General features: G+C 39.2%; 5 protein-coding genes and 1 non-coding gene across 11 annotated transcripts in view; 3 read left to right on the top strand and 3 right to left on the bottom strand.

Moving 5' to 3' along the window:
- TEX35 (testis expressed 35) overlaps window positions 1-3,531 on the bottom strand; it is a 23,845-nt gene extending 20,314 nt beyond the window's left edge. Inside the window, 2 exon segments of the mRNA XM_060295883.1 lie at window positions 1,103-1,208; window positions 1,651-3,531. Coding sequence (XP_060151866.1) covers window positions 1,103-1,208; window positions 1,651-1,742 — 198 coding nt within the window. The 5' untranslated portion in view covers window positions 1,743-3,531.
- Window positions 3,532-9,144: 5,613 nt separating this feature from the next.
- CLEC20A (C-type lectin domain containing 20A) lies at window positions 9,145-22,657 on the top strand. Its single transcript, XM_030875611.2, is given in 10 exon segments — window positions 9,145-9,421; window positions 9,424-9,531; window positions 11,071-11,136; window positions 12,771-13,136; window positions 14,251-14,343; window positions 15,485-16,215; window positions 19,264-19,462; window positions 20,376-20,461; window positions 22,356-22,379; window positions 22,381-22,657. Coding segments are annotated over 10 exon segments (2,010 nt in total). The 3' UTR covers window positions 22,441-22,657.
- A 462-nt stretch (window positions 22,658-23,119) lies between these two features.
- Window positions 23,120-408,487, bottom strand: RASAL2 (RAS protein activator like 2). 6 transcript variants are annotated; one of them, XM_060295897.2, is made up of 21 exons: window positions 408,377-408,487; window positions 407,607-407,869; window positions 218,544-218,671; window positions 200,915-201,041; window positions 114,415-114,521; window positions 82,838-82,947; window positions 64,631-64,784; window positions 62,607-62,705; window positions 61,158-61,712; window positions 58,532-58,676; window positions 52,037-52,181; window positions 51,152-51,388; window positions 48,987-49,188; window positions 46,519-46,697; window positions 44,882-45,743; window positions 37,804-37,938; window positions 35,541-35,743; window positions 34,189-34,276; window positions 31,229-31,259; window positions 28,816-28,899; window positions 23,120-28,195 (listed from the first exon to the last, which is right to left on the bottom strand). In XM_060295897.2, the coding sequence occupies exons 2-21, from the start codon at window positions 407,806-407,808 to the stop codon at window positions 28,044-28,046; spliced, it is 3,945 nt and encodes a 1,314-aa protein (XP_060151880.1). In that variant the 5' UTR covers window positions 407,809-407,869; window positions 408,377-408,487; the 3' UTR covers window positions 23,120-28,043. The 6 variants fall into 6 exon arrangements, with proteins under 6 accessions (XP_060151880.1, XP_060151872.1, XP_060151891.1 ...); XM_060295889.2 differs by having other exon boundaries at window positions 407,607-408,441; XM_060295908.2 differs by lacking the exon at window positions 37,804-37,938 and having other exon boundaries at window positions 407,607-408,441.
- TRNAE-UUC (transfer RNA glutamic acid (anticodon UUC)) lies at window positions 399,250-399,322 on the bottom strand. The gene has a single exon. It is a non-coding gene; the product is annotated as a tRNA-Glu (tRNA).
- A 42,688-nt stretch (window positions 408,488-451,175) lies between the features above and the next one.
- LOC115863114 (quinone oxidoreductase-like protein 2) lies at window positions 451,176-469,002 on the top strand. The gene is given in 11 exon segments (XM_060285078.1): window positions 451,176-451,206; window positions 454,745-454,915; window positions 454,918-454,999; window positions 455,083-455,197; window positions 457,286-457,382; window positions 459,054-459,112; window positions 459,892-459,957; window positions 460,957-461,066; window positions 461,942-462,035; window positions 466,380-466,540; window positions 468,759-469,002. Coding segments are annotated over 11 exon segments (1,230 nt in total).
- Window positions 461,954-556,289, top strand: SEC16B (SEC16 homolog B, endoplasmic reticulum export factor). The gene is made up of 26 exons (XM_060295925.1): window positions 461,954-462,035; window positions 518,667-519,020; window positions 520,326-520,438; window positions 521,521-521,641; window positions 522,401-522,509; window positions 523,728-523,872; window positions 524,528-524,679; window positions 525,098-525,159; window positions 526,574-526,709; window positions 527,199-527,429; window positions 532,685-532,782; window positions 534,926-535,007; window positions 538,990-539,107; window positions 540,325-540,436; window positions 542,051-542,156; window positions 544,063-544,203; window positions 545,392-545,514; window positions 546,302-546,374; window positions 547,917-548,216; window positions 549,052-549,119; window positions 551,587-551,742; window positions 551,913-552,011; window positions 552,371-552,479; window positions 552,613-552,692; window positions 554,268-554,366; window positions 555,015-556,289. The coding sequence occupies exons 2-26, from the start codon at window positions 518,725-518,727 to the stop codon at window positions 555,081-555,083; spliced, it is 3,198 nt and encodes a 1,065-aa protein (XP_060151908.1). The 5' UTR covers window positions 461,954-462,035; window positions 518,667-518,724; the 3' UTR covers window positions 555,084-556,289.
- Window positions 556,290-576,716: the final 20,427 nt, after the last annotated feature.

Genomic DNA, 576,716 nt, shown 5'->3' on the forward strand with positions numbered 1-576,716 from the left:
CCTGCAGGTTCAACACACGTTTACTGAGCCTGACTGTGTGCCAAGCACTCTGCTAGGCACCAGGAGCACAAAGATTCCTGGCGTGGCCCTGGCCCTAGGGACTCATCATTGAGGGGCTGACAGGGCATCATTAGAATCACACTTACAATATGGTAAGTAGGCTCAGGGTGCCGAGAGCCCAGAGGAGGTGCACGACCCAGTTCTCAGAGCTGGCTTTCTGCCATGTTAACCTGGCCTTGTGAGCTTCCCAGTACCCTTCACGTTAGACAATTTTTTCTCTAAACCCAGTGCAGGAGGCGGGGGTGGGGGGTGAGGGGGAATGCTGCCTACCACATGCCAAACTTTCCCATCGCCAGTGCCTGCCTGGGTCTCTGAAGATGACACGCTCCCCCCATATCACTGGGACCATCCCCTCCATGCTGAGCCCTGGACGGTGAGTGTTTACCTGTCTCCCGTGTATCAAATGGGTCTTCCTTCCAGCAGAGAGAGTTGCTAGCCTGTCCCAGCAGGTGTATTACATACCAAATCAGCCTTCTCTATCTGCTCCATCTGGCCCAAGCTCACCTTTACCTGGCCTTGTTACTCTACACAGCAGCTGGAACTGGACTTAGATCTACACATCCTCTAACAACTAGAGCAAGAAGGTGTCCTCCGAGCTGTGAGTGTGTCAGGCTGATACTGCATCACGTCGCAGTGTCTGCAGGTAACACATGCCCGTTCTCAGAGGTCCTGTGGGTTCCTGCCTTGGGAAATAATGGGATATATCCATAAATGTAACAAGACTTGGGTTTTGTACGTGGATCTCCCTCAGCTCCCAGCACTCAGAGAATTGGAAAAATGGAAGCCCCAAAGTCCACACAAAGGAGACTTTGCAGTACCGACCTGGTGTCAGTGAGATTCCTTTTGCTGACGCCACTCAGTAAACTTACCTGGCCTCTGTCCTGCTGCTCCCTGCCAGGCCCCACAGACACTCAACAGGCCTTCTCTTCTGCCTTCCACTTGGTTACTTGTATCAGGGTTCTCCAGAGAAACAGAATCGATAGAATATCTGCCTACCTATCTATCTAACAATCAAGAGATTTATTTTAAGGAAGTGGCTCACATGATTATGGAGGCCAAAAAGCCCCGAAATCTCCCATCTGTAGCTGGAGACCCAGGAGAGCCCATGGTGGAAGTTTCTGTCTGAGTACAGAAGACTGAGGTCCCAGCTGTAAAACAGAGAAAGAATTATTTCTTACTCAGCCTTTTATTCTACCCAGGCCTTCAGCAGATTGGATGGGGCTCACCCACATTAGGGAGGGCAATCTGCTTTACTCAGTCAGCCAATTCAAATGTTAATCTCATCCAAAACACCCTCATAAATATACCCAGAATAATATTTAACCAAATTCAGCTAATCCTTGTGCCCGTGTTTGGATTGCACAGGTCCACTTATACGAGGATTTTTTCAGAAGAAATACTGCAGTCCTACGCTATGCGCAGTTGGTTGAATCTCCAGATGCGGAACCGTGGATACCAAGGCTGACTGTAAAGTAATATGCAAAGTTCTGACTGTCCGGGGGTCGGCACCCCTAACACCCACGTCGTTCAAGGGTCAGCTGTACCCTGTGACCTCGTCAAGCTGATATGTAAAAGTAACTATCATATTACCTGTCTCTGCTGCTTTCGTGACCCATGTCCTCATCTTCTGGAGCACAGCCTGTTTCCTTCCTTGAGTCGTGGCGCGTGAGGCCTGATCTCATGGTAACTGACCTCCGGCTTGGCCTCAGACCCTCGCCCCTGGCTCTTTGGACACCAGATCCCTCCTTCTTCCCTTTGTCCTTTGTTGGAGAGCTTTCTCCCACGCCACTTGCTGTGGCTGGTGGTTTCAGGGCAAAATCTTCCAGGAAGAGGGCTCTCTCTCTCTCTCTCTGCTCAGTGTTATGAATCAGCCCCCCGCCAAGGGGTCACGCCTCCTCCTCTGCTCACTCGTGGTGTTTGTCTCCTGACACCCATCTAGTGGGAGGGTGTTTGTCCGTACCCTCCTGATGCCCTGCTCTGCCAGGAGGGAACACCCTATTTTTCAGATTCCCTTGCCGTCTCGGCCCCTTCTGAGCTCGTTCTCAGCTCGGAGCATGCCCCCAGCCTCTCCAGTCTCCTGCCTCCCTAGCCTGTCACACTGCTTGGTTAATGCCAAACAGGTGCATGGACGTGTGGGGCTACGGCATGATTTCCCTGTGGAAGGGCAGGGTAGCGCAGGTGTGAAGACATTGGCTACCTGTGATTCCTTGTAGTTTTGTTTTGCATTTCCCTAATGATTAGTGATATTACACATCTTTTCATGTTCTTACTGGCCAACACATTTACTTTTTTTTTTTTTTGAGGTACGTGGGCCTCTCACTGTTGTGGCCTCTCCCGCTGTGGAGCACAGCCTCCAACACATTTACTTTTAAAGGAATAAAGCATAATTAAAAAAAAATCAGTTATTAAAACAGCACTTAAACAGAGGGGGGAAAATAAATGAAAACTTTGAGCAGCTGTAGTTTAGAATCCAAGGGTTCATGTTCCCCATGAGGTTCCAGGAAAAATGTTTCTTCAGGATTAAGGAAGCAGGGCTGGCTGCCCAGTACGGTGTGCTGCCTCCTAAGGGGTGCCCAAGAGCAAAGGACCCTGGGTGGCTCTCCCCAAGGGACCCAAGGAAGCGTCCGAGGAAGGCTCCAGTGACCTGCCCCAGGAGCTCCACTGCTTCCCCAGCTGTGTGGGGATCCAGAGAAGCTAGCTGTAACAGAACTTTTCCCTGGAGCAGGAATGGCCCCATGAGGCATAATTGTCTTCAACAGTTCATGTCCACGCTGAGAAAACTATCATGCATTGTTGGTGGGAGTGGAAAATGATATAACCCCCCTGGAAGAGAGTTAGCTGTTTCTTATAAGCATACACTTACCATATGACCCAGCAATCCAATCCCTAGGCATTTACCCAAAAGAAATAAGAACATATGTCCACACAAAGACTTGTTCATGAATATTCACAGCAGCTTCATTCATAATGGCCTCAAACTGGAAAACAACACCACATCTGCCAGCAGGAGAATGAATAAACAACTTGTAGTATTTTCCTACAGTGGAAGACCCTTGGACAATAAAAAGGAGTTAACTACTGATACATAGGACAGGATGGGTAAATCTTACAGATGTTTTACTGAGTGAAATTCCATTCAGATGAAAGGCTAGAAAACAAATCTATAGTGACAGAACGCAGATCAGTGGCTCTCTGAAGCTGGGGTGGGGGAGGGATGGCTGCAAAGAGCAGCAGGGAATATTCTGGGGTGTTGGAAATGTTCTATGACTCGACTGTGGTGGTGGTTCCACTGGTATGTACATTCTGCAAAACCGATCAGACTGTACACTTAAAATAGGTGCATTGTATTGTGCATGCACCTTAAAATTTTTAAGTTGACTTAGAGACAAATAGATGATGCAATGTTTCTTGCACATTGGAATTTGTGCAGTGTATCAAAGCCACTACAAAGATGATTTCATTTAATCCTCATAATAGCATTGTAAAATAGTTATTATTACCCTCATTCCGCAGATAAGGAATTGTTTAGGAAAACCACCCCCCAGCCTTTCCCCTTGTGTTTCTCCTTTGCTCTCACACCATGTCATACCACACCCACCACTTCTGACACCAGACATATGGGGGTTTTCACCTACAAGCAGCGATTCTCTGTGACACCAGCTGGGTGTCCTACAATTTAATTCAGTTCTGACACTACTGGAGCTAGTGTCAGATCCCACAGGTTAAGGGCTCGGTCTTACAAGGCTCTCCACCCCCTACCCGCCCCCCGCTTCAGACGCCAGCCCCAAGTCCAGGTTGTTACCTGTGCTTCTGACCAAGTAGCTATAGATTGGAGACTCCCACGACCCCCTCCTCAGGTTCAATTAATTTGCTAGAGTGGCTCACAGAACTCAGAGAAACATTTTACTCACCAGATTACCAGGAATACCCAGGTGGGACAGAGACACAGGGCGAGGTATGAAGAAAGGGCAGGGAGCTTCCATGCCCTCTCTGAGTGCACCATTCTCCCCATGTCTGCATGTGTTCACCAACCCAGAAGCTCTCTGAACCTCACGCTTTTGGAATTTTGGTGCAGACTACTTCTTCTTCTTCTTCTTCTTCTCCTTCTCCTTCTTCTTCTTTTTGTGTCTGCACCACGTGGCGTGTGGGATCTTAGTTCCCTGACCAGGGATCGAACCCATGCCCTCTGCAGTGGAGGCATGGAGTCTTAACCACTGGACCACCAGGGAAGTCCCTGCGGAGGCTTCATTACGTAGGCCTGAGCAATCATTAACTCTGAAGGACAGGAGGCTGGTGCTGAAAACTCCAAGCTTCTCAACAGAGCTTGGTCTTTCTAGAGACTGGCCCCAATCCAGGCGCCCACCCTGAGTCACTTCATCAGAAAAAAAAGACACTCCTGTCACTCAGGAAACTACAAGGGTTTTAGGAGCTCTGTGCCAGGTACTGGGGGCAGAGACCAATATATATTTTTTCTATTATCTCACAGGCATCAAGGCTTAGAGAAAAACCTCTCGAGTTGTGCTCGGCTGGACATCGCATCCACAATGCACATCTCTAACAAAGAGCCCAGAAAGTCGTTAGCAGCTCACTTTGCGGAAGAAAACCTGTCTGCTCTCAGGGGTGCTGAGAGCGTGTCCGAGTAATACGGCAAGTGTGGGAAATGCAGCTTCCACTCCGAGGATACAGATCTAGTTATCCTGGGAGATTGTGGGAAAGTTTAAGTTGTAGACACGTATGTACCTAAGGGTGTATTGTGTGCAGGTGGAAAAGCATTCCTAATCTGGGGGATGGGAAGAGATGCTACAGGGAGTTTCCACGAACCCCTTTGCCTCCTGTGGCTCACGCAAACCAAGTGTTTGTTCCTGGGTTGCTCATGAAGCCAGCTGCTTCCTTCTCTCTCTTCCCTTTATCCAGCCTGGGTTTCCTCACACAACTTGGGCGAAACTGGTGTCCCGGGCAGCAAGGCTGTGCCCTCTCCCCTCATCACTGGCCCTCCATGTCCAGTGTAAGGCCCCTCATTCATTCGTGTAAGCCAGATCTCCATAGACCAGACAGAGTCTAAGGTAGGAGTGGGACTCCAAAGAGAAGAATAATAGCAATCCCTCCGCATACAAACCATCGCACCTCCTCCTCACTGAGAGCTTTTGCTGTACTTATGGAGTGAGTGCTTTGTGACTATGGCGCAGTCCCAGCTCTCAAGGGGCTCGCGGACTAGTGGGAGAAAAGAGAAATGCACGTGGAATTTCAACCCAGAGTGCCAGGAGCAGCTCTGGGGGAGGTGAGGGTGCGAGGATACTGTGCCTCGCTCCACACTCACTGTGCTTCCCCAGTAGTTCTCTCTGCTCCCAGAGGGAAGCCTAGCAGGGTCCTTATGTCAAGAGACTGAGGACACCTGGGTGAATGGCTGGGGGAGAGGGGCCTGGCAGGGGTGGTGTTTTCCGGGATGGGACTGTCAGGTTCTCTTCCATCCCCAGAGTGTGGCCCTGGCACACACGGGTTCTGCCACTGGGAAGAAGTCATCTGAGGCCATCACTGCACAAGAGAATATTGTGCAGGACATTATTGTTGAGGCATGAAGCATTTTTTCCTCTTTCCCTTTGCCCTTCCCTTCAGGAAAGGTATGAAGGGGTGGAGGGCAGAAAAAAAGAGGCTTCCAGCCTTTGGTTTCCAACAGCTTAGCTCTTAGGGGAATGGAGAGAGTTATGGGCATAAACAGGGTGCTGGGAGGAAGGAAGGAAGAGTGAGAGAGAGAGAGAGAGAGAGATGTTCTTGGTCCCCCAGAGAAAGCGCCGTGGCCTCTGGTCTGTACTTACTTGGGGAGCCAGAGCCTAGCCTGGGATGGGTGGCTTCTGGCCTCACTGAAGCAGGACTAGTTGGGGGCCCATCACCCCCCACCTCATGCTTTGCAGAGATCTGAGCTTGAATTGTTGCCCTGCTACTTCCTACCCTGGAGGTTTTTTTTTTTTTTTTGCGGTATGCGGGCCTCTCACCGCTGCGGCCTCTCCCGTTGCGGAGCACAGGCTCCGGACGCGCAGGCTCAGCGGCCATGGCTCACGGGCCCAGCCGCTCCGCGGCATGTGGGATCTTCCCGGACCGGGGCACGAACCCGTGTCCCCTGCATCGGCAGGCGGACTCTCAACCACTGCGCCACCAGGGAAGCCCTACCCTAGAGTTTTGAGTCAAGTCATTTCCTTCTTGGAGCCACAGCTTTCTCGCCTGTAAAATGGGGATCGTGCTGGCCTCCCCCCGGCACTGTGGTTGTTGAGAGCGTGGGCAGGGAGGCGAGCGCAGCAAGCCTGGCCCACACCTGCCAGCTCCTGTCCCTCCTCGGTCCTCCCTCTTCTCTCCTTCCCCTCGGCCCCTTGTCCCTCTGGGCCTTGAGGGCCCAGGAGTCTCAGCTCTCCTGCTGTCGGTCTGCGGCCCTCCTCCCTTCCCTCCCACGGTAACCAGCCCCGGCTGGGCCACCCCCCCCCGCCCTCCCCCCCCCCCCCCCCCCCCCGTCTGCTCGTTAATTGCCAGGCGCAGCCTCTTCTAGAGGAGGGGAGCCTTTCCACCCGCTGTCTTGTCCTGTGTTGCAGCCATGCCGGCCTCGGGGCTGCGACTGTCCCTCTGCACTGTCCCTCTGCCACCGCCTGGGCAGGAGGGCACCAGGCTCCACGCACGTCCAGGGCACAGACCTGTGGGAAGGGTGCCTCTCCCCGAGGTGCCCAGACTTTGGGGTTGAAGGGGAGACAAAGTGGGAAGCAGTGACTGTTTCTGCATGTCAGCCTGGCTCCCCGCCCCTGCCCTGCCTCCTCTCTCACCCCTTCCCTGCCCCCCGCCTGCCCGCACCCCACCACCAGGGGTCAGAGCCTGGAGTTGGCTGTTTTATGTAGAATTTCACTCATTCATTTCTTCACTGACGCATCTAACCAACACATTAAGTGCTGATGGGTGCCAGTCGGGAATGGTGCCCTACCTTACGGAGCCCACATCCTAGTGGGGGTCAGAGACGTTCGGCAAGAAGACAGTAAACAAGATCATCACAGAATGTGACAAGAGCAATGAAGGAGATGATCAGGGTGACGAGGGACAGTCACAGGGAGATGCATGTCGGGGATTCTTTAGGTCAAGTGGGCGGGAAGGTTTCTCTGAGGAGGGGAGATTTGGGCTGAGCCTAAGGGCTAAAATGAAGGAACCTCGAAGAATAAAGCTAGAGAAAGGTCCCGAGGCCAGGGGTCGAGCCCTGTGGATGAGTAGGGTGTATGCATGAGCACGTGCGGGAGCCTGCGGAGGCTTTTCCTATGACAGCAGGGCCAGGACACACAGGGCTTGGGGACTGTGGTAAGGAGCCCGCCCTGTGGCCCGCGGCAGTGACAAGGGGAGCATGTCAGAAAGGTCCTTCTGCACGCAGAGTGGGGAGGGGACTGTGATAGTGGAGGATAGAAGCAGAGAGCGCCTTTGGGGCTGGTGCTGTCAGTCCCAGGGAGGGGATGGTGACTTGGGCCAGGGTGGCAGTGGGCACGGAAAGAAGTGGAAAGTTCAAGAAGGTCCAAGATGCACACTTGCTGTAGAAGCAATGGGATCTGCCAAGATAGAGACAGAGAGGCACCAACAGTGACTCCTGGGTGGGGCTTGAGGTGCTGGGGGTGAGGGGCGCCATGTGATGAGCTGGGACGACTAGGACGGGCCGATTGGCAGGGTGAACCCATGTGCATGTGAGAAACCGACAGTCGGACACGTACACTGAGCTCCAGGGTGGAGGCTGTGTCTGGGAATTGTCATCTCAAGGTGTTTAAAGCCAGGAGATCAGCTGGGGCAGCAGGGTTTTTCACTGTGGGTTGGGACCCATTATGTCCTAAAGTCAATTTAGTGGACCACAACCAGTGATTTTTAAAAAATAAACAGAATAGGATAAACAAATATCAAAGTGAATCACATATCACAAGAAAGTAATTTCTTTCTATTCCTTTTCTCCTGCCCAGGGATCCTCCAACTTCTCTCAGCGACAGGCAGCATCTTCTTGGCCTCTGGTGGGTGTGAGGAACATCATTCTTTCGGCAGGCACCTCATCAGGCCTTTCCCGTGTCCTCCCCCATTGTGCACATACTTGCCCCTCTGTGTGCCCGGTTTTTCAGTCTTATTTTGCTCTCCTAGGGCTCTGGCTTGAGGCTGGACGCCCCCCTCTCCCACCCCAAGACCCTGAGCAGAGCAGTCCTTAACCAGCCCTCATTTTTGTGGATGGATTAAGGAAGGAAGGAAGTGAACATTGAGTTCCTGGGGTTCGGGTCGGTTCCCGGGAGAAGTCTATGCTCATTCGTTCACTCATTCATTCATTTTCAATACACCCAGCCCCTCTGATGTGCTGGGCACTGGGAATATAATGATGAATAAGGCTGGTTCTTTGTGCCCAAGCTGCCTGGACCTGGTGGTGGAAAAGGTCCTTTTCCCCAGGGACTTTAAACAAATTCTAATGCTAGTCCCAGCAAGAGATTCAGATCCTTGCCGTTGGGCGTCTTGGGCATTGGTGTATTGGAAAAGTTCCCCAGGTGATTCTAATGTGCAGCCGCAGTTATGAGCCTGTGACACCTGCATCAGGGCAAAACCATGCTCTGTCTAAGGGCCTTGCCCACGGTCCCTGGGCCCTGGTTCTACCCCTTTCCACTGAGTGGCCTTGGCTAAGTCACTTAACTCTCAGTGACTTGGTTTTTTAATTTGTAAAACAGTCATGGTGATGTCTATCCTAGGGAGTTAGTTGTTGGAAAGGGTTCAGTGAGCTAATCGCACCTGGTGAGTGCTCAGTAAACACTTTCTACTGTTGCTAAGCATTAACAAAGGTACATTGTGGCTCATAGGAAGGGAGCCTGCCCAGGATGGGGCAGAGGGAAGGGGGAGATGAGAAATGGGAGAATGGGGGATCGAGGGCGCAGGTGAGGATGGCCAGTCTTTCAGGCCAAGAGAGCAGCTTGTGCAGAAGCCTGGAAGCAGAGCTGTGGAGCTGTGCAAGTGGAGGGCGGGAGGTGAGGGGTGGAGTGGGTTAGGGGAGGCTGCCTGTGGTGCGGTTGAACACCCGGGATTTGGGAGTAGGGTAGGGGCAGCCACACGATGACAATCTCTCCCGCCCCAGCCCTGCAGCTGACCAGTGAGAGCAAGACCTTCTGGAGAGTGGAAGAGGAGCTGAGCTGGTCTGAGGCCCTGGAGTGCTGCCGGCAGCACCGCACAGACCTGGCCGACCTGCAGAGCATGAGCGACGGGAGCAACATCAAGACCCTCTATTCCCTTACCAGCAGCACCGCGGCCTGGATCAGCCTCTTCTTCCACGTGCGCCTTGGGGGCCTGAGATGGTCCAGCGGCTCCACCTTCAGCGTGCCAGTGTGGAGCTCGCCGCCGTCTTCGAGGAGGGTCTCTGTGCCACTCTGTATTCAATAGCCATTTTCCCCAGCCTGGGGGCCGCCTCGTGCACTGCTCAGAAGCCCTTCATCTGCGACTACGGTGTGTTCAGAGTCATATTCTGGGCCTGGTCTTCCTCCTAGGGTTTTGCTTCTCAAGAGTAAATGAGAGAGAGAGAGAGTGAGCGAGCCTGGGTTTGGCTCAAGCCTTTCAGAGGATAACTATCAGCTTAACGCTTTTTTGCTACATCCTTCTCTGCCGCCTTAGTTTCTATCTCTTCTGTCCCTCATTCCAAACGCTCCATCAGAGAAGCGGGTGTAAATCAGGGTAGTCAAAAAGTAAAATCTGAAATGTTCCACTATGTCCCCTCCTCCTGCCAATTAAGGATCTGGGGAAAGAGGAAAAAGAAAGGGAGGAAAATGGGAAAGTCAGGTTGGGGATCCATTTGCGTCTGTGCAGAAACCAGAGCAGAGTCCAAGGTCTCTCTCCTCGTTAAAGCGCAGGGTGGCTTTGTCTCGCGGGACTGGGGGAATGTGGAACAGCCACTCTCTGGGAGAACCCCTGCTTTGGGGAGGTATGTGGGTGCCCCTCTGCAGAAAAACCATTTACTCAATGCACCTGGTGCCGGCTGTTGGGGAACAGCCCCCCATCCTTGACCCCTGGCTGGCTCCTCTCTGCCCAGGCAGCCCATGCCACTGACCCTTGTCTTAAAGGTGCTGAGATCACACGGGGGATGGTTATAGACAGCACGTTCCTGATAAAAAGTGCCAATTTCTGCTTTTCTCTCAGGCACACCCCAACTCCTCAAATAGGGGTATGGGGGACCACTCCGACGTGTCCCCAATTCTCTGCACACCATGCCTGTCACGGGGCCTTGAAATGTAGCCCAGGGTAGCCTAGGTTTGATCTGGCAATGCCCAAGCCAGAAAAGAAATTTTTCCAGGAGTGGTGAGTGTGCCGGGGTGGGGATGGGAGCCCCCTTGAAGGAAGGGCTGCGCGTGCGGGGCTCTCCCTACTCCCCCTGGAGTCTTTGGACTCCACCCAGACGCGTCCTAACTGCATCCACTTCTCTCCAGCTCTGCAGGTCCACACACCAGCACAGCCCTCCGTGGCGTCTGCCCGGCCCACTCCCGTCTGTTCTGTACAGAGTGAACTCTTAAAAATGTAAATCAGACCAGTTTGCTTAAACACATTCAGTAGGTTCCCTTAGCACTTAGAATCACTTCCTTTTTGTAGCCAACCCAGCCCTGCTTGAGACCTTTGGCCTCATCTCCTATTTCTCTCCCTGGCCATACTGGCTGCTTTCCACTCCTCAAACACACGTGGCCTCTTCCCACCTTAGCTCTGCCCGGGGTATTCCTTCGTACCTCTTTGCAAGGCTGGCTCCTTCTCATATTCTCTTCAAGAACAAAGATCTTGCTTGTCTTATACCTGCTATTTTTCCAGGGCCTACGATAGTGTCTGTCACACAGCGGGTGCTCAATAGATATATCTATTTATGGACTACACGTAGATAGGAACAAAGGAGCCTCTCTACCCTGGAGCTACGTTTCTCCTGGCTTCAACTTGGCGGTCCCTGGTGCCCACAGAGCACGCTGGGCAGCCGCACTCCCGCCCCATAACATGTGGCCCGTTTCACAGATCCTGCCCTGGAGCCCCACACCCTCCTGGAACCGGCTCTCAGCCTGACCACCTCTCCAAAGCCAGGTACACACCCAGGGCTCCAGGGCTCCGCCTTCCCTTGCACTTGTCCACCTGGACCAGCTGGCTTCCCCCACCCCTGCCTGGCCCAGGGATCCCCTGGCTTTGCGGGCCCCCAGGCTGACACACAAGCAGAGGCTCAATGCTTTTGTTATTCAGCTGGCCCCGGGGGCGGTGGGGTGGGGAGGGGAGGAGCGGGTTGGGGGGGTGGGGGGAAGGTCTCCAACCAGTCCAGGCTGCATCCCAGTCTTCTGGTGCCCCTACCCTTAGCGGCTTGGGGGTGGGGGGCAAGGGTAGCATTTCTCCGCAGTCCAGGCCCATCCACCTGGTGAGGGGGATAGTACTGCCCTGATATTTTACAAAGCGTTGCTTGGTGTCTGGTTAGAGACACTTCAAAGGAAATTCACTCCTCAGCCTGCTTTGTAAAGTTGGTTTTCTGCTCGTTGTGGAACATGGCGCTGTGGAGTGAAGATAGCACAGGCTTCTGGGGAGGGCGGACACGCATTTGAATCTCGTCTTGCCACTTAATAAGGCATGAGTTTGGGCAAGTCATCACCTCCCCGAGTCTCCCTTTTCTCCTCCGTAAATGAGGTTAATAACATCTGCGTCTCAGGATTATAGTGAGGATTTTAAAAGATGACGTGTGCGACATGCAAAGCTCAGGGCTGGCGAGGACTAGGTGCTTGAAAAAGGGTAGCTTTAAAAGACCAATTTAGATAGGGAACATGAGGGAAATAGGCAAATCTTGACGGGGCTTTGGTGAGCAGGCATGTGTCAGAGAGGTTGGGAGGCCCTATTTGAGGATGTGATTCCCAATTTTGCAAACACAGGCGTTTCCTTTAAGGGGCTCTGGAATCAGTCCCTCAGGTGGTGCCAAAGCACCTCCTTTCCAAACTTCCCTTGTTTAGAATCACAGATGCTTGTGTGGACAGATGAGACAGGCCTGACCAGGGGCAGGGCAGGCGGGGGCTGGAGGTAGAGGCTGTGAGAGGCTGAGTCTTGGTCTGAGCTCCACCAGAAGTCAGAGCCACTGACCAGCAGGTGTGCCCCTCGCCAGGCTCACCTCTCGTCCCTGGCTCTCCTGATGGTGTGAGCCTGAGACTATCACACACTCCCTCTATCCTGCCTCAGCCGGGAGCCTCCTGAGAGCCCATGCGGCAGGCACAGGCCCTGGAAACCACAAATGAGGCTGATTCCAGACCAGGATCATCCCATCTCCCTCATCACCTCCCTGCAAAGTTTAACCCTACCATTTAATTGAGTGTTTAATATTTGTATACGTGGTTTCATTTAATCCTTTAAACGAAATACATTTAGGTACTATTATTATCCCTGTTGTACAGATGGAGAAATTGAGGCTTAGACTTGACTTGTAAGGCCATACAGCCAAGAGGAGAGTTCTTAACCCCTGCCTTTCCTAATGAATGGTCTTTCCCCCAGCTGCTGCTATGATAGCTCATTCACCCTCCCAGTCTGGTATTTAGTCTGCCTATAGACTTGTGGGTTTGATCAAACCTAACTCCTGAGGATGGGGAACAAGGGCAGGGCCCAAACCAGGGCTCTGTCCTGGGGGCAATGAGGGCTGAGCAGGCAGAGATCCTGGACCTCAAGCCTGTGGTCTCTACATTCTTTGCCCGCAGCTGAGGTTCAGATTGGCAATCTGAACTTCAAGCAATGTGACCAAGAAAGGAAGTGGCTGGCAGCTGTGAGGTACTGCCGCAGACACCGCACAGACCTGGCTGACCTGCAGACAGTGACTGAGGAGACAGACAAGGAGGCCTTGAAATCCATCACGAGTTAGACTGAGGCCTGGATTGGCCTCTACTTCAGTGCGGCCTCTGGGTCTCTGAGATGCTCCAGTGACGTGGGTGCCAGCGTCCCGACCTGGCTGCAGGTGCCTGAGTTTGGGGCAGGACTATGTGCGGGTCTCCGCAGCTACTGGAGCTTCTCCGCCAGAATTTCTGCAGTGGCCTGCTTTTCCCTGAAACCCTTCATCTGCTTCCATGGTGCGTGACAGTCGTCCCCGCTGCCCCTTGACCCACCAAGGCTAGGCTGGGATGGGAAACGAGTTTTCTTGGCAGCCGGAGGTGGTGAGGATACACCTAAGGAAGTATTTATAGATTCTGAGGGGAGCAAAGTTATTCTGGAACAGGTTTTAATTTAATTTAATGGCTAATTCCATCTAGCCTCAGGGCATTAGCAAGTAGCAACAGCAATTACTTATTGCGCAATAAAGAGGTTAAAAGTGTGGGCTTTGGAATCAGACTTTATCACTTGCTAGAAATAAGATGAGCGGCATCTCTGAGCCTCATTTCCCTCATGTGGAAAAAACAAAATGGTATTGATGACGCACCTCACAAAATGGCTTTGAAGAATGAATGAGAATAAATATAAGGGACCTAGTAAAGACCCTGGCACAGAGTAAGCACCCAAAAGATACTAGCTACTGACACTGTTGTTGTCACCACAGTCACATGGGAACCAGAGGCCCACCTGGTTATTCTGGATCTTGTGTGTGAAACGTCTCCTCAGCAACAGACTTCATCCTGCCTTGTCATTTCCGTCTCTCTTCTCTTTCCTCCCTTCCTTCTTTCCTTCTTGTTTGTATCAGCCTTATTGAGATATAATTCATGTACCTTTAAAATTCACTCTTTTGAGGTGGCCAGTATAGTGAGATTTAGTACATACCCAGGTGGTACAATCATCACTACTATCTAATTTTAAGACATTTGTATCACCCCCAATAAGAGACTCTTTACCCTTTAGCAGTGACCCCCCATTCTCTCACACGCTCAGCCCTGGCAACCACTCATCTACTTTCTGTCTCTGTGGATTTGCCTATTCTTGGCTGTTTTCTTTTTGTATTCTGGATTTGATGAGAATCATGATCCTTATCTGTAAAATAGGAACAATGGTTCCTCCCTTGTTGTGAGGAATAAAGATTGTGAACATACCTGTCCTGTGACAGGGGCCCTCCTGAGTTTGGCTCCTGTGATGGGAGGCTGGTCATCAGTGTCTGGTGGGATCTCTCACAGGCGTGTCAGCTGTGGCAGACCTGGGGGTGCTGTGTCCCCCCTCATCAGCCCTGCCCTCACACTCACCGGTGGTGTTTTCTTGCAGACCCCACCATTGGACACCGGGAGTCAGCAGCCCTCCCTCAGCTCTCCTTCATACCCTCCTCAGAAGTGACCATGGGGACAACGCCCAGGCCAAGTACCCTCCCCTGTTTTCTGCTCTCTATGGGTGCTTTGAGCCTGTTCTTGGCTGGATTCTGGGGTCTCCAGGGCCTAGGAAGTGGAGAGGGTAGCCTGGATGCAGCAGCACAGGGTGGGTCCCATGGGATCCTCCCCAAAGGGCCAGGGAGGGGCCAGGAAAGAGGTGAACCAACGGGGTGGCGACCATGGGCCACTTATGGAGAGGGATTTCCCTGGGTCCCCCCCTCTGCTGGGCCGGCTGGGGTTTGGAGGAGGAGGACTCGGTCACCATCAACCTTATTCCTTGAACTGGACCATTGGACTTGCAGCTCCTGGGCCAGGGGACCCAAGAGAGGTTGTGCAGTCTCTCAGGTGAGGTGATGAGGGCCTGGCCTGGGAGACAGACGGGAAGACGCCCTCACTGCCCAGCTGAGCAGTACTTCTGAGGAAAAATCATCAGAGAGGCCTCTGAGGTTCAGCATCCAGAGAGGGAAGCGCAATAGAGGGCCAAATCCCTTTCAATTTGGGGCTTTTCTGGGAGGAGAGAAGATGAGAGATGAGTTGTGGGGACATGGCTGGGAATGACAGTGACAGTGTTCCTTCAGCATCTTTAAATTCCTGAAACATCTTCACAGCTATTGCCTCCTTTTGCTTCCCATGAGGTCTGAAGCAAACTAGGATAACTGAGGGCAGAAATCACTGTTCTCCTGGCATCTTTACAGATTCCTACATCTGACAATGGTATTACTGCCTTTTTGAGAACACAGAGAAGTTAGGGGGCTTGCTCATAGTTGCACAGAGCTTTATTCATTCCTGGGACACAAGGAAAAGGCAGGGCCTGTTCTGAAGGAGCTGACAGCCAACTGGGAAGAGGGCTCCTGACAGGCAGTGTTGCTTGTGTAGTCACAGGCATGGTGGGGACACAGAGAAGGGGATTGTCCCTGCTCCTGTAATTAAACGAGGATTTCCTGGAGGAGGTGATTTCGAAGTTAACTTGCAGAGGGAGTGGAGGGGGTCGGGGTGTGTAGCGCTGAGCGGGGAGGCCGGGGTCCTGCAGGGGTGGGGTCCCTGTGAGCTGCTAAGGAACGCAGCCCTCCCCCTGGAGGCAACAGATTAGGTTGAGAAGAGGGGGAAGAGCCTGTCTTCTGCTTCACATCGAGGTCTCACCTGGCCCAGGCCGCACCTGGCGGGGTCAGAAGGCCCTCCTTGCTTCGCCCTGTCTGCGATGGGTGTGCAGGGCCGGGCGCGGAAAAACCGCACGCCGCGCACCGCGGTCCCCCCCCACCCACCCCGCATCCCCTCCCCGGCCGCTCGGCGCAGCGGGCCCCACGGAAGCCTTCTCTCTGGCGTAGGGGCCAGCGCCGGCCCCGCGCAGGGTCCGGCTGAGGCGGCGCGGCTCCCGCAGCTAGTCAGCCCGGAGCCCGCCGAGCTCGGCCCCCGCCCCCGCGCCCCCCGGGCCTCCTCCTCCGCGGGCCCTGAGGCTCCAGAGACCCAAGGGACGGCGGCGCCGAGCCCTCCGACCCACCTCGAGATCCCTGGGTACGGCCCTGTCCGCGGCGGTGGGCCCTCGACCCCGCCGGTCACCGCCCAGAATACGTCCTTCGGCCCCGTGCCCCCGGCCTCCGCGCCGACCCCAGCCTCGAGCTCCGCGCTCCTGGGGAGCCCCTCTGTCCCCCAGGAAGTGACCGAGACCCCTCTGGCCTCCGCCTCGAGCCCTGCTCCTGACCCCGCGCCCCCGGAGGACCCCGTGACCCAGGGCGGGCCCGGGACGCCGCGGGGGGCGCAGCGGGCCCCTCGCCCGGCTCCACCCGCGGGGCCTTGGCTCAGCCGGGGATGGCGGCGCCCCCCGGGTCTGCCACGTCCAGCCGGTCCCGCAGCGCCGAGCTTCTGGGTACGGAAGAGAGCACCTCGGAGCCTTCCGGCTCAGGGAGCTCGGCTGGGCCTCAGAGAACAACGGCGCGCCAGGACGCGGTAGCTCCGAGCCAGGCCGCACGCCCGAGACCGCTGGCAGCCGGCCAGAGCCTGAGACAGGTGCCCGCCCACTCGCGTCGCTGGGGGTTGGGGACACAGCCCTGGCGCCTGGGTCTTCCTTTGGGGAGACCAAGCCCTAGTTTCCATTACCCGGCCACAAGTCAGGGAGGTTGAGGGGGTGAGGGTATGTGCTGGGCCACATCTCCCGGCCCCAGGTGCATTCCAGATCACTCCATGGGGGATCCTAGAGCCAGTTCACCCCCTCATCCTCCCCCTACATAATAATTTAGGGTGGGGCGATCTAGGGGAGAAAAACCTATCTTTGGCTAGAGGAGTCTTTCAGTCAAGGGTTGGAATGCTGGGTCTTCTACTTACCGTGTGGTCTTAGGCAAACTTCCTAACCTCTTCGAACTTCATTTTTCTCATTTTTTTTTTTTTCTTTTTTTTTTTAGTGGTGCGCGGGCCTCTCACTGTTGTGGCCTCTCCCGTTGCGGAGCACAAGCTCCGGACGCGCAGGTTCAGCGGCCATGGCTCATGGGCCCAGCCGCTCCGCGGCGTGTGGGATCCTCCCGGATCGGGGCACGAACCCACGTCCCCTGCATCATTTTTCTCATTTTTAAAGTGAAGAGAAACACCAAATGTCAAGAGTTATCTTTCAGTGCCTGGCATCAATGAATGGTAGTTATTACTATTCTAGTCTCAATTCAGTAGTGAAATGTTTAGTAATTCAGTCTCCCATCTGTCCTTACCTTATTCAATAGACAAGGTTGCCCTCAGTCTCATTTTATTAATTACAAATGATTATGAATGATCACAATTATGAATTATTAAGGTTGTGAAATCTCACAGGGCAGGGGCTGTTTTGTTTTATGCCTCTTTATATCTTTCCCAGGCCTAGAATAGTGTTTTGCACACTGGTAGATGATTTAATTCAACAATCATTTCCTGAGTACCTGTTTTGAACAAGGCAGTGGATACCAAGATGAGCAGGACCTGCTTCCTGTCTTTAAAAGAGCTTAGTCTAATAGGGGCTAATAGAGACAACCAGGACAGTTTAATTAGTGCTGCCGCAGAAGGGTGAACCAAGAGGCTTGCCAAGAAAATGACTCATTTATTCTGCCTGGAAAGGTGGTGGTAATTGGACAAAAGGTAATGGAGGATTTCATCAGGCAGCAAAGGCTAGAAGGTTCTTCCTGGCAGAGGGAACAGCATGGGCAAAGATAGGTAGATGTGGAAATGTGTGGTTTGGGAAAGACAAGCAGTCTGATGTGACTGGAGTGTCGGTCACATATTCGGGAAGGAAGCGGCAAGTGATGAGGGGAAAGAGGTAGACTGAGGCCAAATTCTGAAGGACTGGATCCTGCAGTCAGCACAGCCATCAGAGGTTTTTAGCAAGTGAGCAAAATGGTCAGCTCTGTAGTCAATAGAAGCAAGGTGGTTTTAATGACATGGGGCAATGCCTGTATCAGGATGCTAAAGGAAAACATGATTCAACATTATACATATAACACAGTCACAATAATGTTGAAAGGAAACATCAACCTATACTTGGGAAAAGAAGATTGTAAAGAAATGTGTGAAAATGTTAACAATGGTTAAATTCAGGCAAAAAGAATATGAGTGTTTCCCCCTTTCTGTGCTTCTGCATTTTACAAACTTATTTATTTCACTGAAGAAATGTACAATGCTTTGGGTGGAGTAAGAAGAGGGCATTTTGGAGAGAAGACACAGGAAGTGTATGTGTGGGGAAAGACTTGCACGGTCCGGGAGAGTGGAACCGAGGCCAGATCTGGAGCAGTGGAGCAAGGAGGGACATGAGGGAACTGATTTTACATCGTTTGCAAGTGACATTAATTGAAGAAATATAAATACAAACACATTTTAAAAAATGCTCAGCTTTGTTCATTGAATCATAGCAGTGCAAATTAAAAGCAAGATGCATTAAAAAGTTCTTTGTTTTAACTTAGCAGTTTGGCAAAGATCTGGGGTGATAATGCTGATAAGAATGTGAGAAAATCAGCACTGTCAGACACTGGATAGCACAGTAAACTTGTGCTACCATTCTTGCAATGCCTGTTAGTTCCGAAATGTGCATACTCTTTCATACAGAAATTCTGCCCTTGGAAATTTATTAAGGAAATAATAGTACAAGGTGCACATACACATATATACGTGTCCTCCACACACAGGTTGTTTGTTGCAGCATTGTTTATTACAGTGAAAAACTGGAGGCAATCTAATGTCCATTGAAAGCAGATTGATTAAATAAGTTACGGTACATTCAGTGAAATACTATGCAGCCTTTAAAGAGAATAAGGTAGATCTCTACGTATTCAAATTAAAAAATTCAAGTGTGTGAAAGATATTCTATAGCAAACTGTTAATAGTGGTTGTCCCTGGGTCAGGGGAGGGGATACTTCTGCTTAAATATTTTACAGTAATATACCACAAGAACAATATGGTTCAAATATTCCATATTAAAAAAAAAAAAAGACATCTGCAAGGCACTGACAGGACTTTGGTGACTGAACGTGACAGCAAGTGAGAGGGAGTAAGGGAGCAGCTGGAGAGCCTCAGTAGACGGGCACCATAAAGGGGGTGAGAAGGCTGCCGGGGGAGGCTGAGCTTGGTTTTGGAATACGTACTTTGAGTTTGAGGTGCTACCCCTTGATGGAGAGGTTGGGGGTTCCTGGGTGCCATGGTGGGGGCCCTGTGTAGCTAGCAGACTACATAAGGGCACTGGGCCTCTTGGGGTAGGAACTGCTGAAAATAAACACTCACTCCTGAGGAGATATCTTATAATATTGCTAAGCCCCACAAATCCTGGTATCAGAGACACTTTATGAGAGATGATGCTGTAGCTACCGGGTACATGAGCCTATGGAGGTAAGTGAAGGATTGGCAGGGACTGAGCGTCCCACCCCGGATGGTTTCTGCAGGATGGTGGCTGCCCGTGCCTGTCTTCTAGCTCAGGGGCAGTCACCAATCTCAGACCACCTTGCTTCTGGCTGTATTTGCAATAACTCCTTTATTTTCCCCTCTTGTAGCTGTGACCAGTGAAAGGAGTGGCACTGATATAACAGATGCAGCTATTGCCACTCAGGCCCAACATTTGAGCTCATCTAATCACCCAGATTCTAAAGAAAACACTCTAGCATCAAAACCAGGTAACTGCTTCTGGTTACCAAGTTCCCACTCTTAACAACCAGGCAGTTAAATCTGGACAGCCACTCCTTAGCATAGGGTGCTCAAGACCTTTTTGTGAAAGACAGCCTGAAATGGGAAGGGAACAAGGATGAGGATCCTAGAGTTGGTTAGCTCCCTGGCGATTGTGAAAGCTCCGGGGGCATGTTTCCTTCCTTCAGAATCTCCTCTTTCTCATATGCAAAAGGGACGTAGTAAAAACGACCCTGCCTACATCACAGGGTTGTTTCAAGTACCCAATGAGGTAATTATGCAAAGGTACTTTATAAACTATAAAATGCTGTACAGATATAGAGTAGTCCTATTATGAGGCTGTAGTTCCTGTGATTACAGCGTTCATGGCCAAAGGCTGAGCCTGTTTATAGTCTCAGAGAACTTACGAGTTTTCTGTGGTACAGTTGGCCTTTACAAATGTGGGTCCAGGGGAGAGGTGAATATTTCCAGCATGGTGTGGGACATTTACTCAACAGATTTATTAAAAGGAAGAAGCAAGAATTCCCTGGCAGTCCAGGGATCGATCCCTGGTTGGGGAACTAAGATCCTGCAAGCTGCGTGGCATGCCCAAAAAAAAAAAAAAAAAAAAAAAGAAAAGAAAAGGAAGAAGGAAAATACTGAGGAGAAAATAATTGCCTGAGGGTGGCCAGGATATGGGAGGAGAGCAGTGGTTACTCCACTCATGAGACTCTTTCCTGTCAGCCACTAGCTGGTTGTGGCTGAGCATTTTTCTGTCCAGCAGTTTCTTCTTTCTTTTTGAAATCCTAAATCACCATGTAGCATCTATGGTGTCCAGGGGACACTCCCGACTGCCAAGAACTTGAAGTTTTCAAATGGCTACGAGATAATCTCCTCTGAGCCAGGTAGTACTTCCTTTTTCAGGGCAACTCTTTGGAATCCTGAAAGCAGATTTTCTTATCCCAGTTCTGATGCACCCAGAAGACATGAAAGACCAATTCTTGAGTGAGGTGAGACTTCTCTGTCCTCTAATTTTGATCAGTCAGGTGACTTGACAATGCAAAGCGATACTGTCAAAGCCAATACAGGAAGAGAAAAAGCTTTGGAAAATTAGCTCATCTGTTCCCATTGTCACCATCCTGGCTCATGGTGACAGGTTGGTTTATGTGCTCAGATCTTTTCTTACTCTCTCCATTTTTCCTGAGCTCTTAAAAAAATCAATACAGCATAGTCAGAAGGACCTAAGTTTGGGTCTTGGCTTTGAGCTTATTAGTTGTGTGACCTTGAGCAAGTAACTTAATCTTTCTGAGCCTCAGTTTCCTCATGAATTAGGAACAACAGTACCTAACTCATATCGCTGGTATTATGACAAAATGAAATATTCCATAAAAAGTGCTTAGCAAATTGGCACATTGGAAGTGCTCAATATATATTAGCTATTATTATTATCTTATTATTATTCTGAATATACATTTGTTCCAGGCTTTTTTTCCCCTCGTTTTTTTTTTTTTTCCCTCTTGTTTTTTTTTAAAGTATTGTGAGATGAGAGATTGTGAAGAGGAAGAATTATTCCTAAATATTGTGACAAAAGCCTCAAGCTGATTTTTGAATATGACCTAAAGGCACATTTTTCAGTGATATCAGATTATAATCATAAGATGTCAGAGCTAGAGAGTTCCTCATAGCCCATCTAGCCAAAACCATAATTTTACAGACAAGGAAACTGATTGGCGTTAATCTGGTAGCTTACTGCAATTTACTCATAGGCCAAAGAAATAGCACCCAGGCAATTCATTCTAAAATCTCACAAACTGAAGTCTCTAGGAAGAACAGGGTGTGTGTGTGTGTGTGTGTGTGTGTGTGTGTGTGTGTGTGTGTGTGTGTGTGTGTGTGTGTGTGTGTGTGTGTGTGCGCGCCCGTCCGCCCGCATGCATGCACAAATGCCTGCCAGGTAGCGGGGAGGGAACTGGAGAGCTTTCGGTGCATTTTGCTGTTGAAGAGCAGGTGCAAATGATGCAATTTGGCATCTGATAAATTTTTTAGTAAAAGTTCAAGTAATAAGACTGCAGTGCTGAGTATTAAGTCTACAAAAGTCAAGAACCGTTTTTTTTTTGGCAGGGGTGGGTTACCAAACCAGAAACCATCTACCTTTTATTTTAAATTAAAACCAATAATAGGAAAATTGGGGTCAAGATGGGGAGTTCCAGCTTCTGGTCACTTTTGTTGGAATATAGCTATCTCATATTAATGGAGAGGATTTCTACCTCACAGATATAAAGGATGGAATTGGTGGGGACAAGGTAGAGTATATTATCAGCTTTAGTAGCATTTACTGATAAAATTTGAAATAGGAGGCAAACAAAACACCTATAGTCAACTTATCCCAGTTCCATGGATGGGAACAGAGAAAACATTGTAACAGACACTCACACAGTGCTCAGAGAGAGATATGGACTAGTGGGTTGTTAACCCTATCTGAACTTAGAATCCTGTGGGGAAGGTTTAAAAAAAAAAAAAAAAAAAAAAAGCCTGGCCCAATCCTTAGAGAGATACTATTTAATTGTTCAATGGTGGGTCTAAAGGGGCATCTCTACTCTGATTTTTTCAAGATCCCAAGTGATTTTGATGAACAGTCAAGACTGAGAATCCCTGATTGTCATTTGTTTTAGTCTCCTTTGTCATTAAACATTTTTTGTGTGCTGGGGGTGGTGGTGGTGACCTAACAAACTTGATTTCTGTACTTTCCTATTGGTGAAGGTGCTAACGACAAAAGCAGGTAGCTGCAGGGAGGCTAAGAAAAATAAAGGGTATGGCTGGACATAAAGGGTGGACAGTTAAGGGCTAAGATGACTAGGAGGTTACAAGATAGCATCAACAACAGTTTCTCTCTTTTTGATGTTTCAGATCCAAGAAGTCTTAAAGCTTACATTAATTAGGTCATGAGCAATTCAGATTGAAATGGGTTGGCTTTGAAGTAAACAAAAAATAGCACACGTCTACTGTGACCTGGAGTCTCCTCACACAATTTTCTCTGGATTTTGAGTGAATTTTAGTTTTTTAATTCATAGTAAAACAGAAGTAGAAGTCACTAGATATGTGAAGAGGCTAACTGGTGGAATTTCAGACCTATACTTAGCCTGTAAGAAAACTACTTATGGGACCTGCATCCTGGGGTTTTAAAGAATGAAGGAAAGCAGAAGATGGGGGTATTTGGAAATAACCTCGAGAATTACAAGCAAACAAGAACAAAAAACCCCAACTAGACAACAAAAATCCTGAAACAAACCACATTAATCTATTGGGGAATTAAGAGAGGATAGTACTGGTCTGGAGAGCTGAGTGGGGCCATACTTTCAATACAGTGGAGGACATTTTCTTCACCAGTCACAAGCTAGTAAAGAGATTTCCAACTCTCCAGAATGACGAGCTCTCTAAGGGTGTTATTACAATACAGTATGTGTTAATGCTAGCTCTTTGTCCTACAGCTAAATACTTTTACCTGTAAATTGGGAAATTCTAAGATGCATTGTTCTTAATGTTAAAATATACCTTCAGAATAATGTTCCTGCATACATTTTGTTTCTGGTTTTTCTCCAAGTGTCCTAATCACCCAGATAACATGCTAGAAGTCAAACAGTAATATGTCAAATACAGTAGCAACTTTAGTCTGAAATGTTTAAAGTTAAAGTTTATTTGTATTCTTTGTAGGAATATCAATAAAAGACCTCAAACGTATCTATATCTGTACATGTACAAGAACCGTCAAAAATTATTCACAGAACAAAAATAAATCTTCTTTTAGAACAAACCCAGGTAATGAAATGCAGATATGGATCTCACATATGGAACAATCTAAGTGCCACTAGCACAAAAATATGGCTTTAAAAATAAAATAAAATCTTGGGTTTTGTTTTTCTAATGTGTATTTCTCTTTCTTGAAATAAAAAATAAATTATTTAGAGCTATCATTGTAAAATAGTCATGTGTATTAACACACTCTTATTAAGGCCCTGGAGATGAAAAACAAAATCAAATTTAGAAGTTCCTCACAGGTGTGATTCAGGTTAATGGGCTGCTGTCTGCTTTGAGTTAATTTTAATGTAACTAGGAAATGTCTAAGCACCAGTCAAAATTTAACCTGTACTATTTATTTCAAATTTTCTGCAGGATAGTGGTCAATTAGTATTTAACCTTTTGGTGAACAGGGAATTGAATTTTTTCCCTTGGGAGTTTAGAAGTGACATAAATATGATAGTTATTCTTAAATATTTGTAGCCCCACACAGATGATCGAGGCCCCTAAAACACAGCTTCTGTGGAAATCTTTCTACAACAGATATATCTGGTTTTAAATCCCAAACTAAAACATTTCCTAGGGAAAAACAAGGGCACTGAAAAATAAGAACTGAATAGGAAATTAAAATGCATGCTGAAATCTGGACACAAACGACCACTTGGCTTTCCTTGGGTGGCTCATCGCCAAGCCTTGCTGGGTTGGTTCCTCAAACACCTGAGGATTAACTGATCAGGAACCAAAGCTATTTCTTTCTGTATCCTACTGCTGCATCAGTGATATTCAACTTTCTTTCTGTGACTCCCCAAGGTATCAATAATGATATCTAGGGTTCTTGAGACAATGTCAAGCCAAATTTCAAGTCACTTTAACTTATATATACATATAACACATATGGTACATTTTAAAGAGGAAAGAACCACTGTCATAAAATCTAACAAAGGAGAGCATAAAATCTAAAAAATCTCAAGGAAGTTTGGGAATCACTGCTCTATAAGATGGATTAACATTCAGAAAAAGGAAGCCCTAGGAATCGTGTGTTTTGTGTGGGTACCCACATGTTGTCTACAGAAATGGCCTTTCTATATATCTACGTATTTCGAGATTGGGCAAAGGATATAAATCCTCCTGTTGCCTTGAACCATTGGGCTATGGAGAAGGCTGCTGTGCATTAGTCCCCTTTTGGATCATGTATCTTCCTCAGGTTCTTTCACTCCTCATAAGATATTTATTCTGTCTCATGCAAATTTCATCACTTTTGTCCTTCCTAAACTCAAGAGCATTCCTAACTGGGTCATGACAGAATGCTTCTAGAACTAATAACAATCACTCAGACACAAAAAGGGATTCTATTTAAAAATTCAACACCCCAACATATCTTGCTTTTAAACAAACTGGCAAAATAGGTCCCTTCCATTGACATATTGATAAAAACAAAGTATCCCAAATTCTTGGCCCTCAGGTAAGGGGTGGGAAGGCAACCATTTACTGTTGAAGCGAGCAGGAGACTTCACTATCAGACTTGAAAAAGGGAAGGGGAATGGAGAAGAAAGCCCTTTTGGTTTTCCATAATCTGTAGACGGTGACCCCCCCCCCCCCCCCAAGAAAAGGTGAAAACACAGGGAAGGTATGGTGTGGGCTCCAGAGCTGCTGAGTCAGGCCCAGTGACAAGCCTAGTCTGGTGTCAACTCTAGTCAGGGTCACATGGGCCTTAGGTAAATCCCAAGGAGGGTTCCTTCCCCAAGTTCAGTCCCACAACCAGCCTTCTCAGAAACTCCAAACTGGACGTAACTGGAACTAAACCTAGATGGAAGGCAGAACAAATTGTAATCAAACTCACTTGATGGCAACTGTCTTGCTCTGGAGCTTCCAAAAAGGAACTGCTCTCAACCCAGTGTGCCTCTGAGGACAGAGTGAGAAACGAGGGTCGCTAGAGCTACAGATCCATAAATAGACTAAGATCTAAAAAGCTTTACTTTTAAAGTCAAGTTAATTCTCAAGGGCATACAGCAGTCGTAGACAGGAAATCCTACTTTTTCTTTCACTGTGCAACACCATTACAGGGAAAGGGAAAGGTAGAAGCAGACTAGAGAAAGCTAATTCTGACCAACTCAATGCCAAGTGAAAGGGCAAAGTTTTACCCTTTTTTTACCATTTTACCACATTTCCCTTACAACAGACTGCCCTGGACCCCAACAGTATCTTGGTGATAGTGCCTGGATCATAGTAAGTGCTCAAGTGTTTGTCATTGTTACCTAGTTATAATCTCCCCTCCTTCATGGCTTGTATTGCAGAGACTCAGGTAATGTGATGACTTGAAGGAAATGTTACTCCTTTTTGCTGCTTTGGCTCAGAAAGCTTATTGCTCCAGTGAAAATAAAATGGAAATATAAAGCTTTTTTCCTAAATCCTACCAACATTGTCCTTGTTAATGGCCAAATCTGGTTGTCATCTGGACAAGCATTTTGCAAGCACTTCACGGGAATTCCAAATTCCATTCAGCCTTGGTCTATGCTGCACCCCACCATGTGGTGACATGTTGGGTGTCAGAAGGAGTGCAAGACATGCTATCATAATCCACCCACTTCTCTTCAACCATACACCTCCTCCCAGCAAGAGAGGTATGCACTTATCTGGGCTGAAGAAAAGCCAATTAAGCAATACCTCCATAAAAATTATCAGCTGTTGCTGACTTTTTCCATACTAAAAAAAAAAATCTTTCAGAATAAGTTCTATAGACTGCAGCATTCTCTAAAGAAATACTCAGAAAAATATTCGGACAGGAATAGGTTCAAAGGATAATCTAAAATTTAACATCTGGCAACTACACTGAACTCCTAGCTTACCTCTAATTTTATTATTTGTTTACTCTTTTCTCTTCATTCAAGATAACCTGATAATAGAGGGCTGCATAATCTATCCAAACATTTTGGGCATCTAATCTTCCAAAGTAGGCAGCCCTCTAAGAAGCCCCCATAATGCTGACAAGATGTACTGCATCCATCAAAAACATATTTGATTTTGTGTCCTCCAACCCTCCAATATAGTTTATCAGTCCTCTGTCATCCGTAAACACCACCTGAGAGCTTTCAAACCTCCGTGTAAGACATCACCCATGTTACATACTTAAGGCCACTGAAACTGACCATTCTTTTACCAGGTTTTCTGAAGACTTTTATAAAGGATGGCTAGAGCTGAAAATAGCCACAAACAAGAACGGACCTATGTTTACATACCCTCTCCCCAAACACGAAGCACTACTTCAGAATTGGTGATGTTTCTTTCCTATTAAAATAAGTCATTTGGCCACAGTGTGCCCTCAGCTTGGAGGGAAGAGAGAAGAATTTGTAAAATAATGATCACGGGTCAAGAAAATGCACAAGTGCCAATACATGTGGGCATGAAGTCTGCAGATCAGATAAGCACACTGGGCAGCTCCTGATTTAGATCTCTGACTGGCAGAAACAGGAGTGTTACGAAGGGGAAATGTTTTAAAAGGTTGTGGGCTGGGGACCATGGTGAGGTTGCTGAGATGCAAGGCCCAACACAAAGACCCACCTGAGGGCAGTGCTTAAGAGGTCAGAATGCAAGCCTGGGGGTGCGGTGGGAATGGAGGTTTGGTGTCTCTATCGGGGCTTCACCCAAAAGGGGACACAATAAATGTTCTCTCGTCTCCTTATAAGTATTCTGCTATGTGGAAACACTCACTCCAGGTCTATGGCTTCCTCAGGTGTTTTTTTTTTCCCCCTCCTTTCTCCTTTTCCTTCTTAAAAAAAAAATTCCTTAAGGTTTATAATTTCAACTAAACATCATTAACTTACTTGAGAAATGTTGTTGCTTTCTCAATATAAACAATTGCTTAGATCTTGCTTAAAGAGATTCTAACCCCTTTAAACATTATATCCAACAGCATAGAAGGCAGGAACTTTTCCTATTTGTGCAGTTATATGTACATATGTGTGAGTATATGTGTATATATACTTGTAAATATAATATCTGTTTAACTTGTAACATTCCATACTTCTGATAATCAAGGTTGCATTCAAGATGACATTTCACACCTCTGGAAAAAAGGAAGTAACTTAGCTTCCATGACTGTTTCTGTCCTACAATAAATCTGTCCTACAATAAAGCCAACGATGACAGCTAGTGAAACTGGGTTATTATTGCCAAATCTACAAAGAGCATGGGAATAACCGATGGAATGTGCTGTCCTCCCACTTTTAGTATTTTATTTTTCATTAAGAGTAATCATGACTTTTAAGAGAGCAATGCTTCAGATTTGGATTTCTTTTCCAAATTTTACTGAGGGGATTAGAGGAAGAAGCAATTTAAAAGTTAAAGACTGAGATAAAATTACCCTGCCCAGAGATCTGCTAGTACACTGGGTAAAATCTTTATCCCAAACCAAAATTATAACTTACAAATAGAAAAAAATTTTTGATAGGAAATATTCAGAGATTGCTGCCATGGTATGGTATGGTTAGCCCTTTTCTGTATGGAAGAAAGGGTGTTTATTTCGGATGGCTTATGGACAGCATATTTGAATAACCTCTCCAGGGGAGAGTAAACCCTGTTGGTGATGACTGCTCCCACCATGGGGGAGGAAAGGGCAAGTGGGTGTGAAGATGCAGACGGTTTATAGAGACACAAATATTTATAGTTTTGTAAACTCTAAAGAGGAAGAAGAACACCCTTTATTACAGCTGGCGTAAAAAAAAAAAGCCCCCTATCTAAAATGGAAAATTCCCGTCTGCTACAGACAGAAGGAAATAAACAGCAACAGGAGTTCAATAGAAATCACTCCGAAAGTCCAGTTTTGATACAACAGCTCTTATCTGTGTCCTCTGGAACAGTGTATCCCCAAATCAGATAGCTGTCCATCCAGAACCAGTCTTCGTTGCTCAATGGGATAAACTGTTTTGTTTGGATCTCGGTATTTGCATGTTTTCCTAAAGGACAAGGGAACCAGAGTGGGGTTTTTAAACTGGCAGAGGAATCCCTGAAAAACTCATTCTGACAATGTCCTACTGAGGTCTGTGTGCTCTATCAGACAGACACGTGGTCTCTACCAGGTGAGCCGCCAGGCTCATCTCTCATTCACATGTACCTCCTACTTTGCCTCCTCTAACAACTGCAGTGCTTTCAACAAGAGGACAACAATAATAAAAATAGCAATAATTAAAAAGGTAATCTACATTATTAACTTCCTTTGGGTATATTACAGTGGTATTTTCTGTACATGGCCCAGAACTAAGTTCCCTATGTACACAGAGCCGGGGGGGTGGGGAGGAAGCGTCGACCTTGGAAGTCTTAGCCTTATGCCCTGAAAGACAAGGTTCCTTTCTTCATTGGAGAGTTGCTCGCCACCCTGCTGTTCTGAAGTAGCAACATTCTGTAAACCTGGTGGGGCTGGGGAGAGGGCTGGGGACAGGAGAGCGGGGGCATTTCCTTCTGTCTCCTCCCACAGTCTGTCTATTCACAAAGCCCATCAGCAGCTGCTGTTTTTGAATTCACCATTCTCCGTGATGGAAAGCTTGGTGGGGTTGGTGGGGGAGATGCCATTGCGGACCTGCATGCTGTACCGCTCCTTCACTTGGGTCAGCGCGCTCATCAGTCTGGTGTTGGCCGAATCCAGCGACACGATCCGTTTTTCCTACAACACACCAATCATGGCTTTATTCTGGCTCCATGCAGGCAACTACACCATAATATTCTATTGAATGACTGTTCTAATGCTTTCTATCAAACAGCAGTACACATGATGCTTCCCAGACAAATGGAACGTCTCTGCCTCTTTCTGCACCCTAGTCAGGCCAGCTTCCCCTGAGCCCAACGGGTCTGTGTTTATTTTCTCTCTTTTTTCCTTTCAGCATTAGCAGGATTTGTTATTAATCATCCCTTGGGACCCTAGGACATCATGTAAAAATGACACCATGTGTTACGTCAGACTATGAAACAGAGGTGTCAAGCTGCCTTGCTGTATTAAGTACTTTGGGTCAAAACTAAAACATGGGAATTAGGTGGCAAAGAAAGAAGCACCAGAGGTTTCATTTCACAGAGGAGAAGTGCATGTGATCTATGGGTTCTTAGACCCCGAAGGGGCACATCAGTCACATTTGGAAAGAATTCACATGGTGCTCAAAACTGAAACAATACATGGTGGCAGTTTATAGTCACCAACAAAGTGAGGATGCAACAGCAAGAGGGGGAGAAGCAGCCAAAAGCTCAGACCAAGGAGTTATTTGAATATGGGAAGGGAGATGTGGCCAAAGGGGGATGCCAGAAACATAACACATGAAAACAAACAGAGAACACAAGCTCCTAGACTCATTCCAGCTCAGAGGTACTCCAGGAAAGCTACCCAATAAGGAGACTGCTTTCATTTTACTTTTGAATCTTGGGGGGGAAAAAAAAAAGGCTTAGAACAAATATTTTGGAACCAAAGACTGTTGAATACACAAAAAAAAACCAAGAGAAAAAAGAGGGAAAAAATGGCAATCTAGAGAAAAGTAGGCTCATCTAAATTAAACAAAAATAAAAATCATCCCATCAAAATATTATCAGTCTCACAAAGACTAGGAGAGAAATCCTAATCTTAGCTTCACCAGCTAGGTAAATCATCCTAGAACCTTTCCTACATGAAGTTGCCATTTTTTAGAAAACAAGTTAACGCTGAGAAGGACAGTCTTTACCTACATCTATGATATCAAAAAAAAAAGAAAACAAAAGCATGTGAGGAACAATCCTTAAAGCCAAAAAGAGCTTTTCTACCCAGGGAGTGTTTTAATTTACTCAGGGAAAAGCATGGTAAGGATAGTCATGGTCAGGTTCAGAGAGTACATACAAGGGCTGAGGGTTAGATGCTATTCCTTGCTGTTACAGCATAGCTCCACAGGGCCGTGAGCAGTACTGCTCTGCCAGAAATGTGCTGCCCAAGGATGCAGAGTGAAGACCACTGCCCTGGGGGGCAATTTAGGTAAAAGCATATGCAACAACAGCATCAAGTAAGGCTTCCCTTTAATCTCCTGCTTTGGGGGTGGGGCAGGGATCTATATGGCAGCAGGGCTGGTGGTCACAGTTTCAAAAGTATGAAAAAAACTAGCTCACACTTGTTATTATTAACATTTTTTTTTTCCTTTCCTTGATGCAGAACTCAGGTGGTAAGATACAAAAAAATCAGCATTATTAACTAACCCCTAATCTAGCCTAAGATGCTTTTTACTTTGGAAAGGTAACTTGTTTTAAGGATAAGCAAAACTCAAAGAAAGAAAGAACTACAAGGCTTTAAAAAATAATAATTAAAAAAATTACGGCCAGTGGAATTTACTGGGATAACAAGTATAGATCTTTTAAAAGTCAGTAAGTAAGGGTTGGCCAGTGGTTACCAGGAGAAAAGGGGTGGGAGCCAGATATGATGTTTCCCCCTATGGTTAGAAATGATCTCTAAGCAGATAACCTGGTAATATCTAAAAATGATTAAAAAAGAAAAGATATATCAGTATTAGGATAAATTATAATGCCTCAATTCTAAGGAGTGCAGGATTCTCTAGGGTTGATCCAAAGAAATTAGGTATTCATGAAAAATTATTTGATTCTTAAAGGGTCAAAAAAGGCTAAGAATGATTTTCTTTATTTATTTCCTGCAAGAGTAACAGCTGAAGTCAAGCAGCCCTTCTACTAAACAGTTGAAAGTTTCCAAGTGGAGAAACTCCCTTCTGTAACTCCCCCCACTGCCAACCTTTCAAAGTAAAACAAAAATAAAAAAAAAAAAATCAAACAGGGACTTTTGAAAGTCAAGTTCAGTTGGCAAAAGATGGCCTTGACTTCTCCATTCTGCCTGGATTGAACGGCAAAGCAATCTAGTTCCTGCCTGACAGGAAGGATTTCAAGTGTGGGGAGTGCAGGAGCTGGAATGTGTAGGAGGCCAGTGCACCGGGCCAGGGCTGGGAACTGCTCAGCTAGAGAATGGACGGGTTACTTGCCTGTTTGCATAATCTCATCTCCATTTATGACCTGTAATTTAACACAGCGGAGATATCACTTGCAACAGTAACTAGGCAGCTGCTTGCTTCTCCTAGGAGGAAGTTCTCCACCTGAGTCATATAGAGAGATCCGGGGGTGGGGTGAAAGGTGGCACAGGTGGTCCCTGGTCTGATGTTTAAGAAATGGTCCCTTAGTACCATCACCAGGATCTCCATGGTGGTGCTACAAGGCCCAGGACAGGGTCACCAGGGGAGTACTCATCCTCTCCCAGTTCCAATAGAAAGTGGCTGACCCCGGTGGGGCCTTTGGAGCATAAACTGACTCGAGGAGATGGAGAGGCTGAGTTCAGGGACCAGCCTTGTCTGTAGGGGCACAGGGCTGCTGAGAGAGAAGATGGAAACCAGTTTGCTGGGTACCTGACCTGTCCTGTTTTGGGAAATATTGGGCCCATTGCTAGTATAAGGAAAGCAATTCATTTCAGAAATATTTTTTAACTGCCAGTGGCACCAAGGCAGATGCCAGGGACATAAAAGTATGGGTTCCCTCACTGGAAAGCTTTCACCCCCAAACATGTCCTCATTCTATTAAATAATGCCAGAAGGGCTGCTCTGCTCCATCAAACACTTAAGATGTAAGATTTATCCTTTCAAAGGAAAAGTCATTTGTTACAAAAGACACTAAAGGATTTTCATAGTCTTTTGCTAGAATAAGATTTTAATGTATCAGTGAGACAACAGCTGGAATTGGGAAACCTTCCTTTTAAGGAGATTATAATTTTTTAAAAAACTAGTTTTAGTGTTTATCATCTGTGCTGTGCATGGTGCAGTGGTTTTCAAAATGTGGTCTAATGGATTCTCCAAGTGTTCTTTAGGGATCCATAGTGAGCCTCCAGTAGAAAATTTATTATACAGTAATAAATTTCGTTGAGAGAAGCCCTTGTTCTTGAATGGTCAGCAGGAACAGCTGGAAAGCCATCTATGGGAGGCACCTCTGGTTCCGCCAAAACAGTCCACAGAATCAAACCATTTGAAAACCACTGCCTGAAATATGGACCCAAACTGTTATCTAGTTTAGCCAGACCACAAGTCTGACATTGACTGATGCTTTGAGGATAACAGTTCTCCCATTCCTGTATGGTGACGTCCTCGTGTTAACTGAGAGAAGGTTCTTACTTTCCAGAGTTTTTGAGCCCTGATGAACCTGATTCCCTCCCTTGCTTTCACTTTCTATGCCTATGACTCCTGCTCCATACCCAGTCATCTTACTCTAGATGTCAAAATGGGGGCAGGGGTGGGGTAGAAATCTTCAGAAGCTAATGATGAGGTTGTCTTGACAGGCAACCGAGAAGGTGGAAATGCTGTATGCACAGAGCCACGACTACGACACCCCCAAGCTCCCTCTGCTTAAGACTGACTCGGTTTTAGACAAGCTGAAGTTATTAAAACGGTCTGTATGATTTCATTAGAACTAAAATCTATTCGGGTGTAGTTATTAATAGAACTCTCTCTGCTTTACACTGTCACATTGAAGATCCCAAAGTGAACACTTATCAACACTTGTTTCCCTGACTAAATTGCCTTCTTTATCCAGACTGTTTCTCTTAAGCCTCTCAGATGAATTTTTACAGTGTGCCTGTCGAGAAGGCCTTGTCTCTGCTACCCTTCCCTCACCTACCTTGGGGACACCTAGAAAAGTTTAAAAAATGGACCAAGTAAGAACTTTCTTCTGATTCTTAGAAGGTCTAAATATCCAGAAACTGCAGAATTCAAAGGTCTAAAATATTCTGGGAACCGTGCTGACGAGAGAGCATCACAACTCACCCTCGACTGCCGGGTCTCGTGTATGTGAGGGAGTAGGAGGCCCATGACGCACTCTTCCCATGGCTGTGCTTTCAGCCTTACTCCCAATTCCTTTGAAAAATAAACCCCATCCCATTTAGCCCTGTCAGGAAACTAGACTGGGGGTAAAATGCGTGTTTAAGAATACTGGGGGCTCTGCCATAGACTGACTACTGGCTGATAAGGAGAGAAGAAAGTTGGACATAAAGTCCTTGCTCCCATTTTTATTTCAGAGCTGAGGGAAATGATATGGTACTTAAGGGTGAGAAACGCAAACCTGGCTGGGTGGTCTTCAGGGAGGTGATACATTCAGTGGCCAGACCAGCCACATCCAAGCTGCACTGCCGTTTTTTATTTGTTTCACTCTAAGAAATACAACCATGTTTTGCACTGATAAAATGAAAAAGGAATTAGAAACATTTCCTGCCTCCTGGATTTTGCTCTGATCACTGACGTGAACCTGGGAGGGGGTGCTCTTGGCAGTCATCCGTCATGCCATTATTATCACAGGTAGAAGCTGCAGTGAGCAGAGGCCCAGGTTCTGATTTCATCAACCAAAAGAGGCTCTCCAAGCACAGCGCCAACAGAGAAGGGCAGCCAAGCGAATCCCAGGCATCAATGCCAAATCCGGAACCAAAAGAATAACAAGGAAGGGTACCTTTTACAACCCTGTCTTTCCCCTGCAGCTAGACTACTGTTTGGGGCCAGAGGCTGATGGCACAGTGGACGTGACTGACAAGACTGTGAACATCATAGCCAAGCAATGGTCAGTGGAGGTCACAAGCCAGACACATGCAGTGTACTTTTCACAGGTACCCCCTTAGAGAATCCCCTCCTTTCCAGAAGGAAAGAAGTAAACCCCATCATGCACTAGGTTGAGATTTGTCGAGCAACTGCACTAAGCACGCTAAAACTTTGCTAGGTTAACAGACTTGTCACCAGTAAAGGAAAGAAAAGGTCATAGAGGTCACAAAGAAACTCTTTTACTCTTCACAAGGTAATGTTGAGAACTTTCCAGTGACCTATTGTCCATCATGTGCCTTGGCATTTGCAAAGGGTGGGAAGTCAGGAGATAAGTTATTATAAACAAGTGCCTTCCACTAGACTAACAACCTGCTTACCTGTGCATCAATTATTTTTTGCTTTGCATCGATAACTGCTTGCATCTCAGCATGATCCTTCTTCAATTCCTCTTCCACAGCCATTAGCCTAGAATGGGGTAGTAAGGAGAGATCAATATCTTCAAGGAGAGAGCTGGCTAACGTAGAGGACAAGAAACCCACACTCAGGACAGCTCAGTACTGCCACTCCTTCCTAGTACAAGATCTGCAACCACGCTCTATCTTCTCACCCACCTTAGAAGAAGACATCCAAAGTTGATTTCTCTACTGGGACTGGATTTTTACCTCCTCTGGAACAGCATTCCCACAATTATTATCTCCCTCTTTTCTATCAGATCCTTTCCTCAGCACAACTTATTTCATCTTAAAATAGCAAACCAACCCACAAAAACCAAACCCTCTCCTAATCTTGTTACCTTGTAACAGCTGACCTTTCTCTTCCCCTGAACAGCTAAGTTTCCTCAGAGCGTACTCTACACATAGTAGGTCTACTTTCTTTCTCTTCCACCATTCACATCTTAGCCCCCTGATGTTTAAACTCCATGAAAAGCCTCTCAGTAAGACTGCTAAATACTTATGTGCTGCTAAAACAGCAAACCTTCTCTGACTTTAAGTTACTTGACCTGCCTACAGCATTTAACAACACTGAAGCACAGTGGTCATGAGCATGGACTCTGGGGCTTGACTGTGTGGTTTCAAATCCCAGCAGCAACACTAAGTGACCTCGGGCAAGTGACTTAATGAATTTGTTGCCTGTTTCTTTATTTGTAAAATGAGAATAATAATAATGCCTACTTCAGAGGTTGGCATTAATCAAATTATTATTAACAGATTAAACAAATTTTATCTGTAAAGTGCTTAGAAAAGTACCTGGCCCATAGTAAGTGCTACGTAGTGTTTGGTAAAATTGTCCCCTCCCTTAGTCTCCCTTGGACGTCCTTGGCCTTCTCCCTTGATTCTCTGGCCCTGAAGACATCCCATGAAACTCCCTTCCACCTCTCTGGGCTTGCTGTAAAAAACTAAGTTAGGCTTTGACATTGAATATGTACATTTTTAAGATTCAGTTTTCCTCTAAGACCTCTCAAGTGAGTCACTAAGTTTTAATTTTTTCTAATTGTTACAACTAAAGGAAAATAGACTACCTCTATCTTCAAAGGAAGTGCACTAAGGTCTCACATTTAGAAAAGTGTAAGAGATATAGTCAGCCGTCACCTTTGTACCAAGTACCACAGAGGACATGCAGAGTTGCAAATGGCTTCTGCTGCCATTGCTTTAGGATTCTCTGGGTCATCCTCCCACCTCTTTGCAGCCCTAGCTACCTAGCCCACGTCCACCACCAGGTGGCCTCTGACCTGCTGATGATGCTCTTCATCTGGCTATCCTTCTCCTCCTGCTGCCTGCGCAGCCGCTCCTCGCTGTCCTCCAGCCGGGCCTTGTACTCTAGCAGCAGCTTCTGCATCTGCTGCTCCTGCACCAGCAACCGGCGCTCATACTCCTCTAGCCGCCGGCTGGACACTCGCAGGCGCTCCTTCAGTTTAGTAATTTCCTGTTCGTACTAGAGCAGAGGAGAAGAGGCACCACAGACAAGGAGAGAAATACTGGAGTTACGCTGGTTTTAGATGTTAGTGATTTATTTTTTATGATAGAAACCCTAGGCAATGGAGCTGGATGCTGCCTGAACTGCCATTCCACGGGCTGCTGACGTTCTTTAAAATTATCAACAGGCATCACTTAGGAGCTCTGCCCGCCTCCTAAAATTACATTTTTAGCCTTACCTTGGCATTCCAAATCTATATATTTATGTATCACTCTCCACATTAAACTACCAGTTCCTGCAAGCCACATCCAATCTGTGTATCAAATGGGAGCAGGAAAAAAAAAGATCAAGCATTTAGAAGCCTGACAAATGACTTAAAATAAGCCAAAAGCCAGTTGTCTACGTGAGAAAAGATTTCTGTATCATCACCTGTACTGCAGGATCTCTGACATGCCTTCACTCATCAGACTGCCATTCTTTCACCCTACTAGAGCCAGCCCTTTAGAGAGCAAACAGCACTTCTATAATGTTAAGTTACTAAATCAATAAATAGAATTTTATGGCAGAATAGGCTATTGCTGCTTTCTCCCCAGCTATAAAAGTGTAAAACATTCAGGTCACAAGCTCTAAGCAAAAGGCCTACATGTTCTCTGGGGCTGATTAATACTGCCTCTTGGCCCATTTTCACTATATCGTTCATCTGCCCAGTTTGCTACTGCTTGTTGGAACACATGTCTGTTTTCTCACTAAAGCTTTATATAAATTTATATTCACTAAAGCTTTATATAATTCAATTGGTTACGTGGCCCTTTCTTGTACTGAAGCTGCTGTGGGTTGGGGTTTGAGTAACTGGAGTGTCAAATTTCTGGGTGAGGTGAGAAGTATTAAGCTGTCTTGTATATGGCCTATTTAAATTCATTAGTAATTAATGATAAATCCGTATGCTGCTTTGTAAAATGCAATGTATTTTTACATAATATTCCATTTAATTGACAATCAGACAGCTAGCTTCTGCTTATCCAACGTCATGGTCCTACACTATGCTTATTAATCCAGAAGGTCAAAGATGACAGTTCTTATACAGTTTGAAGAGGTAGACTACGTCAATAAGAATAGTTTAGGTTCCTGCTGATAAGTAAGCAGAAGCTACTTGTCTGGCTGTTAATGAGGTAATGCCATACATGGTGTCAATGTTCTTGTTTGATAATCCTTATTCTTCATGTCAGCTTTTCTTAACAAAACAAAACGAAACAAAACTGAAGCAATAGATAATGTCTTTTTTTTTTTTAGTCAGTGTCTTTTAAAAAAACAGCTATAGTGTTACAAGTTCTTTACCCAGAAAAGGTGAAAAGAAAAACAAAAAAAGGGACTTCCCTGGTGGCGCAGTGTTTAAGAATCTGCCTGGCAACGCAGGGGACACGGGTTCGAGCCCTGGTCCAGGAAGATTCCCACATGCCGCGGAGCAACTAAGCCCATGCACCACAACTACTGAGCCTGTGCTCTAGAGCCCACGAGCCACAACTACTGAAGCTCATGTGCCTAGAGCCTGTGCTCTGCAACAAGAGAAGCCACTGCAATGAGAAGCCTGCACATCGCAACAAATAGTAGCCCCTGCTTGTGGCAACTAGAGAAAGCCCTTGCACAGCAATGAAGACCCAACACAGCCAATAAATAAATAAATAAAAAAACAAAGAAAAACAAAAAAAGACAAAATCATTACAAAGATATAGAAAGGAAGTCTAGTCCAAGGGTAATCTTGACTTTGGTTAGTTATACAGAAACACTAAATATTCACCTAAAATGACTAGAAACGAGTAGCAGAGTTTTCTCCAAGTTAAGTCGCCTCATATTAAAAAAAAAAAAAAATTAGAGCTAATCCTCCCACCCCAGCTTGATGGACATTTCCGCATATTTTCAAACACAGACACTACCTGAATTATCATACACAGATACGTATATAAGGGTTAACATAAGAGGTGGAGCTGAAGTTGGGGACCCTGGGGAGATCATCTCCTTGGCTAGACGACCCTTTGGGTGGCCTATCACTGTGTGGGCAATAAAGACAGACTAGGTTCTACCTTCTCAGCATGCTTGGCTTCATCTTGATTTTGCTCGGTTTCTTCTACATCTTCTTCATATTGCCCATTGTTCAGAACCCAGGCTGCTGTCCTCTCTACTGGGGACATTGTGGCAGAGTCCACAGGTGACTGAACCTGCGTCAGAAATACCTATTAGCATCTCCAAAAAGAGCTCATCCACAGTTAGGTTTCACAAAGAGAGCTATTCTTAGAAGACATTATTGTGATCCCTGTTTTCTGTTAAATGTTCCCAGTTCTAAATAATATTTTGTTACTGCAAGGGCTGGTGGTGAGGGAAGAGAATATCCATTTATACAAGGATAAAATCTTCTGAAATGTTGTGAATAGAAATCACATCTAAGAACCTGCCGTTTTTTCCCTCCAAAGAGGGAAAGCCAAGGCCTTAAAATTGTTAAAATTGTTAATTAGTCCAATGGTTTCATTAGGTCATTACCTAATGAAATTACGATGATGACAGAATGAGAGAAGGAAAGCACAAGTTGATGGTTGATTGCTCAGGTGAGGAAACATCTGCCTAACCAGGGATGATCAGGAACCAAGGAATTGATTAATGCTAAACAACTCACAAGGTACCCATTTATATATCAGAATGCCAAATTCTTAATTTTCACATCAACCATTTAGGGAAAGAAAAAAAAAGTGATATTGGTCATTTTTACAGACACTGACTTCTTCATGGGTTAACATCACTCAGAAGTCCATATTTTACCAGAAAGTTTCTTGATGAATACAGGATCAAAACAATGGACATCAACATAGTCTAAGGGATATTTCTATCCAGTTAGGATAGCTAGATAAATTGCCCTTTTCCAATAGATATGCAGAGTGATAAGAATTCTGGCTTTGAGTAGCAATTCTGCTATTTACATTGTCACTTAATCTCTTAAATACTTCTTTCCAAAGCTATTGAATAGGGCTACCACTACCATCACCACCTATCCTGACCATCTCCCAGGGAGTTCTAAGGACTGAACAATATAATGTATGTGAAAGTTCTCTGGAAACTATGGAGTACTATAGAACTTAGATGTTATTACTGTATTTATGCTTAGAAAACTGGCCCTGGATATGACAATTTATATTGGGCTACTGAACATTAGTGCTTTCTCCATAAACAGTGCTAGAAATAGACAACAAATTCTTTTTCTCTGGCTTTCTTGAGAAGAAAGAGAGAGACAGATAGAACAAAGCATTTTTATGTGAGTTAGCCTTTTTATAATTAAAATGAATATCTATTTTGAGGACCAATACTCTATAAATGATTGGAAGGGAATTTTCTCTCCCATGCAGAGCTATGTACCTTAAGAATCTTTATGTCATTTTGGAATAAAACCCGGTTAAACTCTAAATATATAGATATTTTAAAATAAGGGGTATCTTGATGACTTTGAGATTTAGAAAGACTAGATGAAAAAAATTGGTTGCAGAGACAAAAAGGTTCTTTGGGGGAGACTTTAAAAAATATTCATACAAAAGTAGTATGAGGGTATTTCCTAAAGGTTTGAAGAAGAACCTGGTTTGGCTGATTTACAAACAGATTACAGATACATATCGATAAAAAACAGCTTCATGCCTGAGGCACACACAAGCAACGGTGAATGAACTTTTAGAAATTCCTTCTTTAAAGCCATTTTCTCCACTGTGTCAAGAAAAACATAAACATGTCTTAAACTTCAGTACCCTCAGTTCTTAAAAAGTCTACCTTCATCTCCACTATGGTAGGCAGGCTTCTTATACTTCATTCATTTGTGTATCATTCTCATTATTTTTGTCATAACCACGTTGTCACTGATATATTATTTATCATCTCTTTAAAACAACCTTTTTCAGTTAGCTAAGTCCTTATGCTAAGCAATATTATCTGTAAAATCATGAGTTTAATGTTATATATATTATAAATTTATAAATACATTTTATATTAATAGTTAGGTATTTTTCTAATATGTGTTAAAATAATTAAATGATTGATTAAATACCTTGTATATTTAAATAGTTTTGAGTATCACACTTTGGAAACACTGACCTATAGACTATAGTATCATTTATATTAAAAAAGATAATAATTATCTACTTCAAAAGTTATGAGAAACAAATGAGATGGCATGTAAAAGCAGTTTGTAAACTACAAGGTACTTCACACACACACACACACACACACACACACACACACACACACACACACACCCCTAGTTCTCCCCCTACTGGATTTTGAAAGCGGAGCACAATAAATTGCTTTAGTATTTAGAGAAAAATAGTTTAAAAAGGGGTTTAGGTTTTTATTTGATATATGTACACCTGAAAGGCAAAATATTATGGTTCTGAGTCTTTAAAAATTAATAGAAAGTCAATACTTAAAGGAGACAAATGCCTTTTTAATTTTAGAATCTTATCCCTTTACCACATAGGGCACAGGAGAGCTGCTTTTCTGTGAAACCAGGATTTTCTATTCAGCTGCTGCTTGAGATAAAGTAGCCACTAAAATGAATAACTTTAATGTTTGGAATTTGTAACTTCAAGGAAGCTAATTCAGTAGCTTTCTGCTTTATAGTTAACAGTATGTTGTTTGCAAGAACTTTCTTCCCCTGTGATTTGTTACGAGTAACTATTTATTGAATGCCAATAAACTCAGTACAAGCTAATAGTATCCCTAAGAACATACTAAAGAGAGATCTTAGCCCCTAAAAGCATATTAAAAACAACTTCTTAGGTAATCTAGGCATAAAATGTAAAGTGAGAAGCTGTAAAAACAGAGTTGATTCATTTCACTGGTGTTGGTGGTAGCTACCATATCTTCAGAAGGACTAACAATGTCCAGTGAATTATGAGACAGTGTACAATGGGAACTGGGCATTCCAGTCTATTCCTATTTTATTGGTTGAATCTGTTTTTCAACCACTTCCTCATATACCCTAGCACTTTGCATGGCATACGGTAGGTGGTCAATAAGTTTTTTTTTTTTTTTTTTTTTTTTTGCGGTACGCGGGCCTCTCACTGTTGTGGCCTCTCCCGTTGCGGAGCACAGGCTCCGGACGCGCAGGCCGAGCGGCCATGGCTCACGGGCCTAGCTGCTCTGCGGCATGTGGGATCTTCCCAGACCGGGGCATGAACCCACGTCCCCTGCATCGGCAGGCGGACTTTCAACCACTGCGCCACCAGGGAAGCCCGGTCAATAAGTTTTAAAAAAATAAATCAGACTAATATAACTATTCCTTGTATTTATGATAAAACCTTTACATAATTATAAAGAGCAGAAAAGTAATATTGAACAAATCAGAAATAGTTTTATCTACACTGAAGACTATGGAGGTGATTTTTATTTCAAAATTTTTTTCAAAATTATTTTTTATTGTAATATGTTCTTCATATGAAAGAACTATATACTGTCTTTTACATCTACTTGATTGGTCTTCTGAGTGCTGGTCTTATTTCCTGATTAGACTGTCAACCCTTGAAGCATGGCACCATATATCATAGAATTTTTTTTCTTTTGGAATGGTAGTGACTATGTCATTGCACAATTAATGCTCAATAAAATATTATTCATTTATTATTACTTTGGATTCTCTTTAGAATTCATTACCAAAGTACAATTTATTACTAAGAGAAGGATACCCAATGTTTTTCCTCTAATCCTTTGGAAGTACATCAAAGGCTTTTCCTCAGTGATTGTTCTATCTCCTTTATAAGCTGGATAGCTAACAAAATTTATTACCTCTAGTTTATAGTCAAAGAAATTGAGAAAAGAGGTTGGTAAATGTTTCAGATGCCATCTTGCTTAGCTATAGCCTTAAGAAGAGCATTTTCTTCATTGACTTCCAACAGTGGGTCATTAAAGAAAATGAAGGATGAAAAAGACGAAATGAAAAGGAGCACGGATTCCTATTAGGAATATCACCCTTTTGAGATAAAGCTTTTATAGGGTTTCTCTGGGAAAAATAATAACGCTTTAGGGCAAAAGGGCCTGAGAAAGCAGTTTCACTGATCCTACAGTTAGCCTGGCTATGCTGAGGATGACTGAGAACAGGCCGGTTCCCTGTTTATTTACTAGATATAAATAAGACTTGTTGCTTTCAGCTTCTCCATAGTCTGAAATAGTCAGGTTCCCATAAATGAATAACACTATTGCTATCAACACCAAAGAAAGAGCTGACTAAATTAGTAAGTAAACTGAGAATCCTTGAAGAGATTGGTTAGGCGAGGGTTCAACAAATCCAAATGTGAAAACTGTAGCATCATTCTGATAGGTTTGTCAAATACCTATTTAAAAAGTCTCTTCAAATTAGAATTTCTAAGGTTAGGTAACACGCTATAATCTGAACAACTCATATATTGTAAATAGAGTCTATTATGTGCACAGAATACATGATACACAAAAAAACAAGATGGAGAGGAAAATGATTAAAAAGAAATCCAAACAGAGGCCGAAAAGGGTCAAAAAATTCCTTCTCTGTAGAACTAGGATTTTATTTCCTTCCTACTCAGCAAATGGAGAAGACTGAAGCTAGTTACATTGCCAACAATGGCCGCTCCTTTGTGCTAAGATACAAATGGAATTTGCATGGGACAAAACCTCCAATAATTACAAATGCCGGCAGAACAATCCCCACAAAGAAATCCTCCAGTTTTTGGGAGAGAAGAATTCCCCAACACAATTTGCAATTAAAATATGTAAAGGAATTTACGTAAAAAATGTGCTGATTATATAGAACATCAGAGGCTTCATGGGACTGAGATGAGAAAAGCAAGCAAGAATGATAAGGATCAAAAAAAAATAATAACATACATTTGAAAGAATAAAACATCTGCATAGAAAAAGCCAGTGTAGAAAAAACAGAAAATTGAGCAATCAAAATACAGTGATTTATGGTTTAACTGGTATGACAGTGGCAGCACCAGCAAAGGCACAAACAGGGCTGAATATGTAAAGCTGTGCTGTGGCTATGCCTCACTTCATGCCAACATAACATAGACATTCCCAAGCTCATTAATGGCTATGGCTCAAAAGTATTTTAATTGGTTGTCTGAAGACCATATATGCATTTCCTACCTCCCATCTATTCAAACAGCTTTCTATTCACGCACAGAAACACGTAGTGCTTATATGATAGGTGTTATATTTTCCTACAGCACAGATATTATAAATAACAATTCATTTCCGATGATCACACAAAAGGCTATTTAATTTACAATATCTATTAACAGTCAGTCTGAGTCATGGGTCCTGGGAATTGAGGACAACATGATACAGGAGGGAAGGGTAAGCATTCTTCTTTTCTCTCCAGGGCTGGGACTAAATCCACCTTTGAAAAGTAGGCAGAGGGCCCACCCTGTGCCCTGTCTTGCCCCTCTCTGCCAATCTGATATTCTTCTCTACTCCTTATCTCATCCTCAGGGCCTTCAAGCTGCACTAAACCCCCACGTAGACATCTGCCTCCACACAGTACTGCATCTCTGAAGTTACTTATCTTTCTTTTCTCCTCTCAGTCAACAATTTAATTCTCTGAAAGGGGTTGATCTCAACTAGAAGCTAGCATAAAATCAAAGTATGGAAACTAATTCACAATAAGGTGGGAGAGACTGATAGCCTCCTAACGTAAATTAAATGTACATATATGACATATATATAAAAGATATATATATAAAAGCATTTTCATTTAAAGAAAAGGAAAAAATTATATAATATGATCATTATGTAAATTAATAGAGTATAATCTTTTTTCCTTTTCTTTAAATGAAAATGTGTATTAAATCAAATGAATTGGTGAAATTTGGGGAAATATAACAAAATAAAAATGAAAAATTTAAGACTGAAGAAAAGTTTATTTCTCAGGAAAGAACTGACCAACTAGGAGGTTTTGCCCAGGAAGTTGCCTACCAGAATCAGCTTAAGTTTTCATCCCTTCTTCTACTTCTTTATCTAAGGATTCTGTAAATGTTCTAATTTTTTTTTTAAACAATAATTATCAAAGTAGAGGCAAGGGCTCTGACCACAGCAGACTGGTGGCAGAAGCAGCCCAATCAGTAAATGCCTACCTATAAAAACGCAAATATACTAAAGAGATACATTGGGGGTCTCACTGCAGTCTCCTCTGACCAGTGATTCTGCTGACAAAAGGATTTGTCATAGAACTCTTCTAATCACAAAGCTCCCTAATACAAATAAAGTAGGATTAGGTTTCAAAAAAACTTCAACAAAGCTTTTTTTAGGAGAAAAATCTTTTTTAGATGAAAGTAAGATATGTATATATATGCATTCATAAGGTTCTTAGTTTATTTCAAGAGCAAATATGGACTGGTGCCTCAAAATGTAATCTGTAAAGAAGAGATGATAAAATTCTTAAGGAACATTTTTATTTGTGAAGAAAAAAGTTTGATCATCTTATATTAAATTTAGGTGAGACACGAGCTGGGCTTGTCTATGTAAATAGAAATATAAGAGATTTTCATAAATGTTTAGAGAATACTTGTCAACCACCTGTGTTTCTATCTTTTTACCTCTCTTCTTTACCTTGCTTCTATAGGTGCTCAGTTGTTTATTTTTCTAGCCATTTCCAGGAAAGGGCACACGGGGACTTACTACTTCCAGAGGGAGTTGGGGGATGGAGTAGAGAGCAGTTACGTTAAACTCTTGGCTGAAAGTGCAAAACTTTATTCTGGAAACTTAAGAAAAAAAATTAAGGAGGATTAATGTCCAGATTCCCAAAATATATCCTAGTTGATCTGGCCTGCAGATTCACAGCTTAAGTGTCTAATTATTACTCAACATCACAGATTGTTCTCAGTGCTGAGATCACAGCTCTGCTGCTTGAAGAGACAGAAAGGCCCCTGGAGTGGTTGTTACAGTCTCCTAAGAGTAATGAGGCAAGCTACATTCTGCTGCCTCATCTAGCCAGAAGCCTCCCAAACTTTTCATTTCCTCTTCCATTAAAAGGTTGCAAAAAATAGTTTTAAGTGGAAACCCTGCTAAGCAATTGGATTTCTCAATGATTTATATATAAAGAACCGAGGAAACAGTTGGACCAAGTACCTGGCAGCCCCCTCCAGCACTCACCCCTACCTGCTGTGTCTGCTGTCTCTGGATCGCTCTCACTTTGGGAACAGGGCTCTCTCTGGAGGAAGAGGACTGCTGCCGGGACCGGCTCCCATTTTGCACAGGTTCGGCCACCAGAGCTGCAGATGCCAGTGACATGCTCCCGGTACTACGTAGGGAAGCACTGTGTGGCAGGGATGGTGGGGCTTTGGCTCGGGCACCTAGCCCAGCCTGGTCCATTTTTCGGATCTGGGCCTGCCCCGTGCTATTCTGCCGTGGCAGAGCAAGAGGTATGTGTCTGTCCGACACAGTGTGCCGCCTGGAGAAGTCCTCACTCTGAGTGCTACGTTTGGTGAAATCTTCCATGCTGCTATTGCTGGGTCCACTGAGTTTGAAGTCTTCACTGTTACTTTGGCTCCTGGAACTGGCAGTGCTTAGGTTCTCCAAACTGGAATCCACAGAGGCCTTTGGCATTGCTGGAATTGGGTTATTGAGGTGATAGACAGGGTTCTGGAATGACAAGGGCTGGAGGCTGCCTGGCTGGTTCAAGGCTGGGTGCAGGGGCCTTCGCACTTGGGGTGCGCTCTGGGGAGTGCTCTGGGTTTCCCGAAGTTGTTTGATGCTGGCCACCTGGGTTATGGAAAGCTGGCTTCCAGTCAGGCGCATTGGCATGTCAAGCATGACAGACGCATGCTCCACTTGGGCGGCATGAGTGTCCTGAAGGTCCATGAGGGAGATGCTCCGGCCATTAGGAAGGCTATTTTCCTTTTCATCCTTTTCAGAGTAAGTCATGCTCTGGGAGGAGGCTTGCTGAACCAGCAATAACGTTTTCCCTCTGAAATAGCTATCTGTGTTGTCCTGGCTTGGAGATTTTAGTTTATGCAAATCACTGTGGAAAAAGAAAGGATCCTTAATTACTCCTGAGGCAAATTCAACAGAGTTAAGATTCCTCAACTCAAGCACATGAACTCTTCAGAAGGCTCAGAGGTCTGGTGTGGAGACTTACATTGGTTTCTAAACACAGATTTCATCATCACAATTCTTAGGATAAGATCCAACATTTTTAGTTTTTCTTCAAAGGCGGAGAATAACACTGTATAGACCACTCCATCCCTGTCTTAGATTTTTACTAGAATTCCAATCATTTCCTAGTTAGGTTTTACACCTCCCAAGGTATTCCAATTTATAGTTAATTGGTTCTGTCTAAACCTTCGAGAAGCCCTGACTGCACAACCAAAGGGTCCCTACTAAAGACACAAGTCTTGCCAATACAGAAAACAAAGTCTAAGCATCAACACTGTATCTACCTGTTCAACTGACACAGCCAGCTCTAAAATATTTTCCACTGAGGTTCTCAGATTTTTGAGCGCTACAACACCTGAAAATATCAATTTCATAGAGCTCTTAGTCTTCCATTAAGCAGGACATAGGTTCTTTTTATAAGTTTGTTGAATATAACTCTACAATATCATTCTAGAAAATAAGTATCCTAGATCATGTGTATTATTATGACAAACAATTGGATTTATCTCAGAAGATTCTTTCCAACTGCTCATGATTTTAAAGTTGTAAATTCAACAAGTAAGTTAAATAGATTTTTCCCAAATCTCTACATATTATCTCCCTCTGAGATAAGTAGTTCCAATTCTCTCTGAAATTCATACCTGTCAGTAGGGTCTTCAAAAATTTTCTGCAGGCCAGAGGAGAGGCTTCCACTGACATTTGGACTGGAGTTATGCTCAGTGAAGCGTCTCAGTTGCTGTTGTATTGGTGTAGGATTAGTCAGAGATTTGGTAATATCAGCAAGAACACGAGGGAGAGGTCCCAATTTTGCCACGGTCGCCTGTAGGAAGGAATTTTCACCCTAATTGGATAATAAGCATTGCGATATCCACCACAGATTGTTTTTGGGACAACGATGCCCATTGATGGAGGGGTGGAGGTTGGAGGGAAGGGTAGGTGTTTGCATATGGGAGTGGCAGGTTCATAATGCATTGTTATGGAGCAGCAGAACCATGGCGTCGAGATGAATGGAGGAGGCGAAACAAGATGCAGCAGACATTGAGGAAAGAAAGGAAATAGAAATTAGGATTATGCAAATAAAAATTAAAAGACATGCTCAAAACAACCAAACTATTGCCATTCCAACTAAAATAGACATGCAAAGCAAACTAAATCTTTGGGAGGCTGGTAGATCAAGGTGGGGGAGGGTAGGGGAAGAACCAAACACCTTCTAACCAAAAAGAACTTTAAGACCAGAGGATTGGCTAGTGTGATGAAACTTCCAAAGAAAAGGGATCATGTGAGGAAAGAAATGCATGCCGACATACAAGAAGGTGTTGCATTCAGGGGTCCAGAGCACTGCAGGGCACACAGTTGATATTGCCATCCACTAGCCATTTAATCTTGGGAACCCTGACCTACTGCCAGCTGAGTTTGCATCAGCAAGACAATTTTTTAAAAAAAATTTAAACAGCAAAGTTATGACACATCTATGAGATGTGTCTAGATAGATGTACTGCTGGTTCCCAGGACCAAACAGAAATTAAAAAGGAGAACGTGTGTTTACACAGCAAAGCCTGTTAAAAAGACCTTGACCCTGAATAAACCAGGTTGATTTCAGAAGATAACTGTATCTGCATCCCACTGATGCAGTTATTCAGTGAAGAATAACTTTTTATGATTTGCTTTATCCATCTCAATCATTTTTTTCTTTGGGGAATTCTCATTCTCATGGGGTCTTATGGGAACCTTCATCCATGAGGCAGTTTTACATGGCTGCCTCCGGGTTTTCGTTGTCTTCTCAACAGACTCTTCTACCCTGCTCAAATGAGTACAGTGCCATCTGAAGAATGTCTTTACTTGCTTGACTCTCTTGAGCCATGATTCATATCCAAGGAATTTACCCTCGGCATAGCTGCAACTTAAAATCTAGCTAGCATTTCTAAAAGTTAAGAAGGGGTCCTTGAGAATAAGAAACAGGTTATTATTTTACAAATGTTTTGGGCACCAGTGGACACCCTACCATTTATATTTCCTCAGGAAGGTGGTCTTTGTTAATAGGTTTTACTCCCCTCTCCCTCATTTTATTGGTGCAATGTTTTTAAAGATAATTGGGGGTGGTGGTGGTGGTGGGATGAATTGGGAGATTGGGATTGACATATATACACTAACATGTATAAAATAGATAACTAATAAGAATCTGCTGTATTAAAAAATAAAATAAAATTCAAAAAATAAAAAATGTTCTGACTCAAAAAAAATAAAGATAATAGGAAAATGGAGGAAAACAAATAAACAAATTCTTATCACAGAAAAATAACTTTGTTTTTTGAAGTTATTCTAACATACCACCACAGATATTTATAAAGTAGCTGTAGCAAACAAAAACATCAATAAATACTTATTGTGATAAACCTAGCCAGAGTCTGTTAGACTGTTTTCCATAACAAATTCTATTCCTCTTTGCAAAATTCGAGAAGGAAGAAAATGATTGGCATGGTATATATTTAGTTATTAATATGGTATACAAAAAAATTCTTAGCTTATAGTCAGAAAATAAATGATTAAAAATGATAATTGTTTTCTCTATTCTTAATTCACATCTACAGATGAAAAGAAAACATCAGGATTTTCAGATCCCACATAACTCTATAGGTACTAATAGTTATATTAAACCCTCTGACTTGCATGATAAAAATAAATCTCATGGTAAGTTACTTAAACGTGATAGTCTCAGTATTTTTCTAAGTCCACACTTCCGTTAGAAATTACTACATGAAGTTTCTTCTCACTCTACTATACATGAATAAGGCTTCATACAACAATATTTGATATTAGTTTCTAGGCAAATACACAAACATATTTGTTTATAGAAATATATACTCCATTAATTCAGGTAACTACTTAAAAATATATGTTAATAATTTTGTGGCTTATTAGAATTTCCTGGTTTGTAGGGCACATATTTTACTCAGAAATCAAAACTATTTCCTCCCAGACTTCTAGGGCAAAAGGTTGCTTTCAACAAGCAGAAAGCATGAATGTGATTACTCTGTAGATATTCTCCAGAATCCAGGTACATTAGGGTTCTCTACCTCCCATCTCCTGTTACCCTTCCCGCCTACTTTACCTTATCAAGTTGGGAAACTACTTCCCACAGTAAGGAATGCAAAACTGAAAGCTCTCGGCCCAGATCAATGTAACCATCAAAGCCTGGGGTGTTTGAGATGGTGTCCGGATTAGAGATCTCCAAAAGAAAGCGCTTCATTCCACCCCATTCGTGTTCTAAAAAATCATTCATGAATGCCATATATTCCTCTTTGTTACCAAATCTGAAGTAGAGGGAGAGAAAATGAGAAAGAACATATTCAGGAAAAGAGATGTGATCATTTTGAATTGACTTTACACAGACCTATACATTTTTTTTTTAATTTTGGGGAGGTGACTAATTTGTTTATTATCTATAAGTGATAAATACTAAAACATACTTTCTTAATATTATATTAATAGTCAAAAACTTTGAATAGCTTTCTATTCTCTATAGGGTAAAGACAAAATCCTTTTTTCCTGGTATTTAAAGCCATTGTAAACATTCATTATCAGTATAAACCTTCAATATTGCTAGCTTCTTCAAAGTCCCCCAAATACATTATACTCTTTTTCTTCTCCAAGCCTTTGCTCATGCTATTTATTTCTACTAGAGAACTTCCTCTCTTCTTTGCCTATCTAGGTTCTAGCTATCTTCCAGGCCTAGTTTAAGTCCATAAAACATGTTCCAAAATAAACTAGAAACAATTTTTACAAGAATTAGCTCAAATATGGGTAAACATGTATATTTCTGTGTTAGCATGTATATAGAGCACACAAAGTTAAAATAGTGCACTTCTAAAAAGCCACATGCTACAAAACAATGTATCTCATTGAAGTTCTAATCTTTTCCTTCAATACATTGCTACTAGAAACTTGTACTTAAGCTTCAATACTGAGTAAATCTGGGATCGATTTTGCCAGTGTGAATTGCTTCTCAGTGATTTCTTAAAATTGTTTTCTATAAATTATAAAAATTATACAAACTTAAGAAAAAATTGAAAACAATGAAAAGTGGAAGGAAAAAAGGGTAGGTGTACCCATTCCACCACCCAAACATCTGCTATTTACAGTTCAGTGCATTTCTTCTCCAACTGCTTTCTCCTAACTTCTCTTGAAAAAGTTGAAAGCTACAGAAAAGTTCAAAGAATATACAACGTACACCCATATGCCATTCACCTATATTAACCAACTGTTCCCATTTTGCCGTTTGTTTTCACTCTCTTCTCTTTTTTTGATTGAACCATTTTAAACTAAGTTGCAGACATAGCCTCTAAGTACATTAGCACCTATTTCTCCAGAATAAGGAAAACCGCTTACATAAACCAATGCTACTGTCACTAAAACTTTTAAAAGACATTATTTATAAATTATCTCATATGTAGTTCATATTTAAATTTTACCAATTGTCCCCAAAATGATTTTTATAAATGTTTGTTCCAGTTCAGATCCAATTAAGATTCAAGCAATGCATTGTCTCTTTTAATCTAGAACAGTCCTCCCTCCATCTTTTCCATTTTTCATGATATTGACTTTTTGAAGGGGCCAGGCCACTTGTCTTAGATAATGTAACCATAGAATTTTGACTGATTGCTCTTCCCAGTGTTCCTATACTTAGGTTTTTGTGTTTTCATATTGTTGGGATAAAAGTATACGCACCATTTGGTATCCTATCTTTTTTTTTTTGGCTGGAGTTTTTTTTTTTTTTTGCGATACGCGGGTCTCTCACTGTTGTGGCCTCTCCCGTTGCGGAGCACAGGCTCCGGACGCGCAGGCTCAGCGGCCATGGCTCACGGGCCCAGCCACTCCGCGGCATGTGGGATCTTCCCAGACCGGGGCACGAACCCGCGTCCCCCGCATCGGCAGGCGGACTCTCAACCACTGCGCCACCAGGGAAGCCCTTGGCTGGAGTTTTTAATAAAACTTTTCATTTAATATAATTATATCTGTATCATTTTGCATATTATTGGTTCTTTGTAAACACAACTTGCAGTGGCTGCAAATATTCCACTGAATGCACAGACTACTTAACCATTCCTCTATAAAGTGAATATTCAAATTGATTACAATTTTTTTGCTATTTTTAATAATACCACAATAAAAATCATGTAACATGAGTTACGAGGCACCCCACGCTCATCCAAAGGTTAGGCCTCATGTACTTTTTAAATAATGTTGTTAAAAAGTGGTTATGGTAGTGACACCTACTTGGCAAAGTTGGCCAGGTTCTGGATGACCTTGGCAATGAGAGTTAGAGTCCGAGATGTGCGGTCATCAGGATATTCCTGCATGAGGTTGAAGAGACTGGGAGACATGATGGCCGGGCACAGAAAACGGAGAAACAACGAGGCACTGATGAGCCGCTCGCTGATGTCTTGCTTGCTGCGGTTCAGGCACTGCTGCTTCCAGGATGCAAACACTTCTTTCAACTCACGAGGGAAAACACTGGGGAAGGAAGAAGGACCAAATATAAAAGTACTAGAACCCAAGGAAGCACAGGTGATCTCACTCTGGCCCAACAGAGCCAGGCTGTGAGGAGGGCCTAATAGAGAGAGCTTCTGTCTGATTCATGCCTGAGAAGTGGTGGAAAATTCATAGACGTCCAGATGGAGACCAGAAACCCAAAGCTACAAAACTCAGGAATTAGTGTAAACTTAGGTTTGCAAAGTGGGAAAATGGCATGAGGCTCCTGACTAAACCATTTAGTTTACTACAGCTCATCATAATCTCTCTAAAGACTGTTCATCAAAAAGCTTCCAAAATCTCACCAATTGCTGGGGTTAGAATAATGATCAAAAATCATTAACACATTTGTTTGACACTAGTAAATATGTTTAAAAGTCCTCAAAATACTTTTGGTATTCGAGAATGTGGTGCTAATATTCTGGGGAAATATTATATTTATGTGGACAGTTCAGAGCAACTTCTGCTTACAAGAGAGATTTAGATTTTAGACAAAACTGTATTAGGGAAACTTTCAATTTTTCCCATAAGTCCTTCCTTTGGTTGGGAAATAACAGTTAACACTGTGATAACTCATATTGAAAAACTGAAGTTCCAATAGCAGGGAGTGAAGCACCGACAGCAGCTCACCAGTAAGAGTTGATGATCTTGCAGAAAGCCAGCTCACAGCACATTTTCAGGTTGCTCTGATGGTCTATCAGTTCACTAGATGAACATTTGCTGGGATCCACTTCACAGTTTTCATCTGACTCATACAAAGCTTTGATGAACTCCCCTATTTCGAGAGAGAAGATGACGGACAGTATAACTATAAATAGTGTCTTCCTGAAGAGAATAAAAGAATGTAGGATTTCTGTACTAAAATGTGTAATGGGGAATTCGTTCTGATGCCTGACATGGAGGGCACAAAACACTGTTCACGAAGGGTTATTGCTCTGGAACCCAAGAGATACCACCTCCTATACGTCATGTTTATTTTTCTTACTCTGGAAGTGGAAAAACAGCACTCATTAACATCATCATCATGGTATTTACAAAAAGAATAATGAAACTACTTTAAAAAATGCTACAACTTTAAATCTTTTATCTGAAATCACAAATATATTTAAATAGCAGGAAATCATTTTATTATAAAGCCTCTTTACCTTATGAATAATGTTGTTACTATTTTAGAAGAATAAATAACCCAAGTTTGAATGATTAGCTTACCTATGCTTTTAACTGCTAATACTGGTGCAAACACAGATTCAAGTAAGGGTCTCTAGGCTTACCTCTCCTAATGGGGATAGTCATTCAACATAGCACATAGCAGAGCATCTCTTTATATAATTTGGATGTTTTTCCAAATAAATTTAGCTTAGACGCCCTGTTCATATATCTTAGCCTCTATAGAGATATGCCCAGTATTTCCTGAAAGAGCAAATCCTTACCTTACCTGTTTATCACCTGTTTATCCTCCACCATGCACTATACCATGTATTTGTTCTGTTCTATGTTTCACACTGTTTTGTGCTTATTTGTTCACACGCCTGTCTCATCTTTAGGATGAATACCATTGAAGGTCAGGGACTGGGTTCTATTCATGTTCAAATCCCAAGCCTATTAAATAGCTTCCAAAGCATTGCAGGGGCTCAATAAATATTTGTTAGAGATGGTAGTATGTTTTTATTTTTTGTTTTTTATAGGTCTTTATGACAGAGGAGTAGAACTTTCACAGCTCCTTTCAAATCTGCTTATATTAACTGAAGTTCAGGCTAGTTATTAATAGATTTCATGAAAGTGAACAGTAATTCCTATAAAAAATTAAGTGGCAGCAGCAATATCAAAGAGCATTTTCTATCAAAATGGTTAGTACTAGGATAAATGAAAGATTTAAAAAATAGCTGTGATACAGGAATGGGAACTGATTATTTGGAAGAACAATGCTTGGAGAAGAGGAATCTAAGTGATGCACAGAAAAGAAAGTGGTGCAGAGAAAAAGTAAAGGCTTTGGAGTCAGAAAGATCTAGGGTCAAATCCTGGACCCATCACTTAACCAACTGTGGGGCCATGAGAAGTCACTTAACTAGTCTGAGTTTTGGGTGCTTTATTTGGAAAATAGCATTAATCACTCCAACCCTCTAGAGCTATGGTGAGGATCTGAAAATAGTGCATGAAAAGAAAAGTGTCTGATATGGTGCCTGGTACTTAGTAGGGGCTCCATATAATAAGTATTGTTATGTACAAACCTTGTAAATTTAGAATAACTTTTCATAGAGTGAAATAATCAAAACTGGTAAAAGCCTTTTAAAAATGTTTACCAACTCTCACAGGATTTCTATTGAACATGTTCTCAACATCACCTATGCTATGTGCTCCCACAGAATTTACCTCATTTAAAGAGTACCTGAATTTAAAAATAAGTCATCAATGTCAAATACTTCATGTAAAAATCAATCCACCTCTAAATTTATATCATTAATATTCAGCTTATACCTAGGTGAGTTATACCTATTCCAGGAGATAATAACTAATATTAATAAATAACTTGTGAATTTTGAGAGTATTTTTCTTTTATTCTTCAAGAAAAGAACCAAATAAACAACTCAAGGGTCCAGAAGTAAATTAATTGTCTATAAAGTTTTTATTTTTACCTGATTATGATATATTTAAAATCCTCCAAACTTGAGAAAATTCTTTTCACTTTTGAAACTGTAACCTGGGACTTTCCTGGTGGCGCAGTGGCTAAGAATCCACCTGCCAATGCAGGAGACACAGGTTTGAGCCCTGGTCCGGGAAGATCCCACATGCGTGGAGCAACTAAGCCTGTGTGCCACAGCTACTGAGCCTACACTCTAGAGCCTGAAAGCCACAACTACTGAGCCCGTGCGCCTAGAGCCCATGCTTCGCAACAAGAGAAGCCACCACAATGAAAAGCCCGCGTGCCGCAACGAAGAGTAGCCCCCCACCCCCGACTCGCCGCAAGCACAGCAATGAAGACCCAACGCAGCCAAAAATAAATAAATTAAAAAAAAAAAGAACTGTAACCTATGTCTGATAGTGTGGAAAGTACCATATTGAAAGGTGAACTTTTATAGATCTGCACCTAGAAGCTGTTTAGCCGATCACAACTTACTGAGACAGATTTAATGATCCCTTCATGTCTGCTCTCCTGCCTTTAAAAAAAGAGATCAAGGACAAAGAGGATGGGTGTTCAATATGTTGTTTAAATTTGAGTTTGTGCCTAGAATGTTCTATGGTGTGTTTCATTAACTCATTATTATCTAGCATCCAAATTTCACGTATAGAAATAAGCCACTAGGTACGGACATACTATTGCTAAAAGGAAATTTGCCTCTGCCACCAGTGGTGGAAATTAGGCCTTTTTAGAGGCCCTCTAATTAGAGGGCCTCTAATTAGGCCCTCTAATTTAGAGGCCTTCTATATGTCACAGAAGATGGTGTTTCCTGTTGATCAGATGCATCAACATGCAAACTGATTTCAATGAGAAAGGTAAAAGGGGTTAACAGATGAAAGACTTAATTTAAGTCTAACTGAGGCAGAGTCTGTAAATAGTAATGCTTTTAATCAAGATAAACGAAGACTGGCTAAAAGGCAGGTAGATATTGTTTAATATGACTGGCAACTTTTAACTCAATTTTCTCTGAGAATTCTTCAGGTAGTCTGCAAATAACATCTTTTTTTTTTTTTTGCCCAAAGTGTACGAAATACAACAAAACTTTAATTATTCAGAGTGCTCAGCTGTACTTATTAATTTGATTTTTTGGTTCACTGAGACTTCACTGTGAAGCCTTCTAATTTAAAACTTCTGATAGGGACTTCCCTGGTGGTGAAGTGGTTAAGAATCCACCTGCCAATGCAGGGGACATGGGTTTGAGCCCTGGCCCGGGAAGATCCCACATGCCGCGGAGCAACTAAGCCCGTGCGCCACAACTGCTGAGCCTGCGCTCTAGAGTCTCCAAGCCACAACTACTGAGCCCTCATTCCACAACTACTGAAGCCCATGTGCCTAGAGCCCGTGCTCTGCAACAAGAGAAGCCACCGCAATGAGAAGCCCGCGTACCACAACGAAGACCCAGTGCAGCCAAAAATAAATAAATAAAATAAATTTATATATATAAAAAAAAGGCTAACTAGAAATATGGGGAGTTCGATGGGGAGAAGACAGTAGAATCTCTCTCCTGAAGAAGCTTACCAATTAATTTTGTTTGTGCTCTTGGAAGCAGTAGCCATTTTCACCACCCTGGTCCTTGTTTTTGGGTTACAAATATAATAGAGATCTTTGTGGGGTTACTTGAATTTCTTCCCCTGCTCACTGAATCAATTTTCAGGTCTCATTGAGCCAATCAGCTATTTAACTATTAACTGTTCTAGGACAGTTAATAATTAACTGTAATGATTAACAAAGGACTTGTCTCTCCTTTTCACTTCAGGAATTATTTCATTTGGGAAGCCTATTTAGCACACTGATGGTAGAATATGAATATCTGATTTTTAAGAAGTAGATGGTCAACAAATATCTACACCTTTATCTCCCCAGAATAGAGAATACTGTTTGAGATGCATCATCATTGCTTTTTATAAGGCAGTGCAAATCATTAGAGCAAACCACGATATGTAATTTATGATATGACTGTACAAGCTTTTTATGTGAAACTCTGATTCTGTACCTTTCCTAATGTCAATGAAAATCCATTTTCACTAGTCTTCTTTTAAATTCCTATTAGATCTTAAACTAAAGCACATGACTTAGAGAAAAGAAATAAATATGAAGATAGGAAGCAGGAGAAGAAAAAATGTACTTCTCCAAAGTAGGAATTAACTGCTACTACAGTGAGTCCAGCATAGGTAAACACAACGGTCCTGTTTCTTGAGCAGTCATTCACTTTTTAGCCTGTGCAACCTGGCTCCTGTGCTCCTGAGAGCAGTCCCAGCCATCACGAGTCATCAAAATGCAATAGCCATGTTTTCTTTTTAATCTTTACTTTCCTCAATCTCTATTGATACTTTTTTCCTCTTGGTGTCTAAGACACAGTATTTTCCTTCTTTTTTTTGCACGTGTGCATGCATGCTTCCTCTCTCTTTGACCACTTCCCTGATTCCTCTGCTTCCTTCTACACCATAAACCAGGTGCACTGTTAGATCTGTCTTTGGCCCTATCCTCTTCCTGCTCCTGTAATCTTGTAGTTTCATTGATTCCCTCCACATGGGTAACTTAGTCCTAAATTTTCGCCAGCCAGCTAGACAGATGTCTTGGGATTTCCTACCTAGAACCCCTGGGATTTCCTACTTGAACTTCAAGTTGAATACATGTGAAGTGAAAATATCATTTCTCATTCTTTCAAGCCTACTACTTTTATGTTCTCATTCTGTTAAGAATCTCATCATCCTTCTTGTCACTCAGGAAGGCCCCAAATTCACTGTAATATTTGATCTCCTCCTCCACCACGTCCTGCCCCATTCTCACAAACTGAAAAGTTGCCAAGTCCTATTAGCTCAACTTCTTTAATATTTCTTAGATCCAACTTTTCTCTTACTCTTGGCGATTACCTCATTCACAGTCTTGTTATTTCTTGCCTTCCTTATTATAATGGCTTCTTAACTGCTCTCTGCGTTCAGCTGCTTTCTTCACCAACCCATTTAAATCACTCTGTTAAACTGATTCTATTAAAAACACCCTGCTCAAAACTTCCAGTCGTTCACCAGTGATTACTGTAAAATCTACACTCCTCAGCCAGGCAGTCAAGGCCCTCAACTAATTGGTTCTAGTTATTTGTCTAATCATTTTTGTTGTTGTTGACTTGTCTTTTTCACTTTATTTTCCAGCTAATTGGCTATATTCCAAACATGCCTGGTTCTCTGGTACCTCGATACCTTTTTGTTCATGAGGTTCTTTCCCCTATGTTAATCCCTGCCATTTCCCTTGTCCAATCTCTGCTTTTATAAACCTTGCTAAACTTCGAGCTACACACACACATCATAAATGTCACAAGGGAAATTTTATAATTCCATCAGGTATAATCAATTTCTTTAATTATTTGAAAAGGCACAGGATTCTCTTTCTCTTTTTGGTTATAGGGATATCCTTATCTTTCTTATCTATCTATATTGTAAGCTCTCTAAGGGCAAACATTTATCCATTCATTCATACCTTATTGTCTATTCTTGATAGTCTCATGTGACTGCCGAGCACTTGAAATTTGGCTAGTGCAAACTGAACGTGTAATAAATATAAAATGCACACAATTTCAAGAGTTAGGATAAAAAAGTAAAATACTTCATTAATAATTCTTATATTGATAACATATTAAATAATATTTGGATATACTGGGTTAAATAAAATGTTATCAAAATTAAATTTACCTGTTTCTCTTTACCGTTTTTACACTGTGACTGCTAGAAAATTTAAATTACTCACATGTGACTCACATTATGTTTCTTCAGGATGGTGCTGCTCTACATTCTATATGAAGTACTGGGGATATGGGGATAAAAAAAATGACACTGTTCTTCAAGGAACTCATGTCTGCTTTATCAGAATGTATATCAAAGTGTCGAGCACAGTGCCTTACTCCAGTGGTTAACACCTGAATTTCACGACCAAATATGGAGCTGCAAGTGGGTGGCCTAGTCATTAAGAACTACTGATTGGACAAAGATTAGTTGTGAAAAATTCTGTAGGTCTGGAAGGCAGAAATTGGGAGTTATGGGAATTGGAAGGAGTTTCTCCATTTTTGATGCATAATAACAAATGCTAACACTTTCAAGACTTAGGTAATGTATTTATATCATGATATAAATACCCAACACTTTGGGGGAGACAAGTCAACTAGAAATGACATCTCATTACTAACATTACTGTGTATCTCAGAATCTCAGGGACTTGAGGGCATGGGGGTAGCTGCCTATGCTGATGAACTTTCTCTTTCGGTACATAGTGTAAGAAATCAATCTGCTGTTCCTCCCCTGCTGAGTATTGCAGAGACTTCTTACAGCTGAAACTCCAACTTTCACACTTTAATCAGCTAGAACCAGATAACATGCAGAATTTGAGTTCCATTTGGTTGTTTCATGAGGGTCTAAAAATCAAAAGGGAAAGAAAACAGATGTTTTTCTTCTCCATACCCAATGCATCATGAAGATACTGTTGTCCCACCAACTTGAGGTATTCCTCAATGGATTTGGTGGCAATGGTGTTCTCTCTGAAGATCAAGACATCATGCTCTCCACAACGATCCACCTCAGACATCACCAAGTCAGTCAGAAAATCCTGGTAGAATAATGTTCAGTTAGGCAGAAAGCAACTGAATAAATAATATACATTAGGAGAGACTGATGAAATATCAAACATCCTGGGAATGCTGCTTTAAAACTAAAGCTACCAGATTCATTTGAAAGAAAAAAGTCAGTCAGGATAAAATTTTAGGTGTCACCAATCCTAAGTTAAAAATTCCTTCAAAGGTTTTTCATCGCACTTTTGATATAGACTGTAGTTCTGAATGTGGCCTGCAAGTCTCTATATTTTCTGCTTTCTGTCTATCTTCCCAGCCTCATCTCATACCATTTTCTCTGTATTGCTCCAGTCTCAAGGGCCTTTTTTTTTCGGTAGGTCCTTGAATACATCAAGCCCTTTCTAATAACAATGTTGTCTATTCACCACAGAGATTTCTGCAAATGCTGTTCTCAGTTCTGCTTCACTCCCACCCTTGCTCAGCCCTCACTGCTATGGAGTTAATTCCTCAGATCCTTTGGATTTTAGTTTGCACATCTTTCTTCAGTGAAGCCTTCTCTTACCAACACTGCCCCTGAACTCCACTAGTCAGGTCCCCTTAATACACATTCTCACAGCACAATATAACTTTTTAAAAATCTGCACTTTTCGCAGTAATCACACATTTCCGTAATTATTTGATTAACATCTGTTTTCCCCAGAAGACTGAGTCCCATGAGACCAAAGACAGTGTCTATTTTTATTCACCTCTATATTTCCAGCATTTAACTGCTTCTGACACATATTAGGCATTCAATATATAATTGTTACAAATTGGTCTATAGTATCAACATGACATTTCTTGAACTAAACATCTGAACTCATTTTCTAGCCTGATTATATTTGTTTGTATGTATGTATGTATGTATCCCCATCCATCCATCCATCCATCCATCCATCCATCCATCCATCCATCCATCTATCCATCCATCCAACCATCCATAGCGAACGAAGGCATAAGGAGAAATAAAGCCCTTAAGAAACAACTGCTTCATTTCTCATCAGTCTAAGGAACTTGATTTAAAGTTCATTGTTTACTGTTCAATTTGAAAACATCCTGTATTTTGAATGTTATATATTCACTGGATATTTCAAAGTTGTTGATTTACTTTTATTTTAAAATTAAGCATTTTAAACATGAACGGGATTTATTCCAGGGTAGATCAACACTGTAAAAGAGTCGTAGACTTAGGAGTCACTACTAAAACTCTTGTGCTAAGGGTCAGGAAGAAACTTGGGGGTGATGGTAACATTCTGTATCTTGACTGCTGTGGTTTCCACGGGTGCATAATCTGTCAAAACTCACTGAGTTTTTCACTTTAAATGGGTATAGTTTATGATATGTAAATTGTACCTCAATAAAGCTGTTAAAAAATCCTACATATATCCTTGAACCTTGAGCAAATGAAGAACAGAAAGAACATATCCATACAATTTCAAAGATGAGACTCAAAATTTCAATGACACATTTTTAACACCAGAAAGCTCAAAATTATTATTAGTAAATTCAACCACCAAAATGATAATCAGTAGGAAGGCAGTTAAATAAGGGACTAAATATTGAATATTTGATATATTCTGATTTGTATCAAGAAATTTTAAAAACGCTTTATTTTATTGTTCAGTTCTACATAAATTATTCTAGCTGTGAACTCCTCTAGATCTAAAATACAATTTTACCATGACCAATTTGCATATAATATAATGGAGATTTAGCCTAGTTAAGTGAATATGCCTCACAGAGGTGATAATTACCACAGTTCAGGCTGATCAAAGACTCTATCAATTGTTACATCTGAAACTAACACATTGTAAATCAACTATACTCCAATAAAAATTAAAAAAAAGATTCTATCATTTGTTTAGTGTTCTTTATACAATTAGTATATTTCTTTCTTTTATCTTCCTGAACTTTTACTTCTATCCAGCATGAATTGAGATAAGGTTATCATGAGACAGCTAACAATTAAATAACATCCCTTGGTATTTTAATTCCAAATTTAGATGTTAATCTCATGAAGACTCTTGTTAATGACCAGCATGTTTCTGGAATACCTCCTTCTGTGACTAGCTGGGTACAGTCATGAGTTAATCTTAATTTAAAATATAGTGAGGAATAAAACCATCATACAATGCACTCCAGAACTAAAGATAAATAATCTTGAACATATTGTGGGATTATCCACCAATCCTACCATTTATTTTGTCAGACAATAAAGAGCTAGCTGCGGTATCTCTATTTCATGCAAATAAACTTTAAATAAATACTTGTTAGTCTCCATTTTACTTCTTTACTTTTATAATCTCCACTAATAAGTGGATCTAAGAACCACTAATAGGTTTCCTTCCTAATTCTTTTTTTTTTTTGACCAATAGCAAAGCATATATCTCTAATTTGAATCTCCACAGTAAACATGTGTTTTTTCTTCATAAAAGGTAGGGAAGAGATTTTGGGTAACGCAACCCTCCTTTTCCACTTACCTTGGCTCTGCCAGTACTTTGAAGAATGTGCACTAAGGCACAGGCCAACTCTTCTTTATTTCTCACACTAATTACTGGTTCAAGAACAGAACACAACATGGTGTAGTTGCTGGTGACAAATTCTGCAAATTCTTTGTATTGCTCCATAGGCAGAATGGTGATAGTTTGGAAACGTGATTTAATCCGAATAGAAGGTCCTCCTGTCTTTCCTTTGTTGGGTGTAGGTGTACTCACTGGGTACCACTTTTCTACAAATTGGCGACCAGTCACACTGGCAGTAGGGATATTGACTAGCCCTACATAATTATTCTTGTCTTTTTTTTTCTTTTTTTCCACATCTTTATAAATGTGAACTGTGATGCTATGAAGAGGTGGAAGGCTGTAGAACTCAAAATGTTCACCCCAGAAAATATTGTCTGCTTTGGTCTTGCTGGTTGTACGAGCAAAGAGGGTATCATCAAGGCACAGTTCACAGAAATATTTCTTTTTAGGGGCAAGGTCCTTGGCTTCAATAATCCATAAACGGAGAACGTTTTCGGCTCGTCTGCAATTGTCCTATAAAGAAGTAACAAAGTTGTGTTTGAGAGTTGAAATCCCAGAAAGACAACATTTTCCTCTTAAAGTAGGTGATGCTATGTTCTTCATTAAGGGCAGTCAAAAAATAATGAAGGGGATTGCTACCTCATTGTTCAAGATAATAGAAAGCTCTTAGAGAGCCACATACATTTTATTTTACTTGGGTTAAAAAAATATCATCCTGTAAGTTCTCATATAGCCAGTCTTGTGGCAACTGAATTAGCTTTCTGCAAATAAAACAGAGATAAGTAAGTAATTAAGAAACTTGTGTTCTAGTCCCATTTCTGTCTTGTACTAGCCTCTCACTTGGTCAAGTGACCTAACTTCTCTGAGTCCTCTTATCTAGGGGTCCCCAAACCCCAGGCCACGGACTGGTACTGGTCCGTGGCTTGTTAGGAACTGGGCCACACAGCAGGAGGTGAGCCAGTGGGCGAGCGAGCGAAGCTTCCTCTGTATTTACAGCCGCTCCTCATCGCTCACACAACAGCCTGAACTCCGCCTCCTATCAGCATTATGGTGAGTTGTATAATTATTTCACTATATATTACAATGTAATAATAATAGAAATACAGTATACAATAAATGTAATGCACTTTAATCATCCCAAACCACCCCCCGCCCCCCGCCGTCCGTGGAAAAATTGTCTTCCATGAGACTGGTCCCTGGTGCCAAAAAGGTTGGGGACCGCTGCTCTTATCCACACTGGTAAAATCATGATACTATCTGTAAGAAGATTATTTTGAGCATAAAAGGACAAAACGTATATGTGTTTAAAAGTTCTATAAAATTTAAGGTATTATTACTCTATTTACCTTCAATCAACTTACTGCTTATAGAGTTATACATTTTTTGGACATTCAAAGCCACTATTACCTTATTTGGTTGAACTGTCCTGCGAAGGTTTTCCATCCACTTATCTCTCTCTGAAGCAGAGTTACAGCTGAAGCATTTACTTCCACTTAAGTAGGTAACCTTCAACATAAAGATTAGAGATAAGGAAAAGGAAATGCAGGGCTTGGGGTCTCTATCTTCCTATTTGTATCATGAAAGATTTAGAGATATGCTATGAACCCATATTATACTACATGGTAACCAAAATTATATTTGCTGGTTTTATGATATCTATATGTACATCCACATTCACTTTTTGTTTTGTTATCTAGTTAGCATCTACTAGAATGCAGGTATGAAGACAAAGGCCATTGAGAATTCAGCTCAGGAACCTAAAACTGGCCTACAGTTCAGAAAGAACAAAACTAAAAATCTTTAATTAAACTTAAACCTTTAAAATTACCTGCAAATAAATATGCTCAATTCTGAGTTAATAAAAATAACTAAAAAGGGAAGAAGGTCTCTAAAACAGCTTATTTCTTGGGACTGCCTTCATTATGTTACAGAAGGTTACTACGTGAAACTGAAAAGAGTTACCAGTATTGAATTACTTTGGAACCCATTTCTCTTCTACTAGGCAACCAGTCTGATTGCCAATCATCTAATTAGGTTAGCCTGATGATTATTATCAATGTCCTTTAAAAATGAAGCATGTTGTCTCTATGCCTAGAACCTAACACCTGGCTGGGCATACAATCCGTTGAACTGAGTTCTACAAATATGGCAAAGTTCAAGTGACTTTTATACAAAAGAACACCAATAAATGACCTGTCCAAATTGCTAAAGTGGTTCATATATTAACTCAATCTCAGATTATAACCTAGTGAATCAGATCAGATGTTACATTCTGTCTAATATGGTAGCTATTAACCACATGTGGCTAGTGAGCATGTGAAATACTAGTCCAAACTGAGATGTACTGTAAGTGTAAAATATACATCAGGTTTTGAAGATTCAGTTTTTAAAAAAAGAATGTAGAAAGTTTCATTGATAATTTTTAGTTCCATGTTAGAAGTGGTAGGATTTGGGTTTAATAAAATTTAAAATTACACATGTGGCTTGCACTGTATTTCTGTTGGATAGTGCAGGTCCATAAGAAAAGGTATAAAACATCTTTCAACTTCTACAATATCTAACATAGGACTCATCACTAATAACTTTGTAAGTTTGTGCTCATTAATTAAATCATAACACTAACAAGTATATGGATGGTTTTGAAATTAAATTTGCAAATGGCCAATTGGCCATTTACTTTGGGAGGGGGAAATTACCTTATAAAAGGTGATGATGATAATTTTCTGGTGAAGGGCAATTTGTTCACTGAAGAAATTAGGCACCTGCAATGTGCCAGGGACTGGGCTAAGTGCTGGGGATTACAAAGATAGATAAGACATGGTCCCAGATCTTGAACTGCCCATGTTTTAGTTAGAAAAATTATGGTTTTAGTCAATTTCCTCAAAAGGATCATTAAAATTGGGGGGTTTGGCTTTCAGGAGAAAAATAATAACATATTGTGTGATATCTTTATCAATACTAAAAAATTAAAATACTAACAATAAGTTATTATTAATCTTGTGACCTCTACTGAGAATGCACTAAGAACCCATTTATTTATTTATTTATTTTAAATTGGGGTATAGTTGTTTTACAATGTTGTGTTAGTTTCTGCTGTACAGCGAAGTGAATCAGCTATATGTATACATATATCCTCTCTTTTTTTGATTTCCTTCCCATTTAGGTCACCACAGAGCATTGAGTAGAAGAACTCATTTATTTTGAAAGCAGACAAGCCCAAAAGGAATGAGAAGCCATCATTAATAACTTTAATCACCAACATAATCAGATTAGCAGATTTCCAATTTTTCCCCTGTAAGTAGGTAATTTTCAGCAACTGAAAACCAGTTAAGATGATCAAATCATCAATACAGTAATGCGATCATAGGAATACTGGATAGAAAAATCTCTTTGTTGTCTAACTACTCTTCCTTTTTCCTACACTTTTCTACCTCAAAGCAGAAGTCTTGTCCAAGGATGCTGCTATGGAGTGGCTTCACTGATACGGGCTCCCCTCTACCAAGATCCAGACATTCCACTGCACTGCATGGGCTCAGCAGGGATTCATGGGAACGTGACTCTTTTAGTTTAGGCAGCCCACGAGACCTAAAAGTAGAAAGAGATATTTATGGTAGTGTAATTACTTGGCCAACAAGAAAATAAAGGTCAAATGCAATGGAGGCTTAACCAAATGTATAAATGCCTAAGAGGAAAATAAATGAGCAAATTAACAGTTAATCTGTAACAATAATAATAGGACCATATTCATGTGGCACAGATAAGCCACATACATATTTGTGTCTGTGTGTACACACTTACTTTTTTCAACAAAACACAAAAATGTACTATAATTTTACTAGTCTCAAGGGAGCTTGAAGCTCCACCACAGACACTGTTTTTATCCACATTCCTGTGTTGGAGATGGAGAAATATATATCATCTAAGGTTATCTTACACATTTTTTTTATGCAAAGGTGTTATCAAAAGACATATCGTTTCTTTTACTTTTTTTTTTTTTCCATGCTATAGCTTTAACCTCTATTATCAGTGACAAAATAGCAGTGACTGAACCCTCATTCTGTTTCCTTCTGCTTTGGCAGAATAAACATACATACACAAACCCAGAATCAAAGCCAAACTTTTCAGCACAAGACCCTGCTTTTCCAAAGGTCTGATTTCCATCTCTATATGGAATTCTTTTCTGGCAAGCTTTTGGTTCTATCTATGCTTTACTGTACAAATATGAATAAAGAGTAAAATGCCTTGAAGAAATTTCCCACCCTCAAAAGAAATGTTCAAACTAGAAGAACAGACCTTTGTCAACACTGTTCAGGCATTCTGGTTGATTCTGTCCCCTAGTTGTTTAAAAAGGAATGCGGGGAAGCATGACTCTTGTCACTACAGGAGCTAGTACTTCACTGCCTTCCCCTTGGAAGAATCAATGAAGCCAAACAATATAAAACACAATATTCTTGAATCCAGAACTGGGTAGCTATGCAGTTTTACTCAATAATTATAGTATTTATTGACTGAAACACCCAGAGTTAAATACATATATTTCAAGCAGAAGTACCTAGTAATGGGGATAAAAAGAAATGCCTTGTGGAAAGACATTTGTTTTTGTAAAACACATTAAATAAGCAGCTTCATTCATTTCCTTGAAATAACCATGTTAACTTAAAAAGGAACCAAAATACTTAATGCCAGAGTAGCTGTCAGTTAAATTATAAAGTAATGAGATATAGGAGACTAGCACGAAAGGCTGCTCTTTCCCTTCTGTTTCCATTCTAACACTGTTTAATCAAACTCCATACAGTAAAAAACATTTTAAGCAATAGGACCTTAGTCCATTCTTCTTTCCACACACAAAAATGTGTGTTCTAATGTTCAGCAATCTTTTTATGGTCAAAAATTCAATAATTATATTTACCATTGATAATACAAAGGATGCACAAAAGCCACCTAATGTTTTGCACCTAAAAATATAACAATGTAATGGCTCCACATTTATTTCCTTTTGTTCTACTGGATAAGACAATGACATGTTATATACTGTCAACAGAGCATATCAACTATAAATAACTAAATGCAAAAACAAATTTTAATGTAATTACCATACAAACTTTCCCAATATGCTTCATAGGAAGCCTGGTTGAGGCAACAGGATACTGTAATCTTTTCTAAATACATGAAACAACAGTTCCAGCCCGTTTTTCCCAGGAGGAGTTGCTTGTAGGGGAAAAGGCTATCCTGCTCTGGGAGTGAGTCTCTCAACAGGGAAGATGAAGGCATATTTAAAATAGGAGGTACAAAATAAGGCTTACTTTTTTGTTTTAAATTCTTTAGGAAAATATTCTAAAACATAAATTAATTTTATCTCAAACCAAATAAATGTCTACCTACATGAAGCAACTGTACAGCCATCTTGCAGTGCACCCCAAAATCATAGCGGTGCCACATGTCATGGTACAGCAAATCACTTTCTGAACTACATCTCAGAAAACAACTCTGTGTTTAGAAGACAAGAACCAATAGAAGATGGTTTCCCCTGCTGCCTTTAGTTACTGATAACATCTCTGGATAAATGTTTTCCAGGTGTAATTTCAAGTCTTCAGTAGAAGCAGAACAGAAACACATATTACAGAACATGAAGTCATCTTCCAAATAGGCTGCAGGACAGGTAATATTCTTCTCTTCCTCAGGCTGCATCCAGCCCCTCAGGTAACAGAAACAAGGTTCCTGGGCTCTAGGCTGGGCCTGTTGCCATGGTGCTACACCTATAAGGAGATTAGAGCCAAAGGCAGCTGGGAGAAGCTGCAGCTTGAAGGACTCAAGGAGCATGCTCTGCAAATGTAACCATTTTAAGACAGAAAGGAAAGAAAAGCGAGGCTCCACCCATTTCCATGAACAATTTTGGAGTCAAAAGCTGTAGGAAAAAAACTGAGGCAACTCTGGGGGTGGAGGAGAATCTCTTAACTGTGCTAGAGAACGAAGCTGCGAAGCTTTAGATGTTTCCTAGATGATCCCCAGCCCGCTACTAAAAGGTATTTGCCACATCCCACCTTGCAAGTACAATCTTTCTCTCACATCCGTTTTATTTCCTTTGCAGTTCTTATCCTAGTTTAATGTTTCTAGGTACTATTTTCATTAACTTATCTGAGTTACATTTTTTTTCTTTTGGAGAGAGTTGGATAATTTTATTCACTGTATTTCCAGTGCTGAACAAATGTCATTTTGACATTTGTTGATATCTGTTTATGGCTGTATCTGGAAGGTTTAACTTCCAAATACAGCCATAAACAGATATCATAACCAAGCCACCTGGAATTAGAATTCAAAATTCTTCCTGGTTACAGAAATTTCAGCTGTTAATATGTATAGTTCAGGGTCTCCTATTGTTCAGCATTTATGTATGTTTGTGTGTATATACACACCTACGCCCATGAACTGAACACCAAAGTTGCTAATATGTGCAACATTGCTAATGAATAAATAAGCAAGCCCTTCCTGTATTGGGAAGAAAGTGTCTTGGAGAAGACAGAAGTAATTCCCAGAGAAGCAGGATTACAGTAAACAGGAAGATCAAGCAGCCTGGGAGTGGCAGCGGTGGGGAGGCATTATCTGTGCAAATATTTCTATATAATAGCATTAGTAAGCCCAAGTCCCCTCTAAGCATGTTTACCTCCTCCTGTACCTTCCTATGAGTTGATTTTTCTTAGATCTGCTAATTAGAGTTTTAGCAGCTCTGTATGGCACTACAGTTTACTTCTCTAATGGAAAGCGGAATGTGGATTTATTGAGAGAAAAACAGGAGTTTAAAACGACGCTTCCCAGTCCAATCTGACAATGGCCATCAAGGAACCTAACCTCAAAAGTGGACGTTGTGAATCCCTTGACTACTGGTTCTCTTCCCAACCCCTGCACCCCTACTCCCCAACCCCCATCATCCCAAACACCATGGAATAATTCAGGGCTCAATGTGATAGTTAAGGGTTAAAAATCTAATTGCTTTGCTGATGAAGATTACCTGCTGCTTCTGACCTATTTAAGAGAGAAACTACAAGGCAGGAATAGCTTTCTATTACCCACTACAGTGAATTAATATTATATTGCTTTAACCCACATCACTATCTGAAATCAATCTTACAAGACAAAAGTGAAGGGGTTGGGGGTGAGGAGCCAACACACACACCACTGGATTCACTGAAGAAAAAAAGGAGTCAAAGAACTCTGATTAGTGCAATGTTAAGTAAAACAGCTGGATTTTTCCCAGCTCAACCATCCAATTTTTTAAAAAGCATACTTCCCCCAAAGCACCAGTGGTGCTTGGATGTGCTAGCTCAATCTGCCACATCTTTACAGATTCAGTTCCAAATGTGGGAAACTTTTAATTAAAAATATAACTGAAAAAAATGCTTATTGCCACACAAAATCCTGTACTCCAGTGCAGGTGAATTTCTGCTTGGCGTGGCAGTTATGATTCTAGACTGCTTTGCTGAGTTCTTGGAAAGACAGCTCAGCCATAAACTGAGTACAGCAATATACGTTTGTATTCACCAGTATGTGTTCCTAAGGCACTTTACCTTGTTTGAAAATTTCCCAGGTAGAAATTAATAATATTCAGTATCCTAATACTCTACCAATAAACTTACAAAGGGTCTAATCAGTTTTTTAAAAGTTGCATCTGAGCTTTCACTTTGGGAAAAAGGCAGCTTTACTTGCTCCCCAGATTTTATTGTTTTTCAACCTCGTATCTGTGAAACTATCCAACTGATGTTTTCTGTTTGAAAGAGCAGATCCTTTCCTATAGTACTGAATATAAAGCTTTTCCTACCTGGATTAAAAAAAAAAAAGAAAAGAAAGAAATTAGAGCTCATTCATCAGAGTTCTGCTTGTGTGCTAAAAAAAATGTGCCCCCGAGGATCCTGACAGCCCTAGCTGCACTGATTTACCTGCTGCAGTTAAAGCCAGTCCCTACTGCTTATACTACTCACTGGTTTTTATGTTTACTTAAAAAAATACCATACAACCACTCACACAAAAAGCTATTATGGGGCTTCCCTGGTGGCGCAGTGGTTGAGAGTCCGCCTGCCGATGCAGGGGACACGGGTTCGTGTCCCGGTCCAGGAAGATCCCACATGCTGCGGAGCTGCTGGGCCCGTGAGCCATGGCCGCTGAGCCTGCGCGTCCGGAGCCTGTGCTCCGCAACAGGTGAGGCCACAACAGTGAGAGGCCCGCGTACCGCAAAAAAAAAAAAAAAAAAAAAAAAAAAAAAAAAATGCTATTATGAAAACGTAACATGTACTGCTGATCTTCCTTCTCTCTGTTCTCAGCCTCTGTTCTGACAGGATAGTCTAATGAACCCAGCTGCTAATGGTAAAGAAGGATGTTTGTCAGTCTGAGTTTTCACTTAAACTCATGGTAAGGAAATTTATCATCACAGTCAAAAACGACATTCAACCTATTTTTGGTACATATACATGTATACAGACAATTAAGACAAGCACAGGATGAAGACAAGATTATAAATATTAAAACATGTTCTGAAGGGCAGAAAACTCAACCAGCCTCCAATATGACAGGCACTAGGGAACAATCTCCTTACAGAAACTGTACCATATTGTAACACACCTTTTTTTGTTCTTAAATTGCAAATGGAATAAAATCTACTAGTGCCTATTAAACAAATTCAATGTAAACACAACTATACTGAATTAAAAAAAAAACCATGAAACTAAACCAAACCACACTCATAAACCACTCAATTAACATACTTACTAGTGTAAGAGTGAGTGGAAAGATCAGGTTTTTTTTTTTTTTTCTGAATTTAGGCTTTCAGCCTCATCGTTACCATAAAATTAAGTATGGGTGAAAAGAGGGTAAGCAAGTTAGAGGGAATTCCCTGGTGGTCCAGTGGTTAAGACTCTGTGCTTTCACTGCCAAGGGAATGGGTTCAATTCCTCGTCAGGGAACTAAGATCCCACAAGCCGTGCCGCGAGGCCAAAAAAAAAAAAAAAGAAGTTAGACACGGATGAAGTTCAATGACACTTACTTCTAATCATCCCTAAATTCATGACTATTTGCTTTCCCATTAGTTTCAGCCATTATTTGGTTGAATAAATGAATATATGTATGAATCCATCTATCCATTCAATAGTTACTTTGTGTACATTATGTGCCAGGCACTATACTAGATACCGACGCAAGGAAACAAAGGTGAAGAAGAAAGACAAGGTCCTTGTACTCACACACAGTTTATAATCTAGTGAGTTAAAAATCTATTATAATACAATGGGATAAGATCTAGGAAAAAGGATCCAATAGTGGCTCTGTGGGCACTTAGTAGGGGTCCTGGATCTTCAGCTGGGGATTCAAAGAAAGTTTCTTGGAGTTAAAAGTAATGTGAAGTTGTGAACTAAAGGATGGAGTGGAATTAGCTCTATGAGGATGTGGAGGTACTGAGCATTCTAGAGGGAATGGCCAGCATGTGAGAAGGCCTGTAGTGAGAACATACAAATCTGGGGTGTTTGAGGAACTGAAAAGAATTCAGCAGTGTGGCTCTGGTGCAGTGTGGATGTGTGTTGGGGCTGAGAGAAGAGGTATGGGGAATAATGAGGCTTGAGAGATACCATGATGGGACCCGTAGTAACGTGGGTGTTCCAATTTGATCACAAGGCCAGTGGATGGACATAGAAAGGTTGTGGGTGGTGGAAGGTGAATGACATGATCAGATGTGTGCCTTGGCAAGAGTATACTTTGGCTAAAAAGTGGAGAAAGACAGGGGTACACAGAGGAGAGAGAAATAATGAAAGACTTAGAGACTGGTTCATAGGTTATGATAGTAACCTGAGTAAAGATCACAAACTAGATCAGCAGAAATACAGAAGTGGATGGATTTGGGGGTAATTAGGCAGTAAATAGGCCTTAATGACTGCAATGCTGGAGGCATCAGGGAGAGGATAGAGTCAAGGTTGAGCCACTGGGTAGAAAGATGGTAATGTCCTTTACAGAGATGGGAAGTGAGGGGCAATGTTGGTTGAACCAAGGGGGGAAATAAAATCAAGTTTAGTACAAGTTTGAGGTTCCTATGGGAGTAGATGTTTGCCGCAGACTGAATGTCTCACCCCAAAATGTATGTTGAAATGCTAACCTCCAATGTGATTGTATCAGGAAGTGTGACCTTTGGGAGGTGATCAGGTCAGGGGGGTGGAGCCCTCGTGAAGGGGATTAGTGCCTTTATAAAATAGACCCCAAAGAGATCCATCACCCATTCCCCCATCTGAGGACACAGAGAAAAGGAAGCCTTTTGAACCAAGAAGCAGGTTCCTACCACACACTGAATCTGCCAGAACCTTGATCTTGGACTTCCTAGCCTCCAGGACTGTGAGAAATAAATTTCTGTTGATTATAAGCTATCTAGTCTATGATGTTTTATTACTGTAGTCTCAACAGACTAAGACAATGTGAATACTGAAATAGAACATGTAGACTGAGAAATGCTAACATTTAAATCTACAAAACTGACAGCAGAGACTGAAGAATCTGAAAGACAGAAGGAAAACCAGGAGACTCAAGTATCATAAAAGCCCAGGGAAGAGAACTCTTAAAAGGATGGTTGTCCATTACTGTAGAAGATAGAGTGTGTTAAAATATTAACAGTAGCCACTGGGTATATGAACTGAGAGATAATTGGAGATAACTGTAGCAGTTTCAGTGAAATGACGAGGACAAAAATGAGACTCCAGACAGTTGAGAAAATGAATGGGATATGAGAAAGTGGAGACTAACTCATAAAGTCTGATGGTGAAGGGGTGACAACTGGGAAACAGCTACAGGGAGGCATGAGGTTGAAATGGGGTTGAAGGAGGTATTCTCTAATTATTTTTTCCCCTTAAATAATAAAGTAATAAATGCTTTCGGTAATAAATGCCAAGAGCTCAGAAGGACAGAAGGTGAAAAATAAGGGTACCTCCCTCAATCTCCTACGGAAAATACTATTAATGATTTTTGTGACCCCTCCAGAAATTTTTTGTACACAGACAACCAAATATTATACATATACATATATGTGTGTGTATGTGTGTGTGTGTATGTATGTATACACATACAAATGAGATTCTACCATACTTTTTTTCCTTAAGAGTATATTTTGGAATTTTGTCTACACTGGAACATATAGATATAAATTGCCGCTTTTTAATGATCACTCTGAATTCCCTTATATGGGTCTATAGAAGTTTAACCAATCCTTGATGACCATCTAAGTCTCTTTTCTTTTCTCTTTTTTTTTGGTGATCACCACCAACGTTCAAAAAGTATCTTAGTACATATACCTTGAAGCACATGTGCACGTATTCATGCTTTAAATTTCCAGGTGTGAAACTGCTAGATCAAAGGGCACATACATTTAAAGTTTTGATATTGCTAATTTATCCTCCATAATAGATGGCATCAATTTAAAGTCCTACCAATAGTGCATGTTTCTATACACTATCACCAAAATGAGATATGGCTACACTTCAAACATCTTTGCCAGTATAATTGGTAAAAAAGGGTATTTCATTTCTATACTATTGCTTTAGTATGAATTTCTTTAGTTATGAGGTTGAGAACATTTAAACATGTATATTGGCAATCTCAGTTCTCTTTTCTGTGAATTATGAACTGTTATTTCATGTTCTTAAACCATTTTTCTAATTGTTTAACAACTGATATGTATTGATAAATATTACGTAAATTAAGTAAATTAGTACTTTTTCTGTCATATTTGTAATTATTTTCCCTAGTTTATGCTTAGAAAAGGTTCTTCCATTCCAAGAGCATAAGAAATCCAGCTATATTTTCTTTTACTGATTCTATTTTAATTTTTCATCCAAACCACTTGGATTTGGAGGGAAGGGAAGATGATAGGAGCATAGTAGGGAGTTTGCTTTATATTTTACCAAATCGTGAAAATATAATGACCATAAATTGACTCACTGATTATTACTGCATAGTATTCTACTCTTATTAAGAGTTGTTGTTTGGGGCTTCCCTGGTGGCACAGTGGTTGAGAGTCCGCCTGCTGTTGCAGGGGACACGGGTTCGTGCCCCAGTCCGGGAAGATCCCACATGCCGCGGAGTGGCTGGGCCCGTGAGCCATGGCCGCTGAGCCTGTGTGTCCGGAGCCTGTGCTCCGCAATGGGAGAGGCCACAACAGTGAGAGGCCCGCGAACGGGAAAAAAAAAAAAAGTTGTTTGAATATGTTTGTGTGTATATATATGTGTATGCATGACTTTTCCGTTTGATCTTTCCTTCTTTCTCAATCATTTTCTCAGCAGGTTAGGCTTCCTATCAACACATGCAACAAAGAGGATAATGGAAAAGGCAATCAACTTGGACTCAAAAGCCCTACGTATTCATGTCAGCTCAAATCACTCACTAGCCATGTGATGTGGAACAAATAATTTATTCCTTCTAAACCTTAGTTATCTCATTTGTAAAATGTGGATAATGATTTCTGTTCCTATACCTCCCACAGTTATTGTGAAAATCAAACACAATCATCTATGATTTTACAAATATCTCATAAACTACAGTACCATACAAATGGGGCTATCATTGCAAACATAGTTTTTCAAAGTGATATGACAAGCATTAGTTCATTTTATGTAAACTATTAGGTTAGGATAGCTATTCTCAAATATATTCCTTGCTGGAAGAATATGAAGATAGAAGGTATAAATGTATGGAAATAATTTTTTTCTATTAAGATAAAGCATTCTAATGAATTTAAAATGCTATCATGACATAATTAGAAACTTCAATTGTATTTTAGTTCACAAAACTAAGGGCTCCTTAACTGGTCCATATCAGTAAACACTGGTAAGGGAAACTATAATCTAGTTTCAATTAATCAATACAGCTAGGCTGTATTGATTAATTAATGGCCTGGAATCTAATAATTTCTGAGAAGTTGTCATTCTATCCAAGTACACCAGAGTGAAGGAGATTCTTCACCTCTATTATCTGGAATTTGTTTGGATTCTTCCCTTTTGTTTCAGGCCAAGAAATTAAGTTCCTTAATAGGACAGGCAGGTGGTAGGGGGTGGGGATACAAAGATTGTACACTTGTGGAGCTTCCCATCTGCTGCAGTAAGCAGAAACATGAAAAAATAAATTCAATAGAAAGCAGTCAGTCCTATAATAAGGTGTATACAGTTGGCCATGGGTGGGTAGGGTATATGGGGCAGATGCTTAGTCTAGAATGATGCACAGGAAGAACAAGGAAAAGAAGTCAGGGAGCATATGACTCCTGACTTGGGTACTGCTGCATATCAAAGGACACGGTGTAGGAATAGGATATGGTATTTGGGATAGAGAGGGCAGCAAGATTAAAAGTAGAGAAATATGAAACAGTTTAGTAAGTAAATGATGGACTTCTGGTAGGAGTGGTAGGAGACAATGCTGAGAGTTAGGGAATGGACAGAGCCATGTTCCATTTTGTATGTTATGCTCAAGACTGTAGATTAGTAAAAGTATTATATACATATGTGATGAGATATTAAAATTGAAGTTTCAAATTGAGACTCTAAGGTAAAACAGGTGCATGCTGCAGTGAAGTACCAAACTGTAGAATCTACAAAGGAAATGTTTTGGAACCTATTCCATTACCTTGAACCTTTCAGTCAGAGCAGGACTATAAAAAGTGGTGACAGTATGGAGAAGGGAAAGGATTTTGTGAGAGATAATTTTTGGAGAAAGCTGTGAGGCTCATCCCTCCCATCCCCCCCTCCCCCCAACACACACAAGGGATATTGGTAGGGAATGCCTACAAGGTGGAGTTTGATTTTATCTGGGAAATCTAGAGGATGAGAAATGACTAACTGTTGGTAGCACAGCCCAAGTTGATACTTTTGGATTAGGCTGCACTCCTAGAGGTTTGTCAGGGCAAAGGATGTGTGAATATTTCCTGTAGACCAGAGGACTGGAAGGGTGAAGACTAGACAGCAAAAATTCCTTCCTAGAAACTGTGGAAGGAGTTGCAAGTGAACACCTAGAATAGAAATGTACCCAGGAAACTCAAAAGAACCATAGATGAGAGTTCCTCAAAGATGAGACATTTCTGAAGAATTCTTCAAAGTACCTCATGATAGAAGAGTCAGCTTTAAACATCTGCCAGACTCAGAGAGCATTATGGAAGGCTAAGATAGTACTAAAACTTTTCTTATTACCTTTCCCCTCCTTTCTGTCTCTCCCCTTGCCCCAAATCTGGAGGGCACCTAAAACCACGGGTAGTTAAGCTGGATGTGAAGAGTAGATGCGAAGAGAGAAGTAAGTAGTTTATAATACTCCCTTATCCAAAAGCAGACTGTCTGCAATTGGCTTGGTTGGGCTAAGTATGAAGTTTTGATTACTATCTCGAAGTGAACACCAATAGGCTCGGAGTCAACACCTTTGATTTAGAGTAACCATGGATTAGCTACATGGATCATAGACCTAAATATAAAAGCTAAAAATCATAAAACTTCTAAAAGAAAACAGGTGAAAATGTCTTGGGACATACACACACACACACACAAAACCCATAAAGATTGCTGGTGGGAATGTAAAATTGTACAGGTACTCTGGAAAATAGTTTGGCAGTTTCCTCTAAACCTAAACAAGTACTTATCATACAACCCAGCAATTGCACGCTTGCGTATTTACTGCAGAGAAGTGAAAACTTATGTGTACACAACTGTTCACAGCAGTTTATTCCTAATAGCTAAAAATCAGAAACCAGTGTTCTCCAGTAGGTGATTGGTTAACAAATTTTGATACATCCATAAAATGGAATACTACTCAGCAATAACAAGAAACACACTATTGACAGATGCAACAATTTGGAGGGATTTCAAGGGCATTTTACTTAGTGAAAGAAAAAGTCAATCTTAAATGGTTATACACTATATGATTCCATTTATATAACATTCTTGAAATAACAAAACCATAGAGGTAGAAAACAAAAAGTGGTTGCTAGGGGACAGGGATGGGTGTGGGGAGGTGGGTATGACTATAAAGAGTAGCAGAGGGATTCTTTTCTGGTAATGGAATAATTCTGTATCTTGATCGTGGTGGTGGTTACACAAATCTATACATAGGATTAAATTGCATAGAATTATAAACACACACAAATGAGTGCACATAAAAATTGGTGAAAAATAAAATCTGTAGTCTAGTTAACAGTATTGTACCAATGTCAATTACCTGGTTTTGATATTACACTACAGTTATAAGATATCACTATTGGGGGAAGTGCTTGCAAGACTCTACAACTTCTTGTGAGTATACAAATTAAAAAAAAAGAGAGTTAAAAAATTAGTTCTAATTAGGAGAAACTCAAGAAGCTGAGTATATACACCCTACAAATGAACACTACACTTATTCTTAGGTATCCTCCTGACAAAGAATAAGCGGACTACTTTAAAACCATGCTTTGTCAGTGAGCCTCAGAATCGAAGACATTACTGCAAAGGTTTTTACTTGAAGGACGTTTGAAGGAGTTGAGAAAATTCTATTCCATGTGCTTATCTTTACCTCAAGACTTGGTAAATTTAAGTAGCACTTCCAGAGTAAGGTTGGCAACCTGACAGGCATTCGAAATCCTGGAATGCCTGACAATCCTGTATAACCACGGGTTTTCAGTATTTCCTAGTTTTTCAAACTTTTCAAAGTGCATTTCAATATAAGGCAGAAATAAGGCAGAGTCTTCTCCTGTCCCAACACCCTTCCACATGACATGGCTTTAATGTGAAAATGCTGCCAATATTGATTCTAGGAAATCACTTTACTGGCTTTTATCTGATTAGATGGCTTTGGAACAATGATGATTTTGTGACATCCTATTGATTTTGCCTCTAAAATGCTTCTCCTATCTTGTCACTGACTCTTCATTCCCACTGCCAACTACCCTCTTTAGAGTCTTTCTTATTTCCTACAATAGCTTTTTTTTTTTTTTCTAATCAGTCTCCCAAACTTAGTCTCTGTAAACCAAGTCATTTGAAATTCCATTGTTGGATTAATCTATAATTGGCACAATTCTGATTAGGTCACTTCCGTGCTCAAAAATGTTTAAAGACCCCCCATTGCTTATACAATAAAATCCACACTCCTCATCTGACATTCAAGGACTGTCCTGTGTATGGAATACTGCGTTGAAAATAACCTCCACTCAGAATTTTGAAAACACTGCTCCACTGACTTTTGATTTTCAATATTCTATTGAGAATTCCAATGCAATCCTTTCATACCTCCTTTGTATGTAACCTATTTTTTCTTTCTAGAAGCTTTTAAGATTTTTTTTTTAAAGCCTTGGTGGTGTGTTCTTTCATGATGATGTGAATTGGTGTGTGTGTGTGTGTGTGTGTGTGTTGGAAAGTCTTTTGTCATTTTTCATTCACTGTATTGGGAATTTGGTGGCCTTTCCAATCTGGATATTTATATTTTCTTGTTTTGGGAAATTTTCTTGTATTATTTCTTTGACAATTTCCTCTCTAAAGTTTTCTAATAAAACTTTTCTTTTACTAGAACCTTCTGGATTGATTTTCTCATTTTCTGTTCTACTTTCTGGGAGATTGACTTGACTTGAGCTTTTATATTTCAATTTCCAAGCTCTCTTTCTTGTTTCTTTGAGGTTCCTTTTCTTATAGCATCTTATTGTTTCATAGATGCACTATCTTATCTTTTGAAAATATTTATTATGCTTTGAAGTTGTTTTTGGCTCTATGCATTGTCTCTGTTTCTTCCGGGTTCTTTTTTCTCTCTCCTATTTATTTGTTTTTCTCTCTGCCTTTCATGTTGAAGAATTTCCTCAAATATCTGGAGATTCTTGGCCATCTGTTTATATTTAAGATTAAAGCACTAAAGAACTCAATGGAAGCTTTGTGTGCTGGAATAGAGCTTACAGATTAGTGAGTTTCACTGCAGAGTACTTCCTGGCCAGCTGTTGTTTTTTAAAAAAAAATTAACATCTTTATTGAGATATAATTAACATACCATAAAATCTACCCATTTAAAGTGTACCATTTTCAGTATATTCAGAGTTGTACAATTATCACCACAGTCTAAGCTTAAAACATTTCATCACTCCAAAAAGAAACTTCATGTCCATTAGCAGTCATTCTTCATTCATCACTTTCCCCTGCTCTATATCCCCAGCCTCTGGCAACCATTAATCTACTGTCTCCATAGATTTGCCTATTCTGGATGTTTCACATAAATGGAATTGTACATTATATGGTGTTTTGTGATTGGCTTCTTCCACTTTGTATAAAGTTTTCAAGGTTTGTCCATGTTGTAGCATGTATCAGTACTTCATTCCTTTTTATGACTGAATGATACAGCGTTGCATGGATATATCATGTTTTGTATATCCATTCATCAGTTGATGGACATTTGGGTCATTACCACTTTGGGGCTACTATAAACAATGTTTACGAACATTCGTGTTACAAATTTTTGTGGGGACATACGTTTTTCACTTCTCTTGGATATACTTAGGAGTAGAATTACCAGCTGACATTGTAACGTAGGAACATAAATGTTGGTATCTGTAGGTCTTTTTATCTGGTTCAGTTTCTCAAATTTGCTGTGTGATGAATGTACGCCTGGCTGCTGGCCTGCTAGAGCTGGGTGGGAGCTGAATCTTTCCAGAGTTCTGGGGGTGAGTGGGTAAATCAACCTTTTTCTTCTGTTAGAGATGCTAGCTGTCTTCCTAATGCCCATCTTTTCCTCCTTCCTTAATAACAGACTCTTGTGTTATTGGGGGCAACAACGTACCCATGTATAACATTTCCCAGTCTCTCTTGCAGATAAAAGTGACAATGAGAAGCCACTGGGTGAGGTTTCAGGGAAATTGCTCTAAAGGGAGATAACTTGGTTGGAAGACAGGTGTCCTTTTATGGGCCCCTCTTTTCTGGTACCTGAAACATGGATGCTATGGCTGGAGCTCCAGTAGCTAACTTGTGTTCCTAAAGAGATCCTTGAAGACCTTGAGAATGGCAGAGGAAAAAGCCCACAAAGAGCCCTGAACCCTTAGTCCTAGACTGCCCACCCTCAGACTTCTTATAGGTGAAGAAAATATAACTTTACTTTGTTTAAGCCATTACCGTTTTGAGTATCTGTTAATTAGCAACTGATCTGAATCATTAAGCGATAGACTTTTTTTCAGAATTTCCTTCTGCAGGCAACTACGTCTGATCTTCCTCTAATTTTTTTTTTTTTTTGTGGTTCGCGGGCCTCTCACTGTTGTGGCCTCTCCTGTTGCAGAGCACAGGCTCCGGACGCGCAGGCTCAGTGGCTATGGCTCCCGGGCCCAGCCGCTCCGCGGCATGTGGGATCCTCCTGGACTGGGGCACGAACCTGTGTCCCCTGCATCGGCAGGCGGACTCTCAACCACTGTGCCACCAGGGAAGCCCTGATCTTCCTCTAGTTTTAAGTAATCTATCATTCAAATTTATCCTAGTTTCATCAAAGATGGAGTTCATATTTCTGTTTCTTATACTGAGTCATTTTTAAGACAAAAACACACAAAGTTTTTTACCTATCAATGTAAAAATTGGAACTTTACCTTTCCAATCATTTCCTACCTCACTCCTTTATATACCATGAACTACTCAGTATTTCTTTTCAAGCTCTGTAGTTTCCTGTTTTCTTCTTCTGCTCATTATTTCCATTCTGAGGAATGCTCTCTCCATGTGTCTGTTTCTCAGTTCAAATTATACCTGCTTTTTTAAGGTTCAACTCACAGGCCACTGCCCTCTAAGGTCTTTCTTGGTCCACCTAACAAGAAGTAATCTCACCTCCCCTATACCATTTCTTCCTGAGTATTTAGTTCTTCTACTGGACACCTTGAGGTTGGGGCTGTGTCTTTAGTTACTCTATATTCCCTGGTAGCAAATGGCTTTCTAGTCTGTACATAACTGTCACAATTAGATATGTTACTGTGTATCAAGAAATTTGGTTCTTAAAAATATTATTTGGCAAAGTTTTACTCCTTATGCCTATGCCCCACAACTTCACAAAGGAAATTCTGAGTTTAAGCATCATCATAAATTGATCCCCAAAGCAACATTGGTACCAAATTCCATCAGGGCCTTAGAGCAGAGTCTACAACTTGCAGATCACTGGGCTAGACAAACCTGGAGGGTCTTTTTGATCAATTAAGTCTGCATGTTAAAATACCCTATGTTCTTTTGCACAGAAAAGCTTACTTATCATATGTAGTAAACCTTCTTTAGATGAAATTAACTCATTTACAACTGTTTTTCTGCCATCTGAAAGCAGTAACTCAGACCTCATGAGGATAATTTTATCTTTTTAAAATGTAATGAGTGCAGATAAGGTTTGTTGTTATCAAAAAGCCTGAAGAATTCAAAATATCATGATCACTACTTCATTATCCTCCTAATACCCCAGGCAGAATATTTCCTCCTCCTGAAGAAGTAAGATATAGTGATTTGAACAGCATCATAATGAGAAATTTAATGAGAAAGAGATCCCTGGCTTCTTGAGTTCAGTGTTCTGGTCAAATTTGGTCAGGTAAGCCAACAAAGAAAAAGACTGACATGTTGGACCAAATGAAAATCTAAAACTTCTATATAATTCAGAGACATGATTTAAAAACACAAGAAACAGACTGGAAGAAAATTTTAACAACGTGCATAATAGTGGCTTACAATCCCTAGTAATAATAAGCACTACTTCAAAGCATAACAAAAAGGACAAATAGCTCAACAGAAAATGGCAAAGGGATGAATAATCAAGTCATAGAAGAAGAAAACTTGTGAAAAGATGTTTAACTTAGCAGGCATTAGGTAACTACAAATTAAAACAAAGAAATGCTCCCCACCTGCCTTTTTTGTGAGAGGCAATATAGGATAAATTAAAAAATGTAGACTTAAGAGCTAGAATTCTTGGATTGGAACCGCAGTACTGCCATCTTCTAAGCTGTGTGAACTTGTGCAATTTACTAATTTCTCTGTTTCAGTTTTCTCATCTTCAAAATGAGGTCATGACTGTAACCTGGGTTGTTGTGTTGATTAAATGACTTCATTTATGTAAAGTGCTTAGAACAGTGTATGGCACATAGTACATACTGTATATGTGTTTATTATTACTATTCATCCATCATACTGATAAAATGTAAATGGTTGTGTGAATGATAAAAGTAATTTTAAAAAATTGATGTATAGTTGATTTACAATGTGTTAATTTCTGCTGTACAACAAAGTGATTCAGTTATATATATATAGTTCCCTGTGCTATAGAGTAAAATCTAAGGGAAAAATATGAGAATAAAAGATCTTTTTTTAATGATTACCTTAAAACAAAAAGGTACAAAAGACATATTTAACAATACAATTACACTGCAAATTGAACATACTTCCAAATTTCACAGAACACCTCTAACGTGGTTCAAGGATAAGAAGAGCTGATAAAGTAGTAGCCTCTTATCAACTCAGTATGGGGGACAAGTTACTTCACATATAAAACGAGAGTAATTCTCTGCCTGGCAAATCTATAATCTGCCATTATAGAGATTATAATCTATATTTCTGTTTGTTATGCAGATAACTGGAAATAATGGACTTATTACCAAAAGTAAAAAAACAAACAAACATACACCCAAGTATAAATAAGAGTATAATTATGAAAGGCAGACATGAGTTTAAATCAAAGCTCTACTCTTAGCTGTGTGACCATGGGCAAATTTCTCAATCTCTTTTGCCTTAGTTCCTTATCTGTAAAATGAGGATAATAATAGTATCTAGGGCTATATTACAGAAGATACTACATTAAAAATACTTGGCACAGAGTAAGCACTCAATAAATACTGGTGATGGTGGTGACGTGTCAAGAAACAACAAGTACCATTTCCTAAATTTTGAACATTGTAGAGACGTGAAGTATTACAAATGTGTCCTAGCATACATTCAATCATTTTAGAGGGTTGTTATCCTTAGCAAGCCATGCATTTGAGGTTTGCTTAAGCTGGTAGTCCTAATTATTGAAATCCAGGCTTCCTTTTCATACATATCTTCTAGATGTGACTGCAAATTAATGAGGCTGAGTCCATATACTATACACAATGAACAATGCAGCAGTGAAGACCATGGACTCTTAGAGCCAAATTGCTCAAGTTTAAATACCATTTTTGCTATTTACTAAGCAGTATAACCTTGGGCAATATTACTTAACTTCTCTGTTCCTCAGACTTGTCATCTATAAAATGGTGATAATATTAATATTTCTCTTACAGGGTTATTATTAAGATTAAACAAGAAAATGAATATAAAGCACTTAGTACAGTGCTCAAAAAATGTTAGCTATAGCCATTGTCATCCCTTATGGTCATCCTACTAAAGAAAGATACACCTCTGACCACTAGATCTTGATTCGACAGAAACAGCACAACCGATTCTTAAATTAGTTCTTAGGTATCCACACAGTCTCCAATATTGTAAGATTTTTAAACTGGTTGGATATTTAAGCCAATATTTTGTACCTTGCCTCAATATGAGCAAGACAAAAAAGTAAATTTTGTATCGGATCTTTCCAACTATCATTGATGCAAAGTTAATGAAGACCAAAATGCACTGTAAAATTTCTTTCTTTGTTTTAAGCAAGTGAACTCCTACCTGTCATCTGTATTGCGAAGGGAGGGAAGCCGAAAGCTCGTGTTTCGGTCAAGCTTTGATTGGCTTTTGGTCCTCTTGATGGAGCCTTTCAGGCGCTTGCTGAAGAACCCCTAGAATGAAAAGGCAGAAAGTGATGGGAAGAAGAATCAAAAGGGAACCTTGCTGTCTCCTAACTCATCTGCACTGCCTTTGCAAAAGATACTCAGATTCTTATAATGAAGACCAGAAACAGAATTCAGCTTTTAATTTTTTAATTTGTAAAATATAGCTGCTGGAAACTACCTGATAATGTGATAAAAAATTTTTTCTTCTATGATAATTGGGAGAATTAAACTTTTTAAACAATTATTTATTTATTTTTAAACATCTTTATTGAAGTATAATTGCCTTACAGTGTTGTGTTAGTTTCTGCTGTATAACAAAGTGAATCAGCTATATGTATACATATATCCCCATATCCCTTCCCTCTTGTGTCTCCCTCCCACCCTCCCTATCCCACCCCTCTAGGTAGTCACAAAGCACCAAGCTGCTTTCCCTGTGCTATGCAGCTGCTTCCCACTAGCTATCTATTTTACATTTGATGGTGTATATATGTCAAGAATTAAACTTTTTTTTTTTTTTTTTTTTGCGGTACGCAGGCCTCTCACTGCTGTGGCCTCTCCCGCTGCGGAGCAAAGGCTCCAGACGCGCAGGCTCAGCGGCCATGGCTCACGGGCCCAGCCGATCCACGGCATGTGGGATCCTCCCGGACCAGGGCACGAGCCCGAGTCCCCTGCATCGGCAGGCCGACTCTCAACCACTGCGCCACCAGGGAAGCCCAAGAATTAAACTTTTAGATGGCACTTTATTTCTTAAACAGTTTCTATACTAGCTATGGTAAAGAAACTTCTAACTTCTAAGGTAATATGTTGGTGGTCTCAGCAGTGGCAAAATCTGATCTATGTCACCTTGGATATGGTACTTGTGAAGTTAAATTTTAAATGTAGTTTAACTATTTTAAAATGAAACAGGTATGTATCATGTATGAAACCAGTGAAGCACCCAGACTTCAGAAGAACAAAGTGCCTTATAGTTTTTAGCCCTGCTTACCTTCTGCCACTTCCACCAAACTATCTAGAGTGCCTCGAACATCTTCCTAGTCTTAGCACCTGGCAAATAATGGGCATTCAAAAAAGTTTGTTGAATAAAAGAATAAATGCAAGAATGAATTGGCAGTTCTACTGTTGGCAGATGAAAGGACATCTTATAGAAATATATCAAAATGTCTTGACAAAAGACTATAATTCAAAGAAAAGTACTTTGATGTATGGAATTGACTCTAATCACCTTGTAATGAATATTAGCTTATAGAAGCTGTGTATAATAAATATTTCCATAAGGAAGGAAAAAAAAGACTAGGCCAATACCAGCACATCAAATCTGTTGTATTCTTTTAGTTACCATTAAAGCCCACTGTTTTGGGGTGAAGACTATATTAATCATGATAAGCTAGGTTATGCTTATCTAATAACCCCACAATCTTACTGGCACAAAATGTACTATGCGTCTATGAGCAGGTCAAATATGACGGGGACCTGGCACTATGCTGTCCTCACTCAGGGACTTAGGCTAAGGGAGGCTCCATCTTTGTGTTTCTATTAGTTGCTGCCTCAGGATAAAGGAAGTGTGGTAAATTTTGTACTTGCTCTTAAAGCTTCATGTCATTAGTGGTCTCATTTTATTGGACAAAAAAGTCACATGACCACACCTAACATCAACAGGGAAAGAATGTACAATCCTATAATGTATCTAGAAAGAGATATTTGGTGAACAGTAGTGTGGACTACCACAGTGCTTTTCCATGCCAAGTAAACACACAAGCACTGCTAGAGAAAAAATGGAAACAAACTTATTTGAATCAGAAGTAGAGCTATTTAGCTGACTGAAGAAAAATGCTTATGTTATTTCTTGTACTTATAGCCCAAAGAATAAGGGTAAAAACTAGAAAATATCACATAGACATAATTCCTTAAGCTGTTCTTTATTCCCCAGGCTGTTTTTTATTGTAGGTGTATTGAGATTGATTGGAGGGAGAAAAAACAGGGCTATTTTTTAAAGTACTATATTTCTGGGCTTCCCTGGTGGTGCAGTGGTTGAGAGTCCGCCTGCCGATGCAGGGGACACGGGTTCGTGCCCCGGTCCAGGAAGATCCCACATGCCACGGAGCGGCTAGGCCTGTGAGCCATGGCCGCTGAGCCTGCGTGTCTGGAGTCTGTGCTCCGCAACGGGAGAGGCCACAACAGTGACAGGCCCGCGTACCGGAAAAAAAAAAAAAAAAGTACTATATTTCTTAGAGACAGGCATTTGCCTGATCTCCTGTATAATCTTAGCATCATTAGAGAAAGTCACTGTCATCTGTCCTCTAAGGCAAAGGCTTTATTTACTACTTGCTATGATTCAATCAAGATGAGTCACCACATTTCCTTGTAAATGTAGTCAGCAAACCAGACCTAAATTTATAGAATTCTATTAGGATCATTTATAGTTGGTTCAAAAACCACTGGCCTAAGTTGAGATTCAACCTAAGGACCGTACCAAATACCATATATAAATACAGTTCTAACACACTACAGTTAAGCAGTTAATTGAGAATTTACTAGCAGATGTTCACTCATATAGTACTTTACCTTCCTGTGGCACTTACTGTATAATACTTCATATTTTAATCCATTTATTTATTATTTATTTTATGTGTATATGTTATAAAGCATTGTACTAGGTGTTGTAAGGGAAACAAAGATAAAACAAACACAAACTCTGCCCTCAAAGAGCCTGTAGTTTAATATAAGATTAGAAATAAATACAAATATAAATGACACAACATGTATTGGGAAGGTACATGCTCTTAATGCCTGGCATATTTAATCACAAAATAACACTATCATATTTCTTTGAATCTAGGACACCAGTGATTGTAAGTCACACCATTATTTTATGTATACAAAGAAAAAAGCAGCCAATTAAACTATAACACAATGCCTTACCACTTAAAATTTTTATTTTGTATTAAATAAGTTTTTTAAAGACTTACTTTGGCTGGTTTTGTCATATATCACAGTGTACACACAAAAAGAATATATACAAAATCAGTTAAGGTATCCCTAATGCATCTTCATTCTTCTGAACTATATTTTGACTCAGAGTACCTGTTGTTCATGTTTTTCCACAGAATACCATGATATATTCTTTCTTTCAAAAATGTTGATGACAAATGGCATATGATAAAAGAGTAATTTGAGGGACACTGGTTCAAGATGGCGGAGTAGAAGGACATGCTCTCACTCCCTCTTGCGAGAGCACTGGAACCACAGCTAACTGCTGAACAATCATTGACAGGAAGACACTGGAACTGATCAAAAAAGATACCCCACATCCAAAGACAAAGGAGAAGCCACAGTGAGACGGTAGGAGGGGCGGAATAACAATAAAATCAAATCCCATAACTGCTGGGTCAGTGACTCACAAACTAGAGAACACTTATACCAGAAGTCCACCCACTGGAGTGAAGGTTCAGAGTCGCACGTCAGGCTTCCCAACCTGGGGGTCAGGCAACGGGAGGAAGAATTCCTAGAGAATCAGACTTTGAAGGCTAGCGGAATTTGATTGCAGGATTTCAACAGGATTGGGGGAAACAGAGACTCCACTCTTGGAGGGCACACACAAAGTAGTGTGTGCATCGGGAGCCAGGAGAAGGAGCCGTAGGAGACTGAACCAGGCCTACCTGCTGGTGTTGGAGGGTCTCCTGCAGAGGTGGGGGGTGGCTGTGTCTCACTGTGAGGACAAGGACACTGGCAGCAGAAGTTCTGGGAAGTACTCCTTGGCGTGAGGCCTCCCACAGTCTGCCATTAGCCCCACCAAAGAGCCCGGGTAGGTCCCAGTGTTGGTCACCTCAGGCCAAACAACCAACAGGGAGGGAACCCAGCCCCACCATCAGGAGACAAGTGGCTTAAAGTTTTACGGAGCTCTGCCCACCAGAGCAAGAGTCAGCTCTACCCACCACCAGTCCCTCCCATCAGGAAATGTGCATAAGCCCCTTAGATAGCCTAATCCACCAGAAGGCAGACAGCAGAAGCAAGAAGAATGACAATCCTGCAGCCTGTGGAACAAAAACCACATTCACAGAAAGATAGACAAGATGAAAAGGCAGCAGAAAAAGAACTAAATGAAGTGGAGATAGGCACCTTTCCAGAAAAGAATTCAGAATAAAGATAGTGAAGATGATCCAGGACTTCAGAAAAAGAATGGAGGCAAAGATTGAGAAGATGCAAGAAATGTTTAACAAAGAACTAGAAGAATTAAAGAACAAACAAACAGAGATGAACAATACAATAACTGAAATGGAAACTACACTAGAAGGAATCAATAGCAGAATAATGGAGGCAGAAGAACGGATAAGAAAAGAAGACAGCCTAAGAAACCTCTGAGACAACATTAAACACAACAACATTCACATTATAGGGGTCCCAGAAGGAGAAGAGAGAAAGGACCAGAGAAAATATCTGAAGAGATTATAGGTGAAAATGTCCCTAACATGGGAAAGGAAATAGCCACCCAAGTCCAGGAAGCGCAGTGAGTCCCATACAGGATAAACCCAAGGAGAAACATGCCGAGACACATAGTAATCAAACTGGTAAAAATTAAAGACAAAGAAAAATTATTGAAAGCAGCAAGGGAAAAACGACAAATAACATACAAGGGAACTTCCATAAGATTAACAGCTGATTTCTCAGCAGAAACTCTACAAGCCAGAAGGGAGTGGCATGACATGTTTAAAGTGATGAAAGGGAAGAAGAACCTACAACCAAGATTACTCTACCTGGCAAGGATCTCATTCAGATTCAATGGAGAAATCAAAAGCTTTACAGACAAGCAAAAGCTAAGAGAATTCAGCACCACCAAATGGTTTCATTTTCACCAAATGAAAAACGTCATGGAGGTAACAATACACAGGGTATACACTAAGTAGATTTAGTTTGGTGGGTGAATGATTAGTAGTAGTGAAAAATAAGATTGGAAAGGTGATTTGTCCTGCTGTTCATGTATAATTATTGTTCCCTTTGGCCCTTAAACTTTTGAGGAAAGGTATAATGCTATATCTATCTTAACATCGACCACAGAGTCTAAAGCTTAATAAGTGCTCAGTAAATACCTCAGAAGTATATACATAAAATTATGGTTGTTTAAGGAATATAGATAAGGGAAAGTGTAAGACTGCCCTAAGTGGTCAGTGATATTTCATGGAGGTAGAATCTACTACAAAATTCTGTTTTCATTTCCTTGATATAACTGAAACATGGTTTTCACCAGAGAAGACTGTTTAGCTTACAGCCCTATTTGATAGACGTTTTCCATTCTCCCTAACCAATATTCAATGGTACTAGAAAGAGGAGCTGGGGTTTTCCTAGCTTATTACGACTGCTTCCAAACCTTTATTCCATAAAATAATGGTTTGGAGTAAAGCATATTCTTTGAGGTTCATATGACCTTGATTTAATACCCTTTATCACACTCTTTGCCATTCTCATGTATTAATCTCTCTTTCACTTTCCTTTATTCATTAAGGACTTTAGCCCCCAGCCTGCAATATTTCTCTGTCTCTTAGCTCCTAACACCATGCTAGTAAATAACTGCGTAGTGATCCATCTAATATGCTAGCTTCACAATTCCTTAACTCCAATAACGTTTAACCTCCTCTCCAGCCACTCACTCCTAGAAACACGCCCTAGATATTATCATTATTCAGATCCCTCACCTCAGACACCTTAGACAGTCATACTCTTCTTTCTGACTTTTCTTCTGGACCAGGTATGTCTTTCTCCAAATACATCTACTCTCCAACCTCACAGAAACCGCTAGTCTCTTGACCACCCCGTTTTTCCCCGTGACCCTGCTTTTCTCTCTATTCAACCAAGACTCCCGGACCAATTATCTGAAGCTATTTAATCACCAATAACCTCCATTCCCTTAATGATCAGCTATCCAAAATCAAAACTGAATCAATGTTTAAAATCTGGTCCCATGATCAGGCTGTCCAGGAAGATCACATAGCTGAATGGGCTGATGCCACTAAATATTCACTATCTCCAAGCTTGGCTTGGCTTTTACTATGCCTCTGCCTGGACCAACCATGCACTGAGCCTTCCAGCAACATTATTCCCTCTGGGAAGCCTCAGAGTATATGGTATGCCCTCTTTCCCACGGGCCCCTTCTAAGCAATTCCTTACATACAGGTCAGTATGCTCTGTACCATGAAGAGCCCTGGCTATAGCTGAGTGGACCAGGGTAGATACTTGACCTATAGGTACCTAAAAGAGTGGTCCTGGTAAGAGTTCTCCCTGTAGAATACGCTATCATCTGGTAGCTACTAACTTCTCTAGCCGACCCCTGACCATTCCCTGCTTCATGCTTTACACGCCAGCAAACCTAAAAGCCTCCAATTCTCTATAGTCATCATGAATCTATGCTACTGTTCATATTTCCTCTCTTTTTCCTGGTTAAGTTATCCTTTCAGACTCAGCTCAGGCATGATCTCTTCTAAGGTGTCTATTTTGGCATGTCCTGACCCTGCTCTAGATTAGGTGCCCCTCCTACGTGCTTCCAAGAATCTATAAATAGAGCCAGCCTTACATTTAGCACACTGCATTCCCACTGATGTGTCAACAGACTTCCCTGCTAAACTCTGAACTCCACAGGACAGGGACTAAACAATTTTTGCATCCCCAAGGCAGGGCTGATATCTGGCCTTTAGTAGGGGCTCAATATATGTTTGTAGAACTGAAATAAAATAGGCAGTGAAATGAATAAAAGCCATCATGGTGTTTCTGCTACAACTGCCACCACAGAAAGAACAGGGAACTCAATCAGGAAGTGTGGCTTCAAATCCTGGCTCCAATTTCTCCTAGCTGAATGACCTTGGATAAGTCACAGCTTCTAAGTTTCAGATTGCTTATCTGTAAAATGAGGATTAAAAAATCCTCTTCCTAAGGCCATCCCAAAGAATAAGATAACTGAATGCAAAAGTAGTTTTAAAATAATGGAAAAAGGGTACCTATAAGTATTAATTGAATATAAATCTAGGATGAGAGACTACTGAACAGGCTAGGTGAAATCATGAGTCTTTCCTCCTAGAAACTACCACAGCAAAGGAAGGGAAGGAAACTAGAAAAAAATTCCACAATATCTGGGATTTGGGGCTATTTTGTTCTGTGACGTATGCCAGTGCCTATAAATGATACTTGGTATATCCTAAATGTTCAATAAACATTTGTTGGCTGAGTGAATTTACTGAAGGCTTCCTGGCTATCAAGCACTGGCCAGGTGCTTTCCAATATGTGATACCATTTAATCCATTTAACAACTCCACAAAGCAGGTATTCAGTAACTTGCTCGAGGTAACACAGTTAATAGGTGAGCAGTTAGAATTTAAACCCAATATATTGCTAGTACTTAAAAAGTTTCATTTGTGCATATATTTATTTGCCAGATACTTGAGGCACTTGAGATAATCAGTGAACAACCAAAAATCTTTGCTTTCATTATTCTTATATACCAGTGGAAGGAGACAGACGATAAACAAAGAACAAAATAAGTTAGCAAAAGACAAGCACTGTAGAAAAACAGAGCTGTGTAAAGAGGGTTGGGAATACAAAGTGGTCACGGTAGACCTTATGGAGAAGGATTATATTGAGTAAAGAAGAGGAGGTGAGTTAGCCTTGAGTTAGCAGATGCTGGAAGGGAAAAGCATTCTAGGCAACAGGACTAGGCTCAGCAAAGGCTTTAAGGCAAAAGTATGCCTAGTGTGATCAAGAAAGAGCCAAGAAGTCAGTGTGGCTGGAATGGAGAAAGCAGTAAGAAGGGTTGTGGGAAATGAGGTGAGAGAGGTAGCAGGCTGGTGTTGGTCCCGGTACTGGGGTAGGGGGTACAGTGTGCAGATCCTGTAGGCCACAGTAAGGACCTCACCTTTCACTCTGACTTCTAAGGAAATAACAATGAGAGACAAGACCATTCCAAGCAGTTATAAATAAATAAGCATTTGCTTTTCTGAGAGAAATACTTTTTACCTATGAAAATTTAATGTAATTTTGAGCAAGAATGCACAATATATGAAGAGTTCATTTTCTTCATCAACTATATATCAATAGCAGAGATACAGAGAAGCTATCTGACTTTTCCCGAGTCACACAGCTGCTAAGTCGCAAAGTAAAACTTCAAGTTCAGGCAGTCTGACTCTGGAATGCTTGCTTTTTAACCATCATACTGTACTAATTCTCCACATTCTAATTTCTCTTCAAATATTCTAGGCACTATAATATAATGCATTTCCCCCATGTGTACTATACTTAATTTCTATACACATCTTATTATAGAATTATATAGCACAAAGAGGCAAAAATGCAGTATAACATTTCAAAAATATGAGAGAAAAAAGGAAAACAAACCAAAAACCCCACTAATGTGACATGTGACGTAGAAAAATTTGCTCCTAAGGCTCCTATCTCTATAATTAAACTAGAGTAAAATTGAAATCCTTTTGAAATTACTTTTATATGTAACTGATTCTGTGGTCACTGAGAAGAAAAACCCAAATATAAAATTTAAAAATAGATGGATGCCAATTAGGAAAATGTTTCTCTCTCTTTCACAAAAAGTTATGATATCTCTGTCTTATGTTAATTTGAAGGGTAAATGATGCTCCTATAAATGTACCCTAAAAATCCTGTATCATAAATTGAAACAAAGGAGAAGACCACAAATAAACTTGATTTCACCCTTCTGATACCAACCTAATCTGAAAGAACACAAATAAAACCCTCCAAACAAATCCTACTTCATACAATTCTCCTTTGGATTGCTGTTGCTACCATCTACAATTCTTAAAAATAATAAAAAGCGTATCATTTTAAACAACTATATCATCATAGCAATTGATACAACTAAAATGACTTACTTTAAGTAGTTGGTACTCACTATTTTTGGTCAAAATAAGGCTTAAAATTAGCAACTGCCAGTGAAAGATAAAAAGCCAAATGGTGTCTTTCTCTAGAGCTTGGTAAATATTAAGATAATAATAAAAGTTGTTCACCACCTGCAAATTGGAGTAACCCCTGAAGGCTGAACTTGGCTATCAGGGCATGATTGGTAACTGAAATAAGACTGCTGCTATGCAACTGCTCTCAGAAGCCTCAGTGGTGGTAATCAGAGACACTGACTTGCCAGCATCCTAGTGCTGCTGCTGTTCCCTTAAGACATGGAGAAGAGGCAGAGAAACATGTCATCACCTTTCACACAAAAACACAGTGATGTGCAACAGAATCCTGCTTTAATCCTGTTTGAGACTTTTCCATATCAGTGACCACACAAGGGATTAAACAATTTTAGGTGATTAAGTAATTTTAATAGCAGTTCCTTAAAATGTCATATGACTCACATTAAGAAAATGCCACCTTGTCAACTAGAAAGAACCCAGGTGAGAATTGTTTTTATTCTTGCTTTTTAAGTTATAGTTTAATTACTAACTTAACCTGTGTATTTTGCATATTTTAGCAGTTCATATTATTATGGATTGTAATTACCTGAGAAGAAGGGCTGGGCCATATATAAATTATTCCCTCCCTTGTTTTCTTAATATAACTTAGGAACATATAGATGTTTGATAAATGCTAAAATCTAATTGTAGAAAACAAGGAAAAAGGAAAAGGAAGGGTAACTGAAAATGTCAAACTCTACTTTTCAGTTATCATATTTTACCTAGTTTATCTTCCAGTTATTGGAAGTCTAAACAGAAGGGGAAACTCTAGGTAACAAGAATAATAACAAACCCACAAACAGTTACAAAGTGCTTTATACTTAATAAGCAGTTTCAATGTGAGTAATTTCTCCTCTAGTGGGGCTTTTTGATTTTGGATTTTTTGTTTTGTTTATGTTTGTTTGCAAATTTAAGCATCACAGGGGAAAAGAAAAGGTTCTATCATAAATTACAATTGTTTTTCTAGCCCAGGGCTGATGAATCAGACTCTTTGATATGAAGCAGTGATCTCCATTTTTAGAAGCATCCAATGATTTTTTTGTTAAATGAAGTGGAACTTTTATTATGAAACTCTTAAACATACAAAAGCACATAAGTTAATACAGTAAACATACACCCGTTAATCAGATCTAAACAATGCTAACATATTGATATTATGTTATATTAAAATGTAAAAGTAAAATATGTATATTATATGATATAACATATGTTATCTTGTTATATATAACATCATAATATAACTTACTGATATGCTGATTTACTAGGGGACCAAACAGACGATATTAAGCACGCCTCTTCTATCCCTAATGATATTCTTTGTCTTAAAGATTCATTTTCACTTGATAGAACACTGTTATGCCAGATTTCCTTTGATTATTTTCTTGTTAAAATTTTTTAAACTTTTTATTTTCAACTTTTATATATTATGTTTCAAATATATCTTTTCTATTAAAAAATTAGGTTCATTGAAGTATACTTTATAAAAGGAAAAATTCACTATTTTTCCTTTCCTATTTTAGGTGTATAGGTTGATGAGTTTTGACAAACGTATACTACCAGAATTGAGATATAGAACATTTCTATCACTCAAAAAATTTATTCGTTGGGCTTCCCTGGTGGAGCAGTGGTTAAGAAACCACCTGCCAATGCAGGGGACATGGGTTTGAGCCCTGGTCTGGGAAGATCCCACATGCCGCGGAGCAACTAAGCCCATGCACCACAACTACTGAGCCTGTGCTCTAGAGTCCATGAGCCACAACTACTGAGCCTGTGTGCCACAACTATTGAAGCCCACGCACCACAAATACTGAAGCCCATGCGCCTAGAGCCTGTGCTCTGCAACAAGAGAAGCCAACTCAATGAGAAGCCTGCGCACCACAACGAAGAGTAGCCCCTGCTCACCGCAACTAGAGAAAGCCCGTGCACAGCAACGAAGATCCAATGCAGCCATAAATAAATAAATAAATAAATAAATAAATAAAATTTACTCATGCCCCTTTATAGTCAATCCCTTCCTCCTCCCTCAGCCCCTAAAAACCACTAATCTGCTTCCATATAAATGGAATTATGCAGTAGGGAGTCTTCTTTCACTTAGCATACTGTTTTTGAAATTTATCCATGTTGGTGCATGTATCAGTAGTTGGTTCCTTTTTATTCCACTGTATGGATGTACCAAAATTGGTTTATCCGTTCCCAACTGATGGACTTTTGGGATGTTTCCAGTTTGTATCTATTAAGAATAAATCTGCTAAAATTTTTTGTGAACAAGTCTGTACTTTTAACATGAGTTAAAAGCCTAGTTGGAAATTCACAAAGGAATACCAGGAAAGAAATGGCAACTAACATTAAGATGTTAATGAGGTGAGTGGGGGAGACATCTTGAGAAGGGAAGGAATCTCTGATATTTTTTCCTTTATATTTGGAAAAATAGTACAGAGAGTTTTCCTTTGCCCAGCTTTGTCTAACATTAACATCGTATGTAACCATAGTATAATTATGAAAACTAGGAATGAACATAGGTACCATACTTGATACAGGCTGGGACCTGGGACCTGGGACCCTTTGCTGTAGTGCTTGCACCTGGACAAACGTCTCCTCCAGCAACAAAATACAAAGGAACTAAAAATAACTGTGTACATGCGCAGTTGGGGAAAATTATGAACAAGATACAAAAAGACCAAAAACCCAAATGCCACTTCTGAGGAGCTGGGAGCAAAAGTGCCCTGCACACAGCACCACCAAAGGAGTGGGCAGACCACCTAAGCCACACCTCCAGCCTGACCCGACCCCTGTACTCACTCCTACCCTCATCCCATATAAGGAATCAGCTCGCCTCCCCCTAGGGAGCGAGCAAGGGAACCTGTTGTTTGTTTTCGCTCCCTCCTGCTGCAGAAGGGGCCCCCATAAACCACTGCCTGAATTTCTTGTCTGGCCTCTTACCAATTTCTATTAATTAAGGAGGCCAAGAACCCTGGTGGGTAACATACTGACTGAAATTACAGACTTAATTCTAATTTCACCAGTTTTATCACTGGCAGTTTTCTATTGCCACTGTAAAAAATTACCACAAACATGGTGGCTTAAACAGTACAAATTTATTATCTTATAGTTCTGTAGGTCAGAAGTCCAACACAGGTCTCATCTGGCTAAAATCAAGGTGTCAGCAGGGCTGTATTCCTTTCTGAAGGCTCTATGGGATAATGCGTTCTTTGCCTTTCCCAGCTTCTAAAGGCCACTCACATTCCTTGGCTCATGGTTCCTTCCCTTCCTCCATCTTCAAAGCCAGTAATATTGCATCTCTCTGAAAGGTTCTCAATTTCTAAGGTCTCATGTGACTATAATGAACCCACCTGGATAATCTAGGATATTCTTCCCACCTTGAGGTCTTTAGCCTTAATCACATCTGCAACAGTCTCTTTTGCTATGTATGACTACATATTCATAGATTCTGCATATTAGGATGTGTACATCTTTGGTTTGTTTGTTTGTTTTTTTTGCGGTACGCGGGACTCTCACTGTTGTGGCCTCTCCCATTGAGGAGCACAGGCTCCGGACGCGCAAGCTCAGCGGCCATGGCTCACGGGCCCAGCCGCTCCGCGGCATGTGGGATCTTCCCGGACCGGGGCACGAACCCGTGTCCTCTGCATCGGCAGGCGGACTCTCAACCACTGCGCCACCAGGGAAGCCCAGGATGTGTACATCTTTGAAAGGCCATTACTCTACCTTGCATACGTAGTTGATGTAGTTAATTTCTTATGAGTGGGCATTTAGGTTGTTTCCAGTATTTTGCAATTAAAAACAATGCTGCAAGGAATACCTTGTATGTATGTATTTTCATACTGATGGAGGTTGTATTTTGAAGGTAGACAGCTAAAAGTGGGATTGCTGGGTGGAAAGGTAAATGCATGCGTAGCTTTGCCAAAATCCCCTCTAGAAAGGCTGTACCAGTTTGCATTCTTATCAACAATGTATGAGAGTGTCTGTTTCCCATAACCTTGCCAACTTAATTTGTCATAGTCTAGAGTTTTTGCTAGCCTAAAAGGTGAGGTAGTATCTCTATGTTGTTTTAATTTGCATTTCTCTGGTTATAAGTGACTATGAACATTGTTTTTATACGTTCAAAACAATTTTTACAGTTTTTGAGCATTACCTATTCATATCTTTTTTTCAATTTTTCTATTGGGTTTTTGGTCATTTGTCCTTCATTTTTATTTTTTTTAATTTTTAAAAATTTATTTTATTTATTTTTATTTTTGGCTGCTTTGGGCCTTCATTGCTGTGCACGAGCTTTCTCTGGTTGTGGCGAGCGGGGGCTACTCTTCATTGTGGTGCGCAGACTTCTCATTGCAGTGGCTTCTCTTATTGCGGAGCACGGGCTCTAGGGCGTGGGCTTCAGTAGTTGTGGCACGCGGGCTCAGCAGTTGTGGCTTGCGAGCTCTAGAGCACAGGCTCAGTAGTTGTGGTGCACAGGCTTAGTTGCTCCACGGCATGTGGGATCTTCCCAGGCCAGGGCTCGAACCCATGTCCCCTGCACTGGCAGGCAGATTCTTAACCACTGTGCCACCAGGGAAGCCCTGTCCTTCATTTTTAAATAACGCTTTATATGTTACGAATATTTTCTCCCAGTCAGTCGGTCGTTTTCTAATTTAAAAAAAATAATAAATTTATTTATTTATTTATTTATGGCTGCATTGGGTCTTCGTTGTTGGGTCTTCATTGCTGCGCATGGGCTTTCTCTAGTTGTGGCGAGCGGGGGCTACTCTTCGTTTCGGGGTTGTTTTTTAACTTTAAAAAAATATTTATTTACTTATGGCTGCATTGGGTCTTCGCTGCTGCACACAGGCTTTCTCTAGTTGCGGTGAGCGGGGGCTACTCTTCGTTGTAGTGTGTGGGCTTCTCACTGTGGTGGTTTCTCTTGTTGCAGAGCTCAGACTAGCTGCGCAGGCTTCAGTAGTTGTGGCGCATGGGCTTAGTTGCTCCTTGGCATGTGGGATCTTCCCAGACCAGGGCTTGAACCGGTGTCCCCTGCATTGGCAGATTCTCAACCACTGCGCCACCAGGGAAGTCCCTGTTTTTTAACTTTGTTATGATGTTTTTTACCATGCACTTAAAAAAATTTTTTTTTTTTGTCTCTGGCTTTTCAGTAACCATTCATTACAGAAGAATATTTTTTAAGGTTAAAGAGGCATTCCTCTGTTTTCTTCTAGTAGTTGTATCGTTTATTTATTTATTTATTTGTTTGTTTGTTTATTTATTACACTTAGATCCCTAATCCATTTGGAGTTTACGCTTGTGTAAGGTAGCAGATACACCTTACATCTAATTTTATCTTTTTTTCCAAATGGCCACTCAGTTGTCCCTACACTATTTATTTTGAATACCAAATACTATTTAGTTTGAATACCAATGGTTTTGAAAACCATTCTTGATTTCTCTAATAGGAGTTAGTCTCTCACTTCTGATTACGTAAGATGTTTTGTTTATACTACTGTTTCTTTCTGTTTGACCAATAATTAGTTCTATTCCTATTTTATATCCCTTACTGAGTCTTAACTCCTAAAGGCAAACATTACTGAGCTCATCTTTGTATTTCTTCAATGCTTAGCACACAATGGGCTACTTAATATATATTTGCTAAACGCTAATAATGATTAACCGGAATTATTAAGAAAATTCCAATTCACTCAAGAAAGTAGGGAAAATATCTAATACATCTGAAGGAAAAAAAACCCTCAACATTATTAAAATAAAACCGAATCTGGTGTTTAAAGAGGGAAAATTTAGTATCTGAAATACGCACTTCTGTAGACCACCTTAGTTCCTGCTAATGAGGTATATGTTGATTTTCTTATGACTAGAAGAGACTGCTGATCTTACTCAAGTTCACAGAGTATGACTATTAAGGAAGATGGCTTTAAGGGATAAAATAATGAGAAACGAAGGGTCAAACCTAAGAAAGATAACACTCCCCCTAAGTGAGGACTATTAGTCTATTGGATAGTCTCCCAGAGGTTATCATGGAAGCCTGAAAAAGTATCATATAATGTGAAAGACGTTTTTTCATTGTCAGGGGAGATGAACTAGATGAATTTAATTGAAATTTTCTAGCTCTCATTTCTAGGACTCTAAGAATAACAGCATCATAGATGAAGGGGAGCTTTGGAGCCTATTAGTTGTTTAAAAAAATAAAATTCTTCCTGCCGCTGGTGAAACAAAATGCGCCTAAAACCCGTATTATGGAAATGGTGGTGAGCAAAAGGTACAAGTAAAACAACGTAATTACTCTTTACTAATGCCTATCAGGGTAGGCTTTTATTTATTTATTTTTAAAGTATAGAATAAAGTGGGGGAAGGCAGGGAGAAATGCACAATGGAAAAGATTTTACTAGGCATATTTATATAACTTCTAGAGGCTATTTCCTAACTGTACTCTTTTCTAATGCTGCAAAGATTTTTTTCCATTATGAATTCAGGCCCCAAAATATTAACAAATTGGTTCTTAGTACATGATACCTTTTAATCTGCAAACCTGAAAAGATCTTAAAATATTTGTGTGGTATTTCATTATCATAAAAAAGGCACCATAGGCCTTAGAAGAAGTCAAACAATTTGCTCTTGGTCACACAAGGGAGATGCTAGCTGAACATACATTAAAAAATACAGTTCTTACCACTCTTTTCCCTGTTCTATGTCCAAATTCTTAAATGCTTATAATATGAAGTCCTTGTACTGATACTCTGGCATAATTAAAAATGCAGGTAACACTGGCCCTAGATCACATGGACAGAAGAGTGTAAAGCCTTTTTCAACTGCAGGTAGCTGATTTTAATGGAGAAGTTCTCCTGAGTGACAGTGATGGTCTCACTGACTGCATAAGATATGAGCCCACGTAGCCAAGGACAGATCATCAGGTTTTGACCTTCACTTCTGCCAGATGTAGTATCTTTTTTTTTCATTTAACTTTTAAAAGGCTGAGAGAAGACCATATTACTACACCTCCAATTATTCTTTGAGTGAGAAGCAAACTAAGATAGTCCCCATGAGTCATTCTTTCTACCATTAATCTAACAGGGCTTTCAGTGAAAGAAAATTATTTCTTTCTACTCACTGTATTCCACCCTTAATTCTATTTTACTTAACAGATTAATGTAGAATCTTTTTTTAAAAATCCAGTATACAATGTTGATTAATTTAAAACCATCACCTAATGATGAAGATGCTATGGCATAAAAGGTTAATGTCTTTACAATGTGCATACGCTGGGCAATCATGAATGTCACCTATTTATTGAGTTTTCATAAACAGATTAAGAAAAAGAAAATGTCATTGCTGGAGTTGTAAGATGAATAAGATACAGTCTTGATTTTCTAAAAGAGCGGTTTTAAAAAATATTGTCATTTTTTTAAAGTTTTATTTTTATTGAAGTATAGTTAATTTACAATGTTGTGTTAGTTTCAGCAAAGTGATTTAGTTATAGATACATATATATCTATTTTTTTTTCAGATTCTTTCCCCTTATAGGTTATTACAAAATATTGAGTACAGTTCCCAGTGCTATACAGTAAATCCTTGTTGGTTACCTATTTTATATGTAGTAGTGGGTATCTATTAATCCCAAACTCCTATTTTATCCCCCTTCTCCCCTTTCCCCTTTGTCAACCATAAGTTTGTTTTCTATGTCTGTGGATCTATTTCTATTTTGTATATAAGTTCATCTGTATCATTTTTTAAGATTCCACATATAAGTGATATCATATGATATGTCTTTCTCTGTCTTACTTCACTTAGTATGATAATCTCTAGGTCCATCCATGTTGCTGCAAATGGCATTATTTCATTCTTTTTTATGACTACTATTCCATTGTATAAATATACCACATCTTCCTTATGTATTCATCTGTTGATGGACATTTAGGTTGCTTCCATGTCTTGGCTATTGTAAATAGTGCTGCAGTGAACATTGGGGTGCATGTGTCTTTTTGAATTATGGTTTTCTCTGGATATATGCCCAGGAGTGGGACTGAAGGATCAGACGATAGCTCTATTTTCAGTTTTTTAGGAACCTCCATACTGTTCTCCATAGTAGCTGTACTAATTTACATTACCAAAACTACAGTAATCAAAACAGTATGGTACTGGCACAAAAACAGAAACAGAGATAATGGAACAGGACAGAAAGCCCAGAAATAAACACATGCACCTATAGTCAATTAATCTAAGACAAAGGAGGTAAGAATATACAACGGAGAAAAGACAGTCTCTTCAATAAGTGGTGCTGGGAAAACTGAACAGCTACAAGTAAAAGAATGAAATTAGAACACTCTCAAACATCACACACAAAATAAACTCAAAATGGATTAAAGACGTAAATGTAAGACCAGATACTATAAAACTCCTGGAAGAAAACACAGGCAGAACACTTTTTGACATAAATCGCAGCAATATCTTTTTGGATCTATCTCCTAGAGTAATGGAAATAAAACCAAAAATGAACAAATGGCACCTAATTAAACTTAAAAGCTTTTGCACAGCAAAGGAAACCACAAACAAAACGAAAAGAGAACCCTCAGAATGGGAGAAAATATTTGCAAATGATGCAACCAATAAGGGATTAATCTCAAAATATAAAAACGGCTCATACAGCTCAATATCAAAAACCAAACAACCCAATCAAAAAATGGGAAGAAGTCTAAATAGACATTTCTCCAAAGAAGACATACAGATGGCCAAAAGGCACATGAAAATGTGCTCAACATTGCTAATTATTAGAGAAATACAAATCAAAACTATAATGAGGTATCACCTCACACCAGTCAGAATGGCCGTCATCAAAAAGTCTACAAATAGGGCTTCCCTGGTGGTGCAGTAGTTGAGAGTCCACCTGCTGATGCAGGGGACACGGGTTCGTGCCCCGGTCTGGGAAGATCCCACATGCTGCGGAGCGGCTGGGCCCGTGAGCCATGGCCGCTGAGCCTGCACGTCCGGAGCCTGTGCTCCTCAACGGGAGAGGCCACAACAGTGAGAGGCCCGTGTACCGCAAAAAAAAAAAAAAAAAAAAAAGTCTACAAATAATAAATGCTAGAGAGGGTGTGGAGAAAAAGGAACCCTCCTAGAAGAGTAGTTTTTAAATTGTCTGGACTATGCATCAAATGAGTAAAATATTGTTGGTGTGCATTCCTAAAACTGTCTACTTATAAAATATAAGAATGTTCTGATGTATGACTATAAAACAATCAAGAACGTAAAAATTTTAAATAGTGAAATTTAAAAAATCAAACATTTATTATTTTCTTTCTGCAACCCAAATGGATTGTTCTGTGTACCCTCTGAGGTATATACACCCCATTCTGGAGACTACTGACTAGAATATCATAGACCACGGAAGGCGACTATATACATAATGGCCCTACAATACAGTGGTATCAGTATTATAATGGGTAAATGCACATTCCGAAGGAAGGACAGAGGAGGTCAAGGCTAATATTGCCTACAAGAGGCAGGGAGACACTGGAGCTGAGTTTTGAAGGATGAGAATACTTTTAGGGAGTACAGAAGGTGGCCTTACTAGGCAGAAATGTGCAAAGAAACCTGAGAAAACTTGTTTGAGGAACTTAAGTTTGATTAAGATGGAGCACTCTTTAAGTTTGGAGGCTTAAAGAACTGGGGGTAGGGAAGGGGGTACTGGGTATAAAGAAATGAGACTGGAAGGGCAGCAGAAAACTAGATAATGAAAGGCTCTCTGTGCCAAGTTAACTTTGGTTTTGATCACCTAGCAAAATACAAGTTAAACGCAAAAGGTTTCAGCACATAACTGATGCTTTTTGAAGGAAAAGCTAGCTATGTCTGAAGACATTCAAATGAGGGGAAGGAAGAATGGAAAGAGGGAGGAGAGTGGAAAGAACCTACTGTGCAAGCCAAATAAAATGTACAAAATTTGTTCACGTCCATGGGTGTGGGACCATACAGAGCCACTAAAGGACTTTAACCAAGGGAGAGTCAAGTAATGATCAGATTTAAATTTTAAAGAGACCACTCTGGCAGCAGTGTGAAAGCTAAAGTGGGTGAAGGAGGAATCGGAGGCCAGGAGATGAGTCAAAATCCCCACTGTATTAGGGACCAGCTACATATTTTGAGTGGCTCAGTACAAAATATTAGGGCCCTTGTTCAAAAAGCAGGAAAACAGTGCCGTTAAGTACTAAAATAGAAAATGTTTCCCAACGGTCTCTCTCTCCATCTGCTATGGTATTTTTCATTTGCTATTTAATGTCATGTTCCCTCGGGCGCCAAGGCAAGAAGTGCAGACCTTCACAGATGCCTGGGGCCCTAGCCCACAACTCACTGTGTGGGTGACCCACTGGCTATTAGGTTGCCCCTTCCCAGCTACCAAACCCATGTGCCATGCCCTGGCCCAGGGCAGGGAAGTTGAGCCAGGTTTCTTCCCTTCCCATGGCTGCCACTCCAACTCACTAGGTACCTGGAATTGGGGATGAACAGAGTCTTGCCTCAATTGGGTTGTGGTCTCTGGCCACCTGTCAGACACCAGTGAAGAGGACAGGTAAGGGCAAGGACAGCCCTGCCAAGAGTGCACAGCCTAATCCCTACCTTTCTTATGCTTGTGCACAGGCCCCGTTTGGGTGATAGCTGTGGCTGGGTGAGGCAGAGAGAAGAAGGGAGGCTGGTGGGAAAGTGGGAAATGTAGAATCCAGCCCAGAGAGGCAGTGGGAGGTGGTACTGTGCCTTGGTTCCAAGCCCCTGTACGTGCTCCATTACCCCATTGGACTTCACTTACAAAACACAAATCACAAATCCAAAAATGAATCATTAAGAATTTTGAGATGTCAACCACTGAGCATTAACCTCCATACAGAGGACCTTCCTGAGTGCAGGCCCTGTGCATTGCACTGGTCTCATACTCATGAAGCCAAGCCTGACTCTTAGGTTTTTGGCTCTGGGAAGTGAAGAAATTTGTAGTACTACAAAGTTAGAAATTCAGAGGGAAAAGAGTTTTGGGGAAAAACATAAGTGGGTACAGTTTGGAGCAAGCTAAATTTAAATTACTATGGGACACTGGAACTAGGCATTAGGAGAATACTAACAGAAGACTGTTTAGAAGGCTGTCAAAACAATATCACTTTATATTCCCTGATTTGTGGATCATTAATTACATTGCTATAAAAAGTCATAAAAGCATCCCTCTAATATGAAGATCTCAGCACTAATGAAAGCTAAAAGAGTATTCCGTGCAAATGGAAAAGAAAAGAAAGCTGAGGTAGCAATACTTATATCAGGTAAAATAGACTTTAAAAGAAAGATTGTAGCAAGAGACAAAGAAGGACATTACATAACGATAAAGGGATCAATCTAACGAGAAGATATAACAATTGTAAATACATGTGTACCCAACAGAGGAGCACCTACATACATAAAGCAAATATTAACAAACATAACGGGAGAAACTGACAGTAAGGCACTAATAGTAAGTGACCTTAATACCCCACTTACATCAGTGGACAAATTATCCAGACAGAAAATCAGTAAGGAAACACTGGCCTTAAATGAAACATTAGACGAGACGGAATAATAGGTATATAATGAGAACATTTCATCCAAAAACAGCAGAATGCACATTCTTTTCAGGTGCACATGGAACATTCCCCAGGATAGATTACATGCTAGGTCACAGAACAATTCTCAATAAATTTAAGAAGATTAAAATCACATCAAATATCTTTTCTGCGGTATGACACTAGAAATCAAAAACTAGGGGGAAAAAACTCCAAAAACAGCAGGCTAGTAAACAACCAACAGGTCACCGAAGAAATTAGAGGAAATTAAAAAATACCCGGAGAAAAATGATAAATGAAAACACAGTGATCTAAAATCTAAGGGACACAGTAAAAACAGTTCTAAGAGGGAATTTTATAGTGATACAAGTCTACCTCACAAAACAAGAAAAATCTCAAATAAACAGTCTAACCCTACACCTAAAGGAACTTGAAAAAGAAGGACAGACAAAACTGAAAGTTAGGAGAAGTAAAGAAATAATAAAGATCAGAGTGGAAATAAATAAAATAGAGACTAAAAAGACAATTAAAAAGATCAGTGAAACTAAGAGCTGGTTCTTTGAAAAGATAAAAAAAAATTGATAAACTTAACTCTGCAAGAAAAAAAGAGCTAGGGCTCAAATCAATAACATCAGAAGTGAAAAATGAGAAGTTACAACTGACAGCACAGAAAGACAAAGGATCATAAGAGACTAAGAGGAGCAACTATATGCCAATAAAGTGGACAACCTAGAAGAAATGAACAAATTCCTAGAAACGTACAATCTCCAAGACTGAATCAGGAAGAAATAGAAACTATTAACAGACCTATTACCAGTTACTGATCAATTTATTAAATTATTTATTTTTGGCCATGCTGTGTGGCTTGTGGGATATTAGTTCCCCAACCAGAAACTGAACCTGGGCCCATGGCAGTGAAAGTGCTGAGTTCTAACAACTGGACCAGCAGGGAATTCCTTGAATCAGTAATTTAAAAAACTCCCAATAAACAAAAGTCCAGGATTAGATGGCTTCACAGGTGAATTTTACTAAATATTTAAAGAAGAATTAACACCTATCCTTCTCAAACTACTCCAAAAAGTTGAAGAGAAAGGAATGCTTCCAAACTCAGTCTATGAGGCCAGCATCACCCTGATACCAAAACAAGACAAAGATATCAAAAAAAAAAAAAAGAAAAAGAAAAAAAGAAAGAAAGAAAGGAAGAAAGAAAATTACAGTCCAAGATCACTGATAACACAGATTCAAAAATCCTCAACAAAATATTAGCAAACCAAATCCAACAATACATTAAAAAAATCGCATACCACGATCAAGATGGATTTATCCCAGGGACACAAGAATTTTTCAGTATTTGCAAATCAATCAATGTGATACACCACATTAACAAACTGAAGAATAAAAATCACATGATTATCTCAATAGATGCAAAATAAGCTTTTGACAAATTTCAACATCAATTTATGATAAAAATTCTCCAGGAAGTGGGCACAGTGGGAACATATATCTCAACATAACAAAGGTCATATATGATAGGCCCATAGCTTACATCATACTCAACAGTGAAAAGCTGAAATTATTTCCTCTAAGATCAGGAACAAGACAAGGATGCCCACTCTCGCCACTTTAATTCAACATAGCGTTGGACGTCCTAGCCACAGCAATCATACAAGAAAAAGAAATAAAAAGGAATCCAAACTAGAAAGGAAGAAGTAAAACTGTCACTGTTTGTAGATGACATGATACTATACGTAGAAAATCCTAAAGATACCACCAGAAAACTACTAGAGGTCATCAATGAATTCAGTCAAGTTGCAGGATACAAAATTAATATACAGAAATCTGTTGTATTTCTATACACTATCAACAAACTGTCAGAAAGAGAAATTAAGGAAACAATCCCATTTACAACTGCATCAAAAAGAATAAACCTACCTAAGGAGGTAAACGACCTGTACATGGATGGAAAGAATTAATGTTGTTAAAATGACCATACTATCCAAGGCAATCTACAGATTCAATGTAATACCTATCAAAATACTAAGGATATTTTTCACAGAACTAGAACAAATAACTTTAAAATTTGCATGGAAACATAAAAAACCCTGACTAGCCAAAGTAATCTTGAGAAAGAAGAACAGAGCTGGAGGAATCACACTCCCTGACTTCAGACTATACTACTAAACTACAGTAATCAAAACAGTATGGTACTGGTATAAAAACAGACACACAGATCAATGGAACAGAATATAGAGCCCAGAAATAAACCCATGCTTATGTGGTCAATTAACCTATGACAAAGGAGGCAAGAATATACAATAAGGAAAAGACAACCTTTTCAATAAATGGGAAAACTGAAGAGCTATATGCAAGAGAATCAAACTGGATTACGTTCTCACACCATATATAAAAATAAAATCAAGATGGATTAGAGACCCAGATGTAAGACCTGAAGCCATAAAACTCCTAGAAGAAAATATAGGCAGTATGCTCTTTGACATCAGTCCTAGCAATAGTTTTTTGGAGCTGTCTCCTCAGGCAAGGGAAACAAAAGCAAAAATAAACAAGTGGGACTACAACAAACTTAAAAGTTTTCGCACATCAACAAAAAGACAGTCTACTGAATAGAATAAAATATTTGCAAACAATATATCCAATAAGGGGTTAATATCCAAAATATACAAAGAAGTTATACAACTCATCATCAAAAAAACAAACAAGCTGATTAATAAATGGGTGGAGGACCTGAAGAGAGATTTTTTCCAAAGAAGACATACAGATGGCCAACAGACACCTGAAAAGATGCTCAAGATCACTAATCATCAGGGAAACACAAATCAAGACCACAATGAGATAACACCTCACACCTGTCAGAATGGCTATCATCAAAAAGACAACAAATAAGAAGTGGTGACAAAGAAGTAGAGATATGGGAACCTTTATACACTGTTGGTGGGAATGCAAATTGGTACAACCACTATGGAAAACATTATGGAGGTTCCTCAAAAGATTAAAAGTAGAACTACCATAACAGCCACCAATTCCACTTCCGGGTATTTACCTGAAGGAAACAAAAACATTAATTTGAAAAGACATGCACAGCAATGTTCACTGCAGCATTATTTACAATAGTCAAGATATGGAAACAATCTAAGTATCTATTGATAGATAAATAGATGAAGAAGATGTAGTATGTATGTGTGTGTATGTTTGTGTGTAACACACACATACACTAGACTGTCGGCCATTAAAAAAATAAAACAAAATCTTGCCATTTGTGACAACATGGATGGATCTAGAGGGTATTTTGCTAAGTGAAATAAAGTCAGACAGAGAATGACAAATACAGTATGATCTCACTGCTATGTGGAATGTAAAAACAAAACAAACAAATAAAACAAAATGAAAAACAGACTCATAGATACAGAGAACAGATGGTGGTTGCCAGAGAAGAGAGAGTGAATTAGGAAGGGGATTAAGAGGTACAAACCTCCAGTTATAAAATAAACAAGCCATGTGGATGTAATATATAGGATAAGGAATATGGTGAATAATATTGTAATAACTTTGTATGGGGACAGATTATTAGTAGACTTATCATGGGGACCATTTCATTGTATGCAAATGTCAAATCACTATGCAGTACACCTGAAAAGAACATAATATTGTACATCAACTAGTTTTCAGTTAAAAAATAAGTAAATGATAAACTGAAATACATAGATGTTTAATATAAAACAAACAAACCATTTAAAGATCCAGTGGAGTGGTACTGGCATTGATTATAAAATTAAATGGCCTGATGGTAGGAAGGCACCTCAGGGGTATTACTGTTTACCAGTAATGCTTGTACCTTGTTGACTATAGGTACAGCTAAGAAGTACAAAAATACCTTTCTGTACAGCTAACCCTAGCAAATCAAGAATTTGGCAAGGTTTCCTTTGTATATTTCTAACTTCCTAACTTCTTTGGAAGGAGAAAGCATCTGATATCAGTTATACTTAGTGGTTAACTATATGCTCCCCTAAGTGAGTATTAGCCCTTCAAAACGTTTATCTCTGGTTGTGATATGAAAGTAGTTAAGCCTCTACTTCCCCATTAAAACAGAAGAAAAATATCTTGGCTTTGAGGAGATGGCCTTATAGTACACTATCCTTAAGAAAGAACAATATTTGAGTTCATCCTGTCCTCTCCCTCAAACAGCCCTCTTCTCCTGGACAGGATAAGTTGGAATCTCCACTAGTTAGCACTATTGCAAACCTATTTCTAGGAATAACCATAGATTGAGGAGGTTTTCCATCATTCTTTGATTCTTCCAAGTTTAGGATCTTGGCAATATTCCCTGCCATTCCTGCTCTCTTCCTCCAGGTATTTGCTATCTGCTTTCTATCCTCCTTAAGGGGTTGTATCTATCCTTAATCCTTTTTTCTTTTCTCCAAATTTTACATTTCCTAGGGTGTTTATTGTTAAAAGATTTTAAAATTACACCCGTTTTGATTACAAAATGATTTAGAGGTATAGTTAATATTTAATATCTTCAGACTATAATTTTTCTTTTCAGACATCCCTATGTTTATTATATTATTTTTACCTCTGGTAGTAATATTTTGATAGACACATAATATGAATATGTATTCATATATACATGAATACAAATGTTCTCTTTATTGAAAAGGTATCACTGAAGGGTAATCCTACTATTTTAACTCCATGCAGATGGTCAGGAAAGAGAAGAAAGATGAATAAAGAATCTTTAAGCAGCAGAGGAAAGAACTTTAAGTGTCCTGGAATACAACAGCAATGAGAATATAAAAGTTGAAACAGGATTGTAGCTCAGGTGCTATGAATTCAAATTGAATATTTTACTGCTAAAACAGATTCTTAGGCTGGTCAAAGGCCACTCTGCCACAATAAAGCAAGTATTTTGTAAAATTAGACTGGTCCTCTGAACTGACTGTGGTAAACACTCAGAAGGGCAACTAATATACAACACAGCAACTTGTTTGTGAGCGATAGCATGCCACTGAGAAACTATCACTTGCTAGTTTTTTATGGCAGACTTGAAGGTACAAAAGAAGGCACTGATGTCCACAGGGAATACATTGACTAAGTGGGTTCCTAATACTTTAACCACTCATTTAGACAAATAGTTCTCAACCCTGGTTGCATGTTAGAATCATCTGGAAAGGTTTTAAAAAATACAGAAGACTGGGTTCTAGTCCAGAGATTCTGATTTAACTGGTCTGAGGTGGAGCCCAGGCAGCAGTATTTTTTGAAGTTCCTTAGATGATTTTTGTGTACAGCCAGAGTTGAAAACCACTGGTTTAGACAATGAACACTTTCTGGTCTTTATTAAGTGGGCATGAAGCTTTCTGTCTCTTTGTTTACCTTGGAAAAACAAAGATCTTATTGAGGATTCTATTCAAAACAACGGCTAATACCAACTGAGCCCGATTATCTCAATACTTAAGGAAGGTTGTAACGTTACTTTTTTTTTTTTTTCAGAATTTAACTTAGTCTACATTTATTCCTCTAAAGCTTTACTTTCTTCTAAAAACTATGCAAAGGTTCCATCTTTTGACAGTCTTTTGTACCTAGTATGTCTGATTGGGAATGCTCAGGAGTCACTGTGACAAGAACACAAGGAGGGTTACATAGGAATAGTCGGTTACTGCTTTAGTTCAACTTTGCATTCTGGTTGTCTTGGCATGTATTTTAGTGCCTGAATTCTTTCAGAGCCAAGCTCAAGGCTAATATAAATGAAGCAGCTGCGACTGCATTGTGTTACATTCACAGGGAAGGCCAACTCAGACCATTGTGTTATGGAAATGAAAACACTAAGCGAAGCACCTGGCCCAGTACACAGCAGCTTTCTTTCAGCCAAAGCTAAATTGATGGCAACGTCTAAGGAGAAGTGATACAAAAATCATAAATATCAATAGTCACTTTATAAATAGAATATTAAAGAAAGAAGCCTGTCGCAAAAACTCAGGCAATGTGAAACAAATATATACAATTACAAGATGTTAGCATATTCCCTTTCTGAATTAAATTTAAGTACCTGGATAACTTTTCATTAGTTTACTCATTCCTTTCCAGTCACTCTTGTAACATCATTTAAATGTAGTTTTAACAATATATAAAACATACAATGGATATTTTATTTTAAAATATAGTTTTATATATAGTTTTAACAATATATAAAACATACAATGGATATTTTATTTGTGTTTAAAACACAAATATGACAAAGGCAAAAAGTCTAGCAGGATGTTAAAGAAAAAAATGAAAAATAGTATCTTTAAAAAGAGGCAAAAAACTATTCAAATGACTAAAATTGTTCTTGAAGAATGTAATAGTCAAAATTCAAATCTGCAAAAACATTGCCAGCTTATACGTATATCTGACACCTAAATTGTTCAAAGAAATATCCACAGAGATAAATCATTAAATAAAGAATCCTACCTAGTTTCACTTCCCAACCTAAGTAGAAAGAGTATATACTACATACATAAAATACCATAGCCCTGGATTCCAAATATAAATTAAGATCTCTCTTTGTTGAAGAGAAAAAAAAAAGGTAACTATTTTGCGCAGGTGCCCCTCCTTTACTCCAAATGATCTCTTAGTAGTTATTAAATGGTTTAGTAATGCACTTGACTAGAGACATCATCTGTAATACCAAGAGAGTAAGTGTGAAACATAGTCACTTGATTCAGGTTCTTAGATAACTCATTTATATTTTATCCACTCAACAACTACTTGTTGAGTGTTTCCTATATGCAAGGCTCTGTCGTTAGACATTGGGGTAGCTACAAAGATGACTCTACTCAATGCTCTGCGGTGACCTAAATGGGAAGGAAACCCAAAAAAGAGGGGATATATGTATACGTATAGCTGATTCATTTTGCTGTACAGTAGAAACTACCACAACATTGTAAAGCAACTATACTCCAATTTAAAAAAAAAGTTAAGTAGAAGAGATATTTATTGTCTAATGAGGCACACAGACCTACAAACAAATAACTGCAATTGGAATTAAGGTGAAGAGATATGGAATCAGAGTGGAGGAAGAACTGAATAACTACCCTGCAGATTTCTGCTTTTCTTATGCCTATGATTAGCTATAAGTACAAATACATTTAAACATTCCCAAAAGCTGAGACCTTAACTTAACCTATAGGTTCAGTGGCCATGACTTCCTTGTTTCATTTCTTACATTCTTATTTTTAAACTTATTGACTCTGCTGTCTATCTGCATAAAGATGGATTAGACTAAGTAAGGAATATACATGAATATACTACTTACTAGTTATCCATTTTAAGTTTAGAAAATATAAGTTTGGGGGAATAAGGAAGATATACAAAGATATATATCCTTTCTGCCTTATCTAGCAGCAGTCAGCAGGATACAAACAACTCTTATCCATTGGCTTCTGGGGATCTCTCAAAGGCTAACCACTACTCTAGAACTACAAGCAGTGTCAGCTGATAGCCAGGGGTGGGTGCTGGACTGGCCTATTGAATGATAGCCCCTTACCTATCACCCTGAGTTCAGATAGTAATAGCAAGAAGAGTCACTTAGGTTAGAGTCAAGTAATTTACCAGTATGTCCCAGTATTTATATAACTTGGTTTAGCTTTTAAGCCAAGACAAATATTTCAATTAAACCAATCTTTAATGCTTTAGTGGCCAGCAAAATTTAGTTAAGCTTGACAAACAAACCCGCTCACAGTCTTGCCCCAACCTACCTCTCCATCCTCTCTCTAGCCATTTTTGCCTACATGCTTTTCAATTCCTGCCTCGAAAAGCAGGAAATGCTTTCCCATATTCCCTTGAAGCGTGAGTCACCTTATGAAGTGTGTCTTTCCAAAATGCTATTCCCTCAAGATGGAATACTCTCCTTCCCCTCTCAACTATTTTCATTCAGCCTTTGAAACGCAGCTGAAATACTGGCTCCTTGACAAAGCCTTAGCTTACACAGTGCATTGTTAAAAACCAGTGTCACCATGCTCATCTACCTCCTTACGAATCTGGTCATTTTTCTGTCTCTTGCTACTAGACTATAAGTTCTCTTGTATGGAAATTCTGTTGTGTTCATTTCTGTTTCCCCAGTACCAAGTAGAGTGCCAAGAAAGCATCAATAGTCTCATCAATATCAATTGGTGAATCACCAATACTTTGCCCAAAGTAAGCATTCATTAAGTGTGTCACTGTCAAGAATTTCCATCAAGACTTGTTAAAAATCTATTTCATCTGCCCTCAGGAAGCCTGAAAATAGATCTAGGAAGAATAAGGCCCTTTTGGAGAGTCCACAACTAGCTCCTTTTTGGGTCCTCCTGATGGGTAGTGAACCTGCTGTTCACCACAGCAAAGACACCTGAGTCTTTGAACTACAAGTACTTGTGCTTAAATCTCACCCCTGCCCCTTCATAAAGTTAACATGAAAATGATCTTTGAGGTACTATATAAGTAACTAAAAGTTAAGTATCTCAGTTAGGTTCCTTTTTGTACTGCTTTCCCATATTCAGAAAGTCTTTTGTGATATTTATTACAAAAATATTTTGTGTTGATCTGAAACTAGACATACTTCTTCTGGCAATACATTTAAGTGATGTAAGTCACATTAGCTATTGGTATCATATGGAGATTTAAAAAATACAATGTACTTCCACAGACATCCAAGTACTGCAGTGCCTCATTTAGCCAGCATATTTTGGTTTCTCTTAAAAGAATATAAATTATTTATCTAGCATTATCAAGGAGTGAGGAACTTCACAAACTAGATTTTTCGGAATAGCAATTTTTATAAAGCTTCACATATCTTTAAGATTTTAAATATTCTCAATGGATATATATCACACAATATTACACAGTTTCCAGTTTTAAAAAACAGCCTGGTACAAACAATATAATCTCACTTTTCCTTGATGATTCAGGACTATTATTATCAATGTCAATTACTACACTATGCACCATCCATCCTGTAATACGATGGTACCCTTAAGGACTATCAATAAGTATAAGGCTATCTGCCTTTATCCTAAATGAATTCAGATTGTTTTTATGACTCCTTGTTTTTCATTTTCTCTGCCTCCTCCCTCTACTCACTGACATTTTTTTTTTTTGCCATTAAAAAAAAATTGCAGTCAGTGTGTTTGCATGGTTATTTTTCCAAACAATTGTCTAGATGAAGGCTTATGAATGGCTAAATTCTACTAGAGAGCTAAGTGCATGGGCTTTGTGACTGCAATTTGCTAATCAGGAGACCCTTCTTTCCCTCAGTATTTCTAAATCCATGACGTGGCCGAGATTGTAAAAAGAATAACAAATGAGGGAATTCCCTGGCGGTCCAGTGCTTAGGACTCAGCGTTCTCACTGCCGGGACCTGGGTTCGATCCCTGAGTAAGTGGTCTGTGAGTAGTGCTAGTCTTCATGTATATGCACCATTGGTTTATTACTTTTACTCAAAAATAATTAGCCTTATTATTAAGGTAAACCTTAAATTAGCTGTCAATTTATTGGTTAAATATAAATGAAAATTGTTATTTCTAATTAATTCAAATTTTAAAAGGCCAGTCATGAACTTCAGATTCAATATAGGAAGTATTTCAAAGTTACCACATTGCAGAGGAATATTCTTCTTCAGCTACTGATGTTGAAAAAAAAAAAAAATTAAGTATTCACCATTCTATTCTAGCATGACAGTAGTAAAAATTCAAATTCTAACTCAAACCTTTTCACCAAACTCTTTATATAGATAGTTAGTTTCACTATATTTGATTGGTTTCATCAGGAAAATAAGAAGGGGAAGGGAGAGAAAAGATGCTTTTTTCATTCATGAAAACAAATTTTAAATAGATAGTTATGTCTATTAGAATAAAGAAATTTAGTAAAAGGCATGAAATCCAGTATTTTAAAACTCCTGTCACGATTTGGTTAGAATATTAATCCAACACTTGCTTGTGGTCTTTAAAAATGAGAAGATTTGTAAAAATTTGAAAGGTGTCACAATAATAGATATTCACAAACTCTACAAGGCACCTAGATATAACAAGGGGAAATCTTGCTTCTCAGGATTAATGTAAAATAAAACATTCACTTTGGTTAATTTACAAGTGAATGCCAGCTTTATATCTCAAAATACCAGTTCTACTTAAAAGGTCATCCTAACTTTAAAAACTTGTATTGGAATAAAGAACACAACGTATTAACTTGGCTGAATTAAAAGAAAAAAAATCCTTTTTTTCCCAATAGAAAAGGCTATTTCTACTTTATACTGATTTCCAGTGTACCTATAATAATGACTAACTTCACAGATGTAACTCTTTTCAAGTTTAAAAGTAATTAATTTTAATAAAATGATATGAATAGAAAGTAAGTATATTTCTTATTCAATAAACAAAGAAAATGGATGAATTAAAATCTAGGCTACTCCAAGTTATATCAAAGAGGTCCAAATTGCAACTGGTAGTCACCTGACCTGATCACTTACAGACTTTCCATCTCAGCGTTCCTTCATATTTAATATTGATTCTCAGTACTGCCTAGTCAGTTTAAGGAGTATTTTTAACTGGAATATTTCTTCCAGGGTATTTCTTAAGCACTTATATAGTCATCTAAAAGATGGCTTAAGCAAAGCATAGGCCAGGTTTCAGGATTAGAACTAACAACTGTCTAATTTTCTAATCTAATTTTCTGATTTTTCTGCTCTGCAACTTTATGAGTCTCACCATTCTCTGCTTAGGCTCCATCACTAAAAACACTATACGCCGTCCTTTAAAAAAAAAAAATTCCTACCAGCATCTTCATAAAATTGTGATAGGTTTTAGTTAGTAACTTGATAAAGAAATTCTTGAAGAACAAAATGTTTTGATTTCTTAGCAACTGTCTCTAACTCTAAAAAGAAAGGAGAAAAGTAAAGTAATCTTTTAGAGAAAAGAAACACTTACTGGTACTTTGAAGGGTGAGGTATTTGCAGTATCCATAGAGTTGGGTTTCTCTGATGTACTGGTCCCTGAGATACTCCGTCTGCGGGGGGACCTTTCTGCTGGCACCTCTGGAAAAGAAAAAAAGAACATCATAAAAAACCCAAATTTAGGATCTTTCGCTAACCTGTAAAATTATTGATTTTTTTCTCACAAAAAATCAGTCTGCTTTAAAGATACATTACATTCTATCTCTACATAATTTGTTTCTTTATCTCTAAAGAGATATTATTGAGACACTAGGGAGACTTGGTCACTGTTAAGAATCTGCTTTACTGTGACAGCTTATATCTTTATGCACATATAAAAAGTAATTTCCTCTGAGCTATGTTTAATATCTCTAAGTTCACTTAATATTTGCATCTCAGTATATGAATCTACTTCTCTATGTCAGCAATATAGGAGTTAATATAATCCAGTGAAATTTTTTCATATTCTTGTGAACAAATTTTGCCTAGTGAACATGATTTGATGGTGTCTGCACAAAGGTCAAAGTTCAGTTCTGTGCAGATAAGATGATTCACTAGCCTGCAGCCAAAGGTCCATGAGAAGACTAAAAGCTGCTGCTAGGATAAAATAACATATATGCCTATGCTGATATAAAAATAGATCAGCTTCTCCTTGTTCTGGCAATATGACCTCACTAAGATCTTACTCTGGAATCCTAAATCTGTTCAAACTGACCTAACAAGCTTCAGATTTTGCAGATGATGTGGTATTCTCCAATTTAATTACTATACACTATATTAAGGTTACATTAAAAATTTTTATAGAGTGATATACATATATATGCATATATATATGCACATAAACACGCACACACAGATGATAGATATATACATATTATACCTTTATCACAACTGCTTCCCATCTCCACTTCAACTGACAGACATAGGAATCCAGCTTCTCAGATAACATTAGATAATCTCAACATGGACAAGGGAAAAAAAAAACACATCCTAAAAAGAGTATTCTGTGTTATCTTCCAGATCTTAAAAAATAAGGAGTAAATCGTGACTCCGGAGACTGACATTTTGATTCCTGCTGTTCTCCCTTTAAAAGATAGATGCAGTTTAAACTTCCATTTCTGGCCTCCTGGCCCCTGAGATCCGTGCTACTTCCACTTAAGAGAAAGCGTTTTTTCTCGCTCCCTCCCTGTGTCTTGCTCTTCCCCCTCCCTCTCTACAGCTTGCAGAGAGAGCAAGCGAGAAAGCAACACACAGGACTGCAGCTATTCAATCAATTGTTCCGACTGCACATCCTCATTAGTTACTTTCAGGCTATTAGCAGACGCCCAACCACTGCCTCCCCTCAGTTACAGCAAATTTCACAGTATTACACTAATCTGCAGAAGAAAAAACATTTCCTGAAATTTATATTCATCTAGTGCCAAAAGGACACCATTTTACACAGACCCAGTAATACACACAAATCAATCCCTCCTATGAAAATCCAGTTGGGAGTGCTTACCCTATTACTATCTTTGCGTGCTGGACACTGATTTTCTTCCGTGACTAAACATTTCTTCACTGTGACATCCTGACCAGTAAGACATAAGCCAAATCACAACATGCCTAATGACCGAGAGGTTGACAACACAGCATCTTAAATGCATGCAGTACAAGGAAGTTCCATGCTATTACTGTGTTTTAAAATTATGACCAATAACTGCCTCTCAACTTCTCTCTAACCATCTGTGGTTAAATGAGCCTTAATGTACAAAGCCATTTTCAGAATTAGGCACACATGAATTCTACTGCACATTTCTAAAAAATGGTACTATAATTAAAATTCATAGGAATGGCACAAAGCACTGAATTTAAACAAATCAGTTTGTCAGAGCACACTGAACAACAAGACCTTCAGACTCCAGGAAGATGACTTTAAAGGGTGATTATCTAAGTCAGGCAATTCTATATGGGGGGCAGGCAGGTGGGGATAGGGGCTGTTGAAGGTAGAAGGAGATCTCATCTTTCGTCTGATAATTACTGATCATTAGAAGATACATGAGATTGAATATTATAATATAATATATTTTAATCTCTGAATAATTGATGGAGAAACCATATTGGGAGAAAAATAAGTTCCATTAGCAAGGATAAAATGATCTAGTAAACAGTTTTCCTTAATTTGCAATGTTCTGGCTAAGGAAGGAAAAGAAACTTATCTCCTTACTGTCTTCCAAACATCTAATTTTAGTTTTCAGGCATATGAACTCATTACGTAAATATATTTCAGTGCTTTTAGCTATTTGAAATTATTTTGGCTATAATGAGCAACCACATTTCAAACCCTAACAATATGTTCTTTGTTATACTTATCTTTAGATTCTCTTTCTGTATCATGAAAAAAAAAATCACAACTCTGATGTAGCTTAAAGAGTGTCACTGGGGGCTTTCCTGGTGGCGCAGTGGTTGAGAGTCCGCCTGCTGATGCAGGGGACACGGGTTCGTGCTCCGGTCCGGGAAGATCCCACATGCCGCAGAGCGGCTAGGCCCGTAAGCCATGGCCACTGAGCCTGCACGTCTGGAGCCTGTGCTCCGCAACGGGAGAGGTCACAATAGTGAGAGGCCCGTGTACCGCAAAAAAAAAAAAAAAGAATGTCACTGGGTTCAAAAAGAAGAAATTAAATTATTTTTGAAGTTTGAACAACTGCCATTAAAGAGGGAAAAGCAAGGAAACAAAATAAGCTAAATCAACTAATGATAAGAGGAGGAAGTCTACACTTCTTGAGTTTCCCAGCCCTCACATCAGTGCAACTTATCTGCTGATGTCTTTGAATGTTAGGGTTGCTTAGTTTTCAGAAGATTCATAACTATTTGAAAGCTGAGAGAAGAACATATACCCAAAGAACTAATGACCACTTAGAAACAGGGGAGCAGCATCAGGAAGAGCAGAATTAACAACTCGCTGGATTAGTCACAGGCTGGCCTGCATGTTAAACTCGTCCAGCTACCTTTGACTTTAAAGCTTCAAGCAAAAAGGAAAGCTGCTACTATGCTCTTAAAGCTACATTTCTGCTGATTTGGATGGAAAATCTATACCAGTCCCAGTAGACCAAAATTAGGCAGCTTTCTATCCTACCCGGCCCATTCTACATACTACTGCATTATTTTCACTTGCTGTAAAAATTGATATTCTTTTCATAGTCACAGTATTAAATTATAGTCATTTTAAAATATGCTCTCTCTCTAAGACAAGAGGCATATGATATTGTTTCGGTAGATAAAGGTCTAAAACTAATTTGTTCACTTTCTCACCCTCTAAAAATAATATTTTTCATCTTCAGATTGAAAGGCAAAAAAAGTTATAAAAAGTCCAGTTAAGTTTTAAATTTATCTCTTCATTTCCTTTGCCATTGGGTATGAACTGAGATGAGGTGACAACTTATAATAATGAGAGATAACCTCCAATACAGCTCCACATAGGATGATGTATTGAACAAAGAGAACATCTGGGTGCTTTTCTTAGCAGCTCTACCAACTATCTGTGTGATTACGTGTAAGCCATTTCAACCTTTCCTGCTCTGGTCTGCATTAATAAACTGGGTTATTCAGACCAACCAGAGATGAAGACAAGATGAATCAGTTTATATGCTTTGACCCAAAATTAGCTTTTTGGAAGAATGGGGCTCTCTAAATCCAAAATACATTATTACAATGTCATTTCCTCAAAATACACATTTTCTTCTATGTCAGTGTGCTTTGTTTTAAAAGTGTGGCAAAGTAATTGACAACTAGATAATTATAAGGGCAAAGGCACTTTTGGTGGAAGATGTGCCTATCTGACAAACAGAACTCAATTCTGCCTTTCAGACCTAATAGTGTGTTCATGGCCTTTAGTTTATTTATAATGAAGTCAATGTAACAAATGGTGTTTCAGGGAGGGAAAAAGAAGAGGACAGAGAAAGGGAGATGAGTAGGAACAATAATTTCACTACAGTAACTATAGTGAATAGGTAGATAGATGCATTGAGAAGGTGAGTGAGAGCCAATACTTAAGGAAGTGAAGAGGTCAGGCTTGTAGATTTATCAGGGAGGGAGGCTGCAGACAGAGGGAGAACAATACAGAGCTTCTAGGGTAAAGTGCAGCTGGGAGGCCAGTGGGGCTGCTGTCGGTAAGTGGGGACAAATAATAGCAGAAGGCCTAAGAGGAATTAGGGCAGGCGTGCTCAGATCATGTAGGCTTTGTAGGCCTACACATAAGGACTTGGCTTTTTACTCTGAAAGAAAAACCACCTGGTGAAATGCACTTCATCCAAAGGTACAAGTCACAAAGAAATACTATGGAGAGACACTTACTGGCACTTTCTTATTTATTTTTTTTTTTTTTAGGATTTTGAATAATGAATGTGATTGAAATGATTCTAGAATATTATTATGCTTGGAAAGAGAGTAAGGAAAATGCTTATATTAACTGAGGGTTAGGTTCTAAAAGCCTCTACAAATAAATGAGAAAAGTATCTATTATGTAATGTCATTATGATAAAATATCTATAAATATCAACTATATTTACTTTTTGTTCAGTCACATTTAACCAAATTTCATATACTGTCATGTCATACATGCATATACTTAACATAAACAACATAGCTAAAACTGTCATGAATTCTGATAATGTCTATTACTTAGAGTAAGTTACAATGGTTTTTTTTTGAAGTAGAGGAGATGATTCAAAAATACGTTTTTTTTAGGAGAAAAAGATGTACTTCAAAATTATTTAAGTACCTCTTTTGTGAATAATTTGTCTAAGGCAGAAATATTTTTCTATTTTTATGATAATTTGAGTTAATGTTAAATGCTTGTTATGTGCTAACCACTGGGTCTAGTATCTCTTACTTAGTTCTTGTGGTAGCCCCTGAGGTAGTAGCAATTTATTACTCTCTTAGATGAAGGTGGAGGCAAAATCTAAAGAAGAGAATAACCTTACCAATGCGAAAGTAATTTCAGAAAATTCAAAACAAATGATAAACAGACCGAAGAAAGATATTTATAAAGTTTCGATTTGGTAGACAATGATGTAAGGAACCAAAATATCCTCCTTACAGCAAAATTCTCTAGTTATGACAGACCAGAAAAACATTACATGTTCACAGATGCAGTCAGATGGCATATACAGTATGTCTAAATACTTCACATTAACAGCAATCCAAGCCAATTCCTAGTAATTTTGTGTATAGAATTATAAAACATCAATGAATGTGAATGCTCTGTCAATTATAATTATTCACAGGCCCCATTAATATTTTTGACATTATATTTAGGAAACAAGTTCTCTATTGTTATCAAAAGGAAATTCTTTAGTTCACTTCAAAAACCGTTTCAAAAATCAAAAACATTTCAACAAAGCATGATAAAAAATTAAATACACACCAGAATGTTTGGTCACCCATTCAAGTCACTGGAATTTCAATGTGTATAGTGTTGCTGTGAATGAATCCACTTCGCTATCATCTATTTTCCCTTATATTGCAAAAATGATGACAAAATAGGATGTGATAAGTCCATGGCTCAAGTTATTAATGAATGAGTTAATAAGCAAATAACTTATTTCTCCATGCTGTGAATTCTAAATTAGGAGAATGCATCTTCCACAGGAGGCACAGAAGACACTTAAGGAACAGAATAGGAAGGAAGGAATAGTATTAGGAAATGGGTTTGTACCTCTTTATCAAGAGGGCCTTTAATAACAAATGGCAAACATGAAAGAAAAAAAAAGGCTTTATGACGTTTCATACTTTTTGTTGGAGGATCCCTTAAAGGCAATGAGAGCTTAAAGATGAAGGTAGAGAAGAATTTTATAAAGGAAAAGTGACAAGAGCAAAGAGGAGAAAATTACATCCTGCATTTATATAGTTGCTAACAACATAGCACCTGGGTGTTTTATAGACTTCACCACCTGATTTTCAGTAGGACATTTTCTGCTGTATCTCACTTTTATTGCTGTAAAGCTGAGGCACTGACAGTCACTACCATTCAGCTCCTCTGGAGTACAAATCCCCAGAGCCACTTTAATTCATCCAATTTGTATCACTTAGACTGCAGTACTTCACTCAAACAAGCAGTCCTTTCAAGTTTGCATGCCCTAGACACTTTTCAATACATACAAATTGGTGCTAAGTACAGAAATGTGGTGAATTCTCAGAAAGTAAAGGCAGCTAGTCTCCCCCACCTTTTCTTTACTTCAACAAATTTATTCCCTATTATTATTTTTTAAAAATTCTTCTTGTTAATATAGTAGGAGAACAGATTTCTCTCTGGTCAAGCAAGTATTCCATTTCTTCAACTTAGGGTTTCACATGATTATACTGGATGAGATGATAGAGAACACTTTTCACTGTCAACTGGAAAGACACAGTTGATGGATATTTATACGGTTATCTTAATTTTCAAATACAAAGCGTATCTATGGTTCTTAGTGATAACAACCAGGGATCTTAGTAGTAATAATAAAAGTATAACAAGGATAACTGCAACACCAAACTAACATTTTTATTCCTTATTATATGCTAAGTGTTTTATATTAATTTTCTCTTCAATCCTCACAATTCTCTGGAATTGGAATTATCGCCCCCATTTTACAGATGAGGAAGCAAGATGTTCTATTACTCTGCCCATGTTTGCAGGGCTGGTAAAGGGCAGAATCAGAATTAGAACCCATGCAATCTGAATCTAGAGGCTATACTTTTTTTTTTTTTTTTTTTGCGGTACGCGGGCCTCTCACTGTTGTGGCCTCTCCTGTTGTGGAGCACAGGCTCCGGACGCGCAGGCTCAGCGGCCATGGCTCACGGGCCCAGCCGCTCCGCGGCATGTGGGATCTTCCCGGACCGGGGCACGAACCCGTGTCCCCTGCATCGGCAGGCGGACTCTCAACCACTGAGCCACCAGGGAAGCCCTAGAGGCTATACTTTTAATCACCACGCATGCTATCCTGTTCTCCTTGTGTTTTGTATAATGGATTGTAATGAAGAAAAATAAGGTAAACAATCATGGAGACTTCAATTTTCTTACTTCTTCCTAAAAATAACTCAAAGAACTTTAACAAGTGCACATGATTCTTCATATTTTAAAGAGAATTAAATCATACTCTTTGGGGGATAATTTACTGCAAACAAAACCCCATCAAAGAAAACTCTCAATCCTGGAATGCTAATGCTATTAAGAACATTATAATCAAGAAACAAAGAGGGGTGAGGCAATGTGGTAAAGAAGGAGAAAAGTTACTTGCTTAACTTAATGGTGAAAAAATTTGAACAAAATAGGAATTAAGCTATAAAGAATATCTACCACTGATTCCTTGAATTAAAAAGTGACAAAAAACCCTCCAAAAAATAACCCACCCTTAGGAGGAGGGTTGAATAAGCAGAGCACAAAGGTTTTTAGGGCAGTGAAAATATTATGTATGATACTGTAAGGGTGGGTACATGTCATTACACATTTGTCCAAACCCACAAAATATACAACATTAAGAATGAGTCCTACTGTACTATGTACTTGGGGTGATTATGATGTGTTAGTGTAAGTTCATCGACTGTAACAAATGTATTACTCTGGTGGGGGTACTGATAATGGGGGGAGACTATGCATTTGTGGGGACAAGGGTACACAGGAAAATCTCTGTAACTTTCTCTTAATTTTGCTGTGAACCTAAAACTACTCTAAAAGAACAGTCTTAAAAAAAAAAGAAAACCTGCCCTTCTATCCTCATAAAGCAATCTTCAGTACACCTAAGTGGAAAGATAACTACTTAGGCCAATTCTATGAGACAAAAATAGATAAAAAGCATTGGTCAGCATAAAGTTACTGTTTTGAACATTTCAATCTAGTTATTTATGAGATTTTCTTAATCTCATAGCTTCATTTTGGTGAATAATATTTTGTCTTCAACTCTGGAAGACAATAGATCTTCTAATTTACAGAGATGCTCTAAGACCTTTATCTAAACTTTTTCTATAACTGACTTTATTAGTATGTTTCAAATATAATTCTGGGTAAATCTGATTTATTCATACATAATTTCACTGTTCATCTCTAAAATCTTTTTTCAAAAGATCTGATCCTTGATCATGCCAGGGTCTTTTAAGACTAATTTGGGTTTTATTCCAAAACAGACATTAATAGAAAGCACTGAAAGTACTGAAAACATAGAAATATTTAAGCCTCTAATAAAGATGAGAACTTAATCATTTACTGAGGACCAAATATGCATGCGGCGCTGCACAAAAAACAAAAAATCTTTACAGTGGACCTCACTTACTAGTGAAAGTAGCAGAAACGGGAGGAGCCTGTAATGTTGATTGGTACCCCTTTAGCCACCAAACACTGTCAGGTCTCTCTTTGAACGTTGACTTCATTTTGTTATCTTTATTTCCACTACCATATATCACTCTAGTCCAGGATTTTTTATTTTCTCATGTAGATTACGGCAGGACCCTCCTAACTAATCTCACTGACTCCTGTCTCTCTCTGCTTAAAGCTATCCTGCTCACCATTACCAGATTAATCTCCCTCAAACAGTACTTTCTTAATGTAATTACCTTCCCAGAAATCTTAAAGATAGACAATCAGGCATTGAAAAAATATCACCTAGCCCCCACCTTACAGAGTCACTCTTTTCTGCCAACACTTTCCAACAAATTGCCTTAGTCAGATGATCTCTGATCTTAAACGGGCCATATTAATTCCTCTGTGTCTGTCTTTGCTAATGGTTTTCACCTATCTGCCAAATCTTAGGTAACCTTCAATACCAATTTCAATTCATCTGCTTCCCTAAAACCAGGCCTAATTATTCACATTTCTTTGATTTCCAAGTAATATATTTGTATAAGTTCACATTACTTGATTATATGTTCTCTAGTTTTGGATGCCAAACTACGTGAATTCAGGTCTTGCACTGCAAGATTTGAACAGTGGTGATCCTGTCTAAATTTTCAAATAAAATAAATTTTAATAAATAGAATTCTCTGAATTTTAAGTATTTCTCCCACAATGTTTCCATAAACCATTTGCACCCATTCTTGCTTGTCTCGCAGGGAATACTGAAACAGAATAAAAGATAATTGGTAACAAATAAATTTTAACTAAACAACTAAAAAATAGTTCAGCATAGTCTGGTCACCATTTTTTTTCCTTTAATAAACACATGTGATTGTATAGAATTGCCATTTTTTTTTTGTATGTTAAAATGGAAAAATATCAGCAATTTCATATGGTTCAACTTAATTCATAATAAAATTATTAATAAATTTTCTAGTTATTTCTAATTCACATATGGCATTAAAGTGTATCACTAATCAAGTTTAAGAATCACTCATTTTATGTCTATTAAATTGAATCTTCCACTATAATTGAGATTTTGATAAAGAAGTTTCATGGGAGATTAAGTTTTTCCTTCTATGCATCATTCTATTTAAAGATTCACAAATTTTCAGGTTTTATTAAGAAGCACAATTAAACATAAATTAATCAGGTTTATGTCTTGATATTTTCTTATTAACTTCTATTTTCTTGAGATATCTGTTCACCTTGATTTCCTTTAGTTTTTTACTTGCATATCCCTATAAGGACAAATTTTGAAAGAATTTCCTTTTTTTTTTTTTCCTTTTCTAAGGATATCCCCTCAACAAAGGATGTAATACTTAAAAACTCTAAGGTAACTATGACCACCTGTGGGGTTCAATATGAATTGCCATGCTTAGGTTTTAGCATGGTTCTTAGCATTTGTTTTTTCAATTTAGATACCATTTATTCACTTGCAATGAAAAACTGAACTATCACTGAATGTAAATATTAATGCAAGTGTGATCCAGCGTTTATTCTTTTTCAGAAGTCAAGCTATATGAGAAATCAAACCACAATCGGTGGTAGATTTTAAATTATTGATTCAATTTCTTTAATGGTTATAGGTAGCAGCCCTACTTACATTTTTTTAATTCCTACTGTAGCCAATTTTAATAAGTTATATCTTTCTTTAAAATGTCCATTTTCTTCAATTTTCTATTTCTTCAATAGTTTATTGTTTAAGTCTCTGATTTTCTGTAATTGTGTCCTTTTTCCCATTTCTAACATTGTTTATTTGTGGTTTTTCTTCTGTCTTGGTCAAATCTTGACAGTTTTATCTTTTTTTTTTTTTTTTCCCCGGTATGCGGGCCTCTCACTGTGTGGCGTCTCCCATTGCGGAACACAGGCTCTGGACGCACAGGTTCAGCGGCCATGGCTCATGGGCCCAGCCGCTCCGCGGCATGTGGGATCTTCCCGGACCGGGGCACAAACCCGTGTCCCCTGCATCGGCAGGCGGACTCTCAACCACTGTGCCACCAGGGAAGCCCAGTTTTATCTATTTTCATTGGACTTCTTTAAGAAACAACTCTTAGCTTTATTGATACTATTATGTTTAATTTCTGTCTTCTATTTCACTATCATCTGCTGTTATCTTCATTATTTCTTTCCCTAAACTTCCTTTGGTTCTATTCTTTCTTTTTCTGCCTTGTTGAGCTGAATGCTTAATTGGCTCATTTAATTTTATCCTTTTCAATATAAAAGATTAGGGCTGTAAGTTTCACTTAGTAACTATTTTAGCAATATTTTACAAGTTTTTATATGTACTATTTTCAGGATGTTTAGTTCTAAATATTTTATAATTTCCATTGTTATTTTTTTCTTTGACTAAAGAGTTATAATAAGTAACTTTAAAAGTTTCCAGAAAGAAAAATTTTAAGAGTAAATTTTTTGGTACTAATTTCTGACTTAGTTCATTAGATCAAGAGAATATGTTTGGGGGACTTCCCTGGTGGTCCAGTGGCTAAGAATCCACCTTCCAATGCAAGGGACACGGGTTCGATCCCTGGTCAGGGAACTAAGATCCCACATGCCGTGGGGCAACTAAAAATGCCCACCTCAACTACTGCGCCTGTGCACTACAATCAGAGAGCCCACGTGCTCTGGAGCCCCTGCGCCACACCTAGAGAGAAGCCCGTGCACCGAAAAGAAGAGCCTGCGTGCCTCAACGAAAGACCCCGCATGCCACAACTAAGACCTGACACAGCCAAATAAAGGAAGGAAGGAAGAAAGAAAAAAAGAAAGAAAGAAAGATTAAAAAAATAGAGAATACGTTTGTATGATATAAAGAATTTGATTTGTTGAGATTTGTTTATGCCCCAATCCACTGTCCGTTTTCATAAAGATTCCATGTGTACTTGAGAAGACTATATAAGTTGGATTCAGGATTCTATACATGTTCATTAACTCAAGCTAATTTTGTTTTTTATATCTTCTATACCCTTACTAATTTTTATAAATAGGATTGTAGATTTATCAATTTTTCCTTATACTTCTGTCAATTTTTCCTTATAAATTTTAAGGCTCTGTTATTGAGTGCATGTAAGATTGTTATAATTTTCTAGTGATTTTTATATGTTATCATTACATAGGGACCTCCTTTATTTCTAGTAACACTTTCTGACATAAAGATCCATTTGATTTCATTTTCAATGGCTATGGTATAGCTTCCTTTTAATTAGTATTTGCCTGATATATCTTCTCCCAAAACTTTTACTTTTTTTTGGAGGAAATAAATATTTTAAAATTTTATTTATTTTTTTATTGAAGTATAGTTGATTTACAATATCATGTAAGTTTCAGGTGTACAGCACAGTGATTCAGTTATACATACATATATATATTCTTTTTAAAAATTATTTTCCCTTCTAGGTTACTACATAATATTGAGTAGTCCTTGTTGGTTACCTATTTTATACACAGTAGTGTGTATATGTTAATCCCAGCCCCTAATTTATCCCTCTCCTACCACCAAAACTTTTACTTTTAACCCTCTTGGGTCCTTGTGTGTGTCTCTCTTTTTTTGGCCACACCACATGGCATGGGATCTTAGCTCCCCGACCAGGGATGGAACCTGTGCCCCCTGCAGGGGAAGTGCAAAGTCTTAACCACTGGATCATAGGGAAGTCCTGCTTATGTCTCTCTTATTCACAGCATTTTAAAAAATTGAGTCTAACATACTTTACCTTTTTAACATTTTTATATATTGTTTTCTGATATAGTTGGATTTTATTTTTACCATGTGTTTTCTGTTTACTTTATTTCTATGCTTTTTTTTCTGATTTTCTGTCTTTTCTCAGATTGATCAAGTTTTAAAAATTCATTTTCTCCTCTACTGTTTTTGAAATTATGCACTGTATTTTTATTCTTTTAATAGTTGTCCTTAACATTTTTTAACATGTGTACCTAAAGCCTAAAGCTAATCCTGATTTCTATCCTTCTCTTGAATAATTCAGTGATCTTAAAATGCTTCAATTTCAATTACCCCCTTCCTATCTCTGACATATTATTGTTGTCCACTATTTCTGATTTACCTTATCAGAACTGTGGTTATGAATTCTCAGGGGATTTTTATCTTCCTCCCTCCCCCATCAGTCCAGTCTAAGCTAAGTAAGATTTATCAATTTTGTCAGTGAGCAGATTTTAAATTTCCACTTTCACTCTACAAGTAACCCCGTCCTATGGGGAACAATGGGGTGGGGCTTTCGGTTCTAATTCCTCTCTTTGTTTGGTCCCTAAATCTATCTCCTATCTTGTGGCCATTAAACCTTAACTTTTTGGAATTCTGAGACAGGCAAATGTCCCCAGGGCAATTCACTACCTGGATTTTTAATTGTTTTCTTTTGTTCTCTTCCTGGGAATTTCCTTTCCCTCCTGAGAGGAGAGTTCAGCCATTTAGTTTTAAATGTTTCTTTCAAAAGACTCCAGGACACAGAGAACAGACTTATGGTTGCCAAGGGGGAGAGGTTTGGGGGAGTGATGGAGTGGGAGGTTGGGGTTAGCAGATGTAAGCTATTATATACAGAATGGATAAACAACAAGGTCCTACTGTATAGCAAAGAGAACTATATTCAATATCCTGTGATAAACCATAATGGAAAAGAATATTAAAAAATGTATAAATATGTCTAGCTGAATCACTTTGCTGTACAGCAGAAATTAACACAACATTGTAAATCAACTATACTTCAATTAAAAAAATAAAATAAAATTTTCACTAATATGACATTTCTAGTTGTTTCCGTATTATTTTTCAGGATATCTAGTCTGACATATTGCCAGAAATGAGAGTTTTAATTTTTGAATATGCTTTCCACCGATGTTAGGTGTAATTAAAAAAAATCAGATAATAGTTGCTAATGCTAAATTATTAACTATAGTTAGTAGAGTCACTTAGATACTTAAAAATATATTTAGATTTTATAAAAATCATGTTCCTCTTTTATAGAATTATCCTATTACTTGAATGATTTAATGAAATGAATTCATGTATATCAGTTTAGAAAATTTAAAGGAGTACAAAATATTTGTTAAGTATTTTCTTTTTTTCTAGAATTTGGAAAACCAATTTATAATGCGCTGAATAATAATTGCAAACACTACCAATGTACCCTAAATGGTACTTGTAGGTATGAGAATAGAGAATAGTAGTAAAAGGTAGATCTGCCAGAATAATTTAGATAACTGTGAAAATGGCTGAATCTCAAACGTGTGGGTATCTGAACAGCATTCATTCATTCAAAAAAGTACTTATTAAGTAGTATTAATTAAGCACCTATTTACTACTATTCTGGAAAATGCCAAATATTAAGATCCCTACCCTGCAGTAGCAGGGGAGTGCTGGATGGGTACACAAATAACAACATAAATGGATACACAAATAACTAACTACAATGCAAGTCTGGATAAGACAAATGCCATAAGATTAATACAATGGCTATTATCTCCCTCATCTTTCCTACTTTCTATGGCTAAATCTCTGCATGCATCTTTGATTCCTGTATGAGTTTCTCCCTTCTCCCCCTCAAAAGGTTAATTGTGTGCCCTTAATCCCACCCTCACCCTCAAAACCATAAAGGATTTTTGTTCTCTCAGTTATCCTCCTCTCTTGTAAGTTCAATATCTTGTTCTCTCCTCCACCTAAAAATATGCACGTCTCCCCAATTTTAAAAAAAGGTACCTTTTCCTTTCTATCAGTCACAGATTTCTCCAGACCAGAGACCTAACCCGTGGCTCTCACTATCTCACCATCTGCTGTCTTTCTCAATATTATAAAATCTGATTTCTTCTCCCTTAAATCTAATGAATGAAATAGCATCGATACCTTCACAGGTTATTAAAAGTCTCCCAATTGTCTAATTCAGTGTACAATAGTTTCTGACTTCTCTTGGGCTTTTGTAACCAATGACACTATTGACCACACTGTTGACCTTTTCTATCTTTCCATTAGGATTGTTCTGTATCTCTTCTTCCTCTCTACCCCACCCCACCCCTACCTTTTGTGTTCTTCAAGATTCAGCCCCTGTTCTCCACTTTTTCTTGACAGTCTCTCAACAGTAGATAACCTACAAATGCTTCAACAATCTTTCTTCTCTAGATGGCTCCCAGACGCTGCTCTCTACCTGTGACTTCATTTCCAATCATCAGAACTATATTTCTATCCAGATGTGTACTAGTCACCTCAAACTCAATATATCTAAATAGAAATTACCCTCTTCCCTTAAAATCTGGCTCCCTTTCCCAACTTCTCTATTCCTGTTAGTAGTACCATCAGCCTTCTAACTTCAAAAACAGTCTTTGATTCATTTTGTTCCCCATTCCTCTAATCGGTCACCAATTCTGCTGATAGATCCTTTATAATCTCTCCATATTTTCATTTCAGTTATTCATCTGAGCTGTGCAAATATTCATGTGCATCTGGAGTGTACTGGGTGCTGAAAAGACAGAGGATTGAGCCCCTGTTGTGGAGGCATTCACGATCGAGATTAATAATAAATAAACAACTAATTATAATATAGAGGGTTAAATCTTAAAATAGAGGCACTTATTTCATACCTGGACTACTGTAATAGCTTTCAAAGAGGTCTAACCACTTCTAGGCTCTTCCCCTAGTGTGACACTTTCAGATATGTCTTCCTAAAAGACTATTTTGACCATATCTTTTTTTTGCTCAAGAATCTTTAATTCTTCTCAACTGCTTTCAGGATAAAATTGTCACTAATTAGCCTGCCATGAAAGATCCTAAACAGTGAGCCACCAAATATCCTTCAAGTATTATCTCTTATCTTACCACTTCTTTACATGAACTTTCCATTCTTTTCAAATCAGTTTACTCTTCGGACATGAAAATAATTTAATATTCCTCATGACACTCCCTTCATACAGCAAACTCCACCATTTCCATAAAAATATATTCTATCATTTAAGATCCAGGTTAAATTCTATCTCTATAAAGCAACCTTCAGTGTTCCTAATCAAAAATGATGTCTCCCTTCTTTAAATCCTCAAAGAAATTTTTGCCTGGATAAATCATCTCACAATCAGGTCCTGCCTTATTTTATTTTCTCCATTGTTGTCTTGAATTATCATTAATTTTTTCTCACTTAATTGTACATAGTTCATGTTTTCTCCCCAACCAAATTCTATGCTTCTCACAAGCAGCTCTATCTTATACTTCTTTGTATCCAGCCATAGTACCTAGCACAGTATCTTGTTCATGAGCAAGATTTGAAATAGGGGTAGGGTCTTGGAAAGTTCAGTTTGGATGAAGGAACACTGCCGATAGAAGAAACAGCACATGCAAAGGTAGGAAAGGGCAGTGCTTGTCCAAGATAGAGAAAGTTAATGAATTTGGTGGAATGAAGGGTCCTCCCTACCTCTGACCTACCACTGCCGAAAGGAATACTGGAATGTCAGGTGGAAGGGCCAGAATAAGTTCTACAGTAAGGTGTTTTATCTGATAGGTGATGAGGGAGCCATGGAATTTTTAAATAGACTAATGAAGAGGGCACAGTTTCATGAAATTTCATCAAACCAGCAGTGCACTAAATTAATAGGAAGGCCTGAACATCACTTAAGTGGCTATTGTGCAAAGATGAAGTAGTAAAGCCTAACCAGCATTGAGTGCTTTTCTTTCATCTCCTCTCCTAGAAGGATATCTGCCATAAAATTCCTTAGGTAAAGAAAGCACAATTGCATAGGTTATCTGATTCAATGTCCCTTTCAGTTCCACTTATCCTAGATTCACCATAAAGTAGACTGTTTTCTCTTGGCATCTTCCTTGGGAAAAGCACGTTCTCATCAATGGTAACTACATTAGCAAATGACTCACTGCAAGTTATTCCAAGCTATATCAAAGAGAGTTTGCTCCTAGTTCCTCTGGAGTTTAGTAAATTCCTATTTATCCACAGATGGAGGTGTTTGCTACCTGTGCTCAGGACTGAGCTTCAATCCCTAAACTAAGACTTGCTGACATCCAGGGCTCAACCCTGCCACAGCAGAGCACGGGATACATAGCTTCTATTCACTCAGTAACTAACTTCTTGTTACAGCCCTTGAGCAGAATCATGACTCTGACTTACCTGTGTTTTATCTATTATATATTCTCAGGTTTCCTTCCACTAGGTGGATAATTTGTAGGAATTTGCACTTTTCTTCTAAGTATGTCCTAACATCCTTTGTCTTTATTATCCCCATCTGTGGATAAAGGGGAATGCGAGTGGGGGTGGGTGAGAGGGGGCACAAACTGTAGTACTTTTTATTTGCCCATCTCTATTTATTTGATCAAATCCTTTTTAGGCATAGTAGGGAAATAGCCAAAAAAAGAAATGAATTAATCTCGAGGATGGATAATTAAAATTCATAAAAAATATCATGCAAGAGCAAAGGAAAGATCTTTAGTGATGACTACCTTTCTTGCCCACGATGCAGTAGGGTCTAAGTGGTTGGTTTTACTCAGGGATATTGATATTTCTGTATGTGTGTGGGGGAAGGGAATGTGAAGCAAGTAGACTTAGAGCAGCTTCAGAGAAATGAGGAGTTAAGAGGTACATGTATTTCTTAAAGTCACCAAATGCCCAAGATAAGCAAAGCTATGATAAACAAATTAAGAATAGGATTAATATCTAAATATATGTATCTGAGTCTTTATAGAATCAAAAAAAAAAAAAAGAAAACCTGATTAGGATGACTCTTTACATCTAAACTGCATAAAAAAAGAAATCATTTATGGAATGTTAAAATTGAAAACATAATTGAATTAATAAAACAGAAACTTATATGCTAAATATAATAAAAGAGAGTAAAATAAGACAGATATCTTTTGGAATGGCAGAAGACTTTTCATAGGTCATAGAGAATATTTATGAGTAATAAATTAGAACACCATAAATTCTGCCCATTTATAATAAAGGTATATTTAAGGAAATATAGGATAAATCAAATTTATAAAAACGATAAATTTGAAGGCAATTATTAATCTAACAAAAGTATTCACAAGTAAGATTTTTATAAGTATCAAGCTCTCCTATTCACTTAAGATACAATTGAATTTACAACCTAACTTTCCTAGGAATTTGTTTATTATATCAATAATTCCATAACCAATAATTGCTTTACTTAGAAATTTATTAGAAAGCACCTGTAAATGGAAAGTTAAAGTAATAGCTGGTCCATGTGTCCTATTTTATATACTCAGTCAAAATCTTATATATGAACATTCCAAATATTTTAAACCTTGCATAAAAGCTACTTCTCAATCCATATGTTGGCTTTTCTTGCACACAAAGCCTCCTCCCACTCTCACGCGGCAAGCCTCATCATCACTGTATTGAAAGGTATAGTAAAACAATAATACATTTGGGCTAGTAGAAGTTCTCTAAATACCACGAACAGCTGACCAGATGACATGGTAAGGCTTGCATGGAGCTGGCACTCTTTGTTAAAGCCAAGCAAACTGTCTCTTATTTCTCATAGCCAATGTTGATGGCACTATTTCTACAGACATAAAACTTGAAAAGCAAACAACTTAAACATATTCTGTTAATTCCTCTTCCCCCTTTTAAAAATACAGAAGTGGATTTTAGAAAATTCAGGGTCCTACTCCCCAAAGTAAGAGAAGTTCAGACAACAAAGGGTTAAAAGAACAAGCAGAGCCCTACCGTACCCAGAAACGACAGAAGGCTCTTCTCCTCTTCCGTGCTACTATCCAACCACTCGGCCACATCACCGGGGGAAAGGAGACTCATTCTCCAGCCAGAAAACTTTTCCATACAGAGCACAATTACTGAATGATGGAGCGGGAAAAGAAAGATACAGAGACTAAATTCTTGGGGGTCTAATACTAAAATTGCTGGCTAGGCTGTAATAATGAGAGAGAAAATGTGATCCTCCCTCTACTCTGAATTCTGTCTGTGTGACACCAATCTAATACGGGGGGGGGGGGAGGGGGAAGGAAATAGAGAGGGTTAAAAGAGGGTGATAGAAGAGAAGGAAAGAGAGATTCGTCCTTCAGTCTCTTGGTGTTAAGCTTTAGCCTGAAAGAAAAGCCAGGAAAAAACTGAATAATGATTTGTGTTCAATGTCAGGAGACAGCAAAGGAAAATAAAGAATAAAGATACTCAAAGAAAAAGAAACAGGTTCCTACACTGAAGCAGCTTAGATAACCAGACAGCACAATAGCTAATCAGTTAAGTAAATCATATCATCAAACAAAAACAAAGGCAAAAGAACAATTTCAGCATTTTGTTTTGTTCTGAGAAGAAAGGTTTTCAAATTTCCTTTCAGTCAGCCGGAAAGAACTGCAGCCCCCAACCCCTTCCTGCTTTAGCTGTTTCAACAGCATCCCAGCCCCCTTTATGAAGATTTCCTGTGAGCAAAGGCAGGTTGATAAATCTGTGAATAGGAAGCTCTCATCCCTCCTTTCTTCTGCTCCTCCTCCATCCCTCCCCCCACCTCGCATGGCGACTGCATTGATCGACAATAATGGAATCTGTAACTGACTGCCAACAGCAACATTAAGGATATTACAAGTCCACTTCATAAGAATTCGAGCCGGTGGTCGGAACTTGGGGGCAACTCTGGGGTTGTAGTCAATAGCTTTGTCTTTCTTAGCAAGAAAGGAAAGGGTCTGTGTGTGTGTGTGTGTGTGTGTGTGTAAAGGAAAGAAGGCTGAAATCTGAAAGAAGTAAGAGAAGTGAGCTTGTTGGGCTGAAGATTCAAAGACCATTAATGGAGCAAACAACTGTCCTTCAATTCCCGTCACACTTACAATGTCATTGTGAAGGAGTCAGATCCAGATGGATTTTTTAATGTGATTTACATTACGTATTTACATGGTTTGATTTAGGATTATTTCACAGGCTTACACCTTATTAATAGGCAAGGAAAAATCAAACAGAAGAGGTATTTTGAGAGACCTAATATCCCGGTTCTCTGGAGATTGATTGGGTTTGTTACTATGAGGAAAAAAAAAACTCTCTTGAAAAGATAAGAGTTTTCCCCTGCATTAGCAAAAAATTAGCTCTTTTCCCAATATTCTACTCTTTCTTTCTATTCTAGAAATCTGCCTTCAGAGTGAATTCTTACTGCTTAAGAGTTACTATCTCAATATATAGTGAATCCATACCCTCCTCTCCATGTTTACTTCATTATTCTTCTTCTGGACTCTTGTTCACTTTGTAAGTTCCCTGAGGACACAGCTTTGTAACCCTGACGGCGAGAGCAGTGCCTGGGAGTGCACTTAGTATTTACTGAAGTTTTGGTTGGCTGCTCTAAAAGCTTCAACAGCTTCCACATTGGCAGGAGGTCTCAGGTTGGATATTTTACGATCTCTTTTTAAAATCAGTCATTTTGACAGTGACTTAAAAGTCGTTGTAGCAATAGTACCAATTGATTGAGAAAATAGAAAATGTTAAAAAAAAAAAAAAGAAAAGGGTATTAGACCTCGGGGAAGATGGCGGAAGAGTAAGACGCGGAGATCACCTTCCTCCCCACAGATACACCAGAAAGACATCTACACGTGGAACAACTCCTACAGAACACCTACTGAATGCCGGCAGAAGACCTCAGACCTCCCAAAAGGCAAGAAACTCCCCCACGTACCTGGGTAGGGCAAAAGAAAAAAAAAAGAAAAAACAGAGACAAAAGAATAGGGACGGCACCTGCACCAGTGAGAGGGAGCTGTGAAGGAGGAAAGGTTCCCACACACTAGGAAGCCCCTTCGCGGGCGGAGACAGCGGGAGGCGGAGGGGGGGAGCTTCGAAGCCGCGGAGGAGAGCACAGCAACAGGGGTGCGGAGGGCAAAGCGGGGAGATTCCCGCATAGAGGATCGGTGCCGACCGGCACTCACCAACCCGAGAGGCTTGTCTGCTCACCCGCCGGGGCGGGCGGGGCTGCGAGCTGAGGCTCGGGCCTTCGGTCGGAGCCCAGGGAGAGGACTGGGGTTGGTGGCTTGAACACAGCCTGAAGGGGTTAGTGCACCACGGCTAGCCGGGAGGGAGTCCGGGGAAAAGTCTGCACCTGCCGAAGAGACTTTTTCTTCCCTCTTTGTTTCCTGGTGCGCGAGTGGAGGGGATTAAGAGCGCTGCTTAAAGGAACTCCAGAGACGGGCGCGAGCCGCGGCTAAAAGCACAGACCCCAGGGACGGGCGCGAGCCGCGGCTAAAAGCACAGACCCCAGGGACGGGCGCGAGCCGCGGCTAAAAGCGCGGACCCCAGAGATGGGCGTGAGACGTGGCTAAAAGCACGGACCCCAGTGACGGGCGGGAGACACTAAGGCTGCTGCTGCCACCACCAAGGGGCCTGTGTGCGAGCACAGGTCACTATACACACCCCTATTCCGGGGAGCCTGTGCAGCTTGCCACTGCCAGGTTCAGGGGGTCCAGGGACAACTACCCCTAGAGAACTACCCCTGCCAGGTTCAGGGGATCCAGGGACAACTACCCCTGGCAGGCCTCAGGCTGGTGCAACGTCACAATGGCCTCTGCCGCCGCAGGCCCGCCCCGCACGCCGTGCCCCTCCCCCCCACAGGCCTGAGTGCGCCAGATCCCCCGAATCAGCGGCTCCCTTAACCCCGTCCTGTCTGAGCAAAAAACAGATGCCCTCCAGCGACCTACACGCAGAGGCAGAGCCAAATCCAAAGCTGAGCCCCTGTGAGCTGTCAGAACAAAGAGAAAGGGAAATCTCTCCCAGCAGCCTCAAAAACAGCGGAATAAAGCTCCACAATCAACTTGATGTACTCTGCATCTGTGGAATACATGAATAGACAACGAATCATCCCAAATTGAGGAGGTGGGCTTCGAGAGCAAGATCTATGATTTTTTCCCCTTTTCCTCTTTTTGTGAATGTGTATGTGTATGCTTCTGTGTGAGACCTTGTCTGTATAGCTTTGCTTCCACCATTTGTCCTAGCGTTCTATCCGTCCATTTTTTTAAAAAATTTTTTTCTTAATAATTAATTTAATTTTAATAACTTTATTATACTGTACCTTCTTTCTTTCTTCCTTCCTTTCTTCCTTCCTTCCTTCCTTCCCTCCCTTCCTTCCTTCCTTCCTTCCTTCCTTCCCTCCCTCCTTTAGACAACGAATCATCCCAAATTGAGGAGGTGGACTTTGAGAGCAAGATTTATGATTTTTTCCCCTTTACCTCTTTTTGTGAAGGTGTATGTGTATGCTTCTGTGTAAGATTTTGTCTGTATAGCTTTGCTTCCACCATTTGTCCTAAGGTTCTATCCGTCCCTTTTTTTTTTCTAAATATTTTTTAATTCAATAACTCTATTATACTTTATTTTATTTTACAGTATCTTCTTTCTTTCTGTCTTTTTTCTTTCCTTCCCTCCTTCCTTCCTTCCTCCCTCCTTTCCTTCTTGCCTTCTTTCCTTCTTTCTTTCTTTCCTTTCTTTCTTCCTTCCTTCCTTCCCTCCCTCCTTTCTTTCTTTCTTTCTTCCTACTTCTACTAATTCTCTCTACCTTTTCTCCATTTTATTCTGAGCCGTGTGGATGAAACGCTCTTGGTGCTCCAGCCAGGAGTCAGGGCTCTGCCTCTGAGGTGGGAGAGCCAACTTCAGGACACTGGTCAACAAGAGACCTCCCAGCTCCACATAATATCAAATGGCGAAAATCTCCCAGGGATCTCCATCTTAACACCAGCACCCAGCTTCACCCAACGACCAGCAAGCTACAGTGCTGGACAACCTATGCCAAACAACTAGCAAAACAGGAACACAACCCCACCCATTAGCAGAGAGGCTGCCTAAAATCATAATAAGTCCACAGACACCCCAAAACACACCACCAGACGTGGACCTGCCCACTAGAGAGACAAGATCCAACCTCATCCACCAGAACACAGGCACTAGTCCTCTCCACCCGGAAGCCTACACAACCCACTGAACCAACCTTAGCCACTGGAGACAGACATCAAAAACAACGGGAATTACGAACCTGCAGCCTGCAAAAAGGAGACCCCAAACACAGTAAGATAAGCAAAATGAGAAGACAGAAAAACACACAGCAGATGATGGAGCAAGATAAAAACCCACCAGACCTAACAAATGAAGAGGAAATAGGCAGTCTACCTGAAAAAGAATTCAGAATAATGGTAGTAAAGATGATCCAAAATCTTGGAAATAGAATGGACAAAATGCAAGAAACATTTAACAAGGACCTAGAAGAAATAAAGATGAAACAAGCAATGATGAACAACACAATAAATGAAATTAAAAATACTCTAGATGGGATCAATAGCAGAATAACTGAGGCAGAAGAACGGATAAGTGACCTGGAAGATAAAATAGTGGAAATAACTACTGCAGAGCAGAATAAAGAAAAAAGAATGAAAAGAACTGAGGACAGTCTCAGAGACCTCTGGGACAACATTAAATGCACCAACATTCGAATTATAGGGGTTCCAGAAGAAGAAGAGAAAAAGAAAGGGATTGAGAAAATATTTGAAGAGATTATAGTTGAAAACTTCCCTAATATGGGAAAGGAAATAGTTAATCAAGTCCAGGAAGCACAGAGAGTCCCATACAGGATAAATCCAAGGAGAAATACGCCAAGACACATATTAATCAAACTGTCAAAAATTAAATACAAAGAAAGCATATTAAAAGCAGCAAGGGAAAAACAACAAATAACACACAAGGGAATCCCCATAAGGTTAACAGCTGATCTCTCAGCAGAAACTCTGCAAGCCAGAAGGGAGTGGCAGGACATACTGAACGTGATGAAGAAGAAAAACCTGCAACCAAGATTACTCTACCCAGCAAGGATCTCATTCAGATTTGATGGAGAAATTAAAACCTTTACAGACAAGCAAAAGCTGAGAGAGTTCAGCACCACCAAACCAGCTTTACAACAAATGCTAAAGGAACTCTCTAGACAAGAAACACAAGAGAAGGAAAAGACCTATAATAACAAACCCAAAACAATTTAGAAAATGGGAATAGGAACGTACATACCGATAATTACCTTAAATGTAAATGGACTAAATGATCCCACGAAAAGACACAGATTGGCTGAATGGATACAAAAATAAGACCCATATATATGCTGTCTACAAGAGACCCACTTCAGACCTAGAGACGCATACAGACTGAAAGTGAGGGGATGGAAAAAGATATTCCATGCAAATGGAAACCAAAAGAAAGCTGGAGTAGCAATTCTCATATCAGACAAAATAGACTTTAAAATAAAGACTATTAGAAGAGACAAAGAAGGACACTACATAATGATCAAGGAATCGATCCAAGAAGAAGATATAACAATTGTAAATATTTATGCACCCAACATAGGAGCACCTCAATACATAAGGCAAAAACTAACAGCCATAAAAGGGGAAATCGACAGTAACACATTCATAGTAGGGGACTTTAACACCCCACTTTCACCAATGGACAGATCATCCAAAATGAAAATAAATAAGGAAACACAAGCTTCAAATGATACATTAAACAAGATGGACTTAATTGATATTTATAGGACACTCCATCCAAAATCAACAGAATACACATTTTTCTCAAGTGCTCATGGAACATTCTCCAGGATAGATCATATCTTGGGTCACAAATCAAGCCTTGGTAAATTTAAGAAAATTGAAATTGTATCAAGTATCTTCTCCGACCACAACGCCATGAGACTAGGTATCAATTACAGGTAACGATCTGTAAAAAATACAAACACATGGAGGCTAAACAATACACTACTTAATAACGAAGTGATCACTGAAGAAATCAAAGAGGAAATAAAAAAATACGTAGAAACAAATGAAAATGGAGACACAACGACCCAAAACCTATGGGATGCAGCAAAAGCAGTTCTAAGAGGGAAGTTTATAGCAATAGAAGCCCACCTTAAGAAGCAGGAAACATCTCGAATAAACAACCTAACCTTGCACCTCAAGCAATTAGAGAAAGAAGTACAAAAAAACCCCAAAGTTAGCGGAAGGAAAGAAATCATAAAAATCAGATCAGAAATAAATGAAAAAGAAATGAAGGAAACGATAGCTAAGATCAATAAAACTAAAAGCTGGTTCTTTGAGAAGATAAACAAAATTGATAAATCATTAGCCAGACTCATCAAGAAAAAAAGGGAGAAGACTCAAATCAATAGAATTAGAAATGAAAAAGGAAAAGTAACAACTGACACTGCAGAAATACAAAAGATTATGAGAGATTACTACAAGCAACTCTATGCCAATAAAATGGACAATCTGGAAGAAATGGACAAATTCTTAGAAATGCACAACCTGCCAAGACTGAATCAGGAAGAAACAGAAAATATGAACAGACCAATCACAAGCACTGAAATTGAAACTGTGATTAAAAATCTTCCAACAAACAAAAGCCCAGGACCAGATGGCTTCACAAGCGAATTCTATCAAACATTTAGAGAAGAGCTAACACCTATCCTTCTCAAACTCTTCCAAAATATAGCTGAGGGAGGAACACTTCCAAATTCCTTCTACGAGGCCACCATCACCTTGATACCAAAACCAGACAAGGATGTCACAAAGAAAGAAAACTACAGGCCAATATCACTGATGAACATAGATGCAAAAATCCTCAACAAAATACTAGCAAACAGAATCCAACAGCAGATTAAAAAGATCATACACCATGATCAAGTGGGGTTTATTCCAGAAATGCATGGATTCTTCAATATACGCAAATCTATCAGTGTGATAAACCATATTAACAAATTGAAGGAGAAAAACCATATGATCATCTCAATAGATGCAGAGAAAGCTTTTGAGAAAATTCAACACCCATTTATGATAAAAACCCTGCAGGAAGTAGGCATAGAGGGAACTTTCCTCAATATAATACAGGCCATATATGACAAGTCCACAGCCAACATCATCCTCAATGGTGAAAAAGTGAAAGCATTTCCACTAAGATCAGAAACAAGACAAGGTTGCCCACTCTCACCACTCTTATTCAACATAGTTCTGGAAGTTTTAGCCACAGCAATCAGAGAAGAAAAGGAAATAAAAGGAATCCAATTGGAAAAGAAAAAGTAAAGCTGTCACTGTTTGCAGATGACATGATACTATACATAGAAAATCCTGAAGATGCTGCCAGAAAACTACTAGAGCTAATCAATGAATTTGGTAAAGTAGCAGGATACAAAATTAATGCACAGAAATCTCTGGCATTCCTATATACTAATGATGAAAAATCTGAAAGTGAAATCAAGAAAACACTCCCATTTACCACTGCAACAAAAAGAATAAAATATCTAGAAATAAACCTACCAAAGGAGACAAAAGACCTATATGCAGAAAATTATAAGACACTGATGAAAGAAATTAGAGATGATACAAATAGATGGAGAGATATGCCACGTTCTTGGATTGGAAGAATCAACATTGTGAAAATGACTCTACTACCCAAAGCAATCTACAGATTCAATGCAATCCCTATCAAACTACCACTGGCATTTTTCACAGAACTAGAACAAAAAATTTCACAATTTGTATGGAAACACAAAAGACCCCGAATAGCCAAAGCAATCTTGAGAACGAAAAACAGAGCTGGAGGAATCAGGCTCCCTGACTTCAGACTATACTACGAAGCTACAGTAATCAAGACAGTATGGTACTGGCACAAAAACAGAAGAATAGATCAATGGAACAGGATAGAAAGCCCAGAGATAAACCCACACACATATGGTCACCTTATCTTTGATAAAGGAGGCAGGAATGTACAGTGGAGAAAGGACAGCCTCTTCAATAAGTGGTGCTGGGAGAACTGGACAGGTACATGTAAAAGTATGAGATTAGGTCACTCCCTAACACCATACACAAAAATAAGCTCAAAATGGATTAAAGACCTAAATGTAAGGCCAGAAATTATCAAACTCTTAGAGGAAAACATAGGCAGAACACTCTATGACATAAATCACAGCAAGATCCTTTTTGACCCACCTCGAGAAATGGAAATAAAAACAAAAATAAACAAATGGGACCTAATGAAGCTTCAAAGCATTTGCACAGCAAAGGAAACCATAAACAAGACCAAAAGACAACCCTCAGAATGGGAGAAAATATTTGCAAATGAAGCAACTGACAAAGGATTAATTTCCAAAATTTACAAGCAACTGACAAAGGATTAATTTCCAAAATTTACAAGCAGCTCATGCAGCTCAATAAGAAAAAAACGAACAACCCAATCCAAAAATGGGTAGAAGACCTAAATAGACATTTCTCCAAAGAAGATATACAGACTGCCAACAAACACATGAAAGAATGCTCAACATCATTAATCATTAGGGAAATGCAAATCAAAACTACAATGAGATATCATCTCACACCAGTCAGAATGGCCATCATCAAAAAATCTCGAAACAATAAATGCTGGAGAGGGTGTGGAGAAAAGGGAACACTCTTGCACTGCTGGTGGGAATGTGAATTGGTTCAGCCACTATGGAGAACAGCATGGAGGTTCCTTAAAAAACTACAAATAGAACCACCATATGACCCAGCAATCCCACTACTGGGCATATATCCCACTACTGGGCATATAAACCAAAATTCAAAAAGAGTTATGTACCGAAATGTTCATTGCAGCTCTATTTACAATAGCCTGGAGATGGAAACAACCTAAGTGCCCATCATCGGATGAACAGATAAAGAAGATGTGGCACATATATACAATGGAATATTACTCAGCCATAAAAAGAAACGAAATTGAGCTATTTGTAATGAGGTGGATAAGACCTAGAGTCTGTCATACAGAGTGAAATAAGTCAGAAAGAGAAAGACAAATACCGTATGCTAACACATATATGTGGAATTTAAGGGAAAAAAAGTCATGAAGAACCTAGGGGTAAGACAGGAATAAAGACACAGACCTATTGGAAAACGGACTTGAGGATATTGGGAGGGGGAAGGGTGAGCTGTGACAGGGCGAGAGGGAGGCATGGACATATATACACTAACAAACGTAAGGTAGATAGCTAGTGGGAAGCAGCCGCATGGCACAGGGATATCGGCTCGGTGCTTTGTGACCGCCTGGAGGGGTGGGATAGGGAGGGTGGGAGGGAGGGAGACGCAAGAGGGAAGAGATATGGGAACATATGTGTATGTATAACTGATTCACTTTGTTATAAAGCAGAAACTAACACACCATTGTAAAGCAATTATACCCCAATAAAGATGTTAAAAAAAAAGGGTATTATGAACTCATGTTTAAATAAATCTATATTTTATTACTCAAGATAACTATATAAAATTGAAAAGTAGGGATAAATACATATAGAAGACATTTTATTGAAATGTCTTGCTTGTTTAGCATCTAAGCATGGATTGATAATCCCTTTGTAATAACTTTATAATGCATCAGTATCTCTGGAGCTCTCAGGTTGAAATCACTGGCCTAGAGCACTGAGTTCCAACTTTCTGGTGTGATATGGCTCCTGTTTTTTTCTTGGTAGGGGCCCCCAAACTCTCCTTGGCTCAACCCGTTACTGTTTACCTCACTCCCATGCCTTCGCATGTAACACTTAAAGTAATCTACACAAGAGCAGGAAAAATTTACCTGCTTTGTTCATTGGTATTTCTCCAGTACGAGCATTATCTGGCACACAGTAGGTGCTCAAAAATCTTTGTTGATTGATTTTGGTACCTCCTCTGCGAGGTATCATTCAACCATATGTACTTGACAACATCAAACTGATCCAGTGAGGCTCAGCTCAAATATCACCTCTCCAGGTCTTCCCTGACACTTTAATGCGGAGTTAATAGCTTTCTCATCCACACTTGCACGGTTATTGCTCCTAGTACTTTACTGAAATTATTTGTTTAGGTAGTTATTTCCTCCACTTTACATTTAGAAGGCAAAAAGTGTGTTCTACTAATTAAAAAAAAACTTTAATGCCTAGTATATAGTGGATGATTAATAAATGTTAATTGAATGATATATTACTGAAAGTAAGACTGTGATTCTATATGCCAAAGATAGATTAAAACAAAAGAATCCCATACATTCCTGAAAGGAATAGGGATAGGTAATGTTGGAGAGGCTAGAGGGTAGCCAGGGAGGGCATCTCTGAGAGACTGACTTTTGAGTAAAGGGTTGCTAGGTTTTTAGGAAAAGGGAAAAACCAATAAAAAGGCCTAGAAGCAGTAATAGTCAGGAGACCAGGGCAGGTAGATTGATATGACCCTCATCTTCATAAAAATATGTATTAGTCCTCCTTATGTAAAATTTTCCTTACAGATAAAGCAATGAAACTTACCTGACAATGTAACAATTTTTATAGTGGACTGTACATTTTGCTAAAATATGAATCAAAGGCACGAAATACTGTGAGTAGGACTCACAGTTAAGAAACAATGCTTGATTATAATCTTTTCAACAAATGACCAAATCCTGTAGATTTTGGCTGTTTATTGTGTGCCTGAAGTGTAGTAAGGACTTAATCAACATTTGTTGAATTTATTTTATTCATTATTTTCCTAATAATATTGAAAGTACCTGGAAAATGTGATTGAAAGAGTTTCTACTTGAGGGCATTTATGTTTCCGGGTGTGTGCGCGCACATGCGTGCACATGCACACGCCACTTACTGGGCTACAACTTACTGAAGTATTTTCTGGTCACTTCACTAAGTGCTTTACGTATAATATCTCATTTAAAATTCTTAAACAACAATGTAAGGTGGGTATTATTTTCATTTTACAGATGAGGAAACCAAAGATCATAAAACTTAAACTTGTTCAAGGTAACACAGGTAGTCAAAGAAGAGAAATTTGAACTTCTCAATATCTGGCCAAGGTTCCCTACTATAATAATCTATATACTAAAAGGACTAATTTAGGCAGGTGTTAGCTAACTTCTCTCATAGAGGGTCATACAGTAAACATTTTAGGCTTTGTGGCCCATACAGTCTCTTTCACAACTATTTGAACTCTACTATTAGAGCCCAAAAGCAGTCATAGACAATATGTCGATGAATGGGCATGGCTGTATTCCAATATAACTTTATTTACCAAAAAAAAAAAAAAGCTGTGGGGTGTAGTTTACTGACTCCTGATTTAGGCCCACACTGTCAATTCAGTCAATATTTTTTAAGTAATTAATATATGTGTAGATCTCTGCCAGGTCCTTATGATTGTAAAAAAGTAAAAGAATTATTTGCCTGGGTTAAAAATGTTTTATTTTAAGAACTGAATAATTGTCTTTATTATTTTACTCTCAAGACACTAAACACAAGTCATTTCTTTCCTCCCACTTCCTTAGTCTCATGGTCCTATAGGAAACAATTTTTATTTGAATAAAGAGTATAAAACATGTAGCTCTCTCTTCAATTACTTAATATTCCTGATTTTTCTTATAGCTGCCTGTACTTATGCTTTCAGATTCACTTATTTGACAACATTAGTGATTAGTAAGTGCCAAGGACTGTTCTAAGCCCTCGGATTCAGCTGTGAATGAAAGAGGCAAAAAATCTCTGCCCTCATGGAGTTTATATTCTAGGGGGAAGAGATAAACAATACACAAAATTAAAAAGTAAAATATATATTGTGTTAGATGGTGAATAATGCCAAGAAGAAGAGTAAAGCAAGGAACAGGGATAGCTAATATTGGAGAGGTATACAATTTTAGAGGGTAGCCAGGGAGGGCATTTCTGCGAGATTGACTTTTGAGTAAAGGGTTGCAAGGTTTTTAGGAAGAGGGAAAAACCAATAAAAAGGCTTAGAAGCGGCAGTAGTCAGGAGACCAGTGCAGGTAGATTGGAATGACCCTCATCTTCATAAAAGAAGATGAGGTCTGTGAAATAATAGGAAGCCAGATCATGTAAGGTTATAGGGTCTTTGGCCCTTCTCATTATTTAGATGGAACGACTTTGAGGCAGGAGTGATATGTTAGGCCTTTTTTCATATAAGAGCTTTATTGAAATATAATTCACATACCATAAAATTCATTTTTTAAAAGTGGTTTTAAATATGTTCACAAAGTTGTGTAACCATCACTACAACTTAATTCCAGAACATTTCCTCATCTCAAAAAGAAACCTTGCACCCATGAGGAGTTATTCTCCATTCTTCCCAACCTCTAAGCTCCTAGCAACTACTAATCTATGTTTTCCTTTTATGAGTTTTCCTATTGTGGACATTTCATATAAATGAACTCATATAATACGTGACTTTTTGTGCCTGATTTTCATTTAGTTTTTTTCATGGTGCAGCATGTATCACTACTTCATTCTTTTTAATGGCTGAATAGTATTCCACTGACAGACATTTGGATTGTTTCCAGCTTTTAATATTCTAAATAATGCTGCTACGAACGTTCTCATACAAGTCCTCATATGGAACCCTTAATGCTTTAAAAGGATATCCAAATAAGATGTATCATAGAATCTGCTTTTTCTACACCAGAAATTTTAAAATGCTACAGCATAAGAGAGCTATTTTCTAATTTTACAAGTACCAGGTTTTTCTCCTAATTCTTCTAGGATTTCCATCCTTCTTGAAGAAACCAAAACTACTGAATCAGTCTCTTTTCTCCTACTCTACTATTCTTGCACACAGGAAAAGATTAATGCTAGATACTCAGGAATGAACAAAGGCAAGTAATATATGAAAATAGATCTTTTCGTAAATTGATAACTAAAGTTGGCAAAGTTGGTGGAGTTTTCTTGGGGGGGTAGTTTTACATTTTGATATAGTTTAAAACTTACAAAAAGGTACAAGTAGAGTACAAGGAACCCTTATATACCTTTTAGCCAGATTCACCAATTGTTTACATTTTGTTACCTTTGCTTTATCATTCTTCCTGTGTATATTACTATTATATTGATATATATGCATTTTTCTGAAACCATTTGAAAAAGTTGGAGACATTATGCCCTTTACTGCCAATGGCTTCAGTGTGTATTTTCGAAATCAAAGGACATTCTCTTATATAATCCAGAACAATTACCAAAATCAGTACATTTAAAACTGTTGTTGGTTGATATTTTAAGGATAAAATTAAATATGCCTCTATGTGTAAAATCTACTATACAAATTCTATTTCAATATCATACAAAGTCCTTTATTTGAAAAACAAATTGTCTTCAAGCAATGGTGACTGAGAAATCACAGGTACTGACTGCAAGTAATAATTAATTCAAAGTAAGAGTCTATATCTTATTAAAATAATGCCTATTATATTTCTGAAGGATTACTATTGAACTTATTAACATTCAATATACTGTTGTGATAAAGGACTAGAAGTAGAAATAACTAATTTTCAAAAAAGGCAACTAAAGGATAAATAAAGTGATTGCATTTCCATCCTGATATTCTTTTGGACATGTATAAACTTTTACCACTAAAGAGCTTCAAGTGAATGTCAGACCATAACTTTTCCTTATATTTTGGTGAGGAGATATTTTACTGTAATAGGAATAGAGTTGACCTTTACAAAATCTTCAGGGCAATACATTAAATAGTACTATTACCATACACACACACACACACACACACACACACACACACATATACATATATATTTGTCAAACCACTTACATATTATAAGTTATATATCAATGAATGCACTCAACCATTGTTTTCACTTGTCAGAAATGTTATGTTATGACTAGAGCTGAAGAAATAATGAAGCTAAGCTGAATTTTCATCCATTTGGATTTAGAAAGCAGCATTTTTGACATGTGAAGCCACAGAGAAATAAGGATGTTAATATTATGAGAGGCATTCCTATTGTATGATTATTTAAAACATGTAATAGAAGGTGCTTGACATCCTCCAGTGAAAAGTGGTATCAAAATGTAAAGCAGTTTAAAAAAAAATAAAAAGGTAGTAACACTATCATGAAACAGAAGCTTAAAAGTAACGTGTCAAAGATTAATGGCAGATTTTGTTTGAGGAAGTTGATGATTATCTAGAATTAATGATAATCAGATTCCTTAAACACTAAAGCTATTCTTTTAAGGAAAAAATGTAAATAAAGTGACAGCTGTAGTTAATGAACAAATAATTCTTTCTCAAAAAGATCTGGAAAGTGGATAATGTATAATTATTCTTAAATGACTTTTCTTTAAAATAAAAAGTTAAACTTTGCAACTAACTGTACTCAAAGCAATTCTTGGAGTCTTTTATTTAGTATCTAACACAATATCAGGCAAATAGACCCTCAATATTTATTGAGTGAGTGGGTAGATGGATGGATAAACCTACACATCTAAGATTATCACTGCTATGCAAGTAAACTGAAAATATCTTCTTTAATGTCTCTAGAACCAATAATAGTTTGAACATTTGTCGTGAATAATAAAAGATCAAATATATTGTGCACTTACAAGGGTAGTACACGAAGTGCTTTATATGTGCCAACTGAAAATCGGCACTTGCCATCTGCCTCTACAAGAGTTAAGCCACTAGCCACTGCAGCTGGCTGCTGACCTTCAACACACTCTGAAAGGCGTTCAGGGTGGAGATCAGGAATGAGGCACTCTGTGCTCTGGGAAAAACTGGCAGAACAGGCCTTCACATAGTTAGATATTCTCAGGAGAAGATTTTATGAGCCCAAATTCTTTCATCTTCTCATATCTAAAAAAAGCACTAAAATCCTTAACAGAGATATCTGCTCCTCATGACTAGCAGTAACCTTCACAAGACTAGCAGCAGCCTTCTGCAAAAATGTGTGCTTGACTGCATGTATTCCCCTTCACCAAAATCACATATATACTGATCCTCCCCCCACAACCTCTTCAGTGCAGCTCCTCAGAGCTATCTTGAGATGCTGTCTCCCGGGCTATAGTCCTCATTTTGCTCCAAATAAAACAACTCACAACTCTCATATTGTGGGGTTTTTTTTCAGTCAACACATGTTTAATCTCATTTACTCCTCATAACAACCCTGTGTGGTAGTAATATTTTCCTCATTTTATATCTGGGGAAACTAAGGTTTAACTAAGGCTTAGAGAAGTGACAAAGTCATATAGCCAATAAGGGGTTGGAGGTGGGTGGTGCCAGGACTTACACATTCCTATTCCAGAGCTGACCCTCTTTACCACATTCCATATTAGAGGTTCTTTTCCCATAAAATTTTTAGACATTTTGGGAAAAGTTTGAAAGGTGAACAGTCATTAAGTGGGAAGTAAAATTATTTTCATTGCTCAATGATCTGAGATAGTACAACAAGGGTAAATAAATTGTGTAGGAATCTAAAGATCCCAGCAAAATCAGGAAGGCAAATCCCATAGTTCCTAAAGTGAAGGTATGAAAAGATCAACTTGGATTTCATAGAGTACAGACATTTGTTTTATTCCTTTCTACCAATAAGTGATTCTGATAATCTGATTGTTTTTTCACAAGTATCTCTTAACAAAAGGAAAGTTAGTGCAATGCTTGGCCCAGGGTAAGTACTCAATATTTGTTAAGTGAATGAATAACTAAAAATATTTTCCATGCCTGATCAGGATATGTGACATGGTTGTTTGACCCTATAGGCATTTTAATGAGGCTGTTTGATGCTGTGCTTGACAGATTTGTTACCGCTAATTTTACAATGGAAAACATGTCAATTTTTATTCATCATTTTAGTAGTTTTTTCAAGTTAGAGAATGTAACATGCTTGGAGGAAAAAAATATAATGTTTGGTGGATTTAAGAGAAAACCTAACTTTGGACATGTGGTACCTAATAAAAATTAATGGGTACTAAAGATTATGGGTACATAATGATTATTATGACAATGAATGTATATATTATTACAGAAATGTTTTGGCAACTCAAAAAATCAAGTGGTTTCGTACTTCCCTTGTGGCACAGTGGTTAAGAATCTGCCTGCCAATGAAGGGGACACGGGTTCGACCCCTGGTCTGGGGAGATCCCACATGCCACGGAGCAACTAAGCCTGTGCGCCACAACTACCGAACCTGTGCTCTACAGCCTGTGAGCCACAACTACTGAGCCCACACACCGCAACTACTGAGACCGCATGCTGCAGCTACTGAAGCCTGCATGCCTACAGCCTGTGCTCCGCAACAAGAGAAGCCACCACAATGAGAAGCCCGCACACCACAACAAAGAGTAGCTCCCGCTCGCCACAACTAAAGAAAGCCTGCACACAGCAATGAAGGCCCAATGCAGCCAAAAAATTAAAAAAAAAAAAATCAAGTGGTTTCACATCTAGTTTTTTACATTAAAAACAGTAACTATCGGGCTTCCCTGGTGGCGCAGTGGTTGAGAGTCCACCTGCCAATTCAGGGGACACGGGTTCGTGCCCCAGTCTGGGAAGATCCCACATGCTGGGCCCGTGAGCCATGGCCGCTGAGCTTGCGCGCCTGGAGCCTGTGCTCCGCAACAGGAGAGGCCACAACAGTGAGAGGCCCGCGTACCACAAAAAAAAAACAAAAAAAAAAACAAAAAAAAAAACCCCAGTAACTATCAAAAATTTTAATAAGTTTATTTTCACTTGGATTGTTAAATCACCATACATAGACATGCTCAAAAAAACAAACACTGCAGTCACCTATTTATTTTCCTTTTGGTTAATATTTGAATGTGTTGCAAATTGGGCTTTCGTATAAGAATGAATTGGAACAAAACAGTTGCATCAACAGATATGCAAAACATGCTCCATTTGATATTAAATGAGTTTAAAAGGCAGAACTTCTTTACTATTATCTACCCGGGAAGGTTATTCATACAAAAATGGAACACATACAACTCTGGCATCTAAAGATGAATCAGAAAAAGAACTTGTTCTCAAGAAGCTCATGGTCTATACTCCTCTGATGATCTACCCTTACCACCCAGATTTAAAGAGACAAAGTATCCTTAAGGTCTTTCTCATTTAAACTAAGCTGATCCTTAGTGAACAGTACATTAAAAAAAAATAAAAAGGAAAAAAGAAAAAAAAAAAGTACAACCAAAAGAAGGGTAAGGGGATAGTACTTTATTATTTGAAGGAATTTTAGGTTATAATTGCCTGAACAATCCACTCCCTTACTTAGTTTGTGCACAGACTGAAATGATTCTTCCCCTCCCTCTATTCGAAAAAGAACATTGAGTAGGTTATTTCCTATTGCCTCCCACATTTAAAATAAACCCAAAGTGGATTAAGTATCCCTACATTTCAAAGAAAGTGGAAAACAACTGGAGCCAGATACCTCCTCTGGGTTATTGGGAGGTGGCCTCTCTGCTTCCTCAAGTTCTCAGTCTTTACAAGCAGGGCAAAGAGGATTCAAAGATTATCTTCCAAAATGTCAGTGCTGGTCTAGAAAGGAGTACTTTCCCTGCCTATCTATCCCCACCCCACCAACCTAATAAAGAAGCACCAAAAGAATCACTTATAAAGACTGGGTGTATCTGACTAGTAATTCATTCTAGGTTAAAGAGCTGAGGCAGTAGACCTGCTGGAGAAAGGCAGGGGAGGGAGGGGAGAATAAAAAACATGGTATGAATTGTGTCTCCTAAAAATTCATAGACTGAAGTCTTAACTACCAATACTTTAGAACAGGACGTTATTTGGAAATAGGGCCACTGCTGACATACCTGGTTAACATGAGATCATTAGAGTGGACCTTAATCCAATATTGCTGATATCCTTATAAAATTGAGAAATTAGGACACAGAAGCATGCATACAGAGATAACACCATATGAAGATGAAGGCAGAGATCGGGGTAATGCTCCTGCAAGTCAAGGAATGTCAAAGATTGTCAGCAAACTAGGCAAGGAATAACATCTCTCACGGTCCTCAGAAGGAAGCAACCCTGCTGACACCTTAATCTTGGACTTCCAGCCTACAGACTGTGAGACAATACATTTTTGTTGTTTAAGCAACCCAGTTTGTAGTAATTTTTTACAGCAGCCTTAGCAAAACAATACACTGACCAAGATGCAGCAGTGGAGCAGCTTATAGCCTTGTAATTGTATGTTCAGCTAAGTAAAAACTTGTGTCCCTTTTCTTAATCCCCTTTCCCAGCTCCAACATCAGAGGAGTTAGAACCAGAAAAGGAAGGGAGGGGGCGGAAGGACTGAAAGAATCAGCTGGGTATCTCCCACTCAAGATAGGGTGGTGGGAGGGGCATTTTTAATTACTGAAAGTAACCAAAAAACTATTGGTTCCCTACCATATTATTAGAGATCAGCTTTCTAGCACTTACAGTATAGGTGGGGGCTAGGACTGGAGAAAACAACACCCATTCCTGCTCATCTTGGCTTACACACAGAGGCAGACTTAGGGGCTGAGGGGGGCCTGAAGCTTGTACAATTTGTGGGCTATCTGTCAGAAAAATATTACAAAATTATAAACACAAATCTCTCTTTTCTTGTTTTCTCTATTTTATTAAGGTCTCATACTGAAAAGATCTTGAGGTTTGGGGCAGAAGAAACTGAGAGATAAAAGAACTTAGTTCAACAACAGTAACACAGTCAAAGGTTTGTCAAAGTCCTACAGCCATTTATAAGAGAATCATTCACTGTTCACCGAAAGATAACATCATTTGGCTTTGGTGTGGAATCTATGGTAATAAGTCACTGCCTTGCTTTCCTTAAATGTATCCTTATGTTTCAGCAGTGATGTTATTTAGTCAGCATGAAGAAAGATTCCCAGGTTTTTCTGCAGATAATTTAAAAATAACAAAACTTTAAATCTCTTGGGAAATTCATTAGTGATGTTTTATAAAATAAAATTAGATAAGCAGAGTAAAAGGATAAGCACAAGGTCACTATGCTGGATAACAAATACTTAAATATTCTAAGGGGTTTTGAGAATAATAGAAAGGATAATATTTATATTGCCAATGACCTACCAGATTTAGTCTTCCTGGCTTTATATCTGTGACTTGGGAGAAATAAATAAACATTTTAACATATTATTATGATAGATTAAAAGATAAAAACCAAATGATCATATCAAGAGATACTAAAAAGGCAAGTGATAATATCCAGTACCCCTTCTGAAAGTAATCTTAGAATATTTGGAATAGACTGGAACTTTCTTAACTTAAAAAAGGATATAGAAACCAGTAGTTCTATTATATATAAGCTTAAAACATTAAAAACATTTTTTTTAAGGTTAGGATCAACATAAAGATATCCATAATCAGCACTTTTTTAACAGGATGTAGGTTTGCCAGGGTCTATTATATGTTACTGCTAAGAGGTTCTAGCCAATGTGGTTAAGACAAGACAAGCAATAAGGAATATAAATATCAAAAAGAAAGAAACAAATGATAAGTATATGCAGAAAATAAGATGTATCCCTAGGTGAGGATGGCAACAGGGGACAAGACAATCAATTGAAAAACAATAAAAGGATTTAGTAAGATGATTAGAATAAAGATAAATATACAGTAATTGAGAATTTCCTTATACATCAGTAACTGCCAATTAGAAAAATTAAAGAGAGAAAAGATCCCATTCAAAAAATAAAAGAAGGAAACTATAAACTAGGGATAAGCTTAATAAGAAAAATTTAAGACATTTGCAGAAAAATAGGAAACTTTACATATGACAGATAGGGGTGCTGTTAAATCCATGAGGGAAAAGAAAGGCTATTCAATAAATATGGCAGGAAAAAGTTTCAACATGAAAGAAGTGTAAACATATAAAAACCAACTCCTGGTGGAGTAAGGCTTAAATGTCAAGAACAAAAATTTAAAACTCCTAATAAAAAATATCTTGAGGCCTTGGGGAAGGAAATAATTTTGTAAACAAGAAACAAGAAATACTGACTATAAAACATTGAAAGGTTTGTCTTTACAAAGTTATGAACTTTTGTCCATCCAATCACCTTAAAAAAAGAAAGTGAAAGGACTAGCTACAAATTGAGAATATATTCACAATACACAAAACTGTTAAGGGTGACTATCAAGAACATAAAAAGAACTCCTCCATATTAATAGAAAGAGCATAACAACTCAATAGAAAAATGAGCAAGAGAGAAAAATAACCAAAGCATTAACATATATAGCCATAGAATTATGAAAAACTGTTAAGTATCACTGGCAATCAGGTTATGCAAATCAAACACTTAATCTTCATTACAAGACTAAAATTTAAAATTCTGACAATATCAAGTATTAGGCAGAATGTGGATCTCTCAGGAGTTCATATACATTGTTGATGGAAAACAACAAGTGCTGGAGAGGGTGTGAAGAAAAAGGAACCCTCTTGCACTGCTGGTGGGAATGTAAATTGATACAGTCACTATGGAGAACAGTAATGGAGGTTCCTTAAAAACTAAAAATAGAATTACCATATGACCTGACAATCCCATTACTGGACATATACCCAGAGAAAATCATAATTCAAAAAGACACGGCACCCCAGTGTTCACTGCAGCACTATTTACAAAAGCCAGGTCATGGAAGCAAGCTAAATGCCCATCAACAGATGAATGGATCAAGAAGATGTGGTACATATACACAATGGAATATTACTCAGCCATAAAAAGGAATGCAATTGGGTCGTTTGTAGAGACGTGGATGGACCTAGAGACTGTCATACAGAGTAAAGTAAGTCATCAAGAGAAAAACAAATATCCTATATTAACGCATATATGTGGAATCTAGAAAAATGGTATAGATGAATCGGTTTGCAGGGCAGAAATAGAGATACAGATGTAGAGAACAAACGTCTGGACACCAAGGGGGGAAAACAGGGAGTGGTGGGATGAATTGGGAGATTGGGATTGACATATATACACTAATATGTATAAACTAGATAACTGGTTCTTACCTGCTGTATAAAAAAAATAATAAAAATTAAAAAAAAAACAAAAACAGGTGGTTAGGTATGGCTAGGTAACTAAGTTCTAGCCAATGGGATGTGAGCAGTCGTGACTTGCTCCTCTCCTAGGCCTGGCCTGTGAAGACCACCCACGTGCATATCTCCATTTAAATTAAGTTTTAATTTTATGACAGTGATAGATTTGCATACAGTTGGAAGGAATAATACAAAGAGATCTCCCAGGAAAACTGTATCCTTTACTCAGTTTTCCCCAATGATACATCTTGCAAAAGTATAGTAAAATACCACAACCGGGATCAACATTGATACAATACACCATTGTTTGGATGTAAAAGGTACACAAACTCCTGTATCAAGCCATTTAGAAAAAAAAAATTTTTTTAAATAAATAAAGAAAAGAAAAACATAAAAATTAAAAGCTTCAAATAGGAAAGAAAAAGACATCTTGAACAAATTTGCAAGGCTAGTTAACAGTATCTATCAAGTATGAAATGTAAACTACCTTTGATTCTATTTCTAGGAACCAATCCTACAAAAATATCAGCACAAGCAATTGATCATAGATATATGTACAACGTTGTTTAATAAAAAGTTGGTAATGGCAAAAACTAAAAACAATAAGTGTTCCTAAGTAGGGGAATAGATAAATCTACAATGGAATAATATGCAGCCTTTAAGGATCTACAGATGTAAATATAATGAAATGAAAAGATGTCTTCAACATATTATTTTTATTTGAAATATTAAAATAGCGTACAATTTAAGTGTAGAGTTTAATGAATTATCTAATACCACCAAAGCAAAAATCAGAACAGTGCCAGCAACCCGTAAGTCCCCAAATACTCCATGTGATCCCAATTCCCCCTACCCAATGGATAACCACAGTCCTGCCTTCTGTGCTAAACATTCTTTGTGTCTATTTACAGTTTTAGTACCCAAATGTGTATTCTTCAATACACAGTTTTGTTTTCCCCTTTCTTGAATTTTATATAAATGGTATAACACAACGTATGTATTTTTGAATTTGGCTTCTTTTGCTCAAGATTATATTTTTAAGATTCATTAATATTGCTGTGTGTCACTATAGCTTTTTCATTTTCATTGCTGTATTCTACTGCATGACTATAAAACTTTTTAAAAATCCCAATTTACTGATTTTTTTCCAGGTTGTATCCATTTGAGGGCTATTATGGATGTTTTTTATTTTTGTACATGTATCATCATGTACATAAATATGTATTTCTACTGGGTTAGCATTATTTTCAGTTTTACTAGAGACTGCCAAATTGTTTTCTAAAGAAACTGCATGGGCTTCTCTGGTGGCGCAGTGGTTGAGAGTCCGCCTGCCGATCCAGGGGACATGGGTTTGTGCCCCGGTCCGGGAAGATCCCACATGCCGCGGAGCGGTTAGGCCCGTGAGCCATGGCCGCTGAGCCTGCGCGTCCCGAGCCTGTGCTCCGCAACGGGAGAGGCCACAACAGTGAGAGGCCCGTGTACCGCAAAAAAAAAAAAAAAAAAAAAAAATCATTAAGAAACCGCATGAATTTTCACTCATACTAGCAATGCAAGAACTCCCATTGCTCTTAAACTCTTGACAACTTTGGTTTCATCAGATTTTAAATTTCAGCCAACCTAGAGGTTGTACGGTGATATCCTGTAGTTTTAATTTGGGTTTCCTTGATTTTTTATTTTATTTTATTTTTTTTTGCGGTACGCAGGCCTCTCACTGTTGTGGCCCCTCCCATTGTGGAGCACAGGCTCCGGACGCGCAGGCTCAGCGGCCATGGCTCACCGGCCCAGCCACTCCGCGGCATGTGGGATCCTTCCGGATCGGGGCACGAACCCGTGTCCCCTGAATCGGCAGGTGGACTCTCAACCACTGCGCTACCACGGAAGCCCCTCCTTGATTATTAATCAGGCTAAGCACCTCTTCCAATGTGTATGACCATCTGGTTATCTTCTTCTGTGAAGTGCCTATTCAAGTTTTTTGTCCACTTTTCTATTGAGCTTTCTCTTATTAATTTGTAGGAGTGCTTGATATATTCTCGTATTATTTTCTTTGTTGGTTTATGTAGCTTGCCTTTTTGCTCTCTGAGCAGTGTATTTTGATAAAGAGAAGTCCTTAAAATAGTAAAACTGATCACTTTTTCCTTCTTTACAGTTAGTGCTTTTTCTGTCTGATTTAAAAATTATTTCTCTATCCTAAAGCCATAAAGACGTTACGATATAAGCAAGAATATACAATGGAGAAAAGAAAGTCTCTTCAGTAAGTGGTGTTGGGAAAGCTTGACAGCCACATGTAAATCAATGAGGTTAAAACACTCCCTCACACCATACACAAAAATAAACACAAAATGGCTTAAAGACTTAAATATAAGACATGATACTGTAAAACTCCTAGAAGAGAACATAGGCAAAACATTCTCTGACATAAATCGTACCAATGTTTTCTTAGGTCAGTCTCCCAAGGCAAAAGAAATAAAAGCAAAAATAAACAAATGGAACCTAATCAAACTTATAAGCTTTTGCACAGCAAAGGAAACCATAAACAAAATGAAAAGACAACCTATGGACTGGGAGAAAATATTTGCAAACGACATGATCGACAACGGTTTAATTTCCAAAGTATACAATCAGCTCATACTACTCAATAACAAAAAAACCCAACAACTCAATCAAAAATGGGCAGAAGACCTTAATAGATATTTCTCCAAAAAAGACATACAGATAGCCAAGAGGCACATGAAAAGCTGCTCAACATCACTAATTATTAGAGAAATGCAAGTCAAAACTACAATCAGGTATCATCTCACACCAGCCAGAATGACCATCATCAAAAAGTCTACAAATAATAAACCCTGGAGACAGTGTGGAGAAAAGGGAACCTTCCTTACTTTGTTGGTGGGAATGTAATTGGTAAAGCCACTATGGAGAACAGAATGTAGGTTCCTTAAAAAACTAAAAGTAGGGCTTCCCTGGTCGGGCAGTGGTTGAGAGTCCGCCTGCCGATGCAGGGGACGCGGGTTCGTGCCCTGGTCCGGGAGGATCCCACGTGCCGCGAAGCGGCTGGGCCCGTGAGCCATGGCCGCTGGGCCTGCGTGTCCGGAGCCTGTGCTCCGCGGCGGGAGAGGCCACAGCAGTGAGAGGCCCGCGTACCGCAAAAAAAACCAAAAAAACAAAAAACAAAACTAAAAGTAGAGTTACCATATGATCCAGCATTTCCACTCCTGGGCATATGTCTGGAGAAAACTCTATTTGGAAAAGATACAAGCACCCCCAATGTTCACAGCAGCACTATTTACAACAGCCAAGACATGGAAGCAAGCTAAGTGTTCATTGACAGATGAATGGATAAAGAAGATGTGGAATATATACACAATGGAATATTACTCAGCCAATAAAAAAAGAATGAAATAATGCCCTTTGCAGCAACATGGATAGACCTAGACATTATCATACTTAGTGAAGTAAGCCAGACAGAGAAAGACAAATATCATATAATATCACTTACATGCGGAATCTAAAAAAGTGATACAAATGAACTGATTTACAAAACGGAAACAGACTCACTGACACAGAAACCAAATTTATGGTTACCAAAGGGGAAAGGGGGGGTGAGGGATAAATTAGGAGTTTGGGATTAGCAGATATAAACTACTATATAAAATAGATAAACAACAATGTCCTACTGTATAGCACAGAGAACCATATTCAATATCCTGTGATAAACCATGATGGAAAAGAATGTGAAAAAGAATATGCACATACACACACACGAAACTGAATCACCTTGCTGTCCACCAGAAGCTAACACAATATTGTAAATCAATTATACTTCAATTAAAAAATATGATATATTTTATGTTATTAGTCATTTACATTTAGGTCTACAATCCATACGAAATTGATTTTTGTGTAACTAACATGTGAAGAAGGAATCACTTCTTTTTTTTTTCATTCGAATAACTAGTTGAGCCAGTACCATTTATTGAAAAGACCATAATTTCACCACCACTCTGAAGTGTCAATTTTATCATAAATAAAATGTACATATATGTACAGTTCTGTTTTAAGACTCTTTGTTCCACTGGTCTATTTTTAAAACCAATATCACTTTGTCTCAATTACTATAGCTTTATAAAAAGTCTTGATAGCTGATAGAGCAAGTCCTACCAATTTATATTTCTTCTAGAGATTTTGGTTATACTCGGGCCTTTGTATAATTTTATAATCCATATAAATTTTACAACCCATTTGTAAAATTCTTCTATAAAACACTCATGAGATTTTTACTGGGATTGTATTGAATGTATAGAGAAATGTGACAGAAAATTAACATCCTACAAACCAATATTCTGATTCTAGAAATATGGTATAGCCCCTTTTCAATTATTCTTTAATTTCTTTTAATAAAGTTTTATATTTCTGCTGTACAGCAAAGTGAATCAACTATACTTCAATAAAAAATATTTTACTGCTAAAAAAATGCTAACCATCATCTGAGCCTTTAGCAAGTTGTAATCTTTTTGCTGGTGGAGGGTTTGAAATGTTGTGAGAATTACCAAAATGTGACACAGAGACATGAAGTGAGCAAATGCTGTTGGAAGAATGGCACCATAGGGCTTCCCTGGTGGCGCAGTGGTTGGTAGTCCACCTGCCAATGCAGGGGACGCGGGTTCGTGACCCAGTCCGGGAGGATCCCACGTGCCGCGGAGCGGCTGGGCCCGTGAGCCATGGCCGCTGGGCCTGCGCATCCGGAGCCTGTGCCCCGTGGCGGGAGAGGCCACAGCAGTGACAGGCCCGTGTACCGCAAAAAAAAAAAAAAAAAAAAGAATGGCACCATAGACTTGCTTGATTCAGGGTTGCCACAAACCTTCAATCTGTAAAACACTCAGTTATCTGCAAAGTGCAATAAAAAAATGACAAAGTTTATAGTTTTCTAGATGTTTTGTACATCTTTTACTAGATTTATTTCCTAGGTAATTACTTTTTATGTTATTGTAAATAGTTATCTTTTTAAAAAATTCACTTTTAGTTTGTTGTTGATACAGAAATGCAATTGATTTTTGTTTCCAAATGTTGTATCTATCAACCTTGCTAAACTCATTATCTGTAAAGGTTCTTTTTTTTTTAATTTCCTGAACAGACAATTACATCATCAGCAAATTATTAAAATTTTGTATCTTTCCAACCCTTATAATATTTGCTTGCCTTGCTATACTAACTAGGACCTCCAGTATAATGTGAAATAGCAGAAGTAACAGTGGACATCCTAGCCTTGATTCTCATCTGAAAGGGGGGCTTTTAACCATTAAGTATGTTTGTTGAGAGGTTTTTGTAGATACCCTTTATCAGAGTAAGGAAGTTCTTTTCTATTCCTGTTTTGCTAAGAGTTATTATTAATGGTTGTTAAATTTTATCAAACATGCTTTTTGCACAATTGAGATGATTTTAAGTTTTTCTCCTTTAGTCCACTGATAGTGAATTATACTAATTATTAAATATTAAATGAACTTTGCATTGGTATAATAAACCCAATTTTGTTATAATGTGTTATTCTATTTACTAATATTTGTTTAGGATTTTGGCATCTGTGATAATGAATAAGATTGCCCTATAATTGTCCTTTCATGTAATGTTGTTGTCAGGTGGTATAGAAGTGATGCCAGTGTTATAAAATTAGCTAATGTGTACAGTCTCTTTTCTTTTTCAGAAAGAATTTGTGTAATCTGAAATTATATCTTTTTTCAATTTTTTTAATTGAGTGAAACATTCTTTAAATTCTATAGTGCTTTACAATTTTCAAAAGTTTCGCACACACAATTTCATATAGTAAGTCCCCCGCATACAAACAAGTTCCATTCTGAGAGAGTGTTCTTAAGTCCAATTTGTTGTAAGTCCAACAAAGTTAGCCTAGGTACCCAACTAACACAAGCGGGTATACAGTACTGTACCACAATAGGTTATAATACTTTTCACACAAGTAATACATAAAAATAAACAAACACAAAAAATAAACATTTTTAATCTTACAGTACAGTACCTTGAAAAGTACACAGTAGTACAGTACAACAGCTGGCATATAGGGGCTGGCATCGAGTGAACAGGCAAGAAGAGTTACTGACTGTAGGAGGAAGAGGAGGTGGGAGATGGTAGAGCTGAAGGGCTGTCAGCAATAGGAGATGGAGGGCAAGCCGCAATTTCACGCACGTCTGACATTGATGGAATGCACGTTCGCATCCTTGAGAAGTTCGCAACATGAAGGTTCGTATGTAGGGGACTTAACTGTAATCCCATAATAATCCTTTCCCCCCAATCCTATATTGCCCCTCCCCTCTTCCCTCTCCCCACTGGTAACCACTAGTTTGTTCTCTATATCTGCGAGTCTGCTTCTTTTTTGTTATATTCACTAGTTTGTTGTATTTTTTAGATTCCACATATAAGTGCCATCATACAGTATTTGCCTTTCTCTGCCTGACTTACCTCACTTAACATAAGGCCCTACAAGTCCATCCATGTTGCCACAAATGGCAAAATTTCATTCTTTCTTATTGCTGAGTAGTGTTCCATTGTATGAAATTATATCTTTCTTAAATGTTTGCTAGAATACTTAAGCAAAGTCTTCTGGGCTTGGATTTTTATTTGAGGTAAAGCTTTTAATTTCAGATTGAATTTCTTTAACAATATTAGGATCTTCTTCTTGTGTCAGTTTTCAGCAAGTTGTATTTTCCTAAAAGTTTCACTAGTTCATCTAATTTAAAAATTTGTTTCCATAAAATTGTTTATAATATTCTGTAAGTATTTTTTACTGTATGCAGGATTGATAGCAACATACCCTTTTCCATTCCGGATAATAATTATATTTTTCTTGATCAGTCTTGCCAAAGGTTTGTCAATTTTATGTCTTTTCAAATAACTAACTCTTAGCTTTGTTGATTTTCTCCACTGTATGTTTGATTTGTTTAATTAATTCCTATTCTAATCCTTTTTTCTTTTCTTCTATGCTCTTTACTATGGTACTATTTTTCTAACTTCAAGTTCTACTCTAGCTAAATCGTACAAGTTTTGATATATAATATTTTCAGTATCATTTGGTCCTAACTTCTCTTATGATTTCTTCATTGATTTGTGGATTATTTAGAAGTATCTCTTTGATGCTTTTAAGAAGACAGTTTTTTAAAAAAATACATTTATCTCACTTATTTGTTTTCAGGAGGAGGGTTATTCAGAAAACCTAGCCCACCATTACCAAAACAAAGAGCCTATAATATGTTCTTAAGTGAAAAACACAGGTTGAACTACAACATGTATCATTTGATCCTGCTGAAAACACAGAAAAATTGTCTATGTTCATGTGCTATTTACACACATACATATACGCACACACACACATATAGAGAGTCTGGTAGGATAAATACTAATTGTTAATTTTAGTTATATGTGCAGAAAATAATAGAATTCCTGGAGTGTGGGAGAAGGAAGAGCTTTTATACCCGGTCCTGGTTTGAACTGTTAGGAATGTCAGCTATTAATGTTATTTTTTTAATTAAGATTTTATTTAAAATAGATCCACATAATACTTCAATTATTATAATGGATTAGAAAATTATATATAATCAAGGGAGCACGGAACTTGAAACTTTATTCAACTAACTTTTTTGGTTTTCAAGTAGGATTTATTTGACCTCAGGAAAAGTAAGATTTAACTTATGATGTCTCACAAAGAAGAAGATCCTAAGAGTCATAGTTTTAAAGCCCCAAACCTACATACTTTTATTTCACTCAGATTCTACATACTGCCACGTGCTCTTTTTTCTCCTCTTAATGGATAGGGAAAATAGTTTGTGACAATGTTTTCATATATATTTTGGATTACTGTGTTCCTCACACTGAACAACCTTAATGTCTAAGTTTTCTTCAAGATCTTATTTTCTAGCCTTTCCATCACTGAAAACACATCCCAAATTTTTTAGATATGGCACACAGAAGAGAACACAGTACTCTAATAAGGACTACAAATTAAAACGGAAAATAACTTAATATCTCATGTTGTGTTTAAAAACATAATCTAATAAACAAAGCAAAATAAAAATAAATAAATAAAAGTTCAAGGAATAAGAGCGGCACAGGTTACCAAGAATTATGAGGCATTAAAAGATATGCATTTGGAAAGATCTATAATTAGAAGGCAGGATTGAAAATGGGCAGGAAACTGTCATGATGGGCAGGATATACAACATCTTTAGAGGCCTAGGGAGTTCCCTAGAGTTCAGATCATTCTTCAACAGCAAAATAATTTAAGAATGGATAGGTCTGTAACTTTTTAATTCAGAAATTTTTAAAAATTCAGGACTGTCATTCACCAGTTGATGATAAATATGAGGTGGGGTCACATGTTCATCAACAGTTTATTTGGCATCAGAATCTGTTTGGCAATATTTGCATGATTATATTGTGTTTTCCTTTATTTTATTAAAAATGGGTGGCAGATTCAAAATGAAAATGCTGCTATCACAGAAAAGAAGCATAGGCCTCATAAAACTAATATTAATTTAACTGAAATAAAGATGAGATTGTTAACCTGCCAGAACTAGAGAATCATTAATTTCAATGAATAGTCTACATTCGATATGAAAGGGGGGGAAAAGCACAATTAAGAATCGTGCACAAAGGCTTTGGTGTTTATGATGTGGGTATATATGGTACTCACATCTTTGTATAATCCTCTACCCTTGGGTGTAGGTGGGGCCCTGGATCTGTTAATATCATGGGATAGTCACTCCCTTGATTCGGTTGTATTATATGGCAAAGATGATGGTATAGTCATTCTTGTGATTATGTTGCATATTATACCAGACTCCATCATAGTAGACTAGAGTAAGGTTCTCTCACTGGCTTTGAAGAAGTAAGTTGCCATGTTCTGGGAGTGTCACAGGAATGAGACGCAAAGGTGGTCTCTAGGAGCTGAGAATGACTCCCTGCCAATAGCCAGCAAGAAAACAGGATTCTCACTCCTACAACTACAAGAGGACTCTGAGCTCCAGATGAGAATGCAGCCTGCTAATACTTTGGTTTTGACCTTGTGATACGCTGAGCAGGCAACCAGCTACGCTCTGCCTGTACTTTGGTTGTATAGAAACTGTGAAATAATAAATGGGTGTTGTTTTAAGTCATTGAGTGTATGGTTGTTATAACAGCAATAGAAAGCTAATTTAGTATGCTAACATGAAAACACTGAGCTTGAGTAAAGCGTGAAATATGAAGGATCTAGTGGAGAAGACTGCTGTAAATGAATCCATAAAGAGCTAAACACATGCATTTTAATGATTCAGAACTGGAAGGATAAGATGGAGGGGGGAGATTTATGTGAGAAGAGAAGAAAGGCATGCTCAAGAATATATCATGTTTGTATTTTTGCAAAGAAAAATAAGGAAATTAACATTTATTAAGTATCTTCCATTTATTGTGTTGGATACTTCCACATTTCAGTGATGAAAAAGCTCTTTTAGACATTTCTCCAAAGAAGATATACAGATTGCCAAAAAACACATGAAACAATGCTCAACATCATTAATCATTAGAGAAATGCAAATCAAAACTACAATGAGATATCATCTCACACCAGTCAGAATGGCCATCATCAAAAATCTACAAACAGTAAATGCTGGAGAGGGTGTGGAGAAAAGGGAACCCTCATACACTGTTGGTGGGAACGTAAATTGATACAGCCACTATGGAGAACAGTATGGAGGTTCCTTAAAAAACTAAAAACAGAACTATCATATGACCCAGCAATCCCACTACTGGGCATATACCCTGAGAAAACCATAATTCAAAAAGAGTCATGTACCACAATGTTCACTGCAGCTCTGTTTACAATAGCCAGGTATGGAAGCAACCTAAGTGTCCATCGACAGATGAATGGATAAAGAAGATGTGGCACATATATACAATGGAATATTACTCAACCATAAAAAAACGAAATTGAGTTATTTGTAGTGAGGTGGATGGACCTAGAGCCTGTCATACAGAGTGAAGTAAGTCAGAAAAACAAATACCATATGCTAACACATATATATGGAATCTAAAAAAAAAAAAAAAAGTCATGAAGAGCCTAGAGGCAAGACGGAAATAGAGATGCGGACCTACTAGAGAATGGACTTGAGGACACGGGGAGGGTGAAGCATAAGCTAGGACAAAGTGAGAGAGTGGTAGTGTATATATGGACATATATACTCTACCAAATGTAAAATAGATAGCTAGTGGGAAGCAGCTGCATAGCACAGGGAGATCAGCTCGGTGCTTTGTGACCAGCTAGAAGGGTGGGATAGGGAAGGTGGGAGGGAGAGAGACGCAAGAGGGAAGAGATATGGCGATATATGTATATGTATAACTAATTCACTTTGTTATAAAGCAGAAACTAACACACCACTGTAAAGCAATTATACTCCAATAAAAATGTTAAAAAAAGTATTATTTTTCGTCCAATAAAACAAGTAATCACATATCCTTTAAAAGCATAGAAATGTTTTTAAAGCAAAATGATATTAAAGCCAAAGGTACAGAAAACTCGTATTAAATTTGTATCTAGAACTAATTAATAACTATATGTAAAAATTAATGTGTTTGGTATGAGTATATTTATATCTTTATATACACTACAGAAACATATATATAAATTGTTACTATTATAAAATATTTAAGTCATATGAAAATTAGTGTTTTATATGTCTTTGAATGCTTATGAATGGTACTTTGAAAGTTTATGGAAAGCCTGGTAGTTCTATTATTCACATCCTGCAATTTTGTTTTGAAGATGCACTTATAAGCCCAGTCTATCTGAGGCTTTCCCCATCTAACCCTTTAAATGACTCCAAATGTAAAGTCCCTGACTGCACACATAGACCAGGCAAATTTATTTCTTTATTTTTGGCTGCACCACCCAGCTTGCTGCATCTTAGTTCCCCGACCAGGGATTGAACCCATGCCCTCAGCAGTGAAAGTGCTGAGTCCTTACTGCTGGGCTGCCAGGGAATTCCCTAGGCACCTTACAATTTAAGAATAAACATGGGGTCATTCCTCACCCTCTATGTAAACAAAATGGACTTTCAAAGAATATCTTACCACCATCCTGGAAGTTTGCTTACTGTTTTTTGTTTGTTTGTTTGTTTTTGCAGTACGCGGGCCTCCGGACGTGCAGACTCAGCGGCCATGGCTCACGGGCCCAGCCACTCCGTGGCCTGTGGGATCTTCCCGGACCGGGACACGAACCCATGTCCCCTGCATCGGTAGCCGGACTCTCAACCACTGCGCCACCAGGGAAGCCCTTGCTTACTGTTTTTTGTTTCTATTTTGTGGTTTTGTTTTAGCAAAATGGAAAGATTATAAAAATATCTTTTCGCAGACTCTTTACTAAAGGATAACATGCATTCAGAAAAGTGTATAAATAATGAGTGCACAGGTCAATAAAGTTTTTCAAATGGAACTCATCCCAGTAAATAGTACCTAGATTAAACAAAACAGGACAGAACAAAACAAAACAGCATTACCAGCAACCAGAAGCCTCCTTTATACATCCTTTCCAGTCATTACCCCATAATAATCACTATCCTGACTTCTATCACCTCAGATGAATTTGAACTATACAAAAGTGGAATCAAACAATGTATATATTCTTTTGAGACTAACTTTTCATGCTCAGTATACACTTATGAGATTTATCCATTCTGTTGCAGGAAGCAGTAGTTCTTTTCAATGCTGTATAGAATTCCATTGTGTAAGCAAACCACAATTTATCCATTCTACTACTAATGAGCATTTGGGTGGTTTCTAATTTTTAGCTATTACGAACATTTTTTGTACAGGTGCTTTGGTGAACCTATGTATGCATTTCTGTTGGGTACATATATAGGAGTGGAATTGCTGGGTCACAGAGCATTGTTCAGCTTTAGTAGATACTGTCAAATAGTTCTTCAAAGTAGTTGTACAAGTCTATACTTTCATCAGTAGTGTGTGAGAATTCCTTTTGTTCTAGATCTCTGTCAACATTGGGTATTTTCTCTTTTTCTCATTTTAGACATTCTGATGGTTATGCAATTCCATTCTGGTTTAAATTTGCATTTCCCTGATGAATAATGAAACTGAGCACCTTTTCAGATACTGAAGACCCACTTGGATAGGTTCTTTTGTAAAATGGGCATTGAAGTCTTGCCTTTTTCTCATAGGTGTGTAGAAGTTTGTTATATATTATGATTGGATATTAAAATTTAAAAATATTTCTTTTCAGATTGTCAGAGAAAAATGTAACATAAGCAACATCTGGACTAAACCTGGAAAGCCTTAAAAAAAACAGTTTCTATTCTCCTGTAACACAGTTATGACAGGGGAAAAGAGAAACAAAAAGTCTACCTTTAAATATTTAATTCAAGAACTAAGCAAAATAAAAATGGGCTTATAATTTCTGACACTGGAAGAAACCTACTGGGAAGCTGTCATAAATCACAGTATTTTATAGCAATAAAAGAGTCACGTCCTCGAAGCTCACTATTTCTTGTTAATTAAAATTTGATTGTCAAATACATTTTGCAGTTTCTCAGAAGATATGTTTCTGAGAAAAACTGGTAAATAATTGGTTGGATTTTCTTTTTAAAAAAGGACCAGAGGAAAGCCTAGCTTCTGGTTTTAAATACCCTTCCATTCACAAATAAAACAAACAAGTAACTTCTAAACTTTCTAAAAAGACTTCTGCCTTTTATATTGCAATAAATTCCCTTTGAATAGTACACTTTGGTTTTGTTAATAAAAATGTTTCCAAGGGAGACTGGTTTTCATTCTTTGTAATGACAGCAATAACTCCTTGGATTTCTTCCTTACACCATGTTTTTGGTTTTGTTAATAAAGATGGTCAACACTGGTTCCAACTGGGAAAAAAAAATGAAAAAAGCTACTTCTTCGGAAAATTTACCTTTAAAAGTTGATCATCAATCAAGTATTTACTGAGTGCTGTATTTATAAGGAAAGGAAATGAATAAAACCAAAGTTACTAAAAATATAGTTCATAATTTTAGCAATTGTCACTGTGCAAATATTTACAAGTAAAAAATGGTACTCATAAAACAGAGTGACATTTATTGTTTCAGGAAACTACCATGATGTTTCACTGAGTATTAAGTGGAGGCAAAAATGCTTCAAGAAAAATTTCAAGATGTACGTAAGCTAATTGTATGGAAGATAAAATAAAGATCTTAATTCATTAAAAATATCCTTTTATTTCAGCTGTATAATGGAGACTCACAAAAATCAGACCAAATACTGTGATACAGTTTCCTTTACCATATGCAGAAGGTAAATAATCTATTACCCTTTCTTTGAGTGATTTGTTTCCCATACTTTGAGAAAATGCTAATAAGAAATATAATCATACTGAACAAAATCTTAGAAATGAGCTCTTCATAATGAGCTCCTGGTACACAAAAGATGATTATCCTTCCCTGTTCACAGACACATCACATCTTGTCCTGTCCTTTGACTGAGCAAACCCAATTCTTTCAATGTATTCACACAGGCTAGATTTTTTTGTGGCTCTTCTTGCACTACCTTTGACACATCATTCCTTTTTTAAACAAATGAAATAAATTATTTCATTTATTTAACTGATGCTTTACAGTCTAGGTGTTCCTAGAAAAAGGGATTATTGAAGTAGGGACCCAAACATCTTATCTTCTCCTATCTGAATCAACAGACCAGAAATCAAATCAACTACACACAACCCATTTGAAATGTAATTTAGCAAGAAAGTTACAAACCAGAGTGTTAAAAAGTGAAAGAATATCCAGTTTTTCTAGTTTTCATGTTAACTAAAGGTAATATCTATGAATAGTTAACTACACAACAGTGCTGCTAAGTTTTTCCAAAGGTACTCTATAGTCTGTCGAATTAAATGTAATAATCAGAGTAAGCAAATTGTCCAACAGGCTGGCTATCCTAGGTGACACCTGATCCTGAATGACACCGTCTTGATCCTGGCAGCTAAACTGGCTTGCTTACTTACTTTTGAAAGTCTGACAAAGAAGGGCAAGCAGAACCAGGTTATTTTTATTCTTCAAAGAACAGAACTTTATTAACCTGAACTAACTTTACAAGTTGCTGTTTCAGCAATTCACTTATTTATAAAATACCATAAACCTAAGAATGACAGAAATGTGGAGTTTTATAGAGTCTAATTATTGATAAGAACTCACTGGTTCCCTCTCCATGTGTTTAAGTTCAGAGAGCTCCTCATTCAGCAGAATGGTACAGTCTGAGTAGGAGTGAGGAAGGTACCAGAGAAGATAAAGACCTTCATCTGAATTTTAATGATGATTCAGTAAGTTTCTCCTACTTGTCAAGTATGCACAAAGAAAATATTCTCAGTGGCAACGCTTAAGGCTTCCAGACACAAGCAGATATCATACCCATAATTACATGTGAAACTCTGATAGACTGAATCCCCATCAGCGCGCACGTGCGCACACACACACACACACACACATACACACACATACATACAAAGGAAGACAAAAATAAAGAGAAAGAAAAGACAGCTATAAGAGGATTCATATTGCTGAGTCATAACTCATTTTCTTGACTCACTGTTCACTAGGAAACAACAGGACATAATCAATTTTCTTCTCTTTCTGCCCTAAAGAATTAGATATTTTAGAAAGTTCATGCACCTCAAGTGTAAGAATCTGCTGAACCTGATTTCACCAGTCACCTGCTTCACTAAAACTGATAGGGAACTGAAAACAAGAACAACCACCAACAACCACTAGAGAGCGTGAAAGAACAGAAAGAACAAAACCAGCATAACACTTTTCCTCTTTACAGGCTGCTGAGGAAGGTCAAGACCGGAGCAGAAGGGGCAACACAACCATGTGGTCTACATAATAAGACTCCCAGAGTTTTGAGTGGATAATCAGGTAACCTTTATGAGTAAAGAATTAACCTGACAACTCAGAGCATTACAAAACACTGAATTATACCCAAGAAGTAGCAAGAAATTGCAGCGAGAAAGAAGTAACTCCTCTGAATGAGACAAAAGTTTTGATCAACTATAGCCAAACTTTTATCAGAAAAATGTCAATGGCTATGATGCAGAGCTCTTTACCTTCTTTGCTAATTTAATATATAAACTATATGGACATATATTTCATGAAAAAAATTTAGAGAAACTAGTATCAAGGAAAAAAAATCAAGAGCAGTGAAAATGGGCCTGCCTTCAAAATATCAATGGTCAAAAGAAAATTGTTTCACATACATAAGGGAGTTTCTTTCCTGATGTCATTCATTTCACCCTACCCACTCCCTTCCCATTTACAATCTGTCTTTGGTCATAAAATGGGCACCTTATTAGCACACTGCTTTTCTCTAACAGAGAAAGTATAAACCTGCATAATCTGACATCTGTATTCAGGACAGAAAAAGGAGTGTGTTTCCTTCTAATATTTTTCTCTTTCCAATGCATGGTAGTAATTTTATAATTATCAGATTGGTTAATAAATTAGTTTCTTTCAAGTTAGGTCAGTAAAATACCAGCAACAGATTAATGACTTGATTGTTTCTAACATGGGGAAATACACTAAGGCCAAATGTCCATCTTTATCCATCCATCCATCCATCCACCCACCATATACACACATAACATAATATACACACATATATCGTGGCAGTCCTTTCACATACTCCAGAAGGATAAAAGATGAGAGAAAAAAGCTAAGCCCTGGGTAACAGAACATGAACACTGTTAAGTTGGATAGAGCATTATGTCCTCATTCTCACAGCCATCGGTCCTTTTATAAACAGTGTGTTTTAATAATGGATTCGGCAGTAAGACAGTCTCTTGTTTCCTTCTGGGTAGAGAATGTACTTTGTAGTTTGATTTACAATAGCTGAGAGCAGTAGTGAAACTGCTGCTGTGTGTGTTCCTTACAACTTATTGTTCATCCCTCACAAACTTATAAATCACAACTGCATCTACACAGACCTAGTCAAAAACTGGAATAGCAGGTCAAGCTTTAACACAAAAACACTGCATCCCTTCACTGTGCTTATAGCCAAATCAAGCTAACTTGTTCCCAGGAATTGTAAAGAGCCATGACAGATCCTTTTGACAGTGGCTATCCTTACTATTTAGCTCACTAGAATAGTGTGGTCTCTTTCAACCCCACAATGGTCTCCAGAAAAATGGAAAGGGCAGCAACCTTTTTAGGGACTAAATGAAAATGTATGAAGACAGATGTTCACTGTCTGTTGTCACTCTCAAGATCCTCCACTTAAGTTACCCTCTAACACATAATTCATGAGGTGAAGTAACAGAGGATCCTTATAAATGGAGGAAACAGAGCTGGACCTTGGATAAGGAAGCAACTGGTTCAAACAGTTGGATAATTTTAAAATGTTATCTTCCATTAAAAAATATAAATATAGAGAAGGCAGTGAATATGGGATGATGTTTTGCTTCCAGTAAATAGATACAAGTTACCCCCAAACAGCTTTACTAACTTAAATTATACAGTTGCTAAGTCCGAAAGTCTTTAAAAGAAATTAAAATCCATTTGAATTTTAATTTCATATACAGATATTCAGAACATGCCACAGCTATGTAATTGTTTATATAAAAGCAACATTCAAACTACAGTTATTTTCCTTAACTGAAAGCTATTTTTCTGATAAATATTTTGTTATATATTTTTGGTTTTGAACAAGAATATATCAATATTGATGACATCCATCCCCCAATATTTCCTTCCCATAAGATTTCAATCTAGGTTTATGATGCATTTGGTCTTTAGGCAATAATTCATGGTACCTGAGCCAGCAGATACGGTATGGATAAAGTATAAAGCATAAATGTATTGATAGTTGGTACCATGAAAAAACCAGTAAACTGCAGATCATGAGACCTGGATTTTCTTTTCAATTCTGTTGTAATGCTGTGATCTTGAGCAAGCACCAACTCCCTTAGACCTCAATGTTCTCATTGAAAATGGAGAGAGTGGACTGCAGTAGACATCTCTCAAGTCTCTTTCAGATTTAACTTTCAATGAGCTAATTAAAGTTTCTAACTTGTCATCTATTGGCAGAGGATATTAAAAGCCTGCTTGGGCAAAAAACCCCACAAAAAACAAAAAATAAGCAAAGTTCTCATTGTCTATGGATCCAACCTGTTGAGCTTTCCGAATTAAACAGATTTACTACACGCTACTGAGATTCAAGCACGGTTGTTACAATATTATTAATGGTCAATATATTTTGTCTCCCTCAGAGAGAAATGGGCTGTATCCATTCCCAGGTATCTTAATATTTCATAAAGAATCCGGGGAAGATACAGAATAAGAAATCCACTTCAAATTATTAAAAGAACAAGTAAATGTTGCAGTGTTAGTATTTTGCTATGATCATTACACCTTTAATTTATCTGAGTTTCTCAGAAGGCTATTCTTGAGCTGGATTTTGTACTGGATGTTGACAGCCTCCACACAGTATTCCTGTGAACTCACAGTAATGAAAAACAACCTATTTTTTAAAGCCAATAAGCACAAAAGTAAACAGTCAATCCATTTGTGTAAAAAAAAAAAAAAGCACACATTCCCTTTAAATATGTACGAACTTTCAATTTCTGTCTCAGACAGACTCTAGGAACTCTTACCTGGGGTCTGCATTCCGTGAAGTTTCTGGGTGTTGCTAACATGATCCTTCCGGCATGCCAGTCAAAACACTTTCTATACCGTATGGTCACCGTGCTTGCTCACTTGCGCTCTCTCTCTCTCTCTCTCTCCACTTTTTTTTTTTTTTTTTGCTCTCGCTCTGTGCCTCAGACAGATTGGAATGTAGAAAAGCCAGAGCCAACGCCAGTCAAACTCCATCCCCCCCCACACCCCTCCCCGCCCAGTTCTTTTGCTAGAGAGCACTGAACAATGGCTATCCTTCCTGCTCAGAGCGCCTCTCTTTCACAGCACTGGATGCAGGAGGCAATCTAGTTCAGGAGAAGCAATGCGATTTACCAAGCGAGGTAATTCATTTCTTCTGTCCCAAGGGTGGATGAATACATCTGTGTGTTTTAAGAAGTGATTCATTTTTTTTTAAGCAATCTACTTCAAAATCTGTCCTATTTTAGGGATAGAAAAATAAAACAAATTTCAGAGATTCTTATTTTGAGTGTTATTGTGCTGAATTAAAACATAAACTTTTCTAAGTACAAAACCCAGGGAAATATCTTACAGCTGATGTATATATAGAAGTGTGTTAACACAAATATTGTTATCTTAAAGTCACTCAGTGTGTCACCTTATCGCAATAGAAATATTTTAAATTCAGAAAAGAAAATTTTTATTTCTCGAAATCTTTCATTCAGGTCTTAAGCTAGAACTTCACTTTAAAAATAAAGAATAATTAAAAATTAATTTTATAAACAGAATGGCTCCTAACTGATTAGTCAACTAGTTGTGATGAAACTATAGATAATATCACTATTCTCAGTCATTATTTTGGTTTGTTTTCAAATCTGACGTATTTCTAGGGTTTGTTTTTTTCTACATTCCAAAAAAGGAAGGCAGGTCAATGATGTAATCTTCATTATTGGTATGGTGACCTAACACATTCTGCAGCTGCTCGTTTGCTGAGGTTAGCATGTCAGCATTGAGCAATTAAAAAATTCACTGTTTGAATCACTGAGCAGATTCTACCTGCCACTTCAGACAGTAGAACAGGACAGACATGAGAAGAGCCAGGTTTCAATCTTTTATCTACCGTTTAACAAACAGCTGACGGAAATAAGTATACTCTATCTCTATTTATGTATTTATATATATGTATTATATATCTCTCTCATATACTATCTAGATATACATTTACACACAGATTTATTTGTATATGTACACATACATACATATGTGTGATGAGTGTGAATGTATGTATCTTTCACCCTTTTTTCCCTCCACTTTTTCTCTCCAAGTCTCAATGATTCACATTTAAAGTCTCCTTTAATTCCATCATAATTTGGTTTTCGTTATCTGCTTTCATTTTCTTTCAAGGATCATAATACTCTAACATTGCATTTTCCTCTGCCTTTACTTTGAGTTTTCTATTTCTACTTCAGAAGAACTATTCCTATAAATCCTATTGCTACTCAAGTAAGAGTCATAGAGGGGGAAAAGACATAAACAAAAAGTTATACAGAAAAGAACAAACTAAGGATCTGACCATGAAGACTTACAGACCACAGACTCCCACCCTGCCCTATATGAAACAAAACACAAACAACCCCTACCCTCTTCTCACTCAGGTGAGCCTTAAGCTTTATCATTATTTGTCTCATTTATAATTAACCCTAAAATAGTGCAAGGTATACCAAAATTATTTTTACTTATTATTCCTCAAAATATTTATAAAAAATAAGTCATGGGGCTTCCCTGGTGGTGTAGTAGTTGAGAGTCCGCCTGCCGATGCAGGGGACACGGGTTCGTGCCCCGGTCCGGGAAGATCCCACATGCCGCGGAGCGGCTGGGCCCGTGAGCCATGGCCGCTGAGCCTGCACGTCCGGAGCCTGTGCTCCGCAACGGGAGAGGCCACAGCAGTGAGAGGCCCGTGTACCGCAAAAAACAAACAAACAAAAAAAGTCATGATTTCCATCATTCTATCCAAGAGTCAGAGTCTAAGTTAGAGTCTAAGCAGTGAGTCTAAATTATCAGGGAAAGAGATTTCAGCTCAATAAAAGGAAGTCAGAGCCATTGCAAGGCGCTTTCCGAAGGGGCTGCCTACTACAAGAGGTAGTGACGCCCTAACTCTTCCCACACGGGTTGGCAGCCCATCTGATGAATAACTGTAGTGCAGCAGCTTTCAAACTATGCTACTGAACTCGTGTTCTGATGATAAAAAAGAATAATAGCAATCTTCCGTGACATGACAGAGAAAGTTCATGTATACGATTTTCTCAAGTGTGATTTTTTTTCTTTTTAAATATATTTTAAAATGTTAGAATCTGTTGCTGTTAATTAACCTTAAAGATGCCTGGAATAGTTCCAAATTCAGATCGATAATGACATTTTCAGATATTTGAAGGTGAATTATAACAATAATTTATTGTGTTCTGCAAAAAGCACTTTCACTACCTAGAGTTCTGATACTTGAGTAAATCTGAGAAGCACTGTTGAGGAAACAATTTTTCATATACCCAAATATGATGTTATTCCATTAGTCAACACTGTTCAAAGGATATTATACACCATATTTTATTAATTTCTATACTAAATCTTTTCACAAGTATGCATTCCTATTTATAATCCCGTTTTATGCCTTCTAGCCTTGATGTTGCTGCTTCTCTATCTAGAAGTTCCTTCCTTGCCTGGTCTGCCTGTCATACTCTTATTTACCCTTCAAAACACAGATTTAAAATTATATTCTTAGTGTGGTTTACCTTATTTCCTACCAGAGTTGATTACATTCTCCTCTGTATTTTTTTTTTTTTACTCTCCACTATTTTTTTTTCTTTATAGCCTTCATCATTCTCTAACATTATACTATGTACTGATGTTTAATGTCTCTTTTCCCCACCAGAACATGAGGTAGATGAGGGAGGGGCTTTGTCTTGTTTTCAGCTTATTGCTAGAGCCTAGAACAGTGCCTGGCTTAATAGGTACTTAATCAGTGATGCCTGGATGGAGAGATGGATGGATGGATGAAAAAATATATTTCAATTACCAAACCTTTGTAAGTACTTACACTGAGGAGTGCTTTAGAATAACTTGAGGACAGGGACCATAGCATATCCATTTTCTGATGCCACAGCCTAGCACTGTATATGTACATGCGGTGAAACAAGAATATAAAGGAATTTGTCTCAGGTTTGTGCGATTTCAAGTTAACTAATTGAAGCCAATCGAATTATATACGAAGGGAAAATAGTCATTTCATCATTTACCCAATTAGGACCTACTTATAATAGGTGAAATTCTGATCCCTAGATGTTGCTTCTTGGAATAATTTTTAATGTCTCTGAACCCACAGCCATGTGTTGTGCTGCCTTGATCACAGAAATGCAGCTTTTGAGGTAGACACTGAAGAGACTGATAAAATCTTAAACTACGACACTAAGAAGGAGTTCTCTAAGAAGCTGGAGAAGCACGAGTAAATGGCTCACACTCCAGCCATGAGCTCAAGTTACAAAGTAACTGAAATCCATGTCCATGCAGAAAATCCCTCATGGGTTAGAAGAGCCTCATAGAGTCTGAAGGCATTTTGAAATGATATATTGGATCACATAACTAGAAAGCTCAATTCAGCACCCAGCATATTCATTTTGGTTAGATGAGGGCACTTGAGCCATTTTATTTTTGCAAATGGTCACTATGTTGTCAATATCTGGTTTCACATTTCTCCCCTATACAGAGAGTTGGATAGGGTTGTCTTGACTAATCCATCTTATGCAGTCATGATCCAGCACTGTACTTACTAAATGGTTCTACTAGGTTGAACTACGTGAAAATGCCATTTTTGTAAGTCAAAAATAGTCGAATATCAGCAATGATCAAATGAATAATAAGAAAGATTCAAACACTGAATGAAGGGCTGGAGTAGATAATTTTAAATGTCTCTTCTGGTTCTGGAATTCCATATTATAATTCAAACATAAATAAGAACATCAATCAAATTTAAAGATTGGTCACCACCCTGTCAAACTATGGTCCTATTATAACTTAACACAGCACTCTGTTCTTGTCCTTCTTGGAACTTATATAATGTTTGCCACATAATAAATGCTTAATAAATATCTGCTAAATAAACAAATAGCTTGAAAACAGGTATAAATGGACTACCGAAGGCTGTCTCTATGTGAGTTTTCAAGTTCAGTGTCAACGAATATTGGTTTTGTTTCTAAAAGGCTAGGATATTTTTTTCTAGTCATGAATCAAACAGTATGTTTTGTGAACTTGGAAGAATATGGATAGTACATTTTCTCCCTACCCCTTACAAAAGCAATTATGGAATTCTGACTTTGGTACAGGTATAGAAGTCAATGTAACAGCCATTAAGAAACCCTAAAACTATAGATGCATGATTTTCTGAAAATCAAAGGGCACACACAAAAAAGCTAGCTGCATATAATTAAAAGTTACTTGCACATCTACTTTCTTATCAAACAAATTAACAAATGAGCAAACAAACAAAAAATCCTGGTAATACATGTCATCTCCTCCTCCAAGCAGATACACATATTGATAGCAGTCAAACTGAGGTGTACACCAGTCTGTACATGTGCTCCCTCTTCTGAACAGCAGATGATCAGAGACACAGCTTCTTCTAACCATAAACACAGTTTCTGTTAATGTCTCCCCATAAACCAGACTGACATTCTGATGCTGTGGCCTTCCTACTGCATTCTTTTCAGAGTTCATATTAGAAAAGGAAACCATTGTTTATAACTAGAATGACAAACACTAAAGTCACCCACTTATTCAGAAATGCCACTGAAATTCTAATTTTTATTCCATTTTATTTCTATATGATGGGACCACAAGGCATGCTTCTCTTCTGATAAAAAGGCATTATAAAGACTGAAGGATCTGTTAGTCATATGGTTAGCAAAGTACTCAGAGTGTTTAGAAAAGGCACATGCCAGACAAGTGACAATTTTGATGGCCACACAACGTTTTTACAACTTCTGGCTAGGCATTAGAGCTTTGCCTTGCTTTTCCAGCTAAGATGATTTAGTAGACTGCACTTGGTTACCTGAAATGGCCATTGGTCAGGAGAAAGCATTACAAAGAGCAGACAAAATCACACATCAGTCACCCTTCTCAATACTCAGGCTGTCATATGAATAGGACCGTACTTCAAAGAAAAATAAGTAAAACCTTTGTGGAAAAATCCAGGCAAATCTTTTTCTAGTTTTATTTCAGTGTATGAGTAATAATATACTACAGAAACAAAAGTAACACTTCTATTTCTATGAAAAAAATCATTAATAAACAGTAAGAAGCAACTAAAAGCTTTCTGGGATAGGGTTGGATTTTAATGGATATCTCAATGTGTTCACAGAGCCAAGGACATGCCTGTGACACTGGCCCTCCTCATTTAAAAGAAGAGCTTAAACTGAACTTTAATAAAGCCTTCAAAAACTCATTTTCTTCAGTGGCTTTAAAATACATATATAACTATCTGCACCGCTTGGCTTGTTGATTTCCTGTTAAGCTAATCTGCTGTCACAACTGAAGTACTATTAGTCCACCTTTCCCATATAATGCAGATAACACTTCAGTTTCAGTAAAAATATGTCATTAGGCATTTATTTTTGCCTTAGTTTTAAAGAATATTTGCAAGTGTGGGCTACTGTTTCCATAAGTCTACTTATAAAAAGCAAAGATGTTATGGTACAGTCATCTTTGGCATACCACTGATACAACAACATATATATGTACTATATAATTGAAAACACTAGTGCATACGGCAGGTAAAGTCCACTTCACTCAATTTCCATTACTCTCTTACAACTAACTAAAGCAAGCTAAAATCTAGTAGAACTCCAAGAGATAAATCATGAAGCAAAGAGGACATCAAAATGGACAACAGACACATGAAAAGATGCTCAACATCACTAGTCATCAGGGAAATGCAAATCAAAACCGCACACCCGTCAGAATGGTTTTCATCTAAAAGACAAGGGACAACAGGTGCTGGTAAGGATGTGGTGAAAAGGGAACCCTCATACACTACTGATGGGAATATAAATTGATCCAATACTATGGAAAATAATATGGATGTTCCTCAAAAAATTAAAAATAGATCTACCATACAATCCAGCAATTCCACTACTGGGTATATACCCAAAGGAAATGAAAACAGTATTTTAAAGAGATATATGCACTCCCATGTTTACTGCAGCATTATTCACAATATCCAAGATACGGAAACAACCTTAAATGCCCATCAACAGAAGAGTGGGTAAAAAAGATACGATTTATATACCGATGAAATATTATTCAGCTATGAGATAGGAGGATAGCCTGCCATTTGTGACAACATGCATGGACCTTGAACACATTATGCTAAGTGAGGTAAGTCAGACAGAGAAAGACAAATATGGTATGACATTACTTATATATGAAATCTAAAATGTCAAACTCAAAACAAGTCAGACAGTAAAATGGTGCTTACCAGGGGATGGGTTTGGGGGGACAAAACTGATGTTGTTTAAGGGTATAGACTTGCAGTGGATAGTAAATAGGCCATAGAGATCTAATGCACAATGTAATAACTACAGACAACAAAATTATATTACAATTAGGTAATGTGAAAATAGCATTACAACGGTAATCATATTACAATATATAAATGTATCAAAGTAACATGTTGTACACCTTAAATTCATATAATGTTACGTGTCACATATATTTGATTTTTTAAAAGATGGTTCTGATTATTTTTTTTTTTTAATTTTTTTCGGTACACGGGCCTCTCAGTGTTGTGGCCTCTCCCGGTATGGAGCAGAGGCTCCGGACGTGCAGGCTCAGCGGCCATGGCTCACGGGCCCAGCCGCTCCACGGCATGTGGGATCTTCCCGGACCGGGACACGAACCCGTGTCCCCTGCATCGGCAGCGGACTCTCAACCACCGCGCCACCAGGGAAGCCCACTGATTATTTTTTTAACATCTTTATTGGAGTATAATTGCTTCACAATGGTGTGTTAGTTTCTGCTTCATAACAAAGTGAATCAGTTATACATATACATATGTTCCCATATCTCTTCCCTCTTTGATTATTTTTTAATAGAAAAATCCATTCCCCAAAGGAAAATTGAAATTATTAAGCAAGGGGAAAATTAATGTGTGGTACTTCTAGTCATTACTTCTGAACCATTAGGATGGTGATAGTAATAAAAATTAGACCCTTTTATTCAATTATATTCTAGGCTCCAAGAGTGCATCTCTGTTCCACTTTATGATACTAGTGTTATAACATTTTCATTTCAAATATTACATTTTGAAATACATACATGTTTCCCCTATTTTTTTGAAAAGGGTTATTTTTGAAAGTTCCTATGTAATGATATGAGATTTTTTCTTATTTTAAAAGGTGAGATGAATGATCTGCCAATCTGTTAAAGTCAAGTGTAAAACACTATGGACATGAAAAATAACTCCATAAATATTCAGTTTCAGAAAATATCAGTAAATATGAAAAATAACTTTCAAGAGGTTAAACTTCCTTCTAAATTTCTGCACATACAGTATAAAAAAATTCTTTATAGTTACTGAATAAAGTTCTACATAATAAGAAATAAATTAGACAGTCTTCCAGAAAAGGCAAAATCAATGGTACAAAAGGTACAGAATTATGAGACAAGGCACATAGTCAATTCCAAACCAGCAATCCTACAAAGAAAGCACCATGTAGTTCAGCAACAAAAATACTGCATTCAAGGATTGATTTACCATTTGCTTTAATAACAAATTTTTCGATCCGTCACAACGGATAACGTATTTTCTCTCCGCAATAGAATATGGCATCTAACTTTATTATTGCTGAAGCTAAAAACCAATGAAAAACTTGAAAATCATCTATGAGAGATTTGTTTCAGTGATAGGAGTGATGTAACCCCAATAAAAAACAAAAATTTGGGTTTTAACATATTCAAGAATTATGATTATGTGCCTGTACTATTCTTTAACATACCTTCAATAATGGTTACTATTAACAGATAAATCTGCCCCAGGATATAATAAAGTTAGAGCGCCTATGGCTTGGGTTTATGAACTAATTTAAAACTAAATAATGTACTTAACATGCTGGTCTTAAAATGTCATATTGATAGAAAACAAAAATAAGTGAAAAACAGCTGTATTTAGGGGGAGTCTAATACTTCAGTGATATTTTATAAGTGACAAAAACTGAGAGATAAAAGAGGGGTTAATGAATTTGCTAAGGAAATAGTCATTGGTGACTAAGGGCAGAATCACACTCCCACTATTAGATCTCTCAAGAGGCCATCCAGAGAAATAAGAACAGGGATATTTGTGTATGGGAAATGGAAATATCCCTTTCCCCCTCATGTCAGGAAATAAATACAATGGTTTCTATCTCATTGGCAAGAGAAAGATCACAACACTGCTTTTAAGGATATAGTTTTGTCCTTTGTCCTTTGTTCTAGGCTTGAATTTGTAAAATGTGATTATTATGGATCATGGTTTACCCTGTACCGTCAGCTTTTGCATGATTAAAATGATCTCCTATAAAACATTCAAAATTTCCTAAGGTTTTCATGATACATATTTTAAATTCTATGTCACATGAAATTAAAAAGAATATGATGAACTGGAAAATGCTGAAAATATATTGTGCATCCTTGTTCACTGTTTAATTAGGCTCAATATTTATTGAGGGCTATTAAGTGCCAAACATGTTCTTGGTAGAGAAGTTCTCTAAATGATGCATGAAGTTGCATCTTTAAGTAAACAGAATTTCATTCATCACAGTTTTTCCTAAGATTGCCAATAGCAACAAGAAACCTATATATTTTGTTTTCATATTTTCAAATAAATGACTACACATTATTTTCCACTAAGTGATGGTAAAACAGACAACTCTGCTAATAAATTTATTTTTTTAACGGTATAAGGAGATAACCGTTGACAGCATCATAGGACTCGGGAGTACTCATCCTCTTTTTTTTTTAGAAGAGATTTTTTTTAAATTAATTAATTAATATTTGGCTACGTTGGGTCTTCGTTGCTGTGCGCAGGCTTTCTCTAGTTGCGGTGAGCGGGGGGCTACTCTTTGTTGTGGTGTGCAGGCTTCTCACTGCGGTGGCTTCTCTTGTTGCGGAGCATGGGCTCTAGGTGCGCGGGCTCCAGTAGTTGCGGCACGTGGGCTTCAGTAGTTGTGGCTCATGGGCTCTAGAGTGCAGGCTCAGTAGTTGTGGCACATGGGCTTAGTTGCTCCACAGCATGTGGGATCTTCCTGGACCAGGGCTTGAACCTGTGTCCCCTGCATTGGTAGGCGGATTCTTAAGCACTGCGTCACCAGGGAAGTCCTAAGAACTCAGCCTCTTTTGCTCACCACTCTAAGGTGAGCAGCAGAAAGAGCATAGAAGTTCAGAGGACTAACTGTAGGTGAGATTACCAGGTTCAAATACCAGCTGTGCCATTTACTACTTACAGAGTCTTGGAAAAGCCCTGCCTTGGTTTCATTAAATATTAAAAAAGTAAACAAACAGAGATAATAATAGTACCTAGCTCATAAAGTAAGTAACTATTTGCGAAGTGCTTGGAACAATTCCTGGCACAAACCACTATGTAAGCATTTGTTGAATAAAATAAAATAAAAATAGTATTCTGTGTGTTTGGGGGAGGGAGGCTGTAAAAAGGAGGGGGGTGGGAATGAGAACAGTTTTTATCATTCATCCCTGATTTGACATGGCATTCTTTCCCTCAAAAAGCTCACCTTCTTGTGATAAATATCTTTATGGATTTCTTCATTTACCAGGACTCACAAGCTATCATCACCTTGGATTCTCTAAATGGTTCTTTTCCTTCCATTTATAAAAATGTTTAATTCTTTTACCAGAGATCACTTTTAATGTGTTCATTACATGGTCTAGAGTACATCCCCCTGCAACTACAATCATGTGAAGAAGTCTGTAACTTTGTCAAAAAAGTATTACTCTTACCAAGACTATTAGATATAAGACACTACATATACCCTATACTGTAATAGTAGATGCCTCGATAAGAAAATGCTGACATTATAAATTACCCAAGGAGAGGTACAAATGAAATGTTCTGTGAAATAATTTCTTAGTAGGTATGTAGGATAGTAGCTTACAGAACTTTGGGCATATATTTCAAGCAGCAACAGTAAAACAAACTAACACATCACTTATGTTCCTCATATTATGGGCTAATATTAGCTCAATCTTCTGGACTTACTCAATGAAATAATTTTGAGAAAAGATTGTGCAGGGTTTACTAGTCACCTGATAGTAATGCTGTAATAAAGTGGAACTGAAATAAACTGGTGCCTTCACTTTAGCAGTCAACAACATTTATACTTTTCCTTCCACAAATGACTCTGATAACTTAAGGCAATTTAGTCAACAATATTATCAACCAAGATTTATTGAATGTATAATAAATACTGATCTAAATACTGCTGGAGATAGATTTCCCTGTCCAGTTGATAGTAAGAAGTACATCCAAAGTGGTTAAAGGGCATTAAATTTCGTCAAATTAATTGTTTGCTGTGTACTTCATTTCTGATTACATATTTACTATCTGTGACTGTTTTTTAATGAAAGGAGTTGTTCTCATGAAAAATCTGGCATCTAGAATGTTTGTCATAATCTATTAAACTATGCATAATTTGTACTTAAAGTCTGAAATTTCAGTACCCTACTTAAAAACTAGTTGGATTTTAAATGTGTTCATACATCGATTGTATGGAACTCAAGATTTCTTTCCTTACAGAAAATACAGCAAAACTGGCAGAGGGAAAGAAACAAACATTTAATGAGCACCCAGTATGTGCCAGCATTCTTCTGGGGAACTTAATTTTAACATGTTATTTTTCACAACCCTGTAAAGTAGTAACTATCATGCTGATTTTACACATTCAGAAGGTTGTTTCCTTAAATTACACATTACTTTATTAAGTAATATATGTACACTGTGGGAAAAATCTCAACTATACTTAAAATCAAATAGGCTAATAAAAAAACAGCAACCCCATAATCCACCCCATCAAAGGCATTCCTTCTTTTAATTTTTAGCCTTGTCTTTTGGTATTTATCTCAACATTTCTAAATAAAACCTAGTGGTATAAGAATATTATTTAGATATGTTGAGATTAAATTGAGAAGGCCCTAAAAGCCTTCTATCCTCTTACCTCAGTTTGGACTGGACACTCTCTCAGCCAGCTACATGGCTGCCATCCCGGGACATCCCTTCACCAGTATTCTGGGGATTCCCTTTGTCTTCTTCTTGTCCTTTTCGATTTACCCCTTCTGTTACTTGACAGATCATTTAGCTTGGAATACAATTTCAGTTTAGAGTCATGATCGCTTGGAACTTTAATAGCACTACTCCATGGTCTTAGCCTCTAACATTGCTGTCAAGAACTCAGATGCCACTCTTATTCGAATGCTGTATAGCATATTTTTGTTTCTGTTTTAAATCCCTGAAAACTTTTAGGAGGTTCTCCTTATCTCAGATGTTCTGAAATTTCCTGAAGATGTGCTTTGAAATAGGTCTTTATTTACGTTGCTGAGCACTTAACAGCTTCATTTAACCTGGAAACTCATAACCTTCAGTTCTTGGAATTTTTCCTTCAGATCTTGACCAAATGTCCCTTAAACAGTGAGATTTTCCCTGGTCATCTCATATAGAATAATGTTCCTCTGCCTTCTTGCCCACCCACAGTACTTTCTAGATCCTGTACCCCACCTCAATTTTCCCCCACTGCATTCATCATCACTATATGACATAACGTAGAGCTGTCTATCTTTGTCAGTCTACTTCTACCAGAATGTAAGCTCCATGAAGGCAGGGGCTTTGGTCTGCACTGCTGACTGTTTTGAATGCTTTATTCACATAGGCCAGAACAGTGTGCAGCACATAACAGAAATTTTTAAAATATATATGATTAATGAAAGGATTATCTCCATAAGGAAAGGTAATTTGCTAAGTCAGTCACTCTGTAGGGCTTTGAATCGGGAACAAAATCTTGGGAAGAGAGAAAAGACAGACAAGGTCTCACAGCCATTTGTCAGTAATTTAAGTCATTTAAAAATAAGAAATAGCCAATCAGTAATTGCGATTTGTACAAAGGGATGGGGAAGCACCATAATAAACTGGATTTTGAGTCATACATATTTGGGTTTGAATTTTGGTTCTGCCATTCACTTGGCATCAGTATTCTTGTCTATAAAATGAGGATAATAACAGCGTCTGTTTCACAGGACTACTGCCAGGAGTAGATGACAGAATGCATAGCCAGTCCTTAGCATGGTCACTATTTATTCATTATTATTATTTTTTTTTTTTGCGGTACGCGGGCCTCTCACTGTTGTGGCCTCTCCCGTTGCGGAGCACAGGCTCCAGACATGCAGGCTCAGCGGCCATGGCTCACGGGCCCAGCTGCTCCGCGGCATGTGGGATCTTCCCGGACCGGGGCACGAACCCGTGTCCCCTGCATCGGCAGGCGGACTCTCAACCACTGCGCCACCAGGGAAGCCCAGCACGGTCACTATTTCGTCATCATTGTGTCTATCTGGCCACACTTGTTTCTTCATATTCATAACTATTCTTTATTTTTATTCTAAAAATATAAAGAGATAAAACTGATAGAGCAATCAGTGATACTAAGAAACAGGAAGAATCAGAGATTCACATTTAAAATAGCCAGTTCATGGTATTGTATCCAAAAAACATGATAGGAGGTGAGATAAAGTCTACACAGCATACTTATTCAAGAATTTATTGAATTTATCAAAAACAAAAACAAAAAAAGCAAACAACCCTATTGCAGCAGTCTGCAACCCAGAAGAGGGCCCTTAGCAGACATCAAATCTGTTTGCTGTTTAAACCACCCAGTCTATGGTATCCTATTATAGCAGCAGGAACTAAGACAAGTACTATGTAAGAATGTATTATTTAGGCATAAATACAACAGAGCAGTTAAATTCATTTCTAAGTTTGGGAAAGCTTATGGAAATTTTAGTATAATTCTAATTTATTAACCATAGAAACACATTTAGTTATAAAAGCTCATCTTTATCAATAACCCTATGCTATATCACTGACATTAAACATTATTAGAAGAGGCCACATTTTCTCCTCATTCCTATTTTGCATGTGGTTTCTTTTTTGGAAGGCTTACCTACCACAGTGGAACTTTCTAGCTTTGAGCAGCTACTCCAAGGCTATTTTTATCTAATTGTTTTGTGCACTGCTGATGATATTCTGCTTTTAAATATATTTTTCTCTCTCTTGCTGTCAGTCACTCCCAATGTATTATTTCACAGGCTCCCTCCCTAGCTCATCTGGTTCCTAATACACACATCTGAATACTTCCCTACAGTTCCTACTTTTAGAAATTACAAAAGGTTTGTTTAAATGTTTTTGACTCTTTGATGGCACAACTTTGATTAAAGGAAAAGGAAAAAAACCCAAAGGGCTCTAAGATATAAAAAAATGAACTGACATAAAATAATAACCTTTATTACCAGTTCTCTTTCTACTTCAGTCTCTTCCACTTCCTTCCTATCCCAAGAATTCATCTTCTTTTTACTTTTTTCTACCTTGAATTTTTCCTGTTATTCTCTACTCTGTAGTTAGAAATAACATGGCAAACACAGACAAAATAAAAATTATTTTGTAAGCAAAGGAAAAAAATGAAATGGATGGGAAGTTCCTGTTGTGATATATTAACTGTCAATTGAAATGGGAAAAAGTTAACGTGCAAATTTCTGAAGACAACAGGAAAGTAAATAGGCTGTACATTTCAGAGAAAAGAAAGTAGTCAGAACAATCCAGCAGACACAACAGCTTTATGAGAAACTTGGGAGCTTCCTTTCTTAAGTATTGTTACTATAGAAATTAGATGGCAGGGGAGTGCCAAGAGGGTCATAACAAAACACGCTTCATCCCTGGAGGCAGCTCCAGTCTGTTTTGGATACAAACTCAACTAGATTTTCCACCTCTCTGATTTACAAATCCTTCTGTTTGAAATATAAACTAAAAAGGCTTCAGTAAATAGCTGAGCCAAACCTGCTCCCTGCCCCCCCCCAAAAAAAAGAACAGGAGGAGGGGGTGGGAAGGGTTGGGGAGGTGGGGGGAAGGAGAGAGGAGAGGGAGACACTGCTGGTGCAAGTAAAGTAAGCAATGTTTAGATAATTTTGCTCAACTTATCTGAATCGTATATTTTTTCTTTTTGGGAAAGTTTCCATAGCAGCCAAGAGCCTAGATCAAGTCTCAAAAATAAATCTCAAGATGCACTATAAACAACTCCACTCCCATCTTTCTACCTCAAGTTACATAACAGAATGGTGAATTATGACTGTACTTTAGAAGAAAGGAATTTGCCAAACTGTGCAAGTAAAAATGGAAAAAACAAATGAGTAAAGTCATGAGATACAGAGACAGGATGCTTCCTAAGATGCCATACCTGAAACTTCTTTATTGGGTTGGTTTAAACCTATCCAAGCAAAATCGGAAACATAAAATAAGAAACCTAACACTTCTATTATCTCACTGGTTCCATGAGTCAGAGAGAACTGAAGTTTGTCTCAAATCAAAATTTATGTTGTTGGTCATGCATTCTTCTTTCAAATCATAATAAACATCTCTTCAGATAAGGAAGCTGAGGCTGACGGTTAAAAATGATGAGAAGAGGGGATTTCCCTGGTGGTCCAGTGGTTAAGACTTCGCCTTCCAACGCAGGCAGTGTGGGTTCGATACCTGTTTGGGGAGCTAAGATCCCACAGGCCTTGGGGCCAAAAAACCGAAACATAAAACAGAAGCAATATTGTAACAAATTCAATAAAGACTTTAAAAATGGTCCACTTCAAGGGAGGGGGTATCTGTACGTGTATGGCTGATTCATTTTGTTGTCCAGTGGAGGCTAACACAACATTGTAAAGCAACCATGCCCCAATAAAAATTAATGTAAAAAAAAATGGTCCACATCACAAAAAAAAAATCTTAAAAAAAAAAAAATGATGAGAAGAAATGGAATTGGAATCCAGTTAGCGCAACTTCAAAGCTTGTGCCGTTTCCACTGCCTCACAACTGCCTCTGATAAAGGCAATCCTTTCAGAGAGAATGGAGAGTTCCAGTCACAGGTATGAACTTTCTTTCCTAAAGCAGTAAGCTCCCTACCTGTGAGATAACTGCTAAATCTGCTCCTGTGATTTTGATAGACTAATTAATCTCTTAACCAAAACTCCAACAATAGCACACATGTGTATGCTATCAACCTGAAATGCAGCAGAAAGGATAAAAAGATCATTTTCTATTATTAAAAGAACATATTTTATCTTACCATTCTGTATAGGAACAAGAAAATATTTAATAAAATCTATTTACTACCAACAAAATCTTTAAAAAAAAAAAGCACAGATGCTGTGCTCACTAACACAACTATGGTTACAATATTAACCAGCAGCACAATCTAAGAGTTCAGATCTGACATTTGCAACCAGGTACACTCGACGCTATGATTTGTTAACTTGGACAATGGCGCATACCAACTTTGCATTTATCAGAACCAACAGTTGTGACTGTATAACTGTTTATAGTCCCTGTGGCCGCATAATGATACTAATTCTCTAATTTCGTTCCTAAAATATTTCTCTGAAGTGGATGTGGTTTTCCCTGCAGAGGATGGGGGTGGAGGGGAAATACTTCCCACACCTAAGATTACTTTTCACTTTGAAGTGCCTCACCTGAAAAAGTCAAGCAAAGGTTTCTCTAATGTGTCAGTCATTTGCTCAACAATCACTCACTCAACCTGCAACCATGCACAAAACAACCTGACTCACTCACTCAACCTGCAACCATGCACAAAACAACCTGCTAGTTGCCATGGCGACACCAAAATGAAGATAGTGTTGTCAACTAAGAGGTTCCAATCTAGTAAAGAAGATACACACCAACAACTTGTTAAAAGCGTAAGGACGTAAAAAAGGAGCTGTTTATCAGAGATAAATGCTGTGAATTCAGATTAGTGGAATAAAAGGAAAAACTGCCAAGAGGTGATATCTAATTGGGCTTCAGGACAAATGGGACTATCATAGATGAGGGTGGTGGAGTGAGAGAACATAGCAAGATAATCCAGGCTGATGGCCCAATGTGAGCAGAAGCCCAGGCGTGAGAATGCCCGGGAAACCTGAAGCAGTCCTATGACCTGGACCCAGAATATCTGTGGTGGGTAAAGAAAGAGGAAGTTAGAGAGCTAAGTCTGGGTCAGAATTCAGAGGACCTGTAGTGTTATCGCAAATCTGGATTTCATCCTATAGATAATGGAGATCCGGCAAAAGTGTTTAAAGAAATAAAGTAATATGATTCAATAGTGATTTTAAGAAGATTAATGCCAAACAAGCAGTGAAAGGAGTAGTATGAAGGAAGAAGACAGAACCAAGAAGAGATAGATGGGTAGTTATTAAGACAACTAGGTAGAAACAAATGAGTAATGTAAGGTTAGAAGGACCAGAAGGATGGTGGTCATATTAACAGAAACAGCAATCACATAAGAACAACAGGCTGTGGGGAAAGGAGGGAATAAAGAAGGGAACTACACAAAGAGAATGGCTTCAGTTTTGAACATTCCAGTAGAGATGTTCAGATGACCAATTGGGAATTCAGGTCTGGAACTGAGAAATTAAAGCCAGAAATAGGGACTTAAAAGTTATTGGCACCAAGATGATATCTGGAAACATGAAAATAGGTGAAGTCATCTACAAAGAAAGGACAAAGCAAGCGAAGAAGGGTAAGGATAAGACCTTTAGATACCTGCACTTACAAAGAGGGAAATAGTCAAGAAGGTACAGCGAGGGAGAAACACAGCCAAGAGAAAAAAAGTTACAGGAGTCAAGAAAGGAGAGCTCTAAAGAGGGGAAGGAAGTCAACCATTACAAACTCTGAAGAGAGTTAGAAGGTGAAGAGGACAGCAGTTATGGAGCTTATCACAGCTCTGAGACTGCTAGAAATTTCAGTGGCAGATGAAATCAGATTTCAAGGTACAGAAAAATATGAGTAAACTGCTTTTTAGAAAAGGTTGATGAAGAACTGAACTAGTCCTAAAGTGTCCTAACTTATAGTCAGTTCTAGAACCAGATAATATACTAAAAATTAGAATGTGACAGTTACTGGAGAAGGATGTTAAGTGAATCAGTGAGAGAGCAGAACTAGGAATGACTCAAGTGTGCTATTTTGATTTTAACTTATCTAGCTTCTAAAATAGAGTAAATTTTATGAATTAAATACTTATAATAAAGTGGGAAGAAGCTGGCTTTAGTCATAAAAGCATTAATCTATGTTGCTTATCACCTCAAGTCTAAGAGGATATTACAACTAGTATTGAACAAGCATGGAAACTTGCTTTAGTTATTGTCATCATTTATTTGCTTAGATTTCTATGTCCTTATTGTCAATTTGATTTTAAATTCGTTTCCTGTTGTTTCAATTAATTCAGTTATATCAATTTGGTGTTCTTGGAGGCGTCTTCACGGCAGCCTTCTGACTGCTCCAGTCTGAACTGGCTGTCATCACTCTGTGGCTGCTACCGAGCTATGTAACCAGGTTCCCGCTGCACCCTCCGTCTCTCCCCTGAACTGGATCTCCTATCCTATATCCCACATCCTGCTCGTTCGTGGTTAACAATGTATCCCATTAGCCTCAGGAGAAATGATATGTAGGAGGTAATTTTTTTAACCTTGTATGTCTGAAAATGTCTTTATCTTATCCTCATGTGCAATTAATGACTTACAGCTAAATACAGAATTCTATATTGAAATAATCTTCCTTCAGAAGACTGAGGGCATTCCTCATTGTTTTCTAGCTTCTGAAACTGCTGATAGAAGTCTGAAGCCATTCTGATTTCTGATCCTTAGTTTGTAATCTGTTTTTCCTTTCTTTGGCAGTTTGTAAAAAGGCCTCTTTGTCATCAGAGACAAATTGAAATTTCCCGAAAATGTGCCTTGTCATAGGCACTTAGTAATTCCTTTCAATCTGGAACCTCATATCCTTCAGTTGTGGGAATTTTCTTAAATTATTTTGCTAGTGATTTCCTCCCCTTGTTTTTCTTTTTCTGGAACTCATTGTTTTGACTTCCTAAATGATACTCTAATTATTTTATCTTTTTTTTCCTCTACTTCCTGGGATATTTCCTCATTGTCATCTTCCAACACTTCTATTGAGTTTTATTTCTGTTAAAATTTTTTTAATACACAGCAGCATTTTGGCTTTGTGTAACATTCAGTTCTTGTCTCACATATGTAATATTTTCTCTCTCTGAAGATAATCATAATTTTTTTTTTAAGTTTTCTATTCCCTGCATACCTCTGTTCCTCCAAGTTTCTTTTTCCTTTTGTTTTTATTTGTTTTGGATTTTTTCTTTCAAGCTAGAGGCTTTCCCTCTGATGACTACTAGCTTTGGGAATGTCAGTGTCCTTAGGTCTTTCCTCTTGGGCTGGTTAAATATCCCCATGGCACTGATCTCCTGCCTGGAGGGTAAAAGGCAAGTGAGGGAGACAGGTGGAGGGGTCTCATCATTCAGTATGCAGGTGTTCATTTTATTCCCTCGTATTTGGTAAAGTGCTCTGTGCTCTCAACTTTGCCTGGTGTAACCCAGTCCAGAGACCCTTGAGTTTTCTCCCCCACAGAATTAACCTACAGCCTTCCATTAGGGTAGAGATAGGGGCAGGAAGAGCAACGATTCAGTGGTCTGGGGGAGAGGAGAAGACTGAGGGATCTACTACTATGTGTTCCTGCTGCCATCGATTCCTGAGCTATTTGAAGATTCTGCGGTAAAAATCTGGTTGGTTCTTGGCTTTCTTCGTTGCTAGATTAAGATTTGGCTTTCTCAGGTCAGCTAGGACATTTACCACACTCCATTTGCTTTCCAGCTTTCAATTTATTATTATGTATTATTGTTTTTTGTGGTTGTTTTCTTCTTTGCCATTCTCCTTATCCTTGAAGGATCATGTCTTTAAAAGAATATCCCTTTACTATAGTTGTAGTGGGGTTTCTGCGAGGAATACAAATTATATGCTTATGTTCAATCCACCATTTTTCTCTTCAGAAGTCCAGGCTGAATCAAAAACCATTCCTGATGCCACTCATTACTATTCCCACCCAATTCTCCAACTACCATAGTGGTTTACTAAGGTTAATATTGCCTTAAGACTGGTCGAGAGAGGCCCCTCACCTGGGCATCACATTTTAGAGGGCTCTACTTGGTTGGTAGCACCAACCCCAACAGAGCTTGAATGTATCAGCCAGGATGTCCACATGCCTGTTTGTAGGGTCTCTCATGACATGGGACCAAATTTGAAAATTCTAGCCTGACGTTCCAGATTGTTATAAAAGTATACAGTCAAAGTTGAAGAACAGAATGTATTTTATTTAAGTTAAAAAAAAAGTCTGTTAGACTAACTTAAATATTAAGATATGATACAGTTTCTAAACTTAGCAAGTAGCTAGTCCACAGTTAAACACTGACTTCCTTCATGATCTCTCCTTCCCTATGTCTTCTGGATTTACAGCAACCCTGACAGTAGCCTATACAAATGACTTAACTGAATCAGAAAAGGAATTTTTTATTTAAGACACCCTACTGCCATCTGCCGGACATTTAAAAAAATAAGGACAAATCAACAATGAGAATTAGATGACATGTACCCCTAGTTGCTGGGCAACACATAATTTGCACCACCAGATGGGCAGCACTGCCTTGGAATCACCTTTCCCAAAACTGAACTAATCTGTACTATTCCATGATGAGGGTGGGGAGGAAGATAAAAGAGCAAATCAGGAATCTAAACATCCTCTTATAACTTATAAGAGACTGTGGTCTGATACCTTGACTTAGAACCGATTTCCTCATTTAAGAAATGGTTTAGCTGTTAATCTAAATCTAGCTCATAAGAGTGAAATTTAAAAAATGGCTTTAGGACCAACAGGCTGGGAGCCACTGAATGAGGCAGGGCCTGGCAGCCTTCTGGGCTAAGAGCCAGCCCTACCTATCAACCCACCCATCGCTGTCAGCTCCAACACAACAGAAGGGCCCATGGAGCCCACACAGGGGACACCCCTAGAGTACATAGCTCTGGTGACCAGAGGGGAGTGTCCCGTTGGGCCTCATAGGATGTCTCCTACATAAGGTCACTTACCCAAAATTGGGAAATGTAACTGACCTACCTAATACAGAGAAAGAGAATTAGGCAAAACAAGGAGACAGAAGATGTTCCAAACAAAGGAACAAGACAAAAATCCCAGAAGAAAAACTAACCAAAGAAGACATAAGTGATCTAACCAATAAAGAGTTCAAGGTAATGATCATAAACATGCTCAATGAACTTGGGAGAAGAATGGATGAACACAGTGAAGTGTTTAACAAAGAGTTAGAAGATACAAAGAAGAACCAAACAGAGCTGAAGACTACAATAACTGAAATAAAAAATACACTAGAAGGAATCTAAAGTAGATTAGATGATACAGAGGAACAGCTCAGTGAACTGAACGACAGAGTACTGGAAATCACCCAAGCTGAACAAAAAAGAATAAAAAAAAAATAAGGATAGTTTTTAAGATACCTCTGAGACAACATCAAGCATACTAACATTCACATTATAGGGGTACCAAAAGGAGAAGAAAGAGAGGGGGACAGAGAACCTATTTGAGGAAATAATAGCTGAAAACTTCCCTAACCTGGGAAAGGAAACAAATATCCAAGCCCAGGAAGCACAGAGAGTCCCAAACAAATGAACCCAAAGAGATCTACAACAAGACACATTATAATTAAAAGGGCAAAAATTAAAGGTAACAAGAGAATTTTAAAAGCAGCAAGAGAAAAGCAACTAGTTATATACAAAGGAACAACCACTAGACCAGTGGTCCCCAATCTTTTTGGCACTAGGGACTGGTTCTGTGGAAGACAATTTTTGCATGGATTGGGGGGTGGTAGTTCAGGTGGTAATGTGAGCAATGCAGGGGATGGTTCAGGTGGTAATGTGAGTGATGGGGAGCCATGGGGAGCAGCAGATGAAGCTTCGCTTGCTCGCCCACCGCTCACCTTCTGCTGGCAGCCCGGTTCCTAACAGGCCAGGACCGGTATCGGTCCGTGGCCTGGGGATTGGGGACCCCTGCATTACACTGACTTTTCAGCAAGAACTTTGCAGGCCAGAAGGGAGTGGCATGATATATTCAAAGTGATGGAAAAAAAACCCTACAACTAAGAATCCTCTACTTGGCAAGGTTATCATTCAGATTTAAAGGAGAGATAAAGAGTTTTACAAAAAAGAAAAAGCCAAAAGAGTTCATCATCATTAAACTGGCCTTACAAAAAATGTTTCAAAGACTTTACTAAGGGGAAAAGAAAAGATGACGATTAGAAATACGAAAATTACAAAAGGAAAAATCTCATTTGTAAAGGCAAACATACAGTAAAGGTAGTAAATCAACCACTTACAAAGTTGGTAGGAAGGTTACAAGACCAAAGTAGTAAAATTATCTATATCTACAATAAGTAGTTAAGGGATAGACAAAACAAAAGATGTAAAATATGATGTCACAAACATTAAATGTCGGGCGGTAGTATTAAATGTAGGGTGGTTAAAATGTGTTTGAACTTAAGAGATCATCAACTTAATCTTCCTGCAGCATGAACAGGGGGCTATAAAATATGTCTCACCTCCTTTCATGCAAGATGCATCCTTCTGTTAAGGACCTTAACCCTCTATTTACTTTACCATGTTGCACCATGCGATGATTTTGCCCACCTTCACCATTTGACTGTTGGTAAAAAATTATATTTTACTCTTTTGCACAAAGTTTGAATCCTGTTTTATCTCTGATTATAATTAACACTTGTTTCTGCAAGTTTAGCAAAATGATGACAATTGATGAAGTTCTGTAATGGGCACATGGATGTGTATTGCACTATTCAACTTTGTGTCTGAAAATTCTCATAATAAAAAAATAAAAAAAAAGAGAGACCATCAACTTAAAATAATCACATATAGACAGGTTGTTACATATGAACTTCATGGTAACTACAAACCAAAAATATATTAATAGATACACACCAAAAGGAGAGAAAGGAATCCAAACAAAACACTAAATTCTATGAGAAGAAAGCCAGGGTAGCAATACTTACAGAAAAACTACACTTTAAGACAAAGACTGTAACAAGAGACAAAGAAGACATTACATAAAGATAAAGGGATTAATCCAACAAGAAGACGTAACACTTGTAAATACATATGCATCCAACACAGGAGTACCTAAATACATAAAGCAAATATTAGCAAACATTAAAGGGAAAAATGACAGTAAGACAATCATAGTAGGAGACTTTAATACCCCATACCTCAGTGGATAAATCATCCAGACAGATAATCAATAAGGAAACACTGGCCTTAAATAACACATTAACTATTTGAATGTAATAGATACATACATAGAATAGTCCATCCAAAAGCAGCAGAATACACACTCCTTTCAAGTGCACATGAAACATTCTCTGAGATAGATCACATCCTAGGCCACAAACAAATATATTTAAGATATTTTATATTTAAGAAGACTGAAATCATATCAAGCAGGTTTTCCAAACACAACAGTATGAGACTAGTAATCAACCACAAGAAAAAAACTGCAAAAAACACAAACATATGGAGGCTAAGCAATATGTTACTAAACAATCAATGGATCACTGAAGAAATCAGAGTCAAAAAATACCTGGAGACAAATGAAAATGAAAACACAATGATCCAAAATCTACGGGATGCAGCAGAAGCAGTTCTAAGAGGGAAGTTTACAGTGATACAAGCCTACCTCAAGAAACAAGAAAAATCTCAAATAAATAATCTAGCCTTACACTTAAAACAACTAGGAAAAAAGAAAGAACAAGAAAAACCCAAAGACTGGAGAAAGAAAGAAATCATAAAGATCAGAATAGAAATACAAGGAGACTAAAAAAAAAAGAAAGAAAGAAAAGATCAGTGAAACTAAGAGAAGGTCCTTGGAAAAAATAAACAAAAATTGATAAACCTTTAGCCACACTCATAAAGGATATGAATGAAAAGAGAGGTACCAAACAGATGAAATTAGCAATTAAAGAAGTTATGATTGACCACACAGAAATACAAAAGACCATGAGATTACTATGAACAATTATATGACAATGAAATGGACAACCTAGAAGAAATGAACAAATTCCTAGAAATGTACAATCTCCCAAGAATGAATCAGGAAGAAACAGAAAATATGAACATACTGATTACCAGGAAGGAAATTGAATCCGTAATTTTTTAAAAACTACCAACAAACAAATGTCCAGGGCCAGAGGGCTTCACAAGTGAATTCTACCAAACATTTAGAGTTAACACCTTTCTTAAACTATTCCCAAAAACTGAAGAGAAAGGAATGCTTCTGAACACATTCTACAAGGCTACCATTGCCCTGATAACAAAATCAGATAGACACGACCAAAAAAAAAGAAAAAAAAAAGATTACAGGACAAGATCACTGATGAATGTAACATGCAAAAATCCTCGGCAAATATTAGCAAACCAAATTCAACAATACAATAAAAGGATTATATGCCACGATGAAGTGGGATTTATCCCAGAGAAGCAAGGATAGTTCAATACCTGCATGTCAATCAATGTGATACACCACATTAACAAACTCAAAATAAAAAGTATACAATCATCTCAACAGACGCAGGAAAAAGCTCCAACAAAATTCAACATCCATTTATGATAGAAACTCTCAACATAGTGGGTATAAAGGGAACATACCTCAACATAATAAAGGCCATATATGACAAACCCAGAACCAATATCATATGAGATAGTGAAAAGCTGAAAGCATTTCCTCTAAGATCAGGAACAAGACAAGGATGCCCACTCGGTCCACTTTTATTCAACACAGTACTTGAAGTCCCAGCCACAGCAGGCAAGAAAAAAAGAAATGAAAGGAATCCAGATTGGAAAGGAAGAAGTAAAACAGTCACTGCTTGTAGATGGCATGATATTATATATAGAAAATCCTAAAGATGCCACCAGAAAAAACTATTAGAACTAATAAATAAATTTGGTAAAGTTGCAGACTACAAAATTAACATAAGAAATATGATGCATTTCTATACATTAATAATGAACTATCAGAAAGAGACATTAAGAAAACTATCCCATTTACAATGTATCAAAAAGAATAAAATACCTAGGAATTAATCTAAGGATTAAAAGACTTGTAGTCAGAAAACTATAAGATAATGCTGAAAGAAATTAAAGACAACATGGACAAATGAAAAGATATACCGTGATCACAGATGGGAAGAATTAATATTTTTTAAATGACCATATTATCCAAAACAATCTATAGATTCAATGCAATCCCTATCAAAATACCAATGACATTTTTCACAGAAATAGAACAAAATATCCAAAAATTTGTATGAAAACAAAGACCTCAAATAGCAAAAACAATATTGAGAAAGAACAAAGCTGGAGGTATCACGTTCCCTGATTTCAAACTATACTACAAGCTACAGCAATCAAAACAGTATAGGACTGGCACAAAAAAAGACACATAGATCAATGTAAGAGAAATAAACCCATGCTTATATGGTCACTTAATCAATGACAGAGGAGGCAAAAATATATAATAGGGAAAAGATAGCCTCTTCAATAAATGGTGTTGGGAAAACTGAACAGCCACATGCAAAAGATTCAAACTGGCCTACTTTCTCACACCATATGCAAAAATAAACTCAAAATGGATCAAAGACCTACATGTAAGACCTAAGACCATGAAACTGCTAAAAGAAAACATAGGCAGTATGCTTTTTAACATTGTTCTTAGCAGTTGTTGGATCTGTCTCTTTAGGCGAAGGAAACAAAAGCAAAAATAAAGAAATGGAACTACATCAAACTAAAAAGCTTTTTACACAGCGAAGGATATATAATCACATATACTTTTATATATATAAATTTAATAGTCCATTTAAATATTGAGTGCTACTATACACAGTCATTATTTATCACCATTTAAAATTCTATTATTTAATGAACTTATTTACAAAACAGAAACCGACTCACAGACTTACAGGACGAACTTATGGTTACCGGTGGGGAAAGGTGGGTGGTGAGGATAGATTGGGAGTTTGGGATTGACAGGTACACACTGCTATATTTAAAACAGATAACCAACATGGACCTACTGTATAGCACACAGAACATGACTTAATATTCTACAATAACCTAAATGGGAAAAGAATTTGAAAAAGAATAGATACATGTATATGTATAACTGAATCACTTTGCTGTACACCTGAAATTAACACATTATTAATCAAACATGTACCAATACAAAATAAAAATTTAAAAAAATAAAATTAATGTGAAAAAATAAAATTCTATTATTTGAAAAATAGAAGGATATGTTTCTTGTAATATTAAATCTTCATTACTCTCATTTCCCTTTCTTTCAATATTATCATTACCACCCTGTATTTTTATAAAAGATTCTAGCATCTTGAAAATACTTCAATCCTCCTAATAGTGAACGTCTTGGGAATAAAAAGAGTCATTAGTTTACACATAAAGTTAGACCTCAGCCTAATTTAACAGAGACGGTCAGGGTTAAAGCTAGATTTGAGTAATCAATATCCTCTAATAATTTTGACTAAATGAGTTATCCTTTTCAATAATTTTATAAATGTCTTAGTATATGCTGCTTTTTAATATTCCTTTTTTTTAAAATTTCCTCAAATTTTCATCACTTGGGTCAATAAACTTAGGAAAACATAGGTGCAAGACTGGTTTTTCCTCAAAGTTTTTCCAGTTTAGTTTCCCTTTTTTTTGGTGGTGTTATTTTAGATTTCTGTTTGACTTCTTCATTTACATAAACATGAAAATTTTGCACAGCTGCCTCTGACTCCAAAAGACCTCTAGTATTTTTTTCCTATGCTTGCTAACAGGTATCAAAAGCATACTATGTGAAATTATAATTTTAAGTACGTTTACCAGATATTTCTGGGTTTTGAGGACTCCATGATAATGAAACAAATGTGATATCATAGGCACAGTTTTTTAAAAATCCAGAGATTTTGTAAGTAAGATCATGGGATACTTTTAAGATTTTATCTCAATGTAATAAAATAGAGGCATAGAGATCTCTGCAGCCTTGAATTACTAGATGTTTGGTTTTGAATGTGTCAGTTCAACTTGAACGATGTTTTTGAGAATTGAGAACGCATGCACTTATGAGTGTTTGCACTTTCTAATTAAACCAGCTTTATGATCACGTTTCTGACATCACCTGCAAACAAGGTTCTTGCTCACTTCAGGCTCTGACTTTGCTTTGCCCATTTGGGCATCAAAGCATTAACTTTACTGGAATGTCAAAGAAACACAACAACCAGACTGGACAAGGTTCTCAATTCACCTTTGTGCTATCCCCCAGGCAGGCAGCAGACAACATGCAGTAGTAGAGACACATTTTCTTCTATAAATGTATGTGTCACAAAAATGTTGTCCACTGTTCAGCTTTCATTTTTCCTCTGTTTAATAGTGTTCTTGAAAGGTGTCCAGTGGCTTTTTAAAAAAAGTTGAATTCACGTAGGTTATATTTACATTGAAAATGAATATTTACTCGTTCTAGTTCATGTGGTCAATTTATATACCTCCCTGTATTGTTTGTATGCAAAGACCCTACCATCTGAAGAAGTAATTTCCTTTTGAAAATTCAGTAAGTCATGCTTTTGCATGGTTTCAATTTGACAGATCTTTTTTTAATGAATAAATTAAAATCTGGATATTGTTACCAGGGGAAAATAGTTTTTTCTAGGTTTTCTAAATTTGGAAATGGGTGCTTCAGGCCAGATGTTCATGTGCCTTAAGAAAACATCTCATTTTCAATGGAAAAGAATTTGCTGTATCAAAATCTGTGTCAAATGCCAGGGTAAATATAAATTTTTTGTATTTTGGGTAATCTGTAAGCTGCTGAATGCAAGAGACTGAGAACTAGCGAGTGAGAAGTACATTCTGGGCTTAACCACTCCCCACTCTGCCTCTTCGCACAAACTTTTTTCTTCTAAGTTCTTGACCTTTATTAGGTTTCCCATCACTATGAATTTGCTCATGTTGAACAATGTGTGAGGCAGAAATAGAGGCCTTCCTATCCTTTTTACATTCATGTTTTTTCACCAGCTTGAAATCTCTGAAGGACGGTAAATTGGCAGCCACTAACAAAGGTTCTTCACATATCCTTTATATTCACAGGGCTCTTTTCTTTTATGAATTCTCTGAGGTAGAATAAAAGGTGCATGTTTTTCATGAGTGGGCATTTCTCCATAGCTGACTGCCTCACACCTGAAATCAAAATGTATGCCATGGTTTTACATCTGCAAAAACTGATCTGTCCTCCTTGGGGTTCCTCTACTGGTGAGGAACAAAGAGAATGCAGAGCTTGCAAAGGGAAAGAACCCTGCAAAAACAGAAGGGCTTCCCCACACACTTGACTTACTTATTTGGAAACAAAATTCTATATCTTCATTCTCTTTCTCTGGTCCATCCTTTACTAATGCGTCCTCATCTTCCTAATCTCTAAATGTTCCAGGGCTTAGTCTTAAACTTTTCTCTTCTACCTAAATACACTTCCCTTGATGATCTCACTCAATCTCATGGCTTCAAACACCATCTATTTGCTAAAAGCCTGAATCTGTATCTCCAGTCTGTACTTCTTCCTTAATTTCCAGACTCACTTATTTCTATCTGTGTATCTAATAAGATCCTCAAACTTAAGATGTCCAAACTGAGCTCCTGGTCAGTCCCACATTCAAACTTGCTTCTCCCAGTGTTCCTTATTTTAAAAAATAAATTCATTCTTCCGGCTGCTCTAGCCTAAATTCTTCACTCTTCTGTTTCTCACTTCCCACATCCAATCCAACCAGCGAACTGGCTTGTTGGCTCCACCTTCAAATATAATCTGGTCACTTCTCAGCCCTTCCACTAATACCATTATGGCCCAAGTTCTACCATGTCTTGTCTAGATTATTGCAATAGCACCCTAATTAGTTTCTAAACTCCCATTCTTGCTTCCCTAGTCTCAGTATAGAGGTCAGTGGCTCCCCACCTCCCAGAGTAAAAGCCAAAGCTCCTACGATGACCTACAAAACCTTTATGATCTGCTTGCCAAAGAGCTCATCTTAGTTTGTCTTTCGGACCTGTACCTGGAATGTTGGAGACATTTAACAATTTACTACGTATTTCTCTCCTATAAGATCATAATAATTATTCAGACTACAACTACACTTCCTCAAAAATCAGCTGACTTTTGTGGATCAAAGTGTGAATAGTCAAAGGACCCTAGAGAAGTGGCAAAGAGAGTCATCAACTTAACATTACAAATAATGACAGCAAAGGAGTTGAAAGAAGGTGACTCTGAGCTAGTCCAATTCACATAGAACTTGTATGTGAAATACAAACAGGCTATAAAATGGTTACATCCAGGAAGGTTTGCAATATAATTTAAGCCCACACCTAAACTGGTTTCAACACATGCTAAAGAAGTACAATGGATGAGAGGAATATTTGATTTTTCCAAGTATGACCCATTGGAGAAAAGTGTTTGCTAACCTGACTAATGTCTAGAAAAGCAATAAATGTCACAGGATAAAAAGAGAACTAAAGGATTCAAATTCTGACTAAGAACCTGAGCTCCATTTAGAAAATGAAAGGAAATGAAGGAAAAGGCAAAAACAAACAAAAAAACCAAAACCCTGATTTTCAAAAATACAACAAAATCACAAAATTATCCATACTAACAAATATAGAGACAATAAATGAATCCGTTTTATCTACCTACTAAATGTCTATGACTAAATGTCAAGGTCCATTAAGCAAAGAATAATACCACAATGCAAAACACCAGAGCAACTCCTACTTTTCAAATTCTTTCATTATTTTACTTAATCTTAATTATGTTCACTTAAAATTACCTGACTGGTCTAATTATTTAAATATCCATTGGTAAGCATGCAAAACACCAAACAGAATCATTTGGCAGGAAACAGGGAAACAGCAGCTTTGATACTGACATTAATTCCTTTAGTATATAACAACTCAAGTGGGGTTTTCTGATGTATCCCTTCTGTCACCCACTCCAACCACAGTCCTGAATATAACTTACATGGGCCATATAAAATTAGCTCAGCTAAACTAGCCTAATCTGACATTACATTATACAAGACAACACCAGGAACTGTGTGAACAGGGCACAAACCATTTAATACTAAGTTTCCAACCAAAACTGGCTCCCCAGTGAATCTCAGTGCCTCAATAAGATCACTTAATGTTCTTTTAAAATTTAAAGCCAAGCAGTAAAATCAGAAACAACATATCATCCGGCGTGCCCAGGAGTTTACAGCAACCAACTAGCACTCAGATAAATTTTCTCTCTGCAAAATAACTTTGCTGCCACTTGGTTATAAAGAATAAAACTTTCTAATGACCTCTAATTCTTGGTTAACATACTATATTTTAAAGTACTTACTTAACAGTAAATGAAGGATGTTTTGTTTTATTGTAACACTCAATAACAAGTCCATAAATTACCGGATAAAAACTAGGAATTTCTTTCCTTTTACATTAGCTTACCCAGTTTAGCGGCGCCCTCTGGTGGGTACTCAGGAAACTGACCCTCGGAAGGGACACTGACAGTTCTCCTCAGGCATCGCCCTTTGGTGGAATCTGTCTGCTGATCCTGTCCTCCCTCCACAGGTATCTAGTAAACCAAGAAAGAGATGAAACTTAATAGTGCCATAACTACCTTGTGATTGAATAACGTTTTTAGTTGATGAAGGTAGGAGTGTGTAATCATCAGAGCAAAACAGAAGAAATGTAGAAATAATGTATGCACAAAGGCTAAAGTTATTACCAACCCTTTATTCAGGAATCTTTTCTTTAAAAAGAAAACTGAAAGATCAGGAAAGGTGAGTATGCAAATTAACTTACATGAAGTATGCACAAATCACATCCAGTTGTGTACCTGCTTAGGGAGCTCAGAAAACAAAACATCCACACAAATAAGATTCCTTTACATCAGAAACTGGTTCACAAGTCCCATTCCTGCCCAATCGTAGGTGAATGGAAATAAAAGTTGACCAGAAAGACTTCACTCCAAAATTCTCTTAAAAGAAGGTTTTGTTAGATAAAAGGAGTAAAATCAACCAAATTTTCTCCAATTTTAAAAGTAAGCACTTAGAGATAGTTAATGAAATACTATACTACCTATACATGTTTTTAGTGTATAGATAGTAATTGATACATAAAATGGCATATTTTATTCCACAAGTGAGATTAGTTTTTGAAATCCTAAAAAATAGTTTTTCTGGCATAACTTTTTTTTCTGTTTGTACATGTGGAATAAGAACTATGTATGGTACAAAAGATCTCTAATTCCATTAAATATTTTACAATTTACACACTGGTTATCACTGTAGAGTAATGGGATGGCTCTAAGTTGCTTTTTTTTTTTTCTTTTCGATTTCGGTAATTCTAAAAGACCAAGTCATCTTACTTTGGGGGTAGAGGGCAAAGACTTTTCACAATGAGATTTTATTAGTAACCTTTATCAGAATCAAGAATAGTATTTGTAACATCTGAAATAGTTTGGCAAAATATGTCAAGAATTATGTTATCAAGGCAGTTGCCCGGGAATCATACCTCCTCCCCTCCCTCCAATGGAAACTAACTACCCTTATCTGAGTTTCATGCTCAATTACAAAAGGAGGAAGCTGCAAACAGAAAAACAAGAACTGGTTAGAGCCAGCTAGGCCCAAGATGGCAGAAAACCTGATCTCCAGTGGACTTGAGCCTCACTGTACGTTCACTGTAATACATTAGCATGCTAAATGACACAACCATGAGCACCATGACAGTTGACAATTGCCATGACAACGGGAAAAGTCCATACAAGGACTGAAAAGGGGTGTTGCCTCAGTTCTGGGTCCAAACCACAGCCTTGTTCTCAGATATCTTATGAATACTCCTTCTCTTTACTCAATTCTTTCCCTTTTACCTGGACCCTTCTATATACATGGTGTCTCAGCCCTAATCAGGTTGAGAAGTTGATTTGCGAACTAAATTCCCACACTCTTCCATTCTTTGGCCAGTTTCATTATTGGCTGTGTGAATCTGAGTGGAAAAAGAACCTCTCCGGCTGAGACCCCTCGGCCTAGGCTAGGACCCTGGTGCGGGTCCAGGCAACCAATTCGGTAACAATTAATCATAGTCTCTAATTCTTATGCCTCCAATACAGGCAATTTTAACAAATTTCAATAATAATGACTAGCATTAAATTCTTAGTATGTGCAAGGCTAAGGAATTTACATGTGTGACATTATGAGGAAGCCATTATTATTATCCCCTTTTTACAGATGAGGAATAATTTATCTCTCCAGATGATTACTATGGGCATATCAATTGATACAGCAAAACTGGAATAGATACGGGCTTAAATGTACATGCTTTCTGCTTTGCCTCAGTAATCCAACTCCTAAGACTGGGTAGGGTCAAGGGGATGATACCAAGGGAAGTTTTCTCTGTGCTACTGAGAATTTGAAGAGCAAAATTCTAATGTCTTCATAAGGACTGAAAATTCTCATACTCTTTCCTCATTTCCTCATGACCATAACTACTGTTACTGCTTGCACACTGAGAAACCAAATGGTGGAATTAAGAAAGGTAAAATTCTAAAAAATAAGGGAATATCAAATAATAGCATCAGTAAAGCTAATAAGTCTTCTAAAAGTTCTCTGTAATATAAAACTTTAAGAACAGTAATCTAAGTCATCCACCCCTTTCAGGATGGAAATGATCTCTACATAAATAATTAAAAGAGTAGCACGAAGAGGTTAAATAACTCCCTCCTAGTAAGAAAGGTAAAAATGTATCCTCTACCTGCCTTAGGAAAGAAGGGAGGTAAATTTGGAAAAAAAAAAAAAAGTAGTCTGGATCTTTGAACAAACAATGAACATAAATAAACATAACTATTTTTGTAATAGTTCCCCCAAAATTCCTATTCCTGAAATAATGAAGGCCTAAGCCATAGAGAAAAGAGGAGCTATTTTTGACATTTTAGGAGGGAATGAGCTACAATCTCATCTGTGGAAATTTATAAAGGCCATATCCAGGAAAAATAAAGAAATGGTTTCTATTATCATTATACTTTGTCTCTATCATATCTAAGAAGAGAATAAATAAAATATATCAAACTTCTTATTTGGGCCTAAACTTCACTCACAATTATATTCTCAAAGTTTCAATGTAGACTCTTCATTTCCCACTGTTGAAACTTAAAATATGATGAACAGTTTTATTCACAGTATCACTCTTAAAGTTGAGGGCATTTTATCTCTGACTCAGAATATAAGGGAGAATAGTATTTACTTTTATTCTAAACGTGTGTTTCTTAAGAATCATTTGCTTTTACACCACCACTGACTGTTTCTTACATAAATAATTCTTTTAAAGACACTGACCTGTTTCTTAAAAGTTAGTATAATATTTCAAGTATCTTCAAATGAACTAAGCTGGAGTTTACAAATCTTAGTATACAGCCAAAGAAAATCAGTTTTAGAAAAGACAATTTTAGAAAAATGATTCTGTCCATTCTGCTTGTCCTAATTTAGTTTACTACTTCACATTCACTTGTTTACACTAAATTAGTCTAAAAATTGTATATCTTTCAGGTTCGGTAATGAGAGAAATTTTTCTTTTTCTTTTTTTTTTCTTAAACCTTTTTGCCTTGTATGATACTTCTTCTGAGCCTTCTTTTTCTTCAGGGAGAATGGTGACCATCACTGTCTTTGGCTGCCTATTGTCCAATGCCTGAAAATAGCTGGTATATATAATTTTTTTTGAATTTTTGCATTTTATTTTTTTATACAGCAGTTTCTTATTAGTTATCCATGTTATACATATTAATGTATATATGTCAATCCCAATCTCCCAATTCATCACACCACCACCAACCCCCTGCCACTTTCCCCTCCTGGTGTCCATACGCTTGTTCTCTACATCTGTGTCTCTACTTCTGCCCTGCAAACCAGTTCATCTGTATGACTTTTCTAGCTTCTACATATATGCATTAATATACAATATTTGTTTTTCTCTTTCTAACTTACTTCACTCTGTATAACAGTCTCTAGATCCATCCATGTCTCTACAAATGACCCAACATCGTTCCTTTTTAAGGCTGAGTAATATTCCATTGTATATATGTACCACATCTTCTTTATCCATTCGTCTGTCGATGGGCATTTAGGTTGCTTCCATGAACTGGCTATTGTAAATAGTGCTGCAATGAACATTGGGTTGCATGTGTCTTTTTGAATTATGCTTTTCTCTGGATATATGCCCAGTAGGGGGATTGCTGGGTCATATGCTAATTCTATTTTTAGTCTTTTAAGGAACCTCTGTACTGTTCTCCATAGTAGCTGTATCAATTTACATTCCCACCAACAGTGCAAGAGGGTTCCCTTTTCTCCACACCCTCTCCAGCCTTTGTTGATTGTAGATTTTCTGATGATGCCCATTCTAACTGGTGTGAGGTGATACCTCATTGTAGTTTTGATTTGCATTTCTCTAATAATTAGTGATGTTGAGCAGCTTTTCATGTGCTTCTTGGCCATCTGTATGTCTTCTTTGGGGAAATGTCTATTTAGGTCTTCTGCCCATTTTTGGAGTGGGTTGTTTGTTTTTTTAATATTGAGCTGCATGAGCTGTTTATATGTTTTGGAGATTCATCCTTTGTCCGCTGATTTGTTTGCAAATATTTTCTCCCATTCTGAGGGTTGTCTTTTCGTCTTGTTTGTAGTTTCCTTTGCTTTGCAAAAGCTTTGAAGTTTCATTAGGTCCCATTTGTTTATTTTTGTTTTTATTTCCATTACTCTAGGAGGTGGATCAAAAAAGATCTTGCTGTGATTTATGTCAAAGAGTGTTCTTCCTATGTTTTCCTCTAAGAGTTTTATAGTGTCCACTGTTACATTTAGGTCTGTAACCCATTCTGAGTTTATTTTTGTGTATGGTGTGAGGGAGTGTTCTAATTTCATTCTTTTACATGTAGCTGTTCAGTTTTCCCAGCACCACTTACTGAAGAGGTTGTCTTTTCTCCATTGTATATCCTTGCCTCCTTTGTCATAGATTAGTTGACCATAGGTGCATTGGGTTATCTCTGGGCTTTTTATCCTGTTCCATTGATCTGTATTTCTGTTTTTGTGCTAGTACCATATTGTCTTGATTACTGTAGCTTTGTAGTATAGTCTGAAGTCAGGGAGTCTGATTCCTCCAGCTCCGTTTTTTTCCCTCAAGACTGTTTTGGCTATTCAGGGTCTTCCGTGTCTCCATACAAATTTTAAGATTTTTTGTTCTAGTTCTGTAAAAAATGCCATTGGTAATTTGATTGCATTGAATCTGTAGATTGCTTTGGGTAGTATAGTCATTTTCACAATACTGATTCTTCCAATCCAAGAACATGGTATATCTCTCCATCTGTTTGTAACATCTTTAATTTCTTTCATTAGTGTCTTATAGTTTTCTGCTTACAGGTCTTTTGTATCCCTAGATAGGTTTATTCCAGGGATTTTCTTCTTTTTGTTGCAGTGGTAAACGGGAGTCTTTCCTTAATTTCATTTTCAGATTTTTCATCATTAGTGTATAGGAATGCAAGAGATTTCTGTGCATTAATTTTGTATCCTGCAACTTTACCAAATTCATTGATTAGCTCTAGTAGTTTTCTGGTAGCATCTTTAGGATTCTCTATGTATAGTATCATGTCATCTGCAAACAGTGACAGTTTTACTTCTTCTTTTCCAATTTGTGTTGCCTTTATTTCTTTTTCTTCTCTGATTGCCATGGCTAGGACTTCCAAAACTATGTTGAATAACAGTGGCGAAAGTGGACATCCTTCTCTTGTTCCTGATCTTAGAGCAAATGCTTTCAGTTTTTCACCATCGAGAATGATGTTTGCTGTGGGTTTGCTGTATATGGCCTTTGTTATGTTGAGGTAGGTTGCCTTTATGCCCACTTTCTGGAGAGTTTTTATCACAAATGGGTGTTGAATTCTGTCAAAAGCTTTTTCTGCATCTATTGAGATGATCAAATGGTTTTTATTCTTCAATTTGTTAATATGGTGTATCACATTGATTGATTTGCATATATTGAAGAATCCCTGCATTCCTGGGGTAAATCTCACTTGATCATGGTGTATGATCCTTTTAATGTGTTGTTGGATTCTGTTTGCTAGTATTAGTTGAGGATTTTTGCATCTATATTCATCAGTGATATTGGTCTATAATTTTCTTTCTCTGTAGTCTCTTTGTCTGGTTTTGGTATCAGGGGGTTGGTGGCCTCATAGAATGAGTTTGGGAGTGTTCCTTCCTCTGCTTTATTTTGGCAGAGTTTGGGAAGGACAAGTGTTAGCTCTTCTCTAAAAGTTTGTTGGAATTCACCTGTGAAGCCATCTGGTCCTGGGCTTTTGTCTGTTGGAAGATTTTTAATCACAGTTTCAATTTCATTACTTGTGATTGGTCTACTCATATTTTCTATTTCTTCCTGGCTCAGTCTTGGAAGGTTATACCTTTCTAAGAATTTGTCCATTTCTTCCAGGTTGTCCATTTTACTGCATAGAGTTGCTTGTAGTAGTCTCTTGGGATGATTTGTATTTCTACAGTGTCTGTTGCAACATCTCCTTTTTCGTTTCTAATTTTATTGATTTGAGTCCTCTCCTTCTTTTTCTTGATGAGACTGGCTAATGGTTCATCAATTTTGTTCATCTTCTCAAAGAACCAGCTTTTAGCTTTATTGATCTTTGCTATTATTTTGTTTCGATTTCATTTATTTCTGATCTTTATGATTTCTTTCCTTCTACTAACTTTGGGTTTTGTTTGTTCTTCTTCTCTAGTTCCTTTAGGTGTAAGGTTACATTGTTTATTTGAGATTTTTCCTGTTTCTTGAGGTAGGCTTGTATTGTTATAAACTTCCCTCTTAGAACTGCTTTTGCTGCATCCCATAGGTTTTGGATCGTGGTGTTTTTGTTATAATGTCTCTAGGTATTTTCTGATTTCCTCTTTTATTTCTTCAGTGATATCTTGGTTATTTAGTAACGTATTGTTTAGTCTCCATGTGTTTGTGTTCTTTTCCCTGTAACTGATTTCTAATCTCACAGCGTTGTGGTCAGAAAAGATGCTTTATATGATTTCAATTTTCTTCAATTTACTGAGGCTTGATTTGTGACCCAAGATGTGATCTATCCTGGAGAATGTTCTGTGCGCACTTGAGAAGAAAGTGTAATCTGCTGTTTTTGTTTCCTTATTAATTTTCCGTTTGGATGATCTGTCCATTGGTGTAAGTGAGGTGTTAAAGTCTCCCACTATTATTGTGCTGCTGTTGATTTCCTCTTTTACAGCTGTTAGCAGTTGCCTTATGTATTGAGGTGCCCCTATGTTGCATGCATATATATTTATAATTGTTATATCTTCTTCTTGAATTGATCCCTTGATCATTATGTAGTGTCCTTCCTTGTCTCTTGTAACATTCTTTATTTTAAAGTCTATTTGATCTTATATGAGTATTGCTACTCCAGCTTTCTTTTGATTTCCATTTGCATGGACTACATTTTTCCATCCCTTCACTTTCAGTCTGTATGTGTCCCTAGGTCTGACATGGGTCTCTTGTAGACAGCATATATATGGGTGTTGTTTTTGTATCCATTCAGCAAGCCTGTGTCTTTTGGTTGGAGGATTTAATCCATTCACGTTTAAGGTAACTATCGATATGTATGTTCCTATGACCATTTTCTTAATTGTTATGTGTTTGTTTTTGTAGGTCCTTTCCTCCTCTTGTGTTTCCCACTTAGAGAAATTCCTTTAGCATTTGTTGTAGAGCTGGTTTGGTGGTGCTGAATTCTATTGGCTTTTGCTTGTCTGTAAATCTTTTGATTTCTCCATTGAATCTGAATGAGATCCTTGCCAGGTAGAGTAATCTTGGTTGTAGGTTCTTCCCTTTCATCACTTTAAATATGTCATGCCACTCCCTTCTGGCTTGTAGAGTTTCTGCTGAGAAATCAGCTGTTAACCTTATAGCAGTTCCCTTGTATGTTATTTGTCGTTTTTCCCTTGCTGCTTTCAATAATTTTTCTTTGTCTTTAATTTTTACCAGTTGATTACTATGTGTCTTGGCATGTTTCTCCTTGGGTTTATCCTGTATGGGACTCGCTGAGCTTCCTGGACTTGGGTGGCTATTTCCTTTCCCATGTTAGGGACGTTTTCACCTATAATCTTTTCAAATATTTTCTCTGGTCCTTTCTCTCACTCTTCTCCTTCTGGGACCCCTATAATGCGAATGTTGTTGTGTTTAATGTTGTTCCAGAGGTCTCTTAGGCTGTCTTCATTTCTTTTCATTCTTTTCTCTTTATTCTGTTCCGCAACAGTGAATTCCACCATTCTGTCTTCCAGGTCACTTATCTGTTCTTCTGCCTCCATTATTCTGCTATTGATTCCTTGTAGTGTAGTTTTCATTTCAGTTATTGTATTGCTCGTCTCTGTTTGTTTGTTCTTTAATTCTTCTAGGTCCTTGTTAAACATTTCTTGCATCTTCTCAATCTTTGCCTCCATTCTTTTTCTGAGGTTCTGGATCATCTTCACTATCTTTATTCTGAATTCTTTTTCTGGAAGGTTGCCTATCTCCACTTCATTTAGTTGTTTTTCTGAGGTTTTATCTTTTTCCTTCATCTGGTACATAGCCCTCTGCCTTTTCATCTTGTCTATCTTTCTGTGAATGTGGTTTTTGTTCCACAGGCTGCAGGATTGTAGTTCTTCTTGCTTTTGCTGTCTGCCCTCTGGTGGATTAGGCTATATAAGAGGCTTGTGCAAGTTTCATGATGGGAGAGAGTGGTGATGGGCAGAGCTCAGTAAAACTTTAATCTGCTTGTCTGCTGATGCGTGGGGCTGGGTTCCCTCCTTGTTGGTTGTTTGGCCTGAGGCGACCCAGCACTGGAGCCTACCTGGCTTTTTGGTGAGGCTAATGGCATACTCTGGGAGGGCTCACACCAAGGAGTACTTCCCAGAACTGCTGCCAGTTTCCTTGTCCTCACGGTGAGACACAGCCACCCCCCGCCTCTGTAGAAGACCCTCCACCACTAGCAGGTAGGCCTCGTTCAGTCTCCTGTGGGGTCACTGCTCCTTCCCCTGCGTCCCGATACGCACATCACTTTGTGTGTGCCCTCCAAGAGTGGAGTCTCTGTTTCTCCCAGTCCTGTCAAAGTCCTGCAATCAAATCCCACTAGCTTTCAAAGTCTGATTCTCTAGGAATTCCTCCTCCCATTGCCGGACCCCCAAGTTGGGAAGCCTGACGTGGGGCTCAGAACCTTCACTCCAGTGGGTGGACTTCTGTGGTACAAGTGTTCTCCAGTTTGTGAGTCACCCACCCAGCAGTTATGGGATTTGATTTTATTGTGATTGCGCCCCTGCTACCGTCTCACTGTGGCTTTTCCTTTGTCTTTGGATGTGGGGTATCTTTTTTAGTGAGTTCCGGTGTCTTCCTGTCGATGATTGTTCAGCAATTAGTTGTGATTCTGGTGCTCTTGCAAGAGGGAGTGAGCGTATGTCCTTCTACTCCACCATCTTGAACCAATCTCTGGCTGCTATATATATATTTTTGGTCTAGTCTTATTTTGTTTGCAATGGGAGGGCTAGTCTTGTACCAGTTACTCCATCACAGCTGGTGTCAAAAGCCTCTTATTCTCTCTTATCCAAACTACTAATATAGTCTCTTCATTGGTGATATTCTGCCCCTTAAATCTATCCTTTATATAGTTTCCAGAATATTTCTAAAATGCAATTATAATCATTTACAGTACACCTCCGTGAGATTCCTCCAATAACAGATCTCTCTCTCGCACTTTACTTATACATGGAATCATAATTAATCATAATTATTCATTTGTGCAACTAATTCCACATAAGTTAACAGCTTAACTTACCAGTCATTCTGAGACTTAAAGGCCTTCAATTGCTCTCCTTTGCAGTGTTTTTCAAAGAAGTGATGGTATGTTTGTGTGTGCATGTGACAAGGGACTTATCTCTCTGCTTCAACCAGAGCATAATTCTGAGTTTATCTGTTGTACAGGGCTTCTGCATGAGCTTTTCTACAAAAGGCGTTGTTCTGCTAAAAGAGTTTTAAAACTAATATCTTACAGAGCAAGTGCAAGTTCCCTGATATAGTATACCAGGTTTTCCACAATCTGGCCACTGTGTAAGTAACCAGCTTTAGACTTTACATAGTAGGAACAACAAATTGCTTGCATTTCCCTAACATATTCCTCATGTTGTAGTTCAGTGCCTTTGCTTAGTTTGTTCTCTCAGACTGAAATATTTTCCCTCACTTTCTTTTCTATTCTATACCTGCAAGGTAAACTCCTAACCATCCTAAGGCTTAGGACAGGCATTGCTTCTTCCAGGAATCTTCCTTTCTATCAGTTCCCTAAGGGAGGTTAAGGTACACCTTCCTGAGGTTCCTCCAATAACAAATCTTTCTCTGGCACTATACTTATACATGGATTCATAATTATTCATTTGTGCAACTAATTCCACATAAGTTAACAGCTTAACTTACCAGTCAATCTCCAAACCTTAAAATAGCTCCAACTCACAAATGAATAAATGAATATTTGATAGGTAGAGATGGGGGCCATTTTAGGCAAAGGAAATAACATAACATCAGCCAAGAAGTTGGTACGCATACTATTTTTTTACTGTATTTGGAACCAGGAGTAGGCCAATTTAGCTAGAGCCTCTTAAGGGGGAGAAGTGGGAGAACACCAAAATATATTATAACCACATGGGAAGGCTTTAATACCAGGCCATGAATAATTCAGGAAGCACTGGGAAACAATTCAAGTTTTTAGATCAGAGGAATAGTAGTCTTGTAATTGGTCTGTCTCCTGCCTACCTTTCCCTCTTCCAATACATCTTACAGATTAATATTCATAACACATAACTTTGATCCCCTTCCTTTCTTAAGCTTCCTTTGGTAATTGCCCATTGTCAATAGCATCTTAATGACAGAGACTACAGTGCTTTAGAATAAATGGATTTCTTTCTTTTATTCTATCCAGTTTACTTGTGCTATTTATCAAATTCCATTTTAAAATTATTTTTCCTATTCCCACAACTAAATTTGGTACTGGGGAGAGGGGAAAGAACTGTGTCTTATTCTTTGTAACTCCTATCAGTGAATTCACATACAGGGGCACATTATGTATCTGCTGAATAACTTGAAAGTAGTTCTGAATGAAATATGCCATGGGTAGTTTACCCCAGGATAAATAACAATTGATTTTAGCTGTTTGCACAAAGCCTAACTGCTATTTTCATCAATATATCTGAGTGTAAATACTGTTTTCTAAAATCATGAAAAATATTTTAAAATACTTTGAAATTGCATTATTACTACCTTGCTGCCTTTACACTAGCATCAAGCTTTTAAAATTCCAAATACAGAAAGTAGAGTCTGACTGAAGAAAAAAGGAGCCACTTTTACCATTCTTAATGCCTTGTTATTGCCAAAAGAAAGGAACTCACAAATTCAGCTTTCTTTTATATTTTTATACTGGCTGCACACTGGGGAGTTCATGATTATCTTCTCTACCATTTCCCTCAACTCCTTAATCTCTAGTTTACTTGGTCTTATCTCTTGCAAGCAAAATGGAATTCAAATGGCCTCCTACGTCCTCTTTGAACGGGTTGGTGCCAAGCCAGCTGGGGCCTATCCTGGCATCCGGACAGGGAAGTAAATTCATAACACATAAGCAATGTCTATTTGGCACAATTTGCATGAAGCAATTTACTGAATCAGTGAATCATTTCTCAAGGTGATACTCCTGGCACCTCTTTCAGCATTCTGCCCAGATCTACTCTTCTGTTACATTCCCATTTTGGTAATTAGTATACTTAACACTCTTCCCATGTACATTGCCCAAGCAACCTTTTTCCCATTTCTGACAGGAAACATGCAGAGTTAAGGGAGAGCATTAAAAGATCCCACACAGTGAATACATGAGTGATACTAGACTAATATAATCCTCCCACATTCCAACACTGCCTGGCTAAGGATTCAGTTTAAACCCTTACAGAACCCTCTTAATTGATCTTATTAATACAGCAATAAACACCCCTGTGATTCGCTGATTAAGGTTTAAAACAGCTTTTTAAGATAATTTTAGCAGGAAATTCCTTAAACTCCTTGTTTCAAGGAATTCTAAGTTGTTCAATGCAAAACTCCAAAGATAAGAGTTATATTCTTCATGATAGTGTGGGTGGAAGGTAAAAAGAGTGACAGCATATTCTGGTCCTTCCACAAAAAAAAAAAAAAAAAAAAGTATTTCTAAACTTTTCCTATCATAAAATTAACAGAATATTAAATAAAATTCAAGTAGCAGGTGTAACAATGCCTTAACATTTTCTTATCCTAGAGATTTAATCCAGTTTCTCCAACTTATAGTGGTAGAACATACCCGTCTCAGGGCATTAAACTGTTTGCGTAAACTTGTCATCCCTTACCTGGTCTATTGCAATAACGTAACTCATCTACTTACTTCCAATCCCTTTCACTCAATTTTCCACGTGATCAACAGAGTTACTTTTCTAAGAAGCAAATGTGATGATGTCATTGCCCTGTTAAATACCTTTCCATGGTCCAAATCATTTCTAGAATAAAGTCCAAATTCCTTAGCATGGCCTTCAAGGCACTTTATTATTCGGCTCTTGCCAGCTATCATTTTTCCTCTTGCAAATTATATTCCAAGAATTCTGAACATTTTGCAGTTTGCCAAAGAGATATAAGATGTTTCTTGACTTTGTATCTTTATATATACGTGGAATATCCTTCCCTTCTTTTCCTCCAAGTGAGCTTCTATTTGTCCCTAAAGACATGGCTTAATCACAAATTTATCTGTAGATACTTTTTTGGCATTCTTTACTTTAAACAATAACCCACCCCAGGCAATATCTTAGTTAATCTTTCCCTTGTGGTAATGTAATAATCTTTTTAAAAAAATTGTATTGAGGTTAAATTCACGTAACATAAAATTAACCACTGTAAAGTGAATACTTCAGTGACATTTAGTACATTCATGATGTTGTGCAACCACCACCTCTGTATCTAGTTCTAAACAGTTTTAACTTTTAATTTACCTCAGTGTGTTCCCAACAAACTGCATCTTTGCAACCACAATACTTTACACATAACGGATGCTCAATAAATAAAGATGGAATTTCATATTCAACAATTGAAAAGCATCTTATGGATTATTTTTCCCCTCTTTTATTATCCAGTCTTAGAAAAAATATGTAATTACACCTCTTGTTGTGGGAAGACTTATCACATAAAAAAGAAAAGATAGAAGGTTCGTCTCCTCTCAAACTTAAATTAAAAAAATGGATATTCAGGAATCAAAGTTTATAATTTGGCTTTTTCAAAATTTATTCAACAAATATTTGTTAGAATTTACTTATGTGTCAGGAACTGTTCTAAGCACTGAGGGATATAGCACTGAAAAAAACAGATAAAATCCTCCCTGCCCTAAAAGCTTATATAAGAGAAAAGAGACAATAAACATAATAAATAAATTATATAGCATTTTAGAAGGTGGTAAATGCTATAGGGGAAAAAAAAATACAGCCAGGTAATTAGATTGGAAGTTCTGAATGGAGATACAGGGAGGGGTTGCAATTTTGAATAAGTTGGTCAGAGTAGGGCTTATTGAGCAGGTGATATGCAACCAAAGAGTTGAAGGAGGTGAGAAAGTGAGTCCTGCAAATATCTGAGGGAAAAGCCAAGGCTAAGGTCTTGAGGCAAGAACATGCCTGATGTGCTTAAAACAGTGACAAAGCCATATCCAAGTAGAGGTGTATAATGGACAGATGGATATATGAGTCTAGAGAAGAGAGATGTGTAGGCTTAAGATAAAAAATTAAGATCATCAGCTTTAGAGGGTATTTGAAGTCATAAGATTGGATGAGATTCCTAAAGAAGTGAGGTCCACGGACTGAACTCTGTAGCACTCCCCTGTTGAGATTTGGAGAGTAGAAGAGAAATCTGCAAAGATGACTCAGAAGGAACTGCCAGAGAGACAGGAAGAAAACTAAGACAGCACAGTGTCATGGACGCCAAGTGAAGAAAGTGGTTCTAGGAGGAGGAATGAGTGATCAACTGCATTAAATTCCACTAACAGATTAAGTAAGACAAGAAGTGAGAACTGACCACTGAATTTAGCAATGTGGAGGTCACCAGTGAGCTTAACAAGAGCAATTTTCACAAGGTGATATAGGTCAGAGTACGAATGAAGTAGGTTTAAGAGAGAATGAGAGGAGAAGAATTAGAGACAGTGAGTTTAGAAGTTTCCAGAATTTTTGCTGGTAAGGGAAGCAAAGAAAGGGGTAGTAACTGGTGGTGGAAGTGAGATTAATGCAGGCTCATTTTTTCTTTTAAGATGGGAGAAATAATAGCATGCTGATGGGAACGATCTAGTAGAGAGCAGAGAGCTGAAGATGTAAAAGAGGTAAGGGAGAACTGCTATTGATACATCCTTGAATAGGCAAGAATGGGCACAAGGGGAGGGGCTGACAGTTGGACTGTAGGCAATCAAACCACAGTGAAAAGAGGGAAATCAGAGTATAAGGAAATAGTTGCTGGTGGATGGGTAGACATGGTAAAAGAGTTCTCTTTTGAGTGGCTGAATTTTCTCAGTGAAATAAGCAGCAAAGTAATCAGCTATAAGTGAGGGTAATAGACAAGGAATTATAATGGAAGAGGAAGCATGAAAAAATCATCTTAGAAATCATCCTGGATTGTGCTACTCCAAGGTCCTGTGCTGTTCTGCAAACTGTTAATGGTCCACAATAAACAATTTAGCAACACAGAAATTGAGAATTGTGCCTGGTGTGATCAGTGGATTCATCTCATTGTACAGCACACTCTCCATGAACATGTACAATTTTTGTAATTCTATTCCTTATTTTCCTATGTATGATTATTATTGAACTGTAATTTCATTTTTGTTCAATCTAATAAAAAATTTGGACTTAGATTTTTGTCTTTTTAAAACTTCATTTTTCTTCACAATTCACATTATTGTATTTTATTGTTCATGATGAGGTAGGGAAAAACTTGGTCCTTTACCACGCATAGACTGAGAAGCACTAGTCCAGTAGAGTTGGAAAGCAACTGGACTAGGAAATGTTTTGTGATTGCCAAGCAGCATTAGAGGCTCACATGAGATTTGTAAACATTAGTTTAAAGACTGTCAGCAGGGTGGAGTGATTTTCTCCAGACACATTATGCTGCATGGAAGCAGGGCAGGATAGATGAGGAGCAGGATTTAACTGACCTATCACATTGCCAAGCGAGTATGATGATGCAAAAAAGGGCAAGGAAATAGTATGCAAAGATGAAAATGACTGACCATGGAATTCAAGCTGGGAGAAGAGGGAAGGGAGGGTATCAGAGGTATGAGGGGCAGAAAAGGTGACAAGATCAATGGCCCATAGGTCCCAAAGGATTGAAAAATTGTTGGAAAAAGGGATGAGCTAGAAAGATATGAGGTCAGACAGTAAGATGCACACAATTGAGAATATTGAGAAGTTGTAGCAATGAGGCAGGGTAGAGGAAGAGATTCTTGGAGGAGAGGAGTTCAAGGAACTTAGAGTCAGTGTGTTGAAAGAATCATCTCTGCAGATATTGGAATCATCACAAGTTAAGGCTGGAGTAGTGCTGGAAATAATGATAATGAGCCAGAAGCTAAAATCAACAAGAAATGACGGGGGCCGGGGGTGGGGCTGGAAGATGACTACAACATGGGACTCAGAGTCTGGGCTTTATAGGGAAAATGAGGGAGAAGAGACAGGAAGCAGCCATGAAAGGAGAAGGATGCCTACTGTAGGCAGCATGGTATGAAGGCTGTGGGAAAAAAACAGCCATCACTTGACAGGACTTCACAGATGACAGTGTCCTCAGGAAAGCTACAGGTTCTCACGAGACCAAGAAGTTAAGGAACTGCTTCAGAAAGGGGTGGAAGAAACAGCTGATTTGGTTGATGATGGACTGTGAGTTGCAGAGGGCAAAGGGTTTCAAAAGGTGGGAAAGGAGAAAAGAGGATATACAGAGCGATATGTAGACGAGAAAATGAGGGGTTCCCCAGGTGTCTAGGGCTAATCTTGATGGCTGGCATAAAAAGCGATAAAGTACATAAGAAATTGTTTTAGAAATCATTCATCATGGACAGTTATTTTATGGGACTAAAGGGAGCCCAAGCCTGGATTACTCAATTGATCAGTATTATTTAATCCATGCATTATATCTTGGTTCTAGATAAGGAATGCTCTTGACCTTATGCTATCTATCTTTAGGCTATTTAATTTCTTACATTACTAATTGAATAAAATGTAGGTAAGGGCAAAAAGATGGCAGATGATATGTTCATATCACTCCTTATTAACAGCTCTGATAAAAGACTGCTGACAGAGTCGATTGGTTTAAATGCACATGTTAAATTATCTGTCTATTCAAATTGGATAATTAGAAATATTCTACACTAATATTCACTCTACCAATTTTTATTATGTATCTACTTAATAGAAACAAAGCAACATGTACTATACTGTTCCAGAAAGGGCTCACCTTTATTGAATTATTTTAATAAAATTAAGTTTAATTATATTACAATACTGGAAAAGGGTCATGGGTAGGGAGATGGTAACAAAAGTAAGGGACATTTTTCAATGGTTGGAGAAAAAGAATAACCAAGTTCATAGAGGGCACATTAGCCAGGTCCTTGCAAGTAAGAATTGCCTATGAAAATAAAAGAAGAAACTGAAATTGCTTTATTGCTATGACCTTGCCTTTACGATGTTAAAGAATGGTAAGTAAGAGAAGAGATGCAAAAGAAAAGGGACAGAGGGGGAGGAGAGAGAGAAGAGAAAAGGGAGGTAGAGATCCACAGACTAGAATTAAGAAATGTGTTTTCTGCGCACTGCTTCCTCTGAACTAACTTTTCCAGAGGGATGGCTTATGAAATTGATATTCTACCTACAGTTTTCTAGTTATTTATATATATTTTTGGCAATTAATCTTTCTCCTTCATTGAATGAGATCTCTTCTTCTCCTTCCCTCCCATTATCCCTCTTCTTGTCAAGATCATACTAATTTTTTTATGTTGTGGAGTAGGATGGTTTTTTGGCCTTACCAAGTCAACTATCCAATACATCACCAATAAGCAAATGAATTATTTGGATGTGGAAGGATTTGTACACTGTAATAGTTTGAGGAGTAAAGTAGTAATAGTATATGATAAGTTCAAGGGTTTTTTCACTTACAGGGACAGAAAGTTTACCTAGAACTAGATGTCTGTAATAATTACATTCTGTCTGCCTCTCCAGATCTACTCTCTGCCCTTCTCTCCCTTGCTGTGCTTCAGGAAACAAATCTCTACAGAACACATCAAAAGCAATCTTTTCCTTTGGCTTCAAGTTAGGTTTGGCCAGTAGGTAACACTGGCAAGAAATCAGAAAGCAGGAAAGAGACCTGGTGTGTCTGTTCTCCCTTGCTTCCTCCCTGCTGGCCATTTTTGTTTTGGTAGAGGCTGTGTTCTTTTGTGTATAGCCATAGCAACTGTTATGCAGTCCTTTCATGCAACTACAGTTCTCTGGGTTCCAGAAACATTGCTCCCTTCCCTTGCCCTGAAGGTCTAGGGTGACAACTGCTTTCTGCTGTTGCCAGTTCATGTGTACTTTATCCCCCTCTGATGGGTCCCCTATGCTGCCCATGACTCTGTATAGTCCCTTCATTAAACCGCTTTCAATTAATCTGCTGACTATGCTATTTGTTACTTGCGAGGAGCTGGACTGATACAATTTCCAATAGCCTCTCTGGACCACTTTCAGGGCCAGGTCTACACAATCCAACCCATTCTCATTCCAAATTACTCAACTCAATATCTCTTTCACTATTCCTTAGTGAAAATCCAGCCCTGTTTTGTTGACGTCACGCCTTTGCGGCAATAACGTATCATCATGATGACATCAGCAGTCCCTTAGACCCACTTAGAGTTTGTCCTTCATAAAGTCTCCATTTTCATAAATGCAACTCATCAAGATGCAAATAAAAACTAGATTATTTCAGGAATTTGGTCAGAAAAGGGAAGTAGCTTTCCTCGTAATATCCACCTCACCTCCTTTTCCTTGTTGAGCAACACCAGCTGGCTGTCTGTAAGGATGCAGTACTTCCGCTCCCATGTTGTTGTGTCGGTGTAGGGTGACTGGCCACAAGACAGACGATGGGTAGGTGGCCCTTTCACATCTGTGTGACAAACACAAAAAACAAAAGTGACAAATCATTGCCATGTTTGGTAAACTTGTAGTTCAAATGTAAGATTCTTCAAAATCAAAGTAAGGAGGTCTAAACATAAATCTAAATGGTAAACTGAAAACTTAAATTCCTCTGACGAAAATAAAAAGTTATATACAGAGGGAAAATTTTGCCCCATAGTCCGCAGAAAAGAGGGCTGAGACACTAGGAAGAATTGTTAGTACAAACTTGACATAGTAATCACCACTGTGCATGCACTAAAATAATGAGAGGTCACTTCAGAGCAAAACTACTATCATTCAAAAGAAAGAGGTGGGCATGACTCAGAGACAAGAACAAAAGATAGACTATCTTTAGGAAGAAGATGATATTGCATGTACACTCAAGAGTGCTGCTGATCCAGTACTGAAGGAGTGAGTTATTGGCAGCCTATGTCTTCAAAATAACTTTATTTCTAGTCAGTTGTAAGATTTAGAAATGGTTAAACTACAGCATCATATTACCACTAGAGGCCAGTAAGATCTTAAAAACATAGAAGGCAATTTCCTCAAGGAAAGATCTAAACATATTACCATCATGTCTCTTAAAGGTGGAGGCACACAATATCAAAGTTAAATGTTTCAACTCTTGTAAACGTCTCATTTCCTGTTACTTTAGTTTTTTTTCTTTTATTAAGGTATAATTGATGTGTAACATTATACTAGTTTCAAGTGTACAATGTAATGATTCAATATTTGTATACACTGCAAAATAATGACCCCAATAAGTCTAATTACCATCTGTCACCATAAAAAGTTACAAAAAAATTTTTTTTCTTCTGATGAGAACTTTCTAAGATTTATTCTCTTGGTAACTTTCAAATATACACCACAATATTATAATCACCATGCTACAGTTGACATCCCCATGACTTGTAAGTGGAAATTTGTACCTCTTAAAACCTTTCACCCCCTCACCCACCACCCCTTCCTCTTGGAAATCACCATTCTGTTCTCTGAATCTCTGAGTTTTGTTTTGTTTGTTTGTTTTGGTTTTTAGATTCCACATATAAGTGAGGTCATACAGTATTAGTTTTCCTCTGTCTGACTTATTTCATTTAGCATAATACCCTCAAGGTCCATCCATGTTGTCGTAAATGACAAGATTTCATTTCTTTCAATGGCTTAGTATTCTATTTATCCACCAATGGACACTTAGGTTGTTTCCATATCTTGGCTACTGTATGTATCTTTTCCAATTAGTGTTTTCATGTTCTTTGGATAACACCCAGAAATGAAATTGTTGGATTGAATGGTAGTTCCATTTTAATTTTTTGAGGAACCTCTATACTGTTTTCCATAGTGGCTGCACCAATTTACATTCCCACCAGCAGTGCACGAGGCTTCCCTTTTCTCTACATCCTTGCCAACACTTGCTATTTCTTGTCTTTTTGATAATAGCCATTCTAACAGGTGTGAGTGATATCTCATTGTGGTTTTGATTTGCATTTCCCTGATGATTAGGGAAGTTCAACACCTTATATACTTGTTGTCCATCTATATGTTTTCTTTGGAAAAATGTCTATTCAGATCCTCTGCCCATTTTTTAATCAGACTGTTTTGGGTGTTTGTTTGTTTTGCTGAGTTGTATGAGTTCTTCATATATTTTGGATATTAACTCCTTATCAGATATATGATTTGCAAATATTTTCTCCAGTTCAGAAGGCTGCCATTTCATTGATGGTTTCCTTTGCTGTACAGAAGCTTTTTAGTTTGATATAGTCCTACTTGTTTATTTTTGCTTTTTTTACCTTTGCTTTAGGGGTCAGATCCAAAAAGATCAATTAAAAACTCTTTAATATGATCTGTTTGTTCATTTGGCCTGTTGAAAAACTTGGAACATAATTTAACCATAAGTACACATTAGATCCATTGAGTAAGGCTTTTATGACAGTTCAGTATATATTAAAAGTTCTTTAAGGGGCTTCCCTGGTGGTGCAGTGGTTGAGAGTCCGCCTGCCGATGCAGGGGACACGGGTTCGTGCCCCAGTCCGGGAGGATCCCACATGCTGTGGAGCAACTGGGCCCGTGAGCCATGGCCGCTGGGCCTGCGCGTCCGGAGCCTGTGCTCCGCAACGGGAGAGGCCACAACAGTGATAGGCCCGCGTACCGCCAAAAAAAAAAGTTCTTTAGCCATGAAGGACTAATTCCTCTCAGGAATATACTGCAGGAAACAGTAAAATACATTACTTATTACTATTAATTATTACACTAGAGGAGCACCTCAAACTGAAGAAATTAGAAAACAAACACCCATGAGTGCAGGAGAGTTGTAATAATAAATAAGCACATTTTACCTATTAGGTGAGAATCTTCATTACTATTACTTTCTAAGGACTTTTAGTCTTTTTATCACAGGATGATAGGTATTCCTGGTATTGACTGACTTCAAGGAAATTCAAATGATTTCCTAGATGTTTTTATGCTATAATTATTCAAATACGCATACCTATAGCTGGAGATCTGTAGAAAGTAAAGAAGTTAGTACTTAGGGCATTAGGTATATGTCTCTTTTCTTGCATCCCCTTATGTGCCCAAGATTATCTTCAGTGCTCCTTCTGGCTTAACTTCTTTGCTCTCTAAAAGTGTATCTAAACTTGTTGCTCTGCACGCTTGGGGAACTTATCAACTACCCTCCAAAATAACTCAAAATTCAAGAACTAATAACATTACCAGGGCTTGGCTTGACATGTTACTAATTCTTAGAAGTTCACTGTTTTTCCTTTTTCCCCTTGTTTTTCCACTTCTATCTCCTCTGAACCTCGCACAACCAGTACATGCTGCATCGATAGCTTTTCCATTCTACGCCAACTCTCTCATCACGCGGGCCTCTCACTGTTGCGGCCTCTCCCGTTGCGGAGCACAGGCTCCGGACGCACAGGCTCAGCGGCCATGGCTCACGGGCCCAGCCGCTCCGCGGCATGTGGGATCTTTCCAGACCAGGTCATGAACCCGTGTCCCCTGCATCGGCAGGCGGACTCCCAACCACTGTGCCACCAGGGAAGCCCCCTTAACTCTTTTATTTCAAGCATTTAAATTAATTTAAAGTTTTCTTTATATGTCAAATTTTCCTAAAATTATCACAAAAAGCTTTAAAGGAACTGACTCAATCATTTTTGACACAGATAAAAGATTCTTGCCTGAACTTAAAAGCCATGTCAAAGCTGATTTTCTTCACATGATTTGGATAAACAAATGGGTTAGATTTTTACCACAGTGTAGGCCTATTTTTAGAGTCGAATACCAAGACCACTTCAACAGAGAGGGATGCACCTACTTTATGTAGAAATGTGGTGGTTTTGTGGCCTAGACAAGTTTTCATTCAAATGACTAACCTTCTTATGTAAGTTGGCCGTGGGTGACCTAAACTGCCCCCTGCAATTTAATCTGAATAGTAATCTTATGATCCACACTGAGCAAGAAGACATTGACAGACTCTGTCCATAAAATTAGAATATAGGAAACTGTATTACAGCAGGAAACCCAGTTTTCCTGACAAAATATAAATCTGCATCAGCACTGAATTTAAGAAAACCTAAATTATCTTCCCTGTGTCATCCTGAGTTAATTCTCTTACAGTCTCCCTTAATGCTCTCCCCTTCTCCAACTGCAGCTTTGTTCCTAGTTTCTTCATGGTATTGTGAAATGAGACAATGTCTCATAAAGCATATTGGGGACCCCAAATTACTCCTCTCCAAGGCTAAAGGTAGAATGAAATAGGGAGCAATACTTCTATATTTTACATTTTTCTGTCAGTCTAAATTATGAGGTTGATTAGCCACATTATAAATTTTATAGTTTCACATTTTTTTCTACTCTCTATTATCCATATTTTGATCATTTTATAAGAGTGCATAAAAGGAAGAAAACAAGAAAGAAGTTAGAATAAGTAGGATTTTTTTGGTTCTTTTTAGCATTTCTGGATTAAGGTTTGAAGGGCACTTTAAGTAACAATTTAAATAATTTTTTTTAAACCTATAAATTTAATTTATTCATTCTATCTTGTCCTCATTTCCATGGCTAAATGAAGGTTTAATAGTACACTTGTAAAGCCTGTTTACTGAGACTATATTAACAGGACAAACTCAGATTATTGCCGTATTTCACTTTACCAATTCTACCAGTCCTCCCCTCCCTCCCTCCTTTCCTCCCTCCCACCCTCTTTCTCTCCTACTCTGGTGACACACTTCTAATTTCTGACTTGCAATTACATTTAGTATCTAAAATTCACTACAGAATATGATAACTACCTTAGAATTACAAATAAGAATCTTAATAGCAAAACTGGAAAAAAATTTTATATTTGCGCTGTCCCATTCCTATAAGGATACTAAGGATATTGGATGCTGGCCTTATTACAAAAATTGAATAATTTTAGAAACATTAAAAAGAATCAGCGGTTACTCAATGAATCCCATTGGAGAGTGCTTCTTTGAGACTGGATATTACCATGTAGACTAGTAATTATCAAAATTTTTTGATCTCATGATCCCTTTAGACTTTTAAAATTGAGATTTTGTTTCTCTTTGTTTTCAAAGAGATTTTGTTTATGTGGGTTATATTTATCAATATTTACCATATTAGAAATTAAAACTGAGAAATTTTTAAAATATTTACTCATTTAACAACAATAACAAACCTACTGCATGTTAACATAAATAACACATTTTTGATGAAATGCAACTATTTTCCAAACAAAACAAAATAATTAGTGAGAGGAGTGACACTGAAGTTTTGCAAATCTCTTTAAAATCTGGCTGAATAGAAGACAGCTGGGTTCTTGTATCTGTTTCAACTTTTAATCTCTTGCTTTATGTTGTTTTGGTTGAAGTATAAGTAGAAAATCTAGACTCACACAGATATATAGTTGGAAAAGGGAAGAGTATTGTTTTTTTAAATTTATTTAGTTTTGGCTGTGTTGGGTCTTCGTTTCTGTGCATGGGCTTTCTCTAGTTGCGGTGAGCAGGGGCCACTCTTCATCGCGGTACGCGGGCCTCCCACTGTCGCGGCCTCTCTTGTTGTGGAGCAGAAGCTCCAGACGTGCAGGCTCAGTAGTTGTGGCTCACGGGTCTAGTTGCTCCGCGGCATGTGGGATCTTCCCAGACCAGGGCTCGAACCCGTGTCTCCTGCATTGGCAGGCAGATCCTCAACCACTGCGCCACCAGGGAAGCCCAGGAAAGAGTATTTTAATAGCATTTTCAGGTAACTGTGCCTCACCTTTTCTAATACTATAACAAAAACTGGCAAGCAGTTGCTCCTTAAAAGTAAGTAAATTGTGGAATTTGACACCACTTCAATAAACTTTTCATACTCTGTTAAGTTAAAAATCATTGGTCTACCTTGCCCTTTGAATGGATCTTTTTACCCATATGCATGACTTTGGGGCACTCTGCACTGATCATATAGGAAAAAACGGTTCACTTAGTTTTGCAGATCTTCCAAACATTGACACTTTTCATTACATAATATCAAAAAATCACACTCATTAATCTTCAGAAAGTCTTGGTCATCAGAAAAGTCTATAAGTACTGGGAAGCTGTCAAGCTCCATGTGGCAGATTCAAGTTTTCCAAAATACTGATCTTTGTTTTGGATCTTAAATTTTATCATCGTCAATAAATACTGTTGTTTTTTTCCCCTTAAGAGACAGGTTTGTGTCTTTTTTTTCCAGAAAATGGATCACTTGTGGCTAGTCAGGAAATCCCCTATGCTCACCATCACCCTTTTTAAGAGAATAGAAGACAAGCAGGAGATAACATATGACTCTTCTTTCTGGTGAATTATTTCCTTTAGCCTAAGGTTTGCAAACAGCTCTTTTGCTGCCTTACTCTCAGTCTCAGCAGCACCAGGGGCTAAGCACAGGGGTTATTCTAACTCTGCTCCATCACACTTAACTGAAAACAACGTAATAAGTTCCTTAAAGGCATGACTGACTTAATATTCTTTATCAACTATTCCTTGATAAAGGTAACACTTTTCTTTGCAGAAGAACTAATTTTAGTTTGGGAAGCCATTCCTATGATGGTTCCACCTTGCTTCTCCCTTCCACATCACTAGTACACAGTTTGCATTGCACCTTATCACTTGTGCCATGCAACAGCAGGCAGAGCAGATCATTTCGTTTTCCTTCACTTTTTAGATACGCATTAGAAGAAATAAGTCCCATAATTGCCACATTGGGCCAAGCACAGCTAAAGCAACTATATGGCTTGGGTAACTGAATGGAATGTTATGAATGATGCCATGTTAAGATGACAAATGGCAGTCAATCACAGCTTGCTCTTCAATCCTAATAGACAACTCACATCTACAGTTCATACTCTTATCTAAACAGAAAATACTCAAAATAAAATAATTCATTTATATACTCATCCTTAGAAGGAAAAAAAGGGGGTCTATTGCAAGTTTTCTTAAACAGTCAAGCACTGTGCAAATATAAGAAAAGTGTAAGAAAATATAAGTCTGCCACTTAAAACATAACCATGGTGTTGTATAAATGATCAAAACTCAAGATCCTTTTTGTAGCTCATGTTCCTGTTACTGGTAGAAAAACAAACTATACTAAGAATTAATCTCAAACACTATGTAATACTCAATCTTCTTGTTATATTTAGTACCTCTTCCTATATTAATATATCCCCCATGCCTGTCTCTTTTTGAATTGAATCTCATCACTTTCCTTTAGGGGCAGCTGCTGTGGGGAAAGAAGTAGAGCTTTTAAAAGAATGTGATTCTTAGAGGAGAAAGGGAAAAAAAAGTAAATAGCTTACCACTATTGAGAGATCAGTTTCTAGGGTTTTCACAATTGGTTATACTGCCAATACTGTGTCATTATCTCACTATAGCGGAGTAGAAGAAGGCAGACTGCATTAAAAAATAAAACTTATCAAGAGTTTGGCAGCATTAAAAAATTTTTTAATAGCTCTACCTCTCTCTACAGTATCAAATGGAATAGAACACAGACCTAAATTTGCATCTTTTCTGAATTGTGACCTGTTTGAACCACAAATCACTGAGCTTACAGTGAAAATTATCAAGGAGATAATATGTGCAGGCTTCTCTAAAGAATCCTATCAGTCACTCACTGCTAAGTCACCAAGCCAATTCAGTCAGCTAGGTCCTGACACAACTCAGCTGACTTACATGAGAGGTGAAAAACCTTTCCTGTTATCAAAAAACCAATGACCTCAAATGAGTAAGGGGAAACAAACAACTAAAATATGAGACTATAAAGCAGTAAAAGGAAGCATTTCACATTTTCTCTTCAATACAATCAACACAAATAGAACGTACATCCCTCCTATCTAAATCTAGTCCATTTCTGAAAATGTGCTGGATGGCAAATTTTCACATAACGGAGACTATATTCTGATTTTAAGTGGAAAAAGAATAATTCAGTTCAAGCCCATCTAAAACTCCCAATTAATTTCCCCCAATATTAAGTATTCTTAAGCCCCCCTATACAATCCACCAAAAATTTCTAAATTAAAACTAAACTTATAAAATCATTTAATATTTAATAAACTTGTTAGTGAATACATTTGCACATATATACGGTATTGGATACAAGTTACATCTTCCTTTTTTACTGCAAACGTGTTCTATAATGTAAAGAAACAATTATCTGTTAAAGATGCATAATGAATGCAAATAGCACAACAAAATTAAATTAACTATGAGTTTTCAAAAACTAACATCACTTTCATAATTTTATTTTTTCTCACAAATAGGTAAAAATCATATGTATAATACATCGGAACATGTGCACAGCCAAGTTTATATCTTTTAACTTTTTGTCTTTTGTCTCTCAGCCTTTATCATTTCCTAACATAAGAGCTTTTCTAATCCTCCTAGGCTCACCTACTTTTCACAGGCTTTTCCATTATCTTAAAAGATAATTGGAGCTTCCCTGGTGGCACAGTGATTAAGAATCCGCCTGACAATACAGGGGACACGGGTTCGGGCCCTGGTCCAGGAAGATCCCACATGCCACAGAGCAACTAAACCCATGCGCCACAACTACTGAGCCTGCGCTCTAGAGCCCGCAAGCCACAACTACTGAAGACCGTATGCCACGACTACTGAAGCCTGCGTGCCTAGAGCCCGTGCTCCGCAACAAGAGAAGCCACCACAATGAGAAGCATGCACTTCGCAACGAAGAGTAGCCCCCGCTCACCGCACCTAGAGAAAGCCTGTGCGCAGCAACAAAGACCCAACGCAGCCAAAAATAAATAAATTTTTTTTATTTAAATAAATAAATAAATAAAGATATTTTTAAAAAAAGATAATTTAGATTGCATGAAACCTTTAAACAACATTATAACGAAACACAATCCTGTTGTGAAAACAACGGATTCACGGACAATAGTCTACTCCATATTCTCTCACTCAGATTAATGTGCAACTTAATGTTTTTGGCCGGAACATACATGCAAGTTTCTTTCAATGATATTTCAATGTGAATAGTCAATTTTAAGTTAAAAATTTCCAAGAGATCGTAGCAAATATTTAAATGGTGAGAGTTCAGATATCGAGGGATACATTTCACATTATAGACAGTAAAGAGAAAAAAAAGAATATAGGGAAGCAAATAATGATGAGAATCAAGTGGGAGAAGAAATTTAAAAAATAAAGGTCAACAGGATAAGAAATGCATAGAAGAGGAAGAAGGAGACCCTTTGGGAAACAAATCAGAGTTGAAAGATCTTGAAGGTCAGTAAATCACACTTCCTCAATTCATAGATTAATAAAATGAGGCTCAGAGATATAAAATTACTTGTTCAAAGTGACACATCTAGCACAGTTATCTTAGAATTTAGTCTGATATATAAACTAGGATTTTTTCTAGCATATCATAAAGCTTCTCCTTGTTTTTTTGTTTCATTTGGTTTTGGTTGTAATTCAGTAAGTATTTATGCACTGTGTGTAAAGCACTGTACTCAATGCTGGGGATCTAACAGTGAACAAGACAGACCAAGCCACTGAACTCATGGAATTTAAATTTAGTTGAGGGGTCAAATACTGTACAATTAGCATACGATTAAATAATTATGATACACACTATAAAGAAGCAGTATAGGGTGCTGTGGGAGCACAGAATGAGAGCTATGGAATTAGTCTGGGGTATTATTGCAGCTGGGAGCATGGTTACTGGTGTGTCAGTATAGAAAGGACTATAAGTATTAGCATTTCAGACAAATGAAATCACAGGCCCAAAAGCTCTTGAAGAATAAAGTGGTTCTGCTCCTCTAACAATCTGAAAAGGAGGCCCCTATGACTGATGCATGGAGAACAAGAAGGTAAGCGCAGAGTTAGGGGGCTGGTGAAATAGTCCAGGCCAAGAACACCCAGAGACCTATAAACCAAGTTAAGGATGTTGATCTTGATCCTAGGAAGAAAAGGAAGCCCCCAAAATGTTTTAACAGGAGAGTGACACCGCTGATTTGCATTTGTGTGAAGAGGTGAATGGGGGTTTCATTTACTGAGACTTGAGGATATTGGGGGGGGAAGGGTAAGCTGTGACAAAGTGAGAGAGTGGCATGGACATATATACACTACCAAACGTAAAATAGATAGCTAGTGGGAAGCAGCCACATAGCACAGGGAGATCAGCTCGGTGCTTTGTGACCACCTAGAGGGGTGGGATAGGGAGGGTGGGAGGGAGGGAGACTCGAGAGGGAAGAGATATGGGAACATATATATATGTATAACTGATTCACTTTGTTATAAAGCAGAAACTAACACACAATTGTAAAGCAATTATACTCCAATAAAGATGTTAAAAAAAAAAGAATTCTGGAAGAAGATTAGGTTTGAGGGAGCAGCTGATGAATTTAGTTTGGTTCACATCAGGAAAAAAAAAAAAATCAGTCAAAAGCTAGGATCTGTCTATCTAGGTCTAAGACTTCTAACCTTGGCCTACAAAAGAACCCGGAATTACTTCAAGAGGTCCACAAATGCCTTATTCAAATTTCATTTCAAGAAATACATGGCAGCTACTAGGATAAAATGGCAGACTGAACATATAATTTCAGTCCTTCTCAAAACCCCACTGAAACTACAGTAAAGATAAATTTATATTTATATGTAGAGACAGTGACGATAACCCACAACGACAGAGAAAACGGAGAGAGGAAATAAGTAAAAATTTTAGAAGCTATAAAGAATACATTCAAGTGTTAACTGACTTAACCAGACCTGAGAAAATTGAATCCTGAGATAAGAGTGAGAAAATGTAAGAACCAACCCAATTTATACTAGAGAATCCTCAAAAAGTTCAGGGATAGGCCAGCACTCGGTACCTCTCAATGGGGAGAAGGGGTGGTCTAAAACAAGAACTGGGTAAAACTGATTTAAGAATGAGAGTCCCCACAAACATAGAAAATAAACTTATGGTTACCAAAGGGGAAAGGGGGGGGCGGTGAGCAGGGGTAGAAATTAGGAATTTGGGAGTAACATATACACATGACTGTATATAAAACAGATAAACAACAAGGACCTACTGTTTAGCACAGGGAACTATATCAATATTTTGTAATAACCTATATGGGAAAAGAATCTGAAAAAGAATATATATATAATATGTAAATATATGTATAATCACTTTGCTGTATACCTGAAACTAACACATTATAAATCAACTATACTTCAATTAAAAAAAAAGATGAATCAGAGTCCCAAGATTCTCTCTCTGACTATTTAATGGGTAACTATCTCCCCAACCCAGGTAAAAGAACAGAGGTTTGCTTGCTTGGAAGGGTAAAATAAGGGGTGGACTAAAGGATGACTGTCACAGTTGAGAAGAGCATCCTGGAAATGTTCAAGGAATGCTTAGAAGTGCTTCCTCCAAAGTTCTCTTCACCCCCCATTTGACTCTCATAACAGGCAGATAGACTTGTACTCACCAGGCAGGCAATTAGAAGAGCACTCTTTGGGAATCCGATCAGCTCAAGAGGAAAGAACCAAAGATACTAACCAAAGGGGCTCTCCCAAAAAACAGCCACCCAGATCACCTTACGATAAAGCCCTCAGTGGACAAGGCCCAACCTCATACTCAGATCTTCCAGGCAATTTTCTTATAATCCATTCTTAATCTGAATCAGACAAACAAGGATTACCAGAGATCAGAGGAAAGCCTCTAGCATGAGAAAACAGAGATCAAAACAAACAGAAAAAGGCAACTTGAAGGAGATACAAGTGATATAGGAGGAAAAAACCAAACAGCCACCATTATCCTCAAAGAGACATGAGAAGTAATGGCATCCATGAAACAAAAACAGGATACCTTTCATAAAAAACAACATTCATAGAACTAAAAAGAGCTCCTGATATTAAAAACATGATAGAAAAAAATATAAAACAAAATTCAACAGTACAAGTGGAAGATAAGGTTCAGAAAATAATCCCAGAAAGCAGAACAAAAAGACAAAGAGATGGAAAAGAAAAAAGGAATATTGAATAATGATTTTTAAATATATAGATAGATAGATAGATAACTATGATAAGGAAGTTGGGATGACTGTATATGACAGCTTAATCCTCACCTATCATAATAGAAAATCAACAAAAAGCTCTAAAATTGACGAATAAAAATGCAGTAGTATATGCATATTGTTCAGAATAAAGAGATGTATAAATGCCAGAATAAAAACTAGAAGAGTCAGAAGTTCATGACTCAGAAAAAGGGGACAGAGGTAAGGAAAACCAATATATTCTGTTAAGAAAGGGGCAGACATCCAAATGAAAAATGGGCAAAAGACATGACTACCACTTCATAAAAAAGAGTATCAAAATGTCCACTTAACATGTAAAAAGTTGCCCAGCTTTATTAATCATCAGGGAAATGCAAATTAAAACCACAGTGAGATATTACTACACACCCACCAGAATAGCTATAATGAAAAAGATACAATGTTGGTGAGGATGCAAAGTAACTGCAGGTGTGAGTGTGAATTGGTAAAATCACTCTGGAAAACTGCCAATATTTACTAAAACAGAACATATACATATCTAGCAATTCTACTCCTAGATATATACCCAAGAGAAATGTGGACACTTATTCAGCAAAAGACGTGTCAGAATGCACACGGCAGCACTATTCTTAATAGTAAAAACTAGGAACAATCCAAAATGACCACAAACAGAATGGTTAAATTGTGAAAATTTAGAAAATGGAATATTATATACCAATGAGAGTGAAAAAACAACTACATGTAACACCATATATAAAGCTCACAAATATTGAGCAAGAGAATTCAGACATAAAAGCCGTATAATGGCTTATGGAAAGTTCAAAAATGTAAAATTCACCTACAATATTAAACTCAGCATCATAGTTAGTTTTTGGACGTACAGTGACTGAGAAAGGACATAAGTGAGTTCCTGGGACGCTAGTAATGTTCTGTTTCTTCAGCAGGGTCCAAGTTACTCAGGTATGTTGTCTTTATGCAAATTCATCAAGCTATACACCAAGCTATAGGATTTGTGCACTTTTCTCTGTGTACATTATATTTCAATAAAAATTATCTTTAAAAAGATTCTAGATCTTCTGTTTATAAGTTGTGTGACTGGTCAAACTACTCAACCTAAGTAAACCTCAATTTCTTCATTTTTAAAATAAGGAAGACAAAACAACTATTCTCTTAGGGATTTCTGTGAGGTTCAAATGAGATAATACATATCAAGTGCTTCATAAATGCCTCACACATACTAAGCACAAAATAAAAGTTTATTTGTTAGCATTATTATTAACCACCTGGGCATTAAAAAGGTAGGGGAAATCACTATATGGTCCCATTTTGAACAAATCTAACTCATATGAAACATGAATTTAGCTGTGTAGTCAGATGATTATATTCAAATCTGCTATTTACTACTTCTATGATTTGGGGCAAATGATTTAACCTCTCTGATCCTCCTTTCTCAATTATAAAAGAGAATAAGATCATGGTATTGTGTGTGTGTCGTGTGTGTGTGTGTGTGTGTGTGTAGAGATAATTTTTAAAATAGATTAAAAGTGGAAGATAGTTCCAAACAAAGAGTGTTTGAAACTATGTAAGTCTATCTATATTTTCATATGAGTATGTGTGAATCATGAATTATTTTAAAATATGAAGGTAAGTAGTAGAAAAAGCCTCTAAAGGAGCTGAAAGTGGATGCCTGCATGGAACAGAAACTAGCTGCAGCAATGGGTAAGGAAGCTAGCCACTCTTTTGCATTTCAGTCCTTGTAGTACCCACTTGTAACTATATACATCTACTACATTAAGATTAAATTTTAACTCCAATAAAAATTAATTTTAAAAAGATTAAATTTTAAAATAACTTTATTCAATAAAAAATATATAGTTAGATACTACCAAATTAGAAAATGATTAAAGGCAAGCTCCAAACTTAAGCTGATCAATTATCAAGCTGATGGACAAGAAACAAGACAAAGTTTAAAGCACTTCAATACATCCATAATTCAACTTCTCTATCGTGGTACAGAGTGTGGGTGGCATAGAAATGCTAACTTTGAGTCCACAGATTCTTAACTTCCTCTATTAATAGTCAGAGAACCAAAAAAAAAAAAAAGCCATTACAGAACCACCTGTTACTAGGGAACCACCTATTTTTAACTAGTTCAACTCTACTTAAAGAACCTAGGAATCAAAAAGGAAATGCCGGCTATAAGGCTTTAATATATATATAGCATTTGGAACATGGAGTTGAAACTTATACTCTTCATATGACTCTCTAAGGTTTTAATTTCCCCTGGAAGATAAGTAATAAAGTACTTCAATATACAGGAAGGTGATACTAACTCACAGTGCCCTGGCACATACTGACCTCGGCTAGGATTCTTATATAGAGCTGCTTAGCATAACTCAACCCTGATTTTCAGCAGCTTTGAATTGTTTACAAAGATCTTTGAGAAGAGACTACTAAAACCAGAAATTTGGCAGTGAGGCTCAGAGTCATGGCAGGACCCATGTCCCCAGCGTAGGTTATTTGATTAAGTTAACACACTAGAAAAAGCTGAGAACAATTTCTCAATTTCTGGCACAGGGAAGAAATTCTGGCTCAATAAATATTAGTTCTCATTATTGTCACTGTTATTGAGAGACATATTTTCGAGGGGTTAAGAGCACAGACTCTAAGACTGCTTGATAAGGAATCCCATGGTTTACCAGCTGTGAGACTCTAGTCAAGATACTTAACCTCTCAGGCCCTCAGTTTTCTTACTTTTAAAATGGGAACAATATGGTTTCTCTTCACAGGGAAGTGGTGAGGATTAAATAAGAAATGTCAAGCATTTAGACAGTGTCTGGCATATTGTAAGACGTCAGTAAATGTAAGCTCTTATAATTCTTTTTACATCATGTATCTGAAATAATGGAGTCATTTCTTAATCCAATTCAAAACTACTGATGCTAAAAATATTGGAAAAAAATGAGGGGAAAAAACAATTTAAACTATGAATGATCATCAGGATTATATGATATATATAAATAAATTTTTCCATGGAAATATTCTGGGGAAACAAACAAACTACACAGGTTTGCATCTGTTATCATTGGACAGGTTCTGGTAGATCACTGCAACATGAATATACACAACATTCCTGATGCAAACTTTACAAAGGAAGAGCCAATAAACCTATAGCCACTTGGCCATAGAAACAATTATAAGCAGAAGTGAATGTAAGAGAAGAAACACATTCTTGTTTTTGGACTGGTTTGGTCAAATTAATGTACATCATTTAAGTCAGCCTACCAATTACATCTGAGGTGGGGGGAGTGGGGGGAGGGGAGGGAAGGGAGGAGGGGAAGGGAAGGGGGAGGAGAGGGGAAGGGGGAAGGAGAAAGAGAGGGAGGAGAAAAAAGAAAATAATCTTTTCAATGGCACTGTTTTATTCTAACCAATTAGTTCAAATACTCTCAGTTCTATAAGCCTCTTACCACTGCACAGCTGATGGCTAAACTTGAGAGTAGCAATTAATTCTCATCTGTCTCTCTACAGGTTTCAATTAGCACAAAAACATGTATATACTCCTCAAAAGCAATCACAAGAATGTGAAACAAAAAGAAATTTAGGGCTTCCCTGGTGGCGCAGTGGTTAAGAATCCACCTGCCAGTGGAGGGGACACGGGTTTGAGCCCTGGTCCGGGAAGATCCCACATGCCACGGAGCAACTAAGGCCATGCGCCACAACTACTGAGCCCACATGCCACAACTACTGAAGCCTGCATCCCTAGAGCCCGTGCTCCACAACAAAGAGAGTAGCCCCAGCTCGCCACAACTAGAGAAAGCCTGAGCACAGCAAAGAAGACCCAATGTAGCCAAAATATATATAGATAGATAGATGTAGACATATATATCTATATATACATATACATACACACATATAAAAAGAAATTTAGCAGGTGATATTTTTTTCTTTTTTAAAAAAGTTGAATCCAAACTCAAAAGATTAAGGAATGGATAGTAAGATTGTCACTGGTTCTTAAAATTAAAGCCTCAGAGAAAACTCTCTCTCTCTTCAGGTGCTTTTCCAAAACTATCTGAACTCCTCTGCAGGTCCACAAACAAGAGATCCATTGTGTGGATCTGTAAATTGTGTGACATCATTGAAACACAAGCACCAATTGGTATCACAAACAGTTTGTGTTTCCAAGGATACCAGGAACTTTAAATACCCTGCAGTTATACAAAGCCCAGGAGCACGACCTTCATAACAATACCAGGAGCCTGCACACTTTCTTTTTAGTCACTGTTTCCAGCAGAGAAAAGGCACTGATTCTGCCCCAATAATTCTTCCAAATAATAGTCTCAAGAACGTTCCTCAATCATTCAATTATTCATTTTTATATTCTCAATATAATGACAGCAAAAAAGAGGATTAAGAATTTACATAGCCCTATTAATAGAGAGATTCTCAAAAGGCCAGCCTAGGGTATCTTTAATGAAATCACACTACTGATTTTTAAAATGGAATGCACATGAACACTTCTGATTACTCTCTACAGTAATGTTCCTCTGTGTTACAGAGTACTCTTTTAGTAAAAGTAAAATAACTTCTTCCTTGTGTGCCTTTCCTGGAAAAGTTATTTTTCCTTAATATTAGCCTTTAGCTCACACATATGACTTTAGAATGTAAACTTGTTTATTCTAGCTAGAATAACTACTGCAACATAGAAACACAGGCTAAGTGTGAGGTGATTATGATTAACTATATTATTGTTAAAAGTCAAACAAGTTTATAATCTTTTATAAAGGACTCTTTAGAAAGGCGGTAGTTTAGGGCTAAATTGTTATAAATGGTCTATAGTAAGCTCGTCTCTAATATCTGTCTATCCAGAGTTAAACCTAAGTACTTATATTATCTTTACATCAACTTTATTTGTGAAATGTTTTCCATTAATTACGTGTACCATTGAGATTTTGAACAGTTCCAGAGTTATTTTTCTATTTAGGAGATAAATATTTTAAGCAAGTATTTCTCCAAATGCTGGCTGCAAATGTACAAGGAAAATTGGGAGAACTCACGGAGACTGCAGCTAGAGAGTTCCCAAGAGCTGTTTACGGAGGATGGAAGCAAGTAGGGAGTTTGAAGCTGTAAGAATGAAAAGCCACACCTTGTGGTTTTTCTCCATTATACTACCTCACATTTGGACTGTTACAATGCCAAGATTACAGGGCAAAGAAAGAGACTCTCTCTCTATTTAGTCATTTTTGTACTTTTTAAAAAATAACATTGTTGATTTTTTAAAAAAATAACATCGTTATTTTTTTAAAAAATAACTCCTCTGGGGGAAGGTTGTATTGGGTTTGCCAAAAAGTTTGTTTGAGTTTTTCTGTTAGATGTTATGGAAAAACCAGAATGAACTTCTTGGCCAACCCAATATTAGATGTCTGTTTATCTTAATTCAAGTTATTAGATGTCTATTTATCTTAATTCAAGTAATTAAGTACTGAGCTTATTTTAGGGAGCTTATACATTGCTTGGTACTTTTGAAGATATATATTACATTGTTTTAATCCTTAGAAAAGTCAGAATCTTAGTGAAAAAAATTTATGCCAGTGACTTATTTAACCATTCATAAAATCCTTTTCAATAAAAGTAATGTAAAGAATGATGTATATAAAGGCTCAACTACATGATGCTCAAACTACAGGAGAGAGATATAAAATCTAAAGTTTTTTTAACTTTAGAAAGCCACTTGAGCTTTATATAAGTCCCTTAGAGCTTCCAAAAGTAGGAAATATTGCCTAGTCATCAGTGTCCACATGACAATTAACGAGGAAGGGTAGAGAAAAGTATCTATTAAATTCAGCAAGGCACTGGTACAAATCTGAAGCAAAAGAAAGTTTAAAGTACAATTCTCGATGGCAATAATTACAACAAAGAACCAGATCATGGGTTCTGTGCCTTCCAACCATAAAACTGAATTTTGTGACTGTGTACATCTTTATCAAGCCAAGATTTACATGCAGGTGCATTTCTTTGTCCAAAAGACGATGATCGTAAGATGTGATTAAACATATTTTGCTTATAATAAATCACAATTAATTCTGTCAAAACGGGTATCTACTAAAAGTAATTCTTCAAGTGGAATCATCTCACCTTATTGTAAAAGTCCCTAATTTCATTGATTAAAAGCCAGTTTTATCATTAATGACAGTGCTTTCAAATTGTCAAATCTAGTCAAGCGTTTGAGATAAGTAGCTAAGAAGCTACTCAGTAACTCCTATAATTTCATACTTTCCATTATATCCAAGTAGGAAACAAGGAAGAGTGGGATAAAATGGCCAGGAGCCTATAGCAGGACAAATGGAAGAAGCAATGTCCACTGAAGCAGAGACCAAAGAAAGAAATGGCAGGATATTACTACTATAGTGTAGCCATTGCAGATCAAAGACCAGACTATGTTTCTCTAGTAATGCAGACCAAAGACCAAACTGTATGTTTTCATAACTATGCCAAGCACAAGCACATGAAGATTATCTGGATCAAGAGGGTGAAGCATATGAACCTGCCCAATCTCTAGTGGTTTACTATATAAACTCTCAGTCCTACAATAAATTAGATAAACAAGATGGCATACATATTAATTTATTGATGACACAGAATTGAGTGGAATGGTACATATGATGGACACACAATCAGGGTCCAAAATTATCATGATGATTAAAAAAATGTGCCAAATTTAATAAGCTATAATTTATTGATAATATATTGTTTGCACTGTCTGATGTCCTTTATCATCTTTGAGAATTATTTTTAAAGTAGTATTGTACCATATAGATGTAGCAAAATTCGAGTGAATTTCTTATGTTGAAAATATAGGTTTGTGCCAATCTTTCGATTTTATAAATAATTTCACAACAAATATTATATCCGAAGTTTGTATGTATCTCTGATTGTTTCTTAGAATAAGCTGTAAGAAATGTAATTATTGAATCAAAGGTTTACAGTTTTTAAGACTCTTATACACATTTTTCCAAACAATCCTTGAGAAAAATGTATGTACAAACTTATACTCTCCAATGCAGAAAATGAAGACATCCATTTCGACACATCTTGAAGAAAATGCATGTCATTTAAATCTATCAATTTTAAAGGGTAGAAAAATGTATGATCTTAAACATTTATTGAGTACTGCTTTAAGCAAATCATTGTGCTAGACATTAGGAAGAAAAGTACAGAGTCCATTGTGATAGACACATAATCAGATATTAGCAATACAATGTGATACACACAAAGAAAAACAAGAATTAAGTTCTATGGGTAGACAGAGGGAATAATTATTAAATTTAACAGTTGCAGGTATCCAGAGATGGAACAGAAGATATTTTATTCTTATCAATGGTTAAGGATAGGGAGGACAACAACTTGACTGCAAACTTCTTGTAAATGATGGTATGTATGACTATTAGGAAACTAGGCCCAAAGTATACTAGATACCTTTTTATGTGATCATTTTTTTTTAACTTTAGAAAGCCATTGTCAGCTAAATAAAGAATTTCTTTTAAGTTGTACTTGCATGCCTTAAAAAGTATATTTTAAAATCACACATATAAGTGCAAAACCACTGGCCAATATTTTGTTACAGAGCCAAGCCTTCTTTTAGAATGTAAGTCTACTGATTCATAGACTGCACAGTATTTTTGCACAAACCACACCCATTATATACCAACTATGATTTCCGGTTATTGTTTTTATTTAATGAAAACCTGAAGACACTGATGAAATAACTGGAACACAGAATCTTTCCAAACTTTTTCCCCAGTTTTTTATAGTTGATCATCAGATTAAGAACATTTGTAAACAACCTCTGTTTATTCTTTCCAAAATATGAAAATTTAATTTAATGGAAACAAATTTTTGCATTCATACTTCATCAATTTACAAAACATGAAAATTTAATGTAATTCCAATAACAAAAATAAAACTGGCAGGTTTGCAAAGAAACATCATTGATTCTTGGTAAGCTTCCAACTTCACTGAAATGTACATAAGTGAGGGTGCATGTTGGAGAGCAGCCTTTTAAGCCCCAAATGTCCAGGGCGTCCTGAGCGACAGTCACAAGGTTTCACAGAAGGAATGGGGAGTTTTGGGGGATTAATCATATCACCTAATCCACCAAGTCTTTTATAAAATGCTCCAGCTATTTTAGCAATGCTACTTATTGAGGCTACAAAAAGACTTCAAATTATAGAAGAAATAAAATAATGAAAAATAATTTTATATGTAAGCTAACTTGTTTTTTCTTCTTTGTATAATTAATCGACTTTAAAATCTGACAGCAAAAGTCATAATGTTAAACAAAATGAAGATTTTTAATATTTAAAATATTGAAATAATATAATTCTAATCAACTTAATTAAGAATAAGATTTAGAGGGACTTCCCTGGTGGTCCAGTGGCTAAGACGCCACACTCCCAATACAGGGGGCCCAGGTTCGATCCCTGGTCAGGGAACTAGATCCCACATGCCGCAACTAAAAAAGAGATCCTGAATGCTGCAACTAAAGATCCCGCACGCAGGAATGAAGATCCCGTGTGCCGCAACTAAGACCTGGCACACCCAAATAATTAATTAAAAAAAAAGAATAAGATTTAGAAAAAGGATCCTAAAATCATAGAACCTACCATTACATTTCTCCCTTCCCTAAAACTAAAACTAAGAAGGAAACCTCCCTATTAAGTCCATTTTCTAAAGAACAACCGTCTTTCATGTCTTTCGTTGGTTTACTATCATATCATATTTCATATTCAGGTTGTAATTTCTACCTGGAAAAAGACATTTTTCATGTCACTGTTTGACACAATTTGATTTATACTGAGCAGAAGTCTTAATGCGAACTCTAAAAATGTTAACAAAAGTTAAGACTGTAGAGGAAGATAAAGCTAGAATATATACATACAAGATAAAAGACATCAATCTTTTTTGGATCTCCAAATGTGCTAAAACAACTTTTATAAATTTATTTTTAAGATAACAAAATTAACATCTACTATGAAGGCAAAGCAAACCTCCCATTTCAGGCAATTTATATCACTCAGTCTAAAATAGAAGATTTTTTTTCAGTAACTCAAATCACTAAAAGGCTGTTTGTGGCTGTATGCTACACTCTAAAGTCTAAAAAGCAATATAATGGTTATAAAATAAACAATATCTGTGATACCAAAACACATGTAATTTACCTGGGGAGATAGACATTTCTTTTATAGTAGCTTTATTGAAATATAATTCACATAGAATAAAATCAACGTGTATAATTCAACGCTTTGTAGTATACTCACAGAACTGTGCAACTACCATCTCCATTGATTTTAGAACATTTTCATCACCTTGAAAAAAAGTTTCATCATGCTTTAACTATCATACTCAATCTTACCTTTTCAATTCTAAGCAACCACTAAGCTACTTTCTGCCTCCATTATATCTCACTATTCTAGATATTTCACATGACTAGAATCACATAATATGTGGGCTTTGCATAACACTTTTAAGACTCATCTATGTTGTAGCATATATTAGTACACCATTGCATGTATATACAAATTGGGTTATCCATTCATCAGCTGATACACATTTAAGTTGTTTCTGCCCTTTAGTTCTTATGAATAATGCTGCTATAAAAACATTCATGTACACATTTTTATACAGACATATGTTTTCACTTATCTTGGGTAGTTATCTAGAAGTCCATCTATTGAGTCATATGGTTATTCTATGTTTAATTGTTTGAAGGACTGCCAGGTTGTTTTCCAAAGCAGCTGCACCATTTTACATTCCTACCATCAGTATATAAGGGTTCCAATTTCTCTACATCATCATTAATATTTGTTTTTATCTGACTTTTTAATTCTTTTTTACAGAAATACATAAGCTCTACTCTCTTAGCAAACTTCAATTGTACAATATAGTATTATCAACCATAGTGACCATGTTATACATGGATCCTCATACCATATTCATATTATAACTTAAAGTTTGTATACTTTTACCAAACTCTCCCTATTTAGCCCAATTCTGACCCCTGGTAGCCATACTACTACTCTGTTTCTATAAACTCAACTTTCTTTTTACTTAAACTAGATTTACATATAAGTGATACCATTAAGTATTTGTCTTTCTCTGTTTGGTTTATTTCATTTAGGAAAATGCCCTTCAACTTCATACATATTGTTCCAAATAACAGGAGTTCCTTCTTTTTTAAAGCTGAAAAACATTCCATTATATATATATGTGTGTATGTGTGTGTGTGTATTTATTTCTTTATCCATTATCCATAGACAGACATTTAGGTTGTTTCCATACCTTTGCTATCATGAATAATGCTGCACTGAACATGAGAGTACAGATATATCTTTGAGAAAATGATTTTCTTTCGTCTGGATATGCATCCAGAAGTGAGATTGCTGGATCATACGGTAGTTCTATTTTAATTTCTTGAGAAACCTCCATACTATTTTCTTTAGTGGCTGTACCAGTTTACATTCCCATCAACAGTATTAAAGGGTTCCCTTTTGAGAGGGGGAAGATGGCAGAAGAGTAAGACGTGGAGATCACCTTCCTCCCCACAGATACATGAGAAATACATCTACACGTGGCACAACTCCTACAGAACACCTACTAAACGCTGGGAGAAGACCTCAGACGTCCCAAAAGGCAAGAAACTCCCCACGTACCTGGGTAAGGCAAAAGAAAAAAGAATAAACAGAGACAAAAGAATAGGGACGGGACCTGCACCAGTGGGAGGGAGCTGTGAAGGAGGAAAGGTTTCCACACACTAGGAAGCCCCTTTGCGGGAGGAGACTGTGGGTGGCGGAGGGGGGAAGCTTCGGCGCCACGGAGGAGAGCACAACAACAGGGGTGCGGAGGACAAAATGGAGAGATTCCCGCACAGAGGATTGGTGCCGACCGGCACTCACTAGCCCGAGAGGCTTGTCTGCTCACCCGCCGGGGCAGGCGGGACTAGGAGCTGAGGCTCAGGCTTCGGTTGGAGCGCAGGGAGAGGACTGGGGTTGGCGGCGTGAACACAGCCTGCAGGGGGTTACTGCACCACGGCTAGCCGAGAGGGAATCCGGGGAAAAGTCTGGACCTGCCAAAGAGGCAAGAGACTTTTTCTTCCCTCTTTGTTTCCTGGTGCGCGAGGAGAGGGGATTAAGAGAACGGCTTAAAGGAGCTCCAGAGACGGGCGTGAGCCGCGGCTAAGAGCACGGACCCCAGAGACGGGCATGAGACGCTAAGGCTGCTGCTGCCACTGTCACCAAGAAGCCTGTGTGTGAGCACAGGTCACTATCCACACCCCCCTTCCGGGGAGGCTGTGCAGCCCGCCACTGCCAGGGTCCCAGAATCAAGGGACAACTTCCCCGGGAGAACGCACGGCGTGCCTCAGGCTGGTGCAACGTCACGCCGGCCTCTGACACCGCAGGCTCGCCACACACTCCGTACCCCTCCCTCCCCCACGGCCTGAATGAGCCAGAGCCCCCGAATCAGCGGCTCATTTAACCACGTCCGGTCTCAGTGAAGAACAGACGCCACTGGCGACCTACACGCAGACGCGGGTCCAAATCCAAAGCTGAGTCCTGGAAGCTGTGCGAACAGAGAAAGGGAAATCTCTCCTAGCAGCCTCAGAAGCAGCGGATTAAAGCTCCACAATCAACTTGATGTACCCTGCATCTGTGGAATACCTGAATAGACAACGAATCATCCCAAATTGAGGAGGTGGACTTTGAGAACAAGATTTATTATTTTTTCCCCTTTTCCTCCTTTTGTGAGTGTGTATGCTTCTGTGTGACATACTGTCTGCATAGCTTTGCTTTCACCATTTGTCCTAGGGTTCTATCTGTCCGTTTTTTCTTTTTTTCAGTTAAAAAAAATTTTTTTCTTACATTATTTTTCATTTTAATAACTTTATTTTTTCTTACTTTATTTTCTTTTATCCTCTTTCTTTCTTTCTTCCTACTTTTTCTCCCTTTTATTCTGAGCCGTGTGGATGAAAGGCTCTTGGTGCTGCAGCCAGGAGTCAGTGCTGTGCATCTGAGGTGGGCGAGCCAACTTCAGGACACTGGTCCACAAGAGACTTCCCAGCTCCACCTAATATCAAACGTCAAAAGTCTCCCAGAGAGCTCCATCTCAACACCAACACCCAACTTCACTCAATGACCAGCAAGCTACAGTTCTGGACACTCTTTGCCAAACAACTAGAAAGACAGGAACACAACCTCACCCATTAGCAGAGAGGCTGCCTAAAATCATAATAAGTCCACAGACACCCTCAAACACACCACCAGACGTGGACCTTCCCACCAGAAAGACAAGACCCAGGCTCATCCACCAGAACACAGGCACTAGTCCCCTCCACCAGGAAGCCTACACAACCCACAGAACCAACTTTAGCCACTGGGGACAGACACCAAAAACAACCACAACTACGAACCTGCAGCCTGCAAAAAGAAGACCCCAAACACAGTAAGATAAGCAAAATGAGAAGACAGAAAAACACACAGCAGATGAAAGAGCAAGATAAAAATCGACCAGACCTAACAAATGAAGAGGAAATAGGCAGTCTACCTGAAAAAGTATTCAGAATAATGACAGTAAACATGATCCAAAATCTTGGAAATAGAATAGAGAAAATGCAAGAAACATTTAACAAGGACCTAGAAGAACTAAAGAGGACACAAGCAACGATGAACAACACAATAAATGAAATTAAAAATACTCTAGAATGGATCAATAGCAGAAAAACTGAGGAAGAAGAATGGATAAGTGACATGGAAGATAAAATAGTGGAAATAACTACTGCAGAGCAGAATAAAGAAAAAAGAATGAAAAGAACTCAGGACAGTCTCAGAGACCTCTGGGACAACATTAAATGCACCAACATTCGAATTATAGGGGTTCCAGAAGAAGAAGAGAAAAAGAAAGGGACTGAAAAACTATTTGAACAGATTATAGTTGAAAACTTCCCTAATATGGGAAAGGAAATAGTTAATCAAGTCCAGGAAGCACAGAGAGTCCCATACAGGATAAATCCAAGGAGAAACATGCCAAGACACATATTAATCAAACTGTCAAAAATTAAGTACAAAGAAAACATATTAAAAGCAGCAAGGGAAAAACAACAATTAACACACAAGGGAATCCCCGTAAGCTTAACAGCTGATCTTTCAGCAGAAACTCTGCAAGCCAGAAGGGACTGGCAGGACATATTTAAAGTGATGAAGGAGAAAAACCTGCAACCAAGATTACTCTACCCAGCAAGGATCTCATTCAGATTTGATGGAGAAATTAAAACCTTTACAGACAAGCAAAAGCTGAGAGAGTTCAGCACCACCAAACCACATTTACAACAAATGCTAAAGGATCTTCTCTAGGCAAGAAACACAAGAGAAGGAAAAGAACTACAATAACAAAACCAAAACAATTAAGAAAATAGGAGTAGGAACATACATATCGATAATTACCTTAAATGTAAATGGATTAAATGCTCCCACCAAAAGACACAGACTGGCTGAATGCATACAAAAACAAGACCCATATATATGCTGTCTACAAGAGACCCACTTCAGACCTAGAGACACATACACAATGAAAGTGAGGGGATGGAAAAAGATATTCCATGCAAAATGGAAACCAAAAGAAAGGTGGAGTAGCAATTCTCATATCAGACAAAATACACTTTAAAATAAAGACATTTAGAAGAGACAAAGAAGGACACTACATAATGATCAAGGGATTGTTCCAAGAAGAAGACATAACAATTGTAAATATTTATGTACCCAACATAGGAGCATCTCAATATATAAGGCAAATACTAACAGCCATAAAAGGGGAAATCGAAAGTGACACATTCATAGTAGGGGATTTTAACACCCCACTTTCACCAAAAAACAGATCATCCAAAATGAAAATAAATAAGGAAACACAAGCTTTAAATGATACATTAAACAAGATGGACTTAATTGATATTTATAGGACACTCCATCCAAAAACAACAGAATACACATTTTTCTCTACTGCTCATGGAAGATTCTCCAGGATAGATCATATCTTGGATCACAAATCAAGCCTTGGTAAATTTAAGAAAATTGAAATTGTATCAAGTATCTTCTCCGACCACAATGCTATGAGACTAGATATCAATTACAGGAAAAGATCTGTAAAAAATACAAACACATGGAGACTAAACAATACACTACTTAATAATGAAGTGATCACTGAAGAAATCAAAGAGGAAATAAAAAAATACGTAGAAACAAATGAAAATGGAGACACGATGACTCAAAACCTATGGGATGCAGCAAAACCAGTTCTAAGAGGGAAGTTTATAGCAATACAAGCCCACCTTAAGAAACAGGAAACATCTCAAATAAAAAACCTAACCTTGCACCTCAAGCAATTAGAGAAAGAAGAACAAAAAAAAAAAAAAAACCCCAATGTTAGCAGAAGGAAAGAAATCATAAAAATCAGATCAGATATAAATGAGAAAGAAATGAAGGAAACGACAGCAAAGATCAATAAAAGTAAAAGCTGGTTCTTTGCGAAAATAAACAAAATAGATAAACCATTAGCCAGACTCATCAAGAAAAAAAGGGAGAAGACTCAAATCAATAGAATTAGAAATGAAAAAGGAAAAGTAACAACTGACACTGCAGAAATACAAAAGACCATGAGAGATTACTACAAGCAACTCTATGCCAATAAAATGGACAATCTGGAAGAAATGGACAAATTGTTAGAAATGCACAACCTGCCAAGACTGAATCAGGAAGAAATAGAAAATATGAACAGACCAATCACAAGCACTGAAATTGAAACTGTGATTAAAAATCTTCCAACAAACAAAAGCCCAGGACCAGATGGCTTCACAGGCAAATTCTATCAAACATTTAGAGAAGAGATAACACCTATCCTTCTCAAACTCTTCCAAAATATAGCAGAGGGAGGACACTCCCAAACTCATTCTACAAGGCTACCATCACCTTAATACCGAAACCAGACAAGGATGTCACAACGAAAGAAAACTACAGGCCAATATCACTGATGAACATAGATCAAAAATCCTCAACAAAGTACTAGCAAACAGAATCCAACAGCACATTAAAAGGATCATACACCATGATCAAGTGGGGTTTATTCCACGAATGCAAGGATTCTTCAATATACGCAAATCAATCAAAGTGATACACCATATTACCAATTTAAGAAGAAAAACCATATGTTCATCTCAATAGATGCAGAGAAAGGTTTCGACAAAATTCAACAGCCATTTATGATAAAAAACCTCCAGAAAGTAGGCATAGAGGGAACTTTCCTCAACATAATAAACGCCATATATGACAAACCCACAACCAACATCATCCTCAATGGTGAAAAACTGAAAGCATTTCCACTAAGATCAGGAACAAGACAAGGTTGCCCACTCTCACCACTCTTATTCAACATAGTTTTGGAAGTTTTAGCCATAGCAATCAGAGAAGAAAGGGAAATAAAAGGAATCCAAATCGGAAAAGAAGAAGTAAAGCTGTCACTGTTTGCAGATGACATGATACTATACATAGAGAATCCTAAAGAAGCTACTAGAAAACTACTAGAGCTAATCAGTGAGTTTGGTAAAGTAGCAGGATACAAAATTAATGCACAGAAATCTCTGGCATTCCTATATACTAATGATGAAAAACCTGAAAGTGAAATCAAGAAAGCACTCCCATTTACCATTACAACAAAAAGAATAAAATATCTAGGAATAAACCTACCTAAGGAGACAAAAGACCTGTATGAAGAAAATTACAAGACACTGATGAAAGAAATTAAAGATGATACAAATAGATGGAGAGATATACCATGTTCTTGGATTGGAAGAATCAACATTGTGAAAATGACTCCACTACCCAAAGCAATCTACAGACTCAATGCAATCCCTATCAAACTACCACTGGCATTTTTCACAGAACTAGAACAAAAAATTTCACAATTTGTATGGAAACACAAAAGACCCTGAATAGCCAAAGCAATCTTGAGAATGAAAAACGGAGCTGCAGGAATCAGGCTCCCTGACTTGAGATGGTATTGTCACCACTCTTATTCAACATAATTTTGGAAGTTTTAGCCACAACAATCAGAGAAGAAAAGGAAATTTAAAAAATCCAAATTAGAAAAGATGAAGTAAAGCTGTCACTGTCTGCAGATGACGTGATACTATACATAGAGAATCTTAAAGATGCTACCAGAAAACTACTAGAGCTAATCAATGAATTTGGTAAAGTAGCAGGATACAAAAGTAATGCACAGAAATCTCTGGCACTCCTATACACTAATGATGAAAAATCTGAAAGTGAAATCAAGAAAACACTTCCATTTACCATTGCAACAAAAAGAATAAAATATCTAGGAATAAACCTACCTAAGGAGACAAAAGACCTGTATGCAGAAAATTATAAGACACTGATGAAAGAAATTAAAGTTGATACAAATAGATGGAGAGATATACCATGTTCTTGGATCGGAAGAATCATCATTGTGAAAATGACTCTCCTATCCAAAGCAATCTACAGATTCAATGCAATCCCTGTCAAACTACCACTGGCATTTTTCACAGAAATAGAACAAAAAATTTCACAATTTGTATGGAAACACAAAAGACCCCGAATAGCCAAAGCCATCTTTTTTGTGTGTGTGTGGTACGCGGGCCTCTCACTGTTGTGGCCTCTCCCGTTGCAGAGCATCAGGCTCTGGACGCACAGGCTCAGTGGCCATGGATCACGGGCCCAGCCGCTCCACAACATGTGGGATCCTCCCAGACCAGGGCATGAACCCGTGTCCCCTGCATCGGCAAGCAGACTCTCAACCACTGCGCCACCAGGGAAGCCCCAACCAAAGCAATCTTGAGAAAGAAAAATGGAGCTGGAGCAATCAGGCTCCCTGTCTTCAGACTACACTACAAAGCTATAGTAATCAAGACAGTATGGTACTGGCACAAAAACAGAAATATAGATCAATGGAAAAGGATAGAAAGCCCAGAGATAAACCCACGCACGTATGGTCTCCTTATCTTTGATAAAGGAGGCAGGAATGTACAGTGGAGAAAGAACAGCCTCTTCAATATGTGGTGCTGGGAAAACTGGACAGGTACATGTAAAAGTATGAGATTAGATCACTCCCTAACACCATACACAAAAATAAGCTCAAAATGGATTAAAGACCTGAATGTAAGGCCAGAAACTATCAAACTCTTAGAGGAAAACATTGGCAGAACACTCTATGACATATATCACAGCAAGATCCTTTTTGACCCACCTCCTACAGAAATGGAAATAAAAACAAAAATAAACAAATGGGACCTAATGAATCTTAAAAGCTTTTGCACAGCAAAGGAAACCATAAACAAGACCAAAAGACAACCCTCAGAATGGGGGAAAATATTTGCAAATGAAGCAACTGACAAAGGATTAATCTCCAAAATTTATAAGCAGCTCATGCAGCTCAATAACAAAAAAACAAACAACCCAATCCAAAAATGGGCAGAAGACCTAAATAGACATTTCTCCAAAGAAGATATACAGACTGCCAACAAACACATGAAAGAAGGCTCAACATCATCAATCATTAGAGAAATGCAAATCAAAACTACAATGAGATATCATCTCACACCAGTCAGAATGGCCATCATCAAAAAATCTAGAAACAATAAATGCTGGAGAGGGTGTGGAGAAAAGGGAACACTCTTGCACTGCTGGTTGGAATGTGAATTGGTACAGCCACTATGGAGAACAGTATGGAGGTTCCTTAAAAAACTACAAATAGAACTACCATATGACCCAGCAATCCCACTACTGGGCATATACCCTGAGAAAACCATAATTCACAAAGAGTCATGTACCAAGATGTGCATTGCAGCTCTATTTACAATAGCCAGGAGATGGAAACAACCTAAGTGTCCATCAACAGATGAATGGATAAAGATGTGGCACATATATATAATGGAATATTACTCAGCCATAAAAAGAAATGAAATTGAGTTATTTGTAGTGAGGTGGATGGACCTAGAGTCTGTCATACAGAGTGAAGTCAGTCAGAAAGAGAAAGACAAATACCGTATGCTAACACATATATATGGAATCTAAGAAAAAAAAATGTCATGAAGAACCCAGGGGTAAGACAGGAATAAAGACACAGACCTATTAGAGAATGGACTTGAGGATATGGGGAGGGGGAAGAGTAAGCTCTGACAAAGTGAGAGAGTGTCATGGACATATATACACTACCAAATGTAAAACAGATAGCTAGAGGGAAGCAGCCGCCATAGCACGGGAGATCAGCTCAGTGCTTTGTGACCACCTAGAGGGGTGGGATAGGGAGGGAGGGAGGGTGACAGATGCGAGGGGGAAGGCATATGGGAACATATGTGTGTGTGTGACTGATTCACTTTGTTATGAAGCAGAAACTAGCACACCATCGTAAAGCAATTATACTCCAATAAAGATGTAAAAAAAAAAAAAAAGGGTTCCCTTTTATCCACATCCTAAGCAGCATTTGTTACCTCATGTCTTTTTCATGCTAGTCATCATAGCAGGTCTGAGGCAATACCTCATTGTGGTTTTGATTTGCATTTCCCTGATTTTTAGTGATTCTGAGCACCTTTTCATATATGTGTTGGCCATTTGTATGTCTTCTTTTGGAAAGTACCTATTAAAATTATTTGCCCAGTTTTTAATTGGGTTTATTTTTTTGCTATTTATTTGTATGAGTTCCTTGTATATTTTGGATTGTAATCCCTTATTGGATATGTGGTTTGCCAATATTTTCTCCCATTTCCATAGGTTGCCTTTTCATTTTGTTGATGCTTTCCTATGCTGAGAAGAAGATTTTTAGTTTGATGCAGTCCTACCTGTTCATTTTTACATTTGTTGCCTTTGCTTTTAAGGTCAAATCCAAAAAAATCATTTCCAGACCAATGTCAAGGAACTTACCGCCTATGTTTTCTACCAAGAGTTTTATAGTTTCAAATCTTATATTTAAGTCTTTAACCAATTTTGAGTTGGTTTTTATGTATGATGTTGGATAGAAGATCAGTTTCATTCTTTTATGTGTGGATGTCCAGTTTTCCCAACACCATTTATTAAAGAGGCTATTCTTTCCCCACTGTATATCCCTGGCTCCTTTGTTGAAAATTAAATGACCATATATACACAGTTTTATTTCTGGGTTCTCTATTCTGTTCCATTGATCTATGCCATTGTTTTTATTCCAATATCACATTGTTTTGATTACTGTAGCTTTCTAGCATAGTTCGAAATCAGAAAGTGTGATGTCCCCCAGCTTTGCTGTTCTTTCTCCAGATTACTTTGGCTATTGGGGGGTCTTTTGTGGGTCCATATAAATTTTAGGACTGTTTTTTTTCTGTGAAAAATGCCATTGGAATTCTGATAGGGATTGCAAAGTGACTCTGTAGGTCACTTTGAGTGGCATAGACATTTTAACAATATTAATTCTTCCAATCCATGACACAAAATAGCTTTCAATTTATTTTTGTCTTCTTCAATTTCTGTCATCAATCTCTTCTATTTTTCAATTTACAGATCTTTTATCTCCTTGGTTAAATTTATTCCTATGCATTTTGTTCTTTTTGATGCTATTATTATAAATGAGATAGTTTTCTTAATATCTCTTTCCAATAGTTCACTATTAGTGTATAGAAATGCAACTGATTTTTGTATACAGGCATACCTCACATATATTGTGAGTTTGGTTCCAGACCACCACAATAAAGTGAACATTGCAATAAAGTGAGTCACACAAATTCTTCTGGTTGCCAGTACATATGAAAGTTATGTTCATGTTATACTGTAGTCTACCGACTTTGCAATAGCACTATGCAATTAAAAAAATGTATATTCCATAATTTTAAAATAATGCTATTGGAAAAATGGCATCAATAGGCTTGCTTGACATGGGTTATCATAAACCTTCAATTTGTAAAAAGCACAATATCTACAAAGTGTAATAAAGTGAAACACAATAAAATGGGGTGTGTGTATATTTATTTGTATCCCGGAACTTACTGAATTTGCTTATTAGTCCTAAAAGTTTTCTGTTAGAGTCTTCAGAGTTTTCTATATTATAAGACTATATCATCTGCAAATGCAATTTTACTTCTTCCTTTCCAATTTGGATGTTTTTTTTTTTTTTTCTTGCCTAATTCTTCTGGCTAGGATTTCCAGTGCTATGCTGAATAACAGTGATGAAAGTGAGCATCCTTGTCTTGTTCCTAATCTCAAAGTATTCAGCTTTTCATCATTGAGTATGTTAGCTGTGGGTTTGTCATATATGCCCTCTATTATGTTGGGGCACATTTCTTCCATACCTATGTTGTTGAGAGGTTTTATCATGAAAGAATATTGACTTTTGTCAAATATTTTCTCTGCATCTGTTGAGGTGATATTTTTTAGCCTATATTTTGTTAATGTGATGTAGCACATTCACTGACCTGCATATCTTGAACCACTCTTGCATGCCAGGAATAAATCCCACTTGATCATAGTATATAATCCTTTTAATGTGCTGTTGAATTTTGTTTCCTAATATTTTGTTGAAGATTTTCACATCAATATTCATCAGGGATACTGGCCTGTAATAGTCTCTTCTTGTGGTGTCATTGTCTGGTTTTGATATCTGGGTAATGCTAGCTTTGTTAAAAGAGTTTAGAAGTTTTCCCTGCTCTTTATTTTTTGGAAGAGTTTGAAAAGAAATGGTATTAATTCTTTAAACGTTTGATAGAATTCACCAGTAAAGTCATCTGGTCTTGGACTTCTGTTTGGAGGTTTTGGATTATTGATTCAATCTCCTTACTAGTAATTGGTCTGTTCAGATATTCTATTTTTCTTGATTCAGTTTTAGTAGGTTGTATGTTTCTAGGAATTTGTTTCTTCTAGGTTATCCAATTTGTTGTCATATAATCTTTCTTCGTACCCTCGTCTGATCCTTTGTACTTCTGTGGTATCATTTGTAATGTCTCCTCTTTCACTTCTGATTTTATTTGAGTCTTCTCTCTTTTTCCCTTAATCTAGCTAATAATGGTTTGTTAATTTTGTTTAACTTTTCAAAGAAGCAGCTCTTAATTTCACTGATCTTTTCTATTGCTTTCTAGTAGCTATATGATTTATTTCCACTCTGATTAGTTACTTCCATCCTTCTTCTAGTTCCTGGAGGTATTAAGTTAGGTTATTTATTTAAGATCTTTCTTTTTCCTTAATATAAGCATTTATCAATATAAACTTCCCTCTAAGAACTGCTTTTGCTGCAACCCATTAAGTTTTGCGGCATTTAAGATATATCATCCCACAACCTTCTGGCTGACAAGTTTTCTGCTAAAAATCTGTTCAAAGGCTTATGGTGATTCCCCTGTATGTAACATGATGCTTTTCTCTTGCTGCTTTTAAGATTCTCCTCTTGTCTTTAACTTTTGACAATTTAATTATAACATGTCTCAGTGTGGGTCTCTTTGGATTCATCATCTTTGAAACTTTCTTGGCTTCCTGAATCTGAGTGTCTATTTCTTTCCTCAGGTTAGGGAAGTTTTCAAACATTATTTCTTTGAATAAGCTTCCTGTCCTATTCTCTCACTAATCTCCTTCTGGGACTGTTATAATGCATATATTGGTCCACTTAATGGTATCCCATAAGTCCCTTAAACTATCTTGACTCTTTTTCATTATTTTTTCCTCTGTCTTAAAGCTTGCTGATCCCTTCTTCTGCTTGATTTAGTCTGATGATGAACCCCCCTACTGAATTTATCAATTCAGTCATTTTATTCTTTTGCTTTATGAATTGTTTGGTATTTTTTAATATTTTCTATGTCTGTTGAAATTCTTACTTTGTTCATGCATTGCTCTCCTGACCTGAGTAAGCATCTTTATGACCATTAACTTGAACTCTCTATTGGGTAAATCAATTATCTCCATTTCACAAGATCAGATTCAGGAGATATATCTTCTTCTTTTGTTTGGAACATACTTCCCTGTTTCTTCATTTTCCTTGACTCTCCGTGTCAAGGTTTTTGCACATTAGATAAAACAGTCACCTCTCAAGCCACTCCTCAAAGTCTTAACCTACTGGTCTTGTGTAAGAGATAAATCTTGTCAATCAGCCCAATCTGATAAATCTTGTCAATCAGCTCCTGGTTGTCTCTTGAACCTCTGTGATTGTCCAAAGCACCTTCTTTCTTCTTAGTGGCTCCCAGTAATTGAGGGTGTGCCAAGACCCATCAGTATCTCCAAGGTGTGAGAATTGCCCATACAGGCTCCCAGGGACTACAAACTGACTGACCCTTCGGCTCCCCAATGTAGGCTAATTAGAAACATTTCAGGTGGGGGCTGGGAGAATCAGGACATTCAATAAATAATCTAATTCCAATCAGGGAGAAGCTGGGAGTTGGGCGTTTTTGCTTACTCACTCTGTGGTGCTTATGCACTCAAATAGAACCACCTCTACGTTTGTTTTTTGTGGTCCTGATGCTGAAAGCTCGGCCTCTGTGCACCGGTGCCAAATCAAATCTCAGAGACGGAGTTTTGAGTGAAGTAGAAAAGAGTAGCTTTATTGCTTTGCCAGGCAAATGGGGACACAGTGGGCTCCTGCCCCCAAAAACTATGTGTCCCAACCTGGGAGGATTTGATAAGGAATTTTATAGCAATGGTTCAACGGTGGGGTTACTGATAAGATTAGGGTGTATGCAGGGCCTGCACTCCTCTAATCTGGTCTCAGGTAATCTTCTTGATGAGCTTCTCTGGTTCCTGGCCTCTGGTGGTCTTCTCTGGTATGAAGAATGCTGACAGCTTCCATTTGTTGGGTTTTAATTCCATAAAGAGTTTAAAGAATTTGTGATGTGTATCCTTTGAGATGGAACCAGGACGCTGCCCCAAGGCTGCACTATTGTTTCTTGGTTCCCTTCCTTTCCCAGATTAGCAACTGTTCGAATCTGCCCTTTGGAACTCAGGGAACATCATGGAGGCTGGAGTCTGTTCCCTACAAGAAACGAGAGACATGGAAAGGTTTCTGTGCCCAGGAGCCCCACAGGGTCCTGCTCGGTTTTAGTCCTGGGGTACCTGTGAATGCCAAGCCTGTTCCCAGAGCGATGTGATTTAGGAGCCAGTCCCTTGGGTGGCAGCCTTAACAGTTTGGGTACTAGATGTGTAGACAGGCTCCTTCCAGGGAGCTGGCAACTTGATTTAACTGTTGGAGTGAGACAGTTGGAAACAGCGGGGGATGTGCCCACCAGGTCTGTCGGGCCCCCTCTAGTATTTCAGTTAGCACATGCAGCCTGATTAGAAGCTGGAACCTCAGGCAACAACTAGGAAAGTATGCAGTCAAATCCCTTCCAGGCAGAAATTGGGAAACTGCCATTTTTGCCTGACTTTCTGGCTGAGCCCCATCACCCTAACTGTGGAGGGGTGGGGTAAGGATAGCTGCAAGAAGTGCATGTGCACCCATTTGAAAACTGTGGGGTTTTTTGTTTGTTTTGCTTACTACGGTCCTGTGGGACTCATGAATGCCAAGTCCTGTTGGTTATCAGGGATAGGAGATATGATAGCCCGTCCTTCAGGTGGCAGCTGTAAAAATGTGGGCACTAGACAGGTGGACATGCTCCTTCCAGGTAGAAACTAAAAAAAATTTTTTTTTTAAAATAAGAGCAAGCCAGTGGGAGAATGCAGGGCAAGTACCCACTGGCTTTTTCGGTCTCCCAGGAGGATCACAGTCAGTACCTCTATGCATGCTAATTAGAAGCTGTACCCTCAGGCAGCAGCTTTTAAAGTATGCAGCCAAATCCCTTCCAGGGAAAGACTGGGAGATGGGCATGTTTTCCCCTGTTCCCTTTGCACTGAGCCCCAGGGGAATAGCTGCAGTGAGTGCTCACACACTCATTAGTAACTACTTCTTTGTCTGCTATACTCCTGTGGAAGCCCGATTGGTTTTCAGAGCTAGGTGATTTGGGGGCCAGTCTCTCAGCTTTAAAAGTTGGGTCCTTGGGGCTTCCCTGGTGGCGCAGTGGTTGAGAGTCCGCCTGCCGATGCAGGGGACACGGGTTCGTGCCCCGGTCCAGGAAGATCCCACATGCCACGGAGCGGCTAGGCCCGTGAGCCATGGCCGCTAAGCCTGCGCGCCCAGAGCCTGTGCTCCACAATGGGAGAGGCCACAACAGTGAGAGGCCTGCGTACCGCAAAAAAAAAAAAAAAAAAAGTTGGGTCCTAGATATATGATCTAAACCCTTCACTCCTCAGGGAGCAGCTGGGAGTTGAGGCTTCCCTCACAATATGGTACTACATCTGGGATGAGATTTATGGCAAGGATTGTCTCAGCTTTTTTTACCTGTTTTGATATGAGTTTTTCTCAGCTACCCAATATATAGGAGGCACTCAGCTAGTTTCTGGATTTCTCACAGAAGGAATCATTCTGTGTGTAGCTGTGTATTCAGTGTGTCCATGGCAAGAGAAAGTTAGAGCCTCCTATGTTGCTATCTTGGTGATGTCTCTCTCATTGTAGTTTTGATATGCATTTCCTGATGACTAATGATGTCAAACATCTTTTTTTTCCCCCTGTATTAGGGTTTGTTCAAACATCTTTTCATATGCTTATTATCATTAGTGTATCTTCCTCGGAGAAATGTCTATTCCTTTGCCCATTTTAAAAACTGGGTTGTCTTTTTATTTTTGAAATGTAGGAGTTCTTTATATATTCTGGATAAAAATCCAAATCAAATAGTTGATATTCAAATATTTTCTTCCATTCTGTGGGGTTGTCTTTTCTTCACTCTCTTGCTGGTATTCTTTAATGCACCAAAGTTTTAATTTTGATTAAGTTCAAATTATCTATTTTTTCTTTTGTTGCTCCTACTTTTGTTATCATTTCTCAGAATCCATTGCTAAACCAAGATCATGAAGATATACCTCCATAATAATTCTTCTAAGAGTATTATAGTTTTAGCTCTTATGTGTAGGTCTTTGATCCATTTTGAGTAAATGATGTATCTGGTGTGAGGTAAGGGTCCAATTTCAATTTTTGTATCTGCCTATCAAGTTGTCCCAGAACCATTTGTTCGAAATACTATTCTTCTCCCACACTGAATGGTCTTAGTACCCTTGTGAAAAAATAGTTGACCTGAAACACATGATTTTATTTGTGGACTTCAATTCTATTCCACTGATATATATTTCTGTTCCTGAGCCAGTAACACACTGTCTGGATTATTGCTGCTTTGTAATAAGTGGTAAAATTGGGCAACATGAGTCCTCCCACTTGGTTATTTTTGATTTTCAAGATTGTTGTGCATATTCTGGTTCTTAGAATTCCGTATAGATTTTAGATTTAGTGTATCATTTCCACAAAGAAGTCAGCTGGGGTTCTGATAGGGATTGCACTGAACCTGCAGATCAGTTTAGGGAGTACTGCCATCTTAACAATATTAAGTCTTCTAATTCATGAACTTGAGATATTTTTCCATTTATTGAGATCTTCCTTAGTTTCTTACAATAGCATTTTGAAGTTTTTCAGAGTAAAAGTTCTGCACTTCTTTTGTCAAATTCATTCCTAAGAATTTTGCTCTTTTTCTGATGCTACTGTGAATGAAGTTGTTTTCTTGGTTTCATTTTTGTATTATTCATTGCAAGTTTATGGCAATACCACTGATTTTTGTATATTTATGTGGCATCCTGCTGAACTCATTTATTTAACAAAATTTTAGTGGCTTTCTTAGGATATTATACTTGAGCATTTCATTTTCAAATAGAGATATTTGTACTTCTTTCTTCCTTCCCAATCTAAATGCCTTTTATTTCCTTCTGTTGCCTAGCTGCCCTGGCTAGGACTTCTAGTAAAATATCAAGTTGAGATGAGGTCATACTGGAGTATGAATCATGTCCTTATAAAGAGAGGGAGATTTGAAGACCCAGAAGAGACACACAAAGAAAAGGACCATGTGATGATGGAGAAACAGACTGTAGTGATGAAGCTAAAAGCCAAGGAATACCAACAATCAACAACCTGAAGCTAGGGGGAAGGCCTAGAACAAATTCTCCCTGACACCTAGATTTCAGACTTTTGGTCTTCTGAATTGTGTGAAAACCACCTGTGTTTTAAGCTACACAGTTTAGGGTAATTTGTTACAGCAGTCCTAGGAAACCAACATAGAGACTATTATGGTAATCCAGGCACGAGGGATGGTAGATTGGGGTCAGTGTGTGGTAAAAGAAATAAAGCAAGGTCATATTAGAGAAATATTTAAGTGGTAGAAAGGACATGACTTGATGATGAACTGGATTTGGTAACAGAAAGGGAAAACAAGGTGTTATTGAAGAATCCTCAGTTTCTGGACTACCAAACTAGATGGTAGATTGTGATTTCATAATGCTTCTTAGCATTTGATCCTTTTTCTAAATATCATTGTAAACTTTTTGCCTTTAACTTTTATCTAAAAATTTGTTCTTGAGCTTTCTGGGCCAATGCTTGAGTTCTAATCTTAATAATTAATAGACTTTTTCATTCCTCTTTCTATGTAGCATTTCAGAGATCTGCAACCGAAGGAAAAAGACTAAGAGAAACTGGTTGCCAGTTCCTAAACATCACACTAAAGAGTCCCCTTAAAAATAAAATATAACTTATCATTCATTTTCTCATCTTCATGTAACTACAAACATTAAAATACAGTTTACTTTTTATTTAAATATCAATGTTCATATTGCGATCTTGCTGGGATAAGGTAGTCCTATCCTACTATTCTCCTCCAAGAATAAGTGAGTAGCAAGATCCTAGGGTGAGTTTACTATTTGAATATTCATAATCTATACCTGGATTATTCCAATTTTACATTTAAAATGTAAATTCATTTAAAATGTAATTCATAGGTTTAGAATATAAGTTTTCACTTAATTTTATTTTCAAATCTTGAATTTCTTTCAATTCCTCAGAATTACTTTTGAAGTGAAAATCGTTCAGGTTAAATCTCAAAGTGAATTGTAAGGAACAAAAAGCTACCTAAAATAATTTTTCAGATTACACAAGTTTCCAATTACTTTATTCTCCTGAATACATAACTTTTTCCTTTATTTAAAAAATATAAATTAGCACTGCATCTGGACTACAATGAGAAATCAACTTGGCAAATTTAATACCTTTTCTGACCTGACCATTTGACCTTTTGAACCTTATAAAAATATTTAGCTAAATCTCACTAATTTAAAATAGTCAAAATCTTGTGTAACATTTCATTTCATATACTGCCTCTACCTGCAACCACTATCAGCTACAATGTTAAAGATAATGTAAGAATAAGGTAAACAGTTACATTTTAATTTTCCCTAATAGAATGTAAGCATGTAAGGAAAAGAACTGTCTTACCTTTTTCCATGCACATAACAGCCACTTGATCAATAATTACTGAATTGAATTAATTAAAATACAATTCTAGGGCTTCCCTGGTGGCGCAGTGGTTGAGAGTCCGCCTACCGATGCAGGGGACACGGGTTCGTGCCCCAGTCCGGGAAGATCCCACATGCCGTGGAGCGGCTAGGCCTGTGAGCCATGGCCACTGAGCCTGCGCGTCCAGAGCCTGTGCTCCGCAACGGGAGAGGCCACAACAATGAGAGGCCCACGTACCGCAAAAAAAACAAACAAAAAAACAATTCTACTGTAGCAGAAGAGACTAAATGTTCTTACAAGTTACCTTTAGCCCATTTTATTGTCATTATAATTAATCAACGAACCATTCTTTGCCCCCATTTTCATACTTTTTCATTTCTTTGAAAAGACTCAAATCTACATTATAATTAAAACTAAGTATAAAAATGAGAAATTATTGTTTGGTCAGTATCCATAATTTATACATCTTATATATATATATATTTCTAATATAATGTGGCAAGGAGGATCTATGTTTTTAAATGATGAAGAAAACACAAAAGAAAATGTTCTAACAGAATTATCATCACCCACACATTATACATATATAGTAACTTTGGACTACTATTTATGCTGATGAAAAACTGTATACATATTTAATGAGCAAGTGAATGTCAATGCAGAGATGAATAAAGTTATAAGCTTATATAGCACCTTTCTCCCACAGATCTCAAAGCATTTTCCAAAAATTTTTTACCATCTTCCATGAAGTGAGCAGATGGCAAGATTCTTCTAGCTTTAGATTGCAAGATTTAGACACAAAAAGGTTAAGCAGTTTCCCAAAGAGTCCAAGTGAGTCAGGAACAAAACAGAAATAGAACCCCAAACTCCTGATTCTTAATCTCACACTGAAGCTACCAGACCTCACTTAACCCTTACCTTTTCTGATCTTAGGATTTTACAAAATAACAGTAGTAATAACACCAGCAAACATAATACTTACTAAGTGCTAGCCACCTACTGTACTAAAGGCTTTATAGGCATAATCTCATTTAAGCCTCACAGCATCCCTGCAAGGTTGGAACTATACCTGCATATTACACATAAAGAAACTGAGGCACAGAGAATTTGAACAAATTGATCACAGTCACACCGTTAGTAGGGAGTAAAGTCAGGATATGAACCAAAGTAGTCTGACTCTGTAGCCCACAATCATAATCATAATGCTATGCTACATCAGGGCTACCCAACAGGAGTCAGGAGATTTGGGATCTCATTAAACTAAATTATGTACTTACTAGCAATTTGATCATTACTAGTGTGACCACATGTCCCAGATTATACCTGTTGTCCCGAAGTAATTGTTAATAATGCCCCCTTTCAATCTTCAAAAGTCTCTCTGTTTAGATTACAAATTACAAGGTCATCTTAATATTAGGCATGTCTTTAATATTTTACCTGTGTGTAAAATAAAGATACAAGAGGACTTTTAAGGTCTTTCTAAATTCTAAAGTAATATAACAAAATAAAGTAAAATGACATAAACATACAGGAAGGTTTTTGCTTATATAAGTATTCATTGTAGTCCTCACAGTTATAAATTTTTATAGAGAAATAAAAGTTTACCAAACACAAAAATGTTCACTAGTTAACTGACTCCTTATAAAACTCAATCGCCACTTGAACAGTATCGTCCCTAAACCTCTGTTGATCACTGTTGAATACTGTATGAGTGCAAAATAACTACAGAGTCAAACTGCTAATCTTGTTAAAAAGAGATAGAATTTCACAAAGCTGATGAGAGCTATGTTGGGAAAGAACTCAGATTCCAAGTAAAAGTTCTTATAAGACAGGATACAGAAGATTTATATTGTTGAACAACTGAAGAAAATTGACATAGATGATCACAGGTTAGGCACTCTAAACAAAAATGTGAATAACAAAGAATTAAGAATGAGTCTTGCACCAGACAAGATGACACAGACTCCTGTCTTGCTGCTGCTCCCTGCTAAATACAACTATAAACTTTGGAACTTCAAAAGGTAGCCATAGGACTCTGAAAATAGAAAGAAGGCTGACTTGTTACGTGTCTTCGGAATGGAATGCTTCTTAGATTAGCTTCAGTAACAAAGGTTCAAGTATGTCCCAAAAGGGGTAGTGTGAGAAATGGGAGAAAGGCTACAGGAATTGGATTAAACCATAAGTTTGTACCAACCTGGTGAATGCAGACAGTCTAGTTTCCATGCTGCAGTGAGGACAGCATAGGGTATCACAGAAAAGGATGGGCCCAGGAAGAAGAGATGCAGGAACTCCTAAAGAACAAGATGTGCCCTATGGGTGCTCTGGTATGGGATATTCCCAAATCTCTGGGGTTGTGGAACTGATGGTAAGTGTAAGGGCTGCTTGGTTCATATGTTTTGACTTATTTATGTAAAGTAGATAATTCTAATTTTCACTGAATTGGCAGAACATCTTACAACCCCAGGTTCAACAAAAGAAATTGACCCAGACCTTGTCCCAAACCTAATAACAGGCAGTGCCCTAGGTAGGCTCATTACTTTCAATGACACTAGGCAAGCCCAACAGCACTGGTAAGGGGGTATTGATAGGGAGGACTACAGACAGTGAGCGGCCAAGGAAAGCACTCTCATTCCCCCCCAGACCTGAGCTTCCCCTCTCCCACTGACACACTAGGTCGAGGTATTGAAGGTGGCATTGGAAAGAGGGACCTACCACAACAAGGGCTCAGCCTGGGAATTGTTCTCCATCTCCTACAGACAGTGGGATCCTACCACAGCAGCCCAGCCCAGAAAGCCTCTCTGTATCCACTAGCTGGAGACTCCCTTCTCCCTTCTAGAAGCACAGATGGCATATTCTGGAGAAGCTCATTCCATTCCCTGCAACCAGCACTAGCAGGGACCAGTAGGAGGTCCAGATAAACCAAACAGACTAAAACAGTGCTGCAAAGGATCTGAAAATTAAATTGTCATTGGAACCATGCCCCTCAATGGTAGGCCTAAAACTACATGGTAAATCTAAATAGGGTGACTGCCTGCTAAAATACAAGATTTAAATAAACCCAGAGTTTCCTAATGTAACAGTCAAAATGCTCAAGATTCAATTAAAAAGAAAAAATCATCCATCATACCAAGAAACAGGAATATCACAACTCGAATATGAAAAGAAAATCAACTGAGATGAATCAGATGTTGAACTTATATGAGAAGGAATTTAAAGCAGCCATCATAAAATGCTTTGCAAACAATTATAAATTCTCTTAGAACAAATTAAGAAAATAGAAAATCTCAGCAGAGAAATCAAAATTATTTTTAATAAACCACATGGAAATTACAGAACTGAAAAATACAATAACAAATAAAAATCTCACTAGAATAGCTCAACAGTAGAATGGAGACGACAGAAGATAGAATCAGTAAACTTGAGGACAGATCAACAGAATTTACTGAAAATAAACAACAGAGATAATAAAATAGACAGAAAAAAATAATTTAAAAGGAATAAAGACCTGTAGGACAATATCAAAAGATCCAATATTTGTATCATCAGGGTCCCAGGAGAGGAGTAGGGATAAGAGTATTTGAAGAAACAATGGCTGAACACCTCCCAAAGGGTAGGCAAAGACATAAGCCTACACATTCAAGAGGCTAAATGAACCCAAATAGGATAAATCCAAAAAAAATCCAAGACAAGACACATCATAATTAAACTTCTGAAAACTAATGACAAAGAAGAAATCTTGAAAGCGGCCAGAGAAAAATGACTTATTACCTGTAGGGAATTCAGTGGATTTCTCATCTGAAATCACAGAGGCCAGAAGGAAGTGGGACAAAATGTTTCAAGTGTTGAAAGAAAAGAACTGTCAACTGCAAATTCTATACCTGGTGAAAGTATCCTTCAGAAATGAAAGGGAAATAAAGACATTCTCAGACGAAAGAAAACTGAAAATCACTAGCAGACCTACCCTTAAAGAATAGCAAAAGAGGGTTCTTCAAACACAAAGGAAATTATAAAAGAAGGAATTTTAGAGCATCGGGAAGAAAGAAAAAAATAATGGTAAGTGCAGAAATATGAAGACATATAATATTCTACCCTCCTCATGAGTTTTATAAATATTTATTGATTGAAGCAAAAATTACAATGCCATCTGATACTCAAGAAAATGTTATTTTAAAGTGGAGGGGCTTAAATGGAAGTAAGATTTCCACACTTCACTCACTCAAAGTGGTAAAATGTTGATACCAGTAAACTGTGATATCGCATATGAATATTGTAAGACTTCTAGAGCAACCACTAAGAAAACTATACAAAGAGATACACTCAAAAACACCATGAACAAATCAAGAAACAACCTGTGGGTGAAATAAGGCAGTTCTCTATCCTGGTGCTCAAATAGTGCTCCATGAGTGAGTGACCAGGTGAACTGAGGAGACAGCTAAAGGTAAAAACCATAGCAAGAGAATATAAAATCTTCATATGGAAAGAAGTTTCCAGACTAAGCAGTCCAACTGTAGCCTCTGCATGTACCTCTCTACATATGTATGTATGTGACAGGGGTGGGGGGTGTAATTCATCTGTACTATTATCTGCATGTATCAGTTAACCAGATGAAGAGTAAAGTTGTTCAAGATACTGCAATGATAAGTTAGGAGGCTGCTTGCCACCCTTGGCTCATTGCCCAGTACAACCTTGGTCATCCTTCTCTGGCAGAGGAAGAAAAGGTATTAGTAAAGGTTACTGAATCTCACTCATGATCAACGCTAGACTTATTCTAGTTAAATTAATGTAAAGATAGAAGGATAGAGATATCAGATTGGTGGAGGATTCAGGTCTAACTCTCAGGATCTCCCATTTCTCAATTTCAAATCCACAGCCACATTTTTAAGAGGAAAGAGCTTCCTTCTGGAAATACAATATTTATCTCCATATATAAAGTGTTTTTCCCCATAACAAAGTGAACTTACTACTTTCTCCACAATGTACTTATCAAATAACACATGTGATAGGGTTTGAAAACTACAAAGAACCCCCAAAATATACAGTACTTCTGTTGCAATACAGCTCGGAGATCTTTTGATGTCTGTACATAGAGAGCACTTTATTCTTTAATACAGTTACTCAGCACTCTGCATTTTATACCAAGGACAGACAAGATTTATATCAATAATACTCCTTTAGGATATGTAAGTTCTAAATACATAGCACTCCAGAAGGAAGCATGATTATCAACACCTAGATATTCAGGTGTATTCATAAATTCATTCTATTTTAAAATTTTATTTATAAATTGTAAACTATTCTTTCTTCAGAATTTTTCCTTGTGCTTGATGTCTTGCACTTTAATTTTAAAACCATGTTGTTAAATTAGAACAATGAAAGAGATCTTTCAATGAAAGAGATCTTTCAATGAAAGAGAGCTTTAGTATCTTATTTTAAGGGCACAACACCTCCATCCAGCTCAAGGACCAGTAGTAATACAAGAAGGCTTATTTTTTAAAACCCTTGGTTTAGGAGGCTGTCAAGAGGATGGAGGTAAATAAAACTTAAATACTAGAATGTCAGTGCCTCGTCTCCACATATTAGAATCATCACACAATCTTAAAGCATGTTTCTTACTCTGAGATTCTGGAAAGTAATTCTGTGAAATGTATGAGTTCTACTAGGTAGAATTTTGAGCAGTCCCTTGGGGAGAGTAATGTCTAAATACTTTGAAAAAAAATGTTCTTTATAAGTTGCTTAAAATACCATCACTAGTACTTAGGAATATTAATCATGTTTTTCTTGAAGACAGCTTAAAGAATGGAATCACAAAGTACCCATGACAGTTATCATTATTTTACCTATACTATCAGTAAGTTGTCGTATATTATTCTGCCAACAGTATAAAATCTTCACTAGTTACAATGTATTTACAGTATATAAAGCACTGTACTAAACATATACCAAGCATAGTCTCTCTCTTCAAAAAAAAAAAAAAAAAAGCTTGGATCTGAGAATAAACCCACAAATGCTGACAACAACTCTTATGTTCTTGCCACCAGATACCACTTTTCTCCAGAACAACAAACCACACACATAGCATTCAAAATATCCTTTATTTTCACCACGGTTATGGTTTTATACTGTGCTAAATTATAATTGAATTGGTATCCCTTAAGCTTCAAATTACTTTGACATTTTGGTGACAATGTCTAAAAACATGGATACAACACAGGATTTCTGTTTTGTAAAGGCAAATGAATAATCATCATTGAATCCAGAAATAAACTAAGAGAAAAAGAAACTAAGGATATCTCAATGAGAAAATTCACAAGAAATGACAGGAAAAATGCCTGTGGTTTACTGACTAAAGCTCAGTAACTACGAACCTGTATACTCATATGGATGAGGTTTCATAATCATAGATTCAGAGTCATTACTCATTTTACTCTTCTCTTTGCTTCCTCAAAAAGATATACCGACCTTGAGCATGAGAAATTAAATGAAAACTGCCTCAGGCAGATAAAAACATGACAATCATCCTGGCAATGAAGACAAATCACCATGTTCATTACAGTCAAGCTACCAAAAGAAAACTCTAGATCACACTAAACTAAAAACATACTTACGTTTATGTTTTCATTACACATGTAGGAAATTGCCAGTTACTGAAAGTAATTGTAGGATATGCCATGTAGGAAATTGCCAATTACTGAAAGTATTCAATTAAGACTAGAATCTTATAAATACCTTATACAAATATTTATTGAGTAAATATACAGATATAACACACAAATAAAATGGCAAAATTGTTACATGTTTAGATAAAAGATGGGAAACTAAATGTAACTTAAAGTCTCAAAACACTAATCCATTATCTTGGACGCAGGATGTGTCCTTCAAAAATAGAAGGGTAAATACCCAAGAGAAATGAAAACATGTCCACGTAGAAACTTGTTCATGAATGTTCAAAGCAGCATAATTCATAATATCCAAAAAGTAAAAACAATTCAATGTCCATCAACTGGTGAATACATAAATAAAATGTGATATATCCATATAAGAGAATATTACTTGGCCATTAAAAGAAGCGCTGATAGATGCTACAATATGGACGAACCTTGAAAACGTTATGCTAAGTAAAAGAGGCGATACACAAAAGGCTATATATTGAGTGATTCCATTTATATGAAATCTAAAGGCAAATTTATAGTCACAAAGCACATTAGTGGTTACCTATGGCAGGGGGAGAAGGGGGTGCTTTGAGAAGTGATTGCTAATAGGTACAGGGTTTCTTTTTGATGTTATAAAATTGATTGCCGTGTGACTGCAAAACACCATGAATATACTAAAAACAACTAAATTGTACCAAAGGGCAAATATTGTGTGATTCCACTTACATGAAATACCTAGAGTAGTCAAATTCATCAAGACAGAAAGGAGAATGGTGTTACCAGGGGCTGGGGAGAGAGAAGAATAGGGAGGTATTTGTTTAATGGATACAGAGTTTCAGTTTAGAAAGATGAAATACTGTGAGAAGAATGGTGGTGATGGCTGCACAACAATGTGAATGTACTTAATTCTACTGAACCCCACACTTAAAACTGTTAAAAAATAAAATGTTTAAAATGGTAAAATGGTAAACTTTATGGTATGTACATGTTACCACAATTCAAAAAAAACCCAATTGAGTTGTAACTTTAAATGAGTAATTTGTATGGTATGTGAACTATATCTCAATAAGCTGTTAAATAAATAAGTTGTGTGGGGTATAAAAGTAAGAATGTTAAACTTGCCACCACGATAGGTTAACTCCAAGTCTATAACTGTAAAAGTTGAGTGGCTCTGCTAATAGACTCTGGTTAGCCTGGAGTAAGATAGCCGGATGTGCCAAGGTCAGGGTGCTAGTCTTGACACACTCATTACCCTCACACTACATCCTCCACTGAGTGATTTCATACTCTCCTGTGACTTCAACATCCTTGTATATCTTCATATGGGACCTGGTCTCTACTTTTGAACTCCTGCCCCTTTATTCCTCAATGCTCATTGGACAGCTATTCCCAGGTTTTTGAAAAACTCTCAAACATCACATCACAAAATGGAGGGTAAGAACAGGAGCTTGAAGTCAGAGAGACCTGGACCTAGCTGAGACACCACTTAGCTGCATAGTCTAAGGGAAGTAACTAAACCTTTCTGGGCCTCTACTTCCTTACTTTTAAAATGAGAATAATTACCTCACAGGATTATTCAGAGGGTTAAACCAGATAAATGCATATAAAGTACCCGGAGGTTGAAAAACCAAGCATATAGAAAATACTGAACACATGTTCACTGACTTCCCCTACAAACTTGTTCTGCTTTATTCTCAAATTTAGTTAAAGGGGACACCATTTTCCAAATCTACAAAATTTGTTACTATTGATTCCTATTTGTCTTTTGCATTATTCTTCATATTCTGTCAATCTACCTCAGAAAAGTCTTTTTAAGTCTCTACCCTCAGTCATTATCAACACTTTAATTTAGGCTTTTATCATGTCTCATTCTGGCACAATTTAATTGTATCTCTCCATCATTAGTCCACCCTCCATGCTAACATAAAATTATCTTCCTGCTTATCTCCTACTTTAAAATATCTGTTCAAACTTTAGCTTGGTACTCAGCATAGAATGCTTCAAACAATGACCCTCCACTGTCCTTTCCAGTCACATCTACTCATCTTCACATACTCTACACTTTTTACCTTGCGAACTTCTCACCATTCCCTAGATGTACTCCTGGCTTTCACACTGTTCCCTCTGTGTAGAATACCCCTAACTCCTTTACTTAACTTGGGAGACTTTTATTCATCCAAATCTATTTCAAATGACATCTTCTCAGGGACTATTATTTATCTGTTTACATATCTGCCTCTTCACTATGTTGTAAAGTAGTGTGGAGTATGGATAATGGGCTATATTCCTTTCTGTATCATCCTCAGCGGCTGGTGATGAAGAAAAAATGAAGGAAGTCAATAAAGAATGGAAGATCTGGATCCAGTTACATTAAGGTATCAGAGCCCAATATAAAAAGTCACAGGTTAATTTTGCTCCAAGGTAAATGCCAGAGATCCTAGTGTTTGGTGAAAGTCACAACATAAAGTTCCAACCAGTGAAATAAACTATTAATCACAATATTTAAAACCAAATTCTTTCTGATTTTTTTTCTTTTTGTTTTACTTTGCTTGTTAAGACTTTACTGGAAAACTATGAGCAACTGAAAACTAAGGAATTACTAATCTTTATAGGCTTAAGGAGCAAAAAATGACCCCGCTGCAAGTATATAAAAAAATATATTATTACTTGGATGACTAAGCAAGTTTTAGAATGGTTATTGAGAATTCTACTAGCTTTCAGCTTATGTCAAAAATTAGAATCTCTGATTTTGGAAACTGAGATTATCAACAAATTCTAACGCTGAAAGACAGGTCCAGATTACATACCTATGAAGTGATAAATTCTATTCAAGGTTAGAGGTAGCTCAGCACTCAAGATTATTGGGCATAGACTAGAAAAACTGCTATATGGTTGATGTCACCATTAACTACCATTTGGACCTAATATCTCAGTAAAGAATATCTTCTGATTATCTAAGGGTTTGATAATCAATGGCTCTCTAACTTAAATTTCTACAAAATGAGCATGAAAAAAGATACTGGCGGCCAGGAGAAGGTGGGATAACAGCTGAATAATTTTTTTTTTTTTTGAAAACACACTAGGATATTTTAGATAAATAAATAGCCAGGAGATTTTATTCCTTAGGATGCTGGCTCTCTATAAATTTATCGATTTACTTACTGACTTGATGAATTTAAGTTAAACTATTTTGTTTTAGATAAGAAAATCAAACCAGTTATTTGTTAAGGAAAGTCTTTGCATATAAAGCACATATTTTTTTCATTTTATTATTCAGATTGCTCAGAAATTACATAACCACATGGAAAGAGTGAAATCTGATCATTTAAGCATGAGACAAAAAGGACAAGAAAATTCTACTTTCAAGAATAGATTCGTTGAAAATAAGAAAGAATGTATGTATATGTATAACTGAATCACTTTGCTGTATAGCAGTAATTAACACATTGTAAATCAATAAAAAAAATAAATAAAATTTTTAAAAAAGAATAGACTCATTGAAGCATTTCATACAAATTCATTGAGGGAAATAAACTAAAATATTCAAGCAAGTTCTTTTTATTGATTATACCTAATAATTAGCTGCATTTATATTAATTGGATTTACTTAAATATGAGGCAAAAATAAATGAAAATTTTTATTAATGTTGGAGGTTATTTTACTTAGCACATATTAATATACTGAAAATTTACGTGAACATAATTTAAAAACAGAAAGCACCAAAGTGAAACAAGAGGTAGAAAAACAATTATCAATAATAGGGAATGCAAAATATTAAATCACCTTTTTAAAAATATCACTGAATAATTAAGGCACCATGAATGAATTCACTAGAGATAATTTCCAAAGTATTATATATCATTCTAATATTCAGAAAAGGATTATACTTTATTCAAGGGGCTAAAAACTAATACATAGTTTTGACCACAAAATCACTCAAAATAAGATTTAAAAAATTACTGTGCAATCTCAAAGAGAAACATAGTTACAGATGACTTACAAAAAAAAAAAAAAGGGCTAACATACCTCAGCAAAAAATACCTCAAACCAATTATCCACCATACATAGCTTATCCTAGACTTTCAATGTTAGTAAAATAATAGAAAAAGAATGATAAAAAAATAGATCTCAGTAGATGACAATAAGGCATTTAATAACAACTCAGTATTCAACTTTAATTGATACTATAGAATATCAAATATAAAAGTTCTTCATGTGAGAAAAAGCATATTTATTTCTAGAGTCAAAATCATATTTTCTTCAATAATGCTAGTTATTAACTCTAAATATTTAAATAATAACAGGAGTTAACAGTGGTTGTTGTTAAACATTTAACACTGCGGCTCCTGAAACACCACCATCACCCCAACCACCACCCCTCTCTGATCTGTAACAGTTCTGGAGTATAAATAGTCCCACCATGTCTAATTTAAAGCTATCATTGCCATGTCACTATGGGAATTGGGAACAGATGCACAAAACTGGCTTCTGCTTGCTGCCTCCAACAAACCACTGAGTATTAACTTATTGAGCTCTTACTATCTGATGAGCACATGCTATGAACTTTACACATCCCCTTTCATTTGACCCTCACAACAACATACAAAGTAGATATTACTTCATCTTACAAATAAGGAAACTGAGGCTTAGGGAGATAAAGTAATTTGCCTAAGGTCACATTACTAACGAGTGGTAGAGGCAGAATTTAAGAATACCTTTAATCACTTTAATTATCATTCTTCATTCATGACCTATTGTTATTAAGGAGTCATGCATGGCCTGATTTGTAAATTAATCAACTCATCCATTTATCTCCTTATTTGTACCGCAACATATATTGGTAAAACCATAATTCAACCCCTAATGAAAACAATACCAGTGACTTACATCAACCTATGCATTCCTTCCCTTCAAGTCTGCTTAGTTCTCCCCAGCAAAGGTATATCCTAAAGTTGGTGTTAATTATTCTCTTTAAAGCCAGGTTTACATCCCAAATATCTGTAAAGAAAACCTCAGATTCTTGACAACTGCATTACGTTGCTTTTTAATAATCTTTCAATATAGATATTGTCCTTATTTTAAATATGAGGAAGGTAATTAAGGCTCAAAAAAGTCAAACAAACTCACCAAGAATTACTTAGCAAATAGATGACATAAAAAGAGTTTGAAAACAGGTTTTTATGTCTCCAAAGACCAATCTTTTCACTAAAATATTCTGCTTCAAAAATAAGGTGATTTTAAATATCAGATAATTAATCAGTAATAAACTAGAGCTCACCATAAAGATCAATGTACCTCCTTACCATCTTTAAAATTAACTGTAATATATGCAATAAAAACAGAGCCCAATCATAAGTATAATAATATTTGAAGGTTAATTTTTTTCTCTTATTAAAAATAATATGCAAAATTCCAATGGAAAAAATTAAAGAAGCCAAGAACAAATGGAAGTGTACACACACACACACACACCCCCACACACACACGCACGTGGTGCTCTTGATTGGGAAGACTACATACTGTAAAAAATTGCAATAGTTCTTCTATTAATTAAACAGTTAGCAAACAGGAAGCTAAAGTAAAGTATTCCCAGAATTTAAGAACACATTTAGAAAATAACACTTAGACAAAACTGATTTATAAATATATAACTAAGATTGGAACATTTTTATTTATTAAGTCTACTGAAAAAAGATTCCAAGGTGTATCTTCATGAACATACAGCATTATTATTATTTTAAACCATTAATTGAGCTCTTACTATAAGTTAGGTAATGTGCTTGACACATACTATCTGATTTAATCCTTATAATAACTTCATGACATTTGTAATACTAGCTCTATTTTATCGTAAAGAAAATAGAGAATCAGATAGGTTATGCATAAATTTTAAACAGAAAATTTTTTTTTACTTTTATAATTGGAGAAAAGGCTATTTCATTTTGCAGGAAAAAAAACACCTTATTGCTTCTAGAAATAGAAAAATCTGTGAAATAAGAGAAATTCCAGGGAACATTTAAAAACAGACATAGAGACATTCAGAATATTTTAAATATAAACACTACCAAAAAAAGAAAATTACAAGCCAATATCTTTGATGAATATAGATGCAAAAATTCTCAACAAAATATTAGCAAACCAAATCCAATAACACATAAAAAAGACCATATACCACGATCAAGTTGGATTCATCCCAGGGTCACAAGGATGTTTCAACATACACAAATCAATCAGTGTGATACACCACATCAACAAAAGAAAAGACAAAAACTCCCCAATCATCTCAATAGATGCAGAAAAAGAATCTGATAAAATTCAACATCGATTCATGATTAAAAACTCTTACAAAAGTAAGTATAGAAGGAACATATCGCAACATACTAAAAGCTATTTATGACAAACCCACAACCAACATAATACTCAACAGTGAAAAGCTGAAAGCCTTCCTGGCAAAATCTGGAATAAGACAAGGATGCCTACTCTCACCACTTCTATTCAACACAGTACTGGAAGTCCTAGCCACAGCAATCAGATAAGAAAAAAGAAATACAAGGCATCCAAACTGGAAGGAAAGAGGTAAAATTGTCATTATATGCAGATGACATGATACTATATATAGAAAACCCTAAAGTCTCCACACAAAAACTACTACAACTGATAAATGAATTCGACAAGGTAGCAGGATACAAGATTAACGCATAGAAATCTGCTGCATTTCTTTACACTAACAATGAAACATCAGAAAGGGAAAGTAAAAAAAGAATCCCTTTTAAAGTCACATCAAAAAAATAAAATATTTAGGAATAAACCTTACCAAGCAGTGAAAGACTTACATGTTGAGAACTACAAAACACTGCTAAAGGAAACTGAAGATGATTCAGAGAAATGGAAAGATGTCCCATGCTCTTGGATTCGAAGAATTAATTTTCTTAAAATTAATATTGTTAAAATGGCCATACAACCCAAAGCAATCTACAGACTTAATGTGATCCCTATCAAATTACCCATGACATTTTTCACAGAACTAGAACAAAAAAAATCCTAAAATTTATATGGGAGAATAAAAGACCCAGAATTACCAAAGCAATCCTGAGAAAAATGAACAAAACTGGAGGCACAACCCTCCCAGATTTCAGACAATACTACAGTAATCAAAACAGCGTGGTATTGGCACAAAAACAGACATATGAATTAAAGGAACAGAATAGCGAGCCTAGAAATAAACCCAGACACCTATGGGCAATTAATCTTTGACAAAAGAGGCAAGGATATATAACGGAGGAAAGAAAGTCTGTTCAGCAAGTGGTGTAATGTAAATGTAAATCAATGAAGTTAAAACACTCCCTCACACCATACACAAAAATAAACTCAAAATGGCTTAAAGACTTAAATATAAGACATGACACCATAAAACTCCTACTAGAGAACATAGGCAAAACATTTTCTGACATAAATCATAACAGTGTTTTCCTAGGTCAGTCTCCCAAGGCAATAGAAATAAAAGCAAAAATAAACAAATGGGATCTAATCAAACTTATAGGCTTTTGCACAGCAAAGGAAATCATAAACAAAATGAAAAGACAACCTATGGACTGGGAGAAAATATTTGCAAACAATGCAACCAACAAGGACTTAATTTCCAAACTATACAAACAGCTCATACAACTCAATAACAAAAAACCAAGCAACCCAATCAAAAAATGGGTAAAAGACCTAAGTAGACATTTCTCCAAAGAAGATACACAGATGGTCAATAGGCAAATGAAAAGATGCTCAACATCATTATCAGAGAAATGCAAATCAAAACTACAATGAGGTATCACCTCACACTGCTCAGAATGGCCATCATTAAAAAGTCTACAAATAACAAATGCTGGAGAGGGTGTGGAGAAAAGGGAACCCTGCTACACTGTTGGTGGGAATGTAAATTGGTTCAGTCACTACGGAAAACAGTATTGAGTTTCCTTAAAAAACTAAAAATAGAGTTACCATATGACCCTGCAATCTCACTCCTGGGCATATGTCCAGAAAAGATGAAAACTCTATTTCAAAAAGATACATGCACCCCAATGTTCACAGCAGCACTATTTACAATAGCCAAGACATGGAAGCAATATATATATATAAAAGTGAATCACTTTGTTTTATACCAGAAACTAACATTGTAAATCAACTATACTTCAATTTAGGGACTTTCCTGGTGGCGCACTGATTAAGAATCCACCTGCCAATGCAGGGGACATGGGTTTGATCCCTGGTCCAGGAAGATCCCACATGCTGCGGAGCAACTAAGCCTGTGCACCACACTACTGAGCCTGCACTCTAGAGCCCGCAAGCCACAACTACTGAAGCCCGCACGCTCTAGGGCCCGCGTGCCACAACTACTGAGCCTGCATGCTGCAACTACTGAAGCCTGTGTGCCTAGAGCTTGTGCTCCACAACAAGAGAAGCCACTGCAATGAGAAGCCCGTGCACCGCAATGAAGAGTAGTCCCCACTCACCGCAACTAGAGAAAGCCTGCACACAGCAACAAAGACCCAACGCAGCAAAAAAAACACCAAAAAACTATACTTCAGTTTTTTTAATTTTTAATAAAAAAGAATATTTTAAACACATACTGAAATCATGTAGAAAGAAATAATTTGTTACAAAGGTTTTAAGTTACAAATAATTTGCTTATTAGCTCTATACCTCACTTCATACAACTAAATCAATCCCAGATAGAATATAATTAAGCATTAGCAAAACAAATTTTTAAAATAATTAACTATAAGGATATATTTGTACTAACTGTTAAGATAAATTTTCTAAATAGTCAAGAAATGAAGAAGGATCACAAACATGCTTTAAGGTTTGAATAAGTCTTTTAAACTGCACAAATTTTGTTTGAAAACAGAAATATCTGGGATAAATGTAAATGATTTTAAAAGCTACAATGTAGAGTAACTGAAAATAAATGAAATATTGCTACATATACTCAGATTCCACTTGATAGTCAAAAGAAACAAGAGGGTCTATGTGAAAAATACTCAAATATTATATTACAAATATAAACTATTTTACAGAAAAATATACCACTTCACTAATAAAATAAAAATACAATAGTAATATTATATACCTATTAAACTAATAATCATAAAAATGTTATTAACTAAGTACCTAATAAGAGCTAGATATCTTGTTTCAGTTACTATTTATAATAACCCTACAAGATGTTATCACCATTCCACACTTTACTGATGAGAAAATGGAGGCTCAGAAAGGTTATGTGAAACTTTCTCAGTCATATAAAACTAGACAACCGCATGGGTAAAAACCTGAACCTACTCATCCAACTCTAAAGATCTTTTCTTTTTCCTCATTCTATGCTATGAGTAAAACACAAATCACAGAACTATAATAAAGCAATGCTTAAGCCCAGATTTGGTAAAGTCATGGGGGGAAATTGTACTCATAAATTGTTATGGGCATTATTAATGTGTTATATCTTTCTAGTGGAAAATCTTATAATATATAATGAGCTACGAGATAGTCATATTCTGCAGTATAATCATTCCTAGTATACCCCCAAAGAAATAAGCCAAATCGGGGAAAGGGGGGGTGGGGCACATATCCATAAGGAGAAACTGTAATGGAAAAAAACTATAAACAACTGAAGTGTCCAACAGAGCCTACTTCAACATTTCAATGTAATAGATTAGCAGAGTATCCCACATCCTCAACATTATTATTGGTCAATAGACGGGAATGTATATGAAATAGTCTTAAATGAAAAAAAGGAATACAACTTACACTGTTTATAACCATTTTAAAAATATACATATACAATGAGAAAAATAAGACAAATTTAAAGTGACATAGCCTATTTTTCTCTAAAGCTACTTAACTTCATAACAAATTATTTTAAGTTTGAGCATATATATGACTATGTCATATAACATTTTAAAATTTATGCTAGTATATTGCATTAATGACCTCATAATTGATGAGACCTTTGTTCCCTGATGTTATGGACTGAACTGTGTGACCCTGAAGTTCGTATGTTGAAGCCCTAGGCCCCAGTGTGACTGTGGGCCTTTAAGGAAGTCATTAAGGTTAAATGAGGTCATAAGGGTGGGGCCCTAATCTAATAGGACTGGTGTCCCTTTAAGAAGAGACTGAGACAATAGAGTTGCCTGTGCACAGAGTAAAGGCCAAGTGATAATATAAGAAGATAGCCCAGTCTACAAGCTGAGGAAGCCTCAGGAGAAAGCAGCCCAACCACACCTTGATCTTAGACTCCTAGCCTCCAGAACTGTGAGAAAATACATTTGTTTTTTTAAGCCACCTAGTCTGCGGTATTTTGTTATAGAAGCTCTTGCAGACTAATACACCCAGAATACATTTATTTAAAAACAGAAGAATTATACTGATATGTTGGATAATTTTAAATACAATAAAGTTACATGTAAATAGCATAAATTATTAAAGTTCATTGCCTAAGTTTTTAAAAATATATTTATTAACTTCAAAGTTGCTTAACAATAGACATCATAAATATCATAAGTGACAAAACGTTGGACTGACAGCTGCAAGACAGCTTAAAAGCAACAGATGAGTGACAAACTGCTAGCTGGGTAGGGGTTATGCATACTGAAATGCAATGATTCTTAGGAGAAATGGCAGGAAAGGAACATATTTCTCTGCATTTTGCAAAGAGGTCTCTTTTAATTCATTACGATATAAAGCAAATAGACAGACAAGATCTGAGGTATTATATGTACATTTTATGAACTGAGTACTCTATTTTTTTTTCTAATTTAGGTACTGACTCTCGAGAATAAGTGAGGAAGTCACCAGTTACTTAATTAAATAATGTGCTGTGTTCCCAGTACCAAGAGCAGTATCTGTTGATTTAATGTGTAAGGCCCTTTTGAATTAGATTTTTTATTAATAAGTTGATTAAATTTGAATGAGACTATTAAAAGAAAATTATCTTGAAGAAAAAAGTAAAGCCTTCTAATTCCTAAGTTAGGAGGTCTTTAAAAATGTAACACGGGGAGAGAGGATATTGTTATTACTATGACATTATAGATAAAGACAACATATTAACTGTAACCAGAAAGGAGAACTACATAAGGTATATTTAATTTCTTTTCCTACTTTTTTTATTTAAGCTTTCAGTCCTATCTATACCTACTGACAGAGGAAGAAAAATAATTTAGGAATAAAATTGCTTCCCAGTAATCCTCCTTTTAAGTGTTATACACATGGGATATATATAGTTTACATCCCATGTATATTTATATTTTATAGTTTCTTCTGAGTTTCACACAGCTAATAAGTGACAGTTATGTAGACTATATGGTATTCTGTTGATTTTATATGTCATAATCTGTTTAGTTAATCCTCTTTTATTGGGTGTTTCAATTTATTTCCACTATTGCAAGCATGGAGACACCATTAGACATGGGCCCAAAGCAGTTGGAATTACTTTTAGCTATAAGAAGCACAAGTTTTATTTTTTATATTGTAGCAGGTGAAGGAATACATACTGTATAGCTGGAGGGTTAAACATAGTACAGTAGTGAAACCTCTGAGCTTTTACCTCTTCAATTGGTTAGTAATCCTGAGTATGGTATATTTCATTGCTTTAAGCATGAGATTAACTGTATTCAGCTACGACACAAAGAATTGTTACTTATATATACTCAGACATACACATGCTCAGAACAGATTCAGATTCACAGAATTTAAGACTAGCACATTACAATTTATTTACGTTTGGTAATTATAACAAATTCAATGATCAGGTATCCTCTTTCTCTTTCCTATTTTTTTAAAACTATATCCCTATAAGTTCACTTTCTTAATAGAAACAATATCAAATATATACTGAACACTGTAAATCAACTATACTTCAAAAAAATGGAAAAAAACATTTTGACTGAAAACACATTAAAAAAATAAATATATATATATATATATATATATATATACTGAACAACCGCTATGTGCCAAACACTATTTTAAATGTTTTAAATACATACTATATTATTTAATGCCCCTCATATGCTGCAATTCCTATCAAACAAGAAAAGTAACAAACACTAGTGGGTTTCAAATTTTAAAATATATTGATTTTCTTAAAGACATCTATATTTTAATAATTTCACACCTTGCCATAATACTATAATAGCAACTCTAATAAGAACACGTTCTACTCACACAGCATTTGTGAATAAATGCTACATAAACTATAATTTACATAGTGTTTCCAAATTTCATTTATCACTTTGTAAGAAAGAAATTACTACCCCATAAAAGTGTAAACAGAAATTCAGAGATTAAATTTCAAAAATGAGAATTGGCATAGATGGAAGTAGAATTCAGGTCTCCTGGATCAATGTATTCTTTCCCCTGTGGGGAATGAGAAATGAAGAAAGGTTCACAACTGCAGAAAGTTAGAAAACCACTTACGTAGACGCTAGGCTGGGTAGAAGCTACCGCCCAAAGAGAAAAGGAAATCTCTACACAAGAACTAGCTCCAGTCTTTGTATTAAACAGTATATTTCTGCCTTAAGAGCTTGACTCTCCATTAGTGAAGCACTTAGGAGATATCATAGTTACTGCTAAATAAAAACTGCTGATCTGACTGGTAGGAACACTATGTACTGTTCTTTACTTCCTGGACCCGAAATCCCTTACAATAGCACCTTAAACTCTGTTTAAGCCTCCATTTGCATAATTATTATATGATTAGAATGTATAAGATATTATGAAGTAATAAATATAGAATATTTTATATCACTTTAAGTAGACCATAAATGTGTAAGAAGCAGGGACACATTCTCAGAGCACCTCACACATAAGTGGGCTACCAATAGGTTGGCATAGTTGCTAAAAACTGAAAGTTAACTACGAAAGTCCAAAAATGTTTGTAAATACAAATACCAAAAAAACCTCAAAAACCTATAGATTTCTTTAGTCAAATGTATACATGTTAACCACTGAGAGGCACTGATTCTAAGAATTTCTTTTAAACTCTTTATTTCCTTTGATGCTCCTTTACTTAGATCATCCTATGATCACCTGGAAAGGAAATAGACATACTAGTATCCAAGGAAATGCAACAACCTAGCCTTTCAAAAATTTTAGCAGAATGTTAATAGAGGCACATCAAGAAAGACTTTATTCTTTTGGTAATTATCTATAAGTCAAGGGTAAGAAGAAAACATATTTACTTAATAGTATAATTAAAACTCATCGGGCAAAGGGAAATCTAAGGGAGGACAAGGTTTAGGAGAAATACTGAATTTCTGGCACAAATATATTTGAAAAATTACTCAATTTTTCACTTATATTATTTTTAAAGAAATTAAATTGTACTCCAATAAGAAAATTATTCAACAATTCCCACAGTTTTAGAAAGAGTTTAAACTTCTGCTGATGTGGTCAATCTCATAACAAAGATAAGGTAAAGTTTCAGTGTTAAGGTTTTCAAAAGTTTCAAAAGTTTCAGTGTTAAGGTTTTCAAAAACAAAAAACAAACATAGGTCCTAACTCATAATTGGAATACTTCATCAGATAAGGTCAATCATTTCCAAGGCAATCAGATAAAAATTTAAGTTCTTTTTGTAGTTTAAAATGCTATCTCAATATAAAACTTTTTAAAATTTAAACAAGTCCTAAATGAGTTTTTTTAAATGTTGAAGACTCTGTTATCTGAAACGCATCAAACACGAATTTCTATTTTGTCATCTAAAGAAATATTCAAGATTTGCATCTTCTGCTTCCACATTCAAATTGTGTATTACTATGACATGAGCAAATCAAAAGCCCCACTTATTAAAAGCTATCAATACACTTCAGCTCTAAATAGTTCTCTCTAATAACATTTGTCAATTTTTATGAAGAGATAATAGTAGAAATTCTGCCTTTTAATTCTCAACTTTGTCAGGAGAAGATGATTTGATAATTTCTCCCTCTAAATTGCATTTAATGTACAAAAGTAGATCAACGGGATGAAAAAGGGTAAAAGACAAAACAAAACAAATAGTTTTACACAGGCCCCAAAATAGAGTTCAAGAGTATAATGTAATAAAAAATTTCTTCTAAATCCATTTTTTACTATTAATTACTATCATTCATTGAGTCTCTAAAACAGTGTTTATTACTTTCTAAAAACTGTACTAATTAAGTAAATTAGTTTATAATGAGCAAACAGAATGGTTTATTATAAAACACAAATATTAAAATTCCAACAGTCATTAAATCTGAGCCCTCCCACTTTCCCCTTATTCATCACAATATACCTTCTCTTACTGGCTCATTGGTTGATTCTCCTTTTAGACTCAGCATCCTGGAGAAGCCACTGGAAAGAGTAGAGAAAATGCCACGGATGAAATATCCCTGCTGCTCAGACTCCATTGACCCCACTGAAGTCGGCCACCGTCTAACAAATCTGATACTGCAGCGGTGCTCTGGCTCTGAAAGAGATCTGCTGAATGGAACCCGAAGTGACCGAGTGTTGACCAGGTTCTGCTTCTCCATTGATGTTCCAAGGACCTCATTAGCAGAGGAAGAAACATTATCCCCAACCATCTTTGGCAGGACCTCTTGTTGTGGTTCATCCAAGCCTCCTTTATTATTTTGCAATTGCTCCCTTTTGTCCCCTTTCCACCTAAAGCTGGGATGTGTTTGCCACCGATAAGCACTCAGTGGCTTTCCTAGATTGGAAACAGCCTGTTCATTTTTCTTCCTCTTGCTTTTCATTGGACCACACCATGGATAACTCTTTACGCTTGTTCCTATCTCTGAATGTGCATAATCAGGTTCTGACAAAGATCTTCGATAGCTCGGAGGACACGGTGATGTTTGTCTCCTAAAGATGCTCATCTTCCATGACTCCATTTTTTAACAACTTCTCGAAACTTTAAATTTCCACTGCTCTGCAGTCTTTGCAGTTGAACCACACTTGTCCGTGCAGTCCAAAACATTCAACTGCTTAAGCAGCTTTCTTTGTGCGGCTTTGAACCACAGCAGATGTTGCTGCTTAAGAGCTGGTGTCATGTTATTACCCCATTTTCCCAGATCTCCGAAATTTCAGCAAGCACCCAAAAACCTCCTGTCTGAAGCAAATTATCTTCATAATACAGCAAAAGAAGATCATCTCGCTTCCTGCAGTACGTTATATTTCTGCACTGAGTTTTCAGGAAATGGTGTTTTTAAAAAATGAGAAGTGAAATGAAAGCGATAAAAAAGCCACAAACACCTTTATGGACCAATAGCAGTTAAGTGTTCACTATGTGAATGACACTGGGTTAAAAACAGATTGTGAAAGTACTCAAGCTGACATCCACACTCTCCGGAAGAAGAAGAAAAAAATCTGCCTAAAAGCCTGCTCTCTAAGTGACAGCTCTTCAGAATAGTTTTTAAAGTTTGCATTTCAAGAAAATCCTTGTTATTTACACCACAACTTCTCTCAAAGTTAATACTGTTTTTAAACTAATAGGTAAAGTCATATACTGTTTTGTGCAAGTAGGCATTTGCAAAGATGAGGAAAAATGGACAAAAGAATGTCAAAATATAAAGCTATTTTTAATGTAAACATACTAGGGAGAATTTTAAAAGCACAAATGGATTTAAAAAAAGGGATAGAGGATATTTGCTATGAACTATAGCAAAGGAAAAGGAAAGTCTTGAGGCAACATCTTGTGGAAACTGGAACACAGGAAAGTACATACTTAAATGATTTCTAGAAGGGAAAAGTTTGCTTTGAAAATGTAATTGGGATAAGTTGTCTGGAAAAATATTCCCTATCTATTTAACCAAATAAATTCCTTTATTCCTCTTTGTGCTATTTACAAGTTAAAAAAAAAAGAGCTGACTACCTAAAATTTTGTTAAAGCAAGTACCTTATATTGAACCAAGATAATGAATGCCAAGTTTTTGGCTGGTTAATTTTTTTTTCAACTGTCTGCTCATAAACTCCTGAAAATAGGGGTTTCGAATGGAAAGCCTGACAGACTTTAGACCACCAATAAAAGAGATATAACACGGCAATCAAATCACTTCGCAAGTTGTATAAAAAAATGATGATTTCATGTGGAAAACTAAAAAACCATCCATTTATTTGTAGAATATATACAATGAAAAACAGTTCTTACACTACGTCTCTTTCTTATTACTGCCAAATAGTAAAGTTGGTAACATACCTATTCTTTGAAACATATTAAAATGTTCTCGTTATTTCCATTATCATAAAGCAATAATCTCATCTTCATTTGTTTATATAGTCTGTAAATTTACACATTTCTATATTAAAGAAGTTTTGAAGAACTTGGCTTTCCCAAAAGCATAATATATCAAACTAGAGTGTATTACAATTGTAAAATTTTCCCTTGTTTTAAAAAAATACTTAGAAATGTCAATCCGCATAAAGAGAAAAACAATAAACATTAAATTCTAATCTCTATTTATGGCACATCACACAATCCACAAAAACTAATCTGTGATGGAAAATAAACCTAAATGTAAAATATAAAATGATAAAGCTTGTAAAAGAAATCACAAGAGAATATTTTTGTGAACTGAAGGTAAGCAAAGATTTCTTAGAGTACAAAACGTAATAACAATGATAGGAAAACATTAATAAATATGAATTCATAAAAATCAAAACCTTAATATGTCTAATAAGACATATTAAGAAATCAACAAGCAACCTACAAAATGGGAGAAAATATACACAATGCAAACATCTCACAATTTGTACCACAAGATATAAAGAACTCCTACAACTTATTAATAAAATGAAAACCCAATTTTTAAAAGTAGGCAGACAGAGCTGAACAAATCCTTCATAAAGAAAGCTATATGAATGGTCAATAAGCATATGGAAAAAGTACTCAACCTCATTAGGATTTAGAGAAATGCAAATTAAAGCCATAATGAGATATCACTCACATTCACCAAAATGGCTAACACTTAAAGGGCTAATAACACCAGACGTTGGTGAGGATGTGGAGCAACCAGAAATCTCATAATTAGTAATAAAATTAGTATGAAATGATACAATTGCTATGGAACAAACGTGACAAAATTTTTTTACAAAGATAAACACACATCTACCCAATGCACATCAGTTCCACTCACAGGCACTTAAGAAAAATGAAAATACACAAACTTGTACTTCAATCTTCACAGCAGCTTTATTTATGATACCCATAAACTGAAAACCACCCAAATATCCATCACAGTAGAATGGATAAACAAATTGTGATGTTTTCATACAACGGTATACAACTCAGCTATAAAAAGAATAAACTACTAATAACAAAACAATGTGAATGAATACCACAGATATTATGCCAACAAAAGAAACTAGACACAAAAGAGCACATACCATATGATTCCATTTCGACAGAGTTTTAAAACAGGCTAAACTAATCTACAATGGGGGAAAAAATCAGGAATGCAGTTGTCAGGGGTAGAGGCATTACTAACAAGAAAAGGACACCAGGAAGCTTTCTGGGGTGATGGAAACTTTCTAAGTCTTGATGTACATGTGAGTATGGGTGTGTTTATTTGTCAAATTCATCCAACTGTTCCCTTAAGATTTATGCATTTTTCCTTAATTAAATTTTACCTTAAAAAACTGTAAATACTGTACTCTAGTTAGTAAGTTTACTTATCCAGTGTAATGGGTTAGCAACTCTGAAAGCACTTTCTGTGTATTTTAGGCTTGAGGAAAGGAGTAAGTACATTGAAGAGGATGAATGAATGGATGAATGAATACATACAGACAGACAGACAGACATACCAATACTGGAACAAACCAATATTATGCAACTCCTGATATGATGAACTGTGAAAGAATAGCTTGTGATTTTTTCCTGCCAAAAAAAAAAAAATTGCATAACCTAAATTTAATCACAAGTAGCATCAGATAACCTTGAATTAAAGAAGATCTACAAAATAACTGTATCCTTTGCTTCAAAAATGTCAAGGTCAAGAAAATCAGAGAAAGGCAATAGAACTGTTGTAAATCAAAGGAGACTAAGGAGAAACAATTAAAAATAATGCATAATTTTGGATTTGATCCTAAAGTGGGGGGGAGAAGCTATAAAGAACATTATTGGGGCAATTGACAATATTTTAATATGGAGTATGGATTAGATAATAGAACCATACCAACATTAAGCTTCCTGATTTTGATTATGAAAGAAAATGTTCTAATTCTTAGGAAATTCACACTGAAGTATTTAGGGATCTAGAGTCATGATGTTTCCAATTTACTCTCAAATGACTCAAGGAAAAAACTATGCATGTAAAGGTAGATAAAATATGACCAAAGAAATGGGGCAAACTGTACACAATCATTGAATCTAGGTAAAGGGTATATGGGAGTTTCTTGTACGCCTGCAAATTTTCTATAGGTTTGAAATTTCATCAAAATAAGACATTACACAAGCAAAATTTTTTTAAATTTCAAACTACTTCCTTTGGGTCTGTAAGATATTTTTATTATTAATAATGTAATATTATTAATATTACATGTAATATTATTAATACTATTTCAGAGTATCTTTTGAGTAATACATATAACAAAGTATCTAGTTTCACAGGTTTCATGAGAGGGAACTTAATCAAGATCACCCTATTAAAATACCTCAGTGAAAAATTAAATTAAAACTACAATTTTGAGAAAAGTTGCACCACAGGAGTAGAACTTGAGCCCCATAATCAACATTGTAAAATTCAGAGACTCAATGTTAAATGAGAAAATACTTTTACACACTAAATAGGTAACATAAAAATAACTGCCATAGTTTCTAAGGAACTACTACAATTCTTCTAACCATAAACTTCCCTATTTAAGGAATATGGAAATGGAAAATAATAAACAGCACAGAAAAACATTCAAGCGAAATCAGAAAGCAAAAGAACTATAGATTGAAGAAGTGACAGTCTCTAAGTAGGAATAATCAAAGAAATGAAGAGATTCACCTCTCTCACAGTTGGCTAAAGGTGGATTTGGCAAATGCTTCAAATTATCTTCTATCATTATGAAAGCCTAACATCATTTATGTTAGTTATTTCTCCAAGTTTTATCTTTCATCTGAATATAAGACAACTTGACACTTCGTTTTCTGAATTTTATTAAATATATATAATGAATTTATAATTTTTAAGAAAATATTCACAGGTTTTATAATTTTTAAAATTAGAAACAATGACACTAGTGCCACTGAACTACCACATTCATTATGAATCCTAATATAAAAATTGGCTGCTGATTGAAGTGTCATAACAAGAACATTACTGCCATCTCAAGTATCAACTAATTATTATTAATTTTCTTAATAGAAATCTGTAATATTTAAAGCACAGCTTTAAGAACCACTCTGTTGCTAAGTCAAAAGAAACATCTGAATTCTCTAAATAAATATACAAGTACTTATATTCACATAGAGCCATATTTTAAATTGTTATTGAGTACCTGCCATGTATCAGGCACTGTATTAAGACTAGAGGGGCTTCCCTCGTGGCGCAGTGGTTGAGAATTCGCTGCCAATGCAGGGGACACGGGTTCGATCCCTGGTCGGGGAAGATCCCACATGTCGCGGAGCAACTAAGCCTGTGCACCACAACTACTAAGCCTGCGCTCTAGAGCCCGCGAGCCGCAACTCCTGAAGCCCACGCGCCTAGAGCCTGTGTTCTGCAACGAGAAGCCACCACACTGAGAAGCCAGTGCACCGCAATGAAGAGTAGTCCCCATTTGCCACAACTAGAGAAAGCCTGCGTGCAGCAACGAAGATCCAATGCAGCCAAAAATAAATAAATTTATTTAAAAAAAAATACTAGAAGAACAAAAAAGAATAGAACACTGTCCCTGCCCTCTTGGAACTGCCAGTTGACTAGGAAAGACTGACATTAGGAAGGGGGGTCTACAGAATGTTAGGGAAGTGATTTGTAAGGGAATTTTGAACCATGTCTAAGGCATAAGGGATGGAAACAATTTCTTTTGAGATTCTCTTAATCTTGAGATTCTATTGTTATACTCAATTCTGCTATAATGTGGCATGCATTTCTAAAAATCATCACACTATACAAAATTGCATAATAAAACTTCAAGACTTATGAGGAAGTGGGGTTGGGAAGCAACGTTCAGAAACAATGACACATAAAAAAAGATAAGAAGCTAATAAAAACTGTAGACCATTTTACACAGGTTAGTTAAGAAACACTTAAATGCCAAAATAAATATAGCACGCTACTTTGAAAAAACCCTGAAGTTTGCAGTGGGCATCAGAAGGGTTGTAGCTTTTGTGTTTTTGTGAAGTGATGGAAGGAGGGTTATCTGAAATCTGAAGGACAGCTATAACACTTAAGTGGATGGATGTGGCTCATAACAAGTATGGGGAACTGAGGCAGCCAGTAGTTGGTCGAGATGTATGCCTTTCAGTATTTGCTACAACACGATGCTTTACTTGGATACAGTTTTCTGTATTCAGCTAACGTTTCTCAAACAAATGGCACATAAGCAAACACAAAATTCATGTAATGCTCAAATTGTTCCCTACTATCAATCATATGGTACAAATCCTCATTTTCAAAATAAGCGTGATATAAAATAAAATTTAGTTTAAAGAATTTTTTAAAAACATGTAATAAAAATAATTTTATTTTTAAAACACCAAAAACAAAAACAAAACCAAGCATGATAGTAGAACTGACTATATTTTCTCTTTTCCATATAACTGGTATGGTAAAAAAACAGGTAAAAATCAACAGGAGACCTTACCATTGAAAGGCACAATAAAAGCAGAGGGGAAATAGCTCTTATCCTTAGTAAATTCCACTCTTTAGTTTAAACTTTTCATTTTTTTCTTTTCTTCCTCCTCTCTATATCAGAACAATAAGAACCAAAGGATCAAACTCATGATGTGGGCATAGAGGACCAAGCATAAAAAGGTAATGCAACAGATCTGCTTCTAAATTGGTGCTTCTCACGTTGTAACATGTAGATGAATCACCACAAGATTGAATTAAAATGTAGATTTTGCTTTAGTACATGTGGGAGAGGGCCTGAGATTCTACATTTCTACCCAGTTCCTAGGTGATACCTATGCTGATTCATGGGCCAAATTGTGAATAAAAAACTACAGACAGATTTTTAAATAAAAGGACTAATGGAATTCTCAAGGCTCCCATAAGATTCAGTCAAGTTCACCAAAATAAAAAAATTGTATTGGGATTGAGGGTAAAGAACATTTGCCTGAAATATTCTGTGAGAGCATATACATCACATAGAGACTTAGCTCATGGTAGTGTACTGAGAATCAAATATACAGTAATCCAAACCTCTTCCTTGGAGACAGCAAAGACTATCTACAACATATAAATAAAGCACAATTAAAAACTGAACAATCTTCCGCACTTTATGAACTGCAGCATTTTTTTAATGGAAGGAAGCAAGGGAGGAAGATGTAAATGACCATCTATAGGAGAGTGACAAATAAATCACAGTACAGAACTATGTAAAAACAAACACATATATTAGGGTAAGCTACAAAGACACACATTTTTAAAGAGTGATGCCTGTGAGGAGTACAACTGAGAAATCACCTTAGATCCTTAAAGTTTTATTTTTTAATTGTTAAGTATATACTATAGTCATAATAGTAAGAAAAAACTTAAACAGAAATTTATGTGGTAAGAGGTCTAAGAGATAAGGTAGAAAAGCAATATATACTATAAAAAAGTAGATCATGATCCCACTTTTACTGAAGATTATCATTAATACATCAGTACGTACATGGTGGAATATGCACGGAGAGAAAAATCTGTTGCTATTTCTTTTAAATATTTTCTTTTTTAACAATAATAAAATCTGTTGTTATTTTTGTTACTACAGGAGATTTTTTTATATTATTAATTTCTGTAATATATGAAATTTTACAACAAGTGGGTATTTTTATTCCTTTTGAATGCAGAAAATTTAAATTATTATTATTATTTTGGCCACACCACACAGCATGTGGGATCTTAGTTCCCTGACCAGGGATCGAACCCACGCCCCCTGCATTGGAAGCATGGAGTCTTAACACTGGACCACCAGGGAAGTCCCTAAATAAATATATTTTTAAATCTATCCAGAGTGAAAAAGGAAGCCTTAATGTTAACCCACAGAATCAGAATTAGAGAATAGAAAACTAAACAAGTCATCACAGATTAACTTAACCAACTCTTTCATATAAGCAAACAAGACCAGAGAAAAGAACTTGTCCATGACTACTTAGTTAACATCAAAAAACAAAACAAACAAACAAAAGGAAGAACACAGGTGTATCCTAATTCCCAGTTCAGGATTCCAAAACCTCTTTAAATTAGCATTTTCCAAATTACGATCCACAGAACGTAGCTGAGAAATTTAGGCTTACAGAGCATAATTGTGACATTAAGGCCAGACATTATAGTGTTATTTCGTTTAAATGCTAAAATTCTTTCTTTTTTAAAGGTTAAAATAGGATATCAGTTTCTCATTAAAATGGCTTTTTAAAATTTATTTCAACTAAGGGAAGCAAGTGGAGATGAAAAGGCAAAACTTGAGCTTTCTCAGTTTACAAATACTAGTCTGCCACCACTTCCTTTCTTAAGACACACCTTTTCTATAATGAAATTCTGTACTATAAATCCCACATGCTCTTTTATAATAGAAGACATAACACATGTTACAATTAACAAAGAGTTCTGGAGTTCTGTTATCAGAAAAGAGAGTACATACCTCTTAGATCAACTCATGAAAAACTTTAAAAATAGGATTAATTTCTATAAACCAGAAGAAGACATCTTTTAAAAATACAAAGTCTTTGTTTATACAAAGCTAAGTAATTAATAACAAAACATCCCCTTCCCATCTCCTATCACTGGAGCACATCTGCTTCCCGATGAAACACTTCCTGTGGCGAAAACTACCTCCCTTCTAAGTAGTAGAACTCAAAGACACACCTGACACGTACACAACTGCTTTTCATTTAAGAGACAAAGATATGTCTAAAAGCACTAAATAAAGATTATTTTTAACAGACAACTTCTGGAATCGATAATAATTTTTTAATAAGAAAACACTGTAAAATGAAAACAAAAACATAGATGACTCCTAATGCCATTATTAAAGTCTTTTTAAAAAAAAAAAAAAACTTCTGCTTTTCCTCTGAACTCTCTGGTCACACCTTTTCTGTCTCCTTTGAGGTGCATTCTTCTCTATCTAGTCTCTAAATGTTAGTTCTTCAAATTGGGTCCTAGGCACCCCCTTCTCCATATTCTCACCATGCACATCATCATTCACAGTTACCACAGCAACTTATACCTCCAGTTCAGACCTTGTCTCCTTTGAGCAACATACTCATATATTCAATTTGACAATTTGTGGCCTCTCAAATTGAAAATGTATAACACTTAACCTGTGATCTTTCCTTTAAAATCTGGTCTCATTCCAGTGTTGCTTATTCTAATAAAAAGCACCGCATCCACTCCACTGTACAGACCCCAAACCTTAGTCCTCTCCCTCTCTTACCATTTAATATCAATTCCATAAGACTCACTGATTTTCCCTCCTAAGTATTATTTAATCTATCTACTTCTCACCATTTCCTCTAAATCAACCTACTATCATTTCTCACCTAGATTATAACAGCCTCCTAAATTAGTCTACCTACATCTACTACAGCCCCTTGCAAACCATCATTCCCACTATAGTCAGAATAATCTTTTCAGAATACAAATTTACTGCATACTGTTTAAAACCTTTCAATTGCTTCCCAATACTCTTATGAAAACAACACAAAACAAACCAAAATTCCTCAACAAAGGCTGGTCCCTACCTATCTCACCCCTTCAGCCTCCCTTGAAACCTTTTGGTCCTTCATACGAGCTACTCTCCTTCCCGCCATAGGGCTCTTGCCCACACTGCTCCCTCTACACGGAAGGATCTTTCTCTCCTCATTATTGCCTACTCATAATTCACATTTCAGTTCAAGTGTTACCACTTCCTGAGGGAGGCCTTTCCTGACCTCCCTGACTAGGTCAAATCTCCTTTTATAGGCATTTACAGTCCCATGTATCTCCCTATTACAGTTATAGATATATTTGGATATTTCCTTGTGAGATTATTAATCAATGACTGTTTTACCCACAAAACTATCATTTCCATGTCTGTTTTATTGTCCACAGAGTTCTCGATGCTTGACATATGATAGGCACTCAATAAATATTTGTTGAATTCATTAATAAAATCTGAGAAAGATCTAAACTAAAAGCACCTAACTTCAGACTAGTAGTAAGAAGGGTCAGTGATCACCTATTTGAGTTTAACATTTTCTCTGATACCAGGAAGATCACATTAAAATACACGATGGGGGAGGGGGACAGGGGAAAGAAGATAGTCAGATATACTCCAGGGAGTTGTTTTCCCTGAAACAAGGAAAAATAAAAGAATTCTGTGAAATGAGAAGAGGGCAAAAGGGAGGCAGGAAATATTGCTTTAATTGTTAAGAAATTTTTTTCCAGAAATGTCAATTTAGTTGATGCAGAAACCATTATCTGGCTTTTCTAGGTTTTCTTAAAAATTATTTTTAAGAAAAATTTTGGCATCACTGTTTGCAAAAAATCTTTAAAAAGCATAAAAAAGATAACTACAAGCACTCAACAAGTTATATACATTCTTAATGAACATATACTTGGAAAATGAACAACATTCTGATAATCTGAAATAAATATCGGCATTGTACATCTGATAAATAACCAAGCAGCTTGTACTAAGGTAGACTTAGCTAAGCACCAAAATTGGGGATGCCAAAGGAAGGAATTAGGAATATTTTATTATTATAAGGTACTTGCATTACCTGGGAAACAATATAGTATCATTTGAAAGTGGACTTGGATTAACTGTAAATATATATTGCAAATTCTAGGGCAAACACTTAAAAACTTTTTTTAAAAAGTAAGAAAGAAAAAAATAGAATGATATAAAATAATCAATTAAAATCACAAAAGGCAAAAAAAGTGGAAGACAAATACAGAAACAAAGAACAAGAGCAACAATTAGAAAACAGTGACAAATATAATAGATATTGACCCAACTATATCAAAAATCCCTTTAAACATAAATGGTCTAAATAGTACACCAATTAAAAGACAGAGGGCTTTCCTGGTGGCGCAGTGGTTGAGAGTACACCTGCCGATGCAGGGGACACGGGTTCATGCCCTGGTCCGGGAAGATCCCACATGCCGCGGAGCGGCTAGGCCTGTGAGCCATGGCTGCTGAGCCTGCGCGTCCAGAGCCTGTGCTCCGCAACGGGAGAGGCCACAGCACTGAGAGGCCCACGTACCGCAAACAAAAAAAACAAAAAAAAAAAATAGAGATTGTCAGTGGGGATCAAAACACAAGGCCCAACTATATGTTGTCTACAAGAAACCTGCTTTAAATATAAAGACACAAATATATTAAAAATAAAGGGATTGAAAAAGATGTAGTATGCTAACACATGTAACATATAACATGCTAATCAAAAGAAAGCTAAAGTAGCTACAGTAATTTCAAACAGAGCAGAATCCAGAGCAAGGAGAAGAATCAAGGATAGATAAAGGCTTATGTAATGATAAGAGTCAATTCCCTAGGAAAATATAAGAATCCTTAATATATATGCATCTAACAGCAGAGTGTCAAACTGCATGAGGTAAAATCTGCAAGGAGAAATAGATGAATCTCCATTATAGCTGGAGATTTCAACCACCCTTCTATGAGAAATGGACAGATCCAGTAGGCAGAAAATCAGTAAGACACAGTTGAACTCAACAGCACTATCAATCAACCAGGTATAATTAATACCTATAGATTACTTCATCCAACAATGGAATACACATTCTTTTCAAACTCACATGCAGCATTCAAAAAGATGGATCACAGTCTGAGCCATAAAACATACCTTGACAAATTTGAAAAACTAGAAATCATACAATGTATGCTCCCAGACCCATGAAGAATAAACTGGAAATCAGTAACAGAGAGATAGCTGGAAATTTTGAAAATATGTGGAGATTAAACAATACTCAAAGAAGAAATCTCAAGAGAATTTTTTTTAAAATTTTGAACTAAATGGAAATGAAAATAAGACATCAAAATTTGTGGGATGTAACAAAGAAGTACCTAGAGGGAAACTGAATGCATATATTAGTAAAGAAGAAAAATCTAAAATCAGTAACCTAAGCTTCCACCTAGGATACCAGAAAAAGAAGAGGAAATTAAATCCAAAGTGATTATGTCTAAATATAATTCTTATTGCAAAAGTGAAACTCAAATATTTCAAAACTATGCTATTTAAAGGTTTATATAACAGTCTAAGTCAGACATATCACCCTCAGCATGACTCAAAAAAAAAATGATAAAGACAGTAGATAAAGTAGGAGAGACTACCTTTCAAAGAGGTCTAATTCCAAGAAGAAAGGTAACCTTGAGCTAGGCCAATCCTAGCACTAGGGAGAGCCTCCACCAAGTTGTACTGTTCTGACAGGAGTTGGAAAACCTGAAGTATTTGGTCCCTGGAAATACAGGATTGTCAGGTTATCCCTGTATTAATGGAGCTGAAATTCCTTGATCTCAAAGGCCCATTAATCAACTGAAAGTAAAAGATTCCTCCCGTACTTTGCATCTGTGTTTGAAAGTACAGCGACATCATTAGGCAAATAAGGAATTAGTGATGACAACCATATACTCAGTAAATTCTATTGAGATATAGTCTGGGTAATGGAAAGGAGCCCAAGCTCCTCTTCATCAGACTCTGCCTTTATCTTCAGTGAACCAACCACATTCTGGAACGAGAACAAAGGAGCTGATACTCTGGATCAAAATAATGAAAATTCCATCAAAAATGAGAAGCCTAGCTAGATGGTCACTTTCCAAGTCTGATCTCATTTTCTCATTTAGTTCATACAGGAATTTTATAAAATCTCATGCATTTCATAAAAGCCAACACCTATTTGATGCTCTACATGAGATAATTCCTCAGGCTTCTCTTTTACATAGGTCTGTATTATTACTATAATTCTCCTAGGATTTACATCCAGAAATTTACCACATCACTCTTAAGTAGTATAGTTCACAACTAGTAGCAATGTTCTACAACTGTTTGTCAATATAAATATCAACATAATTCCTACACTTAAATAAAATCTCAATTTCCTAAGCTTTTTAAATTACAATTATATAGTTATTGTCAACATTTTTTTCTGTCAGCTAAAAATCAACGCTTTCCCATTTTTTTTATTCCTATTCTTTCATGGTATGTTTCATACTTAAAAAACAAGACAAAACAAAAAAACAAAAACTCAAGCTACATCACTCAAACTGTATCTTACCTGTAAGTGTGATGGGCCATCACCTCTTAATGGCAGCCATACAGACCTCAAGCATGTGAGTAATAATGTTAAATATCTTTATTTCTCCTAGTCATCCTTTCCCTCAGGCTATTAGCAACCAACAAGGATATGCAGTTCTTGGGGAGTTTGGGGGAGAATGTATACATTGGCTGAGTTGCTTTGCTGTGCACCTGAAACTATCACAACATCATTAATCGGCTATACTCCAATAGAAAATAAAAAGTTAAAAAAAATAAAATAAACCTAAAAATTACCAAACCACACACACACACACACACACAAAAAGATATGCAGTTCTTCAAATGCCCTACTTGGGATTATTTCTTATACTGCTGCCATATCCTAGTACCAGTTCCTATATGGGCTAATTGGCATGAGCCATTTAGTAGGTCATAGAATTCACATAAAAGAACCATACAGACAGCAATCTGAAAATGCTATTTTTATATTTGTTTAGTTATTTCAACTTATTATATGGTTCACCATATTATTTGTTGGGTGAGTTCTTTTGTAATTCACTCATTCGACAAACACTGTCTGAATGCCTACTACCTTATGATGAACTGAACTAGTTGAACATGTACTCTGCCAGTTTTTGGTGACCTCCAAAATTTTACAGGGACTTTTAGACATCCTTTTCCAAACTGTAGATCATCTCAACATGTAATAGGATACTAGAATTCTACAAGATAAAACTCTAGAAACTATATAATGTACTTCTTCATTTTATAGTTCATTATGAATACCAAGTGAGAAAGATTTTACAATACTGCTCAGGTCAAAACATTCATTCAATTACTTCAGCAGACATTTTTAAGGCACATATTGTATTCTCAGAGTTAGGCTAAGGAATGGGCATAAGTTACAATGCATTCTATATCCTCTCAATGACCTTAGAGTCTAGTAAGGAGAAACAGACATGGACACTAATAACTGCTAAGATAGGTTGGTTAGTCCAAAAGTATTAACTACATATGGAATATAATAGGGACAAAATGGAAACCACAGTCTACTCTGTGGAAAATGAGGTGATAAGAGAATACATGAAGAAAGTTCTACAGAAAAAAAAAACAATTTTCCCAGGTTTTAAAGGATGAGAAGTTCTTCAGGTCAAGGGGACAGTGTTTGAGGGTAGAAGAAAGGCACTCCTAGCAAAGAGAAAAGTACAGGCAAAGATACAAAGACATAAAATATTTCAGGCAAAGATTAGCATACAGAGTACAAAGAGAAAGGCAATGGGAGACAACACTACTGTAGAGGTAGGCCAAGGGAGGACTAGTGAGACACTTTTTTTCTTCATCTTATAAATAATGAGAGCTACTAAAAAAGTTTAAGTGAGCTAGTAATGTGATTGTGTTTGGGTTTTTTTAGAAAGCTACTTCTGGTAATAATGGTCAGGAAGTTAGATGGCAAGGGACATGGCTCAATGGAGAGAGACCAGCTAGAATATAACTGGAAGTAAAATAATGAGAACCTGAACTGAGACAATTGGGTTAATGATCCCATTCCTGGTTCCAAGACCTACCAAAGATTTCATGTTATAAAACAACTAACCATGGTGAGGAAGTACCTGAATGAGACAACAATCCAGAGGAGTAAGCCTGGCACTGGAAGCAGTTCCTACTTGAAAGCCTTTGCTACCAAAAAGAGGTCCTGAGAAACTGAGCTATGTTGTTAATAGGCAAAGGGTCTAAAGAGATAAAAAGTCAGAGACCAGGGAAAGACAGGGTTGGAAACCCAGGTTACTAATCTCCTTCTCTTTAGCCCACTTTGGACTGGGACTCCAAAGAGTCACCCTAGGACTAAAGTGAATTACAAGTAAACCAGATTTGTAAAGAGCTTGGCTTTTACTCTTTTAGGTTAGCTCATCAAAAATCTCAAGAATTGGGGGCTTTCCTGGTGGCGCAGTGGTTGAGAGTCCGCCTGGCAATGCAAGGGACATGGGTTCGTGCCCTGGTCCAGGAAGATCCCACATGCCGCGGAGTGGCTGGGCCCGTGAGCCATGGCCGCTAAGGCTGTGCGTCCGGAGCCTGTGCTCCGCAACGGGAGAAGCCAAAGCAGTGAGAGGCTTGCGTACCGCAAAAAAAAAAAAAAAAAAAAAAAAAACTCAAGAATTGAAATTGGATATGATTATTCCAGTTTGTTAGAACCTTTGGTGTTTGGCAGGAAATAATAAAAATCTTACTGAGAGAAATATAACATTATCCCAAGTCTCAAATTATTTCTAGAAATAAATTTTCAAATAGGTCCACTATTGTTTATCTAAACTTTCAGGCTAAATGTGTTTGAGAATTTGGAAGATTTCACATTTTAGAAAGATAATATGGTACATATACCATGTATTGTTACATCAGTAGGGTATGGGGCATCACCCTGTTATCAATCTGACACAAAAAGTACAAACATTTACACTAAGTTGGATAAGATTAAATAGCTTTGTGTCACTTCACAGCAGGTTTGGACAATAAATCAGTTATGAAACAAATTTAGTTGCAGAGCTTTCTGGATTTCTGTAGATAAAGGACTCTAATGCTATATAATGCTCAGCACAAAATAAAAGATAACAATGCACATGAGAAGGCAGTAAATCATGAGCACAAACAAGTAAAACGAACAGGTAATAAAAACATACATATCTAACAGAGTCATTAATAGAGGTATGGACTTGAATTGCAAAACCAAGTCTATATAATTACATGCCTACAATATACAGGACAATAAAATCCAAGCTTTGAGATTTAGCAAAACATTGCAAATTATAAAAATGTCATAGTAGATCAGAAAAAGAACTAAATAGAAGTCCTAGATCTCAGAAAAACTACTAGATACTGCTGAAGAGAGAATTAGGTCAGGGGAAACTATCCAGAAGAAAGCATGGAAATACAAAAACATGAAAAACATAAAAATATAGAAAGTATTCAGGAGTAAAAATATAGGAGTAAAGAGACCTAGAAGTTACAAGGAGAATGTTTAACACGTTAAATTGGAGCCCCCAAAAGAAGAATGAATGAAGACAGGTATTGTTTGAAAGGTAATGACTAAGGATTTTCCGTATTTGATGGAAGATATCAATCCACAGCTTTAGGAAGTTTGAAAATGTCAAACAAATAATATTTTTTTAAAATCCAGGAAATGTAACTTTGAGTTTTTTTTTTTTTTTGGCGGTTCGCAGGCCTCTCACTGTTGCGGCCTCTCCCATTGCGGAGCACAGGCTCTGGACGCGCAGGCTCAGCGGCCATGGCTCATGGGCCCAGCCGCTCCGCAGCATGTGGGGTCTTCCCAGACCAGGGCACAAACCTGTGTCCCCTGTATCGGCAGGCGGACTCTCAACCACTGCGCCACCAGGGAAGCCCTAACTTTGAGCTTTAAGATAAATAATAAGCCCTCTTATTACTGCTCTCAGAATGATTCATGCAGATATTTGCCTTCATTAAAGAAAAACAGGATGCTATAGAAAAAAAGCAATTTTTAAAAAATTAGCCTTCATTTGGTTTATAAAATTGCCCAAGAATCTTAGGGTCAAAAGTAAAAGTCATATTACTCCTGCCTCAATTTTTACCACTAAAAATACACAAACAAAACAGTTGAAACACTTGTACATAGAAAAATGGGCAACTGTATTATGCAACCTCATTAAGACTTTAATTGTTCCCTAACTTCCAATCTATCCATTCCCCCCACCCTTCGCCCCTGGTAACCATAAGTTCATTCTCTAAGTCTGTGAGTCTCTTTCTCTTTTGTAAATAAGTTCATTTGTATCATTTTTTTCCGATACCGCATATTAGTGGTATCATATGATATCTGTCTTTCACTCTCTGACTTACTTCACTTAATATACACTACTATGTTTAAAATAAATAACCAACAAGGACCTACTGTGCAGCACAGGGAACTCTGCTTAATAATCTGGGAATATTATATAAATGGGAAAAGAATTTGAAAAAAAATAGATACATGTATATGTATAATTGAATCACTTTGCTGTACACCTGAAATTAATAAAATATCATTAATCAACTGTGCTCCAATAAAAATAATTTTTTTAAAGACTTTAATTGTTGTATCTTTAAAATCATGTGTATGGGGCTTCCCTGGTGGCGCAGGGAAGACAGTCCGCCTGCCGATGCAGGGGACACGGGTTCGTGCCCCGGTCCGGGAAGATCCCACATGCCGCGGAGCGGCTGGGCCCATGAGCCATGGCCACTGAGCCTGCGTGTCCAGAGCCTGTGCTCTGCAACGGGAGAGGCCACAACAGTGAGAGGCCCGTGTACAGAAAAAAAAAAAAAAAAAAAATCATGTGTATGGTCAAATATCAAATGTTACAGAGAGCACACAGTAAAAAGGAGGTCTATATCCCACCCTTGTCCCACAGTGCTTTTTCCAAGAGTCAACAATATGACTTGTTTCTTATATCCTTTTAGAACTAATCAATGCACACCCAGCATTTAGGTAGGTGCCTCCTTTTTATTTCCCTCAGGTGATAACATGATATAAAAACTATACAGGACTTTGTTTTCTTTTCTACTATTTCCAACATATCTTGGCAATTATTCTATGTTAGAATGACCAGAGTTATCTCAGTGTGGAAAGAAAGCAATTATATTACAAGAAAGAACTGCTGGGAATTCAAATTAGCCAAAACAAAACTAAAAGATAAAAACAAATTCTCAAATATCACTTGAAAAGTAAAGTTGGGAAAATGTCCTACAAATAAGGACCAAAAAACAGTATAGATCAGTATAGAACAGTATAGAACAGATCAATCTATGAGGTCTAACATTTAATTAATAAGAATCCAAGAAAAAAAGAATGGGAAAATGGACAGGACGATATTGTTATATAAAAGAAACAGAAAGAGAATTTTCCAGAACTGAAATGCCAAGTCTTTAGATTAAAAGAACCTACCAATTATTGAATGAAAAAAGACCCAACCAGTGCACATCATCACAATATTTCAGAATATTGGGAATAAAGAGATGAGCTTAAAACTTTAAAGGAAGGGGGATAAAAATGTCACCTACAAAGGAATGAAGAAAATGAAAAAGCACTGGACTTTTCAGGAGCCACAGTGAATACCTTCAAGATATTAAAGTGTTATTAGACCAGAATGACATGCAAGGACTCAGAAATTTTGATCTCAGTGCATCATTTCTTAGGAAGCTACTTGATGATATGCCTCAGCAAAATGAGAAGTAATTCAAGAAAGAGGAATACATTAGATCTAGGATATAGGGTATCTAATCCTGGAAAGCAATTAGAGAAAGTCCCAAAACTAGGTCACAAAGCAGAAAAGAATATAATCAAAGTATGGTCTCATGTTTAAAAAAAACACTTTTTTCTGATTTGACTAAACAATATACAGCTATTTTGGAGATGCTGTAGTGAAAGTGGGTGGTATAAGAGTCCTAATGTCTCAAAAGAGGAAGAATTAAATATATAATATCTAAGATCAAGAAATAGAAAATATTGTCACATTACTTATTTGAGAAAACCCAGAGTAAACCATTTAAAGAAATTAAAAGTAGTTGCTCTGGACGTGAGAAGGCGGAGGGAGGAGGGGACTGTTGTTTTTCATTACAAGCCTTATAAGTTATTAACCATAGGCATACATTAGTCTGTTTAGCAATAAAAGAATAATCTAATATCTTACCACTCAATGAACATTTTAGTTTATTCTCTTCTGGTATTTTTTTAATGTGTATATGGGTTAGGTATATGTATATTTCCTTATAATCGAAATCATAATGTTTTCATATAACACATTTCCAGTCATCATTAAAAATGCTTTAAGCTCATTACTTTTATTTTCTATATTATATTACATTGAATAGATCACCATAATTTATTCAGCCATTTCTTTAATGATGGACGTTTAGTTGTTCCAGATTTTTCATCAGTTTATCTTTGCTTTTAAAAGTAACATTGTGACAAACAACTTAGTACAGATCTTTGTTCCAATATTTACTTTTCTGGAGTAGATTTTTAGAAACAGAATTCACGGTTCAAGGACTTTTACCAAAGAGTAGTGACTAGGATGGGATCTTAAACTGAAAAAGAAGATAATGGTGAATTGCAAAGAACATGGACGGGCTTTATAGCCAGACAGCCTTCCACATCCAGTATTAGTTCCATTCCTTATTAGCTGTGTAACTTTGCTTGGGCTTGTCACTTAACTGGTTTCCTCATTTCTAAAATGAAAATAATACTTCTCTCAGAGTTTTTGTGGACAGTGTCACACACAAGTATTGTCAATAACTCTTAGCTGAGAGTCTGACAAAGTAGAAAGGGAATGGTTGAATATTCAAGAGAGAAAAGCATTGGTGTGGCAAGGTCTAGTAGGGAATAGGAAGGGAAAGGGAAGGGTAGAGGTAAAGTATAGCTTAGCCATTTGGTCTCTAGATCTTTAAGAATAGAACAGAATGCTACTCCTCTTTCCTCTCTGGCTTTCTTTATTCCTATCTTTCCTGAAACCTTCATCTAAGCTGGCTTGTTTGGGTATACAAGAGTATAAAGAGAACAGAGTACACAGAGCAAGAGAAATACACTGATGAGAATTTTATACTTAAGGGAAGGGCAAAGGACTAGAACTGAGGAACAGTCAGAAAAACAAAATTAGTACAGTAACGTTAAAGAAACCAGAGAAGAAAGAATTTCAAGGACAGTACGGTTAAGCATCAAACAGAAGTCAATAATGTCCAGGATTTAGAAGTTGCCATTAGATTTAGCAACTAGGACCTTCGTGATTTCAGTAAAATGTTAAGTATAGATGTCAGGTTCCAATAAGCTAAGAAGTAACTCTGTTTCTGGCCTTTAACTAAATCATTCAGGGAAAAAAACCACTTTACTAAAAATTCTATAAGATCTGATATGGCCTGTTAAATCACATAAGCATCTATTTTTCCATAAACATGAACCAATTTTTGACAGTATCTGAATGACAAAAAGGATTCTAAATAACTGGCTTTACTAATTGCTTGACTATACATTTTTAACTAGTAATTCTAATATTTCTTTTCCCTTTTTATCATGGATATTTTAGGCCCTAATTATGGTCAGGAATGAATTTGGAAGCCTTTATATATTCCCCCAGTTATGAAATACAATTATATTCCATTTTCTGGAAGAAAGTACATGATAAATTGTAACTGAAATTAAAATGGCAAATGATTTGTCTTTAACTGTATAAGCATTTTAGTTTTTTTTTTTTTTTTTTGCGCGATACGCGGGCCTCTCACTGTTGTGGCCTCTCCCGTTGCGGAGCACAGGCTCCGGACGCGCAGGCTCAGCGGCCATGGCTCACGGGCCCAGCCACTCCGCGGCATGCGGGATCTTCCCGGACCGGGGCACGAACCCGTGTCCCCTGCATCGGCAGGCGGACTCTCAACCACTGCGCCACCAGGGAAGCCCTGTATAAGCATTTTATAAACGAATTGGAAAAACCCATGAAACAATTTCATAAAGGGCTTTTATTTTTTCTGTATAGACTATAGGATGATTTAATCAAATTTTAACATCAAGGTTTCTCAAAATACAGTGTTGTACTTTTTAATTTGTGGATATTTTCAATATTTGGCTTAAGAACCATCTCTTTCAATTTTCTGCCTCCATCAAGATCAGCAAGCAGCTTTCTTCTGGAGATCATTTTAAAAATGCAAAAATCTTCCAGTTTGTATTTCCCCCTTAGGAGGATACTGCGTTCTACATATGCTTGAGGAACAGAATGAAATTATCAGAGGTGCAGAGAAGAGGGAAAGTGTTAGTAGAAGGCTACATTTGTTTAGTGCAGGGTCGGGCTCCCTCTTGTCTGCCTCCAGGTAGTTGAGGCTAGAATTTTTGCCTCCAAAAAATTACAAGAGTATCTATAATAGGCTATGAGCATGTTTAACTTTAGCAAGTAAAGCTGAAGAGTTTTTTTAAAGTGCTGTACCAATTTACAGTCCCATGAGATGCATTAAATAAGAATTCCTATTGCTGTATATCTCCTTCAATATTAATTCTAAATGTTTACTGATCTGATGGTGTGTGATGGCGTTTCCTTATATTTTAAGTTGCATTTTCCTGATTAGTTACTAGCAATTTCTGTTTCTTCTTTCGTGAGATGTCACTTGAAGTCTACTAATTTTCTATTGGGTGGTTTATCTTTCCCTTATTAACTTATAGGAGTTCTTTATTTTAGATGTTAATGCTTTGTTTTATATTGATACATTGCAAATATCTTCTCTCACTTTTGACTTTTCTTTGGCTTCTCCTTCTCTTTATAGTGTTATAGTTAATTTTTAACATGGTTTTAATGAGTGTGAATGGCCCCCCAAATTTGCAAAGCAACATTTTTAGGCATATATGATACCACTGGCAACTATTCACTTTTTTTTTTTTTTTTTTTTTTTGCGGTATGCGGGCCTCTCACTGTTGTGGCCTCTCCCGTTGCGGAGCACAGGCTCTGGACGCACAGGCTCAGCGGCCATGGCTCACAGGCCCAGCCGCTCCGCGGCATGTGGGATCTTCCCGGACCGGGGCACAAACCCGTGTCCCCTGCATCGGCAGGCAGATTCTCAACCACTGCGGCACCAGGGAAGTCCTCACTTTTTTTTTAATCAATGAAAACAAGTATCACAAAGAGAGAAAAAGGCTTTTGAGAATTAAAGAGTCTATCTACTTTACTTCTTATATTAAAAGCCTATACTATTTTACATCCTTCTTTCCTTTTTTTTATTTACTATGGTTATACTGATATCCTCAAGTATTTCTGAGATCTAGAATCCTCTTAAGTCTTTGATCTCGGGTTAGTGGATTTATATCTTTAATATGTTACAGAATACTAAGATTTACATAAGTCACTTGAATAGTGTGGACAATATATACTAATCACATGGAAAAATATGAATATACATATGTGAATGGTATGAGTTGAGGGGAAACTGTCAGTAACCTATTTTTTTATGATCACAATAATAGCCATGGAATAAGGAATCCAATATATTTAATTCAGAGCCCACCATAATTAGCTTATTTTTTTGTCCTGGGTATATATGTTATGCTTTGAAGAGTTCTATCCAGAAAATAATGTGTAGTTTGATGAATAATTCTGTTTAGTCTTGACGTCATAAAAAAATGATCCATCTTCTGCAGCAGTTTTTTGAGAGGGAAAATAGCAAGTATGCTAAAGGATAATAATACATACCATTTATTGAATACTTAACATCTTATATTATCTTCTTTAATTTTCACAGCACCCTGTGAGGTAGGTATTATTCTCATTTTATAGATGAAGAAAATGAGGCTAATTCCCAAAGCCACACAATTAGGTACCAGAGCCACAGTTATTAAGTGGTAGAGTAATATTCAGCAGGAGGCAGAACAATAATTCAACACAAGCCTAGTAACTCTTAACCCTCGTAATAACCAAAGTTGCATATTATTGAAAAGATAATAATCAGCTGTTCAAGTGAAATTAATTAAATAGCAAATTTTTTTTTTTTTTTTTTTTTGCGGTATGCGGGCCTCTCACTGTTGTGGCCTCTCCCGTTGCGGAGCACAGGCTCCGGACGCGCAGGCTCAGCGGCCATGGCTCACGGGCCCAGCCGCTCCGCGGCATGTGGGATCTTCCCGGCCCGGGGCACGAACCCGTGTCCCCTGCATCGGCAGGCGGACTCTCAACCACTGAGCCACCAGGAAGCCCAAATAGCAAATATTTAATGAACTTTTACTATAGGGAAAGTAGTGTCTTGACTGCTGGCAAAGTAGAAGAGGTCTGGATTGTAGGATAGAATATAAGCTTTACAATCAGAAAAAAGATGAGGTCTAGCTGGTCCCACCCACGACAGTCTAGCTGGCTGACCCTGAGCAAATCAGTTAACATCTCTTGGCCTTACTTTACTCAAATAAAAAAGGGACTATAGTGGAATTGAATTGTGTATGTGTATCTGAGCTGAGTGAAATGAAAGCAGGAGTGGAGTTAACTCTCAAAGTAAAAGTTAAAATTGGGTGGAGTCAAAAACTACCCTTGAAAGTTTTTAAATTACTCAAACTACAGTATCAGAAGTACTATCTCTTACAGCGTCCTACACAACTATTTTTATTTTTGTTTTTCATCAATTGACTATGGCAGGTAGAGCAACAGAAAAATGGTTGGCAAACATTTGGTGGGCATACTGAACCAAAAATATCTACATTTAAATCTTAAAAACATTCTTTGTGTCAAGTCCTTATAGTTAGATTTGTTTCAGTTTCATACATATATGAGGCAATATAAGTTGTTAGCTACAAGGAAACAAAGATTAGGTCCCTCTCAAAGAGGACATTTAAATCTAGGTAAAGAAGTGATATATTAAGTACCTGTGTTAGCTGCTGAGCAGGAGTCGGGGGTCGGTGGTTGGGGGAGAGAGAAAAGAGATAGAAGTAAAAAGTTAAAGAAATGAAAAAAGGTTAAAGAATTTCCAAACAGAATTAAGTTTTATGAAGCATGATGTCATAAAACCATGTCCTCGGTTTTTTAGGCCAGTGCTAGCTTATTTAATTTTTGTTCTTTTCAATATAGAGGACTCATAAAATTATAAGCAAAAGCAATTTATTTTTACCGTTTTAAGACTTTTCCAACAAACTTCTCATCAGGAAGGATGGAAAAGACGGTCTACGGCATTTATTGTGGACTTCAACATTCGCTTGATAACATGACCTGTTCTTATCCTATGAACCATATTTAGAGAACATTACACAGTTGGCAAGTGGGGTTAAAACACAACAGAAGATTATCAGTCAATGTTTGTGAAGGATCATCAATAAAGGTAATTGCCACATGAATCCACACTGATTTATGTCATGGCAGAATAATTTGAAATTGTTGGGATGGGTTCCCTCAAATGTGATCCAGATTTAAATATATTTTTTCATTGCTTCTTGTTTAGCTGAAGAAATCTGATCCTACTAAGGGCCTTTATTCCTTTAAAAAGTAATTTTCCTGATTCTCAAGTTGTGACTCAGTCTGGCTGTGTCTATCTGCCTCCTGCCAAGGATCAGCTTCTCTGTGGGAACTGGAAATGTGCGCATACCCAAGAAGTGATGCAAGATCTGAACTTTCCCCGAGGGCAGTGCCAGCATCCTAGGACTTCAGACTTCTGTACTTCTTCCCTCTCCTAAATCAGTCTCTCAGAGACGGAATGCAAAGGAAATAGTTGTGCAGCCTCACAGGAGGAAGTCCTGAAAATTATACACTCATTTGCCTACTCAGTCACACTTTCAAGGCAAAAGACTGTATACCTCTAAATTCCTCACCATTTTCATCTCCTGTAGATTAGAGGCTAAATTTAAATTTCCATTTGTTGATGGGCTGCTTAAGCTAGATCAATATGGTCTATCTATCCAACCACCTTTCTCTAAATTATCGATTTTATTATTTAAAGAAAATATTAAATCTACTTCAATACAGATGTGTCATCTATAAACACTTAATTTTAAAATAATGTAGACATATTTTAAATTTCTTCATTACTCTTCTATTGCAGTATCTAATGCATTTTACTCTGTATTTTAGTTAGTTTTATATATTTTGACTTATTCACCAGATTTTAATCTCCTCACGCTCATGTTCCTTTGTACTTTCCAAGGTGCCTAGCAGAGTACTCAGTAAGGTATCATCAAATATACATTAAAATAAATTGAAAGAGTATGATGGGATACCAAGTTGCAGGAGCAAGAAGAAGGTATCAGTATAGCACAAAGTAACCTTCAAACTCTTAGGGCACTAGTTTTCAAGCCCTTTCCCCATCCTAACATCCTCCTCCTCTGCCAAAAACTGTTTAAAACAGTGTTGCTAGCAGGTTAAAGTGGTTTAAGTTCTTTTTTTTCTCCCAGTCTGTGTTATACAGTTACAAAATGCGTGTATGTATTCGTCTGCTTTTCTATCAAGAATTATTTTTAGGGCTTCCCTGGTGGTGCAGTGGTTGAGAGTCCGCCTGCCAATGCAGGGGACACAGGTTCGTGCCCCGGTCTGGGAAGATCCCACATGCCGCGGAGCGGCTGGGCCTGGGAGCCATGGCTGCTGAGCCTGCGTGTCCGGAGCCTGTGCTCCGCAACGCGAAAGGCCACAATAGTGAGAGACCTGCATAACGCAAAAAAAAAAAAAAAAAATTTGATTCACATAGACATAAAATTACTAGTCTAACTTTTGAGACTAATAAGCTGTCTTCTTTTCTTTCCAGAAAATGAAGTTTTCCTCCACCCAGTATGTACTGACATTTGGAGCCTTAGGATTTTGCTGCATTTATATATTCAATTCTTATTTCATTCATTGAGCAAATTTTTACTTATTGCCTGCTATGTGCCACAAACCTTCCTAAATCCCCAGTTCTTAAGGATTGTTTTTACATTTTCCTTAAATAAAATAAATGAATTAATAAAATAGTTGATAAGATGAAGCCCCCTTTGAAGTAAAGTGAGAGTACAGATGATGGATTACCCAAGTCAGCTTGGGTAAGTCGAGGAAAGCTTTGCAGAGAAGGTCATACTTCAACTGAGATTAGGCAGGAATTTGTACTTAGTGAAGGCTAAGTTGCAAACAGTAAAAAAGGAAATTTTATTTCAAATAATTTCTATTGAAATCAGTCCTATTCAAAACTTAGTTCTCAGACCTCTGGTGGTCCACAAACTGCTATAAGGCTGTGTCAAGATGAATACAAAAATCGAGAACAAGTGTGTAGAAAGCTTTACAGAAATTTGACAGAGTAATTTTATATCTCTTGAATCTAATAAAAATTACAGCTTGTTTTTTATTTCATTTCTCTAGTTACCCATTTTTATTGTGTTTTGCTAAAGTACTGGTACACAACAGATTGAAAAAATTTTTTAGATGGAGATAGTTTGATATTAAATGTATCTAATTCTCACTATAACTCTCCAGTTGCTCCCTCTTTAAAGCTTCTTTCTGGATTTAGAGGGAACTCGAGAGGCTTATCCCCTGACTTCAGGGAGAACCTCATATATCAATTAGATGATGATCCATTTTAATTAAGAATCATGCTAACAATTCAGCTATGCTGACCAAACTCCTTAAGCATCTTAGTAGAGTGAGGAACAGCTGGTTCATATTCTTGGCATATGTTATCAAAAGTAGAAGCAACTAGATGGTGATAGAATACTGTTCTATTTCGTTTTTCTAATACTTGAAGCCATTAATCCTTACACAATTCTTTTTTGAGGCCAGCCTTGCACCTCTTTGGAATCGTCTTAATTCAAAGCACACAAGTACACATAGAAATAAGACACATTTGATTCAGATATAAATGCAAATAAAGACAGGTCTTCACTATCTAAAAAATTGTGCTCTGAAATGGAAAACACACAGTGAATGTTTATTCCTACTATAAAAAGGGTTTTTTCTATCCCTAGGCTGTAAAAACCAAAATAAAGTTTAATATGCAAAGAATAATGTACTGAAAGCACATAAACTCAGAAATAAAATTTCAAGTCAGAATCTTTCACCAAAATCATTAGACCATATAGTCTTTGTTCTTTACTTTGCAAAACAGTTCATTCTAATTGATGATGGATTCTCTCCTCTCAATCTTATCAGTAGCTACTTTCCTTTTAGATTTCAATGCATCAGGACACCAATTTAATTTATAAAATATCAAAAGGTTTGGTAGCATACAAAGTAGAATTTGATGAAGTGTAAAATCACACACAAATATTTAAGATACTACTATGTGGGCCTTCACACATTTTCTTACTTGTTTTCCTCTAATTAATTAGATTATCCTTTTGGTTTTACAAAAGTCTGGATACTTACAAGTACCTTCAGTTCTTTTGGTGCCTATTTTTGAGATACTAAAAATATAGACATACACACAGGAAAGCCCAGTATTAGTCTAAGGTGAGATGAAAAAGAAAAATGGGCTAGACTCACTTCTTTGTTATCCATCTCTCAAGGAAGAAGAAATACAGCCTGTAGCAAGGTTTCTCAAATTCATTTTAGACCACATGATAATTCTTTGTGTGTGTGTTCGGTGGCATGTGCTAGCAGAGAAAACTGTTCTATGAACTGAAGGGCATTTAGCAGCACACCTGGCTTCTGCCCACTAGATACTAGAAGCTCCCTGAAGCTACCCTTACTCCCTAGTCATGATGATCAAAAATGTTTCCAGACACTGCCCCCAGTTAAGAACCGCTGATTGACAGTAGAGAATAATAGCGCCAAACTTTTTTTGCCAACACATACTGTCATTAAAAAATAAATTTGAGCATGCATCTCTATCTAGTTATATTTATTTATAAATTACATACATAGACTATTTTACTAATGTTACATACATTGTAAAGCATAAATTTAAGCAGAATGAGATTTTAAAATATCAATAGCAGTGCTAATACTTTTAAGACCTGAACCCAGAGGATTATTTTGTGTACTCCCAGGGATATACACACCACACTTTTGAGACAACTGGTATATATTATATTCACAGATTGGAGATTTGGTTCTTTTGCTAGCTCAGTTACTGATCTATACTGAGACTTAGAGACAATCAGAGTTAATATAACTCTAATATATGGTATAAAAGGTTATTAAGACCTTTGTTGAAAATGAAATAATTCTAAAGCTTTCAAGACACTGTATTAATTAAATTCTTGATATTATTAACAAGTATGATCTTGAGACCAATGACTCAGGATGAATTCTCTGGTTGCCTATGATCTTTCCTTCTCCTATATCTGATACTTGTACATATTATTAGTTCAAAAAATGATAGATGCAGTATTCCTACCAGTTACCACAAAGTTCCACAACCCTTATTTTCAACCGACTCCAATACTGGACCAGGAATTAGTTATTATATCCTTACATGATAATCAATCTTTATTAAAATTATGTGGGGTATATGTACCAGGGAATATAAGAACTATAATTATAGCTATTGCTAAAAGTCTCTTATTTATGCCATAATGATCTCGCCACATGGTTTTGGAGACTATCATGAATCGTTTACTTATGGTGCCTCATGGTTGATAATGATGCTTTGATATCTGTGTAATCGCTCCAGATTTTACAAAGGTAACATAGATAAACATTAGAAGTGGATGACAATAATTGCTATGGTTACGTGCCTATATTTTGGATGCTTCTAACAACCATATAGGTCTTTCTTTTATAACTGGTGCAAGTGAATATGGCTCCATATTAAGCAAACTTAGTGGTCCCATCTATGAATCAAAACAGAAGAAATGTCTGAGGAATAGGGGCTTATATAATTGAGAAATTAAGTACTTTCAGTGACTCCTAGAGTTCTTCACCCTAGAACAATGCAGTTTAGTTCATATTTAGGCTATTATACAGATATTTGTAAATACTAAATATAATTTACCTTCTAAATAGTAATACTCCATAAATGTTTGTTGAATTAGAATTAAACGTAGAATCAGAAAGTAAGTTTAAGGATTTTACTATTTCTAGGTTTTATTTAAACATGCTTTGTGACAGGAAATATTTTAAATTATCTGTTAAGTAAAATTACTTTAGTGGTAGACTTTTTGGTGACATAATTAATATTGTGCTAAAAGCGAAACTACAGTCATCCATTTCCTGCCATGACCAAGTAACTGATATTGAACTTGCCCTCCTGCTGTAAACAACTAGAAAACCAGACAAAATATACGAAATAAGATTTTTCAGATATTAGAAAACAGGAAACACAGGACTGTGATGCCTAGGAAACGGAAAACATGTCAGATAAGCCTTATGACAATCCTGGGTTTTAAACTGGAGGCATTTTCTGAATATTGGCACAGGCCAGAACACAGGCAGAACACAATCATCTCACTAAATTTGAGGAGACAAAAATGGGAGTTCAGGGAGATTGAGACTGATGGAATTTGTGGGTAAAGTATTAGAGAAAAGGAAATTACACAGAGAAAGAGATCCAGAAATCTGCATGGGGATCCCTTTGAGTGACTGGTTGCATAATTAAGCTGCATGTGTGGAGGATTAAACTTCATGACTACTGGCCAAGAAAACTACTAGGGAGCTATAAACTGGAAAATCCTCACAACTCAGGTCTGGAAGATATTTGAGATCCCTCAAGTCAAAGAAGAAATCTTGTTTAATACCCAAAGCATGTGTAGATATCCCCAAAGGTTATGCATTGGTAGCAGGACTAAATTAGCCCAAGAAAAAAAGGCTACTTTAGACCCATCCTAACACAGCTTTAGGTCAAACCTCAAAACTTAACAAACTGATTCTCAATAAATGTAAATTCAATCATAATTAGAGGAAGACAACAAAGAGCAAAAAATCAACAATGTAAAATGCACACTGTCCAAAATCCAATCAAAAGTTACTATCCGGGCTTCCCTGGTGGCGCAGTGGTTGAGAGTCCACCTGCCAATGCAGGGGACATGGGTTCGTGCCCCGGTCCGGGAAGATCCCACATGCCGCGGAGCGGCTAGGCCCGTGAACCATGGCCACTGAGCCTGCGCGTCTGGAGCCTGTGCTCTGCAACGGGAGAGGCCACAACAGTGAGAGGCCCATGTACCACAAAAAAAAAAAAAAAAAGTTACTACCCATGTTGAGAAGTAGGAAAATGTGAAACATAACCAGTAGGAAAATTAGTCAGTAGTTATAATACCAGAAATGAAAGAGATGATGGACTTAACAGATAGAGACTATAAAAGTACTATTAAAATATGTTTAAGGACTTGAAGGAAGACAAGATAAGAGGCAAAGAAATGGAAGAAATTTTTTAAAGGACCAAATGGAATTTATGAAACTGAAAAATACAATATCTGAAATGAAAATTTTACTTGATGGGTAGAAGAGCAGATCAGATTACATTCCACAAAAGAAAATATAGTTAAACATGAAGAGAGAGCAATTCAAAATATATCAATTGGAAAACAGACGTGGGAGAGGAGGCTGACAATAATGACCAGTAGTCTGTGGGACCACATCCAGCAATTCCTGAAGGAGAGGATAAAAGGGGAGGTGACAGAAATAAAGTTGAAGAAGTCTGAAATCTGTAAAAATTTGAACTAAAAATCCATAAAACCAACAACAAATCCCAAGCAGGATAAAGCCAGGGAAACCACACCAAGACACATAATACAGTTGACCCTTGAAAAACACAGGGAGGTGGGGTGTCAACCCTGCCACATATAACTTTACAGTTAGCCTTCCTTATCCCTGGTTCCACATCACCAATTCAACCAACCACAGATCTTAGTACATATTTACTGAAAACAATCCACATGTAAGTGGACCCCTGCAGTTCAAACCTGTGTTGTTCAAGGGTCAACTGTAATTAAATTGCTGAAAACTAGTTATAAAAAGCAAAATAATAAAGTGAGCCAGTGGGTTGGGGGATATACCATGAAGAGGAACAAACGTGAGAATAACTTGATTACTCATCAGAAAAAATTCAGACTTCAAGATGATGGAACAACATTTCTATGAGCAGGAGAGAAAAAAAAAAAAACACCGAACAAACAAAAACACCCTGTCATACTGAATTCTATATTTAGGGGGAAAAAAAACCTTCAAAAATGAAGGGGGGACAGAAAAGACATTTGGGGGGAAATAGAGCTGAGTGAATTCATTTAGCGCTTGCTTAAGTGTAAAACAAGCAGGGGAAAAAAAAAGAAAAGAAACAAATAAATGGAACTGAAAATGGGAAATCAATAGAGAAAAATCAACAAAACCAGAAGCTAGTTCTTTGAAAGGATCAATAAAATTTCTAAATCTCTACCACAGGTAAACAAAAAGACAGAAAACACAAATTATCAATTACCAGGGGAAAAAAAGAGAAGTCATAACTCCTGATCACACAGACATTACACGATAATAAATATTACAAACAACTCTGCCCATAAATTTGAAAAGTTAAATGAAATAGTTCCTGAAAGACCTAACTTACCAAAACTCACACAAAAATAAAAAACGTTAATAACCTTATGTATATTAAAAAAATGAATCAATAATTAAAACAGGGAAGAATAAATCTGACTCCATATTGGATCTGTTTCTTTTACTTTAATGTTTGTATTCTACTGCTTTTGCTACAAATTAATCACTGAAGGGATGTTGCCTATAGCTTAACGCATACATAATGGCCCATATCTCCAGGGAACCCTGTTTCCCACACCTGAACTTTAAGTTAAAATACCTTTGTTTAAGGTCACAGGAAACATCCTGACTTGGCCCACCTGTGCATGGTGGCAGGAAAGAAGAAATTAACACAGGCCCTGTAGAGTCTGGCAGAACCAGGAAATACTTGCAACAGCTTATCATCTTTTTTACTTTACCTCCCCATCTCTGCTCTATAACAGAAACTAGCATCCAAACCTGGATAAGATGTTTCTTTGGGACACTAGTCCACTATCTTCACGGTCTGCAGGCTTTGCTAATGAAATCATTATTCCTTGCCCCAATACCGTTTCTCTTGATTTACTGGCCTGTGGTGTGGAGAGCAGTACAAGCTTGGACTGGGTAACATAATAATCTTCTAAAAACAAAGAACCAGGTCTAGAAAGTTTCAGTGGTGGATTCTACCGAACACATTAAGGAACAAGCAATGCTAATTCTCCATAATATCTTCCAGAAAACAGAAGCAGAGAAACCACCTTCTAACTCATTCTATGAAGCGAGAATTATCCTAATACCAAAATCCCACAGAGACTTTACAAGGGAAAAAAAACGACCGGGGCTTCCCTGGTGGCACAGTGGTTGAGAGTCCGCCTGCCGATGCAGGGGACACGGGTTCGTGCCCCGGTCTGGGAAGATCCCACATGCCGCGGAGCGGCTAGGCCCGTGAGCCACAGCTGCTGAGCCTGCACGTCCAGAGCCTGTGCTCCACAACGGGAGAGGCCACAACAGTGAGAGGCCCGCGTACCGCAAAAAAAAAAAAAAACGAAGAAAAAAAACGACCGAACAATCTCTCTCATAAACATTGACATAAAAATCCTCAACAAATATTAGAAATCAAATCCAATAATGTACAAAAAGAATTATACACTACAACCAAGTAGGATTCCAAGCATGAAAGAATAGATCAATAATCAATGTAATCCACTATATGAACAGGATAAAGAAGAAAAATCATAAAATCATCTGAAGACCAAAAAAAAAGACTTGGAAAATCCATATAATATTTTAAATCAACTATACTTCAATTTAAAAAAGGAAAAAAATCCAACACTTGTGAATTTTTAAAAAACCTTCAGCAAATTTCCTCAACTTCATAAAGAATATCTACAAAAAAACTTACATAGCTAACATCATATTTAATGGTGAGAGACTAGACACTTTTTCCCTAAGATGGGAAATACGGCAAGGATGTGCACTCTCACCACTCTTACACAACATCCTACTAAAAGTCATAACTACTGCACTAAGACAAGAAAAGAAATAAAAGCCATCCAGATTGGAAAGGAAGAAATAAAACTGTCTTTATTTGCAGATGACATGGATATCTGTGGACAAAAAAACAAAGAATCTACAAAAAAATCTGGAACCAGTAAACAATTATAGCAAGGTCACAGGATACAAAGTTAAACAAACATTAATTGCTTCCCTATACACCAACAAAGAACAATTGTAATTAGAAAATTTTAAAATACCATTTATAATAGCATCTCACCCTCTTCCAAAAAAGAAAAGAAATACTTAGGTATAAATCTAACAAAATATGACCAGAAACTATATGCAAAAACTACAAAACGTTGATGAAAGAAATCTAAGAAGATCTAAATAAATGACGAGCTATTCCATGTATTGGAACACTCATTACTGAAAAAGTGTCAATTCTACAAACTTGATCTATATATATCAACACAACCTCAATCAAATTCCTAGCAAGGTATATTGTGGATACCAAAAAACTGTTTCTAAGGCTTTATAAAATGGAAAAAGACTAAGAATAAGCAACATATAATACTAAAAAAGAACAAAGATGAAGGATCACACTGCCAGATCTTAAGACTAACTATAAAGCTGCAGAAATCAGGACAGCATGGTATTGGCAAAAGAAGAGACAAATAGATCAATGGAACAGAATAGAGAGCCAAAAGGAGACCCACACATATATAGTTAACTGATTTTTGACAAAAGCAAAAAGGCAATGCAACAGAGAAAGGATAGTCTTCCAACAAATATGTAAAACAATGTACCCAGACACAGATCTAACACACCTTTCACAAAAATTAACTAAAAATAGAACACAGACCTAAATGCAAAATGCAAAACTATAAAACTTGTAGAAGAGAACATAGGAAAAATTCTATGTGACCTGGCATTTCATGTTTGGTTTTTAGATATGACATCAAAAATACATAATCCATGAAAGAAAAAATTGATTAAGTAGGACTTTATTAAAATTAAAAACTTGTGCTTTGCAAAAGATAGCTCTAAGAGAAAAGACAAGCCATATTTTCTACAAGAAAATATTTGTAAAACACGTATCTGACATAGGACTTGTCTTCAAAATATACAAAGAATAATCATAATTCAACAGTAAGAAAATAAACAACCTATTAAAAAATGGGCAAAAGATCTGAAGAGATACCTCATCAAAAATATATACAGATAGCAAATATGCATATGAAAAGATGATAATGTGTCACTGAGGAAATTCAAATTAAAACAACAATAAGATAGCAGATACAAACTACTCTATACAAAATAGATAAACAAGAAGGTCCCACTGTATAGCACAAGGAAGTATATTCAATGTTTTGTAATAAACTGTAATAAAAAAGAATATGAAAAAAAATATGTATAACTGAATCACTTTGCTGTACACCAGAAACTAAAACATTGTAAATTAACTATACCTCAATTTAAAAAATTTTTTTTCATTTAAAAAAAGAACAGTAAGATACCACAACACACTTATTTGAATAGCTAAAATCCAAAACACTGATAATACCAATAGCTGCTAAGAATGCAGAGCAACAAGAACTCTCAATCATTGTTGGTAAAAATGAAAAACGGTACAGATGCTGTGAAATACAATTTGGCAATTTCTTGAAAAGCTAAACATAGTCTTATATAGTCATATGACCTAGCAGTCATGCCTCTAGGTATTTACACAACTGTTTGAAACTTATATCCACACAAAAACCTGCACACAGATGAGCATGAGCTTTATTTATAATCACTAAAACTAGAAGCAACCAAAATGTCCTTCAATAGGCAGTGGTAATAATAAGCTATTAAACAAAAGAAAGGAATGAGCTATCAAGACACACAAAGACATGAAATCTTAAATGCATATTATTAAGTGAACAAAGCCAGTTTGGGAATCCTATATAATATGTATGATTTCAATTGTATGACATTCTGGAGAAGGCAAAATATAAAGATGGTAAACAGATCAATAGTTGCCAGGGTAAGAGGGGACAGGGGTGTTGAACAGGTGAAGTACAGGGAATATTTTTAGGCAGCAAAACTCCTCGCTATGATACTGCAATGGGGGATACATGATACTATACATTTGTCAACCCATAGAACTTTATAGCATAAAAGACTGCACCTTAAAGGATACAAACTAAAAATAAATCATTTAGGAAGTCGGGGGATCCCAGGATTGAATGCAGAATCTGATAAAACAAACTACCTCTCATACAAATGAAACAATCTCACTTTAGGTGGTGGGGATAACAAGTGCTACTGTAAGTAACTCTGGAGTCTGTAAGACTAAAAGTAAAAGAAATTATATATAAGCACTCTACTTTAGATGATGAAGTTATTTCCCACAGATGTGGATTAACAATTCTGAAACCCCTACACAGGTATACTGAAATTGAACAATTAAGTAAATGGGTGTCAGACTATGGGAGCCAGGTTTCTCCTTGTTGGAGTGGGAATTCACAGATAAGCCATGGAAGGAAGGCAGACTGATCCATGTGGTAACAGAAAACAGAGACATGAGTACGAACTTATGTTTTAGCTTATATAGATACAGATGATTACATTTAAAAATATTTATTTATATGTGTATATACACAGGTCAATATACACTCATATATGTCCTTCCTCTGTCAGCTTAGAAAGCCAAGAAGCAACAGAGCCCCAGTATAAACAAGAACACCTAGTGCCCAGATCTTGAGTCCTAATATCATTCTCCAATAAAAAAAGGAACCAGGGGCTTCCTTGGTGGCGCAGTGGTTGAGAGTCCACCTGCCAATGCAGGAGACACGGGTTCGTGCCCCGGGCTGGGAAGATCCCACATGCCGCGGAGTGGCTGGGCCCGTGAGCCATGGCCGCTGAGCCTGTGCGTCCAGAGCCTGTGCTCCGCAACGGGAGAGGCCACAACAGTGAGAGGCCCGCGTACCGAAAAAAAAAACCCAAAACAAACAAAAACAAAAAAAAAGGAACCAGGGCTCTTTGGAGAAATAGCTAATTCTAGGACTGGGGTAGAAAATATGTAAGATGGGCCGGAAGCATCCTGTAGTTCCTGAAAGTAAGGAACATTTTCAGACAAAAGCACAATGATGGGGTATGTCAAAAGGACAAAGAGCCAGCTGAAAGAGCTCCCAAAGGCTAAAGTGAGAATAATATGAACAAGAAAAAATATAAAGAGTATGGATTGTAACCCAAAGTTTGAAATAGTGATATAAATAAGTAAATGGGGAGAAGGGGGAGACAAGGAGGAATAGACAAATCTCCTGTGCAGAAACAATTTCAAATAATTCATGTAGATACTCCAATTTCAAGAAGTTGTAACATAACTCATCACTCCTTAAGTGTGCTGACCAGTGGACTTCCTTCCCAAAAATACAATATGAAAAAGAGGGGAAAAGAATGACTTCACAGTGTAGAAACTTGACAAATGCTATCTCAGCCAGCTGATCAAGGTCAACATCAATTGTGTTAAATCATGTTCTTAAATGTAATACCTGAAACTGTAAAACTAGATGAAAACATAGCAAAAAAGCTTCTTGACATTGGTCTGGGCAATGATTTCTGGGATATGATGCCAAAAGCACAGGCAACGAAAGCAAACATAGACAAATGAGATTGCATCAAACTAAAAAACTTTTGCAAAGCAAAGAAACAATAGAGTGAAAAGACAACCTAAAACTGGGAGAAAATATTTGCAAACCTTGTATCTGATAGGGGTTAATATCCAAAATATAGGACTTCCCTGGTGGTGCAGTGGTTAAGAATCCACCTGCCAATGCAGGGGGCATGGTTTTGAGCTCTGGTCCGCGAAGATCTCACATGCCACGGAGCAACTAAGGCCGTGCGCCACAACTACTGAGCCCGCGCTCTAGAGCCCATGAGCCACAGCTACTGAGCCTGCGTGCCACAACTACTGAAGCCTGTGCACCTAGAGCCCGAGTTCTGCGACAAGAGAAGCCACCGCAATGAGAAGCCCGCGCACTGGAACAAAGAGTAGCCCCCACTCACAGCAACTACAGAAAGCTAGCACACAGCAACAAAGACCCAATGCAGCCAAAAGTAAATAAATAAATTTTTAAAAAATAAAAAATACATTTAATAATTAAAAAATATATATATATCAAAAATACATAAGGAACTTCAACAATTCAACGGCAAAAAAACCAAACAACTGATGTAAAAAATGGACAAAGGCCCTCAATAAACATTTTTCAAAAGAAGACATACAAGAGGCCAAAATATATATGAAAAGGTGCTCAACATCACTAATAACCAGGGAAATACAAATCAAAAGCACAATGAAATATCACATCACATCTGTTAGAATAACTACAATCAGAAAAAGGGAAAGATAAGTTGGTAAGAATGTGGAGAAAAGGGAACCCTTGTACACTGTTGGTGGGAATGTAAATTGGTACAGCCTTGTGGAAAATAAGATGGAGGTTCCTCAAAAAATTAAAAGTAGAACTACCCTATGACCCAGCAATCCCACTTTTGGGTATATATCCAAAGGAAATAAAACCTGGATCTCGAAGAGATATCTGCACTCCCATGTTCATTACAGCATTATTCACAATGGCCAAGACACAGAAACAATCTAAACGTCAAAAGATAAATGGATAAAGAAAATGTGAGATATATACACACACATACATACATACACACACATATGCAATGGAATACTATTTGGCCTTTGTAAAGAAGGAAATCCTATCATTTGCAACACCATAAATGAACCTGGAAGACATTATGCTAATTAAGTCAGACACAGAGACACAAATACTGAATGATCTCTCTTACATGTAGAATCTGAAATACACATACAGCAGAATGTGGTTGCCAGAGATTAGGGGGGTGGAGAAAATGGGGAGATACTGGTCAAGCACAAAGTTTCAGTTATGCAAGATGAATAAACTCAGTTGATTGTACAGTATAGTGACTATAGTTAATAATGCTGTTTTGTATACTTGAAATTAAGTCAGTAGATCTTAAGTGTTCTCAACACACACACACACATACACAACTACGTGAGGTGATGGTTATGTTAATTAGCTTGACTGAGGTGATCATTTCACAATGTATATCAAAACATCAACTTGTATACCTTAAATATACACTATTTTTACTTGTCAATTATACCTCAATAAAGCTTAAAAAAAAGTGTTTCATTGATAGTATGTACTCTTGATATGATGTAATGAAAATGGCACTTTACCTCTGCATCTCTCTCCAAGAAACTCCTAACCCAAATCTAATCATGAGAAAAATGATACATAAATCTCAACTGAGGCACCCGACCCTTACTCCTTAGAATTGTCAGGGTCATCAAAAACAAGGAAAGCCTGAAAACTGTCACAGCCAAGAAACACCTAAAGAGATAATGATAACTAAATTTAATGTGGTATCCTGGATAGGATCCTGGAATGGAAAAAACTCATTAGGGAAAAACTAAGGAGGGACTTCCCTGGTGCCACAGTGGTTAGGACTCCACACGCCCAATGCAGGGGGCCCAGGTTCGATCTGTTGTAAGGGAACTAGATCCCACATGCATGCCGCAACTAAGAGTTCTCATGCCACAACTAAGGAGCCTGCGTGCCACAACTAAGGTGCCTCCCTGCTGCAACTAACCCCAGCGCAACCAAATAAATTTTTTTTAAAATAAGGAAATATGAATAAAGTATGAACTATAGTTAATAATAATACATCCATATTGGTTCATTAATTATGGCAAATGTGCACTAGTCAGATATTAATAACAGGGGAAAATAGGTGTGGGGTATATGGGAATGCTGTAGTATCTTCATAATTCTTGTATAAATCTAAAACTATTCTATTATTAAAAGTTTGTTTAAAGAAAATGTAACAACATCAGTAACTACGCATATTGACTGCCCCTCTCAACAAATACACTCCAACTCTTTTTCTGGAACAGGCACTAAATTATGAAGGAAAAATAATGCAGTGCACAAAATACAGATATGATCAAGATGCCATTTACCTTGGATTTCTACCTCTTTCTAGTCTTCAACGTATCACGGGCATTTTCAATGTGTAGGGATTTGGGGTAGGAGGATAAAATGCAGCTGACCTGATATGAAAAGGAGGAGGGAAGTGAAAGAGTAGTTGATGTCCCAAACACATCTTCCCCTGATCAGGGAGTTGGGAAGATGTTATTAAAGGGTACAAACTTGCAACTAGAAGATGGTTAAGTCCTGAAGACCTAGTGCACAGCATAAAGATTATAATCAACAATACTGTATTATAAACATCAAAATTGCTAAGAAATTAGACTTAAATTTTCTCACCACAAAAAAATGATAAATTATGTGATGTGATAGAGGTGTTAACTAAAGCTACAGTGGTAATCATACTGCGATATATAAATGTATCAAATCAACACGTTGTACACCTTAAACTTACACATTATATGTCAAATATAGTGCAATTTAAAAAATAAATTGGGAGTTCCCTGGTGGCCTAGTAGTTAGGATTCCGGGCTTTCACTGTTGTAGCCCAGGTTCGATCCCTGGATGGAGAACTGGGATTCTGCAAGCCGCACAGCATGGCCAAAAGTAAATAAATAAATTTAAAATTTTATGCATCACTGACACAAAAAGCTGGTTTTCTGGCGAAAGATTAATAAAGTTGAAAAACCTCTAATCAAATTAACCAAGAAAAAAAGGTACAAACTACCAATATCACAAATGAAATGGAGACGTCACTATAGAGTCTAGAGACACTAAAGAGGTAAGAAAATATTATAAATAACATTATGTCATTAAATCCAGCAACTTAGAACAGAATGTATATCTTATGAGATACCAGAACTGGCCAGTAGAGAGACTGGTTCAAGATGGCAGAGCAGAAGGACATGCACTCACTCCCCCTTGCAAGAGCACCAGAATCACAACTAACTGATGAACAATCATTGACAGGAAGACACTGGAACTCACCAAAAAAGATACCCCACATCCAAACACAAAGCAGAATCTGCAATGAGACAGTAGAAGGGGTGCAATCACAAAATCAAATCCCATAACCACTGGGTGGGTGACTCACAAACTGGAGAACACTTATACCACAGAAGTCCACCCACTGGAGTGAAGGTTCTGAGCCTCACGTCAGGCTTCTCAACCTGGGGGTCCGGAAACAGGAGGAGAAATACCTAGAGAATCAGACTTTGAAGGCTAGCAGGATTTGACAGCAGGACTTCGACAGGACTGGGGGAAACAGAGACTCCCCTCTTGGAGGGCACACACAAAGCAGTGTGCACATTAGGACCTGGGGGAAAGAGCAGTGACTCCATAGGAGACTGAACCAGACCTACCTGCTAGTGCTGGAGGGTCTCCTGCAGAGGCGGGGGGTGGCTGTGGCTCACCATGGGGACAAGGACACTGGGGCAGAAGTTTTGGGAAGTATTTCTTGGCATCAGCCCTCCCAGAGTCCCTCACTAGCCCCACCAAAGAGCCAGGTAGGCTCCAGTGCTGGGTCGCCTCAGGCCAAACAACCAACAGAGAGGGAACCCAGCCCCACCCATCAGCAGACAAGTGGATTAAAGTTTTACTGAGTTCTGCCCACCAGAGCAACACCCAGCTCTACCCACCACCAGTCGCTACCATCAGGAAGCTTTCACAAGGCCCTTTGATAGCCTCATCCACAACAGGGCAGACAGCAGAAGCAAGAAGAATACAATTCTGCAGCTTCTGGAACGAAAACCACATTCACAGAAAGATGTACAAAATGAAAAGGCAGGGGCCTCCCTGGTGGCGCAGTGGTTGAGAGTCCGCCTGCTGATGCAGGGGACAAAGGTTCGTGCCCCAGTCTGGGAGAATCCTGCATGCCGCGAACGGCTGGGCCTGTGAGCCACGGCCGCTGAGCCTGCGCGTCCGGAGTCTGTGCTCTGCAGCGGGAGAGGCCACAACAGTGAGAGGCCCACGTCCCACAAAAAAAAAAAAAAAAAAAAAAATGAAAAGGCAGAGAACTATGTAACACATGAAGGAACAAGATAAAACCCCAGAAAAACAACTAAATGAAGTGGAGATAGGCCACATTCCAGAAAAAGAATTCAGAATAATGATAGTGAAGATGATCCAGGACCTCGGAAAAAGAATGGAGGCAAAGATAGAGAATATGCAAGAAATGTTTAACAAAAACCTAAAAGAATTAAGGAACAAATACCTAGAAGAATTAAAGAACAAACAAACAGAGATGAACAATATAATAACTGAAATGAAAAATACACTAGAAGGACTCAATAGCAGAATAATGGAGGCCAAAGAACGGACAAGTGACCTGGAAGACAGAATAGTGGAATTCACTGTGGTGAAACAGAATAAAGAAAAAAGAATGAAAAGAAATGAAGACAGCCTAAGAGACCTCTGGGACAATATTGTATGCAACAATATTCACATTATAGGGGCCCCAGAAAGAGAAGAGAGAGAGAAAGGACCCGAGAAAATATTTAAAGAGATTATAAGTCGAAAACTTCCCTAACATGGGAAAGGAAATAGCCACCCAAGTTCAGGAAGTGCAGAGAGTCCCAGGCAGGATAAACCCAAGGAGAAACACGACAAGACACATAGTAATCAAACTGACAAAAATTAAAGACAAAGAAAAATTATTGAAAGAAGCAAGGGAAAACCGACAAATAACACACAAGGGAACTCCCATAAGGTTAACAGCTGATTTCTCAGCAGAAACTCTACAAGTTGGAACAGAGTGGCATGATATATTTAAAGTGATGAAAGGGAAGAACCTACAACCAAGATTACTCTACCCAGCAAGGATCTCATTCAGATTTGAGGAAAAACTCAAAAGCTTTACAGACAAGCAAAAGCTAAGACAATTCAGCACCACCAAACCAGCTGTACAACAAATACTAAAGGAACTTCTCTAACTGGGAAACACAAGACAAGAAAAGGACCTACAAAAACAAACCCAAAACACTTAAGAAAATGGTAATAGGAACATACATATGGATAATTATCTTAAAGGTGAATGGATTAAATGCTCCAACCAAAAGACACAGGCTTGGGCTTCCCTGGTGGCGCATTGGTTGAGAGTCTGCCTGCCAATGCAGGGGACACGGGTTCGTGCCCCAGTCCAGGAAGATCACACATGCCGCAGAGCAGCTGGGCCCGCGAGCCATGGCTGCTGGGCCTGCAGGTCCGGAGCCTGTGCTCCGCAGCAGAAGAGGCCACAACAGTGAGAGGCCTGCGTACCGCAAAAAAAAAGACACAGGCTCGCTGAATGGATACAAAAACAAGACCCATATATATGCTGTCTATAAGAGACTCACTTCAAACCTAGGGACATATACAGACTGAAAGTAAGGGGATGCAAAAAGACATTCCATGAAAATGGAAATCAAAAGAAAACTGGAGTAGCAATACTCATATCAGATAAAGTAGATTTTAAAATAAAGAATGTTACAAGAGACAAGGAAGGACACTACATAATGATCAAGGGATCAATCCAAGAAGAAGATATAACAATTATAAATATATATGCACCCACCACAGGAGCACTTCAATACATAAGGCAAATGCTAACAGCCATAAAAGGGGAAATAGACAGTAACACAATAATAGTAGGGGACTTTAACACGCCACTTTCACCAAGGGACAGATCAACCAAAATGAAAATAAATAAGGAAACACAAGCTTTAAATGATACATTAAACAAGGTGGACTTAATTGATATTTATAGGACATTCTATCCAAAAACAGCAGATTACACTTTTTATTCAAGTGCACATGGAACATTCTCCAGGATAGACCACATCTTGGGTCACAAGTCAAGCCTCAGTAAATTTAAGAAATTGAAATCAAAAAGAAAGAAATTGAAATCATATCAAGCATCTTTTCTAACCACAACACTATGAGATTAGAAATCAATTACAGGGAATAAACCATAAAAAACACAAACACATGGAGGCTAAACAATACATTACTAAATAACCAAGAGGTCACTGAAGAAATAAAAGAGGAAATCAAAAAATACCTGGACACAAATGACAGCAAAGAAAAGACGATCCAAAACCTATGGGATGCAGCAAAAGCAGTTCTAAGAGCGAAGTTCATAGCAATACAATCCTACCTCAAGAAAGAAGAAAAATCTGAAATAAACAATCTAACAGTACATCTACAGCAACTAGAGAAAGAAGAACAACACCCAAAGTTAGAAGAAGGAAAGAAATCATAAAGATCAGAGCAGAAATAAATAAAATAGAAACAAAGAAAACAATAGCAAAGATCAATAAAATTAAAAGCTGGGTCTTTGAGAAGATAAACAAAATTGATAAACCTTTAACCAGACTCATCAAGAAAAAGAGGGAGGGCTTCCCTGGTGGCGCAGTGGTTGGGAGTCCGCCTGCCAATGCAGCGGACATGGGTTCGTGCCCCGGTCTGGGAAGATCCCACATGCCGCGGAGTGGCTGGGCCTGTGAGCCATGGTCACTGGGCCTGCGCATCCAGAGCCTGTGCTCCGCGACGGGAGAGGCCACGACAGCAAGAGGCCCCACATCCTGCAAAAAAAAAAAAAAAAGAAAAGAAAAGAAAAAGAGGGAGAGGACTCAAAACAATAAAATTAGAAATCAAAAAGGAGAAGTTACAATGGACACCGCAAAAATACAAAGCATCATAAGAGACTACTACAAGCCACTCTATGCCAATAAAATGGAAAACCTGGAAGAAACGGACAAATTTTTAGAAAGACATAGCCTTCCAAGACTGAACCAGGAAGAAATAGAAAATATGAGCAGACCAATCACAAGTAGTGAAATTGAAACTGGGATTAAAAATCTTCCAACTAACAAAAGTCCAGGACCAGATGGCTTCACAGGTGAATCTATCAAACATTTACAGGAGAGCTAACACTCATCCTTCTCAAACTCTTCCAAAAACTTGCAGAGGAAGGAACACTCCCAAACTCATTCTATGAGGCCACCATCACCCTGATACCAAAACCAGACAAAGATACTACAAAAAAAGAAAATTACAGACCAATATCACTGATGAATATAGATGCAAAAATCCTCAACAAAATACTAGCCAACCAAATCCAACAACACATTAAAAGTATCCTACACCATGATCAAGTGGGATTTATCTCAGGGATACAAGGATTCTTCAATACATGGAAATCAATCAATGTGATACACCATATTAACAAATTGAAGAATAAAAACCATGAGATCATCTCAGTAAAAGCAAAAAAAGCTTTTGACAAAATTCAACACCCAATTATGATAAAAACTCTCCAGAAAGTGGGCATAGAGGGAACCTACCTCAACATAATAAAGGCCATATACGACAAACCCACATCAAACATCATTCTCAATGATGAAAAAATGGAAGCATTTCCTCTAAGATCAGGAACAAGACAATGATGTCCACTCTCGCTACTATTATTCAACATAGTTTTGGAAGTCCTAGCCATGGCAATCAGAGAAGAAAAGGAAATAAGAGGAATACAAATTGGAAAAGAAGTAAAACTGTCACTGTTTGCAGATGACAGGATACTATACATAGAGAATCCTTAAGATGCCACCAGAAAACTACTAGAAGTAATCAATGAATTTGGTAAAGTTCCAGGATACAAAATTAATGCACAGAAATCTGCTGCATGCCTATACACTAACACTGAAAGATCAGAAAGAGAAATTAAGGAAACAATCCCATTCACCACTGCAACAAAAAGAATAAAATATCTAGTAATAAACCTTCCTAAGGAGGTAAAAGACCTGTACTCAGAAAACTATAAGACACTGATTAAAGAAATCAAAGATGACACAAACAGATGGAGAGATATATCTTGTTCTTGGACTGGAAGAATCAATATTGTGAAGACGACCATACTACACAAAGCAATCTACAGATTCAATGTAATCCCTATCAAATTAGCAGTTGCAGTGTTTTACAGAATTTGAACAAAAAATCTTAAAATCTGTATGGAGACACAGAAGACCCCTAATAGCCAAAGCAGTCTTGAGGGGAAAAAAAGGAGCTGGAGAAATCAGACTCCCTGACTTCAGACTACATTACAAAGCTACAGTGATCAAGACAATATGGTACTGGCACAAAAACAGAAATATAGAATAATCGAATAGGATAGAAAGCCCAGAGATAAACCCATGCACCTATGGTCAACTAATCTATGACAATGGAGGCAAGGATATATAATGGAGAAAAGACAGTCTCTTCAATAAGTGGTGTTCTGAAAACTCGACGGCTACATGTAAAAGAATGAAATTAGAACACTCCCTAACTCCATACACAAAAATAAACACAAAATGGATTAATTACCTAAATGTAAGACCAGACACTATAAAACTCTTAAAGGAAAACATAGGAAGAACACTCTTTGACATAAATCACAGCAAGATCTTTTTGTTTTTCTTTTGCAGTATGTGGGTCTCTCACTGTTGTGGCCTCTCCCATTGCAGAGCACAGGCTCTGGACGTGCAGGCTCAACAGCCATGGCTCACCGGCCTAGCTGCTCCGCGGCATGTGGGATCTTCCTGGACGGGGGCACAAACCCGTGTCCCCTGCATCGGCAGGCGGACTCTCAACCACTGTGCCACCAGGGAAGCCCGCAAGATCTTTTTTGATCCACCTCCTAGAGTAATGGAAATAAAAACAAAAATAAACAAATGGGACCTAATGAAACTTAAAAGCTTTTGCACAGCAAAGGAAACTATAAACAAGACCAAAAAAACCCTCAGAATGGGAGAAAATATTTGCAAACGAGTCAACGGACAAAGGATTAATCTCCAAATATATAAACAGCTCATACAGCTCAATATTAAAAAAAGCAACAACCCAATTAAAAACTGGGCAGAAGACCTAAATAGACATTTCTCCAAAGAAGACATACAGATGGCCAAGAGGCACATGAAAAGCTGCTCAATATCACTAATCATTAGAGAAATGCAAATCAAAACTACAATGAGGTATCACCTCACACCAGTCAGAATGGCCATCATCAAGAAATCTACAAACAACAAATGCTGGAGAGGGTGTGGAGAAAAAGGAACCCTCTTGCACTGTTGGTGGGAACGTAAATTGATACAGCCACTATGGAGAACAGTATGGAGGTTCCTTAAAAAGCTAAAAATAGAATTAGCACATGACCCAGCAATCCCACTACTGGGCATATACCCAGAGAAATCCATAATTCAAAAAGACACATGCACCCCAATGTTCACTGCAGCACTATTTACAATAGCCAGGTCATGGAAGCAACCTAAATGCCCATCGACAGATGAATGGATAAGGAAGATGTGGTACATATTTACAATGCAATATTAGTCATTAAAGGAATGAAATCGGGTCATTCGTAGAGATGTGGATGGGTCGAGAGACTATCATACAAAGTGAAGCAAGTCAGAAAGAAAAACAAATATTGTATATTAACGCATATATGTGGCATCTAGAAAAATCGCACAGATGAACCGGTTTGCAGGGCACAAATAGAGACACAAATGTAGAGAACAAAGGTATGGACACCAAGGGGGGAAAGTGGCGGGGGGGTGGTGGTGTGATGAATTGGGAGATTGGGATTGACATATATATACTAATATGTATAAAATAGATAACTAATAAGAACCTGCTATATAAAAAATAAAATAAAATTTTTAAAAAAAATTAAAGTTTCCAAAAAAAAAATTGTCCAGTAGAATTAAATTTCAGTGGTTTCTTCTTTCCAGCTTCAATAGGTACATTTGGTTGTAAGCTATAATTATTTATACACAAGCAAAGTGTGTTTTACTATACTACGTCCGTTTTTTATAAAGTCCCTGTTCAGGATTATTTTAGTATTTTCCTGAATAAACATTTTAGATACTTCTAGTTACAAAACTAACTATAAAATTTGTGGCTAAGGTAGGGTAATGGTGCCTTCTTTTCTTCTTTTCCCATATCCTATTTTTAATACCAAATGTTTTACAAGAGTGGGAAAAGGAAAGATTTATAAAATTAATAATGTGTTGTCTTTCTTGTTGGGTGTTAATGTTACTTGGCTCAACTCAGCCTTTATATGCTTCATGAAAGAATCTAAATACCATTAAAAGAACTCAGAACATTTCAGTAAAATACATGGTTTTTAAGTGATTGGTTATAAACATACAGAAAAACTTTTTAATCTGGCATCTTATATATCTCAAAGCTACATGTAGTAATAGGATTTTACTGTAGATAGACATATTTCTATGAAATAGAAATATTATGAAATACATATTTCATAATCAGTTTCTGTAAAATTCAAGTGAATGAACACTCATTTCAGATGTGCTCGAAAACCCTCTCTCCCCTTGTTATTTATAACAATAAGCATTTTTGCAAATGCTGAATATACAACAGCATATTTGGCTTTCTTTTTTACCCCAGAAAATTGTGATCATTTTCTGTGTCATATGAATAAGATATTGTTATTTATTATCTACATTAGCTACTTTGTTGGACTGTTTTTGTGTGCAATGGTATGGTCACTGGTTGAAGATGGTGTGAATAAGAGTGGTAAGAATAGATCATCAGTTACAGGAAGGGGGTTGTCTGAACACAATCTCACTTAAGATATGGTAGCCATTATTATCATTTCTATATTCTGTGCAGCCTCTTGAGAGTGAAAAAAATCACAGTTGGTTGCTACCATTTTGATAAAACTTAAGTTACCACTTTAACTAAGACTTATGTTTCTCTTCCCCCACTCCAACATGGTCTGAATCATTTGCTCTCAAATTTCAGTCTTAAAGCTCCTTTCTTCCTCCTTCTCCCCTCTCTCCCCCTTTTCTCTCCCATCTCTTCCAATTCTTTGTCTTCCTCAAGTTAAAAGGGCAGTACTCTACTAATTTTTATCCACAAAGGAAAAGGAGTATTCTAGAGAAAGTACAGTCTTTAGAATCAGACTGATATGAGTGTGAATTTTGCTTTTATCAAATTAGTTACTTTGTCTTTAAGATCTCAGTCAGTGGTTCACGGACTTCATCTGAAGTCAGCTGATAGATAACTTGAAATCAGCCATGGTGGGAGCATTTACCCCACAGAAATCAGCAAATGCTTCAAATCAGGGCTTTTTTTTTTTTTTTTTTAACCAAGGAGCCAGTCGTTGAACATTCACCAACACAACACTGAACACTGGCTTAGTTTCCACACTTCTCAAACAGGCCGATAACGTGAACCCTGAAAATGTGTTGTAAGAATTTCAAATAATATAAATAAAACACCTAGCAAAATGCCAGACACATATAAGGCACTTAGTATGTGGTAGATGGCAACATTGTTATGGTATTACAGAGTCTGGCTATCTGAAAGTAGAGCATTAAAAAAAACATATAAGCCATGAAATCAATATGAAAAAGTATAATAAAACACTTGAACTTTATTTTAGTAGGGCAGTTGGATCTTTCAGAATTTATAAATGGAAAAAATTAGCACAGTATTCCATACAATACCCCTCAATTAATGAGAACAAATTTTTTTTTTTGCATCTACTCCGATTTTCCAGGTTCACTTTTAATTATGACCTCTGTTCAAGTTGTCAGCCACCACTACATATCATATAAATGCAGACTTTTTGAGTAGTGACTTGGAAGGATTCAGAAAGCCACAAGACTATGAGGAAGTACCTAAGTGGGAAGTCATAAATAGAGGTAATTTAGTAACTGTAATTAAGCGTATAAAAAAACTCTTAGGGGGCTTCCCTGGTGGCGCAGTGGTTGAGAGTCCGCCTGCCGATGCAAGGGACACAGGTTCGTGCCCCGGTCCAGGAAGATCCCACATGCCGCGGAGCGGCTGGGCCCGTGAGCCATGGCCGCTGAGCCTGCGCGTCCAGAGCCTGTGCTCCGCAACGGGAGAATCCACAACAGTGAGAGGCCCGCGTACCGGGAAAAAAAAAAAAAAAGCAACTGGAGAGAAAAAGATAAGCATTACATACATGTAACCAAGTTGAAAATAAATGCCTGCTTTATTTAAAAAAACAAACAAACCAAAAAAGAAAACTCTTAGTTTCATCATTAGGATCACCTGTTTACCATTTCTTCTGACACTGAACCAAGATTTTGGCTTCCACTAGAAAAAGTGGAATTTTTTTTTTTTTTTAATAAATGTGACATTCTCCTAAACAAGGAGGCAGAAGAGAAGGGATTATTGTGACCAATAATCTTGGACTGTAATCCCTACTTCTGGGTCTTGTGTTTGAGGCTTTCACAGTTCATTTTACTGAAGGCTTCAGAAATTTCAGCAAAATCTCTTGCCTATAGCTTCTGCATAATAAACTGACTTACCATACTTCATTTAAAAAGATCACTTGAAGGCCTCCAAGTGTCTCAGAGTAAAAAGTGTTTATAAATCTGTCTAGAAAGATATTGTTTTTCTTCCTTCATTAAATAATGATTTGAGTGGTTTTTTACTTCAGCTCTTATAAATAAATACCAGTTCTTCATTTCAGATTATCGCTATGTTGCAAACATAAATGAAATAAATCATTTAAATAATTTTTTATTTTCACATTCTTTGTTTCAAGTGGTTACTACTCACATTTCCTACTCAGTCCTATATGTCCTCTGATGCTGATTTATTACTTGTATTGAAGTTAATTTTTTTATGGTAATCTAATGTCTAAATGTTTACACTGGTGTTCAGAAGCTCTCAAATTCCTTTCTTATCACTGACACAAGTCTTATGATAGCTAATACTCCTAAAGCCAAAAATCAACTCAATAAGCAACACTCAACACAAAATTTGAAAACTGTAATCACAAGACAGATAAAACTCTTCAATATGAGATTCAGGTTTTAGCTATGAATAGTTTGAAACTTTATGGAATTAACATCGAGATTAGAAATGTTTTTCTAGTCTAGAACATTTATAATGGTAGTATGGGGCATTATCTATTATGAACTACAAAAAGTATTTACAGAACACTTTAGAATTAATCAAGTCCTGTAGTCATTTACATTAGCTATTTTTACTGTAGGCCTGTTCCCTGCCTACTTTCTGGAACAATCTGACACCATCAATGACCCTTCACACCCAGCATTATTTGGTTTCTTTAGTTTTTCTAATACACTATCCTTCCTCATTCCAAAGGGCCTTTCCAATGTTGTTCCTTCAGACTGGAATGTTCTCCCAGTGCTCCCTCCACTTTAAATCCCAATTCAAATATCACTTCCTCAGAGAAATCTTCCCTTATCTCCCACTGAAAGTCACAGTCCTTTTCTTGACACAACTTACCAGTTTATATTTATACATTCATTGTCTGTGACACTAAACTTTAGGCTCCATGAGAGCAGGGACCTTGTCTATTCCTGTTCACCATTATAACCTCAGGATGTAGCATGGTCTCTGGCACATGGCAGGTGAATGAATGAATGATACATACAAATTAAGTTTCAAGATATATTAATCCACAGTAGATGTAATTCAAGATCACGGTATAGTTACTGAATCCCAAACAATACCGATGTGGATACAGCATTATCAAAACTTAAGAAAAAGATCATACTGAAGCCTACTGATACCACTAAATATATCAGCTTCCAAAGACATCACTCAGGCATTTTTTTTTTCCAGTAGCAGGGAGACTTTGAGTAATTCTCAGGCAGTATCACACGCTGTATTCATGACACTGTTCTCTCACCTACTCATGTTACCCACTGTTCCTTTAAAAAAAAAAAGAAGAAGGAAATATTCAGAGGAAGGGGATTCTAGAGATAGCAAATTTTAGATCCGTTTTCCATATAATGGTCTACACTGATAGGATGCTCCAAACAGAACTTTAAAATTACAGTGGTTTAATTTTACATGGTTTAATTTTATATGTGGTTTAATGTTATATGATTAACCAACTCTGATGAGTCAACACTGACTATCTAAAGTATATATTAAGAAAGATCCTGAACTCTACTCAATATTCTGCAATAACCTTCAAGGGAAAAGCATCTGAAAAAGAGTAGATATATGTATATGTATAATTGAATCACTCTGCTGTACACCTGAAACTAACACAACATTATAAATCAACTATATTCCAATATAAAATTTAAAATTTTTTAATTTAAAAATAAAACTAAAAAAGGAAAGATCCTGAGGCTGAGTCTAAGCTCAGAGAAAAGAGAATTGTGAAGGATTATTAATGAAGTATCAGCCAGGAGTGCAAAAGCCCAGGAGAGTAGTGGCATATATGTAATGAATTTGCTCATCCTAGTTAAATGGCATGGATTTATTTTATTTATGAGAGAATTTAAAATGTTTATGTATTTTGTGAATCACATTAACATTTTGTTTATCTGAATATATAACTGGACTAAATGCCAGTAGGGGAAAAGAGCATAGGTAAAAGGACAGTGTATTAAGAGGCTGTAACTACCTAAATTACTGATTGCCTAGACAAAGCAGAGAGGCCTCAACTACATTACTAGTTCTGACAGGTTTCTTGGACTTGGAAACCTTGGCATGGAATATTTCCACTCTGAAAATAACACCCCACTTTCAGTGCCATATGAAAATGGAAAGTTTTGACATAGTAAGTTTTTAAAACATGTGAACCAAATGGAAAAAAATTATAAAATATAAAGCACTATCACCATTACTATTGTTGTTTGAAATTATATCACATACCTTCTCACCATCTTTAAAATGGAAGAAAAGTACTAACTGATCATAAATTATTTTCTAATAAGGATCAAAGTGTAGTAATGGTCTAACAAAATAAATTGCATTAAGTAAATAAGTTAGTTATTAAATAACTGTAAAACTCTATAGCCATTATTATTTATGTATAATCTATTTCAAAAGAATGTAAGTGTTTAAAATAAATACAAAATAAAATATAAAAATAAAGTAAAATATAAAATATGTTTGGTGAAAAGTGGGCACACACATGCATTCAAACACATATGTGCTCATGCATGCATAGAATATTTCTGAGTGGATACAATGGCATTAATGGTTAGCTCTGGGAGAGAGGCCTGAGAAATTGGGAGAGTCTAGGGGAGGAAGTGGACTTCCCTTTCATCATACTTTCTTGTAGTTATAATGTTTTCCATACTCATATGACTTCCCCCCCTAAAAAGTTAATAAAAATTTTCTAAGTTAAATGAATGGAATTAAGTGGGAATAACTAATCATTCCCATAACTTAACTAAAAGGGAAAAAAAATGTTAGAATCATGGAAGTAAAAGGGACCTAAGATTACTCTCTGCAATTTATTAATAAGAAAACTGAAACAGCAATTAAGAAAATGTTGTTTTCCTAAAGTCAACAGTCAACTCAAATGAATGGAATTAAGTGGGAATAATTAATCATTCCCATAACTTAACTAAAAGGGAAAAAAATGTTAGAATCATGGAAGTAAAAGGGACCTGAGACTACTCTCTGCATTTTATTAATGAGAAAACTGAAACAACAATTAAGAAAATGTTGTTCTCCTAAAGTCAGCAGTCAAGTCAGTGACATCAGCTCTAAAATCTAGAACCTCCCTATTCTCAGTAATGTGCCAAGTACTATATCATTCTATCTCATCTTAGTTATAAAAGTATCAAAAGCTCCACAGAACAGTAGAAACCTTTCTAAAAGTGTCTCTTGACTGACTCTAGGTAAGCAATATACAGCAATCAGGATTTGACAATAATTTTTACTGATTTGAAAACAGGCAACTCACGCTGAAATCTGGCAAGGATGATTATTTTTTAAAGTGAGCTCAGGAAGGAGCTGAATTTAGCTCATCAAGGAACTAGCTGTTGCCTGCAATTGTCCTTGGAAAGTAAATGCCAAAGTCAAAGGGTTCATGCATGAACTCTTTAGACTGTTTAAATCCAGAAGCAGAGGCAGGAAACTAATTAGCCTCTCATTTATTATCTGTTCAGGCCTTCTTGTCTGACCTAATTATAACTCATCTCCAACACAACCTAATCATTTAGGGAATTTGGCCTAGAAACAGTTTAACTTCATCTAACCTATGGAATACATAACCTAGGTGCCACCTTGATAAGAGAAGCCCCCATTAACTCTTCTTCCCCCAATGATATACTTACTTGAAAGATATTTTATGGCATCATTCAGATTATATGTGTTAGAGAAGACACATTTTGTCTCAGCAAAAATTGATAAATGCTTTTAGAATTTTCCAAATTAATACAGTAGAAACTATTATCAGGTAAACATTAATCTTGGATGGCAAATTAAAAAGGAAATATGACAAATATTAGAAGAGAGAATCCTGATACCAATTCCCAAATAGTAAAGACATAGAAAGATACAGACAGATAAGAGATACAGATATTCTAAAAAGACTACCAGGAGGATACAGGATAGGGTAAAGAGAATATCACAAAATGTTTGCTGTAAGAAGTAGACAGTGAGTGTGACAGAGTTGAGAATCATTGATCTAGGGATGACAATATTACATTTAAAAGGGAAAACTGTCAAGCTTCTTTATAAACTGAATATTGTTAAATGATAGTTTATAGGATTAATTTATGGGTATTTTTATCCATCTCATTATGCTAGAGGATGGGTTTATAGTCAGATTACCACCATTTCCACAAGTTACGCAGGCCATAGTCAGAAGTAGTCCTTCCTCTCACCTGAACCCTTGACACACTATTACCTGGGCCAATTTGTAGGTATACTTGATTCTGTGAAATTGGATGAGGGGAAAAAAAAAAAAAAAGATTAAAAGGACTTGCAAATTCATTAAAAAGACATCTCTTTCATGTATCAATTTTTCTTTGACAACTTCTCCAAACAGGGCACAGTCAATAATAGTTTCAAATTTAGTCAGGCCTTGACCAGGTTCAAATTTGGAAAAGGGCTGTCATAAATGAACGTTAAGGAAGAGAAGAATGGAAAAAGGGGAAAAGGAAAAAAGAACCTTGCTCAGGTTGGTAAGGCTACACATGAAACAGAAGATGAAAAAGGCTCTCCAGGAATGGATAAAATTTATATGCCGATAAACTTCTCAATGATTAAAACAATCTTAGGCATAATAAATCTTTTTTAAAACCCTTGAATGATCCAACCAAGTAAGAGGGTAAATTTATGGACAGGGTTACTCCCGTAAAAGACTGTGAAAAAACAAAGCAATTAATATTTGGGGGGGGCGGGGGGTGGGGGGGTGTTCCCGCTCCTAGCACTTCAGTCTCACATCTCCCCCCAGGCCAAAACTTCGTAAAATATCTCCAAATAAGCCATCTGATTAAAATAGCTTAAACTTTGATTAAAACAGCTTATATTAAGTACTGGGTAAAGAACTTTTGCCACAGAAACCGTTCACAATCTACTCTTTCTATGAGGATCTGATCGACCAATTATAAAAGTATCAAAAGCTCCACAGAACAGTAGAACCGGTTCACTCCAATTCCATGGGTACAATATCATTTGAAAGGACAAAGTACAATCTACCCCATTTTCAAATAGTCCTTGCTTCCCTCAGAACCACTAACTGCTCAGACTTCAAGACTGAATTTCCCAGACCAATATTTTACGCAAGTTACTCAAGTTTCAATTATTATTTTCATTCTTCTGTAGAGAAAGCTGCTCACATAATATTAGAGTTTGCAGGTTTTATTAATGTTTCCTTAGCCTCTACCCTGTGGACAGAAACCAGTTACTGGTTAAACTGCCTGAGCTCTATGGTATTGATGCTTCTCAAAACAAAACCAGGACCAATGTGAGGGTAAGAATGAGGAGGAACAATATGCTGATAGATCAGATTACTTTAAAAGGCTTATGTTTTGTTCCTTATCTTTTCAACTCATATCTTCAGGATTAGAAATTGCTTTTGGATGGCCTAGAGATGTAGTATGTGGATAAAAATGCTCCATACTCTCAGGAACAATTGGTGTATAGTTGTGTATGAATTTACTGACTGCTGATTAAGTAAATATTAATTATTAACTTATTAAAGACATAAAGACAAGCAAATTTATGTTGAACAAGAGCATATGCCAAGAAACTTAGCCAAAATGAATTTACTGCTCCCATTCAAACTTGCTGAGATAAAATGTCATTAAAAACCAATGAGAAATGATGAAGGAAGAAATGGAATGATGAACAATTCAAAGCAACAAAACTTAAAAAAGAACTGATCATTTTAAACAGAAAAACACCCAGGCTGCTATGTATGTGCATATGGGCATGCATGCATAAGTGTGTGTGTGTATATGTGTGTATGTGCTTAATTGTAAACAGATGCTGATGCATGAATGATTAACATTTGAAACCTGAAGACCTGAAAAAAGGCTAAAGATAGAGCAGAATTCCTGAATAAATAAGATCTGTGAAAAAAGCATGAAATACAAGTAAACAGCATGTCTTTCAAAGGACAAAGCAAACTGAATCAGCTTAAAAAGTGAACACAGAAGGGTCAACCATAAAAAAAGAACCACCAAAGAACTCCTCTTGAAAAGTATGCTGTAAAACAGGAGAGAAAATTTTAAATAGTTGCACATGTGAATGAATATTAAAAATATTTTAATCCTCCTAAGAAGCATGTTTCTAATTAGATATTCCCTTTTCTGATTATATATTTTATTGCAATGGAGGAATTAACTATGACTTAACTCTTCCCACAATAGCAGCTGTTAGATTTAACTTAGCAGCTTCCTCTTTTATGCTCCTACCAAAACATATGTATACTATGTCTTAACATACTTCTTCTGGGGAAAGACCACAGAATTTCTGTATCTCAATTTAGCTAGTTCCTAATACAATTTACTGTATCTTTTTCTATGTTAAAATAGAGAGGAAATCCTTTAATCTACTCCATAAATGTTTAATTCTCTGGTCAACACTCTATTCCCTATAAAATGCAAGTCGAAAATCCACTTTCAAATGTCTTGGAATCCTTCTTAGCAACCAAGTAATAGAAAGTATTGCCTATTTTCAACCTATATATTCAGAAATGAGGAAAAGTTTAAACCAAACAAGACAAATCTAAAATAAGTCAGGGTGAGGAGGATGGGGAAGGACAAAGTCACACACTAAGTATTTTAAGAGTGAAAATAAATGTATTCATAATCACTTAGCCAAACTGCTAATCTATTTTAAAACTTCCATTCTTCCATGACATGTATTTCTTTGAAATATAAAAGTGGAATGTTAAGAAGGCAGCACTCTGGCAAGCATAAACACCCTAGTAATTTTTACAAGTTGCTTTTTGGAAAGGCCCACCACCCACCTAACTCCATCCCCATTTTAAAACTGTGCTGTCCCATAATTAAATAATATGACCTTCATTTTAAAGGTAAAACTTCAAACTGTTCTCTACATTTGGAACTCAACATATGGTTGCAAACCCTAAAAGGCAAATTCAATCATAAATAGAATGTTAAGAAAAAGAAATGGTAAGAAAAATAATTCTCCACAAATTTGAGAATTGTGGAGAGGAATCTTTAATTAATAATTTTGTCATAAGCAAGATCAATAAGACTTCTGCATATCTCTTGCCTTATACCTCCTCTATGGGTAAAAGATAAAGACCATCTCTTGGATCTACTCAAAAGTTAGCATCCTCATTAAACACCCAAAAAAGCAGGCAATTAGTGTCAACTGCAGTGATTAAAAAGAACACCTTTCAGGCTTCCCCGGTGGCACAGTGGTTGGGAGTCCGCCTGCCGATGCAGGGGACACAGGTTCGTGCCCCGGTCCGGGAAGATCCCACATGCCGCGGAGCGGCTGGGCCCGTGAGCCATGGCCGCTGAGCCTGCGCGTCTGCAGTCTGTGCTCCGCAACGCGAGAGGCCACAGCGGTGAGAGGTCCGCGTACCGCAAAAAAAAAAAAAAACCTTTCAAAAATGAACTCATCCAAGAATGAACCTACTGAAAAGCCTTATCTGAAAGACATATAAAAATAAATGAACACTTCACCAAAATAAAATCTTCTAATAACAACGGTCACCAAAGATCCCTTTGGGTTTTTCTAAATTGTGAATACAACTTGTCAATCAGAGAGGGAAAAAATGTAACCATTACAGTTAAGTAAGACTTGGAGATATTCAAATATAAATAGACATTAGGCTGTTTTCTTTGAGTACACACTGGCTTAAAAAAATAAAAAGGTAATCATAAAAATGTCAAAAAATTGACAAATGTTACATTTTAAAGGGCAGGTGGACAACTGGTATATGCAGTTGCATATACCAATGCTAAAAATAATTTTTAAAGATTATAGCTTCTATTGCTCTATTACTGCCCTAATAAAAGATGAAAACTAAGGATAATTTCATTGATCTTTCCTCATTGTCTTGAAAATCTTAAATTTAAATGAAAATTAGTTTGGTAGTTAAAAGAATAAATTTATAGAGCCACAATTAACTTCAACATTACCGTACATGCTCAAAAAAATATTAAGACTTTGGTTTCCATATATGAGCTGTATAACATTTGACATAAACATGACTATAAAAGAGTTCATTCTGGGGGCTTCGCTGGTGGCACAGTGGTTGAGAGTCTGCCTGCCGATGCAGGGGACACGGGTTCGTGCCCCGGTCCGGGAGGATCCCACATGCCGCGGAGCGGCTGGTCCCATGAGCCATGGCCGCTGAGCCTGCGCGTCCGGAGCCTGTGCTCCGCAACGGGAGAGGCCACAGCAGTGAGAGGCCCGCGTACCGCAAAAAAAAAAAAAAAAAAAAAAAAAAAAAAAAAAGAGTTCATTCTGTGTGACCCACTACCCACTGCTCACGTGATGGCACAGACAGCCCCACTGACTGTTGTGAGGTTGAATATAAGCTTGTAGGCAAAAATCTCAGAAATGCAGAGCCCAGTGTGCATTTCCACTAGCTTCCAAAGCTAGCAGTGCTATTGCTAAGACCTTCGGGCCACATTAAAGGCAGAACATACCACAATCCCAAATTTTAAAATGAGACAGTAAAGTGGGAGTAGAAAATATCATACTCAGAACAGAAGTGCTCTCTCACAGATTACCAGTGAAAACTTCTGATTACAAATCGGTCCTTTATAAAGTACTTTAAAGGAATTACCTCTGGAAATTAAGCTAAAGGTGTGAAAAGAAAAAAAGGTTTCTAGTAATAAGATTTCTGATGAATTTTCTCCTTGGAGGATACATCTACATCTACATATACTAAATATGTAGTATTTTGCCAGTAATAAGACAGTCAACTTTCTGGTCTACCATTTTCACTTTTTAGTTTGTCACAGGATCTGAAATAAGACTAAATCTTAGCTATTTGTGTGCTATCTCTGATTTCAACTTCAATCAATGTGTTAAAACTGTAGAGAGTATTTGAGTTTAAAAGTGCACAGGATTTTATGAATACTAGAACATACGCAGGTGGGTGCTTGAGGAATTTTCTGCCCATTCTGCCAGAAGCAGGATGCCATCTGCTTGTGCCATGAATCAAGCTAACCCTCAGCAGTTTCCAAAGTTGACAGGAAAATCTGGTTGTTTAGTTAACATTGAAAACACACTCTAAATCCAAGATGAACTGATATTTTTAAAAATGCTCTTAGATGTAGTTAAAAACTTGTTTCCCCCTTTAAAAGCAGCTGTCTGTTTTTATATCTTTTTTTCTCATACAACTAATTTAAAAAGAACTGAATTATGCAAACTGCTGATTTCAAAATAGTACTCTCAAGTAACTGAAAATCTATTATTTTGATTATCTGAAAAACAAGCTCATCTTTTATACTGGAAATTATTTCTCTCTTGTATGGTACAGATATCAACAATAAGACAAGAAAAAGGCAAAGTAAAATCATTTACGTGACTATGATTCACAACAGTTAAGTGGAAACTATAAATCTTCATTCTCTCATTCTGTTGTTTATCTGCCTCTCTAATTTAAACTTCAAGTCTTCTGGGCTAAAGTCCACTGTCATTCTGTCATTGTGTTTAAATAGCATAAAATACTAATAACTAGTAGCATATGCACATTCTTAGTGTGCATACTACTAAAAGTCTTAAAAAACCCACTAAAGATGGAAAATATCTTGCCAGATGTTGGTGGAAGGAAAAACAAATCTTGTTGGATGTATCAATTAGGGAAGTTTTTTGTTTGATTGTTTTGATTAACAACTGGAAATGCATTCCTCAGAACAGAAGCTAGAAAGAACTGTAATAAAACTGTAAAAAATCCATATAAATGACTAAAATTTTAAACTAAAAAGTGATCAGCATTCACTGATTTTTTTCTTATTTTTGCTTCCTTTTTGAATAAACATACTAATAATGAGATATCTACCTCTGTCTTTTAAAACTATATAGAACTTTTAGCCATGTCTTATTCATATAAGGCACCTACTGATTTTAGTTCCATAAGTATGTCTGTCATTTCATTAAAAACTTTCCCCTTAAAATTGTTGATAACATGCTTTGATTTTCTTTAAGTGCATTTAATTGAAAAATCCCTTAAGTGACCACATTGGTATTGTCACACAGCAATTATTTTCACAGTTTGCAACACTGAGATTGATCACAGCACACAAACCATTTAAAAAAAAATCCTCCTATCTTCTCTGTTTCTAGCACCATTAGGAAACAAAGTCTTGTTTTACTTTCAGGAAGCTGAAAACAGATGAATTTGGCTTTGGTGAGATCAGGCAACACTTATGCGAAACTGGCTTTTTGGCATCTGCAGTGGGGATAAAGTGAATTTGGAGAAATGTGTATGAGTATGCATGTGTGTGCATGTGCATAAAGAAGGGGAAAGATCGTGAATGCAATTCTACCATCTCACTCATTTACAACTAAAGCCTTTAAAGAGCAAAAGGCAAATATTAGGTTAATGTTAGGCGGGAGGTCTAGTTTAAAGGTTCCTTTCAGTTCTAAAAATCAAATATTCATTGAATATCAATTACTAGGAACATAAAAATGAATAAAACATAGTTTTAGCCCTAAGGATGATTTGATGAAAAACTCAATCACCATGTTCATTGTAACTACATACTTCTGGACCTAAGGCTGATTTGATTAAAAACTGAAGCACCATGTGCACTGTTTCTAAATAATTTTATACACAAACACGTGCACATGCACGCACACACACATATATAAAATGTTTGAAGAACAAAAGCATGTCTTCTGAAAAAACTTAAAACTTTGGTCTCATGAAATGAGAAAAATAAGTAAAAATGACAATATATCACTCCACTAAAATAAGTAATTTATCAAGCACAGGACTGCCCAAGATCACGCTTTTAACACCATGCTCAATAACCAGCCATATATATTTTTGCCTCCTTTAAAGAAGACAAAAATCCTGCATTCCTAGAGGAAAACGACATCAACAAATTTAATGATAGCTTATTTTCAGGAAAGCACTTAGAACAAGGAAGGAGAAATATGGTTTAAACACCACACACATACACATATATACAGACCACAATGCTATTTATCATTGTAATTCTTGCTTAGATGCTTAAAAATTAAATGTTTCCCATGAAGATTTGGAGTCTGTTCCGTTTGGAAAGAACCAACTTTTTAAATAATTAGAATTTAGAATTAGAAATGACACTAATCTATCTGATTGCTGGCACAATAATAATTGCCAAAACAGAAGATGTTATAATTGGCGTCCTGAACTCAGAAATGCACTCTATTTTTGCCTACCCCACCCAGTACTGCCAAATAGTAAATTATTGGCAAATCTAAGAGCTAATTCCTGTATCTATCAGTTGCCTTATCTTCCTTTTATGTAATATTTTTAAAACTTTTTTTGTGAAGTAATTTCAGATTCACAGAAAAGTTGAAAGAATTGTACAAAGAATTCTCATATACTCTTCACCCAGATTCTCCAAATGTTCTTATTTTACTACATATGCTTTATCATTTTCTCTTTTTTTAACAAAATAGCATGAAAAAGAACAAAATACTTAGGAATAAATTTATCAAAATAAGTGATAGCCCTGTATATTGAAAACTATAAAACACCAGTATAAGAAATTAAAGATGACCTAAGTAAATGGAAAGATATCCCATGTTCATGGACTGGATATCATTACAATGGCAATAGTCCCCCACCCAAGTTAATCTACAGATTAAACAAAATCCCAATAAACATTCCAGCTGATTATATTTTGGCAGAAATTCATAAGCTTATTCTAAAACTCATGGAATTGCAAGGAACCCCCAAATAGCTAAGACAATTTAGCTGTCAGAAATTAGAACTTAACATCTAGAAAAAGAACAAATTAGAATACACACACTTCTCAATTTCAAAACTAACTACAGAGCTAGTAATTAAGACTGTGTGGTACAGACACAGGATAGACAAATAGATCAAGGAAATGGAAAAAACCCATATATTTAAGAACAATTGATTTTGACATGGGTGCCAAGACAACTTAATGTGGAAAGAATAGTCTTTTCAAAAGTGGTGCTGGGGGCTTCCCTGGTGGGGCAGTGGTTGAGAGTCCGCCTGCCGATGCAAGGGACACGGGTTCGTGCCCCGGTCCAGGAAGATCCCACATGCCGCAGAGCGGCTGGGCCCGTGAGCCATGGCCGCTGAGCCCTGCGCGTCCGGAGGAGCCTGTGCTCTGCAACGGGAGAGGCCACAACAGTGAGAGGCCTGCATACCGCAAAAAAAAAAAAAAAAGTGGTGCTGGAATGACAGGCTACCCACATGTAAAAATAAGAAGTTGGACCTCATACCTCATATCATACACAAAAATTGACTCAACATTGATCTATGTATCTTCTGGACATTAGTTCATTTATCAGTATACTTATATCAATATATGATTTAAAAATATTTTCCTCCATTCTGCAGGTTGTCTCTTCACTTTCCTGATATCTTTTGAAGCTAAAACTATAAAACTTTTAGAAGGAAACATATGCATAATTCTGTGTGACACTGGAGTAGGCAATGGTTTCTTTGATAGGACACCAAAAGCACAAAAAAAAAAAGAAAGAGAGAGAGAAAAAGAAACAGGACTTCACTGAAATTTAAAACTTTCATACTTCAAAAGACATCATCAAGAAAGTGTAAAAACGACCTGCAGAATGGGAGAAAATATTTTCAAATCATATATCTGATAGGGTCTGGTATCCAAAATTCTTACAAATCAACCATCAATTTAAAAATCAGGCAAAGGATTTGAATAGATATTTCTCCAAAGAAGATATACAATGTCCCATAAGCACATGGAAAGACACTTAGCATCATCAATGACTAAGGAAACACAAACCAAAACCACAAAAAGATGCCACTAGGGTGGGTATAGTGAAAAAGATGGACAGTGACAAGTGTTGATAAGGATGTGAAAAAACTGGAATTTTCTTTCATCACTGGTGGGAATATAAAATGGTACATTTCTTCATTTCCTCAAAAAGTTAGGCACAAAGTTACAATATGACCCAGAAATTTCACTCCTAGGCATATACCTAAGAAAACTGAAAACCCATCAACAAGCTTGTTCACAAACGTTCACATCAGCATTATTCATAATAGTCAAAGAGTGAAAACGGGCTTCCCTGGTGGCGCAGTGGTTGAGAGTCCGCCTGCCGATGCAGGGGACACAGGTTCATGTCCTGGTCCAGGAAGATCCCACATGCCGCGGAGCAGCTAGGCCCGTGAGCCATGGCCGCTGAGCCTGCACATCCGGAACCTATGCTCCGCAACAGGAGAGGCCACAACAGTGAGAGGCCCGCGTACAACAAGAACAACAACAAAAAAAAGAGTGAAAACAACCTACATGTCCATCAACTGATGAATGTGGTATATTCACACATTGGAATACTATACAGTCATAAAATGGAATGAAGTACTGATACATGCTGTAACATGAATGAATCTTGAAAACATTATGCTAGGTAAAATAAGCCAGTCACAAAAGGCCACATTATATGATTCCACATATATGAAATGTACAGAATAGGCAATTCCATAGTGACAGAAAGTAAATTAGCGGTTGCCAAGGACTAGAGGAGGGGAAAATGGGCAGTGACAATTGATGCATAGAGGGTTTCTCTTTGGGGTGATGAATATTCTGGAATTAGACAGAGGTGATGGTTGCACAAGTTATTGAGCAATATACTAAAAACCACCTAACTATACATTTTTAAAGGGTAACTTTCATGGTATGTAAATTATATCTCAATTTTTTAATTATTTGAGGGGAAAAAAAAGAAAAAAATGTGTTTGAGACCTTTGTCAGTAAAAAGAGAAAGAAAAACAGCAGGACAGACACTTGGGAGAACCCTCACCTACATGGAGCAGAGAGGAAAAAGAGGCCAGAGAAGCAATCAGAGAGAATGTGGAGTTTATTATGTCCCAGAGAACACCACAGTCAACAGCATCAAATCCCTTTGGCAACTGATTCTGAGTGATGAACACGCTTAATACAAGTCTCACCCAGTCTAAAAGTTCTCTCTCTTACAAAAGAAGCCTGGTTACTACTCCCTCTTCCTTCTCTAGTGTGGGCTAATCCTGCACATTATTGGAAGCAATCAAGCTATCTTCTTTCAAAATGTTCCATAAGTCAGGCTGATCACTGTCTGATTGACCTTTTCTTCATTAGACAGGCTTAGTAAATATTTCCTCAATAAATTTAATATAAAAAAAATTAAAAAAATTTAAAAAAATAAAAAAATTTAATATAAATGGGATCCCTTCATTACCAACCTTGACCCTGATCTCATTTCATGAGTTTAGTTATTAAAAGAAAATCTATTCTCTTGACAATCTTATAAAGTAATAATTTTATTACTTTATTATTTTTATGAAGTTATTTCTTTTTTTCCTCTGGACAAGTTCTACTGTAGTTTTCAAAACTACAGAAAACTTTCCCAGAAATAACTAGAAATTTTAAAGTTCTGATCATTTTGATTTTTGCTTTGCCCACACTCATCCAAAGTGGTATTTTATGGAATACATGCAGAAGAGAAAGAAATTTTTTCTTATTTTTCAATAATTGTCTAGTAAGTGAAAGCATCTTAGAGAAGAACAGGTGGATGTGTAAATCAGTTTGTCTTGAAACACTTTCCCTGCATCACTTTGTTTTGTTTAATTTTATTTTCTAGGGCATCTGAAAACTACTAGGCTGTTAAGCAGACTGTCTGGTTAGCCAAGACAAAGCCTTGGCACTACTTTGAAATAAGATATGCCAGGTCTACCCTCCTGTATTATGTGACTGGCCTAGTTAGAGGATATATATACACATGATAGTCAGAGAAACATCATCAATATGGATGCTATGGGGTCATATCTCATGAGCAATGTTTCTTGTGGCAATGATGTGCATGCTAAATCGAAAAGACAAAAATATGAAGGATAAAGAATTCTAAAATAAAAACCCAACATATCCAGTGTAATACTAACTTGCACAATTTAGTTGGAAACACCAAGTACGGGCTTAAACTTTCACTCTTTTAAAACTATATTTTATTTTCCAAGAATAATTTCTAAATTAAGTCTTCTATTATTTATTCTATTTATATTCCAAACTTCAGGTTACATTTTTACCTGCTTCCAGTATGATTCCAGTATGATTAATACTTTTTTAAGCCTATATTTTGGCAATATAGAGTTCACAAGGTAAGTACTATCCAGTAATCTAAATTTATGCCTTAGAATCTAGACGTCATCAAGAAACATTTTTATTACAATACTTTTTAACACTTGCATGTTGTCCCATGTTCTATGACCTCAGAAATATCGGGATGAAATGGATACCTATTAAGAGAAACATCAAGTAAATTTTAAGGGAGAAATCCATTTAAATATTTCCACAAAGAACTTGGGGATTTGAATTATAAGGTAGAAAAGGATGGGGGATCAAAGTAATAGGTACTACTAATATTCTGAGAAAGCTACCGTGATACTAGTGGTTCTTCTGTCTACAGTAAGAATCACTACCATTTATGGTGTACCTACCATGTGCCAGATGCTACATATAAATTGTCTCTTAAATTAAATCCTTAAAAAGAATATTATTTTCCCCATTTTACAAATGAGGTGAATAAGGTTTTGTCAACTACTTTGTCCAAGGACACACAACATATGAGGCAGAGTGGGGTTTTGAATCCAAGTTGATCTAATTCCAAAACCTATCCTTTCACTATACTATGATGTCTGTTGTTATAAAGCAGGGTTGCAAACTCAAATGTCAACAGGAGACTGCAATTAAAATAAAATGTATGCAGTGAGTTAAACAAATAGAGGGAAAAAAAAAAAAGCAAATAGAGAATAAGGTAGCTTTGCAACCAAGCATACACCTGCCTAACCCAATCTGGCCTCTTGATGTATATTGTGCAAGCATAAGAAAGCAGCCAAACAAAATACATCCACTAGCTACTAATTTTCTAGACACATGTAAAAAAGAAAATTACCATTTAGAAATCAGCAAAAGATGAAAAGCAATCCGAATAAAAAAGTATTTTTTGAAAAATTAGTGGTTTTCATATGAGATGTGTAGGGTTGAAACCAGTTAACACTGAACTAAATAAAATAAAACACTGACTGACTTTTTAAATAACTCCTTTAACTTCTGAATCTTATATACAAACTTGGTAGCAATAATAAACTCTTTACTAAAGCATCACTTAATACTGGTTGTCCCTTACTTTTATATTTAACATTTACAAAGATGTGCTTGAAGGCTGAATGTGTACAAGTCTAAAAATAGATATATATGCTATAATGGTGGTAATATTCTCAGAGTACTAAAAGATATAATCGTATCCCTAATTAAGGCTTTGAGAGCCTGTTACCTGAACCAGCTACTCAGGGAGCAGCCGATAACCCTCAGAGGCACCTCAATAATCTCTGGCCTTGCGAATTAGAACCAGGTATTTCTCCTTCCTACAGGCCTACAGCCCTTCCACTGACCAAGCCCCAATCACCACAAGAATAAAAACTGGGTGGTAAAATGGCAGAAGGATGACAGAAAGGGAATGGCAGGACATGGGGGAACCCTGAGTAGATGGGCACCACTGTAAACAAATTCTAGGCTCTGGCTGTGCGGTGATCCAGGGAAGCACCTGGCACTGTAAAATTTCTGGGAGGCTCTCTCTACAAGTCAGGACGCACTGAAAATATTTAAACTATTGCCAGCCCAGTCACACTAAGCTAAAAAACATTGTGAATGATCTGGGGCAAGAAGTGTCACAATGCAATAGTTCAAAATCATCAAGATTCAGGAAACAGAATATGGACGATGGGGATGCAGAAAGGAATTCAGGAAGTCTATATAATGTTCAGAAATAGGACTTTTATGAAAGTCAAGGCCCACCAAATATGTACTATCATTTTATATACACAAAGAAGGCTACCCATAATGTCAGGTATTATAAGAAGAGATGATACTAGGGAGTAGGTATTTAGGTTAAATAGAATTGTGGATTTATAGATGAAATGCCATTCTAGGCATTCAAAAAATGACTCTGCCAAGGGTCTTATACATTATCACATTTTCCAACCTGTCCTAACTTTATGTTTATTTTATTTTATGTTAATTAGTATCATCTATCTATACACATTCACTGAATCAGGTTTCTAACACTGACATTTTTCACTGTGTTTTTAAGACTAGCATTTACTGGAAAGTCTAATACAAGACCTGTTAAATGCCAATCATCCAAAACTCCATCACTTACTCTTCTAAACAGAATTTCTAAATGGCTCTAAAAAAGTCTAGTACTTTAGCTAACACTAATAATTTAGCCGCTCTAATTTCTTTCAAATAAAAAAGTATGCATCTGAGCACAGCTGACATTCTGACAACAAAAAAAAATACATATTCCCTAATCCCATCCACAATTTACTGTTATAACCACCAAAGTTCCATATTAACATTCATATCATATTTTAAATTTACTGTTTACAAGGAATCCACTAAATTAACGCATAACTCATATTCATCCTAGAACTACTTGATATAATAAAATGGGGAAGAGGGCAGAAATCACACAATGCTTACTTAGAGATGAATGATTTTTATAATGTACAAAATGAAAATTAAATTCAGGTAAATGAGAGAAAATTCTCAAAACAAACAATAATTTATATCACTATCATTTCTAAATAAATAGCTTCATTTCTTCTCATTTATGTTTGTGCTTTCAACAGCAAATAGTGAATAATTTGGTGGCTCAATTCCAGTGTTTAATACGCCTCAAATGAAATCATTTTTAAACCTCCAGTTAGAAATTTGGGGACTGCAAGTTTCTATTATAAGGAGTAATTATGAGCTCCCAGCTGTGAAGTAAATATTACCTAAACAGAACTTCTTAAAATACTCTTTGTGGGCTTCCCTGGTGGCGCAGTGGTTGAGAGTCCGTCTGCCGATGCAGGGGACACGGGTTCGTGTCCTGGTCCGGGAAGATCCCACATGCCGCGGAGTGGCTGGGCCCATGAGCCATGGTCGCTGAGCCTGCGTGTCCGGAGCCTGTGCTCCGCAACGTGGGAGGCCACGACAGTGAGAGGCCCGCGTACCGCAAAAAATACTCTTTGCAATAAAATACCTAGTAATCATTAAACAAGGCAAGAAATATAAGGTTTATGGGGGGGTGGGGGATCAATGAAGCATGATTTTACAAGTTTCTGGAAACTATGAATTCAACTGGCAGATTACTAATTACCAGGAAGGAGAAGCGATCTTGGTTCTAAGATCTCTGTAACAACTTAGATACAGATGTAATAGCACCTAACTAAACTGTTCCCTGCCTAGAAAAAAAGCCCTGTAGCATACACCACAGTCTGCTGAAAGACAGTCATCAGTGGCAATCAGTCATTCACGGGGGCTTTAAGTAGAACTAACAGAGGAAGTCCAACATATTCTGCATAAAAGTAAAAAAAATTAGGCTGGCAAGATGACGGCGATCCAGCAAAATCTGTCTCCTGTGCTATATAAAAGATGTAGGAGGCTGCTTTAGAACTTACTAAAAAAATCTCCTGGAAGACATTAACAGATTTTTTAAAGGTAACATGTAAATTATAACAATAGGATGTCACCACATTTCTAATCTTTTTTTTTTTTCCCCCTGGGTTATTATGTACTGAGCTATGTTCTTCAAGGCAGGGAAAAACTTCCTAAAAATGTCTTAAATTTTAAAAATAAAGGGCAAGTTTATCAGGGGAAAAAAATGCATAAATTATAATCAAGAAATTTTGTTAGAAGACAAAGCATGCAACCAGATGAAGATGACTCAGAACCGAGTCATTTACATCAGAATGGCATCTATATCCTGAAATATGCTAATGCCCTCTGGGCCCAGAGAAGAATATAGAATCAAGGTCCTATTTCCTGGTACTATATCTAGATTATCTGTCTAAACCCTTGTTTATACTTTATAGAACTAGATTTTAGTGTAAGAAAGACTGAATCAATGAAAGAACCAAAGTGAATGACTATTTCTTTCAACAATATATCAATCAGTCACCAAGACTCAAAATCTGGGAGTTCCTTTCCCTTTCTTTTATGTCATATAATTAATCGATCACTAAAAACTAACTCTTCTCTCAAAATGTTCCTTACTAATTAGCACAGCCTCAGGATATCTCCCTCAAATACTGATTAATTACGTGGTAGGTTTAACATGTGTCCACAAATTCTTTGATATGCCTCCTTCCAGGGGGTGGAGCTTAATTCTCTTCCCCTTGAATAGTGACTTGCTTCTACTGAACAGATTATGGAAAGAGAAAAATAGCAACTTGGCAGTGGAGAAACCTTACCAAGTGATCAAAGTTAACATTACCAGTGGTAAGTCATGTTGATATCATGTATCTCTTTTATTTTTTTTTAAGCCACACCACGCAGCATGCGGGATCTTCCCCGACCAGGGATGGAACCCATACCCCCTGCACTGGGAGCACAGAGTCTTAACCACAGAACCGCCAGGGAAGTCCAATATCATGTACCTGTTGATATGACACAGTGAGAAGGGTTCTTCACAAGTGTGGTATTCTTCCCAGAAAGGCATAAATCCAGTCTAATCATGATAGGACATCAGCCAAACCCAAATTGAAAGACACTGTACAGGATATGTAACTAGTACTCTTCAAAAGTATCAGGTCATGAAAAACAAGGAAAGCCTGAGAAAGCATTACAGATTGGGAGAGACTAAGGAGATATGACAATTGAATGCAACATGATATACTGGATTCGACCTTGGAATAGAAAAAAGGTATTAGTGGAAAAACTGGTGAAATCTGAATAAAGTCTGTAGTTTAGTTAATGGTATTGTATCAATGTTGATTTCTTCATTTTGATTTAAGGTTACATAAGATATTAACATTAGGGGAAGCTAGGAAAAAAACACTTGGGAACTCACTGTACTATTTTTGCAACACATGTAAATCTAAAATTATTTCAAAATAAAGGGGTTTTTTTCCAATTTCTTAACCACATCTTCCCTTACTTTTAGACAGCCACTACCCTAACTCATAACCCTTATCACTATTACTGAGATTGTCCAGATTCCCATGTCTTTAGGATCTGCCCTCTCCAATTTATCTGATACATATCGAAGGATCAATCTTAATTTATACCACCTCCCTATTCAAAAACTACACACTCAAACCTATAAATGACTATTCAGTGCCTCAATATTATTTATCACTAAGCTTATCACTAAAAGGCATCTACAAAACAGCCATACACTGCTTAGCTAACCTTCTATCACTAGTAGAGATACTTGCTTTTTTTTTGAATTTTATTTCTTATACAGCAGGCTCTTATTAGTTATCAATTTTATACATATTAGCGTATATATGTCAATCCCAATCTCCCAATTCATCCCACCACCATCACCCCCCACCTGCTTCCCCCACTTGGTGTCTATACGTTTGTTCTCTACATCTGTGTCTCTATTTCTGCCTTGTAAACCAGTTCCTCTGTACCATTTTTCTATATTCCACATACATGCGTTAATATATATTTGTTTTTCTCTTTCTGACTTACTTCACTCTGTATAACAGTCTCTAGGTCCATCCACGTCTCTACAAGTGACCCAATTTAGTTCCTTTTTATAGCTGAGTAATCCCATTATATATATGTACCACATCTTCTTTATCCATTCGTGTGTCAATGGGCATTTAGGTTGCTTCCATGACCTGGCTATTGTAAACAGTGCTGCAATGAACACTGGGGTGCATGTGTCTTTTTGAATTATGGTTTTCTCTGGGTATATACCCAGTAGTGGGATTGCTGGGTCATATGGTAATTCTTTTTTTTTTTTAATAAATTTATTTATTTATTTTTATTTTGGCTATATTGGGTCTTCATTGCTGTGCACGGGCTTTCCCCAGTTGCAGTGAGCAGGGGCCACTCTTCGTTGCGGTGCGCAGGCTTCTCACTGCAGTGGTCTCTCCCATTGTGGATTGCCAGCTCTAGGTGCGCAGGCTTCAGTAGTTGTGGCTCACAGGCTCTAGAGAGCAGGCTCACCAGTTGTGGCACACGGGATTAGCTGCTCTGCGGCATGTGGGATCTTCCCAGACCAGGGCTTGAACCCGTGTCCCCTGCATTGGCAGGCAGATTCTTAATCACTGCGCCACCAGCGAAGCCCTCATATGGTAATTCTATTTTTAGTTTTTTAAGGAACCTCCATACTGTTCTCCATAGTGGCTGTATCAATTTACATTCCCACCAAGAGTGCAAGAGGGTTCCCTTTTCTCCACACCCTCTCCAGCATTTGTTGTTTGTAGATGTTCTGATGATGCCCATTCTAACTGGTGTGAGGTGATACCTCATTGTAGTTTTGATTTGCATTTCTCTAATAATTAGTGCTGTTGAGCAGCTTTTCATGTGCCTCTTGGCCATCTGTATGTCTTCTTTGGAGAAATGTCTATTTAGGTATTCTGCCCATTTTCTAATTGGGTTGTTTGGTTTTTTAATATTGAGCTTCATAAGCTGTTTATATATTTTAGAGATTAATCCTTTGTCCATTGGCTCGTTTGCAAATACTTTCTCCCATTCTGAGGGTTTTCTTTTCATCTTGTTTATAGCTTCCTTTGCTGTGCAAAAGCTTTTAAGTTTCATTAGGTCCCATTTGTTTATTTTTGTTTTTATTTCCATTACTCTAGGAGGTGGGTCAAAAAAGATAGAGATACTTATTTTTAATCTTTAATCATATACCAATGATAAGTTAAGAAAGTTTTTAAATTCAGTAATAAAACTGGGCAATAATGGAGGACTTTTAAAAAGAAATACGGATTTTGCTTTTAGAAAGATTACAATCTTGTTAGGTAAATAATGGTTATTTGTTTTGTATTTTTATCTTATTTCTTATCACTTTGCCAAACTTTTTAGTAATTTTCATAGGTTTTGTTCAACTGATTCCTTTACTTCCTAAATATCTGATCATATTTGTATAATAAAGCAATCTTATATTTCCCATTATTTGTATCTACTTCTGGCAACGATTAATAGTCTAAATTAATTTTGTTTTTACTTGAAAATAGTAATAACAATTCTCAACAATTACAAATGATGACATTATAAAATGTTGCAGTAAACACACAGCTGACCCAGAAGAGGATAGCTGATCACAGAATTACCAAATCTTATCAACACACCCTAAGAAGCCTCCATGGAATGTTTACTCTTCCTTTTTCCAGGAGGCTTTTTCAGTACATTTTAATGGACAAATAGTTTTCTAACTACCTACCTTAAAAATATTTTAATTATATCCACCAAGTTATTTTATGAATATCAACAATCTGGTTCTAAAGGTTGTATGGAAAGGCAAAAGGCCCAGAATAGCCAACACAATACGGAAGGAACAGAACAAAGCTGGATGCCTGATGCTACCTGACTTGAAGACTCCCTATGATGCAAGAATAATGACACTGTGGTATTGGCAGAAGAACAGACAGATAGATCAATGCATAGAATAGAGAACCCAGAAACAGACCCATATAAATATAGTCCACTGATCTTTGATAAAGGAGCAAAGGCAGCACAATGGAGAAAAGAAAATCTCTTCAACAAATAGTGCTGGAACAGCCGAATATCCACATGTAAAAAACAAATCCAGACACAGATATTACATCTTTTACAAAAATTAACTCAAAATGGATCATAGATCTAACTGTAAAATGCAAAACTATAAAACTCCTAGAAGGTAACACAGAAGGAAACCTAAATGACCTTGGATATGGTGATGTCTTTTTAGATACAATACCAAAGGCATAATCCATGAAAGAGATAAGCTGGATTTCATTAAAATTTAAAACTTCTGCTTTTTGAAAGACAATATAGAGAGAATCAGAAGACAATCCACAGACTAGGACAAAATGAATACAAAATGGTCCAAAGACCTTAAAAGACACCTCACCAAAGAAGATATACAAATGGCAAATAAACATATGAAAAAAATGCCCCACATCATATATCACCAGGGAAATGCAAATTAAAACAAGGAGATACCGCTAACCCCTATACAGGCCCAAACCTGGAACACTAACAATACCAAATGCTAGCAAGGATGTGGAGCAACAGGAACTCTCATTCATTGCTGGTGGGAATGCAAAATGGCACAGACACTCTGGAAGACAGTTTGGCACTATCTTACAAAACTAAACATACTCTTACCATATAAGCCAGCGATTGTACTCCTGGGTATTTACCCAAAATAGCTGAAAACTTATGTCCACAGAAAAATCTGCACATGGATGTTCACAGAAGCATAATCCATAGCTGCCAAAAATTAGAACCAAACAAGATATCCTTCAGTAGGTGAATGGATAAGTAAATTGGGGTACATTCAGACAATGGAATATTAATTCAATACTAAAAAGAAATGAGCTATCAAGCCATGAAAAGACATGGAAGTACCTTAAATACGTATTAAGTGAAAGAAGCCAATTTGAAAAGGCTACATACTATATAATTGCAACTATATGACGTTCTGGAAAAGGCAAAACTATAGAGACAGTAAAAAGATCAGTGGCTGTGGTAGGAGAGGGAAACGAACAGGCAGAGCAGATTCTTAGGACAGTGAAAATACTGTGTATGATACTATAATGATGGATTTATATCATTATACATTTCCCCAAACCCACAGAATATATAACACCAAGAGTGAAACCTTAGGTAGACTATGTGATGTGTCAGTGTAGACTCATCCTTGTAAAAATACACCATTCTGGCATTCTGGTGGGGGGGCGGGGGGAGGATGCATGTGGGGGACAGGGAGTATATGGGAACTCCCTATACTTCCCTCTCAATTTTGTTGTAAACTTAAAACTGCTCTTTAAAAAAGGTCTTAAATTTTTAAAATTGTATTTATAAACACACAATACATATTCATATACTGAATATTATATCTGATTCTTTATAACTGTTTCAGTTGGTTACGCTGCTTCCCTTTCCTTCTTTTCATTTAACCTTATGAGCCAATTAAACCCAAGTATCCATTTTGTCTTTGTAAGTCATCTGACTTCCCCTTTAATTTATCCTTTGTCTCAGTGCTACAGATGTGGGGAAGAGCACTGATGAAAGTCAAGCAAACTGGGGTATAACCTGACTCTGCTTATAACCATACAATTCTCCAAGTTTCAGATTCTGCATCTCTAAAATGAAGTTTAGAGACTAAATGACCTCCCAGTTCTTCCTAGCCCTAACCCTTTACAATTCTCAGTAACAGGTACAAGTAAAATAAATGTGAAGGGATTTGGGGAAGATGATGAAGGCTGCAGACTTGTGAATTTCCCTAAATTTCCCTGTGAAAACAGAACAACTAGGATACCTAAACCAATAATTCACAAACAACATTTATTTAAAAATTAGATAAAGTGAAATTCCCACGAACCTCAAAATATAAGCAAACAAGGCAACAACACCAACAGCTACAAGATGTGTATAACCAAAGATTCTATAGCAACACAAACTGACCTTAAAGTATATTGGCACATATTTTTATGAACATGCAAGAGCCCAGGGAATATAATTTCCTTGAGCCCTTCCTGAAAACAGACTATAAACTGGCACTGCCCAGTAAAAGTCTCTACAATGATGGAAATGTTCTTTCTATGCTATTCAATATAGTAGCCACTAGCCACATGTGACTATTAAGCACTTGAAATGTGACTAGCGTGACAAAGGAACTGAATTTTTAATTTTATTTTAATTAATTTAAATAGCTGTGTTGCTAGTTTTTGGTCGTGCAACTACAGAATGAACATTAGACAACTAAAATGACTGGTATGCCATAAAGACAGGCAATATCTTGGAAAATAGTTTGGCAGATTTTTTAGAGGTTACTTATAGAATTATAATATTACCTGGCAATTCCACTCCTAAGTGTCTGCACAAGAGAAATGAAAACATATGTTTGCACAAAAACTTACATACAAAAGATTATAACGGTGGGACTTCCCTGGTGGTGCAGTGGTTAAGAATCTGCCTGCCAATGCAGGGGACACGGGGTGGAGCCCTGGTCCGGGAAGATCCCACATGCCTTGGAGCAACTAAGCCCGTGTACCACAACTACTGAGCCTGCGCTCTAGAGCCCACGAGCCACAACTACTGAAGCCCACTGACGCCTGCGCGCCTAGAGCCCGTGCTCCACAAGAAGCCAACACAATAAGAAGCCCACACACCGCAACGAAGAGTAGCCCCTGCTCGCCACAACCAGAGAAAACCTGCGCACAGCAACGAAGACCCAATGCAGCCATAAATAAATAAATAAATAAGCGAACAAATAAATTTATTTTTAAAAGATTATAGCATTATTCTTTTCAGTTTTTCCAGTTTTATTGAGATATAATTGGCATATAATATTGTATTATATGTTCAAGGTGTACAACAAAATTATTTGATATATGTATATATTGCTAAATGATTACCACAATAAGTTTAGTTAACATCAATCACTTCACACAGCTACAATTTTTTTCCCAGTGGTGAGAACTTTTAAGATCTAGTCTCTTAGCAACTTTCAAATATAAATGCAGTATTGTTAACTATAGTCAATATGCTATTATAAATCCCCAGAACTTATTTAACTTGTAAGTGAATTTTTTACATTTTGACCACCTTCACCCATTTCCCCTATTCTCCCATCCCCCTGCCTGTGGCAACCACCAATCTGTTCTCTGTTATCTATCTTTAGTTTTTTTTAGATTCCACATAAAAGTGAGATCACACAGTATTTGTCTTTCTCTGTTTGATTTATTTTACTTGGACCTTCAAGGTCCATCCATGTTGTCACAAATGGCAGGACTTCATTCTTTTTTATGGCTAAATAATATTTCATTGTATAAAAATATACCATATTAGGTTGTTTCTGTGTCCTGGCTATTGTGAATAATGCTAATGTGAATAATGCTGTGATGAACATGGGAGTACAGATATTTCTTTGAGATAAGATTTTGTTTCCTTTGGATATATACCCAGAAGTAGATTTGCTGGGCCATATGATAATTCTATTTTTAATTTTTTGAGGACCCTCATACTGTTTTCCACAGTGGCTGCACCAATTTACATTCCCACCAACAGTGTACAAGGGTTCCCTTTTCTCCATATCCTCACTAGCACATATTATCTGCCTTTTTGATAAAAGCCATTCTAACAGGTGTGAGGTGATATCTCACTGTGGTTTTGATTTATATTTCCCTGATGATTAGGGATGTTAAGCACCTTTTCATGTATCTGTTGGCCATCTGTAGGTCTTCTTTGGAAAAATGTCTATTTAGTTCTTCTGCCAATTTTTTAATTGGATCGTTTTTGCGTTTTGTTTTTGTTTTTCTGCTTTGAGTTGTATGAGGCAACATTATTGTTAAGAGACATCAACTGGTGAATGGTCAAATGTGATATATCCATATAATGAAATACCATATTGAACAATAAAAAAGAACTAATTACTGATACATACCACAACATGGATGAATTCAAAAATATACTCTGTACTAAGAAGCAAGACACAAAAGAACATGTTTTCTATGACTCCATTTACATGAAATGTCAAAAAAAAAAAGCCAGGGGCAGAAATGGGAAGTGATTATAAATGGGCATGATTAGTGTGTTGCAAGTGTTCTAAAATTGTTATAATAGTTGCATAACTATAAATATAGACATTCATTGAATTGTTTAAAGCTAGTAATATTTTACATTATGTACATCATACCTCAATAAGGCTGTTTAACAAAACAGTCTTGCCAAAAAATCTAAATCAGATCAAGCCCATGGATCTAACTACAAATATTTAGGAAGTGCAGGGGCAAGATGACATGGTAATGACACCACAGGGATGCAATCAGCAAAACTTAGACTGTGGGAAACTGCAAAAAAGAATCAATCCTATTTCTTCAACAAAACATTGCAAGGGGGGGGCGCGGGGAGAAAGAGAGAGAAACAGGAAGAACCTACAAAGTAAAAGAGACTTATGAATATATCAACGATTAAAATGCAGGAACTTATCTGGATCGCATTCAAATAAACTAAATGCAAAATGAAATTATAAAACCAGGGAAATATGAATAGTGATTGGGTATTAGATGATTTTTAAGAAATGATTAACTTGGAGGGATATAATAATGATTTATAGAGTTCTTATCTTTTATAAATACATACTGCAATATTTATGGGTAAAAAAATGTATGGGATTTGCTTCAAAATAGTCTGAAGTGTGACTGGGGAGTAAACTGGTATAAATGATTGGCCACGAGTTAATCATCGTTGAAGTTGACTAATGGTCACATGGGACTCATGACACGATTTTCTCCACTTTTGTGTATGCTTGAAATTTTCTATCAAAAAGGTTAAAAATAAGAGAGAGAGATGTATCAGTTTCTATGCCTGCTTAACAAATTATCCCAAAAATTAGAGGCTTAAAAATCACAGTAATCATGTATCACAGGATCTGTGAGTCAGGAATTTGAGACAAGCTCTGCCAGTTAATTCTCACATGGGGTCTCCCAGGTAGTTACAGTCAGACGGCAGCTTAGGCTACATCCAACTGAACATTTGATTGGATATGGAAGATCAATTTCCAAGGTGTCACTCACCTGCCTGGCAAGTTGGTGCTACAGCTGTGTACAGTTTTTTAAATCTCTGACACCAAATATATGGTGTCTTTTCCAACACCAATTCCCCAACACCAAGTGTCCAACAATTCAATTCAATTCTGACACTAACTACTCAGGGTTAGCACAGAGCCCACAGGTTAAAAGCTCAGTCCTACAGGACTGCTAGGTACTAGGTACAAGTCTACAGGGGGCCATCCATACGTCTGACCAACTGGCTCTAAACTGGGGGTTCCCACAACCCCCTCTTCAGGTTCAATAATTTGCTAGAACAACTCGCAGAACTTAGGAAAACATTTTACCTACATTTACCGGTTTATTATAAATGATAAACTCAGGAACAGCCCAATGGAAGAGATGCATGGGCAAGGTATGGGGCAGGTGGGGAGGGGAGTCCCTGTGGAACTTCCATGCCCTTCCACACCACCCTCTCAGCAACCCCATGTGTTTACCAATCTGGAAGCTCACCCAATCTCACTGTTCAAAAGCTCCTAAAGAGCTCAATACCTAGCTTCTCCTTCCTTCCCTGGAGGTCATTGGTGGGTTGAAAGCTCCCACCTTTTAATCACTTGGTCTTTCTGGTGACCAGCCCCATCCTGAGGCCAACCAGGTGGCCCACCCTAAGTCACCTCACCTACATAAACTCAGATGAGATCAAAAGTGGCTCATTATGAGTAACAAAAGACACTCCTAACATGCAGGAAACTCCAAGGGTCCTAGGGGCTCTATGCCAGAAACTAGAGACAATGACCAAATACATATTTTTACTATACCTCAGCTGGGGTCCTCAATTCCTTTCTAGGTGGGCTTCTCTATAAGAGTACATAGATGTCTTCTGGGTACAATAGCTGACTCCCCCAAGAAAGAGCAATCCAAGCGCCAAATTTGTAATAATGCCTTTCATGATCTAGTCTTGGAAGTTACAAATCATCACTTCCACAGTATTTTATTGGTCACACAAGATTCAGTGTGGAAGGGGACTATACTAGGGTGTGAATACAAGGAGGCTTGGATCATTAGAGGTCATTTTGGAGGCTGGCTACCACGCTGTACAATCGATTCTCATTATTTGTAGTAGGTATGTTCTATAAAGTCACTGCAGACACTGAATTAGTGATTACTAGACCATTACTGCTAAGGGAAATAGTCGGTTAAGTTCCTGTGTGCCTCTGCTGACAACATTTTCATCAACTGATCAATATAATCTTGTTTTATGTGTGTTTCTGTTTAAAGCATCTTAATATATATTGTTGACTCACTAACATTGAACTCACAGCCAACAGCACTATAACTCATGCCTCAATGAAGTGTATCTAACATACATGCTTTCTTCATAAAGTATATCACAGCCTTCTTGAGCTCAGGAACACAAGATAGCACTTAAAACACTATGCCTGGGTGCCATTTTAAATAATAAAATCACCAAGAAAAAGCACAAAAATAGGATAAAATGTGGAATTAAATAGACAGCAAAAAGGACACACATTTACAGTATGAGAATTAAAACAAGAAGGTAGAAGGTTGCCCTGTTTGATCTCACCTGGGAACCTGCACATCCGGGAACTCAAATTTTCTGCTGTTCTGCAAATGGCCACAAACGCATCAGCGTATTGATTTAAAATAAAATTTAGCGAGTAGGCAAATTCTCAAACACAGAATCCATGAATAATGAAGCACAATTACATATGGAAAGCACAATTACTTCAAGTTGCACATCCATTTGGGGAGTTTCAGTGATCATCTGCGATTACTAAGTAGTAACTCCTTAAGGAGAATGGTCTAAAATGTAATACCCTACAATGCTTAAGGAGATATAGAGCCAATTAAATGAATCCTTTTTTGACATGAGAAATTTCAGCAAATTTTACTGATACCCCTGAAATTTTAGAAGTAACTAGCTGCTTTTTATTAATATTCATTTTGCCTTTTATTTTTAACCCCAGGTAAGCATCTTGTTCGATGCAGATGTTTATTTTCTTTTCCACTGGGGAATATTTTTGAAGAAAAAAATTTACCAAACTATCCTAATGATCATTTTAGGGTTATAAGCAGTATTTAAAGTATTGTTTCACCTGTAAAACAGAAAATGTACAAAAGACCTAAATAACCTTTTATTCAACCTCCACAACACTAAAAAGCAGGCAAACAAACAAAAAGCACTAATTAAAATATTCCACAAAAAATGTACAGTCATCCCTCGGTATCTGACGGCGGGGACTGGTTCCAGGACACCCCATGGATTCCAAAATCTGCAGATGCTTAAGTACCTTATATAAAATGGCATAGTATTTGCATAACCTATGTACATCCTCCCATAAACTTTAAATCGTCTCTAGGTTACTTATAATACCTAATACAGTGTAAACGCTATGTAAATAGTTGCCTGCAAGGGCAAATTTAAGTTTTTCTTTTTGGAACTTTCTGGTATTTTTTTCCCCAAATATTTTCGATCCCTGGTTGGTTGAATCCAAGGAAGCAGAACCCGTGTATACAGAGGGCCAACTACCATCACCATCTAAGCATAGCTTTATAACTTTACATACAAACTTCACACATTTTGAAACCTAGATACAATAACCTATATTTTTTTAAAAAATCAGAAAGCTACACATCTTTAAAAATGTTGAGCCCATTCAAAGCAAGTGTTCATTAAACCACTGTCACTGTTAACCCGAACTGTATTCAGGAGACATGAATTACTATACTAGCGCTTATACCAGCTTTGGTCAAGCTATTTATCTTCTCAAAACCTCAATTTCCTTACCTTTGAAATATAAAAGTTGACCTGCAATGAGAACACTTCCAACTCTATAATTTTACAATTACTACTTCCTCATAAATTATAAAATAGCAAGAATCCTCAGCCCTTAGAGATCTATATTTAACTGTCAAAACAATTATCTCTAAGACAGCTATGCCTGACACTTCCACCTCGCCAAAGATTACAAAAATCCCCAGTGAAGATATCACTCCTCCCCTACTCACAGATTTTTACAGATCTTACTTCCCTTTCTCTTCCCCTTTCCTCCCACTCCCAAAAGCTCAAGGAAATGTAATATACTGAAAGGTTGAGAGATCCTAAACTACAGTTTAAGAAACAGATGATGATGCTGATGATAATGATGATGAAAGAATTTTGAACTACAAACAATCCCCATAGAAGCAACAAGTATTTATTATTTCTATATCATGATATTTGAATTTAATCCCTAATGTCCCCATTAATATAACAGTAGGTGATATTTTATCTTTTATGGAGAAAATAATCAATGGATTCTTATTTTGCCTTTAAAAATACAAAACAGTTAAGTCCAATAGGCTATAATTTCTTAATTGAATCAGACAACAAAGCTTTTAATTTTTAAAAACATCTCAGAAAATCTATAAAAGATGAAAAGTTTAAGGAACAAGCTTATCTAATGACCTAATAAGGAGCTAATTTACAATCTAACTCTCCAAAAGAGGACAATACTTTTAAAAATGGGAAAATTACAAGTTGAACCATCTAAAGCAGAAAACAACACTAACAGAACTCACAATGTTTATATACTGGGGTTGAGGCAGTTTCCAAATCCAATCCACTAACAGCCATTCCTAGTCTAATTGTTCCCATTAGCTAACGAAGGAGGATAACCAATGGTCAGACAATAGATAATTAAGAATCAGTGATCCTATTTGCATCTTAAATGTATTATTTTAAGTGTAACAGAAACAGACTGCACTATTTGATCAAATTTGCCTTCCATTTAGGAAGGTGGTAGAAGGAAGGATGATGGGAAAGTGTTTAAGGAGAATATAGCACGATGGTTTTTTTTGTTTTTTTGTTTTTTGGCTGTGTTGGGTATTTGTTGCTGCATGCGGGTTTTCTCTAGTTGCGGTGCGCGGGCTTCTCATTGCAGTGGCTTCTCCTGTTGCTAAGCACGTGCTCTAGGCGGTGGGCCCCAGATTGCATGGGCTTCCGTAGTTGCCGCACGTGGGTTCTAGGGCATGCGAGCTTCAGTAATTGTTGCACATGGGCTCAGTAGTTGTGGCACATGGGCCCAGCTGCTCTGCAACACGTGGAATCTTCCCAGACCGGGGATCGAAGTCGTGTCACCTGCATTGGCAGGCAGATTCTTAACCACTGTGCCACCAGGGAAGTCCTATAGGACGGTTTTGATTTCATACAAAAAAGAACATCCTTTTTAAAGTGACTGCTTTGTTCCGATGTGTCTCACAGAAAGAACATGGAATCTCTCTTCAAGTGGTACTCAAAATGTTTGGCAAAAAGATAAATTAATGATTAAGGCAAAATATGGAAAAAAGACAGACAGCAAACACCATTAGGCAAATAACAGAAAATTAAGAGATGACACACAGAAGAGAAAGACTGCCATGGTTGAAGAGGCACTGAAAGAAATATTTAGGCTAAGGGAGAAAAACGAGTTAAAACCACAGGAATTTTGCAATTTCTTTTATTGACAATGTGTACAACCATCAGAAACAAAAAAAATCTACTTAAGATACATGTTTAGGGCTTCCCTGGTGGCGCAGTGGTTGAGTCCGCCTGCCGATGCAGGGGACACGGGTTCATGCCCCGGTCCAGGAGGATCCCGCATGCCGCAGAGCGGCTGGGCCCATGAGCCATGGCCGCTGAGCCTGCGCGTCCAGAGCCTGTGCTCCGCAATGGGAGAGGCCACAACAGTGAGAGGCCCGCGTACCACAAAAAAAAAAAAAAAAAGATACATGTTTACTTAATCAGACTTTGGCATGCTCCTTAAGAGGTTAAAACTCCTACAAGTGCCTAGTATGTTCCCTTGTATACATCAAATACTCAAAAATATCTAAGAACATAAACTCTTCCTATCTTTATTCTCCATAACTTAGGAATCGCTAAAAGGCTTCTTACTTTTCATATCTCAATGTAACACATAAATTAATGAATAGTTTAGATATAGCTTATGTCCTAGAATAACCTAGCTCAACAAGCACATTTTTACACTGGTGTAGATCATCCACATGGCAAGATCCTCCCTAATGAAATAATTTTAATTATCTATATTTAAAAGAAGTAAGGAAGGGAAGATGAAAGGTCGGGGGGTGGGGCGGGGGGGAGAGGCACAAGCAAGCACGCACCTAACCATCCCAGTAGTCCCGTTTTTTTCCAGATAAGAGATACAGAAGACAAGTGGAAAATTATAGTAAAAGAAAATGTAATTTGCAAATTTACAAAGGCAATCTCCAAGACTGCCTCAATAAACCCATATATTTACATGCTGATATTCGTTTAAGTGTAGAGTAACAGTTTTAAGTAGCCATGGACAATTCACCAAATTTCTAAACTCTAACCTAGTAAACAGTAAAGAATAAAATAGATAAAACATAGTCGGCCTGTTGATTATGCTTGTAATAAAATGACTGTGTTTAAATTCGCCATTAAGGAGACAGTAACTAAATGGTTTTCCTTTGGACAATTTAAGATGTATATATGAAACTTGCCCCTGAAGGGTCAAAATTAAAAGTCAAAGCAGTTTACCAAGCCTTACTCTTTTTTGTCCCTTCTTTTATCTAATCCCTTACTTATGGTATTATACCCTTTTTAAAAAATGAGTAAAGAAAAAAAAATGAACATCAGAGAAATACCAGTTACTCCAGTGCAGATGCTTATGGTAAACTAACAACTCAATCATTTTATGGCTAGTCTGGAAAATGAAAGCCACATCACTTCAGGAATAAAGTTGCTCAGTAAAGTGAGCTTTCTCCAGCTGTACATTATGCACACAACATTGTTCTCTTACTGCATCTCAGACCACCAGGGAAAAAACATCTTGCTTTGTATAATCTCATTTATTTGCCAAAGGGAGTCTGTGAGCTTATATATATTTTAATAGATTGTTCATATTCACTTACCCATTTTACTGCTTTTATAAACAAACTTAAGGAGAGTAGAATGGAAGGTAAAGGTGAAGACAAAATATCCAATCATCCTAATACAAAAGTTCAAAATAAAACAATGAGTTATTTACCATAAGCATCTACTTTTGGCATAACCAATTCAAAGGAAGATTTAATTATAGCTATAATGTGCAACTTTATAAATAATCCAAGTTGTTTGGAATAAATGAACCAATCTTAAGAAAACTGGAAACAGCCAAAGGCTACTGTTAAAAGAAAGCATTTTATGCTATTAAGTGACTTTGGCATTCATACCAAGCCTTTATATAGACATCTCCACCCACAGGTTAGCCTGACATTATGCCATGCTGAGACTAGGTCGGTGTGGGAAAGGTTACTGCCATCTATCACTGTGAAAATTAATAGCTTTGTAATAGTTGAAGAAATAAAGGTATGGCACAGCAACCTCATAGCAAATATAATTTGCTACCAAAAAAGCGTAGGCAAAATCCATTCATAACATTCCCTTCCCAAGTCCACCTACAAGTTAATTCATTATTCAAATGCCAAAGACAGCAGCAGGCACACATACTCAGCCAATAAGTCACCATTATAAAAGCTGCATAAACATTTCCAGCTCAATCATCTAAGAATAACAGAATGAGACAGGAACATGTTTCCCAAGTATCTCAGCAATAAAACTTGCAACAGCTTTGAAAACAACATGATTGCATGCAAAAATAGGCACAACTAATATTTTTTGAGTGTCTCATGGAATAATTTATATATCCCAAGTTCTCTCTAATTTTCTTTTTGAACTTCAGAAAACAAAGAATGAAATCTAACTAGAATTGGTATGCACACAACAGCTAAACAAAGCTTGCAAAGGATAATGTCAGAATCCCCTTAGGACTCCAGAGCTTGAGTATGAAGAGTAAAAATAAGAAAGATTATTCCTCTCTATAGTGAAAAATCAAAGTATAATCTGTCTTATTTCCCAGAAGTACCTTTTTAAAGCCCTCTGAATATATGTCCATGGCAATCGTCCATGTTCCTTCCAACAAGGAATTTATAAGAAAGACCTTGCCAATAGATGACTAAAATTAATTTATTACAAACTTGCAATAATCAACAGAATTTTCAGAATTACCTATTGTATCTCAGTAGAAACAGAAGCTATTATTTCCTTCTCTATGGTAGAGAATGCTACTTTCCTATCCAATACGCACTCTTCCTTCCTTAATAATGGAGCCCCAATTTTATTTAGGGCAGTAATGTATCTAGTTTACTTTCTCTTATAGACAGGTGTGGCCACATGTTTAAATTCTGGCTAATGAGATCACGTGGAAATGTTGTGTGGGACTTTCTGGAAAGGTTACTTATATGTAATTGGTTCAAGTGAACAGTGGAGTCTTTTGGTCTTATCCCCTTCTTTTTTTTTTTTTTTTTTTAGCGGTACGCGGGTCTCTCACTGTTGTGGCCTCTCCCATTGCGGAGCACAGGCTCCGGACGCGCAGGCTCAGCGGCCATAGCTCACGGGCCCAGCCGCTCTGCGGCATGTGGGATCTTCCCGGACCGGGGCACGAACCCGTGTCCCTTGCATCGGCAGGCGGACTCTCAACCACTGCGCCACCAGGGAAGCCCTAGAAAAGGTATTATATAATCTTAAAATTATAAATAAATCAGCCAACCATGGTTGTTATATTTTTAATAGATATTAAAAATAGCTAACACATATAGCATTTATTACGTAGCAGGTACTAAGTGCTTTATGTATATACTAACTAATTTGATACTCAAAAGAACACTTTGAGGTAAGTACTGTCATCAAATCTCTGAAGGTGGCTAGTTGCTATGATCTTACCAGAAGGTATCAACAAAAGATTTTCAAATAGTTTCATCTCTATTGTCATCTGGCTAACAGTAAGACATAGCAATCATAAACATACATCCCAACTTCAGAGCACTTAGAATATGAAAAACAAATGTTTGCAGTTCAGAATCAAAGGAAACAGGGCATTTCCATTCCATCCAGAGATAAGGGAACTACGGAATAAGAAGGTCCTGCTATTTGCTCAGGGTTATGTGACCACAACTCTCCATTCTGAAAAGAGACCAACAGAGATGTCTGTGATGCATTATAGAGAGAACATGCATGATAAAGTCAGTTCTAATTCAGGCAACTATTCTGAAAAAGTATTCTGTAAAAAACTTTTACAGCTGCAATATATCCATATGAGGCATGAAAGAACCACAATTATGACAGCCATGTACAAGAGTATATGATATCGTTCATCTGACAAAGTAAAGGAACTTAAGGAGAATTAACTCATGAGTTTAGAACTGGTTATCAGTTGTTATTCTCCCCTTTTTGTAAAGGTGGCCAAAAGATCTTCAGATTCCAGATTCCCTCCCTGTGTAGGCAAATGCAGACATCGATCACCATTTTTCTATTCCTACAGTAATGTGAATGCTTAACTGACATATCTAAAAATATTTAACCTTCATGTCATTCACATGGAAAACTTGTGAAAAACATAAAAGTGACAGAAAATTTACATTAACCAGCTTTAGGAGATAATATATAAATTTCCTCCCAACTGAATCTTGCCAGTGACTTTACTCTCTAGGACTATATTTGGGATCTTACTTAAAGGACGTAACAAGTAGATGCAATGCATATACTCGACTGACACTGGTTTGGAAAAATCAATTGCAAAGGAAACTTTGGGGTTAATCAGCTCACTAAAAAAAAGATGAAAATTTACTGAAATGTTGGGAGAGCTAAAAAAAAGGCAAAGTAACATTAAGTGTTCAGACAATGGTAGGTGCTAAATGGTGGGAATTTAACTTTTTTTGCTTATCTAAATATTTAAGTAAAATACAAAGTATGTATGCATTTTATAATTTTCAACAACACACCTAGATTACTTCTATAATAATAAAAGCGTTTTTTTTTTAAAGGAAGGGAACAAAAGGAAAGAAAAGAGAAGAAAGAAGGAAGGAGAAGAAAAGAAAGAAGGAAGATAGAGGAGGAAGGGGAAGGAGAAAAAGGGAAGAAGGGAAGAAAGGAATGGAAAAGGAAAGACAGACATGGATTCAGAATTAGACAGACCTGGTTCAAATCCTGACTGCATCAGTTAAGAGATGTGTGACTACGGGCAAGTTACTCAATCCTTTAACTTCAGTTTCTAGAGAATATCACCTGTGTTATAAAAATGTTTATAAGGATTAAATAAGACAATTAATTATTATCTAACACTAAAGATTCGTTAAATATTAGTCATTTTCTTCCTCTTCCTTCTCCATAGTTAACAGAAGGTGGGAAAACAAACTCAGCTCCTCTCCTGAGCGCTTCTGGAAAGTGTGGAGTGGGAGAGAAGCGAAAGCATCTCTGTTTCCACAGTGTTTTTGGCAATCCAGAAGAGGAGAAATGGTGGGAAAAAAACTGTACCTGCTACAGACACATTATATATTTTTACTTAGTTTAAAAAGTATTTGGTATTGGTTTAAACAAATCATCATAGTCACAGCCTTGATATTTTGGCCACAAACAAATCATTTCAAAAAATCCTTAAGTCTGCTACTATCTTGAAAGTCAAAATAGGTGACTATTTGAAAGCATCAGTCAGCATCTAAGGCTGACTCTTCCTAAAAGCAGTGACAAGATTCTTCCTTTCAAAGTTAACAGAGGTTAATAAATTAATCACCAATATTATTCCCTACTATATATCCCAGATGCATAGCAATAGAATATTGCTGGCATGAAGAGAAAAAAGGGATGGGAGTATATGTGCCTTCGAAGTGTTCCAGATAATCTGCTTAGCCAACAGTAAAACAGTGCAGCACTCCACAGAAAAACAACAGAGGGAGACAGCAGAATTCACTTCAAATGCTCAATTCCTAACTTCCTTAAAAATGCAGTAATGGGAAGAAAGAGGACAGAGGAAAAAATAACTTCAATTCTGGGAGCAGAAACAGAACAGAGAGGAGGGGGAGAGTCTATCTCAGTCCCTGCAGTTATTTTAAAGTTCTTGCTGAGAAAGGATCTTAGATGTACATGGATCTCCTCTAGAAAATTTTATTCACTGGATTTTAAAAAATAAAAAAACCTTGAAACCAAGTAATAAACATTAGATTCTCAGATTCTGAATAATAAAAGAAAATTAAATCCTTCTTCTGGGATTAACTGCAGCCTACTGTCTCAAAATTTGGGAAATCAGAGTTGCAGCCCCTGAGGATTTAAACTCTCCAATGACTCCCACTACACTCAGAATTAAATACAAATTAATGCTTGCTGCAACCTCAAAGAGCTTTAAGAGTTGGCTCCTACTAAGTTCTCCAATCTTATCCCCACTCTGTGCAGGCACCAAGCCTTTGATTAGTTCTCTAAACTGTCAAGCTCGTCTCCACCTACAGCCTTGCACACGTTACCCCCACTGCCTGGACAGAGCTGGACCTTTAGGTCTCAGTTTAAACATACCTCCTCAAAGAAACCTTTCCTGACTGCCTTAAAATGAAGGTAATTAAAATTTACTGAGAATCTAAGAAACGGGGCAACCCTTTACATGATTTCCACTTAATCTTCACTATAAACCTCAAGAGATTGGTACTGTTCTTATAGATGAGAAAACAGACTCAGAAATTAAATTGCTGGTCCAAGTTCACACAGGTAATACAAAACAAAGATTCAAGCCTGAATTTGTCTAATCCCAAACCCACAATCTTTCTGCTGTACTATATTGCCTCTCTGTTTAAAGAGAAACTACCTTACTAGGAAGAAATGTTTAATTAAATACAAAGTACAAAAAGGATCGTAGTTTACATAAAGATCTATAAACTGACAGTTGGGATAATTAACTCTATTCAGAACTCTCATTTGGTATCTGTATTTCTTTTATATTAGCAATTAGCTAACTAGGATCATTAAAGGGAGAATGGCTATTTTTCCTAAGACTAAAAGAGTTCATGAGATATATTTAAAATGTTGCTATTTCTCTTCTATATTTTATACAGTTGGTATAATAGGCAAATCAAGTAATTAAATTACCTGAATACCTGAGTTTACACTAAAGAGTTCAACTAACACACACTCAGGAACAGCACATTTTTTGTTAATGAAGGGAAGATTTTTTAGCATTCTCCAATTAAACTTAATAAATTGAAACAATATGAGGAAAAGTTAATTTGAAAAAATTCACAAGTACTCTGGAAATACATTTTATCTTCGTTTCTTGTTGTTTATATAAATGCCTAACTTTCCCAACTAGGACTACAAAATCCTAGAGGGCAGAGTCTTTAACCTATATATATCCATAATACCTTGCAATGGAACAACTCAAAATATTTTCTAATGCCAGATATTAGGGAAAAAAATTTTGTTTTATATCCCCTATGTTAGTTTTAAAATATGTCCACAAATTCCTTAGCATTCCTCCCATTAAAATATGAAGCCTAATTCTCTCCCCTTGAGGGTGGGTTGGCTTAGTAACTCCCTTCTAAAGAAAAGAATAAGGCAGAAGTGACAGTATATGATTTCCAAGACTAGGTCACAAAAGGTACTGCAGCTTCCTCCTTGCTCCCTCTTTTGAATCACTCACTCTAGGGGAACTAGCAGCCATGTCCTGAGAACATTCCAACAGCTCTGCAAAGATGTCCACTCTGCTGGGACTAAGGCTTCCTGCCAAGTGAGGAAGTAAGGCCAGTGAGGAAGTGAAGTCTCCTAACAGTCATGTGAGTGAGCCATCCTCCAGCCCCAAACAAGCTTTCTGATGATTACATCCTGGCTAACATCTTGACTACAATGTTACCACACCCTGAGCCAGAACAACCCTGCTAATCAGCTCCTGAATTTCTGGTCCACAAAACTGTGTGAGAGAATAAGTGTTCATTATTGTTTTAAACTGCTAAGTTTGGGGAGGTGGGGGGATGTTATGCAGCAATACATAAAGAATTAAGAAATCTCTCAACTGTTAAAATCCTCTTATTGATACCAATAAACATCTGCTTCAACCTTTTTCCTTTCCCAACATTCATCAGAATCCTGGGGAGCAAGGTAGCTATTTATTTAGAAAAGGTCCTCCCACATGATCCTGTCACACTTCTCCCTGATTTGACAATTACTGATAAAGAACATAATTATCTGAAAATAAATGAAATGCCCTTTAGATGTTGAGTACAGTAAGAAAGATAAGAGGATTTGTCAGACTTAGCACCCAGGTTCTCCCAGGACTTTCCTAACTGGTATGATTTATCTAAACCTCAGAGGGATTCCCCCTACTCTCTCTTTCACATGAGCCCTATGAAAAGGCTTTCATAGGGAGCAGGGCAAGAGCCCTACGCATAGGGAAGAGAGCATGAGCCCCACCAGAATTCTTATGGAAACTCTAATACATTAAAGTACCTAATTACATATAAGACAAATTTTCAAAGTTTTGTTAGATAGTAAGTTATAGAACAACTTAAATTACTACCCCTCCCACCAAATATGCCCCCAACCTCCTCTAAAAACCAACAACAACAAAACAAACAAACAAAAAAAGACCAACAGGGAGGTGTTTTCTGGTGGCACTTTTTTAAGTGTGAGAAAAGTAAATACCCTCTTTGCACACATGCCACATTCAAGTCTGTCCTGCTGCTCATAGAACTGTCAGGTTTACTCATGGCTGATACAACAAGACGAAAGTGATCATAGAAAGGCAGATGACAGGCAGTTTCGTTTCATGCCATTTAGAACTTAGAACACCCCCCACACCCCTACAAAAAAAAAAGAAAGCAAAATACAAGACTGAAGCTATTTCCTCAGGCAAGTTTATGAAGGGGTTGGAAGTAAGGAGAGGAAAAGAATGGATACAGTAAAAGGATGATGGCAGACAGAGCACTGAGCACTAACAGACACCAAATTGTACTCTTAGCTCATGGATCTCACTTCCTTGCCCCAATCAATATTCTGTTATCTAAATTTCCGAATTGCAAAAGATGAATGAAAATAACATAAAAGATGTACAAATCATACAGTTATAGCACTCATCCTCCAAACCTCAAGAAAAACCCATCCTGCTGTTCAAATTCTATCTCTGAGTTAAATACCCAGAGAGATTTCTCCCTTACTTTAAACAGCTATCACTCATCAATTCATCAATTCATCACTGGGGAACTGCTTCTACTATAGTATTGAACTGTTACTTAAAGTTATTGTTATTTACTTTTTTAAGCATTTATTTATATTGTGAAAATAAAACAAGCTCATAGCAAAAATTTTAGAATACAAAAAGTTCTCCCACATCCAGACCCTAGTTCTATTCACTAGAGTTAATGGATACATCAATGATGTATCAAAATGACACATAAGTTTCCTGTGTATCCATAAAACTGGAAATTATTTACTTTTCACATACTTGTATTCTGTTTCCTTCTGAAGAAAGAAGCTATGCTTTATATTTATTTGCATCCTACCCAGCACCATGCATACAGTAGAAAATAAATATTTGTGGATTTGATTTGTTACTAAAAAGTACCTATTGTTCATTTATTCCCAGAATTGACCATTCCAATAAACAAACTTGCTTGTTTTCATACATTTCATATAACCTGAAATGAATAAATCTACAAAAATCATGTCGTAGTGCCAAGAAGATAACTGGAACAAAAAATATAAGTTATGTTTAAACACAATAATGAAGTATTTGATCCTTCTGGAAAAAAATCTTGAGTGTCCCACAAGACATTTTACTGTAGTAACACTCTGCATCTTTGGAGATAATTTATCTTGCAATTTATGTTATCCTGATTTATGATCTACTCACTTTTAGATTAGAAATATTAACAAGGTTGTTTACCTGATGTTCAAGCCTACAGAAGATTAGAAAAAAAAATAAGAGGGATAAAAACAAGTATGTTTGACCGTAGTAAATTATCAAAAGAAAAAAAGAAGAAAAAGAAGCCATAAAATGAGGAAACAAAAACTAGAAAAGCAGATGTACAGACCCCCCCCCAAAAAAAGAATAGCCAAATTGGGATTTTAATACAGGAATAAACAGTCTTACTGAGGGCATTCTAGTACTATATAACTGCTGATTTTTATAAAGATGTAGAGGTAATGTTGCATAGTGATTAAGAGTTCAGACTCTGTGGTCAGACTGCCCAGAATTTACAGTAGCATTCTGCCACTCACAACTCATGTGACTGGCAAGTTACAATTATTTTACTGCCCTGGGGGTGATTCAATTAATCCTTAGTCTAAAGATACTAATACTTAATTTGTGTGCTAATGAGAAAATAAGATAGTTGATATAAATGTTCAGCCAAGTTTCTGAAAAACACCATCACCATCACCACTCCCAATGGTTAAATAAAAATAACGAGAATGTTAAATTAAGTTTGGTGTTTACTTTCTAAGAGGGCAAGAAAATGAACTTGAATATTCCCATCCAAGAAGCTTGCCGTTGAAAGGATCTTGGCACTTAGCAGGTTATAATCTAATTATATGGAAATTTAATTATACAAATCCATCTCATAACCTAGCAAAACAAAATTACAAATATTTTATTTTTTAAGTGCATAGAAAGAAGGGAGGGAGGAAAACAGGAAGGAAGGAAAGATATGACAGGAAAAGCGAAGTCAGAAGATCAAAATTAACATTTGATTATACCTGCCCAATAAGGTAAAGAAAAAATCTTTAACCTTGAGGTTTATCGCCAAAGGTAACACCCAAAGACTGGACATAGATCAGACATATTGTAAATGACATATGGCTTCCTTATATTTCCCATATGATAAACTATTCAAGTCAACATACACTGTAGTCAAGACAGTATTCAAGATTTAACTTGTATAAAATATACAAAAAAAATAAGAATACATTCTATCTCTCACACAGAGGTGATGTGGTTGAGGTTACATAAGATGTTTTAGGAAAAAAAAAATGCTCTTTCATATGCCAAAATAATAACTGTGGCCCTGGCCCCCATCCCCCGCCGCAGCCGGTGGAGCAGGCTAAATTTGGTTGCTTGCTGGCCTTAACACATGCCTCCAAATTACAAAACAAGATTTACTACTAGGTACACGTCGGAAGAAGCAGGTGTTAATACCACTGGAACTTTGCCTTGCAAATTATTTACATAATCTGGCCGTGTGGAGGACTGGCTCTGGCTGCTCCAGTCAGGCATAAGGGCTGTGCCACTGAGGTGGGAGAGTCAAGTTCAGGACACTGGTCCACAAGAGACCTCCCAGCTCCACGTAATATCAAATGGCGAAAATCTCTCAGAGATCTCCATTGCAACAAAAAGAATAAAATACCTAGGAATAAACCTACCCAAGGAGACAAAAGACCTGTATGCAGAAAATTACAAGACACTGATGAAAGAAATTAAAAATGATACAAATAGATAGAGAGATATACCATGTTCTTGGATTGGAAGAATCAACATTGTGAAAATGACTATACTACCCAAAGCAATCTACAGATTCAATGCAATCCCTATCAAACTACCACTGGCATTTTTCACAGAACTAGAACAAAAAATTTCACAATTTGTATGGAAACACAGAAGACCCTGAATAGCCAAAGCAATCTTGAGAAAGAAAAACGGAGCTGGAGCAATCAGGCTCCCTGACTTCAGACTATACTACAAAGCTACAGTAATCAAGACAGTATGGTACTGGCACAAAAACAGAAAGATAGATCAATGGAAAAGGATAGAAAGCCCAGAGATAAACCCATGCACATATGGTCACCTTATCTTTGATAAAGGAGACAAGAATATAGAGTGGAGAAAAGACAGTCTCTTCAATAAGTGGTGTTGGGAAAACTGGACAGCTACATGTAAAGGAATGAAATTAGAACACTCCCTAACACCATACACAAAATAAACTCAAAATGGATTAAAGCCTAAATGTAAGGCCAGACACCATCAAACTCTTAGAGAAAAACATAGGCAGAACTCTCTATGACATAAATCACAGCAAGATCCTTTCTGACTCATCTCCTAGAGAAATGGAAATAAAAACAAAAATAAACAAATGGGACCTAATGAAACTTAAAAGCTTTTGCATAGCAAAGGAAACCATATACAAGATGAAAAGACAACCCTCAGAATGGGAGAAAAAATTTGCAAATGAAGCAACTGACAAAGGATTAATCTCCAAAACATACAAGCAACTCATGCAGCTCAATATCAAAAAAAACAAACAACCCAATCCAAAAATGGGCAGAAGACCTAAATAGGCATTTCTCCAAAGAAGATATACAGAGTGCCAACAAACACATGAAAGAATGCTCAACATCATTAATCATTAGAGAAATGCAAATCAAAACTACAATGAGCTATCATCTCACATCAGTCAGAATGGCCATCATCAAAAAATCTACAAACAATAAATGTTGGAGAGGGTGTGGAGAAAAGGGAACACTCTTTAACTGTTGGTGGGAATGTAAATTGATACAGCCACTATGGAGAACAGTATGGAGTTTCCTTAAAAAACTAAAAATAGAACTACCATATGACCCAGCAATTCCACTACTGGGCATATACCCTGAGAAAACCATAATTCAAAAGGAGTCATGTACCATAATGTTCATTGCAGCTCTATTTACAATAGCCAAGATATGGAAGCAACCTAAGTGTCCATCAACAGATGAATGGATAAAGAAGATGTGGCACATATATACAATGGAATAATACTCAGCCATAAAAAGGAATGAAACTGAGTTATTTGTAGTGAGGTGGATGGACCTAGAGACTGTCATACAGAGTGAAGTAAGTCAGAAAGAGAAAAACAAATAATGTATGCTAACACATATATATGAAATCAAAAAAAAAAAAGAAAGAAAGAAAATGGTCATAAGAACCTAGGGACAAGACGGGAATAAAGATGCAGACCTACTAGAGAATGGACTTGAGGATATGGGGAGGGGGAAGGGCAGGCTGGGACAAAGTGAGAGAGTGGCATGGACATATATACACTACCAAACGTAATATAGATGGCTAGTGGGAAGCAGCCGCATAGCACAGGGAGATCAGCTTGGTGCTTTGTGACCACCTGGAGGGGTGGGATAGGGAGGGTGGGAGGGAGGGAGATGCAAGAGGGAGGAGATATGGGGACATATGTATATGTATAACTGATTCACTTTGATATAAAGCAGAAACTGACATACCACTGTAAAGCAATTATACTCTAATAAAGATGTTAAAAAAAAAGAAAGAAAATAAAAATAAGTGTGGCCCTGAGGAATATTTAAAAGCAAATGTCCCTAAAACAGAAAAGAAACTTAATTAAGCATTTTTCTTTTGACTTTTATCCTCTGAAAGTTGTATGATCTGCCAATTATCAATCACATATTACTGGTATTGAAATTTGGGTAGAAGTCAATAAGCAGAGACCCAGAATGACAATAAATAAAGAATGCAGGGACTGATCTTTTAAACAAATCATGTTTAATGTTAGCCATAATTTAAAATGTGCTATACTTCTTTTACAAATTGCCCTGACAAATTTGGATATAATACAGAAAAGACCTGTTCTATATTTGAAATAAAGATTTTCCTTCTTCCGTTATGCAAATGTCCATATCCTATAAAAAGCAAAGGGCTATAATACTGGTACTTATATTAATGCTAAAATATAAATCTTGCTAATGAGCCATAATAGTTTATTTTAATTATTCTAATTTACTGTGCTGAAATAAAAAGAAAAAAATGTTTCAATGTACGTACAACATATCAAAAATTCACTAACAGTCTTACCTTATGTTCCATTATTTTTCAACAAAGATGCTAAGATCATCTGATGAGGAAAGGACAGTTTTTTTAAACAAATGGGGACAGGATAATTGGATATCAACATGAAAAAAAATGAATATAAAGAATTTTACCTGATACCATATATAAAAATTTACTTACAAATGGCTCAAAGACCTAAATTTAAGAGCTAAAACTACAAAACTTCTAAAAGAACCATAGATCATCATCACGACCTTAGGTTAAACAAAGAGTTCTTATACAATATATGATACCAAAAGCCTAATTCATAAAATTAAAAAGTTGACAAACAAATTCACCAAAATTAAAAACTTATACAGTTCAAAAGACATTATAATAAATAAAAAGACAAGCCACAGACTGGGAGAAAATATCTTAAAATCACATATTCTTAAAAAGACCTTGTATTCTGAATATATCAATAATTCATAGAACCCAATAATAAGATAACCCAATTTAAAAATGGGCCAAAGATATGAATTAACATTTCACTAACAAAAAGATATAGTAGTGTCTAATAGGCATTTAACATCATTGGTTATCAGGAAAATGCAAATTAAAACCACAGTGAGATACCACTTCACACCTACTAAGATAGCTATACAAAAGACACACATACACACGCACACACACAAAGAAAATAAGTGTTGGGGAGGATATGGAGAAATTGGAAGCCTCATACGTTGCTGGTGGGAATGTAGAACAGTGCAGCTGCTTTAGAAAACAGTTTGGCACTTCCTCAAAAGGTTAAACATAGAGTTATCGTACAACCCACCCCTTCCAACTGTAGGTATATACCCAAGAGAACTGAAAACATAATAACAAAAAACTTGTACATGAATATCCATAGCAGTATTAGTCATAATAGCCAAAAGGTGGCAACAATACAAATGCCCATCAATTAATGAATCAATAAACTGTGATACATCTATACAATGGAACATTATTCAGCCATAAAATGAAATATGAAGTACTGATTCATGCTACAACATGAGTGAACCCTGAAAAGATTAGGGTGAGTGAAAGAAACCAACCACGCATTATATGATTCCATTTATATGAAATATCCATAAAAGGCAATTTAGCTAGTCAGAAAGTAGATTAGTGGTTATCTAGCACTGGGAGTGGGAATTAACTGCAAACAGATACAAGGGAACTTCTGGGGGTGATGGAATTGTTCTAAAATTGGACTGAAGTGACAGTTGCACAGCTGTATAAATTTACTAAAAATCAGTGAATTGTATAATTACAATAAGTGAATTTTATGGTAAGCAAATTACACTTCAGTAAAGCTTTTTACAAAAAAGATATACCAAAAAAAACTGTGTTATGTTTCAAATTACATAAAATGAGTCTCTTCTTTCTGTTATAATGTTACCAATATGAGATACTGAGTAATTCACTTAATCTTTACAATAAGCTAGACTTCTATTACTATCTCCATATCACAGTCCAGGAACCTTAGACACATGAAGATTAAATAACCTGTTATTCAGTTAATAAACTGCAGAACCAGGATTGGAACTCTAGTTTATCTGACTTCAAGTTACAAACTTGATAGGTACTTCATTTGTTTATAAAATGCAATAAGCATTTTCTATATGGATCAATGTTTTTAATCCTGTGGTTTTCAACAGGAGAAATTCTTTAGATCACTGAAGAGATCATAAATACCTAAGAAGTGACATAAAAAGAACACTTCATCAGGGTCAGAAGGCCCAAGTTGATAAACCTTATGTAAAAATGAGAACTGAACTAGGTTGTCTCTCTAAAATAAAATGCCTTTCAGGGACTTCCCTCGTGGCACAGTGGTTGAGAATCTGCCTGCCAATGCAGGGGACACGGGTTCGATCCCTGGTCCGGGAGGATCCCACATGCCATGGAGCAACTAAGCCCGTGTGCCACATCTACTGAGCCTGTGCTCTAAGAGCCCATGTGCCCCAACTGCTGAAGCCTGCGCACCTAGAGCCTGTGCTCTGCAACAAGAGAGGCCACCGCAGTGAGAGGCCCGTGCACCGCAATGAAGAGTGGCATCCGCTCATCGCAACTAGGGAAAGGCCACGCGCAGGAACGAGGACCCAATACAGCCATAAATAAATAAATAAATATATATATATACACATACATACATACATAAATTTTTTTAAATGCCTTTCAATTCTGTTTCACAAAATAAAATGTCTTCTGAAGAAAACAGACACTTTCACCATAGGTTTTCTATAGCTTTCTGTAACATAGCCACCATGGCAATCATTTGTTCCCTCCTAATTTTTTAATGTGCTTTAGTAGGTAGGGTAGAGAGGCACTGCTCTCTGTCTGGCCCTCTCTTCCATTAGTCATTCATTGCAAACTTCTATTCTTTAGGAACAAAGTAACAATGCCAGAATTCAACTGAAGTTATGTACAATTGTCCTGATCAGAAATTGAAGGGGAAATGTTTATGGGCTAGGGAAATGTACATAAGAAAAGTCTATATTTGAGAATAAGTATTGAGCAAAGAAAAGCAAATGTACTAAAGGCCTTTTATACAAAGATCACCACTATAGGAACTTATCTCTAGCCTAAAAGTAACAAAGTTACAAAATGTAATGTTCATTCCATTTCCTCTGTGTCTTAAGTTTCATATATCTATGCATCTTAAATGAAGTTCCAAAGAGATGTGTTCTTCCCAAATAATCTATGCTTGAAATTTTAAAAATCAGAGAAAGCACTATCAATGACCCAAAGGAATCAGTTTTACTTACTATTTGGGGATGAAAAAAATTAATGCTATTTTTGTTATTCCCACAGTAAAAAAAGGGACTAAAACTTCCTTGTGTCTTTAATGCTTCCATTTCAGAATAGAAAGCATTTTTTTTTATGCTGCCTAATTTTTAAGAGGCTGTATATCTCACTAAAACTCAAGAATGATTCAAAGTCAAGAGAAAATGTTAAACATACTTAAATATAGTATCATTAAGTACTGGATAATAGTGATTGTTAGAAAGAAAGTTACTTTAAAAACAAAAACCTTTCTTAAGTATCTTCAAACCACTCTATCTTCCTATCTGTGACACACTGTGGAAATAAGAAAACTAATAAGAGTAGAATCAACCTATAATCTTTGGGTGACAATGTGACTGAGGGCAAAAGAAGCTATCTATACAATGAAGGACCAAAGAATGAAAACCATTCTTAATCCTCCAGCTGCTCTAAGTGGATGTTTGCCTCCCTTGAGGCCAGGCCTCAATCAAACCACTGAGTCAGATTTACTCAGAGTCATGAGGAGGCAGACTGCACATGACAGCATGCTGTGTAATGCATGACACAGACCTGAAGTTTTTTGTTTGTTTGTTTTTGGTTTTTGACATACATTTAGACTTTATTACAGTACCTATGGAAGAACCAAATTTAAGCATTCTTTGTTCATATTTTCTGAAATATCTTACAAAGCCCTCACATAATTTTTTTTATAACATTTAATTTACCAGGTTCTCTTCTATAGCAAATGAGAATAATTAGCAAGTGTGATGATGCCATTTTCCAAGTTTATCCAGACAGCTGAAGCTTTCAGGATCAAGCTGCATTCGCCAAAATGACCGCATTCTCTTCTGCCGTGTTGCTCTCTCCCCCACTGCAGAGCCTTTGCTAAGTTACATGCAGATCGTGACGGAGATCGTGGTACCTACAGTCTGCACCCTCTGTACACTAATCACTGCAGTTCTCCTGATGCTTCTGCTGCGGAGCCTGAGCTGAGACAGGGTCACCCATTTTGTAGCTGCATGTTTCACAGAGAACCTTTGGGATCTTCAGGATCTTCCTCCTTTTTCTCCTTCGAAGGTTTACATACATCTGTTTTCAGGTTCTGTGATAATTACCTTCCCACCATCCCTCTCTCTCTCTTTTTTTTTTTTTTTGGCTTGAGCTTACAGAGGGCCCCATCAGCACACTTCACTTGAAATGCACCTGGCTGCAGGTAACCATGTTAGTAAAGGATATCCTTTTTTCCAGGCTACCATTTAATGTTAATTCAGAAAAATCATCTCTACCAGGTTTGTGAAGTATTAAAACACAGCTAACAAAAGTCATTTATGGGGGGTTGGATGAATGCAACTGCCCCCTTCTTTTCTTCCCTCTCCCCATCTTCTCCCATGGATTATGAAGAATGACTTTCAAAGGGTAGTACAAGTAGAAATCCCTTGAAAAGGCAGCTAGGTTATAAAATATACTTGCTCTTGAAGCTTTCTCAGATTTTAATTTAAATAGACTTCAAAAACAAGTGAAAGAATGTTAATAAACTATTCAATATGACTACATATTCATGGCTAAAAAAAATTTTTGAATGAACAAACAAAAAAAGTACTGCCTAAAAGAATGGTGTTTCTTTCCATCTTACCCACATAGAGTAGATACACATAGTGGAAAGCCCATCCCAGTTCTCCATATTATGCAACAATACTGCGAGAGTCTAGAATTCTGATTCTGCCTTGCTATGCCAATCTTTGACTACTAACTGGACCCATCTTTCTCCTTATTGCCTTTATTTACAGTCTACAATGTTTAAAAATATATATTATATATCTTTGCATGTGTTAGATACATGTCACCTCAACTAGACTACAGGTTATTTGAGGGCAAAAAGCATGTCTTCTACTTTCTGGTATAGAGTACAGGTTAAGAGCACAGGCTCTGGAACCATATCACCAGGGCTCAAATCCAAGCTCTTTCATCAGCTTTGTGACCTTGACCAAGATATTTATCTTTCCTATGCCTCAGTTTTCTCATCTGCAAAGTGAAGATAACAGCACACAGCTGTTGTAAAAATTATATAAGCAATAAATTCTGAGTGCCTAAAAGTGTCCTATACATAGTAAGCACCATAAAATATTAGTTATTATAATTATCTGTACCCCCTACAATACCTTGTACCAAGCTTTGCTCCTTTAGTAGATGTTCAAGTACCTACTAATTGGCAAAAAAATCTACAACTCTTATCAGCAACACAATTTCTCGTAACACAGCCATATAATTTATGAGCAATGTAGTCTCTACAGTTCAAGAACACCTTCTTTAATTGTTTAAGATATTTTGCTCAGTCTAAAACATAGCATCATATATCCCTACTTTTCAGTCTAGTGCTAGACTAGTTTGCATACATAGTTTTTAATAGCAAACTACTAAGATAGAAAATTTTAAATATGTTATATTTTTTTGCTGTAGTAGGGAGACTAAACTTGATCCAAACCATCATCTTTGTGGCTCCAACTCATTACAATATAGTTCCTAAGAACTTAAATTCATGGGAGGTTTGCATAGAATGACTGATTAGTCATAGCAAAACTTTGCACTAGGGGTGGGAGAGATGTAAGAAAAAATCATTTGTTTCGTAATAGAACCAGAATCACAGCTTTATAAGACCAGTGAGTAAGATGATACCAGCAGCGAAGAGAATGCTGATGTGTATGCTAGGAGAGTTTGAGGAGGAGGTTAAAAAATAACTACTAAGCACAAAACAAATTCTTCAGTTCGACAGTCCCAGCTATGAAGTATGAGAGAGCAGAAAACCTAGGGCAATCCAATTTTAAACTGGTTAGAATATCACATACATTATCAGAATACAGGAACGTTTACTGTTATTTTTTTGAAAAATAATATAAGTTCTTAATTTCAAGAGCAAAACAAAATAACATATTTTAGAGACATTTTTCACAATGTAACAAAAGAAAAAAAAAGCTTGTGATATTAAAACCACAATGAGATACCACTTTACACCCATCAGAATACTATTATCAAAATAAAAAGAAAAGAAAAAGGAAGGAAGGAAGGGAGGAAGGGAAGGAGGGAGGGAGAGAGGGAGGGAGGGAGGAAAGAAATAACAAGTGTTGGCAAGAATGTGGAAAAATTGAAACCTTTGTGCATTTCTGTGAGAATATAAAATGGTGTAGCCACTGTGAAAAAGAGTATGGTGGTTCCTCAAAAAAGTAAACACGGAATTAATATATGATGCAGTTCCACTTCTGGGAAGATACCCAAAAGAACTGAATGCAGGGACTCAAACAGATATTTGTACACCAATGTTCACAGCAGCATTATTCACAAAAGCCAAAAAGTGGAAGCATCCCAAGTGTCCACTGATAAATGAATGGAGAAACAAAATGTGGTATATAATTCACTGGAATATTATTTAGTTTTACAAAGGAAGGACACTGTAACACACGCTACTATATGGATGAACCTTGAAGACATTATGATAAATGAAATAAATCAGTCACAAAATGACAAATATTATATGATTCCACTTATAAGAGGTACCTAGAATAGTTAAATTCATAAAGACAGAAAGTAGAACTGTGGTTGCCAGGGCTAAGGGGAGGAAGAATGGGGATTTGTTATTTAATGGGTACAGAGTTTCAGTTTGACAAAATGAAAAAATTATGGAGATGAATGGTGGTGATGGTTGCACAATAATGTGAATGTACTTAATGCTACTGAAGTGTACATTTAAAAATGGTTAAAACTGTCAATTTTATTAATATTTTACCACTATATGTTTGTATGTATTGATAGATTATGAGAGAGAGAGAGAGAGAGAGGGAGAGGACAGTCCCTTAGAAAACAGTTTGACAGTTTCTTATAAAGTTAAATATACTCTTACCATATGACCCAGTAATCTAACACTCCTAGATATTTGCCCAAGAAAAATAAAAACATATACCCAGACAAAAACCTGCATGCCAATGAATATAGCAGGTTTATTCATAATTGCCAAAAACTGAAAACAAAATATTCATCAACTTGTAAGTGAACAGATAAACCGTGGCACATTCGTATAATAGAATACACTCGGCAATGAAAAGAAATAAAATACTAACACATTAAAAAATTTAAAAATTAAAAATGGAAGAATCTCAAAAGCAACATTCTAAGTTAAATAAACCAGACATACAAAGCTATATACTTTATGATTCCATTTATATGACATTCTGGAAAAGTCAAAAGTACAGGGACAGAAATCAAATTGGTGGTTGCCAAGGACTGAAAGTAGGAAAGGGGGACTGACTATAAAGGAGACAAGGCTACCTTTGGGATGATGGAAACACTCTCTATCTCGACTGTAGATGGGAGTTTACATGACTGTCTCTACTCATCGAAGTTCATATAGTTGTACCCATTATATGTGAATTATAACTCAACAGCAAAAGCCTGGAGTACTATGATCAACTTAAACATCTCTGCTTCTATAATAAGTATTCTTAGTAAGTATTCAATATGTAAGACAACAGTAATTTTGTACTACTTTGCTCAAACAGAACAGAGGTAAAAATCATGTTTCTAGTTTCATCCTTCAAATTTGCATTTTATTCCTAAGACAAGGGGTTGAGTTCATCATGACAATACACTAGAAATAACCAAAGGGTGAGCAATAAATTGAAAAAAATGGGTTATCATAACATAAATAGTTCTTTGGGAACTTATCTTACAAATCACAGTAACCAGACACAGGTGGCAGTTCTAGCAGTTTCCACCTAGTGCAAACTCAAAAGCACTCTCCTATATACACAGAATTACCAAATACCACATAAAGCAGGATGGTCATGCATTGTTGCATGTAAAGTTAGTGTTTTCAAATGAGTTCTGTTTCTACTTCATAAAACTGGGTGAAATTAATAGCTAGCTGTTGTTTTCTACATCCATAGAAAGTGTTGAGGTACTAAATTTTTTACACTTTTATGAAAAATTCCATGCCTAGTTATTAGGTTCCTAACTTACCCAAGTTAGTAAGTATATTCTACATTTCATATAAAGAGACACCGTCCCACTGTCTTATGAAAAAAAATAGGGAAAAACTTTTAGATAAGAATAGTAAGAATATCGTTCCAACATTCTTCAACAATCAGATACTTCAATTTCCCCTGAAATATAAAGCAAAAATTATCTGAAATGTGGTACACCTATTAAATATATAATGTCACAGGAACTGGGTAAAATGCTACATACGCACTGAAGGAAGCATTTGGGATGAACAGAACTTCCTTAACGTACTTTTTCTAATTAACATTTGGGCATCAACTCCCCCAGGATATCTGTAGGACTGGCTGTTAGGAAGGACCTAAGAAGGGTAGGAGGACTTCCCTGGTGGCGCAGTGGTTAAGAATCTGCCTGCCAATGCAGGGGACACAGGTTTGAGCCCTGCTCCGGGAAGATCCCACATGCCACAGAGCAACAGAGCCCGTGTGCCACAACTACTGAGCCTGCGCTCTAGAGCCCGCAAGCCACAGCTACTGAAGCCCGCACACCTAGAGCCCATGTGCCACAGCAAGAGAGGCCACCACAGTGAGAAGTTCGCACACTGCAATGAAGAGTAGCCCCCGCTCACCGCCGCTAGAAAACGCCCCCACACAGCAATGAAGACCCAATGCGCCAAAAAAAAGAAGAAGGGTAGGAGATAATTTCTTAAAGACTGAAACACAACATTCTAAATGTATATAGAATTTAATACTGAATTAAAATGCTGCTGCATTAATAGGAACAAGTTTATGGAGAAAGATTCTACAACTAGAAATACTTCCACTTTAAAAAAAGACAACTCACTTCAATAAAGGTGATTTAAAATTTCTATTTTAAAAAAAAGTCAAATTATCTGATAAAAGCTGGTCTTAAAATAAAAGCAAACTGCCCACCCAAGTTGGGGAGGGTGATTCTAAAAGAGAGGCTGTTGGGACCTCCCTGGTGGTCCAGTGGTTAAGACTCCATGCTCCCAATGCAGGGGTCATGGGTTCAATCCCTGGTCGGGGAACTAAGATTCTGCACGCCACACAGCATGGCCTTAAAAAAAAAAAAAAAAAAGATATCCTTGTTCTCCCCTGCCTTCAAAGATCTCCTAATTTAACTATATTAAACAGAAGAGCAACATGTGTAACATGTTAAAACATCTGTAAAGGAGATCTCAATTTTAATGTGCCTCCAAATTACCTGGGTGCTTGTTAAAATGTAAATCCTAGACAAAGTTCCCAAAGATTTTGATTAGTGGGAGACAGGAATAGGAAAGGTCCAGAGATCTGCATTTTTAACAAGCATTCCTAGTGATTCTTATGTAGATTGTCTGAAAGACTCATTTTTAATAACACTGGTTGACATGTTGAATGTGGCACCAATGTTATCTGTCATGAAATTCTAACAATCTCTATACACAGACTATACCATACTTGTTATTTATTACCACTAGCCTCTGGTCGACTCAACTAAGATCTAAAGATAAAAACAGATTTTAAATACAATACAATTAAATGGTCCAGAGCAGTGTGTGAGCTAAGAAATGAAAAGTAAATATCAGAGATTCATTTTATGATGAATGGCTAGGCTATAAAATCCAATAAATTTGTATCATCAATTTTTCCCTCATGCAAAACTACACTCACCGCAGCTATAATTTTATCCCCCAAAATAAATAAACCTTTACTGGTTATAAAAATTCTAGCTCTCTGATAAAGGTTTTTTTTTTAATTTATCATCTTAATCTTTTTTTTTAATTATATATATGTTTATTTATTTATTTTTGGCTGTGTTGGGTCTTCGTTGCTGTGTGCGGGCTTTCTCTAGTTGAGAGAGAGCGGGGGCTACTCTTTCCTTGCAGTGCGCAGGCTTCTCATTGAGGCGGCTTCTCTCGTTGCGGAGCACGGGCTCTAGGCATGAGGGCTTCAGTAGTTGTAGAACGCAGGCTCAGTAGTTGTGGCTCGCGGGCTCTAGAGTGCAGGCTCAGTAGTTGTGGCGCACGGGCTTAGTTGCTTCGCGGCATGTGGTATCTTCCCAGACCAGGGCTCGAACCTGTGTCCCCTGCATTGGCAGGCGTATTCTTAACCACTGCGCCACCAGGGAAGCCCTCCAATAAAGGTTTTTCATGCACCCCAAACATACTTGCCCCTAACAAACAGTACAGTCAGCTCACGAACCAGTCATTTTGATTCATTGCCTTCCTGGATACACGTGAAAATGACGTGCTAGGATGCAAACAGATAAATGACTTCTCATGTCATTTTGACATCCAATCATTTTTACTGCATTCCTGCTACAGTCTTCATTCCTGAAGACCTGAAAATATTGTTTAAGCAAGTGGCCATGTCAATTTCTTTTCCTCCATTTCTGACTTAAGCATAGTTAAAGCAGACGGCATTATTTTCTTTTTGACTTAATGTGCCTCCCAAAATATTCAATTTTTTAAAAAGCGTTGGTTTTATAAAATAGATGAATAATTCCATACTTGTCTATTTTTTTCTTATACCATATAAAAATAGGATTACTGATAAAGCACACTAATGTTTTCACATTTCACCTAACATTCCAAACCCATTCAGTTGAACATTTCATGAGTCTCAAGCTAGTGGTACATTCAGTCATTGATTTTTTTTAGCAGTAACAACAGGAGTCAGCTCCATGGATTCTATGCTCCTTTGAGCAAACTTAGGGTGCCCTTTGTCTTCAAGGTACAGAATACCATAAATAAAAATGAGGCAGTCCTAGAGCCAGGCTTAGCTTTTAAAGAACATCTATCTCCAAAAGCTTCCAAAGGAACCCAGGAATGAAAACCATTATCAGAAAGACTAAAACCAAAAATGAGGTGAGGTTAGTGAAAAATGCTAAAGATAAAAAAAACAAGGCTGGGTTTTTTGTTGGTTTGTTCTTTGTTGGTTTGTTTTAAGCAATTTACAGAAAAACAAAGCAGAGAGAGATCTAGGGTTTGAAGGGAAAGAGTGTAATGACAACAAATGACCAAGAGAAAGCAGAACTACTGTACTGGAGTCTCTAAGTAAGTCCCAACCTGCTTCAGGCTCAGTTTCTTCATCTATCACCCTATTTCACAAAATTGCTATGAGGAACACAAAGGAAAATGCATATCTTACATGCCCAAGAGCTACACAAATATAAGTTTTTAATCCCTTAATGAACAAAATACATTTTTTAAAAAGGAACATTAAGAGGAAATTGGAAAAAGAGAAAAATTTATTCACAGAACTCTGAAGGTGATCTTATGTAAAGAAAACATTGTATTGATTTTCATAAAGGAGTTAGGGGTAGGTCCCAGAAACCTAACAGTTTAGAAACCTAAATCACCAGTAAGTTTGATGACACCTGGAAAAAGCTGAAAATGTATAATGAAACAGCTGATTTTTAAAAACCTGGGGGAAAGAAGGTTTCTGGGATCCTGCTCTGATACCCTTTAACACATTAAAAGAACTTGAAAGAATCGTATTGTCATATCCCAAATCTTAATTGTGCTTTATTTATAAGATTTACTATTTCCTTCACTCAAGTACATTTATTTTTAATATAAGTAAATCAATTTTAAAATGCAGATTTACTAGTTACTTGGAATACACATTTAAGAGCTTTTTTTAAACTAAAATATAAAAACATCATACAATGTTTAAACAGAATGGGTTAGAGTTGAGTTCATCTCAGAAACTGAACCTGATTGAGATGACAGCCCCAAAAGCTATTCAGGTCAAATCATCCGAAAGATTACTATTTACAAAAGTATCATGACTTTAACACTCAAAGGGCTTCCAGTTAGATGTATTAGAGAAAGTAAAAAGGAATATTTTGATCTTTGAAAACACAAAATAATCTCACCCCACGGTCTTCAAAAGTATCCTTTAATATATGGCATGGCTCTAAAAAATTAGAACAATATTTATCTTACCTACCTAATAGGGCTATTATAGGATTAGATTGAGACATATTATGTGTGAATATGTTTTGAACAATTACTAAGTCTTACACAAATGTTAGGTATTTTATAAGAACATGCTTAGCTCATCAATTGCAGACTGATGAATTAAATTAATCTCCTATTTTGTTAAGAAACCTTGAGCAAAAGCAGATTTAACTGTAGTTCCTTCTTTAAAAAAAGTAATGTTTAATAATGACTAAGATCTAAAAATGAAATCATAAAAGACCTTTCTACCATTATGTTACCCTAATGAATTTTTCTTGTATACAGATATCTTTTTTTTTTTTTGCAGTACGCGGGCCTCTTACCTTTGTGGCCTCTCCCGTTGCGGACGCGCAGGCTCAGTGGCCATGGATCATGGGCCTAGCCGCTCCGTGGCATGTGGGATCTTCCCGGACCGGGGCACGAACCCGTGTCCCCTGCATCGGCACGCAGACTCTCAACCACTGCGCCACCAGGGAAGCCCTATATAGATATCTTAATGTACAAAGAGCTTTAATTAACTGAAATAGTATACTTCCTCATGGAACTCACACCTTACTAAGGTGATAGTATTAAAGAAATATTACTGTTAGTTGTGAGACTGTCAAATTCATTAAAGAATAGTTCAGTAAAGAAACAGTTAGTATTAGCTGTGAGACTATCAAAATGAATAAAATTCCCACTCAATAAGCAGCTTTCAATACAATAAAGGAAATAAAACATATACAAATAAGTAGAATACAACAAGTTAGATGATGAAAAGTTCCATAATAGAAATGTAAACAAAGTTTAATAGAAGTTCAGAGAAGGGAAATGTTATTTCTAGCTATGGGGGAAAGTAGGCATCTTTGTCAGGGAAGAAGTCATATTTGTGCTAGGTCCTAAAGGATGAAGAGGACTTTGAAATGTCCCTAAATAAAATACACATTTCCCTGGAAGAAAAATGCTTCCAGTTCACTGGGGGGGGAAAAAAAAAAAACAAAAAACAAAACAAAAAACTGTATCTCGTTAAATAGTACCAATATCCCTCCAATATTCATTCACAATTAAACAGAAGTTACCCTTTTCACATCCTCCCATCCTTCCCCACATCTCAATGCCCCATATTTAACCCTTCACCAAATCTTACCCATTTTAACCTACTTAATGTCTCTCAAATCTGTCCACTTCTCTCTTCTCCATCACCATCTCCATAGTCTGAATTACCATCATCTCCTGCCCAAACTACAACAATAGCCTTCTGTCTGGTCTCCCTGCTCCACACCAATCTATCTTCTACACTGAAGGCAGAGTGGTCTTTTCTAAAGCAAATATGCCAGGCACTACCTTCCAGAACCAAATCATTAACACATGGTTACTTCTCTAGCCTCATCTTATACCATGTGCCCTCTCACTATTTGTGACCCAGCCACTCTTGTCTTTATTCCGAGTTCCTCAAACTTGCCAGGCTCACTAACACCAGGACCTTTGCACATGCTACCCTCTTCATCTGGAATACTTGCCCACTCCTAACTCCCCTCACCTAGTTAACTCCTATTCACCTCTTAGATCTTAGTCACTTCATTAAGAAAGTCTTCTCTATTCTCCCAAACTAAATTAGATCATTTAGCTATATACTCTTAGGGCCAACCCTGTGTACTTTCTTATACAGTATTGTTAGAATTGTAATTTTATATTTATTTTGTGTTTATTTGATAAATAATTACCTCCCTGACTAAACTTGTAAACACTATTAGGACAGGATTCACAAAAAATTAGACCTGCCAACATACACATTTGTTCCTAAGTCAATATCAATACATTTTCTTTTCAGTCAAAATATGTATGGTGAACCAACAGGTATAGATGTCATTGCCCTGACTACACTACAACAAGCAGTCTGTACACCAAATTCTGGCCATTCACCAATTCCCACCTACTCTTGTTTCCCATTGTCTATTTGGCAAAAATTACTTTATTTTTTGACCTAATAATAAGCATGATTTAGCAGCTTAATTGCCTGCTAGTAAGAAGATTAGGAAGTTTAGTCTAAACGTGGTAAAACTGACTTTGCTTGCCAAAAATAGCACCTTCAGAAAAGAAAAAAAGTATTTCATTGATTTATTCAGGTCAGGTAAACATTCCCAACTTCCACTCCACCATTTACAGGAAGAGGTGTGCTATGAAATTTGTAGTCAGGGCTTATGCCATTAATAGTTTGCAGCATATCTGGAGGAATTTAAAGTAGATATGAAGGTTTTTTATTGTGTTGAGTCAGATGGCTATATGGGTGACACTACACTAAGGAGATACAGTGACCTCATTGGAGCACTGACTTTAAATAAGTATAAGGCACTAAAGAAATCCGACTTGTCAAAGCTTCAATAGCTCAAGGTCATACCTCCCTGAAGAGGTATGATTTGAAACACCAGATTTGAAACTGCAGAAAGAAAAGAAGAACACTGCTAATTTGCTCCAGGACATGTTATCATTCAGGTCCAAACCAGATATGGGGGGACTTCTATCAGTCAAGATTAACAAGGACCAGATTTACCCTTCTGTCTGAAACAACTAAAATTATTATTTTCCCATATTATATAAATCTTTTTAAAAGACTGAAGCAAAAACAATATTTTTGTGGGGTTTATAAGTAGAAGTAAAATGTATGACAACAATAGCACAAAAGCCAGAAAGGAAGAATTGTAAGTATAATGTTATAAGGTTCTTATACTATACATGAAGTAGTGTAATATCACTTGAAGGTAGACTATTATAAGTTAAAAGATGTATACTATAAACTATAAAGCAATCACTAAAGTGAAACAAAATAGAAAATTGAATCATAAAAAATACATATTTATTTCAAAAAGCATTAAAAGAGTAAAAGAGAGAAAAGAACAGATGACAAATAAAACATAAATAGTAAGATAATAGATTTAAACGCAACCACTCAATTTAAACCTAACCAATCACATTAAATATAAATAATTAAGTACAATCATATTAAATATAAATAGTCCAAATACCCCAACTGAAAGGCTGGATAAAAGATCAAGACTCAACTACATGCTGCTTACAAGAAACCCACTTTATAAAGAGACAAGTGGGTTAGAAGTAAAAGGATGGAAAAAGGTATTCCATGCTAACACAAGTCACAAGAAAGCTAGAGTGGCTATATTAAAATCAGATAAAATAGATTCCAGAACAAAGAATATCACGAGTGATAAAGATGAAAATTTCATAACAATAAAATACATAATGATATTATGTCTTCATCAGGAGGACATAACACACCTAAATGTTTATGCTCCTAATAACAAACCTTCAAAATACACGAAACAAAACCTGATAGAGGGACTTGCCTGGTGGTGCAGTGGTTAAGAATCCACCTGCCCCATCATCAAAAAATCTACAAACAATAAATGCTGGAGAGGGTGTGGAGAAAAGGGAACCCTCTTGCACTGTTGGTGAGAATGTAAATTGATACAGCCACTATGGAGAACAGTATGGAGGTTCCTTAAAAAACTAAAAATAGAACTACCATATGACCCAGCAATCCCACTACTGGGCATATACCCTGAGAAAGCCATAATTCAAAAAGAGTCATGTGCCACAATGTCCATTGCAGCTCTATTTACAACAGCCAGGACATGGAAGGAACCTAAGTGTCCATCGACAGATAAATGTATAAAGAAGATGTGGCACATATATACAATGGAATATTGCTCAGCCATAAAAAGAAATGAAATTGAGTTATCTGTAGTGACGTGGATGGACCTAGAGTATGTCATACAGAGTGAAGTAAGTCAGAAAGAGAAAAACAAATACCGTATGCTAGCACATATATATGGAATCTAAAGAAAAAAAAAAAAGGTTCTGAAGAACCTAGGGGCAGGACAGGAATAAAGACACAAACATAGAGAATCGACTTGAGGACACGGGGAGAAGGAAGGGTAAGCTGGGACGAGGTGAGAGAGTGGTATGGACATATATACACTACCAAACGTAAAACAGATAGCTAGTGGGAAGCAGCCTCATAGTACTGGGAGATCAGCTCAGTGCTTTGTGACCACCTAAAGGGGTGGGATAGGGAGGGTGGGAGGGAGATGCAAGAGGGAAGAGATATGGGGATATATGTATATGTATAGCTGATTCACTTTGTTATAAAGCAGAAACTAACACACCATTGTAAAGCAATTATGCTCCAATAAAGCTGTTTAAAAAAATAAACACAATCTTAAAGATTAAAAAAAAAAGAATCTGCCTGCCAATGCAGGAAACACAGGTTCAAGCCCTGGTCCAGGAAGATCCCACATGCTATGGAGCAACTAAGCCCATGTGCCACAACTACTGAGCCTGCGCTCTAGAGCCCGTGAGCCACAACTACTGAGCCCATGATCCACAGCTACTGAAGCCCGTGTGCCTAGGGCCCATGTTCTGCAACAAGAGAAGCCACCTCAATGAGAAGCCCGCGCATCACAACGAAGAGTAGCCCCCACTCACTGCCACTAGAGAAAGCCCACACGCAGCAACAAAGACTCAATGCAGCCAAAAAAAAAAAAAAAACCTGATAGAACTGCAGAGAAAATTAGACAAATCCACAATTATACCAAAGACTTCAACAAATCTGTCAATAATTGATAGCAAATCAAGAAGAATATAGATTTGCACAACACTATTAACCAACTAGACCTAATAGATATTTATAAAACACTCCACTCCATGACAGCAAAATACACATTTAAGTGCACGCCATATTCTGGGCCATAAAACAAGTCTCAGTTAATGTAAAAGGATTCAAATCATACAAAGTATACCCTGACCACAAATTAGAAATTAGTAACAAAATGATACCTGGAAAATCCTCAAATATTTGGAAACTATATGAACTTCTATAAGCCCATGAGTCAAAGATGATACCAAAGGAAAAATGAAAAATTATTTTGAACTAAATGAAATATCCCATATGTGTGGGAATGGAACTAATGCAGTACTTAGAGGAACATTTACAGCATAGAAATGCCTTTCTTAGAAAAGAAAAGTTGCAAATCAATGGTCTCAGCTTCTACATTAAGAAACTAGCAAAGGGATAACAAATGAAACCCAAAGTAGACAGAAGAAAGGAAATAATAAAGATCAGAACAGAAATCAGTAAAATTTGAAAGAAGAAAAAATAGAAAAAAGACAATGAAACCAAAAGCTGTTCTTAGACCAATAAATTTGATAAACTTAAACCTACCAGACTGATGGAGGATAAAATAGGGAAGACACAAATTTACAATATCAGGAATGAGAGAGGTAACATCATTAAAGATTCTGAAGTCATTAAATGGATAAGGAAATATCATAAACAATTTTATTCTGATAAATTTGACAACTTAGACAAAATGGACATAATCCTTCAAACACACAAACAACAAAAGTTCATCAAGAAGAAATGAATAACCTAAATGACCTTATATTTATTAAGGAATTGAATTTGAAGTGAAAAAAATCTTCCCACAAAGAAAAGTCCAGGTCCAGATGGCTTCTCTGATGAATTGTACCAAAAGTACAAAGAAGAAATAATACCAATTCTACACAAACTCTTCCAGAAAATCAAAAAAGAAAGAAATACTTTACACAACACATACTATGTTGTCAGCACATTCTAAAACCTAAGCCAGAGAAATAACACAAGAAAACCACACAAATATTCCTCCAAGAATATAGATACAAAATTCTTTAACATAATTTTAGCGAATCGAATCAAACAAATCAAGCAACATATAAAAAGATAATACATCAAAGGGTTTATGCAAGAACGGCAAGTTGGTTTAAGGCTCAAAAATCAGTGTAATTAGGGAATTCCCTGGCGGTCCAGTGGTTAGGACTTGGTGCTTTCACTTGTGGTGGCCCGGGTTCAATCCCTGGTCAGAGAACTAAGATCCCCCAAGTCTCACAGCCAAAAAAAAAAAAAAAAAAAATTGTAATTATTATTAGACTAAAAAAGAAAAACTATATGATCATCCCAACAGATGCAGAAAATGCATTTGACAACATCCATTACTGACTGAAAAAAAACTATCAAGAATAGGAATAGAAAGGGATGTCTTAAAATTGGTAAGGGCATCTACGAAAACACAAACTTAAAGCTAACATCACACTTAAACAGTAAAAGACTGAAAGCTTTCCTTTTAAGATCAGGAAGTCAAGGATGTCTGCTCTCACCACTTCTATTAAACGTTATCCTGGAGATTCTAGCCAGTGTAATCAGGCAAGAAAAGCTAATAAAAGGCATCCTGATCCGAAAAGAAGTAACATTCTTTATTTACAGACATTATATATGATCCTCTGTATAAAAAACCTAATAGAATCTACAAAATACCCACTAAAAATAACAAGTGAATTTAGCAAGGCTGCAGGATAGAAGACAAAAATGCAAAAATCTATTATAGTTCTATATACTAGCAACAAATAATTAGAAACTAATTTTTTTTAATATACTATCTACAACATCATCAAAAATTGTAATATACTTAGGGGTAAATCTAACAAAAGATGTGCAAGACCTGCACACTGAAGGCTTTGCAGAGAAAAATTTTAAAAGACAAAATACAGAGATATACTGTTATTAATATATTAAAATATTAATTCTCCCCAAATTGATCTATAGATTCAACACAACAACAATCAAAATCCCAGCAGGCTTTCTGTATAAAATTGACAAGATGAGTCTAAAATTCATTCAGGCATGGAAATGATCTAGAATAGCTTAAATAACTTTGAAAAAAGAAAAACAAAGTTAGAGGATTTATACCTGACTTCAAAACTTACTAGAAATCTATAGTAATCAAAATAGTATGCTTGTGAATCAGGATAGACAGTAGAAAGACAGAATATACCAAAGACCAGATGTAAACCCCCATGTATATTTGATCTTCAACAAAGGTACAAAAGCATTTGAGTGCAGAAAAAACAGTCTTTTCAACAAATGGTGCACGAACAATTAGATATCCATATTTTTAAAAGTAAATCTCAATCCTTATTTTGCACTATAGACAAAAATAAAATCAAAATGGATCACAGACCTGAAATTATAAAACTTTTAGAAGAAAACTCAGGAGAAAATCTTTACAACCTTGGACTAGACAAAACTTTCTTATGTAAAATATGAAAAGGACAATCCACAAAAGGAAAAGAAAATATTCATCAAAATTAAGAACTACTATTCTTTGAAGACAGTGTTAAGAGTATGATTAGGTAAGTCACAGAACAGGAAAAAGCAACTGCAAATCACATATCTGATTAATGACTTGTATCCAGAATACAGAAACAACTTATATAAACTCAATAAGGCACACCCAATCTATTTTTTTACTGAAGTATAGTTGATTTAAAAGTTGTGTTAATTTCTGCTACACAGCAAAGTGACTCAGTTAGACATATACATACTCTTTTTTATATTCTTTTCCATTATGGTTTATTCCAGGACATTGAATACAGTTCCCTGTGCTATACAGCAGGACCTGTTGTCCATTGACAAACCCAATTTAAAAATGGACAAAAGATTTGATTTGACATTTCACTAAAGAAGACAGATGAATGTCTGATAAGCATACGAAAAGATGCTCAACATTACTAGTCATCGGAAAAATGCAAATTAAGACCACTTTGGATATTGCTACACATCTCCTACAAGGGCTTAAATTAAAAAGACTGACCATACCAAGTGTTGGTAAGGCAGTAAAACTGGAACTGTCATATCCTGCTGGTGGTAAAATGACACAAGCACTTAGGACAACAGTTATGGCAGTTTCTTAAAATGTTAAACATAAACCTACCATATGACCCAGTCATTCTACTCTTAGGTATCTGCCCAAGAGAAATAAAAGTATATGTCTATACAAAGACTTGAACGCAAATGTTCACAGAAGCTTTATTTGTCATAGCCAAAAAACTGGAAACAACCCAAATGTTCAACAAAAGGTGAACTGATAAATAATCATGGAATATCTACAGTGGCATACTACTAGATAATACAAATAAATTAACTGTTGATACATGCCACAACATGGATGAATCTCAAAATGTGCTGAATGACAGAAGCCAGACTAGAAATAAGTGTATGTTATATGACTTCATTTATATAAAGTTCTTGAAAATCCAAACTAACCCATTAAAAACAAAAAAGCAGTTTAGTGGTTGTCTGGTGATGCGGTGGTGGGGATTGAGCAGGAAGATTACAAAGGGATGCAAGGAAATTTTTAGACGAAATAGACGTCCATTTTCTTGATTGTGGTGATGGTTTCATAGTTATTTATATATTCCAAAACATATCAAATTATACTTTAAATATGTTAGTTTGTTGTATGTCAAATATATTATATCAAATTGGTTTTTTTAAGACGTATGAATTAGATCAGAATGTAACACTATAACTCACTTCCCACTGCTATAATGCCCATAACTCAAAGAATCACAGATTTTGAAGAACTGCAATTCATTAGTAGGAAAGTTAAATTTCAGAACTGGTTCACAGTTTGCTGTGTTTAAATCATGCTTTAAGTTTCTGAGTCCTTGAACTACAAACCTTAGGATATGTTTAAACTACAAAGCATATGCACCATAAAGATAACCAAGTTCAAGAGGAACTAAGATAAAACAAATCAGGAATGATGAGAGGCCAGTGTTCCTGGGCTTTTGCAAAAGAACATGTGAATTCTAAAAATATCCTAAAATGTCTCTTATATGGCCAAGCTCTGATCAATACTTGGGTTTCCCTGGCTCTATGAAAGTGGATTCTCTTTTCAGAATTTCCGATATCAAAGGGGAGAGGCACTTGAAGTGTAAATCCTAGAATAAAGCTATGCCCCAGATGAATATGATTCATGGTTCTTATGATCGTGTGGTCTCTTATTTTTTTTTATTTATTTTTTTTTTTGCGGTACGCGGGCCTCTCACTGTTGCGGCCTCTCCTGTTGCGGAGCACAGGCTCCGGACGCGCAGGCTCAGCGACTATGGCTCACGGGCCCAGCCGCTCCGCGGCATGTGGGATCTTCCTGGACCGGGGCGCGAACCCGTGTCCCCTGCATCGGCAGGCGGACTCTCAACCACTGCGCCACCAGGGAAGCCCATGTGTGGTCTCTTAAATTTCAGTATTCTCACTGGCTTGGTCAAACATCAATAATAGGCCAACAAAGGCATTATTGGGGAAAAAACACTCTTTTTATATTTTGTATTACTGCTAAAAATACATAAATTTTAGATCACAAATAGACTTTGTGTAACCTTTTTTAAATATAGAAATATTCACACCACTCACCCACATACAGCTTCCTCATGTTGTCTACAGTTAATAAAACTTGGACACCTCTACGAAGATGTTCAATAGCATCATGACATCCAAAGCATATCCAGCACATCAAATGTCATTATTTTATAGTTACGGTGCTGTATAAAACACATAGGTAAACTTCAAGGTTCAAATTAGCAAATATCACAGTGAATGCTTTTTATAATAAGAGTTTAAAGTTCTTATATATGAGAAACGAAATTATACAGTAGTTAAGAACACAGACTCAAGACTGAACTGCCTGAGTTCAAATCTCACACTAGCCACTTACTTGCTCCATAACCTTGGCCAAGTTCCTTTATATGTCTACGCCTCTGATCCCTCATCTATAAAATGAGGTTAATAATAGCATCTACCTCATAGGGTAGTTATGAAGATTAAATAAATTAATAGGCCTAAAGAACCTCGAACTGTGCCTGGCTCATGGTAAGCAGCCAAGAAGTTTTACATTATTGTTGTTGTTATAATCATGCTTATGATTGTCACTGTTATTAGAGTTAAGATTACTATATAGGATAATTAACACTTATCACTGATAATTTGAAAAATACAAATATATCTACTAAGAATTAATATAAAAGAAGGATTTGAATAGACATTTCTCCAAAAAACATATACAAATGGCCAATAAGCCCATGAAAAGATGCACGGCATCACTCATCATGACGGAAATGAAAATCAAAACCACAATAAGGGTACTTCCCTCGTGGGAATGCAGGGGATGCGGGTTCCATCCCTGGTCAGGGAACTGAGATCCCACATGCCGTGGGGCAACTAAGCCCGCACGCCACAACTACTGAGCCCATGTGCCACAACTAGAGAGCCTACATGGCACAACTACTGAGCCCTGGTGCTCTGGAGCCTGCACACCACAACTAGAGAGCCCACGTGCCACAACTACAGAGCCAGAGTGCTCTGGAGCCCAAACACCACAACTAGAGAGAAGTCTGCGCACCGCAACAAAGATCCCACGTGCTGCAACTAAGACCCGACACAGCCAAATAAATAATTAATTTAAAAAAAAACCACAGTGAGATATCACTTCTCACCGACTAGGATGGCTTTAATAAAAAAGAAAGGAAAATAACAAGTGTAGGCAAGGATGTGGAGAAATTGTAACCCTGTGCAATGCTGGTAGGAATGTAAAAAGGTGCAGATGTTGTGGAAAAGTGGCAGTTTCTCAAAAGTGGGTATAGATAGTGGTGAGGGTTACACAACTTTGTGAATATATTTAATGTCACTGAATTGTACAGTGAATTGGTTACTCTCTCTAGCATCCTCACTTTTATTCCTTCAGTTCACCAATAAAGAACTCAATACCCATTCTTACCTACAAGGCTCCAAAAAAGGCAGAGAAGCTAGGATAAGACATACTGCTAAATTCTAAGAGAACTTAGAAAAGCATAAAGATGCTACTTTGATAACTCATGATAGGGACTTCCCTGGTGGCGCAGTGGTTAAGACTCCACGCTCCCAATGCAGTGGGCCCAGGTTCAATCCCTGGTCAGGGAACTAGATCCCACATGCATGCTGCAACTAAGAGTTCACATGACACAACTAAGGAGCCCTCGAGCCGCAACTAAGGAGCCCGCCTGCTGCAACTAAGACCCAGCACAACCAAATAAATATATTTTTTTAATTTATAAAATATAGCTCGTGATATATTTTAACACAACTATATTAAACTGGAAATAGTAACTATGAACTTGGATAACAGAGATGGGATAATTTTTCCCAAAAAAGTACTGGATTGTAACTCAGTTCCAATCTTACTCAGATTCCAATATAACTTCACCAAGAATCTTTAAATCACTAACTTTACATGATTACTTCCCAATAAAATGGAGAAAAGACTTATCATTTTTCATAAATTTATTGAAAAAAATACAGGGTATTTTCAGACTGTAGAAAAAAAGCAACTTTGTAAAAAGGTATCATTTTATAGAATATGCTCACAGGTAAATGGAATAACATTACTGGTTATATAAGTGAAACATTATCATTGCCAGTTATGCTACAGGCAAAGAAAGATTATCGGCTTCACAAGGTAATATGACTATTTCTCAAGGTATGACAATCAAGATGTACATCAAAAACATAACCTAAAGTGCAAGTAACTAAAAATTTCCTCAAACTGATTTAGGGGGTGCTTGAAAAAGAATGACTTAGGACTTTCTGACCTGAATAAAACAACAAGAAATATGGCCATATTAAATCCTCTAGAGAATCTTTCTATTTCAATAGGAATCACCACATATGATATTGTCCTTTCTTAACCATGTTATCAAACAAGATTCAAAAATTAGCAAATAAATCTTCATTTCTCTAAAAATGAAAACTACTATGAAGTCTTTATGAAGCCAGAAAATACTAAAAGTAGAGTCATTTTTTAGATTTGAACCACGTCTTTTTTTAGTTGGTAGCTACTATGCTGGACATCTTTTTCAGGTTCATTGATACAGGCTAATCACCAACCACTGGGCAAAACTGGCCCATTTCAAAATAGGAACGTGCACTAGAAAGACCTTGGGTTTCCTCACTCGGGGGTATTCTTGAAATCTACAAATACATAGAAAATTGTACAGAGTCAAGCCTAAGGAAATCATGGGAACAAGATACTTATATAGTATATCCTGCCCAAATTTAAATCAAACAAAATCTCCTACAAACTTCCACAATATTAACTGGATACAGGATTCTTCATTTCACTCAAACTGCTCTATGTCACTATTAAAAGTTAAGCTACTTTGTTCCTTTCTAAGTGTGCTCCTATTACATGCTAAACAAATGACTAATGGATAAAAGAAAATTTGGGTATGATTTCAACTATATAGCATTTTGGAAAAGGCAAAACTACAGAGGCAGTAAAAACATCAGTGGTTTCCAGGAGTTAGCGGGGTAGTGGGTAAGAAGAGATGAACAGACAGAGCACAGAGGGTTTTTAAAGCAGTGAAAATACTCTGTATGATCCATAATGGTGGATACATGTCATTTTACATTTGTCCAAACCCACAGAATGTACAACACCAAGAGTAAACCCTAATGTAGACTTTGGGTAAAAATGATGTGTTAATGTAGGTTCATCAACTGTAATTAATGTGCCAGTCTGATTGGGGATGTTGATAATGGGGGAGGCTATGTATGTGTGGGAACTGGGGATATATGGGAAATCTGTTATCTTCCTCTCGTTTTGCTGTGAAACTACATCTGCTCTAAAAAAAATTAAGTCCTTAAAAAAAAAAAAAGAAAACTGCTTAATGGTCTATACAAACTACGCTTTTTCAAAACAATTCCTATTCCTGCCCTTTTTTTTTGAAGAAAATATTTTAAATTACTTTTGTCATTAATGTTAGTTCTTGTTGCCATTCCTCAAATTTGGCTCTGACATTATAAACTTCCCTAGAACATACCTAAATGAATCCCATGCTAAAAACTCAGCATTAACACAGTGCTATATAAGGTATACACCTCAGTCATTCATCCAGCTAAAACTAAATGAACCTATATTCAAATCACTGATGTCAATTCCTTCTAATACTCTGAGAAACAAAGAGTAGAAGGAGGACACGATCAGCTGAGATGAAAGCCGCCAACTATGTTCTTCTTAGAGTATCTAGAACATTATGCATCTGTGTCAGGTCATTTCAGTTGGAGAGTCTAACGTAGTATAAATAAGGCCATGGTCATGGATTTGATCTTTAGCAGACCAACTGCTTTGACTCTATACTCATGCTCCCCTCATTCACCTGGAAATATGCCATTAATCAAAGGGAGTACCATTGAGGAAAAACACTCAGTTTTGAAGGTCAGTCTTATAAACATTAGAACTCTGAGCACATTTAACATGTGCTAAATAACGTTTAAGGCACTACATGAAATCTATGCAAACATACTTCAATATGTTGAAAGTAGCAATACAGAAGTAGGACTTAAAATTATGAGCCATACTTTCATATACTCGTGGCAAGAACTGCTTTCCAAGAAGGTCACACAAATTTGGCACTAAGTCTCAGGCCTTTAAAAACATACTCTTCTAGGAATTCAGCCTAAGGAAACAGTCAGAAGTTCAAAGACTTATGCACAAAGAGAATCAACAGACTGCTAATATAAAATTTTTGAAAAATGTTAATGTTTAAAATAGGATAATGGTTAAATCAGTTACGTTCAATTAGTCATTAACAAATTATATTTTCATATAAGCCTCAGTAATAAAGCTGTGTGATACTGGCACATGAACATAGACAGACCAACAGAACATAATAGAAAATCTTGAAATAAACCAAAATGTATATGGCAATCTAATGAAAGATAAAGGAGTCATCTTAAATCAGTGGGGAAAAATTAATTATTCAATAAATGGTGCTAGGATAACTGGAAAGCCATCTTTCTAAAAGTGAAATTGTATCTATATCTCATACTTTATACCAGGATGAATTCTAAATGGATCAAAGGTTTAAATGTAAAAATAAAAACAAGAAAGTACTAGACAAACCATTATTATTTTATAACCTCAGAATAGGAAAGGCCATTCTAACTAGGACATAAAACCAAAAAGCCATAAGATTGATACATTCGGGACTTCCTTGGCAGTCCAGTGGTTAAGAATCTGCGCTTCCACTGCAGGGACACAGGTTCAATCCCTGGTCAGGGAACTAAGATCTTGCATGCCACGCAGTGTGGCAAAAAAAAAAAAAAAAAAAAGAAGAAGAAGAAGAAGATTGATACATTCAACTGCATAAAAATAATTTCCTCATAGAGGAAAAGAAAAAAAAAGATAAATGAAAATACCGGCAACTCATGGCAGACAAAGGGCTCTTAATATACTAAAAGTTCCTGCAAATCACTAAGAAAAAGATCCAACAACCCAATAAAAATGGGCAAAAGATATGTACAGTCACAATAAAAGGTATATTTAAATGGCTCTGTAAGATATTCAATCACACGTAATATAAGATTTGAAAGAATAAAATTAAACTAAGACTAATTTTTTAGATTGTCACATTAAAAATCCTTGATAATTCCCTATGTACGGGGAGATGGGCATTCTCATACCTTGCTGGAGAAATATAAATAGGTACAACCCCTAAGAAGAGCAATTTGGGAATATCTTTCAAAATTACAAATACATCTATCTTTGACCTAGCAATTCCATGAATTTTTGTTATAGATATACACAAGCAAAATGGCTTATATCCAAGATTATTCATGCACTATCACTTGCACCAGCAAAATGTGGGGATTGGTTTAATAAATTATGATTCATCCAAGCATCATGCAGCCATAAAAAGAATGAGGAACCACTTTACAAATGGACAGGAAAATATATCCAAGATATATTAATAAGTGTGTGTGGAGGGGAGATGCGAGGGAGGAATAACACAAACTCCAGATCAATTCCTATAATGGGTTAACAATTCTGTAAAAAAGGAGAAAAAAGCATATACACAGTAAAAACTATGATACTATCAATTCAGATACTAAGCAATTAACAACTGGCTCCAGACCCCCAGAACACCCAACCAACTTCCTTTGGGGGTTTGTTCCAGTCACTTCATTAACCTCACAAAAAAATGACCCAGCCTTTTTTTTTTTTTTTTTGGCCATGCGGGATCTTAGTTCCCTGACCAGGGATTGAACCTGTGACCTCGGCAATGAAAGTGCAGAGTCCTAACCACTGGACCACCAGGGAATTCCCAAACCCTGAATTTTTTTAAACTACATTTCTTGGATCCCACTCTTGGCAGAGTTTTTACCTATCTATCTATCTATTTCTATATGCCTGGAATAGGTATGGAAGGATACACAAAAATTTCCAACATTTATTCATTGTGTGGGAGGGAAATGATTGCCTGCCAGATGGCAAGTGAGGGGTGGGGAGGAGGGGTGAGAGAGACCTCATGACATATCCTTTTATACCTTTTGAATTCTGAAAGAAGGAAATGTATTTCCTATTTTTAAAATTACATTTAAAAATAAAAATATATTTGAAAAAATTTTAAAGATTTTCAAAGCCATAAGAAAATATGCTATTAGAAAAAGGCAGGATATAAAATAGATGCAGTATGATACCAAATATGTACAAACAAGTATATCTGTACACAGAAAAAACTGGAATAAAATATTAAAGGAAGAATTATCTCTAAGAGGTGGAATTATAGCTGATTTTAATTTTCTTTGGCTTTTCCTATAATTCAAATTCTTTACATTAAGCATGGATTACATTCATAATTAGGAAAATAGTATTAAATTTTTAATAATATGAATCAGAGAGGTTAGAAATTAAAAGGGAGGTATAAAGCTACTAAGGATTATCCAGGATTCTAAGGATCATAAATGAAACATTCAAATTTCCTCAAAACATCACTCCAATGGCAGAATAAAGAATTTAGGAAAAGATCTAATCTGTCCTCTAATCTACCTCCTAAGGATCACTATGAGATTATTCTCATCCTCCTACTTTCTGGATGTTTTGACCGTTTTTGTTTTCTGTTACCTAGGTAATGGTACTTCCAGCATTTCCCTTAAAGACTGTGAAACTAACAATCTGGTATTTCTCACTGACCTTCAGCTTTGAAAGGCCATCTCCCTAAGGGAAAGCAGTAAGATCTAGAAGCTATAACAGGAGGCTGAGGAATCTGAGGTTAAGAGTTCTAATCCTGACAAACTGTGGAATTTGTCTCCAATTTTGGGAAGAAGCTAAATTTCCTGAGTCAGTTTACTTAATGAGGAAACTTAAAAGATTATTTTGAAAAATATTTAGGACTATCAACTTTTTACACTTTTTAACTCTTCACACTATTCTTCTGAACTCTGTTTTCTTGCCTCATGTTAAATTTTTCCTCTCTAAATTTTCACTCTTCCAAACAGTATCTGCAAGTGTTACCAATGTCTTAGACTTAGGAGCAGGGAGGGGATACTTTTAGAAAGCCTACTGTAAATGACACAACATGAACAGAACTTGAGCCAAGTTGAAGACAATTTATGGGGGAATAAGAATGCAATCAGGATCTAAACTGGACCCTTATGAGCAAAGTGGCCACAGACAACCAATTAATGTAACTACATTGAGTAAGGGAAGGTAAAACTCAAGACTCCTAACACCTGAACCCTGCTGATAGAGATAGGAAGATGATAACTTCTATGTCACAGGGCAGCAAATGAAGTTTTGTCATGCTTGCTTTCAAGGGCTCAATTTTTATTTCTTTTGTTTACCGTATTCCCTCCAACCCCATTGAGCTGGGCCTCAGGACATCTTTTTTTCCCTACTATTTACATATCATGTACTTCTTGATGGCTGCCTTCCACAAGAAAACCAGCTACATTAAACTTGTAAAAGGTTCTCTACCAACAGGTCTTGAGAAGCACTTGATAGCCTTTGGGAAGAAACAAACATCAGAGAGCAATTATCCCTCTGCCAAGGGCGGAGTGCCCTCAGCACACTTCAAACTCCTCCTCCTGGTTAACAAGACCGAACACCTCTCTAGTTACTTAAAAGTTATTCCAATAGGGTGGGACAAGGGAGCAGACAGCTGAATTTTTTCTGGATTAACTCAGTCATTAGTTCAATGCTTTTTTGTGGTTCACCTACTTAAAAGGTGATCAAATCACTTTGTGCTACTCCAGAGAGCAACTGCTAAAAACAATTACATAAACCGTCCACTTCAATTTACCTTATCCTTCTTTCTAATAAAGTGTAAGAAACCACTGCCTTGCTACCATTTCTTCAGTAATCTCAGTAAAGCCTACTTTGTCATATGAATCCCTTTTGTTTTCCTTAGCAAATCAGAAAATTTTATTTCATTCATCATAAATAGGATACAACTGTACATCTTTTTTTTTTTTTTTTTTTTTTTTTTTTTTTTTTTTTGCGGTACGCGGGCCTCTCATTGTCGTGGCCTCTCCCGTTGCGGAGCACAGGCTCCGGACGCGCAGGCTCAGCGGCCATGCCTCACGGGCCCAGCCGCTCCGCAGCATGTGGGATCTTCCCGGACCGGGGCACGAACCCCTGTGCCCTGCATCGGCAGGCGGATTCTCAACCACTGCGCCAGCAGGGAAGCCCTGTACATCATTTTTTAAAGTGCATACACTGAATCTTATTATCTGAAGAAGATAAAGGCAATCCTTATAAACAAACTATTCTCAGATAAACAGGGGCAATCTAGAACTTCATATTATTTACATCAGAGAATTTGTACAGATCCTCAATTCCATACCGGCAATTCCTAAACCCAAAAAGCTCTGAACACTCTTTTTTCATAACTTCTCTAGCAGTAAAATCTGACCTGCACTGACACCATGCTATGTATAGTGTTAAACAATACTTAGCATGAATGTCCATTTGTTTAATTGCAGAACTATTAACATGACTGATGTTGCTCCACACACCACTAGGGGGGTTATATCACTATATATACCATATTTTCTAAAATCAGAAGTTTTGAATTTTGAAACACTCTAATCCAAACAGTTTTGGACAAGGGATTGTGGATGTATAGTTTCTATTCTGCAAAAGTATTTTCGTTCTCTGAAAATGAAATAGCAATAAACCAACATGATAGAGGGTAGAAAAATACTAAGATGTTGTAAAGGAAATTGTCCACCATCTAAAACATTAGTAGAATACATTATTTAAATGAGATACATAAATTTTCTCTTGAAGGAAAAAAAGGAGGGCTATTTGAAATCAATATAATTTAAAATAAACAGTATATACCTAGGCCTTCTTGGAAGTTCTCTTTAATTTCAGTGGAGAACTGTCTACTCCTACTGTGTATAAAATGTATTGGAGATTATGGGAAAATGATGTGTCAACACTCAAAGTCATCCTTGAGTATTTCTTTTTTAATGAATGGGCTTAAATATATTTTTTTAATATTTATTTATTTATTTGGCTGTGCTGGGTCTTAGTTGCCGCATGTGGGATCTTTAGCTGTGTAGTGCAGGATCTAGTTCCCTGACCAGGGATTGAACCTGGGCCCCCTGCATTGGGAGCCTGAAGCCTTAGCCACTGGACCGCCAGGGAAGTCCCCATCCTTGAGTACTGAACTCAAGCTTAAGATCCCAAGGATTCCTAAAACATTAATACTCATTTGTAAAAGTTCAATTAATAGTATTTGAGGAAATTAAAACACTTAAGTAACATGAACATGTTTTGGGATATACTGAATACATAGTCACTGATTTTCTTCTGGCAATCAATTAGCTAGAGCACATAAAACTTCTAGTCTTGGTTGAGCAATTTCACTTATCTACATGTTACCACAAAACAGGAGTCATGGGGTGCATATGTAAGACGTGTAAGAATGAGTGATTTGCGGGACTTCCCTGGTGACACAGTGGTTAAGAATCCGTCTGCCAATGCAGAGGACATGGGTTCAAGCCCTGGTCTGGGAAGATCTCACATGCTGCGGAGCAACTAAGCCAGTGTGCCACTACTGAGCCTGCACTCTAGAGCCTGCGAGCCACAACTACTGAAGACCACATGCTACAACTACTGAAGCCCGCACACCTAGAGCCCGTGCTCCGCAACAAGAGAAGCCACCGCAATGAGTAGCCCGCGCACCGCAACGAAGAGTAGCCCCCGCTCGCCGCAACTAGAGAAAGCCCACGTGCAATAACGAAGACTCAATGCAGCCAAAAATAAAATTAATTAATTTAAAAAATAATAAGTATTTTTTTTAAAAAAAGAATGAGTTGCTGAGAATATTCAAAGTGAATTATGCTAAGAACTTTCTGTATAAGGCCAGTGAGTTAGTCATAACTAATTCATACTAGACCAAAATAAAATAACTTCCTGGACTTGTTACTGGTTGCAACATTTTAAGTAAACATAGAAACATGTTCTCTAAAAATGCAATAAAATATACTTTTTTAATTAAATCATCCTTTGTTTTAATTTATGAAGTATAAGCAATATTACTTACTATAACCAGATAAGACTTCTGCCCCTGTCAACTCATAACCAGTTCATGAGAAATTCTTACCAAATTCCCATTGCCATATTTCTAGAATTGTATTATATTTGATGCAGTATGATTAATTCCCTTTTTCTTCTGCTTGCTGAAATAGTACCAGCCTTTAGAAATTTTCCAGGAGGTCCCTATCAATCATTAATAAACAATGAGCTATATATTAGCTTAATGGTAGGCAATAATGTTGATGTTATTTTATTAACTGAATATTTTAGATAAGTCCTGCCCATACTATTAAAATTAAAAACAATATGGTTTCTTGGTGATCACTTCATCATGAGAACTATATTTCCCCTCTAGCTATTTAAAAGCACATCTGTGCATACACCTGCAGATCTGTTGTACTGATGGGTGCAGAGCTCCAATGCGGGCACTGCTGGAGACTGGTATCTTTAATTTCCCCCAATAGTGCCCTTCACTCACCATCCATTCATGGTAAAGTAGTTAATTTTAACGTCCTCATTGTTTACCAGAAAGCAGAGACAGTGAGGCTGGCTTTGCCGTTCCCGTTTCCTTTTGCTGGGCTGCTGAGCTTTTTCAGCCAATTGACTTCACTTTGAGGCTATAAATATCTGAAAAATGTTCTGCATTTGATGCTCTTGGATTCTGCATCCATATTTAGCTGTTTGTGGCATGCCTTTGTTTAAGCTACTCTACCACCCATACAGTCAGTCAGGTTGAGATCTGGATGGTCAAAGGACAGATGGATCAACATTCAGCACACACTGACTTACCGTGGGGGAGGCATCGATCTGCTAGACACTGTGACAATGAAGGGAGTGGCAAGATAGGAATACAGAGATAAACAAGACAGACAGATTCCCTGGTGTCAAAAATATTATAGTCTTGACGGGCATGGGCACAACTTATAATAATATTGGAATAAAACAAATGAAACACTTTGCAACTAAAAGAAAATGAAGAATAGCACAGCATAACTATTTTCTCTTGGCTGTGTCTCAAAAATGTGCATTTGTTTGTGTTCTAAATATAGGTCTACATATTATAAAGCTCTGGACATATTCCAAAAAGTTTGTAATCATGACAATACACAAAACTCTGAATATAGGTATAATCCACCAAAGAGCCAGACCTATTAGTAGCAAACTCAAAACAGTGCCCAGTCTTCAAATTTTGTGAGGCAAACTAATAAAATATTGTTTCCAAAAGTTTCTGTAAGTAAATAAATAAAATAAAAGTTTCTGTTAAGATATTTGGGGAGAGGGGTTACTTCTGTTCTTCTTGTTTGTTTGCATACTGATTTCAAACCTTAAGTATATTGAAGAGGATATAAACCATAGCCAGAAGCCAGGAGCACTTAATACAGCTCCTTACTTTGCATCTTATCTTTAAAACCCACAGGTCTATTCCAGGTTAGGTCTCAAAACTGAATGAGCTAGATTTGAGATCCCCATTCCCACCTTCCTATCTTGTGAAAACATTCCAAACAAATATACATCTGCCCTCAACATTCCTTCTTTCAAAACTCAGTTCATTGACCTTTTGATAAAAGTGCTCCCCAGAATCCTGATAGTCATGATTTAAATGTATTAAAGGCTTGCTTGATGCCTGGCCCCAAGAGTCAGGGTGGAATTGGGAGGCACAGTTGTAGGTTAAATAATAGGGTAGGCCATAGAATCAGAAAACTCAAACTAAAATGTACCATAGATACAATTACTCCAGATTCCACATTTTATGTAGAAACCTAGACCCATGGACTTAAAATTACTTGCCCAAAGTTAAACAACAATTTGTGGCAAGGCCAGAATGAAAACCCAGGTTCTCAACCCCCAGTTGCATGCTCTAGACTAGTTTCTGGATTTCTTTAAAAAACGTTTGAGTACACTTATCAAAGTCTCTTTCAGTTGTGTAAAAGAACCTTGATGTTCCAAAACAATCAGGATTTTGAACACACAAAACAAATAAACAAGAAAACCAAAACGAACTGTTTTCCAAATTGATTTTCTACATTCTATTTTTTTTACTTCAAAGAGCTATACAACAGGCAACTTAAAAACTAGCTAAGGACATAGAAAAGCCAAGAGTCATTCAGATAGTTTTGGAATATTTACATCAAACTAAAGACAATAAAGTAGTACCCAAGATGAGCTGCCTTAGAGGAAGGAAAGTAGCAGTACTAAACAGTAAATAAAAACTTCTGGTTAATTGATAGGGAAGACAAAAAAGTTACAATGCAGTAGAAAGTCTGCAAATTGGCTTTGAAATGCACACTATATATGTGTGTGTGAGAGAGAATATATATTTAAGAATATACACACAAACCTAGCCCTAGGAATGGACTACAAAAACAAGCACATAGGTTTATGAGTTATATGCAAAGAAGGTAGTTAATACTAAGTCTAGAAAATCCAGACAGAATAGTTTGACACTGAAATACTGAATTGTCATATATACATATTCTTGCAGTTAACAAGGCCCTATCTCTAACTTCATATAAAAAACAATATGCAAAAGAAGTGTATAAGGACAGAAAGGATAGAATAGAAAAAAGTTGTAACCACAATATACTCTAATTCAAGCTCAATTTCAGATTCCCACCAACCTTTGTTATAAACCATCGGCTAAGTAGGAACAGCAGGTGGGTGGAAAAATCAGGCACTAAAGTTTTTAATCTGCTGAGAATGAACTGGGTGACCTTGCATCATCTCCCACTTCTTTGCTTTAATTCTTTCAGTTAATTAAAATAACATCAAGAAACATTTATAAACATCCAGCAAAATACAATTAAGAATTGGTTATAAAAATTGATGGATTTTTAGAACTACAAGGACCATTAAGAGATTATTTAATCCAATCCACTCATTTTACAGAAGAGGAATGAGACGTCAAAAAAGTGACCTGCTCTGCTCCAAATCACATAGCCATGTAGTGGAAGAACTGAGACCAAAATTCAGATCTCTGGACTCCCAGTTCTATGATCTTTCTCATGGTGATAGACTTAAAGTCTTGAAATCAACTGAACTATCCAGGAAGACAACTTCAAAGTCACAGTCACTCTTGAATACTAAACACATACCCTGTTCAGGATAAAAAAAAAAAAAAAAAACATAATGTACTTGATCACTAACGGGTTTAGATGCACATGACTGCAGGATAACATCTTAACATTGTGTTGATCTCAGGTGCTTCAAATTTGCCATCTTATACTCAGTCACATTACTAATGTCTTTTATAGTCCTGTGAGCTAAGTGATAAACACCTTGACGTTTCAATATTTTGGAAAGCCACAGCTCAGTCCTGAATGCCAGGCTATAAATCCTTGGGCTATGGGTTTTCAAGACCAACATGGTTTTAATGCTGCCACAAGGCTCGCCCTAATAGAATCTCATCATTCAGTTTTAATTAAAGAGGTGGTTACTAGGAATGCAGAAAGGGAAAGTTTTAGTGTGTTCATCACTTTTTAACTTGCTGAGTAGCAACCCAGTCACTTTACAAAGAGCACCAGAAACAATAGTGCAATCCGAAACAATCCACACCCCTTGGACTAAATGCTTGCCTTTGGAGAGTGAGGTTCAGAAAGAGGTTATAGATTTAGACTGTTCCCACCAAATAAATGCTTCTGATTTTTATTTTATTATCTTAACCTCTGCTAAGCTGTTTCATAATATCTTAGTTTCCAGCCTTGCCTCACTCCAGAGAAAGCAGTGAAACGCCATTCATTTGATTTCACGGTGTGTTCTTCTTGAAGATCAGCTGACACTTCCCCTGAAGTCACCACCTGAGAATTAAGTCTACATAGCCCAACTCCACCTTAAATGTACTGCAGGTACCTGAAAAGGTCCAAAGACCATACTGAGTCACATCTCTCTCCTCAAGTCCTAGGCTGGAGAAACTTGTCAAAAATGCACCCCAGACCAAAAGGGATGTGGGAAACGGACACAGGATTGATGGGGACTGAGAACAGGACTGAGACCAGGGAATGAATTTCAGCCTGAGCAAAGACACAAAACATCAGCCTCTAAGACGGCCTTTGGTCCTTACCGTACACCCGGACCCAGCTCTGTTGCTGGCACACGGACTCCAGAAGGATCCGATCCAACATGCCACCGGCCACGGCCCCACTGACCGGGACAACAGCGTCCAGCTCCTCCGGGGGGAGCGGCGAGTCGGACTCCAGTCCCGGGAACATCTCCGGCCAGGAGAGCGCCTCCGCGGCTCCTCCGGACGACAGGGAGAGCTCCATGGTGCCCCTGAGGGACAAGGCGGCGGCGGCGGCGGGGCGGGCGCGCAGCTCCGCGCCCTGCCTGCGGGAAGGGAAGGAGGAGAGCGCAGCAGCGGGGTCAAGGACCCGAGAGGCAGCCGGCGCGGACGCGGCTCACCTCCTTCCCCGCCGCCCACTGCCCGCGGCTCGGGCGCTGCTGCCCACCTGCAGCCGGCGGGCGGGACCCAGCCCGGGAGGCGGATCCAGCGTGGCCCCGGGTGGGGGTGGGTCCGGGCTCAGGTATGGGTCCCTCCCGGGAGGGGACGTGGAAAGACCCGGGAGGGGCGGCTCGCCCGCCCGCCCCCTCGGAGCCGCCTTTCTGTGCCCCAGCCGGCGTCACCCGCGGGCCGATCCGGCCGGGGCTGGGGATGGAGTGGGGCCAGACAGGGCTGGGCTGGGGGCGTCGCCGCCAGGGGCCGCCCCCTTTGACCGGCTCCCGCCGCCGCCGCCGCCGCCTCAGGGGCTCCGAGTGTCCACTCCCTCACCCCTGGGTGGGGGGGCGGGGAAGGCGGTGGCCCCGGGTTCTCGCCCGCCAGTCCTCAGCACCCACCCCAGGAATGAGCCGGCCCGCCCCTCTAACTCTCAGGCCAAGGCTCTCGCCGCTGCTCGGGGTCCGGCTCCGACTCCGCGGCGGATCCCACAAGCCCGGCTGCCGCGGCTGTGGCGGCGGCAGGCGGCATCCCAGGGTGATAGGCCGGAGTAATCGAGGGCCGAGAGCCAAGCCGCGTGTGCAGTAGAGTAACGAAGCGGAGGAGGAACTGCCGCCGAAGGCAGGAGAAATCGGACCCCGAGTTATTCATCCAGCCAGTCCCGCCTACTTTGCAAATACCCTCTCCGCCACCGCCCTGCAGTGCGTTTCCCGGTCTACCAGTCTTCCCAGCTGCTTCTTGAAGTGGAGCCGGCGTGGAGAGGCGGGGTGGAAAAAGGGTGCGGGAAATTTAAAAAGAAAGGAAAAGAGCTTCCCTTTCCCCTTTTCCCACCCTTTTCCTTGTATGTATGCATTTATGTCTTTATTTATTTGGACCAACATTTCTTTCTCATTGGACGGAGAGATTGGAGATGCTGCTTTATTTTACAGTCACCCTAGGGGAAAAGCTTCCTTCCTTCCCAGAGAGGAGAGTTGGCAGCGGGGTCTGGGATTGTGGGATTGTGTGGGGACCGCGCTCTGCGACCTGTCCGCACTAAAGCTGGATTTGTCATCGGTTTAGAATAGCATGGTTAAGAAGTGTGGTGTGGATGGATGGACGGGCCTCGCAAATACATGAAATGCTCTCAAAAGCCTAGTATTAACCAAACGTGTTTCTCTTTTTTTGCCTTCGATCTTTGTGCAGTATGTTGGCTTTTTTACCGAGGTCGCTAATGATGTCACTTGCGTTTTATTTTTGGTCTATCTGTAGACTGTCTCCCTTGACCTTGGGTTTAATTTTACGCCCACCCAAGGCAATATTCACCAGTTCAGATTTGAGTTGCTGGAAAAGTAATAATTATGATTTTAAAATTGAAAAGTAACAAACAGTGTCTTGCACATAGTAGGTCTCCAACAATGTTTCTTGAACATGGCTGCATAAAACCTAACAAGGGTTCCGTAAGTATACATTGCGTTGTTGTTTTTTTTTAAACTCCTTTTGGGGGGGGTGTTTAGTGTTTGTCCCCCGTTTCTCCCTACTTGGCACAAAGAGACGGGTCTACAAGGGGACATTTTTGTTTCCTGTATTGTTTGGGCTTATCAAGAGGTATGAGGAGGCGTTTTGTAATTTTCTCTAAACTGTTATTTAGAGTAATAGTATTTCACAACAGGAAGTAACCTTAGAGAGAATCTCATCCTGCCTCCTGTTTAACAGGTGAGAAAACTGAGGAACAGCCATGTTACCTGGCAAATCAACCACCAATACAGATAGGTCTGCAATGCTTCAGTGATATTGGTTACTTCAGCTTCTTTCCCTCAAAAACCTTTTGTGATTAAGCTTGTTGATATGTGGCTTGGTGATGTATTGAAGTGATCATTTCCAGTATCTAGAACCCTGATTTCTTACTATCTGACACCATAGTCAGACTTCCAAGTCTAACCATCGTATCCCTCAGTGTTTGGACAAAAGAAAGTGTTGAAGCTAGAGATTTAGAGCCCTGCACTGAATAGAGCTAGAGCATTTTTATTTACACTAAATTACTGTTGAAGTCATGGTAACAGAAGTCAGGGACTTCCCTGGTGGTCCAGTGGTTAAGAATCTGCCTGCCAGTGGTGCTGGGAAAACTGGACAGGTACATGTAAAAGTATGAAATTAGAACACTCCCTAACACCATACACAAAACTAAACTCAAAATGGATTAAAGACCTAAATGTAAGACCAGACACTATCAAACTCTTAGAGGAAAACATAGGCAGAACACTCTATGACATAAATCACAGCAAGATCCTTTTTGACCCACCTGCTAGAGAAATGGAAATAAAAACAAAAATAAACAAATGGGACCTAATGAAACTTCAAAGCTTTTGCACAGCAAAGGAAACCATAAACAAGACCAAAAGACAACCCGCAGAATGGGAGAAAATATTTGCAAATGAAGCAACTGACAAAGGATTAATCTCCAAAATTTACAAGCAGCTCATGCAGCTCAATATCAAAGAAACAAACAACCCAATCCAAAAATGGGCAGAAGACCTAAATAGACATTTCTCCAAAGAAGATATACAGATTGCCAACAAACACATGAAAGAATGCCCAACATCATTAATCATTAGAGAAATGCAAATCAAAACTACAATGGGATATCATCTCACACCAGTCAGAATGGCCATCATCAAAAAATCTAGAAACAATGCTGGAGAGGGTGTGGAGAAAAGGGAACCCTCTTGCACTGTTGGTGGGAATGTAAATTGATACAGCCACTATGGAGAACAGTATGGAGGTTCCTTAAAAAACTAAAAATAGAACTACCATATGACCCAGCAATCCTACTGCTGGGCATATACCCTGAGAAAACCATAATTCAAAAAGAGTCATGTACCAAAATGTTAATTGCAGCTCTATTTACAATAGCCAGGACATGGAAGCAACCTAAGTGTCCATCAACAGATGAATGGATAAAGAAGATGTGGCACATATATACAATGGAATATTACTCAGCCATAAAAAGAAACGCAATTGAGTTATTTGTAGTGAGATGGATGGACCTAGAGTCTGTCATACAGATTGAAGTAAGTCAGAAAGAGAAAAACAAATACCTTATGCTAACACATATATATATGGAATCTAAGAAGAAAAAAAAAAGTCATGAAGAACCTAAGGGCAAGACGGGAATAAAGACACCTACTAGAGAATGGACTTGAGGATATGGGGAGGGGGAAGGGTAAGCTGGGAAGAAGTGAGAGAGTGGCATGGACATATATACACTACCAAACGTAAAATAGCTAGCTGGTGGGAAGCAGCTGCATAGCACAGGGAGATCAGCTCGGTGCTTTGTGACCACCTAGAGCAGTGGGATAGGGAGGGTGGGAGGGAGGGAGACACAAAAAGGAAGAGATATGGGAACATATGTATATGTATGACTGATTCACTTTGTTATAAAGCAGAAACTGATACACCATTGTAAAGCAATTATACTCCAATAAAGATGTTAAAAAAAATAATGATAATAAATGCATGTATGGGCACTGAAAAAAAAAAAAAAGAATCTGCCTGCCAATGCAGGGGACACAGGTTAGAGCCCTGGTCTGGGCAGATCCCACATGCTGCGGAGCAACTAAGCCCATGCACCACAACTACTGAGCCCGCGTGCCACAACTACTGAAGCCCGCGTGCCTAGAGCCCGTGCTCTGCAACAAGAGAGGCCACCTCAATGAGAAGCCCGTGCACCGCAACTAGAGAAAGCCTGCACGCAGCAACGAAGACCCAATGCAGCCAAAAATTTAAAAAAATGAAGAATCCATCTTCAACGCTTATTTCAATCTCTGGTCGGGGAACTGAGATCCCACATGCCGCGGGCAACTAAGCCCACGTACCACAACTGGAGAGAAGCCCACGTGCCACAACTAAAGCTCCAGCAAGCGGCTGCAAAGACCCAACACAGCCGAAAATAAATAAATAAATATTAAAAAAAAAAAAAGAATAAGAAGAAAGAAAGAAGTCAGAGAGCAAGGGAATAATGGGCATCAGATGTACAAATTTGGGCACCTCTTTATTAGTCACTATATAAGGAATTTATTTACCCAAGCAGTTATTTCAAAGCAGCATTAGGAGTGGTGTATGAAACATTCACAGTGGTTTTTTTTTTTCTTTTTCCTAGCTTGCTCTCTCATTAGCGTCATTCATTGTTGAGCTGAAGAAAAAAGCTTCTGCCAATCTCCAGTAATCCTACTTTCTGCATCCAGTTTCCCCAAATCCCAGTTCTTCCTTCACTTCCCCGTTCTGACCCCAGACTGGCTTCAGTGGTTATCTAGTTGCTTAAGTAACAGTATGTCTGGAATGTATCTAATGTTTATAATTTAAAGAGAAAATACTTTCACAACCTGAACAATAATTCTGTGAGATAAGCCTAACCAGTGTTTTTTAAAATCATCATTTAGCCAATGAAAAAACTTGAAGCATAGAATTGTATTAAGCAACCTACATAAAGTAACATAGCTAGTTCATAGATTAAAACCCCAGTTTCCTAATATTTTAATTCACTGATGGATCTGGATTCCTTAAGGGGTTTCCCCCCTTTGGTAGGTAGAATTGTTCTAACAGTTGTGGAGCCAAAAGTAAACATTTCATGGTTTTTGTAAATTATTATCACTTAAGAAAAATATTGAAGAAAAATAAAATGAACAAAAGTGTTAAACCAATCGGCATTGCTGGGAGGCAGTTAATCCTACTTGGATTTATACCAGTGTTATCTGCCTGGTGAAATCCCAGATTTTAAAGTGAAGATAAATCCTTTGCTGTTAAAATCTAGTTTACATTGTAGTTTGCAAACAGGCCTTTGTGTGTGAAATACAATAAAGTCTCATTTCCCTGCCTGCCCTACTCTCTCCTCCTTTTTCCTCCCTCTAGAGCTTCTGACACCAAGCTCCCAGAGGTGATCTACATATTTATTGTCAATGGAATTCAACTCTAAGAATCTGACCCAAAACCCAGGACCAGAGGGAACTAAAAGTTGGGGAACTCTGGAGGAGAAAAGATAATAAATTCCCTGGTCATAGTCTGAAAAACAAAGGCTGGTAATAATCTGAGATTTCCAAAAGAAAGAAAGCAGTTTTGGGTTCTAAGTACACATTTTCAATATAAAGGAGAGATGAGGATTTGCAATCTTGGCTGTCAGTCTGAGGACCAGGTACATGTCCAATTTTCTCATCTGTTCGTCTGTCAGAAAACACATACATAAGAGGCTCCATCATCACAAATGCTCTTAACTATTTTCTTAATAGCCAGTTCCTTCTAGGTAATCTAGACACTAGCTCCAAACCCTTAATCTCCCAAGCAGTAATGCAACTGTGGTTCACCAGCCACTCCCTTTCAATATTCCCTTTCCCCTTGGACACAATGATGTGGCACTCTCTTGATTATATTCTGTAACATTGGCCATGCCCAGTTCATCATAATGGAAGAATTTAGACATTTCTCAAGACCCTGTTGTCCGTCTTCTTCCTGCCTCACTCTCCAATTCCTTGGTGATCTTTTCACTTCGAGGATTTCAGCTCTTTCACTTAGATAATGTTGACTCCAAGATACCCATCTCCAGCCCCATCCACAGTACTGAGGTCCAGTCAGGAGAAGTTTGTGACTGTTGAACACCTCCACTAAGCTACACATGCTTCCTGTGCTTCAAATTCAGTGCATGGAAAGTGAATTTTTTCCCCCTTTCCCCCAGCCAAACACCCTTCTCTTCTTGAATTTCCTTTTTATGTTAGTAGAACTAGTAGGTTCTACCACTGACTTGCTTAAACACGGAGTTACCTTTGAGTACCCTCCTCCCTCCCTAGCTTGCATAAATCCAAGCCATTTGAAATGCTTTCCATTCCCACTGACACCATCCTAGCTCAGGCTTGGTTAGCTTTCACCAAGATTATGCATTGGGTTTTTAGCTGTCCTCCTTCCCCTGAGACCTTTCCACTTCCAGTTCATCCTACACTTTGCTGTAGGTGAATTATCCTAAAGCACAGTTCAGGCCAGGTCACATCCAAGTTCAGAAAGACAGCTCCCCGCTGCCTACTAAGTAAAATGCATGCTCTACTAAGATTAAAAGGACCTCCCCAGGGCTTCCCTGGTGGTGCAGTGGTTGAGAATCTGCCTGCTAATGTAGGGGACACGGGTTCGAGCCCTGGTCTGGGAGGATCCCACATGCCGCGGAGCAACTGGGCCCGTGAGCCACAACTACTGAGCCTGCACATCTGGAGCCTGTGCTCCGCAACAAGAGAGGCCACGATAGTGAGAGGCCCGCGCACCGCGATGAAGAGTGGCCCCCGCTTGCCACAACTAGAGAAAGCCCTCGCACAGAAATGAAGACCCAACACAGCCAAAATAAAAATAAATAAATTATAAATAATTATAAATAAAAATAAATAAATTAATTAATTAATAAACTCCTACCCCCAACATCTTCTTTAAAAAAAAAAAAAGGGGGCCTCCCCAGTGTGGTCCCAAACCATCATTGCTACCTGACTCATAGCCTATGCTCAGCCACCCCAAATGGCTCATGTTCCCCAAATACATCCAGCACTTTTCTTGCCCCTTGCCTCCTCTTGTTTCTTATATCGGGAATGTCCTTTTCTCTACCTTTGCCTGCTAAAAACTCACCAACTTTCAAGCTCCCACCCCCTCCCCCATCAAATGCGGATGTCCTCCTCCAGCAAGTTATTTCTTATCGTCCAAGCTGGCAGTGATCTCTTCTTCCTCTGAGTTCCCATGGCATTTGTTCATGTCTGCCTCTGGAATCAATCACAGTTTATAGTATTTTGTGTAACTCTAATATCTGCTAGTATGTTATAAGCATCTTGAGGACAAAGGCCTTGTGTTAATTCATGTTTACGCCCTACCTTGTCTTTCACATACCAACCCCTCAATGAAACTAGAAGCCAGGAAACAAGAAACTAAACTGAAAAAGAAAAATGGTTGGGTTCATAGATGTTTAGGGCTGCAAAAACACCTAAAAAAGTCAATTTAATGAACCTGTCCATGAAACCCCATTCTCACCCTGCCCGTCCCCCATTTAAAAAAATATATATATACCAACAGAAATAGAGTCACAGATAGAGAGCAGTCTTGTGGTTGCCAGGAGAGGAAAGGAGGGGGAGGGATGAATTAGGAGGTTGGGATTGACATATACACACAACTGTATATAAAGTGGATGACTAATAAGGACCTGATGTGTAGCACAGGGAACTCTTCTTCATACACTGTAATGACCTATATGGGAAAAGAATATGAAAGGGAGTGGATATATGTATATGTATAGCTGGTTCACTTTGCTGTACAGCAGAAACTGACACAACATTGTAAATCAACTATACTGCAATGAACATTTTTAAAAAATAAATATAAATAGAGCTAGACCCAAGAAAATGACCTGGCTTGCCCAAGGTCATACACCTAGTGACAGAGGAAGGATTAGAATTCCGATCTCCTGAATCTTAATTCATCAACTCCATCAACAGATTGTTTCCTTCCTGCTCTTTTCTGTCCTTCTCTAAATGGAGGTTTTTCTTGTTGATACAGTTTTCTTCAGTAACGTAATTTTGTTCTTTTACGTATTATTTAAGCTTAAAGCATTTGTGCCACATTCCTGGCCCCACATATAATTTTAGCAAAATTATACTTTTTTTTTATAAACCAAAGGACCAAACAGAGACATCAGAGAAACATCTGGTCTGATTCATCAGGGTAGCAGCAACATTTCTATTTATACATGAGCACAGCCCTATCTTTGTAGCTCTCAGCTGTTCCTCATTGCTCAGTATGTCCCTCTTTTCAGCCTTGTCTGTCCCCCATCAAGAGAGCATCCTGCATCCTGAGTCTTAAGCAGAATCCTATGCAAAGGAAGAAAATAGATTCCCTACTCCCTAGAAGGGGTCTGTATTTCAAAGGAACTATTTCTCTACTTTCTGTCTTTTTATTCAAGAGCCTAGGACAGCGAGCCTCAAGTGGTTGGGTGGCTGCCATTCATTCTGCTGCATTCTGGGTAGAAAGAGTTGGATGAAAACCAAAGCTGTGGCATGAGTCAAGTTTGGAAGCAGGTCAGGTGGAAAGGAAGTGAGTATTCTAAACGGGAAACTGAGGTTGAGGTAGAGAACTGAAGGAGCACTGACTCTCCTCACAGCAACATTTGACTGTGATTATAAATTAGAAACTGCTGGATCTTAGACATTCATCCGTACCAAGAAAAACTTAGGGATCTTCTGGGGGTTTGTGAGCACCCTTTTATACCTGGCCCTTGTTGCCTAAGAGAAAGTCACTGTTTGTACCAACCGATGACAGTATTGTTTGGGAAAGCAGCAGAACAGGCCAAACAGAGCTCCGCCAGTCATTTCTTTTCGGTACAACCTCCTCCAGAATAATAACCTTGCCTCAGCATTCAGCTGCAGGAACGCAAAAAGAATAAAAACACTCAGATGGAGCCACAAGGACCACCAACATCAGGGCCTCATTGAAACCTTTTGAGATCCTAAGCACTGAAAATAATAAAGGGCCCTACTGCATACCATGTAATTAAAATGAAAACATTGCAAAGTGTCAGAGAGAGCAACAAGGTGCTGATTTTTTTTCAGTGATGACCACTACAGAGCCTGTTTTAGAAATGGCAAGTATCGAACTCTTAAAATTTGTGTGTGTGTTTTTGTGTACTCCTGCTTTTGCCAGCGCTCTAAACACCGTATCTTTTCCAGCTCTGCCTGGAACATACAGTACCAACCATCTATTAACTAACACAATCTATGAAGGGGGTAATCTTTAGCAAATTAATTTCTGTGTTTTTCTAGTAGCTATAGAAACACTAAATTACTTCAGCCTAGCTAAAGAAAATGACCCTTTCCTTAGCATTTTTGTTCTAATGAGTCCCCAAAAATGCAATTTAAAAAATCAAAGCCAAATGATTCTCGAGTGGTGATTTTTTAAATGATTTTGCTGTCCTTATGTTATCCTGACAGCAATACTATCACCATTTGTCAACATGTGGAGGCTACACTGGCCCATTTTCATTTTGCCTCTAGTTTAATAAAGGTGTTAAGACATCGGTTATAATAGTTGGAGCCTATTTAAAATGACTCTTGTGAGTAAAGACCAAAAAAGACCTAAAATATATCCCTAGAAGGCTGTCATCTAAATATGGATTAACATGGTCATACCTCCCGAAATGTCTTACCATTATTGATCAGGGTGGATTGCTTTTGAGAATAAGAACTCTGGAAAGTTTTTTTGGATCATTTTCCACTTGGTCTGTAACAGGACATCCTTACAAGACAACTAGGGAGGAGCTAGAAGTTAGAAGCTAGTAGTCAGAAAGTGGGTACTGCCGTTCAACGTTGCTGGGGTGTAATGTCTGAGTGATGACAAGATATAGAATGTGGTCCTGAGAAGTAGATAACTGAAGTAGAGTGGAAAAGAAGGTTACAAGTGTTAAGGAGGTACAAAAATTAGGAAGCTAAGTTATTGAACTTTTAGGATGGGGGTAGGAGGTGGGATAAAGAGGACGACTGTGAGTTAAGTCTCAAAGTCTTTGAGGAATGAAAGGAAGCAACCTGAAGGGTGGTTAGAGGCAGGGAGGAGGAGAGGGTAGTGATCATCCTTAAGAGAAGGTTGAACTTTTACATGAGAGTTGAAGAGTGATGGTCTGGAGGTAGCAATGGGATTACAAGTAGCCAAATACCAACCCCTGCACCTCAACTCCCTCTATAGCACAACATAACAAAGTGTATGAGAAAATGAACAACCCCAACTAGAGGAATTTGCAGGACAAATCCTAGCCTTGAAGGAAACTCCCTTAATTACCTTGGAGGCACATACCTCCAAGAAGAATAAGAATGTATTTTATTACAATGGAATAATGATCCATATGACTCAGTGGAAAGGATGATTAAGGGGCTTGTAGTGATAGGTATAAGAAATAAGAAACACGGGGTTTATAGTGATAAGCTGAAAAAGTGAGAAAGTACTAAACCATTAAAAGGACAAGGGTAAAAGAGAATAGGTGACTAGAAGCATTTCTCTTTTAATCAGTGACGAGGATTATAGGGAAGAGAAAGAGACGGGCTTCAAATATTACACTTTCGTGCACAGTTTTTGTTGTCCCAATAGGATAAAGTCTCTGTCAAAATGCAGAGATGTGGTGAGGGCTGCCACAGAGTTTCTAAAGAGGCCATGAAGACTTTGTTCTTGAACAAATTGTGTCTCTGTGTTTGGAGTTGTAGCAGTGAGCCTAGTTAGAAAAAAGCTCTCTAAATTTGTGGCTCAGCAAAGGGGCCATTTCTCCACTTCATGAGAACTCAAATCTGTTGATCTCTTTATTTGATTCCTAGACTCTCTTAGTCCCATGCCCTGCTTGGGATTAAGAATTGCTCCTCTGAAATACTCTCATGCGAGTCTTTTCCATTCCCTTGCACCCTGTCCTGCAGCATCAACTCTAGATCTTTCCTACAGTCTGCTGCTTTCTGCTTCTCCTTCTCAAACAGCTGAGAGCTGGAGACAGTCACATAACCTAGAGCCTTGCTTTGCTACAGATTCAAGCTCATCCGGGCACTCAGAGACTCCATCAATCCCTTAACTTATTTTTGATCAATTCCCTCTCCCATTCTCTCCAGTAAATATACCTAATCTTAGGAGTTCCCTGGTGGTCTAGTGGTTAGGATTCGGTGCTTTCACTGCCATGGCCCAGGTTCAATCCCTGGTCGGGGGAACTGAGATCCTGCAAGATGCGTGGCATGGTTTAATTATACACACACACACACACACACACACACACACACATACACACACTAATCTTTGTCTCTCTCCTCAGGACCTAGTCAACTCCCAATTCTCATTCTCAAAATACTTCTGCCGCCCATATCAAGGAGAAAAATTGAGGCCACCGAGAAAGATCTCCTTCAACATCTCCACCCCACCACCATCTTTTCCTTCAGTCTCAGAGAATGAGTGGTCCCTCCTCTTTTTCAAAAGTCAAACTCTCCCACCTCTTTCAGCCTCAACAATTATCTTCTTTCTTTTTTTCTTTCAACCACACTTTCAGCATTGAGGGCTTCTTCCCTCCGTTTATATTTTCATCTCTCCCATTTAATCAAAAAGCTCCTGACCTATGAAATGCACTGATGTCTGCAACTTTCTTTAAAGTGCATGCACTAAAATAAGATGTGTTCATGGGTGGATAGATGGACAGATATGTGATAAACCAAATATAGTATGTGTGTATGCAAATCTCTTGATAATTTTTCCTATTGAATTTGTCTTTTGTGACTCCATGAAACTTACATATACAGAATACATACTGAAATTTACTTTTTGCATTCAGTATTGTGTTTTTAAGATTTATCTACATTGATACTCATGGATCTAGTCCATTCATTTTAACTGCTGTGTAGCTTTGTATTGTATAAATATTCCAATATTAATTTATACATTCTGCTACTGATGGTTGTTTCCAAATTTTTGTGATTGCAAACAATAAAGCAGTAACCATCCTTAAGGCAATTCTCCTTGTGCATATGTATGTATAAGTGTGCCTCTAGATATATGTCCAGAAATTGAATTGCTGTGTATTAGGGTACACACTGATTTCACTCTGTAAAATATTGGCAAATTGCTTTCCACAGTAGTTGTACCAATTTACTTTCTCATTAGCAGAGTATGAGGGTTTCTAATTTCACATTCTTGCCAAAATATTATCAGATTTTAAATTTGTGCCATTCTCATATATATGAAAAACAGTCAAATTTTACATTTACATTTTCCTCTAGAGAGGTTAAGCATCTTTTTATATGTTATTGGCAATTTGGATTTCATGTCTCTGAATTGCCTATTCACAGTTATTGACAGGTATTTTTCTATTGCATTTTGGTCTGTTTCTTATTGACTTATAAGGTTCTCTTTATACACTGTGCCCTAATCTTTTGTCAGTTATTTGATTTGCAAGTATTTTCTCTTAGTCTTGTCTCTTAACATTGTTTATGATATCTTTCTCAATAGAAATTTTAATTTATCTTTTTTGTTTGTTTATGGTTTGTTTTTCACGCCTTGAAAAAGCCTCCCCGGGACTTCCCTGGTGGAGCAGTGGTTAAAAATCTCGCTGCCAGTGCAGGGGAGAACGGGTTTGATCCCTGGTCCAGGAAGATCCCACATGCCACGGAGCAACAAAGCCCGTGAGCCACAACTACTGAAGCCTGTGCACCTAGAGCCTATGCTCCACAGCAAGAGAAGCTACCTGAACGAGAAGCCCACGCACCGCAACAAAGAGTAGCCCCTGCTCGCCACAACTGGAGAAAGCCTGCGCGCAGCAACGAAGATCCAATGCAGCCAAAAATAAAATTTAATTAATTAACTATTTTAAAAAACCTTCCCTACTTGGAAGTAATGAATATATTGTGCTCTATTATCTTCTGAAAACTTTATTATTCTGCCTTTCACATTGAAGTCTTTGATCCAATTGTTATTTATTTATCTGTACAGTGGGAAGGATCTAATTTTTCCTTGTATGGATAGCTAATTGACCCTGCACCATTTATTGAATAGTCCAGTTTTTCCCCATTACTTTGTACTTTCACTTCTATTATATACCAAGTTCTCATATGTGTTGCTTTCTGTCCTGTTCTGTTGGTCCCCATTTATTTATTTATGCTCTAGTACCACACTGTGTTAATTTCTCCCCCTTATTTTTCTTTTTCAAAATTAGCTTGCCTATTCTTGGCCCTGAAGTATTCCATGCACATTTTAAAATCAACTGGTCAAATTCCACAAAACACCCTGTTGGGATTCTGACTGTAAATTTAACAAAATTTATACATTGAGAATTGTCTCTTCATAATATTGAGTATTCCCTTCAAGAATAAGCTATTTCTCTCCTATTTTATATCTATCAATAAAGTTTTATTTGTTCATACAGTTATTAGATTTTTTGTTAGATTTATTTCTGAATACATTATGGCCTTTCTTGCCACTATAATTCAGGGATTATCATTATTATATTTTCTAATTGGTTATTGCTTATGTATAGAAACACTATCAGTTTTTGAGCATTGATTTTGGGAATTCCCTGACCAAGGATTGGACCCGGGCCCCCTGCGTTGGGAGCATGGAGTATTGACTGCTGGACCATCAGGGAAGTCCCTTGAAAAAAATCTCTTATATGTATTGAATGTTCTCTGTAGATAATCATATTGTTTTCATATACTGACTATTTTCTTTCTTTCTTTCCAATCCCCTTTTTCCCCCTTGTCTTACTACATTGGTTAGGTCCTCCAGGACAATGTGGAATGGACACACTAATTCTGTCTTGTTTCTGACTTTAAAGGGAATGTTTCCATTAGTTCACCATTAACTATGATGTTTTCTATAAGTTTTTGGTATTAATGATTCTCTGATCTATTTCTAGTTTTCTAAGAAGGATATTTTAAAATCATAAAGTGAGTGTTAAATTTTATTAAATGTTTCCTTTTGTATTTATTGAGGTGATCATTTAGTTTTTTCCCTTAATTGGATAAGATAGTGAGTTACATTAACAGATTTCAAAAAATAAAGTATCATTCCATTTCTGGGATTAAACCTTTCTTGATTATATTGTATTTTTAATGAACTGTAAATATTTTATTTCATTTTTATGTATCTATATTTATATGTGAGACGAACCAATAACTTTCCCTTCTGGTGCTGTCCTTATCTGGCTTGAATAACCTTCCTGGATACTCAAGGGGGTTGCCTCCTTACGTACTTCTCAACCTGTTTCTACTCTATGACAACAGCTCTCAAAATGATATCTAAGTGTATAAATTGAAAGCCCTATATTGCAATGCTTCTGTTACATATAACAATTAAATTCTTCCTTCTTAAAATTTACTCTTCATTTTAATAACACTCTCCTTGTTCTCTCCTGCATCTTTGAGCATTCCTTCTCTACCTTCTTTGTTGGCCTATTTATCTTCTCCCTGGAATCTCCCTTGACCAGCACTCTTCTCACTCTACAAGGTTTCCTAGGTGATCTGACGCATCCTCAAAGTTTCAACTATCCCTGTACAGAGGTGAATTTCAATGCTGTACCTTCATCTTACATCTCTCCCTTCAGTTCTAGCTTATCCTGACTCATTCTGGCTGTCCCAAAGTCGCCTGGGACTTCACACATTTAGAACAGAACTCTCCATCTGTTCCATTAAACTAGCTTCTCCTCCTGTAGACAGAATCTTAGCTCATGACCCATTTATCCATATTTGTCATCCAAGAGAGAATTCTTTGGATTCTTCTCCTTCATTTCACAAGTCCAATCAATTACCATGCCTGACTATTTAACTTCCTCAGCATTACTTGATCTGCTCCACCTCTCTACCTTCACTATCCATGCCTCAGATAGGGTTCTCTTCATCTTTTACCTGGACTAGAACAAAAATTTGCTAACAAATCTCCTTTGTTTTGTCTACCTCAAATATAGATACAACCACATGGGACTTCCCTGGTGGCACAGTGGATAAGACTGCGCTCCCAATGCAAGGGCCCTGGGTTCGATCCCTGGTTAGGGAACTAGATCCCACATGCATGCCACAACTAAAAGTTCACATGCCACAACTAAGGAGCTGGCAAACTGCAACTAAGGAGACCTGGAGTCGCAACTAAGGAGCCTGTCTGCCACAACTAATGAGCCCATGTGCTGCAACTAGGGAGCTCACCTGCCACAACTAAGACCGAGTGCAACCAAATTAATAAATTAATTAATTAAAAAAATATAGATACAACCACAGGCACCACTACAACCACTTTCTAATTGTTCTCTTTACAGTCACTGAAGTAATTTATTTAAAATTCTAATCTTGCCATGGCACTTTTCTGCCTCAAAACCCTCTAATGTTTCTCAATTGCAGATAGGATGGTCTACATTTTTTAACATGGCGTTCAAATCCCAGAGTTATATAGCCCTTATCTTTTTCTCTAGCTTCATTTATGTCTTAATCTTGCATCCAGCAACTCAAAACCACGTGTAGCCTATGCATATTTTTCCTTCCATGCCTTTGCCATGTTGTTCCTTCTAGAAACCACAGCTCCACTTCCCTTCACCTCACGTACCCCAACCGAAATCTAATTCCCCACCCCCATTTCTACATGACTAACTGTCCACATCCTTTAAGATCCAACTCAGCTGTCAGCTCATTCAAAAACCATCCTAGGGCTTCCCTGGTGGTGCAGTGGTTGAGAATCTGCCTGCCAATGCAGGGGACACGGGTTTGAGTCCTGGTCTGGGAAGATCCCACATGCTGCGGAGCAATTAGACCCGTGAGCCACAACTACTGAGCCTGCGCGTCTGGAGCCTGTGCTCTGCAACAAGAGAGGCTGTGATAGTGAGAGACCCATGCACCGCGATGAAGAGTGGCCCCCGCTTGCCGCAACTAGAGAAAGCCCTTGCACAGAAACGAGGACCCAACACAGCCATAAATAAATAAATAAATAATAAAAATAAAGGAATTCCCTTAAAAAAAAATAAAAACCATCCTAACATTGACCCCTCCTGCAGTCTTCACTAAGTGCCTCTCTTTAATCATCTCATAAAAGTCATTGTTTTTACTATATTTTGCACTTACCACATTGCACTGTAATTATCTGTTTGTATATCTCCACTGGACAGTGAACTTATCAAGAGAAGCAATTGGGTTTTATTCATATTTAAAGTTTGAGAACCTAGCACAGAAATATCTGTTGAGTTCAATGAATAAATGATTTTGTTGAACTGAATATTCTCTTTGCAGAAACTTTTGGTCTTTCTAATTATTATTGCTTAAAATTTAGTTTTTGCTAGACTTTTCCCACCACATAGACTTCATAAATTTAATTTTTTTGCCCTGGATAACCAACTCTAAGAATAGTAAAAAAACAGTGACCTATGATGTGGCTAATATGGTCTAGATTAGAGTAGAGAACCACCAGGGAGAATAGAAGCAAATAAAGTAGGATACAATGATGAAAGGAGAGGATCCAAATTGGAACACATACTGTCTATCATCCCTAACTAGGGTTTTCACTAATACTATGGTGAGGAGTAATGGAGTAATGAATATTTATCAGTAGAATCACACTGTTAATGTCTCCTGGATTATCTGGAAAGTCGTATATCACCTTGAGGTTTACATAAACTCATCTGAAAACCCCATCCCATGTCTTATGGGGAAACCAATGCTCTCCCCAAACTCCCTGCAGTTTTTCTGGGCTCCCCATGCTCTTGATAACCTCAGGATTTGATTTCTGGCTTCTGCTGAATTCCCATTCTTCAGCTCTCTATCTTGCAGCTGTTCCTTTATCTTCATTTGGCACTGACTCAAGGGTGGGTTACAGCCCCTCCTCCTAGATTTCCCACCCCAAATTCATGAGAGGCAGCTGTGTGCAGTAGTATCTTCGTGCAGATTCAGAGATAATGTTTGCCAGATAAGAGGCTAAATGGCAAATACGCAGCACTCTTCAGCAGCCAATTTAAAACTGAAAATTTGATCTTCTTGCTCTATTCCTACCAACCCAAAGTTAAGCCTCTTGACATTTTGTTCAACCTTCTCTCCCACTCTTCCTCCTCATTTACTTCTTTTTCTTCTCATATTTCCCAATTTCTTATGCAGAATGACTTTGTGATCTTTTTGTTGTTTCTTTCCAACACATACAGAGCCTGTACTTTTGCTTCTTAGGCGCCTCTCAACAAAGACAAGTTTTACCTAAAAAGAACTCATGTCAGTTCACAAAATAACATTTTCTCATTCCTTGACTAATTTCTATTTATGGTATATATGTTTATGTATCAGAGAGATAAAAATTCAATATTGTTCATTTTAATTCATGTGATTATTTCTTCCCAATTAAATCTTTTGTAAAATCTTTTGTAAAAGAACACCTTTGCTAATGATTGGTGCCTGAGCCAGGTGGTATCAACCAACTTGTACAGTCACCATCCTGGTTTATAAGTTGGGACAAACCAAGGAGTAGTCTTTACAGAATTATGTCTGAACTGGGCCTTAAAATAGTCTCGACTTAATACCTTTAAATAAACATTCCTCGTGTTTGATACATGTATATGTGGTCAATCAGAATTGGATATTTCTGAACAACAGCAGATATTGATGGTTCTTAAACTTCTGGAATCCCAAAGAGATTTTCTCTTTTGGAAAGACTTGAATTCATATTCAGCAAATATTTGTCAAGAGCCTACCATGGGTCAGGCAGTATGGTAAACCCTAGGGACTGAGCGGTGAGGAAAAGAGTTGAACTCCCTGCTCCATTGGAGCTTATATTCTAGCAGGGAGCATAGTCAATAGGAAGGAAGTAGATATTCACACATTGTGGTGAGTTCTATGAAGAAAGTCAGCATGGCAAGTTAATAGAGAACAAGTGGGAGGAAAGGGTAGTTTGGGAAGTCCTCTTTGAGCTTTGACCTGTTTTCTGAGACATGAGAAGGAACTAGTCATGCAAAGAAATGGGGAGATCAGTTAAGAGGCCATTGTAGCAGCCCTAGTAAGAGATGATGGTGGCTTAGACTGGGGTTGTGGCAGTGGAGAGAAAAGAAAGGAGATGTAGTCCAGATATGTTTTGGAGGTACATCTATAGTAGTATTGGCTAATAATGTATATATTTAAAGACAGAGAGAGAAAAAATGAGGGATAATTTCTATGTTTGTGGTTTGGGCAACTACGTAGTTCATTTTGACACTAAGATGAAGACTAGAAGAACAGGTTTAGGTTGGGAAATCTAGTGTTCCATTTTGGACCTATACATTTAAGATACCTCTTGGACATTCAGATGTGGATATTGGATATATGAATCTGGAGTTCTGGGAAAGGTTAGGGCTGGAAAGAACGTATTTGGAGTAATCAGCACACAGATGCTATTTAAAGCAACAGAATTGAATGAGTTCTCCTAGAAAGAGAGTTATTCTTAGAGAAGAGGGCCCAGGCCTGAGCAGTGAAGCATGCTGACATTTAGAGGTTGTATAGAGAAATGAGAGACCGAAAAGGACTGAGAAGGAGTGGCCAGCGAGGCAAGCTAAAGCCAAGAGAGCATGGTATTATTAAGTCAAGAAAAAGTGGGACAACAATTAAGTCAGGGACGAGCCATGTTCACTCTATGTTGCATACCCAGTGCGAGAGTCTGCCCAACCTGTAAGTTTTCTTAGCCTGAAGATAGACATCAAGAAAGGTTTCTAACATCAAACCTTCCAGGGAAGGTTTTGCAGCCTAATTGGGTGTCTGAAGAGGCAGCAACTCAGGGCATTTGCACGAGTTCTGGTTCTTCCAGGCTGTGATTGAACACAGTAGTAGTAGGCAGTTAACAAGTGACTCCAAGCTGCCTTCATATTGACATAAATTTGTTGGCTGCTTCTTAGTCAATAATTCCAAAGGATCTTTGTGTTGAGAACAAAGTGTAAAGGCATGATTATAAAATTAGTATGGGAGTTTCATGACTTCCATGGTAAAAGCTGGATCATCTTTGTTAATTTGTGCCTAATTCCTTTTTGCAGGAGTCATTGATAACTAGAAACAAAGAGTGGTGCCTCTTTGTCTTCCACTTCCTTGTGGTTAACTCCAGCTCCCTGCTGAAAGTTGAAGCATCAATGGAAAGAAACACAACTTTTCACCTTACCTTGCTATAAACAGCACTGACATTCTAAAAAGCATTCCTTTGATGGCAAGTCCTGTGCCAATGTAGGTTACAGCCATTTTGATACAAGCTGTTTTATTATAGACAATTTGCTGACACACAGCTTTGACACAGTCATTTTGATGCCAGGAACATCTTGATGTGGCTGCCTTGAAGTGGCTGTTTTGATATGGGAACATTTTGACTCTGCCTAAAAACAAACCCATAAACTTTTTGTTTAAGAAAGTTATTACCGAGTAATGTGCATTGACAGACCTCCTCACCCACTCCCTGGGCTCCATCTCATCCCCACCCCCTTCAACAGAAGCTGGACTGCAGAGGTGGACAGGGGGACCCTTGAAAGGAGAAAAATCACCATGAGGGAGGGAGGAGACTGGAACAGTAGACCCAACTCAGCAATACAACCTGAAGAAAGAGGAAGGTAGTTGGGCTCTGGAACCCATCTGTCTCAGCCCCTTAAAAAAGTCATTTCATCTCTACAAGACTGCAAGTGGCTGAAGGAGCTCTGCTCTAAGAGAAACCTCCATCCCCTCAGCTTGCAAGAGCTGTGCCATGACCAGGCATTTCTTTTCTTTTCTTTTCCAAACAAAAGAAAAAACAAACAGAAGTTTAATAACATGTATACTTCCTATATAAATAGGACATACCCAGGAAACTGAGTAACTCTAAGCAGGCATTTCTTTGACAGGACATGTACCATTGAATGAAACACAGTACCTTTGAGCAAGGAGGTTAAAAAGAGCCACAGCCCTGCCCACCCAAACAGGAAGCAGCAGCTCCAGGCTGCCAAGTGACAGATGTGGGCATGGAGGAATCCGATGGTTGGGTTGATCCAGGGTTGATATTTTGTCATTCAGGTGTGATTAGACAATAGGGAAAGGAAAATAAAATGCCTTGGGCCCATTGTCTCACTCATATTATCAGGGATCCATCAGGGATCTATTATCAAGTGTCCTATTAGATGAATGCAGAATATAAACTGACTTCCTCTAGAGCAAATTCTTTTTCTCTATAAGAGCTCTCTCTTTAAGAAATAATAGAACGGAAACACTCTGGGAAACCAGTTAAATCATTAATATGATTAATGGTATAATTTCTCCAGTACTAGATGTTCATATCATTTATGCTCATGAAATAAAATATTAAATATTTTCAAAAGGTGAATCTCTGTCTATTTCTGCCACCATTAAATGTTACTTAATTGAATTTGAAGATGTACATGGAGGGTATTGAATGAAATGTAATATGAAAATCTATACGGTGCACGTGATTTATTTCCTAGAAATAGAAATTTCCCTTCTCCCCAAACCCATTTACTTTTTTTTTTTTTTTTTGGTATGCGGGCCTCTTACTGTTGTGGCCTCTCCCGTTGGGGAGCACAGGCTCCGGACTCGCAGGCTCAGCGGCCATGGCTCATGGGCCCAGCCTCTCTGCGGCACGTGGGATCTTCCCAGGCTGGGGCAGGAACCCGTGTCCCCTGCATCGGCAGGCGGACTCTCAATCACTGCGCCACCAGGGAAGCCCTACTTTGTCTTTTATTGCTAAGCATTTCTGTTTTTTTTAAAAAAACAAGTTTATTTTTTTTCTTTCTTTCTTTTTTTAATTTTATTTATGGCTGTGTTGCGTCTTCGTTTCTGTGCGAGGGCTTTCTCTAGTTGAGGTGAGCGGGGGCCACTCTTCATCGCGGTGCGCGGGCCTCTCGCTGTCGCGGCCTCTCTTGTTGACAGAGCACAAGCTCCAGACGCGCAGGCTCAGTAGTGTGGCTCACGGGCCAAGTTGCTCTGCGGCATGTGCGACCTTCACAGGCCAAGGCTTGAACCCGTGTCCTCTGCATTGGCAGGCAGATGCTCAACCACTGCACCACCAGGGAAGCCCGATTGCAAGCATTTCTTAGTGTTTTAGTTTCAGTCCTTTCCAAACACTCTGATTTCAGTTTAGGTCAGCAGATATGTATTAAATTCTATACTATGTGCCAGTCATTTTGCTAGGCACTACAGGAAACAAAAATATAAATATGAATAAGAAATAGCCTCTGCTCTCAGGGAATATGTTGGGAGAGATTAGACTTGTCTCTAAACAAAATACAAAAATAGAGATGTCACTAGGCACTCATGCAGTTGAATATCATCTGATAAACTGGCATAATCAGAATGACCTGGGACTACAACAACTAGAGTAATTAAACTCTACTGGGAGAAGGAAAGGGAATATGGCATTTAACTGTGGATAGCCTGTTCTGTGATAAGCACTGTGCTAAGTGTTTTACATATCTTATCTCATTTAATCCTCCCAACAGTCCCATTTTACAGCAGCTCAGCAACAATTAAGTACCTTGCCCAAGGTCACACAGCTCTGGTGTTGGAGGCCAAATTCAAACCTGGAAGAATCCACTCCTTCCAGTCCCCTCAAGGAAGGTAGGAGTGTGGATTACAGTTGAGTCAAGAGAAGAACTGGTGCCTCTTGACATTCATGTTTGAAAGAATGACTCTGGGTTATTAAAACTGTATAAACAGAAGGTAAAACACATGGTAGTCATAGCCAATCTAGATCCACCACTGAGCAATTCAGCAGCCACTTCAATCAAAACGGCTATTTGGGGGACTTCCCTAGTGGCACAGTGGTTAAGTATCCACCTGCCAATGCAGGGGACACGGGTTCGATCCCTGGTCCGGGAATATCCCACATGCTGCAGAGCAACTAAGCCCGTGCACCACAACTACTGAGCCTGTGCTCTAGAGTCCACGAACCACAACTACTGAGCCCGTGTGCCACAACTACTGAAGCCCATGAGCCTAGAGCCCATGCTCTACCACAAGAGAAGCCTCCGCAGTGAGAAGCCTGCACACCACAACAAAGAGCAGCCCCCGCTCGCCGCAACTACAGAAAGCTGGCACGCAGCAACAAAGACCCAATGCAGCCAAAAATAAATAAATAAACTTATTTTTTTTAAATGGCTATTTGGTAAATATGACTTTGTATAAGCTTTGTTGGGTTGTCAATGAGAGTAACAAGTTAACAAAAACATACAGTTTACCTTTTAAAATGACTACTCCAATTCTTTAGCTTCTTTCTTTCTTTCTTTTATTTTTTTTCGGTACGCGGCCTCTCTCTGTTGTGGCCTCTCCCGTTGCGGAGCACAGGCTCCGGACGCGCAGGCTCAGCGGCCATGGCCCACGGGCCCAGCCGCTCCGCGGCATATGGGATCCTCCCGGACCAGGGCACGAACCCGCGTTCTCTGCATCAGCAGGCGGACTCTCAACCACTGCGCCACCAGGGAAGCCCTTTTTTGATTTTTTAAAAATATTTTTATTGGAGTATAGTTGATTTACAATGTCGTGTTAGTTTCAGGTGTACAACAAAGTGAATCAGTTATACATATATCCACTCTTTTTTTAGACTTTATTCCCATATAGGCTATTGCAGAGCATGAGTAGAGTTCCCTGTGCTACACAGTAGGTCCTTATTAGTTATTTATTTTATATATAGTAGTGTGTATATGTCAATCCCAAGCTCCCAATTTATCCCTTCCCCCCTTACCTCGTGGTAACCATAAGTTTGTTTTCTACATCTGTGACTCTACTTCTGTTTTGTAAATAAGTTCATTTGTACCTTTTTTTAAAATTCCACATGTAAGCAATATCATGATATTTGTCTTTCTCTGTCTGACTTACTTCACTCAATATGACAGTCTCTGGGTCCATCCATGTTGCTGCAAATGGCATTATTTTGTTCTTTTTTATGGCTGAGTGATATTTTAGCTTCTTGAATGTAGAAATTTACCTTTTACTCCAATGAGAAAAATTAATAATTATAACCAACATTTATTGATTACTTACTAACGCTGGGCTCTGTGCTGAATATATAGAACCAGAGATTGAGATCACAGATTTAGAACCAGGTTTAGAGGGTTCAAATCTTGGTTTCACTACCTGTTAGCTATTACCTTCACCAAGTTACTTAATCTCTCTGGCCTTAATTTCCTCATCAGAAAGACTCCATAGTGTCTGATAAATATCTAGTAAGATTAGCTGTTATTATGAAGTTGCAGTATGTTTAACTACTATCCTGGGGAGTGAGGGAGTTTCCTGAGTACACGCACCCATGAATAAATCCAGGCCTCCTGCTTTGGGGCTCACGGCAAGGTGGGGGTCACACACACAGGGTAAGCAGGAAGGAGCCAGTCTCCGAACATGGTGGCCATCACCCCTGCTGGAAGGCCCTGGAAAATAAGGGGAAGTCTGCTGTGGAAGTAAAGTCCTCAAATGATGCCAAAAGGAAGTTGAGCTGGCAGAGCCATAAATGCTGATCACAATTCCAGGGAAGTCATGGTCTGCTCCCACTCATGCCTGGATGTTCCAACAAATGCCTCACAGTGTCTCTGATAGCCAAGCTCTGAAATAACCCCCAATGGCCCTCACCTTTAGTAGTCACGTTCTTGTACAGTTCTCTCCCACATTGTAACAGGGTTGATCTATGTAATAGGGCAGAAATGATCCTAGATGACACATCCAAGGTTAAGACACTGTGGCTTCTGAATGTTTCTTTCTTTTTTCTTTTTTTTTTTTTGGCTGTGCCGGGTCTTAGTTGCGGCACGCAGGCTCTCCTTCATTGCAGCATGCAGGGTTCTTAGTTGTGGCATATGGGCTCCTTAGCTGTGTCACACTTGAGGGATCTAGTTCTCCCACCAGGGATCGAGCCTGGGCCCCCTGCATTGAGATCTCGGAGTCTTACCCACTGGACCACCAGGGAAGTCCCCGTGGCTTCTGTCTTGGTCTCTCTCTTCTCTCTTTCAGATCACTTATCCTGGGTGAAGCCAGCTGCTGTGTCTTGAGCATCCTGATGGAAAGGCTCACATGGTGAGAAATTGAGGCTTCATGCTAACAGCCATGTAAGTGGGCTTGAAAATAGATTCTCCAGCTCCATTTAAGTCTTCAGATGATGGCAGCCCAGCCAATGGCTTCACTGCAATCGTGTGAGAGACCCTGAGCGAGAACCACTGAGCTAAGCCACTCCCAGATTCCTAACACTCAGAAGTTGCGGAATAATCAATGTTTGTTCGTTTCCTTTGACTGCTAAGTGTGGGGGTAAATTGTTACAGAACGATGGATAACTGGCAGAGTGTCCAGCAATAGAGAGCTTGCTGAGTTATCCCTCATTCCTATGGGCTTGGTTCTGGTAAGTCTTGACTTCTCTCCAGTGACACCCTCCTCCCCGTACACACACACACACACACACACACACACACACACACCCTTCTCTTTCAGCTCCTTTTCTTTATTGGCCACTCCAAGTGGCTTGCTTGCGGGGAACTAAGATGCCCCACTAGGGGCACGGCAGTGAAAGCGCCGAATCCTAACCACTGGACCACCAGGAAACTCCCTCAGCTCCTTTCTCTCCAGGACGGAGGGAATCTTTTCTACTCCTCAGGGAAAATCAATTGCCCAGAGACAACCCTTCTCTTTTTTTTCTTTACTACAAACTTTTATTATGCTAATATGTATTGTGAATGATCATAAGATACATTTAACATATAGCGTTTCCCATAATTAGTTTTCCCCAGGGCTCTTTCTTTGGGAAGCATCTCCTGGAAGTATGGTTGCTCACAACATACTTTTGGAAAAGCAAAATTAATCTCTCTGTCAGGGCAAGTGTTTCAATTGATTGCTTTTACCCAGATGAAGGCTGTAGATTTTCCCTTGATGAGGTTATTTGGTTAGCCTTTACCAGCCTGCCATAATGTTTTTTTTTAATATATGTATATATGTCAATCCCAATCTCCCAATGCATCCCCCACCACCACCACCCGCCCCACTTTCCCCCCTTGGTGTCCATACATTTGTTCTCTACATCTGTGTCTCTATTTCTGCCCTGCAAACTTGTTCATCTGTACCATTTTTCTAGATGCCACATATATGTGTTAATATACGATATTTGTTTTTCTCTTTCTGACTTACTTCACTCTGTATGACAGTCTCTAGGTCCATCCACATCTCTACAAATGACCCAATTTTGTCCCTTTTAATGGCTGAGTTATATTCCATTGTATATATGGACCACATCTTCTTTATCCATTCGTCTGTTGATGGGCATTTAGGTTGCTTCCATGACCTGGCTATTGTAAATAGTGCTGCAATGAACATTGGAGTGCATGTGTCTATTTGAATTATGGTTTTCTCTGGGTATATGCCCAGTAGTGGGATTGCTGGGTCATATGTAGTTCTATTTTTAGTTTTTTAAGGAACCTCCATACTGTTCTCCATAGTGGCTGTATCAATTTACATTCCCACCAACAGTGCAAGAGGATTCCCTTTTCTCCACACCCTCTGCAGCATTTGTTGATTGTAGATTTTCTGATGATACCCATTCTGACTGGCGTGAGGTGATACCTCATTGTAGTTTTGATTTGCATTTCTCTAATAATTAGTGATGTTGAGCTGCTTTCCATGTGCTTCTTGGCCATCTGTATGTCTTCTTTGGAGAAATGTCTGTTTAGGTCTTCTGTCCATTTTTTGATTGGGTGAGACAACCTTTCTCTTGCTATTGGCTTCAGATGTATTGATTACCTGGCATAATCTTCTTAATGGGTTTTGGGGCTCCTCAATTAGGCAGATACTTTTTTCTCCTTTTTTCTCTTGTCCTCTCTCCCCCACTGTACTTCAAGGAGTAGACCACAAGGAACAGTTCCAGGAAGAGATTTTGCTAATAACTTAAAAGTTAATATATTAAAAATATTATTCCACCAAATGCATTATCTCCTTTAAAAACCCTATGAGATAAATGTTCTTATTATCCCCATTTTACAGACAAAAAGTTATCTTGCTTTAGGTCATGTAGCTGGTAGGTAGCCTAATCAGGATTGAACCTCAAGTTTGACTGACTCCAGAGCCTGTGCTTTTAACTATCAGGCAATATCACCTCCTTATATCAATTATTCCAATGTCGTGATATTAGAATCTAATGAAAAGATGCGATTAGTGGAGTCTGCCTATACACAGTAAAATACAGACCTAAAATGAATCATTACTGAATATTAATTCCAAGAAATATTTATTTATTCTAAGTCCAGTCAAGTAGCTGACATATCCACCTATGTTTCAAACTTGTTTGTGGAGTAGGATAAAACACTTTCCCAGGCAAGCTCCTGGGTCTCATACAAAGCAGGGAATTTGGCTAAAAGCAGACGTCACAGTGGGGGAGGTTCTTCAACGTCACTCCGGACCCATCTGGGACCCTCGTAATATATTCCCTTCCATGCTCCAAAGCGACCGTCACATGTTCTTCTCTCTCCGCAAATCTGCAGCCACCCTTCCCACCCACACGTGTCACTTCCCCTTCACTCTCAGCAAGTGACTCAACACCCACGGATAGGGAAAGTACAAGCCACCCTAGATAGGCACCTCAGATTCCTACCCAAATCCTGCAGCCTGGCTCCCACCAGACATACCCCATCCGCCTTCTACTTGATTACGATGGAAGTCCTCTTCCTCTTCTCTGCGGCTAAAGCCCCTACCCGTCCTTTGGATCCCAAACCCTCCCACTTTCTCAGGAATGTATTGTTTTCTCCTCCTCTCTTCACTGCTCACCTTTCCCTCCCAACAAAATCCTTTCATCAATATTTTCAAATGGTTGTCCCAGCTTAATCAATCAAAAAAAAAAAAAAAACAAGCACCCTCCTATGGCCTCTGTTCTTTCTCTCTTCCCCTTCTCAGCCACATGTCTTAAGGAATTGTCTACACTTGGTGTCACTAGTTCTTTACCTCCCACACACTCCTCACCCTCACCACATCTCAGCTCATGCTATCAACATTTTTCTCTGTCTGCATCATCAAGGACACCAGTGACCTCCTTATTGCAAAATCCTAGGGACACTGCTCACTCCATTTATTTCCTCCCCTCTCAGTGTTTGATACTGTTGTTCATCATCTCTTGAACTGCTTTCTTTGCTTGGCTGGATTGTCTTTGTACCTCTCTGGCTGTACTTCTTTTAAGCTCCTCTTCCATTGGTCATCCCTTTCTCTTGGAGTTCTGTGTAGGGTCCTTTTCATTTCTCAATCTGTACCCCATTTTCAGTCACATCTGATGGTCATACCTTTAACTATCTCTGGAATCCACTCACTTATTTTTTCCTCTACCACTGACTAAGCCAAGCCCCCACCCCCTCTAACCAGGATTACTGCCAGCATCTCCTGACTGGTCTGCTTGCATCCAATCTTGTCCTTCTCAAATCCATTCTCCATCTTGCAGCCACGGTGATCTTTCTAAGTGCAAAATTTTCAAGATAAAACCCTAACTTCATGGCATGGCATGTGTGGCCTCTTGTGACCTGGCCATCTGTCACCAAGCTCTCCTTTGTCCCCTCTACCTCCATACAGTCTTCTCTCTGGCCTCAATGAACTGACACTAGTCTCTCTGCTAGCAGATTGTCCTTAGTCTCAATCTAGCTAACGCCGCTTCTGCAACATCATTTCTGCTCCACTAATTTATATGCCTGCATGTTTCTACCTCTTGTGGATTAGGCTGAAGTACTCTCCCAGGCACACTTTTGAGTCTCAAGCAAAGCAGGGAATTTGGCTAAAAATGTGTGTCATCGTGATGGGTAGCTTGAGTCAATATATCTTTTAAATACTGTCTGATTTCCTACACTTCCTTCAATCATAGAACATTTGTCTGTTTTCTCTCTTTAGACCCAAGGTACTTGAGACCATGACAATCAAGTACACTGGTTAAGAATTTGGGCTCTGGAGCAAGATTGCCTGGATTCAAAATCAAACTCTGTGATGTCCTAATTTTGTGACATTAGATGACTTGCTAATCTGTGCCTTAGTTTTGTCATCTGCACAATGGAGATGACAAAGTACTCATCTCATAGAACTGTTGTTAAGATTAAATGAAAAAAGCTAAGTAAAGCATTTTGAATGGCGCCTGGCACATAGCAAGCATTCAAAAGAGGGCTGTTATTACTTTTGAAGGCAGGTACTGTATCATTTACTTCCATAGAGCTCCTCACTAAATATTTATGAAACGAATAAATGAAGGAGATGTTTGTATCTAAGCTTGTTTGTATCTAAAATGTTAACCCAAAAGTGAATAATAAATAAGCTAAGCACCGTGCATACAGATTACACCAATATGGTCGCTGGTCACCTGGAGCTTTTTGGAAATGAGGTCATTCTATTTCTACCCAAGTGCTCAGGGAATTATACTCTCTAGAGGAGGGAGGTCTGAATCAAACGGGACACCTCAAGGTTCTTCAAGGTGTCATGACTGACCCTGAGGTAATGTCTTCTTTACATAAATGTGACTGTTAAAAGCAAGGAAACATCAAGGTAACTGTTTTAACTTGTTTTCCAGTAATTTAAGACTGCTGGGCCTTCCATTCTGCCAGTGTCACAGACCTGTAATCTCACTCATCCAGCTCGAGGGAAGGGCTGCGTTCTGAGGGTGCTTTCCCTCCCAGAGTCATAGAAGCTAGACCTTAGTTCAGACCTCACAAACTTTTGTGATTTAAAAGTCGGTTTTTAATAACGAAAGTAGTGCCACCAGCTGCTTAGTTATCAGGGGAGAGATAGAAGCAGAATAAAATTATTTAACAGAGGTGGGTTTGTTTCCAAAGAAACAGTCGAAGAGGGAACTAAGGTGGCCTAAGAGAAGTTTCAGAGTAGGAGAAAAAGCTCGACCAGACACATGCATGGCACCAAATTGCCAAATATGTGTACGTGTGTATACATATGTATATAAATACATGTGCATCCCACTCTTATTACTGTTTGCCTTCCTCACTGGCCTCCTGCCTCTTCTAGGGATGGAGGCACTGACACAGTATTTCTGTCTTCATAAAGGAAGGCGGGCATCTAGGGAAATGACCTTGATAGACTGAACTATAAATACAATATTAATCAGAGCAATTTGCTCTTGAATTGTGCCCCCTTTCCCAATATCCCAAAGCAACTCCAGGAGAGAGGCAGAAATGCTCAATCACTAGCCATTTAATGCGTGTGCAAGTAAAGGTCAAATATTCCCACACAGTGGGAAAGTAACCTGAGCCCTGCTTCCAGAGAAAGTTATTTCCCAAGATTGGCTACATTTAAATAGATTCCATAGATCCCTATGCCAAAGGGTCTCTGTCTTGGTGTCATAGAGCAAGGTGGTAAGGAAAATAAGGTTAGGGGTTTAAATCACATGTAACTACTCACATTTGCTCTCTGAACAATCCTTATTCTTGGACCAGCCATTGTGCAAATGTCTGTCCTCCAGAATGTCTGGGATGGGGAAAAGCCTAAGAAAGGGCCAGACTATGATCCTTACTGAGTAAAGGAAACAGCAACTCACAATCATAGCCTATTGGTAATAAGAACAGCACATTACATTCATTTGTTCTATACTATCATTGGACGTGAGCATTACTTTTCAGGTCAAATAAATGCTTGATTTCAACAAGACCAGGACTTTGTGTCCCCCAATAAAAGTCATCAAGAGGATATTCCACCCAGTAAAAAAGAATATTTTTAGCGTAAAGGTTGAACACAAAAAGAAGAGCCCTCGGTCCTCCCTGCTTAAGAGCCTCTACCGCCAATTTAGCTACTGTTTTACAAGTCAAAAGCTGGCTTTTCAGCTGCCAGCACTGGGCCCTCCACGCGAGCCTGGAGAATTGAGCTGCTCTCCCTCTGCCTCTAGTGACCTGCTGAGTAATAAAGGTTTGTGGAGTTGCTTTGTTTCTTTCTGTTTTTGTTTTTAAATCGGAACTAAGCTGACAGTCTTCATGACGACAGGGAGGGCAAGGGCAAGTTAAAATCCACCTCCAGCTCCTCGGGGAATGAAGAAGCTGAGGCCCCTTCATGTCAGCAGGTGTGAGTCATCCACACAGGGAGCAGCAAAATTGAGGAGGAAGGTGCCATTTTGTTGTCAATGTTCCCACCATCACTGCACAGAAATAAATAGTTGGAGAAAATGATCGAGGATAAAAGAATGATCCGGCTGGGAATCAGACTGAATAGAAGGTTCCCATTGAATGCTGCTTCATTATGCAACTTTTCCTTTCACTGAAGGATTCCAATTCTTGGTGAACCAATTGTGACAAGGAAGTGCTGACAACCCTGGGAACCAGCAACTCGGGCCTTTGATTCGTCGCTTTGAAGCCCAGTCCTATCACTGGATTGTTAGTTGCATGTAACCAAGTGAACTTGGCCTCCTCGAGTCTCAGTTTTTTCAAATCTGGATCTGTAGCCTTTACCTTTAGATTAATGTTTACGTATAGTGTCTGAGTTGAGGATACCATCGTGCCACTTTTTAACCATCCTCCCAACTTCCCCAGAGATACTCTCCTTGTCGTCTTGTTTGTTTTATTTTTAATTTTTTATTTCTTTTGGCCACACTGCGGGGCTTGCGGGATCTTAGTTCCCCGACTAGGAATCAAACCCGGGCCCACAGCAGTGAAAGCACGGAGTCCTAACCACTGGACCACCCGGGAGTTCCATCTTCTTGTTTGTTGCTGGAGGGATGGCGATTGGCTTGATGTTTAGCCCACACTAGAAAAGCATCAAAGGAACCTAAACAGACTCAGGATAGAACTATCTCATAACGAATTTTCTAGTGAAAAAGATCGACATTTAACCTCACAGCTTCATTCTATATCATTAATCATTTCTGTATGCTTAAGCTTTAACTGTTTTGTAAGCTAGACATAGTTCATTCGAAATAAATTTGGAAAGGAGGACCTGTAGTTCATCCCAGAGAGTGGGAGAATTTCTACCAATCCTTTCATTTGTTTCATTATAAAGTCCAGAATTTTAAACAGAAAAACCCACCAAATATTATTTTACGATTCTGTGGTTCTCAACCTAAAGTGTACATCGAACATACCTTTGAGCCCCACTCCAGATCTACTAAAGCAGAATCTCGGAGGTGCTTGGGCAAGTGAAATCGGCAAACTTGCCACCATGTGATTCTGATTTGCACACTTGGATAAGAAAGCAGAAAAAGTTACTCGGATCAAATGGAGCCCAGGTGACCCTGGTGTAGCATTTCCTTTCTCAGGTGATGCTTATTTCTTCCTTCCATTTGCTTAGGCCAAGAGCCTTGGCAACATCCTTAACTTTTATTGTCACACCTCACATCCAATCTATCAGCAAATCTTGTTGGCTCTGACTGCTTTCAAAATACATCCAGGAAAAAAACATGTGTTCATATATCTAGGATTCATCACTTTTGCTGATACCCTAACACAGTCTTTTTTCTACCAAGCAGCTAGGGTGATTCCGTTAAAATTTTAAGTCTAATCATTTCATTCTTTTGCTCCCAAACCTCCTGTGGCTCCCTCTTTCACTCAGAGTAAAAGGTAAAGTTCTGACCTTGGCACTCAGGGCTCTGCTGACCTAGAACCTGCCACCTGTCTGCCCTCTCCTCCTGTACTCTGCTACTCCAGTCACAGTAGCCTCCTTGCTGCTCTAGGCACATTCTCATCTCAGGTCCCTTGCACTGGTTCTTCTTTCTTTCAGAAAAGCTGTCCTCCAGAGGCATCCACATGGACAACTCCATCAAGTCCTTGTTCAAGTGCCACCTTCTCAATGACCTCCTCATGGCTACTCTGACCAGCCCATTTCCTTTACCCCAGCTCTCCCGGTTGCTCTTACTCTGATCTACTTTTCTTTTCCTTCCCCAAAGAACTTATCACCTTTCAATATATAATCTATTTTCTATGTTTTGTTTATTGTTGATCTTCCCTGGCTAGAATATAAGCCCTACAGGGCCAGAATCTGTACTTGTTTTGTTTCCTAATGTATTACAAGCCCCCAGAACACTGAGCACATAGTAAATGCTCAATAAATATTTGTAACATTTAAGGAATACAAATTCTAGAATCCAGAGAGAGCAAACTAGGTAAGTGCATAATGCTGCCTCCACAAAGTTCCCTTCAAATTGGGTTTGCCACTATGGGGTCAATCACAGCTTATATGAGATATTGAGACCTTTGTGGTGCTGTTGCTATAAATGCCATGAAATATGCTACTCTTGTTTTTCAAATCAAGAACTAAGAGTTCTCGAACTACTTCTACACTGACAACCAACAGCTAAATCAAAATCGTTGCCAGAAATTTTACTTTAGCTGCATGTTTGCGTGTTATGTGTTATTATGTAGGAAACGGGGTGAGACAGAATGTAGCTTTAGTCCTGGGACCTCCAGCTTCTACCAGATGGGTAGGGGTCAAAAACCATACTGTCAGAGAGTCCCTCTCTGAAATGAGTTCGTAATAGAAACTCAATTCATTGCAGAGAAAATGTTTTTTTAAAAAGAGAGAGAGGGAGATTTCACTTCACATATCTATTTTTATTTTGTTGGGCATTATCACAATCTCCCCCCAGAATGGTTAGCCCAGCGGGGCAGAGAGATCAAGAGGAACATGACAGTGATCAGAGGCAGTGGCACTCACCCCTGGTGGAAACAGTCTCTGAAACCTTCCCCCTCCCAGGACAATGCTCTTAATTAGCTGTACCATATTTCCCAGAGAACAAAAGCTCCCCACCCCTCAGAGGAAAAGCTTTTCCAGGAGATATCTCATTGGGGAAGCGCCAGGCACACAACAGGGAGAGGAGAACAGACAGCCTGTTCTGGGCTCTGCAAAGAGACACAAACTTTGGATTCCCAAGGGAGTCTTAGAGGTTACCTGGCACATGTTTCTCCACGTGACAAGCATGTGTTTCACATACCCTGAGGTGGCCGACTTCGGAGGCCCCCTTTTTCTTTTCCCTCTCCCTCAGCCACTAGCTGGGGTTAGGAGTCTTGCGGGTGGCTGGCAAAATCAGCTGGAATCATCTTCAGAACTGAGCATCTGGGGAGCAGTAGGGAAGGAACTAGGAGTTTATTTCAGGTGACAGACATGGAGCAGGCCCCTATTTTTTTCCTGCAACTATAATAATATTTCTGAAATGGGGATGCTTGAATCATATGTCTCTTCATATCACTGTGTGGGAAGTCTCAGTTACAAGCCTAACAACGGAAGAGATGGTGGGGTTTTTAGGACTTGGTGGGTGCTGAGCAAAGGGGTCTGGAAGATTGCTGGGGGTGGGGATGGGGGATGGGAGTGGGCTGGAGGTGGGGAGTGCAGGCAGAAAAGGCAATTAAGGGCAAAAGGACTGCTTCACCTGAGCCTGTTTAGGGAACAAAGAAGAAGGGGCTGAAAAGTCTTCTCTCCATAACAATTTTGCTCCCCCCATTAAATGTGTTTTTTGAAAAAACACAGAGGAAAAAAAAAGTCTTGTTTAAGTGCTTCTTCCTGAGTAAGTTCACTGTCAGGAAAGGAAAATCCAAACGCTCAGATAGTCTATTTTTGTGCCCAGAGGCTCCAGGCCCTGCACACAGACTCTTCCTTACTCTGAAGGAAAGGAAACTGAGCATGAGGCCTCCCTGTCACAGAGGCTGGAATTGAGGAACCTGTATTACTCGAAGGGCTGTTCCCAGTACAACCTCCATTTTAGGAAATAAGGATATAGTGCAGGATGCTTTGGGAGGGACCTGAGTGGCTGGTTAAAAAAACAAAAACAGAAACAAAGCTCATTATTCTGTAGGCAAACAATCATGGCACTGGACTTGAACTGGAAAGTTCAAGCAGCTGCCTCAGTGTTATGCTACTTCTAGTCATTACGATTTACTGCCACCACCTGCCTCTTGGCTACCACGCAGATAAGGATGAGAGGCCTGATTAAGAGTTTTGATGTGCAGGTCAAGCCAAAGTCCTAAGTCAGTAATAAGCATAATAAAACAGCAGTTGCCTAGGTAGATAAGGCCTTTGTACATTTTGCATAAATTTTCTACACCATTCACAAGTTTCTTGTTTTTCCTCTGTACTGCCTTTAACCAGTTCAAGGGTGTTGCTTAAGGTGTCCAGCCAAGGAAATGGGGTTCAGACCACTCCCCCTTTCAATCCAGCGTGACCCTGCCTCCCTGTCTACTTTGCCGGAGATTACCTTTTGTGAGGACCACAGGGTACACCGAGAAGAGCAGTCCAGCTTGTGACAATCACACCTCTTGGGCTGTTCCTGTCTCCTCTGCTATCTGGCCTGTGAAGCTGACCTTAAAAAGAGACCTCTGCTTTTAAAGGGTTTCCTGGGGAGCTGGTGACTGGGGATGGAGGAAGGAAATTGGAGAGATCCAGTTAAAGGGAGAGACTGATTCTTTACTGGCTTATTAACAGTGGCCCTGGCACAGGCAGAGCCTCCTAAAATGCAGATCTGATCGTGGCACTACCCCTGCTCATAATCCTTCAATGGCTCCCCAGTACCCTTAGGATAATGTCCACATATCCCCATTAAGGTTTACAAGGCTCCTCACTCGCTGGCCTCGGCTTGCACTGCTCCCCCAACACTGTTTAGCACATTTCCCTTGCCCTCCCTCTCTTCCCAACTCCCCCAGTTGAATTCACTACTGAATTTCTTTCGGTTCCTCAAATATCTGCTTCTTCTCTTCCCCAACTTTCAAACATCCTTTTGTTGCTGCTCCTAACTCATCCTTTAAGTTCTTTCATTGAACATTTCTATCCCAGGAAGCCTTCCTTCACCACCACGACTTGGAGTTAGGTTTCTCCCCTATGAGCTCCCACAAACCTCCTACTAAACCTATCACTTACACACTACTTTGTAATTACGCGTTCATTCGTCTCCCTGCTGGATGGTAAACACCCGAGGGCAGCACTAAGGTGTCTGTCTTGCCCGCTGCTTTCTCCCCAGTGCACGGCCAATGCCTGGCACGTGGTAGTGCCCCACAGGGATTCGTTGAATAAATGGGCATTATGCCAACATGACAAAAGAAGTCCCAGTGGTCCTTCCCAGATTCGTGTTTGCCTGTTTATTTGTCTGCTGAGACACGGGGAAGAGCCCTGAATTCAAACGACACGTGTTGTACTTGGGCCACCCTGGACCCCGCTTCTCCTCTTCCATGATGCTTTCCCAGGGATCCCAGTGTGCAGTTTTCCCAGTCAACTCAGGGCCACCGGTGGAGTTCCTTGTTTGTGCATATACTGGCATCTGTGTGACATTTAGTAATTTATTCTCTTTTTTATTAATTTGAAAATTAATTTACCATTATTTAATTATTTTCAAATGATTTCGTATTTATGCCTTATCTTTCCCACATTTTTCTTGAGAGTAGGAAATATGACTTCTTTTATCAATCCTTTCAATACCTAATGTTGTTCACAATTTGTGTTTAATGAATATACACCAGGATGACTTAAAGTCTAATTTTTTCTTTAGAAATGAATTTATTACAGCGCCATGGTGGAAATGCATGATAGACATATTTGGTGATGTGGCAATGGATTGTTTCTTAAAGGAAACTGTGGTTCCAGGATGGGCCTGGAAACTGTAGCCCAGAAGTATGAGGACGCCACAGCCCTGGTCGGTTGGCAGAAAGCCTGAAGCCTGGGGAAAATGTTGTTCCAGGGTGCCCTCTAGTGATCCAAGGTGCCGCTACGTCAGAAGCCAAGGCCAGATGCTCTTGAACTTCTGCAGGAAGCAGAATCCATGGGGGAGCCTAATAAAATGACAGATGCCAGGATGCCACGCCAGCTGGGAGACCAGTCCTTCTACTCAGCACCTTCAGGCATCTGATGCACAGTCCACAGATCATACTTTGTGAAATACCGACTAAGTGATGCCCATCAAAGAAAATGTTCCAGATATGTAGTCTGAGAACACCCAGTCTCATTCTTCTGCTTGTAGGGATGGATCACTGACTCCTTGCTGACTATTCAAGTATGGACATGAGTGAGAAAGAGGGAGACACAGAGATAGCCTAGACCTCTGGTATGAAATGCAGTCCAGGAAACACAAAAACAGTCAGCAGCATTTTTAGCTAGACCACTGAGAAAATGTTTTAGGGAGGATTGTGTTACCTTGATGTCTATTCTCCAACCTAATGGAGGGTAGCCCCTCTACTCTTTTTTGCCCTTCCCAGCAATGGGTGACTGTTTTTTATTGAGCACACACTCTGTGGCCAACACTGTGTCAGACTGTTCATGTATATCAGTATATCATCTCTGGAGGTACCTGGAATCACCACAAGTGAGGCACGCCTTATGCCATACAAGCAGAGGGGAGGATTACAGGACAACTAGTTCAAGCATAGGCAACAGCCAGAAACTGCTTTCCTGCATTCTATACTTATGCTCTGTTAAGCAAACTCACTAGAAAGATAAACAGAGCAAAACCCACATCATTTTCTCTATTGTGAAGGAGCTAATTCCTACTCAGAAACCAAATAACATCCATCGATGATAAAAAGAAAAAATTGTATCTCTGAATCCCTATCAGTACAGTCATCCCTTGGTATCCTGGGGGAGTGGGAGAGGGGAGAATTGGTTCCAGCACCCCCAGTGGATACCAAAATCCACGGATGCTCATGGCCCTTATATAAACTGGTGTGGTACAGTCTGCCTCCATATCTGGAGATGCGGAACCCATGGATAAAGAGGGCTGACTGTACTTTTTTTCTGTCCTTTTGAAAATTTCAGTTGAAGGCTGCTGCTTTAATTAGGGGCTGTTAGCACATTAAAATGTTTGTTGAACCTTGCAAGGTGATAAATTGCTCTGATTTTCAGCCTAGTACTTAGGTCTAATTAGTTTATGTACTTTTTCATGTACTAACAGCACCTAATGAATTCACTTAAATGGTAAAATCACATTTATTGAGTGTCTATGTGTCTGGACACTGTGTTGGACCATGGAAATATAAAGGAGGCTAGGTGAGGTTGAGTGCCTACGCCATGGGGGATCAGAGCCTAGAGGGTACATTATCTCTGATGCAATGTGATGAGTACCTTATCAGAAATATGAACCCAGGGTTAGGATAGCACAGGACAGTTACTTCTCTCCATGGGAACCGACTGAACAGAGAAATGCTATCACAGATACACACTAATATTCTAATAATTGATGAACATTAGAATTTTCATGGGGAGTGGGGAAAACCACAACATTCATTTCCAAATTATCTTGGACTAAAGAGTTATCAAGGCTTCCCTGGTGGCGCAGTGGTTGAGAGTCCGCCTGCCGATGCAGGGGACACGGGTTTGTGCCCCGGTCCGGGAAGATCCCACGTGCCGCGGAGCAGCTGGGCCCGTGAGCCATGGCCACTGAGCCTGCGCGTCCGGAGCCTGTGCTCCGCAACGGGAGAGGCCCGTGTACGCAAAAAAAAAAAAAAAAAAAAAAAGAGTTATCAAATCTCTCTTCTCACAAATAGCAATGTTTTCTTTCATACTACCCCACCCCCTTACTATATCTTTAAAACAAAACACGAGGTGCTGGCCTGATGCCATCTGATTTCAGTCCTGCTCATTTGCTTGTCCGGAAAACTTTAAGCATAGGCTCACAGAGCCCTTGATGAGAAAGCTCATTAAAAAGCTGTCTAAAAAGGGGAAACAAATTACATGTACAACACAGCCCACTCTTTTCCTCTTCATTTCCTTCTCCCCCTCTCAGACTGCGACATTATAAAAGACAAGGCAAAGTGAGTCATCAGGTCTGGAAAAGGCACTGCTGGATGGGTCCGTCTTTACCTTGCTGCTTTGATGACATTTATCTTGCTTCACTGCAGTACTAAAATGCTGCCCAAACAGCAGGAGGGCCCTGTGTGTGTAATGACGGCCTTGGGAAAGCCTTTGATTGTGTGTATTTGGGTGGAACTTGAGCTTGTAATTGGCAAATGCACACATCGTCTGATTTCAGAGCATCTCCCTAGAAACCTTGTTTATTCCTGAGGAAAGGGGAAGTTTCTTTCCTCCTAGGTATATCTGTGACCACCTTCTGAAGGTTTCCTCGGGAGCATTACTTCAGGATGGCAGCGATCATACTCAGGGCTGGCCCAGCCACAAAGTGTCTTATTAAGTCACCCCCTACTCCTCTCAAGTGGGGAATTTCATGAGCTAGGATAGGCTTCCTGCCTCCCGGCTCGAAAGGGAAGTGATGGGGGTGATTGTCCACTGGGAGGAAGAGAAAGGAGGTGGGTTTTATTTTTTCTTCCTTCTTCTCATCCTGGAGTTTGCAAAAGGAAGGCTACAAATACCAAACAATCCTTCCACACCTGGTAGCTGGGGCAGTGTTTGTGGGGAAAAGGAAATCCTTCCTGCCACCTTGCCCCTTGTTATATATAAATTGCTGGGGTTGAGGCACTTACGGTAAAATACTTGGAACATGGTTCTTTTCTGTGCTGAGGCAGAGAGACTATATCCTTTAAAGTCAGAAGACTACGGTTGAGGTTCTGTCTTTTCAATTCCTAGCTGTTTGATTCTTGAGAATTTGCAAAACGCCTCTGAATCTTATTGTCTACCATGTGCCAGGCCCTGTGCCAGGCACCGAGAATGCATAAATAGAGAAGTCACTGGCTCCACCCTGCAGTTTTGTGTAATCTCCTGCAGAGACAGACCCATGCACCGGCACAACACAATGTGGAATGTGCTTTACTGAAGCTGCAGAAGAGTTCCCAGGAAAACAGGAGGAGGGGACTGTGTATGTTTTGGAGGTGGGAGAGAAGAATGACGAGGTGAGAAGTGGTGAGACTATGGTTAGGGAAGGGCTCCCAAATCAGGAGCTTGGGCAGGATTTTGAAGAAAAAAGAGAGTTCACTTAGAGAGAAAGAGAGGGAGAGAGAGAGAAGGATGGTAGAAAGAACCCTGGCTGACAACATTGAAGAAGTGGCAGAGGAAAGGAATCTAAGAACAAGCCTGGGGAGTGGACTGAGAAGTAGGAGGAGAACCAGCAGAGACTGGCTTCAAATGCTGCAAGAGGCCAGCTGCAATGGGGACTGACTGGCAAGCATCCATTGGACCAGTGGCATTTAGGAGAAGAGCACAGTGGAGAGTGAATGGAAGGAGAGCAGTGGAGTCACTGAGCATATTCCTTATATTATTATCATTATTATTGAGGAATAGTTGATTTACAATATTATATGGGTTTCAGATGGACAGCATAGTAATTCAGTATTTTTACAGATTATACTCCATTAAAAGTTACTACAAGATAATGGCTATAATTCTTTGTAAAATATATCCTTGTAGGGCTTCCCTGGTGGCGCAGTGGTTAAGAATCCACCTGCCAATGCAGGGGACAAGGGTTCGAGCCCTGGTTCGGGAAGATCCCCCATGCCACGGAGCAACTAAGCCCACGAGCCACAACTACTGAAGCCCGCGCGCCTAGAGCCCGTGCTCTGCAACAAGAGAAGCCACTGCAATGAGAAGCCCGTGCAACGCAACGAAGAGCAGCCCCTGCTCACTGCAACTAGAGAAAGCCTGCACACAGCAACAAAGACCCAACGCAGCCAAAAATTAATAAATAAAGTTATTTAAAAAATCCTTGTAGCTGATTTATATTATACATGGTAGTTTGTACCTCTTAATTCCCTCCCCCTACCGTGCCCCTTCTCCCTTCCTTCCCTCCATCAATGAATGCTAGTTTGCTCACTCTATCTGCGAATCTGTTTCTTATTATATTCACTGGTTTGTTTTACTTTTTAGATTGCACATATAAGTGATAACATACAGTATCTGTCTTTCTCTATCTGACTTATTTCACTAAACATAATATTCTCTAGATCCATCCACGGTGCTGCAAATGGCAGAATTTCATGCTTTTTATGGCTGAGTAATATTCCACTATACATCTTTTTTATTCATTCATCTGTTGATGGACACTTGGGTTGCTTACATATGTTGGCTATTGTAAATAGTGCTGCTATGAATATTGGGGTGCATGTATCTTTTCCAATTAGTGTTTTTGTTTTTTCTGAGTACATATTTAGGAGTGGAATTGCTGGATCATATGGTAGTTCTATCTAACAAGCATATTCTTAATGTTCAGTGGACTTGGCTGTTAGGAGGAGATGAATAGGGTTTTGGTTAGAGAGGGATGAGAGATGAACAAAGATTTTTGTTGTTTTGTTTATGATTGAAGCTTGGGTGTAGTTATATACAGGAGGACAGGAGGAGTTAATTTAAAGGAAAAGGATGGGATTAAATGGGGTTAATTCCTACCTTGTAGAGCCCTTCTGAGAATTAAATGAAATCTCCTGGGGAACCCTTTTGTAATGAGATATACACATGTGAATATGATTATCCTGCTATGGAAACAAAACCTCCACACATCACAAGGCATTTGAGCTCACTTATCATGGGCTGCTGAGATAGGCAAATCTCCCTCTCCATAGCCTTTTTGTGTGAGCTGCTTTCCTATTTCCTCTTGCCACCACTTTAGACTTAGAGCCCAAGAATGAATTGAGCCCTCCTTGACATTTCTTCCTGCCAAACAACACAACTCACCATTTCCCTGGATCACAACAGGAAGCTGGGTGTTGATAAGTGAGAAGCAATTAAGGGAGGGGACAAGAGCCTCCTCCTTGTTAGGAGGTGGGACTCACATCTAGACCTCTTGGAAACTTGGAAACTCGCTTTGTCAGTTTATTAGCGTTTTATCAGATAACTTTGGAGCCACATGGGCTATGAAGTAGACTGTCCCCTCACAGACACCAGTGGCCCCCTTTCCATCTCAGTTCATGAACTGCAAGTCCCAATAGGGCAAGGATTTTTGTCTGTTTTGTTCACTACTGTATCCCCAGTGACTAGAACAGTGTCTGCCACCAGGATGGTGTCTAATAAATACTAATATTAATAAGTGAATGAATTTACCCATTCATTCATCTTTCCATCGACTCAATCGAAATGGCCAACAACTAAGCTCGTCCTAGATAAACAGCGATAAATAATTCCTGCTATCATTAAAAAAAATGTACATTCTGTGCCAGGCACTTTACATACACTAGTTCATGGAATCACAATCATTTTACAAATGGGAAAACCGAGACTCAGAAAGAGGTCACTTGGTTGAGGATATTTGGCTGGAACGTGGTGAAGCTGGGATTCCTCACTGTCTGATTCTAATACCTACGCTCTTTCTACACCACCATCTTCTTCTCCAGTCTCATCCCTCACCATTCTCCAACTTAAAGCGTAACTTCCATCATAACTGACCACCTATAATTCCTTGAGCATGTCATGTTCTCTCTCACACACTCCTTTGCCTGGGACACGTTTAGCTGTGCCCTCTGTCTGGCTAATTCTTCCTCACCCCTCTTCTGGGAGACTTTCTTAAAATGATGCTCTCCAAGTGGGGTAGGTTGACCTTCTCTGTGCTCTCACAGCCCCCTTTGCAGCCCCCTATCATAGGACATTTCACAGGCATTTTAGAAGCCTATATTTTTTTGGCCATGTCATGTGGCTTCTGGGATTTTAGCTCCCCGACCAAGGATCGAACTCTTGCCCCCTGGAGTGGAAGTGCAGAGTCCTAACCACTGGACTGCTAGGGAATTCCCTTAGAAGCGTATTTTTTGTGTGCCTTTCTCCACTAGCTGGGCAGGGACTGTCTTCATAATAAGAGCTGCCATTTGTTGAGGGCTGCAATGTACTGGCTTATCTTGTTCAATTCTCACAGCTATTATTATGCTTGTTTTATAGGTGAAAAAATGGATGCTCAGAGAGGTTAAGTAACTTTCCCAAGGTCACAATGACTGAGTGGCTAAGCCAGGAATCCAGCATAGGTACATCTGATTCCAAGGCCTAAATTATTGTCTCTTCAATATGTTATCATCGGAACCATCCACAGTGCTCACAGTTTAGCTGTTGGGATAAACAGATAAATACCACCTGAACAGTGAGATTAGTGAGCTAATCCAGGTTTATAAAATTCTTGGGAGGGAACATGTGGAAGGGAAGGGTTTGTTCTCTCTGGAGGAGGTGGGGTTGGAAAGGCTTCATAAAGTTGCCAGACTGCTTGGGAACTTGTAAATTGGTTCCATAATGATGGCTTAAGATGGAAAATAGATTCCTGCATCAAATATTGGTGATTAGTTTTGGAGGCCATGGCAGACATTGTTCAGGTCACCACTGCTTCCAACTGAGTCCATCTGGGTGCCAGGAATTTAGCCCAAATGCCTGCTGGTACCTGCAACCCAGTCAGCACATTGTTTCATTAAAATCTTATTCGCGCGCGCATATGTGTGTGTGTGTGTGTGTGTGTGTGTGTGTGTGTGTGTGTAGATGTGAATGTGTGTGTGTGAAAACTACTTTACATAATCATAGTTTTAATCTTACACACTATACTTTAAATTTAAATGAAATCAATACATTTTCAAGTTTGTGGCTATAAGGAATCATAGTTTTAATCTTACACACTATACTTTAAATTTAAATGAAATCAATACATTTTCAAGTTTGTGGCTATAAGGAATAGGGTAGTACTCCTAATTATGTGTTAACTTTTCTTCCTGCTCTTGGGTCTTAACTGCAGGCATCCCTGGAGGCTGCTTTCTCTCTATTCTTCTCTTCGGGGAATTCATCTATTTTCTAGGCTTGAACTACTGTAAAATTCCTATAAAATTAAACTTAAAACTACAAGCAAAAAAGCATGGCTTTAAAATGTACGGTACAATACCTTCTTTGTCTGCTGCAGAAGGCGTTTGTGAGGGAGGGCACAGTGGGTGGCCGGGCTCTGGCATCAGGCAATTAGGAGGCTTCTAAACTGCTCCATTTCCTAGCTGTGTGGCCTTGGGAAAGTTACTTAACTTCCTTAAGTCTGCATTCCCGATCTATAAGAGTGAAAATAATAGTATCCTAGTAATAGGACTATTGTGAGGACTAATAAAATAATGCAAAAGCACTTAGTAACTTGTTTGTTGTAAGTTACCAATAAGTGCTAGTTGTAACAATAATTATTATCACTCTCATCACTGGCAGGATAGAGCAATTTGGGTGACGGTGATTTGAAACCTGTGATGTACTATGAAAATGTGAAATATTATTGTTTTGTATAGTGTTGAGTGAAATCCAAAGAGCTCGATAGAAAGGGAATCGAACAAGAAATCAGGAAAGCCAGATCCTAACAGATCCTAATGCTACTTCAGCCACTAACCCTCACCGTGACCTTGGGCCAATCTCTCTCTGAGCCTCCGCTTTCTCACTTGTAAATGAAGCACTTTGCTTAGATTATCTTGACGAGCAATCCCAGCTCTGAAATTCTATGATTCCATGAGCGTTGGAGCAAATAAGTTATGTAGCAAATCTTACACAGTTCTTGGAATAGACTAGAAGGTTAATATGTCCCACATATACCAATGGCCAAAGTCCATCTCTGAGGTTGATAAAAGTTAACTGCGGGCTTCCCCAGTGGCACAGTGGTTGAGAGTCCGCCTGTCGATGCAGGGGACACGGGTTCGTGCTCTGGTCTGGGAAGATCCCACATGCCGCGGAGCGGTTGGGCCCGTGAGCCATGGCCGCTGAGCCTGCGCGTCCGGAGCCTGTGCTCCGCAACGGGAGAGGCCACAGCGGTGAGAGGCCCGCGTACCGCAAAAAAAAAAAAGTTAACTGCAACTGCAACAGTCAGAAAGAGCTATCTGGGGGAATTCAATGAAAAGGCAAACTACAACGCACCTCAAGACTCTTGGGAGACATCTTTTTTGGTAGAAGATAATAATATATCTATAATGGCAATACTGAACTAGTCAGAAAAAAGGATCAGGTCATGCCCGGCAGCTGTATACTTCGGCAAGAAAGTAGGTGCAAGACTCCTTAACATTTTTGGCTGTGGCTTTGAATTGTAATGTGCTGGTAGCTCTCCCACACAGCGTGAGGGGCCCCTGGCTTCCTAACTTCCTAATGTACTGAGTATCTGCTGTGTGCTAGATGTAATGGTCAACTGGGCTACTGAGACACACGGTCTCTATTCTCAAGGCACTGACAAACTATTGGATAAAGCATTGTAACTGTGGGGGGCTACTTTTACATTTTCAGCACAGTCCTGCATGGTATTTGTATTGTTTATATACTGTTTGTCTATTATTCTGTGAAAACATAGCTGTTTGTGTATTCAGCTCTCCACCCTCAGCCCTCCAGCAGCTTCTGGATGTTAAATATTATCTCTTCATGTGAGCTGTACCAGCAGGAAGAGTCATCTGTTACTCTTTTACTTCCTAACGAGCCCTCAAACTGGTTTGTAGGGCAGTTAGAGATTCTTTCTTCGCAGAGGAGTGATCATTTCGGATTTAGTTTGCTTGGTCTTATTCTCCGCCAGGACTCAAATTTTGTTCTTCCTCTTCACTTTCCTACCTTACCCCACATAAAACAAAATAACCAGAAATGATAACAAAAACTAGACAGTATAATGTGGTGGCAGCAATTTGATGGATCAGCTAAAATGCTTCTTTTGCTACTATAGCAGCTACTATTAAATGCCTTGTCACTTACCTTTGAAGTTCTTTGGAAAAGTGAAAGTTATTTTGCATATAAGTGCTTAAAATCACCTCAATTACCTAAGATACTTTCATCTCCCTCCAAGATTCTTCTTAAAGGGCCTTTTGCTATTTTCTTCAGATACTGTTATAAATGTAGAATGCGGTATTGATAGATTTCTCCAAACTCACTGATTTTCATATGCCCTGAGAATAACAAAGATATTATGAAAAAGACAATAGAAAAAATTTCCATAAAAATAATTAATCAACAATCAAAAACCTGATGCTTAGAGATACTTCCAATTATCTGGAAAATTGATACTAGGTAACCGACTGCTTATTCAACAATTCAGCGATAAGCATGTATTAAGTGCCTAAAAGTGTGGCATTGTGCAAAGTACTGCAAACATAAAGGAGATTAAGAAATGGTTGTTGCTTTCAAGGAGCTCAATTAAAAATTGTTCCCTTTATGTAAACCAACTATACTTAATAAAAAAAATTTGCTTGCTTTATATCTTGTATAAAAACTTAATATTTTACAAAACGTTTTCCACATGTAACAACTCATTTCATCCCCAGATCAATATTGGTTTCATACTTCATAAACTTGAGATTTCTTGTTGCTCACTCTTATTTGGCAACCAGAATGTTGATTTTGATGATGATAATGTTCATATTTCTCCACTATTCCTGGTTTGATTTTATGTACCTAATGACTTAAGAGTTTGCAAAGTGTTTCATGGAAGATAATATTTTCCACCTTCTCACCTTCTAGTCCGTGTTCCTCTTCTGCCCAGTTTCTTCCTGAGGGAGGTGGGGCTAAAATGACTTCAAATTCCCTGTGAGTGCTCTTAAGATAACGGTGACCTCTCCTACATACCTGTGGTGGGAAACTGGTTTTTGAATTCCTTTCCCACCAAAGCCTTTAGGTCATGATTTCAGAAATTCATTCCTACTTCATTTTTGCTTTCCATTTTTCCTTTATTCCATTCCGGATCATTCCATAATTCTATGCTATCTTGGACTATTGTTTCCATCAAAAAAATAGAAACAGAATTTAGCAACTGAGGGATTATTCTGCCCAATGCTTTCACTTTATGGGGGAGGAACTGGGTTCCACAGCCATGAGGATTGCCAAAGCCATACAAATAGGTGGTAGAGTTGGGCTTGAACCTCAGAAGTTATACACTCTTTGACCAGATATCTTTTTTTTTTTTTTTTTGGCTATGCCTGGAGGCTTGTGGGATCTTACAATAGTTCCCCCACCAGGGATTGAACCCTGGCCACCTGAAGTGGAAGCATGGAGTCATAACCACTGTACTGCCAGGGAATTCCCTGACCAGATGTCTTTTTAAAGATATCAGACTTTTTTTTTTTTAAATAAATTTATTTATTTATTTTTGGCTGTGTTGGGTCTTCGTTGCTGCATGCAGGCTTTCTCTAGTTGCTGTGAGCAGGGGCTACTCTGTTGCGGTGCGCAGGCTTTTCATTGAGGTGGCTTCTCTTGTGCGACACGGGCTCTAGAAGCGCGGCTTTCAGTAGCTGCAGCATGTGGGCTCAGTAGTTGTGGCTCATGAACTCTAGAGTGCAGGCTCAGTAGTTGTGGCACATGGGCTTAGTTGCTCTGCGGCATGTGGGATCCTCCCAGACCAGGGCTCGAACCCGTGTCCCCTGCATTGGCAGGCAGATTCTTTTTTTTTTAAAATGTTGGGGGTAGGAGTTTATTAATTAATTTATTTTTGCTGTTTTGGGTCTTCGTTTCTGTGCGAGGTCTTTCTCTAGTTGTGGCAAGCGGGGGCCACTCTTCATCGCGGTGCGCGGGCCTCTCATCATCGCGGCCTCTCTTGTTGGGGAGCACAGGCTCCAGATGCGCAGGCTCAGTAGTTGTGGCTCAAGGGCCTAGTTGCTCCACGGCATGTGGGATGCTCCCAGACCAGGGCTCAAACCCGTGTCCCCTGCATTAGCAGGCAGATTCTCAACCACTGCGCCACCAGGGAAGTACCAGACTGTCTTTAAAAGCTATCTGTCAAGTGAAACATTCTTCCCAGGATAACATTCTTTTATATTGCTAGTATATAAATATTTGGCTACTGTTGCAACAGAGACCTACCCAGTTTTACAATTTTTCACAGATTATACTGTTATGTTTTCAGTTTTCCCAGAGTGTACCTGTTCACCCAGGTACACTGTCCTTGAATCAATTGTTGAGCATCTACTATGTGTCACGCAGAACATAGGCGTTTTGGCCTGACTTTAATTGGAAGTACTCTTTGCATTCGCGTAGAATCATTTAACATTGGATTGCTAGTAACTGTACAGTTTTAGTGTAAGTAAGTGGTCCAGTAAGTGTGAGAAAATTAATAACAAGAATTGAATCCTAATAGGATGTTGAAGGTAGACATTAAAGCCTTTATGCATTTAGGATTTCACACATGCAGAGGACCCCCCCAACCCCTAATTATTTATTTATACATTGTCTTATTGAAGTAGTTGATTTACAATGTTATATTAGTTTCAGGTGTACAACACAGTGATTCAATATTTTTCTAGATTATACTCCATTTAAAGGTGTATTGGCGGTATTCCTTGTGCTCTACATTACATCTTTGCATCTTATTTATTTTATACCTAGTAGTCTGAACCTCTTCATCTCCTTCCCCTATCTTGCCCCTCCTCTCACCCCCCCTTCCACTATTAACCACTAGTTTGTTCTCTGTATAAGAACCGCCAAGTGTGGTTTTTAAAGTCTCCTGAACTTGCTACAAAGAATGCCAACAAAGGTTAATCTCCGGGGATCTGTTTCTATTTACTCATCTTCCTCCATCCCCGCCCCCAACTCCACAGTGGGCTCCACCTGCAGGGGGCCCCGGGGGACCAGGGGGCCCGGGCGCCCGGGAGAAGCGCGGCACTCCCGCGGGTGGGACTGGCCCGTGGCGCGGTCCCGGCCGCTGCCGCCAGCCTGGGTCGGGTCGCGAGTCCCCGGCGGCCGGGGCGGGGCGGGCGGCGTCCTGCTCTTCCTGCCGCGCTCGGACCTCCCCCTCTGTCGACACTTGCGCGGGGCCCTGGCGTCGGCGTCGGCGTGAGGACTGTGCTTGCCTCGGGCGTGGCTCTGCAGGTGCGGCCCTGACTCACCACAGAACCTCCAAAGGCGTTAACCGGCTCGCCCCCAGGAACCCGAGCCTTTGTTCTGCGTTGCAGGAGGGCCGGGCAGGGCTGCGGCAGGCACTACCAAGGCCGCGCCGCGCTGGGCGCCGAGTTGAAGCAGCCCCTGGCCTTTGAGGAGGCGGTCCCCCGCCATCTCTGGCCCCGTGAGGTAGGGTGACTGGCCTGGCCCCGGGACCCCCTAGACGCCCCTTCTCCGCGGCCACCACCCAAGCCCCGCGGGCTCCCGACCGGAACTGAGTTCCCGAGTGCTCAGCTAAGGGGCGCCCGCGAGACTGGAGCGCAACTTCGTGCTGGGCTTCTAGAAAGGCCCTTTCAGGGGTCACAAAAAGGCCGAAGCGCAAAAGGAAGACTGTTCCCCAGAACACAAATGTAGAAGTCCCCAGAGCTGTTGCCTTAGAAACAGAGAATTCTGATTTGCACACGACTTTGCATAACCACCTGCAAGTTATTGATTTAGCACAGATAAATGGACCCCATGCTTTGCTTCCTCTTCTTCAATATCAGCATCTAATTATCTGCCCTCCCTCCTCCCCCACAGCCAGCCCGCTAACGCTATTTACATGATAATGTGCCTTGTTCCCTCCCCTGGTGTACTGCAGTGATTTGGGGTGGGTGGGGTTATATTAGGGTTGTGGGCATTTACCCACATTTAGGGTGGTGGAAAATGGGGTAGCCACTTGGGCTTTGCCTGTTGATCACCTTGGTAACACTGTCACCTGGCATGGAGAATGAGAACCTCTGACAAGGTGAAGCAGGCAGTGAGTCTCAGGGTTGGGGACCGCTGGTGAGAGGGAGAAATGTGACTGCAGCCCTGAAGTGTCACTAACATGGACCCTGTGACTACATAGATTATTTGGGTGAGCGCAGGACAGCAGCCAGTCTGCTTCCTGGGATTCACATGCTGAAAGATGTTCACCTTGAATCAAGGTGGAGTGGCTTGAGGATTTATAGGTGCTGTACATGTCAGCAACTGTGTCAAGCACACAATGTGCATAGGCTTGAGGGCTGGGCTCCTTTGTTCTGTTATTTGTCCGGACTGCTGTGTCAGATATTAGCTCCTGAGAGCTGGGACTATGAGAATTTATCCATCGTTAAATCCCCATAGGATTTAACGTTAAATTTAATGTTAAATCCCCACATAGGCATGTGGCAGATGCTTAAAATATTGTTGAATGAATCCATTTTGCCCATAAAGTATCTTCTCATAAATAAGGTCACCTCTGTATGATATGGGAAATGTAAACAAACAAATATATAAATGAATGTCACCGATTCTGTCTCTCAGCCTTCATTTCCTCCTGTGATTCCAAGCCCTGTTGAGTTGGGTTGGTCTATGACAGTAGTTCTTTAAGTCCAGGCTGCATCAGAATTACCTTGTCAACACAGATTGCTGGGCTTTGTCCCCAGAGTTTCTGATTCAATAGGTCGGGGGCTGAGAATTTGGATGTCTAACAAGTTGCCAGGTGACACTGAAGCTGGTGATCTGGGGACCACACTTTGAGAACCACTGCTTAACAAGGTCTAGAGAAATTGCTGCAGGCCTGCCTCTGCTCTAGCTCTGTCATGAAACACATAAGCTGGGGAATCCTGTTCTAGCTTCTAGAATTCCTGATTCCCAAAACAGCTGATCATGTTACCCTTTGCTTAAAATCTTATAATGGCTTCCACTGTTCCTACGCTAAAGATTAAGATCCTCAGCAAACCCTACACACCCTCAGATGCTGTGGGCCTTGCTCTCTAGCCCCATCTTTTTCTCTTCTTTGTGCACTAAGCTGTTTTTTCTTTTGTCCCCACCACCGGGCCTTTGCACATGCCATTGCTTTTGTCTGTGCCAGGCTCCCTACCCCCCTATTTTGAATAGTTAACTCCTAGCGGTTCTTAGGTCAAGTGTTACTTTCACAGGGGATTCTCTTGATTTCCCCCAAAGGTCAAATCTCCCCATTATGTGCTTTCGTGGCACCGTATATTTCTATCTTAACATTTTGTGTAGGAGTTGTAATTTAACACATAAATCCTCATAATTATTTGGTTAATGTCTGTCTTCTCTGCTATACTCTTAGCTCCATGAGGTCAGGGACCTTGTCCATTCTGCCTCATGAATGTACACTGGTACTTAGTTCAGTACCTGGCATATAGTAGGCATTCAGTAAATTCAGTAAATATTATGGTATAATTCAATGAACTTTGTTTCCAGAGATGTGTACTCCTCTGCCTTTTTGCTCTATTTCCTTTGCAGGTCAGAGTTGATGTCCATTTCTGTGGGGTTAACTTTGCTGATATTTTGGCCTGTCGTGATCAGTATCAGGAAAGGCCCCAACTTCCCTTCACACCCGGTGAGTACGAAGGGGCCAAGTGACTCCTTCAAAAAAAGAAGATATAGAGTGTTTTCAGAACCATGTGCTTCATCTTGGGCACTACGGATGGCAGTGTCTGCCTGCTGTCAGTGGTGTCTTAGATATGTCAGCCTCACTACTAATTAGAATCACTAGATTGCAAGTGCTGTGAGGGAAGGTTCTATTACTGTCTTGCTCAACATTATTTCCCTCCCCCCACCCCCAGCCCCATTAGTACTCTTGTATCTGGCTCATAGTAGATGCTCAATAAACACTTGATGGATTGATTGATTGAAATATAGTTGATGTACAATGTTATGTTAGTTTCATGTGCACTACATAGTGATGTGACATTTGCATACATTATGAAATGATCACTATGGTAAGTCCAGTAACCATGTGTCCCATACAAAGTTATTACAATATTATTGACCATATCCTTATGCTATATATTACATCCCTGTGGCTTTTTATTTTACAACTGAAGATTTGTACCTCTTAATCCCCTTCACTTATTTCATCCACCCCTCAATAAATACTTTAAAAATGCGTAAACGAACAAATACAATTTTACATATCATTATACTCACCAGAATCCTGATCAGAACCATCGTTGGCCATAGTCATTCCCTTTCATTCCTTGACAGTGCCTCAATTTTGTTTTTACCCTGAAGGATCATAAACATCTGGTTGCAGCTAAAACTCTCAGTCCTCATGAATACATTCCCAAAGAAACCTAATACCAGAGGATCAGAAAGAAACAGGTTATACATTTCTTAGCAGCCTGCTCTCTGATTTGCATTATGCCCAATCTGATTACATTTAGATCCTGAATATGTGGACCAATGACTGATTTTTGTTGCTGAAATTTATTAAAAGAGATATAAGTATAGTTTAGTATATATCTGTATATATATATATATAAGTAATATACAGTTATATACTGTAAATATACAGTACATGTATACTTTATACAGATATATACTATTAGGGATACAGTGATTGCATATTAGGGATACAGTGATTGCAAAACAGTTGCTGTGTTTTGGCCTTAGGGTACTTGGTTAAGTCTCAACAATTGGAACCATTTCCCTCTGTTTGTATTTGTTGAAATGCTGGATGGGGGAAGATGTCATACTCAATTGAGTTATTCTTCTGGCGGCTCAAGTGGGAAATGTATGATAATTAAATTCAGAAATTTGGAGGTAGAAGAGGAAAGGGCAGACAACACCAATTCATCCAACTGAGCCAAGTACTATGTGAATAAATATAGTTCATGTCCTCGAGGGCCTCATAGTTCAGAAGAGGAGACATGGAAACAGATAAATACAATATGGTAAATTTGTCATTGAGGTGCTGTAGGAACCCGAGGCCCCAGTGATCAAGGTCAAAAGTACTTGTGTACCCGTGATTCTCTGTGCTTTCGCCCATTCTTACAATTTTCATTTGTGTCACGGTAAGAATGGGACTACTATAGCTTTTTAGGTTGTTATCACGAAATCTTAGTTCACTTTCCCGTGCTTTGGGTACAACACTCTTACCCTTCTTCCTGGGTCGGGGGAACACAAACCCTCTCAGCTCCAGATGACTCATAGGACGGCCTGTTGATCAGGGTTTTCTCATCTCTCTTGTGCTGGGCTTTACAGATAATCTTTAAACTATTTGTTTTAGGAATGGAGTTTTCTGGGACAGTATTGGAGACAGGCACAGATGTCAGCACGGTGAAAGAGGTAAATTAGTTGAATCTAGGGAATTGATGTGTGGGTAACTATGAGAAATGTGCTAACCTCATTTGTAGCCAAAGGGTCTTGCTTCTCCTGGACTTTGCCAGCAGACACCAAAGGGAAAACGAGACGGAGCAGGGAGAAACTAATTCTGAATTGAGGGAAGGAAGTCTGTGGAAGTTCCTGGCTTCGTTAAATATTTTATTACTAATAAAAGGCAGCACCTGGATTTTTAGTTACTGAGAGGATAGAGAATTCTCAAGTTTCAGTCTCGTGAAAGAAATGAACACTGGGATTCTAATTCATATTAGTCTTTTTCTTTTCTTTTCTTTTCTTTTTTTCTTTTTTTTGCGGTATGTGGGCCTCTCATGTTGTGGCCTCCCCCGTTGCGGAGCACAGGCTCCGGACGCACAGGCTCAGCGGCCATGGGCCTAGCGGCTCCGCGGCATATGGGATCTTCCCAGACCGGGACACGAACCCGTGTCCCCTTCATCGGCAGGTGGACTCTCAACCACTGTGCCACCAGGGAAGCCCCATATTAGTCTTTTTCTTGCTCAGTCCTATCATTGTCCAAAATGTGCTCAGATTGGCTTGGCCACCTGATGGGGGTAGTGAGAAAATGGCTGAATTATTTACTGAACAGTAACACTGAACAGATAATTAAGGGAACCTGTGTCTCAGTGGGTCGGAAAGAAAGATTTTCTTTCTTTTTTGGATTAATTCGGGAAGGGATAAATAGCAAGGGCATGCATTTGAACATACCCTTAATGGTATTTTCCCTTCAGGGAGATGGAGTTATTGGCGTGAGTGGCTTTAATGGTATGGCTGAAGAATGCATCACTGACCACAAGGTAGCCCTACCTCTCAATACTAGTCCTTGGAGATATTTTTTCTGCTTTCTTTTCTTTACTTTTCATCTATCCATCATTCCTTCTTCTCCTTTCCCTCTCTTTCTTTGTATTCTTTTGGTTATATCTTGTTTCTCAGCCAAGCACTTCTTTCTTTCAAATGCTAAACGCCCCTTTTTTTTTTTTTTTGCGGTACGCGGGCCTCTCACTGTTGTGGCCTCCCTCTCCCGTTGCGGAGCACAGGCTCCGGACGCGCAGGCGCAGCGGCCATGGCTCACGGGCCCAGCGGCTCCGCGGCATGTGGGATCTTCCCGGACCGGGGCACGAACCCGTGTCCCCTGCATCGGCAGGTGGACTCTCAACCACTGTGCCACCAGGGAAGCCCTAAACCCCTTTTTTATATCGGTGTGACAACACTTGCACAGAGGTTTGTTTGTGTAGAGTGGTTTAATGAAGAAGGGCATTTTGTTTTCTGAGCCCCGGAGCAACTGACTGGCTCTCCAAGTGGACCATAGTTAGGGGGTTTTGGTAGAAAAACTGGTTTGGGGCATTGAGCTGGATGTAATGGGTTTCTTCCCCACATCAAGCTTGTGAAAGAGAGAGTCCTGGGAACGTTGCCAGCGAGGGTGGGCGTGGGGTGGGCTATGTTTGTGCAGGATGTGAATGATGCCCCCTAGTGGTGAACTGTACACTTTTTTAAAAAACAGCTTTATGTGAGGTAAAATTTTTATACCATCCAGTTCACTCATTATACTACAGTGGCCTGTGTTACCTCCTCTGTAAGCTGGTTCCTTCCTGATCCAGATGCCAGCCTTAGGATTTTCGAAGAGTGATGCACCCAAGTCTTGAACTTGGCCACTGCTCGCTTGGTCTTGACTTCCACTGGGCTTGGTTCCTGACATGTGTTGCCCTTTGCAAATCAAATCATAATATATATATTGAGCAGCCTCTATGAAAAGGTACAGGTGCTTAATCTCTAAGTCACTGTTATCTCTTTTATAGGCACTGTGGCAGATTCCAGAAAGGGTCCCCCTCCGAGAAGCTGCTGCCCTGCTGGTATCTTATGGCACTGCTACTTTGGCCTTGGAGCGTCAGGCCCATACCCAGCCTGGGTGAGAACTGTGTAGACAATAGAGGGCTAGATGGTACCTTCTCTGATACCAGAAGTGTCCACCAAGACCTTGCCCCTTCCTTTCCTTTCCCTGACCCTTACCTCATGTCTATCTGAGGAAAGGCCGAAGGAAGGTAGCGAGTGACCCAAGATTGGAGTCTGGTGACAGTGGGGATATCCTTTTGTCTGAGAGGGAATGGTAGACTGAGAACTTGGCCAACATGTATTTGGAGAAATCTGTCCCTCAAGTCTGACTCCTCTGGATATCACCTCCTAGAAAACTTTACATTTTAGCCAGCTGGTTTATTTAAACTCGCTTCACTCTGGTTTTAATGGAGGCCTGTGGTATTTGTTTCTGTGAGGCTTGGTTGGGTGTACCTAAGTGGGATATTTCAAACTCAGAGGTGCTGAATTTCCCACTTTACCTGGAGCATAACTACAGCTTCTTGCTCTTTTCAGAGAGCCTCAGAATTGATCCAGGGAGATGGGCTTAGTTGAGCAGTGGCTGTTACCTTCTAAAATTTGGCAGTGTTTAGTAGGAGAATGATTTTAGGACAGAATTTATGAAGCAGAAATTGGAGTGGTAGTGCAAAGGAAGGCTGCCACTGGAATGAGGAAGAGACTACCTAGAGAGATTAAGGACCCTTACCTGGGAAGTCTTCAAGACGGGACTAAATTAGCACTGATCTACATACATAACCCAGCCTGAGAAGCTGGAGAGCATACATATATGTGTACATGTACATGAAAGGTCGAATGAAATGGCCTCTCAGTTCTCTTCTTGCTTGAAAATGTCCTAGCTTCAAAATGTTCGTGAAATCATACCGTTGGAGGATTTTTGATGTCTTGAGTAACACTCATCTTTCTCTGGCACAGAGAAGCTGTTTTAGTGACAGCAGCAGCTGGAGCCACAGGCCGTGCCGTGATTGATGTGGCAGCAAGTGTTCTTCAAGGTCACTTCAAGGTCAAGGTATTTGCATGTTTGATTCTCCATTAAAAAATATCATACCTCTTGTTTTCAAACATGGAATCTATTCATTTGTTTATTAAAAATCATATGCAAGTTACTGGGGATGTAAAGTAACCTAGAGTAGGGTCTTGCCATCTGTTTGCTTGCAGACTAGTGAGGGGACTTAGGAGTAAACCACTCATCCTTCTAAGTTACTAGAACCTGGCAAGGTTCAATTCGCTTCACAACCTCTGAAGATTCTATTCCTTCTACCTATAATGCTCTAAACTGTCCCCCCCGAGCTTCAAATTTAAACTCAGATGTCGCTTTTTTGGAGAAGTATTCTTTGTCCCTCAGGAGATGTTTGTCCCCTCCCCTGGACTATTTGTATGTGGTCTCATAGCATCCTGTACTTCTCTTTCATAGCATGTGGTTAATCCTTTACTTGTGTCATTACTAGATCAATGTGTCCCTCCCACTGGACTGTAATCCCCATCAAGGCAGGAGTAGTGTCTGTTTGATTCATTATTGCAGTCCCAGCACCTAACATGGTGCCGAGACCTTAGTAGGCACTCAATAATTATTTCTTGAATGAATGAATAAATACATGAAAGCAAGACCCACCTCTCTACAGGGGCTTTTCTCGGAGGCTGCAGGTGTTAGAGAAGAAGGATTTCTTGGAGGAGGTGGACGTTTAAGCTGACTTTTGCAGGACTGATAGCAGTTGAATAGAGGAAGAAGGGAAGGGAAGGCCATTTTAGTGGTGGGAGGACATATTAGAAGACAGAGACATAGGTACTAACGTGATGCATTCAGGGAATTGCAAATAGCATCTGTGGAGCGAAGGATATGTGTGGGGAACAGTGGGAGATGACTCTAGGGAGCGGAGCAGAGATAAGATCATGAGACACTGAGGAATTTGAACATTTCTTGGAAGCTGCAGGAGCTATTGAGGATTTTGTAGAGAAGTGACATGATCATCTTTGCATTTTGCAAAGTTCACTTTGGTAGCAGTGGGGATGAGGGATAGGGGCAAGGTCAGAGGCAATAGGACAGATTCCTGGAGCAATCCAAGCCAGAGGTGATGATACTTGAAACAAGGCACTGGAAGCGATGATCAGAGAGATACCAAAGTAGAAGAAAATAGAGAATTTGGTGACTGGGGAGCATCCTGATATAGTTGAAGGAACAAAGACTTTGACATTAGCCTGACCTAGGGGCAAACTGTAGCTCTGTCTCTGGCTTAACAGCTTCAGTTTCCTCATTTGTACAATAATGCTTTCTCATTGGGTGGTTGTGGGAATATTGAGGTCACTCGTGCCATGTGCCGGTTTGAGGGCATGGTGTGTCATGGAGGATCCCTTAAAAAGGGATCCTGTTATTATTAGATATTGAGTGGGAAGGCGCAAACTAGGTGCACTTGGGGATTTGCCATTTGCTGGGACTGAGGACCCAGGAGGATATGGTGAGTTCAGTTTTGGATGTGCTGAGTGTGAGGTTCCTGCGTAGCCTGCGGTGGGGATATCCAGAGGCGCCAAGATGCTATACAGGTTTGGTGATAATTGGACTGGTGTGGAATTTCTCCAGGTGGCAGCTCTCTTTTCTCACATTGACTTTCTTTTGGGAAGGACATATGAGTTCTGAAAGCAGTCTTAGATACCAGGAGGCTCTTCATGGAGTATTAACACATTTCAACTCAAAAGTGAGGGCTTTTAGCACCTCTCTTAGCGGGGAGACCACAGTTAGTCTCATTAGTTAGTCTCACAGTTAGTCTCGAAGTCTAGAACCACTGACTATTTAACATTTCTGGGAAGATAAAACTGTACCATTTGTTTTATTTATTTATTTTTAATTTTTTTAAAAAAATATTTATTTACTTATTTTTGGCTGTGTTGGGTTTTCGTTTCTGTGAGAGGGCTTTCTCTAGTTGCGGCAAGCGGGGCCACTCTTCATCGCGGTGCGCGGGCCTCTCATTATCGCGGCCTCTCTTGTTGCGGAGCACAGGCTCCAGATGCGCAGGCTCAGTAGTTGTGGCTCACGGGCCTAGTAGCTCCGCAGCATGTGGAATCTTCCCAGACCAGGGCTCGAACCTGTGTCCCCTGAATTGGCAGGCAGATTCTCAACCACTGCGCCACCAGGGAAGCCCTATTTTTAATTTATTTTAAAAGGAGATTCTGCTACTTTTTTTTTTTTTTTTTGGTTGCACTGGGTCTTAGTTGCAGCAGGTGGGCTCCTTAGTTGTGGCATGCATGTGGGATCTAGTTCCCTGACCAGGGATCAAACCCGGGACCCCTGCATTGGGAGCGTGGAGTCTTATCCACTGCACCACCAGGGAAGTCCCTACCATTTGTTTTAAATAGTTATAGGAAGTTAAGTAGAGAGAAAAATTTGTTTTAATTCAGATATTAAAATTAATCTAAGCTGTATTTTCTTTAGCAGCAATAATGGTTTTAAGCAAAAACAAACAAAATATAATGTCATCATGCCACCTACTTGGAACAGGTCATTTTGATAACATCTTTCATTCACAGTATTTCATATTGCTTTCACATTGCCTCCACAGCAATTATCTTACCCTTGGTCCTCACAGACCCCTTGGGAGATGGGGAATGAAAGTGTTTATTATCCCTATTTCACAGACAAAGAAGGTGAGGCACGAAGAGAGAAAATGATTCACAGCAGGCCTCACTGGGACCTACAGAGAATCCTGGGGTTGGAATCAGGTGCCTGACCCTCGACTGGTGTCTTCCCTCTATGGCACTGTGTGCTGATAGCAGTCAGTGAAACGCAGATGTTTGAGGGTTCCACTGGGGAGTATATGAGGGTAACTTTCAGTTTCAAATAGTTATGGGTGAGTTTGGAATTTTTTAAGGACACAGATGTTCTTGGGTGTTTGCACATTCTGAATGTCACCTTGGGGCCAAAGTGCTTGGGCTAGTGGATGCTGCTCAGGGATAAGGCACCTCTAGGCAATTCTTGAATGTCTGAAGATTTTCTGGAGACTTCCAAACCCCAGACTTCCTCACAATATCGCCCACAGCCATCTATGCCATCTTTGGCAGGTCTTAGGCATGGCTTTCTCCCAGGGTGATGGAGTGGAAAAGCATGGGCTTTGGAATCAGCAGCATTGGATTTGAATAGTTGTTCTATCACCTACTACCTGGATGATCCTGGCTTAATTATTGGGTTGGACAAGAAGTTTGTTCGGTTAGTGAATACATTGTTCAGTAAAGTTCTTCATGAAAATGAAAAATGTGTCTTTTATTTTTACTTAAAACCGAACAAACTTTTTGGCCGACCCAATACTTAACCTTTCTGGGTCTTTGTTTCCATCTACAGAATGGGAGTAACTGTACCTCCCCCATAATGTTCTTATGAGGTTTAAATAGAATAAACGATTGCATATGTGTAACAATAGATTCAGTTTATCCAACACTTTGTTTTCTAAGTGCTTTATAGACAGTATTCCATTTAATTTTAAAAATTTATCTTATTTTATGGATGGGGTAACTGAAGCTTAGAGGAGTTGGCAGGCAAAATAGAGGTTAAAAGCATGAACTCTAGAGACGAATTACCTGGGTTTGGATCCCAGTTCTGCCTCCCATGAGCTGTGTGACCTTGGGCAAGATACTTAACCTCTTTTGCCTCAGTTTCTTCATCTTTAAAATGGGGATAATAATAGTATGCGTATTATTGGGATATTAAGATTAAATGAGTTATTAATATATGTAAAGCATTTAGAATAGTGTTGGGCACATAGTAAGCACCATGTAAGTGTTAGTTCTTACTGAGTAATTTGCCTTAGGTAATACAGCTAGTTAGTAGTAGAGCCAGGATTTGAGCTCAGGTCTGTCTGACTTCAAGATCTTTCCATTGAATCATGTTTTACCCTCTGAGAAGTTTTTCCTGATCTTGTAGATCGAGGTTAGACACCTCTAGCTTGCACATACTGGACCCAGTATGATGGCAGTACTTCTGCCATCATACTGCTGGATCTTGCTTTTTTGACTCTAAGCTGGTTATTTAGCTTGTGTCCTTACTACTTGACTCATAGTGGGTACTCAATAAATGGTGGTTTTAATTTGCATTTGGAGAAGAACTTGTGAGTGTCTCCTGAACTGTCGCCTAGCTAGACCCACTGGGGTTCCAGGATTCCTGGAAATGTGGATCACGTTGCCAGTGGGTATGCAGGGGCCAGTGTGATGGTGCTGTGTGATGGGCCTTATGTGTTGGGTTGAGGCTGATGCTAGGACAGTGAGGTCACGCTGGTTTCCTTCTTTAGTTGGAGGCTGGGTGGGTGGGGTGAGCCTTCTTGGTATGTATTCTGGACCATCAGAAGCATTGTGTTCTTTATGTAGGTAATAGCTGCAGCCGTGCAAGCTGGCAATGCAGAGGGGTGCACAGTCCATCGTGAGCTACAGTCAGGGCAGCCTGAAGGAAGCAGTGGGGAAGCTGGTGGGCAGTGGCGGGGTGAACGTGGTCATTGATACCGTGGAAGGAGATATCTTCCTGGAGGCTCTCCGCAGGTACATGCAGTGGTCCTCCCGAGTGGGCTAGACCTGGGCCTCTGCAGAAACCTTTCCAGACCTCTGTCTTCCTTCTGGCCTTGCTTCTTTTTTGTCTTTGCTGCTCACTTTTCCCATAGCCACTGGCATCAACGAGAACAGCTGAGTGGCTGGGTGAAAAGGAATAGAAGCAGAGGGAAAATCAGGAAATGCTTAAATATAGCAAAAACAAAATAGCCAACTGGAAAATATCCAAAAAACGACTGCGGACTCTCTAGTTGGCAATATCAAATGTTTTAGAAATTATACATGTGTTAAATTCAGCTATGCCTGCCCCCACTAACTACTTTATATACATGGTGTCGGTAATTCTTGAGATCATTGTTCAGATGTTAGAATTACTGGGGTGGCAGTCTCCCAGTTCACTGAGCAGCAAGGTACAGACTCTTTTGATCTTACTGGTTTCTGAAGCAGCCACCAGTATAGGTGTCTCCTTGACTTGTTTTATTAAAAAAAAAAAAAAATCACTGGAGATTTCATGGGACTGCTGTAACCACACCAATTCTCATTCTGTTTCAACCAGAGACCCTGAAGGGCTCTGATAATGTTAACTTCATTTCTTGTGTCATCCTGGTAAGCACAGTTTTGTGGTTTATCTTAGTTTAAAGTAGAAGAAACAGAAGCAGAGAGAGCAGCTTGCCCACAGAAGGGATCCATGTGGTTCTATAGCCCCTGTGCATCACTGCACTGTGTCCACTACTGTGCTTAGACAGGAGGCAAAGGGAGGAGTGTGTTGACTAAATGGGGAGCCAGGACAGAGGACTGCTAATTCATACCCTTCTCTTGCCTTCCAGGTAATAGTATTTTGTCAATTATTCAAAATTCCCTAGAAAAGTATATAAATTAAATGAGTCCTAAAGTAAGCCTTAGTGTAAAGCAAATGATGCTTCATGAGAGTGTCTGAATTCTTATTCTTGCTTCCTAAGTTCAAAATTTTCAAACTGAGTTGTTCAGCATTGGAATGATATCTGTTTATACCTGATTCCCTTCCACAAAGTAGTTGAGTAGTTAAATAGACAGTTTTGATTCTAAAGTGGGTTCCCTTACAAGACTGGCTAGTTTCTCTGACCCCCTACTATCTTGCTTACGGCTTATTTTTCTATTTTCCTACTGAGGAATACAAATTGGTGTAGAATGGGTCACCCCTGCCAGTTTGTAAGGTCAATAGGAATTCCCAGCTGGGTGTTTAATGCATGTTGCTTTTTTTGTTAATTGTGGTAAAATATACAGTAACCTAATATTTAGCATTTTAACCATTTGTAAGTATACAATTAAACATATTGACAATGTTGTGTCAACATCCCCAACAAAAACTCTGTACCCATTACACACCTGCCCCCCACCCCCAAAACCTACTTTGTCTCTCTGAATTAATGTACATTGCTTTCTCTCCTCTCATTCTGTGTTTTTTTTTATTGTGGTAAAAAATACATAACAAAAGACTTGCTACATTTACCATTGTAAAGTGTAAGTTCAGTAGTGTTAAGTATATTTACATTGTTGTGAAACAGATCTTCATAAGTTTTTCTTCTTGCAAAGCTGAATTCTATATCCATTAAACAACAGCTCCTCTTTCCCCGCTTCTCCCCAGCCGTTGGTAACCACATTCTACTTTGCTTCTATGAATTCGACTACTTTAGATACCCCATATAAGTAGAATAATACAGTAGTTGTCTTTTTGTAAATGGCTTATTTCACTTACCATAATGGCCTCAAGGTTCATGCATGTTTTAACATGTGACAGGATTTCCTTCCTTTTTGAGGCTGAATAATATTCTACTGTATGTATATAACACATTTTGTTTAAACATCCATCAGTTGATGGACATTTGGATTGTTTCCACCTCTTGGCTATTATAGATAGTACTGCTGTAAACATGGGTGTACAAATATCTCTTCAAGACCCTGCTTTCACTTCTCTTGGATATAGATTCAGAACTGAGATTTCTGGATCATATGGTAGTTCTATTTTTAATTTTTTGAGGAACCTCCATACTGTTTTCCATAGCATTTGCACCATTTTACAATCCCACCAACAGTCCATGAGGGTTCCATTTTTCTAAATCCTTACCAACACTTAATTTCTGTTTTTTTTTCTTTTTTTAAATAGTAGCCATCCTAATGGCTGTGAATGTACATTGCCTTTTATAATCTTTTTTTCTTCTCCTTTTCCCCTCAGCCTGGCATGGGAGGGCAGGATTGTGGTGGTGGGTGTTGCTGGAGGAACCATTGCTTCTGTGCCGGCCAGTCTTCTGCTCCTGAAGAATATCTCTGCCATGGGGCTGTACTGGGGCCGATAGCAGGACCAGAACTTTCCCCTCTTCTTCAGAGGCCTGTCCTCAGCAATTCAGTACTGCCAGGAAGGGTGCATCCAGCCATACATTGGAGCGGTTTTTAAGCTGGAGGAAGTGAGACGCTCTTAAGGGATGTGTTGTAGATAAGGCCAGGAAATAATCTGTGCCAAACTACTGGATAGTTTCTCTCTAGGTACTATAAATCCTCCTTTTATAGAATTAAAGAGTAAACACAGTGCAGAATAATGAGGTGTCACAGGCTGCAGAGTCATAGGATTTCTCCCTGTTGGGTTGTATGGCTGTATACTCAGGCCTAGTAAGCCAGTGGGAAACTGAAACTGTGAAGGCCATGAAGGAGCTGGATTTTGAGGGCTCTGTCTACATCACTGGTGTCTTAAATAGAGGGATGTGGTAGTACTTAGAAAATAATTTACCCGTGTTGATATGAACTCTGAACTTCACAACATACAAGTCTAGAAAGGAAGCACTTAACTTGACCTTTGATTTTAGAATACAGACTCCTTTAAAGTACAACCAGATGATTTAAGCTGGAGTTCTGTGAACAGAACACCAAAATCATGCTCAGTATCATATGACTATATAATTCATCCATTAGTCACTGTAGTTAATTTCATTGGCTATTCAAGCCCTTTTTCATTCCCTCACAGTCCCATTAATGTGGCCTGAACTTCCTCCAAAGTATAATTGTGCGCATTCATATGCAGTATAGTTGTAAATGTGATTCTGTTATGCATTCGCTGTGAAGGGTTTTTTTTCTTTTGGTTGCACCTTGTGGCTTATGGGACCTTAGTTTCCCAACCAAGGATCGAAATCCGGACCCTGGCAGTGAAAGTACTGAGTCCTAACCACTGGACCTTCAGGGAATTGCTGAAGGGGTTTTTTTTTTTTTTTGGCTTAATTTGTTTTAGTGTTCAAAAAACTGTTCTGGTAACTCTAGTCAGCCACTGATGGAGGTGGTGTTCCATTCATATGCAGATTCGTGGAGCCCAAGCTGCCAGGCTTCATTGCTCTCCAGCCTTCCATTTTTATGTTTTTCCTATGATGAGGCACATTCTTCTCAAACATGTTTTACTTTCCTCCTCATCTTTTTGGTATGTCAGTCAAGAAGGTAATGTTCAATGGTAAAAAGAGAACCTGACTGGCCGTCAGATAACTGTTGGATTCGATTCTGTTTTAGCTCTGTCCCCATGTGGTTACAACTTTGTGGAAGTCCTCTCGCCTTTCTGACCTTCACTTTCCACATCTCTGAAGTTGAGGGGCAGGAATTCCCTGACGGTCCTGTCATTAGGACGTGGCACTTTCACTGCCAGGGCCGGGTTCAATCCCTGGTCGGGGTATTAATATCCCATAAGACGTGTGGCATGGCCAAAAAAAAAAAAAAAAAAGTTGAGGGGTAGGACGGTATCAGTGGCTTTCAGATTATACTTCCGAGCCACATTCGGGATGGGGGGTTGCAGGTGTAGACTTGAGCCTCTTGGGCTCTGGGACTCCATTTCTGCTGCTGAGGCCTGAGTAGCTGCACGTTTTTATTTTTTTATTCATGCTTTTCTTAAGAAAAGGTTTTGTGGCTTAAAAACTTGAAAACCACCAGCTTAGAGAATTTCTGGATCCCTTTGCATCTTGTGGCTTTTATTATGTGACTCGTAAACTGAGGTTTGCTTTACCTGTGGCTCACATACACCTGTTGATGGAGGATAAGCACAGTTAGGCAGTACCGGCGTGGAACCGCGTGCTAGTCTGTGCTGTTTCTTCTCTGCTTTGGTGTGTTCTAGGTGCATCTGGTAAGAGAAAAAGCCAGAGGTAGATTACGGTTTTAATCATCCACAATGATATCCTCTCTTCTCTTAAACACAAATTACTAACCTGCTGTCAGCTTCCATTTGCCCTCCTTTTCACTGAGGAGGGCACATAGGATTTTTCTAGTTCTTCCCACTCTGCTGACCTTCCCGTTATCAACTGTTCCCCGAGGCCACGCTCCCTAACATATTTCAAGCATCTCATTTACACACCATCCATTTACTATTTCTTCCCTTTCTGCTTCTTTCAATATGCAAGCCATTTAGAATAATAGTAATAACGGCAGCTCACAGATGTTAGGTGCTTATTATGGGTCAAGAACTGTGCTAAGCACTTTACAGGCATCTTCTCACCTAATCTTCGCAACAACCCTTTGAGGTATGAACCATTTTTATCACATGTTGCAGATGAAGAAATCAAGACTTGTAGATCTAAGAAACCTGCCATATTGTATGTAGTAATGACAGACCTGGAATCCAGTCCATGTGTGTTTCTGACTCCAGAATTGGAGCTCCTTATGGCTATGTCAAACTCTCTCTTCAAACAAGCCAGGAAATTGCTTCTTAGAAACCTTATTCTAGTGTATGAAGTTTATCCATCTATCATGGAATCATCTATGTGAATGAACTATCTCACTGTTAAAATGACCAGGAATCTTGAATTTTCCTAAGCAGTACCAGAATTTATATATTTTGTTCTTTTAAAATGAAGATGATTAAATGAAATTATAATTAATTTCACTGAACTTTAAAGCCTGGGTAATATTTTTTTCATGTTTCCAGGTATACATGTATGTGTCTGCTCTCTGCTTTCTATTCTATTCCCTTGGTTCACATATCTGTTCCTATAATAGTATCACATTGTTTTATGTCTTTAGCTTTGAAGCATGTGTTAATATCTGGAAGAGTAACTCTTCCACCTGTGTTCTTCTTTTTCAAATATGACTTAGCTCTTAGTGAATCTTTATCCTTTTAGATAAATTTTGGAATAAATTTCTTTAGTTCGTCAAAAAATCTGGCTGAAATTTTGAATGGAATTGTGTTGACTTTAGAGATTAATTTGGAGGAGTATTGATATTTTTGCAATTTTAAGTTGTCTCATTTATGAACAGGGATATATTGCTATTTATTCAGATCTTTCATGTTTTTAAATAGAATTTAAAGTTGTTCTCCTTAAAGTTGTGTGGATTGTTCTGAGTTATGTTAATTACAAGTACCTTACTGGTTTTGTTGCCCTTGAGAACAATATTTTATTTCTGTTATATTTCCCAGTTGATTATTTCTGATATAGAGAAATACCAGTAATTTTTGTAAGCTGATCTTGTATCTTGTAAGTTTCTTCCATGTCTTTTCATGGCTTGATAGTCCATTTCTTTTTATCACTGAATAATATTACACTGTATGGGTATACTACAGCTTGTTTACCCATTCACCTACAGAAGGACATCTTGTTTGCTCCCAAGTTTTGGCAAATATGAACAAAGCTGCTATAAACATTCTTGTGTAGGTTTCTGGGTAGATGTAAATTTTCAACTCATTTGGGTAAATACTTAGGAATGCGATTGCTGGATCATATAAGATTATGTTTAATTTTATAAGAAACTGCTATACTGTCTTCCAAAGTAGTTGTATCATTTTGCATTCCCATCAATAAAGAATGAGAGTTGCCATTGCTCCACATCCTCATCAGCATTTGGTGGTGTTAGTTTTTGGATTTTAGACATTCCAATAGGTGTGTAGTAGAGGTATCTCACTGTTGTTTTAATTTACAATTCTCTAATGACAATATGATGAGCATCTTTTCATATGCTTATTTACCATCTATATATCTTCTTCTTCTTTTTTTTTTTTTTTACCGGTACATGGGCCTCTCACTGTTGTGGCCCTTCCCGTTGTGGAGCACAGGCTCCGGACGCGCAGGCTCAGCGGCCATGGCTCACGGCCCAGCCACTCCGCGGCACGTGGGATCTTCCCGGACCGGGGCATGAACCCGTGTCCCCTGCATCAGCAGGCAGACTCTCAACCACTGTGCCACCAGGGAAGCCCTGTATATTTTCTTTAGTAAAGTGTCTGCTTAGAGCTTTTGCACATTCGTAAATGGGGTTGTTTGTTTTCTTATTGTTGAGTTTTAAGAATTCTTTGTGTATTTTAGGTACAAGTTCTTTATCAGATATGCATTTTGCAAATATTTTTGTTCCAAGCTGTGGTTTATATTTTTATTCTTTTAAGTGTCTTTTGCAGAGCAGAAGTTTTTAATTTTAATATGTCCAATTTTTTTTCATGGATTGTGCTTCGGTGTTATATCTAAAAAACTCATTCCTAAATCTAAGGTGCCTTAGTTTTTATCTTGTCTTCTTCTGGAAGTTTTTTAGTTTTGCCTTTTACACTCATGTATAAGATCCATTTTGAGTTAATTTGGTGAAAGATATAAGGACAGTGTCTTCATTCATTTTTTTGCATTGGATATTCAGTTGTTCCAGCACCATTTTTTTTTCTTTTTTTAAAATAAATACATAAAGGCACACATTTATCTATTTATTTTTAAAATTTTGTTTAGTTTTGGCTGCGTTGGGTCTTCGTTGTTGCATGCAGGCTTTCTCTAGTTGTGGTGAGTGGGGACTACTCTTCATTGTGGCACATGTGCTTCTCATTGTCGTGACCTCTTGTTGCAGAGCACAGGTTCTAAGTGCGCAGGCTCAGTAGTTGTGGCGCACAGGCTTAGTTGCTCTGAGGCATGTGGGATTTTCCTGGACCAGGGATCGAACCCGTGTCCCCTGCAATGACAGTCGGACTCAACCACTGCGTCACCAGGGAAGTCTCCAAACTTACTTCTTAATGTGAGCTATTTTTCTATTTAAATGAAAGTTAGTTTTCAAAAATATCAAGATACCAACTTTGAAGCTAATTTTAGAATTTCCTGACACCTTTTGGGATAGTAGAAGACATGCTGGAGAGACCCCAGGAGAGAAGGAAGACAAATCAGGATTGAGAAAAGTACACAAGCCCCACTGGGAGCTACCTTTCCCACCATTCAGAGCTGATCAGTAGATATCACTAGTAATAAAGATCGATTGTCCCCAGCTCACTAATGTCAAAATGACTTAGATTGAAAGAGGCAGTCATTAAGGAGAGTGAGTTTCTTCAGGTTTAACAAGTATTGGTTAGAACCCCTAATGACCTGCTCTCTGCTTGCCTGTGTTCCTGCTTCATTAGAATGATTTTATTTGAAAGCATTTGACTCACATTTTAGTCATCGTTTGGTTGTTCTACCGTCTAAGCCATTAGTCTGAAAAAAGAATCAATGCAGCTCCAAGTGACAGCATTTATTCTATATTCACAGACTTTTCCCAGCTCTCTCTTGTAGGCTGGCTGCTGGAGAAATCACTCCCACACAGCTACCTCTTCTTTTCCTCTAACTGTGGGTCTATCCACCTGCACACACTTCTCTTGACAACTGAACTGAGGTTTTGTGCTATTAGCTGTGGAATAATCCTGTCTGCACATCACCCGTGTATTTGTCCCTGTTCCTTCCTCTGCAGCCTGCGTGGCTGTAGAACGCTATCTTTTCTATTGGAACTATGGTAAAGACAACGAAAGATTTGTTCTTCGGCAAGTAAAGGAAAATAAAAGTATCTACACATAATCACTTTTATTTAACAACAACAAAAAAAAGCTAAGTAAACTAAGAAAAATTCACAGTATTATTTGTTTCTCTTATTTTCCTTCCAAGATTGTATAACTAAATAAAGAGCAGTGATTTTTTCAAAATGTTTATTGTTTATATGGGTCATGTGAGGGAAGGAAAGGGTTGTATGTGATGTACATCCTCATTATGGAATACTAAGCAGTTATTAAAAAGAATGAGACAAACACATGTTGGCATGTCTCCTTGTTCTCTTCCGTGCTGCCTCTTTTTTCTTTTTTTTAATAGATCTTTATTGGAGTATAATTGCTTCACAGTACTGTGTTAGTTTCTGTTGTACACCAAAGTGAATCAGCCATATGCATACATATGTCCCCATATCCCCTCCCTCTTGAGCCTCCCTCCCATCCTCCCTATCCCACCCCTCTAGGTCATCACAAAGCACCGAGCCGATCTCCCTGTGCTACGCTGCTGCTTCCCACCAGCCAACTATTTTATATTCAGTAGTGTATATATGTCAGTGCTACTCTCCAGACACCGTGCTGCCTCTTCATCACAGCTAGATTGGAGACCTGATCTGGAAATATGCTGATTTCTGGAACTTTATCATTGTTGAGGAATCATACACAAAGTGGTTATTTTATTTTATTTTTGCTGTACATAGAAATGGCCAGTTTCCTGAACTTTGTTGAGTTCTATCATTATCTTTAAAAATGATATTGTTAAAATAATTACAATACCACAGGGTCATTGAAAAAAGTCAAACCAGCAAGGAGTTTTTGAGTAGAAGTTTCTATTCTATTTTTCTGTATCCTGTCTCAGTCCCTTTCTCCAGGGCAACCACTGTAAGCAGTTTGGTGTTAGTCTTGCAGACCTTTTTATTTGTATTTGTTTATTTTTTATTGATATTTAGTTGACTTATAATAATATGTTAGTTTCAGGTGTATTGCAGGCCATTTAAAACATATACACACATATGCATAAACACATTCACATGTATACATACACACAGAGATTTTTTAAAAATAAAGACATACATAGGTTTAAAAAATAACTGATCATAGTACATAGTACATTACTGTTCTGTAATGTACTATTTTAAATTAATAATATGTCATGGACATCATTCTGTATTAGAACATATAGACTTATTCTTTTTAACAGCTGCCTAGTATTCCATAATGAGGATGTATAATCCATACAACCGTTTCCTCATTAGTGAGTTTATTCATCTATCTAACAAACATTTATTGACGTGCTTCTGTGTTCCAAGCTCAGCACAGCATGGGGAATATGATGGTGAGCAAAAGTTTACAAATCTGGTGGGGGAGACAGACATAAATTAAAGCCATGCCCAAGCAGTGCCGTGAAAAGCATAGTGGAAGAATTTAACTCAGGGAGGTCAAGATAGGATTTCCTGAGGAAAGACCCTTGAACCTCTATATGAAGTTGGAGCCTTCTAGGAATCTAATTCTAGGAATTTAAATAATCAGGGAAGACAAGGAAGAATATGCTAGGACCCTGTGGCAAATGAAAGCATGGTGAGTAAAGAGGCCTGAACGAAGGCTAGTGGGGCTGGAGCTTAAGAAATGAAGGCGAGTGTTGTGAGATGAGGCTGGAGGTGGGACCAGGTTAGGCAGGGCTGGTGGGCCCGTTCTGGGTGTTTTGCCTTTACCCTACGAGCAATGGGATGCCATTGAAGTGTTCTAAGCAGGGGTGGGGTAGGGATGGCATGACCAGAATGGCATAGTCTATAGTGAGGAGGAAGGACTGGAGAGGGAGACCAGTTAGGAGTCCATGAAAGTCCAAAGGGGAGATGACGGTCTTGGACTAAGGTGGTGATTATGGGGAAGGAGAGAAATGGACAGCACGGGAGCTGTGTGGGAGGTAAAAGTGAAAGGACTTGGTGTTAGATTGGATATAGCAGTGGGGGTAAGGGGAGGGAGAGAGAAAAGTCAAGACTCGTAGGTTCCTGGATAGGTATTTGAGAGGAGGAACATCAAAAGGGAACATACTGAGACATCCAAGAGATGTCAAGTATGCAGTTTTATACCTTTCTGGTGCCAGAGTGGAGGTGTGGCCTAGAGATACAGATTTGGGAGGCATTTGCGTGGAGATGACAATGATGCCTGTGTTGTGGCTGAGACTGCCGCTGGAGAGCAGGTAGAGAGAAAAGGGAAGAGGGTTTAGATTAACCTTAAACATCTTTCCTTTCAGTAGAACTATAGAATATTTTGTGACTGTGCTGTGGCCACTGAAAAAGACTCAGAGAGAGGTAGTTTGGTGCTTCAATGTAAATCACAAGTGTTTAGAAGGAAGGCTACATTGCACAGTGGATAAAAGACCATTCTCTCGATGGAAGGCCAGTGACTGGGGCTCTAATTCCAGCTGTTTGACTGTGGGTTAGAGTCATCTTTTTACTTTTCTCATGTGAAAAATGAGGACAATAATACATTTTTTCTACTATGCATGGTTCATGTGAGGGTCAAGTGAGATAATAATCTATGTGAAGGTGCTTTGCAAATTGTCATTTTCATAATAGAGTACAAGGTTGACTAGTAGCGGTGTGTTCAAATTTATTTCAGACTTGAAGCAAAAATGTATATTTTTTTCATTCAGCCTATGCTGGGCTGACTTGGAGCAAAAGAATTGCTTGATTTTTAAAAGTGTCTCTCAAATATTTCTGCATTTGATTTTAGCTGAAGCCATTTGTGCTCTTTTATAAAGAATAATGGACAAAGTGATGAGGGCCTGATGATCTGATACACCTCAAAGACATACAGAGCCATCCAAGGTCTAGAGAAGGATGCCTAAATTGGGCCAGAGGGTCAGGAGAGGCCTTTGTGGGGGATGATGAAAGAATTAGGGCTTTTCATTCTGTAAAGACCCAGGCTGAGAGGGGAGTATAATTGAAATTTATAAAATAATGAAAATCGTAAGATAAAAATATGAACTTATGAAATCCCAGAGCACAAGAACTAGGGGCAACTTTATCATTTTAAAGAAATAGTTTAGGGCAAAGTAAAAATAGCACTTCTTTCCACAGAAATAGTGAGTATATGGAACTTACTACTCTGAAATTTGGTTAGCACCAAGCCAACTATTATAAGAGAAAGGCATGTTGTTGGAGGGTAGAATCATAGGAGAGTACAAAATGAAATTAAAACTATTTGGGCAAATCTCCCTAATCTTGGAGGATGACATCATAGAGACTGCCCGTTAAGCTTTCCTATCCCTATCTGGCACCTTTATCCAAATCAGCGTTCCTGAGTGGATATGCAAGAGATGACAGAGGACAGAATTGAGCTCAGAGGGCCTGGCTGCAAGTTCTACCTCTCTGACCTTAGGGACCCACTTCTTTTTTATGTACCTCAGTTTCCTCAACTGTAAAAAAAAAAAAAGTCATATCAGCATTAAAACCCACCTAACTATTGTGAGAGATTCAAATGAAGGCCTGTTCTGGAAGTGCTTTATAATTGATAAGCAGATATTATCTATATGAACTTAAGAATTTCCACATTTACTGTAACATCTCCAGTTCTATGTCCTCCAGGTGGGTTGACCTTCATGATTCTGGCTGGCCTCCTTGGGAGCAGTATTTCCCAACTCAGAGTGAAGGAAAGGACTGAGGGCAGGGAACAATCCCTCATCCTCTCGGGAGGTGGAGAGAGTGCAGATACCTCTTCTCTCATGCCTTTTCCTCCCTGGGAAGATGGAGAAATAAAAGCTAAGGAGAAATTTGCAGCATCTCTCTTCTCCTTCATATGCTTTGGGTGGTAAGATGTCACTTAAATAACTAGTGTGCTAGTCTCTGGGTAACTGTGAAGGTTCTTGTGGATCTTGGGAAAACTAAAAAAGGCCAATATAGGGCTGGATGAGAAAAACCATGGGGAATGGTTTCCTACGGTTTCTCATAGGTTTAGAATTTAAGGGAGAGAAAAAAATAGGACTGAAATTTTCTCTCAAGATGGCCATTGCAGTTCACTATGGCAGGAAAGCTGATGGAGATCTGGAGGGAGAGAGTGTGTCATGCCTGAAGGGTCCTCTGAATTCTGTGTGTGAACCTTGGGAATCTGATTTAGGCAAAGCAGCTAAGGTAACAGCAGGAAGACACAACCGATAACCAATACCTTATTTCCTCCACAGCAAACATGGACTGCTTCACTGGCCTTCCAAGCACTCCACCATCCACCCTCCCCTGACATCATTTCCCATGGGGTATTGTGGAGAGGGAATGGCCCATGAGCTAGGCAGCCCTGGATTTGAATTTTGGCGTCACCACTAATTAGCTCAGTGGGCTCAGTCTCCAATCCATAAAATGGTGATAATAGAAACCCCCCTTATCTTTGAGTTACAGTGAGGAGCAAGTGAGATTATATTTGTGAAGCACTTACCATAGTGCCTGGCACATTATAGGCCCTAAATAAATGTCAACTTTTGTCACGACCCACCAGTACCCTGGACTCTAAGGAAACTGATCTCTGGACAACAGCTCTGTGAAAGCAGGGACCAGGATGCACTTTGCTCATCATTGCATTTGTGGCGCACACACAGTGCCTGAAGAAACAAATCTCTTCACCCCAAGAACCTGTCACTCCCTTTCAGTGCAAGTTGTGTCCATTCTGAGCTTGGCTGAAGTCTCGTTTGTTCAGTGAAACCAACTTGTATTGATCTTGCCCTTCTTGGAACTCTCCTGGCACACAATTCAGCCCTCAGGTTGCCAGGGATTTGCACAGTTGTCTTGTTGCATTGTGTATGGTAGTCTTATCCTTCAGTGATGTTCAACATTCAGGGAACATTTTCTTTTTTTTGAAATTCATTTTATTTATTTATTTTTTATAGAGCATGTTCTTATTAGTTATCTATTTTATACATATTAGTGTATACATGTCAATCCCAATCTCCCAATTTATCCCACCCTCCCCTTTCCCCCCTTGGTGGCCATACATTTGTTCTCTACATCTTTGTCTCTATTTCTGCCCTGCAAACTGGTTCATCTGTACCATTTTTCTAGATTCCACATACATGCGTTAATATACGATATTCGTTTTTCTCTTTCTGACTTACTTCACTCTGTATGACAGTCTCTAGGTCCATCCACATCTCTACAAATGACCCAGTTTCATTCCTTTTCATGGCTGAGAAATATTCCATTGTATATACGTACAACATCTTCTTTATCCATTCATCTGTCGATGGGCATTTAGGTTGCTTCCATGACCTGGCTATCGTAAATAGTGCTGCAATGAACATTGGGGTACATGTGTCTTTTTGAATTATGGTTTTCTCTGGGTATATGGCCAGTAGTGGGATTGCTGGGTTATATGGTAATTCTATTTTTAGTTTTTTAAGGAACCTGCATACTGTTCTCCATAGTGGCTGTATCAATTTACATTCCCACCAACAGTGCAAGAGGGTTCCCTTTTCTCCACACCCTCTCCAGCATTTTTTGTTTGTAGATATTTTGATGATGCCCATTCTAACTGGTGTGAGATGATACCTCATTGTAGTTTTGATTTGCATTTCTCTAATAATTAGTGATGTTGAGCAGCTTTTCATGTACCTCTTGTCCATCTATATGTCTTCTTTGGAGAAATGTCTATTTACGTCTTCTGCCCATTTTTTGATTGGGTTGTTTTTTTTTTTAATATTGAGCTGCATGAGCTGTTTACATATTTTGGAGATTAATCCTTTGTCAGTTGCTTCATTTGCAAATATTTTCTCCCATTCTGAGGGTTGTCCTTTTGTCTTGTTTATAGTTTGCTTTGCTGCAAAAGCTTTTAAGTTTCATTAAGTCCCATTTGTTTATTTTTGTTTTTATTTCCATTACTCTAGGAGGTGAGTTAAAAAAGATCTTGCTGTGATTTATGTCAAAGAGTGTTCTTCCTATGTCTTCCTCTAAGAGTTTTATAGTGTCTGGTCTTACATTTAGGTCTTTAATCCATTTTGAGTTTATTTTTGTGTACGGTGTTAGGGAGTGTTCTAATTTCATTCTTTTACATGTAGCTGTCCAGTTTTCTTAGCACCACTTATTGAAGAGACTGTCTTTTCTCCATTGTATATCCTTGCCTCCTTTGTCATAGATTAGTTGACCATAGGTGCATGGGTTTATCTCTGGGCTGTCTATCCTGTTCCATTGATCCATATTTCTGTTTTTTTTTTTTTTTTTTTTGCCAGTATATTATTCTCTTGATTACTGTAGCTTTGTAGTATAGTCAGAAGTCAGGGAGTCTGATTCCTCCAGGTCTGTTTTTTTCCCTCAAGACTGTTTTGGCTATTCAGGGTCTTTTTTGTCTTCATACAAATTTTAAGATGTTTTTGATCTAGTTCTGTAAAAAATGCCATTGGTAATTTGATAGGGATTGCATTGAATCTGTAGATTGCTTTGGGTAGTATAGTCATTTTCACAATATTGATTCTTCCAATCCAAGAACATGGTATATCTCTCCATCTGTTTCTGGCATCTTTGATTTCTTTCATCAGTGTCTTATAGTTTTTGAGTATAGGTCTTTTACCTCCTTAGATAGGTTTATTCCTAGGTGTTTTATTCTGTTTGTTGCAGTGGTGAATGAGATTGTTTCCTTTATTTCTCTTTCTGATCTTTCGTTGTTAGTGTATAGGAATGCAACAGATTTCTGTGCATTAATTTTGTATCCTGAAACTTTACCAAATTCGTTGATTCGCTCTAGTAGTTTTCTGGTGGCATCTTTAGGATTCTCTATGTATAGTATCATGTCATCTGCAAACAGTGACAGTTTTACTTCTTCTTTTCCAATTTGTATTCCTTTTATTTCTTTTTCTTCTCTGATTGCCGTGGCTAGGACTTCCAAAACTATGTTGAATAATAGTGGTGAGAGTGGACATCCTTGTCTTGTTCCTGATCTTAGAGGAAATGCTTTCAATTTCTTACCATTGAGAATTTTGTTTACTGTGGGTTTGTCGTATATGGCCTTTATTATGTTGAGGTAGGTTCCCTCTATGCCCACTTTCTGGAGAGTTTTTATCATAAATCGGTGTTGAATTTTGTCAAAAGCTTTTTTTGCATCTATTGAGATGATCATATGATTTTTATTCTTCAATTTGTTAATATGGTGAATCACATTGATTGATTTGCACATATTGAAGAATCCTTGCATCCCTGGGATAAATCCCACTTGATCATGGTGTATGATCCTTTTAATGTGTTCTTGGATTCTGTTTGCTAGTATTTTGTTGAGGATTTTTGCATCTATATTCATCAGTGATATTGGTCTGTAATTTCCTTTTTTTGTAGTATCGTTGTCTGGTTTTGGTATCAGGGTGATGGTGGCCTCGTAAAATGAATTTGGGAGTGTTCCTTCCTCTGCAGTTTTTTGGAAGAGTTTGAGAAAGGTGGGTGTTAGCTTTTCTCTAAATGTTTCATAGAATTCACCTGTGACGCCATCTGGTCCTGGACTTTTGTTTGTTAGAAGATTTTTTTTTCTTTCTTTCTCTTTTTTTTTTTTTGCAGTACATGGGCCTCTCACTGTTGTGGCCTCTCCCGTTGCGGAGCACAGGCTCCGGATGCACAGGCTCAGCAGCCATGGCTCACGGACCTAGCTGCTCCACGGCATGTGGGATCTTCCTGGACCGGGGCACGAACCCGTGTCCCCTGCATCAGCAGGCAGACTCTCAACCACTGCGCCACCAGGGAAGCCCCTGTTGGAAGATTTTTAATCACAGTTTCAATTTCATTACTTGTGATTGGTCTGTTCCTATTTTCTGTTTCTTCCTGGCTCAGTCTTGGAAGGTTATACCTTTCTAAGAATCTGTCCATTTCTTCCAGGTTGTCCATTTTATTGGCATAGAGTGGCTTGTAGTAGTCTCTTATGATGCTTTGTATTTCTGCAGTGTCTGTTGTAACTTCTCCTTTTTCATTTCTAATTTTATTGATTTGAGTCCTGTCCCTCTTTTTCTTTATGAGTCTGGCTAAAGGTTTATCAATTTTGTTTATCTTCTCAAAGAACCAGCTTTTAGTTTTATTGATATTTGCTTCTGTTTTCTTTGTTTCTATTTCATTTATTTCTGCTCTGATCTTATGAGTTCTTTCCTTCTACTCACCTAGGGTTTTTTTTTTTTTCTTCTTCCTCTAGTTGCTTTAGGTGTAAGGTCAGATTATTTATTTGAGATGTTTCTTGACGTAGGGCTGTATGGCTATAAACTTCCCTCTTAGAACTGCTTTTGCTGCATCCCATAGGTTTTGGATCATCTTTTTTTCGTTGTCATTTTTCTCTAGGTACTTTTTAATTTCCTCTTTGATTTCTTCAGTGATCTCTTGATTTTTTAGTAACGTATTGTTTAGCCTCCATGTGTTTGTGTTTTTTACGTTTTTTTTCCCTGTAATTGATTTCGAATCTCATAGCGTGTTTGGAAAAGATGCTTGATGTGATTTCAATTTTCTTAAATTTACCGAGGCTTGATTTGTGACCCAAGATGTGATGTATCCTGGAGAATGTTCCATGTGCACTTGAGAAGAAAGTGTAATCTGCTGGTTTTGGATAGAATGTCCTATAAATATCAATTAAATCTATCTGGTCTATTGTGTCATTTAAAGCTTGTGTTTCCTTATTAATTTCTGTCTGGATGATCTGTCCATTGGTGTAAGTGAGGTCTTAAAATCCCCCACTATTATTGTGTTACTGTCGATTCCCTCTTTTATAGCTGTTAACATTTGCCTTATGTATTGAGGTGCTCCTATGTTGGCTGCATATATATTTATAATTATTATATCTTCTTCTTGGATTGATCCCTTGATCATTATGCAGTGTCCTTCCTTGTCTCTGGTAACATTCTTTATTTTAAAGTCTATTTTGTCTGATATGAGTATTGCTGCTCCAGCTTTCTTTTTTTTTTTTGCGGTATGCGGGCCTTTCACTGCTGTGGCCTCTCCCGTTGCAGAGCACAGGCTCTGGACACACAGGCTCAGAGGCCATGGCTCACGGGCCCAGCTGCTCCACGACATGTGGGATCTTCCCGGACCAGGGCGCGAACCCGTGTCCCCTGCATCGGCAGGAGGACTCTCAACCACTGCGCCACCAGGGAAGCCCTCCAGCTTTCTTTTGATTTCCATTTGCATGGAATATCTTTTTCAGTCCCCTCACTTTCAGTCTGTATGTGTCCCTAGGTCTGAAGTGGGTCTCTTGTAGACAGCATATATATGGGTCTTGCTTTTGTATCCACTCAGCAAGCCTGTTTCTTTTGGTTGCAGCATTTAATCCATTCACCTTTAAGATAATTATCCATATGTATGTTCCTATTACCATTTTCTTAAGTGTTTTGGGTTTGTTTTTGTAAATCATTTTCTTCTCTTGTGTTTCCCACTTAGAGAAATTCCTTTAGCATTTGTTGTAGAACTGTTTTGGTGGTGCTGAATTCTCTTAGCTTTTGCTTGTCTGTAAAGCTTTTGATTTCTCTGTCAAATCTGAATGAGATCCTTGCCGGATAGAGTAATCTTGGTTGTCCATTCTTTCCTTCCATCACTTTAATATATCGTGCCACTCCCTTCTGGCTTGTAGCGTTTCTGCTGAGACATCAGCTGTTAACCTTATGGGCATTCCTTTGTCTGTTATTTGTCGTTTTTCCCTTGTTGCTTTTAATAATTTTTCTTTTTCTTTAATTTTTGTCAATTTGATTACTATGTATCTCAGCATGTTTCTCCTTGGGTTTATCCTGCCTGGGACTCTCTGCACTTCCTTGGACTTGGGTGGCTATTTCCTTTCCCATGTTAGGGAAATTTTTGACTATAATCTCTTCAAATATTTTTTCGGGTCCTTTCTCTCTCTCTTCTCCTTCTAGGATCCCTATAATGAGAATGTTGTTGCATTTAATGTTGTCCCAGAGGTCTCTTAGGCTGTCTTCATTTCTTTTCATTATTTTTTCTTTATTCTGTTCCGTGGCAGTGAATTCCACCAATCTGTCTTCAAGGTCACTTATCCGTTCTTCTGCCTCAGTAATTCTGCTATTGATTCCTTCTAGTGTATTTTTCATTTTCGTTATTTTATTGTTCATCTCTGTTTGTTTGTTCTTTAATTCTTCTAGGTGTTTGTTCTTTTAATTCTTCTATGTCTTTGTTAAACATTTTTTGCATCTTCTCGATCTTTGCTTCCATTGCTTTTCTGGAGTCCTGGATCATCTTCACTATCATTATTCTGAATTCTTTTTCTGGAACGTTGCCTATCTCCACTTCATTTAGTTGTTTTTCCAGGGTTTTATCTTGTTCCTTCGTCTGGTACATAGTCCTCTGCCTTTTCATTTTGTCTGTCTTTCTGTGAATGTTGTTTTCATTCCACAGGCTGTAAGATTGTAGTTCCTCCTGCTTCTAACATTTAGAGAACGTTTGCTCTGACTGGGGTCCTGGGTTAGTGACCCAACCAGGGAGTAAATTCCTTAGACTCAGGACCTACCTCTGATACTTTTTCCCCTGCACGGGACCCCAAGGCTGGAAAGTGCCCATCTTGTCACAGTCCTGAGGGAAACCGTCTGTTCTTAGGTGCTGCTTTTGACACATGACACAGTGGGATGCTTTGCAGAAACATCTCACTCTGAGGTCCTGGGAGAAATAGTTTGTGGCACTTAGAGCTTCCTCATTCCTGGTATCTTTGAGCTGATGGGACAGCTGTGCACAGGTGGTTATATTATTGCTGTTTTTTTCTCAAAAAAACACAAAGCAGCACTCAGAATACCTTTCTTCTAAGAACAGCATTCATATGTCAATTGGTGCCACTTTCATATTACTTAGGGCAATGGCTTAAAAGACTCCCCTTCTTTTCATCTTGTTCTGAAATTGCAAAAGCCAGTGGTAGATGCTGGGAACAAACCCACTGAATTTCTTTCTCTCTTTCTTCTCTGAAGGATGGATCAAGGGCAGTGTGTTTTTAAAGGGAAGGAAGGTGTGGGGAAGTGCACATGCACCCACACCTGCATGTCTCCTTCCATCAGTTTCTGCTCCAGTCTTAGGTCCATGTTCTGATGTAGATTCCAGGCCACCCTTCTCAGTTCTGATAGAGCCAGGAAGTGCTTTCACCCACCAGGGACCCTCCCTGCAGCTTCCAAGTCAGGGTCAATAACCTAGCTGTTCCTATTGAATAGTTCCCTTTTGACTTGAGCTTGTAACATTTCTTAAATGTTTTTCCTTTTTATCCTCTCCTTTTCTTTAAAAGTTATATTTTTAAGTTAAAAATAAGCACAAGGAGACCTTGTGATCCTCTTCTCACTGACCCAGATATTTTAAGAGCTGGAGGACTGACAGCAGCATCTCATCTGGGGATACAGGCTGGCTCTCAGGAGCCAACTATCTAAATGCAATAATAAAATATTAATCCATTTATCCAATTTCCCACACATAAAACCCTATTTTTTATTTCAAATAAAAAAATTTATTTTATTGGATTATCCAATAATCCAATTTCCTACACATAAAACCCTCTCCTTGTTTTGCCTTATCCATCCAAACCCTATTCATCCTTCAATGCATTGTAGAAAAAGCTATGGAGTTGAGGATAAAAGACTTGGGTTCAACTCCTGACTTGGAAACTTACAAGCTGTCTGACCTTAGGTGAGTCACTTTATGTCAGTGAACCTTGGTTTCTTCGCCTGTGAAACAGAGATACTGATAATCTCGTGGAGTGAGGGTTGGGGGTTTAGGGTCCATCCTGGTGACTGGGGTATACAGAACAGACTCCAAAGAAATACTTATCGAACTCCAGAAAGCCCCATTTGATTAATCCTGGAATCATTACTCTTCTATTTTTGGATTTCTGTATCATTGAGTGTATCTACACCATACAATTTAGCAATTAACTATACATTGTCTTTAATATGTGGCTCTAGTTTCTTCACATCCCCAACTGATAAGTTCGTTTCAGGGCAGTGCTGTTCATTTTATTTTTCTTGTGTCAATGCTACAATAATAGGCACTTAATCCTTGATAATTGATTGATGGAGTACCTTACTTTTTCAACTAAATTTGAGTTCTTTGCACAACACAGGTTATTTTCTTTGGCTTTATGTCTCCTTCACTGCTTGCTGCTAATGGTGAGGTAGCAGGAAATCTTTGAGGTTTTCATTATCTTGTCACTTTGTAGCTTCTCATCAAATATATGTTCTATGTATATTCAAAGATACTGCTGACCTGCCATGAACACAAAGTTTATTTGAACTGTTTATCCGCTATGAGGATGGGTTTTCCCTGAATCAGCTTTGTTTTCTCACTCAGGCAGGGTTGAGGACAGTCCACTGAGCATATGTGCTTGGTGAGGTTGCCCTTTCCCCTGCCTGGACACTGAAGTCTATAAAGTAGGCCTACTGCTGGCCCTCTTATGCAATGATAGGTGAGCAGCGGATTTAATAGAAACCCAAAGAGCCTGTGTTCTTTGGATGAGAACACTCTTCCTGACTGTCACATCACCTCCTTAAATTGCCTGTTGTGGGTTGAATTGTGTCCCTCTCCTCCCCAAAAACGATGTGTTGAGATCCTAGACCTCAGTAGCTGTGAATGTGACCTTATTTGGAAATAGAGTCTTTGTAGATGTAATCAAGTTAAGATTGGTCATACTGGATTAGGGTGGGCCCTAATCCAATGACTGGTAGCCTTATAAGTAGAGAGAGACTTGGACACACACAGAGGGAAGACAGCCATATAAAGATGGAGTCAGGGGCTTCCCTGGTGGCACAGTGGTTAAAGAATCTGCCTGTTAATGCAGGGGACATGGGTTCAAGCCTGGTCCTGGAAGATCCCACATGCCACAGAGCAACTAAGCCCGTGTTCCACAACTACTGAAGCCTGTGCTCCTAGAGCCTGTTCTCCACAACAAGAGAAGTCACCATAATGAGAAGCCTGTGCACTGCAACCAAGAGTAGCCTCCACTTGCCGCAACTAGAAAAAGCTGGAGTGCAGCAACAAAGACCCAATGCAGCCAAATAAACAAACAACTAAACAAATTAATTAACTAAAAATAAAAAGATGGAGTCAGAAATTGGAGTGAGGCAGCTATAAGCCAAGGAATGCCACGGATAGCTGGGCATTGTCAGAAGCTAGGAAGAGGCAGAAAGGATTTTCCCCCACAGGTTTCATAGGGAGCATGGTCCTGCCGACACCTTGATTGCAGACTTCCAGCTTCCAGACCTATGAGAAAATAAATTCTTGTTGTATTAAGCCACCAAGTTTGTGGTAATTTGTTACAGCGGCCCTAGGAAATGAATACACTGCCTAAGAGTCTACATAAAATGCAAAAGAGAGGCTCTAATTAGAATCAAATACCCATCTTCCCCTGAAAGGCCTTGGTGCTAATCCGTCATGCCTCCCCTTGTCATTATTTCAATGCAAGACTCACGGGTCCCCTTTCCCACACAGCTTCGTCCATCTCCTTATTTGACTTTATCTCCCACCCTCCTGACTCCCAAACCTCCCCTATGTCCTCAACCTGTTCTCTGAATGTCCCCCTCATCTTTTTGCTCGAATATCTGGCTCACTTCTGGGGACATGGGGACACCCCTCAAGTGTCCCAGGGCCTAATGATGGGCTCACTTCTGGGGACATGGGGACACCCTTCAAGTGTCCCAGGGCCTAATGATGGGATAGGTGTCTGCTTTGCTCCTCATGGCCACTCCAAGACCATGGTTCCTCCCTGACCTTTTCCCACCAATTTGAAGGACAAACCCTCAAATCTCCATAAACCTCCATGCTGTAGTCTTCACCAACCTGCAGTCACTCCTCATCCAGTGACGCTCTGCCGGCTCACTTCCCCCATCTTCACGCCACTTCTGTCCTCACTCGGTGGTTGGCCCACTTAGATCAGTCAGTCCCAACCCTGGCTTCACTCTAAAATTATTCAAGAAGCTTTTAAAAAAAAGCCCAGGTACCACTTCCCTCCCAAACAATTGAGCTGGAATTTTTGAGGGCTGGAGGCCTGTGTATTTAAGAGCTCCCCAGGTCATTCTAGTATGTGACCAGGTTTGAGACCACTGGTGTAGGTGGTCCAAGTAATATTCTGCCTTCTTGGATCCTTAACTTCCTTACTTTTAATAATCTTTTCTCCCCATTCAGCCACCCACTCTTACAGTAACACTCTGGTGTGTCAATTACTAGTACCTGCCCCAACTCAAAAACTTTGGTTTCTGGCATCTCACTGTGACCACCACCTCCCCACTTCCAGCTCACTCCATCTAGAACCCCAACTCCAACCATCCTTCGACTTCACCAGGTGCACCAGGCCATCATCCCTACACCTTTCCACTGTCTGTCATGGCTCCTGGACCTTGCCTTCCACCTCATCAACCTGAGTCCATGACCCTGCTCAACTCCCCACCTCTCTCCCCCTCTCCTGCCTGCACCTGGTGGACCTCCGGACCTGATAACACTCTACTCACCTGTTCACGTCTGCATCTAAGCACCAGATCTCAGAATGTGACTGGATGAAAACACACAGCTGGCTGGCCGGTCTTCATTTTATGGAAACAGGGCTCAAGTGGGTTCGACAGTGCTGCTTCATTTCCCTAGTTAATTCACTTTCTTATTCTTTGAGAGGCTCTTTTACACCTTCTCTCTCCAGACCAGCTCCCTCCAGTATCTCTGGCATTTTCACACCTCCAATAGGTCACTCTTGTTCCTGCCTCAAGACGTGCAATTACAGTTCACTTTGATTCCACTCTTTCTCCAGATGATACCTAGAACATGCCTCACTGAATTCATTTCACCTTCTCAGGGAAGTATATTTCCTGACTCCTCTACCTAAAGTAGCCTCCCGTCTCAGCCCTGACGCTCTCTAGCCTCCGACTGTTTCTTATTTTCTTTAGGGCACTAACTGCCATCTGTTTATTACATGATGGATTGATTTTTGCTTGCTTGTCTGTCTCCCTTCCCAGCATGTAGGCTTCATGTTGGCCACTTCTTTCTGGTCTGCTAGTTCACGACTAGATCCCCAACACCAGGTACAGAGCCTGGCACACAATAAGCTGTCAGTGAATGAATAAATGAACAAATGAATGAATGAAAAAAAAGGGATCTATGCTGTCTTTTTGTTGTTTTTTAATTTTTAAAAATTTTTATTGAGTATAGTTGATTTACAATGTTATGTCAGTTTTAGGTGTATGGCAAAGTGAATCAGTTATACATATACATATATCCACTCTTTTCTTAGATCCTTTCCCATACATAGTAGTGTGTATATGGGTTTTTTTTCATCTTTATTGGAGTACAATTGCTTTACAATGGTGTGTTAGTTTCTGCTTTATAACACAATGAATCAGTTATACATATACATATATTCCCATATCTCTTCCCTCTTGCGTCTCCCTCCCTCCCACCCTCCCTATCCCACCCCTCTAGGTGATCACAAAGCACTGAGCAGATCTCCCTGTGCTATGCGGCTGCTTCCCACTAGCTATCTATTTTACGTTTGGTAGTGTATATATGTCCATGCCACTCTCTCACTTTGTCACAGCTTACCCTTTCCCCTCCCCATATCCTCAAGTCCATTCTCTAGTAGGTCTGTGTCTTTCTTCCTGTCTTACCCCTAGGTTCTTCATGACATTTTTTTTTCTTAGATTCCATATATATGTGTTAACATATGGTATTTGTCTTTCTCTTCCTGACTTACTTCACTCTGTATGACAGACTCTAGGTCCATCCACCTCACTACAAATAACTCGATTTCATTTCTTTTTATGGCTGAGTAATTTTCCATTGTATATATGTGCCACATCTTCTTTATCCATTCATCCAATGATGGACACTTAGGTTGTTTCCATCTCTGGGCTATTGTAAATAGAGCTGCAATGAATATTTTGGTACATGACTCTTTTGAATTATGGTTTTCTCAGGGTATATGCCCAGTAATGGAATTGCTGGGTCATATGGTAGTTCTAGTTGTACTTTTGTAAGGAACCTCCATACTGTTCTCCATAGTGGCTGAACCAATTCACATTCCCACCAGCAGTGCAAGAGTGTTCCCTTTTCTCCATACCCTCTCCAGCATTTATTGTTTCTAGATTTTTTGATGATGGCCATTCTGACTGGTGTGAGATGATATCTCATTGTAGTTTTGATTTGCATTTCTCTAATGATTAATGATGTTGAGCATTCTTTCATGTGTTTGTTGGCAGTCTGTATATCTTCTTTGGAGAAATGTCTATTTAGGTCTTCTGCCCATTTTTGGATTGGGTTGTTTGTTTTTTTGTTATTGAGCTGCATGAGCTGCCTGTAAATTTTGGAGATGAATCCTTTGTCAGTTGCTTCATTTGCAAATATTTTCTCCCATTCTGAGGGTTGTCTTTTGGTCTTGTTTATGGTTTCCTTTGCTGTGCAAAAGCTTTGAAGTTTCATTAGGTCCCATTTGTTTATTTTTGTTTTTATTTCCATTTCTCTAGGAGGTGGGTCAAAAAGGATCTTGCTGTGGTTTATGTCATAGAGTGTTCTGCCTATGTTTTCCTCTAAGAGTTTGATAGTTTCTGGCCTTACATTTAGGTCTTTAATCCATTTTGAGCTTATTTTTGTGTATGGTGTTAGGGAGTGGTCTAATCTCATACTTTTACATGTAGCTGTCCAGTTTTCCCAGCACCACTTATTGAAGAGGCTGTCCTTTCTCCACTGTACATTCCTTCCTCCTATATCAAAGATAAGGTGACCATATATGCGTGGGTTTATCTCTGGGCTTTCTATCCTGTTCCATTGATCTATCTTTCTGTTTTTGTGCCAGTACCATTACTGTCTTGATTACTGTAGCTTTGTAGTATAGTCTGAAGTCAGGGAGCCTGATTGCTCCAGCTCTGTTTTCGTTCTCAAGATTGCTTTGCCTATTTTGGCTCTTTTGTGTTTCCATACAAATTGTGAAATTTTTTGCTCTAGTTCTGTGAAAAATGCCAGTGGTAGTTTGATAGGGATTGCATTGAATCTGTAGATTGCTTTGTGTAGTGGAGTCATTTTCACAATGTTGATTCTTCCAATCCCAGAACATGGTATATCTCTCCATCTATTTGTATCATCTTTAATTTCTTTCATCAGTATCTTATAATTTTGGCATTACAGGTCTTTTGTCTCCTTAGGTAGGTTTATTCCTAGATATTTTATTCTTTTTGTTGCAATGGTAAATGGGAGTGTTTTCTTGATTTCACTTTCAGATTTTTCATCATTAGTGTGTAGGAAATCCAGAGATTTCTGTGCATTACTTTTGTATCCTGCTACTTTATCAAATTCATTGATTAGCTCTGGTAGTTTTCTGGTAGCATCTTTAGGATTCTCTATGTATAGTATCATGTCATCTGCAAACAGTGACAGCTTTACTTCTTCTTTTCCGAATTGGATTCCTTTTATTTCCTTCTCTTCTCTTATTGCTGTGGCTAAAACTTCCAAAACTATGTTGAATAAGAGTGGTGAGAGTGGGCAACCTTGTCTTGTTCCTGATCTTAGTGGAAATGCTTTCAGTTTTTCACCATTGAGGATGATGTTGGCTGTGGGTTTGTTATATACGGCCTTTATTATGTTGAGGAAAGTTCCCTCTATGCCTACTTTCTGGAGGGTTTTTATCATAAATGGGTGTTGAATTTTGTCAAAAGCTTTCTCTGCATCTATTGAGATGACCATATGGTTTTTCTCCTTCAATTTGTTAATATGGTGTATCACATTGATTGATTTGCATATATTGAAGAATCTTTGCATTCCTGGGATAAACCCCACTTGATCATGGTGTATGAGCCTTTTAATGTGCTGTTGGATTCTGTTTGCTAGTATTTTATTGAGGATTTTTGCATCTATGTTCATCAGTGATATTGGCCTGTAGTTTTCTTTCTTTGTGACGTCCTTGTCTGGTTTTGGTATCAGGGTGATGGTGGCCTGTTAGAATGAATTTGGGAGTGTTCCTCCCTCTGCTATATTTTGGAAGAGTTTGAGAAGGATAGGTGATAGCTCTTCTCTAAATGTTTGATAGAATTCGCCTGTGAAGCTATTGTCCCGGGCTTTTGTTTGTTGGAAGGTTTTTAAACACAGTTTCAATTTCAGTGCTTGTGATTGGTCTGTTCATATTTTCTATTTCTTCCTGATTCAGTCTTGGCAGGTTGTGCATTTCTAACAATTTGTCCATTTCTTCCAGGTTGTCCATTTTATTGGCATAGAGTTGCTTGTAGTAATCTCTCATGATCTTTTGTATGTCTGCAGTGTCAGTTGTTACTTCTCCTTTTTCATTTCTAATTCTATTGAGTCTTCTCCCTTTTTTCTTGATGAGTCTGGCTAATGGTTTATCAATTTTGTTTATCTTCTCGAAGAACCAGCTTTTAGTTTTATTGATCTTTGCTTTCGTTTCCTTCATTTCTTTTTCATTTATTTCTGATCTGATTTTTATGACTTCTTTCCTTCTGCTAACTTTGGGTTTTTTTTTTGTTCTTCTTTCTCTAATTGCTTTAGGTGCAAGGTTAGGTTGTTTATTCGAGATGTTTCCTGTTTCTTAAGGTAGGACTGTATTGCTATAAGCTTCCCTCTTAGAACTGGTTTTGCTGCATCCCATAGGTCATCGTGTCTCCATTGTCATTTGTTTCTAGGTATTTTTTGATTTCCTCCTTGATTTCTTCAGTGATAACTTCGTTATTAAGTAGTGTATTGTTTAGCCTCCATGTGTTTGTATTTTTTAAAGATCTTTTCCTGTAATTGATATCTAGTCTCATAGCGTTGTGGTCGGAAAAGATACTTGATACAATTTCAATTTTCTTAAATTTACCAAGGCTTGATTTGTGACCCAAGATATGATCTATCCTGGAGAATGTTCCATGAGCACTTGAGAAAAATGTGTATTCTGTTGTTTTTGGATGAAATGTCCTATAAATATCAATTAAGTCCATCTTGTTTAATGTATCATTAAAAGCTTGTGTTTCCTTATTTACTTTCATTTTGGATGATCTGTCCATTGGTGAAAGTGGGGTGTTAAAGTCCCCTACTATGAATGTGTTACTGTTGATTTCCCCTTTTATGGCTGTTAGTATTTGCCTTATGTATTGAGGTGCTCCTATGTTGGGTACATAAATATTTACAATTGTTATATCTTCTTCTTGGATCGATCCCTTGATCATTATGTAGTGTCCTTCTTTGTCTCTTGTAATAGTCTTTATTTTAAAGTCTACTTTGTCTGATATGAGAATTGCTACTCCAGTTTTCTTTTGGTTTCCATTTGCATGGAATATCTTTTTCCATCCCCTTACTTTCAGTCTGTATGTGTCTCTAGGTCTGAAGTGGATCTCTCGTAGACAGCATATATATGGGTCTTGTTTTTGTATCCATTCAGCCAGTCTGTGTCTTTTGGTGGGAGCATTTAATCCATTTACATTTAAGGTAATTATCAATATGTATGTTCCTATTCCCATTTTCTTAATTGTTTTGGGTTTGTTATTGTAGGTCTTTTCCTTCTCTTGTGTTTCTTGCCTAGAGAAGTTCCTTTAGCATTTGTTGTAAACGTGGTTTGGTGGTGCTGAACTCTCTCAGCTTTTGCTTGTCTGTAAAGGTTTTAATTTCTCCATCAAATCTGAATGAGATCCTTGCTGGGTAGAGTAATCTTGCTTGCAGGTTTTTCTGCTTCATCACTTTAAATATGTCCTGCCAGTCCCTTCTGCCTTGCAGAGTTTCTGCTGAAACATCAGCTGTTAAGCTTACGGGGATTCCCTTGTGTGTTATTTGTTGTTTTTCCCTTGCTGCTTTTAATATGTTTTCTTTGTATTTAATTTTTGACAGTTTGATTAATATGTGTCTTGGCGTATTTCTCCTTGGATTTATCCTGTATGGGACTCTCTGTGCTTCCTGGACTTGATTAACTATTTCCTTTCCCATATTAGGGAAGTTTTCAACTATAATCTCTTCAAATGTTTTCTCAGTCCCGTTCTTTTTCTCTTCTTCTTCTGCAACCCCTATAATTCGAATGTTGGTGCCTTTAATGTTGTCCCAGAGGTCTCTGAGACTGTCCTCAGTTCTTTTCAATCTTTTTTCTTTATTCTGCTCTGCAGTAGTTACTGCCACTATTTTATCTTCCAGGTCATGTATCCGTTCTTCTGCCTCAGTTATTCTGCCATTGATCCCTGCTAGAGTATTTTCAATTTCATTTATTGTGCTGTTCATCATTGCTTGTTTCCTCTTTAGTTCTTCTAGGTCCTTGTTAAATGTTTCTTGCATTTTCTCTATTCTATTTCCAAGGTTTTGGATCATCTTTACTATCATTATTCTGAATTCTTTTTCAGGTAGACTGCCTATTTCCTCTTCATTTGTTAGGTCTGGTGGGTTTTTATCTTGCGCCTTCATCTGCTGTGTTTTTCTGTCTTCTCATTTTGCTTATCTTACTGTGTTTGGGGTCTCCTTTTTGCAGGCTGCAGGTTCGTAGTTCCGGTTGTTTTTGGTTCTGTCCCCAGTGACTAAAGTTGGTTCGGTGGGTTGTGTAGGCTTCCTGGTGGAGGGGACTAGTGCCTGTGTTCTGGTGGATGAGGCTGGATCTTGTCTTTCTGGTGGGCAGGTCCACGTCTGGTGGTGTGTTTTGGGGTGTCTGTGGACTTTTTATGATTTTAGGCAGCCTCTCTGCTAATGGGTGGGGTTGTGTTCCTGTCTTGCTAGTTGTTTGGCATAGGGTGTCCTTCACTGTAGCTTGCTGGTCGTTGAGTGAAGCTGGGTGTTGGTGTTGAGATGGAGATCTCTGGGAGATTTTCGCCATTTGATATTACGTGGAGCTGGGAGATCTCTTGTGGACCAGTGTCATGAAGTTCGCTCTCCCAGCTCAGAGGCACAGCACTGAGTCCTGGCTGGAGCACCAAGAGCCTTTCATCCACACGGCTCAGAATAAAATGGAGAAAAAGTAGGAAGAAAGAAAGAAAGAGGATAAAAGAAAATAAAATCAAGTAAGAAAAAATAAAATAAAGTTATTAAAATAAAAAATAATTGTTAAGAAAAAAAGTTTTTAACTTAAAAAAGAAAAAACAGACGGATAGAACCCTAGGACAAATGGTGGAAGCAAAGCTATACAGACAAAATCTCACACAGAAGCATACACATACACACTCACAAAAAGAGGAAAAGGGGAATAAATAATAAATCTTGCTCTCAAAGTCCACCTCCTCAATTTGGGATGATTCATTGTCTATTCAGGTATTCCACAGATGCAGGGTACATCAAGTTGCTTGTGGAACTTTAATTCGCTGCTTCTGAGGCTGCTAGGAGAGATTTCCCTTTCTCTTCTTTGTTCTCACAGCTCCCAGGGGCTCAGCTTTGGATTTGGCCCCGCCTCTGCATGTAGGTCGCCGAAGGGCGTCTGTTCTTCGCTCAGACAGGACGGGGTTAAAGGAGCCACTGATTCGGGGGCTCTGGCTCACTCAGGCCGGGGGGAGGGCGGGGCACGGAGTGCGGGGCGAGCCTGCAGCGGCAGAGCCCGGTGTTACGTTGCACCAGCCTGAGGCGTGCTGTGCGTTCTCCCAGGGATGTTGTCCCTGGATCCCGGGCCCCTGGCAGTGGCGGGCTGCACAGGCTCCCCGGAAGGGGCGTGTGGATAGTGACCTGTGCTCGCACACAGGCTTCTTGGTGGTGGCAGCAGCAGCCTTAGCGTCTCATGCCTGTCTCTGGGGTCCGCGCTTTTAGCCGCGGCTCGCGCCCGTCTCTGGAGCTTGTTTAAGCAGTGCTCTTAATCCCCTCTCCTCACGCACCAGGAAACAAAGAAGGAAGAAAAAGTCTCTTGCCTCTTCGGCAGGTTCAGACTTTTCCCCGGACTCCCTCCCGGCTAGCTGTGGCACACTAGCCCCTTCAGGCTGTGCTCACGCCGCCAACCCCAGTCCTCTCCCTGTGCTCCGATGGAAGCCCGAACCTCAGCTCCCAGCCCCGCCCGCCTGGGCGGGTGAGCAGACAAGCCTCTCGGTCTGGTGAGTGCCGCTCGGCACCGATCCTCTGTGCGGGAATCTCCTCGCTTTGCCCTCCGCACCCCTTTTGCTGTGCTTTCCTCCGCGGCTCCGAAGCTTCCCCCGTCCGCCACCCGCAGTCTCCGCCCGCGAAGGGGCTTCCTAGTGTGTGGAAACCTTTCCTCCTTCACAGCTCCCTCCCACTGTGCAGGTCCCATCCCTATTCTTTTGTCTCTGTTTATTCTTTTTTCTTTTGCCTTACCCAGGTACGTGGGGAGTTTCTTGCCTTTTGGGAGGTCTGAGGTCTTCTGCCAGCATTCAGTAGGTGTTCTGCAGGAGTTGTTCCACGTGTAGATGTCTTTCTGATGTATCTGTGGGGAGGAAGGTGATCTCTGCGTCTTACTCTTCCGCCATCTTCCCCCGAACCCAAGCCAGTGTGAATATATTAATCCCAATCTCCCAATTTATCCCTCCCTCCCCCCTTATCCCCTGGCAACCATAAGTTTTTTTTTCTACATCTGTGTGTTGTCTGTTTTTGAACTGCTGTCTTGAGAGGCAATATAAACAGTGATGAAAGATTCATAGCCCTGGATTCAAAATCTGGGTTATCCTTGCTAGCTGTGGGACTTTGAGCAAATTACTCATTGTCTGCAAGTTTCAGTTTTCTCATTTATAAAGAAAGGGGAGAATCTTCTGGGTTGGTGAACACACAAAGATATGGGGAGAGTAGCATGCTGGGAGAGGATTTGGAAGCTCCTGGCACCTTCCCACATACCTTGTTCTGTGCGACTCTCCCATCTGGCTGTTCCTGAATTCACACCCCAAAATAATTCGAGATAGATCACAGACCTAAATGTGAAAGCTGAAACTATAAAGCTTCTAGAAGAAAGATTGGAGCATATATTCATAACCTTGGGGCAGGCAAAGATTTCTTTCATGAGATCCCCAAAGCATTAACTTTAAAAGAAAAAAGAATTGATAAATTGGACTTTATCAAAATTAAAATTTTCTGCTTATTAAAAGGCAGTTAAAAGTGGGGAGGGATAAATTAGGAGTTTGGAATTATATATATCTGAATCACTTTGCTGAACATCAGAAACTAACACAACATTGTAAATCAACTATACTTCAATAATAAAAAAAATCGTTAAAAAAAAAAAAAAGACAGTTAAGAATTGAAAAGGCAAGCCACAGACTGGGAGAAAATATTCCCAATAGATATCTCTGACAAAGGACTTGGATCCAGAATTAGAACTCCTACAAATCATAATAAAAAGAAAAATAAAGCTTAACATGGGCAAAAATAGGAAAAAAGAAGAGCAGTAACAAGAGCTACTTCATATGCTGCTGTGTGGATTACATAAAATTAATATAAGCGCTTTTTTCTGTAACAATTCAATTTCTCTTCTTTAACCTCATTTTACAGATAAGAAAACTGAGGCCCAGAGAGATTCAATTACTTACCTGACATCAATGGGGCTAGAGAGTGGCAGATGAGCCAGGACCTCAGCCTGACAGTGTGGCTTCAGAGCCCACACACATAACCATTGTGGTATACTTCCTCTGCTCAAAAACCTTTTGTGTGATCTCTCCTGGGGAGTTCAAGATGTCTTCCTATCTTTTGACTTAGTCTTGTGGTGGGTAAACATGAGATTTTTGGTTTGTTATTATAAGTAATTTAGTTTAAGGGTTGGAGCTTAAAATTCTTTCAAGAAGCAACATTTGTGCTTGTTGTTTCCTGCTGTGGTTTTGGTTTAGCAAAGTCTGAGCTAATTTCTTGAATCTGCTGATGATACTGCAAAGTATGTGCCTATGCGACCCAAAAGGTATGTACTTCGGAGCATAGCAGCCATTGCATTTTCTCCTTTTTATTTAACTGTTTAGTTACGTACAGACAGGTCTATAACTTTCTCAATTTACCTGAGATGTCTGAGCCAAGGAAATTGCAGGTTTATGAAAATATGGATGTATGCTTTTTGCACATTTTCCTAATGTGTCTCTTTTTAAGTGAGGGAAATGTGTGGAAAATGAGACCGCTAGATGGTCTTCGGATCAGGGTCACAAGTCTCATGTAAACTAAGGCCCAGTATGGTCAATAATAGCCTGAGCAGTAGAAGTGTTCTCGAAGAAGAAACGTTGTATTTTGAATATTCTTTCCTATCTTTTTTTGCATTGATTCCTTTTCTCACCACCCTTGAAATCACCTTGAGTTTATCTTCCTCTCCTGATTTCTCGTAGCTGACATCACACACTTGGCATTTATTTACATTCTGCTTTTTATGGATTTCTATTTGTGTTCTTCATTTCATCTAATTGAGTGATTATTAACAAGGTATTGGAGACTAGACTAATCATAAGACAAGATGGTAAATGCAGGTCATATTTATTTAAATATTCTTTGCATAAAGCTAAGGAGGTGCTCTTTGCATATAAAGCAAGAATATGATAATTATAAGTGCCTTCTCTAGTTATGACAAGTCAGGTTAGGTAGGATCTATTCTTAATACTTACAGCACAATGTTGTGAGATGATCTCTGAGAGCCAGAGCCCTAAGTTCTACTGTGTGACCTTGGGCAAGTTATTTAACCTCTCTGAATCTCTAATTATTTCTATCTAAAATGATGAGTTGAATTCAAGATCCTTTTAGGATAAAAAATTTTTGCCTTTACTTTGAATTATTTTTTGTAGTTTAAAGTAAAAGAACAACATTTATTTTTAAAAGGTTATTTCTAAAACAGTTCTATAATTTAGAAATTTTATCTAAATCAGGTCTTCTTCTCATTTAAGTTTAAAATTGAGAGCTTCACCCATTCCTGAGTAATGAATATATACATATGATATATGCCTTCTGGTTTATACAAATATCTACTTAATTCACAGTCTTTATGGTGATGGGACATCTTGAATTTTCTGTGATTGCCCCAATTTAAAAAAACTCTGTGGTGTTTCCATATAAATAATTTTACATCCAAGTACATTCATATACCTCACTTCATTTTAATTCAGAAAATGTGGCCAGTGAATACATAGTGACCTTGCCCATATTTTAATTATGTAAAATGTGTTGGTTATTTGGTCATTGATCAATAAGAGCTTATTTCCCAATTTCTGGCTCTGTTGCCGAAAGCAGGATTGACTGGTCAATTCCAGCTCCCTTTTCCTCAATTGGCATTTTCCCAAATGATTCCTGAGTCACCTCTAGAGGCATAATCTGAGGCAGTATGGGTTACAGCCCCATCACAACTTCTCTATGTGTGCAGGTGCCATGGGGCCCTCCCTCTGCACCACACTTCATGGGAAGGTGTGAAGATGTGACCCACCTCTGCCATCGATCTCAAAGGAGAGGAGAGCCGTGTGAGGTCTGGGCTAGAAGAGTGTTTTACATTTTGCTTTGGCATGGCTTGTCTGTTCCAGATAAGCACAAGAACATCTTCAGAATTCTGGAGTGTATTTGGAACACAAAGGAAAAAACCCAAATCTGTTTAAAATTCAGCAGAGTGCCTCAGAAGCATAAGAGTTCAGGCAAGTTACCACTTGTCAATACTTTTTACATAATAGAAACAGCTTTGGGCTTCCCTGGTGGCACAGTGGTTGAGAGTCTGCCTGCCAATGCAGAGGACACGGGTTCGTGCCCCGGTCCGGGAGGATCCCACATGCCGCGGAGCGGCAGGGCCCGTGAGCCATGGTCGCTGAGCCTGCGTGTCCGGAGCCTGCGCTCCGCAGTGGGAGAGGCCACAACAGTGAGAGGCCAAAAATTAAAAAAAAAAAAAGAACGTTCATAGAAACAGCTTTATTGTTTGTTCTGATTATATAAATAAAACTTTTTCTTTGAAAAAGATTGAAACACACATAAAATTACAGAGAATAAAATAAAAATCATGTGGAAGCCCACCACCATAAGATATCTAATTAACACTTTTGTAAACTTACACATACTTCTCTTTATACATGCAGATAATTTTATAGGAATGGGATGTAATAAATGCTGTTTATTGTGAAGGCTTTAAAAAAGTTACTTCCATCCCTAGTCATTGCCCTTGTACATCCTCCCCCTCAAATAAAGGAAGTATTATTAACTGCCAGGTACATATCTTTTGTATACTTTTATCTATATAGATACATAGTCATATATAACCACATATAATCATATATATCTATGCATATATAATAGCATGTGGGATAATATTATACTTTTTCACTCAATAATATGTCATAGAAACCCCAAACGGAATAATATTATACCTTTTTTGGCTCATTAATGTTCCCTAGAAACCCCTTCAAGTTAACTGATGTAGCTCTAATTCATTATTTGTCATTAGATATCTGAATATCCCACAACATAAATGTCTCATAATCTATTAAAAATATTCCTGTTCATGAGGATTCACTTTCAGTTTTCTGCCACTCCAAGATCATAATTTTGTTTCAGCTCAAGCTCATAATTTTTTGATGAACTAAAATCTGTAATGCTGACTACAAGTCTCTAAATTTCACTTTTTCACTTTCTAATCCTGATTTTTTTTTTTGGTCAGTTATCAACTTGCTGTCATGGTTGTTTAGAAAGTCAACATATTATTTAGGTTCCTTTTGGAATTCTCATCTAGATACATGAAGGGGTATGTGCCTTCTTTCTGTAATTCTGTAATAAAAGAGGTAGTGAGCTCTTTTACTGAGACCTTCTCAATATGGTGGTCAGATCATGTTTCCAGCCTCAGGATCTACACACAAATCATTCCGTTGGGAAACTGTTGCTGAAGCAGAAAGGTTCTGGGCAGCTGACGTGGCATCACGCTTTACAGTGTCTGCCAGTTGTGAGTAACAGCAGGCTGTCATGTTGGGATATAGCCGAAGCAGCAGCAGCAACTCCTGATTTAGGGGCAAAAGATGTAAGTACTTATTTTCACCATTAACCAATTAACCTAAACCAAACTCAAACTGAAGAATACTGAGGGAATACAATTCCCACCAGAGACCCTTCTACCAGATTCATTTGAGAAACATTTTGTCTTAACCAGAGTAGAAAGTTTCAAGCCAGCACATGGTTTTCAGCAAAAGGAAGAAACTCACAGGGTCTTGCTTGAAAAAAACAAACAAACAAACAAACTTCAACTGTGGCTAATGCCACTTTCAAGTCCTAACTCCTTGGAGTACCTGCATACTCTGGCAGGGGCTGTCCCCTGTGGGATAGAGTGCATTGCTAATGTGCAAAAGGACATGTGATTTCAACTTATATAAAAATCTTAGGCAGGTTTGGTTATAGGAAGATGAAAGGAGGCTTAGCAGTTACAGTGTTTGGGGGAGAGGAGAGAGCCTGTTAAATATTTTAAGGTGGATTCAAGCTGGTTAAAGCTGACTTAGAGGCAATGGTGGAAACTTCTGTTCTCGAGGTATATAGATGACTAGGGGCATGGTGCCTGCCAACCCAATGACAAATGAAGCCCTGGCACGGATCCTTAGGTTGAGCTGCTGTTCCCAAGGCTCCCACCCTGGAAATCATGTCTTCAGTGTCTGGTATTTTCAGAGTTTCTAAACCATGTGTTTAGGGGTTGGTGATTTTTTTTTTTTCTTTCTGTTGAGACCTTTTACTCTGATGCTCAGCTCTTCATAAAACCTCACAAAGACCAACAGTGGTCCACCCTGAGTGTGGTTAACTTACTAACAGATATTTTTGATTGTTACCTCTATACTGGGGACACCTAAGTGAACAAGATGGAAGGGGTCCCTGGCCCAGTGGAGTTTGCTGCCCAGAAAGAAAAACAGATGTTATGAGAGGAGGGATGAACAGTGGATGGGGAGTCAGGAGACCTGGATTTGGGTCCTGGCATTGATCCCATTAACCATATGGCACTCTGGGCTTCAGTTTATGTGCTATAAAATGAATGGGTGGGAAGGATAACCCCATCAGTAATTGATTCCTCATCTAGTGTGAGTTTTTCCCTTGCTGAACAGCTTTTTACATAGCACTGAATTTGCTCCACATCCAATTTGGGAACGGGTGTTTTATTTATAAAATAGATCTCACATGTCACCCACCAGGCTCTATCAAATGGTGATTTTTCTATAACAGAAACTTGAAGGATCCTTCCTGGACGGGCCCACATATGATATGATATTAATAGGAGGAAAGATTGTATCTGAGAAAGATGTCTTAAAGGTAGCAGTTTCACACAGACTCACCTTAAATATCTATTTTCAAATGGTTATGGATGAGAACAGGTACTTTTCCAACTGCTGCTGATTTTTGAGGAGCAAAGACACAAGAGCCTGACACTAAGAAAAATGAAATTTCTTAAAATAAGTGTGACCCACAGGCTACAGCTTCAGAGGAATTAAACTGAGTCAAACATAAGCCAGACTGTGGTTTCCAATAGAATAGAAAATACAAAAAAAAAAAAAGAAAAGAAAAATAATAGAAAATACCCACCACTGGGGACTGTGTGATACATCCTCAGCTTCCTGAAACCCAGCAAAATCAGCTCAGTCAATTTTAGCTTTGGAAACTGTGGGTGTCTCATTAACATGTTTTAATAGAATGAAGGAAAAGTCAATTTCTTTAGCATAATTAGTATGTATATTTTTTCTATCAGCCTTGCCTAGCCTAGCTCACAAAATTATCCACATGGGCATTCATACATTCCTTGCTGCCTCCCTCCCTTCTCAATGGCAAAAGTGTACTTTTTGACCCCTGAGTAATCTCTTCTCTTGGGCTATGAGCTCCATCCCCCTTGGCCTTCTCTCTTTTTCGTGTGTGTGTGCAAAAAAATTGTTTTTTAAATTTGTTTATTTTTTTGGCCACACCACAGGGCATGGCCTGTGGGATCTTAGTTCCCCTGACCAGGGATCAAACTCGTGCCCCTTGCAGTGGAAGCGTGGAGTCTTAACCACTGGACCACCAGGGAAGTCCCCGCCCACCACATCCATCACTCATGTCTCTTATTCTCCCATCTCTTTAGTTTCTCCTCTACACTGTCTTTCCACCATAGGTAAAAACATGTTCAAGTGTCTCCCATTTTATACCAACCAACCAACCAACCAGCCAGTGAACAACCACTCATGGTCCCTCTCTACTGTCAAGTTCTTATGTAACTTGATCTCTTACTGTTTTTGTTCTCTTTACTCTTCCTCTGTTTTGACCCCTTGGCTTCCTTGATGCTGTTATGACTCTACCTTCTTAGTCTTCATGAACTTCTCATTCTCTGCATTTTAGCCTTAATTATTATTAGTTTTTTAAAATTTTGAAGCCTGTGCTATCCCTTGCCAATCTCATTCATATCCATGATTTTAATTGTGACTTGTGTGCTGATAACATGTAAATCAAAGCACATACAAATCTTCAGGAAAGAAGCAACGTATAAACAAATGAACACCACCCACCACATGTGTGTCCCTGCAGACTTTTGTCAGGAGCTCCTGACTCATATTCACTGCCTGAGACACCCTTAAGTATATTGTCCTGCGGACAGCAGTTCAACTTGCTATGGTCCACCCAGAACTTACATTTCCTCAGAATATGTGCTTCTTCCAGTAAAATGCACTTCAATCTTGATCAGGGACATCGCCATCTACCATCACAAGGCCAGAGCTGTGTAAATACAGTGAACCTCTAGATCCCATCACAAGGCCAGAGCTGTGTAAATACAGTGAACCTCTAGATCCCATTTATTCTGCTTCCTTGTTTTCTCTTGAATCCGACACCTACCTCCTGCTCGCTTTTCCCCTTCCACCAGTGCTTTAGTTAAGTTTGCATTGACTTTAAAACGGAGGATGGTGGTGACTGCCTCTTAAGGCTCACCCTGCCCGCAGTCTGGCACTCCCCAAGCTGTTCTCTACATTGTGACTTGTCTGGTTTTCTAAAATACCAACTTAATGATGTCACTTCTGCTTTGGGTCTTTTAGAAGCCGCTTGAAGTCTTCAGCAAAAATCCAAGGCCTTCACCATTCAGTGCCAGTTTGGCCATCTGGCCTCCTTTCTCCCGCTCCCCTGAAAGGGCATTATCTTCCAGACTGATTGAATATGGTGGGTCATCAGAGCTTGTCCAGCTGGGCCTCCCCTCCATGCCTTTGAACTTACTGATTGCTCTTCTGGAACCGCCCCCATGCCTCAGTTCACTTGACTAAGTCCTAATTATCTAACAAGGTTTAATGAGCGTTTTCCCCCCTAGGAGGATTTGCTTGAGTTGGCTGCCCTTCTGTGATCATATAATAATCTATGTAACATTTATCACTTTTAGTGATAATTTATTTGCCTTTCCAGTTGATGGTGAAAACCTAAACAACAAATTATGTCCTTTATTTCTGTGTCCCTAATGTCTACAACAGCATGAGGCACATAGTATTTATTCAAGAAACTATTAGTGGGTGAATGAATGGGGGACAGATGGCTGCCTCCAGCTCCAGGTTGATATTCTATCACTTCAGTCAACCCAATGGGAAGCACACTTCTTTCCCAGTAGTTCAAGTATAAGTTCTGGGAGCATGCTTCTTGGACATGTCCCTGGACATCTGCTAACTGCCAAATTAATCACTTTGGCCAGGGAGCTGCAGGACTCTTACTGTCAGGTATGAATTTTGCGTCCATTCATAGAACAAGGGGTGGGGTCAGTCACATACATGCTGTATAAACTGAGAGGGGGCAGGGAAGCTCATCAAAGGAAAACTAATGATTTATTACCAGAAGCTGGAGGATAGGATGCAGGGCAGGCAGAAATAGCACATGTTTGCCACACTGTGTGCAAACAGTCTGGGTACTGGGGACAGCTGGGGCTACACTCTGCTCTACTTGCTGGCGGAGGCAGCTAGGACAGTCTCTTCAGTCTCAGCCCTCATCACTTCTGTCTTTATCCATTCAAGCTGCTATGACATGGTACCATAGACTGGCTGGCTTATAAACAACAGAAATTTGTTTCTCACAGTTTTGGAGACTGGCAAGTCTAAGATCAAGGTGCTGGCAGACTGGGTGTCTGGTGAGGGCCTGCTTCCTGGTTCATAGACGACCATCTTCTCACTGTGTCTTCACATGGAAGGAGGGGCACGGGATTTCTCTGGGGTCTCTTTTATAAGGGCACTAATCCCATTCATGAGGATTCTGCCTTCATGACCTAATCACCCCCCGAAGTCTCCACAAATACCATCAGATTGGGGATTAGGTTTCAACATACAAATTTTGGGAGGACACAAATATTCAGTCTATAGTAATTTTTTTTGCATTCTAGGCTCCAACTACACTGAATATAAAACCCACTGATGATGTGCTGAGTGCACAGGCCCTCCTTCACCTCTGAGCCCTTATCATATCCATCCTCTTGCTGGGATCACCTTCTCTCGTGCTCTCCCTTCCCTCCTTCCAGGCTAATGAACTCATATCCTTCAGGTCTCCCTTGAGACATCTTTCCTTGCTGGAAAGCCTTCTCTGACTAGGTTTGGCAACTCTGCTGTGTGTTTCATCTGTTTCTTACTGCCATCCTCTTAGCACTGATTATTGGTGTTGCCTGTTACTTTGTCTGCAGTAAACTAACTCCAAGAGGATAAGGAACAATCTCACCTTGGGCACTTCCTGTGGCCTGCACTTAACACCTAAGACAATGCTTGGCACATAGTAGGCACTCAATAAATACATGATGAGTGAAGTACTCAGTTTCTCACCCATTTCTTGGTTATTAAATAGGAACCAGGATTCTTTTGGTTTCCTTCTACATAGTCCTGGGGCTTAGCAGCTTTTTTTTTTTTCTTCAAAGAAGAGTGAGTCTTGTAGTATTTCTTTCTTTTTTTAAAAAAATATTTATTTAATTAATTAATCTCTATTTGGTTGTGCTGGGTCTTAGTTGTTTCAGGAGGGCTCCTTAGTTGCGGCTTGACGGCTCCTTAGTGGTGGCATGCATGTGGGATCTAGTTCCCTGACCAGGGATCAAACCTGGTCCCCCTGCATTGAGAGCATGGAGTCTTAACCACTGCACCACCAGGGAAGTTCCCTTAGCAGCTTTTTTAGGGAGACTGTGGAGAGCCAGCTCATACAGGAGAAAATATTCTTATTACAATAAATAATAAATTAATATTTGTCCAAAATATTATTTATTGAATGAAGGAAATCATTTGAAAAATTCTCCCAGGGGCAAGGCTATATACCCCAGTCAGATTCATTCAGTGGCCTCATCCATCCAATGAACGACGTTTGGACCAGCACTAAGACGTGGTGTCATAGTGTCACGATGTCGTGGAGCATAGAAAGTATCGCATCTTTAGTGAAAAAGGAAGTATTCTTAGGAGGCTTGTACAGAAATGTCACAGAAACAATGTTGGGAAAGGCAGTAAGTATTTACTCAGCATGCAGAGACTCTATAATATTCACTTATGGGCTGCTCCCAGAAAATAATGAACTTTGGCCATCTCCCTTGTGATGACTGCAGATATTTATGCTTAGAAAAGAAACTTCTCCATCAGCTTGTCGTGCCCTTCAGCGTCCTCCAGAAACTGAAGTTGGAGCTTTGTTTTTTGGCATCATAAGTGGCTCCTATGGAAATTGCCCTGATGTGCTAAATTCAGCAATAGAGCAGCACTCCTGGGGATCTTGGCTATATCCGCAGTCACTTATTCCAGGCTGAGAGAACAAGAATGTGAGTGCCACTAAAATACGTGTGTGCACTCACGCTGTGCACACACGGGCTATTTCTGTACGCGGAATATCAGGCAGAGGAGTAGGACCAGCAAAGTGATATGCGCCTTTACTGACTGACAAATGGGGCAAGGAGGAAATACAGAAATTAAGCTTTGAGTTTCTGTTTTTATGAACATATATATTCCTATTTATATGTCAAATTGAATGAACCTATTTACAGTGACTGATAGCTTTGAAGATTATGGAATAGATTTTGAAATAATTGCATTTTTGTATTAAATATATCACATGGCTATTACTAACCAGTATGTTTTTCTGAACAAAGCTTTGACTAGAAGTCCTGTAATTGATTTTCCTCCAATTGATGACTGATACTGGCACTGCGTGAGTTTAGTGAAAGCCCTTACCCTTTCTGGTCTCACTTTCATTGCTCTCTAAATGGACAAACTCTGTTGTTACCACTGGGTAATGTAAATAAAGAGCCAAGGCTGCCCACCACTGGGGAAGACAAGCTATGAATGCAGTGGATTATGATGATGAGAGAGAAGGCAGGAGAAAAATTAAAAACAATAACCTAAGATTAGATTCTAAGTCAGTAATAAAGAATAGCTAAGACAAAAATTAAATATGAACAGCTATGATAAAAGCACATAAGAACATATACCCTGAATAGCCCAGAAGGGAACTCTCCTGCTATGTTCTTTTACACAACAACACTGGCGACAAGCACGTGGTGAACACTTCCTACGTGCAGACGTGACCAGCACTTGGTGAACACTTCCTATGTGCAGGCTCTGTGCCACGTGCTTTTCCTAGCTCGTGCATTCATCTAGAATCAAATATTCATTGCACACCTCCTACATGCCGTGAACAGTACTTTGTCTCATTTATCCCACAACAACCTTCTGAAGATATCCATTATTATACAATCCCTTAACAAATAAGAACACTTAGCCTGAGAGGTTAAGGAACCTGCTTGAAGTCTCACAGCTAGTCAGGGGAGGCTCTGGGACTCATCCAATTTGGACTGCAAAACCTGAGCTCCTAACCCTTACTTATACTGTACCACACTCATGAGCTTTGCATACAGTTTAGATTGTTACCCCTTTAACAGCAGGTAAGGAACCCAGAAGAGGAAGAGGCAAAGAGATTTATTGCAAACCTCTATTTAACAGGCACTTTGGTGTTTTTCCATGTAACATTTCATTTCATCCACATCACGGCCCTGTGGCGTACTTTTTAGACTGCATTTTAAAGAGGAGGAGACTGGGGCTCATAGAGACTGAATGATGGTTTTACAAAGGCACATGGCTGGGAAATGGCGGTGTTAAAACTAAATCCAGGTTTCAATTCCTGTTTCCTTTCCCCTGGGCCTTTGCGACTCTTCAAAATGATTGAGGAAAGGAAGTTGTACAAGGAAACATAAACGGAATTGGGACTATGTAACCTGGAGAGGAGAAGGAGGCTGAGTGGCATGACGTTTTCCCCTATTCAAAGAGTTTAAATGGGTCTGAGTCATGCATGTGTGTTACCATCAAGGAAGAGTATCTTGACTCTAAAATATTGGGGTGTGTTTCTATTAGGAGTCTGATAATGTACCTTAACTGGAGACCAAACGCTTCCTGTCCCAGCTAAACTGGGAGAGTCACTGGCCTCCTGGGTACCCTGTAGAATCTTATATAATAGAGGATTTTTATCCAGCAGTGGAGAGCTTGGAGTGCTACAGGTCTGTAAATCAAAGAGCTGTATGCCTTGGCCTGAGTTTCCCTGGCTTAGACACTGCTTCACCTGCAGGGATGGATTCCTTCCAGAGATTTTTTTCCAGGTCATCAGTTACATATCTGAATGTCTGCTCTTGTTCGGAATGTGTCTCTCAAACATTTCCATCAAATGGCAGGGAGTGATTCCTGGGGGTGCAGGGGATGTATATGTGAATGTGTGTGTGTGTGTGTGTGTGTGTGTGTGCATGCGTGGTGTGTACCTGTCCGTTGCAAGTACAAAAATTTTTTGAAGTTTCTCATCGTTGTAAAAATTAATACAAATTTGAATTTTATTCCATAATATTCAATAGTACAATATTTGTGTTTGTTAAAAATTAAAATATTTTAAATAGCTTATAAAATAAAATTAGTGCTGATCCTGTGACATCCTGCACTGTCCCTGGGGCTACAATAGTCCAGAGTGAGAAGCATAGGACTGCATTTCCATGACGTTTCTAATTCTGATGTTTTTACGTTAACCCATTCTTTTTTGTCGTATGTAGTTATGAGACATAGTTTCTCAATTTTCCCTTGATCTCATGGTTCAGTGGGGACTCTGGGTTAAATGTGAAGGAGGAGTTGTGGATTTCAGAGCAGTAATGGATAATCAATTAATTCCTGACTGATGACTTGTACAGAACGCTTCCTAAGCACTTTGTAGCATTTTCAGGGAAATGGTAACAGTTAACATTTATTGAGCATTTACTATATGTCAGGTAGTTTGTAGTTTTTTAACCTAATTTTACTCTTAAACAATAACTCTCTGAGAAAAGTTCTATTATTGTCATCCCCATTTTATAGAGGAAGAAAAGGAGATACAGAATAACTTGCTCAACTTCTTGCAGCCGGCAGACAGTGGGGCTGAGATTCACCCTCAGGTAGCCTTATTCTTCTTCCTTCCTATTGGCTTTGCGGCCTCGGAGGACACTCCCAGCATTTATAGCCTTTTATTTCATTTAGCAGGTGCATGAGTCACCTTTGCCTGATGGAGCTTGATGTGGGGTTAAAAGTCACAGCAGCATCCAACTGCCACCCCACTCATCCTGGTTCAGGGGGCATCAATAAAATGGGAGGGGCAAAGAGCGGAGAAAGTGAGGCCCCCTCTGCCAACCCAGGGCTGATAAGGAAGAATGGAGGCCTTTGTCTTCATGAGTGGTACCCTCCTTCTCTAGCACCTGGCAGCAGAGGCGGATTCGGGGGGTCAGGTGTGCAGGCAGCCACAGGGGTGCCATTTAAAGGACCCCTTTTGTCAGGGCTCACATACAGAGTTCCTTGGTCCTGTAGGAAATCAATAAAGTAACCAAACCTTCACTTCTAGGACTGTGGTGAGAGCAACATTCCCAGGATTGGCATGAGTAGCTTGTGATGCCTGTGCCAGGCTAATTGTCTCTGGCCCTTAGACCATGTTTTCCTGGCACTCGTCCTTCCTGATAATGGAACTGCTGACAGGCACATGCTGCTCTGCCTCTCGCCTGCCACCCAGCTTACCGGAAGGAAGGGGTTGAAGCCTTGGTGGCCAATCCCTGGCCAAGGCCATGAGCTTCGGATCTCCAAGGCTGGCTTCAGGGTCTGGCTTTGCTGGAGTCAAGAGGCTGCTCGACGCTAAACCTTCCCCAGGTCTCCTTCCTGGAGTCACAGCTATGAGATGCTGGCTGACTGAAAAGCATCTCAGTGTATCAGATATTTTTGGAAAGGCGGGTATAGGCATTATCCTGTCAGTCCCACTTCAACTAAGGTTTTTTAGTTTGAATTGTGATTGAATGTTTTTCTTTCACTGTCCTATTGGAGAGGGTCTCTTAAGTATTTCTAGGGACCTCAGTTTAACAAGGTATGCAGAGAATTTGTGTTTCTGTCTCAGTTATGACCCACGTGGCATACCTTTAACCACTCTCTGGTCAGTCCGCTTAACTCACTGCCTCAACATTCCCTTTTACTTTCTCTAGGAACTCCCTGTTAGAGTTTAATTCTATACTCAGGCTGTAAAAACTACTGGATACGATCTGCAGTAAGGCTGTTGCTGCTATAAATTTCAGATGTCCATTCATTTATAAATAAAATCTTTATTGCGCTCTTATCACACACTGGGCACCGTCTAGGCACTGTTGTCATAGCCTGGACCAAACACAGATGCTCAATGTCCCCATGGAGTTTCAAATCTGTCTAAGGGTCCCATAACAGCTGCACTTCCTGCCTACTTGTTCCTCTGAGGACATGTTCCTGGTTAAAGCCCACTCCCAGTTTCCACACGGGCCAATCCAAACATTCATCACGTTTCTCAGGTCTCTCTCAAAATGCTCACCCTGATCTCTAGCAGTCTACCCCACAGAGAGGTCTCAGTATCCAGTCCCTTTTTGTACAAACTTGCCTCCATCCATGCCCGTCTTCACCCCCTTTATCTCTTTCTCGGAGGAAGAGATGCCCTTCCTCTTAGCTAGGCTTAACTTTTGCTCCTATGCTCTGGGTCCAATGTGATCAGCCTCTTTTGAGATTTATTCCTCCAGTAATTGTATTTGCTTTCTGTATCTCCAATCTCCGTATGAATCAGCATGTAACTCCCTTTCATCTTGTCCACCCTAAACCAATTCTTCAATCCCAAGTGCCTCATAGTAGTCCCGGCTATCGTCCCCTTTTCTTCACATCCAGGCTTCTCGAAAGAGTAATTCTACTTGCTTTCTCCTTTTCCTTACTTTCCATTCGCTGTGTAAGTGATTTCTGTGTCTAATTCCTCACTCCCTTGACCATAGTTCTACTGAGATTGTTCATGTTATGATCATCAAACCTCCTCGGTGGTTAACCCAGTGTGTGGAGAACACTTTCACTGTTGCCTCTCTCAGTATTTCTCCTATTGTCAGTATTGTTGACCACGCTCCCATTTCTGAAGCCATCACCTCCCCTGCCTTCTAGGACACCATCCTCTCCTGGCTTTCTGCCCACCTTCCGGCACTTCACTGATGTCTTTCACAGGCTCCTCTTTCTGTGTCCAGCTCTTCAATGTTGCTCTTCCTCAGAACTTCTCCCTAGGACTTCTCTTCTAACTTCAAGCTTTTCCTAGGCAATACTACCCATACCTGTGGCTTCAATCACCACGTCTCTCTCCTTAGACCCCTTTCTTAAGCTCTACACTCTTACAACTGACTTCTCACTGACCACACTTACCTCTGTCCACAGGCCCCTCACAATTAGCACGTTCAGAGCTGAAGTTGTCATCTTCTCCCACCAAACTGGCTCCTCTTCCAAGATTATTATCCCAAAAGGGGGCAGTGTGGTCCTGTCTTTATAGCCTGAAAACTTGAGATTGTCCTTGACTTTTCCTTCTCCTTCATTTTCTACATTCAACAGAGTGTCAATTCATGTTGATTCTACTTTATATTCATATATCTGTTCCTTCTCTTCCAACCTCTTTGCAGTTGCTCTAGTTGAGGTATTCATTGGTCTTGCCTGTTTGTGGGGTAACCTTGAACAGCACATCTCCCTGTTTCTAGTTTTGCACATGCCCCCGTGCTTCCTCCTATTTGAAAAAGTAGTGATTATACCCATTAGAATAATGATTGCGTTGCATATTGATTGCGTATTTGAATTTCTACTGCTCCACTGGACTGAAAGCTAGGGCAAGGATTATATGCCGTTTATCTCAGTATCCCCAGTGCAAGTGACAATGCTGGGCATATAATGGGTGTTCAAAAAACAGTTGCTTAGTGAATAAATGACTTCCAGAGTCGTCTTTCCAGAAGAGCAGACTGAGCACAATCGATCAATCTTGGATGCTTTGGGGAGTCACTGCTCCATTTTAGCAACATGAGTGCAATTAGTTACTGATATGACAACACCATATTTGGATATAGTATTTTTTTTTTTTTTTTGCGGTACGCGGGCCTCTCACTGTTGTGGCCTCTCCCGTTGCGGAGCACAGGCTCCGGACGCCCAACCGCTCCGCGGCATGTGGGATCTTCCCGGACCGGGGCACGAACCCGCGTCCCCTGCATCGGCAGGCGGACTCTTAACCACTGCGCCACCAGGGAAGCCCTGGATATAGTATTTTTTGTTGCTCCTATTTTTCATCCTTTAATTGGGAAATATTAAAAAGAATATCCAGTGTGGATAAGAATGTTCAGAAAGTTCTTCTCACGTAGAGAATAGACTTGAGGACATGGGGAAGGGGAAGGGTAAGCTGGGATGAAGTGAGAGAGTAGCATTGACATATATACTCTACCAAATGTAAAATAGATAGCTAGTGGGAAGCAGCCACATAGCACAGGGAGATCAGCTCGGTGCTTTGTGACCACCTAGAGGGGTGGGATAGGGAGGGTGGGAGGGAGACTCAAGTGGGAGGGGATATGGGGATTTATGGATACATATAGCTGATTCACTTTGTTATACAGCAGAAACTAACACAACATTGTAAAACAATTATACTCCAATAAAGATGTTTAAAAAAAAAATTAAAAAAAAGGAAAGGTATTCTCATGCATTGCTGGTGTGGGTGTAAATTGCTATAATATTCTTAGAAAGAAATTTATAAAAATTAACAAAAATATAACCTCTGACCCAGGAATCTTGCTTTGGATATAGTATTAATCAAAAATAATGCTAGTTGATTTTGTCTTTTAAAATAATGTAAGTTTATTGTAGAAAAGTTAGAAAATATGGACAAACAAGAAGAGAAAAATAAAATCACCTGCAATCCCATTACCCAGACAGATAATTACTGTTCATCTGTTGACATAGGGCCTCTCAGTTTGTTTCCTAAATTTTTACTTTTAGTAAAGAAATGGGGTCAAGCCTGGGGCATGTCTCAGCTGCTGAGCTGTCCCTTGCAAGAATCAACAGTCATTAAATCATAGTGCTCACGGACTCGTGGCAAACCTGACCTAGATCTAGGTGGGTGTTCACATCTATCAGCACTATTCTGGTGGGAAGAGATTAGCAGCATCATTAGCAGTGATGATGCTTTCGTTAGATAGATGTCAAACTAGGGTAGTTATTCCTGGTTGAAGCAAGATCCTCTTAGTGGTCTGACATTTGGAAAGGGTGGCAGGGACTGGGAAAGGAAATTCACAACCATTAGCAACTGGCCAGGGCTCCAATTCCAATGGATAGTTGGAATGCAGAGCAGCAATCAGGCAAGAGGACAGGACACTTGGGGAAGAGATAATGTGAAGCCTATAACTGTTCTAGCATGTGGGAGCCTGTGGGATCATGCCAGGACACTGCAGCCAGGACTTGAGGTGACAAGACCAATTTTAGCCCAACTCCTGTTGGGGATGAGCTGCTAATGTATTCTCAAACTGAGTGAATTTTGTTAGGAATCAGGAAGACTTGAGTTGCCAGGTTGAAAGACTTAGTAACTGTTGATATATGGGGCTGGGGAAGGCAGGGACTGGTAAATCCCAAACTTTTGGAGTGGTGAGATCCCACGCGATCTATTTCATTCCATGACCCATATAACTGTGGTATACCATATGTCTATATAAAATAATTAAAACTAATTAAAATTAATTTTGGTTGGTGAGTGTTTGAAGAGTTTCATAATAACACTTGAGATAATTAGGGACGCTTTGGGATGTCACAAAAGGAGCATTTGGAATAACTGAGCTAGATGTTTAAACCAGAGACATGCAATGAAGGCTTGTAAAAGAATGACAATTCTGTGGTTGAAAGAACACTGGAATAGGAGTTAGGAGTTTGGAGTTGTAATCATTATGCCGATAAACTGATTATTGAAAAACAACAACAACCTGGCTTTGTAGCACTTGCCAATTTCTGTGGTGTAAATACTCTCACTGGGGTGGATTTCAAATGATCAATGGTCTTAACTACTGGCTCACACAATTCCTGAATATTTAATTATCAGCTCTTGTAAGCCCAATGCAAGACAGGTCCAATACAATGTAATCAATATAATCTTAACTGAGTTTCTAGTTAGCTTTGTGACATTGGGTAAATCACTTAATCTCTCTGGATCTTAGTTTTATTACCAACAAAGTGAAGTTGCTAAAATAACCTGTAAGGTATCTTCCAAAGTCAACATTTCAGTAATGTAGCTGGTGTTATAGGGCAGGACTAACGTCATGTTATAAGCCAGAAGAGTTACATCAGATTTTTCTGAATGTTATTGTGAGATATTGGGACAGATAATTTGATATCTGAGTCTGTGTCATAATCAACCATGTTCTGACTCCTGCTGTCAATGTGTGTGTCCTTCTCCAGTACCTCTTCCCAGGAGGATTAAAAATGGCAGTGCAGCCATTAGTGAGTCAAACCTCACCAGTGGGGTAAGAAACCATGACCCAGAGTCAGAGAATTCTACACTCAGTTGTCAGGTCCTAGGAGTCAGTTGTAGGGCCGTGACAAAGTCTTATAGCTCCGGTACCTTACCCTATCTGACCATGAGACCAACAGTGGCGGTCTTCCCTGGACTAATAACAACATGAGAAGTTAATTTGCTCGAAGCTTTTTAGAACCAAGGGCTGTGTCCTTCATGTCTATGTGTGTCAAATCCTGATACATAATAAGGACTCAGTGTTTGTTGAAAGAAAGAATAAACGATTTGAGCCTTTTTAGAGCAAATTCTGAGTTTTATTTATATTTACCCCAGCTTTATTTAGATATAATTGACATATAACATATAAGTTTAAGGTGTACAGCATGATGATTTGCTGACTTTTAAAATATTAATTCAAAAGTGGACATGAGCTACTCTGTACTTACCTAAAGAAATGTATTTTTCAAACAAAGAAATTACTTTCTTGTAATAGAAAACTTCTCAGTGCCTTCAGTTCAATATTGGGAATTTAAATTTGCCTTCCATCTAGATAGCACAACTGATGCACAACCAGAATCCAATGAAGAGAAACATGAATGAGAAAAACCCAAACTGGTCATTTACTACCCACCAGGGAGTACTCTGCCTGCCTCAACCAGTAGAATTCGCTCATCTCTTTTGAAAGGAACAGATAATACTTATTTAAAGAGCATACATCATTATATATCATGTGCCACCTTGCCAACATTTACAGGCATACCTCGTTTTATATCACTTCACTTTACTGTGTGTTTTACAAACTGAAGGTTTGTGGCAACCCTGCGTCAAACAAGTCTGTCGGTGCCGTTTTTCCAATAACGCTTGCTTTGTGTCTCTGCGTCACATTTCGGTATTTATTACAATATTTAAAACTTTTTCATTATTATTACATTTGTTTTGGTGATCTGTGATCCGTGATCTTTGCTGTTATTATTGTAATTGTTTTGGCATTTTTTTTTGCAACAAAATGTTTTAAAATTAAGGTACATTGTTTTTTAGACATAATGCTATTGCACACTTTAATAGACTACAGTACAGTGTAGACGTAACTTTTATACGCCCTGGGAAACCAGCACATTCGTGTGACTCGCTTTGTTGCAGTGGTCTGGAACTGAACTGGCAATATCTCTGAGGTTTGCCTGTACTCCTCACGATGACCCTTATAAGCTAAGTACTGTTATTCCCCTTTTAGAGAAGAAGCTGAGAGGCTGAGCAATAGAGCCACTCGTGGCCGAGCCAGGAGTTCACAGCCCATAGGCCACGCTCTTCTCCCCGGGTCAGGCTGCCTCAAGGCTTTCTGCACTTCCTCTCCCTCGGGTCTCTGCTCCTTGTTTGCTGTGGGGGTCTGGATGCTTTGTCACATGTCACATGTGAGTGAACCTGGCTCAGCCTACGACCAGGCAAACAGAAGCAGCAGCCTCTGACAGGGTTGTGAACAAATACTCCAAGCCGGGTCTGGCCGACTGGGGGAGCTGCGCTGTACTTTGCCCTCGTGAATCGACTCCATGGAGGCCGTGGCAAAGGTAGCTGACAGGCTGTAGATCTGAGGGCCAGGTAAGTCTTGGTAGATGTGGCACCTGGACTTTGACAGTGTCCAGGAGGAGAGCAGACACTCCTGGAGCTGCGCTGAGGGAAGGTGGTGGAGAGCCGTCAGAGCAGGTGTGTGGGAATGCTAGTGCCCTTGCTTGCTTTGTCTTGGCTGTACTTGCTGTGCTGTCGAATTAGGAAAGGCAATACTGACCTTAGTGGGACCAGGGAAGGTCATTTACGTGATGTGTGAGTATGACTTGTCACCGTAGATGTAATGCCTTCATTTGGAGAATCTTAGGTGCTTTTCATTTGGGGTCCTTAATTGTAACCTGAGGTCTAACCTGCTGGAGTTGATATCTTGGCAACGAAAATCAATTGTAGTTGACTTTGGCAAAGGGACTGGGTATTGTGCCTTTGCAGTCGGAGGAGGGCTGTCTAGTGAAAATATCTGGGAACAAGGTGGAAGAAGCTTTCTTCTTGTTGAAATTCCTTGTGTCCAAATGCTATCAAGTTCCGTGGGCCTTCAGGAAAAACCCATTTAGCCTTTCACCGTGTCCGGGGCATTTGGCCTTTGCTGGGATTTGCTGGAAAAGGCTCTCATCGCACCTGACTTTTTCAAGCAAGTGGGCTGACACGGGAAGGAAGGTGCAGGTTTTCCTGAGCTGGATTGCTCTCGAGGTGGAAGGCACTTCTGTGCTTTGTTCTTCTGGTATGTTCTGCTTACAGCTCTCGGCTCATAGCTGTGGACCCTGGCTCCGCCGCGTTCGAGCAGTGTGACGTCTTGATTTCAACACACATCCTTTGACCTTTTGTTCTGATATTCATTTTTATATTGGGCTGGGAGTTTCAGGAGTGGGAGCAAGTTGACTGGATCCGATCAGAACTTTTCAACGTAAAATAGTTCCCAAGGGAGAAGAAACACGGGGTGTGACTGAGCTGTGTATTCTGACACGAGAGACTCCTGAGCAGCAGTAAGGTGTGATGTGTGCTTTTTCTTTGGGGGCAGCTGGACACGGGTGCTGCTCTGTGATACAAGCAGAGAAGCTTGGAATGTATCTTGTCTTCTGGAGCTATTTCCCATTTTGAAGCATAAGTGGGGAAAATCAGTTTGATGCTGGGGAGACTTCCAGGTTTTAAAATCTCCAGACATGGCTCTATAGTTTGTCAGGGAAGCAATCCCAAACTTGCGTCTCATCGCCTCCCCTGGAGCAGGGGCAGGAATGGCCAGATTATAGGGCCTAGTTCTTCTAAGACTTCAAGGATTCAGAAAATATGTCTCTTGAGGTCACTTTAAGCTCCTTTTTATTTAGGAAATGTCTTCAGCTGCTCACACTACCCTAATCTTTATCTCTGATAACACTAACTGCTATTTATTGAACAATTACTATATACCAGCCAGAGTGTAAGGATCTCTGACTCTGACAGTGACCCTGTCAGCTCATTATGGTCCTCATTTTATGAGTAAGGAAATTAAGGCTTGAAAAATTTAACTAGCTAATAAGTGGCAGAGTTAGGATTTGAACTGTGGTCTAGCTCTGTCTAAGGCCCACTCTATTTCTATGACAGCATACGGCCTCCATAGTAAATGTTGAATAAACATTTACTGGTGGAATATGTGAACACACATGTATTTTTAAATTTTTATTTTATTTTTGGCTGTGTTGGGTCTTCGTTGCTGCGCGCGAGCTTTCTCTAGTTGTGGCGATCAGGGGCTACTCTTCGTTGTGGTGTGTGGGCTTCTCATTACGGTGGCTTCTCTTGTTGCAGAGTACAGTCTGTAGGTGCACGGGCTTCAGTAGTTGCAGCACGCGCGCTCAGTAGCTGTGGTGCATGAGCTTAGTTGCTCCACGGCATGTGGGATCTTCCCGGACCAGGGATCGAACACATGTCCCCTGCCTTGGCAGACAGATTCTTAACCACTGTGCCACCAGGGAAGTCCAGCACACATGTATTTAATTGGGATACTTTGATAGTGTTTTGGAGCTTCATCTATTACTGTTCTCTCTCCCATGCCTCCCACATCTATTGTTGCTCCAAATATACTTTTTAATTTTTATAGCAACATCAGTATAGTTGTCTAGCCTGTTATTTATTTCAAATATCTCCTTAAGATTTTTTTCAGCTATCTCTGTATCAGTGCCTGTGTGGTTTGTTTTAGATAGAAGATTTTGAGGACTGTAGGTGCTTCTTTCACAAAACCTAATTAACCTTCATGTTTGGATATAGGCCTAAAATGATGATAATTTTTTTCTTTCTGTTTTGTCTGTAGGAAGATAAAATAACTACACAACTGACTCAAAACACGAGAGAAATTCAGAAGGTCAGGGATGAAGCCTTGGGTTCCCCAGTGGCCGCCTCAGCCAGAGGGGAGGCCCCCAGCACCATCAAGGGATCCAGACCGAGGGCTTCAGAGAGATAGATACTATCGGCCTATTCGTCACTCTTGGCACAATGGAGAGAGGGTCCAACAAGAACAAGACATGGGCAGGAGCCCCCAACCACAGCAGGACCCTGGGGCAGACCACCAGCAGCCTCACTACGCGTCCAGGCCTGGGGAATGGCATCCGCCTGTGTCCAGGGATGACTATTATAAAGGTGGTTATCCCAGTCAGTTGTATTCAAGGTATGGGTTTAGAGCTGGAATTGACCCAGCTCTCCTAAATGCTTACAAACAGATTGCTCTTTTCCTTGTTCCTTTTCCTTTTATTTCTCCTCTTTTTCTTCTTTTTCCTTCTCCACCCTACTACACTGACTTAGCTATACCCTTTCCTCTCCCAAATTGGATTTTGGTGACTGAAAATATAATATTTTCCTTTCTTTATCCCCTAGGGGAGCTTCTTAAAGAAGCCATCACAATGTGATTGGGTGATGCGGGGAGAGAGTAGAAAGAATGATGAAATTCAAGACAGCAGATGAGACCCTCTTACTCTGGGATCACAAAAGGCAATGTTTGTAGACTCTGGAAAAGCTTTTCCTATGGACCTCTATAAAAAGTTCCTTATCCTCTTTGGAAGACTCTGACCCAGGGTTAGCACTGACCCACCAGCACCAAGAAGAGCCCTAGTGCCTAGAACATCACCTAGAGTGTGATGGGTACAGAAATAAACAATGTATTGAGTGAATGAATGGGAACTTAAAAAAAAATCAGAGAAAGCAAATACAAGCTTGTAGGCTCCAAATTCAGAATGAAGAGGTCTCAGTGAGGTAATTCTAGGAGAATCTGGAGAATCTGGAGTTCCTCCTCCTGGACTTCATATTTAATGTTGCAAGCCATCTATTTTCTACTTTAACTTTTTCAGGTGGGGTGATGTTTTCCTGCCTCCAGATTTAGGGTTGAAATTATGACAATTATTGTAAAGAATTCTGCCCCTATGAAATAGTAAAGAATTATTAATTGATAAAGATACTAACAACATGATGTTCCTTTGTTGAATTCACGAAGGAAGGTATGTTAAGGACAGAGGCAATAAAAGCAATCAGATTTAAGATGGTCCAACTTGACTTTTTCATCTCATTGCCATCTATAATATGCATGGGAATTGCAGTGGTATGTGAGGCACTTACACAGTCTTCTTGGGAAGGGGTTTCCTAAGGTGATGTCAGAGCAGGGTTTTCTCAGATAATATTATGTGTTGTTGGTTGTGTGTGTATTGGAGGAGCAAGAGGGACCATGGGGAGGGAGAATGAGACACTTGGCTACGGTTTTGCTATAAAAATTGCAGCCTTGTTCTGACACAACGGTCCTACTCCTGCTCTGATTCTGGATTTTTTGGTTATGGGATCCAGAATGAACCGTGGCTTTAGAGCAGATTCTAGACAGGGGTCACAATTCTGTCCTCTGAAGTTGTTTTGTTTGTCAAGTCCTCCGTTGGTTTTTCTCTTTACCATGCTCATCCTTGAATGACTGGTCTTCTTTGTGATCCTTTAGGCCGGGCATTGAGGATCTCTATCAAAGCTATCACTCTCCAGCCCTAAGGGAAGAATATGCTTATGGAAGTTATTACTACCATGGACACCCGCAGCAGCTGCGGGAAGAAGGAGGTACGGAATAATCTCCAAGAAGCCTTTGGGATGGTGCAGCTGGTCGGATAGGGCAGAGGGCAAAGGGACCGTGCTCGGAGCCTCACCCTGGGCCTCCTGCTGGGCTGAGGTAGAGCCCCAGCCTCACCTGCGTCTTGCTTGGCCAGATGAGGCCACAGCAATGACACTACTGCTAAATGTCTTGAGAAGAAGAGATAGAAAAGAGTCATTTTTCTTTGTACGTGTAGATGACGGCACTGACACTGTTACTACATTACTAGTATTATGGGTAGTTTGTACTTCATCCATATTTTTCTTCTAAGATTATAGTCTCTGACCAAGTAACAGTGAAGCCAGTTCTTAACAGTGAAGTCATCAAGTGTGTGGCTGGGCTGTAATGAGTCTGACCATCATTTACCCTGAGGGAGGCAGATATGTACAAAAAAAGAATTTAAACCTTACACCAATAGTAAGGCTTTAGGTAGGTACTAAAGGCATCTTCTGACCTGCTAGCAAAGAGAAACCTGTTTCAACGTTGAAAACACAAACATCTGTGCACACACATAAGATCCCCATTGTATAGAGCTGTGCTCATTGGTTCAGAGAGATGCATCTTATGGACTTTCACTGTTGGCTTTTACTTATCAACTTTACTTTACTCAATGTGGCAAATATGGTCAGCCCTCCGAATCTGCGGGTCTGCCTCTAACTGATGATTGAAAATATTCGAAGAAAAGAAAATTCCAAAAAGCAAAACTTGAATTTGCTGCTTGTAGGCAACTATTTCCCTGAGCACCTACATTGTATTTGCAACTATTTACATAGCATTTACATTGTATTAGGCATTATAATTCATCTAGAGATGATTTAAAGTATATGGAGGATGTGCATAGGCTATATGCAAACACTACACCATTTTATATGAGGGACTTGAACTTCCCCAGGTCCTGAAACCAATCCCCGCCATGGATATGGAGGGATGATTGTATGTTTTTATACCTGCTGTGCTCCAGTAACTCAGCTTCATGGCTTGCTAGTGTCTTTCTGAACTTTTAGGAATAGGAAGTGACCTGTCTTTATTTTGTTTTTTTCTGAGGGTGCAGTGGCAAGGCAAGGGAGTCCTTATATCTCGCATGAAGATTATCGAGATCAAAAGTACCTGAATGAACACCAACATGAAAACCAGAATAGTCCGTTTGGAACAAATAGTGAGACCCAGTTCCAGTAAGTGTGAAAGGAGAGGCCGGTTCAACATGATTCAGCCAAACGCAGGCTATGTTAGGCAAACCTTATGTCATCTGGTGCTGGTCCCTCATCTTCAGAAGCCCGTCTGCTTTTGTTCTGGCCACAGGGGTGTGAGAGTAGCCTGGGTTGGCTGGGACCAGCTGTTCTCATGGACACTAGGAGGAGGGATTCTTAATTCTGAGAGGTGGTTCCCAAAACCTGTGAGATTACTTGAGGTCCATCTTAGAGGAGGGCCTTAATTCTATGTTGGCCTCGGAACAGATGTGGCCTTGCAGAAGTTCTCCTGATTGGGTCCTGCCTGGGGCTGGGGTGCTTCTTCTCTGCCCCCTCCTGTGCCCTGAGAATGGGCTCTCCCGTGGGATAAGGTGAGCAGGGAACAGCATTTTGTTCAAGCACCTCTCTGGTGCCCTTAGACCTGATGCCTTAACCCTGCCTGGAACTCACCAGCCCAGCTGCTCTGATTTAACTTATTCCAGGACGTCAGGCCACAGAGACTGAGCCTCCTCTGCAGGGTTTGGGGCCACTTCTAGTAACTGTACTATGAACCCCAGGAGCTCCTGTTTTTCTGGTCCAATAGACTGAGGCGGAGAAATGGAGGACAAGGCTTTTCCCTGCGACACACAGGCCAACCCGACACCTGCCCACGCTTTGCAGCAGAACAGCCTCCAGCAGAGAGCAGCTCAGCCTTGCTGGCCTGCCCTGGACCCCCTCTCACCTGCTCCTGTCATTTTGCCGCAGATCTAAGCGTTGGAACCCTTATAAAGACAGTCCTGCTTCTAACTCTGGACAGGAGAGGCCTGGGGACTTATTTGTGGAGAGTCCGCTAACTGGGGCCCAGAAAAACAAGGTAACCTGAAGTGACATGGGGCTGGTGGTCTGTGACAGTGAATCACACCTGCCCTCGTCAGTAGGGGCAGAGCAGGGCCCCGTGGGGCGGGGTCCCCAGTGGCCAGCAGTCTGAGGGGTCCCATTCCTCCCCAATTGGCAGAGCCTCTACCCACCTCTTCCTTTCCCTGCTCCCTGTTTCAGTCTTCTGGATCTGGGGCCCTGATCTGGCCCTTTTGCATTTTTTTTGCCAAGTTGGCTGGATCGGGAAATGTCACCCAAGTCACTCCAAGGTAGGAAAGAGAAGAGGCTGTCACCGGTATCCCAGTGGATTAGCAATTCAGTTTACCCAGGAAGTGGGAAGTTGCTAGAATCTTTTAATTCAGGTCTGAAAAGCAGAACTTTTCTTGACTCTTCCATCTCTCTTTTCTAAAATCTTACTGTGTGTACCAGCTGGGTTACAAAATGGAGCTCTTGAATTTTTTTTACAATAAACTTTAAATTTTGGAATAATTTTAGATTTATGGAAAAGTTACAAACATACTACAGAGAAAAACTCTTCATTTTTGACAGTCTTGTATTAATTTTGTATCCCTGATGAGATTTGTATGATTTGTGGGGCCAGTTTCTTCTGTACACCTGATGCTTCACAGAGCGGGGCACCTATTATGACTAACAGTAACAACAACACAGTAACAGCAGCCATACACACGTACAGCACTTTACAGTGTGGACAAAGAGCTTTTGTATCCATTGTTTGCATCCATTGTTTTACAGTCCTCAGGATGTAAATTCCGTGAATTTCTTGTACACCTGTATCCTTAGGGAAAGCATAGCACCTGGAGCATAGTAAGTGCTCATTAAACAGTTGGTGAATGAATGCAAGAGTAAGTACTTGAACTATATAGGGTAGGTATGATTATCTACATTGCAGATAAAGGTCCTGAGCTCAGCGAGTCTAAGTCACTTGTTCAAGTTCACAGCACTTGGTATTGACAAAGCTGGGATTGAATTCACCCTCCCTGACCCCAGGACCTGCATGCTTCCCACTAGGCCACAGTGAATCCTTTAGCAAACACCTGTCGATTGAATGATCCCTTCTTTTCCTTTCAGCACATCCACATTCATTATATTTATTTGAAAGTTTGAATTTTGTTGCCTTTGAAGAAACACTTGGGAGGACCGTCTCTCTGAAAGCGCTTCTGATTCTTCCCATGTGTTTTGTTGTTTTTAATTTCAGCCATCACTGACCGAGGAGTCCAACCTTCTCCGGCAGCACGAGTCTGGTCTCACCTCCAGCAGCTATGAGCTCAGTCAGTACATGACAGATGCCTCTGAGCTGTGCGACCCCATGGCTGCAGCAGGTTGGAGTCCAGTTCAGGCTGGTGGGTACTGAAGTGATCAAAGGAGTTGGCTGAGTCTGTTGAGAAGAGGGCTGGGTGGCACATGTCTTGGAAAGTCACCTTTGCCCTGTATTTCCAAGAGCAGACCATTTGTCTGCCTCATTTTTGTAGGTAGGTCTCCTGAGCAGAGTGGCCAACTTTGGCTCCATTTCCCCCCTTTTCTCTGGTACTGGAGGTTGCATCATAGCTGATTCTTGGAAGGGAACACTGCCCCTAGCCATCACCAGGCTGGGAGAGGCGGAACTCAGAGGTACTGTTAGGTAATAGGTGAAGAAAATAAAGACCAGAGTCAGCTTGGGAAAGTGAAGGCAGGTCACAAAGGTCTGGATGTAGGAGACTTGCCCTGAGCACTGGGGCTATGAGAACCAGAGTTCCCAGCGTGTCACCATTGCTGGGAGTCTGGCCCTGGTACATTATCATTTGTGCCAAACCATCAACTCCTTGCATTATATTCTGACATATTCTCAGAGGTTCAGCTCTTATTGGAGCATGGGCTTCTTCTAGTTATGTAGCCCATCCAGAATCTTATCTTGGTCCCAGGTGGAATTTGGAAAGAAGTGTGTCTGTGGAGTATTTCTAAAGTAAAGCAAAGCAGTGGCAGTAATGCTAACAGTGTCCATCTGTGTCTGTTGGTTAGAGGACATCTCGGCAGCTGGTCCCAAGACACCCATGAAGTTCTACATCCCTCACGTGCCTGTGAGTTTTGGGCCAGGAGGTCAGCTGGTGTGTGTGGGTCCCAGATCTCTCAGTGATGGACAGACGGCCCTTGTTGAACTGCACAGCATGGAGGTAAACAAGATTCTGTGTCCTCGGAATGTCAGCACCCTGCTCCCTGATTCCCTTTGCCTGAGCCCTGGGCATCTCCAGGAATAGGGTGCTCTTGGAGGGGACTGGGCCAGGCACCCTATGGATTGGTGTGTGTGTGTGTGTGTGTGTGTGTGTGTGTGTGTGTGTGTGTGTGTGTGTGTGTATGAAGGAATGGCTGGGGCTCTTCTGTGAGAGAAGTAATGCTAGACTTCTGTTTTTCATGAGATGCTATTGGGTCATATTCAGCAACTAGAGAGCTCATTTCTGTCCTCTGCTTTCTCCATGAGGCACTGAGCCACATCCTAGGATCATGGCTCTGGGTTCTGAGGCTGGACTTAACTGAGCAATGGGGCACTGGGGGGACATAGTCTTAAAGACCAAACTTGATTTTTTGTTCCAGGTTATTCTTAATGATTCTGAGGAACAAGAAAAGATGAGGACTTTCTCAGGACCCCTGATTAGGTAAATTACCATGAGAGCTGCAAAATAAGGGCTTTTGAAACCTATAAAATCTTCCTGCCCAGATCAGCATTTTGGGATTTGTTCTTGACTTCCTTGAAAGAAAATGTCTCTCCCCATTGGAGTGGAATCTCCGTGCTACAAGTTGGAGCCAAATGTGGCCTGAGCCATTTTGACAAGCAATTTGAGTGTTGAAAGGCAGAAAGAAAAATTAACTTAAAGGTTTAAAAATCTGAAATCAGTTCTATTTTACAAAGCCTCCATGGTAAGGGGTTTTAGCGTTCTGTGTACTTAATAGTACTTAAACTGGTAGAAGAGTGGAACACAGCCTGGGAAATCATAGGCAAGTGGATCATATGGAAAAATTTTTTCTGGAGAGGTAAGTAACATGGCCAGCATTTGAGTTACTGGACAGTGTGCAAGTCTGCCCTCTGCAGGATTGAGCTAGAACTGCTTTTACATTGCTAGTCATGTTACCGATAAATATTCAGGATGCTCTTTGTCGTGGAGAGAGGAGTCCTGGCTGGTGTCAGAGGTGAGATAATGCACCCCAAAGCCCTTACAATATCATCACTACTGTGTAAATGTGTTCTTATCCTGAAGCTTCCCCCTCCAAGAAAATCCCCATAGTATTTTGACAGTTCCTTCAAGTAAAAATGAGTGTTGTCTCCATTTCTTACACACGGGTGTACAGATGTGGGGTAGAGCACCGAGCTGGGTATTTGGACACTAGGGTACTGGTCCCAGTTTGATTGATTTCATTGAATGATTTCAAGCAAATAATAATTCCTGTTTATTGGGTACTTATATACACTACACAATTGGCTAATTCCTTTTTGTACGGAGGTAGACTTTAAAAAAAATTTTAGTTTGAAATATAGTTGATTTACAATGTTGTGTTAGTTTCAGGTGTACAGCAGAGTAACTCATATAGATATATATACATAGGTATATATATCTATTCTTTTTCCAATTCTTTTCCGTTATAGGTTATTACAAGATACTGAGTTGGAGGTAGACTTTTTAACTATTCCTATTTTAGCGAAAAGAGCAGAGGCTCAGAGGAGATAAGAAACTTGTGTAAGCTGAGAAGTGGCTGGCTAGATTTAAACGCAGGGTTGTCTGAGCCCAAAGTCTGTGCTCTTCCTTGATACCAAACAGTCATTTCAGGTCTCTGGGCCTCAGTTTCCTCCTCTGTAAAATGGAGAGGGTGGACGAGAGAATCTCTGAGGCCCCTTCCTGTTCTATAAGGAAACAACTATTCTGTAGCTATAGACTCACTACCCCCGTCCTGGATTGTCAGGCTTCTATCCCATCTCCAGCCCCAGCAACACCCTCACACTGTAGGAGGGGACTGTGGTCCTACCCGGGGGAGGAATCTGTCCCTCACTCTTTGCTCCCTGAAATCTCTCCATAGGGAAGATGTACACAAGGTGGACATCGTGACGTTTTGCCAGCAGAAAGCAGCGCAGAGTCGCAAATCTGAGACACCAGGGAGCAGAGACTCGGCTCTACTGTGGCAACTGTTGGTTCTCCTTTGTCGGCAGAACGGGGTCAGTATCACTGCGCTGGCAGGTGGGCAGGTGCAGGCTGGGTTGGAACTGAAGTCTTCCTGGGAGAGAGAAGATTTGGCTTGTGGCATGATTGATTATAAAAGGTAACATTAAAGAAGCAACAAATGGCCTCAAGGGGAAAAACTGCTCAGATGTCAATGCCAGTTTGCTAATGCTAACCTTTCCCCCGCCCTTCTCCACTAGCCTGGGGTTATCTCCCGGTTCTTGGGTTACTGCGCTAAGCAGATGATACACCTGGGAGAGTGTGCATATTTCTGGTCATCGTTGTGGCTCCTGACAGGCAGAAAGCAAGCATGAGAGTGAAGCTGGAGTTTGAATTACAACAATCTAAGAAGGGGCTGTCTTGTGTTTGCACGTCAGCCTCTTCCTGAAGAGGGCAGGTGCTCTGGTGCCTTCCTTCTTCAGCCTGGGCTGCCAGCATGAGGATGAATAGGATTCTCTCCCAGGATGGCCCTCTTTCCCTTGCAGTCCGTGGTGGGGTCTGACATCGCGGAGCTGCTGGTGCAGGACTGCAAGAAGCTGGAGAAGTACAAGCGGCAGCCGCCTGTGGCCAACCTCATCAACCTGACGGATGAGGACTGGCCAGTACTGAGCTTGGGGACCCGGAACCTGCTCACTGGGGAGGTTCCCCCCAGCGTGGAGACGCCTGCACAGATCGTGGAGAAATTCACTAAGTTGCTCTACTATGGAAGGAAAAAGGCAAGTGCTGTGCCCGCTTCTGCTTAAAAAAGTAACCAGCATCCCCACCGCTCACCCCTCCCAATTGTATGAGTGACATATACTCATTTTATAGCACTTAAGTTCAGAAAGGTACAAAGAAAAAGAAGAACACCCATAATCCTATCACTAAAAGATAATGCCTGTTAACATTTTGATATATTTATTTCTAGCATTTTCAATGCGTATATATTAAAAATCAAATTAAATTACATATACAATTACTTCTTTCTTTTCCCCTTAAGAGTATATGGTGAAATACTCTCATAGCATTAAAACGTACCATTTAAAAAATGGACTGTATTCTATTATATGAATGTATCACATTTTATTTAACCAGTTCACTGTTGTTGAATATATAGGCTATGTACAGATTTGTCACCCATTATAAATTATACCATTCGAACATCTTGTTGTATAAACCTTTGGCTGATTTTTTAAGATACATTCCTAGAAGTAGAACTACTCAGTTAAAGGCTATGCACCATTTTTTTTTTTTTTAAATTTTATTTACTTCTGGCTGCGTTGGGTCTTTGTTACTGCGTGCGGGCTTTCTCTAGTTGTGGCGAGTGGGGGCTACTCTTTGTTGTGGTGCGCGGGCTTCTCATCACGGTGGCTTCTCTTGTTGCGGAGCACGGGCTCTAGGCTCGTGGGCTTCAGTAGTTGTGGCTCTAGGCATACAGGCTTCAGTAGTTGTGGCTCGCAGGCTCTAGAGTGTGGGCTCAGTAGTTGTGGTGCATGGGCTTAGTTGCTCTGTGGCATGTGGGATCTTCCCGGGCCAGGGCTCGAACTCATGTCCCCTGCATTGGCAGGCGGGTTCTTAACCACTGTGCCACCAGGGAAGTCCCAAGGCTATGCACTTTTAAAAGCTTCTTCACATATACACTAAGTCAGTTTCCAGAAAATTTGTTTACAAATGATATCCCCATCAGTTATATCTAAAATATACCTATCAATACTGAATACTTTAATTCCACTGATGAAGTGATGCCTTGTTTATTTTTTGATATGTAAATTAGAATTTATTAATTAAAAATTTTAAATTGAGGTATATTTGACAAAATTGTAAGATATTTAAAGTGTACAGTGTGATGGTTTGATATACATATACATTGTGAAAGGATTCCTCCCATTTAGATAATTAACACATCCATCACCTCACGTGTTTCCCTATTATTTTATGCCTTGTTTAGTTTTGAAGTTGAACTTACATTTTACAAAAGTCTTAAATATTTGAATATATGACTGAAATCAATTTGAATCAATCTAATTAAAAAAATCAAAAGATGAAAGGGATATAATGGGAGAAATGATGCTGTCCCCCACCCCCTCGCAGCCATGCAATTTCTCTCATTGAAATATCCAGAGATATTTTCTGCATATATAATTATTTTCTCCTTTGTTCCCTTATAGCATACTATGTACCATTTCTTTACCTTCCTTTTGTCATTTAGCAAAATACTTTAGGAAACACTCTATGTTGGGGTTGGCAATTTTTTTCTGTAAAGGGACAGACAGTAAATATTTTAGGCTTTGCAGGCCATGGGGTCTCTACTCAACTGTGCTGTTGTCCCCTGAAAGCAGCCACAGACAATCTGTAAATAAATGGGTGTGGCTGTGTTTCAATAAAACTTCATTTATCGACATAGAAATTTGAAATATATATCACTTTCATGTGATGAAACATTATTCTTCTTTTGATTTTTTCCAATAATTTAAAAATGTAAAAACTATTCTTAGCTTGTGGGGCTGTACCAAAACAGGCAGTGGACTGAATTTGGTCTTCAGGCCACGTTTTGCTGTCTCCTGTTCCTTATAGTATATAAATACCTTCCTCATTATTTCTTACGGCTGCATAGGTTTCTATAGATAAATTATAATTGATTCAACTAAACCTCTATAGATTGACATTTAGATTATTTCTAGTCTTTTGCTGTTACAAATAATGCTGCAATGAATAACATTGTCATTTTGCCCTGTGGAGAGAATATATGTAAGGAAAGTTTGTAGAAGTGGAAGCTTTGGGTCAAAGGGTATATGGTTTGTAATTTTGATAGATATCGACAAATTGTTCTTTTAGAGGTTGTACCGATTACTCTACCAGCAATGTATGAGAGTGCCTGTCTCCCCACTCTGTCACCAGCCCAGTGTGTTTCCAGACTTTTGGATATGTGCCAATCTGAGAGGTGAAAAAATGTATAGTAGTTATTTGCATTTCTCATTATAAATGAAGTTGAATATCCTTTAATCTGTGATTATTTTTTGTCATGGATTTTCCACATTTTTCTGTTGGATTTTTGATACCCACTTATTGATTTGTAGAAGCGCTTTACTTTTTTAGGATTTTCTGTCCAAAATCACTTTTTTGGGGTCATATTTAGAAAGATTTTTCCTGCTTCAAAATTGATTTATGAAAATAAAGTTGAAATACTTTTCTGACTTCACCTTTACATTTAAATCTTTAATTGTGTGTATGTATTGGTATGTGATGCTATCTTTTAAATGAGTGCAAGATATACTCAGTGAAAATTAATGGGATCAACTTATAGCATCTATATGTATGTATATATGTGTGTGTGTGTGTGTGTGTGTGTGTGTGTGTGTGTATTCATTATATAGTAGGGACTTGCTATTTCACCAGTGATTCATTTATTCAATAAACATTTATTAAGCAGCCACTACTTCTAAGACATTGAACCCAGTCAGGGGATACAGAAATAAATCAGTGATAATCTCTTTCCTTAAGAATGATAAATAATGACCATAACAACAGCAATAAAGCGAATATTTGAAAAATACTTTCTATGTGCCAGATACTCACTTAACACCTTACATGCATTATCTCATTTATCTTCGTAGTAGGTCCTATTCTTGTTTTATGTATTTACCAAGGAGGAAAGTTAGTAAATAATAAAGCCAGGGTTTAGATTTAGGCAGCCTGGTGCCTAAGCTTGGGCTTGTAATCACCCACCACATCTCCTGTCATACACTGACCCAAAGGTAAACGGTGGGTAGGTAGAGTACTATGGGAGTTCACGGTGATCTATGAGGAGCTGGACACCACAATATCTTTAAAACCTTTAACACTTGACTGGGGTCTTATTTCTGGCATTGTGTGAGATTGACATCCTTGATATAAGTTCTCAATTTCTTCACTTATTCTTAAATTATATTTTTGTAGATGCAGATTTTTGAGTAAACTAGTAATTCTCAACCAATCATTAGTAACTCCTTTTAAAAATACTATTATGAAATAGTTTAACATACAAAAAGAGCATTTTTTTTAAAGATTTCACCTGTTTTTCTTTTTTAAAAAATTTAAGTATAGTTGATTTACAATGTTACGTTAATTTCTGCTGTACAGCAAAGTGATTCAGTTATACATATATATACGTTCTTTTTCTAAATATTCTTTTCCATTATGGTTTATCGCAGAATATTGAATATAGTCCTCTGTGCTACACAGTAGGACCTTGTCGTTTCAAAAAGAGCAATCTTAATGTCATTTTTACTTCCACTGGATATGAGGCTGAATTTCTTAACTGTGATTGTTTAAATTTATTCTCTCTTCAAAGAAGATAACATGGGAGATGTTGGGATAATCAAATAAATTTTCGTTTGGAGGTGGAAATACCTCATTAGTGACCTCCTGTCCAAAAATCACATTATTTGGGGGGCACTAAGGAAATTATTAATACCAGGTCAACCTCACATATAAACTAAGTTCTTACTAAATAGGTTTGAAAATTAAATGAAGAGGTGAGTATGTGTGTGTGTATGTTTTAAAATTTGCAGCTTCAAACCCATGTCACCAAGTTAACAGTGTCATTAATTTGACGTATGAAGTTGATAGTTAACAAGCACTTGATAGTAAGCAGTTAGTTATAGTATTAGCTGGGGGTAGGTTAACTATTATGTATACTGGCTTAAACATAACAGCAGCCTCGGGATTTCCCTGGCGGTCCAGTGGTTAGGACTTCACGCTTCCAAAGCAGGGGGCATGGGTTTGATCCCTGGTCAGGGAACTAAGATCCTGCATGCCGCGTGGTGCAGCCAAAAACAAACAAACCAACCAACAACCCTCCCCCTCCAGACCATAATAGCAGCCTCTTTCTTTTCATGCGAGAGTAACGGGCAGGTGAACAGAAGATGGGGCAGCCCTCCTCCATGTACTCACCCGGGGACTCAGCTGTAGGAGGCTCCACCATCTTCAATGCAGAGTCTCTAAAGTTTCCGGGAGTCATCTTCGTTCCAGCCCGACGGGGAAGAGGCCGTGGAGGGTTGAGCACGGGGAGGGGTTCTATGGGCCAGACCTGGAAGCTTCACACATCGCTTCCCTTCCCATCTCAGTGCCACACCCCAGTGCCAGGGAGGTGGGAAATACAGTCGGCTCTTGGCCTAGGAAGGGGAATTTGGATTTGGGTGAGGAGCTAGCAGTCTCTGCCACAGTTGTTAATAAAGAAATGGTTCCTTGGGGCTTCCCTGGTGGCGCAGTGGTTAAGAGTCCACCTGCCAATGCAGGGGAGGGTTCGTGCCCCGGTCCGGGAAGATCCCACATGCCGCGGAGCGGCTGGGCCCGTGAGCCATGGCCGCTGAGCCTGCGCGTCCGGAGCCTGTGCTCCGCAACGGGAGAGGCCACAACAGTGAGAGGCCTGCGTACCGCAAAAAAAAAAAAAAAAAAAAAAAAAAAAGATTCCTCAAGAGGGGGTATCTTTATGTGTATGGCTTATTCATTTGGTTGTGCAGTGGAGGCTAACACAACATTGTAAAGCAACCATACTCCAATAAAAACTAATTAAAAGAAAGAAAGAAATGGTTCCTCTACCACGCCCCCATGAACACCATCTCGCAACTTGTCTTTTGAGACCCAGTGCTGGGGGTGAGATGCTTCTCTCATTTTTTGGTGCTTAGGTTCATAAAAGTATTGTGTGACTTTGGCTAAAGAGATAAAGCTAACTGGAAACTATGTCTGAGGGGGAGCTAATGCAATCACATAAGGGGTTTGATAAGGTGAAGCCTGGAGAAAGGGGCAGCTTAGAGAGAAGTACCTGCCAGTTAAAGCCATTTCTCTCCCGTTCCTTTCTCACGTTCGCAGGGGAGGCTCTGAGAGTCTTCCTGGAAGCTCGGCCTCTGCTGCTCGGGGGTGGGGGTGGGGCAGTCCCCAAGCACAGTCGTTTGCTGTCGCTCTTAGAGGCAGGTGAGCGAGGTGGTACTGAAGGTGATGTCTGTGTTTTCAGGAAGCCTTGGAGTGGGCCATGAAGAACCATTTGTGGGGTCATGCTTTGTTCCTTGCCAGCAAGATGGACCCAAGGACCTACAGCTGGGTCATGAGTGGGTGAGTTGGGGACGTGCCAAGAAGACCAATGGAGCAGAGCGGCCTCCCCTCCAAAGGTGGAGGTGAGGGTGGGGAGAAATGCAAGATGCGCTGAAAGGCCCCACCCTCCAAGCATCCTTCCAATTCTAAGTTGGACGTAGCATTTCTCTTCTCCAGATCCTAATAAACTAGACACAGACACATTCTTTCTAGCTGGTAAATTGAATAAAACATTTTACTAATGTTTCCCAGGGTCAAAGTTTCCAAAAAGTAAGTAGGTTTCTACATTGCAGTAGCCTTCTCTCTTTGGGAGGGTCTGCTCCGGAGAGTTCCATCAGTGAGGGGGTCGATCTCTTAAGGGAAACTGACAGAGCCTGACGACTGAGAGTTAGTAACTTCCTGCTTCGTCCTGCAGCACGGGTGTGGGTGCTGGGAAGTAGGGAGGGATACAGGGTAGCAGGACTGCAAGCTGTGGTAGAAAGGGGTTTATAGGACTGGGGATTAGATCCAGCAGCCTTCATCTACTGGGAGATGTCAAGACTGAAGGCGTCCCTTCAGGTTACACTGGGCCACCAGGACCCGGGTGCCAGGGGGACCGGAAATAATACCCAAACCAGGACGGAATAGGAATGGAGGTGTGAGTACCTAGCCAGGAGTTTAGAACAAGGGCAATGAAACACCTGAAGAGACTCAGAACCAAGTGGAGGTGGAGGTGTATGGGGTGCTGTAAGGGGTCAGCCCTTCAGGCTGCAGTTAGCATCCATGGACTGTCGGGGACAGATGTGTGGCAGGGGTGGGCTGGGGTGGGAGCCCTCCTATAAGGAGCAGCCTTGGGTTAGACAGAGAAAAGGATGGTACCTCAAAGTTTATCTTCTCATGTTGGTTAAAGCCGCGAGGCTACCGTCTCTGCTTATCTTATATTTCAATCCCCCGTACATCCCATTGGGCAGAGAGCTGGATGAGAAGATGGACACCCACACTTTAAGTTCAGTCTGTGGGGCTAACGTCTGTCACTACCTGGGAGCCCATTCTTCACCATGGCTTCCATGAAATCTCTTTATTACTCTGACCCTCGGTTTTCCCGGGGACTAGTGACACCACCACGTACTTCATTACGTTCAGAGACGGAATGGTGAGAAGCACTGAACTTCTATTAGGATAAGCACTCTGAGCTCCGGAGGAAAGGTGCTGTTAAAAAAAAGGTGGTGTTGGGCTTCCCTGGTGGCGCAGTGGTTGAGGGTCCGCCTGCCGACGCAGGGGACATGGGTTCGTGCCCCGGTCCGGGAAGATCCCACATGCCGCGGAGCGGCTGGGCCCGTGAGCCATGGCCGCTGAGCCTGCGCGTCCGGAGCCTGTGCGCCTCAGCGGGAGAGGCCACAGCGGTGAGAGGCCCGCGTACCGCAAAAAAAAAAAAAAAGAAAAAAAAAATATGGTGTTCCGAGGGATGAGTTTCCTTTGGGTTTTGGAAACGAACGTCCCACAACTCCACACTGTAGCATATATCTCGGCTACAGATTTTTGCCTTGGGCCATTGCTATCTGATGGGGCCCAGTGAATCATGAAAACTCTCTTACTGAGTATGCTTAAATCTCAAATCAGCCATAGAGCTTATTAGGTCCTTGTTAAGCAGATCCCATGGTTGGTCATCAGCATGATCATTTCTGGTCCCTGCTCTGCGCCTCTTTGGTTACTGAAAATGACTATATAGTGCTTGTGAGCAAAAGCAGTAGACACCCAGGCTAGCGATGAGCCCGGAAAACAGCACTGAGAGCTGTGGGCTTGGGGAGGAGGGCTGCTGTGGGGCAGTGGGCGTGGAGGGTGCCTGGGGAGGAGGTGCCCACTGTTGGGCTCTCAGGGGTCTTTGAAGTATTTGTGGCTCACCTCCGTGATGGACGGAGGCCTACAAAATAGTTACTCAAGAGTTAGGGAGTCAGTGCTGAAATGCCGAAGATCTTCCCCAGTAATGAGGTCTATTTGGCGTGTGTGGTGGGATGGAGATCCGAACGTGGGATGGAGCAGAAGCACAACTGAAAAGAGAGACTCAAGTTCCGAAAGAAGCTGCTGCAACCAAATACAAGTAGATGAGGCCTTGTGCCTCACAGGCAAGGGGTTAGAGGCTCTCTTGGCTGGATTCCCACTGACGGACGGTCTCCTCTCTCTGCAGCTTCACCAGCACGCTGGCGCTCAACGACCCACTGCAGACCCTCTTCCAGCTCATGTCGGGAAGGATCCCACAGGCAGCCACGGTACCCTCTGTGACAGGACCCCCTCAACACCCCAGCACCATAAGGGTTTAGGGGGTAGGGACTGCTCGGGAATGAGGCGATGGCTTTAGAGATGAAAAATAAGTAATTACTGTTGGTTAATCACCTCCCAGGTGCCTGGCCCTGTGCTAAGCGCTGTGATGCATGTTATTTCGTTTAACGCACGGAGGTAGGAATGATTAGCCCTGTTTTGCAGACATGACGACTGAGTCCCAAAGGTGTAAAATGACCAAGATCACAGAGCTAAGAGTAGTGGAGTCAGGATGGGCCCGGGTCTGTCTGATTCCAAAGACTGTGCCCTTTCCACAATCCACCGCTACCCGCTGTGTGGCAAATAGCGAGAGAACCCGAGGCTGCTCTCCACGCTTCCCACAACCAGGCTTTCTTTCTTCCCCACCACTGCACGTGACCCTTCAAAGCTGGACATGTTAGATTCTATGTCATCAGTGTGGGATGTGGCTCAGGAGACCCTGAGGCCAGCTTGATAGTTTTCCCATTATAAGAGCGTTGATCTTTTTGTCCCAAGGTATTCCTTCCCTATCCTCGAAGTCCAATAACTTTACTGAGATATATCTTGTTGTTGACTGTCTGTGTCAGTTATTCGGGGATACAGCACGCTCTTTTAATATGTGCATCCGTATCTTACAGTTCCAGAGAAATTTCTTGAATTATATCCTTCAGTATTTCTTTTGTTCTCTTATTTTGGTTTTCTTTTCAGGAACACCCTCTATACACAAAATATATATAGTTCATATATATATATATATATATATGAACTGTATACATATATACATGTGAATTATATATATATAATTTTCTCTTTAATTAAAAAAAATTTTTTTTGGTTTCAATTCTTTCTTTCTTCTTTTTTGCTGTGTGTCCATCCTGTGTGTCCCTTACTGTGTTTTCATCAGTGTCTCTTGGCTTCTGTGCTTTTTCCATTTTTGTCTTTATTTCTTTGATTTTTCTCCCACTTCTCTCCTGAGCTCTGCAGGTCACATTTACCTCCTCCTGTTCTCCACCATCTCTTTCCTCTGCTCCTGTAACTTAGCTTTAGACCCTTGCTTCATAGAACAAATTGTTTCATTATTTTACTTAAATTCATGATGAAATGTTTGGTGACAATTCTTTGTTTTGTGGAAACATTTTTCTGGTGAATGTTCTCTCTACCTTCCCCCCTCCTTTTATCTGGATGGTATATTTGTAGCGATTCTGTACTTGTTCCTTCATAGGCTTCAGGTCTTCCCTGGATGGGTTATTTATGGGAGGTTTGAGCTGGGGAGGTGCCAGGGCCATATTCCAGGGCAGCTGGCATTTCCGCATGACCTGGTGTTTTCTGTGACCATTTTTGCTTCTCCTCAGCCAGTGGAGATGGCTGTGGGATCCCCTCCTTCTGGTATTCTCTCTGCCTCCTAAACCCACCTCTGTTCAATCTCCATTACTTTTGGAAGCCTTTTCTTGTGTTTAGAGGCTTGGATTTTTGCTGACACCTAGTTTCAATGAAAATGTACTTCACGCTTTTGCTTTTTTGCCTCTCTTATTGCTGTGGACAATTTCAAGAAAAGAAAAGAGAAATGATGACTTTCATGCCCCCTCGTCAAACCAGCTGGCTATACTGGAACATGGGGTGCACCTCACAATTCTGCTGAGGGCCTGTGCTCTGCAATGAAATTGCACCATGTCACAAAGCACTAAATGCAGGAAAAGATGTAATCAGCATACAGTCCATTGGGTCTCATTACACTGGTAGAGTTTGCTAAATGTTCCCTACTCTTGGGTGAGAAAACCGAGGAGCCAGAGGTGATATTTGCAGTATTTGAGCCTAGTGTTTGAGAGTTTCCTAGCATCGTAGCATCCAGTAAAAGGCTAGACTTTGGTACTTATAATAAGAGGAGTAGTGGAAAAAGCATGGCAGCTGGAAAACACAGACGTGGGCTTCTGTCAGAGGCTTAACCTAGACTCTACTCCTCACTGTTGTGGGAACTGGACCCTGCTACTTAATCTCAGAGCCTCAGCTTTTCTTCTTTGTGGGCATTTTGATGCCTAACAGAGCTACTGTAAAAATTAAAGGGGAGAGAGTATCTGAACATATCAACCACCATGCTTGGCCCACTCAAGTTAGTTAATAAGCGTTCTCTCTCTCTCTTCTCCCTCCATAGACCTGCTTTACAGTGATTTTTTTTCCAAATCGCCGGGGGGAGGAGACAGAAGAATTATTTCTAAGTTTTTGTTCTTTTAGCAAGGGCTTTTCTTTTGCTAGTCCCTTTAGTTTCAGCAAGAAAGAGCCTGGCTCACATGTTAAAATGGGGATAATAATAGTACCTAATGCACGTGACTGTTCTTAGGAGACGTGCTTATTAGCACAGGCCGTGGCCCAGGGTCAGGGTGCAGTAAGTGAGAACTGCTGTTATTATTGTGATTTATTGTCATCCTCAGTCCTCATTCACACTGCATTGCCCAGATAAACAGAGTCACTATAAAATGGAGTTGGATAAAGCATCCTTTGTTCTATGGGATAATTACAAAGACAATACCAAATAACTGTGAATTGTTTTGACCTCCAGATCTTAGCTATTACTGTCAATCTCCTGCTCTATCTTTTCAGTATAACAAATTGGAGGAGAGACGGGTCTGCAAGTCACCTCTTTCCTTTGCTGTGCTTCTGTGTGTGTGTGTGTGTGTGTGTGTGTGTGTGTGTGTGTGTGTGTGTGTATTTATATACATGTAATTTATAATGTGCAAACCAAGTGTAAGGCACTATGCTATGGGCTTCATCTAACTATATTATTATCAACAGTTATCCTGGGATGAAGTGAGAGAGTAGCATGGACATATATACACTACCAAATGTAAAATGGATGGCTAGTGGGAAGCAGCTGCATAGCACAGGGAGATCAGCTCGGTGCTTTGTGACCACCTAGAGGGGTGGGATAGGGAGGGTGGGAGGGAGACGCAAGAGGGAGGGGATATGGGGATATATGTATACATATAGCTGACTCACTTTGTTGTACAGCAGAAAGTAACACAACACTGTAAAGCAATTACACTCCAATAAAGATGTAAAAAAAAAAAAAATCCTGGCAGGTAGACATCATGATCTCCATTTAAGAGATAAAGAAACAAAGGTTCAAAGACATAAAGAAACTTGCTCAAGAGGCAGGACCCCAGGTGAATCCAGGGCCCGTGTCATTTCTGTGACATTGTGTTGTTTCCTTATTGATATTCCCTGTCCTGAAATTCCCCTTCATTCAGGAGAAGCGCGGCCCATCATTCGTGAGGGGCTTCTGCCTGCTCCCACTTCTCTGATTATACTCTACCGCCCCCTCGTGGAGCTCTGCTGCCTCTGCATGGTCACCAGAGGAAGGGGACACAGTGCTGGCTGGGCCACTTGGCCTGGTTTTCTCACTCCTCAAGAGGCGATAGGAATTAGAGTTCACAGGGTTGTTGTGAAGATTAAAGAAGGTGATGTGTGAGAGACGGCTTTGGCTTTGTAAAACCAGAAAACATTAGCCATTTGGTAATAGGTATCAAGGAGCCCAGTGTTCCCCTGTCTTCTAACTGGCTTCTAACTCTTCCCATGAACCAAGGGTATTTGATCCTCTGCCTCCCACTGAAACATCAGTTGGTTTTTTTTGATTTTGTCCCTAGCTATTGGGGTTAGGGGCACCAGGAGGAAATCTGAAAATTATGGACCAAGAGTGTCATTCCATTTATCTACTCCCAACATCCCTGTGTGTGTGTGTGTACGTATGTGTGTAATGTGTCTGTCTGCCTGCCTATTCATCCTTCTAAGAGTTTTGCTTTTTTAAAAAGAGAACGCAAAATCAATGAGTGGCCACATTGCCGGCAGCATAATGGGCGTTCCTGGAAAACCAGGAAATAGACAACAACCTTCCTTACTTACCTATATTCTGGTCAGGGCTACATTGCTCAGTCAATTTTCAATTTTTCTGCTGCTTTTCAGTGTTGTGGGGACGAGCAGTGGGGAGACTGGAGGCCGCACTTGGCTGTGATTCTGTCGAATCAAGGTGGGGACCCGGAGCTGTATCAGCGCACGATTGTCACCATGGGGGACACCCTGGGTAAGCAGACACCAGTTCCATCCCCTCCTCTCCTCTATTTCCAGGCCAGCTTTAACCACTCTGTGCTTAGATTCTTAGGTTCTGTGTTGGGCCCGAGTCTATGCCTCAGGCTTTCCTTTGACCCAGGAGCCTCAGTGCTTTGGGGACAGAAACTCCAGGGAGAGGGGTGTCCTTCTTGCCTTTCTGTTTCTGTTTTCCGCTGCGAGCCAGTGCAGGCCAGGCCCCTGAGACTCTGGGGTCTGCCACTGTAGGAGGCTCCCCTGAGTAGGTGATTCCTATGCCTGGGTCAGATTCCCGTGCAGATGGAGTTAACACATGGGGGCATCTCGCCTACTGTTGTTGTTAGTCCCGTGGTGACCCAGCTCAACCAGATAGGAAATTCTATTTTTGCCTGAACTACCCTGGGTAATCGTATAATCTTTATTTCTATCACCTCTCTGTGAATGTGGCCTCATAAACACTTAGGGGCTGTTAAATGTTCCAGATCAGTGGTTCTCAGATTTGGTCAAGGGCCAGAACGTCTAGAAATTATCGCTTTGTGGCACTTTGTGAAATACCGCTCTGCTAAACCTAAAATAGCTACGCGTAAGGTTGTGCCCAGTCAAATGGCAGGTTGTTCAGCACCGGGGTAGAAAGAGAACTAACTTTTGCCGAACCTTCTTGGGTGCCGGGCCCCGTGCTAGTTACTTTATCTATTTGAATTAATTCAATGTTGAGGTAATGGAAAATGTATGGGAGAACGTTTTAAAACTGGGAACAATTTGGTAATGAATGTAATTTTTATGATCACTGGGAAAGGTCTTCTATTGTTTGACTTCAGCAGGGGAGGCATTAGTGCCCCAAGAAGCCTAGTTTAAAAACTGCTACTCCCAACGGCCAGCTTCTCTGCTCGGGTGTAGGCATTTCTACCCATTTCTCCCTCTCCAGAAGGACTAAAATGCTTAGAAACGTCCTCATTGAAAATCCATTGGGGGAACGTGAAATAGTGCCTTATTCTGGCTGAAGAGAAGTGAAATAATGTCGGAGGCCAAAAATGCGGTAGGAGAGGGAGTGGGGTTTGGGGTCTGTGACTCGTAGTGTGAAAAGCTCGTTCCTTTATCCCCATGAGGCTCTCCGCTCCGACCCCCAAGCCCCTCTCCAGCCCTCTCCCATCCCTCCCAGATGGTGGGTCCTCACGTGGGCGTGTTCCGTGACCGGGGCTTGTTCTCATCCTGCAGCTGGGAAGGGGCTGGTGGAAGCAGCTCACTTCTGCTACCTCATGGCTCACGTGCCCTTCGGTTCCTATACCGTGAAGACAGACCACCTGGCCTTGCTGGGCAGTAGCCACAGGTATGCGATCTTTTGGGGGAAAGGGAGTGGGAAGGACATCTTCCAGGGGATTGGTTTAGCCCTTGCTGGGCTTCATGGCTCCATTTTCCATTGTCTTGTGTGAATTTCGGCCACTGCTGGTCCCCTCCTCTGGGATGGTTTTCCGCACAGGTAGGCTCTGGCGGAGGAGATGCCTGGTGGGTGCCGCATCACACCGCCAGGGGGCCTCAGGTCCAGGCCCTGCTCCGGGGAAGCTGTGAACTGGTGCCTGTGGGTTGCATTGTACCCCTATGGCCACTCGGTGGCGCCCTGGCCCCGTGATCAGAGAGTGACTCTTCAGAAAATGCTTAGCGGGAGCGCGGCGGCTTGAGCCTCTGCGTCAGGCAGCTCTGGACCAGTTCTCAGAGCCTGCCTTGGGCAAAACCCGAAAGTGGAAGACGTTTGTCTAGCCACCACACCCTACACTGACTTGGGGCACAAGCTACTCAGAGTCCCGCCTGTCACTTATTCCCTGCTGGCCGTAGTATTAGGCTTTTCACACAGAAGGACCTTAATAATCCCCCAGACAATGAATAAACGGACAAAAAGACCGGCTTGCTCTCTAGCTGCCCTCCACATTCTAGATCTCTCTTTCTCTTTCCCTGTAATAGTTAAGATTTCCTAAGCTCTTACGTTGTGCCAGCCGTTTTATTTGCACTATTTCCTTTAATCATTACACATTTACCCTGTGAAGAAGGTACGCTTTAATCTTCACTTTATAGAGGAGGGAAACCAAGGCACAGAGCGGTTAAGTAACTTGTCTAAGATGGTACAGCTAGTGTGGGGTCAGGTTGGACTTGGAATCCAGACTGTCAGGCTTTTCTTTGTAGAAACGCATCCTCTCATAGCCTGTCTGTCAAGGTCACGGTCTCTGATAGCACCTAGTTGGCTTGTCAAAGAGGCCTGTCTGGGCCAAATGGGACAGTAAGTGAAACGGTTTAATGTGTCCCCCTCCTATGTTTATATTGTACGAGGATGTTTCTGGAGATACAGTCCTGACCCCAGGCATAGCCCCTGTGATTATGATTTCAAACCTCACAGCAGCTGTTTTGGGACCCGTGAGGACTCTGAGGGCCCCTCAGATCACGTTCACCCAGCCTGCTTCCTCACTGGAATGAACCTCCAGCACAGGGACCGTCTTCTGATTTGGGGCTCCACAGTGCTACCCTCTCTCTGCCGGGCCTTCTTTCTTCAGTGCTTCCGAACATCACATCACTCCCTCTTTTCTGCTCTTCTGCTCAGGCTATGGTGGCTTCTCACAGATGCCCGCTCTGGGTTCTCAGGGAACTAAGGCTGGCTCTCAGCATGCTTACGGGGAGGACCCAGTGCCCCACTGAGCTGGGTGTGAGAGCAGCTTGCCTTACGTGACCCTCCAGTAAAGATGGCAGCGATCTCCCCCTCCCCCCAGTCTCTCCCCCTCGCCTTCCCCCAGAGCCTCTGGAGGTGCAGATTCTCTTTCCATTCTTGGAGCTGCCCCAAGGATCAGCCCAGGACAGAGACTCTACCATGAATGGATGCAGCTGGTGTTTGGCCATCTACTAGGATTTAAATCTGTCCCCACCTCAATCTCTTTTATTCTTATTTCCTGGTTTTTAGTCAAGAGTTTTTGAAATTTGCAACAACTGAGGCTATCCAGAGGACGGAAATCTTCGAGTACTGTCAGATGCTGGGCCGCCCCAAATCCTTCATCCCTTCTTTCCAGGTAACTGAACCCTCACGAGGCCACCACCTTAGCTGCGTCACATGGCTGTGGGCCGCCGGGTTTTCCGCCTTGCTCTCTGGCACGTAGTGGCTGGGCTAAGTCATCCACTGGACTTTTCCTCATTAGCTGGAATGTGGGAAGGGTTAGGATGTCTTTCTAGGTCCCCTAAAGGTTTGCATTTTAAGATAGGAGAGCAAACGCTGCAGCAGCCTCTGTGCTGGGGGCTCCTGCCTCACTGCTGACAATGAGAATCGTGCCAGCAGCCCTGGGGCTCCCCCGCTGTCTGTAGCTCCTTCTGTTCTTCTGTCTCCAGATCGCTCCACTTCTCCTCAGTCCCACGGTCATCCTGCTGGGAGCGGGAGCAAGAAGACCCGACTGGGGGCTCTTCACCCTTCCTCCTCTCCTCTGACCTGCCGCTCCCATCTCTTTTGGATGACTCTGTTTTGTTTTTTATTTTTGCGGTACGTGGGCCTCATTGTTGCAGCCTCTCCCATTGCGGAGCACAGGCTCCGGACGCACAGGCTCAGCGGCCATGGCTCACGGGCCCAGCCGCTCCGCGGCATGTGGGATCTTCCCGGACCGGGGCACGAACCCGCGTCCCCTGCATCGGCAGGCGGACTCTCAACGACTGCGCCACCAGGGAAGCCCTGGATGACTCTGTTTTTAACTCTGGAAATTCCTCCCTGCTTTGTCCTTGGCCCCCATCCTCCTCTCTTCCCCCCAGGGCTGCAGCTGTGCAGGTGGTGTCCACACAGGTTCTAACCTCTCTTCTCAACCTCTCTACTGGATGCCCTGTTGTCCCCTTAAATCCATAATGACTCCTTCTGTGCCTGTATTGAGAGTGCACTCGGTGGCAGCAGCACACACACACATGCACACCACCACCACCAAACACAAAACAAAGGCTTGGAAATGAATGAATTACTGCCTATAGGGCAATGACCCAGTTAGTATCTTTAAGAGTTTTACCAAAGACCCACCTTCTCCAGCAGAGCCCTGCCTGAACAGCTCCTTTGGGTCCATGCAGGTCTTCAGTCTCTTTCTTTCTGTTCTGTAGTCATCCCACCTCTCAGCTGTCTTTGGGCTGATAGCAGTGAGATTAGCTGTTTTTAGGGAATGAGTTCTACACGCCTGGAACTGTGTTATGGTGCTTTGACTGTATGATTTCTAATCCTGTGGTAATCCGGGCATGATTACCCCCCTTTAACAAGACAGGTTCCAAGGAGTTACATGCTATTGGCTCACATCTCTTGGGTACCATTTGTTCTAAGGACTTTACATGGATTATCTCACTGAATCTTTACAACAGCCAAGGGGTAGATCGTATTATCATCCCCATATTATAGTGAGGAAACCAAGGCACAGAGAGGAGGTGGGGTAACTAGCTCAATGTGCCACACCCAGCATGGAGTTGGGATTTGAACTTGAGTCTGTCTGATTTCCAGCCCTCAAGCTCCATTTAGTTCTGTCACTCATGCTTCTCTGAACCCTTACCTGTCTCTGTCTGTACACTCCCTTGGGCTTGAAGTCCCTTGCACCTCAGTCATTTTTTCTTCTTTTATCCGTCCTCCTGGTGCCTGGTCCTGTGCCCCACATACACCAGGCTTCCCAGAGATGTGGGCTGCCTGATAAGAGTCCAGTGCATTTCCATGTTGACCGGAGCCTAGGGAGATTCAGCTGATGTGCCTTCCAGCCCTTCCTCTATGAGGACGGAACTGCAGGCTGGATTTGGAATTGTGCCCATACACAGATAGAACGCCCCAAATGGCATAAGGCCCTCTTTAATATTTGGATCCAGAGTTAGAGGAAGTTGGCAGTCAGTTGACTTCCAAGAAGTCTTATCTCCACTTCTCTCCTTCTGTCCCTGCCTGGATGGGCTCATCACTGGCCCTGCTCCTCTTCACAGGTGTATAAGCTCCTTTATGCTTCCCGTCTGGCAGATTACGGCCTTGCATCCCAGGCCTTGCATTACTGCGAAGCCATTGGCACAGCCCTCCTGAGCCAGGGAGAGAACAGTCACCCTGTGCTATTAGTGGAACTCATCAAGGTGAGCTTCTCAGAGGGTTCTCTGCAGGTGTGTTATCTTCAGCGTTCAGAGGAAGCTATTGTAAAGTGGCTCAGACACCCCATTTCATCTTCTTTGCACATGCTGTAAAATTGGAGCCCGTGGCTGTCTTTGACCACATATGCATGTCCAGATGTGATAAGCAGAGGCCTGACACTGCACAAAGAAGGATGCTATGGGCGGGGATGGCGGTGGGGAGGGATGCAGTGAAATTGGGGGACTGAAAACCAGGCATGTGCTATGCAGGACATTCATTCTTGCATCTGCTTTTTTGGTCCAGTAAAACTGCCTGTTACGGTGAACTGTTCTAATGATAAAAGCTGGGCTTAGAAAATATATTTTAGGGGTTAAAACAGGAAATGATCCTTATTAAAATGCTTTTAAATGCATGGAATATTTTATCACATGTGAGATACATTCAAAAAGAGAAAACAAAAACATATCAACCTTTAGTTCCTGAGAAAGAAAACCATCAGGCAAATAATTGTTCCAATTAATTGAAGAAAAATCCATTAGCTGAGAGTAAAAAGGCAGCCTACCATCAATTTTTTCTTCGCTTTAGATCAGGCCCAGTGTTGGATTCTGTAATCAATAAAATCTGCGGGACTGAGCCCCCTTCATGGCGAATTTCTGCCAACAGGATGATGGTTGTAGGCAGCTCAGGACCCAGAATGGAGGAGTAGGGAAGTCTGGGAACTTAATGATGGAATAGCCTTACGATACAGGCAGTCCCTCGACCAGCAGCACAGGCGTCTCCTTGTAGGGAGCTTGTTAGAAATGTGGAATCTCAGGTCCCACAGATTTCTGGGATCAGAACCAGCATTTTAGCAAAGGTCCCAGGTGGTTCCTACCGGGCTTGAAGCTTGAGAAGCGCTGCTCCTGAGGGCAGCCTTGCAGAGACATAAAGCAGAGTGACAGTTTCTTCCCTGTTGCTCTCCTCCTCCCCTGTTGCTAGTTTATTTAGTGTCTAGCAACAGGAGGGGTTAACTGTTGGTTTATGTTGCAATTCGGGGAAGATATCTGCTGAATTTGCTGTTTGGCAATTCTTTGTAATCTGGTTTACGAGTCAAGGCTCCCTTCTTTCTTCTTACTGCCTCTCCCCGTGTCTGTCCATTTCACTCACTTCTCTCTCTCCTTTTCCCTCTCTTACCGTCTGGAAACCTGGCACAGCTTGCAGAGAGACTGAAGCTGTCAGATCCTCTGGTTTTAGAACGCCACCGCCGTCACCGAGGAGACAGGGACCTGGAGCCGGACTGGCTGGTACACCTTCGGGGGCATCACAAGGAGCTGCAGGTAAGTGGGGGGGCAGGTCAGCGGGGTGGGCCTCTGTTTCCCTCTTGTCTGCCCTAGACCCAGAGTAGGTAGGCATGGAGGGCTCTGGGGGTCTCCTGTCACCCATGAGGCACAGCCTGATTGGGAAAGGGGTGGCACTCAGCTTCCCCGCTGCGCCCGGGTGGAAACATTTTCCTGTGTTTGGTGGGAGACAGTGGGGCCCTCTTCCAAAGCACCCAGCCACCCTTCTCTGTGGTCCCAGAAAATACATTTTCTGACCATCAAAGCTTCCATCTCTCTGTGAGGAACAATGGCTCACAGTGGCCCTTGTCACTTTCATGTAATGTAGGGCAATTGCTTAAAAGACTTCCGGGCCTTTCCTTTTTTTGTTCTGACAATTGCAAAAGCGGCAGGTAGTAACTGTTATACAGTAATTGGAACAGGGCCTCCTCCATGTTGTTTCTCCCTCTGTCGCTGAGAAAGGGCAGGGGGATTTTTTTAGGCACACACGGCCCTTGCTTCCTACATGTGCTGTGGGCTCTGGGGCCCACGGTTTCATTCCCTCCTCTTGCCCCTTCCTCTGGGAGAGGATGCTGCCCTGGTCCCTGCCTGCTCTGGGCAGAGCTGGGAGGTAGGAAGGGCTGAGGCTGCCCCTCCCCCTCCCCCTCCCCCTCCAGCCCCTGCATTCACCTGCGACTCCCTTACCTTATCACTCCTGAAGTTTCTTTTCTGACTTAATTTTAAACCGTGGTTCAGTGTTTTTGTTTTTCTTTGTGTTGCTTAAGAGGTGTTTACTTTATCTTAATAGCAAAAGGTAGCAGGAGACATTGGGGATCCTTGCTCTGCTCACTCGGATATTTTGGGAGCCAGAAAAACAACAGGTACCCAAACCAATGAACTGAATGTGTAATAGCTGACTCTCAGGATCTGATTAGACGAGATAACGCAACCTAAAAGACTCTCCCCCTTCCCTTCCTGGAGTGCCTTCCTTGCCTGTGTCGATCTGACTCAGTGGTCTGGGCCCCCCCTCTCCACACAGCTCTGCTGACCACAGGCATCCCTGACACTTTTTTTTTTCCTTTTTTAAATTAATTAATTGATTTATTTTTGACTGCGTTGGGTCTTTGTTGTTGTGCGTGGGCTTCAGTAGTTGTGGCACGTGGGCTCCGTAGTTGTGGCACACGGGCTTAGTTGCTCCGCGGCACGTGGGATCTTCCCAGACCAGGGCTTGAACCCGTGTCCCCTGCATTGGCAGGCAGATTCTCAACCACTGTGCCTCCAGGGAAGCCCCCGTCCCTGACACTTCTGTTTCTGCATTATTAGAGGTTTTGCTTCACACTCAGGTTTTAATCTTGTTATGTTGTGTTGTTATCTAATTGCTTCACTTGTGTCAGTACTGTCTCCCTAGCTGAATACATTCTTTGAGGTGGTGGGTTATCTGTATTTCATGTTAGCGGTGGGGACATAGGAAGCGCATAGGAACGGTGTTTGAGCATCAGTTGCCGCACGCATGAAATAGGTTTCAAAGTGTTTTCAACAGACCCCTCCTCTCCCTTCAGGATGCCTCTGAGTGTTGGGTTGGGCAGACGTTGTTACCCCAGTTAATTCTGTGCCCTTTCCCCAAACAGCACTCCCTGGTGGGGTCAGGACGGGGCCTCATCTTTTTACTTCCGGCTGTTTCCCAGCCTTTTTTGCTTCCTTCAGGGATAAGCGAGGGGGCAGCAAGGAAGGGCAGGCCTTGGTTTCTGTTTCCCAGCTTTGCTGCTGCGTCCCAGAATCTGGGAGGGTGAAGGGCTGCAAGAGAGCAGGCTGGGTGTTTCTGAGTGGCCACTTCCGCTGGGAAGCAGCTGTATCTCCTGTCACCCAATGGAGCAGGTGGGTCAGATGACCACACCAGTTCCATAACCTTGGGGCAGCCATTGTCCCCGTCCACACCTTGGTCTGTCTCTTCAGCAACACGGCAGAGCCAGAATGAATACCACCAAGGTCCCTTCCTGGGCCAAGGTTCTGCTTCTTTAAAGCAAAGCCATCATTTCTGTAGTCTGATTTGGGTTTTAACTGGCAACGTTCTAAGTTTCAAGTACCTAGTCCCTTAGGAGATCCTTAAAAGAGAACGTTTATCCAAATGCAAAAAATTGTGGAGTTAAATGAGATGGTAATTTCTGCCCTCCCAACCCGCTGGCTTAAGGCTCAGAGATCGTACAAGGTAGTGAGGGAAATGGTTTTGTAAACTCTGAGTCATCAGCGGTGAGAGGTGTTACAATTACTGCTGTGTTGTACTTGTCATCACATCGATGGCAGCCACACCAAGTGGCCTGTCCTTGTCACTGCTTTCCAAAGGGCAGGATTGTTCCTGGTGTGATTAGTCCACACAAGTGCCACGTTACAGGTCTCACTTCCTCCTCTTTGCCCTATGTCCTTAGACGACACTTTCTACCAGGATCTTTCTGGACATCAAGGCAACTCAGAAGCCCTTGGGGACCGCTCAGCCCTGTGGCCAACACTGGAGCCGATGGGCCCGGCCCAGCCCAGCCCACAGCAGCCCTTTCCCCTCCAGCCCAGCTCCTACCCAGCAGGAGGAGGTTCCGGGCAGACGGGGGTCCCGGTGCCTCTTTACTCAGTTCCTGAGGCCCATCTGCCAGGGACCGGTGGCAGCGTGGCGGTGACAGGGACTCCTGGAGGAAGGGCCTGGGAGGAAGCCCAGCAGATGCACCCGCCCCCCGGTAAGACCTGCCAGCGAGGCAGCGAACTTGGGTGACGAGGTATCTAGGGGTGCAAGCAGAAGAGGGAGGTGCAGGGACCAGTGCAGGGTGTGGGGTGGGACCTGGTAAAGCCCTGAGTGGTGGGTGTGCACATGACTGAGGGCCTGGTACTTCACGTTCTTCTGAGGGAGACGGCTCTCTCCCAGTCCAGCCCACGTGTCTACTGGGACAAGCATAGCACAGCCAACCGCAGCCGCTCTTGCCATCCCCTTGGATTCTGTAGTTTCAAGGATCTCGGCTGGAGAAGGCAAGGAAATGCCACCTGTGCCTGGAGCTGTAGTTTAGGCCAAGTCCTCTTTCTGAAGTCATCAGCGTCAGGGACTGCGGGCAGAGGCTCGTGCTTCTGTCTTCTCCCATCAGGCCTTGGACAACAGGGGCCGAGTATGGGTGAGCATTGCTGAGTGATGCCAGGGAAGTGCGGGAAACCACGCAGAAGGATCAGATCTTAGAGCTTCTAAGACAAGGTCCTGTCCAAGATGGGAGACTCACATGGAGGGGAAGGTCAGGGAGGATCCCTGCAATCCAGCTTGACGTGGCCCTGATTTCCGGGGTTCCTGAGGAAGGACCTTGGTTCAGGGTGAAGGTTGGGTGAGCAGCACATCCTGGGGTGGCTGGAATTCAGAGGCTTGTGCAAATGGACTTTGCATTTACTGTGATGCACTTGGGGCTATGGGCAGCTCAGAGCTCTAGCTGCTTTGCAGTTAGGAAAGCCAACTGTGTCCCCATTACCCTTCGTCAGGATAGATGGGAAAGGCCCCACTTCACATCACGATTTCTGTTGTGTTTTGTGCCATAGGAGAGAACACAGTGTCTCCAGAAACCTTCCAGCAACCTGATGGGCAGAAGGTTGTTTCCAAACCACAGGTGAGAGGACAGAGCCCAGCAGATGCGGTGCCCACTCTGAGCTGTGGGTTTCCTTCAGTTGCCACGGTTTCACAGATGCCTTCCTGTGCCTTGCACCAGCCCTCTCTTCCATGTTTCACCTTGTTTCTTTCTACACCAGATCCTGCGAGGTGGAGAGGAGGCTTGTTCCGGTTCATGTTCAGTCCTGCCAACCTGTATCCATGGGGGCAGGGCCGGCAGGGCTGGGTGTAGCTTTGAACTCACACATCTGCTCCCTCTGATGCCCTCTTCTTACTGTTGCACTGAACACTTGCTGTGCTCTGCCCCACCATGGAAGACTCTTGACATTTCTTTCTTTCTTTTAATTTTTACCTTGCTTTATTTCCAAGAAGGACCTACCGCAGTTGTATCTCTTCTGCCCAGGTGTGCTGTCAGGTCTTGGAGGGAACCACGTCTAAGTAATTATCCAGCCAGCTGTTGAATGAATGAATCCCTTCCCTCCAACAGCAGGCATTGCTGGTCCCAAACCTGCCTGGCTGGATGCGAACTTCCTCAAGTCGTAACCGGGCTGCAAGGCTTAAAACACTTTTATGCTTTACTTTTTTTTTTTTTCTAACTGAAAAATTAGTACGTTATTGTTATAGATAACTTGAAAAATGAAGAAAAAGTGTCATATGAAGAGTCAAACAGACATCACTCAGAAGCCCATAGTCAAATATTTTCGTTATTTCCTTCTAAAATGTTTTCTATGTACGGGTTTCTCCTGCTCTCCGAATGTAGAGCCTTTCCATGAAACCTTTTGTACGTCTCAATGGCATGAAGGGAAGAAGCAGTTACCTCAGTACACATCTTGCCAACAACGCACAAAATAAATCGAAAGGAAGTACAGGTGCTCACAGATACAGCTCAAAGCTATGGCATCTTGATGCGGAGATGCTGAGCGTAGTTTCTGGGAAGGAGCTTGGCAGGCCACTCTCGCTGCTTGGGGTACGCTCTGCCTCTATAACGGCTCCCACAAAACAAACGCTGAATGCTTTTTTCACTTTCTGCCTTTTTTTTGTAAAAGTGAAAATCCTCTTTGGACTCTTTTTTGGTTAGGGAAAACAGGTACTAATGTAGGTCTTTGGTAAAAGCGAAGTGGCATAATGCCAACTTTCAGAAAGTGGGGGAGACCTGTCTGTGTGTATACGTGTGTCTATAAATGTGTATACATACGCACATGTGTTTTTAAATGGTTAAGAACATATGCAGGTGAAACTATATTTTCTATTTATTTAATACGATAAAATTGAGATTTTCCATGTCATTCCCAAATAGGATTTTTAATATTGGTGTGAGAAAATCCATTGTATGGAAATACCATCACTCATGCATTTATTCATTCACAAATACTGAGCTCCTACAACATACCTGGCACTGTTACAGGGGCTGGGGGTACCCAGGGACGCAGACTAAGCCTGCCCTCCTGGGGCTTCTGTTCCGTGGAGGTGACTGCAAATAAACCACTGTGTGCATGAGGGATGTTACTTTACACGGAGTGGAAGGGAAGGCATCTCTGAGGTCAGCATGGAGGGTGGACGGAAGCCAGGCGAGTATTCAGGGAACAAGTGTTCCGGGCAGAGGGAATAGGGAGAGCAAAGGGCCTATGATGGGACTGACTTGGTACAGTCGAGGAAGAGCATGGAGTCACTGTATCTAGAAAGTGGGGAGCAACAGGGGAGAGGGCTAAGAAGCAAGACCAGAGAGGCAGAGAGAGACTGGGTCATGGAGGGCCTGGTAGGCCCTGGAAGGAGCTCAGATTTTAATTCATCTTTCCCCCATTGTTAAAACACTTCAAGTGTGTCTCTTTTCTTTCCTACTCTTTCTCACTACTCCTCCCTTCTCTTGCCCTCCTATGTAAAACACAATGATGGACATTCTAGTATATAAGCCCTTGTCTATTCCTCCAATTTATTCAAATAGGAGAAATTCCTAGAAGGAGAGTCAGACTGCTTAAGTTTAAATCCTTGCTCTGCCGTTTACTAGTTATGTGACCTTAGGTTGCTTAACCTTTCTTTTTTTTTATAAATTTATTTATTTTTGGCTGCGTTGGGTCTTCGTTGCTGCACTTGGGCTTTCTCTGGTTGCTTCGAGTGGTGGCTTCTCTTGTTGCGGAGCACGGGCTCTCCCCACTGCTTTACTGAGCAGGTCAGGTGAGGGAGTATGTGTAAATGTGCCTTTGCAACCTGTCAAGTGCTATAAAAATGCTACTTCTGGGCTTCCCTGGTGGTGCAGTGGTTGAGAGTCCGCCTGCCGATGCAGGGGACACGGGTTCGTGCCCCGGTCCGGGAAGATCCCACATGCCGCGGAGTGGCTGGGCCCGTGAGCCATGGCCGCTGAGCCTGCGCGTCCGGAGCCTGTGCTCTGCAACGGGAGAGGCCACAACAGTGAGAGGCCCGTGTACCGCAAAAAAAAAAAAAAATGCTACTTCTGTTTTCTTTAATCCCAGGTGCCACTGATTCCCAGAGCACGAAATATTTCTGAGAGTTCCACTGTATCAGTCAAGGAGGATGACGGGGAGTCCTCCGATGAGGCAGAGAAGAAAAAGTCTTCCGAAAACACCGCCCAGAGAGGAAAGCTCGGAGACGCGAAGGAGAATACAAAGGTGGAGGGATTCTTCTGTTCCCAGATGGCGGAGCAGAGCTGGGAATCTGGGCTTTGGTGGTGCCCCTGCCCCTCCTGTCTCACCAGCATCACAGGTGGGGGAGGCTGGCTAATCTCATTCAGAGGGAGAAGCAACCCTGCAGGCCACAGAACTCGCCCTCCTCCCTCCAGGGCTTGGGGTTTGGCTGGCTTAGCTGGTTTCGCCCGAAGCCCACCGGCGACGCGCCCCCCTCTGGAGATGAGGACGCATCTGACAGTCCTGACTCTGAGGTAACCTGGGCAGGGAGGGCGCGGAAGTTCCCCCTTCCAGGGGCCCTAGGAGGGTCTGGAGCTGGCATCGCTACCCTGGGCCAGGTGAAACAGGTTTAGTGATGGAAGATTGTGGGAAACAAATTGGTCCAGTGAGGAGAAAGGCAGATGATGAAAGGCCTTAGAAATCAGGATGAAGAATTTTAACTTTCGAGGGCCAGGAGTTAACTTGGATCATTGAGCAGAGGACCGGCATAAAGAAAATGGAACTTGGGGGAGAGAAGGCCAGCATCTGGCCGCCATGTGGGCCCTGCAGGAGTACAAGCAGGCAGCACCGGTTTATTTACCGTCAGCGACACCTTCCTTTCTGCACTAAGCAGGAAGCCCCCCGAGCATCTGCTCCTCCCAGGCCCAGCCCGGGCCTCTCCCCGACGCCGCCCCCAGCTCCCCAGTCTCTGCCGGACGCCGGCGCCTTCTCCAGGGACACAGGTACCGCCAACCTCATGTCCTCTGGGCTGTCTGTGGTCCTCTCTGCACTCCCCGGGGGCGTGGGGGTGCCTTCTGGGAGTGGGGACTCCTCTGTCCCGAGCAGCGGGAACACCCCTGACTCATTGCTTCCTAGGTGGCAGTGAAGCCCGAGGATCAGCGTCCGGGGCGGGGAGAGCCGAGGGCACGGGGAATGGAGGCTTGTTGGGACCTCAGGTGAGCAGCCCACCAGCCGCCTCTGTGCGGACTGAACTTTCACGTGGGCTGTAGTTGCCGCCCTGTGAGGGCCTGACGCGTGGAGGATATGGAGAAAGCTTCTGTATTAGTTTGCTAGGGCTGCCAGAACGAGGTATCAGAGACTGTGCCATTTAAACACCAGAAACTTACTTCCTCCCGGTTCTGGAGGCTGGAGATCTGAGATGAAGGTGCCGGCCGTGTGGGTTTCCCCCACAGCTTCTCTCCTTGGCTTGCAGCTGGCCATCTTCTCCCTGAGTCTTTACATGGTCTTACCTCAGTGTGTGTCTATGTCCAAATTTTCTCTTCTTATAAGAACACCAATCATAATGGGTTAGGGCCACTCTAATGGCTTCATGTTACCTTAATCACCTCTTTAACTTTTTTTTTTTTTTTTGCGGTACGTGGGCCTCTCACCGCCGTGGCCTCTCCCGCTGCGGAGCAGAGGCTCCAGACACGCAGGCTCAGCGGCCATGGCTCACGGGCCCAGCCGCTCCATGGCATGTGAGATCTTCTCAGACTGGGGCACGAACCCGTGTTCCCTGCATTGGCAGGTGAACTCTCAGCCACCGCGCCACCAGGGAAGCCCCTTTAATCACCTCTTTTTAAAATTTTATTTATTTATTTTAAATATTTATTTATTATTATTTATTTTTTTTGCGGTACGCGGGCTTCTCACCGCTGTGGCCTCTCCCGCTGCAGTGCACAGGCTCCGGACGCGCAGGCTCAGCAGCCATGGCTCACGGGCCCAGCCGCTCCGCGGCATGTGGGATCCTCCCGGACCAGGGCATGAACCCATGTCCCCTGCATCAGCAGGTGGACTCTCAAACACTGCGCCACCAGGGAAGCCCTTAATCACCTCTGTAAAGACCCTGTCTCCAAATACATTCTGAGGTGCTGGGGTTAGGACTTCAACATATGAAGTTTGCGGGGAACAGGAGTTAGCCCATAACTGCTTCCTTAGGTGATGTCTAGAGAACAGCCTTGGGACTTCCCTGGTGGTCCAGTGGTTAAGACTATGTGCTTCCACTGCAGGGGTCGTGGGTTCAATCCCTGGTTGGGAAACTAAGATCCTGCATGCCATGTGGCATGGCCAAAAAAAAAAAAAAAAAAAGAGAACAGCCTCTGTCCCTGTCCCAGTAGGAGCCAGAGTTCACCAGTATCCTTGGCAAGGGCTGTGATAAACTCTTGATGAATTGTCCACACCAGGATGGATTTCATGCCAACTGCTAGGAAAACATGTTTATTTCTTGTGGCCTGGTTACAGCACTCTTGTAGTATTCCAGGTCTTTCAAAGAATATGAGGTTACTTTTTATGATGCTATTAATACATTTATTATGACCTTTTCTTCTCATGCAGCAGCACCAAGGCTCTGCAATGCCACCCTTGACCCAGGGGTTGGCTGTGCCCACTTGAACCCCGTTTGTTTGTTCATGATTCCCTGAGCTCTATCACATCTGCATCTCTTGACCAAAGTTGATGCTCAGGGAAGCCCTTGATGTTCTGGAATCTGGGGAGTGGTGATTAAGAGGATTTTCCATTATTTTCCATCACAGGGTGTTTCCTCTGGGCTCTACTTCAACCCTGGTGTTCTGCTTCCCCCACCCACCTTGAAAGGGGCTGTCCCTCTCTACAACCCATCCCAGGTCCCCCAGGTAAGGAGGCCCTGAGGGAGAGGGGTTAGGAGCATGGGTTCTGGATTAAGGAGACCAAGGTTTATATCTTACTTATAACAAATTACTGTGCCTGAGTTCTTGAGCAATGACTAACCTCTCTAAGCCTCAGTTTCTGCATCTGTAAAATGGGGTTAGTAGTAGCTACCTCAGCGGGTAGTTGTGAGGATTAAACCGGAGCATGTATGTGAAGGGCCTGGCACTCAGAAAATGCTCAGTCAATGTCACTATTATTAATATTTCACTTGACCTTTCGTAAGTCTTGAGACTCAGGAGAGACAATTGGTGTTGGTGTCAATGGTGTGGTTGCACCAGGGCTGTGTCCTGGGGGCGAGGGGATCATTGCAAAGTTTGATTGAAGCTAAACTCCCTGCTTCTGCATGATCTGAGGCAGACTGCTTGTTCTGATGCATTACTGGCCTCCCTTCTATATAAAGTTGAATTTCTTTCTCCTTATTTAAGAGGTGAAGGTGTTGGGTGAAAGCAAATACTGAGAACACCACCATGGGAAGCCAAATACAGCAGAAGGGTTTCTAGACCCTCAGGATGCCCAAGCTCAATCCAGCCAGTCAGCCCTGGTCGGAGTCATGCTTGGGGCTATAATCTAGTGCCACGCTTGTTCTTTTCCAGCTCTCCATGGCTACCAGCCTGAACCGGCCAAATCGCCTAGCTCAGCGCCGCTATCCAACCCAGCAGTGACGAGAAGGACCACCCATCCCAGGCTGGTCTCCCTGAAGCATAACTTTTATGTTGTTCTCATTTCTTAATCTCCCAGCCCCTCTGCCACATCAGGGCCCCCAAGAGGGTTGTGCTAGCCTGTTGCCTCCATGGGACATAGAGAACGCAAGGGGACAGGGTCTCCCAGGACATAGCTCAGTTCAGTGTCTTAAGATTAGCTTCAGAATGATGGTGCAGATGGCTTCATCGGATGGAAAAACTGGGCATAACAGCAGACTGGAGGTGAGCAGAATGCTGTGGCAGCAGCACTTAGAATGTCGCTTGAGATCCTCGGGAGATTCAGGGCCTAAGAATCCCACTGCTGGAATCAGTGATGACACCACTGGGCTCAGCAGCAGGAAATGACTGGGGGAGAGGCACTCAGGGCAATATTCTAGACTAACTTGCACAGGCTCCGGACGCGCAGGCTCAGCGGCCATGGCTCACGGGCCCAGCTGCTCCGTGGCATGTGGCATCTTCCCGGACCGGGACACGAACCCGTGTCCCCTGCATCGGCAGGCGGACTCTCAACCACTGCGCCACCAGGGAAGCCCTAGACTAACTTTGACTTCTTCCTCAGCCTTAGTTACAGACCAATTCTTGGCTCTAGTTAGCAAAAGAGTTTTGAATCTCGGAAACTTATCATTGTTTCCCGTCATCATTCCCTCTTGGGTGACATTTTGGCAGTTTCCCTCTTGGTTTTAGTTTTGTGCACATTTTTTATGTGGTTCAGATTAATTATATTTCTCTCACTTTCTTAGCTGGTCCTATTTTTCCACATTCTGGCATCTGGCTATCAAGTTAGATTGCTGTAGGCATCATATTGTCATGGTAACTACTGAACCTAATGATGCAGATGGATGGAACATCAGTGTAATAAAGGATGGAAAATGTTCCCTAAAAATTCACTCCTTCCATAAGAGAGGAGGAATGAGTGCCCGAGTTTGTTAATACCTCCCTTCCTGCCTTGGGCCTTTGCAAATGGATGTTCGGAGGGTCAGAGGAGCCGGAGGGAGGAGGGGGACATCTTGGAAATTTCCATTTCTCCTTTCAAACCCACAATAGGAGTAACTCTTGCGTTTGTCAGATTTGCTGAAAATTATTCCTCACAAAGAACATTCTTTGTATGTGTAATTGTACATACAGGTTTTGTACTTTAACGTAATATGGTTCTGATGTTGATAGCGATTAAACCACATAATTTTATAGCAGATGCTTGTCTCCGGCTGGTTTTTGCAGAGGGAGAGAGCACACTGAGTGGTCTCTTCCCTGAAGTCTTTCTAATAATGGTTTCATTGTGTGATAGGTGCAAACAGCTGGTAAAAGCCCTTTGTTAATGAAGAATCTAGGGAATGATCCTCTTAACTTCTAAGTCTACTGCTATTTTTTCAGTTAAAAAAATATGGACAAAAGCTCCTCTGATGCAAATTGGTTACTCTGTTAACTAAATATTGCATGTTCTGTTCTCTAAAAAGTTTATTCATCTCTCAGATTAAATTGGGAAATGTGTGCACCAGTGTTTTTCATCTAGAAGGCCCTCAGTAAGTGCTGTTCCCTTTTTCCCTAAAAAAGACTGCAGCCCCTTCAGTTTGGTATGCTGACACCCAGTGGCGGTACCATGTCAGTAGTTTGTGAGTTTCATAGGCACCAAATTGTTTAGACTTGAATCCTGGCTCATCCACAGTTCATCTTGTAGTCTTGGACAGGGTTATCTAACTGTCCTGTGCTTTAGTTCCCTCATCTATAAAATGAGGATGATAATTACAATAGTACCTACCATATAGGGACAGTGCAAGAATTAAAGGAGTCAAGCTCTTAAAAAAGTACCTAGTACATGCTAAGCATTTTATGTGTGTGTTTTAAAAAAATTATTAGTATATAATCTAATAAGTAAAATTGCCTTATCTTGTTGCCTGTGATTTTAAACTGTGGATTTTTCATTCTTTTTTTAAAAAATTATATTTTTGAAGTATAGTTGATTAATTCCTGTTGCACAGCAAAGTGATTCAGTTATACATATATACATTCTTTTTTAATATTCTCTCCCATTGTGGTTTATCACAGGCTATTGAATATAGTTCCCTGTGCTATACAGTAGGACCTTGTTGTTTATCCATTCTGTATATAATAGTTTGCATCTGCTAATCCCAAATTCCCAACCCATGCCTCCCCCACTCCCCCTCCGCCTTGGCAACCACAAGTCTGTTTTCTGTGTCTGTGAGTCTGTTTCTGTTTTGTAAATAAGTTCATTTGCGTCATATTTTAGATTCCACGTATACGTGATATATGGTATTTGTCTTTCTCTTTCTGAATTATTTCACATAGTATGGTAACCTCTAGGTCCATCCATGTTGCTGCAAATGGCATTACTTCATTCTTTTTTATGGCTGAGTAGTATTCCATTGTATATATGTACCACATCTTCTTTATCCGTTCATCTGTTGATGAACATGTAGGTTGCTTCTGTGTCTTGACTGTTGTAAATAGTGCTGCTCTGAATATTGGAGTGCATTTAACTTTTCAAATTATGGTTTTCTCTGGATATATGCCCAGGAGTAGGATTGCAGGAATCACAACTCTATTTTTAGTTTTTTGAGGAACCTCTGTGCTGTTCTCCATAGTGGCTGTACCAATTTACATTCTCACCAACAGTGTAGCAAGGTTCCTTTTTCTCCACACCCTCTCCAGCATTTTTTATTTGTAGACATTTTAATGTTGAGCATTCTGACCAGTGTGAGGTGGTACCTCATTGTAGTTTTGATTTGCATTTCTCTAATAATTAGCAATGTTGAGCATCTTTTCATGTGCCTGTTGGCCATCTGTATGAGATTTTTCTTTCTTGATACAGGTGTGTAATGGGAAGAATAATTGAAAATTACTTCTCAATAGGTGTTCTTATGACTAAGCCAGTTTCTCTCCCTGAATCCCACCTGCCACCAATGTTAGGTCATGTGGCTTAGTGCCCCCAGGAACAATGACATAGGGGAAGTCCTACCCCATAAAAAGAAGCACTTTAGAGGAGGAGAGTGAGGACCAAAGAGGAAGGTAAAGACATCGGATGCCTGTGTCCTCACTTCTGCCTCCTGTTGGGATTATTCATGGAAAACGAGTGACTACAGTGTCAACAAAGCAGGTACTGAGATTAGTTACTTCCCAGGCACAGGAAGTAATATGTGCAGCAGTGGACACATTTTATGAGGGGAAAATCAGAGGGTTTTATGCACTAGAAAGGGAGGAGGCCATGGTACTTATGCTAATGCATGATTGGAAGCTTGTACTCTGGCAAAGTCAGAATGCATCCATTAACATGGAGCATGGTTGGTTAAAACAAGTCGTGTTGTTCATTTCCTGAGGGCTCGGGAAAGAGCCCTCAGTTGGGCCTAGTAAGGGTATGATGAACTGGGGTCTCTCAGAGTTCTTAGTTGTTTATCAGCTTTTCTTAGTGGTCGTGATGGTGGTGAGTTTGCTAAAGGTCATGACTGTTTTAGAGCTTTAGGGGTTAAAACCAGTTGTGGTGAAACAAAGCAAATGCAGCTGTAAGAAGAAAATACTCTGTTCCTCCTTTACAAGGTGGAAGCTTGGGGAGTAGAACAGGTTGTGCTAGAAATATGCTGCTGGGAACGGGGAGCCTGAGAACACTGGGCCCTTTCCTCATCTATAGCTCCCGAGAGGCTGCAAGCCTCTGCAGGCCAAGGAGAAGCTGGCTTTGGCTTGGGAGCCATAGCATCTTGGCCTTGGGTTTGATCATGGTCTGAGGCAGAGCCTCCAGCTCCCTGCAGTCTGGTGTATGTGGACTCTTGCAGGCAATGATTGCACAGTGTCCCAAAAGGCCACAAGGGACCAGTTGTCCCCTGCAGATGCCAGGTCAGCGTCGGGCCAGACCAGCTACCTGCAAGGTGTAAGGCTGACCGTGTCAGCCATAGGCCTTCTTTCCCATCACCACAGGCCATTTTAGGGAGAGGAGATAAACAGAATTCTCTCTCTTTTAAAAAAGGAATGACCCAAAGACACTGTTTAAAAGGGAAGAAACTGATATATTGTTAATTGGCAAGTTTGTTTGTGCCCCTACTCCTCAATGGGGTATGAGCTTGGAGGAAGAATAGTTATAGGAAATAAAGAAGCTACATTTTTCTTAAAAAACTGAGTGGTAATGTGCAAATTTGCGATCCTGCTATATACATATAATTTAATATTTATATGGAAACATTTAAACCTAATGTTCCGTAATTTGGAAGAGAATAAACTGTTAAATTCCATGTAAGTGTCTTCATCACATATCACCATTCCTGCCTTCTGTCTAATCCCCTTATATGGCTATAAAACTGCAAACAAGCCTGCTTCCTCAGTCACCTATACATACTCCTCTTTCAGCCCTAACTCAAGCTTCAGGTTGCTCAGGATCAAAGTCTCTGCTAGCTTTTTTCTTTACCCTAGAAATCTCCTTTCTCTTTGGTTTCTTCCTCTGAGCAACCAAGAAGGGCAGGAGACTGCATCCACCTCTTCACTAAAATCAGAATATTTTCTTCCCACAGGAAATATGCAAAGCACTCTCGCACGTGAAAAGAATAATAGGTGTGTAATTTGGGTCTCTCCACTCACAGAGGTTTCTCTGACACTTCCCCCACCAAGAGAGTGGCATGGAAGTGCCTTTTCCCCTCTTGTTTTTGTCATCTTAAACTGGAAATTGCATATGGCATGGTCTGTACATAATAGGGTATTAGGTACTTACCTGGGTTTGCCTCAAACACAGCCTTCAACACTGCCTGCTCTCAATGAAGTACTTATACCAGGCACCATTCATTCAGATCCTTCAGAAATGGTTTCTTAATGAGATTTAAAGTTATTTTGAATAAGGATTTAGAGCATATTAAACTGTTTTCATTGCAATCTCACTAAGTAGAGGAATCTGCTTCCCATACTCTCTTCCTTTTTATATGTGTCTCCAGGTAATGGTACTTTGCAGGAACTAGGTCAACAGCAGTGCAACTCAGACTTGACTGACCCATGCAAATGTTGTTCTTTTAATGTGAGATGCCTTCCTGGTGTTTATCCAACTTAGAGCCGATTAAGTATCCCATTTTTAAAGAATCTCAAGAGAGAAGGAGTCCATGGATTCCCCTGAGGTTTCAGGCTAGGGTTTCACACTCTCACACATTATTAGGAAGCTATTCCTAGTACTTTCCACCCAAATCACTCATGTGGCTCTTTACGACTCTCAGCTGGTCCTCAGCAGAGACGGAAAACAGCAGCTCCTCACCACCTGTGCCTGGAGCTCTTCCAACGTTCTGTAAGCCCATTAAATCATGTCTCAGCTTGTGAAATGAAGGCTTGCAAAATGGGGTTTTCTTGACTAAAGTTGGGGATTAAACCAGCTAAATGCTTGGAATCTTTTGGTAGCTATGGTGACCAGACATTGTGAATTGCAGTAACAATAGAAATATATTTATTGAGTACTTATGTGATAGGGGCCGTGCGAGCGCGGATGTTGGAGCCAGACAGTTATCGCGAGACCCCGAGCGCGGCCAGCAGTCAGCCTCGCAGTGGTCCTCCAGGCAGAGGGTGCGGTGAGAGGCGGATCGCGTCCTTCTCCCTCGGGCCCTCCAGGGCCTCTGGCTTCGGGCCTGGCGGGTGAAATGGGAGGCCCGGGGACAGGCTGAGGGCTGTGTCCCGCAGAGCTCTAGAGCCCTCTCCACGGCCGCCCACTGGCCAGGCCCAGGCCTGGAAGCAGCAGGCCAGAGAGCAGCAGCGAACCTCTCCCACATCCCCACCTCTGCGACCTAATGGTGGTGGCATCTCCATGGGTCACAGTCCGTGGAGGCTTCAGCAACTGGAATATATGGACACTGCCACTAAGGTAACAGCTTCAACCAGCTTCAGTCTCTCTGTTCAAGTTTCAAAAATTGGTCCAGCTGGGATCAGTTGTCTACCCCTAGGAGGTGGCCAGAGGTCAGGGCTAAGTTGCAAGGACATTGCACATTATTACTTTGGGTCCACCTCTGTGGTTGGCGCTATTCCCAAAGAGGGGCAGTTGTGAGCTGGGAGTTAACCTTACTGGTATTTGCTACACATATTCCTATTGATCCTAAGCAAATGATTCTTTCCAGTTTAAATGAAAAGCCTGAGGGACTTCCCTGGTGGTCCAGTGGGTAAGACTCTGTGCTCCCAGTGCAGGGGGCCTGGGTTCGATCCCTGATCGGGGAGCTAGATCCCTCATGCATGCCGCAGCTGAGTCCGCGTGCCACAACGAGGATCCTGCGTGCCGCAACTAAGACCCAGCGCAGCCTAAATAAATACATAAATATTTAAAAAAAAAAAAAAAGAAAGAAAAGCCTGAGGGCCAGCTGGGTCCTGGGAGCCTGGCTTCCTCAGTGATGATGGCTGGGCAGGGTCTGGCCCTGAGGGTGCCACCAGCTGACATCTGCCTCCTCAGCCGGGGCTGGGCACTGGTGGGAGGACCCAGACTGGGTGCTGGATGAATGCTCCCCGGGAGGGTAACCGGGCTGTGCAGGGACCCCTCCTCTTAGCCAGGCCTGGACCTCGGAGGGGGAGAGTTGAGCCTTGGGACCTTGTCCTTTCTTGTCAGAAGAAAGAATAATATTTATTTTGGTGGAGGTTTACAGGAACATGGTGACCTGACCATGACCTGACCTCAAGAACAAAGAATCTGACACCAAGAAGTCTGCAACAACTAATCATGCCACTCCCTCACCTTTCCTATAAAGGGCTTGCTGAAAGCTTTTGGGGAGTTCAGGGTTTTTAATGCATGAGTCACCTGTCTCCTTGCATGGCCCTGCAATAAACCTTTCTCTGCTCCAAACTCTGACGTTATGGTATTGTTTGGCCTCACTGTGCGTCCGGCACATGGACTTACGTTTGATAACACTTACTTTGTGTCAGGTGCTGTGATATACATTCTATGAAGTATATAGTCGTATTGCAACGTTTATAGATGAGGAATCTGAAAATTCAAGAGATAGATTAAAAATTTGTGCAAGGTCACACAGCTCGTAAGGATGGAGCTGGGATTAGAATCCAGGTAGTCTGGCCTCAGAATCTCCACTTTCAGCTACATTGTCCCTGGACGTATGTACATTTATTTGTTCACTAATTCATCAAATATTAATTCAATGATGTGTCAGGCATTGCACAACTTTCTCAACAAGGTGGTCTTCACACTTAAAACACTCAAAGTCTAGTGAGGGAGACAGACAAATGAACACAGAAATTACTGCCTAATGTGAGAACTGTTGTACTTAAAAATATATTCAAAAACTTAGTTACCATGATATCCTTCATAATGTAGGGATTGTACATTCATAATGTAGGGATTATATTTATATAATTTGCAGGCTAATATATAATATGTTCAAATTATACCACATACTGCTAGTTACAATCAAGGTGAAGTTTGTTGCTAGTGGGCAGGAAAGCAAATATAAACATTCGAGCCAAAGTTTAAAGAGGCATTAAGCTGTGGAGGGTGAGCATGAAGACTGAAGGAACAAGGGTCATGGAGCATTGTGATGACAAGGGTCATGGAGCATTGTGATGACAAGGGTCATGGAGCATTGTGTTGATAAGGGCATGGAGCATTGTGATGACAAGGACATGGATCATGGTGATGACAAGGGTCACAGAGCACTGTGATGAAAAGGGCATGGAGCATTGTGATGATAAGGGCCATTGAGCATTGTGATGACAAGGGCATGGAGCATTGTAATGAAAAAGGTCATGGAGCATTTTGATGACAGGGGTTATGGAGTATTGTGATGACAAGTGGCATGGAGCATTGTGATGACATAGGGCATGGAGTATTGTGATGACAGGAGTCATGGAGCATTGAGATGAGAAGTGTCATGGAACATTGTGATGACAAGGGTCACGGAGCATTGCGATGACAAGGGTCTTGGAGCATTGTGATGAAAAGGGAATGGAGCATTGTGATGACAATTTTCATGGAGCATTGTGATGACAACAGTCATGGAGCATTGTGATGACAAGGATCATGGAACATTTTTATGACAAGGGTCATGGACCATTGTGATGAAAAGGGCATGGAGCATTGTGATGACAAGGGCATGGAGCATTGTTATGAAAAAGGTAATGGAGCATTGTGATGACAGGGTTTATGGAGCATTGAGATCAAAAGGGTCATGGAGCATTGTGATGAAAAGAGCATGGAGAATTGTGATGACCAGGGTCATGGACCATTGCGATGACAATGGTCATGGAGCATTGTGATGACAAGGTTTGTGGAGCATTGTGATGACAAGTGTCATGACGCATTGTGATGACAAGGTTCGTGGAGCATCGTTATGACAAGGGCCATGGAGCATTGTGATGACAAGGGCATGGAACATTGTGATGATAAGGGCCATGGAGCATTGTGATGATAAGGGTCATGGAGCATTGTGATGAAAAAGGGCATGGAGCATTGTGTAGAAAAGTGCATGGAGCATTGTGATGACAAGGGTCATGGAGAATTGTGATGACAAGGATCATGGAGAATTGTGATGACAAGGGTCATGGAGCATTGTGATGACAAGGGTCATGGAGCATTGTGATGACAAGGGTCATGGAGCATTGTGATGACAAGGGCATGGAGCATTGTGATGACAAGGGTCATGTAGCTTTGTGATGACAAGAGTCATGGAGCATTGTGATGACAAGGGTCATGGAGCATTATGATGAAAAGTTTCGTGGAGCATAGTGATGACAAGGGTCATGGATCATTGTGATGACAAGGTTCATGGAGCATTGTGATGACAAGGGTCATGGAGCATTGTGATGACAAGTGTCATGGAGCATTGTGATGACAAGGGTCATGGAGCATGGTGATGGGAAGGGTCATGGAGCATCGTGATGACAAGGGCCATGGAGCATTGTGTAGAAAAGTGCATGGAGCATTGTGATGGCAAGATTCATGGAGCATCATAATGAAAAGGGTCATGGAACATTGTCATGACAAGTGTCATTGAGCATTGTGATGAAAAGGGAATGGAGCATTGTGATGAAAAGGGCATTGAGCATTGTGATGACAAGTGTCATGGAGCACTGTGATGACAAGGGCCATGGAGCATTTTGATGACAATGGCATGGACCATGGTGATGACAAGGGTCATGGAGCATTGTGATGAAAAGGGCATGGAGCATTGTGATGACAAGGGCATGGAGCATTGTTATGAAAAAGGTAATGGAGCATTTTGATGACAGGGTTTATGGAGCATTGAGATCAAAAGGGTCATGGAGCATTGTGATGAAAAGAGCATGGAGAATTGTGATGACCAGGGTCATGGACCATTGCGATGACAATGGTCATGGAGCATTGTGATGACAAGGTTTGTGGAGCATTGTGATGACAAGGGTCATGGAGCATTGTGATGACAAGGGCCATGGAGCATTTTGATGACAATGGCATGGACCATGGTGATGACAAGGGTCATGGAGCATTGTGATGACAAGGGCATGGAGCATTGTGATGATAAGGGCCATGTAGCATTGTGATGATAAGGGCATGGAGCATTGTTATGAAAAAGGTAATGGAACATTGTGATGACAGGGTTTATGGAGCATTGAGATCAAAAGGGTCATGGAGCATTATGATGAAAAGGTCATGGAGCATTGTGAGGACAAGGGTCATGGAGCATTGTGATGACAAGCGTCATGGTGCATTGTGATGTCAAGGGCATGGAGCATTGGCATGACAAAAGTCATGGAGCATTGTGATGCCAAGGGTCATGGGGTACGGTGATGACAGGGGTTTTCGAGCATTGTGATGACAAGGGTCATAGAGCATTGTGATGACAAGGGTCATGAGGTACGGTGATGACAGGAGTTGTCAAGCATTGTGATAACAAGGGTCCTGGAGCATTGTGACGAAAAGGGCATGGAGCATTTTGATGACAAGGGTCATGGAGCATTGTGATGACAAGGGTCATGGAGCATTGTGATGACAAGGGTCATGGAACATTGTGATGAAAAGGGGATGGAGCATTGTGATGACAAGGGCATGGAGCATTGTGATGATAAGGGCCATGGATCATTGTGATGAAAAGGGCATGGAGCATTCTGATGACAAGTGTCATGGAGAATTGTGGTGACAAGGGTCATGGAGCCTTGTGATGACAAGGGTCGTGGAGCCTTGTAATGACAAGGGTCGTGGAGCTTTGTGATGACACGCGTCATGGATCATTGTGCTGACAAGTGCCGTGGAGCATTGTGATGACAAGTGTCATGGAGCATTGTGATGACAACGGTCATGGAGCATTGTGAAGAAAAGGGCATGGAGCACTGTGATGACAAGGGTCATGGAGGTTTGTGATGACAAGGGCCATGGAGCTTTGTGATGACAAGGGTCATGGAGCATTGTGATGAAAAGGGCATGGAGCATTGTGATGACAATTTTCATGGAGCATTGTGATGACAACAGTCATGGAGCATTGTGATGACAAGGATCATGGAACATTTTTATGACAAGGGTCATGGACCATTGTGATGAAAAGGGCATGGAGCATTGTGGAGACAATGGTCATGAAGCATTGTGATACCAAGGGTAGGGAGCATTGTGATGAAAAGCATCATGGAGCATTGTGATGACAAGGACATGGAGCATGGTGATGACAAGGGCATGGAGTATTGTGATGATAAGGGCCGTGGAGCATTGTGATGACAAGGGCATGGAGCATTGTATTGAAAAAGGTCATGGAGCATTGTGATGATAGTGGTTATGGAGTATTGTGATGACAAGTGACATGGAACATTGTGATGACATGGGGCATGGAGCATTGTGATGACAAGTGCATGGAGCTTGTGGTGACAAGCGTCATGGAGCATTGTGATGAAACGGGGCATGGATCATTTTGATGACAGGGGTCATGGAGCATTGAGATGAGAAGGGTCATGGAGCATTGTAATGAAAAGGGCATGGAGCGTTGTGATGACAAGGGTCATGGAGCATTGTGATGACAAGGGCATGGATCATGGTGATGACAAGGGTCATGGAACATTGTGATGATAAGCGCCATGGAGCAATGTGATGATAAGGGCATGGAGCCTTGTTATGAAAAAGGTAATGGAGCATTGTGATGACAGGGGTTATGGAGCATTCTGATCAAAAGGGTCACGGAGCATTGCGATGAAAAAGGGTGGAGCATTGTGATGAAAAGGGCATGGAGCATTGTGATGACAAGGTTCAAGGAGCATTGTGATGACAAGGGCATGGAGCCTTGTTGTGAAAAAGGTAATGGAGCATTGTGATGACAAGTGTCATGGAGCATTGTGATGACAACGGTCATGGAGCATTGTGATGACAAGGGTCATGGAGCATTTTGATGACAAGGGTCATGGGGAAGTGTGATGACAAGTGTCATGGCTCATTGTGATGACATGTATTATGGAGCATTTGTGATGACAAGCGTCATGGAGCATTGTGATGACAAGGACATGGAGCATGGTGATGACAAGTGTCTTGGAGCATTGTGATGACAAGGGTCATGGAGCATGGTGATGGGAAGGGTCATGGAGCATGGTGATGGGAAGGGTCATGGAGCATGGTGATGACAAGGGCATGGATGATTGTGATGACAAGGGCATGGAGCATTGTGATGGCAAGGGGAATGGAACATTGTCATGACAAGGGTAATGGAGCTTTGTGATGACAAGCATCATGGAGCATTGTGATGAGAAGCACATGGAGCATTGGCATGACAAAATTCATGGAGCATTGTGATGCCAAGGGCAGGGAGCATTGTGATGATAAGGGCCATGGAGCATTGTGATGACAAGGGCATGGAGTATTGTAATGAAAAAAATCACGGAGCATTGTGATGACATGGCTTATGGAGCATTGTGATGACAAGTGACATGGAGCATTGTGATGTCATGAGGCATGGAGCATTGTGATGTCATGAGGCATGGAGCATTGTGATGACAGGGGTCATGGAGCATTGAGATGAGAAGTGTCATGCAGCATTGTGATGACAAGGGGAATGGAGCATTGTGATGACAAGGGCATGGATCATTGTTATGACAAGGGTATAGAGCATTGTGCTTACAAGGGCATGGCACATAGTGATGACAAGCATCATAGAACATTGTGATTACACGGGGCATGGATCATTGTGATGAAAAAGGTCATGGATCATTGTGATGACAGGGCTCATGGAGCATTGTGATGACAAGCGTCATGGAGCATTATGATGACAAGGGGCATGGAGCATTGTGATGACAATGTCATGGACAATTGTCACAAGGGTTATGGAGACATGTGATGACAGAGACATGGAGCATTGTGTTACATGGAGCATGGAGCATTGTGATGACAAGGGCATATTGCATTGTGATGACAGGGAATGGAGCATTGTGATTCCAGGCATCAGGGAGCATAGTGATTACAAGGGCATTGAGCAATGTGATGTCCGGGGTCATGGAGCATTGAGATGCCAATGACATGGAGCATTGTGATGCCAAGGGTCATGGAGGATTGTGATGACAGGGGTCATGGAGAATTTTGATGACAAATGCATGGAGCGTTGTGATAACAAGTGTCATTGAGCATTGTGATGACAAGGGCATGGAACTTTTTGATAACAAGGGCATGGAGCATTGTGATGATAAAGGCATGGAACATTGTGATGACAGCGCTCATGGAGAATTGTGATGATAAGGGACCTGGAGCTTTGTGATGACAAGGGGAATGGAGCATTGTTATGACAAGTGTCATGGAGCATTGTGATGACAAGGGCATGGAGTATTGTGATGACAATGGGAATGGAGCATTGTGATGACAATGGGAATGGAGCATTGTGATGACAGGGGCATGGAGCATTGTGATGACAGGAGCATGGAGCATTGTGATGACAAGGGCATGGAACATTGTGATGACAAGCGTCATGGAACATTGTGATGACATGGGGCATGGAGCATTGTGATGAGAAGGGCATGGAGCATTGTGATGACAAGAGCATGTAGCATTGTGATGACAAGTGTCATGGAACATTGTGATGACAAGTGTCATGGATCATTGTGATCAGAAGGGGCCTGAAGCATTGTGATGACAATGTCATGGATCATTGTGATGACAAGGGGCATGGAGCATTGTGATGACAAGTGTGTGAAGCATTGTGATGACAAGGGCGTGGAGCATTGTGATGACAAGGGCATGGAGCATTTTGGTGAAAATTGCATGGAGCCGTGGCCTTGGCAAAGAGGATGATCTGATTTACATATGCCAACCTGCCATCACAGAGTCCCTGCTTGCTCCTTCTGCCTTGTCCAAGATCCTGAGGCAGAAAAAGTTTGAATATTGCAGTGGAACTCTCTGAGGGAAGGCTACAAGGTGAGGAGTGTGTGTGAATTATGTGGGTTTGCACATACATGTACGCCATCCCATGAGGACCCATTCTCAATGGGTCTCTTTTCAGCTTTTCACTTTTCTAGACCTTTATTTCCTCTTTTTCCCAGTTACTTTTTATCTGGAAGACAGCCTCTCCATTAAGCTGGTATTGTGGCTGATAGTGTGTAGCTCTCCATGGAGTCCCATTTACCAGAACAGGGTATGACATATCGTAGGTCAATCAATCTGAACTTTTGGCTAGAAAATTTTAGCCAGGTATTATGTTCCATCAGTCTCGGTTCTTAGAAATCAATGGCCTGGGCTTTTAAAACATGTCTTTGAGTTCTAAGAGCCAATGTAAAGGATGATCACTGACTGTTTCTTTTTCACTGTCCTTGTGTTCTACAATCATGATTTGACATCACGAGGAGACCTCTTTGTCCTGGAGGAGAAATAATTTGAGTTTTGGGCTATTAGATTTTATTTCTACTTCTCTGAGTATTTGGATGAATTACCCATGAATTGAGAACAAATCACAGCCTTACACTCATGACTTCTTTATGTAAATTTTCAGTGTCTTCTCCTTGAAGACAACAACAAACTGACCCCCAACCTCACAGATGGTGTTAGTCATCCTGATAATGCACCTCAGTTAACATCTCAAGTCGGGATCCAGTTGCACTTGCTTTGTGCGACAGGTATTCGAACGACAAGCTGCAGATACATTGACATTTGCTAAATCAAATTAGTTTTAAAATGAACTGGAGTGGCTTGCAATTTGAAGGTAATTGATGTTAAGCCCCTAAAATTAAAAAAATGATTTGCAAAGAAAACAATCACCCCAAATGTATCTCTTACTTTGTAGAGGCTGTCTTTGCAGTCTCAGGGAAGGCACTGTAGTAAGAGCGAGAAGACTTCCACTTCTAGGCTCACATCTCCCACGAGCTAAACTGGTGACTTTAAGTAAGTTAATTGAATTTCTCTGTGTCCCCAAACTTCTCAGCTAAAAACTTGGATTTGCTCATTCAACAACTGAGTTAGGACCTCCCATGATAGACAGGTGAAAATAAGGACTAGCTCTCAAAGAGCTCACAGATGAGATGGGAGACCAGGTGACCAAGTGTATTCCAAGATAGCTGTTGGTCCAAGGAGCTAGTGATGTGCTCCAGAGGCCCCTGATGCTGCCTACCAGGGAAGGAGATGATTGGAAGTTTCTGGAGGAGGTAAATTTATGGATGAAAAAACCATGGACCGGACAGGTTAGTCAATTTTCCTAAATTCCCTTAATTAAAGTTTTGGCTTCCAGGCTGATGGTCTTTTCCTTTGAATATGAGAACATAATTTAAAATGTAAAGCCTTTTTACTATTATGTTGAGAGTGTGTCTGTAGTAATAAAAAACATCAATAATAATAACTAAGATTTTGTGCTAGGCATTGTTCCCAGAGTTTGCATGTGTTTAGTCATTAAACTCTCTTCACATACAATGAAGTAGATATTTTGAAGAAATTAAGCACAGAGTTCAAATAACTTGCATAGCATTGCACAGCTAATGATGGAGCCGGGAAAGCATCGTGCTTGGTGCTTCACATATGTTGTCTTCTTTAATCCTTAAAATAACTCAGACAGGTAGCTTTATTAGCCTCACTTCACAGATGAGAAAATGAAGGCACAGAGAGTTTAAGTAACTTTCCCAAGATCACACAGTAATTAGGGGAGCTGGGATTTGAACCTAAGCAGTCTGGCCCCAGAACATAGACCCTTACCTTCTGTTCTCTTAGTTTAAAGCAGTTGAATCTGTTCTGCAAACCCAAGCAAGACCACTGAAACTTATTTCCAGTTTGACACTGCCATCTCAGCTAAGGTGAATCTCTGCTCCTCTGCTTCTCTGCTCCTCTGTAACTGAGGAATATTACTTATTATCTTAAGTGTTTATGCATATGTCTATTTTTTCCATTAGACTTGTGACTTCTCAGGGACAGGGGTGATACAATTTACTCATCTTTATATTTCCAGCACCTTGTACAGTGTCTTATGCCTAATAAGGGCTCAGTATTCAAAACAGACCTGAATGAATAATTTCCCATCAGGAGAACTTGAAAACTGTTTGCAAGAAAATATCCACAAATTATTTCTGGCCTAGAGATTGCCATGTGGGGTCATCCTACGGTTTGATCCATCTCTGCATCTTTAGAATTTGAGACAGGTCTTGGTACATAGAAAACATTAAAAAAAAAATCCATGAATGAATGAATGGCTTAGTAAGGGAGGCAAGAGGTGCAAATGAGAATCATTGCAGCTTTTGGGAAACTGTCCATGGGAGAGGTGATAGCAATCTCTGGGAGAGGGAGCCTAGGCTCCTTGCAGAGACCCCCAGCAGGCAGCCTTCATGGCAGCTGATGGAAGGGAGGCGCCCGCTTGAAGTCAAGGCCAGTGATATTCTGCACTGACAGCTCCTCATTTGACCCTCAGGGGTGCTTATTTCTGGCAGAAGCATTTCTTGGTTTTAGAAGGTACTTCACCCCTTTACAACCTGTGTAATTGCTGTTGGAATGCTTTGCCCTGGTAGTGTCTTAATTATGTCAAATTTTATACCAAGGGCTTTAACTTAACGCTGCATTTGCAATTCTAAGACCCCCTACTCTTGGCACTGCCAGGAAACACATTTTCTAGATGTGGGACATGCTGACCCAGGGCTTGTTTTTGCATTCTTCCACAAGGAGGGGTGGGGTGGGGACAGGATCCGGGGAGCCAGGCAAAAGGAGACGTGTGTCAGGAGAATAATCTCAATGCTTCTAGAAAGAAAAACCCACCTCTAAGTTACCCTGCTCCAAGCGCTGCTTGGATGGAGGCTGCTTGGATAATTGCAGGATCCGAGGCTGTTCGCGTTTAGTTAAATTGTATAGTTTTGCTCTCTGTGGGTTTTACAAAAAAGCCACCTTTTTATTATCTGCCTTTCATCAAGCAGAACATGCCCCTAGAGTCACCTTTCCTCTCCCCACCATGCCACCCCAATAACGAGAAGGAAGCCATCTGCCAAGAAAACAAACACAATATAAAAATTACACAAATACATAATCCCCAACCCAGAAGGGAAGGAGCAGCTGCCACCTGGTACCAAGCAGAAAACAGTTTAATATTTATCCAGAATAGAAGGTCCCCCAACAGGCCGTAATTCCTCTGTGGGGTGGGGCGGCTGAGGGGAGGTCAGGGATGGGAATCACCTCCAAGGTCTGGGTCTAAATAGGGACATAATGGGAATCAATTCAGCGAGCTCAGTGTTGCTGTCTCCTGTCACGGGGTGCATTCAGGAGGCACCTGAGGAGGCCATCAATCTGTCACCGGAAAGGGGAGAGGAGTGGGGAGATAGGAGGCAATTGGAAATGAGCATCACTGGGGACTTTTCCTCCAGCTGGAAGTGTCGCTAGAGAAATATGGAGCAGAGCCATCCCCAAGGTAAGGTAAATGGGGGCTCTTGCCACTGGCCTTGGGGAGTGGTGCCTGGGAGAGATGAAAATCTGCTCTATCGCATTTCAGACAAGCCTCTTTTCTTACTCCTGATCTGGTCTTGGATTGGGATAAAATTTTACTCCCCTTGCCTGAGAAATGCACTTTCCAATGCTTCAGCAGACTCAAGGCTTGCACTGATTTATATATAACTTGTATCTAATTCCTTAATCAAATGCTCTCTGACTGAATAGGAATGCAGTTATTAGAAATTGTGCAGTGCATGAGAGCGACTCAATCTTCCGTTTTATTGATAAATCAGCATGTTAAAACAACGATGCCCGCCGACATGACAGTTCTTTCTAAGGAAGAGGCAGTTTACAGAGCTGTGTAAATCAGAAGTGTCCTTACGCTGTGGTTGGGGAGACATGATATGGCAAAATGTCTACCAATAAAGTGGAGTATTACAGCAAATTACCCAGTTTATACATGCAGGCGAAGCGTCGTTTCTCTTGCCATGTTCGAGAGCCGATAAAGCTTGCAAATGTGATGGGAGCCACTATTTCTGCCTCTGTGCAGCTGTTTATCAGCAGCCTTTTAACACATTTTCACATATTAATGAGGTGGCATAGCAATTCCAGAATTAGAACAGTGGGATGTATCATTGTCTGCCTTATCTCAAGATATGCCTGCTGTCAGCATCATTACCAGGGTGTGCACCACGGAAGATGGAAATTTTGGTGGATGAACCATGTGCACGTGACCTCTCCTTCCCTGTGCCTTCAACCCCCTCATCTCTGATCATACCTGCATTGGCCCTGGCACTGTTATTTGCAGGTCTTGCTGCATTTTGCAACTTTGTCTTTTTGTTTCATTTTTTCTTTTATTTTAATCAAAGTATAATGGTCTTATTATATTAGTTTCAGGTGTAAAAGAGTGATTCAATATTTTTATACATTATAAAATGATCACCATGATAAGTCTAGTTACCACCTGTCACCATACAAAGTTATTCCAATATTATTGACTATCTTTCCTATGCTGTACTTTACATCCCAGTTATTTATTTTATAACTGGAAGTCTGTACCTCTTAAACTCCTTCACCTATTTTCACTCATCCCCCCTCCCCCTCCCCCTGGCAATCACTGGTTTGTTCTCTGTGTCTGTATGTTTCTGTTTTGCTTTGTTTTCTTTTTTAGATTCCACATAAAGTGAAATCAGAGGGTATCAATATTTGTCTTTCCCTGTGTGACTTATCTCACTTAGCAAAATGCCCTCTAGGTCCATCCAGGTTGCTGCAAATGGCAAGACTTCATTCTTTTTTATGGTGAGTAATATTCCATTACATATCTATATCTGTATCACATCTTCTTTATCCATTCATCTATTGATGGATACTTAGGTTGCTTTCATGTCTTGGCTATTGTAAATAATGCTGCAATGAATATTGTTTCATGATTTATGTGTCAATAGGGCTTGAAAATTCTTCTTTCCTTCTCCATTTTCTAAAATAGTCCCTGGCGTTTAATAGGTACTCCATAAATATTTAATGAATGAGTGGGTAGGTGGATGGATGAAAGTGTTTGTTTCCTCAGAGACGAACCTCTGCAGGCACAGTCTACCTGTCATTGTGGCTTCAAGGAACAAAATAGGTATGAGGCACGGTTTTCCTTGAATTTGCATACAAATGGTAAAATGGCAAATGAGATCTCTGAATTAAGAGCCATCAGAGAACTTACAGAGCATTTAACCTGGAGATTTCCAAACACAGGTCTGCAGCTGGGGCCAGAACAATGCAAAGTTTTCACCAGTTTGCAATGAGATGAGAAAATTAAAAATACAGTGAGTGTTCATGGATCTACATGAATTCTCTGCTAGAATTCTTAGATTAGGTCTTTCTACTTTATTTGGCATTAAAACATCCTTTCTTTTATAAAATGATGGTAATAGTGGATGCTAGCCTTTACTTGGCAAAACGAAAAGATCCTAAGTCCCCCACATTTTGGGAGGTTGGGGAGGGGAAGTTTAATTAGTCTGTGAAATCCCAAAATCTGGAGCCATGGTTTAACTCATCTATGTCTTTTGAAAAAAATTCACTGAAATCACCCTATTGGTTTTAAGTGAGACACTGGGCTGCTTAAAAGAATTAGCTCATTGCAGCCAATGATAAGATGCCTCAAGCCCTACAGGCACCTCTCTGTCTTGTCTCTTCAGAGCAGGGATCCAGGCTGGGCCACATGAGTCTTGCAGTAATGCCATGACTAGGCTATAGGAGATTTCCTAAATCCAGGTCAGTCCCTGTAACAGGAGTACAGAAGCCAATACATTGATGTCTCATACATTTTCTTCTGTTGCAGACGTAGTTGCTGCTTTGTCTTTAGGTGAAACATATATATGCTCCGACTGTGTAAATACAGAGCCCCTCTCTGAGCTATGAGAATTCTAGTTGGTGTGGGAAAAAAAAGACTCTGCATAGACACATCTGCACAATCACGTCTCCTTTCTCCAAATCCCCTCAGCTCCTACTATCTATGCCACACAGCATAGCCCTTGGTTTTTACATTGTCTTCTGTGCTCTGTTTATTATTCACAAGTCTTATCTCCCCTAAAGAATGGGAACACTCTATTTGAATCCTGTCATTAATTGATAAATTTTCTTTTTGTCAACACAATCTTTTTTGGAGGCTGTTGGCCGCTCACGGTTCTACATACGTCAGGGAGATCAGAGATTCTGTCGACCTGGTTTCCAGCCCTGGCTCTGTGACTGGTGGATGACCAGTGTACGAGTGAGCACTGACTCTCACAGCACCTGGATCCCTGTCACTAAGAGGGAGTAACAGCACTGACCTGCCTCATGGAGCGAAGTGCTATATGCGTTAACTGCGTAATGATGCTAAAGCTCTTTGAGAATATAAACGTGAAACATTATCATTATGGTTATACTAGTCTTCGGTTTTCAAGTTTTTTTTCCTTGAAGAGGAGAGGCAGAAAGATTATTTAAAGAAACAGTGAACAGAAGGCTACAGTTTGTTCTTAATTCATGACTGACTTTGATCAGAATGTCATAAGCAGTGGGAATGCGGTCTTGAAGTCCTGAAGGTAACTATTTCTACTTCAGGGCATGAAGGCTTCTCTTTAGGAAGAGAAATAGTGTTTCCTAAAAGCTTCTACTACAAAAGAGGCCAAGCTGAGTAGACAGAGCTGGCCTCAGTCTTGAACATCTTGCCATGGAAGGACCCAGAAGCAGGAGAGACTGCAATGATTTTTTAAAGTCCCTACAGTTTTTTTAGAATTTCAAGAGTGAAAGGATTCTTGGAGATCCAAAAATCCTTGTTCAGTGTCCTTTCCACTTGTCACAGGCATCGGTGGATCCCCAGTGGTATGTCTCCTATTGCTTCTGTAACAAATTACCACAATCTTAGTGGCTTAAAGCAACACAAATTTATTATTTTGCAGTTCTGGAGGCCACAAGTCTGAAAAGAGTCTTAAGGGGCTAAAATGAAGGTGTTAGCAGGGCTGGTTCCTTCTGGATCCGGGGGAGACTCTGTTCCTTGCCTCTTTCAGCTCTGGTGGCTGCCCACATTCCTTGGCTTGTTGCCACATCGCTGCAATCTCTGCTCCCATCATCACATGGCCTTCTCTTCTCTATCAAATCTCCCTCTTCCTCCCTCTTATAAGCAGCCTTTTGATTACATTGGACCCACCTGGATAATCCAGGATAATCTCCCCATCTCAAAATCCAGACCAAGGGAACAGTAACAGCCATGAGGTCAGCACGCTGCAGGGGATGCAGGAGGAGGGGGCAGTAGGAGAAGAGCTCGCTGAAGGGTGTGGTGGTGGGGTGGGTTGTGGGGGGCAAGGTCATATAGGATTATGGGCCAAGGTCAGGACTTTGGCCTATACTCTAAGTGAGAGGGAAACTACAGTTGGATTTTGAGCAGAGGAATGACTGACATGATCTGACTTGCATGTTTCCAGGACCTCTCTGGCTTCTGGGTGGAGACAGGAGGCTCTTGCAATAATCTAGGCAATAGGTCATGGTGGTTGGATCAAGGTGGTGGGAAGTGGTGGATTTCTGGATATATTTTCAAGGTTGAGCTGTTAGAATTTGCTGATGAATTGGCTGTGGGGTGTGAGAGAAAGATAGGAGTAAAAGTTGACACTTAGGTTTTTGGTTTTAGCAGCAGGAAAGTGGGGAAAAACTGCAGGAAGAGTGTGGAGAAGATGGAGAGTGTGGTATGGACATATTAGGATTTGAGAATTACAAGTGGAGATGTGTCAAGCTATGCAGCTGGATTTGCTAGTCCATCGTTCAAAGGAGAGGTAGGGAAAATCTTCAGAAAATAAATACTCAAAACCTATAAAGCCTGCTTACTTCTTAAAGGACGAAGGAGAAGCCCTTTAATACGACATCTAGGATTTTCTATGGGTTGGTTTTAGCCTCATCTCTCATTGAGCTCCTACACCCAAGGTTTCAATCACTGATATTTTTCAAAACCCCTTGCCCTTTCATGCTTCATTGTCTCTACTTGTGTTGCTCCCTCTACCTGGAGTATGCATCCCTCCCTTGCCACCAAAATCCTATTCATCCTTCAAGGCCTGTGAGCCTCTTCTCATTGCTTTAGTTGAAATCCATCATCCCCTCCTCTGTGCTCCCAGGTAGACAGGTGGTGTGTTCTCCATCTACCTTATATCTGACTACTTGTGTTTGTCTATATCTCTACTAGATTGTGAGTTCCTTGAGAGTAGGGAAGGACCGTGGTTCATTGGTCCTTATATCTCGAAGATGTCTCCAAGATGGAGACAGAAAGGGGTGTGATCCTGAAAATCAGAATC

The sequence above is a fragment of the Globicephala melas genome, chromosome 1, assembly GCF_963455315.2.
Source record: "Globicephala melas chromosome 1, mGloMel1.2, whole genome shotgun sequence".
Taxonomy (NCBI): Eukaryota; Metazoa; Chordata; class Mammalia; order Artiodactyla; family Delphinidae; genus Globicephala; species Globicephala melas.

What these genes read in the sequence shown, in the direction of transcription:
- SEC16B (XM_060295925.1), top strand. Translation starts at nt 518,725, where the DNA reads ATGAAGCCTTGGGTTCCCCAGTGGCCGCCTCAGCCAGAGGGGAGGCCC. An exon ending in ACGCGAAGGAGAATACAAAG is followed by an intron (nt 551,743 to 551,912) that starts GTGGAGGGATTC and finishes TCCTCCCTCCAG; the next exon opens with GGCTTGGGGTTTGGCTGGCT. An exon ending in GAGGCTTGTTGGGACCTCAG is followed by an intron (nt 552,693 to 554,267) that starts GTGAGCAGCCCA and finishes TTTCCATCACAG; the next exon opens with GGTGTTTCCTCTGGGCTCTA.
- RASAL2 (XM_060295897.2), bottom strand. Translation starts at nt 407,808, where the DNA reads ATGGAGCTCTCCCTGTCGTCCGGAGGAGCCGCGGAGGCGCTCTCCTGG. An exon ending in AGAGGGCGCCGCTAAACTGG is followed by an intron (nt 114,522 to 200,914) that starts GTAAGCTAATGT and finishes TTTCTTTTCCAG; the next exon opens with AGGTGCCAGCAGAAAGGTCC. An exon ending in AGAGACAGCAGACACAGCAG is followed by an intron (nt 37,939 to 44,881) that starts GTAGGGGTGAGT and finishes TTTCTGACGCAG; the next exon opens with GTTCAGTCACCTGTGGACTC.